Source organism: Prinia subflava, chromosome 15 (assembly GCF_021018805.1).
Source record: "Prinia subflava isolate CZ2003 ecotype Zambia chromosome 15, Cam_Psub_1.2, whole genome shotgun sequence".
Lineage (NCBI taxonomy): Eukaryota > Metazoa > Chordata > Aves > Passeriformes > Cisticolidae > Prinia > Prinia subflava.
In genome coordinates this window covers 8,858,183-9,434,898 of record NC_086261.1, presented here as the reverse complement: position 1 = coordinate 9,434,898, position 576,716 = coordinate 8,858,183, and the positions used below count along the sequence as shown (strand labels likewise).

Here is a 576,716-nt window from a genome sequence, read left to right as displayed (position 1 = left end):
CCAAACCAGAAGTTTTTTTCTCATCTTACCACCCCCATCCTGCCCAGACTTACTCCATCATCCCCATGGCTCCTGGATGATGAGTCCTCAAAGGGACCTGGGAGTAAGGACTGAGATACTTTTGGGTTTGAAGCACCAAGGAGAGTCCTCAGGCTCTGTGGTTGTGCTGGTGCTGAGGGTGATGACCATGTTGGGTACCAGGATGAAAACAAGGATGAAGAAGGGCTTGGGGAAGTGGATATGGATGATATTACACCTGATGGTTTGCAGGGGAAGTAAGTCATCGCTGATCAGGCAGAAAACAGGGCAAGTTACCCTCTCTCCCTTCATCATTCCCAACAAATAAGGACTCAGCTCTCTGGGCAGCCATTCCTTTCCTCTCCAGGGCATGATGGGAAACTGGGATGCAGGGACCAAAGTGGTTGAATCCACCACCACCACACTTGGTCTGACATACTACCACCTAAACCTCGTGGTGTACTCTTAAAGATCAGCACACCACCCCGCACCATGCAAAAACTGGTTCCAGCTGCCTCCCATGAGAACTTCTTAAAAGCACATTTCTTCACACATTCCACATACCCTCTACCTCCAGATCATGTTTCTTGTGATGGCCTGCAAGTCTGCCCCTTCCTACTTACATCTTGTCATGTGGCAGCCACATGTCGATAGTTTCTCCATTAACCAGACCTAATATCCTGCACACCTATTTGTCTCTCAGAGATCTGTAGCCTGTACTGCTGCTCATGACATGTCCTTTTAAGAACTGTAACCTCATTTCTTTTGAATTCCTTTCTCAAAACTCCATCCCGTTTAGAAAACCTAGGATAGCTGATTAGGTCTACCACACCTCTAATGAGTGAGGGTTAGCATAGAAACCTGGAATTAAGTGGTACAGAGGCTGAAAAGAAAAGGTCAGGAGTAGGTTGTGGAGGAGGAAAGGAAGTTAACATGCTTACTAACAATTAAGATTAAAATGTATAATTAATATTACCTTGCCCAGTGTTTCAGTGATCCTTTGTTGTATAATGTATCTTTTTCCACACAGTCTGACTTTGTTTTTCTCAATACTGCTCTCTTCAAAGGCAGCCTCTTCTTCTTCTGAGTTTGGAAAGTTACATGTTTATAAATAATAAATATTACAATAAAACCCAGGGCTACTGCACTTGCTAGCAAACAGCCAGTATGCACTAGGTCTCTTAGAAGTCAAAGGTCTGTTTCTGCTGCTGTTTGTGCCGCTTTATCTACTTTGATGCACTGAAGTTGCCCCTGATTTGTATCACTGAAAAAGTGAGTTGCTAAAATGTAAAACCACAGTAAGTTTTTTGCAACCGCAGTTACAAAACCAATATAAATGTTACAAAATAATACACATCCTAGTAGATGTGTATTATTTGTAGAGATTTGCAGCAACATCATTATAAGCCAAGAAACATACATATTTCTAGAGAAGTGACAGCATTACTGTGTAATTAGAACAAAGAGGTTTCATAAGGAAATGGCTTGTTTCTGTCCACTTGTTTTTATTCTTTAGCTGTCATGTTTAAGTGGATGCTATCTTACTGAACATGAACCCCAGTTCAAACCTTCCCACTGCAGTTCAGAGAACTACAGTGTTTTAGAAGAAAAACGTTTTCAGAGGAAAAATTCTAACCTATCTTCACTGAATAGCATCAGCAAAGGATGTAGTATATTGCTAGAAGACAAGCATAAAATATTTAGGCTGGTTAGCATTAAGAAAGTCAAAGTGAATATCATGAGACGAAGCAGCCAAACAGAATTGGCAAGGGATAGGGAGAGGTATTAATAGACTGCTACTCCCACTGGACATGATTGTCCTGCCCTACTCAGGCAAACCTCCCACTAAAACTTTCAAAGGGCGTAATGCCAGTCCAGAGCTGAGCAGGAACTTTGGGACCAAAAGTCATACCCAAATCCTCTGCCCATTCATGCAATGCCTCTGTTAACTGCTGGTACTGGATCCTCCCCGTGCAGCTTCATGGGGCCTGGCAGCTGGAGGGCCTGGCAGCTTCTCTGCTGGGCAGATGCTGGCCCTCTGAAGATAAAAGTCACAGTTTGTTGCCAAGTGGGCCATGGTGCCTAAAGCGGAAAAATAGTTTGAACATTCACAGCTGCTTTTTGTCATCCAGTGACCAACAGTGAACTTCTGGAGCATGGCTAGAACTGGTTGGGCACTGCAGACCTTTAGTTAAATTGTGCCGTCACACAAGCCTCAGTTTAAGCAGAGCTCTGGACCTACACATTATTTTGGACCTGCTGCAGGAAAAGATTTACTTCTCCACACTCCTGTGGGAAGGATAAATCTCAGATAGCAATAGTATGAAACTGAAATGAGCTGTAGTTTGCCTTCCCATTTAGTGTCCTCCTCTTACTCACAGTCTTCCAGAACTGTTTTTACCTTACAGTGGTAGCTTAGGGATGTAGATTTCAGCATCCAATGCAGAAGGATTCAAATCAATATGAACTATTTACACGGATATCAGTATTGCCCACATAACATAAAATTAGTATTGTTAACAGGTGATAAGAAGAATCAAGATTCAGGGTAGTAATATAAACAAGTAACAGCAGGCTGTTCTGTAACCACAAGCTGTAAGTTATTTTACATTTAGCACTGGCCATTATATAAACTTTGTGCAATTTGTTTGCCTGTTTGTTTCAGCAATGGGACTTTAAATGAACAGGCAAAAGATGGCTCTATTTTGTGTTAATTTCCTCAGATTAATAAAGTGTCAAATTAAAGCAGGGAATTAATTTCTCAGCAAATATGTAGTTTACAGTAACTGTAGTTGTAATAAAGGTCAATAGACCAAATGGCCCTGTCTTGGTGCAGCTTTGCTGACGGCGATACAAGAAATAATTTGGCCACTGTGTATGTGGTGTAGCAATGAAAGGAAACACACTCACACCAGCCTGCCGAGTGTAAAGCTCCCATAAATGCTCTCTGCACTCTTGCAAGACCAGCAAGATCCTGCTTTTGAGTTCTCTGGACAGAATTTCAGTCTTAAAAATACTATGTAGTTCTGCACATTTATAGACGACTAATGAAAAACTGGTAGATGAAATTTATACTACATGTTGCTTAAACTGTGTACATATATCATGTCAAACGGTATGCAGCATAGTACACACACAAATGTAAACCCTCAGACATCAGACACTCCTTTATTTCACTGAGTATGAACTCATTTTCCCTCTCACACACGTTCTCACACACACACTGTAAGGAACCTACTGGTTCTCACTGATCCTCAGCATTCCTGGGGGGCTGATGAGGTCCAAGGAGCTGTCTCATAGTAGATCACTCTGCCATATGTTTGCCTTTCCACACAAACATGTGCCAGGAAATCTATCACCTTCAGTGCAGCACCATCATGTGATGTGACAGTAAAAATGTTTATGTGCAGTCTCTCAGTGTTTTGCAGACAGGCAAGTATCTGTAGGAATGAGGATACTGCAGTACCCTCTCTTTTAACTACCCCCTTTTTTTTGGCAATAGCTTTGATCCTTTACAAGTGTCCTTCTTCTGTCAGTAATCACTCTGGTTTGGATTAAGGACAAATGCTCCATTTCCCTCATTTTTTTAGTGAAGCACTCCTGCAAGCTCGTTTGTTTGAAGCTTGTGATTCAAACACTTAAAAACTAAGGCTTGGAGCCCCTAAATGTTTGCTTTCAGATTCATGGCATGTTCATTGCTAGGCATGTCAAAGGCTACTGCCCCAGCACATAGCATGGCCAGCTCCAGTCTTCCATGGAATGGGCAGCGGCATCTGGAGATGCTGCTGCACAAATGAGCAGAAGTCAGAACATGTACAATTATTACTGCAATTGATGAGAATCTAGGTTATGCTGTGATGCTCCTAAGGCCTGGAGCTGTATTGTTACTGTCTATCCACATATTGACTGAATCACTCAGATGTCCTGCAGGAAACTCCAGGAATAAATGACTGAGTAGAACGAATGTTGTAGTAGAGACATCTCCGTAGGAAACAGCCCATGGAGACGAACCAGACATTCTCACTTCAAAAGGCTGAAGATGCCATCTCTCGACTTTGTGTCACCACGCATTGGGATATGCCTGGGCAGTGTCAGCAGCTGAATCTCTACTGGATTTAGTCTTAGTGGAGTCTTTCCCTTCCTGGCTAACAAACTGCTGGGAATGGTTTTCCTTTAAAATGTTAATTTATTCCATTTTAAAGCTGATTACTCAAAGTGCTGGGCTTTTGTTTTCGAGCTGTCTGAATTCATCATCTAAAAGGTGTCAATGTGGTGACAAATGGCTTAATTTCTAGTCTGTAAAATCTATACAAATCACACAACTCTGCCCTATACTATAGCATACACACATGCACTCTTGACCCATGGCTCTTGCTATTAAGAGGGTAAGATTTTGCTACGTTTTGGTGGGTTTTGCACTACAAGTCAGGGAGGCCCAGCTGAGGGCTCCTGCACTATTTAAAAGGATACCACAGGACTGTTTTAGTGTAAAAGTAAAAACAGATGACACTATGTGAAAAGGGCTTCTTATTTGCTTGCCAAAACCTCTACAATTTCGAAGTTCAGCTATGTATCTTCTAATATTCACTTCTGTGATTATTTGTAACATACAAATGCTTTTATAAAGTGGCCTCCAAGACTTTCTAAATATTCTTGCTTTCTGTTGTACCTCTAATCCTCTTACTTGTAGGGTGAAAGGAAGATAATATTTGCTTTCTCTAAAGCTGGCTTACTTTCAGGAATATAGGTACTATGACGCTTACTTTCCTCACAATGCTAATTATGTGCATAACAGATAAAAATACTAATAAAAACAATGGGTATTTTTAAGGATTTGATGGGCTACATGTTCCTTCCATCTGCAATCTCCACTATTTCATCAGTTGAGCACAATAATGTAAGTAAACCTTTGCCCAGTGTTTGATCTTCTATAAAATAATGGCGTCAATTTGCAACTTTGTACTAACTATCCTAAGCTGGACACAGATTTCTTTATAAACATTGATAGTAATGCAAAAAATGTTCAAATTATTTTCAGTTTGAATTAATCAACCTTTCAGAATATTTTTGAGGATGACATGGAAACCAAACTCTCAGAACATCTTATATATGTATTAATTTTTCTCTGACACTAAAATGGCCACCAGAGTACTTAAGTTACCAAAAATGTCATTGGAGATCTGAATGCTCACAGGAATAAGCAATACAAAACAGTAAAGATGTGGTTTTGAAAATGTTATGGTGGAGTGTATGAAAAATTCAGAAACTTTGTTAGTTCTGCACATGTCTAGCACATAGCCCAGTAAAGCCTATATCTGTGACAAATGTTTGTCACAAAATCTAAATACAGACAGGTTACAAAAACTGATGGCATCTGGAGAAATGAACAACATTCAGGCCCAATATCACAGCAAGGATTATCCCAGTGTGAATTTTATTTATGACTAGTAGGAAATAATGTAAAATAGTTTTGAGTGATTTATTCTGGCATGACAGGAAAACTAATCTATATGAATGCAACTCTGTATTTTAGGGAATACATTCTTTTTATTTTAAGTATTCCAGGCTGCATATTCTATCTACCACAGAAAATTCGTGTTAGTGTAGATCCAAGAAGAGTCAAATAATGTTTTAGGAAGGAGGTATTAGAGGACATAATTAAACATCAGTGACTGGGTCAATGGGCTTTTTGTGTAAGAAAAAAGTTATAAGACCTATGGTTTCTTCTGAAAATCAAAAGCCAAGCAGCCAAGGTAATCCTAAGATAGATATAGGATTGGTGTGAGAAGTGGTTTGTCAAATAATGAGGCAGAACTGAAGCCTGAAAACTGACTGAGAAGGAATTTTGAACAAGCAATTACATATGTAGGCTGGACTTTGGGGTTGGCTGCTGAATGAGAGAGCTTTAGGCCAAGATTATCTGATTTTTTCTTTAAGCAGAAGGTCTGTGACCCTTGGTATATTTTTAAATGAAGACGTGTGTGAACTGGACTAGTTCACAAGTATTTAGTACTGACTGTGTCAGTACCAGCAAGAATGTGTTTGTATGAAAATTAACTGGTAGAAACTTTAACCAAGAGAACTATAAAATACTAACAAGTTGGGATTTCTTAACTGGGCTTTGGTCTTTTTTATTTTGGAAGAAGAAGGGGAATTCCACTGGGAAGCTTAAGTTTAGAAACTAATATCCCAATCTCTACAAAATGTCTGTCAAACTGTCACTCACACTGAAAAGTACACTACCATTCCTTGTACACATGGCCACCAGCTACACTCTTCTGAGTTTAAAGAAGAAGAAAAAGAGAAAACTGCAGTTGTAAATACCCAGGGAAACTGCTGAAATGCATCTACAATGTATGTGTACTATGCAGCTGGTGGAGATGCTCTCTTTGAGCACAATCAAAACATGAAGGCAGGAGAATTCTTTCCATTAACTTCTAAACTTTTCACAGTGGCCATTTTATAGCATAATTTACTCCAAATTGCATTGATTATACTGCTTGTAGCTCTGTACCATACCAGACCAATGTTGAACCAGACTGATCAGCTTATACTTCTAGACCTTTTGTTGTGAATTCTTAGAGATTTGGGGAGAAAATAGAAGCACATGCTTGCAAGTTGTATTTTCAGAAGTGTTGCTGTATTTTTAAGCTCGAATCCTGCTGTCAAGAGATGAATGAACTTGGGACTCTTCAGAATTGTGTGTGGTGGACAATTGTTGAACCCTGGGGGCTTTGCTGGTTTTTTTTGCTCTCCTGCTGTCCCAGAGCAAAACCAGTTTCCTTTTCAGAAAGGAGAAGCCAATATTTATGGCAGCTCCCAAATTTTGCAACCTGCTGGGTAAAACTATTGGGTCAAGCCCTGCTTTAGCTTTATTCAACCTGCTGTGAACTGAGGCACTGGCGCTGTACTGCCAAGCTGTCCATTGTGTCCAAAAGCAACTATTGTGTCCAACTATTAATAAAACAAAATATCCATGAGGAAGCCTCTGCAGGACAGACTAGCACAGGAATTGTGGCTTCAGCATCTCGCTGGTCATTTGTTGATGGAGGTAATGGCTCTCTCTGAAGCTCCTCAGCACGTGCTGGTGCATTACCATGGCAGATGCCAGAAGGACTTGGCCACCTGGGCTTTCTCTTGTCCCTGGGGTCCCTGCCTTAGCCAAGGGTGCACTCCCAGCATGGCTGTAGCCAACACCATGGACACACTGCAGCCTGCCAAGGCACTGCTGGATCGAGTGGAGTGCTGCTTCCCAGAGGCAGCTTGAAGGGTTGCCATTGTTGTACTTGTCTACAGATTCAAGTTAGTTTGTTTATTTTCTTTAAAGAGAGTCATTCGGCTCTCCTAGAAAGGACAGAGAGAAAAGCACATAAAAAATATCTATGCTGCTGTTAATGTAGTCCTTCCAAGGCCTCTGACCTTTCTCACCAGGAGGGTTTTCCAAGCTTTGTTCCAAAACAGAGATCTGTATTTCCCTGAAGTACTGAACAATTTCCACCAGAGGTCTCTGTCTGCTAATAATTCCAGTCTGGTAGGATTGATTGTGCACTGCAAGGTTCCCAAGTCAGTGTTAGGCTTTGTCTCTTCACAGGAGTAAGAAACAAACCCAAGATTTCCCAAATCCGAGTGCCTGGGAAATCATCTTTTACTTTACAGGACATTAATACCCATCTGTTACATACACAGATTTTCAAGAAAGGTATCCTTATATAAGTTATTTAAATAACTCTCTTGAGCATGTGTAGCCTATCTATCAAAACCAACATTTTAATTAATTTAAGAATTAAGAGAGCTTCCTCAGAGAATTATTAAACTGTAAATATCATGCTTTTGGATGCAAAACAGGTAGGTTCATTTGAAGCAAGGAAAAGAAACTTTTATCTTCTTAGAGTGTATTGTGATCCCCAACTTAAGACCTAACTATGCTCAGGGGGAACTGCTCCAAGAGACATTAACTTTCAGGCTACAATATCTTTGCATCTCATCTGGCTTTAATACAAGTGTACCATCTGCTTATGACAAAATTATTTATTTTTATGCCTACATTCCCCTGTCTTTATTTTATTTACTAATGCACTTCACTCTATGAGATGCACTCAAAAAATGCAAGGTGCTAAAAATAAGGATTAAACATTTCTGCCTTGAGCTCTGGTCTCTAATTGCTTTGTGCAGCAAGAAAAATTAAGAAGTCTCAAAGAGAGGCTCTTTTGAAGCTCAAACAGTATCATCAGGGTGGGGCAGGTTCCCTTCCCTCACCTCAGGAAAGAACCTTACCCTTCTCTGTGCCAAGCTATTTACTGGTGTTTTGTTATGGCAGAGGATGGTGTGACATGAGAATCTTGCAGCAGAACCACCACGATTTCCCCAGCTCACAGTACAGTACCACCACAGCACCTGCTTGTGTGGCACATTACAGTCTACGTGGCACAACAATAAAATGCTGCTGATGGCTGCTAACCCTGAAATCATCTCAAACATATCATGCCGTAGTCTGAGATGTGAAAGGTCACACTCCTTTCATCTCCAGCTGTTCAAAAGCCACAGTTCCATATCTGAAATTGCAACAAGGCAAGTGACCAGTCCAGCTCATCTGTGTCACCACCAGCAGCTTCTCTCCAGAGAAGAGCAATGGACAAGTACATGGGAGCGTGTGCAAGGTCTGATCCTACCCATCTCAGTGGGGGGACTCACAGCAGCAGTTTTTGTGGGGAATGCCTGAAGAATTACAAGCCAATTTCTTAGCAGCTTTTAGTCATGTCATAAAACATACCATTATTATATGCTAATGCCATACACATACATACATGCTCTCAGCCCCTTCATTTCCACAAAATATTACAAGTTGGGGCATTGAGGCAGTACTGGAAGCTGTAAATATTGCACTGAGAACAATACTGAAAACAAATTCAGCCTTAGAACACAACAAACAACAGTTGCAAGATGAGAAAAGGTATTAATGCTCTTTGCAACACCTGGCTCAATGCCTACAACTTACCTTAGCCAAGGAGCAAAATTTACTCCAACCAACAACATAATTCATACTGGACTTAAGGTGGCATTATATGGAAGTGATTGCAGGTTGAATTCCAAGAGCACTGTAATTCTTTGTTCAGCTTTGACTCACTCCCTTCTGTTCATGCACAGATAGCAGAAGGGGTATTTATTGGATGAACAGACTGATAATGTGCTCACTTACTCAGTGTCCACAGTCCCTTTGGGATTAAGTGAGAGGGGAGGAACTGCTTGTGATTTAGGACAAGGAATTTTAACCAAACAGCAGAAAGTTCCACTGTGTCTCCAACGAAATATTTTAGTCAAATCAATGCCTGCACCTGTCTTCTGCTTATAATTCACCATGAGACAGAAGTCCCTTGGTAATCTGGTGGAAATTTTTGCAGTCCTTTGAAAAAATCACTTGTAATTCAGTAGCTTTTTGATTTGCAAACTCTGGGTAGAATTTGGTTCATGTTTCACTGACTCTTTTCCAGCAAATACCCACATTCCACCTAAAGCTGATCCTTGTTTTGTGAGTATTGTCTCCGACTTAAGATGGTATGTTCATTTTTTTGGGAATGCACCATTATCTAACCTCTCCTTCTACCTTGCATTTAGCTGAAGAAATGTGTTGAGGTTATGATAATGGGGAGATGACAGCCAGACCTGGCTCTCAGGGTTCAATTCCTGTTCTGATACTTTGCAGTTTGATTCTTTCCTCCTACACAGCTGGTGCAGGCCTGGAAGACATTGAAGATACAACTCCCTCCTCTTTGTACTCTGCCAGAGCATGTTATAACTGAAAGGCCCTGGAAGAAGTTACAGAGGGAGAGAGGACTGTCTGGGAACAACACAGAGATTTAATTTGAAGCTATGGACACAGAGAATCTCTAATATTATCTGAAAGTCACAACATTATCAGCGATTCTATCTGAGAAGACAGTCCTTCCCTTCTCTAAATCCAAGGACAACAATATTCTCCTTCAGGCCAAACATGACAAAGACTATTTCATTATAGCTTGAAAATTCTCCAGCTTTGACCCATATGATGGACCAGAATGAAGAAATGTATCAACTGAAAGATGCTTTGGTCCTGTTTTGTGTCCAAAAGAGACTCTTATGCTCACTTCATATGAAAGAAGCAGAGAGATGGAGGAACTTTCTGTCCTTGTTTAGTCTCTAAATAAGAGTTAGGTCCCTCCTTTCCTGCTGCTCTAAAATTTATGGCCTTTCAGTAGCCTGCAGCTACCTTCAAGAAAATAAAATAGGGCCAGAATGGACCAGGGACACAGCAGAAGATGAAGCATAATCCAACCAGTGAGAAGAGTTTATGAGTATTTTTTCATGGTCATTTTATGAAAATTCTTTCATAGCAGTGAGGTTCACACCCATCTTACCATGTATCTTTTCCCAACATCTGTCCTTTTGCTTTACATCTGCTAAAGCAAAATATTTAGAAATGTCCTTCTATTGAGAGAGATTGCTATTGGCCTGGGAAAAAATACTTTTTCTCTCTAGATATTGACTTCAGCAGAAATACACACTTACGTGAGAGCAGAATCTGAGAATAACAGAAGACAGAAGTGCACAAATTATGCAAGATCTTCACTTCTAAACTTGAAATGTGGTCCAGCTTTTAACAAAGTACAAGAAAACAAAAGGAAAAACGCTCAACAATAGCAAAAACATTGTCAAACCATTTGGAGAAATGTTTGAGCAATGAGATTAGAATTCTTTACTCTCAGTTTTTGAAGCCACAGACATTAAGATCTCAGCAAATATTTCAATACTTTCAGAAGAACAGAATTCATATTTATTCCATCTGTCAGATACTGGGCATAATACAGCCATTATTTAACTGTTTTACAAAACTGAGTTCCATTAATTCAGTTACCTGCTGGTGTGAATTTGAAGCTTTTGACTGATGAGACACCAATGGATGGAGACACTAATGGCACCAGGATGGACACAGGATGACCTGCCTGGATCCAAACACTTGGACTGTCCTCCAGGTCAAACACAGCTCCTATAAAGCTGACAACTGTCTTGAATATCCCCCAGCTGCTTCTTCCATATGGTAACCTCCTTCTGCTAACATGGTACCATATAATTTATTCATTATTCATATTTATTTATACCAAAACCAGCAACAAAACAACATTCAGACTGTCCTTGTGACTCAGTCCTGGGCCTTCAGAGAGGTTGCAAGGCCAAAACTCTGGGGAGGGAGCATTCTCTTTGTAATGTATGTTTCACTTGAAAGCATTTTCTGTAAGCAGAATTAAACATTTTTATCTTCATTTAAAATGCCCTGAGACTCTCCTTTGATATAAGTTAGGAAAAAGGTGCACTCTTTGCTGTTCACAGAATTTGTGCAATTTGAGGATTTTCTACTTACATCCATGTTAAAGCACAAGAGAAATACATCCAAGAAAGAGCTGTGATTTAATATGAAGATAGGAACTGTAAATATAAAATGAGAAACTGGAAATCAGAAATCTTCTCTTCTAGAAAAGCGTCACTACTTCATAAGGTACCCTAAATTTCAGAAGCAGTGTGCCAAATAGGGTGACATTGCTCATATGCTCTGGTAAACCATGCTCTGCAGAGATTGCCAGAGTAGAGTGTGTTCACTTCAGTTTGCAGGATTCTTTGTGGTATTTATGTTACTGCAAAATTTGTTGATGTAATGTCATGATGGTGGTCTTCTGCCCAAATCCAACATGTAATTAATGTGATTAAAACAACAACTTTTCAAAGAAAATTTGGCATGCTTTTCAAGAAGGATATTGAGACTTCTTGTGTTTGTGGTACATATCTGAATGCAAGTATGTGTGTTTGATTTCCCCTGAGTGCTGTGTGAACAGTTATTATTACTGACCTGGAAATTATTCTACTTTCCCTATTTGACTATTGTTTTTGTCTGGGTTAATGCATCCCTGAAACCAGATGTGGAACACTAGATGTATTTCCATTACTTAACATGCTCATGTATATTTATTATCCCGATGTTTGAGGGGTAACAGTTGGTTTGTGCTGCACACTCCATGACCTTGGTCTGGTACACTGACCAACAGGCTGCACAGGACAAAATGCAAGATGCTGTAAAGAATCCATGTCAATGAGGCATTGCCTGGGGTATTACTGCTATGAACCACTTGAAACAAAAGGAAAGAAAATTTAGATTTTAGTTCTCTAAAGCATCCCTCTGTTAGATTTTACACAGGCATCTACCATGGGGCAGAGCCAGCATCACCTCTGGCTGTTAGAAATGAAAAGGTTGCTCTGGCCAGTTCTAGTTCCAGCCAGAAGAGTGCAGCAGGATATACCTGTGTTGAACATGTCCTCACAGGGCAGACCTAGAAAATGGCCAAAAAAATGTTAAATATCACCCATTCCTTACAATAATAGCCTAAAATGTAAAACAAAATAAATGCCAGTTAACAACAAATTGATTTATTTCAGTCACAGAAAAGGGCAAGAGAAAGAAGAGGACAGTTGACAAAACAGTGGCTATTGCTCCTTAACTCTAAACCCAGTAATTTACATTGCTATAAACAAAAGACTAATAATGGAAGAAGTGATTGTTAGTGAACACTGAAGATTTTTTAAAAATAAATTAAAGACTGGGGGAATATAACATCATGCAAAAACTGCATTTGCAATAATCCTCCATAGGGACACAAAAAGGGTTTTATGGAACCAGATTCTTAAATGTTCTGTAATATCACAGTGTACACTCAAGCCTTTGTGTTACTCTCACAGTTTTCTTATGAGGTCAAAAACTACTGCTCTGAGTGTGCAGTAAAATGCATCTGCAGATCTTGGCTTAATTTTAAACAGAAGTTAAGAGTTATGGCTGGAGTTTTCATGCCAACCAGCTCAGTTACCTGTAGATAGCCTTCCCCTCCTCTGCACGGAGAGCATGCACCAGACTCATCTTACATCTGCTCAAGGGCACTAGCAGGAGAGCAGAGTGGGTGTAATGCAGTGTTAGCAGCTCCACATGAGAACAGGCACTGATTTTTGGAGTTTTGTTTCCAGTGGGACTGCATGGTCTGAATAAGGGGGAAACCCCTATCCCTTTTCCATAAAGGGATAAAGATACAGAGAGACAGGTTAGATACAGGTGAGAAGCTGAGACTGCTTTCCAACTGTACCCTTAAAGAGGTTTCTTCATACAATCATGGCAGAATACAGGAAAAAGAAGGTAGAGTAGCATTCCCAAATGCAACAGGGACAAGTGTAGGAACAGAGAAAACACAAATTTTCCCATTCATGTCAACATGCAGATACTCCTCCATTTCTGCTTCATCTCCCATGCACTGGCATCATCCACTCACTGGCAGTTCATGCCTGCATACCTTCCAAAATGGGTTCTTCTCCATTCAGTTCCTTATGTTTTCTTCAACAAAAAAGATCTTCTCCCTTTCTGCCACAAATAATATTCAAGAAGGAGCTCTTCATCAAAGATTCTCTCTCTGTGGATGGTGGTAACCAAAGAAGTGCACAAATGTCACCCACAATAGTAACTGTGCTCCATGGTTACTCTCCACTCCTTCCCCCTTTGAAACACCCTGTGGCTGCTCTCCAGAATAAATTTCCCCAGTTTAATGCTCAGCTACTGCTCTTCTTCATTCTTGTTTGTGCAAGGTAAAACAGAGAGAAAGGAACACAGAGACTGGTGATTTTCGTCAAACTCTTCAAAAGTGAGAAAAACCTAGGTGCACCACCAACCCCTCACCTCCCCTGGAAAGGAAAGAGATGAAACAGCTGAAGGATAAGGATGGGCACAGCAGAAGCTCTATCTACACTGCCCTTTGGAGTCAGAGGGTGAAGGTGTTTTGTGCTAAAGCAGGGAGAGCAGAGTGCTGGGAAAGCTAAGTAGATGGTTTCACTCAAAGCAGTTTTTCCTGGACATGCTAAGGAAGCCAAAGGGGCTCAGAATATACAGACCATCAGCGAAAGGTGGAAGCTCTGCACACTGACTTTCTGGAGAGAGAGAAGCCTCCATTTTTGTAGATATCATGCCCAAGCCTTGCATTACTTTGCACAGGATAGTATCAGGCAAGTTGCTGGCTTGGGGCACGCTCCCTTGGAGTTGCTCCCAGCCTGCGTGTACCTCTCACTTGCACATGGCCTCTCTGTGCTCAGGAATCCAACGTAAGGTTTATATCATCCCACACAGAGGTGCAGATGTTGGCTTCCCAGAGCAGCAATAACATGTCTCCTCTCCAGTAAGTTATGTTGTTTTCCTAGCGTCTCCTCTGAAGTCACTCTGGCTGCTCCTGGTTCTTCCACATCTCTATACGCCATGCACTCACACATTTTGTTCTCTTTGAGAATTTTTGGCTGGAGACTATTGAAATGTCATAAGGCATATCTGTCCAGATTTTGAACTTGCCTAAACTGGCCAAGCTCACTCAGAGTTAGTGTTTTATATCTACGCAGGATCTGTTTCATGCTCTCTTACCAGCAAAGATAACACTAGTACAGTTGTTACATTGGTCATGTAGAAATATTGCCTGCAAAGGAATCATTTATAGTGGAGACAGGGGCATAGAAATTAGTAAAAACTTGGTTTTTCTTTCATAGTGCAATATTTTGACCTCTTTTAGTAAGTTAGCAGTTACAAAGCACTGTAAGCAGACAGCATGGGCCTATTTACTCACACATGAAACTAAATCCTTGCTGAGACATGATTCCAGTATTATAAGCCTGGTTCTACTGAATTCATTGAAATTGCTCCCAACTTACATTACCATAAATGAGAACAGAATTAGGTTTAACATGAATATGCAGCCCTATGCATATTTTACTATGTATTGATATATGTGTGTGCATAAATCACCTATGCATGGAGTGCATATACATATTGTCATTCTTATAAATCAGCAGATTCAAACAAGATATTTTCCTAGGAAACAGCTTGTATAATGACTATAGTTAAAAATAATAATTTTGGAATTAAAATGAGAACTCAGACTGAAATCTTTTCATCTGCTTAGTTTTATTGCAGTGCAAGTTGCTCAGTACATACCTCAACCATAATATATTACTTGCAACTATGGGATCCTCTTTCTTAAAAAATCAGGAAGCCATTGCAGTTTGTTGTTGTGACTGAACAAATGTTAGGACTAGCTGTTTCTGAATTTGAAGGGATACAAAGAGGAGGCGAGAACAATCCAGGATAATTCAGTTCATCTTTGACAGCCACCTCACTGGCTTTAGGCTTCGGTGAGAAGGGCAGACTGGGCTTCTGGTCTTGAGAAATACTGGTCTGTGGTAGGAGATGTACAGACAGGGAGTGAATAGGAAATGTGTCACACATCTTAAGAACTTTCAGTCTGACTCAAAGACTGAAAAACGGCAAGGAAGCTTCAAAAGTACAGAGATCTCTCTGTCATATCATCATATGACAGGGAAGGTTTGAGCTTTTTCTAGTGCACGGTGTGTCCATCTTGGACCTTTTTTCAAGCAGTCATCAACATGCTTTTCCAAAAAGTGGCAACTCATTCCACACTCCAACCCTGACAGTTTCTCAGACTTGAAACTACATGCAGAGCATACAGTCGTCAATGACTACCTCTACCTAAATTTGCAAGCCTCTAAAGTTTGGCAGCTGCAGGAGTTAACAATAGCAGCAATATCACAAAATAAAACATTTTGGAAGTCCCTACACTGAATGAGGACAAACCACTGAACAAGAAGACTAATAACCAAAGATATAAAAGACTGAAGCAAAGAATCAGCTCACACTTAAGACATGTTTGCATTGGCCTTAAGTTATTGAAAAGAAAAAAAAATTCAAAAATTTGTAGAATGATGTTGATATATGGTACTCCTTACAGTCCAAATTAAGGAGAGTTTTGTTAGAGACTTTGGCAAGCACAAGTTTGACGAATTCTTTCAGTGCTGCACTCAGCGAAGTAACTTCTCTGCTTATTAAACACAAGCATCTGCAGGCAATAATGGATAGTAATTCACAGTCAGTTTTACCAGTTTAGGGCAGGAACTACAGAGACACAATATAAAAGGCTAAAATGCTTCCACAAAGCTTTAAACCAGTGCAGAATTAGATGAAGTGCTCACCAGAGAGGGACTGTCACTTGACGGTGTTACCTTTCCTTTGCCTCTTTACAGACCACACATAAAACCTGGAGGGTGCTCCCAGGGAAGGGAGCTGACAAGCACAGTTTAACAGGGTGATGTTTCAACAGAACATTTCCAAGTTAGTGACCTCGCATAATCCAAGGACTGCCAAAAGGCAAGGGGAGCCAGGGGGTGAGGGGTGAAGGCAAGGGGAAATTAAAAGCCAGTCTACTTTCAGAAACATGCTTGCTGAGGTTATGTGGAAGTCTCTCTAGCTAGCAATCTGTTCGAGAGTTTTCCAAAAGTTTTCCAAGTCATTCAAAGCTGACTCAGTCATGCTAGGCGTACCTAATTCTACTTCAAACCTTGTCTCACCCTCCCCTCAAACTGGGGGGACTGGCAGTAAATGCTGCTCTGAAAAAAACCTTTGATCCAACCTTCCTCTTCTTATTGCTTCTTACTGAAGGAGACTGTGGTCTCCTTCCCAGTTCGAACTCGCATTTCAGCTTGGAAATGAACACTCACTTGCAGGCTGAATGCCATCCTTATGGGCTGTATCTCAAACTCTAAAGGTGTTTTTAGTTTAGCCACTTTTCTTAAATCTATGCTTGCTGATTAATGAGAAATTGCTCATAAACCCTTTTCAAGGAGGACCTGGCACTCTACTTAAAAATCCCTGGATTAAGTCCAAGTAATTTAGCTGTTTTTTAGTCTTCCCTATTCAATGCAAGGCATCAGACAGGTATTTTCAGAACTTGTTTCTCCACTTTGCTGTGCTTTGCAGCGTATAACTTCAGTAAAGATTCACTAGAAACAACAGCCTCTGGTTTTGCCACAGTTCTTTTCAAAGCACTTAGAAAACTGGGGCTATAAAAACAGATCCCTTACACTCCATTCAAAACAGATTTCTGCAAATACCCCTGTAAGCACCAGGACACTCATTGTTCCAAAAGGAACATAGATTTGCTACCACAAACTATTCAAAATACCTTTGTTCTGAAACTGGATGCTCGGAGTGGCTACCCTGCAGTGTGCACCCGTGCCTTCTCCTTTGGAGTCACAGAGAGACAACAGGATCTAGTTTTTGAGGTTCTTGTTTTCTAAGGGAGAAGAAAAAAGATAAAGATAAAAAAGGAGCAACATACTCGAGTAGCAAGGGTGGGCATGCCCAGGCCCAGTTAAATCTCAGGCAAAGACATACTCACAGATGTGAACATCTCTGCAACTGAGTCCCAGCCAGGGGAAGCTGCTTCAGCTTTCCAGACCGACTCTGAAAAGCTCCAAAAATAACAGTACTACTATTCTGAAGTGAGGTTACTTCCTTCCACATCTGTGGTGAATATGTGATACGGGCTGCTATAAGCGTCACACGTATTTAAAACTAACAGGAGATGTCAAGGCTTGGTCCAGCCACATTGTGGTCATTAGGAGGAGGGAGCTACACAAAAGCTTCATGAGATACATATGCTGCTCCAGGGGTACTAAGGGTTAGGGGACTAAGCCTATTCTGAGAAATCTCCCATCCTGTCCAGATTTTTGAGAAATAACAAAAAAGCCCCCACCAAACCCTTCCAAAGTATAAAGAATAAAAAGGGCACAAAATAACTTTCAGTGTAGTTCTCAATGATGTGATATTTACCTTCTGCTTAACTGATGGCTTTTAAATGAACCTCTACCATTGCTTACTGCACAAAGAAAAAAAATCAATAAAATATCTGACAACATTTATTACATTACTTCTAATGGCTCATTAAAACAATGACACTTCCTTATTATGGAATAAGTTAGTACCATTGTCAAACCAGTGCTCTCTACAGACTGTGTTCTCAGAAATTGCTGGGTTTTTTTAAATAAAAATAAAGAACAGCAGTATTTTCAAGCAAAAAAGCCTACTTTTCTGAATCAACCAGAGGCATTATTATTAGTTTTTATTAACACATACAAAATTATTAGGGTATACAAATGTGTTTCTTTTTTTTTTGACACAGTGAAAACGAAATAAATGGGCATGACAACATTTGTTTACATCACATTTTGTTTCAAAAAAACAGTTAATGATTAAACAAAGAGGTTTATATTTATATATATATGTATAAAAAAAAAGAGCTTGAAATAGCTGGATAACAAATAATTGATTTATACTATCAAAAGGCTTGGAGCAATTGCGTCTCCTGTGATTGTGCCCTTAGCTTTTAAACTATAACCCCCACTGATAGGAGTTTCTATTAAAAATCCAAAGAAAAAACCAATAAAAAATCTCAACAAAAAAACACCACCCTACTCCCCCCAAAAAACCAAAACACCAATTCCCCCAGAACACAAAACCTCAAAGCAATGGCACAATTTTCTGCACACTAGTATTTTTTCCTGACGGCTTCAAGCACAAATGGATTATTTTAAATATCACATAAACCTACAGTAAATTAAAAAAATAGAAGATTACTTTACACAATGCATGGAAACCATTTCTAGTGAGCATAAACATTTACAACTGTGTCATGTTTTTTCCTTGCATAACCCATACTCACACACAAACCAGTTTTCAAAAGAATTGGTGAAATATTCAGTCCACATTGTTTCTTTTATACAATATGAAATGGTTACAATACCATAGGATTTTTTAGAATAAGTTAAACATCAAGACATATGGCAATAGCATTGTACTATTCTTTCTACATACATTTGAAATCCTGAATTTTAGTCTATTTTTATTCAGTCACAAAAATGAATAAAGACTAAGATCCAGTTATACTGGAAAACTAGACTCGTTCTAGAAACCACAAATACTGTAAGCACTTTGGTATAATATGTACAGATTGTGCTGTCAATGTCATGCTTGCATACTAGAATTGATCAACAGATTCCCACTGGTGGAATAAAGTAAAAAAGGGACTGTAAGACTTGCTTTCTTATTTCTTTTCCTCTTTGCAAGTGATTGAAAGAGGGCACAAGTATACGCATAGCATTTCTATGATGTGACTACAAATTAAATATTAAAGTGTTTTTAAATACAATGCAAGGCCAGTCTTCTTAAGTGCAGAGAACGTAATGCAGAATACTGTTAATTACAGGGGCAACTACAAAGATACGAAACATTTCAACAGATATTGAACAACGTTCTTATAAAAAAAGAGAAGTGAATGAGAATAACCATTCTTCTATTGTTACAGAAATCGACACATTTTATCCCCCACTGTAAGAGAAAGTAAATGCTGCATCATAAAAGGTGTATCTGTCTAATGCATCCATTTTATCTCTTTCTCTCAGAGGCGTAGAATTGCACCCTCAAACTTCTAAGCAGTTTGGATATTTGGCATGGGATTTTTTCCTCTTTTTTTTTTTTTTCCCTTATTTTTAAACTTTTCTCTTCCTGAAAGTAGAACTCAAAAAGTGCATTTTAAATTGAAGGGCTTATTTTCTCTCCTATTTTATGGATGCATTTGCTGTAGTTTAGAAATTTTAGCTTAACCTATTTATTTTTTCTACCACTACAATTTACCAGAATGTCTCAGATTTTTTCAGGCTATTTTGCCAACAAGTTAAGTAGCCCCTTTTGCTCCAAAGCAAATGGTATTAAATTCCACAAAAACCAAAATACTGTAATCTTTACTGAAGTGAAATGCAAACTTAAACAGTGAGGACTGCAGGATTTTCAGAAGATTTGGACTGTATGCAGCTTTCCCAAATTTGTATTTTCTCTTTTAGATTTTGGGATATAGTTAATTACATATATTCTGTTCTACTACTGCAAGTCAGCTTCAGACTAAGAAGAAAGAAATGATAGCCTCCAAATTCTCAGCTCAACCAGAGGAAACTCACCCCAACCATTACTCATTTCTTACACAACACAATAACCCATTTAACATGTAAACATAAGCAATGATGATTCTCATTTGAAGCTCCTACTGTGGCAAGTACTACTTCACAAGTATCAGAAACATTTTAGTTAATGTCTCCATATTTCCACCACTTCTAAGATGTTTTCTGTTCCTTTCAGAAGTTTTAGCTGTTCAACATCAAACCAAACAATTGCACAAAAACTACAGCACCAAGCTTTGCTAACTGAAACTGGAGAGCACACACAGGAGAAAAGAATTTGACTGTGGTTGTTGAGCTAGAAGTCAAATGAGCTTAAATAAAACTAATGTTAACACATTCCTTAATTGAAATGATTAATTCTTAGTAGAAATAAATTAAGATCAGTCTGATCTTACTGTAAGCTAGTTGGTGACCCAGCCAGACTTTTGTGCAGATTGGGGTTTTGACTGTGCCTGTTCCGACTGCGAACAGATGAAAACATTGTGTTGCAACCTGGGACTTTGCATTTGTGGAGCTGGCGGAGATGCACAGTTTTGTAATGAGCCCTGAAAGTTCCTTTATTACTGTATGTTTTTTGACATATATGACAAGTTATTGGCAAACTGGAAGGTAAATTTATGAAGTTTTGATTTGCTTTCTCAATTAAAGTACAGTCTTGGTAGAGTTCATCATTGGGCATTAGGCTGGGTCCTTCACAGCTTTCATCACTATCATCCAAGGGCATGGTGCATATTTCACTTCCTCCATCAGAATCCCAAGAAGAATGAGCACTGCTCTCAGATTTAACGCTGGAAGTAGTGCTTAGATCCAGAACAGCTCCATCATTTAATGGATCGTATCCATAACTCTCAGAACAGGGTTCTGCAATTTTGCTCATTGGAAAAACATAGGTGCCTGTTCTGTTCATCCCTTTGAAGATTACAGAAGTATGTCCAACGTGTTGTTTTAAAGAGACATCTTGGCAGAACTCCTTAGCCATGTCTTTCAAGAGGTATGTTGCATTGAAATGGTTGTTGAATTCCAGTGTATCTTTAGTCAGAAGCTTATGATGAAGATTTAGGTTTGAACTATGTCTAGAAGAACAAAGACAAGCTTAGCAAGAAAGTGTTTCACCTCACTTAACAGCTCTTTCATAATGATCATAAACAAAGAAAAGGAAAATCAGTATTAAGTAGCATGCATGAATTGTATACTTCAGATTTGACCAGCTGCCACACTGGGAGTGCACATGGACAATTTACACATGTGACTGGGTTTCTGAACTTGCTTCCACTGGCATATATCAGATTCTATGCAATAACTCTACAGCAATCAATGTTTCAGATTCTCTCCTGCATTGGGGATAGCAGTCTGCTCTGCTAGATCTAGTGCTAAGCCTAAAAGAGGTGTGAGACAGACTAAACAGAACTGAGATCAGAGACTGGACTGAGGTGGGTAAGAAACAAGATTCTTTCCCAATGGACAAAGCAGGAAAGGATTGACACCTGAGCCTGCAAAAACATTGATGATCTCAAGTACTGTACCCATGTCCAGGATGCAGCTGTACACGTCAGTACAGACCCTTTTCTTGACAGGAGTTTCCTTGAAAAAGGAACACTGAATTATACGCAACTCACAGTTTTCAAATGGGCATCTCTGGGTTCAGTTTAAAATCACCAAAACATACAGAATCACTGCTCCTCATTGAATATCATCAATCAGCTCACTGGGAACTTACAGGTTCTGTCTAGAAGGCTGAGTTTATTTTAATACTGGCAAAACATTTGTCTTTCTCCTTCCCATCATGGTTTAATCAGAACCACGAATTGTTCAAAAAGGCACAGAAATATTTAGCACTTGTAGTCACTCTATGTTAAAGTCTAGAAACTTCTGCAACATTGTTCCAAATATTTTTTTTTTTGTACAAAGCTTGTGAAATGTCTTCCAAGCTCACTTGTCTTTTTTTTAAACACATCTTCCAAAAACACCTATGTTAAAACTTATCTCAACATATTGGTGTGGGAAGGAATTTGTGGCATGTGAATGCAAATCTTACTGCTGGCCTTCTTTCCTGTGGCCCGTATCACAGTTACAGTGGAGAGGAATTCACATCTGGGAAGATGCAGGCAGCAGATGAAGCCCTGCCAGCAGCAGATGAATCTGTGCATCTCAGATGCAGCGGCCAGTCCTCAGAGACCAGCTCATCCTCTCTCTGGATTGCATCAGCTGGCTCCAGCACTCCTAGCAGATTACAGACAATCTAAACCTCGTGTCACTCTGAACTACTATCCAGGCATGCTTCCTGCAGCCAAAAGCTGCTCTAACACTGCTACAGACTTGTAACACTTCGTTGCACTTGAATACGTTTGTTATCACTTCAGATACATTACTGACGGTCAACAATAAAGCTTCAGCTCTTGTTTCTCAGTTTATGTGCATAATAGGCTGAAATAAAATGAATTACAGCAGTACAGTACTGAAATGAACATTAAACTGAATCAAGCTCATGCTTTAGTTGAGAAATGAGTATTTAATCTCACAGAAAAGCACTACTGATGTGGATACACACCAGATAGTGTTAGTTTGACTACCACTGCATAATGTTAATTTTGGGCTGACAAAGACTAATCTAGCTTTTCTTATGGGCTTTTTGTCACCAGCCTGTTCCAAATCCTTGAGTAAAGAAAGGACAAGGGCAAGTGAAGATTTTTTGAATTGACCTCATTGCTTTTTCATTAAAAAACACTGTATACACTAAAATACACATGGAAGTACATATTAAACATGTAAGCCTACACATGCATCTACAGGAAAATTGCTGAATTCATACCCTTATGGCTTTCCTTTTATGTACTAAAGTAGTCTTTCAACTACTGCAATCTTTATCAGTTATGAAATTTTCATGGCTTTATTTAATACCTTGTAGTCTAGTGGAAAGGAAATGTTTCTTTCAATGGATTTTCATTTCAAGAACGTTCTGATAAGTTATCATACCTGTTATATGAGGATACACAGAAAATATTTGCAGGCTCCATTCCTCAAACACTCATTTTAATTTCAAATTAGGCTCCATTGTGATGGTAAAATAAATACAATTTTGTTTATAATTTTCTTACCTGTCTCGACTTCTACGAGAAGGGAAAGCAGCATTACAGCCCTCAACTGTGCAAATATGCATTTCTTTGAGATGTACATTTTTGAAATGCATTTTTACACTGTAAGGGTTTTTAAAAGTCTTCTTACAGATGTCGCAATGAAAGCGGCTTTCTTCCTTCTGAATCCCTAGTGCATGTTGACTGACATGATCCATATCTTTAGAGTCTTCAAAACAAGGAATGGCAGCACCCCTGTTTGACAAAGTGCTGAAAAAGCCCCCGGTCAGCAAGTGGTGTTGCAATTCAGGGCAGTCATTTTTAGGAATCCTGTGCTTTGACTGCTCTTTAATATACATGGGGGGTTCAGTCATTGGTTTTATAACATCACTGTGCTGGTGTTTTGGATCTTCATATATAATCTCATGGGAAACTATTTTTAATGGTTGGTTTTCTTCTGGTTTAACCTCTTTCTCACAGTGTTGCATTTCATTCTCAGAGATCTCCTCGATGTATTTGTTATTTGGCGCAAAGACAGATTCAAAATACTTTGGGCCCTCTACCCCAGAGAGAGATTTCCATGAATTACCTGAATGGGGGTGCTTTTCCACCCTGTCGGTCACCCGCTTCTCTATCTTATGCTCACAGGTCTCAAGCTCTCCATCGCTTACCCCCTGCAGACGTGAATCATCTTCAGAGCTGGCAACATCGCTACTTTCATGGGGTGTCTCAACAGCTTCTTTCTCTATCTTAATGGGCATACTGGACTTACGAGATTTCTTCTTGGGGAGCATGTCAAATGGCAATTCATTGGAAACAAGCTGCTCTGGTATTGAGGAAGAAACAAGAGGCAGAGAAGGAAGAGTACCTGGAGTGTTGGCAAGCTCAGCCGGTGTGACTGGGCTACGGTAAAAAGGAAGAACAGGCTGTACTGTCTTCAGGTTTGGAAAGAGGACACCGTTATGTCCAATACTGGAAAATCCAGCCTGGCCTTTTGAATCTGTACAGGAGCTGGCATAGCTGGAAATAGTTCTGCTATCCGGAGTTAAAATTGCAAATTCTGTCCTTTTACTATCTCCAGGTCCAGCAATGGTCAAACCATTTCTTAGATCTTTATCCCTGTTATTTCTGTTCATTGGCATGTGGAGTCTGGGGTTAGGATTTGCACTATGACGATTTCGACTACGCAGTGAGCTGAACACCATATTGCAGCCCTCAATGGTGCATTTGTGCTTTATCTTCAGATGAACAGCATTGTAATGTATTTTCAAAGTACCTTTGTCATAAAATGTTTTTTCACATGCAGTGCAGAAGACACGCCCTTTCCTTGGCCCAGCATTTTTTTCAACAGATTTCATTCTGTTTTCTGGAGATAGTGCTGTCATTTCAAGCTTGGCTGCTGTATTATGTGAACTGGAATCACTTAAAAGGGCATCATCCTCTGTTTTAGTGACATCTGGACCATTTATGCTCCTCTCATTTTCAACTTGAAATGGTGCAGAACTAGAAGTTAAGAAACTACTTTCAGAAAATGGTATCTGAAGATCTTGTTTGGTTTCGTTGCCATGGTCTTGACCTTGCTCAATCAAATGTCTTTCTGGTGGTGAACCTATCAAAGGTGGAGGCACTGGACTGAAAAACTGAAACGGCAGCATGAAAGCCATATTATTTACAATATTCTCAAAGGGATGAATGTTGGTGGGACTCATTTTGTCCAAGGAAGCCGAAAAATTAGGACTGTGTGGGTTGCAGCTCTCAATGAATGCCCTAATATCCAAATTGGCAGTTGGTGGTGGTATTATGATCGACTGCCCCTCTTTCTCTTGAATTGCCATTAACTCTACAATGGACTTAGTTTCTCCAAAGCGAAGAAACTGCTGCAAAGTAGCCAGTTCTTCTTCAGTGGTCATTATGCTCCAGTGATCTAGCACCTTTCCTGAAGCATCCTAAAGACAAAAATATTTAAATGAGTTAAACATTAGTTAAGACAAACAAAAAACACCTCCCCTCAAATATCTCTTTTTTTTCAGGGACTGGACTTTCTTCTCTAGCAAAAAATGAAAAACATTCCATTTAATGAGATGAATGAAAATTCCGTGATAATTACATCCAAATTTTAACACATGGGTGATATTAATTCTTCCTGAACTGACAGTAATACTTCTCAAAAAACTATTTTTTTCCACAAAAATTAAGACACGTTATTTAAACAACAGATAGTATCCTATAAGCACAGACAGCAGAGATGGAGCAATCAGACCAAGATTTAGCTTCTCATTTAAGTCAAGTATTCTTTCATTGCAAGCTTAATAATCTTCCAAGCAACTAAGATCAGAGAACAAATGAACCTATATTGATCTATTGCCAGTTTTCACAGAGCACAGCTGTAATTACACTAGTGTTGGAGTTCTTTCAAACTCTAGCTATGCCTAACTTTTCCCAATAACTACAATAAATATTTTATCACAGAACATGTATCTGATGGCCTACTGAGATTTTTCACAGTGCATGTAAGAGTTTCTAAGATGATGAAGAACGTAACATTATAAATTTTTCATGTGATAGAGGTTCAAGGTAATTGATTCCATATTTTTAATCCTAACACTAAAAAGCAAGATTATCAAGACCATTAAATATTGATTCATGTCATAATGTAAGATCATAATGTTACTTTACATAAAAGGTAATTTCCACAGCAGCAAGGACTAACATCAGCGTAAGCACATAGGGCCAAATACACTCTAGCTGCAACTCCAGTAAGGTTGGTAGCACTACCAAAGATGAATATTGTCCCTGGTGTTTTAAATAAAGGTAAGTTTATTTCTTGATGTATTATTCTGCTGTATAATAAAAGCAAACTCACTGTTTAAATAATACTGGAACCAATTCTAAAGCCTTTACTTTGATACATGACCAGTAATTTTTGATTTTTATTTTTTGCTTACCTTTCTTGTTAGTTTTGGGCAAGTAGGAAGATTTCAATTAAGTCCCACTAAAGAAGAGAGCAATCACCAGAAATTTGCTCTTTCTTTTATGGCATTAAGCTCGTACAGGTCTATTAGTGCGTTTCAGATGTGCCACACTGTTAACACATTGTGAACCACTGAGAAGATAAAGCTAGAAAACTACTTAACTCTCGTATTTCTATTTTAAAAGCCCCTCTAAATACCTGTAGCACATATCCACGTATGTAATCCTGCAGTGTCCAATCCAGAGCATGGAGAATCTGTATCACCTCTTCCTGCTTCAGAACACTGAAAAGCCGATCGAGCAGAATTTTAAGGCGCACGGGAATGGCTTGGGTTCCGTACAACATGAGGCTACTGATATCAAAGACAACATTGGATTGAACTATTTCTACTTGGCTTGATGGGTAGAGGTTTGGAATCCTTAGTTTGCTCAGGGCTGAAAATAAAAATCACAAGATGTAAATGAACTTGAGTCCCAAGAAAGAAAATGGAATGCAACTAATATTGGGGTGGTGGTTGAGGAGTGACATAAAAAGCATATAATAGTTATGAGGATCCTAAATGGTTTTCTATAGATTGTAAAAACAAATATTACCATGTGCTACCCATCCATGCCGGCACTGGTCACATTGTCGCTGATTTATTTTTCCAGGTTTGAAGCACTGACAACTACAGTTCACGAGAGTGCACCGGATAGCCTGGAGATCAATGGAAAGCATGATAGGTAATATATAAACACTGTTCAGAGTGTGCAGGTTATACATCTACAGTACCCCCATAAAATCCACATGAAGACAGAGTTAACATACCAGCACAGACCTGTCAACGTGCAATGTAAGTAATCCAGGCAAAACCTGAGTTATACAAGGCTACCTCTGCTGGAAGAGTCAAGTCACCAGCAGAAACACTACAGTAATATGGAAGGAGAATATTTAACAATATACATAGCAACACTACTGTGGATTCATTTAGGCAGAAGCACCTTCATAATAACTATTGTTATAAATTATGAATTCATCTAAGCTATGATCCTCATGTATGATCACTTTCTCAGGAAGGTGAAAGACCTTGAAAGACCAGATGAAAGACCCCCTCTCTTGCAGTTTTGCTGGAACTCCATACTGCAATATAGGAAGTTCTAATGAGCAGTGCATCAGCTCTGCACAGATGTCATGCCTTACACACTCGGAATTCATGTGGAATATCTGTATTCTGTCAAAGACACAGGAGTTCACTAATGCTCCTCAGTAACACAGTTCACCAAAAAGTACTCCAACTCTTCAAAGACTAAACAACCGCATTTTGTAAGGGAAATGCTTGAAAGCAAAATAGAGCACACAGAGAGCAACCAGTTACACAGTTCAATTTGTACATTGCTGTACTCTCACCAAGGTCATCTATAATGCAAATCAAATTAGTATTCAGATGTCCCTAATCAATGGGGTGATACAAACTCGCTTCCTGGAATATATGATTTCTCCTGTATGTGCCCAACTGCTGGAGAAGGCAAACAGACAACTTGGAGGTCCTAGTTAAAGCTCCAGAGGGATTTGCTACAGCACAAAGCTTCTCCCTGATTCTGCACTGCTTGGATCTGGCACTGAGAACAGTTCCTGCATAAACAGAATCTTTACTGAGGGTGGGAAAGCAAAGAAATTGATGTGCAGGAAGTATTCACTGGAATAATAAAGAAAAAGAGTTAGATCATGCAGTTGCAAAACGCAGGCATTTTTCTGCTTTTACATTAATGTTCCATCTCCTAAGGTTTTATGCAAAATGGGGACTTTTTACTCCTCAAAATACCCATAGGAAATTAATATAAGATTTGAAGAAAAAAGGAAACATGGCATTCCCACACTGGCACTTCAGAAAACATACAAGAAAGCCTGATTGTCCAAAAACTTATTAAGAAAGATGGATGCAAGAAACATTTAAACTCAAAAGTACATGGCAGAAAGTTAATTTCACTGAGATTTGCAATGGGCATTTCTTTAGACTTGAAGAATCTGGTTGACTCAGGGTAGAAGAGGAGATTGCATACAAAAGGTTACTATAAACAAGCATGTTCATGACATTTGGATGTCTAGTGCTTCACAGTAATGGATTTGGAGTGAGATTCTAAAATCTCAGTATCTGGCTTATCCAGGAGTTACCTTACATGCACATCTCCAAACTGCAGTGACTTGATGCTGAGGTTTGCCTGCATTTGAAGAATTGGAACAAGTGGCAACAGGGCTCTTGAAATCTCTGAATCACTTTGCCTTTAATCTTTTAAAGGAGCCATTGCAAAATCCTGTGTTCTTGAGAAAAGCTCTGTGCTCCCCATAAAGTCATAAAATACACATCAATAACCTACGCAGTGTCAATTGCTTCATTTTAATGGAGGATATATTTTCACTTAGATGCTAAAATACTTCCATCTAACAATAAAAAGCCATAAATTTCTTATGGAAAGGTTAGGGGAAGAAAAGGTGTAGTTGACTGCGGATTCATTTCTACCACAAGACATCAAACAATAATGCAGTTTGAGTCTTCTGCCTCTCTGCATACATAATATTCTGTGACTTGCCTGGACTGAAGCCCTTCCACAGGCAACCCTGCTAGGTTCAGTAAGGTACAGTACATTCCGTAAATGCATCTTTTACATTCCCTTCAGACAAAATTACAAAAGAGTACTTCCTTTTTCTGCAAGAAGTAACAGAAATCTGCACAATGAAAAAAGCTGTCATGATGATAAGTTAATTGAGATTTCAACATTTTTTTCATTCCTTTTCCTTTGCACATGTTCCACAAACCACTAACCTTTAAAACTATTTTTTCTATTTAATTTGTGTACTTGACAAGAAAGATACACCACACCAAATTTTGCTTTTCATAGCTTGCTGTAAGAGCTTTCTTCTATACGGTTCATGTGTTTATTTTGCTTTCCTGTCTATGTGTAGAAGGCTGCACATGCCAAACCAGGAACAAGTAAAAGGAGGGCATTTTGTTTTACATATATGAAAGCAGCTGCTACAAAGGGAATAGAGTTTCCCCTCTATTCTAAATATTGAACTGAACCTCTCTCAAGTCACATTATTGCTTCTGGAAACTAGAAGGAGTTAGCTTGCATCCTGCTAACATATCAAAGGTGCACCCTTGAATCAGAGATCTGTTGCTGACTTAAAAAATGACTTGAAAGAATCCCTAAGAAGAAACAACCGATTTTTCAGGTTTTTAGCGTTTCACTTCATTTGTGCTTGTCACAGTCTGTGTCTCCTAAAGCTTTTCTAGCAACACGTATAATACAATACATATCATATAGTCATAGAGTATATATAACAGAGAAAAATAAACTTCTGAAATAATCAGTGAATCACAATTTTAAATTGTCACAGTTCAACTTAAAAGGGTATTTGTAAAAGACGCATTTTGATTATCTCTCAAATTAACAGACTTTATTGAAAAGAAATTTAGCAAAACTTCATGAAAATAATACCCATGTCTTTTGCCCGTTAATCCTACTAGCTTTAATACACCTATTCTAAGGTACTGTAATTATATCAAGTCTTTTAATAAGCTTTATTTTTCCCAACAAGTAGAATGTACACACAATTTCATTCTGCAGAACAAAGGAATAACTTTCAGTATTGCATAGATGCAAAGCTTGAAAATTATAATTAAAGGATTGGAAATGTAGAAGGAAATTAGAGTGGAAATTTTTTAAAGTACAATCCTTTCATTTACATCATTATTTAATTTCATTTTCTAGAAACAGAAGGCAGATGGTCTAAAAAACTAAATCTTATACTATCATCAAAGATCTTTATATTGCTTTCCAGTCACTCTCTCCTTCACAAATGGATCTTTCCTAAGCCATTATCATCCTCACTTTCTTAATTCTTTTAGAAAACAGAGTTGAAAAGACTGATCAAAATGTTCTGTGGATTTACCAGCATGACCGTGGGAATCTGAATGCTGAACTTTAAATAAAAATGATCCCTCATTACAAGACAGACATTAACCATTAAACTGGTCACTGAAAAACATCTAACTACTAATCACTGAATCTTAACATCTGCTGCCTGAAAGTCATGCTTGCTCACATCCTTTTTTTTGCCAGATATTGATGTGGCTTCAATTATGCTTCAAAAGTTACTGAATGTTTCTTTGCAACCCACTCACAGGCCTCACAGCTAAGGAAAAGCCCAGGCTAATGGGACATACTCATGCTGATTCTGGATATACAATCAGGCTTCATTTCACCAGGAGGTTTGAGAAAATCTCCTGGGACCTATGCTCACTTGCAACATACAACAGGTTTTAAAAAAAAGCAGCAAGACAAGAAGGGCACTATAAGTGTATCCAATCTCATTCAGTGTTAAGTGGGTTCTGGTTTGACAGCACTTTGGCTTGGGAAATAAATTAAGAAGCAAGGAAATACTAAAGACCTTGTCAGGACTGAGCTGGAGATCTCTGCTCATGCTGGAGAGCTGCTCTGGGTCTCTGCACGCAGCGAGGGCTGCAAGTGCAGACACCAGTAACATGGAGGAGCAAGTCCCAGATCACCCTGGTGCTATTTAACAACCAAAATGCACAGCTCAGCACCTTCACTTCTGGCCCCTTCTGGTATTTAAGAAAAACCCTTGCCTTTTTTGCACAAAGTTTCTCCCTGCTTTAAAAACTGCTGGTTTTTTTTCAAGCTACTGCCATCATATGAAGAGCTTGAGAGCTTTCCTGTTCTGTTGTGAGGGTTACCGACAAAATGGTGTCATTGGTTACATGAATATATTTTGCAGGCAGTACTTAGAAATTTCTATCAGTTTAAAATGCAAGTTTGAAGAAAGAATAGAAGTTATATGAAACAAATACACGAGAGAAACTTTTATTAGATGAGCTATAGCAGATATTGCTTTCACCATATCATCATCAGTGGTAATCCCACTGAATATATGTAACACACCATGGTACATCTCCAGTGAGTACTAATCCTATAGGAAAGAAATGGGACATATCCCATATTTGAAGAATAAACCCATAGTGGCTCCACAGCAACGACACTTGTGGAGGAAGAGGCATGATTTATAGTGGGGGAAGAAATAAAATTAAACATGGGACATATGTCTGGTTATTTTGAAGTATTTTCTTGCTTGCTGCTTGTAAAATATTTGCAAGGGAAGTAAAGGGATAGAAACCTTTACCATCACTTAAATTAAAAGTACAGCCACGGCTAAGTCAAAGGCCAAATCCAAATCTGTGTGCACCTTTCACAGAGAGCAGAAACTATAAATGAGTGTGAAGTTGTCCTTCTGGTCTATTTTATTTCTTTCTTGTATTTATTATAATCCACCAGGTTTCTTGTGCTTGCAGAGTTAAAGTAAGTTCCTTTTTCCTCACTGAGTTACATTTCATTACTTCTGTGTTTGAATCCTTTGCACAGCCATTGAAAGCAGAGACAAATCAAAAACCCCACATCATAAGCATCTCTCTCAGTGCCATCCTTTTCTACATGATACAATGAGCAAAGCTTTGCTTTGTCCATTGTTTGTCAGGCAACTTTTGCCACTTTCCCTTGGGATATATTCTGCTGATAAATAGCACTCTCTGTCAGTTTTGTCATGATTAAAAAAAAAAATCTTAATTTACATTTTGTTCACCTTGCTTTCACTGTATCACAATCCAGCGTACCCACATCAGACTAGTATCTTGAGTTTTACCCATCCCACATGTATCTGTATCCCCACTGTCCACTCTATAGTGCATATTTAGCCCCTGGGTCTGTTCTTCCTGAAGACTGACTTCAATTTTTGATACACTGTGAAGCTCTCTGTAGTTTACTGGAACTAAAATAAATGTCAGCTTGTTCCACAATCCCCAAATGTGATGGGCTGCTCTGGGTGGTGTAAGTACTTGTTGAAGACATAGCCCAACAACTGGGCATGAAATGCATGTTGGTACTAAATCTGTTATATTAAGAACCTTGTACCTCCAATTGTCCCTTGAAAGTTTCTATGTACTCCCAGCTTAGTAAGACTGAATCCCATCTGCCTGTGGAGACCATTAGCAGGGCCCCTGCAGCATCTTCAAGGAAAGGCTCTGGGCCATTTCCTTCTTCCTGACATGCTCACTTCAAAGAGGCAACAAGATGCCTGGAGGATGGACAGAATTTGGAAGCCCTTTGCTGCCTGGAAGTGGAGCTGGGAAGTCACACAGGGAATGGGAGAAGGGAGGAACAGTGCACTGCAGTGCACTGATGTGCACAGGTCTGACAGCGAGGGCCCACGGAGAGTTTCTCTGCACAAAGACCTCGCCCATGCTACACCTTGCACATGTTCAGCTCAGCACTGAGGTGGTTCCTTCTGTCACATGTTGAAGGCCCTGGAAATATCCCCACCACCACAGCACAAAACACAGCCTGCCTTTCACAGTCTGAGCCCCCAAGACAAAGGGATTTCCACTCAAGTACATTTCCACCTACTCTACTACACTTGGTTGCTGCAAGTTCTATTATTTCTATACTAAAACTTAGAAATATTTAAAATAGATACACAAGATTATTAAAATATGAAAAATGTCTTTATAAGATTTCTAATTATATTAGGCTGAATGCACATATTATTTGCACAGTCTTATATCGAAAAACCTGCTTCTTACAAAGTAACAGCTGCTATTAATAGTTATTTAATAAACATAAGTAACAACAAACAACTTTCCTAAAAAGCAAACCAGCTTTGCAGCTTGTTGTATCCAGAAAACATATCTGGTATCTTTTGTATTTTGAGTTCTTAATTAAGTAAAGTTGCACACACATGTAACAGAGTAAACAGCTGACCAAACAGCTCCAACCTTCTCCATTCAGACACATTAAAAATGCTGGCCTGAGATGATTCGTATGACAAATTTCTTATTAGTAAAATAATTTAACAAAATTATTGTCCCCTGCTTAAGAGACCGATTAGGAGACAGATGGGAAAGGTGGAGGTGGGCCACGATTTGCTTTTTACATGCTACTAAACACAAAGTTACGCTCACAGCTCAGTTCCTAAACTGACAATGGCTCGGTAATCTGGCTGGTTTTCATTCACACCAACCATCTACTCCTACCAAATTTAGGAGGTGCAAGAACCTTTGAAGAGTCCAGACAAAAAGCTTTTGTTTCAGAGGCCAACCAGGGATTTAGAAATTGAACTTAACACCTATTCTACTGAAAATTTTGGCTGGTGCAGCTACCACTCAACTCCCACTTACCCCGTTCTGTGGGAGAATTATGTTATGATTTTTCTTCTAGAAGTACATAAAGGCCACGAGTTGAATACATTTTCTAGATAAGCTGATGGAATACAACCCATTAATTATCTGGATCCTTATGTATATATCCATACTGTTTATTTGGGGTCAGATACCAAAACCTGACCTCCTTTTAAACATCCACAGCCTAAGAATACACATAATCAGGATATTTAAAACGCAGAGCCTGCAGCAAGTTGCGTTACCCCATTACCCTCTCCCACAGTGGGGCTGAACAAAACTAATTTTGGCCTAGAATGTGACTAAATCTCTCTCTTGTGCGGGCAACTGAACACCTTCAGTTGAGAATTCTCCTTATAAAAATCGACTAAAACGTCCTCAAAAACAGACAAAAACATAAGGAGAGTGAATATGCCCAGTAAGATAGAAGTGAAATTAGGTAATGCCTTCACAGGATGGCACCACTCCGTCAAATCAACCTTTCTTGTGGATTTAAAAGACAGTCTCCATGTTAGCACTTCACTGAAAAGTTTTTCTGGGTGAGAAGAGTTCTAGGGGTGAGGAGCTGAGAGAAGAGACTGAGCTAATTGCAGCCTCACAATCAGAGCCAGTTTGGGCCCCATGGCAGCTCTGGGGAGAGGAGCTCGGGGCAGTCTCGGGCACTGCAGCGGGTGAAGGAAGCACAAGGAGCTATTTCTGAGAAAGGCAGCCACGCTACAAGGCCAAACTTTAATCACAGCATAACTTGTGGGATGAAAATCACTCCTCATGCATGTCACTTACCCTACAGGGCCCCTCAGGGCAACTCTTGTTAATGGCACTGTCAAAATAATTATAAAGAGAGAAGAATGTGTGTGTGTATGTGTGAGTGTGTGTGAGTGTGAGCACACACTCGAGTGCTGCTCTAAACAAAAAGCACTGGACAGTAAAACTTCATTTTGCCATTCAGCAGCGTGGCTGTCGATAGACTGGCTTATGCTGCAATTAATCTCACTTGTTAACAACAGGTAAGTGCTGACAGACAGCTCGGTCCACCTCAGGGACAAAGGCACAGCCTCTTTTACGGTTTGGTTTGGAAATGAAAACAAGAAATACAAATTGAGGAAGGAAAAACATCACATTATCATTATCTTAGAGCTGTTATTTACTTTTGATTCTGAAACAGACTGCGATGCTACAGTTCCCACAGCATAACTGCCCTAGCCTGCATAGGTCAGAAACATTTTGCTGGTATTAAGCAGTGCATTTATCACAAGATATTAAAGAAATGTCCCTTTTTAATAAGGAAAAATACAGGAATACAGGAAAAATAATTCTTATTAGTGCATTTCAAAAATGAGTGACATATTGCTGCATATTAATGAGAAAAACTGGTCAGACTTTAGGTGTAAAATAAGTCACTGGACAGAAATGGTGTGAAATTTTATGTGATAAAGTACTAGATGCTACTTAATCTAACAAATAAATTGTTACATACTACTTATCCATACTGATATGCTAAGCATGCTACACTAAATGCTGAAGCTACAGATCTATCCATGAACTGCAGTTGAATTAAATATTTAACTCCAAGCCCAATGCTAGCAAGAAATAAGTTTTATAATCACAAATGCACAAGTATCAGAGAAAGGAGGAATATTAGAATATATCAATTGCACGGCCTTTAAAATATGTCTTTAACTCTTTACCTATTTTATATAATAGTGCATGTGTGCAATGTGGATGAGATAATGTTTTAAAGACAATCCTAAATTTTTCAGCTCCTCGCACCGCTGCTTAAGTCTCAAAGCCATAAAATATACATGCTTAAAATCTCTTCCTTTTTTTCTGTTACGGAGTGAAGACATGGATTGAAGAATAAAAGTGAAATAACAGCTCTTTGAAATATTTAGTGTTACACAATTGCATTTAATGCAATTTCATAAGTTTTAAACCCAAACACTATTTGTACATATGCACACGATACTATCTATGGTGCTACAGTTATGCAATATTTTATGCAACAGTGTAGCTCCATTGGTAATTTCACAATTTAAAATCCAGTATTCTTTTTTACTGAACACAGGTAAGGAAATTTTCACCTGGCATTCAGACATCAGCTCCTCTCACACGAAAAAATACCTATTTCTCACTGATGATCTATATTTGAAATTTGAAGTAAAAAAGTAGCATTTTTCTTTTTTTCTATTTTTTTTCCTCTTTGTTTAAATTCTATAATGGTTTTAAAGTGTGGAATGAAATATCGTTCTTCATACTAAAATAACTGAAGTCATTTTCCTCATTCTGCCAATATTTTTTAATATATTCAAAAATACTGAATACTGAAATTTCAATCTCTAGGATTTTTTTAATTTGAGCAACAAAATAATAAGAAATAAAAACTAAAAAGAAGACAAGCAATGACACTTGCTGTAAAACTTCAACTGTAGCATCTGCTAGGACAAAACCTGCTGGCTTCCAGCACACAGGAACTGTGAGAGCTCCTATACCACTGAAGCCAGAAAGGACAGAAGATGACCCAGAGGGCAAAACCAATTTTTCTTCCTTACTTTTGGTAGATATTTTACAGAATAATGAATTCAAGATCCATACCTAAACTCAAATCTGCATGAAAAATGTTTACTAAATGCCAAATCATCCCAAAATGCTTTTAGAACACGTATCCGTAACAAAAGCTGTAATCTAAAATAAAACAAGAACTTTTCTGTTTTTTATTTAGCATCATTGTAATGAAGTCTTTATTACTGCAAACCAAATAATTCACTGGCTTGTTGGATTGGAAATGGAATGACATGCTCAATGTGTAGGAACAGATCTTTTAACAGTATCACGAACAGACACAGGAGCTAGAAGTCAAGACATTTGGTATCAAAAGACCAAACCTCACCGCAGCCTCAGCAGGCAGAAGTTCAAGTAAAAGCCCATGAAGTGACCCAATATTTGTAATATTTTTTCCTATTTCTGTGAAGATTCAGCTCTCCCAAATGTTTGGATATGTTTGCAGATACCATTACTCTTAGGGTTCTGAATAGGTTGTTGATGGTTCAGTAGTTCAAAGAATAATCAGAATAACTACTTCTAAGAAATCAATCAAGCAAAAATCCATATATATACTAAGTATATCAAAAATGTATTTTCCGTAAGATTATTTTTTATGCGTTCACTTATTGTTAAAAGCCTGATTAAGTCGCAAACTGCTCAAAATTCTAGTGCTTAATTCAAACAGAATTGCACAATTATACTGATTATTAAAAAACCCCACTATCAGCACTATACACATAATGCTAAATAATCTAGTGATACGTTCTCCAAAAGTCCGTATTTTTCCCTTTTCTGTAAAAGGAGCAATTAGAAAGGTATTCTTCAGCGTATATTGTAATCACTAGAACAAAGCAAACCTACACGCACTGTTGTTAGTAGTTAAAATAATGGTGGACCCATTTTGCCCCATGACCTGGAGTGGAGTGAGGCTCCCCCACCTCCCAATCCTCCAGCACTGAGAGCTGAGCCACAATTCCACTGTTTTAAAACCAAAGGACAGAAACAGAGACTCTTGTCTAACACAACACTTGCATATCTTACAACAAACTGAACTTATTTTCCAAAAGGATGTTAAAAATAGAAGCACATGATCTTTTCCCACCTAGAATTGTATCCTTAAAATTAAAGACTATTAGCTGGCATCCCTTTTAACCGTCAAACTCAGACAGTGGCAGTTCTATAGCCACAAAGAGAAGCAGTAAATGAGAAGAACATGTTACTACACTGCATTTGAGAAAGTTTGGCTCCAAGCTATGCACTGATTAATATCAGATCTCCTTCTTTACTTGCCTCTTGACAATCTTGTCACATCTGGCTGACAAATCCTTACAAGCTTATCCAAACCAAGGCAGCCCAGATCATGCTCCGGGAGTAGCTGGAAGGAAGCGGCAACACCAGCCATGTGTACTGATGTGCCATCATGAAACTAATGAAGCTGACTTCACTTGCAGACTGCAGGAACACGAAGAAACACAACATGCCCCAAGGTTTTGCAACATAACGCAGAGTTAGCTCACCAAAAGATAAGACAAACAATCAGCTCCCGAGGTTCAAGAAGCCAAGTAGTTACATGAATTACAAAAATTTATATGGAATTGCTTGAACAACAATCTCAACTAAATAAGCACAATAAAATCCAACTTCAGATCAGATGTGAAAATTGACTGTTAAATGCCTTTCAAACAATGGTTTGTTTTAAATTAAAACAAAACTAGTCTATTTTATTTTCTCTCTCCCACATCCCCAAAATACCAGAATGTTGCCTGGCTCCCAGGTTATTCAAACTGAAAAATATCTAAAAAGAAAAGAAAAAAAAGAAAAAAAAAGAAAAGATAAAGGAAAAAAATAATGTCACTTTTTATCCGTAGGATTTTACAGAAGGATAAACTACAGCCTGTGTATATCAGTAGTCCTCCCCTGGGCTGCTGATCTGCCCTCTCCTCATTTTTAAACCAAGAATTCGTTACACAGAGGACTGGAAGTATTTGACCAATTAATAAACCAGAAAGTAAAATGCTGTATCTTAAACACATCTAACAAAACCTCATTATGTATGAGCTGACAATTAAACCACGTTTATTTTTCTATGGGATGAAAAAAATCCAAATAAATAAGTTAAATGCATCACAATACTAGACAGTTAATTAGCACAATATATTTAAAAACCCAGACCCCCCCTACACACACACTTAAACCCACCCACCTCTGCCCCCCCATGCCCCCTCCCCCCCCCCTTACAAACAGATTAATCCTAAGAAAAGAATTGCTGGCCTTATTTTCTGGGTGCTAAATAGCAAAAAATAAATTGTATATAAAGTGTATACATTACACTCCACTTTAGTGGTAATTTCCAAAGAACTTCGTAGTGAAATCACATTGTTGTCTGTTCTCTAGTGCATTTATACATTATGATAATGATAATGTATCTGGTTAAAGCACTTGACTCAAAACACATCTGAGTCACAAATCACAGATTTTACTGCTATTAATGTATATCGAGGACTTGTACAATTAAACATTGTCAAGTATTTATGATTTACATGCTCATACTTCAATTGGAAAACAATCACACTAGTGATGGCTCTGTTTACTATAATCAGCCTGCAATTCTGCATTACTTACTGTAGAACAGGAAAGTCACACAGTTGTTTACAGTGCACAGCAGAAAGAAAAAACAGATTTTTTACAGAAACTAGTTTTCTACTTTTACAGTATCTTTTCATAATTAAGAAATGGAGAGCACAGCTCCCTACAGCTCTCATCTCCATTGTTCATTACCCAAAACAATACCATTGCAACATTTTTTATATCTCCACAGTGCATAGCCACAAGTAAAAGTTGCACAGTAAAAACATACATTCACATAGAACTGCAAAGAACTTTCCTTACCTCAGACATTCTTACTGTGCTTATGTTTCCAGAGCTATAAAACAGTTTCCCATTCCCTCAGTGAGTTGTACAAAGAAGTACTGGAAACACTCCTGCCTGTACAAGTACTAAGGCAGAAGAACCATCACACGCCTCTTTACTCTTGTCTGACTCTGAGCACCTCAAGGTCTGATGTATGCTCAGGCTGTGCACAGGGGAGTGAAATAAGATCCTCCCCCTTGGTGTTCTCCAGACCTACAGTACGAAGTTGTGTCTGCCTCTCACCTCTGCAGCCAGCTCTCACCTCGCTGCCCCGGAGTGCTGTGCTCCAGCGCGCTCCTCCAGTCGCAGGGCAGTCCCCTCACAGCTGGCTTGAAGAGGGCATGACACTCATCTTTCACAGAGATTTGATCAAAAGGAGTCACGGAGGCTTGAGGCGCTCCTAATGCAGTGCGAGGAGATTCTACCTCTGCTCTGGCAGCCTAAGTAATGCATTAAATCAATGCAGCTGACCTAGGGCCTATTACAAATTTTTTTTCTTCTTCTCAGAGTGTACAACTATCTGCAAATAAGCTATGAGGTACTTAAGAGTAAAAATTACTTATTTTTAGCGTCGGTGTTGTTTTTCAAATTGCAGCTGCTGCAGGTTTGTTTTTTTTTTTTTTTTCTTTTTAAACATTTGCAGGTCTCAAAGGTTCAGTGAATGGGGTGTGTATTTTTTAAAGTTAAAACATTTCCCCTTATCAACTGAGTTTTGAGTTAGGGCTGAATTTTATTCCTTTTTATGAAGTTGAAGCTTCCTATTAACAGCAGTACAGGTCATAAAGACAGGAGAAGAATTACTTTCTAGTAATTGGGCCAAAATCTGGTTTTAGTTATTCAGGTGTTGGATTGCATTCACGAGCTAGAGCAGGATTTTTGTCATAGTCCTTTCTCACCTATTTAAAAAACCAAAACAACCCCTCAGGACAAAACACCTCTCCTCTCCTTTTTACTCCTGTAGATAATTTCTTTGCACTCTCCTAACTCAGGAATATACTGTAGTAAACCAGAGAGAGACGTGAGCAAGTTGCAGTGAACTCGGAGGGAATCCCTGTAGGAACATACCAGGACAGTATCTGACGATGTTGATGAATACCTGTAATCCCATAGGAAAGGCAGCAGGAAATAAGATGGCTGCAGGGAGAAGACAGCTAACATATTATTATTGTTGGTTTATTAGTTGTCTTCTACTAATCCTGTTTACTATTCACTAGATAAATGTGTAAGGCTTAAGGAGAACCTAATTCACATTTAGCTGGAGTATAGTTAATGTTAAGTGCATGGCAATAATTGGAATCAGACCAGGATAAAGCCAACATGATCCCAGAATCTGGTCCTACAGAGCATGACAGGAAGCATATGCTTTCCTAAATCCTTAGGTTTCGCCACTCTATACCTTATTTCTCCTGCCAAACTATTGAACAAGATGGAAAAACAGAGAGGGGGATGTAGTTTCCTAGAATGGTCTGCCAGATCCTCTGGCAAACAGCACTCAAGTGTGGCAAGAATCAGCCACCAGGGGTGACTTGGTCCATTTCCCAAAACAGCACCACGTGGAGGCTCCAGTGCCACCTCTGGGCCCTGCAAGATGCCCCAGGCACTTCTCTCTTGGGGACACAGGACAGGACACATGAATTAATTCTGGCCTTGTAAACTGTGGGAAAAAGTGCCCAAGAAGTCACAGCCAAAAACATGTTACTTGAACTGATTCTTAACAGCAGTGTTTTAAAAGCATCTGATCTGTGACGGGTACAAAACCTACCTGCTCTCAAGATGTTAACTCAAAGCCAAAGGCACACCTTGTTACTAAAATTGTATCTCCTTCTTAATGAAATAAGAACTGATGTTAACTAAAAAGGACTCAACATGATTGAGAATTCTGCAACAAAGGTGAGAAGAGTAGCTTAAGATTACATAAACTGCCAGAAGCTCTGAATTGACTTCAAAATGATAAGTGACTAAAACTTAGATGTGTGGAGAGATGCTCTCCCCTCTAGCGAATTCCCAGGAAAAACCTATTTACTAGCTATCTGCCATTTGCCTGGAAGATGATACTTCTTATTAAATGGTCTAACTATCCATAGCAAACAATTAAGGACCAATTTACTGTTTTCTTAATTAATGATCTACTAACAGTCTTCTGTTTTAAGCATTGTTTTCATTATTCAAGCTTTTTCAATGAATATTTAATGGAAGCATATTTGTGCTCCTTTAAAACTGTTCACTATTTCTGATTAGCAGTTTTTTAGTGTTTTACTACCTGTGCGCCTTGTAGCAGAATCCAATGATCCCTTGCATAATGCGACATGTGCAAGGCACAGTTTTTATCTGCAAGTCAATCTCTAAAGGAATACTGGTACACTGACAGTGCTTTTTAGTAATTTTGGTTGATTCATAGTTCATGTTTACTTGTACAGAGCAGTTGCCAAGATGTATCTTAAGAATGACCAAAATGGAAAGCAGAAGGTGACTTCTCTAAATCTTCTTCCAGCCTCTTGTGAAAAGAAACAGATGTTGGGACAGGGCACCAGCCTTGAGACAGAGGTCCTGGACTTCACTTGGGGCTCTGCCACTGAATTGCTATTTGACCTCAGGCAAGTTATTTAAACTGATTTATATTTCCTTGCTCCTGAATGACTATTTTTTTGGTTTTAAATCTATGTAAATTGTAAGCTCTTTGAGGAAACGATAGCACCTCATTATGTTCTTCTCAGGGACAGTGCTGAGGGCAAAGGAAAAGGGTCTCTAAGCCTGAACTCCACCTATCTCGTAACAAATACCTAAAATCACAGAGTAACAATGCAGCCCAAGGAAAGCAGCTTTCTCCTCCCACCTGCCCCAGCCTGTTCCTTCTTCTCCATGTCCCAGCCTGTGTGCTCAGAGCAGCATGAACGTAGGGGGATGTAGAGCAGATTGTGAAGTGCTAAAACTTCTTAAGCAAATGCGAGAGTATTCAAGGTTTTGAGAAGGATTCCAACACCTGGAACTGACTACAAATAAAAAGCTGCCGCTCTTAACTGATTTTATTATCTAGAGTACTTTAAAAATGGGTATTAACTGTAGAGAATCACTACAAACAAAACTGAGGCATACAGCACAAACTGCAATACAATCACCAAGAAAAGATTTCTCCTGACTACTAAATTTCAATCATGACTTGAATTTTGGTGATTGATTAAAAAAAAAGTCATTCTAAAGAGAGTATCAGGAAAATAACCGAGCACCGACTAAACACTGGGAGTCGGTTTGTTTTGCCACGGCATTCTCCAGGCAAATGGGCATGTAAATTCTGAATTCCCCAATCACACGCTGCTGCCTCATGCTGTTCCTCGCAGAGTTCGCTGCACAATGGCGTTAACCTCCATGTCCCGCCTGCTTGGCCTGAATTCCAATCACATAATACACTACGTCCCTCTTACTTAAATCAGTGCTGGCAAGGATCTTAGCACTAATTTAATGCTTTGCTCACTTGCCTTGGAGAGATGTGTGGATTAGACATTTCTCAGAAGAAATGTGAAGCAATGGTCAGCCCCATGATCATACCACTGGGTCCCGGGTCACCTCTCAGGGAGAAAAGCCAACAGGAGTAGGAATTGCTGTCCAGGACTACAGGGACACAAGATTCTGAGGTAGTAGGAGGGGAAAGAAGAAACAGACTCTGAAAATGAAGAGGACTGATAATCTGTCAACAAGACATAAAGACAGTTGTGTGTTTCCAACAACTTAAAAGTTCAATGTTTTTTAAAATCTAACAAACCCATGTACATGAAGACGAAAAGAGATTTAACCTTAGTGTGCTGCAGCACAGGTTTCGAGCACTAGTCAAACTACAAACAGGCCCGCTAGAGGCACAAAGTGCTTGATAAAGTTTCCTAAGATGTGTAGAAGGACAGTTAGGGTGCTCCAGTTCTCACTAAGCAACAGAGAAACTCAAATTTCTTGTTCAGTATTTCCACAGAGGCTGATTTTGTATGGTATCCTAAGCTATAAAGTGTCCAAAACTGTTTTCTGGTAACAGTTTAACCAGTTTAAATGTTTAACCTGTCTTGCTGCTTACATCCCCTTTAGGGTAATTAGACAAATTCAACCCAGCAAGATAAGTTTATTGAATACTCTCTGCATTTGCATCCTCCCTGCTTCAGCATTAATTTTCATCCAACTGTTCACTGCGTTACTTTTCTATAGCCCAAAACAGTACTCAAGTCATTACAAAATGCTAACATTTAAAATACTGCACAAGGCAAACCCAGAGACACATCACCAACACCAGTACCACTGACCCGTCCCTGTGAAATGGTGCCTCACCACTGGCTGCCACTAAGAAACTGCAGAAGAAGAAACTAATTGACAATTAGGACTGGCCTGGACAGTAATTTTCTTTTTAACTCTTATTAACGGTTGTTTTATGTCACAGTGTATTTGCCTCCAAAAAACTTGATTATGTAATAACTTCTGCATCTAATAAAGTTTGGTATTTTTAAGTTACAGCCTTTTTCAAGGCAAATCTCTCAGCATTAATAGTAGCATATTTATACAATGTGGCATAATTATACATCACACAGCAAAAGCTTTTGAGCACACTGGTGTTAAAGCATATAGCTTTAAACCATGAAACATAATAAACCAAAGGACTTGGTCTGACTCCTCTGAGCTAATCAGTACATTTGTTCATGTCATATCTTATTATTATTCACTACTTGAAATGGTCCTGCTGATGGTCCTCCTACCTAAGCCTTCCCCAACTTCAAATGATTTCTGTAGTTGTGTATTTTGATTCTCCAATTTGGATTATTCACTCTTTGTGTAAATCTTTTTGATGTATCTTAAGATCACCAGAATTATACTGCCCCACTTGAACTGTTGATAGCATTAACCTTGAAGTATCACTCTATTCCACTCTTTCTAGTGTTTTAGTTTCTTCCCTTCAATGCTGCTTTGCACTGAACAAAAGACATTCAGCATACACTTGATGACAAACAAATACAGCATTTTATTGCTCCTAATGAAAGCATACTCATATATACCACAGTGGTGAGTTCCCCCAGCTCTGTCATAACTGGGCCTTTCTGTTGAATGCTTCCAATTTCATTCTAGGACCTGAGAGCATTTATAACATCTCCAAATTAGGTTTATTTGATCCTTTTGGAGAGTCTGCACCAAAGTTTTTTGCTCCTTCCTCCCACTGCCCCCCACTCTGGGCTGAGGTAGAAAACTGGCTTAAATCTTCATATTTTTACCTGCTGTGAAGCATGCAGCTTCTGTCTAAATGGATGGCAAAAGACTGCATCATTTTTCCATATACAATGTCATACACATGTACGAGATGCCCACCCAGCTAGAGATATGGCCATAAAGAGTGAGATGGGAATGCTGCAGCGAGAACAACACCCCAAAGGTTCCTGGTTCCAATCTTCTTTCAATGATCAGTCTAGTTTGGGGTGGGTTTGCATGAAAGTGCTAGCAAAAAATAAGAATTTGCAAAGTTGAATTCTTTGAGAAATTTCCAATGATGAGAAAGTTGTTAGGAAGTGAAATGCACTAATTTTTATTTAATAACCAAAAAATAATGGGAGTTGAAGTCTTTCACTGTCAGGGATTAAGGTGGGGGCTGTATTGGCTGCACATGTCCCTTTCTGCACAAGTCTACCAACTGCCCTCTAATCTTTCAGGTCCTGTGAGGAGTTTAAAACATTTAATTGCTAACTCTGTTATTAAGGAATCTACCCTGACAGACTGCAGCTCCTAACAACATTAAGTCTCTTAGAGCAAATCAGTTTTGATACTGATGTTTCTCAGAGGTGCAGCATTTAATCCTCAAATTACAATACAAGTTTTAACAGGCAGTTTCTGCCTGTCACCAAGATTTAGTAATTGACAAAAAAAATTCAACCCCCTTTCTAACACTAATGGTTTATCAAAAGAATACCAGTAATTTCAGTCAAACCATTCTCATGAACCAGGCAGAAATACAATGGGGAGACAGACATGTTTATGCTATCTGATTGAAAGGGCTGAGACAGAATTCCAGAGACTTGGTGTTGTCATAAGAGGAACAGTCAGGAACCACGACTGTGCCCTGGGGCCAAAGGGTGTGACATTGGGCCAGAGGTGTGTCAAAGCCAGAATAAAATGCCTACCATAAAACTGGTAGCCACTCATATTCACATGGTTAAAGAAAGCAGAGTTGGCAATATAACACCTGAAACAGTAATGTTCTTTGTTCTTTTTTTTTCCCCAAAGATGATGAATCCTACCAATACAGGAGACCCTTCACCTGCTCTATGGATATTTGTATTTATTTTCACAGCCTCCAGCCTCTTCCTTCCTTTTGCTTATGGCTTTGTTTTTTATTTTCTCTTCTTTTCTGTCCTTCTTGTTCTGTAATGCCAGGTAGTGGTTTTTAACCGTTTAAACCATGGCATATAATAACTGATGAGTAACACAGCAGTAATACCAGTGGTGGCAATTTTGTTTGTTTCATGGGAGTGTTAGAGTATTAGAGAGATGACTAGGACATGTCTCAGTGGCAGACTGATAAAATGAAAGATGAATTTTCCCTGCCTACAACTCTTGCCAAGTTTTAATCGTAAACATCAAACAAGTTACAGGACACGTTTTTCCCAGGCAATGAAATAAAAAGCAAACAAATTTTAAACAAATTTTGGATGAAGAATTATTGCAAAAAAATTTACTAATTTATCTACTCTAGATTCTTTTGCAAGCTCATCATCTACAAACATCTGACCAAATGGTTGAGTTTAATAATCATACTTAAAGCACTGTAACTTCTATGACAATCAATCCTTATCACAGAGGCACATTTACCAGGTCTCCCCCTCTGCTGGAGACTTTCCTTATGCTTTCTTTTTATGCTTTAACCAAAACCTTAATTTTCAGTTCTTCCCATCTACATACTACTCTTACTGATTGGTAGAAAAATTCAGTTCCTATTTTACAGTGACATTCCAAGAAAACTTCCTTGAAAGCGTCACCCATCCTCCATTAGTAGATTTCTTCAAAGCTGTCTCTTTTCCTAACTTACTTCAGACATGTGCCTGTTCTTTTTATGTCTAGAATATGTGTTAAACTTCTGAAGTTTACCCAGGAGTGAAAGCAGGAGGCATAGCAATGTCCTGGAGTAGCATCTGACTACCCCCTCCAACCGGGATAGCACGTCGATACCAGGACGGTTTGCAGTGAGCTGTTTTTAATGGACAGCTCCCAGGTGACACCAGACACTGCTGCAGCAGCAGCCGCAATATCATACATCCTTGATTGAACTTTGATTAATTTTCCAGACTTTCAGAGCCTGTGGCAAAAGGATCCACAGCGGTAGCCGCAGCCATTTACTCCATCTTTTGTGATTTCTCCTTCTTCATTATGTTTGGGTCATGATTGAACTTTGTTCCAAGTTAGTAGCTTTTGGCTATGGACAAGAGAGATAAGACTTTAGAAATGGAGTGCAGAAGGATAATATGTGAGAAACTTGCAGTGAAAGCTGCCTGGTTACTTCGTGGTAGCTTTGGAAATACCTTGATGATGTGAGTGGCATTAACAAAAATGTTGGAACTCTGGCTAACACCAACCATCACTTTATGCAGTCACAGTCCAAATGTCTTCCAACATTAGTGCATAGCAGATGCTATTTTATTATGCTGAACAAATTCAAAGTTACTGTATTCACACATGGAATAAAACTACCATTCCTGGTCAAAGCTATAACTCTGCAGAAGCACTTGTTCAAATAAATTAACAGTCCTAGTGGCCTCCAAAGATTATTTACAGAGCGTGTTGCTAAATTGTGCAAGTAACCATCCCACTGTTGGTATGCTCAACAGGACAACTTTATACAGTACAGTCAACCTAGTGTCTGTTAGATTATCATTTCCAAAAAACAGCTAGGACAAATCCTACTGCTACTGGGGGAAAAAATAAAACTGACAATACTTAATTGAAAATGTTACACTGAGATTTTCCAAATGATCCAGTGTTCTCATCACATTTCTGCCTCCTTCATTTTTGGTCACAGAATGTCTAAATAGTTTGCTAGCATAGAGACGTTTCAATTCTAAGACTGCTTCACAAAAAAAGAGAAAAATTCTCGTTTTCCTACTCTTTTTACAGCTACTGTTCAACTCTACCACCGTGACACATTTTCAGAATCCCTCATATGTAATTTTGCTGCCTACTGTTTCTATTTGCCAATGGTGGTATATAGAAATTGTATGCCGAGGTGGCTGTAGTAATCTATAGAAATTTTTGCCTGAACCTAGAAAAGCCCTTTCAAGGCATGAAAACTGAAACTTACTGATGGGAAAAAAATATTAAACTATTAAGGGTGATTCAAAATCCACTATAAATCAAAGATATACATGATGTTTCCATAACATATGACACAATGGGGCTTTGTCCCTACAAGAGGCCTCTGGGCATTCCTGTGATATAAGCTATAATAGATTTGTCTCTGTGAAGCTTTGAGTTATAGTGGCACCTCCAATATAGGCAGCATCTGAAATAATTTAAAACCTGGAAATAAGAGAAACCTTTAAAAAATAAAATACATACATACATATACATACACACATACATAAATAAATGTAACTTTGCCTTGCTTTAAGCTTTGTATTCATTGCCAAGAATAGCTGGCTGAGGAACTGGCATCTGCCATGAGCTCTCATTTATTTTCCAGTGCTGCCTTGCCCCATTGCCCAGGCAGCCTCCGCAGTTCCCCTACTCTCATCTCCTCACCACTTTGCCTTCCTCTGAACCCAGGATACAGAGCAGACTTCCAGCACAGAGCCTGTCTCTGCTTACAGGCTTTCCAGCCCCTTTCCTCCTGCTGCCAATCCCCATCTCAGCTTTCTGACAGGAGACTGTATAGAAAAAACAGAACCTCTCCTACCCAGTATTTAGGCAGCATTAGCAACAGGCTTGCACACTAGAAATTATGAACTTAAATGTGTTCAGACTGGAGCTAAACTGCCAGCTCAAGCTGTATCTATCTGGGTGATCTGGACACTAGACTTGGTTAAAATGGCTAGGATGCCACAGACAGCCAGCAGCTTTGGGAAGTAAATAACTTGTGGGAATGTTTGAGTGTTGCAACAGAGAAGCAATTCAAGAAACACAAAGCTGATGTAAATTAAGTATTGTATTGGCTACCAAGTCCCTTAAATTTTATCACTGATGCTTCTTGAAATGCACTTGAGCAAGCACAAGCCTATTTTAGGGTGAAACCAGAGCTGCCCTGTTAATAACTTTGAAGCCCTGGACTGGTTACTTGGGCTTTCCCTCCATTAATATGGTGGTTTAAAAGAACAGGGAAGTATGCATAGCATGAAAAGTGGAGAAGAAAAGTGCTTCAAGACCAACCACTTTTTAGTGCACGTTTGGGAACTGCTTGGAGGAGTGCCAGGGCTACAACAAGGTGCAAAATCATACAATTATAAGAAGGGTGGCAGGTGTAAAACAGAAGTCTCTTATGGAGCAGGGGTTTGGGGTAAAATATCTGCAGGAAGCTGACTGCCAGACCGACACAGAAGTGATTGAAGGAGGAGGCCTGGCAGGATTACCACAAGGAAGTAACAAGCCTTCAGGTATACTAAACACACACACGGTTTGTGTGACTTTTCACAAACCTCCTTTTCTCTTTTATGTTGTCCTAGTGTTAAAATAAACCATACATAAAATAAACAGTGAGAAGGAGCCTGGGGCTCCTAGAGAGAAGAGCTGAATGGTCACTGCCCTATAGGATGTAAAGGCCACTACCCTGCAACAGCCTGTGCTGGAGCAGCATGGGGTTAATGGCAGCTCAGGATTACTTTTGATGCCTTTTTCAATGGCTGGGACAGGTGTCCCCTCCTGCTGAGGGTGCCCACAAGCTGAAAGACTTTATCCTGCCTTTGCACAGCCAACATGACTCGTGTCGCTTGCTTGAAGGGAAGCAGGATCAAGCCCTCCAGCAGTAACTGTGAGACATTTTTATTAGTCCGGCCACATGCTTTGCTCCAAAGCCCCCAGCTTGTCATAAATTTTTCTGCGTTAAACTCTTCACCCAGATATGGCTCTAACATAAGCTCCTTGTCCAACAGATTATTAAGAGAATATTCTTTTTGAACTGTCTCTTCCACAAACAGGAGATGCAGCTGGCATCCAGCCTCTGTGACTGCTGATTAAAGGAACACTAAAACTCCGCTGACAAAAACCTGAAAGAAACACTAAATTCAACCTGAGTATTTAGTGCTATCTTCTTCTGAAATCCCTCATGCTAAAATGAGGCTGTGGTATTGTCAGCACAACCTCTATTAAAAAACGGTTGTAATTTCAAACAGAAATTAAATACTTGGTGTGATCTTTAGTTTTCCCTATAGTAAAGAAAGACTACTTAAGAGGAACCCTTTTATACTCTGAATACATTAAAATGCTCATTGCTATAAATCTGTTTAGTTCACACAAATACAATTTATAGCAGATCTGTAATCAAGTTCATATACCTTTGACACCATTCTTTTCAAGTAATTTCAACCCATTTTATTAAAAAACCTCCACCAATAAAACATCACAACCCTCACTGTAAGCATTATCTCCCTTTACCAATCTGGTAAATTCATAATTTACCCAAAATTATGCAATAAACCTGGGACAGAGACAGCTTGTCATTTGGTCAGTTTTGTGGCTTCATTTTCTTCCCAAGAAAAGCACTTTCTCCAGAGCTCCATTTTAGGAAGTGAGTGGCAACTGCTGCTTATAGAACCAGCAGGTATTGCCTTTACAAACTCTTCCTCTATACACTTAGGAAAAGATCTTTGTGGTGAACCATCATATTATACTGGCCAGTAAAGAGAAATAGAAGAGCAATTGTGATATGTCTATTTTAAAAAATAGGCTTCTTTAGAAAGCTCTAAAAACTCATTTCTAGCCATAGAAATTTTGTACTCTGTTTATCAAGATGCTTTCTCCAAACTGCATTACCTGGATGACATGCATTGTGAAGCGTCTGCCTCACAGAATGAGAAACACGTGTTTGCAAGGAAAGGGGGATGCAAGCTACTTCATATACAGATTTTGTGATGTAAATAAGTAGCTGAAAGGCAGTTTGTGACAATGCCAGTATTTGGAGCTTCTTAAGTCTAATTAGAAACTGCTCTATACAGTCCAGCCATTAGCAATGGAACATGCTGCATGTTTTATGTACCAATTAAAGTGTTGCATCACACCTAGCCAGTTATAATCAGAAAAACTGGCCCAAGGAGCCTACGTAAACAACATTTGTGACCAGGAGGACAGAAGATATTTGCTTTATTATCTCTCTACTAAATAAACGCAGTTTGAAACAAGTGTTTAGCAAAGACCTGCAGTTTGCAAATCTCAGGTGTCTAACAACCATAGTCAGGACTGGAAAATACCAAGCTCTGAACACTCAGTTGGACTTTGAAACAGACTGACAAATAAACGAGTCGATAAAGTAAGAGTGATCTTGGGAAAAGAAAGACATCCATACTAAAGTGCATTTGTGCCTCCTCTCTGAAATCAAACGCTTTACCAGGAAGCACAAGCATCACTCAAGCACACATGCAGGGAGCATGGAAGGGACACCAGGTCCGCATCCTGCTGTGCTGCCTTAGGCAAAAACGCACCCAATTAGCAAAGCCAGTACCTGGCCCCAAGCAGCTACAGCAGGAGTGGCAGTGGGCAGTGATGTCCTTTTAACTTGCCTATCAGTATTCCAGATCAAAAAAATTATAATAATTACATTTTTAAGAACAATGAACTGGACTTACTTAATATTAACAGCAAAAAGATGGACAAGTTATTTTCCAGTTACAGTTTGGAAAAGGTATTTGAGCAGCTCTTCATAAATTTATTTTGGATCAAACTTTAGTCTTCATCAAAAATATTTTATTTCAGATTCAGATCGTTTCTTTAAAGTTAAATTTAGGCATAAACATTGTTAATATTGTTTAAATACTTAATTGACTTGTGTGTCACTTTTAAATTTTTATTTTACAGATAAAACTGCACAAAGGACAGCACTGAACCTGCAGTGAAAACCCAACTGAACAAACCTAAACAATATGAGAGTTTTTCACTAGTTCTTGCAAAAAATTCTCTGGCTACTCATACAACAAAATCCACTTGGCCTATGGTAGAACAAGCAGATATTGAAAATTATGTCTTATTTTAACTATTGAGGAAAGGAATCACATAGATATTTGAGGGGCCTGCAGACAGTGCCCGCTTTCCCACTCTGTCTCATCTACCACCCATCTTGCCCTGAAGAACCAGCTATAAGAAAAACATGTTTTCTTTTCACAGCTCGCTCAAATCCTTATTTTCCCTGATCCTGTTGAATATGATTCCAATTATCAGGGAAAAAAACCTCCAACAACAACAACAAAAAAGCCAGTTTTAACAATGTGAGAACTAAAATGAATCCATACGGGAACTGAAATGACACCAGTGATCATTACTGAGGTTAAAGCAAGTCAGTAATCCATCCCATTTTTGAGTTACCTGCACTATGTTTTGCGAAATTCATTCTGCTGTGCAATGATCTCATGTAGAAGAGTGATGAGCCACAGGTTCTCTGTGGAACAACAATGGTTTTTACTTGAAGAAGATATATTTCATCTCTGTGCATTGCAACACCAGTACACTGTTGGAACAAAGGTCTCATGTACACTTACATAGCCTTGCAAGTGATTCTAGGCACTTCTTTCTATTACACCTGGATTGCCAATGATCTATCAAGAATAGGTGAGAAAAACAGGAGGGTGAATTTGAAAGTGAAACAAGGCAGGTTTTGATGAACCTTTGTGCTTAGGCTCACTCTTTTTACCATCAGTGAAATACTTCCACCAGTAAGATGGACAATAACTGACACTGAGTAGAGAAATACACTGGAAAAGGGACACAAAGCCCTGAAGGAAAAGAACTACAACAATGATGCATTTGACATGCAGGTTTGCTTCATTTATTGATTTGGGGAGTTTATTTCTTGGGTTTTTTTTTTTTTTTAGTAGTTCACTTCCTGCATGTCTCAGCCCAAGCTCTTTTTGGTTTTATGTATGTGCTAAAACGCACACACACACTCTCCTTTTAAAATGGATGTCTGTGCTCCAAAGCACACCCTTGGGCAGCTGTTTGTACCCCAGAAGAGCCTGCATTCCTCTGACCATCCTACTGTGGCTGTTAAAGGCTGCTGGAAAGGATGGGCACCTATTTTGATCTGCAGTGTCACATTAACAGGCAGATAACATGCAACCTTAGATTCACTCCTCAGTGCTTGACAAAGACAGGGGACTTTATGAAACAATCTGACTGTGACTCATTTCAGGTCAGCTAGAAGAGACTGGGGTTTTTGGCTGTAGAAATATTTGGAGGACTGAGCAGGAGCAGCGTCTGCTATACATATGCACTGCCTATTCTTGGCTTGAGGGTTTATATACAGCAGTGCTCATCTAGAGAGCTGCCTGTTCATGGCTGGGGAAGAGACCCTGCCGATTCACCTTGCCTTGGTCACCTCTGTACAAGATTAATGCAGTGCATTCCTCTGAGCTGGGCTGAAAGTAGAGCAGGTGCAGAAAAGCATCTGTTTTCCCCCGGAGCAGAGGGAACCTCTGTGAGCAGGCAACACCTGCACATGGCCCGGTTGCTGGGCTCGGGTGGCTTCCTGGAGCCATTCACTGTGTTACAAAAGCTTCTTCCAAGTCCTGTGTAGTTCTAGACTCGCTCCTAAGTGATATCCTCGCACTCAAAGTACTGTCACAGCTATTAAGATCTGCCAGGAAGCTCTTGCTCTAAGACTGAGGTAAGACCTCCTGGGACTGGCAGGCTCTCAGCTAATAGTCTCAGTCTTTGAAATTCATTCCCTTTGGCAGCTTCCCAAAGCCAGATGCTAATGACCTTAGGCATGATGCAAGACCTTTTTATTGGTGTAATTTAAATTTTTTTCTTTTTATTTTTTTTAAGTTTCTCAAGTAGCAATGAAACCAGACATGTCTTCTCTTTGGAACAAATGTCCGTTTTAGCATTGCAAGTAACAACTTTTGCAGAAACATTGTCTGAATGTGCCTTACATGTGAAAAATGTAACTCACCTCAGCAGCAGTCAACTACAAAACTTTTGGAATGATTCTCTACATAACAAAGGAATAAGTTTTAATGCAAGTTTTAGCTCGAATACCTTTGGACTTGTATCTATTTATTAGACAGCTTTCCAAAGAATTTGGCCTAAATGGGGCTGGAATGCTGACTTGAGACCATATCCCCAATCTTCTGCCAGGCAATTGTGTGACTACAGGCAGGGATACCTGTCTCCACCCTAGTGCCTGTGCAGGGATCTGCCCTACTGCAGAAGCAAGAAATACCTTGGGCTGCACTAAGGGCTGTGTTAGAGCCAGCCTCGTGCTGTTGTGCCATTACTTAACTGCTTGTAAAGTTCGGAAAACCATACATTCAAATTAATGCAACTTGAGTAAGCTCTTCTGAGGACAACAGTTTCCTGACTTCTTTAACAATTAGTAAGCATCAGCAGAGGATATTCTGAAAGTTTATTCTGTCCAGGCTTCCTCTATCTTCAGGGCAGAGGGAGAGGCTCCTTCTGTGGGTGTTTCAAAGCAGGAGCCTAAAGCAGATATTCTGCCTAGTTCTGCACAGGACTCTACAGATATGTTGATACATGGGGCCTTGGAAGATTAGCTTCAGTAAGCATCATCTTTTCTCCCTTCCTTCTCTCTTGCCTCCAGACATACTGAAGAAAACACTACCATATCAAGATAACAGCATAAAACTTCAGATTTCTTAGTTTAAATTCCCTTTCAATCTTATTTAAAATTAGCTCCTAGTATGTTATCAGCAATAAAAGCAGCAAGAGTGACTGTGCACCTACACAGCAACTAATAACAAGACAGTGTTATTTTGTGGTAAATAAATTTCAGTTGGAGACTTAAATCTTGACTATTTTCTTGAATAGGTATTTTATAACAAGCCCACAAATGCTACAAACCTTAGAAATGAGTTCTTGCTCTGCATTTCAATCAACTGCTATAAACGTAACAAAAGAACATGTGACCCACTTTCACAAGAAAATAGGCACAATAAACATGTTTTTTCTCCTATTGCAGGGAACTTCAGCTTCTAAACAGACCGACCACTAAGCTAATGTGGAACAGACTATGAAAGACTAACCTCTGTGTAGAACAGCTCTGCAACTCTAATCAGAAACAAATTCAGACATTTCCCTTTAAGTTTAAAACTGGAGAACAGCAAATTGTTATTTTTGGGGTTCTTTGTTTAGCTGTAACATCTCAGCATTAAATCATCAGTGCACAAACCCTCAGTGGCAGAGTTACAAAGATGCTGCAGAGCAAATAGGTGAGCACAGAAAGAAGGAGGGCTGCACACCACTCCTGCAATCAGGAAATCACTTTCAAGACCAAAGGGGAGGAAGTAGAATATGTTTACAAAGCTTCATCTTTAGAGATTTGCACCTGTTGGCAAATCTGTATTTTTTGAATGGGTAAATAATTCATTCAGCAACTTCTCTCCAAAATTCAGTGGGCTGCATCTGCTCATCTCCTCCAGGAACCTACACAGGTATCAACATGGAGCTCCAGTTAAAGGTTTGGAAAAACAGCCACCACATTAGCTGTTATCTGGAAATGAGGTAAGATCACGAGCTCTGCAGCTGGAGCCAAAGGATGGAGCCTCCCGCTGCATTCCAGTGGCAGGCTCCTGATCTCTGTGCATTAAAGAAATGTAACCTCAGCTGAGCGCTGGGGTTATGCTGGACTTCCTGTACTTGACTATGAGAAGTACCCGGCACAGTTTGCCACACTAATGGTATTTCAGCTCTTTGCAGAGGTTGGTCCCCAAAGACGTGACCAGGGACTTTTCCCACCCTGCTTTTAAGCTGGCTGGAGGAGCTGATGCTGCAGAGGAAGGCAAGCACTCGCTGTTAAATATTCTCTCCCTGACAGGCGCTGCTGCAGCACGCAGTAGGATTCTGGTCAGTCACGCCGCTTTTACAGTTTAGTTGTGGATACTTTTGGAGTGTTTCTAATGATCATTAACTGCCAACAATTGCACTCCAGTCTTAAATTCAGGGAATGTGCAACTTTCAGCTGTCAAGGACAGTAATTCAGTACTTAAATTCTAAGTGTCAAAAACTGTAAGTGGACTGATTTATACTAATTTGAACAATCTTGTTCATCCAGATGAAATAATGAAACAAAAGCAGGGAAAAGGCATTTGAGTAACTGGTGTCACTAAACCAGCATACAAGTGATTAACTCAATGAAGTGTGCTGGTGTCAGTATTTCAGTGAGGACTACAAGCTGACCACAAAGTGTAAAGAAAACGCATGTAGAAAAGGTCAAATAAAGGGAAAAATTCAGAGTTACAAGCCAGATCCTTAGTACACCTCAGAGTGGTATAACACCACTGAAGTTAGTGAAACCATGCTATTTCCCACTGAGTGGAGGTCTTGTCCTGTGTTTGTGAAAAAGAAAATGACAATGTTAACTAATTTTTAAAGTAAAAACCTAGCAGATCTGCAAAACACTTTGCTGCTTGACTCTTTGGTTAGGGTATGTATTCCATGGCTGTATAAAGAAAAGGGGGGCGGAAAAGGGAAGAAAAAAAAAGAGAGGACTGGAAACTCCACCTGGATGCCATCAGTCTTGCCCAAGTAAACAGTACTGACATTAGTGCTAGCCTGCTGAGTGGTACAGGTTAGAAAGGGTCACAAAGGCAAAATGGTGACCAAACGTGCCTTGAGGTAGAGATGCTCTGGAATCTGTCACAAAAGGAGAGAGCTGAAAGCTCATTTTATCTAGAAGTCATTTCATTTTAGAGTTCAAAACAATTAAAAGACATTGAAAGAATTGTACAAACATGGATTATAGCAAGACAGAAACAATCTCCTTTTTCATATAAACATGCCCTTAACTACACACATACAGTGTGATGTGTATTGTTCTTGAGATAAGTGCAGCACACCATAAAATGATATGGGAATGTGTAAGAAGGATAGCAAAAAAAAAAAAAATCATAATTTTTATCATGATATTAAACAAATACTCATACCTGTAACATCACTAAAAAATTTTGTCTAATGGAAAGAAAAGAAAGCAAGCAAATGCCAAAGAATTTAGTTGTGATGTTCCAATACCTACATGAAATTTTTTGCTGAAGTCCCTTGAGATAAACTTTCTTTTGACAATCAGCTTGTGAAATTGCACCTCAATTTGCAAGCCAGAGAAATATCTATGAGTATAAAATGATCACTTGTCTATTAGTACATAATAATCACTGAGTTGTAATAACTATTTAATGAAGATTTTTTTTCATGTAGCTTTAAATTTACTTGAAAAATTTAAGGACAACAATCTACAATAATTAATTGAATTTTCTGGTTTTCTTTGTCTTTTGTTTACAAAAGCAACCCTGAAGCCACATCTGGAAGTCTCAACTCCTGAAAAATAAATTTTACCAGTAATATTTTTGTAAAAAAAGCTACATAAATGAAGAATTTTTTTTAAGGTCACTTCCAGTTATCTCTCAATATTTTAGTCTGTATCAAGGAAACAGAACAAAGCATGAGAGATACTTGCATGCAGCATTAATCAACAAGACTCAGGGTTCACAGATTTTGAAAACTGTCCAAATCTACAACCACGCTGAAAGGCTATGGCTCACTCAGAAATGAAATGGTTACTAAATCTTAAACACTGATCTTTTTCCAGGCACGTTCAAATAGCACAGGAAAAAAAAAGCCACAACAGTAAAGTGAAGTTCTGAACTAATTTTACTTCTCCTACAGCATGCCAGGAAGTGTATTACATGCCACTGGCGAGATACCAAACCTGTGACTCTGGGGGGATGACTAAAGGAATCCTCACAATTCTACATCTTGGAAATAAATTCTGAGCTCAAAGGAAAAGCTCTGTAACACATGCCATCTGGTACCCTTTGCCTTCTTTTATGAAAAAGGAGAGGAGAGAGAGGCTGCTGCCTCATGTATAGACCAAGACACAGTGGGCCAAAATGAGCTTGTGGTAAGAGCAGCAGAAACAGCAACTCAGCAGGTGCTTTTCTCTCCATGTTGCATCTCTGCAGAACAGGGCATTTCCATAAGCCTCAGTATCAATCTCAGTTATCTCAGATTCATATCAGGAAGCTTATTATAGTAAATGGGAGTGTCTTTTGGCCCATTAATTGTGGGAGAATAGCACCTAATTGCATTGTAAATGCAAAGGGTTATGCTGAAGCCACTATACTGCACTGAACTCAGCTCTCTACTGAATGATTTTTCCTTTAAAATTTAATTCATAATGTGTCTTAAGCAAAACCCAAAACTATGCTCAAATTTTAAAATCGACTATTTTATTTAACCTTAAAATAAGTAAATAAAAGCTCAACTGAAATCAACATTGTATCATATTCTGAGAATACAGATGAGATGCAATTACTGCCTCAGGATTACATTACCAAAAGAATAGTTCAGTAATTCTTTGAGAAACCCTTTCTTTAAGTAGCAGAGAAAAATTCAAACACAGTTAAGACTCATATCCAGACAGGTAAAGAACCACTCATTCCCAGAGCCCCAGTAAGCTGTCCTGACTCTTCTTTATCCTGCTAGGAGTTAAAGCAGAAACAGCTATGAGCCAGTGTGAGTTAGCCCCAAGGAAATTCCTGCAGAGTAGCAGGAGTCATATTGGGGACTGGCTCGAGCATTTCTGCATTCCAGCTCTCTCCAGTGGCTATACTGACCCAGCGGGGCCATCTGCAGCCACATTTCAGTTTGGGCAACACCCAGGCTGCTCTAACCAGGGGAATGGGCTGAGGTACCTCACCTGCCTGAGGAAACAGGCACTGAAGTGATACAAAGCTCCTTTCCATGCATATGAACCCTGCGCTGATACAGTGATTTATTTGGGTCATTCATTAAACTCTTGTAGGACTTGTCCCATATAACTTAAAGTTAGTGTTCAAATCTCATGAGACAAAGAACATGATAGGAAATCACCAGCATAATAAAAACCAATAATTTATATTGTAAGACCTTGCAGTATTATTGTAACGGTTTGTTCCACAGTAAGGCAGTAAAAGCTATTAAACAAGCAGTGCTTATTTATATTATGTAATATAAGCAGTTTGTATCATATCTAGGGTCTATTTTCCTCTGAGTGCAAATATTTAACTCCCATTAGTATTAACAAGAGGTTACCTAGCATGTACTTTGGCAAGAGAATAAAACCTGAATTTTAACATTAATCTTAAGCAAGCTTTCAACTTGAAAGAATCTTGAGAGTACCATGTATTAACACTATCTTAATTGCCCTGAAATCTGGATTTTGCAAAAAGCATATACACAGATAAAACTAACTTGTGTTAACTTTAAATTGCACATTTTAGGATAATGGGAAATAACTGTGTCACCTTTCTGTAAACTGCATAGCTTGCACTGTGAAGGCACTGTTAGCAGAGACAGTGATAACATCTTTGAAGAATTCTCTCCATTTCAAAGAGCATTTTTTCCCTAGTTTTGCTCCTCAGCAGAAAAATCACTCACACTATTTTTCACAGTTAGAATAGTGGGGGAAATTCCTACCACATTTGCAAATGAAAGAACTTTCTGGCATTCTGTGTTTACAGTTTGGGGAACCTCCTTGTTCACATTCACACTCTCAGTGAGGACAGTGGGGTAGTATAGATACATAGCACAAGTAGAATCTGGTCCTTTTCATTTTGTGAAACTGCTTTGATCATGATTCTCTCAAGACATTATTTTAAACTCAAATGCAATTGACCGCTATTGCACCATATGTTCCTTATGTGTGAGCTCTGTCTTGTTCATTAATTTTTATGCCACTACTGTTGGAATTCAGCCAGTGTAATGTGGAGGCAATTAGCAATGTCAGAGTGTTCATGCCAGCATATAATGAGAGAGAGAGGAGAAAGAGAGAAATGGGGAGATTATGCTTCCTGCTACAGGCAAGGGTCCTTTTCAGAGGCTTTTTGAAAAAAACGTTATTTGAAAACTGAAATATCTAATAAAAACAAGTGACAAGAAATAAAAGTCTTGTTACAGACGCAAAATTTACTCACTTATAAAAGCTCTCCTAGAACTTTTTAATATGTTTGCCTATTTTCAGAGGATGAAACTGAAGATGCCGGGTGGCCTGATGACCTTGTCTTTTAATCTTACACACTGTGGTCTGCTAAAGCTCTGTATCAAAATGCTCAATTTTAGCCTGCAAAAAATATACCAGAACAAAAATTTTCCATTAATGTGTGTTCCAATGACATGATTAAATATGTGGCTTGTTTTCTTACAAAATCCCTATTACTGCAAATCTTGCAATGTGAGATTTATGCCATTTGCCATTCTTCTTGCTATTTGTATTCTTGAAGTTTACAAGATAAAAAAAGTGTGACATATGTCTGAAGTTCCAGGGAGTACTGGAGACCTCACTAAAGTCTCCATCTTTTCCTATTCTCAGTGTCACACACAGAGACACCCCCACCTCTCCTTCCAGCGGGCCAGTTTCAGAACACAGTTTTTGCCTGATCTCAGAACACAAATGCAGCTAACATAAAAAATACAAAAACTCTGCAGTATTAGAAACCTTGTGCCTGTAAGTCCAGAAGCAGGACTCCACTAGAATTCTCTCTCACTCAGAGTATCTCCCCATTGAACTCCATATTATTCTCCCATGAAAGCAAAGGTAAAAACCACTATATACACAGAAGCCCCTTCATAGTTCAAGACTTGGCGGAAATTTGCTGTGCTTGTGTACACATCTACAGGCATGTTTACAAAGCAGATAGCTCAAAAACCTGACCAATCAGGAGAATGGCTCAAGCTAAAGAACCTAAACCTATATTCTCCAATGGTTCCTTCCACTTCACATTGTGATTCAAACCCAGGCTTGGCTTTCACAGTCCATTAAGAAGACAGACAACTTCAAAGTTCACTGGGGACGTGGTTCTCCATTCTGTAGCATTTAATGGTTTAATTATCTATTTGCCTGTGAAGTCATTAAGCAACTCTGTACTAATATGGTTATTAAGAGATACCTCCCACTGCAATAATTTAAATAACAGTTACAGTAGCATGGTGCTGCTTGTGGTAAGGGTCTTGTGGCTTAGTGGCAGCCTTTCACTTTTGAAAGCTTGGCAATTGTATATAAAAGTAGTTGGACTAATTCACCCTAATTCATCCTAGATCTTTACCTGCATCACAAAAATCACAGCATCTGGCCAGCTTCATAGTGTACAGCCATCTTTACAGAACCCCATTCAGAGGTCTGCAAAGGCTTTGCTGCCCTGAATAAAGATACATCAAGAGCCTGCTCCAAAGCCCACGGAGGTCCAAGTCACGGCTTATTGGACTCAGAAGACATTTATGCAGTTTGGCAGCGTGGCCTGCCTAGGATCCAGCTACTGTCATTTGTTCAAACTTCGTAAGAAATAAAATTTTGTAATTTAGAATTACAGAGACTTTCAGTAAGTTTCTAAAGCAGGCCACAGAAGCATCAAAAACTTTCTAAATGGCAAGAGTTTTAGTGGAACTTAAGTCTAAACCAAATGCTTTAGCATCATGACATTGGACAGATTATTGAAAGGTTGGAAATAATCACTCAGCTTGAATGGAAATTCTGTTTTGAATGCAGCTTTTTTCCCCCAATTAATTTGGACTTTTATATTATATTTAATACTAAGAAAAAATTGTGGCAGAAACCTGGAAATTTCCAGAAAGGAAAGATTTCTGTAGCTTAGCAGCTTCCCTGTACCTATTTGTGTCTTCTTCAGTAGATGTAGCAAAGAGACCTGCATGTCTATTTAAAGCAAGAGCAAACCCATCTTCATATCAGTGACAAACAGAATTAGATCTATTCATTACTGAACATTTACTTATTCTACTAGTAAAGGGAAAAACCATGTGCTGTCATAAGTTCAATAAAGTCAACTAAATTATCAAAGCTATACCAGCTAACAGCAGTGAACAAAGCAGTGACATTTGAAAAGTATGTTCTTTCTTACTTCCATGTTATTTACAGTAATAATACAGGAGAGTTTCATTTTAATTGCATGTTAAGAATAGAAAAGGAAGGGCAAAACTTAAAGAACAGTCACGAGGTGATTGGATTAAGAAACAAACCCAAGCACTACTGAATAGCAGGGTAATTCTTCAGTCAAATGTTATTACAAGAATTAATGGAGTCCCTTCACTGCAAACTAATCCAGTTATTTCAGTTTACTCTGTTAAGATTTTTTAAGGAGTCGGTATGCTTGCATGTTGCACGCAAAACCAATTTAGACAAAAACTTTTAAAGCTTCACAGAAATCTCACACTAGTAGCTAGATTTAACTTATAGATTGTTTTAACCAATAGTTTCTCAGGCATGTACACCACAGTTTTAACAAGGTGTCGTCCAAGAGGAGCAACAGGGAGCTCAGCTCGCTAAGGCCGTGCAGTTGTGTGCCTGCGGCTTTGCCCCTCTGGCACTCCCTGCCAAGGCCCTCCTCCCTCAATGCTCCTAATGTGTTCAGACACCCGGGATGCAGGGAGAGGCTGTGCATTCAGCACAAGGCATGACAGAAATGCCAGCTACAGTCACAAACTTGCCCCAACCAATTCTGCTTCCGATATAAATTGTGCGTCAGACAGAGTTGGCAAGAGGCGGTTTCATGGGGAAATGGCAACAAGGACAGCAGAATTTTATTTCTATTTATTTCTATATAATCCTATTTCCTCCTGTCTTTGTCTAGAGTTTTCTCCAAAGCTAAAGAATTCACACAGTATGAAAGACAAATTCCAGTTTTTCTGCCTCAAAATCTAAGGAATGTGCTGCATGCTACAAAACTGCAAGTGAGCAGAAACGGAGCAAGGAGTCTCCGTTTCTGTGGAGACCCAGGCACAGATAACATTTGGTTGCTGAAAAGACATCTCCTAACATGTAACGTATAATCCTCCCAAAACACGCATACAGTGTGACCCTGGCACCTAGCTGGGACAGCACAAGTCTTCCCAAGCTTATAGGTAGTTGTACTTAACTGAGGATTCCTTTTTAGCTGTAGATTTGTCAGCAGGGGCTCCTTTGTCATTTCTGAGACCCCTGACTAACACACGCACAGCAGATGCAGGGTGTCTGTTTAGACAGACCGCCTGAATTCCAACCAATCCTGCTGGATTTTGTGGATCAAGCCCTCAGTAGCACTGGACACTGCCAGCAGCACACTGAGCAGTGCAGGTTCCAGAGCTACTGCCTACAAATTGCTGCTATGGAAACTACCATACCTTCCAAATCTATACTCAGGATGCATTTTCAAGCTTTGCCCCTCAAAGACCAGAAGGACACTCAATTTGGAATATGAGCTAAAATTCAGAGATAATCAAGCAATTTCAAAAGAAGTCCAAGGCACAAACTGATCTAGTTGCACCTTAATGTGATTCACAGAAGCAGCTGGCAGAAGAAAAATCCATAGGTCATCCTTTTGCCCACAGATTTCAGAGGAAGGAACTGTGGGTATCTACCTTCTTAGTTTTGAAATTCATCTGTTATGCCCTTTTGAGCACACCACCAGCCGTTTCCATACCTCCTTTTTCTCACATAAAAAATAATGGATATTACCTATCATCTGGCCCACTGATCAGGTTGGTTTTATTTTTTGTGAAGAACTTGAGATCCTTTGGGATAAGGTGCTATATAGGTAAAAACTATATTCTTGTAGTAACTCCAGGACAGCCCAGGGATTCAAACAGCAAGGCTGTCCCACTAAACACAGCTTTACAAGAAGTAAAATTTAAAATAATAAAATCTGGACATTCAGGAGAATTAAATAAGAGACCAGCTTGTAGTTTTCAAGTGCAGTCATCTGAGTCAGCTCTCTAAGGAGTGCCAAGGGCTAAATTCATCCCTGAGCTATGCTGGCTTCTGCCAATGTAAAACAGGACACGCGGCCTCTGCCAGCAAAGCAGGGAGAGGCAGCAGCAGTGGAAAGCACCCACTGCCTTCCTCTTTGTTGGGGGTCCAAATGCAGTGGCAGCAGCACTAAGAGAGCCTGGCAAGACAGGTTCACAGCTGTGGCAGCCTGAGGTGTCATGGTGTGCACATGGGAATATCTTTTACTCTGGGCTCTGTTACAGAGGTTTAGGGAAGTCTTAAAGCAGTCTTTGGCAGAGCGTATGGTAACCAAACCTCTTGCAAATCAAGGCAGGGGCTTATAATGGAAGTGTCACTGACACAAAGAAGAGTAAACCCTTGGGACAAATGGGAGTTTGTCCACTTCAGATTCCTCTGTGCAGTTTGTATCAGTGGACAAGTTCGCCAGCCTGTGTTGCATAACACAACTTAATGTACAGTGAGATTGAGTCTGTGATTTAACTGGGAAACAGCTGTGTGACTCAGATGTTTTAAGGGAAAGGCAGAATACTGTGTACAGAAAACTGTCCTCATTCCCCTGTGAACAAAGAGTGGCAAAAACACAGGCACCTCCACTATACCAGCTGCAGAGTAGCAGTCCTTACTTGGCAAGATATAAAAAAGAAGATTAACAAGTATAATAACATTTTACTGTGCTCTTTAGAGTGAAAAATCATTTGTATGTTACCACTACTGATGGTCCAAAACCACAATGCTGAAACTAAACAGAGAATACAGATCTGAACCTTCATCCAAACCCCACCCTCAGTTCTTTGTTAGATCCAAGACTGGAAGGTACCTATTTTCTCTCTTCTGGGAGGCTGGTGTTTTGCAAGGCCCCAAATTCATATGCTTCACAGCTGAAAAACTTGAGAGAATCTCAATTTTGATAGCCACAAACTAGACTTGCCAACCTAACTGGTAAGCCCCAAACTAAGCCTCAACCCAAAGCATGCAGCGCTGCCCAGTCTCTCCCAGGCTGGAGCTCTGCCAGCAGATGAGGCCAGAAGCCACCCAGGTATACCTTACACTATGAGGATGGCTGCAGGTATAATCCAGGGGAATACACAAAGATTTGGCTTTATGTAAAGGCTAAGTTGTGACTGAGTGTCTCATCTTGGTCCCCGTTGGAGCGGAGCCCAAAACCACCACACGCTTTGGCACTGTTTGTTGTACTTGGCAACCCTCGCTCAAGCTAGGTGGGTGCATTGGCAGCACTTGTGAGGAACCCCTCCTCTTTAATTGGTGGGAATGTACCTGTAAGGCTGAGCTGTGTTTGGTAAGGCTAAGTGTTCCCGCAAGGGAAAACGACTCAAGACAATGCAGTTGGTGTTTAGAGTAACAAGACAGAGGATGACTGAGGCACTCTTTCATGTTACCTGGAGGGCTCTGTTAAGCTCTTACTGCTTTCTGTTGTTTCACCACAAAATTGTGTCCCTTGCTTTAGTTAAAGGGAAAGCTGATGAAATAGTGAGACAGCCCAGAAGAGTTTTTCCCCAGTAATTGAGAGAAGCCTGGACCACATTTAGCTTCAGTCACTATTTTGTTCCATGTCAGAGGTTAAAAAAGCACAAATACTGTTTTTGTCTTAAACTGTTTAAGACAAAGAAATTAAAAACTACAACTGCTGCTCTTTTTAATTTATTAAAGTAATTTCTTACAAACTGGAACAGGAAAATTAAACACTGTTCTACATACAGGCTGCCTATCACTTTGTGTTTTTTTATGTAACAAAAGTTGGTGACATTTCCTAAAGCTAGGCATACATTGCATGCATTGACTTGAGAGCTACATACACAGGATATAAAGGGTTTAAATGGTGGTGTGATTTGAACATTAGTAGGAATGTTTTTTCCAAGCTCCACGCCTTTGCATTACATGACAGAAGGCTGTGTATCACTTCCTGCAAAAAATTCAAGATGTCCAGAAGTATGTGACCTCTACTGTCAATCCCAAGGGATTCTCAGACACCTCAAGACTCAAATTATTACAGAAACAGCTGGAAAATTATCTCTCGTATTGTATTCAGTAGAGGGCAGTGGCAGATAAAAGCCATGCATGCCTATTAACCTGTGTACAGTCCTGTCTCCAAGCTGGTTGGCTGCCATGAGTCTAATGGCAGCAAGCACACCAGGCAGGCAGAAAGAAAATGGTGGATTCTGTGCTTTTGGTCATGAGCCTTCATTGACTCTCTTCCATCTCCCCCCCACCCTCATTCTCCCCACTTTTTGCCTTCTGCAGTGAATGTTATCATCAAGGGCAAATGCCTTCTACAGGGTGTTCCCCCTGAAAAGACGGCAGGAAATAAAAATGCTCAGAACCTTACGGGATCAAGTTCTTAATGGCTCTAAATGAGAGTAAAATAAACACATGTGCATGCATGCACACACACACGCCCAGCACCTATTTGTCAGACCTTTTTACCAGACAAGGAGAACACAAGCTGGAAAAAGCCCGTTGCCTAGTGGCAAAGGCACCTCAGAGCCATGGGGGACTAAGTTTTAGCACAGTCCTTGCACTTAGCAAATTAATTGTTATGGTTACAATTAAATACAAGTGCCAAGAAATACAGCAAAAATGTTAAATTTTGCTCCATTACCTCACAATTACACATACAGTGTCACTTCACAAACACTCATTTCTCAACCTATGCAACTGAGTAAGAAAAAGAAATACACAGTCATTGTTAATAGCAAGTAGTGTTGGACATCTAAATTTACACACATGGATATGAACAACTGTATATATCCCAACCTTTCCTGATCTAAAATACCTTACCTTGACAATCTTAAAGCATACAAGAAAAGAAGGAAAGAGCTGTTGTATAATGGAGATTCCAAGTTTGAATGTAAGACCAAAAAAAACGAAGTCAGGTCAGGAACACTGGCAACAGGAATTCTGAAACAACTCTATTCGTTTTCAGAGAAAAAAGCACAGTTCCATTTCTTTTATTCCAGGTACAGAACAATTCTGCCACAATGGAGTTTATGACTTATTACAACTATCTCAAAGAGAATTACTGTTGAATGAAAGCAAGAAGCACAGTGCTTGTATGTCTTTACATTCTTGTGTAAGCTGCTAAATGCTGACTGGCAAGAAACACTGACTCATTAAAAAAAATCCCCTGCACCGTAACTGGTGGGGGAAAAAAGGCAATGACTCCTACATGGACAGACTGCCATAAGAGCAAGTCACTGCAGCACTTCTAAAGATCAGAGAGTTTTACCTGCCTGGCTGCAGAGTGGACAAGACAGGCAAGTGGCACTCGAGTCTGACTGGCGAGTGCTGTCCTGTCAGGCTTTGCCTCAGCATGCCTCCCCTCCTGGGCTCCCTCTGGCCTACAGACTGTGCAGAGACCTATCTGCAACTGCCAGCCTTTATAACTGCCAAATGACACCTCCTATCAGCAGCTACTTAATGAAAGAGGCTTTCTAAAAGAAGGATCAAGTGTCAGCCAACTGTGTCCTTCTCCTTCCCTTCTGGAAAATCATACAGGTCCAAATGAGAGCCTATTTAGCTGCCCTGCCACAGGACTCTACCACAGTGCTTTAAATGTGGCCCAGTTTCATCAGTGGGCTGTTAACTCTTCAGCTGGAATGGATTTGCTGGGGGAAAGGGCAACAGCCTTTCCTTCCACCCCCCAGCACTGCTGAGGGCACTGCTGGTGTTTGGGCTCACGTGGGAAAGTTGCAGCAAAGCAGCTCTGCCAGCCCATATCCAAGTGATGGCCACGTCCAGCCCTGCTCTTCAGAGCCCCATCCCAATGCCTCCACCAACAGAGTTCATGAACCAGAAACATGCTTGTGAAAGATCCCAAGTGTGTAATGGCTTCTTAAAAAAAAAAACAAAAGGCGGATTGTGCTTCACTATCCAAACAGTGAAGTACAGCTGTATTCTGCACTCATTTCAAGAATTCAGCATCTTGAGCTAAATTTAGCTGCAGAACTTTATTTGCATTGAGAAACAAACCCTGTATTTATTATGCTGGATGGTGCCATTCTGCTTACATATGTACTTGTAATATGCACATAAGCAATAACATCATTCACTTTTTATCTCCAATAGGCTTTGAAAGAAAGAAAAAAAATCAAAAAATGAACAAATGCACACTGGTGTAATCTACTGAAGCATATACTGAAATAAAGTACCTATTACAGCAGTAAAGAGATAAAAAGGCATGAAAACAACACTGGACAGATAAAATTAAACCTTTGGGTTTTAGCAAGGTATGACAATCAGAGGCTTGAACAAGTATCTTGTTAGCAAGTTGGCAGGATTTGAAGTATTATATCCTGATTAAGTTGATAGCTGGTTTTCATTGTAATCATTTCAGTATATTCTTGGAACCTGTGCAATTTTAACTCCTCCATAAAAAATATCTGGAAGGAAGCCTTTCAGGCTAACATTGACTCAGCTACTTGGTGACCAGCTGCTTTGCTGTGGTAGCAGTAAACTGCAAAGTCCTGTACTTACAGAACACACTAAACACCAAACCTTTAAGTACAGAAACAACACACTCAGCAATTATTTATTTGCTACCTTGCCTCTCTGGGAAAAGCCCTGCAACTTTCTCATAGCCTGCCTAGCAAAAGCCCTGCATGGATTTCCTTCAACATGACACATGGGAACCTACTGCTTTCTCAGGAAGAGCCAGAACTTGTAATCTTCACCCAGATTTGTACATCCAGACATGGGGCTGGGGCTTGGCAGTGGTCAGTATGCAAAATGCTCCCACACACCTAACCTCAGAGGGAAAAGTCATAGAGAATCCACCCCGTGTAGCCAGCAGAGGCAAAGCACAGCTGTCTGCAACCATCTGAACGTCTCAGCCTTGGTCATCTTGATCTTTTTAATGACCCCACATATCAGCAGAACACAGGCATCTGTTCAAAAGAACCTCACAGCTCCTGACAGAGCAGAGCACACATCAAAGCCGACTGGGTCAGATCCTGCCCTCACTAGATACATTAATTCAGAATAACTCAAATGAAATCAACAGAATTACCCGCCATTAACACTACAGTATTCAAGAACTAAATTTGCATAGTTGTCTTTGCACTGCTAGTTACACAGATGTGCTAGTTTTTGTACTTCAAAACAGCTATATGCTTTTTAGCCTAAGTATTTTTCATTTTCTTCTGGCAGAATAAAGTGTAGTTTCTAAAGAAGACGAGAGACTGACAATAATTCTATAAGAACTTTTTGTTGCTGGCAATACTGAAATGACAGCAAATGCAACAGATCTGTAACACATCTCAGGGTACAAAGAGTTAATCTCCTTTCTTACAGATCATCTGTATCAGTCCAGATGCTTGGTTGGAAGGAAATATAACCCAAGTGCCTGGTCTAGTACAGTGGACTAAAGAATAAAAACATTTTTATGTTCTGTGCTTATAAAATATTCTATTTACTGTGTGGTACCAGTTATGTTTAGAACCTTCCTTCAAAGATTTTTTTCTCATATTGAGAAAAATAGATCCATACACTCCTTGTTAAAAAACACCTCTGCCTAAATGTCTGACCTCCACTGTGAAAATTGATCTTTTAGTGTTGGTCTGCATCTTTATTGTGCCTTAAACTTAAATGTTAAAATAAAACCAAGACAACAGAAATCACAGTAAAGTGCCACTTAAAGTCAATGTAAAGTTTATAATTCTATGCAGTCCATTCTTCTATTATGCTGATGACAAGTTAATTTGGCTGATAAAAGGGAAACAAAAACCAAGGAAGTAATCCTGTTTTACAGAATATTATTCAAACAATAATAACTTCCTTTGCATAACACTTATTTCATTCCATCATTACTACTATTATTACTACTATCTTAAGGTATGACAGATTGTGAAGGGTCAGAGATAATTTTTATCAATCAGCCTCCCTTTGTCTTTGGCAGGTTTAATCATGTCACTTGGAATGTAGCATGAGGGGCCTGATGAAATTGGAAAAGCATGTGAAGATAAAAATCACTCTCAGATGAATTCAGACACTTCCTGCCACTCTGCAGATGCCACAGTGCTGCAAGCCACCCTCCCAGGAGAGATGATTCACCTGGAAGGAGGGCCAGGCTCTGCCAGATGTGTAGGAGGCTGCCTGAGACCCACATGCTAACACTGTCTCAATTGTATGAAGCATATGCTTTCAGTCAAGGGTGAAAAATGCAGGCACCAGCACATGCCAAAAGTCTTTCAAGCATGGCCCACCAGTCAGCCTGAAGCTTAATGCACTGATCCATCGAGTCAGCAGATGTGTGTCACCACAGTACAAGTTGAAGCTGGTTAAAGCTATAAAAGAGTGAAGTGACCTAATCCAGACATTCAAATCTCACAAAGAAAACCATATTGTTGTCACTTTTGGGGGCCTTAATGTGGGACTTTAAGCACAAACACCGAAAGCCTTCTTGGAGTAAAAAGGTATGTTGCTGCAAAAACATAAATCCCAACCCTAAGCTACACTTGTACTGATTTCAAGTTGATCTGATAAAAGCATAGCACAGCTTTCCTTTTTAGTACTGCACATACAAAAAAGAACATCTGCAGAATTTTATTGCTAGAGCCATAAATGCTCCTTATCCACTTGGTTTGAGGCAGAAGTCCAAAAATACCTTGATAGAAAGTTTATTTGCAGAGTACCACGACGTACTTGGTAGAGCCAGTGAGTTATACAACATATTCTTCCACTCCTGGCTAAGTGCTGTCAGTGTCAGCTAGGAGTCCAGCTGTAGAACCTGGCTCCATAATTCCTGGGAACTTCTCCCTCCTTTCCATTTAATAATCATTTAGTGGGTACAGTATTTCCCGACACACTCAAAGTCAAAGCACACTTTACAATGAAAACATTCACCTTGTTCACATGCAGAACGATTTGTTTAAAGAAACCAGATCTCATTAGCACTCAGAGATCAACCCAACACTGGACGTGTGCAAACCCACTTCACTGTCAACACAGTTGCTTCAAACAGCTTGTTCAGAGGTGGGTGATAAGATGTAGTTCTCACTGGGCAAACACAATTAGGCAGGCAAAGATTTTTCTTGAAGTCTTTTCTGTCTATCATCTGCAATCCAGTCTATAGATCTTTCTTAAGTATTCCTGGCTGTAACAGCCAGGTCTCTGGAAGAATACTGATGTTTCACAATGACCTCATTGTGCTTTGACATAGCTTTCCTGAGCTGTGGCCTGTGGCAAACACACACCTGCTCTATTTATGCCCAAGAGGCCAAAAAAAAAAAACAACAACCCAACCCAACTTCAGATAATATTCAAGTTCAAACAACAAGCAGTGTTCTTCTGCCATAAGAAAAGGCCATCTTGCAATCCACCTTGCAAAATACGATAGCTGGTCATTTAAAAGTTAACTCTTAGCAATCACTACAGACAGAGCTACGAAAACTCATGCCAGCTTAAAGGGGGAAAACAAACACCCACAGTATATCTGAAGTTTTATCACGTCCCCCCTCTCCCCCCATTTCTCTATTTACCAGTATTGATTATTACCACTGATTCATAGCAGGGGCTTCCCATAACCTACAATCAGAACTAAGTCTGAGATTGCACCAGAAAACAAACATCTCCATCACAAAAAGCAGGTCCCAAAACCAAAACCTACATAAGGACAGGATGAAAGGCAACAAGAGACACAGGAAAGAGATGGCAATGCCAGGAACAGAAGTAAAACGCCAAAAAAAAAGTGAACGTAAATACACACACACATACTTGTGCCCCCTGTATTGAACCTATCAAGATAATGAAGAATGTTTTAAATTATGTTTATAAAAAAAGTTTTTAATTAATTGGGTTGGGTTTTGGGGTTCTCTCTTTTTCAGTTTTCTGATTTTTTATTGCTGTGCTCACCTGGAAGTTACACTGGGCTAAAAAAGACTTCTGGCAACTACCCTTACACCAAATACCTTCTGCACGTCAGCTTTGCATCATCCATAGTCTTCATTAGCAAATTTGCCCTTTCACCTCAATAGCACCCATCTGACATTTCCTTCAGAGGCTTTTCTTCCTCCACCAAAGCATGTTTTAGAGTGGTTTCAGGGCAAATTCTTTGATTCTGGTGCTGGAGCATTTGTGGGGAAAAAAAAAAAAAAATAGGGAACAGTTGAACGTTCCAAGAGAAATTGAAAAAGACAAAAGTAGAGCTCTAGAACTATGATTTTCCACAACTCCTTTTCTCACATCTTTTGTGAAATAATTGCTGCATGCTAGCTTCCCTACTCAAAAAGCTTTTATTTCTCAGAGAAATAAATAATGTGCTGTAACTCCTATGGAAGAGTAATTAGAGACTAATAAGGGAATGAAAATAAACGGTGCACAGGACATCCCTGGTGATACTTGAAGGTTTTGTCTTTGGCTGTCAGGGCAAGACTGGACTCTCCAGGAGCCAAAAAACAAGTATCAATATTTGTGAACCCTAACAAAAGTGTAAACAGAGACAGGAAGGAAAAGACAGCAGTGAAACAACAGAACATAGCAAAATAGCAGGTATCAAGTTGAGTTTCCTTTTAGCCTAAGACAAACTATACCTCTTTATTCCCTAAATACCATTGCAAGCTCACATGATAGCATTTGTTTTCATGGTTTATACAAAACCATAGATGCTGCCTCAATATAAACCATATGAAACCATATTAAAACCCCATATAAAACCATATTTAAAAACCAACATAGAACCATATAGAGCCATGTAAAACCATATGCAACCTTCAGCATTAGCTAGGGTAAAGCTAACTTACGATTCATGAGATATTCATCGTTGTTCTGTACTATGTGTTGTAGAAGCACTCACTGCTCATTTCTTTTTTGGGACTAATATGGAGAGAATAAACTGGAGCTCTTCAGGCTTTACCACTTCTTCCTCCCCAAGTAGAGTGGTCATGAGTGAACACCACAGATGCACCGTTATGACCCTGCTATGAGCTCATGCTCCTAAAGAGCTTAAGAAAAAAAGAAATTCTACAGAACAATGAAAGTGTATTGATTGAGATATGTGCATGTGCTTTTTTTTACAAAAATAACTGTTATTAAAGAGTTAAGCCACTGTATGTGTGGGCGAACCACTTTTTGTAATTACTATCTACCTACAGATCTTGAGAGAGATGTTGATCTTCTGAAATGAAGGGTGCAGACGCAAGTCTTTTTAAACCAATAAAAATACCAACATTTAAGTGGGGTTTTTTTTGCCATAGATCCTTTGTATGCAAATCACTCAGATCAGATAGAAAATTAAAGACATCTCCTTGGACAAAACATTGTCATTTGAACTTGGGAAAATACATGGCTCCCAAAAGAAATCTAAACTATATTTGACAAAGTTCTTCACTTTCCCATCACAGTTTCACTATGATTTTTATTTGCAATGTACACACATTAACATAAAAAATAATCGTGTCTGTAATTTCTCTGCTTCTTCAGAATAAGCCATTCTGTAACACTCTGTAATATGTATCCACCACCAAAATCCTCTAGCTCTGCAGTGCAAGAAATCTCTCTCCATCCATCAGAAAAGAGTCCTTTCAAAACTTGTCTCTCTCGCATCCCAGTCAAAACATGGCAATGTGTGTACACAATTCATTATTTCAGAGGGCTCTGAAATATTGCAAATAAATATTTTTAAGGGCCTGTCCTACTTGTAGATGAAAAACAGTATTTCTACATGGCAATGGAACAGCTATGTAGAAAGAGGTTAAAGACTAAAATAAGACCCAACTGCTGCCCACTGAGTGTTGGAACCTCAGTGCTCTGTGTTCCAGAGCTTTCCTTCTGTAATGCCATATTCAATACAACTTCAGTTGTATGCATATACATTGAAATGTATTCAGTTGAAATGCATATACACTTCACAGCTTACATTCAGTGTGACCACACAGTTTCCAGTCTTTGGGCTTGATCCTGCCAAATGTTTTCCTCCATGAGTAACCTCTGCTCACAAAAGGTGTATTATGGAGGTCTGCATCACATAGGAACAATACTCTGAGGATGGGATTGGCGCATGAGTGTCAAGCAAACAAGTGGTGGGATTACTCTTGCAAAATAGCTCCTGGCCCATGGACTCCACATAAATGTTGGCTTGTGACAAAAGTGCATAGCAGTGCACGAGGCAGAGTGCTGACTCACACAGCACGATTTCACAGAGCTCTGCAGACCTTGCTGCAGGTACCAGTTGAAGCCTGGAAGCAGTAAAGTCACATTTGCATTGAGTCTTCCTCATAGGGTTTAAGCCAGGACAAAACTATGCAAGGGTAGCTATGCCACTTCCCCAAAGCAAATCAGCTCCAAACTGGTTCAGGCAGTGCCAAATATCAAGGAGCAGTATATTGGTATTCAAATTTAGATTTTATCTATGTGTAACTGTGCACAATTTTGTAACTTTGCTGTAAGTGGTCCTTCTACACGCCAGAACATAAAGGAGATTTGGCATCTTTGGATATAGACTAGTGCCTGCAGCTTTTAATTCCATGGTTTGCTTTGAAGCTTCAGCTTTTTCCCTTGCAGGGGTTTGACAATGGTCATGATTCAGCATATACAACATGCTTAGATCAAGATGGCTTTTCCTTTATCATTTGGAACAGAATGGAAACAATAAGGACTTTTTTTAGCCTTCTGTCACATTAATGGATCAGTTAAGATTTTACAGCCCTTGCACTCTTCCAAGGACACAAACTAATCCTTCTTGCACCCCAAGAGGAGTGTTACAATCAGATATAAATACATACAATTTTTCATCTGACCAGAACTACAAAAGTGGACAGAAGATGGAGCAACACTTGTGCTTCCCAGGAATGTCAGACAGTATTCAAACAACACTCAGCAGAACCACCCTGAGGTGCTTTGCTCCATATTGTTCCCAGCACCAGACAGGACCCCAAATTAACTGTGATCCATTATTTCATTGAATGTGACCATAAGGTCAGTGGGAGTTGTCAGGACCAGCCTTCCTACATCTGTGGAAGGAAATATTTCCTTTTCTTTAATACTTCTTATCTAGCCTACCTGTATACATAACATCTGTAGCAGGTTCAATCTATTAATTAGAGTATTTCTCTTAAAACCCACATTAACTCACTGACTGGAATCTACTGATTTTCCAAATACTTTACATGTTTTTCTTTAGATTTAGTGTGTGTTACTGTTTAAATTTTTTTATTCCGGCACAATGATCTGGACGTGCTTTATAGTTTTCTGACAATAATGCACTCCACATAGGGCACACTCTCTCAGAACGTGATTAATGACAAATTGATTAGTGTGCAAATAGTCTAGTGCAGACTATTGGATTCTTTCACTTCTGACAGTCACAACTGCAAAGAAGATGAACATACTGCATATTTCAGAGAGGACCATTTATGCCATAGCACATAAGTTACATTAATTCCTACAAAAGAAGCTGTGACCTCACAGGGTTGTTTTAGGGGAACCTTCTACACTTATGAAAGCTAGGACTGCACTTGGGCCCAGTATATATTCTAGTATTTCTAATAAATTATTTGCCCCCTTATATACATACTGCTCTCTCAAAATGTCAAAATTGCATTGTGGGCAACAAGAAACTGTTCTGCTGCCTTAGACATGCTCTTATAAGTAGAAAGAATCTGTAGAAGGAAACAACTCAGGGAGCAGATAATGGTTTGGGGGCTTTTACAGTGGTCTTAGGGATCAGTGTTTCAGTTTGACTCACATCTCACTTAAGCCTTTGCAGTGTCCTTCATGACCCAAGTGCAAACTGAGTCCTCACAGTTATGCTGGTCCCACAGCCAAGGCAAGCTATCTCATCTTTGAGAGAAAAGTAATTTTTTCCTCACATACACAATGAAGTACAAGTTTTGAAGTCAAAGCATTATTAGAGATTCCAAAATTGACTTCACTCCCTGCTGAATGCCGACCCTCCAGGTACATTCAGCAACTGCTATAACTAAATGCAACTGGCCATAGTTGGCATGCCCTGATGCTACATTTGTTCAAACAGATATTGCACACAGACTGATGCCAGAACTCACGCGTGTTCCAACAGTGAAGGCTGTGAAACATCAGGTTGTGACAGCTGGCTTTAAAATAAAAACTGTCCAATGAAATATATGAAAACATAAACAAGAGGACTCTTGTTAGCCCAGGGAATTCAGTCATTTTCTCAAGGCTAGTTTTAAGTTTACTACATTTATCAAATGTATGCCTTTAATGCATACATAGTTCCACCTACTTATGAAGTGAACAGCTGAGTACAAACTGAGGAGTACCTTCTGTGCAGAGAAATAAAAGATAGCATCTCTCAGCTTCCTCATTACTTAACCACTATAACCTGCAGAAAGCAAATAAGAGGTCATCAAAATGCTGTGGCAGTGCTCCATTTTCATGTTGCAAGGTCAGAAACAGGAACTTCAAGGTCAAAGTGTTCACTGTATTTCAGCTTTTCTCACAGATATCTCCTTGCACACACCAGAGAAGGTACAAGACATGCAGTCATCTACAATTTCAGAACTAGAAGACCCTAAGACAGCAATTAAGAGGTGCAGTTTCTAGAAAGAGTTCACTTGCAGACAACCTAGAGTGCAACTGCTCCTCTGATGTAGAAGGATCTACAAGTCCAGTTGCCTTCACTCTAGAAATCTCTCCTATTTACTAATCAGAAGACAGCAGATAGGTTGAAAGTTCCTGCCAGAGCAATCATGACTAGAATTAGGAAATCCATGACACTGCTTGCTTCTAGACTCTTTAGGAAAAAGGGCTCTGGTTTTTCAAGGATCTCATTTCATCCTGTGACGCGAATCAGGTCCTTCCAGGGAATACCTACACACAGTTTTTTAATTTTGAAGTATCTTCCTTGGTATTTAATAATTCAGAATCACTTTAAAAGTAAGGCTCTAATTTCTATTAGATGCCAAAATTACTTTTAATTTTTTTCTCTGTAATGTAATATTTCCTGTGCATCTTGTAAACCATTGAGTGTTGTAAAAATCAAACAAGGTCCTCCCCTGGGGTGTAAAAGACCAAAAGAAAAAACCCACCAAATATCCTTTCCTCTTAGAATGAATAATAATTGCAAAATGATATGCTTAGGCATATGAGGAACTGTAGATTCAAGTGATAATTTTATATAAGTTACAGTATTTTCATGATTATTTTTGTCTAAAGGTGGAGTGCATCTAGCAAGGAGGGTGATGGTTAAAGGAAGAACTGAGAGAAAACTCTGCATAACTACATTTTCTGTCTGATAAGCCCTTTTAGTACTCATTTTCCAGTCATGAAATGCCTATTTGTTTTCTTTTCACATGCCATGCAAGAGTGCTCCTTCTTGCCTTACAGCACCATTCTAAATAAACCACCAAGCACTCTTTGATTTTTCACCTTAAAAAAAGAAACATCTGCATCTCAGACTTCTTCAGCCTACAAAAAACCCCAATTACACAGCATCTTGCTGAAGTTGATCCAGAGAAATACTCATTATCTCCTATCTTGTCCCATGCCAGTTATTACTATTTCCCTACTGTCATCTCCTCCGTTTACATTTTGAAAACAAGTATCTAATTTAGGAGCTTTTTTTTCCTTTTTGGTAGGCAATCTTGAGAGAAAACTTCATGAGGAATCTAAAAGGAAAACATATTCCTTTACAGTTTCAATACGGGTAAGTTACACAAACTCTCAGTTTGAGACATATAAATGGTTTCGATTTTTGTAAGGAAACAAAGCCATCATGCCCTAGGAAACAGTTTACTGAATGAATTGATCTGAAACAATCTTTTCATTAAGTGCTGAAATTTCTTCAAATATAAACCTTATTAGATGGCAAGCTCTGTTTTGTATACACAGTCAAGTACGACACCTGTATCCTGTAGGATACAACAACAGCCTACTGGAAAAGATACAGGTTATGGTTAGAAAGATACAGGTTATGGTTCCTTCCCAGGGGAAAATGCACCTGCAACTCTGACTGTACTAGGGGTATGAATAGGGTAAATGGTCAGGATTAGCTTATCCAATTAATAGGCTTGAGGGCAAATGTTTTCTGTTTGGTCCAAGACCACAACAGGCTATTTTCACTGGCAAGTGAACTGCTCTGGACCTCTTGTAAGAGGGACTGAGGCAGGCTGGTGCTAAGCTGCCCTTCCCTTTTGGGTGCTAAAGTCACCTGGAAAGGCACACAGCAGAGGATGGATGCAGTATTCCCTGAGGAATACTGCAGCTCAGGAAAGCCCTGTGTGAGGCACCCAGGTGGTAAGAGCTGTCTACAGAGTCCCCCTCTACATCTGCAAAAGATTTAGTCCGTGTCTGAAAAGCCTTCACTGCCATAAAGCATGGGATGCAGCAACTGCTATCCCTGATTTACATCAATGCAGCTTTGATGACAATGGACATAGTTGGGCTTCAAAACTGAATGCTTTGACACAAGACCTCTACTAGAAGCACTAAGACTTGATGTGTATTTTATGCTCTACTGTACAGCGAATTTCCTAAACAGTACACTTAGAAAACCTAGTTCAAAAAAGGCTTTTCTAAGTTTGTAGTAACAATTACACCATAAAAATGCACTTATGAGAGATGTCACAAACTGTAATAATTTTTAGACAATATTTGTTAGTATGTATTTTAGAATAGCCAATACTTTTATAAATATTTAAATTACATCAGACATCACACAGTCGTTATATTTAATGCTTTGAACTGCAAAGCCATGGCATGCTTTTGTCATTGGTACAGCAGAGTGAGTCTGGTATTTCAGATCAAACATGGTATGTAGTCCAGATGTGTTAGCTGTCACTCCGTGAGTAAACATTTCTGATGGACAGTGTGTTAACAACAGATTATTACTCATGATGTTGCATGATGGTTACAAAAAGTTAGCCTGAGTGTCAGAGATAACACCAGTGAGAACTGCTGGTAGAAGTGATGCAGACTGGTATGTTTACAGTCATTTCTGTCATGTGTGTCCCCCATTTACTCTTCAAGGGAGAACCAAATATGGTTTGAACGACTCCCATGGGGACTGTGGTGGAAATACAAAGCTATTTGATCTGAGGGGCAAGACTCTTACTGCATAACTATCAAGAATGTTAAGCAATGCAATATTAAATTCATAATTGTGCAATTAAACTACTAAATATATGCAGGTTTGCCTGAAGGGCTAAGCACATTAGCTAATATTGTCATTTATGTGCCCTTTTAAGAGGATACTTGTGGGGTGTCTTAGATTAACAGATGTTAAATGACAAAATGTTTATCAGTCCCTACAACAAAAGCAGTGGTGTCTGCAATTCAAGTTTCTCTTTGCACAGGCCGACCTCAGTCAGGGCCAGAAGAGACCCTTCCAAGACAGGGTCACCATTTATCTTCTACAAACACTCACCCACAGCTTCCCTTCTGTCACAGGGAGAAGGAAGGGGTGTCCAACTGCTGACACAGAACTATGCCTTTGTGTCCCTGGCACACCTCTGGAAAAACAGGATGGAGGGTTGGGACACGGCATGGAGATCTGCAAATTCCAGCAGCTGTGCAGAGGACACCTCCTTCTGTGCATGTACAGCCTGAACAAAGCCAGCTCTGCTAGACCTGTGCTGGCTTCATGTGGGACTGAAGGCACCTACAGTGCTGGGAGCATCTGCACCTCACCTGAACCAGGGGCAGCAGAAGTTTTGCTGGCAGTGGCAAAGAACATTTTAGTGACAGAAGTGCAAGGCAAAGGTCAGTAGTCCTGGCAAGGTGTGGAAGGTGTTTTTTCTAGTCTGGTTAGCCCTCAGTTAATTGAGAATTGTTAGCAGAGATCCCTAAATTGTTCTCACAGCCATGACTTCTGGCTGTTGAGCTGAATACAAGCCATTTCAAAGGACTTTTTCTTCCCCCCCCACCTTGTTAAGATATGACTGCTTTGATACTCTGCTCCACTTGTCACTCCTGACAACTGAAAATAACAGACAGTATCTAATGTGCAATTATGTGCCTGCCAAGGACCTGGAGTCTTAAGGCTGGATGTGTTACACCATAGAGAATTACAGGTGATTATATAAAGAATTGCACATTCATATGCTAACAAGTATCGTGAGATATGCATGAGAAGATGACACTGGTCTATTCTCCTCACCCAAATCTGTCCCTGTACAGTGCAAAATCTGACTGGCAGGATATTGTGTCCTTGGGACCACCCAGCAGCTCAGGCCCTTTAGGTCTGATGTAAGATTACAGAACATTTTTATTTTTCTTCAGCAACTCACAGAAATGATAAGTTGTACATGAAATGTGGTTAAGGAAGCAGCTCAGTGGGGTTTTTTTGGTTTTTTTTTTCTGAAAAGATATTTCCTAGTACAAAATGTGACTGGAAATTTCAAGACACTTTCAGTATTATTGTACACAGAAAAACCCCCCAAAACATATCAAACATACCCAGATATTCCACCTGAGAAAACACAAACTCCCTACACGTTACAAACACACTTTTAAAATTTATTATGCCACTCTGTCACCTCAGGCTAATCTACACAGTATCACTGCCTCCAGCTGAATCACTGCCTTATGCCAATTGTAGATAGTCCATCCTCAATGCAACAAATTGCCATTTTCAGATTTCTCTAAAATTGCAGAAAACTGCAGGAAGCATAAAGTCCACTGCCTAACATACTGGGGCTGTATTTTATTCTTAAAAATGGCAGCAATCTGTGCTTCTGGTTGTGGAGGTGTGCCAGTAGTGCTACAATTAGGGTTGTGCTGTCACTTCAATTATAAACCTGATTTTTTGAGGGTTTACTAAAACTCTAGTTTAAACAGAAAAGGTTGCTGCAGGGTGAAATGTTTTCTATGTTCTCAGCCAGGGGATAACTTGTTTCCAACATTCTGAAAAAATTAATCATGTGCTTCAAATGTTAGAATTCAAATGTGCTTGAAGAAGCAAAATACTAAAAAAGAACATTTAGTTTTGAATTCTGAATGCAGAGCAAGTTGCTTCCCAGTTCCTCTCAGAAATACTATGCAGAAGAATGGCTGCAGATCAGGCAAGTAGAGAAGGGGATGCAGTGAACAAAATCTCAAATGTTTTGAACTGTTTCTTTTTTTTTTTTTCCAAGCAACAAGCCAACGGGATTAGCTTGATCAAAAAGTGACTGATCTATACAATTTTAAGGATGGAGGAAAAAACACCTTTTAGAAATGAAAAGTAGGGCAAGGACCACAAGACAGCACAGGCGTCCCTCACCAGACTGAGGGACGAGGCAGAGGTGTGACAGCTTTCACATGTGCACACTGTGTTCCATGGGATTGGCAATGAGTGCCAACACTCCTCAGACTAAATTTAAACCAAAAATAATGCAGTGGAAGATACACAAAGCTGAGCGTGGGCTGCAAAATTCAAGTGAGCAGATTTATAGTGACAAGATTATCTTGCCATGACTATCTGAAAACTTTGTGTCTGAATAATGCAGTTCTTTAAAGGCATTCCTGTTAAATTTGCATCCCTGCTCCCAACTGCAGTGAGGGCACACTGTCCCAGGCTGAAGGCCATTAGTTAAACACAGAAATGGTATCACACATTGCACAGTCGTGGTTTCTACATGCTGCCTTTGCTCTCTTCTACAAACACTTCTTACAGAGAAGGGATATCTTTTGCCCTGAAAATTTATTCCTTGATCTATCATGCTGGCAGGCTGGTGACACTGACACCTCTTTGCTATTCAAGTACTATAAAACACATCCATGCAATACAAACAGACCCTTGTTTCTGCATCTCCTGCAGTTTAGAATGTTCCAGGTCCCACACATTAATTTTTGCCAAATTGGCAGTTGCTAGGAAGCAAAAGAAAAATGCTGGCAATGGTTCTGTGGAACTGGGGAACATGCAGGCAGTTTTCCTGCAGCACAGGAAAACAGACAGGAATTCTCAAGTGACTTCTTGAGCTTGAGACATCCAGGGATGTCTACTAACAAGAAAAGCAAAGTAACTTCAAGGGATGATGGGAACGAGCTAAACAATAATAATACAGCTTTTGTAATGATTTTAAATTTGACATTTGGATTTACTTACCTACAGTAGTTGAAGTGTCTATAGAAGCAGCAAAGTTATTTAAATACTCTCAGCCTGCACATCTACACTGCACAGCAGAAACAAGTTTTTAAATAGAAAGTAGTCAGCCTGAGTTGAAATACGAAGAGATGAATTGCAAGCAATACCTTTAAAGACTCCCCTAATATATGAGAAACAGTTTAAAAACTGTTCAGAAAATAAAGTAACACTGAACTGCTGCTACACTAACAATAATGTCTCTTTTTACAGAGTATAAAGTGGGATCAAGCAGAAACTGTTAGAAATCTGCAAGGTTAAAGGTACCAATATACCATTTATACCAATAAATAGAGAGGTCAAAAACCTATTTTTACAGAGCACCATGCCTAGCTATTTATTGCTTTGTACTTTTGGGAGAGGGGGTTGTGAAGAAAAAAAAAAAAAATCTGATACCAAGACACAAGATGAAGCAACTGTATCGACTGCTTTTCCGAAATATTTTTCCCATACAATAATGAAAAATTTCATGGGCAACTGTACTGCAGAGCAAATGACGTGCAATGGGCTCCTGCCCATTGAAGCTTATTGCAGTGCGTCACAGAGGTGAATGCTCATAATTTAAAATATATAGCTTAAACATAGAAAAAAATATTCTAAGTTCACATTACATATGCTGTACATAATATACTTTTATCTTTGATCCGACCATACAGTAATTGATTATATCCAGCCCTCTATCAGCAGGAGCCTTTATTCCAGCTGCTTGATTTTTACAAGAAGGTCCATCAGGGCTCTCAAAAGCAACCCTAAGCTTCACACTCTGCAACAGCTGAGATTTTGCTCAGAGTGTTTAAGGTCTGCAGAATTATTCTTCGCCCCGCTCCACTTCCTCCATGGTGCTCATTTATAGTAAAATAGGGAAAATGCTCTTGGCAAGAAGATATAAGTATGATTTCCTTCTCTTGCTAACTTTGATGATTCCCCTTAGGGAACACAGAACAAAGAAAATCAACATTGGCGGTAGCAGGGAAGATCCAAAAGTCTTTTAGGGCAAAGGACACAGGTTGTGAAGCAGCTCTCTTCCTCTGGATCTATTCAATACAACTCCGTTCTCAACTCTATGCCCCTTCTTTTATGTTGCTACAGGGCCTGATGCCTCATGCAACAGGGCATCACACAACCTCTACTTCTGACAGACAGCACAAGAGAAAATAAAGAATACCCCATCCCCCCAAAAGCAGAGTTAACTAAAGAAGATGGGAATTTTCTTCCTTCAACAAATATGAGTATTTTCTTAAATTCAGGGATGTTTGTAGAAGTTCACAAAGAATTGCTGTCTCTAGTGAAACTTTATATTTCAACACTGCAAGCATTGAATAGCTTTCTTAATCCAGGCTTAAGCTGACAAAGTATATATAAGTAATATAGGTCATTTTGCAAAAAGCAGCAAATATCTGAAGTGCACATTGTTTTCTTGTTAGTTCTTGACTAGAGGACACTGCCTAACACATAACACATGGCAAGCTCATCAGGAAAGCAGAGTGATTCACAGCACCTCCAATCTCAGAGTTCTGTATTTGCCACACTTCAGGAAATCTAAAGCCTGGAAGTTCAGGAAGACTGCCTGCTGGACTTTCAGCTCTGTGATCTGCATACAGAAATACCGTACCACAGCTGACTTCTGAAACCTGTGACTATTTACTGGACACACTGCACAGCAACAAGTCCCTTTCAAAAAGACATGAAAAAATTAGTTTGATAATTGTCAGCTATTTAATTTTGAGCACCAACACAACTTTCAATCAACCTGCACCAGGAAAGGCCAGGCTGGGGTGGGTTATGATGATTCTTTCTGGTCAGCAGTGAAATATCCTGGGGTAATGTAAACTAGGTCTTCATAAGGTCAAAAATGAGCAAAGTATTTCTTAACAATTTTCAAAATTAAAGATGCCTGATCCAAGACTTTTCACAAGTTGAGACAAAGCAAAGCTAACTGAAAAGCTGATCGATACAACAGCATTGAGTCAGACACCCCACTTCATTTAGAGTGCTATAAATGCAGAATGAATAATTTAACTGGGAAACTCATGCCCTCATGTCTGTTTGTGTGCACACACATATACACAAGCATGTTTGCACACATTAAAAATGAGTCCAAGACATAGGGCTACTTGACAAACAAAAGAATATTCATGTTTTGGCAAAATACTACTTTGCTTTTACTGGCATGTAAGCCCAGGCTGCACTAGGCATATTTTAGCAATAATGATCAAAGCAAAGGCTTTCCCTGAAGATTAATGACTGGCTAAGAGGATAGTTTGAGGTCTGTTTACCCCAGCTGGTCCTTAATTCCCAGGAAAAGCATCTGCAACGCTTATTATTGTTATAAACTGAAGATGGAGGGAGGGGTTATGCTGTTTCAAATGATATGCACAATGACTTTTTAGAGACTTAATGTCTTGCATATTAGCCAGAATGTTTAACTCATCTCTTAAAGAACTATTCATCTTGAAAGTAAATAACTTTAAACTTCCGTAGCGGCACACTTCATGTAAGCACTGCAAACTCCTCTACAAGCAATTCATTACCACCCCTGCCCGCCTCTATGGCAAGTGAGGAAAGAGACACACAAGGATCATTTCCCTCTTCATTGAAATACAGCCACATCTGGGTGGAGAACAAGAGCTTTTTAACAGCAGACAGAACTCCCACATAATATTTAGGACAGAAAGCAAAGAATATCACCTTTAAACCGAGGAGGATTTAGCTACAGAGAAAGCAACTGCTTGACCAAACAGAAGCTAATGTGTAACACTCTTGGAAAATATGCATGTGGTTTTTCAGAGAGATTGTGAATCTCTTATCCACACTGCTGAACAGCTACTCAAAGGAGTAATTTTCCTGATTTAATGGAGAAACAGTTCCAGTTTGAGTAAGTAGTTTCCAACCTGAATCTTATTTATTACAGTGGTCACGAACATCATGGCTCACCAGAAGACCCTAAAAGCCTGCACTTAAGTTCAAAATGTTATTGCTCAAAATTTTATTCCCTAAAATGTGGAATTCTCAGTTCTGGGGAAGTTGCATCTTAAAATACAAAACACCATAAAAAACAAAGATAACAGGCTCAGCTTAAATTCACATCAAATTCTGAAGTATAATAGTTACTGGCCCAAGGAAGATCTATGGATTTTAGATTATTGTAATGTGGCAACTGACAGGTTAGATTCAAATCTTGAAGGTGTTTCATTTCACTGTATATACGTTAGCAATCATGTTTAGACTTGAACTAGGCTATATACTATACTTTCCTGTATACTTTCCCACAGACATACTCTAAACAACAACAAAACAAGTTGTTTTTAGCATCATTATGAAAAAAAACCCCAAACTGGATGTTCCAAATTAAGCATGTGATTCAAATAGTCTCTTTATAAAAAGGATGAATAAACCAAGCAGGATTAATTTCATAAGACTCAAATGATCGAAAGCCTATTCACAGCCAGCAATAATTCTCATGGTCTTGAATGGGATTTGCAAGAGAAAAATCTGTGTTCTAAAAAAATTTTACCTTCCTTGCACAAATAAAGACACTTTGCTAAGTTGAGCAAGATTCAGAGACGTGTGCAATATTTTTGCAAATGAAAAGCTCAGCTGTCACCGTTCATAAGTTTTCATATCTGTATGAAGACAGGTATAAGAATTAAGGCACCCTCACTTTAGGTCTGTAGATTCTTCATTACCAGTTTGTAAGGTAGTGAATAGACTTAATAAACAAAAACAACACAGTGAAAGATGATGTAAAAATGTATTTCTCATAATCTGAAACTAAGCTCTTAATAAATGCATTCAACTTCCTCAAATGGTGTACTCACTTTGGAAATACGTGATTTTGAAGAGATCCAAAGACCTGGGAAACCAACTTCCAACATGTTTGAATATCTGTGTGTGCCTAGATTCTTTCCTATAATTAAAAGGGCCTTTCAAACCGTGAGCCCATGGACTTTCTGTACCTATTAGGAATGATCCTTCTCTCTAAAACGATTTTTAGCTTGTTTCAACATATCTCCTAAATGAAGGCCATCCATAAGTGGAAAGCCAGCTGATCTCATTTTTGCAGGTAGGCATGATGCAAAACAGCAGAGAAGCCTGGTTGTTAGAAACCCACACCTGTATTTACCAGCAAAACTCTCTTTGGACATGAAAAAGGGCAACTGACTGATCACGACAAGACACGAGCAACAGTTTGTGTTTTTACTGGTTCACAGCAGTGCCACTCATACACACAACTGTGGAGACACCAAAGGAAGCAGAAGACTCTGCTGGGACAGGGTTTCTCAAAACTTTTCCTTCCATGCAGACAGCAGGATACCAAAACTTTTGTTTGAAAGCCTTTTGTTTCTGAAAATGCCAATCTTTTTGTTTTTATAAACACACCATGTTTATGAGAGGCGCAGGGGAGGTTGACATTATTTATTAGCACATCATCATCTGATCTTACAGCTCATCACTTTGTTCATTTCTTGGTTTATGCATATATAATGAATCCATGTCGCCGTCTTTTTTTATTTTAATTTAGCCTTGAACAGCTGAGCCATTTTCTCTGGCTTCAAACTTGCTCCAGATGTCCTGACTAGTCCAAACATACATTATTTTGAGGGAGAATACCTATAATATTGTGATCTTATTTTTTGTTAGTTTTTTTTTATTACTGGTACAATGTTCTAACAAAATCTTACTGGCTCCTTATTCTACTATTCCAGACTTCAGACAGTTACAGTTGATGAGCTCAGATGGTCCTACACGACAACATGAGAGGGCAAAGATAAGATTATACAAAGATTCCAACACTATAACTGAAACAAAATGACCTGGTAATCCAAACAAGATTCAGACTGCAGAGATATTTCAGAAAGATAATCCACTGAGTAACACATATTTGTACCTAAGTCTTCACTGCCCCTCAGCTTCTACTGCCTCAGCTATATCACCTAAATCTGTGCAAAGTTAATATAAAGCAATGCCAAGACAGACTCCAATGTACAAAAGTATCAGAAAAGCAGCTTCCTGCTTTGCAGCAGGTTAATGTGGAATCCCAGTACAATTCCAGCTATGGAACTTCTAAGGGAACACATCAGCAGCATTTCAAAACACAAACCTACTCCAAACCTCAGAAAATCCTGCAAATTTCTTAATGCATTTGATAAACCACGTCTAAAGCCAGTAGTTTCGCAGATATTCCTGAGTGTATAAACTGATCTGTAGCATTTTTCTCATACATCCAATTGCATTAAGATGGAAACAACTTCTCAGCTGTCGGTGTGAGGAACTGTCTCTGGCAAAGACCCAACCAATTTAAAGTACCTCATTAACAGCACAACACTACTTCTGTCCTTTAAAATAACTAAAAGCTCAACAAACCAGGTGACAAGAAATCTCAAACTGCAACAAAGAAACAAACAGGAAAAAACCCATAAATATGGCTTTAAACAACATATTATTTTATATGTTACACATAGTATTTTAAAGACCCAATTCATTTTTTCCTCAGTAGAAATTTAGCACTGTTTTTACTCCTCAGCACAGTTTGTGCTGACCCTTTATTCCTTTGGTCATTCATACCCAAATCTACTAAAATGGATTTCTCTGTCTGGAACTTATTTATTAAAAGTTTTGCATCAACTGGCTAAATTACAGCTTATTCAAGCATAGGTATTACATTAAGCTCTTAGATTTTTTTTTCAAGCAAGTGCTGTTTTAGAAACTGAATAGTACAGCAGTTTAATTCAAAATACACTACTTTTATTGATAATAATCGAATTATCATCCAACCAAATAATACATGTATGTCCAAAAGAACAGACCTTCACTCATGAGACTTTATATACATCATGCTGTATCAGAAAATGTTTTACACACTAGATATGATTACTTGATACTTGTAAGTTGATACTTAAGTATTAACAGCTTCTATAACTAAGACATCTGTATTCTACTATCCTGAAAGCACAGCTCTATTCCATCATTATGCTTTAAGAAAGTGAAACAAAAAAAAAAATCATGCAATAAATTCGTTTCAGTAGTGAACATTTATTATATTGGGATACTTTGACAAAAAATCCACGGTATTCACTTTGATCCAACCACTGTAATTATAGAATATTTAACTGTGTCAGGATAGAAGAAAGTAAAGAAAAAAATCACTTTCATTATGAAAAAACCCCATTTGAATTTGTGCTAAAACTTAGCTTATTGATGTCAAATTCAAAAAGATGCTAAACCATGAACACAATATTCTTACATTTCAGCTCTGTTAATTTGTCAAAACTATCTTTATTGAAGACAGTTAATTCCTTATATTTTTATCTACTGTTCCTGTTATAATTATTCGCAAATAAAGGACCAGAAAGTACATTTATTTAAACATTATTTACAAGCACTTTCAGTGTGCTTCCAATGTAATATATCATCAGCGCAGTCTTTGATTTAATTGTTGCCGTCACTCATTTTTGTGCACTAACACATGTAGAAGTTCCAAACGCCAAAATATTCTTGCCTTTTTTTTTTCCTGCTACATACCAGATTTTGTAACCTGTGTCAAGCTACCTCCAATGCTTACAACTTGTGAACAGAGGCCAACAATGAGCCTCCCCAGACACTAAATCATAATCTTCATGTTTTTCGTATTTCACATTCTAGCCACAGTTTCAACATCCATACCCCGTGACATTAGGGAAGGATAAATCAAGGAGGATGACAGCTCCCTTGTAGAGACTGGTACGGCCCTGGGATCTGCCACACCCAACACCCACAGCTTCTGCCAGATGTCTCCAAGAGTTTTGCTGCATTAACCCCTTCAGGAGTAACTGAGGGCTTTGTGCTGAACCTTTTTAAAGTAATTGCTCTTTTTTTGGGGGGGGGAGGAGGGAGGGGGGTAGAAGGAGAGAAAAAATACAACACATTCTTCTTCCAGAAACTTTGTCTAACTAAAGCACAGACAAAGGGCTATCAGTGACAATTAGCAAATCCATCCTCGCATTTCCTTAAAGTCAGGAATTAGAAGTTAAGGCTTAGCATCAGACAACACTCATTTTTTCATACCATACTGTGGTCCCATCTCTAAAACGACACATTAAAAACTTCTTAACCATCTTATGTTCATGTCTTAAGACCCAGGACGCTGCTTTACCCTCTTGGAATCAGAATACCCTTTAACTGCCTTTCAGCCAAACAGACTATTTAGGCCTTAAATCAACAGGATTTCTAATCCAAAAGCCGTACGGCAAACTCCACAACTCTTTTTCTGGGTCTGATCTGGCCCCAGGGACATAAATTTGCATGCAACTTCTAAGTTTGTGAATAGTCCCTGGGCTTAAAGTTGCACATATGTTTAAGTACTTTGTTCAGTCTGGGTCTAAACCAGCTACTTTAGAATAAAAACAGCAGCCATGCAAAGAATAACATTGTTTAAAGTATTTTGCCTCTGTAAATATCATACCAAAGGAAAAAAATGCAACAAAATAAACATACTGATTCCTAGAAGCACATAGCGACCTACCAGTAGTTAAACAGCAGCTGAAAGCCATCAGCAAATATAAATGCATGCCACTTCATATAAAAAGGCAAAATCAATATTATTTCAGAATAATAACAATGGTAGATATGAAGTGTGTCAAAGATTCTTTGTACACTATTGCAGGTAAAAGCATCCGTGGCTATAAACAGCAAGCAAATGGTCACAGCTCTTAGAGTAAGACTCGCCCCTATTCCTCACCAGGTTTATTTTGTGGATTTGAATGTAGATATCTATGCAATTTCATTTTTCTCCTGTGCAAAATGTGTTCAAATTTTCACTTTGTGTGTGGCTTGTCCTTAAAAAAAGTAAAGCAGTAAAAAATAAGGCAAGACTTGAATACTGCACTTCCTAAAACTACCAGTTTGCTTTCCTGTAAGTTAGGATTCAAGTTGAGCATCAGTATTCCTTTAAGCTGTTTAAAGAATACACTTTAGGTTTCCATCTGTGGAAGAAATCACACTGAAAGATACAGTTATTGCAGCTCTTGTTGAAAACAAACATACAATAATCAAGGTTAGACTTGGTCAGAAAGACATTAACATGCCTGCAACTATTTTTCATTTGGGGAACATGCCACTAATAATGTTAAAAACACTTGAAATAACTATCCGCAGTTCACAAGAAACAAATTCAGATGCAGTTTTTATAATTTAAATAAATTGCTCATAAATATCAGCACTGATGGGCAGAGGGTTTGTTCTCATACACAAGAACTTTAAGACAGAACTAGTATTTCTTCTTGAGAAGGCTTTTTTCCCCTCCCATTTGTTCTTCATACATGTGCTCACTGAGTTAAAGGGTTAAGTAACCATTATATTCTAAAGAGCAAACTGTTTGCCTTAGGGCCATCTCCTCCTTACTCCTGATGAATTGCCTGACACTTCATGTATCATACATTACTTTTCACTAGGAAGCAGCATTTGTTTCCAGTCATGGTGTAAGAACTGACTTTGGAATTATGAAGCAATGTGGGATAGACCAAAAAGAATTAATTACATCATCATCTACTAAATAGTCTATACCAAAATAGTGATACATGTATTTATAAATATGCTTGTACTTAAAAAATGGGCACAGAAGCATATCTAAAAAAATTCTATGCATACTAAGATGAATAAAAGACCAACTGTGAGAATCAATATTCTGAATGACAAGACACTTGTGGACTAGAATGAAAGAAATGCAAATGTAATTGAGCACTTTGCTCTGAAAGTGTTTGTTAGATGTAAGCTGAACACACACATCCAAGCCCCTGGCCCAGTTCCCACTGTGATCTTAGAAAAACTTGTTTGTAAGACACCAGGGGTTTCATGTGCAGGTCCTGCCAGTGCTTCACACCTCTAAATCATCAGTGCACCTTCCTCCCTCTCTTCTCTGTATGGGAAAATGAATGTTTCCTTACCACAGTGGTACAGCAAGGGTTAAGTCATAAACATTTATAAAGGAGTAGAGACTGCAGAAGCTCTGGACTGCAGGGTATGCTACGACCGAACATAAATTTTAATCAAAATACTTCTACTAGCTGAAGAAAACGGCCAGTGTAACAACAGGTACCAGAACAGAGAGGAGAATGAATGCCTTTACACAACGTATTCAAAACATTCAGACAGTGCAGAAGAAGAAAAATAAAATTCCTTCTGCAAGTTCCCCCCTCCCTGGGGAAGAGAGGACAAGAAACATACTTAGGTGACAGATCTGAAGGGAGATAGGAAGGACAAGAACAGATGGGGGCCAATGCAAAAGGGTAAAGAGCTCAGGAATAGAGATTTCTCAAACAAGTTGTCAGCAAACAGCTACAAAATCCATTTACAAAACAGAAGTCTGCTCTCTCCCCAGTTATCCTTTTAGTAGTCTGGTTTTTGTTACCAATAAGCCCAGTGAAATGAAGATCCAATGTGTGTTGTTTCCTCAACAGGCTCTGCCCTTTAAATCCTATCATATTGCTAAGGAGCACAGTTCTATGAGTTTTACTGAAGTTCTTAGCTTGTGTGAAAACTAACACCAAAAACATATTGAAAACCTCCACAAAACAGGTTGCAAAACTGAAACATTCCGTTAAGAAATGCCAAAGGACTTGCATGTACGTGTGCACTACAATTCAGTTTTATGTCTAACAGTATGATTATCTGATTATCCCATTACTGAGGGCAAAAGACAAACCAAAGATCCCCAGTAAGGCAGCATTATCCTGTTATGTGAGATGATCAAACCATGTGCCTAGAAAGGCACATAATGAGAAAAAAACTAAATGAATTCTGTAATACAGGCAGCAACAGACTCAAGGTTGTCCAGGCAAACACTATTTCTAAATTGAGAATCTGATCTTGTAGCCTTTTGCTTTTGCCTTCCCTCAGACAAAACTTTCTGTATTAGCAAGATGGCCACATACTTGGAATGGTCTGTGGCATTCACAAAACGCTGAAAACTTACATCCAGTCTTCTTTCCCACCTAAGAATTCCCTTCATTGAAGACTTCCAAAGCCATCTTTGGCATTCTGACTTTGAACAGTGGAGGTTTGTGATTTATCTGCCATAGGTTCTTGTCCAGCTGTAAGTTTGCACATATGGCTGTCAGACTGCTCTGTTACCTGCACATGTTTGTATTTTTTGTTTGCTATCCCAACTGGAATTAATACCATCGCTCTTTATCTAATTACAAGGGTTTAACAATAACAAAGAATGAAAAAGCCCTAAAATTAGAACAGCCATTATACACACCAACAGCTGATTAAATATCTTTTATCCACTCCTTTATCCATATGAGACTATAAAGGAGTCAGAGGTATGGGGGTTTTTTTAGTAGAAGCTCCAGCATCCCTGAAAGATTAAAACACCACTCACTATTTCAAAACTGTTCTTTCAAAGCAAACATAGGGCAGCTGAAGAACTGTCCAGTAGAAATGCACATCAAAAGAAATGGTGTAATTAAGACAATCTATTTCACAGATAGACTAATTTTTCTGAAGGTAACATGTTACCCTCAGTTTGGCCACAAGAAGAATTGCAGAGAATGTTCTATGAGCAGATGTATTAAAACGTACAGGAAAAAAGGTATTAATGCATTTTTGCACATCCTTTAGAGCCACCTTTTTGTAGACATCTTTATACATGAGAAAAAGTCACATTCACTGTAAGTGATAAGCAGTATGAGAATGTTTGTTCTGAAGAGCTCTACCGTGTTCCAGCCTCTTGGTAGTTGAAAAACAAAAGGCAATGCCAAAACCCAAGGCAGTATGTTTAAATGGAGGAGGAAATTGACCGTAAAAAGTCAACTCATACGACACAAAAACACGGTTCGTGTAACTCACTGAAAACTCAAGAATCAAAGCTAAATCTGAGAATTTACCCTAAATAGCAGAACGAGTAAAATGGAATCAGAGGGGCTTCCAGGAGGCTTCAGATGATGTTGTGATACTATTGTCAACTTCTCAGAGAGCTTTTAAACATACATGTATATTTCATTACCTTACGACCACAAAGACACTTCCCTGACTGCTATCAAAACCTTTACAAGCTTGCAATTAACCATCAATTAAATGCGCAACGCCCAAGCTTGCTATTAGAAAGGGCAAAAAATCGTGCCCTCTGGCAGTTACGAAAAAAAGCAAAAACACGTACACACAAAACCAAGTCAAAAAGCTAAGGCCCAAAGCCGCCCGGTCATTCCTGGGGCTCGGGCAGGGGCAGCTCCCCGTGAGGCGCCGCTGCCGCAGGCGCTGTCCCGGGCCGAGGCCGCCCCGGCCCCTCACGGAGCCGCCTCGGCGCTGGCACGTGCGGCCGGCGGGCGGCGGGGAGGCCGCGGGCGCGCTCCCCTCAGAGCTCCGGGGCAGGCGCCCGCCCGCAAGGCGCCCCTGCTGCCGCCAACCCAGCCCCGAAAGTCCAGGGCAGCTTCCCCCCATCGCAACACCACATAACCCCGAGGTGTCGAAGCCTCCCGCCGGGGAGGTACTCACGTCTTCCATGTTCGACGGGACCGCAAGGCACCCGGCGCTGGGGCCGGCCCTGAGGCGACCCGAAGCGGCGGCGGCGGCGGCTGTCCCTGTGCTCCGGGATGGGTGGCTCTGCCCCCTTCGCTATTTAAGGCTCGCCGCCCCGGGCCGGGGCAGGTCACTGTTGGGCTGTCACAGGTGCTGTCACAGGTGTTGTCACCTGCGGCTGTCACCCCGCTCCGCCCCGCCGCACCTGGGCGCGTTGTGCAGCGCCCCGGGTGCGCCCCGTCCCTCAGAGCCGCCCCGGCGCGGGCTGAGGGGCAGGGCCGGGCCGGGGTCCCCGCCGGGCTCGGGGGCCCGGCCGGGCTCGGGGGCCAGGCCGCGCAGGGACGCAGCGCTCCGGGCGTGGAGGAGGCCACTGCTCGGACACCGTGAGGAGCACAGTCCTTGACTGCGCCAAGAAAGACTGCTCCTTTCCAGCCAGCACAGCAAGAGTTCGATGGAAGGTCCGAATTGGACTTCTAACACGGTGGAAAAGGGGAAGAGTGATCCCACAGCAATGTGCGAAGCTACATCAGGTAAAACTTGAGCAAGTGACAAGAAAATTAATAATTTCCTTCTCTTTTTCTAGAAGCTTCCACAGCTAAGAAGAACCACTAGTGACAGAAAATTGAATAGTTGTCTGATTTATCTTCCCAAAAAGATGAACTCATTTAAAAATAGTGACTCAAAGGTGTGGATCCGACAAATCACTCTGTATAAAAGAGAGACTATGAAGTATTCATTGTGTGACATACACAAACTATATTTGTGCATATTATATACACAAAACATGGGGGAAAAATACTTTGCCACCTTCTTTTGCCATAATAGCTAGCATCTTTTTTACCCAGCCTAAAAGGTTGTTAACAGTTCTGGAAGATCAGTTTGATTAGGTGTGGTTAGAGCTTTACAGTTCTGTTATTACCACTGTATATGATTTCATATAGCAACAAGCAAATATAATTAGATGCTTATATGATGTATAGAACTTGAACCCTTTAATCACTTTATGCCCTTTGCAATCTTATTGAGTCTTACTGGAAACAGTAACTAGTGTCAACCAACTCTCCACAGTTAATGACATAAGAAGCTGTTTACAGAACCCACTTATTAATCAGACAAAAATGTTCAAATAATTAAATGAAACATACTACAGCAGGAAATCTGAGAACATAATATGAGGTTTTTGATGTGTATAATGTCTATACTGAAATTCTTTAATGCTAAGTGTTGTTGTAATATTCAGAAAGGAAGCACCTTTGGGGGAAAAACATCATATTGATTTAATGCTACGCATGAACTTATTACTGCTACTCTTTATTTGGTCTTGCAGTAAAAATGTAGGAAATAAAAACAGAAAAAGCCTCTTAAATGAGTCTTTTGTACATGTGTACATACAATGCCCAAAATACTGAAGTTCACTAAGCTGCTTCAAGTTAATGGATCTTTTCAAATTCAGAAGGTTTAAAATGCATCTGAATAATAGAGATCTTACAGACAACTCACTTTGCACACAGCTCTCCTGTTTTGTGTCATGATCATCATGATTTTGAAACAGAATCAAAGAATCTTCAATTCTATAAACAGGAATTTAAAGACATTAGTTTGCTCTTTGAAATGTGTCGATGCTCTAAAAGCATGGTGCTGAAAGGCTGCCAAGCTAATAGGCCAGTGAGCACTAGGAAGAGATTAATTTTATACCTGGAATGAGTGTATACAGTTTCCATGCTGTTTAGTGAAAGGGCTGGAATGTGAACTGGAGTTTCCTTCATGGTGCAGTGTAATGTTAAACCCTGGAGTTATGAGCTAGCCTCTATAACAGAGAGTCTCAATTCAACACTGGGACCACCTACAGATGTTAGTCCACAAGAAAGTAAACAAAAATGGGATGTTTGAGATGCTTACTTGCATTTTTTCCCCCAGTGTTTTGTTGAATATTGGTGCTGCTACGGCAAAATCAATGTGGATATATAGGAATGCAAATATATTATGAGCATTTCTGTTTATTTTGAAACAAGGATATATTAAAATGGAGAGGTGTGTGCTAGCAACCACAATCCCCTCACTAAAGAGCTCTGCCTGGGGTGTAGCCACAGCTGTAATCTCCAGGTGTGTTCTTTCTGCTTTTCAGGGGGTCCTGATTAATAGAAAGAGACAGAGTAAAAGCAAGGCAATGGATCTACTTCCACAAGCTTCATTAGCCAGTGGTGATTAGGAGAGACACTCGAGTTCCAGACCAGTTTTGAAACCTGTTTCTTTAAATGTTTTCAGAGTGGTTGTATTGAATTGGCTTTTGTTTTCCTGTAGCTCACTCTTGATTGTTCAGAATGGGTTTCTGGAAAAGAAAGAAAGAAAACAACAACAACCACCAACACCCCCCAAAACAAACAAACAATAAAACTAACCAGGCAAACAAAACCCTGGCCTTTTTATTATTGATCATCTTAAGGTATTTGGTTTAGTATATTGGATTATACTACCAGAATTGGTATATTGGGTCATCCTACTGGGATAATTCTGATTTGTCATTCATTGTGAGGAGGATGAAATCTTCATACCTTTTCTGGGGCAACTGGAAAAGAAGCCAAAAACTTTGGTGTGCAGAGTTCAATCTAGATTACTGAGCAGTAAGAACAATGATGAAGGAGGATTTTTTTCCTAAGCAAAACTTGAGTAAATTACATTCCTGAAAAATTAGCACTTCCTAAATGACATTCTTAGTCAGAAGTAGCTGGCATAGGACACCATAAATATTTGGAATGTGAAAGAATGGTCAGAAAGAGTAAAAGCATGATAAAAGTTGTTCTTTTATGCTGCATGGCATGAGAGGTTGCTACTCCAGACAGAAACACACTGAAGCAGGTGACCACGCCTTGAATTCATGTGAGAAGAGGCATTGAGTCATCCATTTTGTCCGAGAAAACACCCGCAAGCAACACTTACAGCTGTTGATATAACATGGTCATACACCTGGAGACATGCACAAGTAAACAAATTGACTGCTAAATCAGTAAATTGATAAGGCAGAGAAAGCCCATTTAGAAGTGTTTGAGAGAACAGCTGAGCCTAGTGGAGTGCTTAATATAACACTCAATATCAAATAAATAACCAAACTTCACGGTTCATTTTTATATTTGGCTGAGGAAGAAATGTGAGGAACTATATTCATAGAAAGTTTCATCAAGAATCACTTGGAAGTTTTTTTCAGTCATGTAGAGATTCAAATCACACAATACTAAATACAATCCTACATGAAGTATTCTTTATTTTTTGGGGTCTTTGAACTTTAAGTATGACTAAATATGACTTTGAAGTAAAAACACATTGATATGTAAAACCTAAGGCCAGAGGTTTCATTAGTTTGTGTTGTTTAACTTCAAGAGCATTGCCTTTTATTCTCACTCCTGTGTTTAATTCATTCATACACTGCCACTGCAGACCCCAGCAGCCAAGGAGACCTTCTGGACCCTGGAACAGATGATTTTCTGACTCCCTTCACCCTCAGGTTATTTCCTGTTCTCCAGCTGTGATGATTTCACTCAATCATAGTCATTCAGATGCTGTTGCATACTACGTATAGGAGAAGCAACATTTGTCCATAATTTGTTTAGAACTGCTTTAGAAAAAAGGATAGTTGTGCTTATCAGAAGAATAAAAGGTGCAGGGGTAGTTCTGTTGGGAATCAGTTAGCCTTGTCATGTAAAAATTACTGTATTGTAACTTTATAATAAACTTTAGCTATAGCATTTGATAAGCAAAGTTGTAAATTATTTGTGTTCTAGGTTCTTTGGAAAATGCATTTCCAAATGTAATCACACTTCTAACCACTAGGGAAAAAATCATGTGATTCGTGCCAGTTTCTGTTCAGCCACTGAAGAGTCTCCCTACATGAATCTTTGGTTGAGGTTGGATTTTTATCATGCGTCAGTATATAAATTCAACAGAATGAACAGCATGTCTTTCTTTTTCTTCAGTAAAAAAATTGACTAATGCCACTGTGACCTCATCCAGCTATGTTTTATGCTTTTGGCATTTTGGCTCAGCACAGTGAGTAGATAAGAAGGATACATCTCCAGCTGTAAAGAAATAAGCAATCTAATCATACTGCTGAAAATGATACAGCTCAGTTTCACTTGTGGTTCATCTTGTTTCCTCTGGTACCTCTGTTAAGGAGTGAACATGTCAGGCTATGCTATCATTCATTAGGAAGGCCACGCTGGCTACAGAGTCTGTCTTGAGCCACTTGAGAGATTCTTCTCTTTGTGGGGCCATTAATCTGAGTGCCAAGGGTGAGATTGGAATTGCAGGAACACAAATTCTTGGTTTGTCATTCAGTGGACCATATAAAATGCAGAAAAAAGGTGTCATAACAAGAAAGTAGGAACAAATGGTACTTTTCATTAAGTACCATTAAGTAATGAATGGTACTTTTCATGCTTTTCAATGATATTAATTTGAATTAGTAATGTCTATGTTGTATCAATCCAGAGGAAACAGTAGGCATTTTGAATTTAAGCTGCTGGCTCTGCTGATGAATTTTGTGGGGAACAGGTCCATGGCCTTTTCCTTTCAAATGGCTATCTCTGTAACAAATGTAGCAAAAAGGAGTACTCTGGACTATTGCTTTCTTCAGGTTATATAAAACAATTGAGATTGCTTCAGGCCTGCTCTCTGCCCAGGCAGTCAGATGGTTCCTTTAAAGGTGGCCAGGAGTTATCATAACTCCAGTGTTTAAGAAGAGAGAAGAAAGTTTGAGTCATCATGACATGATAACTCAGGTAACACTTTCTGAGCCAAATGAGGACTTTTCTGACTATTACAGCTCCACGAGTAGTGTATGTCAAGCCCTCACAAATTATATGGTCTTCTCTATCATTACTTTCTTTCACTTTGAGCTTTCTTTAATAAAGATCTTACCATGTGGCATGAGACCAGTCAGGCTAATTTCATCTGTAGGAATGACATTTGAAAGAATTTTAACAGATTAGGGGAAGGAGTATCTTGTAAAAGCATCCTTCAGTCTGATTAGTTGTATACACATGGTTTAGGGAAAAAAGTCATGCTTCACTAGCCTTCTGGAACTCTTTGAAGATAACACTGCCAAGATAGGGTGTAGCATGGACATTATATTTTTAGATTTTCAGGAGTCATTTGACAGTGTTTTACCCAAGAGATTAATGCTTAAAGAGAGGGGAGTGAAGGGGCAAGAGAAAAGTTTGCTCATTAAATTGAAAAGTAGCTCTAAGCAAGAGCAATGAGGAGCTAGAACTGTCACTTTTACAGATGGGGGGAAGTGGAATTTGTAAGGTTGCAGCACCTCTGTGTATCAAGTTAACTTATTTACATAAATGGCTTGGATGGATGTATTCTTCTGAAACTAAAACAGGCTCATTATTATTCATTTATTGCACTGAGAAACTCTAACAGAGTTTGGAATCCCAGTACACCGAACGCTGCATTTTTTGAGACTGTCCCAGCCCCCTTCTAGACACTGTGGAACAAAGGCAGAAGGCAAATGTTGTTTTCCTGGTTACACAGAGGTTCTGAAGCCTGGACAGACATGATCCAAGCCACAGAGGAAAATCAGTAGATCTGATGAGTGAATATGTTTTCTTAGTCATGAGATGAGATTTCTGACTGGGAGATGATACTTCACAGGGAACAATAGTAAATTCCAAAAATCAGTAAAGACCTGAAAAGCAAATATTGCCAGGTCAACAAATGTGACTGCATCTTCAAATAAATATACAGTCTAATTAGAAAAGAAATTTAAAGTTTATTGTAAATGTATATCTTTTAGCATCTTATGTATCTGTAAGAATAGTTCAAATATAACTTTCTAAATAAAAGCTGTATCTTAATTGTTTCTATATGTTAGAGAAAAAGAACTAAGCAGAAAGGAGCACTTATTTTGGCATATATGTAATGGTACAGCGGTGACAAATGGAGTGTGAGCACTGCTGTGTCTGCAACTTGGGTTTGAAATATTAAGCTTAGCAAGATGTGAACATGACCACACACATCAAAAAGATGTTCCAAGATGCTGCCCACCTCTTTCTGTGCGTCCATTTCCCAGGATGCTAAGCTTAAAATTGTTAAGTGGTAGATAAAATTTTCGAAGGAACTACCTATAAAAAAAAAATTCTCTTTTTAGATTAGAAATGTGTCTTGCATTTCTGTAGATCTTTCTCCTAGTTTAAATGTCCTCTTTCCAAAAACTAAACCCCTACCCTTCTGCTTTGTTTTTGAGTTTCTAGGAATCCTGCCTGACTACACTTCCAATACAAGATCTGAATTTACTCTTGCAAAGGAGGCTTCATAAGACTCCAGCATAGATAATACTGATTTACCCAGCTATGAAATGGAACAGATTGAGATACTTCCTCTTGAAATATCTCATCTCTCTTCCCATTCTGCTTCTCCCCCTCAAACTTTACTGAGAGTTCTTGGAACTACTCAGTTCTCCTCTCTGCCTGTTTATAGGCCCTTGCTTTGTGCATACAGACACTTAACTGGAATGTAGCTGCAGGAACAAATTCCTGCAGAGGTGAGTTAGGGTGGTAGTTTGTAGTATTTGATACTGCATGCTTAATAATTGGGGTATGTGCTTTTACATCTTGGTAAACATAAGGTAAGTTTAGGTAGTTTGATGGTCAGTGAAAGGGGGCTGATCAACCTTGTACCCACCACAGGAAAACAATGTGTGCTTGAAAAGCTGCCATGGGTTACATAATGCACTGTAATTTTTGCCTTCTCTTGCTTCACAGATTATGCCTGGAAATAACTTGTCTGGTCACTGAATCTGACTTGTTGAATGACTGAGTGATTGTAGGAGCTAATCCATACATTACCTCTCTTAAAGCTCTTTTTTAGCTGGCATTGTGCATGTTAAGGATTTTTACCTGAATGACAAAGGCTCTAATCCCAGTTCTTTATCAATGTCATTAATGTAATTATGTATGTTTGAGACCACCATATTCTTTATGCAAGATGGCTGTGGTAGGGTCTTTTATGCTAAAGCTCCGGTACAGACCATACCCATGCCGAGGTTGGAAGTGCCACACCTCTTAGATGGCATAAAGAGGTATCTAAGTTAGAAAAGCTGCTCAGTGTGCTGTTATTGCTTGTGTTATGTCCTAAAGGAACATGAGTCAATCAATAATTAAGCCACAAAGTACTGCCTGTTGACATGGCAACATGTTCACAGATGTGACGTGAACTTAATGTCCTTCTTTCATGTCTCCTGTGAAAGTAAGAGTCTCCTAAACTCAGTAACAAAGAATTGGAGCAGACATTGCCAGGGGAAAAGGAGAAAATACAAAATTTAGATGATTTCTTTTATAAAAATGGATGCCTTGGAACCCTTTCTCTCTCAAATCTACTGTAACAAATGGTCTCTCTCTTTTTTTGAGTATAAGGACCTTTCCCTGATCAAAAAATCCCCAATTGCTTATTGCCAAAACCCTTTTAGAAGTATGAAATGAACTTCCTTACGGATCGCTTTTATGATTGCTTCTTTCCCATGCATTTCACCCCACCCACATTTTTTAATGGAGCTGAAGTGAACACACTCTTTTAGGTTACTTCTGTTTAGCAAGACTCTGTCTAGCTCCAAGAATAACATTAGCTGCTGCACCACAGATTAAGGGTTGGCATGAAGGTCCAAACATGAATTTGTCATCGTCGGTTGGTGCCTGTTGTTCTGCAGACGGAAGAAGCAGGAGTTTGTGTGACATCAACTTCCGTACGTTGGGATCATTTTTCCTGGCTGTTTCTGCAGTTTCCCTGCACGTGCTCCTGCTCTCCCACTCTCTCTGCTTGCCAGTTACCCTATTCTCCTCTTGGCTTGCGTGTCTTTCTTCCAAGCTTTCTGCAGCAGATGTTAATGGGTCTCGCCAACACGTTTTGTTTGCCACATGTGTTGCTACCTGTGTCACAGTATGTGAGGTTAATTTTTCTTTTTTTCCAGGGCTTCTTTTTACTTCTGCCTGAGTTGGTCTCTTGATCTTTCACACATTAAAAGTTCACTACGTGTTCTTTCCTTTGTGAGCTTGGTGTCCTCCATGGAAAGGACATGTCCAGTCCAGCAGAAATACGCTTTTATAAGATTGCTTCAACACTGTTTGTGCAACCACTTTGCAGAACTTTGTTATTCATGATTTTATCTTGCCACTTGATATGCATAATAGCTTGAAGGTGCCGTTGATTAAATTTTTCCAATGCTTTGATGTACCAGTACTAGCATTTCCATGTTTCTCAGCTCTAGAGTGAGGTAAAATTTAGAGCACTACAGAAAAGCCAGAGTTTGGTCTTATGTCTAATAATGTACTAATTCCAGATTTATTGGATGTAATTCTCCATCTCAATATACAAAGACTAATTGATGTATAAAAGCCAAATGTTTTGAAACTCACGTGAGGGAGAGACATTAGAAGCAGGGTTTAAAATTGTCATGTGTATTCCTTGCCCTTTAAGAAATCAGGTAACAGTTTTGCTAGCTTAAATTTTATAAAAATACAAATCTCAGCTGCAGACTACTGTGCAGCTGGGCAGTCTGAATGTTTGATGGACCCTACACCCTTCAGCAAGTGGTAATCCTAACCTTCCAGACCTAAAATATGTGGAAAAGTAATACCTAAGTACAGTGATAAAAAGAGACAGACAAGATTGCTGAGACAGCAGGGTGACCTCATACTTTGTGAAACAGATCCCTTCATTTCTCCTTGGCTGCTTTCTTTTTAATGCTCTTCTTCAGCATCCTATGTGAGTTCAGATCACTGAGCAGATGAAATTTTATTTTTAAACAAGAAACTTCTTTCTGCTTATATCACTTTGCAGATCAATTTTGATTAAAAACTGTATTCTAGCAATATATTTTGATACGATGAGGAGCAATTCAAGAATTTAGGATCCACAACAGCATCTTTGTGTTTAGATTTGGGCAAAGTGTACAGCTGAATGACATGTCTGCTGTGCCCTTAATAAATAAATTGCTCGCTGGCTGTGCTGCTCACAAACAGACAGCCTTTGGGCAATGCCCAATTGTCCTTTGTAATATTTGAAATGCAGGTTCAGTTGAGCTGGAGAAAAGGGCTCAAATCTCCATTTTAAAATACTGACATGCTATTTTCATTTACTGAAAAATAATACTCTAAGGCTCTTGACTCGGAATTCTTCTGTGAATTTTTAACACGCAAATCAGTTCATAAACCTTACGATACATATAATTTACAAACAAAAGCTAGACATTTAATGGGATTTCTGCAGGCACATTATAATTATACCTGAACAATAGTCAACAGGGGAGGGAGAGATGGTAGCACCATTAGGAAGAGAAGCATGACTGCTACCTCTGCAAGACTTAACTTGATGGGAACTCAGCTATTCCCATGGCAATTCAAAACACTGAAATTATGCTGATTTAGTACTTGGTGTGCATTTATGACACTTTTTTTTTTAAGATCTTATTTGAAAAGTGTCGCATTGATATAAATGGGCCTCATCACACACAGTAAAATTCCATACAAAAGAAAATAATACGTGCAATACCTTTGGTTCACTCTCCTGCACATGTTGGGAAAAATACAGTAAATTATTGTACCATTGACTACATTCGAATCTCTTCTAAGCTGTAAAGTATGCTTTATTCTGACCTTTAGTACTCAGAGACTTACATTAATTTTGCAAATTACTGTGTTTCTCTGGTTCATTCCTGTGACTTTAATAGCCCCATCTGCTGGCTGAGTACCAGGTACGAGAACGAGCATGCACCTTTGAAAGCCTCTTGATGTAACAGGGCTTCCAAAACTTGCTACTGAAATGTTCTGGTTTTTTCCCAAGTGAAACAAAAAGGAGAAAATTGGAAAACTGCATTTTATAGATGCATATTATCTCACAATGCTGTGGATTTCATTTTGTGTTTGCAAAGTTCTTGGTTTCTGCCAGTGTCAGTCTGCTTTGCTAATGATAAAGATGCACTTCTGTTGTTGCAGGAACTTAATTTCCTAAAACAATTTACAGTTTGCTAAAGCAAAAAGCTGTGAAACTTTAGAAATTTGAAAAAATAAGATTAAATGTAAATGGCAATGCTCACTGAGAAAAGGACTAAGCAAAGATTTGCCTTCAGATGCAGCACATCAGTAGCATTGAGACTGTGTTGTGTTCTGGAGTTTGTCTCATTGCTGCTCTTCCCTAGGCATCCCTCTGTATCCAAGGTAGGATACAGGGCAGGAGAGACTCAGAAGGCTCATTTTCATCTGCTAGTGTTCTTTTAATGGAAATAGATGTGACAGACCTCCCAGGAATAATGAGGGAGGCTTGATTCATCCCCTCATTCTTTAAATGGAACTACTCTGTACCGCTTTTTGAGGGAAAGCTTTTGATGTTACCTGTAGGGCCATAGTACTACATGTTCTACGTGGATATAAAGAAAGTAGCTTATGAGAAAGCTAAAGAATATGAGCATGTTTCTTGTTCATCACTGAAACTTTACACAAATTTGATGTTGCATCTGCAGATTGTCCTAAAAAAGTACTGTTACTATAACCTGTGATTTATCTATCTATTAATACAGCAAAATCACTTTAATAGATTTCAGTGATATTTAAAAGTATCTTACATATGAAAAACATATTCTTTACAAAACCTGTCAAATGGCCTGGGAAAGGAAAATCCTGAAAAAAACAATGTTGGGGGAGGATGTGTTGGAGGAGTATACCAGACATCTGATTGTGGTTGCTATGAAGGAACAAAAACTTGAGGAGGAAGGGAAAAGTACTAAAGAATGTACAGTGAGTAGGAGCCTAAACTGTATTTTAATTTTTGATGCTGTCCATTGCAGTAAAGATCACCTTAATTATTTTGCAATGTTCAGTAAAGAAAACTATGCTGAATAAGAGCAATTTGTGTTTTTCTAAAATTTAATCTAGTGACTGAAGACAGACAGAATGATTTAACAGAGCCTAAAAAAGCACTAACAAAAAAGTCAGTTACTACAGCCATCCTATTAATCAGTAGATTCTGGTCTGATAAGATACTTGAGATTTTTTAGGGCAGTGAAATGTACAAGACAAGTCAAAAATCACTTATGATATGGTGGTCTCACCAATGTAGCAATCCTCATTTTCTTATGACTCTGAAGACAAGGGAATCACAGTGAAACAGTGATTAAATGTAAATTAATGTTTAAAAATCCTCATGAACTCAAATTCATAAGTTATCTTTCCTTACAGCCTGGTCTAAAATACAAAGGGATTGAGTATCAAAAAGAAGTAAAATATTTATTTCATAAAGATTAAGTACAGGATTGTGTTCATGCACTCTTAAAAGCTTGTTCAAAACTCAGCTGCTGAAATTTTCAAAATATTTAAATGTTTCAGGTGAGTTTTACAGCAAGTCAAAAGAGCTCGTGGTCCCCATTCACATAATTGCTTGGGAAAATATCAGCTCCATCCGAGTTCTATAATAAATAGCACATGGCTTAGGAGACCAAAGGAGAGCTTCCTGCTGAAGATCATGCACAAATACTAACATACCATGGAAAATTTTCTGGTGGCGTCAGTGCAGAGGATACAACACAGGATGCCTTTAAGTGCATTAAAAGAAGGCAGATGATTTTGAAAGGAAACCTGGGAAATACATTGATGGTATGTTCAAGATCAGCATTTTCCAGTTAGTAGGAGTGTTTCTGTAATACCTTTCTACTTGTGCTCTTTTTCTTCCAAATGTGTTTAACACAGTGATCCAAGGAAATCCACCCTGCTGCAGCTTTCCCAGCCTCTGCTCCTCTCCTGCAGAGGTGTTCTTTAATGAGCACATGTTTCTTGGTCACAGGTAGTCCACATTATGCCTGACTGCATTTCTTTACAGGCTTTAAAACCCTAAGCCTGAAGGCACAAGTGCCATATGTACACTGGATGGAAGCCTGATCCTTCAGTGGACAGCTCAAGTGATTATGAATTACTCACTTGTGAAATCCTGGAGTGATATAAACAAAAGGACTGGTGAATCATTTAAAAAACTGATTTCTGTTTTTAAAAAATTTAGTTCATTTAATGGTAAAGTTTTAAAGTTAGCTGAAAGATTTCTAAACAATTATCCTGTATACCTTGAGAAAAAAAAGTACATGTATAAAAGAGCTTACATAAATAATGTTACCTTTTAAATACCACATAAAGACATGTAGAGAGGTAACCATCAAAGAAAGTGTTACAAACAGCAGACCCTAAACTTTGTTTTGGTAGGATTGGCAGCTAACACTGACCATTTCTGCTCAGCAAATATCTGGATTTGTCTTTTCCTAAGACCAGCTAATCCGTGCTCTCTTCTTCAGGAACTGCACTCACATCTTTTTGTATTCACTTGAAGAACAGGTGGCTCAGATCAGCCAAACCTTAATCCTAGCAGACCTTGAACTTACTGGAACGCTATTGCTCTTCCAGTGGGCTTAGAAGTTTTCTTTTTTTCCCCTGCCATTACTATGATTAATAATGATCTTGATGCACAGACACAGATGCACTTATATTTACACTAATAAACACAAATAGGAAACATAATACGTTAAGATATTTAAACCAGAAATCAGTCAGGAAGGCTGACCAGCAGGTTTTTTAAATGTGATAGGCAAAATATCATATTTTTACTAAACAAAGACAGAGTTAGTGTTTGAGAGAGTCTTACAAGTAAGAGACAAATGCTCTTCATTATCCATTGATTAAAGGAAAGGTGATTTTCTCTACCTTGATTTACTGAACAGCTGGACAAATCTCCAAAACTTAAAAAAGATTAGTACCAAATGTTTTGAAATATGCTGTGCTTTGCCTGTCCTAAATCTGAATGCTGTACAATTTGGTGATCAGAAATAACCAATTTGCACTCAGAGTACTACAGAGCCCATGACAACACCTCTTGTGATTGTACTTAGTAACTGTTTCTAAAACCCTAAACTGTCCACCATGAGCTTGGAGTACTGAGACCACTTACAGACACTTTTCCAAGTTATGACTCATTATGTTAAGCCTTCTTTTCATGAAACTCTGCTTAACTGTGCATGTGCTGATTGTTTTCTTTGTCATCTGACTTTCAGACTGGTTACTGATCTCCTTTGATATACTGTACATGACATCCTAACAAAACCAAGTCTTTAATCAAAATGATGAGGATTCAAATGTGTGCCACTGTCAGACAGCAGGGTAAGGCTAACATGCAGCAGATGTGTACTTGCAGGTCAGATGGAATGAATGGATTTAAGACATACAGTTGGTACAATCTTTAGTTTAACCCTAGATCTGATTTTAAAATCCAGGCAAAACATTTTCACAATGAGCTATGTTGGTTTGAACTGCCAGCTGGCAAAAGACTGGCGTGAATATTTTATACATGGGATAGTCCTGACAAGCCCTGATTGTCACAATCTAGAAAGCAACAGGAATTCATTGCAGAGAAGGAGATCAATGGCTCTTGATGACAAGAAACCACTTTATGACAAAAATCACTTGCATTAGTAGTTCTGTGTCAATATTTTCTCTTTCATGGTGCTAATCTACAAGATCAAGATGTAGAAAAGCAAAAGGCAGGTGATTACTTCTAACAGATTTCATTTATGCAACCCCAAAACACAGATTGCATAAATGAAATCTCCAGCTATGTATCCAAAATAACACTCAAGAGTCAGGAAGCACCAAGAGCACATATGTCAGAATATATCTCCTTTAATGTAGTTTAGAAAAGAACCTGCAAATTTAAATATTTATTTTTGTGAGCTGAACTTTTCTAAAGAAAACAATATATAAGCTGTGGGTGGGATAGACTGATCTATTTTTCTTCCACACACACACAAAAGTTTTAAAACTGTGTCAGCCTTACTGAGCTCAGAGGGAGTGGTGCTCCACACTTTGAGGAGATGCTTTTGCTGCAAACCAGTTCTGAAGTGACCAATGCCATTAGTGTTTAAGCTACAGCATGATTAGTTTTCTTAAGTTCATTACAGGCATTGTATTTATAGTAGTAAAGGCTGTTTAGGGCACTGTTATTTATTTGGGAAAGTGTTACCAGATAATATTTTTATTACAGGGAGGTACACTAGATATAACTTAATGAACTATAAAAAGAAGCAGGTAGGTTATGCTTTTTGTTCTGCTCTGAGAAAATATAGATTTTTGTGTACCGCAGTGATATTTGTTTAATGTTGTTGATTTTGACCTGTCCCCCATTGCTATTGCAAGATTTTGTGGATTCAAGCCGTGCACTGGTTAATTGTAAATTCACTGAAAGATTCATGAGAAATGCTGATGGCAATAATAATTCTCAACTGAATAAGCAGCTAAGCACTTCTTAACAAGTTATCTTGTTGATGAACCCACTAGAAATACTGAGATGGATAAATTAATCAGGGGATAATTCCTGCTCATGAGCTGTGAGCAGAATGTGCTGTTCCAGGGGTACAAAGGAACAGAGAGTTCCTAGGTACCTCCAGATGTGAATTCCTCTTGTATAAGAATTTTTCCTATACAGTTTTTTCCCTACAGTTTTTCCAGCAGTGTCACTGGTGTGCATGGCTGTTGATCTCCAGCTGGAGCATCAGTCCTTTGATGGTTACACATGGTTATATATGGCAGAGGGATTGAATTCACAGCAACCCTAGCAGCACTCTAATATATACCAGACAATGAAGTGGCTTTTGTCAGCCACGAGTTTGGGGAAATGTTACCATTTGCAGACTAATCTTTCACTGAGAATAGTTTTTACTCTGGAAACACAGGTGAATGAGTCCACTGAGGTTAATGAATTCATGAACATGAGTCAGAGATGTAGATCAAAACTCTTGCCTTTATTCTCTTGCTGAAGTATTTGTACTGTCATTGCTTTCCTTTTACATGGAGAAAATAGCATGATGATAACTTTGTAAGTCATCATAAGAAAAGTATCCCTGTTGTTTAGTCATGTAGTATAATGGGTCTACCCAAGCATGACGTGTATCAAAAATGTTTTTCAAGAGCATTCAGAGACTACAGTATCCAGTTTTGTACTTCAAAATCAGTAGAAATATTTTCAGAAGAAATCCCATGCATGACCATTTCCTTTATGATGGCTCTGTGGAGAATATTGTCTTAGCTCTCACTCGTGCCATCTTTGCTTTCTGCAGTTGGATACAGATGCACTGACTTCTGACTGAGCATCTAACAGATCTGATTCTCAGATATGCATTCTTGTCTTAAAAATCAAAAAGGAAGAGTTGCACATTATTGATAAGCACCAACTGCACACCTTCCTGGTGATGAAGAATGTTGTCATGAGTCAACGCCTACACATTTGTCTTTCAATCTTAAGTCTCTATAAGGCTCCACAATAGTAATATCAGCTGCTTCCTCTCATGTACCTTATGATGCTTCTGTCCAGGACCTCAAATGCTCCACCTGTGCTTTCTTGTCCTCTCTTGCTGTCCATACACAGTATCCTGAGGTCTCATTGCTGTACCTAATTACTAGCTGGGCAAGAGGCAGCATGTCCTGTGGCTGCTTGTTTGTTGATTGTCCAGCTGGTGAGCCAGACAAAACAGAACTTTTAAGTTCACGTTGCAGTTTTTCTCTTAATGAGGCCAGTCATCTATCTAGTCATCAGTTTTCATGTAGCTGGGTAGAACTTAATATCTTGGAGATCACTGCTCTTCTATCGAATTTATTTGAGATTGGCCAATAGATTCAAAAGTTAGTGGGAAAGACAGAAAACACGGTTGCATAAGCTTGGGATGATCAGGTTAGGAACAAAGTAATGCTTTCAGAGTGCCAGACTAGACCAGTGCACTGTTTAGGTGTGTACTCACTAGACTGAAGGAGACAAACAGATTTGGAGATCAGATAGTTTCCTAAACACTGTAAGTAATGCTGTCCCAGGAATGGGTCAAGGAGACCTGCTTGTGTCAGCATATTCACATTGCCTCTCCTTCCACATTCTGCATCATGAAATAGCTTTGAATCTGGAACAGTCTGTAAGGCTAATTACACAAACATCTAGAGGAAAATTTTGACATTGTGGAGATGGGCAGAGGAATCTTCATCGGCGGATCAGAAATTTGTAGGTGCTTATATTGAACTCATGGGAAGTTTCTGAGATCTCACACATCTGTTCCTTTAGCTTAGTTTATGTAGAGGCAAAATCATTCAAGTGCGTGAAATTTAGACTCAGAGTTCACAGACTGTCCTTTGCAGAAGAAATTCAATGTAATCTCTGAATAAGCCAAGTAATCACAATTATGTTATCTATTATTGTATTATAATAACCCAAATAATCACACTAGGTTCGGGATGGGGTGCTACTGCTACTGGATTCCTGCAGGACCAAACTCACTGGGCCATTAATTTTCATTTGCATCACTTCCTCAACACAAAGCATGCTTGATGCTACATTAACCAGCAGCCCAGGGGTTCACAGTGTGCTGGGGAGTCCAGGTGGTGCAGCTCTGGTGAAAAGGCTCATGTGGTCCCTTCATTGCAGTTCTAGTGTAGATGTTGAGCAAAGAGGGTGGGCAGAAGCAGCAGCAGCTGAACTTTTCAGTATAATTTTCTTCTTTAACTCACAGCTTCCAAAATTCTGTGGTTAGGTAAGAATCTCCGCTTTCATTTAAAAATTAAATCTCAGAAGCCATGAAGTAAATCAAAAGAAAAACAAACAGATATTAATCTTGTGATGTTTGATCCAATTTTGTGTTTTGGGAACTGTCTTTTGGTTTTTGAACACCTGGATTTGGCAAGGCTGCTATCATGCCTGGAACAATGCACATAAAGAGTTTTCTTACTATCACTATTCCCCTCCCATTCCCTTTCAGGCAAATGAACTAATTTGGACACAATATTTCAGCACAGTTTTTGCGTTGAAGGTGGCTAATAGCCTGCTACAGAAGGAATATATCTAAAAGCTCAAATAAATAGCTGAATAATGTGCTCTTCACAAACCAAATGATCCAAATCTATAGTAAACCATCAAAAGATGAAAAATTAATTTCTCTACTTACATACCAAGCCTGAGTTTAGGATTTAGTATTTCTAAAAATACAAGGGTGGCATAGCTGCTATGCTAGGGGCTAGGAGTTCTCCTACTTTAATGAGTATCTTGTCAACTTTAGGACATTTACATTAGAAATATTTTGTATGGTGCTACAGATAATGTGGGAAAGAACGTAGAGTTCAGGATTCTGTACTGTTTATCATCTTAAGGAAAGTAAAAAGCTGAGTGTATACATTTATTTAAATTAGTTAGGCTTTAAAGACCTTGAATTCCTAGATCTGTTGGAACTAAATCCTAAAATGTGTTCTGGCAATCAGCACTTTAGTGAATTGAAGCATGCATTTGCAATTTCTTTGCTGGATCACTATCACATTAAAGGTATCCTGCAGATTTGAGTCCTTTCTGTCTAAATATCCTGAGACTTTGCAACAGTTACTTACAATCTCAAAATAGAAAACCAAAATACTGCACAAGAACCTGGATTGGGGGAAAAGAATTTAAAATCCCATTTTTGAATAATGGGATCCTATTTTGATATTTGCAAATGCACTCCATTAATTAATGTTTTAGGATTTCAGAAAAAGAAATGTCTTTAAACTTTACAGTTTATCTTGGTATGACTTAATGAAGACTTTGAAATGCCTTTTCTTCTGTTAAAATATACTTGAGGGGCTTCTGTGAATCTTTTTATTTACTGAGCACACCAGAATGACTCACTCAGAAAAATTAGGGGCTATCAAGTAAAAATGTATTTAGGGATTCCTCTAAATGTCTGTTATTCATTCAACGGACTGGAGATGCTTCTCTGTCATACCATTTCCTAGCTGATAGGAATTCCTAGTTCCTAGCCAATTCCTAGGGTTTTAGCTGTTTTGTATAAGAAGGTATCTGTATGCTGAGAATGCATTATCAGATAGTGAGTGGAAGAATTTCACACTCTGGAAATGTGGTCATATACCAGACATGCATTTTACTGAAATACCTGGTTTAGTTTCCTGATTTTTTTTTTTTTTTTAATTTTTTTTTTTTTTAATTTTATTTTTACTTAAAGAGCTGAATGCAGTGGTCAGAGGGACTGGAGAGCTCAGAATGTTAGTAATGAGATATGGAGCCCTTTTCTTCTAGGTCACTGGCATGAATTTGACCCTGGTGAGTAAAAACCGAGAGTCATTACCAGCTGGTGGCTGCTCGGTGGCCTACGACACACAAGCTGGTGGTTTCACTTTGTGTAATGACCCATGCCTGCATACACATACACACAGTCTGCACTTAAAACATGTGCAAATAGCTGGGGAAATGCCAAATATCTCATGATTGAACTTCAAAACTCCAGCTGAAAGGTCGTCCGTGGTGGCAATTAAGAGTGACAGGCTTTGTACCCTGTCAGCCACAGAGAACAAGGTGCTCACCAGTGTTCACACAGGTCATTTGCTCCTGCTTGGGCAGTGGAACTCACACATTTAGAGCAGAATAACACAAAATAATGGATAAGTACTAAATTAATTCTGTACAAGAAAAAGTGACGAAGCAAAGTCCTTATAGATCTGGAGTCTGCAAGCAGAATGAGAGAAGCAGAAAATAAAGGGGGGAAAAAGTAATGGAAGAGAGAAGATATGGAATGGTAAAATAGAGAATGTAGCAAATGACAGCAATTACACTGATGCTTCCCAAAACACCTTACTCCTCTTCTTTCCTCCTTTACAAAGTTAATCTACTGCCTGTGAAAAAATGGCTTGTTATATAAGATCAAAAATACAGCAGAGTATTTAGGCACATTCTTCACTTCTAGCATGTGCTGCTTGTTTCAGCAGGGTGTCTGTTGTTCCTTACAGTAGGTATTTGCTTATCTACTTTACCAAAGTGGAGGTTTATAATTAAGCTGTGTAGACTCAGCTAAAGGGTTTGGTTATGATGATGGATGTGGTTTTACTACATCAGCAGCAAACAGCACGATGACCAGGAAATTAGCAAGGAGTAACAAAGAAATAAGAACTCCACTGATGTGACAGGAACTTTAGAGAAGGTTGGGAGGGCTTTTGGAGCAAATGCATGCTGGGTCAGGATTTTCCACAAACTCGTTCATCCATCTCTACAGTTACTGTTAAATATCTGTGACACACGTGTGTTGATTCAATGGTGAAAGGCTTAAAGATCAGGCTGGGTTGACATTTCTTCTTGTAAGGCTCAATATCATGAAAACATTTGAAGTGTAAAGAGCTGTAGAACTGGCTAGTTTCACATGTCATGCTGATGCTGTGTGGCTTTGTAAAAGAACTGATACACTTTGACGCTCTAGGCCTGAAGCAAATACAAAGCATAGGACTTCTGAGCATGGCAAGAGACCGTGAAGCAGCAGCACAGAGCACCAGGTAAGATCAAATTCCTGGCTATCTTCCATTTCCCTGTCACACCGTGTATGCTTAATAAACTGCTTTTACAACAGTGATAGGATATGACTGCCACCTGCATGCTTGTAATGTGTATCCTCTACAGAAAGAACATTTCCCAGCTGCAAGATGTACTTACTTTAAGCCTAGAATACCTGGATGTTCTAAGGTGAGCTCTCTGCTTTCTAAGCTGTAAAAATGCTTAATCCCTGTGTCACTTTATATTATTTTTGTAGTTAATGTTGTCAGTGAGTTGACAAAGGCACATAACCAGGGGCAGAATCTGGCCTATCATATTTATTAGGATATGATTGCTCAACTAGACACTACAGCCTCGTAAGGGCACATACTCTGCTTTGTTTTTAAATCTGAAATGTGAGGGAGTAGACCTTGTCTTGGAAAGCTGTAATTGCCAGCTCTGTGACAATTATATGTGAGCTCAGTGCTTGTACATGATAACCTGCAGATGCTAAGACCAGCTTGATTTAAGAACTTTAAATAAACCCAACTGACCACTTAGCAATATATTTTTGTCTGACTCCTTTGACACTTAGGAAGCTCTTTGGAGCAGGAAATCATCTCTTATTTGATAATTTTACAAAGCCCCATTTCTAACTAAATTTTCTGCTGAAAAATTACTATATTTTTAATGACTTTTTTAGATTTAGAATAGTGCAAACACTGTACATAGCTTCTATTAAGTTCTGAGACTTATTAAGAACTGCTGTATATAAACACCTTTCTTCTCTCTAATTCTCTTCTCCTCTGCAGTCACTTTTCTTTAAGCTTGAGTTATATTACCTCATTAACTTTTTGTTGTTTTGCAGAAGATTTTGCAGTAGGTTCTGCCCTGCTCAAAGGTAAATCTTTTTGCTGCATTTAGCAGGGGACTGTTTGTATGTAGGTCTTCACTTCCTGCTCATTGTGTCTTTTGGTGCTTCTTGCAATTAACTAAGGATTATTACAGTCAACTTTGCTTTTGTCTTTACCAGTGCTTCCTTGCTAAATAAGAAAGCCAAGATTCTTTCACAAACTGAAGAAGCAGATTGCTGCTTTCCAATAGGTAACCACAGACACTTCATACGTAACCATTGATTTTCTATCCAGGGATATGTAGGAAGTCTTACAAAGAGCATGAGTAAGGACGCATCTAATAACATGTCAGACTTTTCCTGTTTCCACACTTGAATGCCCAGTCCAGAATACTGATCCCTGCACCAGAGAACAACCACAGTTTACAAAGTCAATATATACTGTATGAAGTAGCTGTATAGTTATGATAGTTACCACAGGGAATGAAACCTAAAATTTTTAGATGCAAGCAGAGGGCATAGGCAGCATCTGACTTTTCTCTGAAGTAGGCTCAGCTAGAGGAAAAATATTGATTTTCACCACAGCCATCCTTCCTTCAGAAGTTATTTCATGTTTGAAAGGAATGCATGAGGCTATAGAGAAAAAGAAAAAGGGTGGTATTTTATCTTAATTTATAATTTTATTTTATTTACAGTGTTCAGTTGTTTTATGTGTTCTTTTCCTGAAATAAAACCAAATAAGCCAGAAGATTTTCTTTAACTGCAGTGTTTGATGTGGCATTGGAAATTATTAATTAGTATCTGTGCTCAGTCTTGACATTCATGATTTCTTCCAAGCAGGTATTACAGAAATCAAACAAAAAAAGTAAAAATAAATTAAACTTGAGACTTCTATTTGTGTAAAGTATCCAAATGTTAACAAATTTCTCTGAACCAACTGCTATGTCTTAAATCTCTAAAATCTGAAACCAGCTTTTCTAAGACTGCATGCTTCAGTTCAGGAGGTCTTTGCAGACTCAAATCAATTTCTTGGCTTCAAAACCCTGTAGTCAATACTGGCTTTTCTAGGAGAAGGGCTGCTGGGCTTGGTGGGACACTGATCAGATGCACAGCGAGGTTGCTGTTGGGGTTGGTGGGTTTTGGTACAACACATTTATGCTGAAATGCAGGTGCTCCTTTCAGATGGGCCAGAGGGAAAGTGGAAGAGGGCATTGGGTAAGTTGACATGCAGATTACATTCTTTAAGCCCCCTGGAAAATTTAGTCTTGCCTGTGTTCTTACACTCATTTTTTCAATGAGCATAATTGATAGCTTGATAATCATGAGCAGTATGAAAAAAAAAAGAAACAAAATTAATTCTAAACCAGTATCATATGTAATTATCATGTTATGGCATTGACTTGAGATAATTTTAATAAAAGCAGAATTGCACAGTGTACCCAAATGAAAATGTATTTCCATTTCGGTATATATGTATATGAACTCCAGTATTATTTCTGTCCCTTTTAAAAACAGAAAGAAGAGTAACTTCTTTTTTTAAAAATTTAAACAGTTTCACTTCATGTTCTTTTTCCTCATTCTTCTGAAGAATTTCTGCCTGAAGCACAACTACATTACACTCATAAAACATATCAAGGTATCAGCATTCTCCAGTACTCCAACCACTCCAATCACTGCTGTGTGAACAGCTGCGAGTGCATTTTTTTTATATTTGCAACTAAAAATACTTCTGTGCTTAGAAGTGTCTAGTTCTTCAAGCCTTTCTTGGCCAGGACACTTCTCAAATATTCAGTGAAATTCTAAACCCAGTAGGACTCCAGATTGAAAATCAAAATCTTGGGAATGTACTTTGGAGGATAAAAAACCAAAGCAATAAATAAACTTCGAGGGGAAAAAATCCTTTTTTGGTTAAGAAGCAAAAAGCAAATTCTTAAAAATACTGGCTGTCAAAACACAGCTCTATATTTCTGAGAGAGTAACTCCTCATGCAGGAAATACCTGTGTAATTAACGTCTACTAAAGCAAAAGCTCAAACCTGCATTCTGCCCATTCCAAACTACTGCTGACTTCATGCAAACAGAAGTGTTCCAAAGTGCCCTACGTTCTTCTAAAGAACAAATGTACATTTTGTAATAGTGGAAGGATGCGTAAATCTTACTAATACTATACTAATATAAAATTACTAATAGTTGTGTTAGTATAGGTAGTATGAAATGAGCAACAAAAGATGCTGGATATTAACAGAAATTCCAGGGTGATTTCAGTGATGGACCATGGTACATTTTGCTAAAGATGTCTGGCTGCAAAGGGATTCCAGCAGAGGCAATTAGGGGAACTGAAGGCAAGGTTATTCATTCCTCAGTGAAACAGTTCTGCATGAACTGAATGTACCAGGGTTTCAGTCACTGATACTTGGAACACTTAATATTTAAAATATTAAATATTTGCATGTTATTAGGTGAGTGAGTAGTTTTCTGCTTATTCAGCTGCTAATAGTAATTACAGACCATTAGAAACAAATATGCTACACCTATCAAAAGAGGAATATATACCGAGACTGCTTCACAAAGCACTGTCACAGTATGAGGTACATAAATACTGATTTGGCACCTCAATTGTAATTTTAAGCATGGCAATTTCTTAATCCTGAAATTAGGTAAAAATTAATGCAACAATAAAGAGAATATCTAGACATTTAATTAGCTCATAATTTGAAATGCATTTTGTTATTATTAGTTCAATTTATAAAACCACCCTGTTTAAATTAGGTGAGTTTATGTGTAGTTCTTCTCTGCTTACCATACCCACTTAGCAACACAAGAAATTTTTAAAAGACAATGAGAAAAAGGTTTTCCCCTTTGTTCTCAGCTAATTTTGTTTTGTGATTACCACAGCAGTCTCATTTGAACTGACAGATTCATAGGTTGCAAGGCATGAGGTATAGAATGAGATTTTATATTTTCTACGTCACCCAACAGCCAATTAAAGCCCTAAATCAGTTTATGAAGGAACGGAACTCAGTTACTCTTCTCACAGCACATGGGGTAAAAAATGGGTCCAAAATATTTAGATCTTAATATTTGTTTTTAGTTCTTGAGGCAATTAATCTAGCCAGGTGCAAAAATGACAGGGGAAGGAGCCTTCAAATTGAACTCTTAATTCTTTAGAGAAGTTCATTACTGGAGCAATGTTGTGATACATCAGCAATAGAGCCCAAGTGTGTATTAGTTCTTGTGTACTCAGTTATTCATTCCTCCAACAAATCTACACCATTTCACATGCTTCTGTAGCTCCTGTATTTAAGACAGACCAAAAGATGTAGATGTTCAGGGATTTACAGTTCTGTCTTAAAAAGGGCTCACAAAACACCTCTGACTATGTCTCTTCCATCGAATCCCAAACAAGAAAAATCCATGGCATGAAACTGCACCTTGTGGAGCTTCTTGTTGAAAGCAAGGAACTATAAAAAGAGGGGAAACCAGCAGTTTCATTACTGAAACAATTGGAGTAACTAGTCTAAAGATACTCCATCTACTCTTAAAATACTGTTTCTATTCCAGCATAAAGTGTAAAACCCCCACTGCTGTACGAGTAAATCTGTTCCAGATTCACGAGGCAAGCAGCGCTGTGTTCAGCTGTAGAGCAGCTCAGTTGTTTCTGAGGCACAGTAATTTCAATGCCACAAGGAATACAGACTATTAAGTAAGTGGTAGAACCTGGCTAATTCACATCAGTAGTTCAAAGCACCAATGTCTATTACTAAAATTTGTAAATTAGTAAGTTATCAACCAGCATAGCCCATTTTCACGATTTTCCCATGAGCGTTAATGATATTTGATGTTGTCCTAAAGTCTGCTCCTGCAGGCTAGTGAGTAGATGCAAACTTTAGCTTCCATCAAAAAAGAATTCTCGCCTTTATGGTTAGAGATAAAACATGAAAACATGAGCCAGCTGAACCCTGGAGTATCAAAAACCAGAAGGCAAATAAGCAGAGCCCAAAATTTTTTTTTTTTTTTTTTTTAAGACCTGGCAAGCATAAAGCTAATCTTTTGATATTTGATGGACCACTTCATGCTTTTTAAACACCTGTAGTTAGCAATATTGAACTGGCACAGTATGAAACAGAAGTGCTCTCCAAATACCATTGTACCAGGTCCTGATTTTGCAAGTCGATAAACACCATCCAGTGGGAGCTTACGGCACTGTGCAAGTTTGAACCTTTATTTAATAGATGCAGGTTAATATTAATTATTTATTAAAATATAGTGTAAAATATTCCTCTTTTTTTTTCCTGTATAGAATTAAAGTAATCCTTGTAATATGAAACCTGAGCACAGCTCTCTAATTTAGCACAGCCCATAATTATGGAGTTAAGCACGTGTGAAAACGCTGATTCAGCTTTCTTCTTCTGTGTGTGCTGAGAACTAGGGAAGAATCTCCAAATTATCTAAAGTTTTATTTTATTATTCACTTAAGAACAGAACATGACAAAAATGAAAAGGGCACTGAAAGCATTGAAGGCAGAAATCTTGTGACTTACTTCCTTTCATGTGAGAGATTGCCAAGCTCCTCTGAACGCATCCATGAAGAAAATTATGAAATAAGTTTCTGTATGTGGGTTCCAATTTTTGCAAGTGGTGAAGTAATGTTTGTAACAAGACTCAGATTTGTCTTTCTGAGTCTTGTTGACCTAGTGGAATATGGCTCATTTTCCTTCAGGATCATTGCAGGAATCTCAGCTAAAACCTTACATCTGCCAGAATAGAGGATTAGACAAATTGGCAGGTGGTAATAGATTCAAAAGTTAAAAGGAAACAAACTGAGCAGCAGGATAAAATCAGGGCAAGGTAATTAACATTCTGTTTATATTTTCAAAGAAGAAACAACAGGAAAAGAACAGATGCCGGTTCAGATTTGTGGACACTCCCAGGAATTTTTTGCTTTAGGTGAAACAGTAAGAACTGCCCAGAACCCGTGGGACTCAAGTGGCCACTCTGGTGAAAGAGGTCAGATTGCTCTGAGACACCAGTCCCACAGAAGGGTGTCATTTAATACACATGGTTGCTTCCTGCACAGAACTGCTTCTCAGCTCCAGATGTGCTTGTGGAAAAAAAAAAGTCACAAGGGAAAAACTAGAATTTAGAAATTATAATATAAATTAAAAGTGATATCAGAGCTATTGGGAGTTTGTTTAAGGCAAATTTTAGTCTGGCATTGTACCATGGTACCTTAACACACCTGAAGATATATAGCCCAAGAGCTACAGGGGAAAACAGAGCAATCATGCAGCAATCAGTCATTTTTTAAAATACCACATGGGGCATATGGCAGAGAACAAAGATTATTCTGTGCACAGTACCCACTGCCAATGTAGTATTCTTTGAGGGGCTGATTCAGAAGTCAGATGATGCAGAAGGGACTGGATTTATATCAAAATGTGTAAGGTTTTGGGGACCTTACAAAGAAAAGAGAAACCATAAAAAATGCTGGCCCTGGTGAGGGCTACTACAAAATTCCCAGCTGTCCAAGATGGACAAGGAGATAATTCATTAGTGGTTGTGTCCCTGCAGCTTTGGAGAAGTTGAATACCTTCAGTTTCACCCTGTTGGTCATAGATTTGATCTAGTGAGAGCTGAAATCTTTGTAAGTTTTTTCGATAATCTCAGAGTGCTTTAAAACATACACCTATCTGCAGCCTTTCACCTGTAGTGAGCAGAACTACCTGTGCATCTGATTTTCGTGTCTGTACAAGCAACATTAAAATCATTTTACCAGTTTGTTTGAAATATATCAGTAATTTTATTAGGCCTGTAAGTATATAGCAGTTGTATCTGAATATCCACAAAGAGGTGATTTCATGCAGAGAGAAAGAGAAATTATTGCTTTCCTCCTGTGTAGCAATTTATACTGAAGTAGGATTGTCTTCCATTCTAGGGAAAAGATAAGAAAAGTTTAAACATCAAGGAAAGAAATTTTGAGGCAAGATACCTTACAAAATTGTCTCTGCAGACTGAAAAAGTGGGAATTTTACCTGTAATTTCACATGTATTTAGGGTGGAATTCTGGACAAAAGAGTACTGTGACATCCTGTCAGTGAGGTGAGGTCTGAACACCAGGCAGGGGCAAAGCATTTGGCTAAGGCACAGCTGTGGAACCTGAGAGAGATATTCAGTACCTATTTCTGATGTAGAAAGATCAGATCAAACCCTTTAACCAGTCTGTATCTCAATCCCTTCCCCGGTAAAATATGGATCATATTCTGCAACTACACAATGAGTTAAATATCACATCATCCTTAACACATAATCATGCTTGTTATCGTTCGCTATGAGATCATAAAGTCTTGCAAGGTAAATCGTAATCCAAATACAAGGTAATCAAAGTCAGAGCCTTCCATGCAGTAGGAATACCCAGTATTACTCATTGGGAATAAATTTCCATTTCAGCCTATTTCAAATGTCCTTGCAATGCTATTGTTAGGCCATCTGAAGTTTCTTATGGGAGTAATAATTTCTTTGCAATGGATTTTAGCATGGAACTACATGGGATTCTTGCCTAGAAGAGGGAACTTGTTGATTTTCATGTCTACTAATCCAGTGTGGCAGTCATAGCATGGGTTTATTTTACATGAATAGATTTGGTTGTTAAGGCAGCAGAGTGTGTTTACTGTTGTTTTTCTGTGTTGTTGTTTTATGTTAGGAGGTGAACCATAAAATATTTCAGGACATTTAGCTATATATTTTGAAATTTAACTGAGTCTTTTATAGTATGCTTATCTTTCTCTACAATGTCATTACATTAATTTTTGAAGATTTCAAAATTTCTTTTTTTTAAATAAGAAGCATAAAAAGAGACTAAAAGCAAATTTGATTTTACTTTTTAAATTTATTGTTTGTATGTAGTGCTCTTGCAGAGCCTAGATATATGCATTTTGTATATTGTGTCCTTGCAGACTTCCCACTCTGTGGTACCTAGGCAGAAGAAGTAGGGCATAGAGGAAAGATTTAAATTTCTTCCCCTTTATTTCTTAAGAATTTAACTTGTTTTTAGCTGCAGTGTGCATAGCTCCATGCTATAAAATATCAGAAATACTTTGTTGAAATCAAGTTCCTCTAATTGCCCAGCATACTAAATTAGAAAAACAATAATCTTTCTTTTGCTAGCACAGTTCTCTCTAACCCAGTGACCCAGGTCCCAATGAGTTTTCTTAAGCTCAGAAATATGATTTCACAGAACAGTCTGTACATTGGTACTAGTTCTACCTTTTAATTTTTTTCCTTATGGATGGTATTTTCATTTGTTTTCTTGCACATTTATTCTGTTTGCCTCAAAGCAAAGCTAAGATAATAATAATTCCTAATTCATCAACATGGCACTAATTGATTTCTCATCATCCTTTTACTAACTTTTTAAGGAAATTTTAAAATAAATTTGTTATTGAAAAATTATTCCAGGGCCTCATCCTACAGCATAAGAACTAAATTTGAAGGACATTTATCCAACATAAATAAGCAGAATAGCAACAGGCAGAAGATATTTCACTATCAATTGGAAGGAAATCAGTAGAAGCTAATTGATTTATAAAATAAATGATTGGAATGATTTTTAAATAAATTATGAGCAGGTATACTAGAGTTTATAAATAAACTCCATATCCCTCTAGATAGTTCCAACAGGCTAATCTTAAGAAACTAAATATCAGTAAATCAGAGCAAGGATGCTGTAACACTGCATGGATAGACATTCCCTGATAGTCTTGGCACTTACCAGATGTTATTTCATTTATGGAATCTAAATTTCAGCACAGACAGCACTGCACTTCGCATAGTGACAAAATGCTCAATGTGCCGTTCCAAAAAGTGATGTTTTTAGACTTGCAGGGAAACTGCAATAAACCTCCCACTCGCTGGAGGTCAGGAAATCTAAAGCTCCTGGAAGTGCTGCAAGTTTTGTACTGAGTCAGCTTTTCCAGAAAAGTTGAAACAGTAGGAGGTATCAGGGAGATCTGCATAACCCCTTTAAATCATATTCCACTGGATACATTTGCCAAACAAATTTTTGCCAGTGTATTTGGGATTCCATGTATTGATTTAAGTCACGCTCCAGTAGATGTTCAACGTGACTTCACTGGATGAGTGAGTTTACGTTTAGGGTTGCTCAGTTTAGTAGCAGGCAGTGCTTCTAATCCTTGTGGAGCTGCTATTAGCCATTGGTTGACCTGAAATTCACATGAGCTGGCTTTAATTCAGAGCCTGGTTTGCTCTGCCTGGGTTGCTGCTTTGGGTAGGTTTTGTTTAAATCTGGACCAGTCACTTAAGCTGGTTTTTCTTGAGTTTTTCTTCTTAACCTTGAGAAAATCAGTTTTTAACAGTACTTTCAAGCACTCCTCCATGATCACTCTATTTCTTGTGCTTATTGTCTTTAGGGTTTGTCCAGAGTGGTAGGGAGGGCTGGGGACACGAGGATGGTCAGGGGGAAGCAAGGGTGTGCTTTCAGTGGCCTCTAACATCAGCATGTTTTGTTCCTTGCCCAATAGGAATACCTTGAGTGTCCAGAGAGTGTGCAATTAAATCCCAAAGGTGCTGGAGGGAACATTCCACGTGTTTTTAATAACGACCCTTAGAAATTTAATGTGACCTCTTTTTTTAAGTATCATTTGGATCTGGCAGTCTAACTTTTGATTAGGTTGCAGAAGGATTGTGTGTTATATCAGAAAAAAATGATGAATGTATTTGACTTGCAGAAAAGTACTTGAAATCTGTGTGCAATCCTCAGCAAAGAAAATTTTCTTTTATGAATGTTTAACAAGCAAATACATTTAATCTGCTTTTTTAATAAGGGGACTATTGCTGTTATTTAAAAGTCTGAGATATTTCCTGGGAGTATTTCTCTATGTTCTTACTGCAGATTTCTTTGTATTTACTGCACTGGGAACTACTAGTTGATGGGACAAAATGTGGTTGCAGGATCTTTTAGCTTTACAAGGTCCTGTTCAGTATTCCCCACGTGTGAAAATCTCACTAGCTGGCATTACAAGGGCAGAATCTTAATGCACTTCTTTGGGGTTGTTCTGTAGAGCGTTGGTTTGATGTGGCCTCTGCCTTTTTACTGGCTGATCAAGGTCCACTGGGACTGGAGATGGGTAAGCAGCTATTTCACTTATCTTGTACATGTCCATATACAAAGATACATGGTTACTTACCACGGAGATGGACAGGAAATAACTGTGAGGGGGGAGATCTTTACCTCATTAGTAACATTACATTTCCTATAGTGCATATTTTTCATATATTAAAAGTTAATAAGATGGTGTTGGCTTACAAGACTTAAAGAGGGATGTGATCATAGTAAATATGTCTAGAGCTTCAGAAGATATTAGTAAGGTATTTTAAAGCATTTCCAGAACTCTTTCCTTCATATTATTTATATGTCAAACAGTAGTATTTTTTTTTATTCCTTGTTTAAAGTCTTAATGCCTGCAGCTACCATAAGAAAATTAATGTTTCATATTATATTGGATATAACAGTTACAGTCTGAGCCCTCAGTCTTGACTAGGGCTGCGGAGCAGCAGGGGTGGAGCAACACCCATAGCAGGGTAGCTGCTCTCAGAAGACATTGAAATGTGCCTGGACAAGACTCAGAGAAGTCCTGATGCATCCCTTTTATAGATAAGGAATTGATAGATTAAATTATACACTACATTAATAACTAAGTTACAACAGAAGTGAATAAAGTCATCTTTGGAGAAAGCTCTGTTTATCATTCCTATAGGTATTGTGTATGTTTTGCAGTGGGCACACTGTCAACCAAAGCTAAATTTAATGTACACATAAAAGGTACTTTGCTGGCACCTTTTCATTGCCATTATATCAAAATTACTGTAGCTCAGGTGCTGTGGCTTTAAATTGCTTCTTCCATATATGAACAGAGTGCTGCTTGTAAGAACAGATATGAACCAAGAATACAGTTGGCACTAAATAAATAATACTTAATATTTTCATCCCTTTATAAATAACTCCCTTGCATTCTTCTCTCAAGTTTACACACATACCTGGATGGGGTTCTGTTTAACACAGATTTTTTTTCCATTGTTCAGAGAAAATATATCGAGGGGAGAACTGTTCAATTAAGTGCACATACTCCGAGAGTTAGAAGGGTCAGTCACTTCTCAGGAAGCTTTGGAACTCTTGTAAAATGCTTCCATGTATTTATTTACCTGAAAATATGAAACAAAAAATAAATTAACAAATATGTTGAGAAAAGGATTGCTCAGAGAGTGAAAATACAAGGAAAAACCCCATCATGGAAGTAATTGGCATCGTCTCAAGCCTAACTTGGTGTGGGAGACTCCCAGCCTTTGCAAACCGACTGCATTGCTGATTTCCTTTGTGCAAAAGGTAATTTTGGGGGTCATTTTGGACAAAAATCCATCAAGGTGCAATAGCCATTGTGTTATATTCAGAGTATGAACAGCTAACACTGGTTATTTTTCTTAGTGCTTAGCATGAAACACAATTCTTGAAACTACCTGGACTGAGCTCCTTGAGCATTTGACTGTGCAGTCACCAGCTCCACTTGCTCTGAGGGTGGAGGTGACACGACTCTCCTTACTGTCTCTCTTGCATAAAACATTGAACACAGACTAAAATACATCTCTAGTTTTGTGGGTGACTTTAGGTAGTTGGGCACAGAGGCAATAGAGCCTATTTCTGCAACATTTCAGCAGGCAGGTTAAGTCCCCTGATGAGATTTCGGATAAGATTTAAAATATCTTTTGTAGCCTGTAGAAATGCTACTTTCACATTTTTGTGATAGATCTAGAAACTTTTGATTTTGCTGCAATATTTTTAAACAGAAAAAAACCAGAAAAACCCACTAAACTGATTTACTGAAAAAAGGCTTTCTTATGTAATACCCATCAAATTTACAAGGACTGTAACTTAACCTTTTCTTCTTAGTGTTGACATTGTATCTTGCCTTATTTTTGCACAGTTCAGTGGAAGTTATGCTTGCAGCAGAATGCAGGCTCTTTCTACATGTCAGTTTGGAAACATTTTCACGAGGCAAAGCAGTTTGAATCCCAAGAATAGGAGATACAGGCTCACTACCAGAGTAGTTTTACACAAACATTTAATTTGTTACTTTTCTGTTCTTTCTCTTTTTTTTTTTTTTTTTTTTTTTTTTTACTTCATTTATACCGACTGTACTTGGTCTGCAGAAAAGTGTGGAAGTAATCAGAATGTTTATTTTATCACTGAGTTTGTATAATAACATTTGCTATAAACCGATTTTTTTTTAGGTTCCAAGACAGTACAATTGATTAGATGCATATTTTCTGCATTATACAACAGATCACACCCAGCTGCACAGCTTTTCTCAGGTAAGCGAGCTATTATATATTCCCTTTTTTCTTCCCTTCCCCAACTCCCTTAATTAATAAGGAAAACCAGACATCTATCTGCATGAAGCTTGTTTTAAAGTCAGTACATATATCCATGGAAAATAAATATCTAGTTACTAGGATTTATCCACTGGGGCCAGCTCTAATAACGAATTTGAAATAGGATTTTCCTACTACAGAAAAAAAAAAAAAAAAGAAAAAATTCCTCAGACTCAAAGATAAATCAAAGGAAAGTGGCACCCCGGTGGACCAGACAACCCATTGGCAGCACAGTCACATGAAAGCCTCAGAGGTCACTGCCTCAGTATCAGCAGAGCTATTTGCAGAGCTCACTGTGGAGTTTCACATCGTGGCTAAATCAGAATACTTAATAACCTGGCACCCAAATTTCACATGTTGCCAGCCTCAGTCCTTATGTGAGCCTTCCTTTCACTGCTTTGGAAGCTTCCCCTTTGAGTTGTACAGCATGGATACACAGTCCTATGTTTTGAAAACTCAAAAAATTAATTTAGAACCAGCATTAAGAGACTTACTGAGTGGATGTACAGGTAGGTGAATTTTATTGCAAAAAGCATGCTGGCTACAATTACAGCAGATTCTCTGAAATGAGAAGGACAAGATAACTCTAATAAAATCTTAGACATGTGCTTTTCTTCCAGTCTATGATACAACTAGGGCCATTTCAGAATTTTCTTCAGAGGCCAGCATTTTAAACTGGATCATTAACAGGATCATTAACTGTTTATGACTAAAGTATCTGCTTTGCATGATTTTTTTTTCCTTGGGATGCTTAGGTTTCTTTTGGGGGAATGGAAATGTAGGTCAGACACTTGAACCCATTCCCACACACCTTCTCTTTTCTACCCATCCATTAATTTTGATTGTGAAAAGTTGCAATGGGATTTTCTGAAATTTCTGAATTTGTGTCTCATGTCCCTGTTCTAATGTAAGAAGAACCTCCCCAGCCATTTCAGATCTCCCAGAAGCCAAAAATGCTGGAGTGATGGCCTGTCCTCACTTGGAAAAGAGACTGTGGTGCTCTGCAGGAGATGTAGTTCGACAGGAATGTTCAATCTATACAGCAGATCAGGAGCCAAGAAATACTTGAATAGAGCTCCCACGGCTAAGCAGGGCTCTGAGCACCTCACTTAATCTACGGTGTGACCACTCCCCACCTGTAAATTGACACACACTTCCTTGTTTCACAAAGGCTTCAAGGGGATAAAAATCTGTGAAAGTTATGAGATTCTCAGATACTGTGATAAGTCCCAGGATAAACAAATGTTGAATGCAAAACAGCAGCTTGCATGGTGCATATTCAAGGGCATGTGGAATGAATTAGAAAGATGAAGAGAGGGAGCAAAAGAATGAGAATGGGATGAAGCAGAAGGGAGGAAGGATAGACAGAAACACTGCAAGTCAGGCAGTGTCACTGGAGGCTGCACTGACTCCTGCACACTTAGAGTTCAAGTTCCAGTCTTGGAAGTGTTTATAAAGCAAACTGAGCCAACAGCTTAGTCAATGAGTTTTTTGCAAAATTCCAATGTTGACATTTTTGTGAAGTGACCAGAAGTAACTCCCAAAGAAGGGATCTTACTGTGTGCATTTAGAGCATGAGTGGAGATATTAAACCTAGGTTTTATTTAATACCTCACAATAATCTGTTTTGGAGGGAGAACAATATAAGCAGTTAAAGAAAATTAATTTTCTGTATTGTGCCCTGCCAGTGGTGTGAGGGAAAAGTCTGGATATAGACACGTGTAGATCTGTAAACAATAGGCAATAAGGACATACACAATTCCTTAGCTGCCCTTTTGATGTTTTTTTGGGTTTTTTTTGAGGGCATATTATGAAACTACATACTGGGAACAGATTAATGGATTATTTTTCTGACAATGGAATATAAAGATTAACCATTCACTCATTAAAAGAACAAATTCGTTTTTAGAACAGCAGGTTTAGCAATATGACAGATCAGTTAGAGAAACTGCTGCTGCTTTTCAAAGAACTGAAGAGTGTGGTCAGTACAGAAGAGGAAAAGACATTTGGCATGGCAAGAAAGAGGTGACAAAACTCAGAGGAGAAAATGGAGGATTCATGTATAGAAAGCTTTAATACAGTGATGCCAGGTAGATGGTTTTATCTTACTACTGGAAAGTATGGAAAGCCTGCAATTGGGATGGAGAGTGTGTGCCCTTTTTGCTCCAGAACATACTGATGTGATACATTCCTGTGCAGAAGGATAAAACTCCCCCTAAGCTTTCCAAAAAGGATTTAGGCAATGCACAGTAATTTATGCTGGCTTTCTGTGCTGGAGGTCAAAATTGCCACTGGTCATACTAATGACAAGCCTCTGCTCGACTGCAGTGAAACAACAGTGGCTGCAGATTAGGTGTGCTGATATTGCAAAACCTCTTTCAGCAGCAAGGAATGAAATGGCTCAGCGTTAAATAGAAGGACCTGAAGCAGATAGTTGCTCATGATTTGCTGAGGAATGTCTCAAAGCCACTCTAAGGTATCTAATGCTCATACCATTTACACAAGGCTGGGCTGCCTTAGAAGCAGATGAATATTTTGGTGTTGTTTTTTTTTCTTTTTCTTGTTGCAGTGATTCAGTTTCTACTAAAAACAATGGCTCTTAACAAATAACTGGCTTAGGTACTTCTCTGTGTCCACTTTGCATATGCATGCATTACAGGCATCTTCATCCTCACAATACCCGGAATCTCCTTGATATTTATAAAACTTCATGAGCAAATTTTAAAATGCTATTTAGATGGTGTTTGAAATCCTGTTAGGCACCTCATCTGCATTTGTGTGTCTAGATTCCATTTAAAATCTAATGCTAGAAGCCCATGTGACACTTGAAATAGAACTTCAAAAATGTAATTTTTATAGTCTGATCTTCATGAAAATATTTATCTATTGAAATTATTCAGGCAGAATTGTTAAGATAAAAACAATCCACAACTGAAAATAGTGATTTTATGTTGTATTTTGAAGATTTTTGCTGCTGGTCATCAAGCACAGTAGATTTTGTGAGGCAAGATCATCAGCCTACTGAAATTAATGAGAACTCTTTGCTTTCAGTGAGCTTCACATCACACCCTTCACTGCAGTATATCCAGATGGACTTACACACTGTTTACTGCATTTTATTGAATTAAAGTGAAAACTAATGCAAGTGTCAAGAGAAAAACAGCTAAAACTTAAATGGGTAAGAGACCTGCTGAACAACTGATGAAGGAGGTAGCTAAGTACCCAGAGGGGTTTGGAAGGAAAACAGCAGGTATTATTTGAATAAACATGTTTAAAATAATGAAACATGTCTAAGACACGTACAAGAAGTCCAGAAAGCCAACAAAGGGTTTTAATCATAGATAAATTTTAAAACACAATATTCTGGAATTTGTCATCAAAATCCTTTGGTACAGAAATTTATAGATTCTAAATGGCATGACATATCTTCTCATCACACGAATGAAATACAATAAAGCAAATACTTTCCCATACCTTATGACTTCTCTTCCCCACATCTGTTTTGCACAGTGGTTTTTAATTTTAGGATTTCATCACCACCACCATTCCCCCCTGTCCTCCTGAAGCAGGCAGTGGGAGATCACTGCCATCTACAGATAGAAGATAGTATCACTAACGTTAGAGCAAATTGTTGGAACAGATTCATGTTGGAACAGTCTTTTCTTTTTCCCTTGAGCACTTGTCTCCTCAACCCTGCCTTCCTGTTAAAAACCCCCACAAAGTCACCCAGCACACACTATTATTTCTTTGGCACCTTGATCATAATTGCCCTCATTAAAGAAAAAGCATGGTACTGTAAGAGTCTTCGAAGCCCTGTAATGTTTTGAGTCAAAGTTGAAAGAAAAAAAAGGAAAAAAAAAAGAGCAGGATTCACAAATGTGCTTTCCATTACTTATTATATTTGTCAAAATTTAGTATACATGTCAAAATTGTAAATGGCTTCTTACAGCTTTCTCAGAAGGCAGCTAAGAGAAATAACAAACTCTGTGGACATTTGTAGAGATGGATTAAGTGGGTACCTGCTTTCCATGTCCCACTGCCTGGGTCATAGTTTCAAGATGACACATCAGGAAAGAAAAGCAAGTATGGCACTGTAGAAACAGCAGAGACACAGCTTAATCTCAATTTAATATCTGTCTTTTAATTTCTTACTCCAAAGAAGGGAGTAAGAAAATTGATAAAGCTTCATGTTATTTATTGTAGAAGGACCACACATCTGCAGTCTATGAAAACTTATTACAATTAATATAACTTTAAAATGGAAAAAAAATAAATTCATAATTTCTATCCTGTACCTTCTGTATTAGATAGAATGTTTTTAATTGTAACAAAAATGTTTACCAAACATGTCAGATATCCATTATTAAGCTACAACAGCATTCACTATTTTTAATCTCTTTCAATAGATGCTGTTCCACTGAATTCTTGAAATTACAGCCTATCTGATAACATTAAAAAAATATTAGAATTACAGATTTGGCAAATTAAAAGCAGTCCAGTGTCCTCATTAAGGGTAAGCAATTTGGCAGCTTGCATTTCCATTTCTGCCATGTTATATCTGACACAGTAAAGAAACTGATGGGCAGAATCAAAAAGAACCTGTTTCCCTCTGAAGCATCTAAGTGTATGATTGGGCTCACTGTAATTATTTTTACCTATGAACTTGAGAGTTTAAGTCTGCAAGAGATCACATAGCTGTAATATTTAGGTTAAAAAAAAAGGCCGAAGCTAAATGCAGTAGAGTTAAAGTAATCTGTAATTGCAGAGGCTTTCATCCACTGTCTGCTCAAATAGTTTTCTTCATGCACTGGAGAAATGCCTCGTATTTGCTTTCCAAGTGAGAGAAATTCCCTGGCTTGTTTGTCCTGCTGTCTGTAGATCATTCTAGCAGCCAGAGTAGAATTCTGCTTTGATTTGGGAGTCCACTGCAGCATGATAATATGATTGCTTCAAGGAACATATTCCTGCACTAGCAACACCAAACAAGTCTACTTTTGGACAAGTTCAAGGAATAAAAGCAACACTTAAGCTGGTCTGATCATGGGGAAGGAGAGATCTCTGACTGAAAACCTTTACCATTATTGTTTTGCACAACCAGTTTTCTCTTTATAGTCTTGTGCCCACTGAATTGCAGAAGATACATCTGGTTTCCTTTAAAATTTCTGACAATTTGAACCCAGTTCGTAAGAGCAACTTTCAAAAAATACAGGCTGAAAGTTTAGGCCCCACTGAAGTCAGTGGCACAAGTCCTGTCAGCTTCAGTAAGGTCAGATTTTCATTCCTGATATTGATTCAGCTGCTACCTTTAAATACAACAGCTGTAAGATTGTTTCTACAAAAAGTCGGTGTCAGGTGTGTTTATTATTTTAAACCACACCATTTCTTTAGAAAAGTAAATATCTGAGTACCTTTAAATTTCAACAAGTAAAATAGGAAGTCTGACAGGAGGCATGCCTGTGTTTCACACATTTTTAACACATATTTAATTGAAATAGTTTTATGGAAACTACATAATGAAAGCTGATTTTTTTCCCCTCTCCCTCTCAAAGGTCGTTTCTATATGTAGCCAGGAGGTGGCATTCCCGGGTAACAGTTAAAGGAATTCATAGGCACAATTTTCCTTTTGCATATGAGAGAGAAAAAAGGTTTATTACTATAGTGGCAGGCAGTCAATTAACTGAGGCTTAAACTAATACAATAAATTTGCTTTCTATATTCTTTGTTTTACGAGAAGTGGCAGAGTTACCCAGTAGTAGACATTAATCTTCATGATGAGACAGCAGGGATCTGGCAAGTTATATTCATCTTCCTGTAAAGTATTTGATAGTAAAAGTCCTTGTCTTCAGTGACACCATTTTGTTCCTCCAAATAAGCCAGTTTGCAATAATTCATTGACCACAATAATACCCACTATAATACTGTTATAGAACAGTTAGGAAATCTGAGGGAAAAAAACCCAGTTGAATTTCATCCAGTCAATGAATCTTAATCAGATTTTTAAAGGTCTGATCATTCCCATTTGTGATCCAGTTGGTCTATGGAGTATTGCCATATTTAACATCTGTGTCACATCATGCCTTTCCTGTTGCCTCATTGATCAACAGACAACATGTGATGTTTCCCAGATGTTCAAACACGGCAGATCCCAAAAGACCTATTAAATTACACTGAAAGCAAAACAACATCTATGTTGTAAAAGTTCTGTTAAATTCAGGTATGCCTGAATATTCACAAACTTGCTACAAGATACTTACTGATATTCAAATTGCTTTTAAAAATCAGTCAACCTCTTTGAAATGCCCACATTGTGTATTATATAAGGACTGTGTCACAGAGTTGATAAACAGAAAATTTTATCAAATTTTCTGTTCCTGCAGTATAAAGCAAGTTAAAATAGAATTAAGCATCTACTTAGACATGGAGAAGATTTGTCTCCTCTCACTACATACAATCTGTGTCCTTGCAGAGTTTTACTCAGATTTCTTGATGATTATATTTTTTTTTCAGATAAAGATGAATAAATAATGAACTTTAAAAGCTTGTGCATTGCATTCTCTAAACAAGGCAAGGCAGTATGTGCTGCTCTTCAGTGTGGCCTTTTTCTGCTGAAAAACTTCATTATAAAGATCGGGACTTACTAAGATGTTACTTAAACCTTTACTCTGTACCTGAACAACAGTGACATGAAATTGTAGATTGGATTTCAGACAGCAAATGTGGTCCAGTTTACATCAGCATGGTACAACATTCTGCTTTGAAACAGAATGATACAGTAGTTTATGATACGGTAACTTTAACATTACTATGAATATCCTTCACACCTTTCTGAAGCTAGTGCTACTCTTCTAGCAACATTTCAACTTCAAATTTGTGCTGGCGTTTTCAACCATGAGTCTCAGCATTTTCTGACGAACACAGGCAGCTGTATGCAGAAAATACCTTTATTTTGTCACCTCTGAATCAGCAGCACAGAGAACTCAGGTGCAATCTGTTTAAATCAAAGCAACATTTCTCCACATTACTACCATGACTCATCAAAAGTTTATTTTGCCTTACTCTTTCATAAGGAACATAGCTGCTTTAGAAAGGCCACCTCAAAGAGAGATGTTCCTTCTGTGCTTATTGATAATACCATCAACATTTGTTTTTCTCTTAAATCAGATAGGTTTTTACAATACGTTGCTTTTTTTTACCCAGAAAAGAGGTTAAGAAATTCCAGTTCAGAAATGGCCGGATATTTCTTTTTTGGTATTTTCCAATAGAAAAAAGGTGGGGTTTTTTTTCCAACCCAGCCTTTCCTGGTGGATTTGTTGGCTTGCTGTGTCCCCATGAAGCGGCTCCCCCTGGAGGAAACACATCCCCAAGGGATCGAGCAGCCGGAGCAGCTGCCCGTGTGAAGCTGTTTAAGTGATATTTTTTTCCGATTTGGTCAGAAAATGGAAATGTTTCCATTTAGGGCAATAAAGGTATGCAAAAGAAAACATCCTACAGGTTTTTTCCAATGGTTTATCAAGTTGAAAACTGCAAGTGAGGAGGAAATAAAAGTGCTCTGGGTATCCTGGATTACTGAAACTCCAGGTTTATTTCCACTGTGGAGTAATTTTGGACAGTCACATCTTTATTTCAATTTACAAATGTAACTAATTTTTGTTGAGCAGTTTAGCGTTGTCTGAGAGCACTGAGTGCCCAGATATATGTTAATTACAAACCCTTTTTTTAGTGATACCAGGAACAACATAGGCACCTAAAAGTTGCAAGCTCTCCAAGTTGGAGCTGTCCAGGAGTCCATCCACATGGCGTAATTTGCAAGATTAGGATTGCTAATTTTTAGAAGCTTCAGAATGACAGAGCTGGATACATAAAAAAGTAGGTTGTTGAGTTTTTAAAATTAGAGTATCTAATTATAGTACAGACATATGTAACTTTAAAAAAATTCTGTCTAGATTTTGAACTCACGTAAATTGTTTTTATGCCTTTTTAAAAGAAATACATCATTAGAACCATCTTTATTATTTAATGGCATAAGACCTAACAAACTTTTGTTTTGTTATTGACCCTTGCAGAACAACAGCCAGAGATTTAGCAAAGTGAGGACAGAAGGTATGTGCAGTATCACAGAAAAGCATGTGGAATACAAACACAGGAAGGAGACAAGAAAAGCAAAGATCTGGATAACGGTAAAGCAACGCATATGGAAAGTCAGCTTGAGAAGAACAGTCACATATGCCAAAAATAATTCACTAGCTGCATTTAGTTAGAAGATCTGGGGAGCAAACATAGGCGTCCTAAACAACGGCCGTAGGTTAGCCAGAGTGTCTGCTGGCCCCAGGGTCACATATTCCTGCTCTGACTGCCAGCAGCGTCCCTTTGCAATGAGGAGCTTTCCAAGTGCTGGCCAGTGCTGGCTGTGCAGAGAAAACTGTCTGCTCTTTTCCGTTTCTCATGATTTCTTATGAAATGTATACTGCAATGTAAGGCCCTGTCAGAAATACCTGAGCCAGTGGATCTGTGCAGAATGTGCTGACCTGCAGAATTGCTTGGTTGTGTTCTAGAAACAAAATTGTAGTGTTGGCCTGCTCCTGCACATGAACATATCTTCATTTGACCTATTCTTTTTGTTTAATTATAAATAATTATTTCATTTAAAGATATAGAAAGACTGCTAAAACAGGCACATGAGATATCCTTACTCTCCTGGGCATATTTTGCAGAAGGGTTGTCTTCTGTTCTTGTTACTGGGATCATTTGCTGTTGGCAATGCTTTCACAGTGTCGGCTCCCAAGTTTGTTGCCTGACATCTGTAAAATAATAAAGTGGATGACATTTGGGACCAATTTCACCAAGTGTTCTAGTCCTTTGGATTTCACTCTGGAACACTATATTTTATAGTACTTCATTTGCTTGGGTCAAAACTTAAGAATCAGTGTCAACTGAGTTTAGTATCCCTTCTTTTTTCTAGAATTGTCAAACTAGATGAATCTGAGCCTGCTTTATTTTGAAGGCTTTCTACAAGTTTGCTCTTGTACAGAGGGTCATTGGTCAACTGTTCTTTCAAATGGCATAGTTTTCCTAGAGGATTATCTTTTCCAAATGCTCGTTTCCTAAACAATAATTTTCAAGTATGTTCTTTTCCTGTTTTTCCTGTGATCAAAAAACACAGCCTATTGCCACAATTTTGATAACTAGCATAAAAACTGACTAGGTAATCTACACTGTCATTACATACAGATAATCCTCACCGACCATTAATGGATATCACATCACAGTCTTGCTCACTGTTGTTTGTAGTTGCTCTTGTCCTGGATCAGGTGAGTACATCCAAAGTCTCCTTCCAATGCCTTGTGTTGAAATGTATTGCATGATAAGCTGATGCACTGAAATTTATCTTTTCCTTAAGGATTAAATATTTTTAAAAAGTGTTTTAATAATGTGGTCAGCATGGCCCAGAATCAAATACAATAGAATTTCATCACAGACTCATCTTTCCTCCCTTGTTTGATGTTTTCTTTTATAATACTTCGTGTGGCTGCTACTGCAATTTCAGCTGTTACAAGATGATTTCTTCATTGAAAACCAAACACCTTTGAGATTGTTTGCCATATCTTTAGATTGAGTTTCTGATGACAGTGTTTTTCCTATAGTATTAACCACGCTGAAATGCAAGTGAATTATAAATTCAACCTTTTATCCAGGACTCTCTCTTGTCTGAATTTCGCAGGACCAATTTTCAAGCACAGTTCTCCCATGTAAGCAGGCAGTGCATATTTTCTAGCCACTGCCTTGGTCTGAACCCAGTTAGGAGTTCTTGGTTTCTACAAATTCCATTGTCCATTTTAGCACACCTGATTCAGCAATGTGTTGGAGCCATTAAGAATTCCTCTCGTGTACTTTAATGTTTCTTGAGTAGTGGAACTGTCATTGCTGTTTAAATACCCAGACATCTATAACTTTTGCCCTGAAGGCCCCCTCTGTGAAGCATTTTTCACTCTGCCCTTAGTACTATGCCCTAGCCTGTCTTCTAACAGCTTTAATAGAAGCTTTTTTTCCCTATCATGTCAGCATTTATCTGAATCACTTCCCAAAGTTTTTGTAGTACTTCTCATTTCTCTTATTTTATAGACTAAATCAGTAACTTTGTATAAAACTGAAGGGTTATCACCCAGAAAAATTCAATCCTTTTTTTTTCCATGTGATATAACTATGTGATTATAAAGCCTTCTAGACATTCCTTAGCCACTGTGTATTGCTGGCTACAAGCGATAACTTTTATCTGAACTGAATACCAGTGTCTTTCAAGGTACCTCCACCAAGTCACCAACACCTGGACTATGCAATTTGGCTCATTAATTAGGTTTTCACCTTGTCTGTATCACTGAGGAATTAGGTTATGAAATGAAATTTCCACAGGGCATTTGTCACTTGCAAATTCTTGTGGGAAGAGTTTCAGCAGAGACAACATGGCTGCTATCCTTGGGCTACAAGCAGGATTTTTTTAAAACAAGTTGTAGACATACAACCTTACTAAAGTTCTTTATCTAATCCAATTTTACAGCTAACAGCCAGAGCAACTCCATAATCCATTCATTCCCCTCCACAGCGATTTATTTCAAACTCCTTCCTTCTTTGCTCTGGTCCAGCTGTTCCTAAAGCCGAAGATTAGCCAAAGCTGCCTTGTCTCCCTAATTCCTTAGAACAGTAAGAGTTTGCTTTAATCCCTTTTATGGAGCTCAAGTATCCTAGTTTAGGCCTTATTTCCTCACCTGAGATGTCTAGAAATGTGTCACTAATTTAAGCCATAACTGATTTGGCCCTGACAGTTAATATCCTGCTGCCAGTTTCAATTAGGGAGGAGAAACAACTGCTGAAATCAGGTGTCTGTGGTGTAATCATGTTTACTTGTGAGGAGGCCAAAAATGCTCTTTCCCTAGACACAGGTGGCACCAGATAATATGGTGATGGCAGGCTTCTTTCAAACATTTCCAAAAACCTGAAGGACTTCACCTAACAGTTTGTCTTCCAGAGCAAATGTAGTCTGGTGCTCTCCTCTTTGCTTTCTCTTCTGCCTCTCCTCTACAGAGAGTCCTTTGTCAAGTAACAGCCAGATCCTTAACTCATTAATGTGTTTGTCTTTACACTTTGTTTCTTAGTGGTATAGTAATTTTTTCTAAGAAGTGGGAACAGTGATTCCTTTCTCCCAAATTACAGTGTGACAACTAGTATGAAAGTTATTTTATTTTTTCTTCTTTGCTGTTCTAAAGAAATAACTCCAACACACTCTGAAAATGTCTTTCTCTCCCAACCCAATCAAAATGCAGTGAGCATGACAGTGAGTAACAGAGAGCCCTGCTGCAGCCAGCAAAGCTTATCTCTGAACTGCTCCCCAGGTCCCTGCATAAGTTTCAGCTGAATCATAACTCCCAAGTATCCTTACAGGCAGCATTATCACAGAGCTTATCTTCCGCAGAATCTAAGCATTGCTTGGAATTGCTTTACCATGAAGGTAGAAACACATCTTCAATTTTTATCAGCACATTCCTGATACACAGTAATATTTCAGTATATCATCGATAAATCCCTCATATAACAACCAACCATACAACTAAAACGTCCTTTCAGCAGAGCTCTTTCTAGTCTCTCTGCTCTTCTGAGTGAGAGACTGTGCCCTTTGGAACCCTGAGCAGCAGCACTGCAGGTATGGAGTCACACAGCCAAGTGGAGTTTTCCTGGTGCACAGCACCAGCCAGGTGTGCTCTGCACTGCTGCAAGAGCTTTCATGTTTTCAGAGCTATAATTAAATTACCACCTACAATAATAGACCCGAGGTTAATGAGCTCAGACAGAGATGCTACGTTGGACCACAAGAGATGAGACAGACCCATAATGAGACATTCTCAGCTTTACTGGAAATAAGACAGATGAAACCAGGCAGCTGACTGGCCTTTTGGTGCGGGGACTGTGCTCCCTGCCGGCGGGATGCCGTGTTAGTGCCCGGGCGGTGCTCCCCACAGGCAGAATGCCCTGTGGGCGCTCGGGCGGTGATACCCTCAGGCAGGGAGCTCTGTGGATGCTCTGTGGATGCCCGGGCGGTGCTCCCCGCGGGCAGGGAGCTCTGTGGGTGACCGGGCGGCGCTCCCCGCGGGCAGGGAGCTCTGTGGATGCCCTGTGGGTGCTTCCCTCAGGCAGGGAGCTCTGTGGGTGCCCTGTGGGTGACCGGGCGGCGCTCCCCGCGGGCAGGGAGCTCTGTGGGTGCCCTGTGGGTGCCCTGTGGGTGCTTCCCTCAGGCAGGGAGCTCTGTGCGTGCCCTGTGGGCGCCCTGTGGGTGCTTCCCTCAGGCAGGGAGCTCTGTGGGTGCCCTGTGGGTGCCCGGGCGGTGCTCCCCGCCGGCGCCGTGCCCTCACTGGGCCAGCGCAGCCCCCGCCCGGCTCCCGCCGCTGTCTCCATGCGACAGCGCAGCGTGGGCGTCTCCCAGCGCTCTTATTTGCATATTCCCGCGAGTGGCCAATGGGCGGGCGCCGTCGCCGCTACTATTTGCATGTTGGCCGGGCGGCGGCCAATGGGGCGGCGGCGGCGGGGCGCGCGGAGGGCGATGCTCGCGGCGGCGCGCGGGCGGCGCAGCGCGAGGCCGGGCCGGGCGCGGGGACCTGCCGGGCGCGGGCGGCCCTGGGCCCGGGCGGCCGCGGGGCAGCGGCGGCGGGACCATGTCGGTGGCGGGGCTCAAGAAGCAGTTTCACAAAGCCAGCCAGGTACGGGGGCCGCGGCCGCGGCGGGGCCCGGGCGGGATCTGCTGTTGACGGGCGGTGCGCCCGGTGCCCGCTCCCGCACGAGGCGGCGGGTCCCTCCTCCGGCTGTGGCAGCATCACCCTGGCACCCGCGGGGAGTGTTTCCTTCAGCGTTACCTCCGGGTCCTGTGCCCGTGGTTTTGCTTGTCAGCTTCCTGTGCTGTTCTCACAAGAGAAGGTTGCCCGTACCATTCTTTTGCTTGGGGCTTCAGATCTTTCCTTTAGTTGTTAACATTTGTTATTTAGTGATGGGTTCGTGTTGAGGCCTCAGTTAAAGCTACAGCCTGTATGGTACCAGCTTTCCCCTAAAGAGTTCATTGTTTTGATCTTCCACGAATTGCTGGCTTATTATCCTACCTGGAATGCCATGTATTTGTCCTGTAGAGGGTATCAGATGTTTCTAGAGTTTTCCCTCCTTTTCTGGATGCTCTACTCTATCTTCTCTAGAGTGAATCTTCATCTCCTTCTGACCCCTTTATCTCTTTTCTCTTTTAAATGTGCTTTGCTTTAATAGCTGGTTTAAGTGGGAAACGCCTTTCTGCCAAGCAGGTAGACTGGTTGAGTTCCATGGCAGGATGGTGCCAAACCCTGCGTTGATGTGGGGGCTTCAGGATGTGGCTGCAGTGGGATTCTTCCACTGAAGGTTTTTGGATGTCTCAGCTGCTTTGCTAGCTCGTTCTGAGTCAAAGAGATCTGTATTTCTGCTGGCTGTCATTCATGATAATGGTAATATTGAAATTAGTGACTGTGTAACCTATTCAGTAAAATGCGACTACTGCTCTTGTCTTGGTGAGAGTGAAGAAAATAAAGGTTCATTGAATGCTTGGCTGTCATCTTTCTGGGTCTTCCTTCAGCTATGTAGCTTGTCAGCAGCCCAAGTGCAGAATCTGCACTTTGTTTGGATACAGAGATGCTAAATATTTGTATCTAATGTTTCAGTAGTGTGCTGTCTTTCATGGAATGTACTGATCCTGACAAATGTTGTGAATTGGTATCTTTTAGTTAACTTTCACTGTTCCTTTGAGAAAATGCTGGACCAGTAAACAAATCCAAGGACAATTCATTAAAGATTTTGGCTTGTTTTGCATCTGATATGCTGTAAGTGATGCAGCCTTTGCTGTACTGAGCTTGTAACTCAGGAAGCAGCAGATACTTAACTGAGGAAGTTCGAGAGGTAACCACAGCAAGAATCCTCTCCTCTAGCAACTGGTAACAGTGCAGGTTACTTAATCCTGCCCAGATGTCAGGTAAACAAACAAACAAAAGGATGGATGTGATCTGATAAAGGCAGTAGTAATGGCAGAAAGGAGCTGTAGAATATATTGAATTTGACTGCATTTATTGGAAAGTTGTGGTATGACTTCCAATATTCAATACAGTAAGGAACTGCAAGATTCCTTCTCAGGGTGCATCAAAGGTAAAATTTCAACTTATTTTTAAATGCAGAACTGAGGAAGAAATTTTAAATCAGTTGAAACAGTCAGTTGTTGTGGAAATGTGTTTACTAGGCAATTAGTAAAGGAATAAGGAATAAGATACTGGATGTCTTCTTTTAATTTTTTTTCCCCATACATAAGGTAACAGACACTTCTTAAGAGCTCATTCTGTAAGAATTCAGATAAGATGTTGGGCAAAATCCAAGTGGGAAAATAACAGAAGAAATAGCATATATATACTGGATCAAAACAGGCATGTCTAAACAATGAAACTGCTTATCTCTGACACAGTGACACAGCCATGCCTAGATGTATAAACTGTTGAACTAACAAAAATAAGATGGAATATGAGAAATGGAAACATTGGGATTCCATCTTTTAGAAGAATTCTTTTACAAAATGCTTAAGCAAGCAAATGCAGAGCATGAGAGGTTTCTCTACAGAAGCTTTGTTAAATTTCCAAGTATTGTGGGATCACTTAAGGAGACATAGACCTTTGTGTATTTAGTGGATGAAAGGTGCCAGTGGTAACTGTTAACAGCAGAGACAGGCATTGCTTGGGGAAAGAGTGAAATTAATTCCTTTAGTGTTCCCAAAGGAGAATGGGGGCAGATGACAAAAACTGGCAAATGTCCCAGAGGACATTGAGGAATACTGGAGGGAGTGGGACTACTGTCAGGACATGTGATTGAGGAATAAGAATAATATTTGAAAGTTGACAGAACCTAAGGACAAAAACATCTGAAGGCTGAAGCAAGTGTATTAAGACAGTCTGTATTTAACAGTTCATTCAGAAATGTGAATAAATATCAAAAAAGTGACAAGACACATATGTAGTATTTCCATGCTAGAATAGACTTCTGTTCAATGGAAATAAATTACAATTCTAGATGAAATATAGAGTAGTATAGATTCATAGTTATAAAAAGAATAAGTAAAATAACTTGAGTTATTCTATATGCTGTTTACTCTTACTAAACGACTAAACTTTTCTGCAAAAGAACTGCATTATCAGTTTTGTTCTTGCAAAAAGCCTGTGTATCTTTATGTACAGCTTTTGTGTTGACTAGTGGTGATCACTTTTGTGTGTAGGCTTAAATTCTAAGTGTAGGAAAACAAAAATTACTTATGATTTTATACACGTGGTTGAGGTTTCTGGGATATTTTTCTGGTGCTTGTCAGCTTGGTTTGTCTGAACCTATACTTAAGTAAATGAGTGTTTGCTTTATGAAAGGTCAGCAGCTAACTTTTTATGGTTACTAATGCCCTTGCCAAAATCAGGCATGACAAGCTACTGCAAACTTGGTTGGTGTAGTAAAAAGTCACCATGGGTCTGTCTGTTTGTAATCCAGCAGTTCACAAGAAGTGTTTGGATAGTTTTCCCCTGGAAATTTTTACCCAATTGTTTGGTTGTTTTCCACTGAAAACTGCATGTTTGTTGGTTTGCACTGAAGTGTCAGGCAGTGAGATCTAGAAGACAACTCTTGTGTTACAGTGTCTGCTGTATTTACTGCAGTGAGATCTGTACCCCAGTCGAGTTTGAGCTGTTTTTCTGTACATTCCAATATATAAAGCTGCAGTGCTACTCCATTATCTGTCCCCTAATGATTGCTTGCCCTGGTGTTGTAGAATGGATAGTCCCAAAGCTTGGATGTATCTCAAAGTTTGTGTGTCTGTTACGTAGTGATAACACCCTTCACGTTATTAGAATTGTCTTTACTATGCTTTCTACTTAGGTTATAAGTTTAAATTGAAGCTCTTTAATTGAAAGTGGCCTGAAATGAGGATCACTTCCATTCTCTCCATTAATTATCAGTCATGATTTCTTGAGTATAACTCATTAAATACCAAGCAGAACCTGTGAAGTGTCTTACCACCTCTCACTGGCTGATAAGCAAGGGCAGGCTGTTTCTCAGGGCTGATTAATTCATGTGCAACTCCCATGAAATTCAGCTTATTTTTCTTAATGTATTTTCATATATAAATTTTTAAATTAAGTTTTGTGGAGTTGTGTTTGCAATGAGAGTTTTTGTCCTGTCACTTGAGCCTCTGCCAGATGTGATCTGTTTTCCTGTTTTCAGTTTGACAGCTTTTGAGGTAGGTGTGTGTATCTCTGCCTGCTGGTTCTGCAGATCTTGTTCTCGTGGTGGCTGTGCATGTGGGATAGCCCAGGTGGTGGGAGGACTGCATCTTCTGGTGCTTACTGGGAGTATTTTTAGAGTTTAGGAAAGCAGGAAGCGCAGAGAGTGAATAAGAAAGCCTTGATAGGTGTCAGATGCATTTCTGATTTCTGCTGTGCTCTAAAACTGCAGCCAGGCTAGGATCCCTGGAAAAGATGTGTGATTTTTTCAAAGGATTTGGAGGCTGCTGAGCTCAGAACCTCACTCCCTTAGGGTGTTTTGAAAGCTCAGTCGTGATACTGGCATAGGAAATCTGCTGTTGAGTTTGAATTCACACATTTTTTTAAATATGTATTTTTTAATTAGTTGTAGCTGAAGGCTGTGTATAGAAGTAGTATCATTCTCAACAGCTTATTCATTTTGTATTTCTCAGGCTTAGTTTCTCAGAGGTAGTGGAAAGTAATGCTTTTCTGAGGAAACAGAATTGCCAATATTCACAATTATTGTGAATGTCTTATTTGTAATGTGGTCATTAACAGCTTCTGCAGCCTGTGCAGGCTGGGTTCTTAAACCTTCTCCTATTTTCAGTGAAGAAAGAGAGGCTCCAAGAGAGTGTGAACCAGAATCTGGTTCTATTGTCTATAGATAGAGCCTAAAGGGAAGCAGATTTTCTAACCAAAACAACCGTAATCTGTTGCTACATTTTGCTTTCGGAAAGTGATTTAAACTAGTGTAATAAATATATAATAATATGCTCTGTGTTTTGATTTCTTATGTATCCCAAATGGCATTTGTCTTTTCAAGTGCTGCAATTTTTTGTAGCATTTTTAAATGGCCTTTTTTTTGTTTTTAATCTTTTTAAAACTTTCAGCCATTACCAACAGTTGCAGGGATGCTGCTTCCTATCTCCCAGATTTGTGCTTTTTCTCCATTGATTTCTGGGGCATTTTGATCCAATCTATTGGCGTGAAGACCAGATCAGAATGAAGACCACCTTGTTCCCCAGACAGAATAAGTTGTGTGATTGGATTTTGTTGTTAGGGGTGGTGGTGGTGTTTTCTGGTGATTTTTTTTTTTCCCCTTTTTTGGTTCTCTAGACTATTTTTCTTTTCTGTTATATTGTAGATACTAGCCTAGACATAACATTTAAACCTTTTTTAAAGTCCATGTTGACATTGAGTTGATACACAAAAAACTTCAATTACACAAGTGCTTGATAGCAAAGGAAGTACTTTGGTAAACTTTATACAAAGACAACCCGAACTTGACAGTGGTACATGAAAGGAAACTTTATTGCCTCCATCCAGCTATATTTATTTCCTAGGACTGTAAGCTGTTGTCATACAGTCTGTTAGAGAGACTGTCCTTTCACAGCCAGTGTGAATTGGGTATGACAAATCCATGACAGTAGTACAGAGAAAGCTTCTGTTCTTTTCCTAGTTTTTATTAGATAATTGGATTTGCTTTTCTTCAAATCTTACAGAATTGTGGAAGAAGGATTGTGGTGAAAAGGACATTACAATTTAGTTTCTTGTCTGATATGTTTTTAAATGAATAATTGTACTTCTACAGTTGTATTTATCAGCTGCTAAGGTAGCCTGGCAGTAGCAAAAAGAAACTGAGTGCTTTAGTTAGCATATGTACAAGTTAGCAGAAGGTAGAGGTCATGTGCTCTGCAGCCTTTAACAAAGCAGCTCCCAAAGCCTGCAAGAGAGGATCATAACGCAGTAACTTGGAAACCTAGCGGAGATGCAGCTGCAATTTGGAAGGAGGTCATTTATATTTTACACATAAAATATTTATATATGGAAGTCTGAATGGCTGGTTACAAAAGAATAGAGAATGGCATAATAGAATGAGAGCTGAACTTTCTCCTTGAATTCATCTCCTTTTATAGCCTCTTGGCTTTGCTGTAGAGTTTTACACAGGCATCCTGAAAGTTCGAGTGAGAGCTGGCACTCCATCCAAGCTCCTGCTGCTGCCTGAGTCACTGCGGCACATGCTGGGTAATGCATTGCAGTGCAGGCTCCTGAGGACCCTGCAATGCTCAAAAACAAGCAGCCAAGTGAAACCCAGCAGCAGCAGCACTGCATTGAGATTTTCTTTAGCAGCACTTGGAGTTACTTCAAGTTACAGTGCGCCTGCACTTTCTGTAAACACACATGTAATTCAAGTATAAAATATATCCTATTCTTCATGGCTTCTGTAAAAACCATATAAAACCCAGACTTGGTCTTATAATGTTATTAGGGACAAAACGCTTCTGTTTATGTTAATGCCACTTTCGCCTCAGTTTATTGCCATAGTCTAATTCTATATTGTGCTGAGTTCTCATTGTTGCTCTCTTTTCTGTTCATGGAGAGGAAGGCACTGCTGGAGTTTTATGACTGGTTGGGAATTGAAGCTGTGGGTTTTAACAATGCTTTTCACAAGTCCACTTAGAAAAGAGCTATTCAAATGTCAGGTTACACCTTCAATTCGATTTTCTACAGCCCTAGTGTCTTTTCACTGTGTACATGTTTCTGTTAACAAAGTTACTAAGAGTTTCAAGCATTGATGGGAGAATATACATTAATTTCCTGCAACATCTCAGATAGCAGCAGCTGCGCACATGAAACACAAAAATAACTTGGCCTTATTTGCTATTCAAAGGACAATGCCAAGCCTCTGAAGAGAATAAATTCTGTTTCTTTACTACCCTAATTAAGGTGGATTTTTGATACTGTAGTTGTGTTTAATGAACTGTAATGACTATAGTGAAATTAGTCTGGTTAACATGATTTAAGAATCAGCACTCAAAGGAAATTAGGGGTTCTGAAATTCTGTTTTCTATGATTGCCAGTGTCTCTGTTCTTATGCAGTTAGACTACAGATCTAAGGTGAAAAAGTAGAGAAAATATTTAAAAAAATTTTTTCTTAACCAAGCAAAAAAAAAAAAGAAATAAAATATAAAAACCAAGTCCTAGTCCAAATATAAAACCAATAATCCTAAGTAGTAACAGCCCCTTTATTCCCTTGTGAGTGTGTTGCAAATACTGATAGGTCTTACTGTTCTCATTCTTTTTCTTACAGATGCCAATAAATGTGGTCCTAGAAAGTGACATGAGTTCAAGGATAAAAAGCTGGTCAGGGGCAGAACCAAAAATAGATTATGTGCTTTTTAACTGTAAATGCAATGTCCAATCACTGCGGGTTTTTTTAAAAAAGATATTGTTTTTAAAATTTATTTTGCATATATATATCAATAAATGCAAAATGTAGATTCGAGTTTGGCTTAAAGTTTCCATATAAAGGTGCTGTAATTTCACTGACTGAAAGTTTAGCATGGCTGAATGTGGTATTTTCAATTACCTTTACTGTATTTAATACCTGTCTAGCATGGGCAAACAATCTTTTAGAAACTGGGATTTTTGTGTAATGCTATCTCCTTGGCAGAGAATGAGCCTGTGTGTGTGTGTGAAATGTACTCAGTGCCATAAACAAAATGTTGGATTGGGAGTCACAAAGTCAGTGTTTTGATTCAAAATTGTGATTTTGCCTTTTGCAATCCTGTTGAGAGAGCTAGAAAGTGAAATTTGGTGCCTGTGCCATCTGTGTGGTCAGAGAATGCCACAGACATGGGAACGCTTTGTCTTTCTTTCCCGCAGAGAATGTAGCACCTGCCAGCTTGGCATCTGGGTCACAGTAGATGTGTGAAGGGTGAGGGGAGAAGGAGACCCATTAAATGAGGAAATTTGTAATCAAAGACCTTTCATCAATTCAGAATCAGCAGTTCCAGTCTGCTCTTCTGAAATTTCTTCCAAAGAAAATAATAATTTTATCATTGTTAGGATGAATTCTGTGTTTGGTGTGATCTGCTTGGATGACTGCCTGAGGCCCTGGAACATAGCAACTGTTATTTACCTTTAAGGTTAACTGTTTATCATTCTATGGCTTTTGCTTCTGGATAATCCCTACTTGCTTTTTTTCTCTGTATGTTGTAGTAACTACCTAGGATTCAAAGGGCCATATTAATGCCTTGTTTTATACGGAGAATGCAACAATTGTGGCATTTTCATTGTGAGTTTGATGATTAAGTGTCCCTTCAGAGATCTCTTCAGCTGTGGTTAAAGGTTTGTTTCATGGGACCTGGCTTGTTTTGCTGCTGATGGATGTGCTGCCTTTTTTTGTAGGAATTTCTTGCTGCAAAGCCAGGTGTCCCCCCAGAGAAGGACAGAGCCTTTTGACCTCATTTGCACTAGTGCTTTGTAGCTCATTGGGGAATTCTGCAGGGGTCTGTATTCTGTGTGTCAGTTATCCTTGGAAATTATTTCAGTTTTCTCTGTCATTTGTTTAATTTGATAACAGTGGAAGTCAATTCTGTGTGCATGCTGAGGGAAGTTCTTTTCTGTCTCCATGGATGAAGTCAGTGGTGCATTTCTGCAGTGCTGCTCTAACTGCTAGAAAGAATTGTGTCTTGTGGAGATTCAGGACAGTGTGTGTCTTTCTTAGACATGGAGCTGAGGAGCCCTGTTATCACCAGTTGTTACCCTCTATTGCATTTGAGTTTGTGGTGTTGTGTGTAACAATGTCTTGCTGTCTAAAACCACTGGCATGTTTTGAAATGGAGTTACGAAAATAAAGCAAAATGTACAGCGACTTCCTTTCTAAATTAGTCATGGAGAACAAAGTAATGAAATGATGCTTGTGGGTGTTTTCCTTCACTTTTCGCTGTCATACATGGAGGTTTTCTCTGAAGTGAATGAAAGGAGCTTGGATTATTGCAAACTTTCTGACGTAAGAAAGTGCTTGAGACTTGTTTGTTCCATTTGGGTTTTCCAACTCATGATGAGCACAGGTTGCATTAGCAAAGAGTAAGATATCTTAAGTTCTTTATTCCCATGGGTAGTGTTTCTAAGGGCCTCCATGGATCCTAGCTAACTCAGCAGCGCTGCTAGGAACACACTGATGGATTTTTCAAAATATTTGAGGAATGAGACTTTTAAGACCATTAAAAATTCAGTTGCATTTGTAGTAGACCCAGGAACTGAAAGTGTTTTGCTTCACAGTGCTCTGATGCTGGATGTGAGCTTAGACTTGGGAAAACTGGGAACTAAAATGCCTTAAAAAGAAAGAAAGAAAGAAACAAAGAAACCTCTCAAGCAGCACAGACAATGCTTGCTGATTCAAAATGAAAGTGTGCAATCCAGGTACAGCAGAACCAGGTGGATTGCCTTGAGTAGCAAGTAATGGGGACTGACTGTGTGGCAGAAGAATGTGGGTGTTTCACACTGTACCAAAAGCACAGGAAGCTACAGGACTGGCAGCTCAGATAAGTAGGAATGGTGCCATTTAAATCAAAATAATGTGCAGTAAGAAGGGTAGGAGAAGGAGTTCTCAGTCCATTTTATAGTGATTTAAAATCCATACAGCTTGTCGAAGTGCTAAAACACGTAAGCAGTAGTTTAATAACATTGCAGGACAAATTTCTAACTTGATTGTGTAGAATGGGATTCTGTAGGAATTACTGTCTGGAAAGTAGTTTCTGAAAGAGCAATAAACAGATTATTTGTCACTTTTCATTCGTAAAAAGTAGACTTGCTGATAAACATGCAGACCTGGTGATGAGAAATTGCATGCTAAGGTGAGGTTAATTCTAAAGCAAATCAACTTAAAATTACAAGTTTTGACTGTTGGTGTGTCTGGCTGTGTACAGCTTCTGTTGACAATCTTGATCTGCTTCCTCTGCACAGCTCACCTATGGCACTGTAGTGAATGATGTTGACCACATTTTTGCTGGTAATGGATTCACTAAAACTGTCACTTTAAATGGCATTGCCAAAGAAATTTTTACTTTAGGTAAATATATAGTTGTATAGTAACTTTTAAAACTAGTACTCCTAAATATTTGCAACATATCTTTTAGTGTCAGGAGCTCTTGAACTTTTACAAGTTTAAAAATATTTGGCCCAAATACATAGACTTTGAGTTTAAAGCTGTAAGTCACTGTTAAAAATGCCCACATCTTGTCTGTGCTATTTCTCCTGTAGTTAGTCTGCACTGGTGCTTAAAACTATTTGCCAAGAAATTACTAAGACTCAAATAAACTGCTTTGGTGTTGAATGTAAATGAATAGGTGTGACTTCAGCAAAGGTGATGTGAGTATATTCTGCCTTTACAGAAATTGAATTAGGTTATCCATGACTTACCCTGCTCTTTGACAGGGCTCTCTGACATCAGTTTTAAGTGATATTTCTAATTGTGCATGTGGGCATTGAAGATGTGTAAGTGGTTGGTGTGCTAATAAGATGGCCCAATGTATTCAGCCTTAAAAATAAAAAGAACTTTTAGATCAGCTGATTTGTATTTGAATGGATTTTCAGTAAAGCTGAGAAATAAGCAGAAATCTCTGGTGGTGGAAACGGGAGAGGGCAATTGGGTGGACATGAATTATGCAGTGCAGTTACATGTTTTAAGAAGAAAAAATATTTGCATGTTTTAAGGATTTCAATTTCTTGTTCTACATATGCAGGCTATGATCTTTATGTTGCTTGATCTCTCCTATTTGACAAACTAGGATTTTTTGTTTGTTTATTTCAAATGGTGTGAAAGAAATACCAACAACAGCATGTTACTCTCCCAGAAAAAGAGTGGGATTGACTATTCTAGAGCAACTCTAACCTAGTCAGACTTCATGCAGGACCCAGCTACAGGGTGCCACACTGGGGTATGGTTACAGTAAGTTGTAAAATGCTTGTACAGCTTTATGTTTGTGGATAGGTCTGTGCTGAAAGCTGATTAGACCCTCCTGAGTTCGGGCCTGTGCTACAGTCAGTGATGTATTTAATGTTAACTTTCGCAAGAGCCAGTGGGAGCCATCTTCCTGAATAAGCTAGGGTAGTTTAACCTGAGAAAAGAGTGGAGGATCCAGTTTCTGGGTTTAATTCCAGGGCATTGTGCTGGAAATGGTCACATAATGTTCTGGGAACATGAAGTGTATTCAATTACTCTTAGGAACTATGAATCAGAGTAGTGCTCTCTTCCAGAACTATGACTGACAATATGCCAGCATTCTCTAGGACAAGGCAGAGCATAGATTTTCACTAGACTGGTGGCAATTGCATCACTCAGTATGAAGTGAGCAGAATGGACAAGGTAACATAAAGCGTACTGATTTAGGGCAGAGAGGGCATTAAAGAAGTCAGACCCCTTCATTGTACCACACCTTCCCACTGCATGTGCAGGAGCAGTGTTTGTGCAGTCAGATTTAACAGCTGGATGCCATCAGGTGCAGCATAAAGTTCAATGGACTTGCATCACCCTAAATCCAGGCTGTGGTAGCCTTGCTCTGCCTTCAGGGTAAGGTCCTGTCCACCTCCTTGAGTCAGCTCTGGGTGCTTTTGTGATCACACTAAGCTGTTAAAGGCAGCTTATCTGTCTCAAAATCAACCCAGCTCCAATGTGTGAGCAGCTTTCAGGTGGATTAACCAGAGCTCACAATACTCTGGGCAAAACAGAACGTTTTAAGGGACTTCTTTGACAATTACTTATTAGCATATGTAAAAGCAGTTTTTAAATATAGTCATAAGAGACATCCAATACAGAAACATCTTTAATCACACAGGAGTGAGGAGTAAGAAGATAATAAGGAAGGTTCTCCTATTATTTGGAAAGGAAATGTGTAAAGGGATTATTTAAATCTCTGATTTTAAGGATTTTGGTTTATAGTACAATCACCCTTTCTCATCTTCGCAGTGGGTATATATGAATATGTCAAAAGGAAACCACACCTTCCTCATAAGCACAGGGAACAACTTCAGAAAGGGGGATTGTTTTAAGGCCAAATGAGAATGGTATTGCTGCCAAGTGGAATTTTGCACTGGGAACCTGTGGAGGGAGGAAGAAGTGTTAATGTGGTAACAGCCAGCGGAATGCACGCAGTGTGTAACACAGCTCCAACACCTCTCCGTGCAGAGGAAACAGGGTGGAATATTGCCCAGTTGTACCTGAAACAAGATGCTGAAAGAGAGCAGAAAATGGTTCTGACAGGTACTGAGGTGCTGCTTGTCCTGGTCACCCTGAGGAGGATGGGCTGTCTCTGTGGGAGGCACCCACTACCTCCACTTGTCTGCAGTTCTCATGCACATCCTGTCTCATTATATTGGCTGGACAAGCAACTGCCAATATAATGAGATGGAGGACCATAGTTTAGAATAAAAATCCATGGAATAAAAACCAGACTCAGTCTTGACTCTGACACTGTTACATTTTTTAAGTAGGCTTGCAGAGCAAATAATGTGTCTGTGTCCAAAAATTTAGATAGGTTAGTTTATTACATTTGAATTCTTACAAAGATGCTTTCCCTTAGAGATGTGGACAATAATGATGACTTTGAATTTCCAGATGTATAAATGCATGTGTAAGCATCATTGTTGAGCTCTTTAGGAAACAGTGGAGGTTTGTCAGGAAGAGTTCAAGGTTTTGCAGTACAAAGTAGTTTTTGTTGTACAATACATGTGCTAAAGAATAGCTGTAGCAGACAAGTTGGAATAAATGCTCAGTAATAGTGTGATGTGTCACCGCCTGGTGCAAAATGAGTCACTCTCTATAGAAATGCAAAATCACATTATAGAGTCTAGAGTCTTGTACTTGATTCATATATGGACAAGACTGTCCTTTGTCCATGATACTGGTTTTCTTCAATATCTATATGCATCTAATTTAAGCCCATAGACAGCATTGCACTGGTATATGTACATCTCATGCTAATGCTCTCTTTGATTGGTGCCATTTGCTTCCTTTTTCTTAGGGTTCAGTATCTTACTCTCCTTTTTTGATACTTTTTTAGATTTGATTTAAGACTAAGTATAGTTGTCAAACTGGAGTGGCTGTTTTGTCATATGTAGAAATACTGGCCTCAGAACTGTATTTTATTTGGGCATACTGCAGAACAATTGTTTATGACTGAACAGTTGCAGTAGGTAGGAAAGGTCATTTAGTGCTGCTTGGAAGGACCACATTTGAAGTCATCAAAGGGCAGTGGGAAATCTGTCTGTGCAGAGAATTGGAACAAGTCTGGAGAAAGCATGAGAGGGAGTAACTGCAGCTCCATGGTTTACGCAGTGGCATAGACATGAAGGCTTTATTTAGGAATTTTATTTTTGTTGTTGTTGAACTTTGTCTGGATTTAGCCACAAATTGGATTTATAGATGAGGAGTAGGTGATGTGTACTGAAAAACTGAGTTTGCCATGGGATGGACACAGTTTCTGGAAGGTGCTTCTCAGTGGTTTTGCTGCCTCCAAAGTTCAGTAGCTACCAAAGGCATCAAGTGTAAAAGCACTGTGGTTTAGGAGTGCCTTTGTGAAGCCTGTGTTTCTTACTTTTTCATCCCACTGGTGTGGTCAAGCAGTTAAAGTGAAAATTGCAGTGTTAGTGGGTACACTCAGAAAGCCAGTGTAGTTACCTGGGAAGGATGCCAAGTCTGATAGGGATTTCAAGTTTAAAGCATTTAAGACTTTAGACAATCGCTGTGTGTCTCAGAATTACAGACCTAGAAGCAGTGGCTGTCCCCCAGTTCAGCTGGTTTAAGAGCCTGTAGGACCCAGAGGTAAAAGTCCAATTTCAGGATAATGATATTACTGCAGCAGATTGTCTGGGTAAGTTAATAACAAGTTCCATTAATCAGTGGGTGGTCCAGCTCATTTGTGAAGAGACCATGGGGGAGCAGAGGGGGAAGAATTGTGTTTGAATTGTTCTTTATTGGAGCAAGCACTGGGCCACTGCCATGGAGATATTGTTCTAGGTCTCTGTGGCTGGAATCAAGCGTCTGCTTTGTGACAGCTGCTCTTCTTTCCTTTAAATGTACAACACATTTCCTTTCACACTGTTCAGTGGCTAATGTTTAAACCCTGTGCTAGTGGTTAAAAAGAATAAGGAATATGTGTAATTTGGAAGCAAAGAAAAGCTGCTCTATGTTATGGGAAACAAATAAAAGACACTTTTTACAACTACAGTTGAGGGTCCTGCCATAATTATCTGCATGTGATTACTGATTGCTTAATATTTTTCTCTCACAAAACTTGGTAAAGAAAGTTATCTCAAAACAAATACTGTATGCATTATAAGAGAAAGGACTTAGCCTTTTAGGTTTATTAAGTGGTGGAATACATTCCTTTAAACATTTTCTGCTGCAATTACATTAAATATTCTGTATACTTCTAGCTCATATATTTAACTTTACCTGGTAGAGCTGTAGGTCTCACCTGAAGCTTAAATCAAAAAGTGTTTTGCTGCTGACAGGTCTAAGGCAGGAGGAGACTCAAGTCCCATTTACAAAATGAAAGGTTTAATACATGCTGATGATATTTTGTCTAAGTGAGAGATTTCTAATCAAAAGCCTTTACTCTTGCAGGTGGTTTAGAGCCAAGGTGTATTGTATTTTCTGAGCCTGGCAGTCAGTACTGTATAAACCATTTGGCAAGTGTGCACAGTCGGTGCAAGTGCTGATGCTTATCTGTTGTGTTCTTAAGTTCAGGTGTCCGGGCATCTGAGGGAAAGTGCCTTTGCAATTTAAAGGCAGAAGGTGAAATTTAATGAAATGTGAAGTCATAAAGGGTGCATATCTATGTGATAGGAAGCAAAGCTGATAGAAAGTGGGCTTTCAAGGAAAGGTTTATTGCAACTGTACTTGAAAGCAAAGGTAGTTTTATCTCTTTCTGGCTGTTTTCTTCCTGCCCCTTTTGTTATTTTCTGTTTCTCAAAATAACAGCAAGTACATGATCTTCTCTTGGCTGTTCTTTACAGTATTTCTGTCCTAAGACTCTTTATTCTTTTAACCTTGAGCTGAAATTATAAATTACCAGGATAAACCAGTCTTGTACTTTGATAAAAGAACATGAGAGTGTACCCATAAATGGCTCCTGAACAGAGCACTGAGGAGAACAAAAGTACATGCATCTCTTGATGGGAACAGAAAAGAGACACTAGCAGGAAAAAGGGAAGGAGAGGCTGGCTCGTGAGAGAGAATATTTAGGATGGAAGGCTGAAAGAATTTTTATCATCCAGAGATGCACAAAGTAACTGGTCATTCTAAAATGTTTCATTTCCTGCCTAAGTGTCATTTCTCTTAACAGTTTATCAAGCCACTGCTCCTAGCCGTGGGAAGATTTTTCTTGACCCTTATGCAAGAAAAATGAAACAACAGCTGGACAATTCATGGTCCCTCTGAGTTGGGCTGAGCGTTGGACAAATGTCATGATAAGACCTTCTTCTGGAAAAAGTGTGTGTGTGTATGAGATTTGCTCAGGTTTTGAGCAGGCCATGCATCCAGCAGAGATGGAGAGAAGTGTTAGATTAGAACAAAACAGAAACTGAAAGGAACCTAAGGCAAAGAGAGGTAAATGATAATGGGGGATGAGGCAACTGAGAGAAAAACAAACTAACTGGAAGCAGTGCTAGTGAAAAGAGACTAAGATGAAAAAGGAAAGGTGCTAAGATACCAGTGATGAGTAAATGAGGAGAAAACAACATTTCTCAGGATGCATAGCTGCCTTAATGTCTCCGTGAGAGAGAAAACTTAAAAAGCTTAGTAGAAATACTCAAGAGATGGGTGAGAGTGACAGCTCTGCCCTTGTGTGCTGCAAGGTGAGGTGAGCACACCCAGAGCACTGCCAGGAAAACCTGAGGCACGAGGTAAGAGCCTGAACAGAGCTGACTGCCCTGGCACAGAGCTGGGGCGAATACAATCAGTGGCAGTAGCAAAGTCATTTCCTTGCTCTATCCTTCCCTTCTTGTTTCAGTTTTTGAGCACTGAGCCAAACTCTTTCTCAATCTCAGAAATGATGATACCCTAACAAAGAGCAGCTTTTGTCCTGGTATTTGAACCTGTGGCATTGATTTAACCTTGATGGGCCAGAGGAGCATCAGTTTTGCCGTCTCTCTCCCAGGAAGGCAAGCAGTGTTTGTATTTCAGCCGTGCAGAGGAGTTTCAGGAGTCTTTAAATTGTCACTGGGACCCTGGGAACCCGGCTGGTAGTGGCTGCTTGGGGAATGCTCTGAATTGCTGCCATCCCTTCTTGCCAGGGATTGCTTGCCATTCCTGTAGCTCTTCTCCAGTCTCTGAATTGTGATGGTTGGTACAACTTCGGGCCACCTCTCACCAGAGGCTCTGAAACTGGGATCCTCAGGCTAAAAGAAAAAATTGTAGAAAACCTCTTTGAAAATAGAGCTAAATTCAAATAGGTTCACAAATGAAATACAGGAAATTAAAGTGCTAATATTTTAAATAGGACTTGCAATTAAATTATTATGGAGTATTAAATATTCTTTCAAAAGCAGTAATATCTGCCATGATTTCCTTTAAAACTTCATTTTTGCAAACTCTGGCACCGGTCACACTGGTGAGAGAAGTGCCAGCTTGAGCGAATTTTGCAAGTGCAAAGCACTGAGATTTGAGAAGTAACAAAAGGAGGCATGTAGTGGACTCCTGGAAGAAATCAGTGCATTCATTGCAAAAAAAAAGGATGCTGTAAAAATGGGACTTTTGTGTATAATTTAATATTATTACATGTGCCTTTTGGGTAGGTAGGATTGCCATTACTTTACAAGTAATCATGCAGTGTTTCTTTGCAAAAATTATCTTTTCATTTGCTCTAGCAGAGTGCTGCCAAGCAGGAGCCATCAAGCTGAGCTTTGTTGTGCAAGTCTACCTTGTTTCAAGAGGATTCAACTTTTTTGTGTACTTTTTAAACATCTAGCTTAGTTTTGTGAAAAAGTATTTGCTGATTGTCAGAATTCTTAATCCTGTTTGAAATGTATTAGGCCCCAGTACTGTGGATCTTGCCATATACATTGTAATTTGCAAGAAAGTGATGGGTCCAAGCATGTGCAGGTAACTCCATAGCCGAGCAATAGTTTAAATATTGGCAATTTCTGTAGTGTTCTCTTTGTGGTGAGTGTAGACCATACACAGCAGCTGCCCTAAACTGCATGTGCCCTAAGGCATACTGCTGGTTCTATGATTTGGATGTATAGGCTGATTAAGAAAATACCCACAACCTATCTGGCAATTATTTTTGAATGTAAATAACAGAAGCCTTTGCTCTGCTGTGCCAGACAAAACTCAAGGACAAAATATTTCTTGAGAAGAAGACATTAAGTAATAGTAATGCAGTAGTAGTAGTTTAGCTGCTCTCAGCTGTTTATGACTAGAATCTGAAATGAAACAGAGCTCATATCTTGGCAGTGTTGAGTCCTGTGTGCTTCTCTGATGAGTCTCTTGGGTCAGACTCTTAAGAAGTATTTACATGCCTAGAGATTTAGACAAGCACTTGGTGGGGTGTTCAAAAGCATCCAGGTCTTTAATACCTCTTGGCTTACTCAAGGGAATATGGGAGTGTGTATATGCACATGTGTGTGTGTATAAAAGCTGTTGATTAATTCTATTATTTTGAAGAAAAAGCATATAAAATTCAGCAGGAAATGGCATTCCAACCACTGAATTATTTCACAAATACCTCTATGCTTGTACCTTCTTTTCCTATAATTTTTTTGTTTTATTCTTGTTTTTCATTACTTGCCTGTATTTGTTGAAGCAAAAGAAAAAGTTGTTAATCCTTGGGCCTTCTGATCTGCAAGGAAAAGAATGTCCTTTGACATGTCATTTTGCAGAATTTAAGTGTTATCATTCAAAATTTGAAAACTTGAAATCATCTAGTCACATCTATTTTAACATGGAAAATAGATATAAAGACTTTTCTACAGACTGTGTACAGTAAAATCTCTCTTGCATAGAATGTACATCTCTTAATTTTCGTGACAAAATCTGGAATTACATTCTCACAATAAATAAATTGTATTCCCATAATAAATAAATTGTGCAACTCACAATTCGTGTCCCATAAAAATAACTCTCCCTTGTTTTGTCTGCTCAGAAATACAGATAGAATATTTTATTTAAGACTTCATTCCTCAGGGCAAAGAGTGAAAATCTGGGACTCTGGCATTCTCATTTCAGAGTTAGCAGTTGTTTACTGTGTGGCCAAGGTCAGGTCAGTTTAACCCAAATTCAAGTATTTAGTCTTTTAGTTCCTCCCCTACGTTAATGTTGTATTAGCAGCTTGATTGTGTGGTTTCAGCCTGTATGAATTTGTTCCCTGTGTTTCCTGAAGCAGCCAAAGCTATAGCAGCAGCTTAAAAGTAGCTCTTGCTGCGAGCAGAAAGTCTGGAATCCAAACATGTGGAAAAGCAGCACAAGTAGCATGGGCTTGCTTTTCATGAGACACTCGAGACCTTTGGAGTGTCACAGAAAGGGTGAGGCTGTCCATTACATCGTGAGGATAAAATATTCTGAAATATGCTAAGACCTTTCAAAGGACATGCTTGCTTAGAGCAAGAGACAGCACCCTTTTCAATGTGCAGACTTCTTTGTAAGTCTAGATTAAACAGTCTATATTTACACATACTTTGGCTGGATTTGGTTAATAAGGTTAATTTGAAAGGCTGCATGATTGTGTGCAGACTAAATCAGCTGGGTACAGGATTTTGAGTGTTGACTAAGGAACATCAAGTGCCCAGCATTCCTGACCCTACTTAAAATTCTCTTTCTGGCATAGACTTATTTGTAGAACAACTTTTAGCGGTATCAGAGCTAGAATTCAGTTACTAAATTAATAAAAAACACACCCAAACCAAGCCATATGTAATTTTGTGCCTAATTCTGGCAAAAGGTTACATACAAGAAATACACTAGGAAGAGCACAGGTATCATATGTGGTAAGTTGTCAGTATCACTGTCAAAGAAATTAGATGATTTTTTTTTAAACAGATATAGCAAATATCAAATTGATTAATAAATCTTTCAGTAGGTGTTATTATTGACTTTCATAAAATGCAGGACCATGTCTGGCATATTGGCCTGTTTTTACAGATGACTTAGTTGTTTAATGCCAGGTACTTCATCTTACCTATTTGATTGTAGACCTTTTCTGAGACCAAGAGGTGGTACTATATCTTTTACTGCTTTCTTGAGAGATGATGAGTTTCTAAAGCACATGCACAGAATTTTTTGATCTGCCGAGACCTTTAATATACTCAGGTCTGTTTCCTTTTTGTTTTCTTTTTCTTGAAAAATCAGGAATCAAAAGCTGTTTAATGCATCCCGAGTTCCTGTCAGCAGAAAGAATTGCAAGGATGCTGGGAACTTAGAGCTCTGGTCAGATACCCACATCACAGACAATGTGTGGCAGATCTTTGTGTACTCATTGGCTTGGTGGAAATGGCTGCCCTTCTTGTTTGAAAAAATTCTGTTGTGATAATCCTCCCACATGGCAGAATCTTCTGTTTAGACTACATAAAATCAGGCTGTTTTACTAATAACCTTCTAACCTTTTAAACTATTTTCTTCCTTTTTTTTTTTTTTTTTTTTGGATTGTGTAAGTCCTTCTTCAAGAAAAGACACATTACTCAACCACTGACATTATTTGTGATGTTCTTGGGCTCTGTGCATCTGTGCATTTTCCTTTTTCTTTAATGGGGTTTCCCTAGCAAAGGCTGTTAAGTTGATGAAATACACTGATATGTACCCCGGTGTCTTCAGCAGTCCTTATTCATACAAGTTGATCTTAGTTAGGAGAGTTCACACTAAATGGTACAGCACAGCTGTTTATAAAAGAGTTGAAAGCAGCAAAAATCCTTGTCTGCATAGGTCTGAGTGTCTCACACAATCAGTGGGAAAGTAGAACCTTGGCTGATGGGTTGCTGAGGGGGTTTTGCCTAAAGACATCATGGATGGTGAGATGTATCTGGATTGTCTGCTGAAACTCTGCCATCAGTGGGGACTGCTGTCATTGCTCAGCTTCCTGTATGTACCAGTGCGTGTCAGGGCTTGCTGGATCCCAGAGTGCCTGGAGTGCACTGCTGGATCTCCTCTGTGAGCAGATCGGAGCTGCCCCTCCTGCTGCTGCCGCTCGCCAGCCGCGGCTGCTCAGTGACTGCACTGGGAGCTGCAGGCCCGGCATTCCCGGGTGTCCCTGGGCACTTTTCTCTGCAGGAGCACATGGGCAGCTCTGATGGACTGGCACCATTCCTGTTGGTGCTGCCAGCTGGAGGGTTCACTGTAGAGGTCTCAGCTGATTGCCTGGCTGGGCTCTTCTACCCTTTGGGTCATGCTCAGCTGTGAAGAGTTTGCTCCGTGTTAGAAAGCAGATTGAATATTCATGCTTGGCATGGATCTGCACAGGACCCTTCAGCAGTGCTTGTTGCTGAACTTGTGCTCCCCTGGCAGCTCAGAGAACATCTCCATGTGGGAAAGGTGTTTGGGGCCACCCTGGGATGCCCCGTCCCAGGCAAGCCACGTTGCAAACACCTTTCTCTTCTATTCCTCTCTAGCTGGCATATCTTTGTGTAACTCAGTTCATCCGTCTTCCTAAAAATAATCTGTGTTCTTGTTGCTCCTGTTTGCCTGAGAAGTTACAAGTAATAAAGTAGTAGTGGGTTCATAAATATTAGTGAGATAAGAATGTTCTTCGTGAATATAAACACTCTGGCAGTACTCTCATGCATTTTTTAAACTTTGTTTGTATGATTCAGAGATCTCTTGGTAGAAAAAGTATGTTTTCCTTCTTGGGAAACAGGCCCTTGAGATTCCTGGTGTCCTTTAGATGGCCTGGGGTTTGGTGTCTTTTTTTTTTTTTGTGTAAAGGAATTTCCTACCAAAAGCTGAGCTTTGAAAAATGAAATGGGACTTAGATTTTTTTATATTTCATAACTTGTATGAAATTTTTAACATTAGAAAATATGTAAAAATATTTTAATATTTATCATGATGTGTCTCTAAATGTAACACATTTCTCTACATATATTTAAAATCCTTTATATTTCACAAAAATAGTAATATTTTTTGTATTTTAATTTTGTTGGCTGCTGGAACAAGATTTGCTGTTGGATCCATCAGAAATCCCTAAGGAAGTTGATAGTGTGAGCACAGTCATGAGGTGTGTTTGAAGTGTGTTTGAACGTCCTGCAGTTCTTTATGTTTCTACTTTAAATATCTGCGAATAGACATCTTCAGTGAAACATTAGGATATGAATTCCTCTGGCCATGGATGTGGTTTTCTGGAGTTCTGGTTCAGCTGCTTGTTATAGGTAATGAATTATGGGTGAATCATCCAGTTTTATGTTCTTGTTTTCCTGAATTTCTGTAGAAGTGTATTCTGCCATGGGTACTGACAGACTGCTGCTTGAATTTTGTATCCTCAATATGATTATAATTTTTAATGTGTTCATGTCTCACATAAATTCCAAAATGTTATTATGTTTTATAATTATGTATGAACCGTTACCAAAAGAGAAAGCTGCACTTTTTTAAATACCTGTGTACAAGCATTGTTAAATTCAGAGATGTTTTATAGCACTTACACAACCATGGGAGCAATAGAAAGTATTTGACTTCTAGGGCACAGCTTCTTGCACACCATAATTTTGATTAAATAGCAGTAGGACCCAATTCAGCTGCTTGATTAATTTTTCCAAAAAAACCCCAGTTCCTGCTGCTGCTGTCAGAAATCTCTTCTACAATTTTACCAAATGCTTTAGGGAAATCTGTGCCACTGTTAGCTGAAAGTTTAGTAGAAGAAAAAGTTACAAAATCCTTCATGTGAAGCTGATGACCCTCTGAGCTTGACACTGCGAGGTGCTGAGCGCTCGGGGCTTCATCCAGAAAAGCACTTTAGCACCTATTGAGGATGAACTTCAATGATTTGGTGGAGGTGAGCCAGAGTGCTCTGCAGTTGTGTGACTGAAACATCTGCACTTTGTAGTAGACCCTCTATTTATTTTGGAGGGCAGAATAAATCTTTTTTCTTTAAAGTACATCAGAGAAGAGAATTTTTATTTTCTTTGAAAACAAACCGTACTGAGGTGACTCCAGAGCTCCTGCCGTTGTTGGGTGCTTAACCTCTAAAATGAGGGATTTGTATTTTCTCCAAAGCGTTAGGATAGAATGAGCTATGTCAGTTTAATTAAAAGAAGAGGTCCAAGTACCAGTACACTTAAATAGTTTGGTTTTTTCCTTTATTGTTGTAGGGATATTTTAGGAGAAAATATCTATTTAGGTGTATATTACCCATTTTCATTTGCAGATAATTTTGTACCCAAGGGCCAAGTACTATGTTTCTTTAGTCTTTTGTTTAGATCTGTATTTAGAAATGTGCATCTTAGTTTAGTTACTCAGTGTGGGGCACTGCTGTTTCTTCTGAGCATCCAGACCTTTAGAAAATCTCTAGAACTCAATCACAGGGGTGCCTAATAGCTCCCCATTCACCTAATTAGTAAAGAAAAATATTTTTTCTTTTTTTAAAAAAATATTTTTCTATCATGGTGGCAGGCTTTGTGCAGCTGGCTCTGCCAGTGCTTATTCCTTGAAAGGTTTACTAAGATGTAAGACATGAGGCTGTGTTGTAGGTCAAGTTTGTGGTGGTCTGCAGTACATGAACTAGTGGTAACCTTTTTCTTTTTTGACTGTGGGAGTTAGCAATGTATATGAAATATAGCAATCAGGAAAGAAGAAAAACAAGTCATATGCATAGCATTGTAGTAAGAACTTGGAAGCACAAAACAGGGAATTACAGATATTTGAGGTTAAACTGCTTTTGATATAGATAAAAGGCTGAAATCTTGGTCTCTAATCTGATAGAGCATTCTGGAAGAGGACAAAGAAGAAAATCTCTCCCTCCCCTCAGGATGCTGAACACTGCAAGGAGATTCAACTTTGTCCTGCCAGCCACCTTATTCTTCCCTTTGTTTATTACAAGCATAAATAAGATCCTTGAGAAACCTGTTAGTGTTGTCACATTGCATTAAACCAAATCAAATGCTTACATGGCTGCAGGGAAATTGCTGGAACTTCTAATGATTTATTAAGAGAAGCGTAACTATTATGTGTTAACCATACTGGAATGTAGTATTTTGTACTAGGTACTGTATTTAAGATGTATTTAATGCATTTGTGCAGTTTGGCCCAGTTCTGTTTCTATGGGAAATGTAGCCATACAGTTACATTATTTCCTGGCTCTCTGTGTGTTAACTTTGGGATGAATCTATTCATTTTCCCAGTTGATTACTTGCTTCCTTTTTAGAGAGAGAGGGGAAAATAAATTTAAAATCTTTTCATAGCCTTGGCTTTTTTATCAGAATAAAAAAAATCTAGGTTTTGCCTCATGGGTTTGACAGCGTGCATATTTATGACAAATGTAGGAATTTTATATTCCATTAAAGTTTCAACAGATAATTTCAGCAGCCAGTCCTTCAGAACAAAATAAATGCTGTAACTTTGTAAAGAGTCATTAAATCTCTTAAGCCTTTAATAGAATATGATACCTTTCATTCAGCCTGTAAATAGCACAGGCTGATTTCCCGGACAGGTATGTACAAGAGAGTTTTGTTGGCCAGCCACTTCTTTCAACAGTAGCTGAATAACAACAAAAGAACTGTGATGGTTCAATCCGAGTAAGTGAGTGTTGCAAAGGAGGGGCAAAACAAGGGAAACAGAAGGTCAGAGCATGTGTGCAAGTATTGCCTGGCAAGAATCCCATTGACTTGTATTATAAAATACCCAGTGGATATATTAAAAAAAATAGGGTAATTGTTTTGAGACTTTTATCAGCTCTCTGTTGATCTGGGATATTTTTGGCAGCTTCTTATATTCTGTAACCTTCCGTAGTGAAATATGAAAAATTAGTGTAATTCAGTGGATGTGATGTACAAAACATTAGTAAAATGTGGCATTTTTCTGAAGCTTATTTGTTTTAATCCATATAACTATGGAGAAATGTACTATCCCTGTGCAGTAGGGATAAATCTTAATATTCTTAACATAATTTTTCAGTATTTTTATTTTAAATCTTGAGACAGTTTTAGTTTAGAGTTTAGTGAGCTGTAGATTTTATTTTAAAGTATAGACTGCTCACATGCTGTGTTCATGAAATCACAGAGTGGAAAGGGGCTGGAATGGACCTTAAAGTTCATCCAGTCCCAAAACCCCCTGCTATGGACAGGGATACCTCCCCCTAGACCAGATTACTCAAAGCCTTCTCCAGGTTTTGAACACTGCCAGGGTTGAGGCAATGGTTCATCATAACAAAACACATCAAAAGAAAATTATATTATCTGAAAAAAGCCCCAAAAAACTGTCTTGAGAACAAAATCCCAATATTAGATTTATAGAAAAATCTTTTTCTCAGAGAATTTCTCGGAATATAAATGCCTTAGCAGATAAATATTTAGTCTTTTAAGACTGTAACAAAATTGCAGGTTGCATTTTGAATTGTACTGAACTGAATATACAGAACTAAAATAGAAATCATAATATCTGGAGGGGTTTCTTTCAAAGCCTATTTGTTTTATTCCGCATTTTTCTTCATATAAAATTCTACATAAGCCCACCAGAGACTTTCAGGTTGTTTATAAAACAACGTCATATTTGATTTTTCAATTTTTAAAAAGAACAGTAGGATCTAGCAAGAAGTAACAAGCAAGGAGCATTTGTGTACAAACTGCAATGTTTCTTCAGGCAAAAAGGTCTTCTATTATATAGATCATACAAGTTTTACCACTGAAGGTAGTTTGCTATCACGTGTGACTTCTGATGAGAGGTGATAATACAAATGGCTGATTTCATGTTCATAATTTAGCTCTGTTGCTTTTTTCTTTCTCTCACCAGCTCTAATATAAGTGTGATAGAGGGAGTTGAACAGACACCAGAGAAGAAGAAATCTTTCCTGTTGCAGAGCTGTTCTCTGAGTGTAGGTTTTGATCCAGAGGAAGCCTAGTTAGCATCACCAGAAACAGGGCTAATGAAAGGCTTTAGCTTCTGACCTGCAGTGGAATAGCAAAGGACGTGCTGACTCCCCTGGTGGGAATTGTTTTTTTTTCACAGCTGCAAATTGTGGCCCTCTCTAGTCAAACAGTGCTGAATCCATGGTGCCCAGGAATTTGGAGGTGAAGGATTCTTCCTGTAGAAGAAATTCCAAACTCCCTTGGAGTTCATGCCTTGTGTGATGGCAGCAGTGTTGTCTTTGATGAGGTGACTCATAAAGCCTGACAGATATTGCCATGTAACTACACAGCCCCTCAGCTGGGCATCCTCTATTTGTGTTCAAAGTGGTTTGCAGCTTGATATAATGCACGTAAATGATGCTCAGCAAATATTCAGGGACGTAAAACCCAGCAGCTGTCTCCTTTGTGCATCCAGTTTCAATAATTAATTGAGTATCCTGTGACTTTTAATTGCAAGAAGGGTGATGCTAGTTTTACAACTCCTAAATTCAGTATGATCAGAGCAAAAGCCTTTTTGTACCTAAATGTGAGACTAGTACAGCTATTCCCAATTATACCAATATGAAATAAACTGTGGATGTGTAAAATTTAATTATAACCATTAGAACTTTATACCAATTTTTATTGTTGGTAGATCAGCTCACAGATTTTAAGGAATCCTTCTTTATGGAGTGTCGTTTTTCAAAGGACATTAGAGCTCAGGGTAAATACTATTGAAGAAATGCATCCTTGGGCTACAAATTGCAGTGTCTTTAATGTTTGCATAGAACTGGGAAAGCATGTTAACAATTTTTTTTTTCTTATGATCAGTACTTTTTTCCCCAGGTGTGTGTTAGGTTGTCTTCAGAGTCTGTATGAAACTGTGTGCAGATCCTGTGGCTGGCTCTCAGGAGCTGCATCCACAAGTCACTGTAAAATAGATTTAGAATTCTGTTATTGATTACACTTTCACAGTCAAGCAATCACGTTACTTCATTAGGTTTATTTTTCACCAGCATATAAATGGATTATCTGTAATGAGACACCTATGGGCTGCTACTGAATACAGGTTTTGTAACTTCAGCCTGGGGAGAGTGATTCCCCCACTGCACTCAGCCTTTGAAAAGGGTTTTGGGAAACCACAGATCTCTTCCTTGCCTGCTGGAGAAAGAGGACATGGGTGAGGCTGGGGGAAATGCATTGATTATTTTTGGAATTAACGCTGCCCAGAAAGGAGACAGAAACTGTTACTGTGGAGGAGCTGCAGAATTCCTGATAGGAATTCCTGCTTTTCATGCAGCCTTGTCATGTACCTCTCTCTGTCTGCTCAAGGACTCCTCAGACATTCCTGCAGAGACCAGGGCAGTGTCCTGCTCCATGTGTGACCTCAGGTCACTTCTCTGCTGTCATGTCTTACAGCAGCAAGATGATGACCCACAGGAACTCACCAGTACTCGGGCTCTTCCATCTGTTTTATCTGCTTTTGTGCTCATTCGTCAGTGCTCTGGAAGAGAAATGATCCTGACAAGTGTGTGTGCTGCTTGGCATATTAAGCATGAAGATTGTGAGTGCTGCTGTAAAGCCAATAGAAATAATTAGCTGTACGTCTCTCTTTGATCTCACCTTTTCCCTTAAGCAGGACTGTCTCAGACTGTTTGGTAGCAGTGATATTGATGCAAGGTCAGCCACTGCTGAGCTCCCAGCTCTGCTTCATCAGCTCCTTGCTGGTTTTTGGCAGGGCAGTGTCCTCCCCCCACACCTGTGCCGTGAGCAGGGAACCATTGCACTGCTGAGAGCCCTGACCCATTTCCAGGGTTTGCAGGTCCCCAAGGCCCTTCTAATTCAGTGAGATGAATTCCCTTTTAGAAGGTGCTGGGGACAAACAAAACGCATTATTGGGGACAGGTTTGGGGAACAGCAGCAGTCAGTGAGCTAGGCCTGGATTTCACACTATGCTGTTACAGTTTCAGTGATAAAAGCCCATCAAAACAGAGAAATGCCAGGTATTTTTGAAGGAATTTAATGTTGACTATGTGTTAAATCGCTGTTGTAGTGGAGGGATGCCTTCAAAGGCTGTTTCACACTGGGTGAGGGTCTGGCTTTCTCCTCATGTTGTCACAGTGCAGGTATCGTGCACTGCAAGAAGCAGATGGCTGAGTTCTGCATGGTGGCTTATTCCTGGCCATGAGTCACTCAGTGAGAACCACAGGCACGTCTGACAGCCTGGAGTTTTCACACAAAAGTTGGTTAACTTTTAGCCTTTTCAGAAGGTTTACTGAAATCTATCTGAAACTGGTGCCTCGAGTTTTTGAACACCTGCCATTGTTTTGATCATAAAGGTGCTCAGTCTCACAGGTGAGTCACAGTGAAGCCTTTTTCACGAGTCTGCTCCTTCCACAGGATTGCACACAACTCCAGCAGCAGGAATGGGAATTACATCCCTGAACCTACTGTACACAGGGCCAGCAGGTACTCAGAAGTACAGAGCTGCAGAGACACGCTTGAAAAGGTTATTCTGGATTTACCTGCAGTCAGTCTGGTCCCTGTGCTGAAATCTGCAGTGTAGGTCATGCCAGTAGAGTACAAACTCTTCAAGCATGAAAAATCATGTTTTTGTTTGCTCGTTCTAAATTTGTATCAGGTATCCTTGTCTCTTGAAGGGAGTGCTTCACTTCTAAGACTGTTTACTTTTGTCCTGCATAGTTAACCTCAAATGCTGGCTATTTTCTGGTCTGGAGTCAATTCTTGTAACTCTCAGAGATATTTATTCTATAAATAAATAACAATACCTTTTTTGTTTAAATTTATCTTTTTACAGTTATTCAGTGAAAAAATAAGTGGAGCAGAGGGAACAAAGTTAGATGAGGAATTTCAAGAGATGGAAAGGGTAAGAAAAGTCACATCATGTTTTTCAATATTAAGCTATTGCAGAAACAAAAATATTTTGTGTCTCAAATGATTGAATGGTATTGTAGATTTACCTGGGGGAGAAAACCCTATAATGTGCTTCCAAACAGAAAGATAAAAGGATAAATGCAAATTTGTCCTTGAGCCTTGTCAGCTCAGCCAGGGGAGAAGAGACGTGAGCAGAGGAATCAGGTTCCTCTCCACCCCCCTCCACAATGGAGAGAAATTCCTCCGAGAAGGGTGCAGAACATCAGGAGGAACCTTCCCTTGTGTGGGTGTTTAGAGAAGCCTGCAGTGTTAGTGGGGCTTTATAAATATCACAAAGCCTTTGCATCTGATAAAATTAATGATAAAAATCTGACTACTTGGGCCACATTTTCTCCTGGTAAAAAAATGTACTTTTTAGTTTAAATCCATGTTCAGAATTTTACATGAAATTGATGTTTGCTGTCCACTGGTGAGTTGTGTTGTAAATTAAACAATGTTACTGCCAGTTTCTGCTTTTACAATTATGTGGGGTTTTTTATTGCCCTTGCCTTTCCATGTATTTTTTAATGTTCATAGTAGACTTACTTTTCTTTTTCAGAAAATTGATGTTACTAATAAAGCTGTAACAGAGCTTCTCTCCAAATCCACAGAGTATCTTCAGCCAAATCCAGGTAGGATAGGAACAATAGGTGTTGGATTTCGATGAACATTGTTTTGTTACTTGGAAATTAGTTCTAGGTAAATAAAAGCTAATTAGGTTATCATTGTGAGGTTTCTGTGTGGAGTTCTGCAAAGTTCTTCTTAGCAAGAGGCAGAGAGAGGGGAAGTTGGCTTTGGCTGTACTTGTGTCCTGCATTTGCTTTGTGCAATATTTCTAATCAAGGAGCTCACAAGCAGGACTATTCAAAGGAATGTGAGTGTTGGTGAATATTTGCCTGGAGAAGTGATGCTTTTTCAGTTGGGAATAAAGACTAGTTTCATATGACCCATATTGTTCAATGGAATCTTATTTCAACTTTGGATTATGAGATATTGACAACACAAAAATTACCAGTCTGAGATGAGCTTTGTGACTTCGCTTGTTTTTTAAATAGATTAGTTTTTAAACTGGTTAATCACTTCAATTTTTTTTTCTTTTTCTATGTCCCTCTTAGCATACAGGGCCAAGCTGGGAATGCTGAACACTATGTCAAAGATCAGAGGACAAGTTAAAACCACAGGCTACCCCCAGACTGAGGGACTCCTGGGAGACTGCATGATACGGTATGGCAGAGAGCTGGGCGATGAGTCTATGTTTGGTGAGTTTGTGCATCTCCTCTGCCAATATTTCAGCATAAAGTCCTTTGCAAAGGGTTACTACTGACATAAGCTGTGTAGTTGGCCACTGCAGGTAAGGGGGAAAGTTCAATGCAGGGATGAAGGGATGATTGATACAGCTCAGAAATAGAATGCTCCTGCACATTTGTCCACCTCTCTTGCAGGTGGGTTTGTTAACACTGTTACTGATGCTGTCTGATCATCCCTATTATTAAGCATTTTAATTTCTAAGTCATCAAACCTAAATAATTTAGGGTGATTCTTAAATGCAATTTATTTCTTTTAACCTTTGTATAAAAATGACTATACTCAATTTGAGAAGTAAACTTGGGGGAAAAAATTCTTGTAGAAAGAAATAAACAGTAACACTGGATGATTTTTCTTTCTTAGTAATGACCTATGCAAATACAGTAGGGAGAAAATTTTTTTCCCTGATACCTGTCAGGGAAAAAAACCCTGAAATGAAATTCAGAACAAGAATTTTCTAGTTCCAGTTTTTTATAGAAAACAAGCATAACTTGCATTATTTTCTTTTTTACTCTTCAAGGGACTGCAGCAGATACAAAGATACCTATTTGAAATGGCTGTTTTAAAAGACAAATTTTCTGCTTTTATATATCTTGAGATGCCTATTCTTTACCACAGGCCTTGCACTACTGGATGCTGGTGAGAGCATGAAGCAAATGGCAGAAGTGAAGGACTCTCTTGATATTAATGTCAAACAAAATTTTATTGATCCTCTACAGTTATTGCAGGACAAAGATTTAAAAGAGATTGGGGTAAGTTTTCCAGGGTAGAGCTTCACTTAGCAATAATCAGAATCAAATCAAACCTTAGTTTCCTGAGATATTTTTCTTGAAAGCAATAAGGTAAATAAATTTTGTTGTAATAGATTTTCTCTCTAGCAAAACAGTGGCAAAATCTGCTTAGAATCAATGCCTGACTATTTCTCTCTTGTCTAACTTATCCAATTTGCTATATTGCTTGTACAGTCAGTACAAGCACAGTGAAAAGAATTAAATTGTTTATTTTTCTGCTGTTTTATGGTAATGAACATTTTTATTAATGCTTATGAACATGTGAGTGGGCTGTGATTTACTGCTGGTGATTATCCTATCTTACCATCTCTGTCAGCCTAAAGCTGTTTATAATGGAGAATGAATATAACTGTGAAAAAAGGCTTTTCAGGGCAAACACAGAATGGTCTGAACAGTGTCATAAAATGTTGAAGTGCCATATAAGAAAAATACAGGACCCTAAGGAACACATTTTTAACCTTTAGAGTAAAGTGTTTCAGTGTTTTTGTTTACAATGTGACAATTCAAAGAAATCCAGACAGTCTTTGTCTGAGTCTGTTGATTCCAATGGATTTGGGTAATAAGGAAGTTAATACCCTAGTGAAATGCAGAAATGAAAGTTTTTATTTGTTTACACATAAATGAATGTGGAAAGCATAGCAAAAAGATTGCAGTAATGTCTGTAGCTGTCTCCTTTGAAGCATAACTGTTTTCAGTTGTGTTCTTCTGAGCTGCTGAAAGGAAATTGTTTGATGTTAGCTTTAATGAGCATTTTGTACTGTCACTTTGCGTCCATTCTGTGAGCCTGTCAGTCCCAGGATTTTTGGCAACAGAAAAGCTTGTGTAGTTTTATCAGATAGAAGTGTCAAGTTGATACCTAACAAGGGCAGCAAGAATACAAGATTTGCTGGAGCAGTGCTTTATGAGAGGAATATAACCCTTTAAATTTTAGTTGTCATATTGCAGATAATTCAAGACATAAAATTGAATTACATGTAGAATATGGTGACACACAAATATTTAGGTTGCATCCTGCTTCTCTCAACAGCTCAGAGAATCTGTACTGTTGCACATTTAGTGAAGTCCATGAGGTGGATGTCTAAGATAGGCAAACCAAAGCTGCCAGTACCCCAAGTGCTACCAAAGGGCCCTTTATTTAAAACTGCATTCATGTATGTGGCCCTACATTTACCTGGTGCTGCCTTGGGTCAAAGGGATGGACTGTCAAAGTCTCTGAGCCTTGTATTTCTTTAAGTCTGCATATATTTGCATTCATCACTGATGTTTCCTTAGATCACAATGTGTTTGTTTGGGCATGTCCCATTTGGTCCTTCTCATAAATGTTCTGTCTCTTTTAGCATCACTTGAAGAAACTGGAGGGGCGCCGCTTGGATTATGATTATAAAAAGAAGCGTTTTGGAAAGATACCGGATGAAGAAGTTAAACAAGCAGTAGAAAAATTTGAAGAGTCAAAGGAACTGGCTGAAAGAAGCATGTTCAATTTCTTAGAAAATGATGTAAGTCTGTTCTGCATCTTTGTTTGCTGCACTACATCCTGGAGGGGCAAATATGTGGGATTGCTTAAAGCCAGTCCTATCCTTCACAGGAGGTAAGGTCTGAAAGCAGAAACTCTCCCCCTTCCTTCTTTTAAATCCCGTGTCAGAGAAGAACATAATGCACAGCAGAGAATGGGAGAACTCAAGAACTCAGGAATTCCTTCTGGAGTTACAGTGACTCAGACAAGACGGCCACAGAGGTCTCAAGCAGGACTAACTGAGAGTAAAATGCAGTTTGGTCAGTGAGAGGGTGAAGGTTGGGAAATTGGTATAGTCAAGACCTGCTGCTGAAAGTGTAAGCAAGGGCATGTACCTTCTGAGCTGTCTGAATTTTAGCTCACTTTTAGTCAAAACTTTGCTGCTGGTATGGAGTCTCTGAATGATTTTACCTCGGAAAATCATTACTATTACTCTTTGGCTCTGCAAAGTCCATGGAGTGAGTCTGTGGCTTGGGCTCAGGTATGTGGGCTTTGGCCCAGAGTCCAAGTCCATCATGAAATTATGTCTAAATAAGGAGCAGCTGTGGCCATTCAGGATAATCCTCTTTTCTGTCCACACACAGAGGAATAGCAGGATGTGCTTTCTCCTGCGTAATCATGGAATTGTAGGAAAAGAGAGCCGGACCTATTTGGGCCTATTCCAAAGTTTTCTTTTCTCCTGTAGATGCAGTATCACAGAAAACACACAAAGTAAAAAGCGTGCTGTCTTCTGTGAGCAAACTGCAACAGTGAGGAGCTGTGAAGTGGGAATATTTAACTGCAAGCAACTTCTCTCTCTATGCACACCCAGTTATAAACCAGCCTGTAGCCCCTGAACTGTTTGTAAGGGGGACACATTTGTTAGAGCAGTGTATAGTGCGAGGCAGTTCAGCCTCTTGCTGTTTTACCAGTGTAAGTTCAGGAGGGCAGCAAAAACTGGTGCATACTCTTACTGACAATTCCAGCGCTGTTCCACTGTAGGCTCTACCAGATGCCTGGTTGCAGTGGATGTGTGTTTTATAATTCTGTCTTGCATGGGCAGCTGAGAAATGTTTCAGGTACTGTTTATCATTAGTCAGAGCACCAAACTGAGGATAAAAGAGAGCAGGAATTCAGCTGGTTTAGCTCAGCCACTAGAAAACAGATGAGTTACGCATTCTAGTATAAGTAATTCTGCCTTTGGGAGGGGTTTCACTGGATATCCCTCTGAAGTTTTTTCTGTACCCATTTCCTATTGTTTTTGTTTAAAGAAAACTCTTCCCCTTCCATTTTTGTGCTGGCCCAATCTGTTTGTCTTCTCAAAACTTCTCATTACAGCCTTGTTGTCTAACCCTAAATGGTCTTACTGTGTTTGCAGAGATCTTAACTGCAATCACTTCCTTCTGATCCTTTCCAGTTCCCCAAGTCTCCCTCTCTCGGTCTTCCTGCCCTGAAGTCTGTTCTCTGAGCTCTGGTTCCCAGCCATTTTGCCAGGTGCCTTTCCCAGGCTCAGTCCTGATCCCCACCTTTGTCAGGTTTTTGCACAGCCAGTTCCAGACCTCCCACATCGACACCGTTGCGTGCACTTCTTATCAGATGCATCTTCCTGCCATTCCCACACTGCCATTCCCAGGTTCATCTTCCCAAGTAGCTTATAGTCCCTCAGGTTTCTCTGGCTCTTTCCCAGTCTCTCTCTCTCTCTCTCTCTCTCTTTTCCTAATCCACTGTTCCATATTTCTCCTGGCTCTCAGTTTTCTTGTTTGGACAGTCCTTTATCCGTTTTCTCTGATCACCCATCCAAACCCCAGGCACTTTGTCTGTTGTCCTCAGCTGTTTATATTGCTCTCTTCTGACTGTGATGGGATTGTATCAGCTGCTGGTTTGGTTCTGTGCATTTCATTTCTTTGTGCTATGTGACAGTGTTTGGCTCTCTTGGAGTCCTGGCAGAATTTTTAATGATCTTTTTTACTGAGTAAAAGCAGACAAAGTATAACACAAAACTGCCATGGGTCCATAAAACATTTGTAGAAAGTTTACTCAGATATTTTCTTATGATCCAATGTCTGAAGACATTATGATGGAATGGAAAGATGTCAGACTTCTTGGGGTCTGTCTTCTTAACGTTGTCTTGAAGAAGACAAATATCTCTTACTGTTCCATACCCCATACAGCTTGAACTTTTCAGCTTGTGTTAGGGGAATGAGATTATTTGTTACCTCATGAATAAAAATATTTTGTTTTTTCTTTCTCCTTCATATTCTCCCTTTCCTCATAATTTATATTTTTGAATGATTGGTTAATATGTTTTAAATCCAAGCAGATAAATCATCTTTCATTTATCAGTTTATAAATGCTGCCATCTAGTGAGGTAAGTCCAGATCATTTCAGAACTGCACTTAGTAAACATTGATAATAAACCCTAATGGGTCTGAGTCATAAGAGCTGTCACAATGTAATTTCTTCCAGCATTGATCAGAAAAGCTCCACTTTCACCTGCTAAGGGGTCATGTCCTATTAAATGTTTTGGGCTTGGGTGTTGACAGACAGCTGGCTTGGAAGTTGAAAGCAGAAGGGATTTGCACATTGTGAAAGGAAATGACTCAAAGACCCAGCCCTGAGTTAGTGAACTAGAAGTTACACCTCAGTTTTGTTCAGTTTCCAACTGGCAGTTTCTGTGATAGAGTCACATGTGCTCTTTTCCAATAACTTCTACAAGGTACTGTGGTCTTTTGAGATACCAGGTCTGTTTTAAATGATCTGTTTGTTTATCCTTCTGCTGAATGTACTGCAGTGCCCTTACAACTATTTTCCTCTCTGTCTTTCAGGTAGAACAAGTCAGCCAGTTGGCTGTGTTTGTAGAAGCAGCACTAGATTACCATAAACAATCCACAGAAATTTTGGAGGATCTGCAGAGCAAGCTGCAAAACCGGTAAGGCGGAACCCCTCAGAAAATGTTGGACCCCTTTTGCAGCTGAGGTTCACAGCCTTGGAAAATCACTGAAGCAAGAGATCTTGTAGCACCACCTCCCAGATGCACGTTTGCTGTGCTTTGTGCCAGACTGAGCTCCTTGGCTTTAAACCCCTGCCACCTGGCAGCTTCCTGCTGTGCTGGGAGACTTTAATGGAACACAGGATCTGCCCAGGGAGCTCTGAGTGTGTGCAGAGTCTCTCATCTGGGGAGGTTAGCAGGGACAGCCTCCCTTTGTTTAGACATTTATTTCAACTTGCATACTTTGAGTTGTGTTTTGGAGGATTTGCTTGGAAGTTGCCTTGTTTTTATTGAGATTAAGGGGTATAACAAAATTCTACAGCACAGTGAGGAACAGCCAGCTGGCCAGGAACAGAGCTGTGCTGTAACACACATATGAAAGGCCCAGGTACTTTGTGTCAGCCTAAGAAAAGGGAGAAATGCTGCTGTCATTAACGTGTCACTCAGAGAACCAGAGACCTGAGTGTCACTGTGGTGTGGGCAGAGTCAGGGACACTGCTTGGGGCTTTCAGCTCAGCGTGGCTGTGGCTGTGAGCATGGGCACGAGGGCAGCCGTGTCTGCAGACGCCCTGTGCCATCCCAGTGCAGGGGCCAGGGAGACCAGGAGCTCCCAGCTGGGCACACACAGCAAGAGGTACTAGCCAGTTTTGCTGGCTAAATGGCTTTTTCCTGTTTTCCCTGATAAAGAGGCCGTGTGTGAGATGCAGTCCCTGGGCCTCTGTCCTGGGTATGTTTTTCCATATGTCATTTGCAGAGCTTTCCAGAGAGCTCATTTGTGCAACTTGTGCTGAACTCAGTGGCAGCTGTGGGTGCTCATCACTTCTCAAACTCAGGCTGTTGAGCTTTATGCCTTTGTCAGCAGGACCAAAGTATTAAATAAATTAGGGAGTTGTTGAAATTCAAGTATTGCATGAGAATTGAGCAGCTTTTAGTAAAAACACACACTCTCCCCCAAAAAACCCCATAACAAACCAACCAACCAAAAAACTGAAAACCATAAAACCGAAACACAAACCAACCAAAACCAGCAGAAGATTTTCTTACTCCACCTTTCAAACAGTAAAGCACTTAACCTGAGCTTGAGTTCTGTAACTATTTCTTCATTCTTTCTTAGTAAATCTCTTGCTGCTCTTTGTGTTACAGAATAAATGTAGCATCTAGTCGGCCTAAGCGTGAATTTAAGCCAAAGCCTGTAATAACTACAACTCTGGAAATTGGTGATAATCAGCAGCACAATGGGATTGCCTATAGTTCTTCCATAAAGTCATCAGGTGAGTATCACCACAGAATTAATGTGTTTCTAGATGTTTTGCCAGATTTTTGCTTGAGGTATTTCTTGTACCACAAGAACAGTGGATCCATCAGGCATCAGTATCTGTACATCTGACTCCAGATTGTTTCCAAGATTTCAGAACAGAATTGTGAAGCAGAGTTCCTCTCAACAGACTCCCATCCATCTGAAATTTAGGTGTGGCATTCTCCTTGGTCTTTTAGGTCTCTGAATTGCCACTGAGGGTGGGAAGAGAGAGGGAGAGGCACTTGCAGAAATCAATTCATTTCTTGCAAAGACAGATGTCTACAGTGGGTGTGTTTGATCAGAGTATCTCCAGGTGCTAATTTTTCTCCACAGTCTCAGAGCATAAATGATCTGTACAGGATCTCAAATACTAGCTATGTAAAATTCAGAGAGATGACTCCCACCCTTACTGGTTTTAATGTCTTCTAACTTTACTGTCCCCTAAATTATGCACTGAAGTCTGTGCATTAATGAACTGAAGTACTTGAGGTACTGTTGGTGGGGGCTTAGGACCCTTTTCTTTGACTTCACAAAAAAAAGTCAACTTTTGAAAGCTGTGTGAATAGTAATAATAAGTAATGTTACACCACTCATTGAAATAGCTTTTCCTCATCCCATGAATAGAATTCTTTTGCCCTATCTCCTTAATAACTACGTTGTATGAGAAGACCCCAGTTAAAAACCAAACCAATAAACCCTCAAACAAACAAAAAAACCCAAACAAAATCCAAATGACAATATGCAAAGAAAAGAGAATGAAAAAGCCTGAGATTTTTCTATAAACAATATTTGGAAGGAAAACAGAGGACAAGTAGTAAGCTAAAGGTTCCCTTCTGTATTTGGCATGGCATCTAGGATCTTTTCCTGAAGGTTTGTTGGTTTTTGTTTTTTTTTCCTAACTCTCCAATTTCTTCTTCCCTGCAGTCTTGTTCCTTTTTAAAGGTTGTTGGGAGAGAAATGAGAGAACTAAAAGTGAAAGAATAAAGCTTGGAGCTGTAACTTCATGCTCCTTCTAATATCGTTAATTTTCCTGCACTGTGCTACAAGAGCAAACCATTGTACAATCCATACTGAAGGGGATTTGCAGCAGTTTGGCAGCATAAATCCACCCAGCGAGATCTGATTCCTCGATTTGTTTGAAGCTCCTTGTGCTCCCTGAATGCTAAGATGAGTTTTTGTGTCGCTGTCAAATGTGGGATGGAGGGAGACAACCCCCTCTGCACATTCTCTCAGGTCACACCAGTCGTTCCTGAGACTTGAGACACAAGGACACATTTCATCCAAAGCACTGGAGATGTTTGCAGGCATCAGTAACCTCCTCGGTATTTTCACAGCACAGCACATCTGGATGAAAGTAGCATCTTTATTGAAAAAAATCCATAGCAAACATATTGAAAAACATTGAAACTTTATTGAAAATCACCATAAAATTTTTTGGCCCTATCAACTACTTACCAAGTTATACAGGAGGGTTTTTTTTTGCCTATTTTACAGGGAAGAAAGGAGATTCAGATTCAGCATTTGTATATAAACTAGTGTGTCAAACCACATTACAGTGGTTTATCATTTCCATCCAGCAGTTGTTCCAAGATTTCCTTTAAGGATAATCAGTCCTGCCTTTGAGAGAAAGACAGATAATGACTTCTCCAGGTTGCTTCCAGCCCACTTAGTTAAAGAAAAATTGCAATTTTAATGAGCTGAAATTCAGAAAAATGGAAAATAAATGACCACTGGTTACTATGATAGGGAAGGAGTGAGGCACTTCCACTCACTGCCTCCATTCATGGACTGCTGCACCAACTGTTTGCATGTCAGTAAATGAGGGGTTGTCACTGCTTCACTGGCTTAGTGCTGTCAGAATGGAAAAGAAATAAAATCACCATAAATAGATGAAAATGAGAAATAGGAATTATTGTTGCCATACTGAAGTGTTGCTAGTAACATTAGGAAGACCATGTATGCTTGTTTTTTCCTTCTGAAGAAGCTGTGGTTGCTGTGCTTACCTCCTCAGCAGGTACAAATCACTGAAATCACTGTTCATTCTCTTTTCCTATGTTTTCCTATTCCTACTCAAACATCGTCCATATGGATTTCTGTGAACTGCAGTGGGCTCAATATGCCCTGCTCATAAATAGGAAAACCTTTCTGTCCCTTTTTAGAATCAGAATCATGAAACAGATTTGATTTTATGACCTGTGATTGAGAAATGAGAACCAGGCAGTTCTAAGAAAAACTGCTAAATGTCTTAAAGTCTCCATGAGATGGGGAGATAGCATTATAATCACCTTCTTTTTGTTTTTTACCATCCTACATAAGTACTTCCATGCTTCATTTTCCCTGCTTCCATATTGACCCTATTTAGATAGAGATCTTTAATTGCTCTGATACTGTCCCTCAGGGTAAGTAGTGTCTTGATATTCAGCAAACCCATGGAGATCTGCAGGACAGTTCAAAGCAAGATGTGACACATTCAGCACAACTGCCATGGTACAGTTCTGAGCATGGAAATTACTTTTCCCATGTTCCACAATAGTTTTTCAGCTATCAGCTTCTTGGAGCAGAAATAGTATTTTCCTTTGTATAGTCTCTAACATATGAGGATTATTTACTACTTATGACTCTCGCACATTTGCAAGGCTAGATTCACATAAACTTAATTTTAATTTTGTTGCGAGTTATTTGGCTGCTTCGAGTAAATGCAGATAAAAAAATCTCTAGTTCTAATTCATTGTTATCCTCATTAATGAGCTGCAGCTGTGAGCATCATCTGGCTCATTTCAGAACTCTTTAATTGCTCTATTACATCATGCCTTTCACTCTGTTTGTTTGTCAGGTTTGACTATGATATGAAATATATGGATCTGGTTGCCACATGCTGGAATTTAACATAAGCATCTAAGTGTTTACTCACTTCAGCTATGAGGGAGACTGGGATTAATTATCTTAGCAAGCTTCCAGTTTGTGATTATTAAAGTACAGTCTTGCTACCTGATGTATGCAGCATGGTATAGAAGGCAGAGTAGATGCAGGTATAGGCAGTAATACCCTCCCTTTGGGGAAAACAAACAAAAAACCCAAACTGTCATTGAATGGCATTTTGGTTTCATTCTGTGACACTCCAGGAGTCACAGACAGATTCTTGCTGACCCTGATTTTGTGCTGTCCAGATCTGAGTGGTCTGAAATTAATGACAGTTCTTTTTTGACTGTGACAGCGACACAAACTAGAGAAATAAAGGAGGTGCATATGGAGTTGCAAATTAACATAAACCCTGTTGGCAGAAATAGAAGAGTGCAATTTATTTAGCTGAAACCTCTGCAACATTTGTGCAAGCAGACAGCAAAAGGCTGGAGCAGTGCCAGCAGTTCTGTGACGTTTAGCAGTGTGTGTTGCAGACTGTCAGGCAGTGCTGCCCCCTCACCTTTGTCAGGGAAGCTCTGTCTCATTGGATTGTACAGCAGCAGCAGCTGCCTGACGCTAATGAAGACACTGACTGATCCTTCAGCCTGGAGTGAAACCGCTTGTGCTGGCTGTGGCCATTATTTAAAAACCTTTCCAGGCTGCCAGACGTTTCTTTGCAGTTCTTTGGAGCTGAAAATGAACCCAATGTGATCCATGTCTGATCAGGTAGCTCACTGTCAGAATTAGCTGCCTTGCAGTAACAAATCAGCCCCATCAGAGCAGGTGGGGAAGGCGAGGAGCTCTGTCAGTTGTTGTGATCGCCACCTTCTGCTGCCGACAGTTCTGGAGAGCTGGTACCAGCCCTACCTTGGCAAAGGCTGGAAATAACTCAGCTATTTTTAAACACAATCACTCCATTTTTGCTTTTAAACGTGATAAGTCCATTTTTGCTGGGCAGCTGGCTCATCATCTCTTTTTCTGCTTGGAGTCCTTCAGCAAATACATGACAACCAAGCTTTCACCTGTACCCGTGTGTTAGAGGAGCTCTACTTTAGTTGGTTCTGGTAGGACTTTGTCACTGCACTGAGCCTTCCACAGGGAGAGGATGAGTCTGCCATTGTGACAGGGCTGCTCTGGGAAGGTTTGCTTAGTCTCTGTGGTACTTCTCTCCCATTGTTATAAATGAAAGCTCTCTTCTGTTGCTATCAAGGGTAAAATATACCCACAAAAGGGAAAAGCAATTCCTACTTTCCAGTTGTAACACCAGATATTGCCCCCAATAGTATTATTGTCAGTTAAGAAGATGCTTTCACCTCTTGTTCTCACTGAGTGATCACCACTGGTTCTTAGCTGGTTTCCTTTAGAGACTTCTCCTAATTCCTTTATCTAGAAAATGCCTGAGCAGTTATTTTTTTAATAATGTCCTATGCATTACCATGATTAACAAATTAAAATGCATTTTTGGCATTTTAGCTGTTATATCTGTATTGCATTACTAATTGCATGCAGGTTTACCCAGTAAAAAAATGATAGCTGGAAGAGTCAAGACTGGAATATTTGAGTATTGCTGCAATGCTCCCAGTAAGAGAACCTGAATAATGTAATATAAGTACTTGTGTTTAGAGGTGTCATGCTTTAAGGTGTGGTATTCCTCTTTACAAGGCAGCAGCATTAAGTCTTTTCTCCTGTTCTTCACTTAGAAATGTTACCATCAAATTACCAGACTTCTACTTGGATACATTACATATGTTGTTAAAAAATCTGTTATGGCTGAACTACAGTTGAACCATGGGCTATTCCCTGACCACAGAGTTCAGCTTTACAATTTGAACATAAATGATTCTAATAAAATATTGTATAAGTAGTAATTAGTAATAAGTAATAAGTAGTGATTATTCATAAATATGAATGTTACATATACATTGGTATCATAAATGCAAGCTAATTAATACTCCTCCATGAGAATACCTTTAAGAAAGATATTTACTGCATTAACAAGGTTAGTTGGTTTTTTTTAATGTTTAAGGGTGATTTGGAATTAAGATCTTTTTAGGATAAACAGTGCAAATCACAAGAACAGCCAGATAATTCATCAGAAAACTGTTTTCATCCTTAGAATAATTTGACAGGCGCCTTTGTTCCTGCCATAGCCTTTGCCTTAGTTCAGATGGGGGAAGTGTAAAATAAAGGACTGGAGCACAGGAGCTCAGGGAGCAGTAACCCAGAACTGTCACTGCTCAGGTGAGGGTGCTCAAGGCACTCGTGGTGTGACAATGCAGGTGTCTGCCTCAGGCTGCAGGGCTGTGTTTGTAGGACAGGCCAGCAGCCCCTGCCCTCTGGTAGGTGTTCCCACAGCATCAATGTGCTGCAGCACCATTTGTTCAAAGGATTCCTTGTCATTTCTCCTGTTCACTCTTCTGCTTCCTCAGCTCCTGCCCTCTGATTCCTCTGGCAGCTGCTCCACAGAGGGCACATGGGTTTTGACAACAGATTACTCCAGCCCTCAGCTGGAGATAAACAGCTTTTGAGAGAGAAGGCAGCTAGGAATGAAAGAGGAGTAGCATCTGAACTTAAGGGACAAACAATTATGCTTTAAATTTATTAATACTAATCTTGTATTTTATATGTAGAAGCACCAAACATTAATGAATAAAAGCAGTGGAAAAGCTGTTGCTGTTGACATGACATCAGGGGTACATTTTTGACCCCTTGTTTTGTGCTTAGTGGCTGGTGGGAAGCTGTGAAGCTCAATTAATGTTGTTTTTTCTGTCACTGGGGCAGGTTCTTCAGTGCACATGGATCAGCCTTGCTGCCAAGCTCTCTATGACTTTGAGCCAGAAAATGAAGGCGAGCTTGGGTTTAAGGAAGGGGACATCATAACGTTGACCAATCAGATTGATGAGAATTGGTATGAGGGGATGTTAAATGGAGAGTCTGGCTTCTTCCCCATTAATTATGTTGAAGTGATAGTTCCCTTGCCTCAGTGATTGTGTCATTCGAGCTGTGAACATGATTTCATGACTGAAATGGATTCACAAATGTTCTGTCAGTGTGGCATTCTGTGAAAGCCTTGCTATTTGACTGACTTACTGACTTTTGTATGCGTCTTTTTAAAATGTATTTATTTTATATTCAAAAAAATTTCACCTTCCCTGATTTGTCAACCTGCAAAAAAACCCATACCCAGTTTTTTTGCTTTGTGCCTTGAAGATCACTGTATGAAGTGTTTACTGGTAGCTCACTGTTGCTCCAAAAATGCATTTCCTTGCTATTATTGTATGTGGATTATTTTTTATCTTTGGCTGCAATGATTTTATTATTGAAAACCATTTTAAAAAATACTGTTAGTGAAGCTAACTGTAACCAGTTCCTAAGTTACTGATGTCATTGAGCTGTTTTCATCTATCACACCGTAATTTATTGTGAACAAGTTCATTCATCTTTTGCATTGTATGTTGACAAAAGGCAAAGTGGTTGTTGTCAATATTAAGATGATGTTGTACTAAGTACAAGTTCTCAGCATTGAAAATTGGTATAATTTACTGATCAAACTGAATAAATATTTCTGTGGGATAAGAACAGTGGTTGCTGCTTCTGTACTGATGTTGTTTGAGCAGGAGGCCACTTTTGCTGAATAGATCAGTTTTCAGTGACAAAAACGATGCCAAGTTAAAAAATACATGAGTAAAGAAAGTATAACTTTTATGACACCTCTGCACTGCAATTTTAAACATCTTGCTACTTCTCTATTGCTTGTTTAGCATTTATGTCTGTTAACATCTTCTTCTAGCAGAAGGAAAAGAGAGAAATTCCATGGAACTAAGCACAAACTGCTCCTGGTTCCACAGGGTTTGTATAGAATTCCAGTGAGAGACAGGGGATGACTGGTGCCTACTACACACAAATGAAAAGTCAATGTATTTCTGTTTCTCATATTTAGTTGAAAGGGATGGAAAGGAGGAGAAAGAGAAGAAGAGGTGGTAATGGAAAGACATGTATATAGCTAAAAATATACCAGAAATGCCTCAAAATTAAGGCAGAATTCTGGCATCAGAAGTACTTATGCAAATGAAGATAGAATTACTTTGTTTTTTTGTTTACCTTCTCTTGCTTTGCTTAGTAATATAGTAGTGATCAAACAAAGTGAGCAGCCCTGGAGGAAGTGGTAGTCTTGTGCCAATTGCTCTCCATATAAGACAAATTGATGAGAAGAGACCTGAATTCTTTACAGGCAAGCTGTCTACTGAAGATTCCTCTTAAACTCAGAGCAGTTCAGCTCTAGTTGAAGTAAAGTGGTAAATATAAACAGGGCAGAGTGCATTGCTGAAGGTTTCTTCACTCTGCAGTCCCTAAAAGCACCAGCTTTATTACTTCAAAGTCTTTTGAGCCACTCAACATAAATCATTGAACAGACAGACCTTTATTATTTAATCTGCAAATATTTAAATCCAAGACTGCTTTTATATACATGAAAAATATCTTTAATAGTTAAAAAAGTTTTAAGAAATAAAGATAAATACAGCAAAGTTAGAGCAGCAGCTATTTCTATTGTTTGAGGTGGAACAAGAATTTGGATCTGCCAAAATCCAAGTCTTAAGCCAGCATCTACTCTTGATGTCTCAAAATTAGAATTTTTAAATAATGTAAGAGTTTAAGCTAGCATAAGGAAAACCTCACCTTAACACCTGCATCCTACACAAAGCAGGTCATGAATTTGGAACTGAACACTTTGGCAAGTTAAAAGACAGTCAAAACACTATTCCAGCATTGAGAGAAATCTGCAGGCTCAGCTGCTCCCCTCCTGCTCTCAGGTGGAAGTTTACTTCATGTGGCTCAGAGCCCTTCCTTTCCCCAGGGCCAGCAGGGGAGCAGTGGGGTGGAGAGACAGAGTGGCCGCAGTGCCCCTGAGGCTGGCTGTCCCCTGCTGAGGGTGACAGGACAGGCTTCCCGTGGAGCACAGAGTGACAGGAGCTGCACACTGGCCCAGAACCAGTTTACCCCTGCTGTCCCATTAGACACACACAGCTGCAGCCTGCACGGAGATGTAGCACATAAGGGCTCCATGAGCAGGGAGATTGATGTGTTTCACTACAGCTGGGGCTGCCTGGTTTGGATTTTTGACTAGGATATTTTTCTCTCTAGCTCTTTAGAAAGCTGTGTCAGCAGCACTGGTCACACTACCTGCTCTGTCAGAATGAGATGCTTTTTCACATTTCCAGGATACATTTTTCCAAGTTAAGGCTGGCACAGCTCTGCTGTGATACACTGTATCTAGGAATATACAATACTGAAAGGGAGACTTCCAGGTGCTAGACTACAGAAACAGTACATTTAATAACAGGCAGGAATATTTTTACAACTTGCTTTTAATTCTGAAGTGTTTCACTCTGGGAAGTGATCCAGACCAGTTTTATGCATTTCTGCATCAGGATCTGAGCAGGAAACATTTCAGACACTCATCACTCTTGTGGACAGTGTTTTAGTTTAGACTTGCTCAAGGTGCAAGGGTGTGATGGGTCCAATGTTTCCCACTCAGGCTGGAAAGAGTAATTACCTTTGGAGAACACCATATCAGAATACTGAGAAAGCTGAGGCAGCCTCATGTTCATTGTCAAGTATTTAACATCCTTTTAGGGCACATGTTTAGAAGCTTTGTAAACTGTACCCTCCTCTGTTTCAGCAGGTCACAGAAACCAGATCCTTGTGTAAAAGTAAAAATAAAAATAACTTCCCATGGAGCTTGTATTCTACTGCTCTTTGTATCACTGAATCCAAGGCCAGGGTCCAGTATCAGAAGGTAGGAAATTCCATCATGTTATGGACAATGCTTCTCACAAAGGTGGAATATGTGAAATTCCAGATATTACAGAAGATATCAACACACACAGTCTATGTCACCTGGGACTGAGAGGTGTTTTAAGATGATTGTCCACATTACATGACAGAACAGCTGGGATCTTCATTTTGCTGCAGAGAGAAAACATGAAAACATTAGACTAATTAGCATGCGTACAAACTTAATATTTCTTGCTGGTTACCTACTTGATCCTTGTATAGGCAAGTAGGCTTTTTAGCACTTTTTAGCTTTAGTTACTAAAAGCAAAGCAGATTTTCAAGAGGCAGTACATGAACTGTCCTACACAAGTCCATGCAATCCATAAGCCTGTGCCTTCCTTAATGCAAGGCTGTCCAACTGCCCATCACTGTCTCACCTCCCAAGCATCAGAACCTCAGTGCATGCAGACGTGCTGCCCTCGTTAGGATGGTAAAAGCAGAAGAAAAACATGGAAACTCTGCCTTCCTTTAAAGCACAGCGTGCATTCTTCCCATTATTTTACTGCATGCAATAAGTTAACTTCTGTTTAGTAAGCAGCTATTTCAGTACTACCAAGGCAGCAGAAGCATATAGGTACTAATGTCAAAAGTTTAATAGGAATTCAGCAAACAGGAATGACATTAAAATTTGACTGGAAGTATGAGAATTGATTCTTACCATAAATGGCACACAACTGTATTGTAAAGTTGCTGATGAAACAGATTAGAAGTGTAAGGAAAAAAGTTACTTTTGCTTTCCATCACTGATTATTAAACAAGTCATGTAAGTGAACTCAAAAAATGCCTTTTAAAATAAAAGGAAGCCACCTTTGAGGAGAAGCCCTACTCTGAGTATGAGAAGCTTGTATCACTAAGAGCCCAAAGGGCAGAACAGCATTATAGACCTTCTCAATGGCCTATTTACCAGGGCTTCACCATCCTTCAGTGAGACTGAAAATATTACAAGAATGTGCATGCAAGTCAGGAGTCTGATAAAGATCCTTTAAGCCACATGATATTGTAGTAACAGATATTTACCCAGATTTTCTGTTTGAAAGGACAGAAAAATAAAAAACCAGCAGGCAGTAACTGCCTGTTTAGGTACATTTTTTTCAGAAAGACAGTACCAAGGTACTTTTAAATTAGTTTTCTGACAGATACATTGAAAATATCTAGGAAATGGTAGTGGGAGCTTTAACCTAGTGCAGTAAGATGTGACTTCTCCTTGTAACCGTGGAGGATCAATTTTAGGAAGAGCTGTTGTAGCTTAAATTTGTCAGCAGGAAGGAGAGAGTTCTTAGCTAAGCATCCCCTTGCTCTCAGGCTTTGAAGTTTGTACCATAGTACTGTTTCAGGTCAAGACACAAACCAACTTCAGTCAAGTATAATTGTTTGGTTAGGACCAACCTAAAGCCCTCATATTAGTTGGTTTAGACTATTTCAGCAATTAAAGATAGCTAATAGTAGATCAAAGTACAGTAGGAGCATCCAAAATGCATCAGTTCAGACTTGTATTATGGTCAGTCAAATGCCATTCAAAAAGGGGCTGGGTAGTCTTACACAGGATATTGCACCATGCAAGTCTGTAGCCAAAAGTTTGCAGGTATATTGACCTTAAGTTCAGTCTGAAATCATCTTAAAAGCAAGCCAGGGACACCAGGGTGTCACATCGCTTCATCCCACAGAAATAGTTTGTGTTTACATTCTGTTCTTGGGATAACGGCTTTAATTCATAGATATTTAGATGAAATGGACATTAAAGGCTGTATTTTCAGTGTGTCAATAATAAGGTATCAAATAATGCTACTGTTTGATCATACTCAGAGAATAAGCAGAATTTCAGTTGCGTTTCTATGCGAAGCCATGCAAGCTACATCCCACATGGGACAAGAGACTGCAGCACCACTGATGAAGCAAGTTTTCTATGAGGTGACAAGCATGATTCTCACCATCTCACCTGCTAAAGGATGCTCACAGGAACCACTATCATGAAACCAAACAACATTTCTTTTTTCTTCTTCTTTTGGTCTGACATCAAGAAAAACATTAAGAGTTGTGGGATATGAAGAGTACTTGAAGCAGTATTTTCACTTAGTAAAGAAAAGAAATGGCCATTGAATGACTCTGCTGGCAGCATATATTTAAACTTCAGGCAGCTTACCTGAGATGCAAACTCTGCTTCACTTCCAGTTATTTCTTCATAATCATCCTCTTGCTCACTTTCTTCTCTGGGTACAAGCATTATCTTCCTCTCTGCGAGTTCCTAGAATACAATTGAATTGCCACCAAGACCCCTCAGGAATTAAGCACAGGCAAGTTTAGCATTAGGACAGTAGAAGTGTTTTATTATTTCACTTACCTCACCATCATCTGTGATGAGTGTAACACCAATATTATCCCCAGTTCCCCACGACTTCTGCGACTTCCAGACCAGATCACTAGGACCTGGGCTTACACCAGCAGCTGCACCCCAGATCTGCAACAGATCTACAGTGAGCTTCTGAAGAACCTTTTCCTGTAGTTTGATTACAATTCAGTCTAACATATATAATTATTAAGTATTTTAATACCAAAGACATCCAGTAGGAGAAACTGAAGCACTGCAATCCCTGGCAAGTTAGTTTTTTTTTCAAGACTACCAAGAATGGTGGTAACGTTTTTCTAGCTGAAGACTGTGAAACAGTGCAGAAAGGGCTGTTAACAACTTCTATCCAATGCAGAGGTAGCCCTGGTTGGCCAGACAGAACATTGGAGTCACAGAGCCAAGCCACAGTCACAGACATGCTCAGGGCAGCAACTTGTGTGTGCAAGAGCCTCTCATAGTTCTGTTGAACAGCTCCTCCAGTTTGGAGTAGCAAGTGTAGAGTTCAGCTCTTTGATCACCATCTCCATGTACTTAGAGTATGATATTAGAGCTAGTATTTCGTTTAATATTACAATCATGAGCTCAGCATTGCTGACCTGGAGTAGACTAAAGATTTTAGCAAGAGTGTGAGTCTCTGCACAACTTGTATCAAGCCACAGGAGTATGGGAAATCCTAAGAAAAAAGTAGAATACTATCATTCTGTTTACAATTAGAGCACACTCTAGTGGGATGATCCAAGTTCAGTCCAAACTTTAAAGCAAATGTAATTAGCATTTCAGTTCAGGTTGCTTCAAGGAATTTCCCCATATCTATCTCCACATAAAACAAGAGCTTTAGCTCTTGAGGCACTCAGTATCTATATAGTTTTCCATATTACAGGAATCTCTACTGACATCCAACATAAGAACAGAGCTCTGAGGAAGTTTTGCAAACCCAATACCTACTGTAACTTCTTGTCCTGCCTGAAGAGTGAACCGTGAAGGAAACTTGTACATAACATCTGCCACGGTTCCAATACGTCGTCTCAACACCCAGCCATGGAGAGGTTGATCCTGTGGGACAAGAAACCTCTCCCTGCATTACAGACCAACACCAGATAATTCAAACACAAGATTCCTTCCAGACTCATGGGCCAGTTTTAATCCCACTCATGTGGCATACGAGTATCTGACAATTTTGAGGAAGCAGCCACATTTCCATTAAAGCCTCCCTATACTTTAGGATTAATTTTAGTTAAGTTAAGCCACAGCTATTTTTACATTCCATTAACAGGAGGGTCATGATACTCTTTACTAGGGAGATTCTGATAAATGAAGTTTGCCGTGGCCACCTACCAACTACATATATATATATAAATATATACACACACATATATATATATATATATATACACACACCTTAAAATTTCATGGGTCATTCTGTATTTCAGGCTGAAATGGCTAAACTACAAACCATATGTTTTGAAATCCTGATGATGAATTCTTATAGTCCTGGATTTGGAAACTAAACTAGTGGAAGAATTAGCTAATTGGCCAGATAAACCCTCTGCATAGATTAGATATCACCAACTCTGTTCAACCTTTGAGCTGTTTTAAGTATTTTCGACTAATGCAAAGCTATCTTTATCCAATTTACTAGAGCACCCTATTTAATTTATCAAGGGTAAGTAGTACTTCTGGTAGTGCTAGCCTGAATCTGATGACAAACAACTGAAGGTGTTTGATTCTGCTTAATAGAACCCCCTGCACCTCCACCCAAAAGCCCCTCCTGTGGCCCTGGAACAGAGCACCTGCAGTACCAGAAGGTCACTCTCTAGTGTGTCACTAAGCTAAAGCCATCCCCGAGCAGGCACACATTACAATGCAGACTTGCAAATGGAAGTACCTTATCAGAGTGGTTTTTAAGCCTGACAAATTTCCCATCTGCATCAATCTCTTCAATAGATATATTTCCAGTAGCTGAAACATGCTGAATAGTCTTAAATGCAGCACTATGCTCCCTCTTTCTGGTTTCTTTGATTTTCCTTTTTTTCGCATGCAGGAATCGTCGCCCCTGACCTGCTGCTTTAGTTGCCGTGCTGTGTGAGGATGGAATGGGTGACAGCTTTAGCCTAGAAGAGAGGCAGATAACATTGACCTGAGTACCTCATGTGCTTTGTTTCTTCTCATGCCTACCCTCTGACTACATCCAGGCCCAACAGCTTCCTATAGGCAAGCTTTCCATGGGGTCTTGAACACAAAATTTTACTTTTATTGGCAAGAGTAGCTAAGCGGTTTGTTAAGTTTGGAAGACAGCCCCAGAGTTCAGAGTAAGCTTATATTAATAAGAGAAGACTCACAACTGCGCTAAATATTCCTTTAAAGTCTCAACAGACACAATCTTCAGTGAAAGTAATTTTAATTTTTGATCCTTCTTAGCATGTATTGAGAGTTCATGTTCTCACCATGCATGCAAGATACCACATCTGCATAGATGAGTTGATCCAAGTTCCCAGCTTCATTCATGGAACTTGAATGCTCTGTATCTCCAAGATGTAACACAAAACTCTGAGAGAGTTGAGGAATGCTTAATGGACCTTTCCATTTTATCAGCTGGATTTATGAGGTTACTTCATCTTGCCATGTGGTAGATATGGGATATAAATACCATTTACAGAAGATGAAGCTTCAGTAACTGAATTGCTATATTGATGACATGCTTAATGCTTGTTTCTTGTCCCCCCGCATTCTGAATGATAAAGAATTAGTGTAGAGGTCTTGAATGAAGCAAGTTCTCATAATGAAGATCTTGTCATAGCCTACCTCTGTTCCTCTCCTTCCAACATCTTTCTGTATGCATTTATTTCCAAGTCTAGAGCCAGTTTCACATCTAAGAGATGCTCATACTCTTCCAGCTGTGCTTGTGCCTGCTTCTGAGCTTGTGCCATTTCTTCCTCCTTTTCAGCCATACGCCTCCGATGGAGATCACGATCGTAATCCAGCAAATTCTGTAGCTCCTTTATTCTGCTCTCCAAAGCAACATTCTAAAATTAAGGGGAGGGGAAAAAAATCAAACCATAAGTGAAGATTAGAGAGAAAAGGCCAATATTTTGAATTGAGAGTAAATTAAAATAATTGTAAGGTTATACAAAAAAAGACAGAACCTGGGTTTGGTATTGATTAACTTGAGATATCAGAGTATCAACTCTCTTCTGTGTTTCCATCAGCTCCTCCCGAGCAGCGTTGGCAAACTCACTGTTTCTTGCTGCAGCTAGCTGGGCATTCTCCACCTGTGGATAACTCACTGTTAGTCCTGAGTTGTACATTAGCATGTATTATAAATAAGGAAGGAAAACCAAATAGTTTTCACTTCTTACAGCTGGAAGTAGTCATCTTTTACTGAAGTGTGCAGACACCAATAAAGTTCAGGTCAGAAAGCTCTGTATTGCTTTCCAGGGAGGTTTACACAAGTTTGACATTTATGCCAGAAAAAGTCAGCAATAATCAGGTAGAGAAAATTTCTGGATTAGGATATTTTAATTAGTAATGTATGAGGACTTTGTATGGATATTAAGTAAATTGATTCTCCAGAAGACCAATGGAGAATATGTTTAGAAGCTGCTTGTAAAAGCATAGAGCTGCAGGATATTGGGTGTACAAATCATATTCTTCCCCAAAAGGTCTATTATTAAAGAGTTCCTGCATATTTACAAGCAACCTTGAATTGCTCTACAAATACCTTAATCTTGAGATGCCCCAAGAAAGGGTAAAGTACTCCTTCAAGAGGCACTTACAGAATTTTCAGTGGAAACAGAGGCATCCAAAGGAATTCCCTGACTTGGCATGCAAGTTGGTGTGTAGGAAAAGTTCCGTTTTATTCAAGACTGAAATTGCTAAATACAAACAATAACACACCTTGGTCCTAAATCTGTCAGAAATATGAAGTATGATCAACTTCCCCTAATCACTCCCTGTATTTATGCTTGAACCAGTTTTGTTTGGGATCAAATGTTTGCAGAAATCCTACTGTCAAATTTGACACTATGAAACTCTAACAGCTTATGCCAAGAAGCTCTGCAGTGAATGCAGGGGCTCCCTCCATCAGCTGTCTATGCCAGTGTGACCTTAATTATGTCAAGGTGAAGAGAACTTTAATTTTGTTTCTGTCATCTTTTACAAACTCACCTTTGCACTGAATGTTCGCTCCATCTCCTCTTTGTAACCTTGAATTTGTTCTTCATGTTGTTTTCTAAGCCTCTGCAGAGCATCTGAGAGCTTACTCTCAAATTCTCTTTGACGGCCAGATTCTACTTCTGCTATCCTGCTCTCATGGACCCTTTTTGTCTCCTTGAGCTCCTAGGAGAAGAAATTTCTCAGAGAATAAACAAACAAACACAGTTTGAAACTAGATTTAGTGTACCAGCTTCACAAGTCCTTCCCTGTTGAAGCAGATTTATCACTGAGTACACAGTAATTCATCTTTATGCATTACTAATTTATTTGCATTACTTTATGCATTACTAATTATTTATCCATTAGGTCTGGCACATCCACCTTGCTGCCTCACCATTGTTTTTCCACCTCACTGCCACCACTGCTTAAACTAATAAATGTGGTAAGTATTTAATTTGTAAGACTAATTCTTTGAACTAGATAGATTCTGTTAGGATTTTTTTTCTACTTAGAGCACATGCATATACAGTTCAGTTTCTTTAAGCACTGTTACTTCACTTGTTTTGTTCAAAAAGTAATAGCAGTTAGTAAGAAATATTAGAATTCTCTATCAAACCATGAGATTCCTACAAGTGAGAAGGAAGCTGGTTTACATTCATGTGTAAACTATTCATTTAGATATATGTACTGACTTCCCTCACAAAGACACCACTGAGAAGTGTTAAGGAAGTTGGGAACACAAGTTGCTTGAAGGAGACTTAACTTCTTCACTTACTTTAGGCTTCAAGTAAACATCTGGAATCATTTAACAGTAACTAATATATGCACTATCACTTACACAAATTAATATAAAATGCAATATATTGGGATTTCAGTTATCCTTAGAAGAGCAGCCTAAGAAATCTGTCATATCCCAGATACCTATTGGTGCTATCCCAGTTGAGGTTGTGTACTTTGAGCCTTCCTAGTTAGGTGGATGTTATGAGCTGATGGGCTGCCACAGGGTGCTAGTTACCTTTTTAGAGATAAAAGCAATGTTAAGATGGGCTTTAAGTGCATCCAGAGATCATGGACACCTAGAAAGATGCCTTGTTAATAAGCTAAAACATACATCTTCATGAAGGCGCTTCTGGAACGTCATTTCTTCCTGCAAAGTTTTCATATGGTTTTCTAGGTCCACCCTCCTCAACATTTCACTGTGGAGATGCTTTTTAGTATCCTCCAGTGACAAATTCAGCTAGAAAAGACAGACAACAGAGTTATCAAAATTAAGAGGTATTTTTTCAAATTAGGCAGACAATTTGTTACAAGTCATTCAACCTAATTACCACAGCAATCAAAATGCACTGGTTGAGTGAAGTGGGTTACTCTGTGTAAATTCTTATGTCAGTGGGATCCAAATATCAGCAACAGATAGAATCCTATTTAATTGTTATGTAGACCAGATTTCCCAGAAGGCAAATACAGAACAGCCCTTAATCATCACCAGCGAAATTTGACTCCTCAAAGTAGACTTCTGATGAATTAATTGTACTATCCATATATATTCCTTCCCTTTAAAACTGATTCCAAACTTCTAATATAATTTTTTGACACTTAATCCTCCAAATACAGCCTATGTTGACAAGCTAATATATACTTTCAGTATTACCACTTCCCCGACATGTTAGATAATGCAACAGGGACTGTAGCAGTACATTTCATCTTGCTTTGACTTTAGAACAAGAAACATTACATCCTATGGTCATAGAATTAAAGGTACCTATAACAGGTGGAAGTTTTAAGGAAACCACTATCAGCAGCATTTGCCATCAGGAAGGTCGTGGAAATCTTTATGTCTGCCTGTCACTGTCATAGTTAGCAGGCTTTCTCTACTTTTAAATATTAATAACTAATTGAGGAAATCAAGCAAGAACTGCAGGAGCAAAAGCAAAGTTTAGATTCCCATAGCAAGCCTTACACTGAGTACTTGATCCTTTAATTCACGAAGTTCGTTCTCCAAAGTCCGGTTCTCATTGAGGGCTGTTGCTAAATCAGCTTCCTTCGCATTTAGCTGGGCATCGAGGTCTCTCACACGAGCCTGGGCCAGGTTCAAATCACTTTCTTTTTTGGAGTTCCTACAAGGGAGAGTTTTACACTGTTAAGTGCAGCTAGTGAGGGAGAATTTGTTCTCAATGTGTTTCCTTTCAGAGGGGTCCGTGGTTAAACACAGGACAGGCTTGTCAGGCTCACGGTGAGAGCACAAACCAAACCAGACAGGGCGCTCCAACAAGCATCATTTGTTATACCAGCGAGATTCCTGACCCATTTTCCAGCTCGTTCGGTGCGCAGCCCATGCGGAAGCCAGCTATTTTCCACGGCATTCCCAACGGGAGAGGGCAGGGACAGCACGGCCCCGGCTGCACGGGAGGGCTGGGCACGCTCAGCGACCGGGGCCGGACGATCCTTCACGGAGCCCCCGCGGCAGAGGCGGCCCCAGCCCGCAGGAATCGCCTCAGGAGCCCCGGGGCCGGGCAATCCTTCACGGAGCCCCCGCGGCAGAGAGGCGGCCCCAGCCCGCAGGAATCGCCTCAGGAGCCCCGGGCCCGCAGCCCCGGCCGGGCAGGCCGCGCCGCTCCCTGACGGGGCGGAGCGCGGCTGAGGCCGCCGGCGGGGCCGCTCCTCCTCCCGCGCCCCGGGATGTCCTGCCCGCAGCACACAGGGAGCTTTGTCCCCCGGAGGCCGCCGGCCAGCCCGGGGAGCTGCGGCCCCGCCGGGCTTCGGCTCCTGCAGCCCCTCAGGCAGCGCCGCGAGAGCTCCCTCCCCTCCCTCACACCGCAGCGGAGGGTCCGGGTGAGGGGAGCTTCGCTTTCAGAGACGAGACCATCTCCACACCGATACCCCGGCTCTGGAACCGCAGGTACCACCTGGATGGCCAACACCCTTCAGCTGCCATTGGCACCACAGTGGAGAAGTGCGAGAAGGGCCCACAACGAGTTCCTGTCAGGGAAAAACACTCTGATAATTCTCCAGACTGCTCCAACTTTTAAAATCCTTGCAGTTGCTTGCCCACTATCCAGAGTCCCTGCTCAAAACTCATATTTGAGATTACAGAGTAAAGGAAGTTCTCAATTTATTTTGGCAATATCAGTTCTGCCAAGTGGCAAAGTTGTGTCAACTCATACAGTGAGTTTTCCAGTGGATAACTGAGACCAGTTGGCAAGAGTCCAAAGTAATTCTGCAGGATTGATCAACTCTAGAAGGCTTGAACTGCAAGGAAAGATTGGAAAACACTAAGGGTTGTTTAGTCTAGAGAAGCGAAAAGGGACAAGAGACAGAACAATTTTTAAATACGTGAAAGACCGCTGCATAGAGTTCGGGAATCTGTTTTCCATGTCTATTGTGGAAAAGACAGGAAGCTCTGGGCTTAAATTGCAGGGAGGAATATGTGGGTTAGATGTTAGGGAGAGGAAACACACAGTTCACCACTGAAGCACACTGCCTGGGGGGGATATTCTGGAATCTCCATCATCTGGAATTTAAAATAAGGGTTATACAAATCTGAATAGATGCAGCTATGGCTGGTTCCAGTGCAGGCCTGGGGCATGTGGCTAAATCAGGTGTTTGCTCAAGGCCTTTTCAGCCCTGCTCTTCAGAGGCATTTGTTGGCGGTGTTGTGCTAGAAGTTATTTACTCTTTACTCAGACTTTAGGAGAAACATAGCTCTACTACCAGTGAAAAACAAGATAATGCACTGTAGTTTTAGTACTTAAGGTTTCTTTCTAGGTATTAGTTATTCACCTTCCTTTTGGGGTCTCTGCTACCACTACCATTTACAGTATTAGATACGATATTAACTATGTCAACAAAACTATGTAATATCGTCTGTTTCATCCTACAATAATATAAATTTCGTTCTGCAATCAAAGTGTGTGCAAATCTGAAATTGCATTAGTATCTGTTTTAACAGTTCACTTTCCAATGTAAGCATCTGACAGCCAGGCTCATGTTTCCTGGATTCCTTCCTGAAAAATATTATTTTCAAAGAATCTTGGAGTGAGACATTTCATCTTTCAGAACAACAATTTAACAAGTCTGACTTTGACAAGAGCATTTGCTACCCTTTTAATCCAAGTTTGGGGTTCAGAACACCACCTTACACCCCTTACTGCAGTAAGCAGTGAGTTACAGTACTCTGCAACTTCCCATATACTTACCATTCCAGAGCTAAGTGTGGCCCACAGACTATCGATTACAAGCAAAAACTTTGAGGCACTGCCAATCACATTCCTTGTAAATCAGGATGTCACATAGGCTTGATCTGGAGAATTTAAATAATTTTACCAAAAGAGTTCAGGTATGTTTGAAACAGACTCCAGTTTGTCAAGACCAGAGGAGGTCAGCAGGACATACAGGATTCATTCTTACCACGTCAGCTGCTACACTTTGTTTGGCACATTCAGGGGCAAAATGTACATCCACACTCTCTGATGCAGAAAGGAACTGGTCTTGTCTTTCTCTGCTGTGTTACTGCAGCTGCTCTGACCTTCCTGAGGCTCTGAATTCAACCAATATACTTATCTGCAACTCCTCCTCCCCAAACATCTCTGGCCTGCTTCCAGTCACCGTTGTTTAAGTAGTAAGAGAAACCCAAATGCAATCAGTTTATTGTCAAAACCCTTGAGTCTCTTAATCAGTGAATAATAAGACCTAGTAGTTAATGCTGTTGGGAAATTATCTGGTGACATTTCATTCTATAAGAGTTAAACAGTCACCAGGTTATTTAAAGGGTGTATAAATCTAAGGACACGATACCCTCAAAGTTTGTTCCAAGTCATCTGAGACATTTGCAGTTAGGCAGCCCAGATACAACACACATTAATATTAGGACCTCAGTCTAGTCCTTTCAGAAACCAATATGTACCATGTATCATTTCCCATAGGCTGTAAATTTAACCACTTCTAAGACGTAGTTACTGTAAAGGGAAAAAAAACAAAACCCCGACCCAACGGTCTAGAGGATTGCATATCTGCCAAGTCCAAAGCTTTACAAACAAAGCCAGAGTTATACAAACACAAAGAGCAGCAGAAAAGTTTTAGAACAGGCATTACCCCTCTCCTCACTGTCCATTCAAGTGGCTGGTTAGATTTATGAAATACATCTGTGAGCCAAAACCCAGCATGACAGAGACAAGCCCAACAATTATACAGCTGAAAACAGAAGCTTACAGTAAAAGCATGTTTCACTCCCAACTAGAACCTGAGTCCTACTGAGTCTGTGAAGGGGCAATACTTCCCCCAGGCATTAAAAGAAGAAGGTGGTGCCTAAATTTGCTCTGATACAGGTTTATAACAAGATGTAAGGGGCCTGTGGACATCCAAATTATTACAAGTCTATAAGTAATACAGGGGTACAGTGGGGTGTTACAGTAACTAGCAGTGCTAGCAGGTTGTATATTTCTGTAGAGGAAGCTTGTTGGGATTGAACACTTGTTCACACACCTCTTCCTTCTTCAGGAGGATGGGACAGCACTTACATTGCCTTTGTTCAGGCTAGTTGAGCCCAGCCTCGATGATGATCCCAGCCTCGGGATACACAGCTTACAAGAAAGTCAAGCTAAAACCACAGGCAGCTCATCTCAGACTTAAGGCAACCAGGAAAACCTCTGAGCAGTACCAACCTAGACCAGGTAAGCCACACTGCTCCCAGAACTATCTTCTCTCTGTATTCCCTCTGGGCAAAGTCGGAGCTGAACAGCCCAAAAAAGATGCACTCCGACTCCATATAAACACTGCTTCCACTGCTCCATAACTTTCTAGATACTTGCCAGCATCTTGAGTGTTTGTAAACACAGGCGTGGTGCCAAACCCATGCAGCTCTGCATTCATAGCCCAGAAGGGCACCCAGCACCCCACGTTCTGCAGGAGCCCCATGCCCAGCCCAGGCAGGTGCTGATGTGACCCCATAGCACCGCAGGTACTCGGCAGCATCACCCCAGAACACCTTCAGGACAGGCATCCAGACATCTCCCAACCCCAGAGGGCAACACCTTCGGGGTTATCACACCTGCACGACCCGGACATGAAACACCGCCGCGCCTTCCTCCCTGGGCTCCTGCCTGGAGCATCCCCTTCCCCTCGCCCTGCAGGAGCCCCGAAGAGGCGGCTCCCCGGGGTGTCCCCGGGCAGGGAGGCCTGCTCGGGGCCGGAGCACCGACCTGACGTGCAATTGCCGGTGCTCCTCGCCAATCTTGCCCAGCTCCACCTGCAGCGTGGCCCGCTCGATGGCGATGTCGTCCAGCGCCCGGCGGGCGTCGGCCAGCTCCGCCTCATAGTGGAGCCGCAGGCAGCCCAGCTCCCGGTCGGTGCCCTCCTGGTGCTCGCTCAGCCGCTGCTGCAGCGCCGACTTGTCGGCCTCCAGCGCCCGCACCCGCTCGATGTAGGCGGCCAGGCGGTCATTGAGCTGCTGCAGCTCCTCCTTCTCCTGCAGCCGGCTGAGCCGCGCCGGGCTGAGCGGGGACTCGGCGGCGCGGCTGGCGGAGCGGCTGCCGCCGGCCGGCGCGGGGGTCAGCGCCGTGGCCATGGCAGCTCCGCTGCGGGCCCCGCCGCCGCCGGGACCGCCCCGCGCAGGACACCCAGCGCCCGCCGCCGCCCCGGTATAAATAGCGTCCAGCTGCCGCCGGCCCGCGCCGAGGGTGGGCAGCTTAAAGGGCTCGGCTGTGCCCTGCCGCCGCCCCGGCCCGGCCGAGCCCTGGAGAAAACACTTTTCCTTTTCCTCCCCCTCCTTTTTTTTTTTTTTTTTTTTTTTTTTTGTTTTTTTTTTGGGTTTTTTTGGGTTTTTTTTTTGTCCTTTTTTCTTTTTTTTCCCCTCCCTCTCCCCCCCTTTTTTTTTTTTTCCCTCTCCTGCTTTATCTTTCACATGTGCCTTGCTGCATCTTATCAGTCCAATGGTGCTGCCCAGAGGAGGCAGAGGAGGAAAAACCTCCCGCAGCCCTGCGTTCTCACAGAGCGGTGCAAGGGGTCGGGGCGAACCCAGAATCGCAGCTTTAGGAAGATGCATGACAGCTGCAGTGATGCTCACGCTCCAGCATGCTGCTGCGTCAGTGCTCTGCCTGTTGTGTCTGGGATTTTTTTGCAAATTGTTCAGCTGATGAAAATAACCGGGTTTGTGCTGCTCTTTGTGGGCGTCTTTAGCTTTCCTGTCAGCCATCCCACTTATATAGTGTTCTGGTTAAAAGCTGATGCATAAGCAAAAGGAAGAATGGAGACAGAAAAAACCTGCATGAAGGCAAATGTGTGAAGCAGTCTGTAAAGCTTTATACTAATTACATTTAATAAAAATCAGTGTTTAGTAAGAAGGTTGCTTCAGCACGTCTTTAGTAGTGATGTAAACAGTGATAATTTTCAGTTTTCTTCACTGGCTAATTAATTTACCCTTTTTTACTTCAATTTTTGAGAGCAGATGCTGTAGGAAACTCATTCAGTATGAGCATAAAAATCTCAGTATATTACTGTAACTGTAAATTACAGTGCATGTTGTAGTAGCTACAAGAAACGTCAATTAAGATCCTAGCTTAAGCTGTTATTTCCTACACAGAAAAACAGACTTGGCATCCTCTTAGAGTTCTTTAAATGTAAAGATAGATTTTTAGGAAGATATAAATGAAGGTATGAAGGTATTTATACCTTTTTATGAAGGTATAAATTCAAGCTCCTCTTTATAGGTGGACAGGCAGGTAACATAAGAGAACAACACAGTTTGCCCCAAGAGGGTAGCTGGGGAGTTAAGAATTAAGTCATTTATACCTCTGGATAAAAAGTTACAGAGTAGATAAGGATACAGATGGAGGTGTGAATCCAGAACATAGATATTTTTTTCTGAGCATCTCTACACATTTTTATAAAACCCCAAAACATAATTTCAAGACTCTAAAGCTATGTGCAGCATGGGAGGAACACAGAGCCAGACTGAGCTCCTCTGGTTCTCGTCCGAGCAACACCACTAGGACATTCTTTCCTGCAGAGCTGTTCCAGCATTTTATTTTGATGTAATGAGTGCTTGTTTGTCCTTCATTGCCAATAGAAAGCTCAATTTTAAAAAAGAAAACAAAAGGGCATGGTTTAAATCTGAACATGTACCTCTAAGACCAAGATGTGTACATCTGAGGCTTTATTTCAGCTTTGAAACCTCAGTCCTCTACAAAGAAAACTGTGATCATGTGTCATTGCCATGCTTGATCATTGCATGTTACTGGCCAGCTGTTCAAATACATTGTATGGTTTTGGAACAGATGCAGGACAAAGCAAGAAACCTGCTATTCTAAGAATACATTTTCTTGTCTGCCAAGTCTTTGTAATAATGCAAACAAAAACAGCTGAAAGAAATAGTACAAAAATAGCCCGAGCTAGTTTTATCTTTTGTATTCTTTACCTACTCTCCCTGTGCAAGAACAGAAAGAGGCAACTTAAGAGAAGCATAATGGAAGTCTGTTGCTGATTCTTTTCCTCATGACACTTTTTTCTGACTTCTTTGTTGATAGTCTGCATTGCTTAGACCACAAATATAGCTGAGGAATTCCTGCAGAGATAAGCTTGTGCCATCCTTTCCTACTTTTTCAAGTTTAAAGATATTAGGAATGTTCCAGGATTAAGATATGGGGTGGAAATGTAGGAAAAGGTGCATATCCCAGAATAAATCACAGTAAAAATTATTCTACAAATAGTCCTTTTACAGTAAAATATAGATATGGGAGATTTAGATGACATTAGCAGATGCCACAAAGTTGGAACAAAAAACACTGTTGATTTTTTCAAGTATCTTAATAAGCTCTTGATCTAGAGTTGGTGAAATTAGGTGGAAAAAAAAATTAGCAATGAAGTAATACAATAAAAAGTAGGAAAAAAAATCAAGTAAACTTTTTGTTATCCTTTTCTATAGGTATCTTCTAGCTCATTCCAGTCAGGTGTAAGCAATGTGTCCGTATGGGTCCCAAAATGTTGTGAGGGCTCCCAGGGCACTAACAGCCCTCACGACCTTGACCAGCCTCAGCAGAGCCTGCTGCCCACGCTGTGCCCAGGGCTGCTGGAGCTGCATTTAAGCTCTGGCCTGGCCCTCAACCCTCCCTTTATGCTCCCTTGTGGTTTTGCTGAGCTGTGGGCTCTGGTGGCCCGTGGTCTGGTTTTTTGACTTGGTTTGTACCAGCCTGGTTACTGAGCTCTGCCTGGTCTCTCTGCACCCTTGGCTGTCCCCTCTAGCCCCCGAGTCCCTCACCTAGGAGCAGTGGGACAGGGCCACAGCCTGTGTGGCTCCTGTGCAGCCTGCCCACCTGACTGGTCTCTCTGTCCCTTGGGAAGCAGCTGGACTTTGCCACTCCCTGGATGACACTTTGTTTGAGCCATGGCTGCTACATACTTAGCACATACTTATTACTTGATAGTAATATCGCTTTTTAGACTTTTTTTGGTGACCCAATACAAAATGCTTGAATTGATATCTACTTTTCAAGGGTTAAATGCAGTTGAGGCTGTACATAGAAAGCAGTCAGGCTTGACCATTGTGACAATACTGTCACAATTTGTGCTGAAAAATATAGGCATAGATTGCAGAATCAGCATAAACAATGGAAAATTGTGTAGCATGTTGGTGTTTTTCTCTGGGTATTATTCTGCTCTGTAAGTCATGAGGGTCTTTTCCTAAACACCCACTGGAAACAAATCAAGATATCACTGGACAGTAAAACACCTTAAGGAGCTACTATGTATAGCAGTAATACTGTTTCAAATTATATTACCCTGAGGCATTGGACTGTATCAATAAATACCTTTCTAAGTAGTCTGTTTACAGAGATCTGTTTGTGACTCACATGTGACCAGAGCTAATGAGGACAAATTGAGTTCTGTTGGCCTGATAGTGGTTGCCACGGTACCAGAGTAGGTACTTTTCCACGAGAAAATTAGAGATCACCCACCAGAAAAGTTAAAGGGTGGTTTCTGTGTCATTGGTGGCAGTACACAGAGATGGGAAAGGCCTTTGCAGAACATATCACTGCACCAGTGCTCCTCCTCTGCAGTACTGTGCCTCTATTTACCTGGTTAAATTAAGCAGTACAAGTCAGTTGGCTTATAGGGGCTTTTGTCTGCTTTGGAACAACAGCCTCCTATAAATTGGTAACAGGGGAAAAATTAATTTATTTGTGGCCTTACCAGGTGCAAAAGTAAGCAATAGACTTTGGTAGAATATGAAATGTAGAAAATACACCTGATAATAGTCTTTTGTAGGTGACACCGGGCAAGTTCCTTACTTAGGCTGTCCTGGTTTTCAGCTGCCAGAGACCAAACTCTGCTCTCAGCTACAAACACCAGAGCTGTTGCTATTTACAGTCTGTATTAGTACTGCTGTGCCCAGCACCTGGATTGCTGTGTGAAGGTGCAAGGTGAAGTGTATATTCATCTTCTCTTTTCGTAACCTCACTCTGTGTGCCACTACTATTCATGCCAATGATGTATCATGTGTTTCTTCCAACCTTTTCATTTTTTTATTCCTTCTCCCAGTTTGCTCCTTGCTTATGTTCTCTTCTGTTTCCATGTTGGTGTGCATGGTGGTGGATGCTCATGTAGTGACATGCACAAGTCATCTTTAACACACAGGCCGCCTACTTTGCTCTTGCTCTTCCCCAGTGAGCCATTACAGCGAGGGCACGTCCTCACTGCTGACCTTTGTCTGCTGCCCATGACTTGCAATAGAAATGATTTCCTCAGAGCCCCTGTTTATTCAGCAAATGTTGCCTCTTCCACATAGCACTCAGTAACATTTTATTTTTAACAATCTCAGAAGTGAGGGCCATCACAGAACGAGGAAAAACAGGTCACTGTCACTGGTGCATGAGAGGAAAATGGCAGATGAGTTCAGAACTCCAATATGCCATATCTGCAGTCTCACTGGGTTATGTTATTGTGCAAGCTAGAAAGAATATCTGTTAACACATAGTTATGCATAGATAAATTATTTTACCTCTGCAATAAACTTTTCATTTTGCCTTATCTGCCTTCAACCTTTATCTATACAAATTCCTATTTTTTTAATTATGCCCAAAATAATCACCTGAATCCTTTTGAAAATATATTTTGAAAACCCACAAAATGATCATGTAAGTGTATTGTAAGTATCTCAAAATGTTGATTCTAACATTTTAGTTAAGGCTGTGAACTAGGACAAAAAGTAAGTTTGTGCTATTTGAAGGTGTGTTGGTTTTTCTCCTACTGTATAGGATCATAAATATTCAAATGAGCCACGAGTTGTTTTGCTTAACCACCAAAAAGAATTTGAAAGACAAGAAAGAACAAACATTTATTCAAATACTTGAAATAGTGGCCATTTGCCTATATTGTTTTGGTTAATTCTAGAGTCATTTGAACAGAAACCAAGAGGGAGACAGTACTTTTCTTCTATGTTTAGGTCTACACATAAGCAATTTTTTATTTCTGTAAGCCTCAAGGATGTTTTTTTACTTCCTATATTGATGGAGCTGTTTCCAAAGCCCAGGGCAAGGATCTACATGGAATGCAATGGGTTCCATAACACCAAGAAATGAAAGGGTGCTGTGGCTGAACTTTGTACCTTCATACTCAGAGAGGCTTTGCTCTTTGTAGGGTATAACACACTTGTGAAGTGTGTGATTGCTCTCTGCCCTGGAGGGCTTGTTATTTCAGAGTAAACAAGCACCCTGTGTGCATAAGATGCAGGGCCAAAGAACTGATTAGACTTTGTCAGGGTTCTCATTACTCTAGTTACAGGAAATTTAACATTTTGCATTCATTAATCAATCAGGTACAGCTCTATTACTGATAACTTTGAGGCGTTGAACCAAAATGCAGTTTCTGCATGAGGCCTCTGCAGGATACTTCCAATTTTGCTATACGTTATTCAGGATGCTGATTTATGAGCCAAATGTTGTTCTGCACTGTTTCAATGGATTTTGAATTTGTAATTTAGCCAAACATACTTTCTCTTGAGTAGTAAAGACTTTTGTTGCAATGAAAGAATGGCCTTCACGTTCTCAGATTTTCTTACTTGAACTTGTTTTGGGGAAAAAATTATATAAAAGTGAAATCTGTTGAAGAGGTATGTCTACCTGCATTTCAGGACAAAGATAAATAGAGAAGAGTTGGGTTTCTCTTTTCAATATATAGGTTTTCTATTAATGTTCAAGGAGTGAAATTTGGTGGTTATCATGTGATTTAAGAGAGTTTTTTGTTGTTTGCCAGACCAGAGATTTCTTTTTTTTCAGTTTGGCCCTTTGGCAGTTATAACTTGCAGAATCTTTCTTCTCTGCCACTTCTGCCTGTACTGTTGAGTGCAAGTTGAAATTTTCTGTTACAATTGAATATAACTCAAGAAATTATTCATGCAAAATATTCCATGGTTATGTTTGATAGTGAAGACACATGGTCTCAAGTCTCTCTTAAGTTTAAAGTCTAAAACAAAGGATAATACCATTATGTTTCTAACCCTCTTCCTCATGAGAGCCATGCCAGCTGTACAGATGGATGATAGTGCTGTTATGTGTTCAATGAAATAGTAAATGCAAATGTCCATACTTCACAATTTTATGAATGCTAAATGCTTTAGAGTTGTCATTTTCCATGTAATTTAAGTTATGCATATTTTAGAGACCAGCAAAAAGAAAGCACATGTGGAATAAAAAAGCCTTGTTAAAAGCAAGAGCCAAATACATCTGAACTGAGTGTTAAAAGCATTGGTATAATTTGTTATTCAAAAATCTTATACTGACTCTGCTGGGCTAATGTGACGTGAATGGAAATTAAAAGACTGTGTGGTAAAAATTGCTACTAAGGTAATACCTAAAGCACTTGACACTGGACCAGGGATGTGCAAACATAATGTAAATAGGCAAAGAACAGAAGTTCTATCTTGAAGAGTTTGTAATCCATACAGACAAGACAGGGTAAGCAAAAAGGAAGTCAAATATTTTCTTTAAAAATGATGTTTTATTTTAAACTCAAGTGGTTAGTTTTTGCAGAATTGGTGACGTCTCGAGCTATGAAAATTAAGCAACCAGAACCTTTAAATTTGTGGCCCTTTTAACTTTAGGAGGTGTGTTAGGGAGTCAGCTATGGAGCTGCATGTGCTGTGAAATTTGAAGTCCTTGTTTTCAGTCACATCTTGCCTGGACACCAGAGTTTCATACAGTTTTTCTTGGCTCAGCAGAAGAGGTTATGAAGACCTCCAACAGGAGTCAAAATTTCAAAGCTTTCAAAGTTTAAAGAGAAAAGAGTGAAGTGGCAGGAGTGTGTAGTGAGGCTGAGGTGAAGAAATTGAATAGGATAAAAGTGAACACAGACCAGCATTCAATGAGAATAGGATTCACATAGGAAAATGTCCTGTTTTCACATAGGAAACTGCTGTCCAAAACCCTATGTAGGGTTTTCTAGTAGTAGGCTAAGGCTATTTTTGTTCTCCAAATACTGTTATTTTCTGGGTGCTCATCTTCCTTGCAAAAAGGATGATTTCAGTGTAACATAACCAGACCTATGGATTATGAGGGAGAATGGAATTAACAACACTTAGCAGCTGAGGTAAGACCCTCCTGATCTCTACTTTCCAAGGTAGTTGTATTGTTTACTGTAATGCTGCTTTCTGAAATCTCCCTGAGGACTAATGCTTATCTCCATTTTCTTATGTGCTGTAAAAATTCAGGCATAGAATCTCTAACCTGGACCAGGACACATGAGGAATTAGGTGTGTGTGTGTAAACAGCAGCCTTGTCTGAGTTGCTGAATCTGATGTGAGCCAATGTAGACTGCTTTCAAGTACACAATTTTTCTACACTTAAATTTATTTCGGATGGACAAATGTTTATAACACTTGCATATATTAATTACAAGAGAAAAGATATTCTAAGTAAGGATGGTGCCCACTGGGTACATTCCTAAGATGGCAGGTCTTGAGGGTCAGCTTCATCTCCGTGGTTTTGGCAAAGGAAAATGTACTTTCTACATTAGATGATCTAAAGACTAAATTCTGGGTTTAAAATCACCTGTGATCAAGCCTGAAGTATATGCTACCTGCATGGGTATATAATTTTGGAAGACAAGAATTGCAGGGTTATAACTGATGTCCTAGTGAAAGGACTGTTTAATAACTGTGGCAACTGAAATGGATGGAAAGCCAGGCTTTCCAGGAAGCTGATGCACTTTCACATGAGCGGTATTAAAATAACGCAGAAGATCTGAAGATTAAAATCAGAAGATTAAAAACAGCAGATCGGGTCCTCCGCAGCACTCTTGCCTGTTACACAGCCTGTTATCACATAGACTGGGAAGAGCAGCTTGACTCAGGTGTCCGAGCGCACCCGAACAGAGCAGCCTGTGAGCTCAGTGGCACGGAGCGGCAGCGCTGGTGGCCCTGCAGGGTCCCAGCCAGCCCTGGCTGTGCCCTGGTGTCCCTGCGAAGTCCCAGCCAGCCCTGGCTGTGCGCTGGTGTCCCTGCGAGGTCGCAGCCAGCCCTGGCTGTGCCCTGGTGTCCCTGCAGGGTCCCAGCCAGCCCTGGCTGTGCCCTGGTGTCCCTGCAGGGTCCCAGCCAGCCCTGGCTGTGCGCTGGTGTCCCTGCGAGGTCGCAGCCAGCCCTGGCTGTGCGCTGGTGTCCCTGCGAGGTCGCAGCCAGCCCTGGCTGTGCGCTGGTGTCCCTGCGAGGTCGCAGCCAGCCCTGGCTGTGCGCTGGTGTCCCTGCGAGGTCCCAGCCAGCCCCGGCTCTGCTCCGGGCGGCTCTCCCGCTGGCTGTCGCCGCCGGGCTCTGCAGGCTGGTTTCAGCAGAGGGCACTCTGTTCCTAGCGATAGAGGAGCCGCCTTCCCTTGCTGGTGAGAAACCTAAACAGATTGGAAAAGTTTCCAGTGCAACATATTTGAACAAACTCTTCATCGGTTATGTTTAGTCCACTGGAGCATATTTTTAACTTCAGTGGCAGGGATCAGAGCCCTTTCTCTACGTGCTGCTCTTAGCGGACCCGAAAGCTTGGAACATCAGTGGAAGCCGTAGTGCGAAGGTAGAGGATTTTGGCGTTCCTGTTTAGCAGCTCGAAGCTCAGAGGGAGAACGAGAGCAAAGCTATCGTACGAGACATATTCGCCAGATTTACAGTAGGAAACCTAAAATTATTGTAGACGGCAGCATGATTAAAGCCCTACTCGGTGCGCGAGCAGATTTGTAGCTGTATAGTGAGAGTTACTTGCAGATGAGACACAGGATGGTTGTGGTTTTGGAAGCTGCTTTGTATCAGATTCGGGGGCTGACTTCACGGTAGCTTTTGCTCCTCGGGGGAAGACGAACCACTTGGTCCCGGCTGCCGGGGTCTCGGCCCCCGACATCGGAGCGTCGCCAGTGCCTCCGCAGCCGGGGCTGGGGGGGCCGGGACGGGAAGGGCGCGCTTGGCCGCCCGCCCGCCCTTGCTGGCCGGGGAGGCAGCGGCTGCGCGGGGGGCGCCGAGCGAGCCGCGGAGCCGGAGCCGGGCCGGGCCGGGCCCCGCGCCGCAGGTGGAGGCGCCCGGGCGCCTCCGGCCGGGGCCGGGCTGCGGCGGGCGGGCGGGCGGGGGGGGCGGCCCGCTGCCAGCAGCCTGTAGGACCTTGGCTGAGGCGCGGCGGTGGGCTGGAGCCTGGCGTGAGGGAGGGGCCGCCGCTGGCGGGGCAGGATGCTGCATCCCCGGTGCCGTGACAGGCGAGGCTCTCCCGTGCGCCGGCCGTGCCCGGCCCGCTGCCCGCCGCCCTCTCGGCCCCGCTGCGCGCTCCCCGGCGCGCCGCTCCAGGTGGGTGAGCTCGGCAGGGCAGGGCAGCGCCGATCCTCTGCCCCGAGCGGCTCCCTCGGCCAGGGCGGAGGGCAGGGGCCGCGGGGCTGGGCCAGGGTCGCTCTGGAGGAGTCTCCGGGAGGGTACGGCGGCGAGGGTGCGCGGGGAGCACAGGCACCGGCACCTGGCAAACACCGGAGCCCGGTGTGCTCGGCCACTTGGGGCTCTCGGCAAGGGACAAGGGGGAAAAGAGAGATCTCTTCCTTCTTTTATTGTCATCGTTGATTCTTCTGAATGACAAAAGCACCCAGGAGCGCTAATGATTTTGGGACGGAGGGGAACTTTAGGATGTTTTTGGAGGGAGGGAAGAAAACACGTATTTCTGTAAGGAATCTTAATTATGTTCAGTTGACAGGTGCAAGAACTGTTTGGATAGAAGGTTTTCCTTGGGATGCCTGCTTTTTTAGAAAGGAGTACTTTATTTGAAGGAGAAGTTTTCATTCACTGTGGGACTTGGCAAACTTGTGGGGTGGTGGCTGAGGGGAGGGAGGGCTGTTTGTGTGTGTATCGGGGTGTATAAAACTTGCACTGTTTTAAGATCACTCTGGTAGTGATCTCAGACTCTGGTAGTCCAAGGCAATAAAGTGCATTGACACAAGAAATTAACAGAATAAATAATGTTATTACATGATGGGGTTTGGGGCAATTTTAAATTGACTAGCCCATGCTGGCCATGTAATTTTGATGATCAGTAAATTGATGTATTTTTTTCCTAAACTCTGACTAAGCCCTGATTGTTTAGTCTCTGAGCTTTCAAAGGCAGTGCAAATGACTGCTGAAATCACAGGGCTGGGCTTTCATCTTTAAGTGGGTGAAAGTGCTGGAAAGTACATCAAAAATTTTATGCTCCTTAGGTTTTACTTTCTAGAGATCAAGATGGGAGGGCTTCCCAATTCCATAAATTCTCTTACATTCGGGAGTTAATCAAGCTGCTGCCAGCTTCCCCGAGCCTCTCATTTTGGTCCTTCCCTGTGCCCTGCCTGGAGCAGCCTCACCCTGCAGGCTGTGCTCATGGCATGTGCTGCACGCCTGCTGCCCTGGCCAGCGCAGCTCTCCGCTGTTTGCATTGCGCTGCTTCCAGCGGCCGGCCCGCTTGGCTTTAGTCATTGAAAGTCTGGCGGAGCCCACTTGATTTTGTTTGTAACTTGAAACAATTTCTCTCAGCAGAGCCCCAAGGCGTGAGGATGGCCAGCCCTAAAGACACTGGGCTGTTCTGGGAGATCACTTGGCTTGCTTTTGCACTCTGTGCTCATCTACAGGTAGGTAATGAACTTGTTGCTGTTGTCATTCCTAGTCCTGTGTCAGGTGACCTTGCTGCACACTTTGCATTACTGTTTTAAAACAGAAAACTACTCGGAGGAGCTGCTCTGTAATTAAAAGTCTCCCACTGAGAACGTTTTCCTTTCACCAGACTTTCAAAGACATCCATGTGGAAAATGATTATTCGCTCTCTTGCTCAATATATTGTACATGACTTGACCAAAGGGTGACCAAAGGAGATCTTGCCAGGTGTGTAATGCCATGGGTCTTTCTAGGCAGCACAGCTGTTCTTTGCCCCTGGGAATTTCAGCACCTGATAAATATTAAGGTGCTGTAAGTGACAAGGATTATAGAAATACCTGGGCAGAAACATCTAAAGCATTCAGAAGTAGGAAGGCAGGGGAGGTGGCAGGAAAAGGTCTTTGCTCCAAGTGTTCAATGAGTACAGGAACCATGGAGGTAAAACCATAGCTGCCATCTGACTCATGAGCCTGATCAGTTCCAAGAAGTGAATATTTCAAGAAATATGGTGTGCTGGCATGCCGTGGAGATGCTGTTACAGTGTGTCATTCTCTATACTGGTAGTTCCCACAGCACAAAGTGTTTCAAGGATTCTTTGGTCTTAAATACACACAAAGCCACAAATCCTTAGAAAAAAGATGGCTAAATAAACTGAGATTTATTTTTTTTAAATAAATAGGAACCTTATTTTGAAGCATTGTAGTAGTTTTCAACAAAAAAGTAAAATCTTTAAACAAAATCAGTGTTGTGTATTGTTTGTATTATTGCAATGCTGAAAAATGGAGCCTGATGTTCTGGGCATTATATACACATACATGCTGGAGAATTTTGAAGAACAATACAACAGGCAAAAGTAAAATCAAAAGGAGTATGAAGAACTGAGGAGACTGTACTAGACAGCTGCATAAGCTGTGTTCAGTTTATAGTGGACTTTGAGGTTCAAGGTAGAGGGAATGGGACTCCAGTGCATCCCCAGTAGCACTGCTGAGTGCTCTGTGTGCTGTGAGTGATTTGGCAGCTGATGAACACCTCTTCTCTGTGGATTATGGTTGCAACTAACCAGTAGACTGGTTACTTGAGTAAAGAACTTGTCATTAAAGTAAAAATTTACATCTGTATTAATTGTGCAGTAAAAGACACTGCATTCAACACATGTCTGAGCAGATAGGCCACAGTGGGATCTGCTTTTTGCCTGCATGTTTCTTATGCAAGGACAAAAATGTTACAGATTTGCTGTGTGTGCTCAGCTTGTATCTTTGTGTGCAAGCAGTTGAGAGATGCTGTAATAACCAGCCCTATAAAACTCTCAGAAAATAGTTCATGAAGTTCCCTTAATAGTTCTGTTCAAGATGAGAATAGAAGCTCAGAGAAGGGAAATGTCAGTTTTGGGTTTGGGCCTTTTGGTTATGAAGGGACCATTTTTTCCTTTTTGCAGAATTTTTCGTGTATTTTTTCTTTCACATTTTCCTTATTGCAGAGCTGGAACCAGTAGTGGCATAGTTTCCTCTTCTCCACGAATGGTTTGGCATAGCTTCACTTGTCTCTTTATAATAAAAACAACCCAAACACATTGTAGTAATCAATTGGCTATTGTGAGTAGCTTTATGAACACTTCAATCCAGGTCAAATTTTATGGTCTTGATTGTCCTTTAAAATACTGTAATCTGTTTGGCATATTTGAGTCATTAGCACTTAACCCCAATCTTGTAGGAGGCCTTTTTGCTCCTAAGTTTTAGGTGTTTTATCACAATTTTAGGCACATTAAAGATATTTTATATTATTTAACATAACATTTTTGGTATCCAATAACCATTAATTCTTTAATTGGTTGCTTGGGGCCATACTAAATGGACCACACACAGTCATTTTACCCTAATATTGTACCATAACTTCCACTTCTGTTGTTTTTGGCTATTAAAGTGCTTATGTCTGGAGCTAATCAATTAGAAACAATTGGATGCTGGGCAAGGTCACAAGTCTATGTCATATCACTTATGTGCAATTGATTAATTTCATCCTGCTTGAGGCAGGTACAGAATAAAAAAATGACCATTTAAAAAGAATGTGGTGGGAATGTGGTATGAATGTAATGCAAAGAAAACTTTAACATGAGAAGTTGTGAAAAAGAGGTAGCTGTTCCTGAGAAGCCATGGAACTTAACTTTGGTCTTTGGCGTCCTTTCTGATTCTTCACAGCATGGTAACAGGCAGTGTGGTGTTTAGCTGGGCTCCAAAGTTATCTCTGCCCTTGCAAATGGGCTGTGTCTCAAATTTCACAAAATTATTCTGTCAATGGCAAATTAGTTTGCTGTACTATCAGGTAAATTAGGTTTCCTAGGACAACCCAGGGAACAGTTTACCCCTGAGCATTGCTGAGATGTCTGATTTTTAAATCTGCTCTGTGACCAAGAGCAGTGACATAAATCACTCAGGAAGAGATCACTTATGGGTAAGGCTTGGCCATGTGCTTTTGCAAGTACAGAGCTGACCTTTTCTTGTATGTGTCAATAGAAATGAAATTAATGGAACTGCATTAGTCTAAAGTCAGTGGTAATAGAAGCAGATTACATATGTATGTTTTTCTTGAAAACAAACAAGAAACTTGTCTATCAAATGGTAGCAGCAACATGGAATAACTCATTGTTTCTGAAGGTTTAAATGATGACTCTATACAAAGAACTTAGTGTATTCTACAGATTATGTGTATTTGGGAATGTTAACTACATCCCTAGCCTTGAATTTATTGCTAAATATTGTTTAAAAGCCTCCTCATTTTTCCTCACATTGTAGCAGGAGAGCTATTAATTCTACAGATTTTAGGAGATGGGTTAAGCTAACAAAGTAGAAGTGTCCAAGCCCAGTTCTGCTGTTTTGAAGTGATCTCTTGAGTACACATTGCTTCATATTGGTAATTGAAAAGGCAGGATGTTCAGCCTGGTAACCAACTCTTTCTGAACCTTGTGATGATATTTTATTACACCATTCAGCTAGATGCTGTTATATTTGTTACAAAATGTAGGACTGTATATCTTTATAGTCTCACTAATGGATTACTGGCAGAAAGAAATGATGGCTAGCAGATTTGTACGGGCAAATATATATCAAGAATTTTACACATGGATTCATTTTAGATTTATTCTCTGGTATGCTCTTTTCAAATCAGGAATACACTGATATTTTCTTCCGTTCCTATAGTCCAAATTAAACCCTCTACAAGTCAGTACATTTTGCCTCCAAAGACCATGGGGTTGGTAATGTGTGCAGAGGGAGTAACAGCAAAGACACCATGTCTGGATATTTAAGGAGCATTAGGTCTTGGTTTCTATGGAAGGGAAAGTTTCATAGGTCATATATTCATTCAATAAACTGTTGGTTGCTTCTGTGATTTATGTTCCTGCAATCCCTGCTTGCATTATGGTCTTTTCTAACTATCTGTGATATTTTCGAAATGAAGGATATACATACTGAAAACATTATTGTCTTCAAAATGATTCTGCCATAACCAATCTGCCAAAAACTACCAACATAGTAAATGTCTTTAAGGCTGAGCTTTGCAAGGCCAAAAATCTGATGTCCATTATATGACATAGTGGACTTGGAGACCATCTTTGTGGAAAACCTCTGTATTATTGTTTTACAGTCACTGAATGTATTGCACACTGATGTCCAGAAAATAGATTATGAACTACACACCATACAACATTCTTAAATTTCCAGTAATCTTGATCAGAAATATCAAGGTGAGACTGGCAAGTCCTGAGTTAAATCTGAAGCAGTTTTCTGTTTCTGTAGGCAGGTGGCAATTGTGCACCCATCTGGAGTTTTGCCATCAGCCTCAAAAGGCCTGTGGTTTTATTCTTAGTGTGAAGATTGAATTGCTGCTTCTAAAGACAAATAACACATCTGAGACTCTGTACAAATATTCTGACTTAAAACATTCATTGCTATTGACAAGGTTGCAATGCAGTGACTGCATTACCAGAAAACTTAAACATAAGTTTCTGAATGTGCTTTAAATTTATGACTGATAATGATTGCTCAGCCAGTGCTCATAGAATCTGAACTGCTGTTACCCTCAGTTTACAATCCAATAGTGAAATTGCCTGAAAAGTTGATGCATGTGTCTTGTGACTTGAGACACAAACTATGTATGAATGTTTACTTTTTAAAATGTGTCATAAAAAATTAAAGTCAGCTATGGGAGAGGACCAAGAGTGCAGATGTCATCAATGAAGGCACCCCTTTACTAAGTTACTTGTTACAATGATAATTTCTTGTGAAGTTACATGGAAAGTTGGACAGAAATTCTCAGATCAGTTGTGTGTAGAGCTGCAAATTTTTGTTTTCAAAACCAAATATACAAGAGTACACTTAGAGAAGCTTCAAGAATAGGAATAACTTCTAACAACTGCCAGTGGCTTCTAATTTTTCTTGAAAGAGTAGTCAAAAAACAAAGGAATGGCTCTGGGATGATCTTTGGTTTAGAAGACACTTGAATGCTTAGTCACTGATAATTACTCATTCAAGTCTGCTTGGTGCAGCTGCATCCTTCATGTTCCTTACCAAACTGGGGCATAGACAGCACTGAGGTGACATTTTTACACAGTGCACCAAATTCCATTCCTGCCTTTGCATCACAGAAAATGTACGATTGATTGTACTGATATTAAAACTCTTACTCTTCATCCAGAATTCAAGATTTAGCCATCTAAAATAATGCATTTTGCTTCAAAAAAACCATACATTTTAAAATCAGAGTCCTTTTTATTTGCTGTCATTTCTGTAACCACATATTTGGTTTTATATTCAGTTTTTGAGCTTGAAGCTTTGCTTTAAACATTTCTCCATGCTCACCTGAATCCCCAGGAGCTCCAGTATGGGTTGCAGTCAAGTAGTAAAGTACATTGAATTTGGTGATAGTGGAAGCAGATTCATAATTGTGCCTCTATAGCTGTTGGTATTACAAGTCTATGCAAGAACTCTCAGGTATAAGTTATATCATATTGTGCAAACATTGTACTGTAGTCAAATCTGTGTGTTATTACAGTTTTATACAGTTAATAATATTGATGATAATTCTGTGGCTGACAGTCCAACGCAATCACTCTTGAACAATTCCAGTGTAATTCTTATTAGGCAAAATCTCCACAAAACAGGGACAGTTTGTGTGTGGTGAAAGAGTGGGTTTGTTTTTGAAGTACAGTTTGATAGTGAGCACAGCATTCCAGAAGAGACATTGGATATAGCCATGGCAACTCCAGAGAGACTTCTGAGACCCACACAGGAACTCTACAGCACTGCAGTTCTGATATGCTCTGTGCACTCACTTTATTGTCAGTTATAGACAGTAACTCCTTTAGGTTTTGAAATCATACACATAACTTTCTTTGCTGTAAGGGGAGAACTTGATATTAGCTGAAGACTATAGCCCTCACTCCAACTTGTAGGAGGAAGGACAGTTCTATGAGCTCCTTTTTGGATGATGACAGCCACACAGGAGTGCTAAATTAATGCAGATAGAGCAGTATTTTCAGAAGGGTTTGTGTGACAATCGGTGAGAACACAAGGCACAGGTATAACACTTAATTGAACTGCTTGTTCAAAGGCAAAACAAACCATTCAACCATAATAGTCCAGCGCAATTGCCAAAAGAAATCTTTTTAATCTGCAGAGACAGGGTTTAGCCCGCAATCCCTACACAGGCAATAAGTAGTCCATGTAGCATTAGAAGACTCTCATTGTTAACACCTAACATGACATAGATAAGAAAACGAAAATATAGAAAAAAGAGAGACATCAAACAGTATGATCCCAATTGCACTGACAGTGTTTATACTTTTACTTTTACCCTTTTTTGTTGTTTGTTTCCTTCTCTCTCTATTAAATTGTATTTCTGACTTGGAGTCTCACTGGTTTTGCTTTCAAACCAGTACAAACTGTTAAGTACTCAAATGCATTGGTAAGTGCTTAGCTGGATTTTTTAAAACAAGGTCAATTTCAATTAACTTAATGGGAACCAGCCATTAGGTGCCTTAGGCACTTCTAAAATGTCTGACTAAGTATTTTTCATCATATTTAGCTGATTAACCAAAAACTTTCACTCTAAAAATTATTTGAAATGATGGGGTTTTGGTGTGTAGATTCTAGTACTCAAGAACATATTTGATAATATTTGAGAGGTGCAATTACAAGTGTCACGTATCTGTAAAGGGATGGCAGTTTTTGAGAACTTGGCCTAATAAATCCCTTCCAGACAGCATATTACATAAAGTGTTTAGCAACAGTGTTATTTCTGTTTCTAATTTTGTATGTATTAGATTTAACATCATTATAGAGGCAAAATGGGAACAATATATTCAGCCTGTTTTGAGAAATGTGGTTTCCAAGAATTGTCAGTTTGTCATGCTTCTGGATGCACTAGAAACACAGTGAATGCAAGTTAGCTCAACAAAATTGTGAAACAATATTAAAGTTGCATTTATGATTGCAGTTACTAGATTGTTGCTGTATGCTAACTGTTGTCATTGGTGTCCTGGTGGGAGGTCCCAGCTGGTTAATGAGGTTGATTTGTAGCAACACTTATTTAAGTGGAATGTTTGTTTGTATGTCTAATCATGTATTTCTGTGCTTATGTAATGGTGATTTTTCTATTATCAGATGCTTTGCCAAAAATTGAAACATCTTAAACTTTATAGGGTGCAGTGTCCTGTTAGTTCAAGCAAAACAGAGCAACATTTACAGTGTGTATAAGGGAAAGGATCTGTAGTGGATGTATAACAAATGAAATGCTTATATATGATTTGTCTTCCTCTCTTGAGAGTCTTCTCTTATTAGATGTTTTCAAGGTCTCATTACTCATTTGGTGTTTTGTTTTCTAGTGTCTTCAAATACTTTTAAACTGTTCCCTGGTTGAGTAACGTCGATGTTGGCTGAAAAACCCAACAGCACAGTAGTGTCCTGAGTATTGGCTGTTTGCAAGGTAATATCCTCGTTGCAAACTGCCAGGTACATGTCACATATTATGGATTCTTTCAGCTGATCTCATCAACACTTCTGTTGAAAGCAGCACAGAAAATACATCCATCCCTGGAGAGATGGGCTGTGTGCTGTGTATGGGATTTTGCTGAAGGCACTAACTGATAACACTGCTTGAAGAGTCTCTGGTTTTGTCCCCTGATTTTATAACTTTATTTATATGAATATAAGGTGCTTTATGTGACTAACAAATTGCGCGTTTCCTCTAGACTGGTGATTCTCGGCTAAGTCTTTTCATAGAACAGCAGTCAGAAGTGCTAATTGATCATTAGGAAATGATGTGAAAGGGAGGTGTAAGGCAAAGAAAGGAGTATCATCCTTTCACTTAGGAGTTCCTGGTTTGCCTGTGCTGGTGCACTGTATACAGCTCAGATCCCTTTATGAACGGGGTAGAAAGGATAGGCTGGTGACTTCCTTCTTTCGTGTAAGAACAGAAACAAATAAATAAAACTACGAGGAGGGAGACTGAAAACAATGAAATGTGGGTTTCTTCCATGTAATGATAGTATTGGCACTCCTTCCCATCTGTTTTGAGTAGAAGGTTGAATGGATGTCAGGGGAGACAGGATGAGTACTGGGAAGATCCACTTCACAGTGCTGTACAGACGAACACTGGCAGGCTGGGAAGGTGAGTCCAGGAAAGTATTGCAGCGTTCCTGCTCTGGACTTGCTTTTTTGGGTATCCAGTTATTGGCTGCTGTTGGAAGCTGGTAGACTAGATGCTTCTTTGGTCTGAATTAGTTCAGCTTTTCTTAGGTCATTTTGGTGTTCCTTGGGGTTACACTTGAGCATCATTGAACTAGAACCAGTTCTAGATGTAGTGTCACTTATGAATCATCATTTAAAAATTAACAAAGAAATACATGCTCCATACTCCAGGAGTATCTGAATGATTGTCCTGGACATGAGGACTTGCTCTAAACATAAATGGGTACCTACATTCTGCACTTCTTTGTGTCTGCTGGGAATATTTTTTAATATTGTTATTAATTTTTTTCCTGATCATTTTTAGGATGTTTCTGATATCTTTTCAAATGTGAGAATTTTAGAATGATTTTCAGGTATGCAAGGAAATTCAGGCTTAATTGCTGGAATATCATCTTGTTTTTAAACAAACACTAGTATTTTCTTGAGGAAGATAAATAGAGAAACACCTTCTGATATATTTTACTAAATATGGCTTGGCTTAAGTTCCACTTTCATTCTGTGATCAGTCCTTCTGTAAAACATAAATATTCCAGACATTTTCCCTGTACGAGAGAGCACTTGCCTTCCCCTCAGTGTGAAACTACACACCCAAATGTTTTTCCCGTTTCCTTTTCCTCCCTCTTTCAGTTAAATTTAGAACACAATAGATTGGTTAAAACTATAAGGAAAACCTCCAGAACGTTATCTTAACATATGGGGTTTTACCATGCAGCTGTTTATCTTCTGCTAGGAGGGAACTATAAATGTATTTTTAATGCCAGGAGCTGGGCTTAAAATGCCATTAGTTATCTGGTGGGAATAGATTTGAAAATTAGTAAGCAATTAGATCAGTGGGCAAATACATTTTACTTAATGTTGTAAGTCTCATGGGCCTTTGCAATATCCTGTTAGCATCACCTGTTCTTAACACTCAACCTTTTAAAGCTTTTCCCTTATGCAGTGTGACAATAAAAGGGAAAAATTTGTTTAACTTTTAAATAAAAATTAATAATTTAATTTCAATTTTAAAACCCCCACCTTGCATGGCTTCTCCAAGGGAGACAGAAATGTTCTTGGAACACTAACCTTTTCTTGGAGAAAATTTCTTCCTGTAGATAACCATCTTGAGAAGGGCCTTAGTTGGGATAACAAAACATGTGTATTTTGTTCTGATCTTTTGAACTGGCTTGGATTATGTTCTTAGCAGACATTAGTGATGCATTTGTTTGTAATTGCTTATTTTTCTTGCTGAATTTAGACCTCTGTGAGCCATCTGTAATGTGTCACATAGATGCCACTATTTGGGAAATGGGGAAAATTTAAGAATTATAAACTTTCTTTTTGACTATTTCAAATGTTAAGGCCACTCTTTGAGTCCACTGAGGAACAGATCTAGTCCTCTTCAGCTGTACTGTTGAGTTTGCTATCATTCCTTGTCTGCCAAAAGCTCACTTTAAATCAGTGATAGTGTGAGGGCTTTTGTACTCCAGGTACTACAAAGTCTCAGTTCTGAAAAAGATCCTTCATGAGGTTGCTGTGCCACAAGTGAGACCTTATTTTGTAAAATTCAGGCTTTCTACTATCAGTACAGCATTCTGCACTTGAATAACAAGTGAAGCCTGCAGACACTTTGCCTGAGACATCAGAGGGTTTTTCTGGAGTAGCACCTGCCCATAGGAAGCAAACTGAGGGTGAATTTTATTAGTGCTAACTAGTTGGCTATCATATTTCCTGTTGTGTGGTGTGAATCAATCCATCTCTTCATCATATTACTGCTAAGGACAGATGGCATTTAAAATGTTGAGTGCAGCTGTTTTCTTGAAAAATGGCTGTATCTGTCTCTCTGGAAAGTAAAAAGCAGAGATAATAAAGATAAATTTCCTGTTGCTTATAAAACTTGCAAGAGCTGAAGTGATTTCCATTTGTTTACATGTCACTTTTTTATTTTGTGTCACTGAAGACCGTTTAATCAGGTGTTTTGGTCCATCCCTGTTGGCAGGAATTCCTCTAAAAAGAAGGGAAACATCAAAACTGGTCCACAGTGCATGTGCATTGTTTTTCAGGAGAACTGAAACAGAAGGTGGAAACTCATTTTTTAAACATCAAGGCGGCTTTTTGCCAGAATTATTATCTTCAGAAGGTGTCTTTGAACCTTTTAAGGGGTTGCACTCTCCACTGCATGGTGCAGTTCTGAGAGTGAAAGGAGGGAGACACAAGTACACCAGCATTGAAGAAGACAGAGCTCATTTCTACATGTAGCAGCATTTTGTCTGTGCATATGAAAATTGACATCATGGTGTAGGAATGTTGACCGTGTTTTGCATTTTGCTAGCTGCACTTACTGGAAAGCATGTGTTTCAAAGGGAGTTTTCAGTTTTTATAAGTCTTTGCTTCCATAATAGCCCAGTCTTATTTTGAATGTAGACTTGAGCTATGAATAAAATTTAACTCATGGAGTAAGATTCGTCTGGCACAAAATGTGAATGAATTATGCAAACGTTAACTACTGATGTGCATGTCTGGGTCAGAATAGTCAAAGCCAGCCTTTAGATTCCACTGTTACCACTCAGCATTGTCTTATTCTGCTCAAGAATGCCTTACTCTGAGAGGAAGGATGCTGAGTTTTGGATATCTCTCAAGAAAAGCTGCACTAAGGGTGGAGAAAGCTTAGCTGGCTGCATAAAACCAACCCTTTGGTTGTGGGAAATTTCCACTGATGTGAGTTCTTAGTGCCAGGTGGATCTGTGAAAGAAGTGAGCTGAAAAGTGAAGAAAAAGGACTAGCAGCAATAAAGTGGCATTAGCTCTTCATCTGGAGAGTAATCATTCATATCAGAGATAAAATTGGTAAAGTTCAATTAGATTGTCTTTCAATAATGGGCTGGCCTCTCTCTTTGACCTTTATAATCCAATTAATTTTCCCAGAGTTATATACTATGTAGAAAGTTGGCAACCCAAGTTTCCCATGTCATCAAATCTATCCAGTCTCCTGAGAAAGAGTTTTCTAAGTGCAACATCCTTGCACCTGCTAGTTCTTCCTCAGCTCTTCCCAAAATCAGACTGCTCTGAACACCTTCATGAATTTATTCCATGTCACTGGATCAATTTACTGATTTTAATAATGGGGTTCCCCAGCTAATAGGAGAGAGAGCCAGCTCCATTAACCTGTTCTTGTAATGAAGGACCCAATTCTTTTTTCAGGGTCTGGGACAGATGGATTTGAAAGAACTAGACATCTGTATTCTGAGAAGTTAAGTTGGCATCTTTTGGTGAAATCAGAAGTACCTGGTACCTATCGAAGAGTCTATTCCTTTGCCTGCAGAGAAAAGTTAGCACATTTTTTCATGAGGAGCATTCAACAACCCTAGAAGAATACAGCTCTCTGCTTCAGGTGTGCAATGTCTCAGTTCACTGCTGAAATTGTGTATGCTATATGGAAATATGTGCATGTGTAGCACATGTGATTGCACTGGCAAAGTCTCAGGCAAACTGAGATTGTCTTTAGCTCAATTTTTGTCTTGAGTTGTGTTAAAAAACCTGCAGGTTCCTGATGGACTCTTCCTTACTTGTATAAGTTACAGTGCTGCTGCATAAAGCAATGATGTAACCCAGCATTATTTTTAGTTGAGAAATTAGACACAACAAGAGCTTTTTGCACAGTTGAATAATAACATGGATTGAGTAAAAAGAGGAATGATGCTTCATGTTGAAGGGTGATGCATTTTGCTAGGCTGAAAACCTGCTCTGGGTTTTCAGCCTAGCAGTGGTGTGATGGGTTTGTACAATAGGGGCCTGCTTGCATGATTTTGTGTTGGAATTGACTCTTTCAATAAAGTAGCTTAGAAAAAAGTTCTGTTCAGAGCTGCATAATTAACACCAGATAGGTCAGAAATAATGTATGGAGCACCTGAGTAGAAAAAAAATTTAGATTTCTGGGGACATTTTTGATTCTGATGGATCTTGCTTTCAGCAACTTATTACTCTGTGCAGGTATTTGTGTTGAAATTTGTCCAGTTCTCTTCATTGATAACTCGTTCTGTTCAGCTTTTAAAATACTGGTGTAGCTCACCTGTGTCTGCAGCTCTTTTTGGAGAGCTGCCCTTGCAGTGCAGTTTCTATGGGCTGTCAGTACAGGGGATCTCTGCTGCAGAAAGGAATTTTTGGGAGGGTTGGGAGGTGCTCAGCTCCTCCCCAGGGCCCTGGAGCTGCAGAGGGCTCTCAGTGGGTCAGTCCTGACTGCTCTGAGGGGCACACAAGAGCTCGTGGTTTTCAGAGACATGTAAGCTGAATTACAAGGCTCTCACTTAGCTGATATTTGCCTACATCTTCATAATGTTTACTCTATTTTTTTATTTGCCAACTGCAAAAAAATTAATGGTTTGCCTTAATGTTTCATCGGAACATTTCCACATAACCAGCTGTATTTCAAATACATCTCAAATGTTCAATTATTAATTGTCATTATACCTACCTATGACTTTTATTGTTTATTTCTAGAATCTGATTTCAAGTAGAGCAAGAACTGTACAAGCCTTATTGTTAGGGGTGAAATTTAAACTTTATTGGGATTAAGTGTTTAATAATATAATTTGCTGCATATGTTGCACATACAAGTTGCTATGAATAGATCCTCTGTAAAAAAAAAAAGCATTTGATATGTTGTGTATAGACTTAAATCCAATATGTTGTTATCTTTAACTAAAGGAAATTATAAGAAGAGATTTACAGAGAAGGGTTTATACTATTAACTTTAATTTCTTTAAAACTTTTCTCAACTCAAGTTGAATTTGATTTCTGTATTTTGACTTTGTTTAAAATATGCTGTACATAACTTCCTCTGTTCCTTGAATATTATTCTGAAAATAGTATAAATTGGCTGTTCTTATCTACATGAGAAGAGAAAAATATAATTAGTAGCGATGTTGCCATGAGCTTTTTCCTGTGTGTCAAGTGCTCATTGTGAACGAGAATGTGCAGTAGTACCCCAAGCTGCCTGAGTGGAACTGCTGTGCGGGAAGATACGCAGGGCAAAAGATGGAGTCCTTGAAGCAAAGAGGGTGGGACGCTTTCTCCTCTGAATACTGTGCCTTCGGGCCAAGTGACCCACCAAGTGATCCACCAAGTGACCCACCAACTGTTTTACCCTCCCATCGGCCTTGTACGGAAGAGTACGACTTTCCCAGGCAAGCGCTGGCAAATTGTTGGGCTTTTGTTCAGTAGTGCGCAAGACCTCTCCAAAGACGTGAGAGTCATGAAAAGCCTCCTACTGTTGCATCAGTCAGCTTCTTGCCACTCTCTTCCTGGTGGAACAGAGACTTCTCATCCTGCTGTGGTGGCAAAGTATCTTTGGAAGCAACAGGCATAATTTTCAGGGGCTCACTAGAAGCAGGCCTCTGAAGTTCTCCCGCATTAGAAGCAGGCCTCTGAAGTTCTCCTGAGGACGTTTATACTGCTGTGGAGCTGCCAGCTTGCTGCTCTGCATCATGCAGCATTGAAATGGGCACGCTCATGGGTATCCGTGTAACCCTTGAGAGTGGCGGCTCTTTGTAGCAGACTGGTTTCTGTGTCCGCCTGGATGAGCGCCGTCGTGCTTTCTCCGAGCCGCAGTGAGACAGAGCCCTGGCATTGTTCAAGTCCTGCAGCGGCCTGACATCTTTGATTTTAACCTTTACAGGAACCAACTCAGGGACCTGGCTTTCGCTGTGGTCTGTTTCCACACCACACCCCGTTTCTTTAGTCTGTGGCTGCTCACAGAAGTTCTCTTTACCCACAGAGTTTCTATGACAAATGACAGCAGTTGTCAGGGGGCTGGGGGAGCTCAGCTGTTGCTGTGTGCTGCTCTTGCTGGAGCTGCTGTTGTCCTGACGATAAGAGAGGGACTCAGGAGACATTTTCTGTGTTGTGAGCAGGTCTGGGCAGGAGGCAGGAACTCCTCCGTTTATTTACAAAGTAACTTTATATACACCTCCTATGATGTCCATCCATTGGAGGATTAAAGTCCCACCTTTCAATCCCACTGGCCCAACTAACTGTCCGTTACCTTTCCTCCTCCCATCTAGAAATATGTAAACAAGGAGAGACAGCAAAACATGGCCAATGTTCACATTAACAGGTGTGAGAAAAACTGCACATTCTCTTTCACTATGAGCACTTGACACACAGGAAAAAGCTCATGGCAACATCGCAGTAGGTGGATTATTTATTTAAGTGATGTGCCTTGATTTTCTATTTGTCCACTCATAGCAGACTTGAGGATTTAAGCACAAGGTTTCCTTTTATGTTATTGATTTTTTAAGATGTAATTTCTATACCTTGTAAAGAACTATGAGAGAGAGCCTCCCTTTCCTACAAGTCTTTGGCCCCCAGCCTCCCAGGAAGCAGTAGAACAAACCACACTGATTTAGAATAGGTATTGGTTTGGATTCTTACGGGTTTTAGGTAATTTGGAATGACTCTGTGTTTGTAAATGGCAGAAATAAAGAATTTTGGACTATTTTGAGATTTAGAGACCATATTAAATCTTTTTGGCCTAGAACTTTTGAATTGGAGATTTAATTATTGTCCCACACTTCCTTTTAAAGTGTGTAGCTGCTTCTTAGAGGGTTTTCTATAAGTAGGTAATCAAGGTTTTTTAAAAAATTGATTGTATTTTTATAGAACAATTTGCTGTTAGTACTTTTGTTATTAAAGCTGGAGTAATACAAAATGTGGGAAATTACTGCATGCATTATCTTAACTCTAAGAAAGAAAAATCATGTAAGGAAGGGATAAGTCTTATACAGTCATTTTTGAATGCTTTTCTGCAAGAGGGCAACAAATTTTAGACCTTGTGCGATGTGTAGTGTGAAAAATAGGGTTATTTAATTCATGTTCTATAGATAATTATAAGCTGGAAACTGTAATATATTGTATAAAAGTATGTGTACGTGCTCAACCTGCGTGCTTCACAAACTTCCGTGGAGCATCTCTCCTGATCTTCCTGGTCCAGAAATAGAAGGTGAAAATACGAGGCACTAATAAGACAATGAACATTGACCAACCTACCCCTGCCTACGTGCAGCGAAGATTGCCTCAAAGCAAGGATTGACTCTGATCGATCGCCTACGCGCAGAAAAGTCATCACACGCTTCTACGGCTGTTAGATTACTCAAAGCAAGGACTTACTCTGGACATTAGCATTTGAATGGACCAAGGGACTTTTTCAGGGCTTAGTGTAAACACTCTTAATTGCCGGTGCTTAACAGAAACAATGGGAAGAGTGCTGCCGAGGGGGGGAATAAAGCGTATTTAAGTTGAGCCTCTGGGCGGGCGAATTCGTGTACCCAGCTAGAGACCAGACGGCCAGGGTCCGTGTCTAAGGGACACCCTTGGCTCTTTTTCCCGGGAGAAACTCTGTCAAGTAGGTATCGCTGTTTGTGTGGGGTTTTTTTATTGCTTAAAATTCTGTGATTTGATTCTGAATTTTGTGATTTGAATTTTTAATAAACCAAATTATTGAATTTGGAAATAAATTGTCCTGGCATTTATAACATGTAGGATTTCCTTCAGCCTTTCCACCAGGAACTATAAAAAGGTTGTATAAAGACACAGAATAATTACAGCCTGGGTCAGGCCAGCAAGTTGGCTTTTTTACTATAATCACGATAAAAGAACATCTATCTTGGCCAAAAGAACTGGGCTCTGAAATAGAGATGTTCTGGACTGATAATTCCAAGTACAGCCAATCTTGCAGAAAAATACACAGGTTAAGATTTATATTTGGATCTTGTTATTTATAATTTATACTGTTTAGGCTTATTATAGATTTTACTCTGTCTAGGGTACAGAGGAAACCAGGCCTGTAAAATGCGCAAATGAAAATAAGAATGCTGCCGCAGATAACTCCAGCATGGTTTAACAGAGAGACTATTGTTGTTTTCAATTTGCAAACCAGCAGAGAATGTGAAGAAATGTATAATTATGCAGGATAAGAATAGATGAACTGACTCAGTAAGATCAGAGCATTTCACACCACTGCAAGTTCACCAGATTGTGAAAGTTCCAGCTTCAGTAGTTTCTAGTGTCGTGGTTGTCTTTAATCTGAGAAGTTATAGATGTATAGGGCAAAAGGAATCTTCTGCAATTAAATAAAAGGGCAGATGAATTTATTTCCCTCCCTTTGCACAGTCCATTGTTCTTGGATTCTGTCTGTATTTTGAAAAGTCTTAGAATGCTAAAGACAAACATATGAGAATCTGGAACCATGCTAAAGCTGTAGATACTGAGCTGTTAGGGTTGGCCTCCGAGCTCACATTAGCTTGTACTGGCAAACTAAGAGCTGACTGCGGATAAGAAAATTCAGGGGAGGTTATTGCCACAGATCCTTCCAAAAGTGCTCAGCAATAGCTGAAATGTATTCTTTAGGAATAGTGCCCCTCTGTAAATCTTTAAAATTAAACTGTACTGTCAAGAATTCTGTTTAAACTTAAGTGTAAATGGTAGTGGTAAAAGAGCAGCTGCTAGACATACAAGAGTAGATGGTCTTGCACCTCTGGTTAGACGTGAGGCATGTACTGGGGACTCCACATTTCCCCTGGCTCTTGCTGGTTTTAAAAGCAGTGAGCAGAATATCCCATGTCCTGCAAGAGGCGTGACAGTTTTTCAAAAGACAAGGTCAAGGGGAAAACCCAAGATGCTGTACTCTTTTAGAATTCAGTATATAAAAGTTGCTTTTGATAAGCTTTTCCTTAGTAGTCATCATGCTTCTGAGCAGAAGTGGTGTCTTCGACTTGGCTGGAGCAGGAGAGGCTGCCTTGTAAATGAGTTGCCTTGTAAAGGATGTCCATGGCACTGAGAACTGAGTGCTCATTTTGCATGTGAGGCAAATATTGTTAAGAGATTTGATTGTACCAGCAGCAACAATAAAAGATAGTCCCTCCACAGCCTTTACTGTTCAATCTGGAGGGGTTTTCAGTAGCTGAACTGGAGTTCGTGCTTTGTATTCAGTTATAGATCTGTAAGTTTCAGCTGCTGGTAGGTTCAGTGAAATGCCAGTAACTTGGTACCTGCTGAAAAGTTGTTACTTCCTCCAGTTATCTTTTTCAAACTGCTGGTAAACAGAAGGAAATGACTATTTATCCTACTATCCATCTGCTATGCCATCGTAAACTCCAGAGTGATATTCCGGAGTGAAATGATTCTGTTAAATTTCCTGTAGAAAGATAATCATAATTGGACAGCAGTGCATGACTTATGACATGTCTCAGTTCATGTGTCCTGGGAACTATCCATTGTACATACACATCTGCTTCTGTACACCCACACAGGATGGGAAGATATTCCTCCACAGGAAGGTCTTCCGTTCCCTCGGAGTGCAGGTGGTATGTATTGGCAAATCACGGATTGTGGATGTGGGGGCCAAGTTCCCAGAGCAGTGCACTCAGACTGAAGCAATTCACTCAGCTGCTCAAATGAGAATCCAAGATGAGGGGGTAGGAATGCAATCACAGGGCCCATCTTTCTGTGTTCCTTCTGTGGTAACTGTTTCACTAGCTTGTTGCTTGTTGCATTTGAAATATTGAGCATTAGAAGACTGAAATTACTATGTAATGAGAACAGTCATAAGGAAGATGGTGCTTAAAATATTTAAAGAAAATGCAGAGCATTTAACAGGGCATCATACATTTTTAAATTCCAAAACTCTAGACAATGTCTTGCATTTGAATTACAGATGTTCCTAAGTGCTGTCCATTTTTTATCCTCTGTTCATTAAATGCCTTTCTGTAATCACCTGGATCATTTTAAAATTGCTTAATAAAGTTTCTCTGCTGGACATGGAAGATGAGTGATAAAGTTGTAGTGTTGAAACTCTCTTGATTAGAGCAGGCACCCCATTCTGAATTAGCAGTTTCTATTTTCATTTTATGTTGGACTTCCTCAGCTGTGTCTTTTAACATTTCAGCAATTCTGGTTCATTCAGAGGATTTATTTCATTCTTTCCAGCAGCAGGGCCTGTGTTTATCTTTTCTCACCTCAGTAAGAGCCCTTTCCCCTTCACTGTATCAGTCCTCCAGCATTACTGTACACATTGTATAGAAGAATAAAAATGAGTCATTAAACTAATGACCATTAGTCTTAACAGTTGTCAGTGAACAGATGCCTGCAGTGCCTGTCATGTGAGCTTTTAATTGCCCTGGGGTTTACTGCTAAAACAGAGTAATCTAAGTAGTGGCTTATTAGTGTGAGTACGTGTGAAATGCTGTCAGCTAATGGTGGTAAATGAGTTGTGGCCAGGGAGGAAACAATCTTCAAATTATTGATATGTACTCTTACACAGTTGCATTGTTTGGTTTTTGTTCAGTTATTGAACCTTTTTCTAGTTAGTATTTAATTTTTAATGCTGCATATGTGTCTGGCTCAGTATAACACACAGTTAAAACTTTGCCCAGCTTGAGATGCTTTCACTGGCAAGAGAGAAGGATGAAATATACTCGAACAAGCACCCTTTCTCCCTTGCAAAAAGTGAGAGGAAGCTGAAAAATGGATGGATCATAAATATCAAGACTGGCATCACTGCACTGAAGGAATAGTTAAGCTCAGATTTAAGTGTAGCTAAATTAGAGCACTTGGAGAAGTGAGTTGCAGTGTTTGAACAGTGGGCCTCAGTCTGGGAAGCCATTTCAGCAGTAGCACATCAGTGGGAATGATGGTGATTCTGGAAGTCACAGTCACTAATCTCAAAGTGGCAGATGAATGATAAGACAAGAGTAATTTCTTAGGGAAAATGATTTACTATGAAGTAGCATGCTTTGCCTTGTGGTTGGTGAAACAGAATTCCTGACACCAATAGAGCACAAAAAGCTTAAAACATTTAGAGTATTTGCAGAAATGTGTTTGAGACTTAGAAACTGCGTGCTATGCACAGTTTCTTTCAGGAATTTCTTTTTAAAATTGTGCTGAAACAGGTGTGCACACGTGGAGGGTGCTTGGCTGAAAGGCATTCACCTCATGTGCCTTATTAATAGCCTTAAACCAACATTCCTACAGCAGAACCATGACCATTTAACTGCTTCCTTATTGTGAAAATGTGCCTGACCAACTCAATGTGCAAGGCTGCTCAGTCCATAAACCCTGCAAAGGGACTTAATGCAATAGAGAAAGAAGAGTAGACAAAGAACTGCGTTAATATCACTAAAAATTATCAGGAGTAGTGGAAAACTAACAGTGGAAAAGTCACATTTTCCTCACCATATGTTAAATGCATTTGTGTGCTGAGCTGTTGGAAATCCTAAGTGAGCCTGGGAGTGAACATCTGGCTGGGGCATTTCTCTCCAGTCTGGTTTCTTCCAGGTGAGAGAGGATTCATCAGCTAGAGGTGACAGGGAGGAGAACCTCTTTGATTATTTACTCTCGTATTTAGGGTGGTCTGTCTTTGTAAGCAGAATTTTGGGATACACCTCCCTCCTCAGCCCCTCTTTAAAGAAATCTTGATAGGATGGTAGCAGGCGCTCTCAGTGCTCTGCTGAGAAAGGTGGATGAAGAGCAGTGTTAGCCCAAACTCTCCTGTGGCACTTACAGCACTATCGAGAAGCTTTTTGATGGTACATAGGGACTATCAGCAGCTTTCTATCTTTCTGACCTGTCAAATTTGCTTTGTTGCATGTCCTTTGGGTTCCCCTGCTTGAGTTTTAGGCTATTTGATCTTAAAAAGTGTTGCACCAAAGATCTATTTTCCTGTTGAGAAATTATCCCAGTTCTTGGTGGCTGGGAGTTTGCCGGTTTCCAGGTCATTTTCCAGTATGAGAATTTGTAGTCATTTACAGTAGCAGAGCAGTTCCACCTGTTTCACCTACCTGTTTAGTTCATGATAAACACCACACTGTTGCTGATGGCAGCATTGTATAAACGGTATGCAATGAAGAAAAATTGCAAGTGCTAGGGCAGCCTTTTCTGGGGGCTGAATACTTGCCAATTTTTCCCTGCCACCTGAATCAGAAGCAGATGTACAGAGATTGAGGGCAGGGAGAAAACTCCCTGTCATTAGCAATGAAAGGCATGGCAGTGCCCTGCAATATATGAAAGAGTCACTGTTCAGGTTTCCTCACATGACAGAAGTTTCTAATGTCTAAATCTCTAAGGTTTTAATTGTACTCATGAACAACTTTCCTGTCAAAACCCTCAGCATTTAGCTCTGAAGTGCATAGCGGTTTAGGATTCTTTTTTTTCCCCTAAGTGCCGTGGTTTTAATACCATTCCATCACCCCACACATTTCCCTTCTTTGTGTTTTCATTATGCAACAAGAATTCTCTTAAAAATCTGGATCCGCCACTAGTTCTAGCAGGTGTTTGGCTTCTGAGTGCCAGAGTTTTTTTCTTCTCACAGCTTATGGACGAGAATTTCACTGCCCTTAGGCACAGTTTCAACTGAGGTATATGAAAAGTGTGTTACTGTGTCAGTTCAAATTATATCACTATTAAAGAAAAAAACTCAAAAGGAAATTAAATATAAATAATCATACTAACATAACATAACATTAATAACATTAAGGTTATAATTTAAATTAAAAAGAATTGGGAAAATCTGAGTCAGAAGTCCCAGACTCTCCTGAGAGCAGCCATTGTAAATGAGGATATTGACAACTTTGAGTCACACAATATGTCTTGATGACTAGTACAATAATACTGGAGTATATAAGAACTAAGTGTGTTTTTTAGTTCTGTATAATATACTGTGTGGGAACTAAGTCTTGTGTGAAGTCTTGCATTCCCTCACCCTTATCTGTTTTGTTTGGTGGTGGCTAACACACTCTTTTGCTGTACCCCAGAGTGTCCTAGGTCCCATTTAGAATGGCTTCTTCCACCCATTAAAGGAATGACCCTACATCCTTTCTCATTTCATTTTGTTCTTTCCTTTGCATCTTAAACTATGTGAATCTTCATTCAGTGCATGTGTTGATTTGTTGAGCTTTATAATCCAGCTGCCTCTGACTGTGATCCTACATAGCCTTAAACTCTGCTGCTTTCTTGCCTTTTCTAAAGAAATCTGCAGTTCCTCAAAGATTCTGCTTCCAGTCTCCTCCAGTATGTAACTGGACCTGCAATCATGGTCACAACAAGCAGGGTTGTCAGTATCCTGCAAAGGAGTGCAATTGTCAGCAGCTTGTCAGTTTAACAACAAAAAACCCTTCAGCACATGGTGTTCAGGATAAAGGACACTAACAAAATGTCCTGGATTTGGCTGCGTGGAGTTAGTTCTCCACCTGGTAGCTGGTATTTTGAATTTAGGATGAGAAACATGATGTTTTGGTTGTTGCTGAGCACTGCTTTCTCCAAATTGAGGACTTTCCATCTTTTTACACTGTCCTGGCAGCTGGAGGCTGGGGGTGCACAAGGAATTGGGAGGGGGCACAGCCAGGACAGGAGACTCCAAGTGGCCAGTGGGACATCCCATGCTGGATGGGGACTCACTGAACAATAAAATTGGGGAAAGTTGGCCAGGGATGGATGGCAAACTGATGCTCAGGGACTGGCTGGGCCTCAGTCAGCAAACACAGAGCAATTGCATCCCTTGTTTTGTACATTTTTTAATCATCTTTTTTTTTCTTTTTGTTTTTTGTCCTATTCAACTGTCTTTATCTCAGGCCAAGTGTTTTACCTTTTTCCTGATTCTTTCCCCCATCCCGTTGTGGGGATGAGTGAGGGAATGTCTGTGTGGTGTTTAGCTGCCTGTCAGCTTAAACTGCAACACTAAACTTCAAAAGAATAGTACAGATTATCCTGATTTCTTTGCTAAGGATGCACATAGTACTTCTTGTAGCATATTTTTCCCTGTGGAGATCATGAGAACCTTTAGAAACTGTCAATGAATAAAAGATAGAGTTCCATGAGAATATGTTCCAATAATACTGAAAGGACTTTTTTATGTCAAGAATTTTACCAATTATTTGGTTTCTAAATAGGAATAAAAAGAAGGTTTTGTCTGGAATAGTGGAATGTATGGTGAAAGAGGTGATAAAATCTTTTTAGACTTCAGTCACCTATGTCTTGCAAGATTTTAAAAAGAGGTTTAAGTGAAATAGTATTTTCTGTCTCATTTCCAGGTATTCCTTCCTTTCCCTGTTTTATCATAGAGGAGAGTTGATAAAGGGGATTCAATCTTAAACAAAAAAAAAAAAAGTGAAAACCTCCCCAAACCATTCCCATGCCCCCAAAGCACAAGCTCTGGGGAACATGCAGGTAGAATCTTCACTTACCAGTGCAGATTGTTTTATCTATATGCTATAAAATTGCTTTTCTGCTGGATCTAAACATGGCTGTGCCCCTTCCCCATTCCCCAAGGCTAAGCTAAAGACTTGGGGAAATAATTTGGCATTGCATATTTTGAAAGCAGGATCTGATCCACAGTCACTAAATTTCTGACAGTAATTGGAAGTGAACTGCTCTTGGGGTTATCTTGTCTGGGTGCTGGATTTTCCCCCTTGGCTCTTATTTATACAAAACTAGAGAGAACTGAGTTAGCAGTGCTGCTCACAGACCTAACAGTGTTATATCCCAAGGGATGCTGTCCTGCTGCAGCTGGATTTGGGCCCTGGTTCTGTGAGGATGTCCCTGGGGACTTTGCCACTGATATCACTGGCAGCAGCTTCAGTCTGCTGGTGCCACTCTTTTTAGAGCAAATTTTAGGCACATCTGATCAATTCTTTGTAAAGAAGGCAGAGCCTGCCTAACACAGAGTTTAGAAGAATATTCACTGGAAGAAGGAAAACTTCAGGGTTCATATTTCTTTTAGAAATATGGAGCAAAGTCACTATTTAAGCTGAGTTTTGAAAGTAAGTGAAGTTTTGGCTAAATACTGCTTCAGCCTCTCAATGCAGTGTTTAATCTTTTAGCCAGACAATAGCAAGAGAAAACATAAGTAATTGTTGATAAATATCCAAAAGCTTAATCATGAGTATAAATTTTAGAGGGCAAAGAAAAAAGATTTCAAAATGTGTTGATCTCAGTCTGCAGCCCAAGCCATGCCAAAGAAAATGTATTTACATTTAATCAAGAAAAGCGGTGGTCCAAATGTCCTTTTGAAAAGAGTGAAAGGTGGGATCTTAATTTAAAAACTTAATGATCTCCACTGTTCGTCCTGCTTCAGTGTTGGCTTAAGATTGTACAAACTGAGAGCCTGAAGCAAGGTTTGGGCTGAGCACTTTTGTTCTGGTGACGTGATCTGAAGCACATTCCAGTCACTGGAACGACTCCGAGCGCTCGAATGGGCGCAGGGTGGTTTGAGCAGCAGAGGTGATGCAGGCAGTTGCTTTCCTGCAGCTGTGAATATGATTATAGCTACAGCTTAGATTCAGTTTTCAGTGATAGACACTTCAAACAATAGCTGAACTATCAGTTTCTAAGTTGCTTCCTGGCAGCGTTTTACTGTGTTGGAAAAATGGTGGCTTATCCAAAATATTTAAGAATTGTCTTTTGCTTATCTTTGTATGTATCTTCAACTCAGAGGCACATTTTTCCAAGCTTGTTTTATTTCTTCATGTTCAAGCGGGCCTAGAATGAGAGGAAAAAATCATTAGATTTGGGCTTAAACAGACATGTCTTAAATCTGCTTTTAACAAATATGGAGCATGCAGCATGGAAGAAAAATCCTTGAGTCTCCCACTCTGGTTCTGTCCCTGCAAGAGCTTTTGACTCAGTGTTTCAGATTGTCTCAGTTGTGACTTCCCTGACAAAATCTGACAGCCAAGTTCTTCTTTCAGGGTTCTATGAAGAAGTGCTTGACTTCATTTCAGCCAAGTCCTCCTTCATTTTTCTAGGAGAAATGACATTTATACTTTAATTCTGATTTGAAATGCTGGCCTCTTAGTTTAATATTAATAATTAAATAATTGGCCTGGTCTGCTGAAATGCTGAGCTGCTGGCAGCTTCTGTGGAAACTCAGTTCCCTTGCAGGGTCTTTGAATGTTTCAGAGTGTCTAGCATTAGGAAGCTCTTTTTGTAGATCTTGGCCATGACAAAAGCTAATCTGACTCTTACTATTTATTCATCAGGATTGCTTGCTCTGGAGATATCTAAAGTTCTGAACTGTTGAAGTGATGTTGTTTATCTGCAAATACACTTTTTTCATGTTGTCATGAAGCTGGAGTGCTGTGCTCTATCTAACATTTTTGTATGAGAGTCCTTGAAAATCCATTAAACTGAACTGCTACTTAGCTGGTATATTACTTCCCTGGGGCGTAAATCAAATGTTGCAGCAGCTTAGGAGACAGATATCTAACTTGAATTAAATGGAAATACACACATTTTGGTATATGATTGGACTTGCTGAGCATATTAATCTGACAAACATGTATTTACAAGTAATTAAGAATGCAGATAGTTTTTTCTCATTTTGCTTTTCCCATTTTTTTTTTTTCCTCTAATACAATGATTTTGGAAATGAAAGCTGCCCATTTTCCACTTCCAACAAGAGCTAATAAAAGAGCCACAAAACTGTGGAAAGCAAACTGCCTTCACTGTATTTCTCTTTCTTTATAGAATTTACTTTGGGCAGGGTAGTGCAGTTGTGCATAACTGTAAAGCTGTAGTTAATTGGACCTTTTATCTTCTGTATTTCTTTTTAAAAGCAAGATATTGAGGCAGTTTCAGGGTGAACATGGTATTTGTCATTTTCAGCATTTGAAATAGATAATTTTGAAGCTTTCATCTGCATTACTCCAGTCTGCTCTCATTATGCTCCCAGTTTTAGCCAGGACACAGGCTTAGTTAGGGAATGACTGGTGTAAGTAGTGTTTATATGTGTTACATGTACACAACAGCAGAGTTGTTACTTTTCTCTTGCTTGTGGTTCTTGGTGCCAACAATCTCTAAAATTAAAAATTCTTCTGTACCTGAAATATTAATGTTTTATTTCTAATTATGTTCAAGTAATTTCTTTGAGACATTACATCTTTTTTCTCATCTTCTTGACCTTCACAGCTCAGATTTAGTAGGAAGCTCTCTTTCTAAAGCTGCTGCTATGTATAAATATGGAACAATTACTTTTAAGTCTCCTGGTGGCTGCGATTAAGTAGAACAGTAGCATGCAATTACGAGGTTTGGTTGAGCTTTGTCTTGGCCTTAGTATCAAATTACCTCTAAGAACTGTAGACTAAACCAGATTTTTTAATTTATCTGAAACTACAATAGCATTTTAAATCTTTGGATGAAATTGTTACTCTCTAACTTGGAAGGAATGACCAATGATTAGTATTTATAATTTTTAGTAATAGGAAAACTCGACGATGTAGTGATTTGATAATTGTGTGTGAGCTGGATGGCAATAGTTTACATGAATCCTGGGTATCAGGGGAAAAAAAGAGCAGTTAAAGTACTTTGCATTGTTTGGTGGTTTCAGAATATGCCAGTGGGACCCATTTTGGGTCAAACAGAACCAGAAGTTGTGCCCCAGCAGCACCTACTGTGCTCAGTCACTGTGTGTGGGCGTTCAGTCCTTCTCAGCCTTGCTGCTTGCTAATGGCAGTGTTGGCTGGGAGCACTCAGTGACCATTCCTCTTACTCTCAATAATAAAATAAAATGTAATGATAAAATCCAGCAACTCAAGCAGATGCCTCAGTCAGTGTTCCACAGAGCAGTGAAACTGGGCAGCAGCAAAAACAATGTGCAGCTCTTGGTGGAAGGAGATGTAAAAACCAGAGGCTTGGATACAGGCAATTCTTTGTGTCTTGTGCAGTTGAAAGTGGAAGAGTAATTTGGTCTTTCAACACTCAGGTGGGGAGTGGTGAGTGAGGAAGCAGCCACAGCCTGAGATCAAAGCTCTGCTCCAGCATAAGGCTTGGATAAAACCAGTGCATTTCACACTTCCCACTTCTGCTGATCAGGATAGTTCCCCTTGATCACATAGGTGGAAAGATGTAGCATGGAAGACCTTAATTTTTCAGTTTCTGACCAATAAGTTACATGTCCTAATTGACTAGAAAGATTTCCAGACACTGATCTGTTTCCAATTTTTATATTTTCTTTTTGTCAGTAGGTAATACATACTTTCTTACTACATGATCTATTAATTTCAATGAATTTTATGTAGTGATTAATATTATATCTGCTTTGGCTACGTTATCACCCTCTACTGTCTTCATATGCTTAAGATAATAAAAGCTGGTTTAAAATGCCTGCTTTAAATCTTAAGTGTACTTGTAACTTGACACATTTAATTTAAAGCTATTGAGATCAGACTGGCCATTAAACAGACCTAAAACACTAGCATGAAATGTAATTGTTTTCTGAAACTTGCATTTATAGTCTTTACTTTAAAACATGATTTTATATCAGATTAGCTAAGGCATTCAGAGATGATCTCAAATACACTATAAACCCACAGACTGTTGAAATATGAATTATGTTTAAGCCAAAGTGCCCATAGAAATATAAAAGCCTCATAAGGAGCATTGGTAGATTCCTCAGTGGGGAATAAAATAGACTAAGTGGAAACATTATATTTTGTGTTCAGTACAATGTATGAATGAAAGTGCATTGGGAACATGCAGCTTATTTGAAGGTGCCTGCATCTAGAGGGTAAAAAACATTTTTCTGCTGCTTTGGTGAGTGGATACAAAAGAGTTCTTTGAACACTTGAAGATTTGATTTTTTTAAAAAATCACCTTCTCAGTTTGAGTTGTTTATCAGATGTAATTCATTGGTTTCAGCATCAGTTTGCCATGACAGCTGATAGTGTGTTTTAGTGATTGTTTTTTATTTTTAATTAATTGCTTGTCTGTATTCTTTCTTACTTGATTTATACCAGACAGGTAGCAGTACCTCTTGCTGCAGCTGACAATCAGTTTCCATTGTAACCTCTTGTGTAACCCTATAAAATATCCATGTTTTACACTGAATTTTTCCATGCTTGGAAGCCAGATTTTGCTTGCCTGAAAAGAGCATTCCTCTGCTCCTCAAGTGCCTAGCTGCTCATTAGCTTTTCACAAGAAAATGGAATGTGTGTTTGAAACCCCTAGTTTTTCTTGTTATGTTTATCAAATAGCTATTTCAGCTTCAAATATTGGCATGTTTTATATTCAAAGCATAACACTGATTAATGTCCAAAGACTTTATATTTAAATGTTTAAATTACAGAGATGAGAAATGCAAGCAAGTTTATTGGTACATATCCTACTGACAAATTTGTTTATGAGAAATTAGGCAGCAGTGTGATATATACAATTAGCTAAGAAGTATGTTTGGGTTATTTTGATTGTCTTCTGCCTGTACATTAGGCAAATCTTCCAAAAATACTGTTAAAAATCACTAGCACTTAACAGGATTCTTTTCCAAAGTATTCTACAAGTACAAACTAAACAATACACCATTAAGATAGGCCAGCAGGTGTTGTCATTGTTTTACACCTGGCAAAACTGAAAATGATAAGTACTTTAACCCAGGCCACTTGAGAATTTGAATGCATATCTCTTATCCATTAGGGCTGTGCTGAAATCATAGGATTACATCACTGCCATGCTCCCTCACACAGGATCTGTCGATAGCCCCCTGAAACCAGTGGGGAAAGGTGCCAGATTATGTCAGCCCCTCTCATGTCTGGGTTGTGCTCCGCATGTCAAGGCTTGCATCAGCTGCAGCCAGCTCAGGTTCAGCAGGAAGCACCATGTGCACCTCCTTTGGTGGCCTTATGGGGAAACTGTTGTTACCAACAACAGTAGATTTGTTCTCTGTATTTTGTTACTTAATTATGCATAAATAAGGTCAGTTGGCTAAAGTGTAAGAGTGAGATGTCTGCTGCAATAAGCTTTATAGAAATGTAATGATAATATGGTGTGAATGTGGATTACTCTTATGTAGGCCTGATGAGAAAATCCTCTTTACAATCTTGTTCAGTCTTGCATGCTGAAATATGACCTTTACCCTAGTCTAGACATGTCCTTTGCAAGCTATTTCTAGTTTATATGAAGACTGCTTGATTTAAACCAAGTATGTTAATCTGATGCTGTCATGACTGATGGGGTTTGCAGTCTGAGAAGCTGACAGCTCTCAATAGAGCAAGCAAAAGCACTGCAAGCTTCTCCAGACCTTCCTGCAAATGACATGCCATCTGCTTTTTGTGAGATAAGTTGTGAGCTTCAGAAGGTGAACTTACTGCAAGAGAGTGCAGTAGGACTTGCCTTCCTTTTCCACCACAAACTGGTTTAAATTATGTTGATTACTTTAGAAATCTTTAGTTAGCTGGCACCTGTATTTGGTATAGCTGTAGCCAAGAGTCGAGAAACTGGGCAATGGCAATTGCCAGCTTTCATGTGGAATTGCTGTGTAAATGTCAAAACATACAGTTTAATTACACTCCTATTTATTAAGTTCATTCATTGGTAAATGTCCAGCAGTAACTTGCACATTTCAGGCTTTTTTTTCTTCCCTGAAAGGCTTCAACCTTTTGGAAGGTAACGTTCATCTCCTTGCCCTGCCCTCACTACACAGCTGGACTCAATACTGTGCATTCAAAAGATGATTGTTTGTTTTCTCTAGTATGCAAACCAGTTGGCTTCTCAGGGCAGTGTTAATGCAGGAGGAACAAGGGCAGGAGGGTGTGTGCAGAGCATTTGCTGCATATCTGGGGTGCTGAGGCCTCCAGTGCAGGGAGGTGGTGTTGGCCCAGCCTGGCTGGCGTTGAGCACGCCTGAGGTGTGCTGTGATTGCTGACCAGGCACAGATCTTCCAAGCAAAAGCTGTTTTTCTAATCAGGGCCCAGGTGTCAGACAGCCCAGCTGGAGGTACCAGCTATGATTCTGACAGAATTAACTCTGTAGCCTGAAATGAGCCCTTTTTTTCTTTCCCTTCCCAGAGTGCTCTCAAATGCTCATCCCCAGTTGTGAACAGCATCCTGAATTAATATGGAGCACTGCCTGTGTTCACTCCAGTCATTCCCACTCCCTGCTTCTTCTTTGCAGTCATATTTTCCTGCAAGAAAGGAAAGTAATTCATAGTGTCATGACTTCACAGGTAACCCTATTTATGAGCCCTCAAGATATCTTCTGAGTTAATCTATGATTCTGTCTCTATTTCTTCCTGTAAAAACAAACACATTGTGTTTAACCAAAAGCCTGTTAACTGCAGTAGCCACTTCCCCGGTGACATATATATGGAAAAAGAAAGTGTAATGTTGCTTTTCGAATGTCTTTGAGCACTGATGTTTGATAAGCCAGAGATGGTCTCCTTTGGTTTAATAGATTATTCTGCTACTGAGGCATCTTGTTTTGGTTTGAAGCTCTCTAGATATTTACTGTATCTCCAACACAACAAAATATCCACTCAGAAATACCATGCCTTAGAACACAATACTTTTTTTTTTTCTCCAGAAGTTCATGTCTAGATTTTGTAATTATATGCATAGTTTTTAAAAAAAATTACTTGTGTTTGTAGTAGGTGTAACATGACCTTTCTGAATTTCTTCCAGACAAAAGCAGAGCAGTCCCAAGGTGCCTACTTCTTGCCTGAGTTTGCACTTTCTCCACAGGGGAGCTTTCTTGAGGATACCACGGGGGAGCAGTTCCTCACGTACCGTTATGATGACCAGGTCAGTGTGCCATGTGTGAAAATTATAGAGATGGGTTCATTCACCTAACTCTGAGATAAAGATTCCTGTGAAACAGATCAAGGTAGAGAGCCTGTGTTATCTTTTGAAGGCCCACTAAATTTATAGCAACTTGAATGATGACACACTACTCAAAATCCAAATTAGGGCACTTAGTTGCTTAAATAATGAGTAAAACCACTTTTGGAAAACATTAATAGGATGTAATGAAGACAAAAGCAGCAATATTTTAGTGATGTGTTCATAGATGTTTATAGTTACATCTGTAAAATGTGTAGAGTTAGAAGTGATTGTCCTTTCTGTGAATTGTTCGACTTAATGTAATCTGTTTTATTTAATGGAAAAAAATCAGTGTTAGACAGATTTTGCATTTTCCAGCCTGTGAAAAGTCATAATATTGTATTAGTTCTGAATGTATGAAGTTTTTGTAAGGGAAAGTTGGGCAAATTATAAAGAAACAAATGGGAAGAGTAATAATGGCTGAAACAGTGTTTAGAAAGAAACAATTTTTTTTTTAAGTTAAAATTTTTTAATGTTTTTCCCAGACCCATAGAAACATTATGTTAAACGTGGTATATAGATATAAATGTAAAGAAAGCAACATGAAAGAAATGTTGTTAATCTTGGCAAAAGATCTGAAGTAAACCTAGGAAATGTGTGGCGTGCTGTGGAAATTTACTCATAACACAATGTGTTCCAGGAGTCAGTTGAATTTCACATCAAAACTGTCTGAATTACATTCATAGACACTTACAGTACATTTCTTAATGTAAGAGGAGGGAGATTGTCAGGAAACACTTGCTGTAGAAGTGAAAGAAGAGCCAAACTTTGCCTTGCCTGCATCACAAGGTATGGCTCTGTCAGTGATGGGCAGATTTATTTTGAAAGATGGGCTCTTTGCAGGAGCTACTGGGAGAAAATAGTTTACTCATCACTATCCTAAAAGAGAGAATTGAGGTGAGTTTATTTAACCTTTAAACTGACAATATTTTTAGGTAGACAAAAGGAAGTAGAAAAGCTAGAATACAAAGCATGCTGAGGCACTGTGAACTATTTGAATTTAGTTTAAATGTTTACAATAATTCATACTTTTGCTTCCCTAGAGGGTCTTGATTATCAACAGAAAAGGTTCTTGGATAAGACCTTCCTTGGACCAAACACCTGGGAAAGCAATAACTTACAGGACAGTAAAATGCAGCTGCAACTCAGGCTGCATTTAATGACAGTAGTTGAAAAACACTATAAAGGTTATACACTTTGATCAAAATAGTTTCCATTTAATGGAGCACATTTTTGAGAAGATGATAAATCAAATATAACAGAGGCTTAGTCTGAGTCTTTGACTAGACTGTTTGGACTATGTGAATAATATAGCTGATTAAAAAACAAACAAAATGAATCCCCTTGAAAAACCCTCAAATACCAGCATAGCTCTATACAGAAGCCAGTTCCAAGCCCAATTCCATTTGATGGAAAGAATTCCATTTGCTGGAAAGTTTTCCATTAATTCCATTGAGATCTGAATTGGATCTAGGATATAGCCAGCTTCTGTTCTTTCATAAATGTGATTTAGTTTCGAAGCCTGCTCTTCCCAGACACTTAGCAGTATGAAATTAAGTTTGAATTCCTGGAACTGAAAGTGGTGCTGAAACATCAAAATGTTGAAAGTAAAAGCAACTGTATTAGCAGCAGTTTCTTTTGAAAGAAAATTCAGCCCCTAAGCATTATTTATTAAAAGTTATGAATACATTGAATGCAGATGGGAACTGATCCGTGTCTCTAGCTTTACCTTCCTGCAAGTAAACCAGGATTTCTTCAGTGAATAGAAAGATTTTCCTTGATTTTCTAGGAAATTAATCATAGGTTTGTGATAAAATACAGTTATAATTATGCTTCTGCTGAAATGTTAATAAAAAACTCAATTGTATCATGGTCAAACTGGGTCAAAAACCTAGATCTTTTTGTTTGCTATCTTTCATTCAACTCTTTCTTCTGACATTTACTGGTATGAATGGATGGAAGTCTTAAAACCAGAGGGTGAAAATCCTTCATTGGGTAATTTTCTGAATTTTTAGAAGCAGGGATGGCTATGTCTGATACATGATAAATGTGCTAAGAATACACAGGTGAATAAAAAAAGAAAGGAATATATATGCATTGAAAGCCCATTTTAACCTATCCAACACGGAAATGGAACCAGTATTGAAAGGTTACCACATAAATGAAAAATGCAGCACCGTCTTCTCAGACAACTCAATACCTTAATTTAGCTTTAGGAATTCATTTTCTACTTTGTTCTACTGTGGAGGGATGCTGGCCTTTGGGAAATCCATTCTTTCCTTCTCCCTGGTATCCATATTTGTCCTCTGGGTATCCCTACAGAGTCCTGGTGTTCCTGTTCCCAAGGTACCCGTGAAAATTGGAAAATTGAAATAACCTTGTGCACTTGACTCCAGTAAAAGAAGATATTGGTCTGGTCTGCTGTGGGGGTGATTCCTCCTCCTATGTCCATGGAAGGGAGCAGAATAAATAAAAGGGGAGAGAGGTTCTGAGAGTGTGGTATGGAGGTGAAGAGGGTGGTTCACAGCCTCTGTTCTTTTGGCTTACCACTGTTGAGACACTTGCAGGAAAACCATCTATCCTTATTTTCCCAAGTGTGCCCTTTTCCCCCTTGCACTGCTCCTTTTATCCAGGCCAGTAAAATTTCCAGGGATAGATGGATAATATTTTTATATAGCAGCATCATCATCGTCATGATCCAAGATTAGTTTCCTGACATCCTCCAAACACAGGAATGTTTCAAAGGGGTTTTCTTTGGCTGTTGTGTGTGATATTTTTCAAGCAGGGAGCCAGTTTAATCAGAATCATTCATTCCTTTGTTAGTAAGTAATCTCAGTAAAATAGAACTAGCTGTTACTTAAATATTCAAAAGTATTTGCTATCTGAAATGACAAGCTTACAGTTTGAAATGAAAGATGAGTAAATATTAATAGGAACACACTGTACTCTGCTCTAGCCCAGCAGAATTACACACAGATTCATGTTGTACATGCAAGATAGTACATTTTGTTCTGGTTTAATCTGGCAGGACTGTTCTCCCATTTTTGTACAGGACTGCACTAACCTCTTTGCATATTTCGTTGCTTTGTGTGTATTTAAGAATTACATGCAGATGAAATTCTTTGGCTAGATATTTTCAAAATTCAGTGAATATCTTTTTTACCACTTCTATGACTATAGAGGAAAATACCTTTAAAGATCTGATTAAATACTGATTCACTGGGGTGACATCTGCGTAGAGTGGGACATTATAGTTTTGAGACATTGCTGCATCTTCAGGGAAAACCAATGATTCTAAGCACAAAATTCTCAGGGATCCCAAAGGACAGAAATGTAGAAATGTTTAAATTGAATATTTTCTAAAGGCTCCTGTATTGTTCACCAAGTGATGTCTTGTATAAGTGCCTTGCATCCTCTGATTCTGAAATTCTACTGAGTCAATGCAGTTTAAACCTAACTTGGTACCAAATAGATTTTGCTGCATAGCCAAAGACTTCAACTGCTATTAGAAATCTGAGATTAAAAAAAATATGCCCCCTCCTACCATTCATGAAAATAATTAAATAACTGAACAAATATATGAAAATAAATGAAATTATGAAATAAATATACAAGAAATAGCCTTTTCTCCAACTTTGAGATACATGTTGAACCTTGCAATAAGGAATAGTTTCCTAGTATTCTTTCTGATTTCTTTTGGCTTTTCACCTATTAATCTACTACCAGGAATTTTTTTTCTTTTCCAAAATACTAGTAGTACTGGAAAGCTTTCTTGCAGAAATAAAATGTTCTTGTTTTCTGACACTTAAGGTATTGGTTCCAAGTATTAAAACCATTCCATATGACGGACCACCAAGAAGGACAGCAGTGAAAACTTGGTTGGGCTGAATGTGTTTGAAGTACATTTCCACTTTGATTGGCTGCCTGGCTGAGAGTTCTCTTGGGGTTGTGGGTAAAAAAAGGAAAGAAAAAAGCAAATAAGTTTATCTTTCAAGTGAGAAAATGTTTGCTTGACCAATTAGCTTTCTAGTTGACCTTGCTTCTTCTAAATTTTATGATGTCTACCAGTTTAAACTCACAATAAGGATAGCGTGATTGTGGAATTAGATAGATGGCTCTAAGTAGTCCAATGTTGGCAAATAAATCTAATGTTTCTAAACAAATATTAATGAAAATCTGCACTATCAGACTTGTGAGTGCTTAGCTGTGCAAAGTAAGGTAGAAACCGGTCAGTCTGTTTTCAACTAGATGTGCAAGTTGTAATATCCTCTCAGCAGCTGCTACAGTTCAATTAATAACTAGTCTTTCTTTGGGTTTGCTAGAAAAGTGCCTTGCTATAAAGTGAATGCCAAAATAGTGAAAATAAATAGTTTAATTTAAGCCTTGTCTTCTAGAAATAGAAATAGCCTGTCTTGGCTTCTGCATTTTCAGGGGGAAAAGGAGCATGGTACTTGAAGTATTAATTTGAAAAAAATGCAGTGGAACCCAGCATCTGAATTACTTCAGAAATTAATATTGACATAAACTGATGAACCTATTATTCCACTTTTTTATTTGTAGTCAGACAGCAGTACCTCTTTGTGTTCTGTAAGATTTTTCGCATTACACCAGGGAAACTCTTGTGTGGAGAGAAGTTGTCTTATTTTTCCACAATTTCCTTCATCTCTTTCCCCATTGCACCTGCTGCTGATTGCTCTGCCTCTGGAACACACAGAGCCTGGTTTTGAGCATCAGCTGCTTGCTGGCTCCTGCTCCCTCTCTGAGCCTTTTTATTCCTTTGCAGGGTAGTTTGCATCTAAATCACCAGAGAAAGGGAGCCACACGTTTTCAGGCTTGGAGATGAGTCATGCAAGGGACATTAATACAAATTAACACATCAGTGAAGACAGGCTCTAATCCCGAGAAGGAAGATTTGTAGTTAGTGGCTCACTTGCTACCCATGCACACAAAGCTTCAGTACTCTCGATTTGAGAGGGAGCCTTGTGTTATTCTCTGACAAGCCGTTTTTGTTGATACCCTGAAAAAGCATTCAGAACTATTAAAAAGGCTTAATGTCCTGAATCTCAACGTCTAGCTCTTCATTTAGAGATTTATTTTTTTTTGAATAAACAAACTGTTTTCAAGTGGCCACAAACTATTTCAAGCATTCTTCTACAATGGAAACATTCCACTACAGAACGCTTGGTGGTTTCATGTGTGTATTTGGAGAACGAACTGATAATTTTATCCAAGGACCAGAATTGCATCCTCTAATACGTGGCTGTGGGGATTTCAGCACTGTGTTAGAAATGCTCCTTTTAGCTAAGTGGAGGACTGACCTTGCAGTCTTCATTCAGCCAGCCTGGTGATATTAGAATAACACTTATTTTGCTGGCTGGAATTCTGCAAGTCGTTCCACACTCTCAGCTGGGGTATCTTGTGTAAGTAACAAATTACTAGGTCAGGTTTGTGGTACTCCATACTAGTCCTACAGATATCCATAATGAGTTTTAAATCATATTTAAGGAGTTTACAGACATGGATTTGTAAGGCTGTGTGAAGATAAAAGGCATTATTTGGTATTTCTCTTAAAATTTAACTGAAGGTGATGTTAGGTGTGCCCCAATATTTTTAATTCTATTCCTTTTTTAATATATACACCTTTGGGTTTCTGTTCGCAGGTTTAATTTTGGTCTCTATTTACAAGGGTATGTTTTTTGGTTGTTTTTTTTGGGGGGGAGGTAAGGAAGTTAGCTCCATAATCAAGTGAAATGTGTTTCTGATTTGGAGTGGAAAGGAGGGAAAGGAGGTGAGGATTAAGAGAAAATGAAAACCACTTACAATTTCAGGCAAAACTACTCTTAGAGAGACTGGTACTACACAAGTCAGGCATGATCTTTTTCAAACAATACTTTTGTTTAGGCTAATTGCTGGCTGGAAGTGTGTGAGCAGCATATGCACGAGTAATTATATCATTACTTGTGTGTGATAGGTTGCTTAGTGAACTGAAAACTGTTTTTAAATACTTTTGTTTATTGGCAAACTGAATGGGGAACTGGCACTTTTTAAAGTACCAACTACTATTTTTAGTTCAGGGTTTTGTTGTTCAGAGAAAAGAGTGGAACTGCAGTTTGCAGTCCATGTTTCTTTGTGCTCTAAGAATTACAGACTTTCTTGTTTTCTGTTACAGCCTCAGTCCCAGCCCTGCCAAAGGTCTCTGTGTGTAAATCACACTCACAGAAGCCAGTAGGTCTTAGCCTTGTGCACTAACAGCCTTCACAGGGAATCTGTAACAGCACAGTTTCCGCAGAAAACACATCTTATATCATTTCAGTTTGGATCAAATACATTCTACGAGGTTGTAATCCTATTCCATCAGATTCTGCGGTGAAGCTCACTGGCCTGGGTCCGTAGTCCTTCTGTGGCTGTGGTAATACCGACCTCAGGATCTGGCAGAGGATTCCCAGGTAGCACAAGTGACCCCTCATTTGCAAGGTCATTCCCCAGAATGATTTCTCAAGGAGGAAAGCAGAATGGACCAAAACTTTTAGTTCTTTCTCTTATTCCTGCTCCCCTGGGTGCTGGACAGATATTGAGGCTGCTCTGGTGGAGGATAAAAGGCTATGCAGGAGGTACTGATTTCCCTCCTTTTTTCTTACACATACTTTAGAGGCCACAAATTGATGTTTATTCAGTTGGAGGTTGAGCTATATAGAAAAACCCACTTTAATACTAAATACCTTGCTTTTCTAGCATCTCTACCATGCACATTTTTCACAAAAGACTGAACTTTTTAAACTCACGTTCACAGTTTCATGTTCTAATGTTTACAATTCTAGGTTTTCCCAAATACGTTTTTCAGTTTCTAGCACTAGATTAAAAGTCTTTTTTAAATTTTTTTTTCCCTTTCATTCTCCAAGAAGCAGACAGAAGGGTGTGTACTTGGGCAAATATTCTACTGTAAAGTCTTTAACTCAATTCTGCTACACTGGACTAGTAACAGGACACCTGATGAATTAAATTGTACAGACTAGGTGCTCATTTAACATTCTTCAGAGGACTCCAATGATTAAATCATGAGAGATGGATACAATGCAAAGTGAATTTCCCACTGACCTCCTCATGCCCCTGGTGAACCTCCAGAAGTTGGCACTTGTTCTTATCCAAGAATTTTGACATTGATAAAGAGTTAGGTTCAGCCTTCTAAATTAAGACTGAGAGGTCTGGGGGTAACAGAAATAATCCCATGCTTACACAGCCCTGATGCAGTGCTGCTATCATCTATCAATAGGAGTTCATTGAGATACAGTAGAGAAGAGCTTCTAAATCAAAAAGATATATTTCAAGTACTGTGGGAAATGCAGTGCTTGGAGCTGGAGAGTCATTCTTCAGATATACATGGATGAGAGGATGTTTTAGGCTGATAAAGCCTAATGGTGCATTAATCACTTTGCTAATACAGGACAAACATTTTGAAACTGTTTTTTCTCTCTGGACTTAATCAAGAAAAGGGCAGCTTGTGTTTAGTTTTGTGATAATTCAGCTAAATTTGAACTTCTTGAGTTGTTTGAACTCCTGTTAAATTTTACACAAATAAGAAGACAGAATTTTATTGCTGAAATTTTCATGAAGGATGAATGTGATCAGTATGGATTTTTTCTTCTTGTGTAATTTCTGCCACACATGACATTTAAAGCTCTATAAGTTTTAATAGTAGCTTCTTCCTTTTAGCAGGGAAAGCCTTTGTAAAAAATGAAAGAGATTTCAGTTTATACTCTTCCTAGAGTAATGATTAGGAAAATTCTTGCTTGATAAAATGATTCATCCCACGTTAAGGTGAATTACATTAGAATAGAATTACATTATTTTGCAAGGCAGTGGGTAATTTAAATAGGATTTATAATGTTGAGCATGTGGATAATATTCCTCATATCCTTAACAGTTATCCTTTCAGGCCTGTCCAGCATGGGAAAATTATTTATAGGAGAGACTGGATGTCACAATGACCCTTTTAGTAGAGATGTACTTTAACCTCATTTTCTTCCCATTTGTATGCCATTAATGTGGAAGATGAAGTGAAAAATCTTCTTTTAAAAGTTTGCATCTTTTGGCTGTGTTTCTAGAAATAGTCTAAATGGTTCTCGAGGTCATTAACATTTGCATAATGAACCAGGCTTGGGACAACTAAAGGACAATCTCTTTACCAATTCCAACAGTTATTTTGCTCTGTACTGTTTCAAAATAACTGTCAGCACTGCCAGTTAAACCTAACTTATTTTTACTAATTATTAGACTTCAGATACTATTTGCTTACATGGAAGAAAATGACATACAATAATTATCAATTGTGGCAATAACAGGAAAAACAGTAAACGTAGGTTCATTGAGAGGATCACTGCTGACAATTGTATTTTTCATTTTCAGACCTTAGAATGTGTTGCAGTTGTGGTACTGTAGGATCTGAGGCATTTTAATTCCCCTGATGTGAAACACCCTGGTGCTGTGTGGGTCAGATGTAGGTGTAGCTTCCCAGCAGCACTTTTGCTGAGCCTTGGCTTGGAGGATTAAAGGTACAGAGGGTGTCCATGATTTTCAGAAACAGAACTGGGAGAGTTTGTATTTAAAAAAAGAAAAAGTATATGAAATTTGTTAGTAATTTTTTCATATTATGGAAGCTCTGATTTTTTTTTCTTAATTCTTATTCTGCTTTATGTAAAGCAGTTGCTTGCTTTACTATTTGGGCCATAATCTTTTGCTATTTTCTAATCCTTTAAACCATTTCCCCCAAGAAAACAGTGAAACTTTGGGTGCTGCTTCCAGCATCCAGGATGTCCTGTGAATGTCAGTGGGGTTTTTTACATGTCTGAAACTGTCTACAGAAATAAAGGCTTGCGTGTGCTTTGAGGGAATGGTTGAAGGTGCTCAGTGCTTGGTTGAGTGTTTAGTCTTTGGTGAAGAGTAATGCTGTACTTGAACATTAGCCTTAAGTACTGTAATGTATTTGGCACAAATTGTAGGTTCCACGTTTTGTGGAATGATTGGCAAATCAAACATTCCTTTTTATTCTCTGTGTTTTTCCCCTCACTTTCCCATAGACAGGCAACTGTTACACTGATTCTTGGTCTGGAAGGAAAGGCAGTCAGACCTCTGAGAAGTGGAAACAATCTGGACTTTTTTAATGCTGTTAAGACTATAAAATCTGACCTCTTTCCACTTGAGCCTATGTAATCTAGCTTTATAAAATTATCTCATTGGTAGTAATTTTTTTTTGTTGTTTGTGTTATAATACTCCAAGATATTTTTGTGCTTTGATGGTATAAGCCTTTATTCATTTAACATTTTTATGTTGCATAAGAGAAAAAGGACTTTTAAAATGGCACCAAACCTTTAACTGATTTACAGGTTCATGCAGCAGACTAGAGTATTTGCACATGGGTGAGAAAAATTAGTAGTAATAGGCTGCTGTATGATGTGGGATGTTTTTGTAGTTTTTAAAATAGCCCTTGGGAGATGGTTGCAATTGTAAATACAAGATATGTTCTCCTTTACCTGATTATTTAGGCTTTGGTCCAAAAATCATAATAATTTCAATACACTTTGGATCAGCCCTTCATTTTTTTTACTACAAAAAGAGAATTGCCACTGATTTCAGGCAGATTGCATTCAAGTACCCCCAAAGAAATATTATAGACTGTTTGATCAGGGATAGATATTGTAAAGCACCAGCATCACTGCAGCCCCAGCTCTCTGAAAACAGACAAGTTCAGTGGTGTTTGTTTGTTTCTTTCAAATCTGGTGTCCAAATGATGTGTGAAGACTTGTACAGTGAACTTTATTTTATCCAGCTTCTGGGCTTGGTGAGGATCACAAAATTTTCTGTGGTTTATACAAGCAAAAGTATTTACATACCATGAAATGAATCCTGTGTTCAAAATATTTGATCTGTTTCAGTATTTATGTTGTAGTCAAATCACAAAAATAATGCTGACAAGATGTAGTTTACTACTCCGTTCTCCTGTGAAATCTTTGCCAGGAATGCACATATTTGCTGATATATGTAGCATACAGGTCAGTGTTCTTCCTTTGTCTGAGTAATATGCTTGTGTAGGGTATAAATCAAAAGAAATAAGCTCTGGTCTTTCAGGCAGCTCACAAAATGTCTCATAATATCAACACAGAATATGGCAAAATACCTTTTTTTTTACTGTTTAAAAAAAAATACTTTGAATGCATAAGTTTTACTTAAAAGAAATGTATTGCGTTGGCTTGGATGTTTTCTGATATTATTAATAGGTGACATAAAGTATGTTCAAATATCAGACTATAAACCATGAAATTTTACCACCTTTGCGTGCTGGCTCCAGTGGTAACGATTCAGGGCAATATTGCAGTCTAATGTATGAATCACAATTATATTCTAAGTCTCTTATTAAAATACTAGGGCTAAGTTTTAAACTTGTCCTGCCCTTTTTATTCCATTTGAAAAAAAATTTGCTCTTTTTTTTTTTTTTTTTTTTTTTGCAGGTATTTTTATACTTTACAGTGAACTTGCCAGTTAATGTTCATTCTTCTCCTGCTTCTTCAATATTGAGGCTATAAGATAGTCTGTTTTTCTCATACTTTCAGCTCTGCATTCTAATGAATGTGAGGCAAAGAAAAGGAGGGTGAAAATATTTCTTAGAAATAGTCCTTCTTCAATGCAGTTAACTGGCTTCCTTTAAATGATTGCTATTGCCCCAGAGTTAATTTTAAAAGGGTTGTCTTTAGAGTGTCAAAAGAGATTATCATCCCTGTAAGGTGTAACCTTAATGGAAATATCTCCTGTACTTTGCTGTATGAGAGACCAAGGCCCTGCACACTGAGGGGAGGCTCTGGGGGAAGCACCACGAGGACTTTCTGAGAATTGCTTCTGCACATGTTTGTTAATACTCTGGTGTGTGTGGACAGAAGATTTGGAGCCCTGTCTGGAGCAGATAAAATAGATTACCTCTTGCACAGACCGTGGAGTCTACAGCCCAGGCACTTAGGCACCTGCATAACTTAATTCTTGTGAGGACTCCCCTGTATGTCAGAACTACCCCGTAAGTAAAGGGGCACAGGTTCCAAAGTGTGGGCAGGGTCAGGGCCTCATTTACAGCCCTGCTCTTTGAAATTCCACGCTTAAACTCCTGTAAGGACCCCAAAGAGAGACAGCACCTCTTGGGAAGTTCTGAACATCTCCTGCTCATATTGCAGTGAGTGGAAATTGAAATAGTTTGTTGTAATATGATGGGGCCAACAGGTCTTCCCCTTGCACAGCTCAGATGTGTACTAATTTAATAACTCCCATTACTCCAGCCTTGTCATGAAGCTTACCATGAATTGCAGTCAATCTAGTTTACATTTAAACCATTATTTTTCTTAAATGAGGGACTTGAAACCATTTTTGCAGATTGACGACATCAGAAGATTTTCCAACTTAATGAAAAAATCCAAGTGACCACATAATATTTTCAAAGAACAGGCTGATGGAGGCTGGCCTGTTGTCAGAAAAACAGTGTAAAAATTAACTCTGCTACATTGTGATTTAATTTAAAATTAACTTATGGTTTTTTGACAACATTCATATTTCATGGAATAGGTGTAGGGCGCAAGTTTTCTGTATTTCCTACCATGAAGAAAAAAAAAGAAAAAACATTAACTCTGACATCTGTTTTTAGCACTTTCCTTCATATTTTTGGATGAATGCCTGGCAAAAGCTGGAAAGCGACTAAGAGATCAACCAAAGATGGCCTAAGGGCCTGTTCCCAGCTGGTACGACATCTGGAATGTTATATATAGTGGATAAATTCAGAGTTGTAGTTTAATAAGATTGGTATTCAAGCATTCGGCCTACAGCAAAGGAAAGGACAGTGAAGCTGACAGCATGTATGGTGCATAATATGTCAAGGTGTCTGAAATATAATTTGCTGGGTTCTCACTTTCATTTTGGCAGATCCTTTATGCTTACATATAAACTTTCATCCAGTATTGTTTCAAACGCTTAAAAAATAAAAGGTGAAGTCATATTGGTATTATATCCAGAGTCTTATCTTTTCACTAAGCTTAGAGTATGTCTGGGTTTCTTTCTTTCTTCTTAGGAAAAAAGTGCTAAAGACAGATTTTTATGAGCTGACTAGAAATAACTTAAGCTGCTACCTTTGCAAATTTCAAGTATAAGCAGTCTTTTACAGTGAAGATTTTACAGAATAATAAACTATTCAGGAATCTGGACTTGTGCTCAATGGAACTGTATTTGCAAGATTTATGTCTCAAAAGGCCTGGGGTTTTTTTCTATTTAGTGTTTAGTTAATCTTTGGTCATCTAATCTCCAAACTGTAATTTAATGTGCTGCTAGACAGGCCCAGCAAAGTTTGGGCAGGGATCAGGACAGAGCCACCTGCTTGGAGCAGCCCTGGTGGAAAGGTCTGAAAATGGGCTGGAGGTGAGTTCTGTTTGCAGCCCTGTAACTGCACCAGTCACACAGAGCTTGCAAGTCCCTCTGCCTTGGGGCTGCCTTTGTGTGTCCCAAAATGAGGTTAAACCTGCAGGTTTTGGAGAGCAGCCCAGCCCAGAGGAGGGCAGGGGCCGTGTGCCGTGTCCTGCCGTGGGCACACCAGCCCAGGGGAGGCTGCAGCCAGGAGAGAGCTTCCTGCAACATCCCTGTGTGGGGCTGTGCTGCTCTCCCTTTCTGTTCCCTTTCTGTTTTGTGACACTGAGGGCTTCTCTCTCTGATCTGCCTCTTTCCTGTGGGATGCTGGAGCAGGGGGAGTCTGAGAAACTGCACTTCTGCTGGGGAGTGACAGCGTGGGCAAGGGGGTGTGCGGTGGAGGAGGGTGTGAACTGTGCCTGGGCTGTAACTGATGGAGAGGGCTGCAATCAAAGGTCTTATTCCTCCTTTTTATTTAGAAAGGACTTAGTCATTCCTCAGCACGTTGTGGTCCTTTCTGTATTATTTATTGGTCTGCAAGATCTTATAGGTGAAGACAAGCAACCTGAATATGACTTGGCAGGAGGCCAGCAGAATGCAGGAGAAGATGGACCTAGAGAGGGAGGAGAGATGAGTTTTGCAGCTGCATTTTGGTAGCAGTTTGGATTTGGAGGTGGAAAGGCCAGATCTGAAATGATCGCAGCTGACAAGGAGAAAGCTGATTTGGCTGCAGGGTAGTATCACTAATTGTTGTTTAGCTGGTGGGAAAGACAATAAAATCTTACTGTAAAGTTGTGTGTGTGGTGCAGGTGTCTGTGCATGTGGTGCAACTGAAGCTTGAGAGGCTGAGATAATGCAGAACAAGAACAGCATAACCAGTTCATTTCTTGATAGCACAAACAGTATAGAAATATTGAATTGTTATAAAATAGGAGAACAGAAAAAATAAGTGATTGCCTTCCAAATCTTATGACTGTCTCTTTCTTGTGCTCAGCCAAACTCAGTGTGTCTTAGTGAGCTTGGGGATAGCCAGTGAAATCCCTACTACTATCTACTGCTTTACTCTGGTATACAAAATACTAGTAAAAAAAATCTAATTCTAGGTAGTGCTTAAAAAATATAATGTTTTGGAATGCTTTTTGAGGAAGAAATAAATAATTAACAGAAAGGTAAATGAAAACTAAAGAAAACAGATTTATCTGGAAGATCAAATCTACACTAACTAATTTTATACCTTTGATCAGGTTTATTTTTTTTTCTTTGTATTATTTTGGTTTTGGATCTACTTTTGCTTTGTTTTTGTTTTCTTTAAGTGGGGAATAGAGAGGCCTCATTTATGTAGCCTTTGGTAAAGCTATTTGATAAAATGCCATCGTGAAAATTACCTTAGAGGAGATGTGGTGTTGTGTGGGACGTGGGATATGAATAAGGAATGGGATAACTGATGGTGCCAAAAGAGGAATATTAGCCTAGAAAAGGTTACCCACACAGTTCCCTGGGACTAGAGTATCAGTAATGTGTGGGACAAAAAAAAAAAATAAGATTGGGCTTCATATACGTGAAGATAAGATAAAATTGGGAGGAACTGTCAACAGAGATGAGTATGAGAATAACACAATAATAACTGCATGACCTGGAAGATGGGAGTAGTAAGACAAAGTGCATGGTCATGCACAGAAGGGCCACTGGCAAATATTTCTTTTTGGCATTAATAATTGGAAACAAGATAATGTAGAACTCAGTTTCAGCTTACTGATATTTCTGAGGTCTAGTACAGAAAAAAAAAAACGTGCAGAAAATTATGCACCCTAAATGGGGAATGAACAGTTTCTTTTCTAAGAGGTTGATTTTGTTTTTCTAGTGGCTGAGGAAAGGTGCTGATGACATGACTCCTGCCTGTCACTGTCTGAGGCTGGGAAAGGGGAGGCAATTTTATTTCAAGGCACTGTAGGCACACCAGTAGCAGAATTGGCCTTCAGTTAATCTTGGTATGGAGATTAGAGAAACTGGTTCTAGCCACAGTTAGAGTAAAGTCCTGGAGTCACCACCCAACAGCAGAACTGGGAGGGGCAAAAACCTGATGTCCTTCATTAGGATACACAGTCAGTTATAGAAATGTGATGCTGTCACAAGTCTGTATTTGGACATTCCAGAAAGGCATTTTTTGGAGTACCAGTTGTGGGGAAATACATGCCATGCTGGTCGTGCACACATATTGGAGTTAACACATGGGCAGAAATGGTATCTCCACTGTTTAACTAGTTTTTGCATGTTCATTTGTGTGCTTTAATAAAGATTTATTAAAGTAATATATGAAACTGTAGTAGGTTCAGGGACATCCCTAACCTGTATTACTTGCTGAAGTATTTGTGCATTGCTCATTTGGCTTTCCTCTTTTTCTTGTTATAATAATTTTTCTTAGCAATTCTTATAGTTATTAACTTATATGTTTGAAATAAAACCTCCTTCCATTAACCCAGCATTTCATGGATGACATACATAGATGAAGAAAATTTCCAGCCCTTTTTGCCAGTGAGCTGGAATGCAAATGCATCCAAATACTGTTCAAGTTGGTTTGGCAATAGCTCTGTAACTTTATAGGTTTATATGCTTACACTAGGATGGTTCCTGCTGTTTTAAGTATTGTCCAGAGAATATAATTTCTTAAATGAAAATTGCTTGAAGCCATTCATTTTTTGTGTGACAAGAGAAGGTATCAATTACTTTCTCTTATTCCCTGTATGGAACAGGAAATGTTAAGAAAACTCAACTTGTGAACCTCCTGATTGGTAAATTTTTGATGACCATGTTGAAAGATCATTGTGGATCAAGAAAATGCTTATTTTACTCTTTAAAGGTTACACACAGGAAACAAAATGGATGGCCAATAAAAAGGAGATGGTACTGAGAATACATATAATTTATTAAAATTTAATTCCAGCTTTCATTAAGCACGGTATTATGCAGATCCACCCACTCCCTCCTTTTGTCCATCTCTGTTGTTTTGTCTGGCCTGATGTTTTCTGCCTAAGGATTTGATCCCAAACTTCTGAAAGCAAAAGCATTGGGATGTCACTGTGGAAATTCTTCTGACAACTTCAATGAGTCTCATTTAAATCATGAAAGAGTTTTCTCTTTCTTTACATGAAGGTGTGGTGTTTTATAGCTCACATTTTGAAGGCAGTTGCACTGCACCTTTGATATGTGCAGAGATCACAGGATTGTGCCCTTAGGAGTCCAGGAAAGCAGAGGGTTGAGTTGACTCAACTCTGCCTCTGAGACTGGATGCTGAAGAGTGAGGCGCTGCTGATTTCCTGTTCAATTAGACTCTATTTTGCACATTACACTTTCTGAAGGATCTGCTTGGTGCCGTGAAAGGTTTATATCAGACATAAACTGCTTACATTAAATCTTCTGCCCCCATGTACTGTATGTTTGGATTTCATGTTTCCCATAGGGGTTTTTATCCAGAGGTCTCCAGGCTTGATCTTGTCTTTCTGAGGTGCAGTTAAGCACCAGGTTTCAGGCAGGAGGGTGACAGCTCATAGCCATGAGACATTAAAGCTTAGCTGTGTGTCAGCTGAATCTGACTTTTTGTGAGGAGTGATTAAAACTGTTCAAATATTTTTGTTGAGTTGAACTTGCTGGAGAATGGGCAGTAGCTTTTTCTCCTAGAAAAAGCCTTTTGTTCTTACTTTGGAGACCAATTTTGAACAGATTTTCTGAGGTGGAAGAGGTCCTTGATAACACTGCAGGGAGACAGCATTAGGCATTCATTCAGAATTACCAGACAGGTATCTGTGCCTGAATTGTTCCCTCTATTTTACCTGGCAGTATTTTGGCCTAAAGTCATAACTAAGATAAAAGGTAGCACATAAGCATGGAAACAAAAGACCTTTTTAAATCTTAGATGTATTTCCGGTGAGTTGCACTCATATAATTCTGACTAGCTGTAGGAGTGATTTCGGTATTCCATATTTCTGCCAAACAGAGAATCATATGAAAATAAACATTTTTTACTATTCTTATTACTTTAAGATAACTTTAGAGTTATTAACAGTCTTGTATTTTTTTAAACTGGAAATACTTATGTTTTTGTATCATTAACTAACTCAGAAACTTACTGGGGTGTGCAACATTCTCCTTCAGAAGAAAAAGGGATGATCCACTTGGCACAAGTAGCAGAACTCCTCTGCTCAGAAATCTTCCCTTTCTAGATAAGGTCATCTGAGGATACTCTGTGTTTGTTCACATTTGAGCAGAAATCACTATTAAGGCTGAATTGAGGTAAGAGTTTGCCAGTCATAAAATGGATGCCTTAAAAATTGGCCAGCTATTATAACTATGTTTTATCTGTGGCCTGAAGAAGGAGCAGGTTTGAGACATCCCCTGTGTGTTTGCAGATAAATGCCTTTAAATGACTTTCATAGGTGGTGGCTCTGAATGGACAGAGCAAATCAGCTTGGTGCCCCTTTGCTGTTTGGGTCTGGGTGGCTTCTCTGGCTCTCAGTGTCTCACTGCTGAGATCCTTTTTGAGTCTGGACTCTTAGTAAGACTTAAATTTCCCTCATGTATTCAGCATGACCCATCTCATGCGCTGATGCAGAGCTTTGAGGGCTGGATCCTGTGTAATGTGATAAATGCTAAGCTTTCCAAATTTAGACCCAGACAACTGTAAACTGTACTCTACATGCTTTAGCCCTGCAGGACTTCAGGGTAGGGGAGGATTTGTTAATCCCTCTCTGCTCTGTGTAATTAGATAGTGCTTTTGTGAAGTGCTGTGAGATCCTGGGCTGGGTGAAGCATCACAAAGTTAATAGATCTCTTACATCATCACAGAATACTTAAACCATTCTGTGAACATTGCCCTTTGAAGAATTCTAGAGATGTATGCTCCATTAAACAAAAATAAAGGCAATGGAACTGGTTTCTGTATATTTGTTATTTTGGCATTATTTTAAGATTTTTAGTGGATTATATCATGAGAGTAAAAACACCAGTCTATATTGCTTATTATAAATCTGGAAGTGCTGTGGTTTCTAAATGGCAGGGTAATGGACTTGGGAGGTCTTTAACTTTTCTGAAATTGATATTTTAAAAGCTTCATATGTATTTGTTGGAAATTTTTATGGAATATATCAGATTGGTACTAGATGTCAGTTAGAAACAGATGTGGCATTAACACACCCCCTCCTGCCAAGGGATGGTCTGATAACCAAAGAGTTCAGGTAAAACTGAAAGGAATTGATATCAATCTACTTGGATGTAAGTTCATTTCAGGCTTGTGTTAAGAGTCTTTGCTGGAGGACCAGAGGCAGTGTATATGTGCATGTGTGTTTCTAGGGATTTGCAGCAGTTTCAATGACAAATGTTTTTGAAAAGATCTTTTTTTAAGGCATCTAAAATGTAACCCATGGACTGATCTGTAGGTAGCTTTTTAGACCTATCTTCCTTTCTTGCCACGTTGTGTGTTCATGGCAAAATCAAGTGGGGCTATCTTTTGTTGCTATATGGTTTCATAACTAGCAGGCCTGTTTTGCATAAGCAGGATTATTGGGTAAGATTTTGGGCTTTTTTACTGCAGTGTTATGAAGAGGAGAGTACCTAATTGTTCATGATTCCTTTTTAAACAGCACATTTCTCTTATCTCTGTAATTTATTTTTAAAACTATCACCTGGAGATAGTCTGACTTCACTGGAAAATAATAATTGACTTCAAGGCCATAGCTGTTCATATATTTGTTCAAATCCACTCACTAATGGGCTTCAGTTTGATTTATAAACCAGCTCTCTCTTATCATACAAACTTTAATAGTTAGCTTTTGTTCATGGAGAACTGAGTGAGTGAAGTCAGTTTTCACTGAGACAACACTACTGAAATAACAAAATGAACAAGCTATGACTGAAAAGAGCCTTAAATATAAATGTTGTGGTTGTGACATGGCTAATGTTTGAATTTATAAAGGAATTTAGATAAGAAATGTGATGTAATGCTTTCAGAATTTAAAAGAAAATAATTTTATTTTTAGACCAAAGGATTCTGAGTAATTGGTTTGAATATGTGGATAAGAGCACACAAAGTTTGTGTGAAAGAGCTGTAGAACCCCAGTGTGGCACTTTTAAATGATTGGGGAAATAGTCCCTAAGGTTCAGGAATTCCATAGTTAAAGACTTTTGCAGCCTTTGGGGCTTTTATGATCATTGTGCATTTCTGATGTTATTTTCCTGCTTGGTTTTCACTTGCTGGTGGGATTGCAGTGGTTTTCAGGTGGTTTTCAGTGGTTTTCACTCATCCCTGTACCATGGCTGCAGAGTGCATGGAAGGCTGACAGCTTGCCTGCTGGTATTTGAGTTCTAAAGCCCATGCTCAAAGGTTTGTAGAGGGAGATTGCAACAGGCATCAGCTCTGGGCCAGCAGCTGAGAGCAGCTGCTGTGGGCTGTACTTAATTTTGTATGTTAAGGACCTGGGGGCTTCAGTGGAGAGCTCTCCATTGCTTTTTTTGCTTTGGAAAGTGGCTTGAAGCTTAGGGATAATCTGTGTTAACTGGCTTGAGTAGGTTTCACTGGGTGATCCTATCAGCCTGAGTAGATGCATAAAATTTGCATATGTACATGACATATATGGGTATCAAACCCCCAAATAACATCTAAGATAATTGCTATTTTTCTGCCTTAAAAAAGGAACAGCTGAACACTGAAGTCCTTGGTAGTAACCTTTGGAAAATCACCTTTGGTTGATTGTGAAAGTACTTAAAATTGCAACGCTGACACACCAAGAGTAAGTGTTGTCAAATTGGTCCTGGTATTTGCAGAGATGGCAAAATATTTCTGCAAATTTCTAATTCAGTCATAATTCCTCTGTATAGCACAGGATGCTGTCAAAGACTTTGAAGAGTAAGGAAGGCATGGATCTTTGAATACTGTGGATTCTGTTTTTGGAATAACTAAAATTGCATGCAGTTACCCCCACTTGGTCCCAGAAGAGGTTGAGTTCTTGCTCCTTGCAAACACAATGTTTTTATCTACATTTCAGCTTAAGTAGGTGCTGAAATAAAGACTAATACAAGCAGGATGGAAATGTAGTGTGTGGCCCCTCTTCCTGTAGGACAGGAACAGTGCTCCAGCAGTGGGACTAGGCACTGATACTGGGGTTCTCAGCCTAAAAGACTGGGTGTTACTGCTCCTGAGAGAACAAGGATAGCCATTGAAATTAGTGGGAGCTCATATTAAAGACTGTAGGATACTGATCTGTAATTTTTGATTCAGAAGTGTGATAGGGTTTCCTGCAATATGAGAAGAAAGACAAAACTCTTTCTCTTCCAAAGTCCATTGACTATGAAGCTTGGAGAGCTGTGGTCCTAGTACACCTATAAAAATACATTGCAGGGAAATGAATCAAGATGTAATCTTTCAAAAATGAGTAGGTTTTGTGTACCTTTCAAAGGGACAGTGGAACAGACTGACAGGGAAAAAATCCAAACCATGTATTGCACCTAACTGCTGAAAAATGTGGGATGGGGTGACTCATAGTGATAGGGATTAGTCTTTTATTCCAGAATTATGGGTTCAAAGTGAGTAGAGATTCTGTACTTCCCTGAAAGAATTGCAGGAGAATGAGATGGTGATTTCTATCCCCTTAGATGCTAAAAAGAAGAATCAATACTAAGTGTTTTATGTCACCTTAGAGTTTGTAGACTTCTAAGTTAAAAGAAATATACGTAAATAAGCATTTCGTTTGAAACTTGAATTTGCCAAGATTCTTTAGGACCCTTTGCTCTTTTTATATTTTCCTTGTTTATGGTGAAGGCTGAGGTAACACAACTGACTTCAGTTTATGGCATCAAAATTTTCTCATCTTATCTTTCCCTTTGGAGAAGAGTTTATAGTTTGTGTTTTAGACTCACAGACATATAAAAATGTAGTAATGCTTTTGGTTCACTTGACAGAGCACATGCTCTAATAGGCACACCCTCACTCTGAGATATCTGTAACAGATTCCCACTCTGGCTGCTGATTCCCACTAGGCACAGGGATAACAGACCAGTTCACCCATAATGGGTACATGTAACAACAGAGCAGAAAGAAGGCAAAAGAGCTCACATCAGGTGATTCTGTGCGTAGTGTGGAAAATTCTTGAGTATTTTTACTGCATGGAGAGGGGGGTCCTTCACTGCTATTCTGTCCTGGCTTACTGGAGTATGTCTGCTAGGGGGTCTGGCATTAGGCAGGGCTGAATGCCTTCTCCAAATCCAGAGGTGAAATGCATGCATGTTTCACTCCTGCTTTATTTTTGTATATGATATGTGGCTTCATAGGAGAAAACAAAGCAGGAATTATCCCTGAAAAACTTTTTTTTTTTTTAAATAAGCTTCATCCATGACATCATAATTCACTTCTTGGGGTGGGGTGGAATTAAAAAAAAAAAGACAACCCTTAAAATGCCTTTTCTCATGTGTGAGCAATGATGTAACGAGAGCACAGGGTTTTAAAAATAATTTATCATGCAGTAATTGTTATCATTCCCATGCTGCATTTTTCTCTATAAGATTAGGAAGCAATGGCATTCTTTATGCTTAATGACACAAACAATTACAGTACTGACTTGGCACTGGTTTGCTGCTTTGGCTGGCTCTGATGCTGCTGGTTTTGAAATTGGCTGCAAGGCAGCCTGTGGGACCGATGCATAATCAGTTGTCTGTTGGCACGTGGTTCTGGACAGCGTTTTTCCTTTGACTCATCTCTGATTGCAGGGAATTTGCTATTGGCTGGAGCATGTTGGAGAGCATGGCTGTGTGCAAGTTCCTTATGAGCTGTATGCAAAGTCCCTTTTATGGCAAAAGCAAATAGTTTCACATATAGCAGGAAAAAATGCACCATCCCAATTTACTGTTTCATTGCTCCTTGGGCTTTCTTTCTGAATTTAATGTTATAAACCCTTTCTAATGTTCCAAGTTCAAAATCTGTGTTGACTGGGTTTTGCCAAATAGTGCTTATACTGTGCTTATACATTATGCTGTGGAAGTTGAGGCTGAACCAAACTGAGCATCCTTGCAGTATTCTTCTGTGGCTGAAACGACTTCAGCCTCTGTGAGTGCTTCTTGGGGAACATAGCAAGAGCCCAGGCAAGGAAATAGGAGGAGACAGGCCAGCTCATTAATATTGTAGAGCCTTCCTTTGTAGTGTATTTATGGTTCCCCTTAGGCAGAGACCTTTGGGAGTTGGAGAGTCCATCAGTTTTGGAGACCACATTGACTTGAAAATGGAGATAGCTGCTGAAGGAGTTATAGAGAAGCTGAGTATTCCAGTGTGACCATCTCAGAAAGTCAGTGCAGCTCCCTGAAGTGGGCATGGCTTTATAAACTCCTGCTATACCAACATTTATACCCTTGCACTGTCTGTGTGTGATTACAAGTCACATCTGGCCTATCAAATCTGTGCAAAGCATAGTGTAAATAATTATTTGTAGTAATACTAAAAGTGCAGTGAAAAATGCTATTTATTTCTGTGCTGGAGCTATGGAGGCCTTACCTGTAAGATGCAAGGCTGAAATCTGGGAATGCTGCACTGTGGCTTGAAGAGCAGCATTCACATAGCATTTTCTGAGGGGAAAAAAACCTGTGCAGAATTGGAAAAAAAATAAAAACAAAAGAAATAAAGAGGTCAGTAGAGGCACAAAGCTATCTGTACAGTCAGCATTCATAATTTCTTTTCACTTGTCATTGTGTTACTTTGACTCCTCTGCCTTGATATGTCCTGTCTGAACATGTGTGAAAGTCTGTCTTCATCTGAGAAGTAAAACCTGTGCACACCTAATGACATACCAGGAAAAAACCTCTCCTCCTCTGTTTCTATGATCATCAACTTCAGTCCAGTTTTGAAAACCTTTAAAGAGCTGTTAATATAATGGGTAAGATGGCATTTTAGTTGTACTCACCGACTTATCAGCTTCTCCAAATCTACACCCACTTTTCCCTTTCTGAATTTTTGTTTGCCCTGATAACAGTGCTCTGCATCAACGCTGGGCTTACCAGTGAGGCTAGTTGCATTTTTTTCTCATGCTGTCTGACTTCTGCTGTATTTAAAAATACTTTTTCACCAGTTTTAGGTGTTGACTTTCTGTCAGTTTTAACAAGTCTTGTGTCAATACGTTGTCATTTTTTGAAACTTGTACAGGTTTTTGTAGTGAATGTTTAACACAGATATGATTAAACCCAACCAAGCAAAAACCTTTCAGATTTGAAGGATTATATACTATTAATTATTTTCCAAGTTAATAACACTGTGTATTATTTTATGTTTGAAATGGCCTGACTGGTATTACACAGTGAAAGTGGTTGAATTAATGGTATGTTGCAGAGTGTTTAGGCAACCACACAGTGGCTGAGGAGGATCTGTGGGGTCTGCTGCATCCAGAGCTGTTTAGGCTCTTTGCACACTGTATTGACCCATAATGATTCCAAAGCTGCAATTACTGAAAAATAAAACATAGCCCTTTAAAGCTTTTTGGGTAGATACCTCTGGTAGATGCTCTGTTCACAGAGCTGTTACTACAGCCTGGAAGTTGTAACATGCTCCAGTTTAAACCATGCTGTGTATTATCCAGCTTATTGTATCCATTTTCTCCCAAGTGCAAGAGAAGCCAAGAAAGCTTTCATTAAAGGAACGATCCTGCTAATTTAAGGTGGAATGAACTAGTGTGAAGTAATAATCTGGCTTTGGTTTGCTTTCCAGTAGTACCTCCTGGAAGGGCCTGCTGTCAGGTTGTGCAGGAGCTGGAGCTGTGGACATGTGAGAAGTGCTTTATTAGAACTGAGTGGCAGTGACGGAAGAATCAGGCCTGCTAATGCATGCTTATTATTTTAACTCTCCAAGTGCCTTCCAGCACATGGACTGCTTCTGGTGCTGTCACGCTGCCCATTAGAGCAGCAGCTCTTTAATAGTCTGAGCAGGGATCATTCTGCCTGCTTGGTGCCAGAGGAGATCCTGTTCAACGCTGCTGCCTTATCACTCTCTGACCTGGTGGAACAATACTTCACCCCAGTCAGGGATGTTTAGGATTTGAATAAGGTCAGGAAATTCTTGATAGTGAAATGCAGGAAACCTTAATTTTTGCTTTTGAGACCAGAGATCAGATTTCAGGTTTCTCTTCTAAAACGAATGTGCCTGAAGCATGTTGTTGTAGTTGCTTTCATGTCAGTAAATGATAGTATTTTCAGAAGACCACAAAATACTGAGGATACTGGAGAGGGGAACCCTAGTTCACGTAAGATTTATTCCCAGTTAAGTGCCTCTTCCTGCTTGCTAGCAGCTCCTGGCTCTGTCCCTGGGCTGGGGCACAAACTGCATGTGAGTGGAATAACTGTGCACCACATCTTTTCTGCAAACACCTCCCGTAACCCACTGGTGGCTGCTGAAACAGCTGGGGCAAAAGCTCCATCACTGCTGTGCTCAGGAAACCCTTGTTCCTTCTAGTGACCCCCATAGTGCTCTTATTGCAGAATTGAGCCTATATTTCTGTTTTTCCTTTCATCTGGACTGTTTTCATCTTCTATTGATGAAATGGGCTACAGCTGAAACTGTATTTCTGTCTGGAATGCTGTTTAATTAGAATAAATGATCCAGTGTGTACGTAAGGTTATTTTTCTTTAATAAATCTTTTCTCCATGTGTATATTCTATGACAAAACTAATTAGGAATGACAAACATGTAATTCAATAGGTTAGAGGGAAAGATTTGTAATGCCTCTTGTACTGCTTTTCATAGCCAAATTGTGGACACTGTGGGTTCTTTGTTTGCTCTGTCACCTTGAAGTTCAGCTTACCAAATTTAGCTCGGCATTCTTGTGTTTTTGTAATTTGTGCTCTTGGCCATCTTAGGGTTCTTATTTCAATTACATTTTTATCTCACTGGTTCTTTTTTATTAAGTTATCCTCCTTATAAAAGTTAATTTTAATTAACTCTAGTAATAAAGAAGTTATGGAAGCTGTAACTGAGATATGGGAACATAAATTTTCACTAAAATGTGTATTTGAAAGAAGAATGGAAAGTTTATTTCTTTTGCTATTTAATTAAAAGTTAAGAATCAGATGTGCAAGCTGAATGGAAAAAATATAACATGCTTAATGGAGTTGAAATGAAATATTCTGTACAATCTTCAGTTTTTTGTTGATGTGTTGTTTTTGGAGGTTTTTTTGTGGGTTGGTTTTGTTTTTTGGTGGGTTTTTTTGCGAGTTATATAACTTTCCCCATCAGGTTTTTCATTCTTTTCTGTCTGAAGTGATGCATCACACCTGCTCCTGAAGTCCAGGGACAGCTGTTTCTCATTTTTTTCCTTTTAAGAAACAAATGTTGTTGTCATTGGAGTCAGTTGTGAAACTTGTATGGACTTTCTGGTATAGGCTTAGGCTTTTGGGAGTCTCAACCTGGCAATACTGTCATTTTCCTGGGCTCTCTGTTATTCCTGCAAGCTGTAACACTCACTGTCTTGCTGTGACATGCTCTGACCCAGGCACTCCTCTGTCTCTTCTGCACAGAGGAAAGAGCTATTCTTGTTTACTATTTTAAACATCTGTGCTCTTTTCCACCTTCTCACCACTCACAATGGAAGATAATTCAGGTTTTTGTATAATACCCCTGATTTCCTCCTCTATTCCCCCTTATGAGGCACAGTTAGTGATGACAATGACCCTGGAGCTGTCACTGCTGACCCCCATGTTCTAGCAGACAGGGATGGTGCAGGAGGAGCCCAGTGTTGTCAGAGATTTGCACACTTTCTGCTCTGGCCTCAGCATTAGGCCAGAGGAGCTGCTTTGTCCTTGTGCCAGGGCTGATAGCCTTCCCCCTCCTGGAGTTTCTTCAAGCCTTTCTTCCCTGTGCCAAGAGCACCTTTGTACATTCCTCTGCAAGTACAGTTCTTGTGATGAGACCAAGACACCTTTCATGTTTATGTCTAAGTTGGACCTACCTTAAAATCTCCTGCAGGTACTAAATCAGTTCAGCTACCCCAGTAAATTTCTCTGGAGAGAAGCCAAGGGAAGGAATCAACATGGTTTATAAACTTTCAAAATACGTAGTAAGTAGTTTTTCCCTTAACTTGGTGATTTACTTCTATTCACTGTTAATAAGTTAATGTGGAGGAACATTGGGTTTGGTGCCAAAAATCATCAGGAACATAACCCAGAGCAATTTTTAAGGGCACAGCTTTTAAACAAGCTTCTGGAAGAAGCATTATTTGACAGCACAAAAGTGAAATAACCCAGTTTGTTATTTTAATCTCGTATCTCCACTTCTGGTGTTCTGTCTTGTGGATGATTTGCATTCAGCTGAGGCTTTGTCTGATAGGTTACCATAAATGGCTCAAAACCAGATTGTTCCACTTACATACAGCAATTTTTGTGTGTAATTAGAATAAAGCCAGGCAGCTTTCTGAAATACCTTTTTTCACCTGATTAAACTTGGAGTCATTGTTCCTGAAATAAAACAGTTGGCTTTTTAGATTCCGTGGGCTTTTTTTCCCCTCTATGAAAGATAGGAGTCACTGTTCTTTGAAAAAGGCATTTCTTGAATAAAAATGCTTTTTTAAAATTTAGATGATCTCTTATTGGTGGGTATTTGAAATCAACTGGTTTTGCATCTATATTTTGAAAATATTCACCCCCAAAATATGCTTTGAAGAGCAGTGATGGTCTTTGTAAAATGGAAAAAAAAAAGGGATTAGATTTTGCACTTGCTTACTTTGATGACCAGGGAGAGACTTTGCAGGCAATTGTACAACTGATTTTTCATTGAGAGCTGAATACCATCCTTGTACAATTTATCCTCTGAATGAAGAAAGATTAGTAGCAACCTTGCTAATTGGCTCAGCTGAAGTTTGGGAAGAATAAGTTAATAATATATTCTGGGTGTGTGCAGAGCAACAAAGCCAGTGGCTTTTTTGGAGTGGTTTACCCTTCTCAAATGAAAAGAGCATGCAGCAAACTGACTCAACAGTGTAGTCCCTGACGTGTGGCTCAGAGCACGAGCACAGGAAGGATTATTAGAGGCTTTCCTCACTGAGCCTTTCCCAGGCAAGATGTCACTAGGGCATTACAGCCCCCCACCTCACACATGGAGAAAACACTTGTTGTTTTCACCATCTTGCAAGACCTGCTGCTTTATTTTTCACCAGTTTAGCCCAAGATGTGCTGCCTGCAGAAGGCCTCCAGACAGGCTCAGCACCACGGTCTGAGGGGCTGCAAATCTCTCTCACCTCATTACCAGTGCAGAGGAAGATGTGGATGATGGAGAGCAGACATAGCTATCCTTTGACTATGTTGTTTGAGAAATCTCCTTTTTAGGGCTAGGATGGGGTCTTCTCCTGACCCAGCAGCATGAGTTAGTTAAGATAGAAAAGCAGAACAGACAGGACTTGTAAAATGGTTTCTACTGTCTGCTTGTTTTCCTACCATTCTGCTGAGGCCTCACAACAAAGTTAGTGACAACTGCTTGTGTGCCAACCCTCATTTATGGGTAAACTCATCTTGTATCACTGTATAAACTCTTAGAAAAGTCTTCACAGCCCAACAGCTCTGCTCTGGGGCTGTGTGAGCTTGCTCATGGTGGCCACAGAGTAGCAGTCCATGATTGGAGTGCTGAAAAATGGATGTCAGAATAATTCATTTTCAGAAAATGCAAATTAATCCTAAGTAAATCAAGTTCATGGAACAGAAATTTAGGTAGCAGATAACTGATGGAAATTTCCTGTGGGATTCCCATCTCTGTGGGAGGTTGCTATACATTATAGAAATAGAAATGCTATTTTTTTCAAGAAAGCACATAAAAAGAAGGTTGAAAACAGTTTAAAGAAAATAAGAAACATCTGTCTTCCTCCTCACCCTTTTTTGTGTAGGTTATTAGCCACTTCCCTGCTAAAACAGACTGTCATATTTTACTCTTTTTTGTGTGTGTGTAGGTTTATTATGGAAAAGCACAGGCCAACTGCAAGCTGTTCTTGCATTTTGATTTTTGCATGTGATAGCATTAGGACAAAAAACGAAAACAAGAAGCTTACTCTTTAAAGTTTATAACCAAACTCCAAATCTTCAACTAGGTTTCTTAGGACAGCTTTCTTCACATTTCATCTCCAGCTATATTCTTATTGACCATTTCAGCTGCAGTTAAACATTCCCCTTTAGCTGATGGTCATCTCAGAACAGGCAGAGGATGTTGCTGGAAAATGTCTGAAGGCAAAAGAGAAGAGCAGTGAAGCCATTCCACCCTGGGCAAGTGTCCAAAGGAAGTATTACACAGTTGGCTTTCATGCCCTGATATGTGAGATCTTGGGATTTGACTACTTGAGGTGGTAAAACTCAAAGTATGATTTGAAGTACAGTTGGGTTTGCATTGTGCAACTTGGACTGTGTTAGCTCTAGAGTATATTGCAGTGATACTATTTAGTGTCTAATTAGCATTTTCTCTCAAAAGTTATTAACTAGACTATCAACAGCTGTCTCTTTACTTAGGTAAGTGTTTCATCCACATTAACTTTCGAAACACAAACTTGCCTTGTGTGGGGTCAGAATTAGTTGCAAATAATCTCACTTACTGTTTGGGAAACTGAGTCAGAAAGTTATTTATCCAAACATTTGTAGCTGCTCCTTGTCAGGCATCAGAGCAGGTGCCTGGATCCCGGATCCCCTGTCCCAAACCCTTGTCCATTCTGCACGGATGTTGTCACCTAAAGGCAGCTTCCCTGCTCCGGGATATTTGAGCTTTACTATGCTTCAATGCCCTCTGCTGCTCCGTTAAAATACTGCTGTCTCCTTGCTGTCCGAGGAGCACGGGTTGTTTTGTGCTGTACTTTTTTTCTATAAATCAATTGGCCTGGTAGTTCCCCTGGTGAGAAGTTGCTAGTAACAAGGCTTAGAGTAAGGGACATGGGTTGTATGGAAAGTTATTTTCTTTGAAGACATTTCTTCACTTCTGAAATTCTGACATGATTCACACTCAGATCATGGGGTTTGCTTGTATTATGGCAAAGGTAGATTATATATACATGTACATACAAGTACTTTTTGTTGCTGTCTTCTGGTTTTCTGCCTATACAACGTAGAGGATCTAATATTCAGAAGTAGAGGGCCATTTCAGATTCCTAAAATCAGGAGCTAAAAATTTTGATTTGGAAGCTTGAAGTCATCTGTGAATTGCATCATAGATGGCCATTCTGTTCCTGTGGTTTTGTTGGTTTTGCTTTTGATTTTTATGTTCCTCTCCTTTCCTCTAATTTTTTTTTGCTTTATACCTGTTCGTTTGGTAGATCCATCCTCTGGTTACTCCTGTTCTCTAGAAAGAAGCCTGAAGGCTCTAAGCCATTAACCTACACATCTTGCTGTCTTGGGGGCCTGTTTTTGCTGTATGCTTCCAGCTGAAGTGATCTTTGTGTTAAAAATCTGTGGATTAAGATTCCTTCCTGCAGTTTCAGTTTCTTCAGTGATTCTTTCTAGCTTTCAGGAACACCCATAATAAAATGTTACATTAGACTTGGTTTCCCATATTACTAAGATAGTCGCAGAAGTTGAAAGGAAAAGTACTATTAACGTGATGTTTGTGACCTTATGTATATTCAATTAATCAATTTTACCTTTGTCTCAAGCCATTCAGTTGTTCTTTGTGCTTTGTGTGAAAATTGTGCCCAGTGTCTCATTTGAATTTGTCCAATTTCAGCTTCCAATGGCTGGTTTGTCCTACAGTACTGTCCTACAATTCAGAGATATAAATAAACTTCTAGTAACTGATTTGCTCATGGGAAGATATTTGCAATATTGTAATCCTGTGTTCTCTCTGTTTGTGAAGGTCCATAGGTAAGACATTGTCTTGTCCCTTAGGCCATTTTTATTACTACTTTTTGAACATTCAGCTTTTCAAAAATTTATAAAAATATAACAACCATAATTGTGGGGGGCTTTTCAAAATCAGCTTCACCATTTGTAAGTGCCGTTGTAATTATTTTCTTACTCTTACTGACTACTGAGTGCTGTTTTTATTTATTAATTAATAATTGTACCTACTTCCTAATTCCCTTTGTTGATTCCTTAACAAGAGTTACTTTATATCTGCCACTCATTTACATTCATCATATGAATTATCGATTATGTAAACCTTGATTTTAAAGTTGTGACTACCAGACCAAATGTTCTGCAGAAGTTAAACAGTTTTATAATTACCATTAAGCCTCCCAGCCACAGCTGGTATCAGAGTGTGGCATCAGGTTTATTTGACAGGATTGCTTCTCTGTTGCTGTGCACAGCGAAGTTTTCTTGGTTCTCTGCTTATGCTCTTCTCTTTGTGAGAAGCACATGATTTCCCTTATCTGTATGGAGCCATTACCTTGGCACAGAAAGTGAAGGCAATTTATAATCCTGTTTTTAAGATAGGCTGTCAGCAAATCCTGTCCTGACCACTCTTGAGAGTATCTTATACAAAAAAATAATTGTTCTTAGATTGGTGATTGATGTAGCAGAACTGATAAAAGTTACATTGTTTAAAAGTGTTTATAAATCACCCTGTCCATATGTTCATTTCCTGTAATCTGTCATTATGGTTTCAAACATAATTGTGAGAGACACAAAACTGGCTTCATAGCACTCAGGAATGAGATTTGCTTCCATTTGGTCTACATTGAAAGGTGGCTCAAAGGAAAAATTATAATCCTGGAATGCCATGTACGTTACAACAGGATATCTTTGCTCTGTGGTTTTGAATTACTGGAAGGCGTAGTCCGTCTTCAGAGTTTTTCCCCCAGCATTTCTGGGATTTATGCAAAGTAACTGGGCCAGTTAAAGGGATTGCTTGGCAGAGAGGACCATGGTTTTTAAATACAATTCTTTTTCTCACTTGGGAGGTGAACATTATGACAAGCTGGGTTTACAGTCAGTGTTGAGTGGGGATTTTGGCTCTGTCCAACAGAGATGGACTACTAGAGCATGGTGTGGTATGATCACAGCACAGAGCTCTCTGCTCTGCTCCTGAAGATGCTCCCCAGTTTCTCAGCTAGGCCAGAAGCTGAATGAGGGAGTGGTTATTGCAGCAAGAGTGAAATCTGAAACACTCTCTTCATGCACAGGTTTTTGCATTGCTAGGGATGGAAAAATAGTTTTGGAGAATTAGTCTAACTTTAACTATCTTTTAGTTCTTTGTCAAACTCATCCAGGAGCTGAGGCAGTGATGAAGGCAGAGGTTTACTCTGTTACAAAGTGCCCCTACTCCAGGGTCTTGCTAAAACAGAAGAATAGGTAGAGCACAAACATTTTGGAAACTCTGTTTGTCCCTTGGGTAGCCAACCATGACTGGCGGCGAGGTTCAAACTGTGCACGTTTTCTTCCAGTTGAAGATTATTCCTTTAAAGAGGCAAAATAATGCACACAATACTGACCTCTAAAGCTGCCATGCCTTCTTCCAGAAGTATTATTAACTGTCTACACACCCTATCCAATTTTCCTTAGTCACGAGTCTTGTTAAGGAATCTGTCCTTTGCCAGGCTCCATCAAACAACACGAGCCTCCTATTCTGCATCGTGGACAAGGACAGCATTTGAATTAAGTGTGGTAAAACCAGGAAAGTATTTTTTTTTCTTTCTGTCTTTTTTTTTTTTTTTTTTTTTTTTTTTTTTTTTAGTATTTCTCTGTTGTCTGGGGAAACTTTCAGCTCTCTCACTTTGTATAAAGGGTTTGTATTGAGGGACTGAGATCTTTTCCTGACATCTGTGTCAGTTAAGTAAAACACTTCTTTATTGCAGACTTGTTTGTGAGGAGCAGATTTGAATGAGTTCATAACTGTAAATGCAAAAAATGTGTCATTTCAGAGACACATGCAAATTTTCTTTACCGGGTGATTCATTTTAGTGAAGAGCTAAAGAATAGCTTGGGCTCTGGATTAGGATTTGGGGATATAATAAAACTGTTAGCTATGCAATTGAAAAGTATCCCTTAAGTCCAACTTGGGATGTGCTTCTTTCTCTCCATTTGAAAAATTGGAAAGAAATAACATATTTGAGTTTTGTTGCTCAGTAAAGCAGGAAGAGTAAATTCTATTGCTGGTGTTATAAGAGGCCAGAGTATATGATCAGCCCATCTTTCTTCTCAAACAGCAAATCAGTGCTTTATTCCTGTTTTCCAACAGAGAATTTATTAGCTGCTTCGGGTGTTATGTTCATGCATTGTATCAAAATACAGTTGGTGTGATCAGTACATTTCAGTGGTGTTTTATTTGTCAATCCCTTTATTAGCATTTTATAGTTATCATTTTAGAAGAGATTTCCTCTAAGAACATGATCAGTTTTACTGTTAACTGAGGAACTTTCTCTTACTTGGGAAAATTGTTGATAGTGTCTCAACTGTTACATGCCAGCAAAATTGAATTTTTGTGTTTTCCCTCAGTTCATCTCTGACTTAGATTTGTCTTCACTCTGTGTGTGTGCAGACACACTTGAGATCTGCTTTTAATTACTGGATAGGATTTACAAATCAGAAATACAAACATAAGCACACAGCTTTTTAATCATATGTAAGTCACCTTTTGAAAACTGTCAAGGAATCATATTTTTAGAAGTGTATTATTTGTATAGACACAAGTAATGCAATAGCTCAGTCTTTGAGATTATGAACATGCTTATGATGAGAATATTCTTGGCATAAGTCAGGAGTATTATATAATAAGGAAACAATGTCTTTTTATACTTTTCTTCCAAAACATTCCCTAGTGAGAACTAGGCGAAAAAACCCCCATAGGATTGCCTATGAATAGATCCCATTGCAACATGATAACTTCAGCCAAATTACACAAAGTAGATTTAAAATCCTTCTCATGTTTTCATAGTTATGTTTTTAAAACCCTCTATTGGCATCTAATATGAATTCTGATTGTGTAACTGTAAGACCCAGATCAACAACATATAGATGGTATTTAACTGTCCCTCTAGCATTATGGATGCCTAAAAGGCAGGAGACCCAGTTGTCAAAAGCAATAAACTATTTAAATGACGTAAAATAAAAGCAGTGGGACCAATCCAGATTTACCTGGTGCCCCAGAATGTACAGAAAAGCAGTGCTGAGGCTGAGGAAAATGTCTGTGGCTCAGTGGTGCTGTGGGTTTATGATTGTGTACACCACGAATGTAAAGCCTGACTTAAGGTCAGATCCTCTGCAAGGCAGCCTTTAGGAGGGTCAGTGACCTTCTGTAACAAGAGGTGTCAGAAGGACAGGGGAGGGGCTGGCCCCTACAGCAGTTCAGAGTCAGAAAATAGATGAGTGGTAGGTGGTTACCCCTCTTCACTCTCCCCTGGGACTTTGTAGCTCTCCAGTATCACACAGAATGCAGCCCAATACCTTCTACAGGGCCATGTACAAATGCTGACCACTGAGGTGCAGCAAAGTGAAGATGAATGTGGATACAGCAGCTGTTGTCTGTGTTAATGATGTTTCCAAGTGTTTCATGTGTAGTTTCTAAAGAAAGCTGTTAATCCATGGCGGCCAAGAGAATGAGAAAATATATTGGTACAATAGGTGGTATTTATAGTGCAAATGAGGATTTGGGAGTTAAGTTAATGATCTAAATTGGGCAGGAACTGTTCATCAGCAAGCTTAAAAGCCCCAAAAGAGAAGTGGTTTTTGGGTGTGCAATATATCTGTTTTCAGACAGACCATCTGGGAATAGGTATATATAGCCAGCCTCCAGAAGACTTGATTCATCAAGGCTGCTTTTACATTAAATAAGAAACACAAAGTTGATTTGTTGTAAAAGAGTAGAGCAAAACGGTAGTTAGAGGATTTGAAAGATGTTGCTTAAAGTGGGAAATATACTGTGAGATAACGTGTTTTGGAGGAGGCCTCCCTTTGGCAGGCCTAAACCAGGAGACACATCCTGGAAAGAACAGATAGCTGAGTGATGGACCTTGTCTCTGAGCCAGATCTGAGACATTGCAAGGCCTATGGATTAAAACAGTGGAAGCTTCTCTTTACTTTTGTGTTCTGAATCCTGACTGCTTCCTCAGAGTGGCTGTACCTCAGCCCTTCTCCCCCTCCACAGAGTGGTACAGATCAAAGGGAGAATGGCTCTGGAAGGCACCGTGGGCTATACTTGGCTTCCAGGCAGGATCAAATCCAAGTGAACTGTTCCTGGTGGGTATTTGTCTAGCTTGTTTTTAAATCTACTTATTGACCAGCATTGCAAAGCCTTCCAAACCCAGCATTTCCTCATTGTTAGCTTCCCTTGTTTGTGATTCTTATCTAGCTGCTGCTGTGGCTTTGAACATACAAAGCGAAAAGGAGAATGAGATCACAAGCCAAATTTATACTTCTACCTTTAGCTGTTTTTTACCATTGTCATCTCTACAAAGGCTGAGAAGCTTGTTTTTTATTTTTCAACCTGTGAGTTGCTACTCGGGTAATTTTTAATAGTTGAATGATGTGCATGGAAAACTATGGAATTTATAGATGTAGTGCATCAGTGAAGAAAAAATATGGGTACTGATCTGCCTTTGTGCTCAGTGAGATAAATACAATAAAATAATTATGTTGTGGTCTTTGAGTTGACTGACAATGGTGAGCAAGATCTTTTCTTCAGGAAAAATGGCCTACTTTGAGGTTCTATTTTAAGAAGAGAAATAAGTAGTGCCATAAAATGTGGAACATTCAAAAGTGTTTGAAATTTGACAGTGGATGAACTCGTATAAAATCTGTTAACTGTGTGTTGTGGACTGCACAGCTTATTGATCTCCTAGCTCTCTGGAAAGCTTCACTTAATTAATTTAGCTTTATATATTTCAGTGGAAAAAATGTGTGTGACCAAGCAGGAAGTTGTTTCAGGCTTTCAAAATAAATTTGTATATGGAATATGGGAGAAGACATAAAAGATATCTCTCTTTCTCATGCCAGAAAAAGAAACTTTGCTATTTCAAAGATGTTGAAAAAAACACCATTTAAAATCTATGTGTGTGTGTGTAAAAATGTATTCTTAAGTGGATTGTTTTTGAGGGTATTTGAAGGAGCAAAATTCTAGACTCTTAACAAATACTTTATAGACAGGGGAGACTGGTAAAAGAAATGAAGTTGACAAAAGTATGTAGGAGATTTTTTCCCTCTCCTTTGATCTTTATCTGCCCATATGTGTAAGAAATCACATCCATGTCTGTAGTTTGGCTCTATCTGACGTGGAATTCAGGAGTTCTTATAGGCCCTATACAAAACCCAACAAAGTGAGTGAGATACTTTCCATCAAATTCAATGACTTTCACATCAAGCTTTATTCACCAAGTGCCTGACAGTGATAGTTTGGTTATCTTTCATTTACCAGAGTGTTTAGCAGAGTTAAAAATGAAAAGGGAATTTATTGGTTAATTTATTTATGTCGATTTTCCTTCAGTCTGAATGCTAATAATAAAACCCAGAACCCACAAAATCCCCCCAGACTCGTCCCTTCTCCAAACCCTTCAAATACAAGCAACCAGGGAATTTTATAAATAGATATTCTTACCTTTACTACAAAAAATTCATGCGGAAGTCCTATCTTGGAATAAGCTACTCATTAGTTGGCTTGGCAGAAGGAACATAATCCAAATGAACGAGCTGCCAGGAGTATTTTTAGTGGTTTTATATGTTGCCCATTCAAATCTTGGAAAATTTCTTCAGAAAATTGGACAAACTGACCACTCATTTTTATGGGCTTTCACAAGATCTAAAAGTGAAAAACAACTATTGTATTTAGCATCTGTTAATGGAGGTTTCAGGCTCCAGAACTTGAGAAGGTACTGCTGGGAAGCTAATACAATAACCATAAAATATTGGACTGATAATAGGAAACACTGGCACTGAAGAGATATGGAAAGAGTCATGCTAATATTCCATATCCAGGCCTGCTGCCCTGTGCCGAGTGCTAAAGATACTGTGGCGAAACACACACAGTAGTAGAGATCTGGAACGAAATCAGAGTCAGACTCAAGATAGATGGAATTGTCCTTTTCTCCCATGAATGCTATTCATTGGATCATTCTGTCTTTGGAGAATTAAAAGCCAGGAACTTGGACACAGAAGAGAAAGCACATTGTACTAACATTTTTCCAAATGGAGAAATATGTCTTTACCCCACATGTGTAATTAAGCCCTCATCTTCCTTTATGTGAAGTCAGTGGCTTTTTCTTTTTCTCTTGCTTCTTTGGGAATTGGATCTAGACCTGTGCTGCCATTGTAACTGTTCCCTAGACAGGTTTTTTCCTCCCCAAGCTGGAAGCTAGAAAATCAATAAAAGGAAAACTATTCACCAGATATCAAATGAGTTTCAGTGGATTATATTTTATTTGACTTAAAGTGGAAAGGAATGACAAGAGAATATTACATTTTTAATCCCACATAAAATACATTTCTGGGAAACTGTTCTCTGCACATGGACTGTTTTTTTTTTTTTTCTCAGCAACAGTCTTTTTTAACCTGTACATAGGTTATATCCAAAAGCTGCCCTCAGAACTTTTGCATATTGAGATCCTCTGCAAGACGAGATATAGGCAGAAGATTTTAATGTTTGGGGAGTTTTTTTGTTTGTTTGTTTTTGTTTTTGTTTTGTTTTGTTTTGTTTTGTTTTTTGTTTTTTTGTTTTTGTTGTTTTTTTTTTTTTGTTGTGTTTTTTTTTTTTTTTTTGGTTGGTTTTTTTTTTTTTTTTTTTTTTAATTTTTTAAAAAATTGTCTAAAAAAAGAACAACCCTTCCTGACAAATTTAAATGTGTTTTGCTGCTTGTGAGGCAACATAGCTGGAGGAAGCTTGAGATGGCAGAATTTTGACTGTGAATAACCAGAGATCAAACAGAAATTACACCTCTGGTGGAGCAGAAGCAGCTTATGGACCCATTTGAATGGTGCAAGTGCCCACCAAGGAAGGTTCCCAACATCTTCAAGTCAGGCTGCCCTTGTGTAAAACAACCCCTTCCAAACCATGAATGGAACTGTTCCTCAAGGCCAGGAAATCAGCTGGAGCCAGTGGAGTTGAGCAAACTCAAATATTAGATTTGTCCCTAAGGTAAGATGAGTAACAAAAAGAAACACTGAAATTATATTTTGATTTTGGATCAGTTATGCCGTTGCTTAATATCACCCAAAGATCAGCTCATGGTTAAAGGGGCAAGAACTGCTTTCTCTGAGAAGAAAATTCATCTGGCTAAATTTGATTTATGCCACAGTAAAGAGGTAGTACCATGATCAGGCTGACAAGTTTTACAGTTACTTTGGGCAGAATTTCAGTCAGACTGCTTTTCAGTTATAGGCTTAGTAAATCTTCTCCTTCAATATATTAATTTAAAATGGCTCTTCAAAAAGTGATACCTACCTTAAAAATCAGGGGTAACAAATACATAAACATAAAATAATTCCTTTGAAATCCAAAATTTATGATTTTGTCTCCATTTATAGAAATAGAAATTAGGATTTGTATAATAGCTGTCATCTAACAATATGGATTTAATATTATTCCTTTTGACATATATTCTCTTGCCAGGCTGTATCTGCTTATGGTTTGTGATCTGCTTTGCATTACGTTTATAGAAATATTACCATTAAAAGTGCTACATGTAGTATTAAATAACAGGGTGAGGCAGGAGACATGAGTAGGATCACTTGTTCACAAATGAGGGGTTTGGATGCCTCATCTCAGTGACAGGGTATAAATAGCTATAATCAAATCACTGGTCTGGCACTAGGGATAATTCTGGTATGAAACTGAGGCAGGCAGGAGTGCAATATCCCAGTATCCAGGGGTTATGAATATTGCAGGTTATGGATAGACAAAATGCACAAGAAGGACTTTCCTATACTGGCTGCTCTTGCTACAGTTTATTCTTCTCTCTGTATTTCCCCAATAAACTCCTTTTATTCACAGGCTTGGCAGTTAGCCATAAAATTTTGCTTCTAGCAGGAACTTGGCAGACAGCGTCTCAAGTCAGGAAAATTGTTTTGAACAAATTTGTTGTCGTATGTATTGGGGCTCTTTTAAAAGTTAGAGGTAGAGACTGAGAAAAAGGATTGGTTTCAGTGGATTTTTTTCACTGTAAATTCTCTAAACATTTTCTTAAAAAATGAAAAAAAAATCTTGTAACCAAATAGTGAAAATGTGACTTCTCTTTCAAAAGCATGTGCATGAAGGTGCTGTACATAATGTCATAACTCTGACTTTGCTGTCTTAGGGATTTTAGTCTAGAGGTTCAGAAGTTGATAACATTCCTGCCATAGCTCTCCTTAGCCTGGAATGACTTCCTCAAATACTGTCAAGTGGGTCTCGATCAAATGAACCCATCAGGAAGGACATGAGGAGTCTTAACTAGCACAAGAATTTTATCAGAAGGAGATGAGTCTGTGACAGGTACCAGACCCTCAGGAGAAATGCACAGGATTTCTTTTTGTTTGTACTGGTTTTTCACATGGAAAGCATTATTTAAAAACATTGAAAAATAATGTAATCAAAGAAGTAGGATTGCAATTTCATATAGTATCAGAATATGGAAAAAACATGTGAAAAATAAACCTCAACAGTAAAGATTTTGCATATTTGACAGTGGCACCAATGTGTCATTGTGTGATCTTTGAAAGCTGATGGTCCTCTCCTTTCACAGACATAATGCCCATCCTTTCACTCATTTCACTCTTGTTTTTCCACTGAAGTGAGACCAGTTTTAAAAATTGCATGGGAAAGCATTTAAAATAACCTTCATTTTGAATGTTTGCAAATACATTTAATAAGTTAATTCAAAAAAGTAATGCCAGATATACTTCCCAGAAACTGGAATCTCTTTTTCTATTGTGCACCTGAGGCATTCTGCATGTTGGACTCTGGCTGACCTGTCACACTGTTTGTGCTGGATGGGGAACATGTGGTGTGCTGTGGGAAGGTGGAAAAAGCCACTGTATCCAGGTGCAAATTTTGAATATACATTCAGTAAAGCTTTCATGCTTTATTGCTATTTTATGAACTCCAGGAAATATATGAACTGGTGATATAATGCAAATTTATAAGTAGGCCCAGAGATAATTAACATATCAATGTCTTGAAGATTGTCTTCCCCTTCCCTCTTTGTACCTACTCTAGATGCCCATATTTGAAAGGGTGATGTTTAGAGCTGCAAAACAGGAGGTGGAAGAGTTCTATAAGGTGCAGGAAAATCTGCCTTTGGGCACTGAGATAAAATTCTCAGCTGTGCTCCTCTCACAGAGCATTACATCCTTCTTCCTGAGGTCAGGTTCTCATCTGTAAAATGGACGTAATGCCTAATCTTAAAAAGCTGCAAAGAAAAGGTTTAAAGACCACTTACTATATTTGTATTGGGAAAATTCTCTAGTTATGTCTGTGCCAAGTCTTCTTAGCACAGCTACGTGCAAGGGCTGAGTATTAAAATACCATATTGAGGAGAATGTTTTCTAATTGATAATTTATAAATTATTTTATTACATACTAGGATATAACTTTTAAGTTCTTCATTAGGATTGTTATAATCAATGATTTTTTTAAAAGAATATCATGTTTCTAATAAACTTTTTAAAGCATCCCATTCCTTCTTTTTGCCCATTTTAAAATTCTGCCTTTATCTCTCTTCCAAGCTCTGGCAAGGGTTTGCCTCAGGCTGGCTACTGAGAAAGTGGGCAGAGTGTGCTACAATTCATATTGGTTTACTGGTTATGTTTCCTTTCAGAACCTCTGTGTGTTTTCCAGGGTCTGTGGATTTTGAGCTGTTTGCCAGCAACACGTGCAAATCTTCAAGTTCTAATTCTCCAGACCACTTAGAAATGGAGGGAATTGGAGTGATGCTAAACATTTCTCAGTGTAGTTTCCATTTCAGATGGGGCACATTCAGAGGAATGGATATGTATTGAGAGTTCAGATTTATATATTTCCATCTACGTAGTCACAAGTACTTTTAATCTTGGAAGACAGCTAAATACTGGAAACTCAGGGATGAGTTTTTCCTATTTTTCGTCCTGGGCATCTGTCCTGGATGGTTGGACCTGAAAGCTGATTAGACACTTGGTCTGCCTCCCTGACTATCACCAAAGTTGGTGAATAGCCTTCCCCCCTGTTCTCAGGAGAGTATCTTTATGTTCTAATGCTGGCAAATGTGGGCCAATATTTACTACTGTAGATAAGCAGATACAGGGCTTGTATGGCTCTGGATGGGCAAGCATGAATGTGAACCTGGGCAACTAAATCTGGATTTTCAGGTGCATTGCCAGTGATGTAATGCACCAGTATTTGCAGGATGTGCTTATCAGGGTTTTAAAAAGGGTTTCTCTCTTTTCTATACATTTGTTCTGTCAAAAGAGTAATTTATGGAATATCACCCAAGAAAATAGAACAGTTTGCTGATGTTCAGAGAGGCCAGAAGCAAGTGGTTCTCTTGTCAAAGTCAGCAATGGATTTAAAAGGGGCCCTGGGACTCTGGTGTAGGTCATCAAACCTGTCAGCAGCGAGTAAAATAGAATTTGTGTGGAGTTTTTGTAAACCCATCTGAAGGATGCAGTTAACTTCGAAATTCAAAAATAGCAACTTATTTATGCTTTAAGTGCCTCAATAGTGATTCCTTTTAGCAGGAAGGTGTAGGTGCTGCCCTTGGCAGTTAGATGCAGGAAGAGCTGTAGGTGTCAGGTCTTAATGCAGCTGCTTTCTGCTTGGGCTAGTTAGAGAGGGATCCACAATTTCTTCTCCATGCCCACAAATTCCATGTTCCCTCTGTTACTTCACAAAGAAGGAAGGAGGGGATACAGACTCTTTTCTGTGCCAAAAGCCTCAACTAGCTCATAGGTGCCAAACAGCCAAGCAACATTTCATCCCTTCCTGGATGCCAAAAGCCTCAAGTATCCCTGCTCCACCTGCCAAAACCTCCAGCTCTGTCCTGACAACTCCTGCAGAGCAGGCCTGTGCTGTCAATGTGAAATTTTGCAACACTCTGACAACGGAAAAATCTGGATGCAGTATAATGCAGAAAAACATGCTGAGATTCGCCTTCAGTTCAGTATGAAAATGAATTATGCTGTAAATATTTCCTCTGTGTGACACTTGTGCATGCTTTATTCTCCAAAATTTGAATTTATTCAAAACTTCTGTAGAATGAAAATATATTGCTGAATTCAACACTGAGAGGTCTAAAGTCCATCTGAGCCCCCAGGTGTATTTTTTCATGTAGCTCACCAAGTCCATCGTTTGCCTTTTGGCTGATTCCTTGCTGGTGATTCACCTTGTTACTGAGCTTTACCAGCTTGTGTTTCTGAAATGTTCTTGTTATTATGGGGCACAGGTTCCATTTTGCAGAGAGTTTGCAGTGCTGAGGCTAAGAGCAAGGAATAGGTAATGTAACTGAAATAATGTTAACAATTTTAAAACTAATTAATTCTAAACATCTGCTTAAAATAGCTGCATTTACTCCCAGGTGTTTTTTATCAGTCTAAAATAATGATGCATTGTTTTTTCTCCAGGATTTTAAAATTCCAGATATGTTCTTTTTAACATACGGAGTAATACATAATTTACTTTGGTACATAGAAGTAAAAGAATTATTAAACTCAATGACATACACAGTGCACAATTAGGTAATATATAATGCACTCAGCAATAGTAGAATTATATCAGGAAATGTCTTGAAATCTGTTTTAAGGAAACAAGGAGTTTTCAAGCTAAAACCAGGCAATGCAAGATTTTTTATTAATAATTCTTATTTGTCTGGAAATATGTTTTGACTGTTCTATTTAGTCACTGCCACAAGTGAAATAGTTTTTCCTAGATCTGTACTCTGCATTCTACACCTCACTTAGAATACCAAATAGAGGTGTAAATCATTTTTGTATGTGACCTTAGCAGTGAAAGAGATTTCAAGTGTAGCTTGTTGCAAAGCTCTAGACATAACAGCCAGAGTTGAAAGTGAAGGATACAGTTCTGAGGCTGACTAGCACATCCAGTGATTATCTGCAGGTAAATTCCTGTTCTTTCCTACTCATGGATACAGTCATCAGTGCAACTTGATACATCTTCCACCAAGTGCAGTGTCTGGAAACAAGAATCTGGGAAATGCATCACAGAGCTGCTCAGGCAGGATATTTTCCCTTCAGTGCCATAATTCCTTGTGCTACCTCTGTTTGGAGCTGTTGTAGGTATGAGAGGAAGCAAATGGCACATGCAGTGCTGCACATGAAGATTAGTGAAGAGCAAAATAACCTTATGCTTTGGAAGACTCTGAAAGTCAGGACAGTGTTAATAGTATTTATGGGTTGTGAGAGTGGGAAGAAGCAATGAAAAGGAAATGCTTCATCTCTGTTCAAAACACCATCAAGGATGAAATTCACTCCTGGGAGAAGGGCCAGCCCTGAGCTTTTGGGTATTGCTTAATTTATGCCTTCAGTGGTACAGAAGTGTGTTTATAATCCTCAACAGGTTCTTTCTCTTAGATGAGTTTAATCTGAAGAACCTGAATTCTGTATTTAATTATAAGAAATGCATTAATAAATAACAATATGCTATAACTGTGCCAGTGTAACTCCTTTCAATGATTTTCTTTTAGAATTTGAAAAGCCTTAGTGAATTAATACAAACCACTTTAGCAAGCAGCCATGAGAAAAACAAAAGCACAGCCACCCAGAGAGCTGCAGTGACACTTGCATAATAGCAGGTCTATTGGTAAATATTCCCCCATATCCAAGTCCTGACATGAAATGACAAGGACTTATTTTCTGAGCCACATCCCTTTAACCTGTTTGAATAGAGCATTTTTGTGTATCTGTCCAGCTCCAGGCATGGTCTGCCTAACATTGCTGCATCTGCTGCCCAGAGGTTGCACTGAATCTCTTCTAGAACCTGCCAGAGCTGGGCACCCTGCCCTGGGGAGGTGTTTAGGGGCTGTCACAGGGCAGGATTTGTGTTGGTGGCACAGGGACTGTCACCTGGGGGCTCTGGCAGAAGAATCTGTCTGCTGGGTCTCTACATTTCTGTCACTGCACATACTGCTGCCATAACTCTCTTGTCAAATACCACGGACGTGCCTTGTGTTTGTGTTTAAAGAAAAATCGTACGCTAAAAACTCTGTAAAACAAACATTTCAGGTATCAGGGCATTTCTGCTGAGAAGCTGTGAACGCTAAACATTTACATATCCAAGCCTTATGTAATAGATGTCTGAATAATAATAAAACTGCATAAACTGACCTTGGTTCTCTGGCACCACTTCTCCTTTGAAGTCTGCATGACCAAATTCAAGACAATTATGTCATCCTTCATAACAGCCAAACAAAAGTTTGGCCAAATAATCTTTTTTTCTCCATCTGACAGCACTGTGTTTGATTTTTGTAATGTGTGTCAGTGTAGCTGTTGTTATTTACTGGGTGCTACAAGTGACAGTAAAAATCCCTTTGTTTTGGAGTAATGATCAGCCCTGTTAACATCTGGATTTCATTTATTTTACCTCAGTGCCCACTTCTGCTATACTCTGTTACTTTGAGTAGTACAATGAAAGGAGAGTTTGGCCTGAGAGCACATGCACTCCAAAAATTTGCAGAACGTGGGGTTCAGTATGTGCCCATATGTGACAGAAGCAAAACCAGAGCCTGGACAGAAGAAGGGAAACTGGCACCAACATTTTCCCCTCTGCTCAAATCTACCGGTGCCACACTCCAGTAAAGTTCCTGTGGACAGCAGTGTCTCTGTCAGTTAAGGGTTGTCAGCACAGAACTCAGATTGCACATTACTGGGCCTCAGACCCCAAGGAAGCCTTGGCAAATTGTTATCTCACTCTTTGAGGCTCTGTCTCTGTCACCAAGTGCTTCAAAACTCAAGAGTTTATTTTCCCTACCCCCTGATTCAAGTAATCGTTGCCCAGGTTCATGTTTAGTGTTGTGACTTTTCTGCTTTCAAAATGAGTTAGATTGGGATGAAATATTTTGAGTCTATCTTTATCATGTACATTGGATTTCTGCAGAAACTTTGTATAGGTTCTTAGCTGTTGCTCTGACTGCAGTGTGTGTTCACCTGTGGTACAACTCCTTCCAGTGATGTGCTTTCCCATCCAGCTCTACGTAAAGAGCAGCAAACCATTTAGCTTGTGTTTATAGCTGGTTTAGGTTATTTTGTCTGGATCCACTTGTGGCTTCACCATGTAACATCATGGGTGCACATGTGCATCTCCATGCACACATTTATGTTTGTGCTGGCACATAAATACTTCCACAATGAATACGCAAAATATGTGTTGCACCTCATCTGTTGCCAAATTAAGGCACTAAAGGAAAAACTATTCTAATGTGGTCCAATGTTTCACTTCTGAACCATGTTAGAATAATGACTGAAGACAATAAAAACATGAAAAACTGAAGTCCAGAAAGCTGGGAATGCACTCCTGATGTACAGTAATATCCTTCTGTGTCCAATTGCAATTAGTTCTCAGTTTAATTCCTAAATGAGTTTCCAAGGCTTTGTTGGTGTAAATCATAATGTTGGTGATCTTTTCTTTATTTTGCTTTAATTTAGTACCATGGTGAAGACAAATGTAATGGGTAGAGTTTATGAAACCAGACAGCTAGTAAATCAATATTATTTTGGTAGTAAATTACTAAGGCAGTGCAAGCTGCTTTTAACTCTTTCCCATGGGACAGATATCTTGGACTAGCTGGAGCTTAAATCAACACTGTGGGCACTGAATTAGTCAATGATTCTAGAGAAGGCTTTGTTGGCATACAGTTCTGCTTTGATCGTCATAGTTTTTACAGCTTTTTAATTAGATACAGTTTGCAACAATGGCTTTTATCAAAGCAGTTTGGGAAGTGAACAACTGGACTTTGTTTAGGGCTTTAGATGACATTCTCTCTGTTAATATCATGTGGCTGGTTTTAATACAATGATGAAGTTAGGATTATTTTAGGCATTGTCACTGCTTTGTCAAAAGAAACTAGCTATTCTAAAAAAGAGTGGCATGTGTTGCTTTCTTAATATCACAAGTTTAGTAATTTCTCGACATGCCAAAACCCAATCATTTGCTTTGGACTTGCAGAGAAGAAGCTAATATTGCACCCATAAATTTGAAAGGAGTGACTCTTTTGTTCTTCTTGATTTATCTTTGTGTGCCGAGTGGCTTCTTGGGAAGTGCCGAGCTTTTTTTGTCAGGACTGAAGGCAGTTGGTTCCATTTTCAGTGTCAGACGTTTCAGACTTGGCTTCTGATATAAAGTAAACCCAGCACCAGTGTGAAAATTCCTCCGGGATCTTGGCAGAGCTGGGCTCTATCGTTTTTGGAATGGTAGATTGGCCTAAGAGTGCTCTTAAAGCTTTACGGTAAGCAATTGTAAAATTTGTAAATTTATAAGAGCAAGAAAGTTAAGAAGCCACTGATGTTTTTAGACCAACTTCTGCAATTCAGTGTTCAAACAGAGATGCTTATCCTCTAATAATTTTTTTTTTGACAAGTTGACTACTGAAGTTAATGAGAATAAAAAAATTTGCTGGATATAGTTGTTTTATTAAAGCTTGATTTAAATCTTCATGTTCTATCGGTTGTGATTCTTTTGGGGCAGAGTAAATATTGGTCAATATTCTCTGCAACCTGAGAGAAATAGCTCATTGCCTCAGTTCTATCCACAATCTGACTTTCGTAATGATGCCAAAAGCCATTACTTTATGTTAGTGGAATTTTTATGTGCAAACTATCACCATGGTGGTTTGAGAAACTGGTGTTTTAATCTTAAGCTGGGTGTAATATAGGATTCTAAAAATCTTACTGTCATTGTAACAGGCCCATCATGTGTTTGAACATGATGCCTTTTGTGTGTGCTTGAGACTGTTTACTTCCTACAGAGCATGCTGGTCACAGGGGAGCTGGGAACAGCAACGTGTTTGGGCAGAGCAGTTCTTTGGCAGGAGGCAACGCATCATATACACTGGGTCTTCAAAGACTCTGATTTTCCCCCATTTAATTATTATGCATTAAAATAGGAAATTTGAAATATGATAAATAAGCAGCAAAGTAACACAATTGATACTATTAATACCAAGCAGTAAAACGTATTCTGAACATTTTTTTCCACTTTTCCATCTTCCTTTTCTTTCCTTTAGAACTCCAGAACTACCCGCTCAGACGAAGATAAGGATGATTCCTGGGATGCCTGGGGGGCCTGGAGTGATTGCTCACGGACCTGTGGAGGAGGAGCCTCCTACTCCCTGAGGAGATGCTTGAATGGCAGGTAAGCCCCATGCTGATGTGTGTGGCGGTTCTGCTGCAGCTCTGGCACATTTCCAGTCCTCTTCTGGTTGCTTCTCTTTCTGAGACCAAGTGCTGTGTAAGATAGATCAAGTGTTGTGAAATACTGCTTTTAATGCAGGTTTGTAATAGACAACTGAGGCTTCAACTCTGAACTCTAACATGTTATGAAATATAATAATGGAATAGCTGGAATTATTTATTTAGTGTGGTCAAACAGAGAGGGGAGTATTACACTATAACAGTAATCAAAAGATGAGTTATTTGTGTACAAATTAGCCTGCAATTGGACATGACTTGACATAAGGTTCAATTGACATAAGGTTGACTTGACGTAAGGTTAAGTTGAAGCCTTTAGACATGGGGACATATCAAATGCTGCTTTCTGCTAGGAAAGCACGGGACAAGAGGCCATACTCTCAAGCTGCACCAAGGCAGATTCAGGTCAGATGTTAGGAGGAATTTCTTCACAGAAAGGTGATCAGATACTGGAATGGGCTCTCCAGGAGGGTGGAGCAGTCACCATCCCTGGGGGTGTTTAAGGACTGAACCTGGCTCTGGGTGCCGTGGTCTAAATTGACACGGTGGGGTTGGTCACAGGTTGGACTCGATGATCTCAGAGATCTCTTCCAACCAAACTGATTCTCTGATTTTTCCCTGCCAGTCCTTTCTATGCAGTGGCCCTGACAGCCACATGTTTTTATGTATAAGCCTTAGTGTGACTCGAAGAGAGGAGCACATGCAGTGAAAGCCTTTCACCTCAGTAGCAAAACTGGACTCATGTAGGACTTGTTGTACAGTCCTTAAAGTAGGAGTAATGCACTAGGCCTGTAGTCAGGCAAGAAGAGATTCCAGCCAGCTTTGAGGCATCTGTGCTGGCATCCATAATTTTTTGTTTTACTTGAATTATTCTTAAACATTTAAAAACTGATGATTGTATTTACATTTTTATTTAGTTGAGATTTTTTAACTTAAATGCAGTATCAGCCTGGAAGTCACTTTTTCTTAAAGAAGGAGTGTGATGTGCTACTTAAAGGCAAACTGTATGAAATGCAGAGCTAAAGATGATTGATTTAAGCACTGCCTGTTTCTTTTAGTGAAAAATGCACCAAGATCTTGGAGAAAAGTAATAGTTCCAGCAAGAAGCCTTGATATTCTACCAATGTGTTAGGGACTGTGAAACAAGCTCAATAAATTGTAGCAGTATAAATTCCACTGCGGTTTTATTAATATTTTAATGTGTTCCCCTGTGAAAAACATGTGTTTTCCATACCTTGACAAATGCATAGTTTAAAAGGTTTTTTTCTATGTTTGATTTTTGTAGTAATGTCTGGGAAACACACAAATGTGAAACAAAATTTTCACATTTGTGTGTATCATAAACATTTTTAATTTGCATGTTGTGATGCCGTGAGTCTTGCAAAAGACTGGAAATCTGAGACTTGTAATACCTTGAGCTTTAACAGTTGTACCTTCAGCAGAGCTGAATTTGCTTCAGGCATTCATTATTTTTCTTTTTCAAATGCTATTTTTCAGTCCCTCTCACACATTATAAAAAAGAAAAAAATTGTTATCAATTTTCATGCAAGAAGAAAACTTAACCCAAAAGATGTAAATTATCAGTTACATGTTCGCACATTCTTTAATGTAAGGCACATCTTTTTTGTATGAAGGGGTTATTCCAAAACACTATTCCTGATTTTAGAGGAACCACTTAATTATAATTTCTTGTCCAGTCTTTTGAAATATATTTCAAGTTCTTTCAAGGGCTTGACATTGCCATTTTTAACATAGAAGAATATCTTACACTGTGCAAATTGCTGGTTCGTTATTGAGAAGTTTGGCAGAGTGTATCTCTAAAAAAAGTGTGAAACCCAACCTCCCCAGATTTATGAGACCACAATAAATAACCATGACTCTATTACACGCCTTTTATTTCAGCTACTAACAACAGACTGAGGATCTGAATTGCCTGGATGTCAGGATTCACATGCACTGGGCACATTTGCATGCAGTCCATAAGAATTCTGTTTAATTTAAAATTATGAATCAGATATTATGATCTTCTCCTCTAGGTCACATCCCATTTATTAGAAATAGCTTGGTTGCAATCAACACAGATCAGGCTTAGAAATGCCTTTTTCACAAAATAAATGTGTTTTTCATAAAATTTGCAGTAAATTTGGCTTACAGGGAAAGTCACACATTCTTTGCTGAAGAGAGACAGCAGTGTAAAGAGTTGAATCCCCAGATCCCCTTTGTATTTAAACCTTGTATTTTGAGTCCAGATTATAGTAGGGCAGTAGCAATAAAAGTCTAATTTTTGAGGGCATAAGTAGCTCCAAAACAGGCAAGGTTGTGTTTTGCTGTTATACAGTGTAACCATTTTTACTCTTTTTTTTTTTTTAGGAACTGTGAAGGTCGGAATATTCGATACAGAACCTGCAGTAGTAATGTGAGTCTGGCCTTTAATCCTGTTTTACTGATTCAAAAAATGTGTTAAAGTTTAAGAAATACTGCTTTTTATTTAAAACCTTATGGTGCATAATTTTCTTTCCATCATTATCACCATTTTTAAACATTTCAGTCTGCATGACACCATGAGGTCTCAAATTTAGACTTCCCAAATGGACATTTTCTATTCAAATTATAGTGCCAATTACGATTCAGAATGTTTTATATCACTTATTAGGAGAGTTACATGTTTTGGAGGATTAACAGATCAATTCTCATCTTAAACTAGTGAGTGGTTTTCCTGGGGGTGCTGTCTTGGAGACGAAGCATTAAACTGAGCTCTGGATCATTTGTGATCATTACTGATATGGTGACTCTCTTCATGTGAACAAAGACGTGCCTGGTCCCTTTCAGATCTTAAACAGGATAATTACTCCTTATATTCCCTCTGTTTGCCTAAACCCAGATCTTTATATGTCTGTGTGCAAGAACATGCACATTTAGGTGTCAGCTCCTATATTTAGGTGCACAGGCACAGAGGATTTCCACGAGTGAGTGTGAAGCTGGAGTTTTGACCATACAGGTGCTGTTGCTGTGCTGCAATTGCATTTCATTTTTATAGACAGGTTTTATGAAAACCATTCACGTACAGCAAACTCCATGACTCGTGTTCCATTGCCTTTAGCCGTGCTTTGTGCTGTTTAAACAACTGCTGCCCTTCAGCCTGGGTCTGGGCTGTCCAAGGTGAGCAGCTCAGGCAGGACTTTGTGGCACCACTGGTGTGTGCAAACATGGTTGTGGTGTTTAAATTCAGGGTGGTTTATGGTCTGCACTCACTCTCTTGCTTGGCTCACCTCATAGTACAATGTGACAGTCATATGTACTCTTACAAAAAATACAGCAGGCAGATAAGTAATTAATAATAATGCTCAATGGTGAGGCCTGGATTTCCTTTGGGCTGGATTACACCCAAAGGTGTATAAGCTCAGGTGATACTCAGTCATTACCAATCCTGTAGTTTTTGTCAGCAGCAGGCAGCTGTGGAGTGTGACATGTTCTCCTTAAGAGGCCTGGCACTGGAAGTTGCCCAGTAAATATATAACTATATTGAATCTGTGCATCTCCTAGGAGAAATGACCATTCCTGCTTTTCAGTTTGCCACACCTGCAGTGTCTGCTGTGCCACTTGGCTCCTGCCCTCCTTGAGAACAAGGCTTGCTCACACCTCTACACTCCTCAGTGCTGGGTGGATTTCCCACCACAGCAGCTTGCAGCTGAAGCTCCTGCTGGCAAGAGCAAGGGGAACTGATAAATGAATCAGTCCCAGTTTATACAGAAATCAGATTCTGGAGACAAACCCTGTCCCTTGCCCTTTCAGAAAAAAAGGCCCAGCAGCTTGGTGCACGATGGCCTGAGCTCATAAATAAAAATGCTACCTGCAAAAATACCCTGATGTTTAAAATCTGTGTGATAACTTGCAGCCATCAGGATGTCAGCAATGAACAAACTGTCCCTGAGTGCTGCACTGCCTATCTAAATGCCTGTTTGTGTGCACTGTGTACAGTCACACAGCTCTGGCTGCTGGGTCCTGTGCAGCTTCCAGCAGGGGTGCAGGGAGGTCATCCCAGTGCCCCTCCTTCCTCCAGCTCAGGCCTGGGAATGCCCAGTGCCAGGCAGGGAGGATGCTGAGGTCCACCTGGGCATGTTTTCTGCTGCCATGCACAGGTCTATCTGCCTTTAGTACATCTCAGGGGAGCTGTGGATGCTCCTCGTTTTAAGATTCATGCAGTAGAAATCTGATGGAAATGAAGGCACTTAATGCTTCATCATAGAGAAAATTGAGATGATTCTCATATCCTCTCTGAACTCCCAGAGAGTTTATCTGAAGTCACTGGAGCCTGTTTTTTAACTTTAGGGCTTATTTTAAAGTGATAAGTGGCAGGAGCCTTGTATGTGAATCTGTTTGAATTTATGATGATTCAAATGTTAATTTCCAGACAGGAAACTGCCTTTACAGTTCTGCTGTTGGGGCACGTCTGAAAGGGATCAGGTTTCCATTTCAGTTCAGATACAGTCAGAATCTCTCAGGAATGGTTTTTCCTAGATTATGGGTCAGATAATGAAGAACTCCTGAGAAAAACATATTTAATGAGATTTCCACTGTTAATACAGTTGATCTCTGAAATTGGCATCCCTGAATTCAAACCCCATATTCTATCTGAGTTAACCTCAAAACAGGACTTTACACCTAATGTAAATCTGAGACTACCAGGCCAGTTTAGTTTCAAATTATATAATTTTCCCAAAAGCATTATTTCTAATCAAGTCTTCTCACTTTAGGAGTGAAATTGTAGTTTGAAAACTAAGAATTTATACTAGCTTCTTTCCATATTAATAGGTATTACTGGTAACCACATGAGACATTTGGTATAAATACACAGTGTAAAGCTGTCTGCAAATGTAATTTTGCTACATGATACATTACACCACTAACATCTATATTGGGGAGTACAAATGAAGCACAACTTAATATGTGTGTCATTCTAATGAGAAGAACAAGAATCATTTTACCAGAAAATTAGTTTCATGTGGATTTGTAATGGAATAGTAGTAAGTTCATTGAACTCAAGCATAGTTCCAGAATAATATTAGTGATATTTCAATCAGAAAATTAATTCAGGGTCTTAGCAACAAAATAATTGCTAAGATTAAGGTGTATGTATAACCTGCTTATCTTTCTATCATGACTGAGAGGCCAGGTGCATGGTTTCCTGAAACTGCATGTGTGCTTTCAGCCTTTCATACAGAGACTTTAGAGAAATAAACTATCCATTGTATGTTGTTCAATGAGATTTTCAGTCTTTCTTGCCCCCCTTTTTTTTAAATTTCAATTTTTGTATATAGTGTTACATTCTAAGGCTATGATGTGCACTGTGTGGAAGTGTTTAAGTTAATCCTTTAGGGTCCTATTCACAGAGCAAGTTATTTGGGCCATTTCCCCATAAATTTCACATTCTTGTGCTCCAAGAAGTCACTTATATTTTTGCCACAGTGATTCTTATACAGTCAGAAAAAACACTACTTTGTAAAAGATAGCCTCATGTTTAATTCCATTGTAAACTTTTATGATATGCAGAAAATGCTCACACTTGTTCAAAACATTCATCTATAATTGTCCTAGCATCCACTTGACCTGCTAATTTATCCCATTCAGAAAATCTTGGCTGTACTGTGTCGATTTTAGGCTATAGTATTTCACCTTGAGTTACATAGTTTCTCTCTAATCTGTTCATTTATTTAGTTTATATTTATAATGCTGATGCACCATAAGGATCCCTTAGCCGGGGCGGTTTCCAGCTCAGGTATCTTGAGTCTACTTAGAATCTGAAAATTGTGTAGGAAAAGCATAAAACCTGGAGCTAATTTTGAAAAGAAAACAAAACAATGACTTCATCAGTTCTGGCTGGGTTTCAACAAAATGAGATTCAAAGAATAAAACTAGACAAAGGGCTAGACTTTCTTTGGTGTCATCATTTTTACTGGGAATTTTCTTGCCTTCTCTTTTGTGCTTTTTTCAGTGGAGTAATTGTTGGCAAGAGTCACAGGGTCTGATGCAACCTTCATATTTTGTACATGAACATTGCCTACAAAGATAGAGATTTCCCAGGTCAGCTTTGTTTTCAAAGGCTGAGGGCACTCATTGCCAAAACTCAGATACATTTCATAAGAAGCTAGCCCTTGGATGCAGTAGTTTTTAATCATCTGTCACACAAAAAGATGGGAAGATATATAGATGTGTTTTTAATCTTCATGGTAGGCATGTCTAAAGATCTTTTACAGATCCGTCTAATATGTTCATAAGTCATGTTGTAAATACATTTCATTCCATTGCAAGGTCTGGGTGTGATTTTTTTTGCCAAGATTTTCATGTATTAGACCTCATAGATATGTCTTCAGCTCCTTATGCAGTGTATGAACTTACAAATGGCCTGGCCATGGTTCAGTGGATCTAGTGTGAGACAAAAGCTATTGCTGAAATTAAGAAATTGGAGAAATCCTAAAATTAGTAGCAAAATAATTTAACAAGTGAGAAAAAAGAAGTGAAATATTGAGAGGAAAGAGGGAATGGTGGAATGAAGTGATGTCTGAAATAGATTAAAACCAGAGACACACAAACAGGATGAGGGCTGGGTCCCCCGTATCATTGTCTGATATTATGACCTTGCCCACTTCCTGAACATGGTTCACCCTTGCCTACCACTCACATCTTTGCCCTGCCTTTTCCTTTCTATTTTTTTAAACTCCCTTTCACTTTTCCAACCCACTCTAATGGAATTAAACTGATGTTTACAAGTCCTCTTGTTTTCGATTGCATTCATTCTGTGCTTAGTTGTCTTTCTCTTTAAACTCCTTTCTTAACACAAATATTTATTGTTCCCTGGAAGGCTGGGATCTGGACTTGGTTGCCATCCAAACTCTGATATAATGCAAATGATAATAATTTCAGCTCTTTGATACCCCTCTGTGATGCTCTTTCTATGCTGCTGCTTTTGAACAGAGCTCAAACATAAAGCAGGTGGAGCTGGCATGTGAATCGAGCTGCCAGAATCACTTTGGGTTCTTTGAAGAAGCCAAAAGAGAATAGGGAGATGAGAATTCATTTGCTCTGAAGCAGCCAGGAGGCGAGTGGAAGGCAGGAGCTGCATTGTGTTGAATCAATGAGAAACATACAGTAACCATGGGTTTGACATCCTGACTTTGTGGTGTTTGTGTCTTGGCATGGCATCAACACCCAGTGATAATGGACTGTAACAACAGCCTGTCAGACCCCAGCTGAAGGCCACCACTCTGCCTGCTTTACAGATTACTCTTTAATTCTTTGTGATGAAAATGTAGCCATGCACGGCTGAGTAACACTGCTCCTAAATTCTGCTTCTAACTTTCCCTGAATCTAATGTCCACTTAGTGTTTTTTGAATGTTACTTGCTCCTCCGTTTGCATCGGTGGAAGGGAACCATATGGTATCCACATGAACTCTGAAGTCCTCTCTGCTTTTTAGACTTGCTATTGTGGAAAATGAGAGGTGACAGATAAGTCAGAGCCAAAATTCTGCTCTCATTTACACCAGTGCAAACTTGGTGAATTTCTGGGGAGTGACACTGCAGTAAATATGTGTGGCTTCTCACAGTGTGTACTTGATGTTTGTAGGAGCTCTCACTTGAGGGATTTTGTAGAGGTAAAATACTCCCTGTGTCTTATTCCATCATTGCACAGTTTCATAAAATATGGGTCAAACTAGCACCATCCCAAATTAAAAATTATACAAAAGGTGTTAGTATTATTTTGACTTATTGTCACTGTAAGGTATAACATTACACAGAGCTGATAAGTTTTGCTGGGAAAGTTCAATGACTCGCTCAGTGCTCAGCTGCAAAAACTCCGTGTGTTGGTCAGTAGATAGAATACTCATTTTTAGAACCTATTTTATGTAGATTACAACCAACTCAGAGGCAGTTCTAGGCTACTGTTTGCCATGGTGAAAAAAACCCCAGACTGAGTGCAATGTTGCTGGGGGGCATTAGACTGAAATTCAAAACTTTCTCCTGTACATTTTACTCTCCAGTCCTGTATAATGCACTCACTATTTTGTCAGCTTTATTCAGAGAAGGTTTAGTTCACTGATAAGGTTGAAGCTGTGCTTGGGATCAGTATTGTTAACTAATACTTAGTAATAAGTTCCATGAGTTTGCCTGACACATCAAAATCTTTCACTTTTTCATCCAATGAAAACAAAACTGCTAAAATCAGCCTCACATCTGGCTTATATGTGCAGTTGGAATTCTTGGAAGAATATCCTTTCAGTCTGGTGTATGGACTCTTTGACACTGGACATACTTTCAAATGAAGTCTGCAGTGAGGAATTGTTTGACACAGTAACTCCTTTGCCAGTACTTTACCAAAGTTATTTTCAAATCAATCAGTATTCATCTCCATTCCTGTCACCATAGTTTAACATTAACATCATTGTTTGGGTGCAATGCTTTATGTAGAAAAAAATATTTTAGAACGTTTTATTTCAAGCAGTGCTCGTATTTGGTCTTTCAGCTATGTATGCTAAGGTGCTGTTTGTGAAAAGGTCGGGAATTGTCTCATTAGAATTGGAAATACAGAATCAATTGTTACCTATTTGTTTATTTATTTATTTATTGTCACCAAGTTTTTTTTATTCCAACAAAATAAGCCTTACTGCTTCCGTGAGGTGAAGGTGCTTTGTAGACTAAAGGGCCAAACACTGAAAGTTCTGGTGTTTCCTCCTAAATCTTGTGCTTTTTTCAAGCAATACTGAACAATTAATTAGGCAAATTTTATTTCTTTATTTATATGTAGCATTAACATCTCTTTCATTACTCTGACATGTGAACTGATGAATGAGGCCTCAGAAATCCTTTAGTGGGAAAAGCTACTGAGAAGAGAAATATTAAATATCAGATATCACCTTGTAGTTACTTAAAATGTGTAGATTCCTTTCAAAGCTAATTCTTGCTATAAAATGAGACTTTAACTGTACTATCTGGTGTCATAAAAATTAACACTTTTAATTATCTTCTGTTATGTTGTTATTGCTGGAATATGCATGATATTCTGTACCTGAACTCCAAGCAATGGATTAAGCAAGATAAATTCTTGTAATATACAGAGTAAAATTTTGTAGTGTGGTGCATTTGCTACAGCAGATCAGCCCTTGGACCAAGCCTGCCTGAAGAGCTTCTGGGTTATTCATCAGATAACTTTACTGCAAATGCAAAGTATTCCTTAGTTTTAAAAAAATATTTTTGTTTTGTTTTCAGGACTGCCCTTCAGATGTTGGTGATTTTAGGGCACAACAGTGTTCTGCCTACAACGATGTCAAATACCAGGGACACCTCTACGAGTGGATCCCTGTGTATAATGACCCTACTGCTCCTTGTGCCCTGAAATGTCAAGCTCTGGGAAAGAACCTGGTGGTGGAGCTTGCCCCAAAAGTGCTGGATGGTACTCGCTGCAATACTGAATCCTTGGACATGTGCATCAGTGGAATTTGCCAGGTATGCTCACAGTGTGAATCTAAATGGGGCCTTTGTTCTGGGGCACTTTGCTTTTCAGTTGGTGCTTTGGGATTGTTTTTCATTCTATTTATCAGTTTAGATGTATCTGCAAGTGCTGTCAAATGGGTTGTAGATAACTTACCATTTCAGGATGACACAAAACTTCCTGACTGCCTTAGCCATGGATATTTATCTATATCAATAAAAGGTCAATAAAATTCATTCACTCTTCTATTTATGCATGTAAAAATTAATGAACCTAGTTATTGGAGCTGCAGCTTTCCAAAATTTAGTATATCTGTGAGGACATGATGAAATCGCAGAGCCTTCCATTTAATTTTATTCATTTTCTGAGTCTCATAAAATCTCTGTTAAGGAGAAAACTGAACATTTTATGGGATCCAGCCCATAATGGCAGATGTGAGTACACAGGTCTGTCTTGTTGTATGGGTGAGTGACTATGTGTTGTGCTTGCATGAACTGATTGTTTGAATCTTTAAATGGCAATATAGATTTCTAGATGCATTTATTAGTTATGCTATTGACTTTATACAGTTAGTGTAAAAGCAGAGAGTTACAATATTTGAGTCTTGCTAGCCTTGCCCATGTCTCATTAACAAAGCCATATTGCAAACTTGTTTTGTGAACAGAGCAGTTTATAGAGGATGGACATGTTATTGCAATTAGTTTTCTTTCTCTGCAAGTGGTAGTTGCTCTGTTAAATGTCTAAAATGTGTGTGATTCAAAAATGCAGGATATGACCCAGTGAGAAAAATAGCTCTATTATAGAGGAAAATTTGACACATTTGGCAGAAGCCTGGTGCATGGATTATAGCAACATTAATATATGATCTGGACCTTGCAGTGGGTTTTATGTGACTTCTGTGTATGCTGCAGTTCCAATGCCAGTCGTGTCAACACACGGTGCATCTGCTGCCTCTGAAACAGAAGAATTCCTCCCAGAGAGGCTTCATTTGTCAATACTGCTTCCCTGTGGGATGCAGCAGTGTTTGCTACCCTCTATTTGAAATAGGATATACCTCTAGAAACTCTGGGAGCTCTTGCCAAATAATATATTTCTTGTGCCATGTTCTCAGTGATGCTTCCTATCCTAGTGAAAAGGCTTTTACCCAGGAGATTGCCCTGTTCTGGGAGGGGCATTTACAGCAGCCTGTGCTGTCAGTGCCAGTGCACCCCGAGTGTCAGGCTGCACTAAGGGCTTGTGCTCAGAGTGCTCTGGGGTTACCAGTGTCTCCCAGTGACTTCAAACACCTTCTTCCATCACGGCATAAAATTCTCTTTGCCCAGAGTGGATCCAATTTCGTGAAGAAGAGTTGGGGGATATAGTTAAAAGGGCTGCTTTCAATGTTTCTTCTTAGCATTTTGTAGTATTCGTATGATATAAAATGCTTGGAAATGTAAATAATCCATTTTTAGAATAAATGATGTAGGGGAAAAAAAATTAATCATTCCAGAAACAGGAACTGGAACTCTTACACTGTTGATGAGAATCAGTTTTTTTCCTCTGTCTCCCGTTTTTATTTTCTAGTTATTTCTTCCAATTTCACAAAAATATTTTTCAGTGTGAGGTAGCATCTTCAGAAAAAAGGCCTGTAACAAACGTATTTAGAATGTGCCCTGTGCTGTAACTTATTCAATTTTTTCAATTTATTGCTGAAACTCATAAACTGTTTTCACTTTATTTTCTTGAAGTCACTGGCTATGCCTGAGGTATTTTTGCACAAATTGATTTTTTTTGCATTTTAAAGTATATAGTTGATAATTTAGTGTTGGATAATTTTATTGAGTTAAAAAAAACGAAGTAGAATTCAATAAAATCAAATTAAGATTAGTTTAAATAACCTTTTCCTCTTTGCAAACTGTTTTGGGGACAGAATGAAGGGTTTCTTGTGAAAGGGGCTGTGAGAGGTGATGTCTTCCTCAGAAAACCAACACAGAGCTTTGTGTTACTCCTGTTTGAGCAGGAAAAGAAAACAAATTGGCACCTAATCCTTCCCAGAAATACAAGGTTATTTAGTCAACTGCTCTTAAGAGAGAGACAGCACAATCGTGATTCCCCACGATTGCTGCTGTGAGATCCCTCTGGTGGGTTCCGACATGCAATTGGCACTGCCAGCAAATTACTTGGCAAGAGTTTTTACAGCTAACTCATCCAAATGAGCACACCACTGCTGCTGTGGGTATCTTCACTTCTGTGCCTGGGAGCACCAAAGACTTGCTGTAAAGGAGACTGGTGCTGGTTCTGCTCATTTATTGTCTCAAAGCTGACTCAACTTCCCCTCCTCCCCAATGTGATTTCACTTTCATCTGTGTTCTGGCTCCTGCCAAGGCAGGGCTGCATCCCTAATTCTGCTTCTTGTTCAAGCTCTCACCTTGGCAGCATATGAATCTATAAAGATGGTGAATTCTTGTTCTCCAGCTTCAGTTCTGATCCTTTGCACTTTCCTTATCAAGCAAATTAAGCTAAATAAGCTCCATCAAAAGAAAGTTGTGAGATGACAAAGCTGCACTCTGAATAGGAGGTGTGAGGCTTTACAGGAGGTGAAATCTAAAGATGGTGGAGCAGGGAAAGGCTTATTGGGAAAGCTAGCAAGATATTTTGGGGTTGCTTGAGGCTTAACTCAGTCAAACCATTTCATCATGTTTTAGTTTGCTACTGCCCTGCCTCTGTTACCAACCCAAATATCTGGGGCTGTTGTGTTAAATGGGGACAGGTCAAAACTTCACTGCCAGGATTTTCACACTTCTGATATTTTTTCTAGTCTCTGCATAGCTTCCAAAACATTTTTTTTTCTTGTAATGTGTTCCTGCTGTGCCCATCTGGATGTGGGAGGAGACATTTAAAAACATCTGCATGTCAGACACATATGTGGGCAACATTTACCCAGTTACTCTGCCTGCTTTGGGGCCCTGCCTCTTCTTGGGTTTTGTTTTTAATTTGTGCAGAGCTGCTTTTTTCCTACCAGAATGCAGAATGGGGTGTGACTTGTGCCAGCACCTGAAATGATTACAGTGATAATTTTCCTAATATGGAGTAATATGTTTGGACAACAAATACACGCATCACCCAAAAAATCTGGAGTCCTGAGGAGCAGCCTGAGTAGTTCTGTCCTAGGCTGTCACAATTAGGTCAAGGATGATGTAAATCCTGCAGTGAACTTTCCATTTAGTGTCAGCAAGTTGTTTGTGTTCCAAAAAAGGCAGACACTACACTGTGCTTTGTAGCATATGGCATAAATTTAGCTGACATCAGAACACATCCCACATGTCAAGTGCAGCGCCATCAATGTCTGCCATGCTGCTTCTCTTCTGTCTCATGTAGGTATCACTCACCACCAAAGCACTCTTATGCTGCATGTAAATATCTGTCAGGCTTTTCATTGAAAACAGTTTCTGTAAGCTCTTGGAAGACTCCTGCACTTCTCTTTTTTTTTTATAAGCTTTGTTTGTGTTTTAAACTTAGATTTTAAACAGGTTATTAATTGCTTCTGAATCATGACTCTTTTTATCCTTAGAGTTGCTTTCTCAAGCTGCTTATTTTGTGTGCTTTCTCTTTTTGTTCCTGCAGATACATTTTTTTTTTGCCTATAACTGTGTTCAAGGACTGCCCAAGATGCACAGGAGATTTGGTCTGCAGAGACTTAGAAAGGAAGATTTCCTTTCCATCCAGTGTTACTGCAGACATGTTTCTAACACATGTTAGTCTGAGTGTTGATTCTTGAATAGCTGTTAAAAAGCACATTTTTTCCAAAATTAATACTTACTCTTGATCTTTTTTAAAAAATACTTAAAAATTAGAAAAAAAGTCTGCATTGCTTTTTACTTCTTTTTACCCCTTGAGTGATTCATAGGAAGAATTGATTTTGGGGTAGCTCTGTGTCAAGCCAGCTGTTATGCTAAACCTGGCATTCTTTCCTGGGTAGCACTAATTATCAAATGCACAAAGTGCATTTTGGAGCATGAAGGAACCCCTGTGTAGATGGCTGTACTGCATGTTACTGCACCAGAGCTGGCAGGCTGCACCCTGCCCAGAGAGGCTGGCAGTCACTCAGGGAGATCCAGCAAAACTTTCTGGCCCTCAGAGCTACATATGAAAAACTCCATGTGACTGCACACGTGTGACAGGGGCCGTAAAACTGGGAGTGGGAGCCCCAGCTGCAGCTCAGCTGGGAGGTGTTGGTGGCTCTCCAGAGGTCCCACTGGAGGATGGGCTGAGCTCAGCAGGGGCTGCCACATCCTAAGTGACCTGTCAGTGTCACCCTGCCTAGCCTCAGGGGGTTGGTTTCTCATCCATGGAAGCTCTTGGCACTGCCCAGGCCAGCAGATGATGGAGCCACCCTTCAAGGGCTGCACTTGCCCCCCTTGGAGTGGCACTGCCCCCCTTGGTGTAGTGGTTCCCTTGTGATGACGTTGTTGGCAACTCAGTGGTGTAATAAATAATAATAATAGGGTGCTCTCAGACACTGCAGGTAATAATGGGATACTCTCAGACACTGAAAAGGTTTTTTGGGATCACTTGTTTTTATTTTTGCAGTTTCCCACTGCTGCTAGAAACTGCTGTTTCTTTTCAGGCCTTATTCTCTCTCCTACTGTTTCTCACGGAGAATGCTCTCTGTAGGGATTTCTTACTGTGGAAGTTTATCCTTTCTTGTCAGATGAGTAGTGGGGTTTTTCTGATCTCCAGTTTCTTATCTAGACTACTTTGGTCATAAGTGATTCTCTGCCAAGTTTTGTTTTGTTTTAGTGAGCTGAGTGCAAATGTGACTTTACTTCGCACCCTAGCACGGACCTAAATCATGTGAGCAGTGATAGCAGAAAACCTCATGATTTGGGTGTCACCTTGAAATAGAGCCTTAGTAACCTTCAAATCCCCCAGTACTGACTTCACGAAGCAAGGCAGATTTGGCTGAACCCAGTCAGAAAAGGAGCAAAGTAATTTGATTTCATATACTGATTTCTCTTTTGAAAACGTTCTCACAAACAAGAAGCTCACTGGGAGTTGTGTCCTATCCTCTGCTTGTGTGTATGTGTGTTTTTTTAAATGGAGACCATGTGGGAAAGGGTACTTGCTCCTGCTGGGTGGTCCTATAATCTCTCAGCTCCTCTAGCATGTGACAGATCCTGTAGTAAGAGTTAAAGGTTTTGGAAACACTTTGTTTTATTTGATGGAAGTGGATTTACAGAGTTGTGGAACACTCTTTAGCCTCTTGCCTTCAGATATAAAATGTCAGCAGAAATATGTGGAAAGTCTTTTTAGGAGCCCTTTAGCATGCAGTGAATTTTATGCACTGTATTTTTTTATTTTCTGTGGGGTTTTTTTATTGCTTTACATTCTTCTCCTCTGTGTGGATGGCTCGGGAATTTGAACACCGTGGAGCGTCTCCTTGTGCCTGTCATTCTGACTTATTTTACACCTCTGCTCTGAGGTTTGCATTTTGACACACTTTGCCTTTGCTGCCTGATTTCTTACCTGTGAGGAGCTGAAAATCCTTAAACAGAGGAATTTTTGCTCCTCCCAGCACGGCTGTTGCCCATTCTTGGCAGCTGGGATTGCAGCTCCGTGTGCTGGGAGGAGATGGGCTGGGAAGTTCTCTGTTGGTCCCTGGATGTGCACGAGGTCCCTGGAGGGGCTTTATTCTGTTAATTAGCACATGCTGAAGCCTGTGTCAGCTTGTCTGGGCTGCCACTGTCCTGGGCTGGTTTGATTCCAGAGATGTGAGAACTCATGCCACAATCAGGCCTTTGTTAGCTCAGACATAACTGAAGAGTTATGAGACAGGACCATGTGAGAAGAAATCATGACTCAGACCAAGATAAATCCTCAGGGAGGATAAACTAGGGTTTGAAAGTGGTGCTTGAAAGATTCCATACTACTTTTAAAACTCAATTAAAAGAAAGAAAAGAAAGAAAGAAGTAATTTGCTTAATTGGAGGGATGTTCTGGTATCTCTCCCTCTGCTTGTCAGAATCAATTACTTGTGGATGATGAGCATGGGAAAGAGACAGTGGGAGCTTTTTGCTTTATGTTCTCTCTAGGGACATATTTTATCTGTGTAAGAATAAAGTGCAAGCTGAAGCTATCACAAAGTGAAGGATGTGAGCAGAGATTGCAAAGTCTGTGAGTAGATGGGCTTTGAATGACAGCAAGGTTTTACAGCAGGGCAAAGAAACATGGAAAATATTGACCAAGGGAGAGCAGGATTTTCACATGACAGGTTTTTTATTCATGTTTTTATTACCATGAATTCCCATAGCTGTATTTAAAATTAGTTATTTGTTGTGTGGATACAGTCAGTCCTGACATCTGCCTGTGCTGGATTCTGTGCTAAGACAAGCAGAGCAGGGGGAAATGCAGCAAATTGCTGACATGGATGCAGTGAGAGCTCTGTACTGTGATAGCAAGTGCAACTGTGCAATGAAACAACCTTAATTTCTCTGAGTTTTGGATTTTGTGAGTGTCTGTGTTTTTGGAAATAGAAATTCCTTTTCTCTGAGGAAGATCCAGAGGAAATTTCAATTTTCCCTACTGAGTGATTTTAATAAACATGCTATAGATATTTGTCTTTTTGAGCATGTCAGGGTTTTTCACTGTTTTCTTCCCTTACTAGTAAATGCTGAAATAAAACATGCACTTTCTTAGTCAAATCACAAAACTTGGAAAGGGCATTTTTGTCAGAATTAATTTGGAGGCTGTCTTGTCTTTTGGGTGATGCTGTTAACCTTTAGAGGTATGTAGATGCTCTTATTCCATTTTTATCTTAGTTCTCATCTCTTGTAAGCCTGTAATAAATAATTTGGTTTATAGCAGTCCAAATACTCCTGTCCTGGTGGCTGGGCAGTCAGGTCACTTCATTGGATATGTTTGGTGTAATAGTTTACTTTCACACTATATTTTGCAAACCTTGACAAATTTTGAAGGCAGTGGAAGGCACTTGCACCTGGAACACAAAGCCTTTGCCACCCTTCAGCAGATCAGTGCTCCAGGCAGCACAGGATTCCCTCACTGGGGTACAGCTCCAGCAGATCTGCTGCTGGCCAACCTTAAAATAAAAACCACTGGACAACATGTACTGAGATAATCACAGACTGTTCAGCCCTTGAGGGGAAGGATCTCCTGTGCAGTGACTGTATCACATTCCTGTGAGAAGCACAATTATCACCTCCATTTGTGCATTCTGCAGTGCAGTTCCTTGCTCAGCAGAAATACAATACTTCTTTGACATTTTAAGCACACTGGGCACTTCCCCATAAATGGTTTGCTGGGTTTTGTGCTTCAGCTGAGTTTCACTAAATGCCATCTGTGTGTTTGTGTTGAAATTCCACTTGCAGGTTGCTCCTGGAGCACACATTTTGTGCATCCTTCGAAATAGCCAGGCCAGTGGAAGCCCAGGAATAGAAATGTTCCCAGAGAAGCCTTCAGCTGGGTTTTCCTGACAGCTGAGGGGTTTTCTCAGCAGCTGTAGAAGGATTCTAATTATGTCACATTGAGATACTGTTGAATTGATTTTCTGTTTTCATTTTATTAGTACAAATCACATTAATAAAGGGCATTACTCCCTGACACTGAGCTGCCAGTCCCTCAAGTAAACACAGAACACTGCAAAACAGAAGCTTACCTAATCATTTTAATGCAATCGCTGATAAATGAGTCTGTATCAATAATAGATTTATTAGTCAAAGTAGAAAATGATTTAGTATTTAACAAATACACTGCTGAATATTTAAATGGCATGTCTGCTAAAGAGCTTAGTCTAAGACACGGTAGATAGAAAAATAATGGCACTAGTGCAGCTTCAGTTTTAATGTTTCATAGAATTTATGTATCTGTCACAAATAAAAATAGCAGTGATTTATTCTTTTGTGGCTGCTTCTATTAGGAGAACTCAGAATATTTGTTTTTTCTGGCTATACCTGGATCTTTGGCTCCAGAGGACCCTAGAAGGGGGAAAGCTCACTTTGAAAGGGAAATATTATTTATAATTATCTGTATTGCTAGATATGGTTTCATGCTTTTGATAGCAATTATGACACTTGACACTTACATGGTGCTTGCTGTGCAGAGATGCCTGGTCTTACTCATCTCTGAAAGAAATATTTTTATTTTATAAAGTGTAGGTGTATCTTTAACTTATTTATTTGAAGTATATAATCTTGAGTCACTGGCATTCCTGAAACTTTTTTTAATAATTGAAATGTAGTGTTTTTATAACTGACAGCTCACTGCTGTAGAATGAGTTCCACAAAAAGTGGTGCTGTTCCTGTTTTTGGAGTGCCTGCAGCTGGAGGTGAGTGCCCAGCTGAGATAATGCCACAGTTCAGCAGGGTTAAAGCAAATGTTGAAATTTCAAAACTTGATCCTATATTGGACTCTGCACTGGCAATTCTAGTCCATGTTTGTATTTATATTAATTAAGAGAATTCTCTGAAAGGAGAGAGGGAGGGTGTGGGTGGGATTTGCCTCGTTTTTCACTATGATGCTTTTTTACCATATTGGAATTTTAGTCAAAATTCTGTCACCTTGCAGCCCTGTCCATTTTCTTATCATACCTAATTATAAACATCTTAAGAAAGGAAGCCCCTTGAATTTTACAGATTATTCTTGGACCTTCACAAATCAAAATTAACATGCTACATTAATTTCTTTGTTTGAGTCCAATTCCTCAGCTGAAACACCACTAATTGAATATGACCTAAAGAAACAGCTTTTCATGAGCTTCTGAGTGATTTTTGGATCCGTATTTGCAAAAATATTGGTAATGTTCCACAGTCACTTTTAACATATCAGCAGTGATTTCATTCTTCCCTTTCATCTATATTACTGTGTTTTAGACCCTGACCTTTGCTCTTCCTTTGCCTTTCTGAACCTACATGAACTATTCCAAGCACGCTACAAAGTATTTCACACCCTTCAGGATTGTCTTTCACAACAGCACTGCCATGCTAAGGTTTGTGGAAGCAGACGAGTGGTTTTGTTCACTGCTAAACCAGATGCTTTCTATCGGAGCTGCTGTGAGAAAACTGTTCATAATTCTATAAATGATATAATTCTTTTTAATATTTGTTTTGTTTTTTTCTTTAATTTGTAAGAGCAGACAAGAAACACACTCAAGTTCTGTCCAAAAATTTTAATGGATTGGAGACCTGTTTCTGAAAATAATCCTGCCATATCCAAATTCATTGATACCCCACCATGGACAATTTTATAAACTCTCAAAGTGCTCATTTCCTCAATACTCTTTTTAATATTAAATTCCTACTTGCTGTTTGTTTTGTTACATATTGGTGAATATTCTCCCTGGTGTCTGAGGAGCTCAATTACAACCTGGACATTACAATACCTGTATCATTTTTTTGGGATGATAATATTTATGATTACAAATTTCTTAAATTCATGGAGTCCCAATCCTTCCATTACACAGTTTGTGTTATCACTTGTTTCATTTATTCAGCCTATGTTAAAATTACCTAATATTATTTCTGACCATGCCCTAAAAGCCTGCAGATGTTTTCCCAGCCTGACTGTAATATTTATAGCTGATCCCTTTGCTCTGCAAACAGCAAGCAATGTGGGGTAAATTAATCCTACAAAATGCCTTAATTGTGAAAATCATCAGCCCCTTTGGCTGGCTGAGGTGGTGCATGAGCAGAGGAAGGCTGTTACCATTTATCATTTTCTTGTCTTTGTTGCAGCTTTGATTGCAAATAACCAAATTTACTGTCTTCAAAATGTTCCATCAAACACCTTTTTTCCCCCCAGTAGCTGTTGGCTAAAATATGAATACCTTAAATTCAGAATATTTGGTGTCACAACGCCATATGTTTTTGAGACCCAGTTTCCAAGGCCATATCTTACAGCTTATTCTTCTTTTGGTGAGATCTGTGGCTGTTCAGCTCACCTGAGAAATACCCAATTAAGGGTTTACAAACAGATAAAAAAAGGCTGGCTCTAGACTCTGAGCTTTGAAATATGTCCCACCCCAGTGTTCACTCATTAGTGTCCTTTTTGAATTAGCTTTAAATTTGTGACTTTTCCACTTAAAACCTGTGGAATTTTTGGGTGCTTCATGTTAAACAAAATCTGGGATTCTGTGCTCACTTCAAGTCAAAATTGTGATTATAATTTGAGTTGTTTTCTAAATTGTGTTCCAGGATATCATTGCTTGATATTCATATTTTTAACAGCTGATGTAAACACAACCTGGGAAGGAAATCTGCAGAGGGTGAATGCATCTAGCTGAGCACACCACCTTTGCTGTCAGGGGAGCTGTAAACCTTTTCCCACATCCAAGTCCCTTGCAGCTAGCACTCCTGTTTTATTTCTGTGGCAGTCGTGTATTATTAAAAAATAAGCAATAATACTCTATGAAACAGTCCTCCAAAGTATGGTGCTGTGCTGATTCTCTTTTCTTGCATTCCATGAAGGACACAATAATGCTTTTTGTTTGCGCAGTTGTGTGATTTTTGTTACACCCAATGGGAGTTTGTTTTCACGGGGGCTGTGGGTAAGAGCCCAGTCTGTGTGTTTGTTATTGTCATGTTGGGCACTAATGGGCTGGTCTTGCTCTGCTTGCCCTTCTCCCACTAAAGACTTGCAGCATCTGTAGCCCACAAATATCTGTAGCCCCCAAAAAGAGCTTAAACTAAGAAAAACAGCACTTTTCCACGCAGGGTATCACAATGTGCAGCTTTTTATCCCCTTTGAAATTAGTTGATGAGCGAATAAACAGATTTTTAATATTTAGAAAAGGTGATTACAGTATGAAATGGAGATGTGTTTGAGACATCTGTGGAGAGATTACACTTGCAGTAATACAATTTGCCCCCTTGTTCTAGTAATATCTTTATGTGAATAAGGACAGCAGAATCATTGGAGAGCAGTAACTACTTTGAAAATCTTCCAAAGAGAGATGCAGACTCTCTCAGCCACTGGCGTGGTCTCCATCACTGCAGCATCCTAACTTTGCACAAAGTTTAGGAGATGAATTCATGCAACCTCTCAGTGAGCTGGGGATCTGCAGTTGGGGCCCTTCCATGGATTGGGGTGGAAAAGCACAGGAGTTTTCAAAGGTCAGAAAAGAAAGTCTGTTGTGGAGCTGGGAACTGAAAGGGTTGTCAATGCTGAGGCAAATGTGTCGAGCACTGTATTATTATATCCCATGAAATTTCATCTGCTTTCTGATTCACAGAGTAGCCCAGTCAGGTTCTGCTTTGTAAAGGGTGTTTTCATTAATTTCTCAATGTTAATTGTTTATAAAGTGTGAAAATAGACTTGTTTATAGGCATTTATTTACAACCTTTTTCTTTTTGTGTTTTTCTGGATGTCAATAATGAACCCAGAGCTAATGCTAAAGACAACTTCAATTGCAAATACTTTAATCTGTATTCCATTACTAAATTACAGTACAGTGTTTCCACACACCTTCTGTGTGGTAAATAAGCACCTGTTCTGAGATGGTCTGAGTTCACATGTGTGTAAATTTGCTTTATTTTTACAACTAAGTTTTTGTTAAAACTGAAATGATATACTGTTAGTGTTAAGTGGCTTATTTCTTTTTAAAAATAATTTCTTGCTGGGCTACATAGGATTTAGATCCCCTTCAGTTGCAGGAATAAAATAACTTCCTGCTGCTAAGGTAGGTTTCTCTGGTAAATCTGAAGCCCTTAGGAAGGAGATGCCTTCACTCCCAACTGCAGTACTGTAAACTGTCCCCATTTGTGCCCTCCTCTAAAGGGAATTCAGGCTGTAGGCCATTGGGAAAATAAGGGAAAGGGGCAGAAGGGGGAGGTGGGGCTGCTTTGTTTTCTTTTCCATAGACATGTGAACCTCTGAGGCTGCTTTTCTCCGTGTTTGGCAGTGGCTGTGTGTGATTTGTGTGTCTGTGTTAGGTCAGACTGCAGGACCAGCCCTGCCTCCAAGGTGTGGGCTCGACGCTCACCTCTCCGCGGGGATCGTGTGTCACTTTTGGCACAGCACAGATGCAGAGGGCCTTGGCAGCTGAGACTGCCCCTTCCCAGCATTTTTATATAGGAAGAGGCGTGTGCTGGCCAGATTCAGAATTCTAGCACTGCTCTTAGCTGTGAGTTTCCAGAGGGTTTTCTATCCATTTGTCAGCTTGGATTTTTGTTAAGTATATACACCCAAGACAAATTAGCTGCCCTTGTCAGGGATATGTGACTGTAAGAGGCATGCAGGCTGACTTGAGAAAACTTGAAGCTGGAGATCAGCTTTTTACCACATTGTTCAGTATTTGGTACCCCCTGAAAAATTCTTCTGTGAAATGGTGAAGAGTAAGATAGCTGAGGCCAAATATTTATCTTCCATTCATCAGGAAGGTCCTTTTAATCAATTTTGTCTATTCTCTGTCTTTTCATTCTCACTCCCATCTTTCTTGTGGAGTTGACTGATATGCAGAAAAAGAAAAACCTGGAAAAATGTTTTCATTACAATTTGGAGGGTTTTCAGTTGACAATTTTTTTCTCTTTTAAATTGCTTTTTGAATTTTTGGCAGTGTTAAATTTGGGTTTTTTTATAATAATCATTGGAAAGTTTTATAGAATGGGTCTTATATTCATAAACCAGAAAAAATCAAAAGGTGAGAAGTGAGTTGTCCAAGTTTTTAAAAAGCTGGTTAGCAAATGTGTGTTTAATTGACATTGATGTAAATGGCAAATAGATCTACACAAATGCCAGTTAAATTCTGAATGGCCAAGACACAAGAATGTTAACACTGCCCTCAACTCCCTGTCAATGAAACTGAAGGCTGAGTACCCTTTAAATATTTAATTTGGATTGTTTAATTGCATTTATCCTTTCTCAGACATAATTAAACAGGTGATGAAAACCAAATTGTAAATGACATGGTTATGCCTTGTGTTGGAAAGAGTGATGCTCAATGGGGTTCATTCACATAAGTAGTGGGAAATGGATTCATGTATTTCCTATGCTTGAATAGCTTCATATATCAGTTGTTGTGGTTCATCATTAAAGTCATGGAAATGACAGCATGCTTTTAAAATCCTAAATGGCAAGATATGCTTTGATAGAATGAGGCCAACTCATAAAATCAAAAGGATAACATAATAAATAAAATTCCAGAAACCTGAGCATGTCTACTGCAGCTTTGCCCTCCTTCTGACTGTGGTGTTGGTGTTGGCAGGCAGTAGGCTGTGATCGACAACTTGGGAGCAATGCCAAGGAAGACAACTGTGGAATCTGTGCAGGAGATGGCTCCACGTGCAGGCTTGTGAGGGGACAAGCTAAGGCACATGTCTCACCAGAAAAAAGTAGGTTGCAAATTGATCCTATGGTAATTTCTCCTTGACTCTGTTTTCTGCTTGTATATCAGCATGAATACTGGTGACCTTTTAACCATATACTTGTTTGCAGTTTTACAAAGCTACTTATTCTAAAGTCTGTGCTAGATTAGTCTATTGAAATTCCATGAGGGATACCACACATTAGGCTATAGCTAGGAAAGAATTTGAGATATGCATTTTTTAATAGAGCTACTCAATTCATTCTATCAGGAATAACCATCAAGATGCACATCTTATTTTAGAGGGTATCCTCATGTTGCAGTATATGTGATGCTGCAGCAAAGTTTTTAAATCATGGAAACATCTTAGAGATGGTTTTATGGAAATAGTGGCCTGTGCTTGAAAGCACCTGGTTTTCAAATTAACTTTGATTTTTTTTGTGTGTGTGTGAGATGGGTTTTTTCTGTTTGGTTTTTGTTGTTTTTTTTTTTGTTTTGTGGGGTTTGTTTGTTTGTTTGCTGTTGTGTCTGAAGACAGTTATCTTCAGGGGCAAGTTGCTACTTCTATGGTACAAAAAGCACAAAGTGAAAGGGACTAATTCTTCCATCTCTTTTTTTGTGCATTTGACTCAAATTTCACCATTCCTTCTCAAAATAATTAACATCTTATTGGAAGTAGCTCTGTAGGTCTCAGTAATACTGAAAATATAAAATATAAAAGAGGCAGGATATTAGAAATAGACCCTTTATTGGAGTCTGAAGAGTCTGGCTATTTTGATATGCAGGCAAGGTTTTCCATACAAAGACTCCCTTCTGACACTGGTGCTCTCCACCCTCACAGATGATGCTCCCTGGAATCTCACAGCATATGTCCCGTGTGTTTATCATATGAATAGTTGCCTCACATATTGTTTTCTTTTCCTGAACTCACAGTGTGTATTTGTCACGAGCATTTGTCACATGGGGATGGGGCCTTTGGGGTTAATCACCTTCCTGCCAAGTCACCAGATAGAAGGGTGCTCTTAAAGTCAGTGCTCAAAGTTCAAATGCAACCAGGTTTTCTTTTTACTGGATGAAGCACCTGCCTCTGACAGCTGCCTGTATTTTAATACTGTTGTATTTCAGCCAGCAAAGATTTCAGTTGTGCCCTGATTTTGAAAGAGCTTTGTATATTGAATCATGCTGTGAATCTTATTGCAGTATATATAACTATTCCCATGGGGTTTTTAATGCCACTGTTTGCAGTGTGCTTCAGTTTGGATGTAACTTGGAGTAGTTTATTTGTTCTCTCAATGGTTATTGCTTTGCAGTGGTGTCTTGTACTGCCCTGCAAAGGTGTTGGGTACCACAGTTCAGGTGCATAATTTCTGTAATTCAATACACGTGCATAGCAAAGGCAATCTGAGTTTAAAAGTGACTGGTTCTGTGGCAGCAACTTTTAAAGCCATAGGATAATTTTTACCAAATCAAAGAACCTTTTTTTAATGTTATATGGTCTATCAGTGTTAGCTTTTGCCTTGCTTTGACTAGAGGTCATCTTTATTGATGGGAGAGTGTAGCTCAGTAATTTATAAACTTTTTCATCATGAAAGATTGAGAAAATATCTCGAACACTTACAATGAGCTCTGAAAAGGGACTTTTATGGGGGGCCACTTTTTATTCAATTGCCATATCAAAGACTCAGAGCTTCTGGTCAGCACAGAGCAAGCACTTATAAAGCAAATATTTTTGTAGTGTATCCAAGCTGTATTTGTTTTGTGTCTGTATATAGATAGACAGAGATGTATAGGGATATAGATGCACAAAGTAGCTCTTTCCCATTCTGATGTGAAGGTCAGGTGGAGTTGCAAAGAATTGAGTTGTCTATTACAGTTTTACCACAACAGAGATTCTCCTGGAGAAGAATGATTCCTGGAGACACCGTAGCTAGTTCTAAGGCAGCCCAAATAAACTTGTTAGATTGGTGACTCTGATTGGTGATAAGTTCATGATAAGTGAAATAAAAAATTTCACATTTAATTGCTGCTTGGGATGGAAGTACAGTAAAGACAAAGTGGTAAAAGGGATCTGGTTTTGAAACTGTCATTTTGTGACAGAAAATATTAATTTCACTTGCAGTATTCTGGCCCAGGTAGGAGCTGACTACAGCTGACATCACTTGGTGGAAGGTCTCCCATTGCCTTGAAGGTTTTGAGGAATGCCCATTGTTCATTGTTTCCTCTGTCAGAATTCAGTGTCTCTTTAAGAGTCCTTTAATATTAAAGATCAAGAAAGACTATTCTAAGATGTCAGTTTTGCCAAGTTTGGGGTTTATCTTGCACTGCAGTAGACTGGATGATATGAATGAATTACCACTGGCATAAGCAAAAACAGTACACATGCTACTAAATTCAGAACCTGGTGTTTTTCTTAGTTATTGTGATGGTGCCAAAATATTTTTTGGGTCAAACTGTTCAACACTATGCAATGAGTTCCAGATAAACATCCTGTGTGTGAATGAAATGTGGAAATAAAACCATCCTTTCTTTGTGGTAAAATATCAGTGAAGGGAGGCACATTATCTTCCAAAGAGTCATTTGGAAGCTTTCAGAACTGGTGTTGAGAAAATATCCACATATGACAGACATGCATAGAGCAGGGTGCTTAAGGCTGTGAGCAGGATGTAAATTTTACTGTTCAATGAAGCAAATTAAAGAACTGGAAGGAAAGCAAGAGCCAAAGATTTCAGTATAAAAAAGAAGCATAAGGGAAAATAAAAGCTTGGTTATCTTAGTCCTTATTTTAAAACAAAGAAATTTAGGCAGTGATAGCAAATAATTTCTCATGAAGGACTAATATTGTTTTATTATCTTTTTAATATGTTTTTACATTAAATTAATGTCTTTGATCAGAAAGTTAAACAGCAGTGAAAGGGAGCTTACTGTTTTGCAAATATGAAATGAACAGTTATTTCAAAAGTTTATTTTTTCCACTAACACTTAATTGCCTTTGAAAGACAAAGTAAGTTAAACTTCTGTCAGCAAGCCAGATTCTAACATTCTGGTAAAATGATTAAAGGTTTGACTAACGATATTCAAACAAAAAGTGTAATAGGTTGTAAAATGTACCATCCCACTGGGAAATGAGACATCATGGGCCTGAAGTTTCTAGTACTAAATGCATGGAACTCCCATTAACTCTACTGCACTTTGTGCACGTGGAAAATTGTAGGATTGGGCCCTCGTATCTCCTTTCTGCACCATTGTTGGCAAGAAATGGTGGGAAGTGTTCTGGTTCTGATACCAACACAGAAGAAAAGATGTTGGTTCAATGGGGCATGCACTGTTGAAGTTGCAGGCATGGACTTGTCCCAGTCTGGTTCTATTTGGTTCCCAAACTGCAAGATACTTGCAAGTTTTGCTTTTCTTAATTTTTTGCTGAAGAGCTTCTTATGAAAGCTTTCACTGGTGATGGCTTTGTTTGAATTTCCTTTTGCCATGTTCTTTGTTTCCTGTGGCACTTGTGTAATATACCATTGGTCACTTCTTCTCACGTGATGTACGTCATCATCCCCAACCATGCTGAACCAAAATCTAATTTTGCTTTGGTCATTTATCTAAACAGAGGCCTTTGGCATAGTTCCCTCTTCTGTGTCATCAGCCAGCTCAAACTTTTGACAACTTCCTGCCTCACATTTTTTTCCCTCTTTGGAATCAATATACTAGCATATACTAGCATATACTAGCATATACAATAGCAGCCTTGATTGTCAAGATTGCCTGATGCTTCATTTTGTATGAAGGATCATTTGCCAAAATTAGACAGTTGTGTCAGAAACTTCTCATGCCAGGTGCTGTGTGTTTTGATGAAAATTCAGCCAAAACATCTCAGCATATTCCAAGGACATAGAGGAGAAAAACATGTTGTTTCCCACTGTCAAAACATTCTTGAAACCTTTTCTTTAATATGTCTTAACATCCCCCCATTGTTGGACTTGATCACAGATCAGGGATTTGAAATTTGGCAGGCAATGATCTTCTGGTCATGGATAAGTCTTTTGCAATGTCTGTGAACATCAACACATATTTTACTACAACCTTTACAAAAAATCCCCAACCTTTTCCTTCAGTTTCTGTGGAATCTTCCTGGATGTTAACAGCTGAAATTTCTGAAAACTTATCCTTTTAAGTGTTCTCTAGCTTGTTACAAGTCCTGACTGTGAACAGATCACATGTGTGCAGCCTCCTTAGAATACATTAACATGTTGCTCTTCCAGAAATAAACTATTAAATTTTTTCCTTGAGGTTGCTCTTGCTTTCTGCTTTACTGCAGTGTGGACCAGGTGCCACCAGGTGCCAGGGATGAACTCTATGATGCCTCCTACCTCACATTCAGGCATTCAGAAGAGATTTTGTGGAGCCTTTAATCTCCTGAGCTTCAGAGTTGTGATGGGGAGTGATGAGATCACATGAGGAGAGGGAAAGCTGAGATGAGCTGAACAGAAAAATTTGCTGTTAGTTCATGCAGCGAAGGAAAGGCAGATGTGAGAAGGTGGGTGGAGGATGTAGGACTGGCTGTACAGACATACTGAGCTGAGGAAAAGAGGAAGAGAAGACTGAGATTAGATAAGGAATCTGGGTAGGAGATGGAGTCAAAAATGCTTGGACAGGAAGGGGAAAAGTCAACTTTGTGTGGAGCCAGAAGAAGAAACTGAGAGGGTTTGGCAGGAAAACTGTGTGTGGGGAGGGATAGAATGCCAATGCAGCAGTGTTCCAGTATGGATAAGAAGCATGTTTTCTGAAGCAAATTTCATCATGGCTCTAACATACTCTTCATAAGTTCGTATCACAGAGTGGTCTTGGAGAGCATAAACTGGAATTTTTTGGATGAAGCTAAACCAGAAGATGTGTCCCAGAAAAGCACCCGATGTGTCCAGCAGCTACAGGATATCCAGTGCATGGGATCAGACTAGAATTAGTCCCAAAGAGGCATCTGCAATTTTGTAGTGTGGATGCTGAGTCTTCAGAACCAACTGTTTTATTCCAGACATCCCTTTACTTTCATTGGTTTACTTGGGACTGTTACAGGTAGTATTAACCCTCCTTCTGTACTTTCATGGTCCCTTTCCTCTTGAGGAAATTCCTGTGTAGGATCATTGGCTATTTCATTATTTAGTTTGCACTGCATTTCCTTAAGATCCATTCTGTTGAGGGGCTGTTTGCTGTATGTCTTTTATGTTTTCTCCAGTGCATGTATTGGGTTTTGCTTTCATTAGGCAGGTCAGCAGCAGTGCCTTCTGAAATTATGCCTGAGCAGAGTGGATGATGGAATCCACTGCAATAAGATTCCAAAATTTTGAGATTTTTAGTTCCTCTGTGCTGTAGTTGTTGTTGTTCCTGGATTATTGTTTGTACTTTGAGAGCACAAAGGTCTTCGATCAGAACCAGGGAACCAGCAAATAAGTTCTGAGCAAATACATAGAAAGAAACACTTTTTATAGACCTGAAATAAACCCTCTGGACTGCCATAAGAGGAGAGAGGGAAAAATCCCAACTGGCCCATATGTGAAACAGCAAATGGGTCCACCATGGCCCACATGGAAAAATAAATAAAAGCTGCTGAATTGGATTGAGCTTAGGAATGTGGCTCCTTTATTTTGATCCTGGGGATTAGCTCCCAGTCTTACCATAGCAGGGAGTCTGATCTTGCTCTCATTGAGATCCAAAATCTAAATCCACATTAACACCATAGAAACAGGACCAAACCTTGCCATCTAAAGTAAGAGCAATCCAGGAGCTTAATCAGCAAGTGCTGTGTGTAGTGTGCACACAATTGCTGAGAGTCTCTGGGTGAGGGTGGAGGGAGATGACTCTCCTGCTTTTGGGAATCCCTGTCCTGAAAGCAGTGTTAGAATAGAGAGACAATATCTCACCTGTTTCTCAGTTTTTTAAGGCTCAGGTGAGCCTTAATCGGAGCTCAGATGTCAGTCTCGTGTTTCTGTATGTTCCGGATGATTTTGGGCTAATTTGTTTTCCACTTTAGACAAAGGTCAGCGATTAACTTTCAAAGAAATACTGTGATAGGAAAAAAAAAGGTAATCAAAAATTCTCAGCGTGGATTTCAGGGTAACAGTTTTCCCTTATGGCTTCCTAAGAGTTCACTGCTTTTAGCCATGTGACCCCACTGATTTAATGGGAAATGTACAGCATAACCATTTAAAATGGGTTTTCAGAGCCTTGTGTTTCTTTAATAATATAAATTACATTCAGCTGAGAACCAGAGAGCTTTGGAATATATAGTTTTGGAGCCAGACCTGGACAACCATAACTGTTGTTTCAAAGCTGTCCCTAGGAGAAGGAGTCCCTTATGGTCAGTTCTGTCCCATTTCTTCCAAGCCCTCATCTCTATTCAGAAGTCCAAAAATCTCACATGTATTTTTTTCTGTAATTTCCTTCATCTCAAGGAAAGACTGCCCTGGGTCATAATTGTCTCAGTCAGGTTACAAAACTGCCCTGCTGTCAGACTCCTTGGCAGGTCTGTGGGCTGCGGAGGTTGACTGCTGCTGTGGCGGTGAGCTGAGTCATCTCTAACGCAAATAAAACCCTTTCTGCTAAGATTGTCTCTGCCGCAGAGAAACACCACATTTAGCACCCCCATGAGACTTGTGGACCATATCAGAGAGTGCTTCGGTGAGGGTGGAATGTCTGCAGCACTGCTAAAGGAATGTGAGGCATCCTGAGAAGGGATCTGCAGGGCCTGCCTGTGGGGAGGCGCAGGAAGCACAGCAGGACGACCCTGGGTGTTCTCCAGAGGAGCAGCCCTGCACATGTGTGCACATCTGCAAACCCGGGCTGTGCCCCTGCTCCCACCCCAGAGCAGCAGCTCTTGCACTCTGAGCTGCTCCCAACCTGACTTTCATTTGAGGTTTTGTGCTGTGACTGATCCTTGGTTGTAATCAGGATGGGATTCAGTTCCTGACCAAGTAAGGACAGATGGGCCCCTCAAACCTGCTTTCCCTCAAATACTGTCGTGCACATGTGAATTCAGTAGTTATTTCCTTTCTTTAAAGATACACACACCCACTACCTCCTGGCTATCTTTAGCAATTCCTCTGATGAAAAACCAAGATGCAAAAAGATATTAAGTGGTTCAGTAGTTAATGTTTTTTCCAGGACTCCTTAGTTGTATTATTGTTTTACTGTAGTATTTTTCACTCTGGTGGAATACACAAGAATGAAATTAATAAAGCTCATATTTTATTACATCCAAAATAAATTGTTATATTTAAATGTCCTTCCTAGAAATTGACGATATAAAAACTGTAACATAAGAAGGTGTTTATTTCAGAAAAAATAATTGCAGTATTTGCTTGAAGTATTCTGAACATTTGGCAGGAAATCGTACTTATGCTAAGGAGATGTAAACCAGAAGCTGATAATTTAGCATCTACTATAAAGGGGTCCAGTTTAAAGTGGAAAGAAACATTTTTCAACTATTTTTTTTTGTTAAAACTAAACTCAACTATTCTTCCTCTAAATATTTTATGGGTAATTCTGGAGCCAGTGCATCACTGACCTTCAACACACTTTACTTTCTAAATCTGCAGAAAGGAGCTTGCTCTGCAGCAGCCACTGAATGTGCATGAATTCCATCACTGAACAGAGCACCTTGTGCAGGCTGTGGCTGCAGAGGGCACGCGTGGCAGGGCCAGATTTGGGCCACGATGGAAATGGTGACAGCTCCTTGGATGTTTCTCTCTTCCTTTTGTGGCTATCCCTTTGGATACCCTTTCCTGAGGGCACTGCTTTTGTTGGCATGAGGGTCTCTAGCCTGTTGATTTGACTGGTAACTCAGTTTGCTCAGGCAAATCACAGATTTCCTACATTTGAAATGAGAAGTAATAACTTTCTGCCTTTGTAAATGCACTGAAGTAAGTGTGTTGCACATTTATATATGAAGAGGCCTTCCAGGCAGCCAGGAGCTGTTTTGTATTGACGTGTCCTGTTGGGGGCTGCTTTGGTTTATAGTTAATTTTAAATTGAGCCTCTTACTGGAAGAAATGATCTTATATGGTAAGTTAGATGCAGACACCGTTATAACATTTACCTTATAGCTATTATATATTTGCTCTTAACTGCTCTGTAATTGGTTAAGGGTTAGTGTTAAGTAGATGATTTATTTCCTGTAAGTCCTGCCACTTATTGAAGTTGTGACCTGCAGCAGGAAATGAGGTGTGGGCAAAATGAGACTGAGCAGCTGCAGATTTTTGTAAGGGGGAAGGACTACTTAGCAGATTCCTTATGTCAATTCAGTGATTAGAAAATGAAACTAGGACAACCGAGTGTAAATATGTTCCTAATACACTACTGACATTTGAATTGTTATTGTTAATAGCAAATTATTTTCCAAGAGAAAGCAAGATTTACAAGTCTATTTGTAGGTCTTAATACTTGCACAACGTAGCAAACTCAGTACACTGTACTTAATAAAATAACATATTTTTTTAAATAGAAAAAAAAAGTGAAAGCTGTGAGATATTTTCTTATACACATTTGCCAGTTTTCAGTCTAATTACATGATGTACAAATTCCCTGTTGAAAGATAACTTCTAAAATAGTTGTTCAATTTTCCTAGGGGAAGAAACTGTGATTGCTGTACCACATGGGAGTCGCAGTGTGAGAATTACCCTGAAAGGACCAGCACACCTTGGTATGACTGAGCTGTTTTATCTATTTATACATAGGCAGAAGATAAAAACAGAACCTTGCATCTGAACTCATCCAAACTTTGGAAAATGTGGGTAAGATCATGACCTCGACACCTTGATTCCTCTTCCCATCTCTGATATCCAGCCTGGAGATGGTCCTAGAGAACACTGGGAAGTTTTTTTGGTAAAAGGAAACAGAATACCTGGTGGTGGTTTCTATTCCTTCCATTTAAACTAATATAAGGGATCTCAAATACAGTACACTCTTAAACAACGTGCAAAAAACCTTCCAGAGGACTGTGTGTGGAATTGGCCACCCTTGCATAACTCAGCATCAGTTTCTGTTGACGCCTCTGACAAGGGATCGAGGTACAAATGAAGTAGGGTGAATCACTACAGAAGTCCTGTTTCCTTGTCATTCTTTTAGTCTTTACATACCACCAGAGAAACAGTTTGTTATTCTGTAAGACAATTGTTATCCAGTATATTTTTCTAAGGCTCATGGCAGTATTTGTAGCAATTTCTTTATCCACAGGCCTAGTTTGCATGGAGAATTAGTAGTTTCAATGGTAAGTGGTGCTGCCATACCAAGCAATGAAGTCTGGATCATAGAAATAAGAACTTCAGCTCTGAGATATGTAAACAGAAGTAAAAATGCATTTTATTTGAAAATTGCTCTTTTTTTTTTTTTTTTCTTTCAAAAAATTTATTGTCGCATCCTTTCAAAGAAAAACACTGAAATAAAACTCCCTTTTCAGAATGGCTCCAGAGTGACAATAACTTCTAGATATACTACTTATATAAAAAAATGTACAAAGCTGAACTTATATTGAAATAAATAACATTCCTTTAAAACTATTGCAGGGGATGTGTGAAGGAGTGATCCTGACCAGTTCAGGTCAGGATTCTTGGACTCTCTTAAGTAGTTCTGCAGAAGGAAGTTGTTGTTTCAGCTTTGTATGAGGAAAAAGTACTAGATTGAGTGGCTCCTGGGGGATTTCTGGAAAGCTCCTGAGGAATGCAGCAGCAGCAGCTCAGTAACTAAGTACAGAGTGCTCCTGGCTTCCTACCCAGGGTGGTTCTGTAAAGGAGCTGTGGCTTGGCATTACCTTTGTTAGTTCTCTCTCTAGCTGGACGAGAATTGTGAAATGTTCCTTTAACCACTTCCACCAGCACATCTGTTTGCAAATCTGCGAGGATTTAGACATTTTTTACCTAAAATTAAAATTGCAGAGGTGAAAAAAGATGGAGAGCTGTTGTGGGGAGAGAGGTGACAATAGCTTCTGGCTTCATAGCCAGGTCCCCAAGAGCTGGTGCTCCAGAGGTGCTTCTCCACCTTCCCGCTGTGCGTGTTCCTGGGTGTTTGTCACTTAACAGAGGATACCAAATGATCCTTGGTCTGCAACTTCATCAGCTTCAGTGTAGTTAAAGCCAGAATTTTAAAAAAAATCACCTATTATTGCAGGTTCATTTGTCAGAGATGTTTTTCCTGGCTTGCAAGGAGTAGAATTTAACAGGTGAAGCAGGGACTACTTCTTTAACTACTATTGTTAAAATTTTATACTGCCTCCTGTTGCCAGTATATATTTGTCCTTCAAGTGGACTCAGCAGCAACAGCAAAAACGTGAAGAGCACTGTGGAGTGTCTGGCACTTTTCCCTTTATCTTGTGTTCAGTGGTGCTTCATCCTGGGTTTATGATCTGGGCTTGTTCCAGGAGAGCACAGCTGCTGGACTAATCAAAAATGGAAATGTGGCTGGAGATGTAGCAACAACAGATTTGAATCAAATGCTCTGAGCATTGTTTTGCAACCAGCAGTTAGTGTTTGAGCAAGGACTGCCTTTCTTTGTAGCTGGTTAGAATAGGTACTTTGTTTGTGTCTGTGGGCACTTTAAAACAGGCAACAGATTCCTCAGAGAGCCAAGATGTTACTTGAGGTTTTTAACAAATATGCCCCCCCGTACTTCTGCCTACTTGGATTTGGTGGAAAATAACCAAGCAATTAGCACAAAAATGGGTCTGAATAAAATGTTTCATTGTGTTTGCTTTGTTTTTGATTTGGACTGTATTATGTCTTTTATAGTAGTTGTTTTAAGAACATTAGAATCAAGAGAGAGACTGAAAGTTCCCTGAAATTAATCCTCCAGCAGAAGAAACAGGAAAACCAGAAGCTAATATTTTTACAAGTGGCTAATGCTAGATAACTGAGTTCGTGAACTTGGGGAGGTTACACATTACTGAAAGGAACTGAATTGTTTTTCTTTTTGTCAATTTTTTCTCTGTTCACAGTGATTTGCATCAGTGACAGCGTTTAGCTGTGGGTTTGTCTTTGACAGATGCTCAGAGGAGCACAGTGTTGCTTGTTGCTTGCATTTTGAGAACAATGTTTTGTATTGTGCTGCCTCCAAATGAATCACAGAAAAGAAACAGCTTTTGGGCAGCACCATACTTGCTCTTTTTTGCACTGGGAGCAGCAGCTGTTTCCCTGGGAGCTCTTCCTTGCCTCTCTCAGCACAGGGAGGTTTCCTGTGCCACACTGCCCTGCTCCTCCCTGCCACCAAGAGAGCGTGGGAGGCTTCAGCCCTGGGGGTGGTGTCCACAGCTGGGCAAGGCGTTTGCCATTTTTTATCAAGGGAGGGGAAGTAACTGAACATGGATAGTTACAGGTCTTTGGCACTGGTGATTGTCCTGTCAGGCACAGAAACAGGGGAGCACTCAAGGGAATTCCCTGTCTATGTGACTCTGCCCAACTGGAGTCTCGAAGAACTGATTTAGAATGGGAAGCTTACACCTGAAGTCAAACTTCCCAGATCTTTAGCATAACAGGACTCTGCAGAACAAATAAATATTTGGTGAATTATTTTCTTAACCTTGTCATGAAATCAGCTGATCAAACCTTTGTTCTCAGCTACTTCTCTGAAATTGATAAATGGACAGTTTTTGAGGGAGGAATTGCTCCCCAATAAGCATCATTATGTTATGTATGTGTTAAATACACCAAATGCTTGGTGTCACTCAGTTTTAGAGGCCTTTGAGGACAAGCACTCGATACTGCTGAGCAGGAATGTATTGCATCAGAGGTTATCCACTGTGCTGTGGAGCAGCTCTCATCTCCCTGTGTGAGACAGGGAAAATCTGAGCAGCTGCTCTGAGCTTCAGTGCTGTGACCTCCAGAGGGGCAGGTCATGGTTCCAGAGCTGGGCCTTGCAAATAAACACATGATTTACACACACATCTAGTGCAGCTCTAATGTAAACCTGTGTCAGCTCTCAGGGAGTTACTGTCTCATGGTTGCTGAACAATATTCTTGCTCTCTGCTTCGAAAAACATCAAAAGTATTTTTTGTTGAGAAAATTAGTAAAAAAGACTGTTCAGAAATGCAGCTGAGGTCACCAAATAAACATTTTCATCATCTTTTTGCACCAGCTGGATGCCTTGCCTTGTAATCTTAAATGCTAGTTTCAAAGGGATCCTGTACTCCTGAGGATCCTACTGAATGTATTTAGAGTTGGAAGTACTTGAGATTTGATTTTACACTTATTTAAAAAAATGAGACAATAATAGGCATCATGCATTATCACTTACTTTAAAGCAGTGTTTGTGACCAAGCAGTAAGTTTGGGATCAAGGCTTGCAGAAGCTTAATCCAAGAATTCTGAGTTCCACATATTTTAAAGGGTTATTTTTTAATGCAATCAGGAAAGGACACCTCCATAAAAGTGACAAAAAGTAATTATCTAAATACTTGCTTTTTTCTGGGATTAGTTTATATCTATTTATTCCTAATGGAAATGTGTTGGACAGTGGGGGCACATTGATTCCCAGAGATTTATTTTTTTGCTCTTTCACAAAGTTCATTTTATTCACCACTACATTCATACCCTGTGATTAACATAAAGTCATTTCCTAGAAACAAATCCTTCCTGAAACTTCCTTCCAGCCATGTATGTGATCTTTGTTATACCTGTGAGCACAGTGGAACCTAATGCTTAGAAGCTTGGGATAATGGTGATATGTTTTCAAGGAACTGAATTCATTGTATAATTTCTTTATTGTCTTTATTGGGGGTGCTCCAGAATGCATGTTTGTTTAAAAATTTTGAAGGAAGAAAACAGTTAATGATGGATTGCAGTGTTCTAGGCATGTTTTCAGTGCAGGTAAAACCAGATGCTTTTAACCTAAATGGTCTAGCCTGACTTAGGTAACTTTGTTTAAAGTACCAAAAAAGGCAAGGCAGTGGGAGAAAGAGGGTATTTATAGCTCATCAAAAGATTCCTTTGAGCTTGCCCTGAGCTCATCTGAGACTTGTGCTTTTCTCATGCAGTGCTCTGGTAGATTGTAACCAGACCAGTGTATTTCAAGCCATGCATCCTGCTCTGCCTCTGTGCTGTGTTACACAGAGCCCGGAATCCTACCTTCCTTATGAATATCTTCCTTTAGCTTTGTCCACTTACAGTTCAGTCAGTTTGCTGGAAGTGATTTAATCTTGAAATGCTTCATCCATCTTCTGGAGGTTGTGGGCTGTTAGTTTAATCTGTTTCCAAGGAATAGAGAACAATTCAGAAAGGGTTTTCATCACCACCTGTTCTGGGAAGGGGCCATCCCTCCCCTGGCTGCAGCTGCCCTCCTCCTGGCCCTGCTTTTTCCTCACATGGGAAACACTCAAAGCCAAGTTAATGCTCTTGGTACAGTCACACAGGTATTGAGGTGAGTGTCAGGTGGGTTTGACAGCATTCAGGCTTCTCTGGAGGCTGATTGCTCAGACTGCTTGGCTTTTGAGTTGCATGGAAGTATGAGGTATTTTTCTCTATATTGATTCTATCAGTTTTGAGTTTCTTTCAGCTTTTCCTGCTCAAGCTGTTGCTTATACAGAGTGTTGCAGAGCATTTGGTGTAGGAAAAACTGTCTCAGAAGTGCTTCTGGTATGAAAGAATAATGTGTTCAGACAGATATTCTTGTGTTGACTCGTCTTGCAATTATCTATCAGCCTATAATCTGAAGCAGTTAATATTCTCACAGATTCTCTGGGTGTGTTTTTACTGCTCATATGCAGCTGGTACTTGCAAGGCAACGTTGTAAACATTACTTTCTGACTTTCTTGAAAACAAAAACCTGTTTAAGTTTACTAATTGCATGTTTCTTCTTTAGTTATAGAGTCAAAAACACTGCAAGGAGAAAAGGGAGAGCACAGTTTCAATGCTCCTGGAACATTTGTCATTGAAAATACAACTGTTGAATTTCAGAAGAGTACAGACAGGGAAATCATAAAGATCCAGGGGCCTCTTGGAGCAGATTTCATTATCAAGGTGGGCTGTGTGAATGTACAAATCTGCAAAGTTATTGCAAGTACGTGCAACACAGTGGTGGCTGTCCATCAGCTTGTAGCAATACAACAAAATCTTTTAGCTAGCAAGTAAGAAATCCTATTTACAGTCCAGAGATCACTTATGCTAAGAAAATCCAAACAAATTAAAATGCTACAGGAATAATGTCTTTCCTGTGGTGGAAAGTGCCACAGGATTTTTAATGGTAAAAATGGCCAAGATTTCTGTTTGAAATACTGCTGGAAGAATAACAGTGTGACCCTGTGCAGTGGATTGAGCTAATCCAATTGCAGACTGCCACCTACTGAACCTGAGCACTACTTCCAGCAGCACCCTACCATCTCCCTCTGACACTGCTAATCCACTCACTGACCATCTCCAATCCTTTTAAATTTCTCTTCTGTCCAGAGCACATACCAGTGGCTATCACACATCAAGATATTCATAAGTAGATGCATACCCATATTTGATTGCCAGAGGAAAACCCTCATACAGTTTGCCATTGGAAGTGACAGAAGTTTCAGTGTTATCAGACTGCCTGGCTTTACCTGTCACATTGTAGAAATGGAATTTCTGTAGTTGTCCCTTTACATCTCCAGTACCATGTGCAGCTCGGCTTGCCTGACTATGAGTCAGTGTGCTCTCATCACTTACACACTTCTTTCTGCAGCAAATTTTAAAATTTTTGCTAACAAAGAGATAAACTGAAAGAATACAGTTCAGAACTTTGCTATTCTAGGATAGATATTCAAATGGTCACAATAGTGCCTTGAATAATTTGAAAAACAAAGCAACATCAAATGTTTGACTATTGAACTTAAATTTAATGGCTGCTCTAGACTTTCTAGAGGTTTTATGTCTGTTATCATCCTACTCTGCACTGCCATTATGTATGAACTCTGTTTTGAATGGCATGAGCAGCTGAGCACAATGTACACGTGTGTTGTAATGGAAATTTCTTCAGACCAGGTACTCTGGATCAAAAGAGAGTGTGGTTCAATTCTTCTTCTATCAACCCATCAGTCATCAGTGGAGACAAACAGAGTTCTTCCCCTGCACGGTGACGTGTGGAGGAGGTGAGTAATGTCAATTCTTCAGGAGTGATAACAGCTCAAGATTAAAAGGAGCTGATTTACAACCTGCATTTTTAGTGATTAGATGTTTGTGTTTCTCTGCATAATTCCTCAGAAAAATAAATGACAGAATAGCACCTACACAGGCTGGTTAAGCTGATACCAGCACAGGGGTTTTTACGTATTGTTACTGGAAGACGTGTTTTTTCAAAACAGATGTTCATTTGAGTAAGAACACTGACTAAGAAATAAAAATATGACATTCAAAATGGAAAATTGCAACTCATAGTGGATATTTGGGGAAAGAAAGCAAAGAAACAGGATGAGATCTTAAGAATAATCAAGACATGAAGGAGTATTTCTGGCCTCATTAGTATACAAGAGGGAGAGTTTTAGAACATTTAGTTGAGAAATTAGTTATACAGAAAGCAGAATAAGTAAATAGAATTTAAAGAACATCTGCTGTCAGTACATTTGACTGTCTGATCTTAGACAGTTAGTCCTGATGGTGGCTAGAGCAGCACAGGTGGTACCAAAGCATCCACTCCTGGCTTAAGCACTGCAGCTTAGATGAGGTGCAGCTTTGCTCTGCTACAGCTCATCCAGCCCAGCCCACTGCTTGTCACATCTGGTTCTGCAAAAAAAGTGTGAGCTCATGGTAGGAGGAGTGTGTGACACTGCAGATGGCAGTTTCCCTCCAGCTAGCATTTCCCAGCTCACCTGGAAAACAGACCAGGATGCTGGTGATACCGACGTAGGGATTTTCTGGAGAGTGCAAATATGGTTTAAATAGTTACTTGGGACATGAAAAAAGAGAGTGAGAGATGTTTAAAGCACAAGCAGAGTCTGGGGATCTTTTGAAGGACCATCCATTTTGGCACTTGCACCTCCCTGTAATCTGAAATGCAGACAGTATATGTGTATGATTAGCAGTCCCACAGGAAACTACTGTATCTTACGAGATACTTGGCCTCATGAAGTGTGGTTCTTGCTGGGGCTGTGAGTGGCAATGCATATCCTCTGATGATTCCATCACACTGTGTTTATAATTTTTTTCCTTAACTTGTCTGACAAGAGAAGAAGTATAAAGCATCACAGTTGCCTTTGAGGGCTGCATGTAAACACTGGATAGCTCAAGGGACATATTTACCTTCAAAGGTATTGGCTGAAATCCAGCCTTATTCAGACTGCTGCTATGGTTTGAAAATTATAGCTACATGTCAATCTCTTTGAAATCATCCAGAGTGTTCAAAGCCCTACTTTGTGGCTGCTTGCCTAGAATATAAAACTGGTACCTTTAGCAGAGGGGCCTGGCAGTCCTCAGGGAGGTCAGGAACTGAAGAAGCACGAAAACTGAGCTGCTCAGTCATGACAGTAGTAATGTTAAGAACAGCATGTTACTGAGCATGCAGGGAAGTTGTATTGCAGCTGCCTGGCTTTAACCTGTTATCTTAAAGTGGATTTAGTGTTCAGATTGTCTGTTTGGCATCTCGTACTGGCAGTAAAAGAAAAGGTTCCTCACAACAGAGGTTTGGAATTCGTGCATTGCCGTTCGTCACTTGGGTGCTGCTTTTATCTTTAATTCTGTAATCTCCATGTGTTGGAAGGGGCATCTCAGAAAACGCAGTCAAGCTTGAGTGAGCAAGAGTGTTTAAAAATTTTTCCTCTTGTTTGCAACTGACATTTCTTCTGGGTCCTTTCAGTGCTTACAAGAACTGAAACATAGATGCTGTGGGCACTGGAACTGCACAGTTCTTTATGGTTATCACTCTCATGTATGATGACACTTTGGATCAGCCAAGAGACACAACTCAAGCCACTGATACATGATACTTAGCATTTTCAGTAGACCCTGGGACTTGTGCTGTTAGTTTGTTGACTTGGTTTGATTTTAATTCTTGTGGTCTAAAAATTTTTTCTTTGCACATACCAGAACATCCTCTCCTCAGTTTAGGTCCAAGTAAGCTTTTTTGAATGAGTCTTTTTTTTCTTAGCCAAAAAATAACCTAGTGGTTTATAAAACTCAGATCCCCTCTTGCAGTCAGTCTCCACACATATTTTATTATTTGTTTTTCACCGAGTAGTTAGTTCAAGTCCTCTTTTGTTGGCTCTTCAACTCGGAATGTTCTTGAACCTATTTCTTGGTTTTCTACAGTTCCTTAGCAATGTTTTTGGATCTCATCTTCAATTCCTCTGGCTTTCTGTCTCAAGTATTTATTTCTTTTAGCATGAATGACTGTGTAATATAGCTCTCCAACATTCTGGTAACTCCTTGGAGGAGGGCAGTTATAAATTGTGGAACATGTGCTTGAACCATATGGCTTCATACTTTGCCTTGTGACAGGTGAGCTGGTGCAGTACAAGTATTCCTGCATCCCAAGGAAATATGTGTGCCTTTACTCTTAGAATATTAGTGGAATAAAGAGCTGGAAGCTGATCTAGTGTTCAGACAGGTTAATATAACTGCTGTGCTGAATTGCCTTGAATGAAGGTCTGGTTGTGCATTTCCTGCTCAGTGTTTCCTTGTTTAAAAGCAAACCAAAAAACAGTAAGACAGCAAATTAATTCTGTGGGGAGCTAAGGCTGTTTTACCTTATCTCCATTACAAACAAACATTAACTTTGCTTCTGCACTAGGTTATCAGCTCAACTCAGCTGAATGTGTGGACATCCGTCTGAAGCGTGTTGTTCCTGACCACTACTGCCATTATCATCCAGAGAACAAGAAACCAAAGCCCAAGCTGAAAGAGTGCAACATGGATCCCTGCCCTTCCAGGTCTGTATGGCAAATAAATCTGTGTGTGACACAGGCAGTTACTAAGGAGGAAGGAATTGTATTTACTTAATTTCAATTCTTTTTTGTCTGTAAGGCTGCTTAATCTTGGTTGGTTATTGCATGTGTTAAACGCTGATACCTCTGCCGGTAGATGTGTGGCACTTCTTCAGTGTTGAAGAACAGATTTTCCTCACACAGGGATATTGTAAATATCAGTTTGTTCAAGGGCTGATTCTGCTTTGTCTATTGCTGAGTAGTACAGCACTAGTAGGAGGATCTTGTGAAAGATCTTTGCCTACTTTTGGATTTATTGATGCTGCCATTCAGAACATCTCAACAGCCAGACAGAAGCTCCAGTCAGTGCAAGTTTTGCATATGGTTAAACTTGCCTACCATAAAAGTTTGATTCTTATTGGTGCTGTAGTGTTGACAACTTAATAATTAGAGCTTGGGTCTATTTGTTTGGGGTTTTTAAAAACTAGGCATCAAAAAAAATCATTCAAAGTAAATATCCTTGTGGTACAAATGCCACAGAATATTAGTGCCAAATTGTAAAGGCTATAGTACACATAAATTGTATTGAATTGCACTAGAGTATTTCAAACTAACTTTTGGATTGTCTGGTGAGGTTTCCTGGCTGTGCTAAAGAATCTTAAAATAACATCACAGTATCAAGTCCCAGAACCTCACATTAATATGCCAGCTGGCTGAGCTAGGGTTATATGCAAGAAAAGGAAACACTCTCAATGGATTTCATTTCCTACAGCTAAACTGTCCATTTCCTTTCATTCCTCTTGGACATAATGGTTGATAGTGACCTCTAACAGTTTTAGATGTGCAGACTTTCAAGAGTTTTTCCTGGAGAGCTGATCACTGTATAAAGCAGAAAGACTTCAGTAATGCTTGATGGCAACGGGTGCCAAATGTTCCAAAGCTGGAATGGGAAAATTAGGGGAAAGAAAGGGGGTAATTATATTTAACCTTGCAAATTTAGTTTATACAGCCAGGAAAAGGAAAGTACTGCTGGATATAAGACCATATTTCCTAGCATTGGAAGTAAGGCTTTATGCCTGCTCTATACTATGCAGTTCAAATAAACAGCTCTAGAAGGTTCCCAAGCAGCATTCAGAACCTATCTAGGATGAATCCTGTGATGAATTTATTTCACTGACACTCATGTCCCTCAGCAGACTTTGTTACAGATACAAGTATGTGAATATTTTTTTGTTAATGAAGTCACACAAGCCTAAAGGGTCACTGATAATAAGTTTCTCTGCTGGAGGCTTGCTCATTTGGTATTTTTATGGTGGTATGAAATAGAGAAGCTGTATGGTGAATAGTTCTTTATCCATGCAGAAAAGGTAAGATTATACAAGTCATAAGGTTTGCCATAATTTCTTGTGTAATGAAGTAAGATTCCTGCATTTCACATTGGGAATTGCTTACTTCAGGCATGATCACATAAAAGTATGTACTTGATGTGCAGTCTTCGGTATGAGAAATAATGATGCAATATTTATTTTTTTTGACAGTGATGGATTTAAAGAAATCATGCCCTATGATCATTTCCAGCCACTTCCTCGGTATGTATAATCAGGATAGCATATGTGTCAGCTTTAGCACACTTTTCTCTACAAATATACTGTTTTAGTACTAAGATAATGGAACATATTTTGATTTTTTTGCTATACAGGAGGGTAAGTTTACAACAGTCCTGTAAACATCTCTGAAGCTTGTGATTTATTTTAGTGTGCTCTGGATGATTAGCTTAACAGTCAGAGGTTAATATGCTCTTTTTGAAAATACCAATGTGAAGTCTTTAAAATAAACAGTTGTCCCCCTCAGCCTTCTCTGGCTGTAGTGCTGAGAAGAGCATCATCTTTAAACTGCATGTATAAATTCTTGTCTTGAAAGGGCTTTTTTTTGACAGGGCGTGAGATTTTGTAGAACAGATCTTGCTATGTACAGGATTCTGGAAATTCTTTTTCTCTTGAGAGGTCTGATCCTTCTCCTCTTTAAATCTACAGTCTATTTATTGACATCAAAAATGACATGTCACTTTCAAGATAGCAAATTGTTGGAATATCTGTTGCCTTAAATTAGGTCATCAGAAAACGGTTTGTTACTTTTCTTTTTAACACCTGAATCAATTACAAGGATTTAAAACTTCTCAGGAACCCCTAGATGTTTTATAAAGAATGTTAGGATTAAACAGAATTGAGTCACATTTGCTTTTAATGTAAAGAATTATAGTTGATGAGTTAGTTGCATATTTATCTGAGTTGAACCTCTGCTTTCTTATGTCATGTAATGAATAATGTGTATTTTTCTAAAGAAGTAAAGATATGAAGTAATAAGAATGAAATCATAGACTTGCTCAGCTTAGTGGAGCTACCGATTACAGCTGATATAAATGTCATAGTTTATTTCTGTAGCAATTTGTCCTTGTGGATCTGCTGTCCTGTGATGTACTTTGGCTTTCATGCATAGATGGGGATTTTTTTCCTCTGCAGCTTTATCCTGCAGAGTTCTCTAATTATATTCCGTGTCTCTCCCTTTCCATTTCTTCTGCCAATGCCTTTGTACTTCAGATCTCTCCTGGAACTCAGCTTAATGTATTTACAGGAGTATTTCATCTTCTGAACCACTTAGGGCTTGGAGACCACTTGGAAGAGAAATTTAATCCCCCTTTCTGTGCTTTACTGTGCTCAGCGCGTTTGCACGACACTGTGGTGAGATAGATGATATCTGTGATAAAGCTGTGGGCAGGTTCTCTCATTTCAAACACTAGGAGCTACAGACAGAGCCCACCTCCTTTCAGCACCTCGGTGTGCTCTGTCACAGAGTATCATGGTCTTCCTGGGTGATGCCTCAGAGTCAGGGCTGTAAAACAGCAGGCGGCCAAGCAGGGCTCAGAGGAGAGAGAAAATGGGCTGTGTTGTACTGGGAGGGCTCCTGAGGAAACACCACCAAGATGTAGAAACACCTTCTCATGCAGGAATTGCTGAAAGAAAAGAGCAGCTCAAAGTTTGTTGACCTGCATCAGGAGAGGTCTCTGGTCCAGTGTGGATGCAAGTCTTGCTTGAGTGCAGCAGGATTTGTCTGTGCTCCTGCCTGGCAAGGAACTGGAATGCATTACCCTGTGCTGGCTCTGCTTTCTTTTCTTTTCTTACCTGTTCCTCACATGCTGACCCAGGATTGTTCTTGCAAAGCACTTGGAAAACCAGAGTACTGGATATGCACTGGAGCAAAGCTGTGCAGACCCCTTCCCCTCGAGCAGCAGTCCTACATCACCTCCTGCACAACACGAGGGCCATGTGGAGGCTGCCTTGCAGTCCTGTGGTGTTTGCCACTGCTTTCCCATTCACACAAGGAAGTTGTGGGAAAGTCGTGGTGCACACCACAAGATCTTGAAAGAGTTCTCCTGTGGCTAGAGTTGTAAATGCCCCACTGAAATATTTTTACAGATGGAGAATTCTTTTGAAATAAATAGAAAAATTTCCCAGGATGAAAATTTTCTTTTAAAGCTTTTGGAATGCCTCCATTTATTTCAGACTTGTTGGACTGTTGAGGATCCCTTGACAGCTGTGGGTTCTGGAAAGTATCTCCTTTGACTGCTTGCCCAAGACCCCCCTTTTCCCCAGTAGCCATGGACCTCACTCCATCTTGAAAATGCTTGTGGGAGTGCGGGATCTGGAGTGTGTTTGAAACTGATGAGATAAAGAAAAACAACTACAAAACTTCATACCATAAACGCTTGCACACCTTATATTACATACAGCACAGTGAGCGTTACATATATAAATCCATGAGCTGCTAATTCTTTAAATAGTTAATTGCTCTTTAGTTCCTGATTTTTTAAAAGAAAATTAGTTAACACTGGCCATTCATTTAAGTCGAAGAAGGGCATAACTCTTGCTCTTCAAATGCATTTTGTTATTGTGATATATCAGTATCTCAGCACACAGCTTTATTCAGAATGCTTTTGAGTAGATGCTCCATGGTTAATGTCCCATGGCTTGCTCTGTGTTTCATACTCATTCTTCTGTTGAGCTTAAGCATGATTAATATGTTTTTGTAGGCAGCTTAATGAATTGCTTAAAATAGGAAGTATACGTGATTTACCTGCTGCATCATAAAAAGTAGATTGCTTAAATTTACCTTTGATTTACAGGCCTTTGTTTCATTGAGTCTGATATTATCACTTCCTTTATTATAGTCAAGTTGATTACTCTTGATTTGGTGGGATATTGTAGTACTTGCTGAGGCCATTGTTCAGAACAGATATAGTTATTTTCATGATCCTTTCTGAGCCTCTGCAGTAATAGAGATGAGATTTAACTAACAAGACACTGATGAACCTTAAGACGTACTGCAGGACTCAATCATTTCCAAGGGCTTGGAAATACAGGAGGGTGATGGAAAGAAAGCAAGAGATAGGAGGTAAAGAGTGAGGAGATATTGTGTGGTGGTCATTGGAACCTACAGACAAATGCTTTGATAGAAGCTTGTTATCTCTAAATGTGACAGGAGCAGGGCATTATTGAAGTTAGGGTTTTTGAGAGGTGATTGCTTAAATGTGCATTCATGCTAAGCGGCAAATGAAACTGAGTTTGTAGCCTAAAAACCTCCACATCATTCTCACTACAACTTTATTGTAGTTAGGTCTGAGATTGTGAATAGATGTCCATTTTGAAGATATTCCTTCCCAGCAGATTGTTTAGTAGCCTCTGTTGGAGGCTACTAGCCCAGAGCTCTGCTGATTCATGGGCTTTTCTTAATCCTAAATTTTCCTTCATCTGTGCATTGCCCTGCTGCAGCAGCCATCAGCTGAGTTTGCCAAAGCAGCTGAGATGGATGAGCAGCTGCCTTTTGCTCGAAGCAAGCTGGAAAGTGTGAATACAAAGTTGTTCAATGGCATTTTAATGAGGGTGGAAAACTCTTGTAGAACTGCAGTCATGACCAGTCAAATGGTACCTGCCACAATTTAATTTCATCACAGCCCTTATGGATGAAGGCAATTTGGTATGAGGTGGCTGGGTTGACCCAAAGTATAAGAAATCCCATAAAAATTCCTTCAGGACCAGATTTTTAAGGGTAGTCTGAATGATGTGAGCAGTGATGAGCCTGTAAGTAATAACACCCTCAATCAGGGCAGCCAGATTTGGCTTTGTTTTTCAGACTTCACAGGATCTTAAATACAGACACTTCTTCATCTCTGGCAATGGTAATAAGTGTCTATATGATCATGTAAATTAATTGTCAAAAATATTCCATTTAGGTGATTTACACAGTTTGAAAGTAAATTCATTCCAGTAATCAAACTCAGTATAATCACAACTTCTAAATTACATATGAGAATAAGAGTTTTCAGTTTGAAATATACTTACATTTGCAGTCCTACTTATGATTTTGCACATGAATTTAAGCCTGGAATAATGCAAGGTAGGCCTGTGAGTTAATGTATTTTTATGTGGTAAGAATGCAGCAACCAAACTACCAGTGAGCTTTAATTGACACTAAGCTTGGACTCAATGCTTTGCATTTTTAATAGAGGTTAGGAGAATAAGAAAGAGCCTTATGAGTTGTTTTTTTTTTTCCAGGTGGGAACATAACCCGTGGACTGCATGTTCAGTTTCCTGTGGAGGTGGTATTCAGAGGAGAAGTTTTGTGTGTGTAGAGGAGACCATTCATGGAGAGATACTGCAAGTGGAGGAATGGAAATGCATGTATGCCCCAAAGCCCAAAGTCATCCAGACCTGCAATCTGTTTGATTGTCCAAAATGGGTGGCAATGGAGTGGTCTCAAGTAAGTTGAGAAGTAATTTGGACCTTCAGTCTTGTTTTCTAAAGAAGGCCTCTGGTCTTGTGTTACCATGTATTTATTAGCACAGGACTATTAGAAAATTATAGCCCTGAAAGATAACCTGTAATAATGGGAAAAGTTTGCTCTAAGCCATTCTGCCTGATAACCAAAATGTTAATGTGTCTGTGTGGAGAAAAAATGTATGTAGAGTTCCTTGTGCTGGTTGAATTCCTGCTTTGCATGGAGGAGAAGTTAGAGAGAGAGGTCAGGTCCCTTTGCAGTCAGGTCATTTATGTCTCAGTTCTTGATAAATGTAGTATTTCACTGGCTGTAATAGTTAAAGGCATGTCTGTCTCAGGGGCTGGCAAGTCTGCAAGGGTGATTTTCCAGCATTCTTACCTTTCATTATAGGAACAATAGCATGAGCCAACTTCTCCTGGCTGTAGTTATCTGATACAGTCAGGTCAGCACTCCTGTGATTCCTTGGTTCATCCAGATGACATCAGTGACACAGGAGTGCAGAAAATGCAGCTCCCCTGACCTGGCCTGCACTGAAAATCACCCCTGTAAGGGAGTGCATTCTCAGTGCACAGCCACTTCTGTTTCAGACTTTTGCCAGTCAGACAAGCAGCACAGAACCCCAAGAAATCGCTCGCGTCCCCAAAACTTAGACTTCCCCTTACTGACCCAGCAACGCAGAGACAAATTTGTACATCTCGGTGGGAAGACTTTGTCCACCACTCCTCTGTATCTTGTGAGCTCCTTGTGAGCAGAGCAGCAGAGCAGAGCAGAGGGTGAGCTGTGTGTGCTGTCTCCTGCAGTGCACGGTGACCTGCGGCCGGGGGCTGCGCTACCGCGTCGTGCTGTGCATCGACCACCGCGGGCAGCACGTCGGGGGCTGCAACCCGCAGCTCAAGCTGCACATCAAGGAGGAGTGCATCGTGCCAACGCCCTGCTACAAGCCAAAAGGTGACTGGGCTTTTGTCTGCGTCTGTTATTGGTTTACAGTTTTGTTCAGAGAGTTAAAAGCCCCTGGTAACCTTTTTTTCCAGAAATGCCAGAAGCTGGAATTTACTGGGGCTTTTTTTGGTTTTGGCAGAAATGAGCACTTTAATTATTGGTGCTGGGAAAAGTGCCCTGCTGATATTTTTCCCTGATAATGTGGCCAGACTGTCTTGAGGTGAATGTGCCAACTAAATCTGTACAGTCTGGTCAAATTGGGAAAACCAGAATTAATGAGCCTAACACAGGGAGGAGGTTGTTCAATAATACTTGAAATGGGAACGAAACTCCATATGTATGTACCTGCGATCTTTTTGTTTGCTTTCATTAAATGTGTCAACATTATCAGTGTGACTCAGCAGCTCATTAAGTTATACTCAAACTACTGTCCTTTTTCCTTCTCCATTTCTGCATATTTAAAATGAAGAATGGAGCTCAAACAGCATGATGATGTTTTCTAGTAAATTTTGTTTTATTATCCCGTACAACTACAAAAGCATTAGGTCAATAAGCAATGTAAACTGTGAAGTTCTAAGGTGACTAATGCTAACATCTACATATTGCTTTGATTTTGGAGAAATTACTGAATGTTTTGGGGTTTTTTTCCTCTACCAGAAAAAAGTCCCGTGGAAGCAAAATTGCCATGGTTTAAACAGGCCCATGAAATGGAAGAGACCATAACAGTCTCAGAAGAGCCCACGTAAGTACACTGCCTTTTACAGTGAGGAAACATTTCCAGTGTGTTTTGCAGATCTCTGGAATGATTGTTGCTATGCAGTTTGCTTTGACAGTTGGCCCTCCATGGGAGATGAGTCCTGGGGTGAGCTGTTCCTAATTTTCCATCTCAGTAACTTTGCTTCTGGAGCTCCTGTTCTGGATGACAATGAACTACACTATTACAGTGCCCCTGTATCATTCTGGAATTCAAAGGGATCTTGATTTAGCCTCATTAAGCCCTAATTAATGCATGTGGAGATGCTTCAGCAGAAATGAATTAAAAACTTCAGTTTTCTTCTGGTCATAGCTGTTACCTCAAGAATGTAGTGGTGGTATTAAAACTTAAGAGGTACTTTGTAGGGTTGCCAAGATTTCCTTGGGGGGTGAGACCAATGCATAAAGTGAGAAAAACCTGCTGATCTCTGTGCTTAGCTGCATCTCTGGGGGTAAGTTGTGCCATTTTACATGTGTATATGTGTGAAATAACATCTGGATTTTGTGAGTCCTCTTAAAAACTGATGAGGTTAAGCCTTGCAAGTCCTGGGGATACAAACATAGCTTAAATCCAGCTACACTTGTTCCTGACCCTTGTATGTTAGGGCATCCAGGCAATTCCTTATATCCCTTGTGTACATTTTATATACACATATATTTATATTTGTAATATATTCAATAGATTGAATAGATTGAAGTGTATAAATTTCTAAAAAGTATTAACTTTGTATATGGTGAGATTTTGAACACTATTTTATTGTGCTTTGCTGAATTCTGCACTCTTTTGCAGTAATGTCAGTTTGAAATCATTTAGATGAGTTTAATGAAGTTATTTGGATTTATATTGCTCTGATAGCAGTATAGGAGAGTACCTTATGCTTATTTTTCTTCTTCCATCGAGCTATTCCCGATTTTTGGCACACATGCAGCAACAGGTGTGACCATGAGTAATAAAATCTTTACACCTGCAATGACTCACAGAAGAAACCTCTTGCCAAACAGGTGTTTATATAGTTATGGTGACTGTAGTTTAAACTTTTCACTGCTCTAGCCTCTCAAGTCAAGTGTCAACCTACTGTGAGTGGTTATTTCACTCTCCACATCAGTGGCCCTGAATTCAGGCAGGGTAGTAGCAAAGATATAAAAATAAAGTGTGATTGTCAAAGGGGGATGATGCAATCAAATGTGCTTTTTAAGTGTCAGGATATCAGAATGAAGGTATATGAGGTCACTTCTAGAGAGGATTCAGCATGAAGCTATAAAGAAAATTATCTCCAGCATCACAAAATCCTGCTGTGGCAACCATGAGCTAATGCAGTTTCTGGGTTTTTTAGGATCCTTCAGCATCAGTCTGACAACAATCAGAGAGTACACAGCGTTGCTGGTTCAGAGGATATGTAGAATGTAAGAGAGCTGAGCCAGAAACTTTGTCATGGGCTGCCTTGTGCCTTGTCCTGACAATGACAGCATTATTCCTCCTTCCTAGCTGTGACCCACATATTCCACTGCAGCCTTTTTCTTCTCCACTCACTCTGGAGACAGATGTTTCTCATGAGCCTCATCCTGTCCTTAGACTTTCCTTCACAATTTCCAGAGGCATCTCCACCTAAGCCTGAAAGGTTTCTCCAGCCACCTCTTGCTGATGACTCCTCTCACCACCCCCTCTGTGCTGGGGGGCTCTGGGGGGCTCTGCCTCCCCTGGCTGGGCTCTTCTGGCACCCAGCTCTAGCACTGTAGCCAGATTCCCCATTAGTTTCACTTCACTGTCTTCTGCTGCCAACTGCTCCCTCTTTAGTCTTCCAAGGAAGGTGGCAGGTAAGGAGAAATAAGAAATAACTGATGCCTGACTTAATTCCTTTTTGCAAATTGTCTGTTGGTCATGTGGGCAATAATGGTTTGCAACCAGAGAATTCCTCCATCAGTGCTTTAAACCTCGTGCCCAAACTGCTCTGGTCCTTTCTAGTTAGCGTCAGATTTTTGGGTCAGGAATGAAGATTTAAAAGGAAACTGTGACAATAAATTGTTACTTCTCCCAGAATAAATTATAACAAGATTTCCCTGTGGTTCAGATCTGTTTAACTTTGTTTTCTGTAATTTAGACATGGCAGAGTGATAACTCATATCCCACCTCTGCCTAGCAGGAGAATTATTATTTCATTGGTAAAATGCCATCACTTTTAATTTTAGTTATTCTGTTGTCATCCAAATTTAAACCACAAAATGAAGTCTCTGGTCCATCCTTTTATGACAACTTTCTCTCTATGCTTTTGTGTGATATTTTAGTTGATAATGAATAAGAGAATAAATGCAGCTGTGTTTTAGAACCCACAAGTGATGGATATGCCAAAAGTAGCTTGTGGAAGATAAATACTTCTGCCTCTGTGGTCTACCACGGCTGGTGTCCTGAATTTACATGGAGGGAGAATGTTCAAAAGCTTCTTTTTTTTTTATTATTAGCAAAATAAAAAATGACTGTCCTTAAAGTGAGGCCAAGAAAAATGTAGGTCTGACCTTTTTAGTTTTTAGTTTTGGAATGTGATGACAGTTGATACCAATCATTATTTTAAATGTTCTTCCCTCGAGCCTTCTTAGTTACAGTGGGATTCGCAGAGAAGCTCCAGCGAGTTTTTTGCATCCTTTTTATTACTCCTAAGTTAAAGAAATAGACACCTCAGCTGCCTTTCTCTGTCATTGCTTAGGGAAAAACTAAAATGCTTTCAAAAACTGGTATATTTTTTCAGCAATATGAGCTAAAAAGTGATGTGAAATGCAGTGTTTCTCATAAAGGTTCCCACTTGTTGCATTGCAGTCATTTTCACAGACATGTCCCCACTGTGCCTTTGGTGATAGAGAATTATCCATTTCTCACAGCTCTTTCTCTGAAAATGGGCTGTTGATTGTGTCCAGCACATCACCCTTGAGGCTGATCAAACCAGCAGTGTGACTGTTCAGAGCAGGCAAGGGTGGTGCCACAGGGAGGAGTAGGGTGCCAGCACCGTGGAACTGCTGCTCAGTAACAGCCAACATTTCAGATGCTTCTTTAGGCTTTTATCCAGGACTCTTGGTGCATTAGGACTGGACTGGAAATATTTCTAGAGTTGCCTTTTTTTTTCATTATTTAGGCATTTTCTGTTTTAACTGAAAGCGAGAATTGTGGTCATGACGAAAATAAAAAATTCAGAGACACCATGTTTTCCAAGTCTTTGGTAAACTGCAGAGGGCTGCACTGAGTTCAGTTTTCAGTTCAGTTTTCAGTTCAGGTTTGATTTGGTTGAGTTGGGCTGCTCTGTCCCAGTTTTATCATCACTAGTCTAGGTCAGTGCTTCATTTCCCAGGTCATCCTATGCTTGCTTTTACAGCATGTGCCAGGTGAATGCACATTTCCATTAGTGCCAGACTGGTAACACTGCAGTGTGGACATGCCCTCTGCTGCATCTGTAGTGTCATCATTTATACCTGCTCAGACAGGTATAGGAGCAATTTAGTTCAATGTAGCATTGAGAAGCATGACTGGGTGAAAAAAAATGATTATAAAAAGTTGTACTTGCTCAAATTTGCCTTTTTTTTTAAAAAAAAAAAAAAGAGGAGTCTAGTCTACGAGCTTAAAGATCTCAGAAAATTTCAATTTTTCTGTCCATTATAAATTGCTGATGATCTACAAAGCATTGTAGTACAAGCACTTTGATGCTCCTTAATGCTGACCTGAGATAACTCTGAGTGTGCCCATTGAAGGCAAACCGAGTTTATTTCAGGGAAGCATTGTGTCCAAAGCATTGCCATGTGCATGCTGTCAATGCCAAAGTACCTCACATCTGAGGCTGATGGAGTCTGCTTTAATGAACAGTCACAGGCTTTGGTTTTGCATTTTCAAGAAAAAGTAAAAATAAAAAAAAATCTGCCTGAACTCAAATTTTAGATAAAAATCAGCTCTCTCAGTGTTCAGTCAGTTCTTTGCTCTGCTTTCATATTAGCAGTCTCTACTGGCATCAGTTGAAAGTGCTTAGTGTGACTTGAAAATGATCATCCTTGGAGAAGTTTTATACTTTAGGATTTTGGTTGCTAAATAGTCACATGACTAGTTTAGCAAATGCCAAGGTACAATCAAAAGTATTTTGAGTGTTCATTTTTTTATCTTGCACTTCACTCAAAAAATACCAGATGCTAATATTCAACACAAAAACCTCAATTCTAATACAGGCTTGCTAGTAGTCAACGAAAAAACTGCTTAGAATTTTCTGAGTTTCTTTATAAATCAGTTGGTTGCTGAGTGAAATGATTGCTGTGGTTCAAAATTTCCTTTAATTTATAGAGAATTTCAAAAGAATGTTTTTGAAATACGTTATTTTTGAAGTGTTTAAATGCACTCATCTAACAATACACAAAACTAACACTGATTTCTGGTATGCTGCTGTCATGCTTTTACCAAAAAAAGTTATTACTTTCAGCCTATAAACTTAGGTATGGCTGGAAGACCAACCAACTATTTTCAGCTGTAAATGTCCATCAATTTTATTTTTCCAGTTAGGTACATAAGTATAAATGGGCCTAATTTTTTTTTTACACAGAAGGAGAAGAAAGTAATCATTCTGTTAGGCCTATGCACACTGGCCTTGATCCAATAAAGCACTTAAGCACAGGTTTCCCTCTGAACATGTTGTCATCCTGTTGACTTCAAAGCAGAGCTAATATGCTTAAGTTGGACTCATGCTTAAGCATTTCATTGGATGAAGGTGATTTTGTCACCCTAGGTAGTTTGCGTGGCTCTCTTTGAAAAGACTGTGAGACCTGATGTTCCAGGATTAAGCTGATTCTGTCTGTTGGGGTAAGAAAAGGCCTTTCTTTGCAGCTTTTCCCACAGAATAGTCATTAGAATTTCTATCAAAGCATCTGGACACTGACCCCCCCCCAGCTGTGCTGTCACACTCAGTGGGCTCTTAGGTTGTTCCTAACCTGGCACTTGCTCAGATTTGATCACTGTAGGACACAGCCATCTGCTGTTTTATAGTATCCTTCCTCTAAAAATCCATCTGGCCATGGATGGTGCTCAGCCTTGGGAAGGGATGAGCACTGGGAGTTCTCAATGTCAAGAGGAGCTGGGACAGCCTTGCCTTTTCCTGAAGTCTGGTGAGGACCAGTGAGCTCTAACAAAAGTTCTGAGACAGTTAAAGGACAATTTGATGGGCTTAGATATATTTATCTTTGTAGCAGAGCTGTAAAGCTATTTCATTACTACCTCCTTAAAGAATGACCAGTTAATCTTTTAACCTCTGCTGGAAATGGGAATAGCCTTTTCCACAGGAAAAAGTCTCTTTTGAGGTCTGCCCCAGTCACAGCCTGAGTGACTATCCCAAGGACTGACTTAGAGTATCCTTACAGGTTATCCAGCCATCTGTTCTCCTTTCTTCTGTTTGATTCTTCCTCTGTGTGTACTGGCAAGAAATTATTAGCAGGATGATAAATTGTGCACAGAATCAAACCACACTGTTGACATTTTTCTGTGCTTACTGTGTATGCAGAGTGTAAATACTGATTTTTGTCTTACACAACTGTTCTTACGTTTGTAAGGGCAGCTTTCCTGCAGTAAGGGAAGGATAATTCTTTATCCAAGATAAGGGCCAAATCTTTGAATCCTAATTTGGATCTTTCTTTCCAAATACATTTTTAACATTGGTCAAATTATCTTCCTATATCTCCTACTGGTGTTTTGATCATCAGCTACATTTGGACACATAATAAAGAGCAACTGCTGCCTTTTCATGGGAAAAAAGTTTGAGGAAATTCTGTATTTGATTTCTTATAAAGTACACCCCAGAGCCACCCAGGATGACTTTACTGATGAAATTCAACCCCTTGGCTCTAATGCCATTTTGAAAATTACTATCAGATATTAATGTCACCCTTAGAGTCAGAGAATATTATAACAAATTCTTGACCTGTAAAATAAGATTTTACTGCAGTTCATCAGGAGCACAAAAGCTTTCTAATAAAAGTGATGGACTGTAGGCTGGTTAGACTGTAGGCTCTTTATTGAAGATGAGAGGCTGCTTGCAAGATTGAATCTGAAGAGCAGCCTGCAGTGGTGTGCACTGGATATGCCTCCATTTGAAAAGGGCTTTTCCTCCCTCTGGTTGCTGATTATTGGTATGACAAAGTGAGGAGCTCTCAGATTTAAGCAGATTGCAAATGTACGTTTGGCATATGCCCAAGTCTGTGTACCTGGGGAGCTATTTTATATTGTACAGATACATCTTCCTGGAGTTTCTCCTTTTTTCCCAGCTGAAGGAGACTGAGAAAAGATTTAGGTGTTTTCCTTCTTCCTCAGAAAAGGACACAGCTTTCCCTGTTCCTCACAATCCTTTTTCATCTTTTTCTACATCTTCCTGTGTGAATTTTGGTAGACGGTCTGAGATGTGAGAGTTACGTGAGAGAGTTAAGATACTTGATTATTTGTTCTGTTTAAGCACCAGTGTATTGTATTGTCTGCTCTGTGTATAAACACACATTTACATGTGTTGGCTGTGCTTTAGCCGTGCCCACAGACACAATCACAGGGAATAAATGACAGTGCTGTGGTGCTCTGCAGGTTTATTCCTGAGCCCTGGTCTCCGTGCAGTGCCACGTGTGGCAGTGGGGTCCAGGTCAGAGATGTGAAGTGCCGGATCCTTCTCGCCTTTACCCAGACCGAGGTGGAGCTGCCTGAGGAGGAATGCGAAGATGAGAAGCCACCAACAGAACGGGTCTGTCACCAGGTGTCCTGTGACAGTGATCCTGTCCCCTACACGCCAGAATTTCCTCGTGCTGAAGATGGCAGTGTGATTTATGACTGGGAATATATCGGGTTCACTCCATGTTCAGCCACATGTCTTGGAGGTACCTTTTATTTTTTCTTGATTTATCCTGAGTTGTAAGAATTTGGCATTGTTTGGTATTGTTGCATCTCCTGTCAGTGTTACCCCAAAGTAACTATGTTGATCTGTAGGAAAACCTGCTTTAACATACTTTTGGCTATCAATAGAGTATTTCAAACTACTTTATTTCCTCCAGCAAACACTTACTGGGCTAAGCAAGGTGCAGGAAGTCCATACAGCAACTTGCTTTAGCCTTGCTGCTGCAGGAGTGTCAGCTGCCAGGCTGTCTGTGGTACCAGTATGTTTGATTCATCAGTGGTGGAAACGTTTAGACAATCTACCTTTTCCTAGGAACCAAAAGTGCATGGTTTCAGAGTAAAAATTCCCATGTTTACTCCCTGTGTTCCAAAATGCTGCCATTTTCTGCAGAACAGTAGGAATCCAGAGTTGTAATTAGCCAGACTCGCCTCCAGCCCGGCGGGCGCGAGGATCAAACGGGAGCTGGTTTGGGTCTCACTGTATCACTGCAGAGGAGCTCTGTGCCATACATCTGTCTGCAAGTAGTTAGGCACATTCCTCCTTGGATGTAATCGAATCTCCCTGTCGTAGTAAGTACATGTTACCAGACAAGGCTGCTGGTGTTGCTGCTACTTACTGTACTTGGGGACCGAGCACAAGTGAGTTATGAAGTGTTAAGTGGAGGCAGTGGGATTGTGAACACACCTCCGTGTGACAGGACTGCTGACATCAGTGGGAAGTGAAGACAGTTGTACCCACAGAAGAAATAAAAAATGTAGAAAAGAAGGGAAAACAGAAACAATTGGAAGCGGGGAGTGAGATAGAGCTCACAGACAGCAGCCCACAGACAGCAGCCCCCTTTGTGCTGTTCACCAGCTCCAGGCTGGGAGGGATGCCCCAGGATGGGATCAGCAGGATGGTAAGTGACTGGTAGTGCCTCCTTTATCATTTATCACTGCTGCTTACTGAGAGGGTTGATCCATAGGAATGACAGCACCTATGATCACCAAAGCTGGTGATTTAATTCCCTGCACTATCTGCATCACGACTGGCTAGGGAGGAGAGACTGTGGTGCAAGTATGTTTGTAGAAGCATGAGATGGTAGTGACAGCTATTGTGGCTGAGTGTGTCTGCTTCATATTTTAGTAACAGAAATGTTTTTAGAAATAAGGAAATTGTACCGTAAAGCAGAAGCAATCCATTCATTAATTCTAAATCTGTAGTTCTGGTATCTCAACTGGTTTTTGTATAATGCAACCATTTTCTTGCATCTTAAATCCACTTTACTGCTTTTTAGCCAGTGTCTGTGCCAGAAGTGTTCTAAAACTCCAAGGTTTTTGAATTTTGAGGGTATCATCAGATGTGTAGGCTGGAATAATTCAGAGTCTTTGTCTGCTACTGCACATGTGCATGTTTGCATTCTTCATCTTCAAGGGTGAGTTTATCCTTGCAAAAGCATCCCCATAAAAACTTGCCCTTGGTGTGCAGGCTGATGGTAATTTAAGGAGCCTACATTGAACACAACAGTTTCATTGGAAGGAACTTCAAAATGACTGATGAGCAGAATCTTGTGCTCAGTTTAATTTTGTTCCTGAGGGAGCCAAGTATGAGTTCTGTTGTTGACTTCTGACCCAGAATTGTCCTATAGGTGTTCACAGTAACCTAACAATTTGTTTGCTATGCAGCAGAAATGACTCACTTCAAGAAGTCTGAAAGACAATATCTGTTTGTGCTTTTAAGACTTTTGTGGTATCACTGGTACTGTGTCTAGACACTTTCCTTACATGATGCTCCTGGGAAATGTGGGATGCTGTCAGGGTATTTTATCAATGAACAGCTTCAGAAGCCCCCACGTTGCTGTGCTGGTTTAGGTGATTTTTCCTTTCTATCAGCTCTGGTCTTCTGGCTGCCTTGGCAAAGGCTTTCAAACAGACCAAAAATTACCTGCCGATAAATAGTTTTAAGGGAACCAGACATCTCTTCTGTTTCCAGCTCACTGCAATGTACTAACTAATGATCTCACTGTCTACTATTTTTCCATTGTGTAGTTCAAAGGAGCTGATCCATTTCTGCTAAGTTTTATGTTCAAATCTCATTTCAATTAGATGAACTCTTTCATTATAAGAAATAAATGTTGTCTGAGTTTGGAATAACCCCTTGCAATGTAAATTATATTAGGTACTTTTTCTCTAGGATGTATGCATCTAGCAGTGGCTGTTAAAACAAATTCCTGTGGATTTCTGTACCCTCAGAACTCACTACCCCTGTTTCTTAGTGCTTAACTCTTTCTGAATGAGGGAAAATTCTGCAGGGTGTGAGTAGGCTGGAAGCTTTTATAGCCACTATTTGAGCAAAGTCCGAATCTCTCTTTCAGAGCTTGTCACTTGCACCTTTTTTTTAATCCTCACACAGACTAGACTTGTAATTCAGTCTCCTCTGGTCCCTCTGCAAAGCAGATGAAAAAATGCAGATGGAAACATTGGGTTTTTTGGGTATTACATGTACAGAGAGTGATTTGCAAGGTGTTATCAAACCTCATCTTTCCAGTTCTAGAGCAGCAGTCACACCAGTCTCGGGTCACTCGTGTGCTTTCTGCACTGAACCTCTGTGGCTTCTCACACAGCACATGAAGAGCCAAACAACTTGAGGTCTTGAGAGCAGCTGAGTTGTTTCATGCCTCTTAGCATAATTAATGCTTCCTTCATCAGTCTTTCCATGAGTGTAAATAAAACTTGTCGAGGCCAATTAGTCATAGGCAGACATCACCTTTAATACCCATAGGAAGCTCTGTAACCAGTCTGAAATCTAAAGATCTGGTTTTTAATTCAGTGCCTGAAGAAATCCCAAACTGAAATTAAGCTGTGTGCTTGGGGATCTCAGAGTTTGCCTTCATTTTCCCTGAATGTTTTTTTGGGTTTCTTTGTTTTTGTTTTTGTTTTAATCTGAAGAACTTTGGCCATCATGTGAGAGTCCCAGATGTAAGTTTAATTTACATAATATGATCAGTGGGGAATTAATAATCATTATGAGAATAAAGAATATGCCTGAAGAGAAATGTTTTTGTTGTAATCTATAGCATTTCTTTAGTGTTGTCAATCATTTAACGACTCAACAATATTTTAAAGGGAAGTTTTTTCATTTTAAAAATCACTGAACATTTTCTTGTTTAAATATACCTTTAGTTGCAAGAGGCAGATTTTGGTGGTTAAATGTAATAACAATAATAATAATAATAATAGTAATAATAATAATACTCCATATGCTTCAAAAATTATTATTTCAACCACTTAAAGTCATTACATTGGCCTAAAACCAATTACATTAAGCAATAAATAACGTATGCACTTCCTGTTATTTCCTCTGTGGCTTTGGTAACTTCAGAGTGCAGTCAAGTTGTGTTTTCAGGCTTTTGTGTGGACCATAAGGGCTAAAAGTTTACCATTTTATTTATGAGAAACCTGAGATTCTTAGAATATTAATGGATGCTAGCCAAATTCAAGGGCTCTAAGAAAAACAATGACCATTCAGAGACTCACATATAAAGCTGAGAGAATTTGCTCTCAGCTCGTGTTGGAGTCACCTTGATAACTGGTCACTCGTATCATTTGCTTCATTGGCTGCAGATGTTGTTCACTCTCTTACAGAAGTATAAAATTGATGCACAGAGAGGCTCAAGGCCATGTAGAATTTGGCATTTCTTCTGAGTTATTTTCAGCTTACAGGACGTATTTTCAAGAAGCCACCAAACGGAGAGCATCTGCTGAAAATAAATGTCCTTCTTCTTCCAGGTATAGAGAACAGATCCACTTTCTCAATGTTTGCACAGCAGCTTTCCACCCCCATTTTCTTGATACTTTAAAAATGCAGGAACAGAAATTCTGGGCTTAATTCAAGCATTTTCATCTTTTAACACAGCTTCAAGCACTGTATATTTCATCGCACAGAAAAGATTGTAAAAGTATGTAAATGTATGTGGTTTGAATCTGGGTTAAAATAGAAAATATTCTATTTCACTGAATAGTAGGGTAATTACTACAATAGTGCATCAGATTACTGTAAAAATACTTAATGCTCCCTGCTGCATACATAATGTTTTAGTTAAATTATCTACTATGTTTATATTATAAGCCAAGAAAGTCATACATATAAAACTTTGCTTGTTTGAATAATAGATTTTTCCATTTTCCAATCGACATAGGATAAGTTTATCAGTGATTGAAGTTCCCAGCTAATGGAAAATTATAGTTTGGGGTGAGAAATCTGATTAATTGTGAAGACATTTTGACAGTTAAGTTCAAGCAAATTAAACATCAATTAAGTGCAGTTATTTATTGAATAGAGTTCTTGAACTGAGAACGAAGGAACAGGAAGTAACTTCGTGGTAGGTTTTTAACAACTCTTTAGTATCCATTTTGTACTTACAGCATCAAAACAGAGTGCAAGTTTTCTTTCATTGAGGCCCCTGTGGGGAAGAATTGCTAATGCAGTTTGCACACTGTACTTCAGTCAAATGAAAAACACACCACATATCAACATTTTCTTCTCTTAATGTGATTAAAGCTCCGCAGGTCCTGCTGCAAGGCAGGAACAACTTAATGAACTCCAGGTGGCAATTTGCAGTCAGACCCCATCACCTGGTATGACATGCCTTTTGTTCATTTGGCTGGCCAATTCAGCTTACATAACACCAAGATAAAAGTTCTCATGACATTATTGCCAATTTAGATGGTCTGAGGGGAATTTCATTTCGTTCCCCTCCTTTGTGGGAGATATTAAGATGATTCTTTGTGTTGCAACCTGTTCCAGAGCAGCAGCATCACCTTGAAGCACATTTTTCTCACAGCAGCACAGGGAGGTCAGCAAAGGTAAATCTTGGTGCCATAGGGTAGATTATGGCCTAAAATATAGATTATATGGATGCTTGGTATGGATTTGATTACTTGTCTGTTTCTGTCAGAACCCAGCTCTAAATGCTTCATTCCCTCCTGCAGACAGTCATATGTGCATTTTCTAGGTGAGGGAAAAGGGAACCTGCTCCTGTTAAACACATGAGGATTAACTGGAAAGAAGGGTTTTGATTGCCCTACTTCTATAACAAAAAACATATTTATTGTTTTGTCAACTTTGGGCATTTTCATGTCTGTACTACAGTTATGGTATTTTTTGTTAAATATTTATTCTCAGCCTGACTATTAGAATAGTTTTCCCATGATGTGCATGTTCTATGTTATGGAATTATCAATACTTTGATACAAGAGAACTGAATAGGTTGTCAATCATATTTAAGGTCAGGTCTTTTGTTCTATAAAAATTCATCACTTTGTAGATGTAGTCAAAACATTTATATAACAAGGTCTTTCTGAACTGCAAATGAGTCCCAGAGGGGATCTCGAGGTGTACCAGAGAGCCTAAAAGAAATCAGAATCTGTGTTATTCTGAAAATCGCTACTGCTTTACCCTGACTGAGGTGTCTGAAGTAGCTGGACTGGCTCAAATGGGGTTGTGGCCTGGACTGGCTGATACACTGGACTGAGTCAAAATTGTTTATAGATGGAGGAGACATCTTTGGTTTATGAAAAAAAATCACAGTATATAGGAGAGAAATATTGGCCTGGAGGTGGAACTTCCTGTGTCAGGTATTCCAGCCCACCTGAATGGCTGGTGGTCAGCAGTGTCCTTGCAACATCACTGAAGATAAGTGAAAGATAAGAAGGAAAGGAATTTAAACTCTATGAAACTATAACTCTTCAAGAGCCATTTTTACCTGGAAACAATAAAGGTATTTTATGATTTCAGCTCTTTAGTTCTATAGGATTGGAATCATTAGCATTGCTTGTACAGAACATCCCAGATACACAGAATCCCCCAGGCACATCACAACCACCTTGTATTTTATGTGCATGTGAGTGAGCTTTGAAACTGAGCAAGGCTTTCATAGTAAAATATATGATATATAAAATTGGATAATTGCAGAAGTTTAAAATAGAAGTAGTTCACTGAATGTGTATTCACTGAGCTGTCTTGTTCTAAAGGAAACTTATATTACTTTTCATTTTGCTCATAGAAATTTGAGCATTACTAATCTTCCATGCTTTAGTAATAAGATCCAGGTAGCAAGAGCTGCAGATCAGAAGGTGCCAAGAATGGTAACGAGTGAGGAAAGCTCTAGGCTGGGTTGGATTTGCTGCCTTCAGCAAAACCATTGCATCTCTTGGCCACTGAGAATGGCTGACTAAACATAGGAGGTTTCTCCTGACTATAGCTTTGCAAGTTCTCTGCATTTTTATAAGAATTTTTGCAGATCTTTAGCTCTTTATTAAAGGCAAGGTAAGTGAGAAGGAATCACTTGTACCTCAATTTTGGCAATGGAGGTCATGGTTTAGGATCATTACAGAACCAGTAGATGCAGCCTCTGGTAGTAGTTTGACAGAAAAAGAAGGGTTTTTATTGGTTTTCTGAGCAGTAGAATGACAAATCAAGACTTTTAAATATCACAGAAGTAAAGTTAAGATACAATTCAAAAGTATCTTCTGAGTATTAAATACGTAAACTGTCTCTGCATTCCTTTTTGCTTGAGACGCTACCTTTAAGCCTGCTATCTAATTCAGTGCTTTTTTGCTGAGCATTAATCAAGAGCAAGCTTTACAGGAATCTATTCCATCTTCACTGTTTCATGGGCGTTTTCCTTTTGAATGCAGGCACACAGGAAGCCATTGCCAAGTGTCTGCACGTAGACACAAAACAAGGTGTCAACGAGACCCTGTGTGACAATTCCAAGAGGCCACCCCCGATGACTCGGACCTGCAACACGAAGCTCTGCCCCCCGAGGTACCCTGCAATAATGGAATTGTGCTGGCAAAGGAAGGGTTAATGGGGCTTAAATAAACATTGGCTTTCTCAGAAAGGGTTCAGATTGCAGGGCTGTGGTCATGCTTTGGGGATGGAATTTCACTACTTCTGTTTTCAACAAGGTTTTGGGATTAGGGTGTTTTTTTGGTCTTGTTCACTCCTTTTCCACTCTTCATATCTCACTGATGAAATAGGGGACGTTTTCTGAAATAAATCTGTTCCATGCTGAATATCTGCCAGAGTTGGAAAAAGAGCCTTAACTCTTTTATGTATATATATATATATATATATATATGGTATAAAGAAAATTTCAAGAATATTTCACAAAAAAGCTGAGAATATTTGCTTTTTATCTTTGCTGAATGAAAACAAAATGAAATTATAATTTAAAGGCACCTTACTTTAATGCTTCTTTAGTAGCCCCACATATTTCTTACGTTTATTTGGAGATTCTGAGTAAAGAACAAACCCAGTCTAAATCCAAGAAAACCCCTAGGTCATTTGGTCACTTGAAAGGGCCGTATGTGAAATTTTGATGTGTGCTGACTTATTTACCCATTTCTGATCTCTGACATCCCAGATCCTTTGAAAATTGTTTCTATGTGTTTGCAGAAACCTGCTCTTGCTAAATGTAGGGAAGAAGTTAACAGGAACAGGATGTTTTATAGAAAACATATACACATTTAAAGAAAGTCTTATAAATATAAGAAAGATCTATTTACATATTTACATTTATCAATGTAAACATTAGCAGGTTGCCAACAGGCTGGTTTTAAGAGAACCACTCAGAAGGTAAATACCGGAGTAAAATCTGTGTGAAAATGATTGTTTATTGCTTTGTTGTTAATACGTTCTGCACTTGCTCGTTACCTGCAAGTTTATAAATCCAATTCATACCTTTGTGCTCCAGCCAAACCAAAGGTGTGTTTTAGCCATTGATCAGTAGCTCTGCCTGCAGCTGTGCTGTTTGCTGGGCTCTGTTTGGATAAGATGCTCCTTCCCCAGGCTGAGGGCAGTCTCTGAAGGTGATCTTGTGGCTGTTTCTGGTCTCTAAAGATCTTGTGGCTGTTTCTGGGGCAGGTGGCAGAGCGGCCCCTGGAGCCGCTGCTCGGCGCCCTGCGGGGTGGGGATCCAGACAAGGGACGTGTCCTGCCGGCAGCCCGGGGACTCTGCTCCTGCTGCCCCCCTGTGCAAAGACCCCAAGCCTCGTTCTGTACAAGCCTGCAACCAGATCGACTGTCCCCCTGCCTGGCACGCTGAGGAATGGCAACAGGTATGGCTGGGTCACAGAAAGAGTTTAAATGTGTTCCTCTGGCCAGGGACGTGAAACTCGCCATCATGGAAGGCAGCTCCCGACCTTCTGAGTGATTTCAGCTTCCATCACTAGGACAAACTAACCCAAAGACTCTGCTTTAGACTCCTGTGCCAATGGGCAGTCACAGGATAAGGTGGAAATCCTTGATACGATTTCAGAAGGCTGGATACGTGTTATTGCACGCATCATCTTTCTCCCTATGCTCTCTAAACCCTCTTCCCTTCCTTTCTTTCCTTTTTTATGTATTAACTGGTGAGGGACACAGATATATGTATGAGATGCATGATTTTCTCTAAGATTTCTACTGCTTCCATGCATTCAGGTGGTATGTTTGACATTTGAACTCCAGTTCTCCCCATCTCTAATACATTAAATATTTTAACAGATGAATTTTCCATGCTGCTTGATTTTTCACTGAAAGTAGATGTCATTTTTCAAGAGCCCGGATGTCCATGCAGGTGTAAATGCTGTATTTAATTCTTCTCCTCCTTAGTGTTCACGTAGCTGTGGAGGAGGGATTCAGACCCGCAGGGTGTCCTGTAAGCAGCTGCTGACAGATGGAAGTTTCCTGAAACACCCTGATGGCACCTGCCAGGAACCCAAATTGCCAACTAGTAAAGCTTGTGCAAAAGTTGATTGTCCTCCTCAGCTGGTCTTTGGAGAATGGTCCAAGGTGAGCAAACCTCAATAATGTTGAACCAAACCCCTCCATTGCAACAAAAGCTCTAAAGATTTCTGCCTGGGTGGATGAGCTGTCTGGAGCTGTCACAAGGCATGTACTGAACTAAACTGTGCATCCCTGCCTGCAGCCAGACTGATGACAGCCCCCCTTCCTGGGCAGTGCTTCAGCCACTGAAGGACATTGCATGCAGACACGTTTAGCTATCAATGATTTCATGGTACAGCTTCCAAAAAGCAAATCTTTGCATTATTCTGGAATACATCCTCCTCCTTTCCTGTTTAATGCAAGCTTGCTACCACTCCCATTCAAAATGATTTAGAAAATTGAATTTAGAAGCTGCAATTACAGTTTCATGCAATACAACCTGAGAGAGGGGGTTGAGAAACTTGCCAGTGACTGTTTAGAACCTCCTGAATTGTTTCTGTCAGGTACCAGATCTCAGTGCTCTGTTTTGCCCATGGCTGGCCATTAATGCTGTCGTTATTTTTAGTTCATGATTGGCTTGCTGGTAAAACTGTCTTATATTCTTACTGGAAAACTGGAGACAGTTTAATAACTAATGTTAGAGTCTAGCAACTACATAACACAGGGATTCCTAAGAAGTAGAGAGTGTGTACTCTCTCAGAAAAAAAAAAAAAAAAAAACAAAACCACACAAAAAACCAAACAAAAACTACTACAAAACGAACTAGCTTAAAATTAACATGTGTGGTGTGGAGCCCCCAGTCTAGCTTGACTGCATGCTTCCTTTTACAGTGCTCAGTAAGCTGTGGTGTTGGAATCCAGAGAAGGAAACTTGCCTGCCAAAACCTAACAGCAAAGGGCCAATATGTCACATTAAATGGATCGATGTGTAGTGGTCTGTCTCCTTCACTGCTTGTAAGGTCTTGTCAGATGAATGCCTGCAACAGTAAGTATGTGACTTTATCTGGTTCCTTGCTGATTTGAATGATCTATTTATAAAGAGAAATCTGTAGGAACATTAATTCACTCATCTACCTATCCTATCACAACATAACTTGGCACAAACTGAATGTCATAATTATTACACCAGTAACAACAGGATTGGTTTTAATTTTAACAAAGGTTATGATCTCAAGAAGAGTTTTTGAATATATATTATGGTACATACCTCTCACCCTCACTCTTATGCACAATTTGATCTGATTTCTCCTTTATCATTTACATTATTTCAACTGGGAAAAAAAGAAGCATTCATAAATTTAACATAAATTACAAAGGACATTAGAAAAGATAAGAATCCAGTTCTGCTGCCTTTTCTTTTCACTGTACATTTATATTACACTGGACATTTTGCTTAACATGGTGGAATTCAAAACCTGAAACTCTGTGCCAGTGATAATTTTAGGTATAATTTCTATCTTTCCTTGTAAAAATTAGAGTCCTGGCCTCGTTAATTGTACAGGGAGTGGTAACAGTACAGACACTAAAAAAATATGATGTTTTATTATTTTCTATATAAGAATCTTTTCAGAAGGATTCTCTATGGAAATTGTACAATTTGGGCACAATTGAGTTATGATACTAATGGTAGTTGCAGTAATTGTGAGTTTAACAGCTATGGAAAAACCTCTCTGATATGTATTATCCTATGTACATAAGCTAATTTAGAATAGGCAGCTCTAAATACAGGTTCCTTATGTCTGAACCCTTCCTTTATAGAGGAGAGTATTGGTTTGCAGGTTTGGGGAGCAGAGTGCTGAGAAGACCAGGGGGAAAAAAAAAGAGCTTTTAGTTCTGAGCTGGGGGAAAACAAAAAGCCTTTATCAATGGCCTGGTTCTGATCACAGGTCAGACATGGCCATGTTTTGACCCAACTCATAGTGTTGTGAAGAAATAGCTACTTTATACATTTTGAAGCTTTTTTTTAGATATTATTCACAAAACAAAATAAGAAATAGAATAATTACTGATTCATACATAATATGAAACTTCTTTTCCTGGCCTGCATTTCAGATTAACATGCCAAAATCCTGAGGTTCAAAACTCCACTTAAATAAAGCCCCGTGGACTTTCAGGAATGTCCTTGGCATAAGGTTTAATAAAATATTTTGAGCTGCATATCTATCTGAATTTAATTAATTGTGGATAGTTGAATGGCAGTGGAACTGGTTTGCAAATTGCTTAGCTCAGACTGATATTAATGTTAGCATGTCAGCTTCCAGGACAGTGCCTAGAGAGCAGCACACAGGGTGCAGAGGGAGCACCAGAATGGGTGCAGATCAAACTCATAAAGACAATCACTGTCCTCTCCCTCCATTTTCACCACCCTTTGGAGCAAGGAAGCCTCTGCAGCTCAGATCTGCCTGGTGATTCTGCCACAGTGCAGCAGGAGGGCGGGGGAAGGTGTGAGGCTGGTCCATGGCTGTAGTTTGGGTCATGCAGAAGGAGCCAGGGCTGGGACAGCAGCAGGTTTGGATTCCCAGGAACATGCAGGAGAGGCATCTCCTCCTCCTGCAGCTATGGGATGAGGCTGCCTTGAAGGGGGACTGAGTAGGAGGTAAAAGCAGCGTGGCTGTAGGGCAAGGAGTGATGTGGATGGGTGAGGAGCAGCATGGTGTGAATGCTGTTGGGGGTTCTTGCCCTAGAGAGCAGTTTCTAAATCTCCCTCCTCAAGGTCGTGCTTCTGTGGCTCAGATGAGTGCCTTTTTTACCGTCTCATGGCAATGCTGAGTCATTTTAGACTTGATCTTTTACCCTGAGACTGGTAATCATAGCTGTTTTCTGACTTAGTAGTGCTTATTAAGTAGAAACATTCCTGACTCGGGGCTGTGAGAAATAGGAAATAACACCAGTCTAGCCCTGAGGTCACCAGGATCTGCAGCCCAGCTGAAGCTGTTCAGGACCATTACAGGTCACAGATGCAGATGGATTTGTATCAGGTGATAATGAGGTCCAATGGCTCCAGCACATATTCCTTGAGATTTACCTTTACTCTCCCAAGCAGTCCATTACCTCAGCAGCTGCAAGACTGAGTGACAGGACCCAGGAAGGATCTGGAGAATTCATGCTTATGTGGCCTCATACATTCATATGACCTTACATGTTTATATGGCCTGCCATCCACAGCTCTGAACTTTGTTTCACTCTCAGCCTTGCTCACCAGTCACCAGTAAAAACACACACACACCCTTTAGTGTTGAGCTGCTAATGAGAGTTAGTGGTCTGTCTTTTTTAAAGAAATGAAATAGATGAGACTTGTTAACATATTTATAAGTATGCACTGGGTTTAATTCTAAGTTGGAATAACTAGTGTAAACAGACCACAGCCTGAAGTATTTTAATTTGTGTGTTTAAAGTTACACTTACTGTGTCTGTAAGTTGGATTTTGGAAATGGAAGATATAATACTGGAACGCTTCCCTGAAAATAAATATTTGGGGCCCAATAACTTATTAAAAACAGGATGCTACTTCAATAATTTTAGTAAACGGAGTGCCTAAAACAATTTAATTGTTGTACCATGTGAAATGGTTGAGGGAACCTTGTATCTGGATAACAAATCCCAATTTGAAAGCTGTGTAATTATGAAACCATGATATCCCCACAGGTCTGAACTCATTACCCAAAACATTGAAAATAACCATTTTGTTTTATAAGCATAAGAACGCACTCCGGGGTGTAGTTCCTCTAGTGAACACACTTATTGAATGCTTGAAGCATTTAGCTTTTCACCTATTTCTTCACAGCATATTTGGAGCACATGCATATGCAGCTTTTTGGGTATCATTTGTGTGCCATCAGTGTAGCTGCATTTTTATTTATGTACCTCCCAAGTGGAAAAGCAGTACTGATTTCAGCTTCAGGCGGGCTGAAGAGTGCTGTGATCTGTGTGTCCCTTTCCTGGCTCATCAGCTCTGCCGGCTGACTTTGCTCTCTGTCACGCACCAAATCACTGGGTCACCAAACACAGCCGTGCTCTTTCCTGGCACCAGCATCCCTGATTCCCGAATTCGGAATAAGGGATGAATAATCTTCCCTATGAAGAGGGAAAGTTCCACCTGGCATGGACAGGCTCGGGGGTTTCGTGTCCTTTTGTTCCCCCCTGCGCGGTGCTCTCGGCCAGGTGAGCTCTGTGGATCGCAGCAGGGCTGCTGCTGCCGTGAGCCAGCGCAGCGGCACCCCAAACACTGCAGCTCTGCTGGGAAACACAACCCTTTCCTCTGCTGGGAGAACCTGCCCCTGGTGCTGTTCATCCAGGCAGCGCCCGAGAAACCTTCCAGCATCCAGGTGCCTGCAGTTCAGTGCAGGAGGAGCTTTGTAATACCCAGTGCCTCTATACCCAGCCTGCACGGAGCTTTACGCTGTTGTTGCCTGCTTTTATCAATTCATCTGATCACTATATTCACCCTCTCAAAATGATGCCTTATTTCTCTCTTTCCTCCCTTCCCTCTCTACTTTCTTGGCACAACACTGTCAGCAACTCATCTTTCAACTCTAATGAATTACGCTCAGCCTGTGATTACAGGGTGGCTTTGCCTGTTGCATGTACTGTGTCTTCACTGACTGTTTCTTTCACCTCCTGTGCTGTATCAGTTTGGCTTGACTCAGGCAACCAGCAGAGCCAGCCAACATTTTAAATAAGAGTCGAGGGAAGCCTTACATTTTGGATAGATTTTGTTTTGTTTAGGTCATACTGCACTCAACAGTGCTCAAATGTGGGGAAAGTGATAATGTGTTCACATTTTTTTTAATTCAGTTTTTTCATTTCCAACGTGCCTAGCCTTTCTGAGGCAGCAGTAGGAAATATAACTGTGATAGGAACATATATATGGAGCAATATATAATACATATATATATATCCTTTCATATATGTGTGCACTATCTACGTCCTTCACATAGGTTTATGTTGTCTGTATCCTTTTATTGTTAGGAGATTTGGGGAAGAAGCAATAGAATTCTTGGCCGAAGCAAGGGAATGTTATGGTTTCATGTTGTTCATATTTTTGCATTTTTGTGACTCAGATAAAAGCTCTGTGTGTTGCAGTCTGACTCGAACAAAGTCAGGAAAAGCTCTTTCAAGCATTCTGTGAAAAGCAGATTTTGTAAGCATGACTGCCAATGACTAGATGCTTTTCAACACTTTGTTTTCTTGCAGAGATCAAGCCCAAGCTTCCAGCAAAGTTCTCTGCCCACGGACCTCAGATTGTCAGCGTTCACCGAGTCTATATTCAGACGAGGACAGAGAAGCGCATCAATTTTACCATAGGAAGCCGAGCCTACCTACTCCCAAAAACATCTGTGGTAATTAAGTGCCCCGTGCGAAGGTTCCAGAAGTCCCTTATCCGCTGGGAGAAGGACGGACAGCACTTACAGAAGTCCAAAAGGCTTGGCATCACTAAGTCGGGCTCGCTGAAGATCCACTGTCTGGAAGCCAGGGACATCGGTGTGTACCGGTGCATCGCGGGCCCCGCGCAGGAAGCCTTCGTGCTCAAACTCATCGGGGCCGACAACCGGCTCCTGGAGCCGCCGGCGCCCCCAGGGCCGCCCAGCCGGGGCGCCCACCCCGACCACAACGAGGCCAGCAGCCTCGGGGCCAAGTGGCACAAGGTCAGCAAAATGTGGCAGGCGTGGAGCAAGAAGAACGAGCTCTACCTGGGTGACAGGCAAGTGAATGATGAGCCGCTGCTGCGGGGCCTTGGCAGCCTGGGGAGCAATTCAGCAGAGGGCTTCAGCTCCCACCAGCTCCGGGACAAGCGCCTGGAGGCGGCGGCTCTGCGGGGCGCCTACAGCATGGACACCGCGCACTTCGAGGGGCTCGTGCGCAACATGAGTCAGCTCATTGAGGATGGAGAGGTCAGCGATGACTTGGCCTCCCAGCTCATCTACCACTTGATTGCTGAATTATCCAGGCCTCCACAACCAGCTACTGAAAAATGGAAGGGGGCCCAGGATGAGAAAGTTGCCTCAAAACTCACGGGCAAATCGCCAAACGAATCTGAACGTTTCAGCACAAAAGCGGTTGATAAGTTAATGTTTGACCAGAAGGTTCCAGTTATTATGAGGCAAAAGGAAATTCCTCAAGTTTCCTTCAACAAAACAGTAACTGTACGGATTGGAAATACAGTTTTTCTGACCAAGAATACTCATGCTGTCAATCTCCTGTGTGAAACAGCTGGTATTAGTGAAGTGAAATATACTTGGACAAAAGATGGCGAGACATTAAAAGCCTCTGCTAAGTAAGTAAATAGCTTCTCTTTTACTTTTGAATGACTTATTATGTTGCTATCGACGGAAAAAATCCACCCTGCTGTGCAATATTAGAACATACTGTTGTAAAAATGAGATAAGCATGGCCACTGGGCCTTCCATCATTTTGGTTAAGCAATTTATTTTTATTCTTTCAAGTGTCTCTCACGTTGTTTGGCTTTACTGACATCCAAGTATTTGGCCATTTCCAGGATACTACATAGGAGGATTGACTATTTTTATAAGGTGAAGTGTTTTGGATGTCCTGGCTGTATTTTTTGATGTGCTTTAATCATTACAGCTTGTCAGAAAAAGAGCAGATTTACCCTCAAATTAGAGAGGCTATTGGATTCATTCAGATACTAAATACAGTGGGAACACATTAAAAACATCTGCCATAGTATAGATGAAAAGAAATCTTAGCTCTTACTCATTTTAACAAAGGGAAAATATCACTGGTACCCTCACCATTCTTCAACACACTATTTAGGTATTACTGGAGCTGCATAATTTCACTTGAAAAAGAAAAATGTGAGCTTTTATGGATGTTTTTCAGTACTTTAAAATATTTCTGTTGAGGACAGAGAAAATGAAAATAATAAAGAACCTGTATTACCATCATATTTGAGAGCTGACAAATGAGTACAGCAAGCTGTTACAATCAGATATTTGCTCAAGACTGAGCAAATACTTCTACTTCAGTGCTGATAAATTAGAAGCTCACCTGGTAATATTAACATTAACTTTGTGTGTGAGCCTCTTGGAATTATAGCTAGCTCTTGAGTAATGAAAAAACTGGTTTTGAAATGATAAAGGTGCTTTTGGATATTTCTCAACATATTTAACTGATTAAATGCACTGCCAAGAAAAATATACTTCTGCAGGGCTATCAATTAAAGGAGAGACACCCAAACTAAGCCATTTTAAAAAGTGCAAATGTTTTTGGAACCATGTAGCTCCCACGAGTTATATTTATTTTGTGAAATGCGCATAATTTTCCATTAATTTGTAGCAAGTGATACTTTGATTTTTGTGAACATGGTGGTGTTTTGTTTATTCATGAGTATGTTTGCTTCCTAATTTTAGCCCAGAATGATATTATTGCACTTAAGGCATATATTAACAAAGTAGGTTTATTTCCTAATTTTTTTTCCCAGTAAGGTTTCTTATACACAAATTCATACATATGTGTGGGGACCCAAAAGTGATGTCAATAGCATTGTCAATAGCATTGCACCTGAAAGAGTGTGAGGAGGTAAATGGTCTTTATATTTTGGGTTTGTAAAGGATAATGTACTTGTACTTGAGCCATGCATGAAGTGGTTTGTTTTGTTGAGACACAAGTATTTTTAATATCATTTTTTGTTAATCTATTATGTAAATGTACTGAGTGTGGGAAAACATCAGCTGCAGGTTTTTGGGATGTGCTGAGCCATGTAACTTAGTGCTGAGAAGGGTAACAGAGGAGAAAAGTTGTTTTATTTTCAGCCTCTTCCCGGGCCTGTGATGTTGTCTTTAATACCTTGCCCCTTGGAGGATAGGCAAGATATTCAAGACACTGGTGAGGTTTTGGTGGAAGATTTTAGCTTCAATGGTGATATTAAATTTAAAAAAAAGAGCCTCAACAACCCCAACCCCATAGTAATTTGAAAGTCAGATCAGGCCATAGATTTGTGAATTCCCCAGTCCTGCTGAAAACCAAGTTGCTCTGGAGAGATCAATTTCTTGCCAAGCGTAATACTTTTAATTGTGGTATTCTGATTTATTCACACTTTTGTTTCCAGGGGATCCTGGTTTGTGGTAGCAAACACACTGTCCTTTAAAGGGCTGCAAGTAGGACACAGCCCTGTAGGAGCAGGAGATCTGAATCCTCCCTGTGTGCATCCCTGAGTGCTCCCCTTCTGTCACCACAGAGGAGGCAGAGCTGTGCCTGCCTGTGCTGCTCTGGAGCTGCAAACGCCTAAAAAGGAGCTTTGCTGCTGTATCTGTAACTCTTGCAAGGGGACTCAGCTGGGTTTGTCCCAGGGTAGTAACCCTGTATTTCCTTGATTATTGTGCAGGGTGATCCTGGACACCACTGGAAAAGTGCAGATTCAGAATCCTACTCAAAAGGAACTTGGTACCTATGGATGCCTGGTTGTTAATGACTCTGGTTTTGATATGGAGACATCACTGCTGTTGCGTGCAGGTAAAACAGTGACATTGCACAGAGTCAGGCTTTTATACACACACATACACATGTACACACACGTGTGTATTAATATATGTGTATAAACACCCACTGCAATGGGAAACAGTTTCTTTTATTGGCAACCCATGCAACTCTGCCTGATATAATAGGCAGCAGTATGACAGTCCTGTTGCTCTAAAACCACAACAGGTGTGAACTCAGCCTGCCTGTATCTGTCCCACCTGTCTTTTGTGGCTGCTGCTTTCTTTGCAGAATGAATTCTATTCCAAACATGATGAGTTTAAATACAAGATCTGTGTTTAGAAGTTAAATAAAGCTTTTAAAACTTACTATCCCTTTAATTTCAAAGAGGTGCCTGTCATCTTGTCCTCTGTGTTAAATATGACAAATCTGGAAGGCAGCAGTTTCTCAGCAGTTGTTGGAGGCACAATCGTGGCAAGAATCGGAGGAAATGTTTTGATTGAATGTCCAGTGAAAGGTGAGTAAGAACCACACTGACGTTTCTTGTAATGTTGGAATCAGAAATTTACCTTATATCTTGAAGTAAATTACCAGTGAAGGCAGAAAATCATTGATCATTAGTCTTTTTTTATTAGGCGTGTCACCCACACCAGTCCTATTTATTTTCTGTCTGTCACTTCCATTTACATACACATCTGTGTGTTCAGGGTTTCCTTTAAATGGGCTTTCTTTCCTAGAAGTGGTCTAGGGCTCTACTGCAGAGCTTAAAGCCCACCAGGGTGCAAGGCTATCTTTCTGCAATAGTGAGCATGGCCAGCTGACTTGCTCATCAAAGAAATTTCCTTATCCCTGTTGGAGATGCACATCTGTCTAGACTATTGTTAAAACTGAAAATGAAATCTCCAGCCACAGCCTAATAGAACTTTAAACCTTATGGTGAAGTAAACTCACCTTCTAGATTCATCAGTCTGCAGCTGCAGTGAGGAGACAAAGAAAAGTGCCGAGCTTTGAGAGAATATAGATATTTTCTAGCTCAACATCTGTGGAGGAGGAATTATGTTAATCAGAATTAACTTGCATTAAGCAGTTCACAGCTTCATTTTATTTTCTAACCCTTTGCTGGAAAGGTAGTTATTTTCTTTTTAATCTTCCCATTGCTGCCTGTGAAGTTTAAAGCGTAAGATTTCAGTCACAGCAGCAATATTCTGTCAAACATTTAATAAGCTGAGCTCAGCCTTTTGTGAAGATGATGTGTGAAAGTGCAAATAACCACGAACGCTGCAAGTGAGTGCAGAGAACGACCTCAGAGCAGCCAGTTTGCTGCTCCCATTTATGTGCTGGGAAATACATATCAGAGGGTGTTGATACTGAACCAGGGTAGTGATAGAAATATATATATGCAAATAGCTCTGCATACAATGGTGGCGCCAGGCTGACATATATTAGGACATGTGGCTCTGCTATTCACCGTTGTACCAAGGCTAATTCTTTGATGAAGTAATATTTTCCAGCTAGGGTTTGGCAACTCCATGTATAACTGACCTACATCTCAAATTCAGCAGAGAGTTCGTGTCACACTGTTAATATTAATATTGTTAGGATGGGTAAGCAGTTAGCAATTTAAATATAAATTAATATTTTCACATGGGACTGTAGATTTCCAAATGCTTTAGAATTGTATATATCGGTGAGCCAAACTTTAGTTATGCTGAGACACCAGTGTTGACTTAGAAAATGATTTATCTAATTGCTTTATTTCCTGTCATTGCCAAGGAAGTAAGTATTACTGTTTGTGAATAAAATAGAGCTTGCGTGTCTTAAAATGTCACTAAGTCTAGAAGCAGAAAAACTTTTGCAATGATGTAAGCAGAGTTTTCCTGTTCTCCTTTCCTTAGTGGAAAGTAATAAACCTCTGACTTCAGAAGACTGAATTTAATAGCACCTTATGCTGATATGTTTGTCTGATAGGTGGGACCCAAAAATATGTCCATTTGCAGTGTAGGAGGGTGAGAACTTTGTTGTGAATGCTGGTAAAACATGATGTGAATGATGAGACCTGCAAAAGTAATGATAAGAGAGCCCTTCTTGTAGAGTCAGGGAGACCTTGATGGGATCTGCAGCTCCTCTTCCTCACTGCCCTTGCTCCTGACTGCTCTGCAGAGGATGTGTTTGCCCTGGGAGCTTCACTGAGGGAAACATCACTGGAGAAGTCTTTGCATTCTCCATGTCCTGCCAGGAGCTCATTCAGGATCCTTCTACACAGACATCACTCATGCAGATTTCTCACTGGTGTCACATCTGGTCCTTGGGGCTCCTGCTAGCCCCCAAAATAGTTCTCCACATGAAGAACCATCTCATGAACAAAGTGCCCGTGTGTGTGAGGAGTATTAGTGCCATGTCAGTAGTAGAATTCTTAAATTACTTTTAAACTCCTTGGCTGCAGTGACCTCTGAGGGTTTTTTTCTGTAGAATGAATAACCTAAAAGATGTTTTTAGAGTTGTTCAATCTGTAGTTTCTTCTGCAAAGAAATTGACCTATTGAAGATGTTAAGTTTAATGTTTTGTGCAGTGTTGGCCTTTTGGGTACAAGCTTTTCCTTTTCGTTGTTGCTGATTTGGTTCTTTTATCCTTTTGAAAGCCTTTCTCTCACAAAACCTCTCTCCAAAAATCATATTGAGACTGAAAAAAGCCTTTTGAATTGCTGAAGACCAGTGTATCCTAGCAAACAGAAGGGCATCAAAGAACAGAATAAGAAAAGTTAGCTGAACTGTACAAAGTGATGGTATCTCTTTCTTTTCTCTTTTTCATTTATAACAAGACTATTTTTCCACTAATTATAATAAACTCCCTTTTATAGCTCCCACACGAGCATACGTTAGAAGATATTCATACATTCTGGATAGATTCATATTCCATTCTTACAGCCAAGAGCTTTTCTATCAACACACATGGTATAAATATCAATACTGATTGCTCCAAATTGCTCTTGGATAACATTTATTGTATTTGCAGAAAAAACGTCTTGTGATTATTGCTAAAATAAACTAAAACTGTCAGACTCCATTTATTGTAAAAACTTTGAAAGTTCTAAGTTGAAGTGGAATAGACGGAAAAGTGGAAATATGAATAAAATGTGCGTTGTCTGCCCCTTGCTGGTGGGAGCAGGGAAGTGAAACACACCGAGCTGAGGTTGTTTACAGTTCTCTTTGCAGCTCTGAAATATCTTGGCACACGGGCCTTGAAAAGTAGAATCTGCACCTTCATCCAAATTCTGCATTCCTACGAGTACATTCTGGCCCCCTAATAATAACATACTGATAAAAAATTGTGGGAAATACACAAAGCCTGTTGTATCTTTTTGCACAGAATTTTCACTAAGGTGGATCAAGTACTTGCTGTCAGTGTTGGAACTTGAAACAGGTCCAGAAAAATGAAGATTTTTGATTTTCCATCTGTTGCTTCATTTACCCACACTATTCCAAATGTAACTGTGGTGCTGTTCTTTGTCTTCTATGCTTAACCCCTTTAGAAGGCATGAGTGAAGAAATATAGGAGTTTAATACATAGGATTTTGGCTCTTCCTTTTTTTAGGTTTTCTGTATGTTCTAAGGGATATTAATAATAGATTTCAAAATCTAAAGGAGTGTGTACAGATTTATTTTATGAGGAAGGATGACAGTATTTTTAATTAGTATAATAGAAGGAAAATCTTTTGCTCTTATGCTTTTTAAAGTAAGTGCATCCTCATTAGAGTTTTTGTTTGGATCAGGCTTAAGCAGGAAGGACTGAAAGATGTTCAGAATTGTGCTTTGCTTTGTGTCTTGTAACAGTCTGGGAACCTGAAAGCTGAATCCCTTTGGCTATAACTAAGCTGAAGGCTGTGCCTGGGGTCTGTACCTGGTACTTTGCCAGTACTAATGGGCGGTGTGGCTGAGGGTCCAGGCAAGGCTGACTGCACAGTCCAAAGCACCCTCACCCAAACACACCCTGGGTGTCTTTTGGGGCATTGGTACCTTCTAGATCTCTATAGAAACACATTTCTGGGACCTTCCACTGCTTTCTGAGGCAGATAGAGCCTCAGGGAGGTGGGAGGAAATCCATAAATTGAGATTGTTTACAAAATTGATTACTTTTTTTTTTTTTTTTTTCTCTCACAGCTTTGCTAATTTGAAAAGAAATGTCCTTTAAATTCCTGGTTCAGGAAGGGTTAAGATGGATTGTGTTAGAGGAAGGTAAAATTTCAATTACTTCCTACTTCAGTTTGCAAAAAGCTGTTGAGAAGTTGCCTAGGCAAAGTTTAACAAATTTTAATTATGTAAAGGAAGAGGTTGCTTCAGTGGTTAGCACCAGCTTAAATGACTGAGAGGAAAAAATAGTTAAATTTACAGTGAAGAGAGTAGAGTGCCCCAAAGGCTGTTCTGGTATTTGTGATGCTTAACATTTTTATAAAAGTTCTCAAAAGGAATGTGATCAGTTAGTGCAGGATGATCACACAAATAGCAATTAAAAGCTAGATGAGCTCAAAGGATGTTCAAAGTTGATATTTGTGGAATAAATGCACGTATAGAACAAATAACCTTAAAGGCAGACAAGTGCATGGGGCTGTCCCTTGAGGACTGACAGTCAGAGATGGTTCTCAGTTCCATGGAACACCAGCACACTTGCTGGGTGCTGTCCAAATCAAAACTAATGGCAGAGGAATGGATGAAATAATAGGAAATAAAAATTGGCCATTCTTTAAAGCTGTGGTGAATCCTGTTGGCAACTTGCTGATCTCATCTCAAAAATTATATAATAGAGCTAGAAGAGGTAGAGAGAAGAGCAGTAGAGGAAACAGGCATGATCTAAAGGCTGCTTCTGGTCCTAGAAGGCAGGAAGGTATGTTGAGGAATGGTTATTCAATAAATGCCATGATTTTTGTACTCTGCCTACACATCCCCAGGTACCCATTGTTCGACAGAAAGTGCAGAGTTAAGTGGACTTCAGGATAGCAATTCTTGTATAGTGCTTTGATTTCTGATAAAATTATATTTTTGAGGTCCTTGTGTATGTATCTACTTTTATGGTGATAAATGTCTGGTGATAAAGTGTGGTCCCTGGTGATGCAGCACCGTTATTCAGTAAAATGAAAGTATAATTTCACCAGCTGGGTAAACCAGCCTGTGCTAACAGTGCTGAATTGTGGAGGTGCCCTAATGCACACCAACGGAGCCTTTGGTGGGGGTCAGCTGCAGAACTCACTCCAGCAGTCATTAGCTGCTAAATATAGTTGCCCTATTTAAAAATGCCTGATTTTGAAAAATATTAGCCTTAAACTTCTACAGCTGGAAAAAAGATTAAGCTCTCTTTGACAGCCAGAGAGCTAAACAGAACCTGACAGAGCCGTAGCAAGAGTGGGGTGGGAAGAGCTCTTGCTTTGGGAACCTGTCTAAGGAGGTGGCCAGATGTTGGGAGGAACACCTAAATCCTGCCAGATGCTGATACCACCTAGGAAGAGGGACTGCTGCGTGGCTGGTAGGCAGCAGGAGAGGGAAGGTTGGAAGGCTTTGGAAGGTTGCCAGGGAAGGGGCAGTGTCAGAGGGCGCGTGGGGGATCGCACCGAGCGCCAGAATCTCGCACTGCTGCTGCTGCTCTGCTCAGGGCTGCTATTCCTGGTGAAGCTGGCAAGATTCAGGGGGGTAATTTCAGTAGCAGCAGGTTTAGGCTTTTTAGGGTTCACTAGAAGTTGATTGCCCAAGCGTAATTCAGATGAATATAAAGGCAGCTTGAGATTTCTGCTGGAGAAAATATGAACGTGTACCAGTGGAAGCAACTGCTTTGTAGGCTACGCTCGGTGCACTGGAGGTGTTAGTGGGTGTAGGGTAAATAATAATCAGATGACATTCACTGGGTGTATAGTTGACCCAGAATTGTTACCTCTGAAAGCTGACATGCAAATTTAGCTTCTGCAATAAGGTAAAGTTCTAGTGAAGTGCAGCAAAATGTGCTTTGTGCCAGCACAGTTCTGCCTTGCTCTTGAATGGGAAACTCAGAATACTTTATGAGATTCTACGTAGCTGGGGGAAAAATTTCTGAAGACGTATCCAGTGTTTTAGAGCAAGTAGTTAGTATGCCAAGGTTTTTATGGTGTGTAATATTTCACAGGGCTTTCAAGGTTGGAGGAAATTTGTTTTTGAACACTGAATATTTTAAGGACACCCTATAGTGCAGATTCCTTTTTTTCTCTTTTTTTAAACACGTGTTTTGGAGTCCCATCTGGAGCTAGAGTTTTTTTCCATAACATTTGCTGTCCCAGGGCCACTCATGGTGGAAAATGACTTTTTTCATGGAACATTGAGTATTGTAGAGCTGGTTCAGTGCTAGCGGAAAATAACCTGTGTTTGAGGTCAGAAAAATAGATTAAACTAATTTTAAAGTTTTATAGCCACTTAGGTCTATAGAAGAACTTTTTAAGAGGATTTAGATCCGTTGCAAGAGTAAGATTTGCATTTTCAAGGCTTTTCTAAGACTAGGAAGGCCTGAGTTCAGGAATGCATCTTTGCTCATGGAGGACAATTCCAGCTATCCTGAATGTTAAGTAGGTGTTTAATTGTATTCCCTGGTAGGGATGGGTTTAGTCTTGTGCCTAAGTGATTTCCTGACTTGGAGCTGTAGGATATAATTGTTTGATTCTGCTGCTCTCTGGTTCTAGTGATAGATCTCCCATTTGAATCCCTGGGATCTTTATTGCACTCAGGGATTCTGAGCCTTTGGCAGTTTGGGGGAGTTCAATCTTTGGGCTCATCCTCACCTGCATCTGTGTGGAGATGGTGCAGGAAGGAAACAAAGAGGGCTACAGGTCATCTCTTCCCTCTTCCTCCTGCCCCTTTTCCTGCTGTCTGGGGATCAAATCAGGAATTATTCAGCTTATAAGTGTTGTTGATACAATTCTGTAAAGAAAAAAAGGCTCCTGAAGACTGTGTGAAAGTTATTTTTGTTCATTTAAAGTCCCTGTGTAGATCAACCTTTAAGTAAGCTAGAGTCAAGCCTCTGCAGCAAAATTCAACCTTGTGTACAGGACAAAATCCTCCATGAAGTCCTACATATATGTCACAAAGCTTAAGAGTAATTTCAGCTCCTTTAAGGGAAGGAAAAAAAAAGTAAAAAGAAAACAACAACTTGGTTTTGGCTTATTTTTGCGTAGTTTAATTTCTACTTGGATGAGAAAACTGCTTAAAAGTCTTAGGTTTTTATTTACATGTGTTCTAAAGGGTAAAGCAGAGATTTTAGGCCTTAACTACTTGCCAAGAAAAAAAAATTTGAACTTCTTCTAGGTTTTGATGGTATGCTCAAACTCTGTCCTGCAGTTCCTGTGTAGGAAAATTGGTGCTTTTCACAGTGAAACTGGGAGAGCCTTGTCACAAGAGGAAAGTGGGAATTGTGTATTTTACCTGCTCTCTCCCAAGAGCCCCTAGATGAGACTCAGCTCAGTGTGCAGTGCTGCATACCAGCAGGGCAGGGCAATCTTATCTCAGAAGCAGCAAATTTGGAGTCTAATTTCTTAAGAAACACCAAAAATCTGCACGATGGAAGGTTTTGCACCTGAAATGTGCTAATGCTGACTGCGTGCTGGGGTTGTGATGGGTAATGAGATGGAGTTTTATGCAAGGTACTCCTAAGCAAAAAATGAAATGCACGCCTAAAACTAGTTTTTCTAAGTGTCCTCTAACAGTAAGAGTTTCTCCTGGTAGGAATTCCAGAACTGAATAAAGAATAAAGAAAAAAAAATATAAACAAGAACTATGTCTCTCATGAGAAATACAGCAGAAAAGGATTTTTCACTGGCCATATGAACATAAAGTGAAGGTGTCCAGAAGAGCTTGAAATGCATGTGCTGCTTTGCCCAAGAATGTGAAGGAACTGTACTAGAGGGATGTCTTTTTCTCCAGTTTTATTTCTTTAATCTGTTTCTATGGTGAATATTAGGAGATATCAGCCTTTTTTCTGAGTGGTTTCTCTACTATGTCTCTCTGGATGCCCAACTCTGATAGCTTTATATCACATTTTTGCCCTCCAGTTTTGGGTTCCCCTGATTTCTGGCATAGAGCCATGTCCTGGCTGCAGAGAATGCAGAGTCCTCCTCTCTTCTCCTCCCTTCATGTTCTACTCAGTCTGTAATAGGTCCCTGAATTCTTTTCTAAAGCAATCTTTTTTTTTTCCTTAGTTCAGGAGTCAGTCTGAGCATTTTCCTTAATACTATTAAAGGCAACCTAACCAAAAGCCAGTGAAGAGGTCAGAGGAGGAGCTTGATTGCAAATACCAGTTGTGCTTAAGCACATAGTCCAATATTTCCCAGCCTCACTCTCAGTGAATTGGTTTCCATGGAATACAAAGGCTGGAAAAAGAAATGGAACCATGAAATGCAAAATCTTGAAGGGTCCTCTTGAAGGGTTGTGAAGAGGCCAGCTCAGAGGTGCTCAGCACACAGTTCACATAATAATAATTAACTCCTAGATAAAAATCTTACTCCTTGATAGTTTGGGGTGAAATACTGTGCAGGAGTGTTGTGACTATTCCCACTGCTGTTTTGAGCTCAAACAGCTCCCCTTGATGGGTGCACCCTGAGGGATCCCTGTAACATCAGCTGCTGGGAAACAGCAATGCCCCTGTGTAAAGCACTGGTGGTGGTTTAGTGTGCTTTGTTTAACTGCTTCTTTTCCACGGATTCCCCCTCACACACTCTTTATCTCTTGCTGCCAGCACCCCTAGGATGGCTTGGGTGGATTCCTGGTGCATGAGAGCTGGACTGGCTGCTGGCCTGTGCTGCAGGGCTCTGTCTGCACTTCTCCTCAGACCTACAATTTATGTTTGTGTGCTCACATTATCCACTTGAGTAATGGCCTGATTTACTTGTGTGTGTGGTATTACTCACTTGTTTTCCCTGAAGAGAAACAAATACAGCTCTTTGGAGAAAGAAAGAGGAATCATTTGCTTTAACTTGAGTTTAAGGTGTGTGACAGATACCCAGTTTTGAACTCAGAATGAGTGGCAAAGCTATTCTGCAGATGTCTTCTGCAAACTGAACTCCAGTTCACATTTTAAAAGGCTCTACATGTCTTTGATTGAGGCACACATAGAAGAATAGAGACATGGCAATTTTTCTGGGATAGCTCTAGGATATAAACCATTTGGAAGAAAAATATTTGACTGTAGTTAAATCCTGGGAATGAGCTACATTTCTAAATGCTGTCATGAGAGCAGAGGGAGGACTATCATGAGGTGATATTGGGCTGATGTTTGATAGAGGCTCAGGTTAAAAGTTTAAATTTGAGCCATTCCAAACGTTTTTGTGTTTTGTGGAATTTGACTTTAAACCTTTTTACTTCAGTCCCATCTCTGCTGTGCTGCTTCTGGCTTCTTTTTGGCTCTGATTGGCCTGCTGGGGTTTGGTGCCAGTGAGGGTAGTCTGGCTGCAAACCTCCAAGCCTTAGAGTGAAACAGCTCAGATCCTCACACCACCTCCTCAGCCCATCTGCAGAGTAAGTGTATATGCCTGAATGGCTGTGGAAAGTACACTGTAAAGGAAAAATGTCTGAGAATTATACACTTTAGCCAGAAATCTGGGTAAAATGGAAAAAAGACCCTTAAACCAAGACCTCATCCTAATTCCAGATGGATTTTACACGGTGGCATAAAGGTTCTTCTAGAAACTTGAAAAACAACCTGGTTTTTGGACCCCTGTGCACTCTGCAGATCGTGTTTTACACAGCTTTATTCAGTAAAACACAATTTTACATGAATTTAAAAGCACAGAACAGCTGCTAAATTGTCTAGAATAAAACCTGTGATTATGCAGAGAGTGTTTCTCTTCACTGCCTTTCTAGACAAAATGGCGGGGGGAGCTTTCCCTTCAGTGAAATTGCAGGTTCCAAAAAATATGTCTGGTTCCTATTACAGCAAAGGAAAAACTTGAGGTGTGCATTGGAAGTGCTAAGCCCGTGATTGAAATGTTAAAGTTGTTCCTAAAGGCCATTCCACATCATGAAGACATCATCTGTAAAGTAATACTGCACAACGATCTGTGAGGAGAGGAGACTGAATTAGCATTCACTGGGGCTGGAGCTTCCAAATGTCCCACATTCGGGTCAGCTCCTGTAGCAGAACCTGGTTGAGGAGTCCTCAGTGAGCACAGACCAGTTTATTTAGTGGAAAAAAGGGCTCAGGTGAAAGGTTTCTTTATCTGTGACTTGTCCCATCCCTGCTCCTTTGTGGCTGCTCAATGTGCCACATGTGCCAACTTACCCAGTGACTTCCCCCAGGACTTTGGAACTTGGAAAGAGCATTTCTGCTGCAGCAGCTCAACCAGAGGTGTCTGATCTGCCAACTTGCAGAATTTCTTTTTGAAGGCAAGTGTTTGAGGAAAATAAAACAGTTAAAGTCTTCCCACTGGTAGTGTGCCAGTGGAAAAATAATTTCATTAAAAATAAGTGTTCAAAATAATTTATTGATTAAAATTGAAAATGACAGGTTGTCTGCAAGAGCTGAGGCTCTCAGAGTTCAAGCACTATGGCAGGAATGATGATAGATCTTTGGTTTCTGTACCACAGTAAATGAGATTGCTTAACAAGAGAACCCCTCTTTTCATTATTAATACCTCTTTCTGTTCCCTTCCCTTCACCCTCTGTCATTATAAGCTGTGCAGATCACATCTGCAACTTGAAGAAGTTGTCACAGTTGTTTTGGCACAAATTGGCCACATGTATTTTCTAATCTATTTTTTTCTTCAAGAGAAATATTGTTGCCCCAATTTTTGATAAAAAATTTCATCTTCCTTCCTTCCTTCAGTCCTTCCTTCATTGTGGGAGGCAGATTGAATGAAAAGGTACCGTGCAGCTCTTTCCATCAGCTTTTCCTGACTGGGTTTGGTGGTGTCACATCTTTCAGTGAGATATTGAGCACATTGCTTTTGTAGGACTGGTAGCAGTCTGTAAAGCTATCTTTGAGCTGGGCTTGCAGTGCTTAACTTTGATCTTTATTCTTAGTGGGATGCTGAATTATTAATAGGGCTCACAACTGAGAGGTTTTCTTGTGAGTGTGGAAACTGCTTGTTTTACTGCAAAGTTGTTACTTAGGTTTTCACACTCTGTGAAATGATAAAGGAAGTCAGGATTCTTGCATGATATGGTAGCAGTTAGCAATATAAACCCTTTGGCTTATCTCTCACAAGAAATGTTTTCATTGTTTTCATTTTAAAGGCGTTCCCAAACCAAATGTAACATGGTTGAAGAAGAAAGATGTTTTACAAGTCAGTTCTTCCTTGGTTTTGAATGGCTCTTTATTTCTGAGGAATGTTTCCTATGGAGATGCAGGAACATACACTTGCAGAGCAACTAATGCTCTTGGAAAAGCTGAGGCTGCATCTGTTCTCCACGTAACTGGTAAGTGCTAAATGAGAATTCCTTACTGATAACAAAAGTCAGCTGATTTATAATCAAAGTTTAACCATAAAATAGTTGGGGGCTTATTTAACACTTTATTCGAAACTTGAAATTTTTGACTATATCTGACTCCCTTGGATCTGTGCTCTGTTTTGTGTTTCCTTTAATGTGGATCTGGGTACAGGTGGTTTGACTTGTGACTTCAAGGTTGTTTCATCTTCTTGCTTCCAGGTGACAAATAATCAGCCCTTAAACCACCTTAAACATTAGGATTCATTAAATTCACTGTCACGTTACAGTGGGCCCAGTGCTTCCAACTAGAGACACAGGACAGCCTTGAGTATTCAGGAAATCTTCAGGGAAATGCAGGAAAATGAAAGCAAAGGCTGGTTTTGGGGTTTGATGTTCATTTTTTTTCTTAATTATGGAGACAAATAGAAGTAGAGGAGTGGAAAGGAAAAAATCTGATTATGAGCTCTGAACTCTCAGAGTAGAAGATGTAGAGAAAAACCTCTGCTGTAAGTAGATTAATGATGTAATTCTGTATAATGCAATCATGCCTTGCAAATCACTGCAATGGATCATTTGGCTCTAGAGATGAGATGTCTCACCCCTTTGCTGTGCAAAGTGCAGCACAGCTCCCTGTGAGCAGTCCTGCCACAAAGATCCCTTTGCTGGGCACACACCTTGGGCAGGTTGTGCATGTTTGGGTCTGGGATGTTGGTCGAGGAGGACGTTCTGAAGACATAACAGGAGCCTCTGTGTGAGGATGAGTGTGACTGAAGCTGCCTTCCTGCTTTCCTCGAGTACATCAAAACTTCAGATGTTCCAGAGAGGAATATTATTATAATGACGTGACTGGAAGATTGCTCACAAGAGCCTAAATTTTGTTTCTGTTCCTCATCATGTGACATTAGTTTAAATAAATCTGGAGTGGATAGGAAAAGGCCAAATTCTCCAAGTTTTTGGCTGTGTGAAATGGGAGGACTTCTGCTGTCGGGACTTGCAGATTGCAGTGGCTCAGAGTTGTCTGAAATATCCCATCAGATTTCTGGCCTGGCTAAAGGACTTGCTGCCTGATCAGGGCCAGTCCAGCAGTAGCACAAAGTCTGTGCAGCCTTTCCACTAAAGCTCCCTAAGGGCTGACAAGGCAACCAGCCCTTTGCCTGTGGAACTGGCCTCACTGTGGTTTTGTGGAGACTTTTTTTGTCCTGGTGTTTACAGACAGGCAGAAGGGATTGCACAGGAATCGCACACTGAGGAAAAATGTTGAGCCAATGTAAAATGACCCAGGGAAGTTAGAATACAGCAAAAGATTGAAACCCTTCTGGAAGGAGAATAGATGTTATGTACATTCATTAAAACAGAAATGTTGACTAAGTGGTAAGAACTGTGTGTTACTGACAGATTGCCCACATTTTTGGCAGTTATTCTGCCGGCATATGATAAAAAGGAGGAGTTGCTATAGTGATGGGCATTTGACTCGGCATTCATTATGATATCTCTATGCATAATTAGAGTTTAAAAGATGTTCTTCTTTTTTCTATTATAACACTTTGTCATAATTCCATTTAATGGAACAGAGGAATTGGCCAGATTCCACTGAGAGAATTCTTTTTCTTACAATTTCTGCATGCAATGAAATAATAAATAACGCCATCATGAAAAACAGGAAATGCATCCTGTTACAGGCTTATTTTTCTAACAAATTCAATAAATGTATTGATTTATTAATTCAGAAACTTGCATAAACATAAATAATTTCTGGTTCCCTATACACATGGAGTTTATTTCTTAGACAGATAATTTAACTGTATAAATGAAGTTGTTCCTAAAGAATTCCAAGCTGCTATTATCTTTCTGCTTCTTAACTGGCATGCTGGATATTTTGATATGAAATGTTTTTTGGCATCATGATTTAGCTCTTGCTCAGAAGAGATCTTATGCACTGTGTTACAGAACAAAGACTAACAGAGAATAACACTCAGTTGTTGAAGGAAAACAGAAAAAAGCGTGTCCTGATGGCATCTGGGATTGGTACAAATGTCAGTGTGGCACCTGGCGATCCACTAAGAATAGGTATGTTGTCTTTTCTGCTTTTTCATTCAAATTATTTATTTATTGTATTGAAATAGAGGGGCCCCCATGGAAAATATGAGTGCAATTCCCAAGAGTCCAGGTTTGGTGACCACCCGGATTTCTTAACTCTAGCTCAGCTCTCAATTACCAGTGAGGAGGCCTTAGATTAAGATATGCAATCATATTTTTTATTCAGCTTTTCAAAAAATAGGTTTCCTTAAGACATTATGAGATGAGTCACTCTGATACTAAAGCTATTTAATTGCTCTTTGAGCTTCATTTGAAAAATGGAAGGGATTCAGCTGGGGTCTATATTTGTGGGTTTTTCCCATCTAAATGAGTGCCTTTGTTTCCATCCCTGCCCTGTGGAATGAAAATGCAGCAACTTCATTTAATACTTTTATGACTCCTTTCCCAAACAGATAGAAGGTCTTTAATTACAGACCTATTTGCATATTTTAGAGCCTGGGATGAAGTCTTCATTCTATTTAAATCATTGTTCCCCCCTTCCATTTTGTTCCTATAGAAGGTAGGTTTATAGGAACTTACAGAAAGGGAAATGATGAAGTGTGGTAAGTACACATCAGCTTACAGAGCTCATACTGCTCAAGGGGAAGTCAGGATTTGGGATCATATCTTGGACTTCAGTGGGTTGATGCATGTTCTTGTTTTTATTTAGAATGGTGATGTTCTTTATGTAGAATCACACTCGTATGAACTTGTTCACAGATGTTTCAACGTGCTGAGAAAAACCTGCTAAAATGCTGTTGATTTTTAGGTTGCCCGGTGCTGCCCAGTCACAGACACACAGTCCAGTGGCTCTTTGGAGATAGCCCCCTTGAGGAAGTCAAGACCCTGGAATACAGAACCCTGGTTGGGGGTCGTATCCTAGAGGTGAACACCAGCTCTGCTCAATTCGCTGGACAATTCCAATGTCGGACTTCAGCTAGTGCAAAACTAATGTCAGTTTGGGTAAATGTCAAGAAGGAAGGTTTGTTGAAAATTATATGACAAATTCTTGAATTTTAAAATATCTTCTTTTGCTCTGTAAAGACTTTTCTAATAACTAACCTTTTTTTCTGTGTTGAAAGTAATTCAGAAATACATGCTTAGCTTCACATATGGGAATGGTTTTACTTAAGTCAATAGGCAAAGCCCATACTCAGAGTTGGATATAATAATTAATGTGTATCCAAATATTGTGTGGGGGTTCTGATTTCTTGCCTGTGTATCTGAGAAACTGAGAGAATGTGTTTTCCTGCTTAAACAGTTTTAAATCAGACTGGTTTTATCAACTACCCTTCAACAAACTTCTCCATGGTAGCCCACCAAACTGAAACAAAATTGACTCTGAGGTCCTCTTTGGAATTACCTTCATTATAATAAAAATAATTTTAATGTAATTGTCATATTCCAGCATCATCACACTTAATATGGTAATGATCTTACTGCAGATACCCTTAATCACATCTCTGTACTAGAGCACACTGCACACTCATAGATTTCCATCTGAAAGTCTCAAGAATGTCTTGTGAGGTTCCCCAGCATAATGCACTTGCACAAAACCACATTTCTATCAGTAATTTATAAAATGTGCAACTGAATTTCAAAATTGATGAATTTTAAAAGAACCTTGCATATGCACCATCAGGACAATCAGCTGTATCTGCAAACATTTTGTCAAGTTTTAAACATTTTAAGTGTTTAGAAAATAATTATATTCTCATTTTTAAAATGTAATTGTATTAGGAACTCAGATTTAAAAACAAGCATCTGTTGACACTGTGAGCTTTTCTGTATGTTTTATCTCTTCACCTCTCAGTTTGATTTGGCTTATGACTGATCTGCAAGGGACTCAAGCAGTAGGATCAGGTCCCCTGTGCTCTGTTTGATGTTGTTGGTGACTGTTTATGGATGAAGAGGGCTCTGGAGAGCCTGAGGTTATGAGGGAAGCTACATTTGCAAAGGAATCTTAGTGAGACCCATCTATGATCAAAACATTTACTTTTAAAAAACAATTGTAAATCAGAGAATACCTTAATAGAATTTTTCAAAAACTAGGTCCAGCCCTAGATTTTAATCTAGATCTCATTACAGTTACAATTCCTGCCAGTTATTGAACTGTCCACCTGCAGCCATCAGCTGCACTGCCTTTTGATTGGCAATCCCCTCTCCAGTCAGCTCGGGCAGTATTTTGGGGTGATTCCATTTTCAAGTTCTGAGCTTTAATTGTGATTGGCACTTAAGTAGATGTTTCATCACTACCATACCCGTGCTTTTGTGAGGCTGTAAAACCTCCCCTGGTGGTTTTTGCACAGTAGGCATTTTGAGGGCACTTCTGAGCAGTGTCATCCTAGTTAAACAAACAATACAGTCTCTCCATCATAGCTGCAGTCAGTAAATTTAACTATTTCTACTTTGAAAAAGGCCCTTTTGTATTATTTTAAGGAATCCAGAAGTAATAAGGAAACACTGAAAAACAATAAGTTAAAGAATTCATTATGTGCTGCAAGAGTGAGTCTGTGGACACAGCTGGTAGCTATCAATTATTCTTGGTTATTATAGAAAAACCTGACTCCTTCTGTGATCACATAAAAATCTGTCAACATTGCATAGTACTTCATCTTTTACCAAGTGTCAAAAAAAATTGTGGAGGAAGGGGTAAGTGTGGAATTTTGACTAAATATAAAGCCAGTAATTGTTAGAAGTTATTGATTTTTAATATAAAATGCTCTTTAAAACAAATTCCTTTTTCATCTTGCCAGGTGCCTCAGTGGCAAATTATTTTTACATTAAATACTTCTCTGTAGTTTAGGACAGGATTTTCTTAAATCCTGAAATTATGTGAGGTGTCTAGAGTAAGATGAGTTTTCTTCAGGACAAACTTGCTATAGAACAGCAGGAAACCTAGAGAGCCTGATTTACAATTTCCTCTTTTTAATGCTCATTGTATAAAAAATTGTTATGAAGGTTTTAAAGGAAGCTCATCAGTTCCTACTGTGAGCCAGGTTCTGCCCTTCATGTGCTGATCTCATTTGCCTTCTGGAGGGCTTCGTGCTCTTAGGTAAGGGCTAAACTTGAAGGAAAGCTGAGCAGAACGAAATTGTACTTTGGCCATGGTCCCTTTTCACAGTGCTGAAATATTTGCTTTTCTGCAGAGGATGTGGTGTCTATCCAGCCTACTGAGAGTGCTGCCAAATCAATCAAAATGGGACAGAGTTCCAGTGTACAGTGCCTCTCTCACACTGCTTCCAATTGTATTTCTTAGATCACACCTGGGAATATGCTGAGTGGGGTCCTTGCTCTGCCACCTGTGGGCATTCAGGAACCCGCTCCAGGAGCCTACAGTGCATGAATGCTGAGAAACAGAAAGTCAATGAGTCACAGTGCAGAGAGCTGCAAAAGCCAGTGATTGTTTACCAGCCCTGCAACAGAGAGGACTGCCCTCCCAGGTAAACTCCCTTCTGCTCCATTTCCATCTGTATTTCTTTGTGTATTAAAATGCACTCACCACCCCCTGAAATTGTTTCTGTCTTTATGCTCTGAGCGTGAAATGTGGGGTTTATTTCATCATGAACCTTAAAGCATGAGAGATGTGGAAATGGATCACAAGCAAGTAGGGAAACACTTGATTCAGCTGAATAAATAAGACCTGAGCGTGTCTCTGTGCTGCTGCAGCAAGTCTGGCTGCAACCACACCACACCTCAAAAGCTAAGCTGGAGATCTCTCTGAGACACTGGGATGTGCAGTTTTGTGGAATCTGTTCCACCCCAGAGGGAAAACTCGTTGTGTTTAGTGTCCAGTGTAACTCTGTGTTCACCTGTTCTACTTTGTGCCAGCAGAGCTCTGAGTGAGATGTTTTTAGTGGAATTCCTCATTTTTCTCCAGTGCCCCTCACCACAGTGCTCCTCAAACATCCTTCCCTGCCAGTTTGCTCACTGCATCAACTGGGGATCATGGGGCTGAAAATATTTATATCACAGACAAGTGTATCACAGCATCTGATTCCAAAGGCCAAAACTATACCTCTAGACTATTTGAGTTGCACTGAGCATTCCAGATCAACAGGGTGTTTCTCCAGGTTTTCAACAGGAAACCCCACAGGATCCTCAAAGCAAGTGTTTTTATTGTTTTAAAGAACTGACCATCACTATCAGCAAAAATCTGAGAGAGATAAACACACTTTGGAGTTGTCTCTCACTGGAAAATGTTGGCAGGGAAGTGTTAAGACTTTAGCTGACATTGTGAGAGTGCATCTTGCCAATATGTTCTAAATTCTGGTCTAAACGTAGAAAACCTAGCAACAGATTTGTATCAGGAGAAGTTGTTTATATTTCATCATTAGCAGCCAAAAACCAGATTATCTTAAATTGTGATACTGAACTCCAGTCAGCCCAGAGAAAGCTAACATTTTGCCAGTAGAAAAATACTGAAATCAAACGAATAGTTTGAAACACAGCTTCAGTTGCAGGTTTCCCTCTGAAGCTGCAGCGTTTGGAGCAGATGACAGGAGGGTGCAGGAGTTCCTGGGGCTCCTGAGAGCCAGGTCATGCCTTTCAGTGGATTGCAGGGCATGACTAAATAATCTGATTAGCACTGGCCCTGCAGTATTCACAACATAAACAAATAGGTTATTTCATATGGCTACAGAGAATGCGAACTGAATTGTCTTTTTATATGCTTAGATTTGTTCTGCTTTTAATTTGGCTTTATGTAATCACCAATGGAAGGCAGTTGTGTGTATACTAACATAATTAACTCTGCCTTGAGCCATACATGTATGCTAACATACAAATTGGTTTTCTGTTATGAAATATTCCATGCTTTCTATACAGGAAGAGCATCCCAGATGCCTGGAAAATAGCCCTGTATCTGTTTCTTGGTGCCTCTAATCTGTGTCTTTCCCTGTGATTACTGACCTGGGAGGGAAGTGCAAAATGTCCAGACTTCCCTTCCCATTTTCCCACTTACTAATTGCTGCACAATCTTCTCAACTCATGGCAGCTCTTTAGAAAGCATCCATAGAATTATAAAGGCTTTGGATGTATAGTCAGTGGCATGGGACCTTAATTATTCAAAGCATTTTGCATGTGTTTAATCACTTCATCACAGTGGAGAGGTACAGTTAAGCAAATATAAGGGCTTGAGTATCTACTTAACTTGTGCATTCTGTGCATGCACTGCACCAAATGTTTGCAAAAGTACTTCAGCTTTAAAAGGGAGAAAAAGACAAGGGTGCAGAATGTAAAAGATTAATCTTCCTTGAATGGATATAAGCTGTTTGAGTGTAAGAAAATGAAGAAATGAAGAAAATAGATTTCTGTTCCCTGTTATCACTGCTGTGGTACACATAAAGTCCATTTTATATTTCTAGCCTAGATTTATGCAAAGAGCAAGTCCACTTGATTGTATTACCACCTGCTGCCTCCCTAGTATTGTTCCTAGCTGCCAAGACAGACTAAATATTTGCGGCTTCTAATCAATAAATAGCATGTTCTGCCTGAGCCATTATCTGGTGAGATCTCAATGTAATAAATTTGGATGAGTTATGGCAGCTGTCACTTTAGTACCCACTAAATCATTACCATCCATTTGGTAAGCCATAGAAAAGTACACTCTCCTTCCTCCTGGAATGTCACATCCAGCAGGGTCTGTAGAGCTCACCCAGTAACAGGTTCTGCTAACAAGCATTGTAACCTCTGTTAGCAAATATTCTGTCATCAGTTAACCACGTTTAGAAGACCTTGCTCAAGGGAGGAAGGAGCTGATTCTGACTGTTCTCACATCTAAAATTTGCAAGGACAGGTTCTTTTGCGTTTTCTTTGCAAACAGTCGCTACCAGCTCCCAGGAGGACTGCAATGATCGCCATAAACGTGTCTGTCCTCCTGCAGGTGGGTGGCTGGGCCGTGGTCTGAGTGCTCTGCATCCTGTGGCAGCGGATTCCGGCACCGACAGCTGTGGTGCCACCAGGCCAGGGCCAACGGGAGCGCGCCGGCGCTGCCGCCGGGGGCCTGCGCGCACCGGCACCGGCCCGCGGCCAGGACACCCTGCTCGGGGCCCCCCTGTCCCATGGGGACACGGGCAGAAACACAGGTAAGTCACAGCCTTTGTCTGCCATCTCCTGGTGTCAGAAAAGTGGGACGGTGCCATCGTGCCACTGGCTGCCATCTGTCCCCTTGTGGCTGACATCTGTCCTCTTGCACAAGGCGGGAGCTCTGTGGCTGTAACTATCTTTCAGACCAGCCAATTAGAAATCTTGTTTTTTCATCTCATGCTCTCTGAGCACTTTTCTTTTGTTGAAGACATGACCTGAAACCAGAGTATAAGCTTCAGTGTATTTTATAAGCTAAGCCCTTATGATGTATTCCATTTCCCAAGCTAGTTTATTGCTTTTATTGCAGTCATATTAGTACACAGGTTGGATAGCTGTACTTGTGAAGTCCCCAAAAAAGATATATGAATGTGGTTCAACAACACATTGAAGAAGTTGTTCAATTCACAGAATGCATAGATGTCTGTTTTCCTATATTTTCTGATTCTTCCTTCATGAGGCAAACTTGTGCACATTTTGATATGATTTGTATTTACTGTTCAACGTGGAAAGTAATTAATTAGAATTGCTGTTGCTGCATTCCCAATACAGGTTTTAGCAAGGCAACTTTGTAATGTGCAGAGCTACAAAAAGAATTCTGTAGCAGAAGGGATGTGGCATGATGAGAGAACACAATGGATTTAACTTTAGGAACAGGCAGGAAAGTCAGTGTTGGCAAAATTGCACAGAGAGAACAAAAAATACGTAGGCCTTATCCAAACTGAGGTGTGACAGGACTCAAGAAGGCAAGATGCAAAAAATTGTGGCTGGGCTGTGTAGCTGGGTAACTCCCTAGGAGGATAATTCTGTTGTTACTAACTTGGCTGTTTCTTTTTCTCTCCCCTCACCCTTTTCTCTCAATTCTCAGTGTTCTGGTCGCTGTGTGGGCCACCCCACAGGTTCCCAGCACCGTCAGTTTATGTGTCAGCTTCAGAACGGATCTTCAGTGCCAAACTCTTCTTGTGATGAAAGAAAAAGGTAAACAGTGTGAAGAAGTTACAAGTTAGATTTTTTAGATGATGAAATTGAAGGTACAGGCTTGTCACTGCAGTCCAAGTAGGCAAATTCTGTTGTGTCAAACAAAGGATAAAAGGTAGAGACAGTCATCCCCTTGTGGACACCGGATGAATTCAGGAACTCAAGAAAGGTTATGACTGAAGAATACACAGTATCCAGTATGCAGTGTTTCAGGGTCAGTTAAGTTTTCTTAAAGATAAAATACCTTTTCTATTCCAGGGTTAAGAAAGTGGTTTAAGTAAACCCGTGTTTTCTCATGAATGAGAAGGTGTGATGAGTGAGTGCAAAATTAAATAAAGGGAATTCAACTTAAATATCAGAAAAAATGAAACAGGTTACTCAGAAAGATTATCTCTGTCTCTGTCTTTGGAGATATTCAAAACACAGAGACAATTTTGAGGATCCCGGTTTAGTTGGCTGTGCTATGAGCAGGGGTGTGGGGCTGATCAGTTCTGTTGTTGTGTGAATAAGGGTTTAGCACAAAGCAAATTTTAACTGCCCTTTTCTTTCCCTGCTCAGCCCTCCTGCCAGAAGGAAGTGTTCCTCAGAGGTGTGTGATGTGTACTGGCGGCCGGGCCCCTGGAGGCCCTGCAGTGTGGGCTGTGGGAGTGGGTTCCAGTCCAGACCAGTGTCCTGCGTGCACAGGCAGAGCAACAAGCCCGTGGCCGAGCAGTTCTGCAGAGGGAGGAAGAGACCAGTGACCTGGCAACACTGCAATGTCACATCCTGTGGCAGTATGTAAATGTTTATTTAAATATGAGCATAGTAATAGTTTGTAGCAGTTATATTAGAAGGTGACTCACAGTTGTACACTATTGATTCTACAAGCATTTGATTGTACATCAAAGGTAAAACTATCCTCTCCAAGGACCACTTCGTAATCCTGCGGTTTCTTTTCTCTAAGTAGGCCAGTTTGATATTAAAGCCTCAAAAGCACTTTTAGAAACAGGATATTTAGGAAGTTTTTTGCAAACTTCCCTACATGACTGTGCCAGTTGTGACTCAAAAGTCTCTGAGCGAGCTGTTAATGCCTCCAGGATGGGGTAGTGTTCTGAAACAGACAATGAGTAAATGAATGCAGTGAGATCACACCTCTCACTTGTGACCTTGTTCAGCTTTGACTCCACTGCTGCCAGAAACACACACTAAAATAATTACAAAGCTAGCAGGAACCCATCAGTTGTTTACAATTATCACGGCAAGTTCTGCTAATTCTCTTTTGCTCATTATAAAGCCTTGTAATGTTTAAATATATTTTTCAGAAGGCGAATGCAAGGATACAACTCCCTACTGTGCCTTTGTAAAACAACTAAAGTGATGCTTGATAGACACCTACAAAAAAAGATGTTGCCAATCATGTCAAGAAATCTAAGTCCTCTATGGCAAATCCATGATGCTGCAGTGAAGAGATGAGAAGAGAGGTTCATTAAACTAACCTGCTTGAAGTATATTCTTGTAAATGAGACATGAGTTGTAACAGTTAAATGGCAACACGGGGCTAATGAAAACACAGTATTGTGGATTGATGTGCTGGATAAGGTGGTGTTTCTGGGAGCTTTCATTTTTCATTCTTTGCAACGGAACTTCTAATGTTTTAAACATGTCTGGATTAGCAAGATAATATCATGGCGTACCATCTGTAAAATTTTGCAGGCCATCATTTATACCTTCATCAGTGAAAAAAAGCATTACCTGAAAACAGCAAATAGTGATTACTGTCCTCAACTGATGAGGAAGGGTCACAAAAATACTTCAAAAATTTTGAAAATGCAGCAACTATTGACTCCCGGATTTTGGTTTAGTTTTGTCTCATCATATTTAACACCATTTTTAAATTTATAGAAGCTGTGGCTTGTAGCTGTAAAATTTTGGCAGCAGCTTCATTTTCATAAACAGCTCAAGCTTAAGGATTGATCTCACAGGATATGCGTTACGGATACTAGCTCTCAGATGGATACACAGAAATACATTGAATTTTTCCTGCTTGTATTTCTGTGTATGCAGTAAGAAACTATAGATCCCTGTACAATTTTCAAAGGAGCAATAGATCTCTCTTGAAGAAATGAGGTGTTATTTCTTATTGTTTCTATTCAAATTCCAGTCTCTGAAGTACAATTGAAGTTCTGGCACGATTATACTTTTTTACTGATATTAAATGAGACAGAAGCTTCCTTGTCAGAGCTGTGAACAAACACTTGTGAGCGCTGTTCTCTTGCACATCAAGTCAAATGAGAAGCCAGTAACTGGCCAAAATAGCTGTCAGATTCCTTGTCTTGAGTAATCATTCTGTTTTCCTCCATTAATGGGGAAAAATGTCCAAGGAAGAAGTATTAATTGTCAAGATAGACAAGTGCAAGAAATCTGTTTTGAGCATTTTTCCATCAAGATGACTTTTCCATCATGACCATTAACCATCTGAATCATTTGCAAGTTGATAAATTATCAACTGGTAATTGGTAAATTATCTTCCATACCGCCTATTGTCCGACTAGGGCTTTAAGCAGAGAGGGCCCCACAGGAGGCAGAAAATAGATGTTGTATTCTTGTGTAGTTTCTAAACTACTGCTCATACTGGAGGCCTGAATGGTTACTTGGACTTGGCTCTTGTGTTCATCTCTGAGCTGAGGGCAGAGGGCTGGGAGTGCCGTGGGCAGCTCAGACACAGCACCCTGCACAGAGGGTTTGCATCACTGAGAATTAGGGTAGCACTACTGTATAGAAAATGTTTAGGGGGGACTATCATGTCCAAGGCTGACTGCAAGGAGAGGATATTCCTGATCATTACCTTTTTAATCAGCAATGGGTCTTGATTGTTTAAGCAGTTTTTTAAATTAAACATTTGTAAGATACTTTTGTAGATATTTATTGTCTGATTTAAAAGTGCAATATTTTTTTTTGTACAGTGTTTAATAAAGATTTTTGGACATATATTTTTTCTTATTACCAAAATTTCTTATTCATGTTTTCCCTTTATATTTAAAGTTTTCAAATGTTAACACATAGCATTTTTTGTTGCGTTAACTTAGGTTAAGTATGCATGCTATACCAAAGCAGTGCTGTAAATGTTTGTGATTGCAATTGGCATGACATTCCTCTGTGGATTATTTTATTGCTTCTCCAGTAACTGAAGGTCTCAGCTTCTTGAACGTAGTTTTGATATTTCTGAAATAAAGTATAGTTTGATTATTCAACACTGTGATTACCCTGAGATTGTTTATTACCATGATGTGCGTGGTAACCGTGCTTTCATTCTGTTATTTTTTCAACCTACTTTTTCTGTAACTCTGGGATTTTTTTCAAATCCTCAGATTAGTTCTTATTTTTAACAGTCTATCAGACATATTGTCAACTTCACTGCAGTCTGCTTTGCACTGCTATTAAGTGACAACATAGATGTGACCTGACTGAAAAAGTGGGAAGATAATTTGCCAAAATCCACATGTCAGCTGTGGTTCACTGAAATATGGAATGAGGATTCTTTAAAGGTGGAATAAAATTCCATTTCTTTTCTGGGCCTTCACCAAGCAGAGTTCATTTAGATCTGACAGAACAGCTCCATGTTTTGTATTTAGTGAGTGATGGGAATGAAAAAGAAATTGTTTCAGAATAATCACTATGTGTGAATAGTCTAAGAAACAATATGAACAGTAAAAGCCTTACAATTTTTTTTATTAAATAGAAAAGAAATGTCTAACAATGTAATGATGGTGTTTCAGAGTTATCCTAGATAACAATATTGGCAAAGGCTTAATTTTCCTTTTCAATTCCATTTGTGCAATCTTTAAAAAAGCAAAGGCTCTGTACAGGAGTGCTGTGGAGCCTGCTGCTGGATGGCAGAGTGCACAGAAAACACTCTCAGAATAGCAGCTGAACGCATGAATAACTTTTCTGCTTTTACATCTTGGTTTAGCATGACATCATAAAATGCTTTTTTAACAGCTGTTATTTTGGAAAAATATTAGTTTTCCAGCCGTCTCTTCATTTGGTCTGCATTTCAGTAATTTGTTGCTTATGAAAAGGTTGACGTCAGGTATTGAATAGTGTCTGAAGGTTTATAATATCATTTGATGCTTTTCCTGGAAGCACAATCAGTGTGTTGGGGCTTTTTCAATTGTGAAGTAATAAAGGCTTCTCTCTTTCACTATTAAACTTAGGGGAAAACATTAAGGACAAAATGAAAGGGAATATGCCCCTCCACCCTAAAAAAGCCTTCAAACACATCTGCAGAGGAACTGTTAAATGTATCTGAATATGCCCTCCACTTCCCTTCCTCTCAAAATGTTTGTACCGTGCTGGTAGGTGGCAGCAAATGACTTTCCATAACTTAAGGGAGGGAAGTGACTTCAGAACTGAAAAAACAGCTGTGAAAATTTAAAAAAGCATCTGGGCTCCCTCACAGACCCAGCAGAAGAGCCATTTTGAGCAGAACATGCAGGCACATGTAATTTCATGGATTCAGGCTGCATTTCTCCCTCCCTTGAGAGGAGAGCTGGAGGGCATTGGGAGCTTCTGTAAAAAGCTCCAGAGGTGCCAGGACTGTGTACAGGATGTGGACCTGGGTAGGTGTGACTGTGCAAAGTTTTGGCTTTGTTTCCTCAGTTGTGGCATGACAGAAAATGACTCAACAGAGTGTATTTTTTTCTTTTGTGCTACAGAAAGATGACAATCAGTTGGACATTTTCTTGTCCTGCTTTTAGGATCTCACAGATTTACATTGTCCTTTTTCATTCATAATCTGAGAGAGGTGAATAATTTTCAGACAGACAAGTAAAACTGATTTGCCACGACATTACCAGAGTAAGTGATGCCACAAAAACACAGTACAAAGACAAAAGTTCTGTAAAAGTGACTGATGCTCTAATAATGTCTGGTTCCCTCTCACGCAATGTTTTTGTGCACAGCATATTAGCTCAGTTCAGCTTTTTTTGCTTTCATATGACCAAGTTCCTGCTTTAAAAATGTTCCCATCATTGGTTTTAGCCCTTTTATAAGAGACTTTGTTTATGAAGTACAGCCACATGATTCTGCACAACCCAAATACTGTTCCACACCAATGGGTGCAAGATACGCAATACTGAGGAAAAAATCATACTGAGTAGTGTGATAGAGCATGACAATACTGTTAATTACAGAACTAGTAACTGGGACTTGCTTAAATCATGAACGTAATAAAACTAAAATTGATTCATCTGGATTTCTCAAAATCAGCAAAAGATAGAGAAAACTAAATATTTCATACAGAGGCAATTACATATAAAATTTCTGTAAAAAAATTGGAGTCTGTGTATTTGGAACAAGCAATTCTTTGAAGAGCAGACAGACTGAAGCCAGGCTGCCTACAGGTTTCTGCATCTCAGCTGGTATTTCTTTTTTTACCTGAGTTTGCTCTATTTTCTGTAAACCTATGCAGCCTCATAATGAGATTTGATTAAATTTGCACACTGGGTTTAAAGGTGATTCAGCTGAGGAGGACACATGCACAAAGTGTGTCAGTGTGTCCAAGGTGCATCAGTTTTGTTTCCTTTGGAAGTAAGGCTGGAAGAGCACCATCAGGGAAATTAGGAAACAGTCTAATGACCTGCTTTTGGTGGCTGACTGGTTAAAGCAGGGATGACTGAAGCTGAAACCAGGTATTTAGAAATGCCTAGGTGTCATGGCATGCTATCTTGTGATCTGGGCAGTAAAATATAAAGAAAAAAAGTCTTACAGATTACTGAGATTATTACTGATTTCTTAGATTATTTGTAAATAGCATTATTTGCTTACTGTGCAAAATATTTTATCAGCAAAAGACACTTGCTATTTCACAAATACAATAATTTGACTGCAGAAAATATCAAATAATTAAACGTGTTATAAATATGCTTGAGATGGAGCACGATAAAATCTGGGGAGTCAAGGAAACTAGAATGCACAGTCAGAGAACAGACAGATGCCATGTAGGGAGTAGTGTTCCTTCAGCATTTGGCAAATCTTTATTTGTCTTGTAATAAACTTTGGTTTGGCTTTGGTTTTCTTCAAACTTCTAAAAGCAAAATCTTCAGCATTTGTTTTCAGTGTTACTTAAAGAGAAAATGAACAAATTGATTTCCAGTTATTTAACCAAGGTGCTTGAAATATTGCATGTAAGTATTATGACACGGCAAGTACCTCCTCTGGAATAGGATTACAGTTTGGCTCGGAAGGTTCTGGAGACAGCTGCCGGTAGAATTTGTGACCCTGAGAATCTGTGTTTACATAGACATAACCCAGAGCATCTGGATCATGTCCTGGGCAGATCTCTGGCTTCTTTGGAGTGTATTCAGTCCGATACAAAGTCTCATCTTTAAAAGGAACTCCGGTAGCAACAGCCTGTACAGGTTTGAAACTTTGAGGTGGGTTGGGCTGATGTGGTATGTAATGGGACCTGAATGTGGTTAAACCAGAAAATTTTCCTGTGGGTTTTTGAATTTCCTCTTCTCTTTTAATTGGCTCTTGACGACAGACGTTCCAGGGTTGATAGTGTTCTTTTGTAGTAGTCTTCCCTTGAAAAGGGGCACTGCTTTTTCTCCTGGGAGCTGGTTTTATGGGGGCTCTAGGAGCAACCTTGTGTGAAATGTAATCAAGACAGTTTGAGGATTTGAGGTCCATCTTGTCTGTGGGTGGAACGTACTCTTTTGGTTTGCGGAGCTCGGGTGCAGTGACCAAATACGGCTGATAGCGATCCTGGAACTCAGTGATTCCTTTAAAAGGATCATCAGATCCAAGTTTTCTAACTTCAGGCTTGCAGCTTTTTGCTTGTTCCCCAGGTATCCCTTTAAAGTCTCTCTGGTGGGTTGTGAGATCTTCAAAGGGTTGGTCGCTTGGCTTGTACTCTTCTCTCGGCCTCACGAACATGGGCTTCAGCTCATGGGCAACGAACGCGGTGCGATGGATGGTGTTGGCATCAAAAGGCCCTGCTGCCAGCTTGGTGTCACAAGGCTTGCAGCTCTGGGCGGGGTTGGGTTGCCTAGGGAAGTAATCATCTTGAAATGTAGAAGGATTTCCAAACCTCTCCGAAGGGGGCTCGTATGTGCGCTCCACCTTGCAGGATTCCGCTCTTTCACCCTTCCATAACCTGTAGTCATCTGTAAGGCAAAACCAAAATTCCACCACACAGATGTTACTACTTAAGACCGTTCCTTTAAAATGAAGACAAAATCTTCTGGTATTGAATCTTGCAAAACAAAGAAAATGGATGTAAGTGAAAATGATAATTTTATCTGCATGTTTGTGATCTAATGAAGCTGTCTTCTATTATACTGTGTGATAAAAGCAGACCCCCAAAGTTGTACCTGGTGCCCTGTTTTGACTATTTGCTCAACAGAAACTATACAGAAAAGAGCCTTATACACGTTTTAAATACAGTATCTTCCATTTTACTTAAAAGATGTAGCATCTGTGTGCTGACCATCCTGACAGAATAATTTGTGTCAAGACAGATCATTACTAGGATGATGTATATGTAAGTTATACCATACACAAGCAGAAGCCTAAACTCCACTTTTGACCTACTCTGTGGAAAAATAAGTCACACTAACTAAAACTACCTGAAAAATTCACTGCACCTTTATTTCCATCCAGTTTTGCTGAGATAGCCTAACCAAGTGCATGTTGGAATTTCCTTGTAGTCAAGCAAACCTCAGAGAGGGCCTTTAGTTTAGAAGCAACAGGTCTCCCCTCAACAACTGGAGTGCTGAATGCTCTAGGGCACCATCACCTGCTTTCTAATGTGTTTTACTACAAATCCAGTTTCTACCATAGGTAATTCCAAATGCCACCTTCATCTTGGTTCTCTTTCTGTAGGGGGCACATATTATTACCTCGATAGGTTGGGATGGTGTCCACTTTTGCATCTGAAGTGTGTTTCCTCTCTTGAGGCCTCACTAATGTCACTGGTCCCACTTTATGAGGGCTGTAATCTCTCCGATAAATGGTCCCCAGGTCAATCTTCCCTGACTTTGGTCTGTATTCTTCTTGTGGCCGAAAAGGTCTCTCAAGAATTTCATATGGTATATAATCAGATCTGAATTGGGGGAAAGAAAACACTGGTCAAAAAAAATCTTTTCTTCCTTCTGAAGTCACTTTTGTAATTTTTCCACTATATGGAAAAATAACGAAATGTTTACTCTGAAAAATCTGTCAGACACCATATGTTGGAGGGATAGCACAAAGGAGAGAAAAACACCGTACATAAATCTAGGATGCATTATAGAGTCTTTACTCAAAGGTAAAGTGAAGTAAGTTTTTTAACACTCCGAGTCCCATTCACAGTTTAACAATATTATTTAAAGTATCTGAAAGGAGACTTACAAAGTTGCTGTAATTTTGCAAAGAAATGATCAGAAAGCAGAAGTAGAGCAAAGCTCAAATTACTACAAGTGGTAGCACTTAGTGATTGCATGAGGAGAATGGAATAAGATCAGAAACAGCATTTCACTGTTTATGTATGGGCACATTACATTACAAGCATGTATATTACATATGTGGGTGTTTAAATAGTCCATACAAGTACAGTCTGGCAGAATAGCATTTGGCCTGTCTATTTATGTCTCTTTCTTTTCTTTTTTTTTTTTCTTTTTTTTTTTTTTTTTTTTTTTTGATAAACAAAGAAATTTTACCTGCTGCCCTCACACCTTAAAAGAAAACAACAATAATGGAAAAAGTAAAAGTTGATGCTGTTGTAACATCACTAACAATGAATGGGTGATATTTTTTTTAATTCTTTGGAAGACACTCTTCAATTCTGAAGCTTAAAATTAGAGTCAATGCACAGACAGAACAGACATACTGAACCCCTTTACAGTTTGCTTTCTTAAAACTAATATTTTTCTTAAAACTAATAATCTGAATTTAAAAAATCAGTAAGAGAATCCCAGTTCTTTTTTCTTAAGATTTCATTTTCCCACTCTCTTGGGATTCCATATATGTATTACATAAAGTTCCCCAGCTTACTGGGTTTTCCATAAGACCTAAATTTCCTAACAGCCTGAAAACAAGACAAAAATATTTGATTCTCTTTACAGGTTAAAGGCTGCTGCAAAGAATGCAAATCTTGCTGTATGCATGCTTTGCTATTTTTTACAAGCTTTTTGTGGTAATTGTCTTTCTATACTCAACATTGATACTTCAGATATGCAAAAAGTGCAAAGGTTGCAATGACCGCATTTTAAGAAGACTGCAATACGTTTAACCCCCACTTAAAAAAACAAAGAATGAAAAACTTTACAGACTAATTACAAAACATTGAAAATATTTACTTGAATGTTGTGGTGCCGTCCATTCTGCCCCGGTCCTCATGGGCCTCTGGTTTTGGCTTGCAGCTCTCGGGAGGGCAGACGTTGCCATAGCCAGGGTAGTTCTCCAAGTACTCGGTTTTGTTGCTCGGATTCACTCCATCATCATAAAACTTCGTGGGTCTGTGGCAGCAGCGATGGCGCCTGGGCCAAACACATCAGAGCAGAGAATTTTGAATCGTTTCATTTAAGAGGAAAACTCACACTCTGTCTACTGGGAGTGAATAACAATTGGGGAAGATTGAACAATGCCAGTAGTTTTTGTTTAAAGTCTTTTCTGAGTGATAAAACCACACAATATTGTGCTGATGGCAGAGGTCCCAGAGCACATCATACTAATACAGTAATAAAGGCAGTATCAGCTGGGAGTTAGTCCTGGGTGCAGAGTACAAAGGATGGACAGAGTTGATCTCAGTCCTCTAAATGATGCTATCACCAAGATGCACTTTCTTCTTGTCTGTAAAGTTTAATGTTATTACTTGTTTTATTTGGAAAAATAACTAACTATGCTTCATTTCTTGTCTCATATCATCTTTTTTACTGCTATTACCTCATCACTTTTTTTTTTTTTCTGTACATCTCACTTATTTTCACCACTACTGATTAATACTTTTTGATTAAAAATTTAGTAGTGTGAAATCTCACGAGCACTTATAGTGCTCTGCAGGCCATTTATGACTGTTCAACCTTTTTTACTCCAATTTAGACTGACTAAATTCTCTATCCAAAACACATGTTTATTTGAAAGTAGACATCTCTTTTTCTTAACAGGTTTTATTTCAATTTCTTCTGCTTCCCATTGATGCCTCTGTCAACAACACCATTGTGCAAAAAGATGTTGGGAGGTATATAACGACAATTTATTATTTATACCTTGTTGTTTCCAATTAATGATCCATGAAATTAAAATTTAAATGTTGTTATTGTTTTGAAAATCTTGTTATATTAATTCTAATTTGCACAATGTGCATCTTTGGCTGACCTCAAGGAAATATAGAAAGATAGGTTTTTCTTCTACTTATGGCTGACAACTTGCAGTGCAAAGAGAAAAAAATAATTTTTTAAATAAACAAGTATTGTAAAATCTTGTGATGAAAAGCAAAAATATCTAAACCCTAGGAAGGGTAAGAGTGTACAGCTCTTAATAAGTACAAATAAATTCAAGTTTCAGGAAGCTAAATAGCCAAAGAATATTTCAAAGGTCTGGAGAGAATTTTAGCTAGGACTGAATACCATAAACGAAAATAATAAATTAAAGCAAGGTAAAATAGAATACAAAAACAGACATGCAAGACTCCTGGAGGGAAAATAAAAAAAAAACCCAAAAAACACTGGAAGAAGTTCTTGGAGGCTAGAGATCCTGAAGCTGGTATTAGTTTGTGCTGCCTGATTTTGCCAGCTCAGTAGTTCAAAAAATGAGAAATAAAGTAGCCCTGTCTAAGAATCCAGAGCCTTTCAAAGCCTCAGGTGTTTACTCCTTTTCAATCAAGCCAATTAACAATTGAGAGACCTTTTCAAAACATAGTAGGGAAAGGAAAAAAGAAGAAGAGGGAAAGAACTGGAAAGGCAGGAAAACAAGGAGGTAAGTGTGTGCTATTTCTCACTAGTGTTTGGCTGTCATTACATTTGTCATGAAATTCACTTTCACCTTAGTAATGTTTTTTCAGCAAGTACAAACAGCACATGCTATGTCACGTAACATCTAAAAGTAACAGCGAAGCAGAAACAAAAGACATTGAATGGATGGTTTGAAAGCCTGTTGAAATACAGGTTATCAAATTATAATGCTCTTCACATACTTTCTGACATACAATTCAAAGGAGTTGGAAACAAACATTCTTCATCTGCAAAAGCTTCACTTCGACAATGTTCAGTTTGCCATAAGCTGGTCCAGCAAACCAACCACCAAACAAAACACCTCCTGTGTTCTGGGGTCACTATTCTTTAAGGACTGAATTCTGAATATTTTTAGGCAATGGTGTGAGTATATCCCATGTATTGCTGAATGGACATGCTACAAACTGAAATAGATGCTAGAAAAAATAATTACTGCAGAGTGAGCCTGTAGTTCTTGGTACATACAGAACAAGGAGGAAAGTAATCCACTCTTACCTCTTCAAGGACAGAGATGGTTGCAATTTTATTAGAATTCATTGTTCATCAAAAAGTGTCCTCCAAACCACTCATTTCTAGTGTATAAAATAATTCTGAACACACTCTAACTGTGCATGAGATTACTTGGAATCAGATGAGATTGTTGAGGAAGTTTCTACATCATACTCTGCGCTGTGAAAGTGCTTTCAGTTGGCCTGAAGGGTAATGTAAAATTACCTCGTGAATTTGACTTGGAGAAGAGATTAGGGGTTTTTTTGGTTGACTGATAAATCTGCTTTAGGATGTTGTCAAATTCAGAATGTTGCCCAATTGCTAAACCAAAATTTTTCATTTAGATAATAATTTTATAAAGCTAATTGTATAAGGCATCACAGTGCTAGGAATCATCAGAGAAGACAGATAACAGCTCCAATAAATGAAATATATTGCTGAGAGTTTGGCCTGCACTCCTTGAGACACTGTTTATTTTTAACTTCTTCCTTGTCTTTATCTTAATTTTCACCCCAGAATTACTGATAATTCAGATGAATTTGGTGAGAATACCCCTTTTCCCATGCCTGACTGGCACTTGTTTTGATGCATTATTATTATTCTTTCCCTTCTCTGTGGGAGACTATCTTGTGTCTTGCATAACATTTGAATAGAACCTCAGCTAAATAAAAGTGACAATACCTCAGCTCTCTTGTGCCAAATGCTCTTGTTCTGGTCATTTTAGTAGAATGCTGGTGATTTTAACTTATTTAAGGCCTGCCATACATACTTTTTTTTATACAATGATAGCAAAACCCTTGAAATTCCACCACAAAGCATTTTCCTGACTAATAATGAGAAAAGCTTAATATTTGTCATAATAGAAAACTTACTACCCCTCCACAAACACAGCTCAAAGTTTTTATTTCTAATTTCTTTTTATTTTTTGCCAATACACACACTATGGTCTGGAAGACAGGAATGATGGATGGACACTGTTTTTGAGAGTCCTTTCCTGTTCTTGACAGGAGATCTGGTAGTTTTTACTGGGTTTGTATTTATATGTGGTCAGTATGACAGCTTAAGTAACCCATATTTCAGAGAAATCTTCTTTCCTTTTAACTTGCATTTATTCAGGAATACAGATTTTTATGATAATGAAGGGCAAGAAATGCGGGAAGGCTGACAGACTGGGAAGGAGATAAAGCAGTAGTTTATTTTTGTGTCTCAAAACAACTTTTAAGCTTTTTTAGGCTGTGATTATCTTTTATAGCAGACAAATAGCATTCTTGAGTGCAGAAAGTTCACCTACCACACAGGCTTTATTCTTCTTTGGAAGCCAGATTTAACATCCTGTATTTGAGAAAGCAAAAGGAAGTTCTCTCTTACTGGCTTTGCTCCCCTGTAAGTTTTTTCAAGTGTTTTTAAAAATTCTGTTGATAGGGGAGATTGTTTCCTTCTATTTTATTTTTTAGAATTAAGCAGTAATTATACCTCCATAAAATTTCCTGCAAATAGCTAAATGATGAGATATTTATAGTTGCTTTGAAGCCTCTGCTAAGCTGTGTATACATTCCAATATCCAGGTAACACTGCCAAGTGACCAAGCAGCCTTCCCTGAAAACAGAAACACTGTACACTGAAGCAAACACAATGTGCTGCCTAAACCAATAATGGCTTAAGAGATAATTGACTGTAAAAACTTCAGTGAGGTTTATTTTAAACCACAAGCTTTATGCATATTTAATTCAATTATTCATATTATTGAACTCAGTTTTTGGATTGAGAACTTTTGGTTGAATTGAACCTCATTTTGTGCTGTCTCATTGCGTTATCTCACCATCTTTCTACTTGAGCCGAGCCAGGGTTGTTATCTCATCAAGAAAACAATGTGTTCCAACTCTTCATTAATCTAGGACTTAAGAAACAAATTTATGGGGCAGAATTCACCACAGGCTTGGCCAAAAAGAACATGAGAAGCTTTACTCAGTGCCTGCCTTACACCTCTGTCTACAGATGAAAAAAAGTGACTGATGAACAGATAGACAGACTTCCCACAGACACACAAAGAGGGTGCCTGCTCTGCAGACATTGAGAAACTTGTGGGTCATGGTGCACTTTGCAACCATAGGGTTTGCTCTATACTTCCAAAAAACCTTGAGCACCTCTGTGATCTTAGGATGAATAGTCTTGTATGTAGTTGCTAGATTTTTAAGTATTAACCGAATCTTTGAATCGTAGGGTGGTTATTTTTGTGATTTTTTTTTAAAGTCGACAGATAAGAAATTGAAAATATTGTGACTTCAACCTGTAAATATATACCTGAATTTTGAAAGGTCCAAGTCCCTTATTGTTTTGTGACACTTGATTTGTGCTCTTTTTTTCCCACCTACGGCTTTGATAATATTGGTTATAGACCTGTAATTTTCCATTAAAAAATGCCTCCTGTGTCCTCTTGTGCCATCCTCCCTGGGTCAAAGAGGCTAAAGGACAATGATGAACTGTTTGTCACTCTATGGGATCAGGGAATCTAAAGCAAAGTGGTGAGTGCTACTGGATGAGGTGGCAGAAGGGCAGATACATTAAATCTCTTTTAAAGGCTGTAGTGCTTGCCCAGGTTTCTGACAAGGTTGCCAGAACTCTTCCGAAGGTTCCTTTGGTGCAGTCCTTCAATGGGAGCTGGCTCTGGTTTCTGGAAAAGCCATTCTGATGTAGTCTCGTGGCTTTTAAAGACTGTCTCCATTCTGTTCTATTTTAGACTGTTTAAGACTTTCTTTTGCCCTTACCTTATTTAAATGTAAATACACTACTTCACATTTACTGAGAACGTGCTCATACTTGGGTCCTACTCTCCTGAGCTGCTGCTTATGTTATCAATGAGGTTGGAAAAGGCCCTGAGATTATCAAGTCCAACCAGTGATTAAATGCCACCGTGACAACCAGACCATGGCACTGAGTGCCACATTCAGTCTCTCCCTAAACACCCCAAGGGACAGTGACTGCACCACTGGGCAGCCCATTCCAGTGCCCAGACACCCTTTCTGTGAAGAAATTCTTCCTAATGTCCAACCTAAAGCTCTTCTAGTGCTGCTTGAGGCTGTGTCCTCTCGTCCTCTCACTGCTGGTCTGCGAGCAGAGGCTGAGCCCCACTGGCTGTGATGCCCTGCAGAGTGGAAAGGCCACCCCGAGCTTTTCTCCAGGCTGAGCCCTCCCAGCTCCCTCAGCCGCTCCATACAACACCTGTGCTCCAGACCCTTGCCCAGCTCCACTGCCCTTCTCTGGACACGCTCCGGCTCCTCAGTGACCGTCCCGGACTGAGGAGCGCAGAACGGGCACAGCACTCGAGGTGTGTACAGGGGACCATCGCTGCCCCGGCCGTGCTGGCCCCACTGTTCCCACACGGGCCCGGTGCCGTTCCTGGCACAGGCTGGCTCCCGGCTCCTTTCCCCGGGCACCCTCCAGCCCTCCGCCGCAGCCTGTACCGCTGTGTGGGGTTGTTGTGACCCAAGGGCAGCACCCGGCCCTTGGCCTTGTTGAACCTTACACCACGGGCATCACTCCACGGATCCAGCCCGTCCGGGTCCCTCTGCAGAGCCTTCCTCCCCTGCCGCAGGCCGGCAGAGGCACCAGCTCGGCGAGACGGGCGAGCGTGCCGGGGGCGGGCGGCGCTGGCGGGCTCGGTGCCCCTCACTCACCCGCAGGAGCAGATCTCGCAGAGGCAGCGCGGCGGCGCCATGCCCGGCCCGCTCGGCCGCCCGGCCGGTAACCAGGGACGCTCCGCGCGCGGCGCCCGGCCCGGCCCGGCTTCCGTCGGGCGTCACGGGGCGGGCCCGGCCCGGCCGGGCGCGGCTTTCCGGGAGCGGCGGCGGAGCGGGCGCAGGTGCGGGTGCCCCGCGCCGGCAGGGCCTGGGCGGCGGGGCCGGCCCGGCGCGACCCTCACCCCGCGGGCGGGCGAGAGGGCAGCGCTGTGCCCCTCCCGGGACAGAGCCGGGCAGCGCCCGCCCGGAGCGGCGGGAGGGGAGGGCGAAGCGGGGCCGGGGGAGCCGTGCGTTCGTGCCGCTCCGGGGGCTCGGTGTTGGCTGCCCGGCCGGGTGCTGAGGGTGTTTAGGTGCAGACGCGGCCCGGGGTTTGGGTGTCCCCGCGGTGGCGGAGCGTTTTGGGGCGCTCCACGTGTCGCCGGAGGTTTTCGCGACGAGTCGCTCTAATCGCAGCTTGCGCAATTAAAAACCAAAGTCTTTTCTCGGGCTGACTCCGCAGTAAAACACTTCGCTCCGTTCGCAGAATTAGCCAGCAATGGTGCTCACAAGCGTGGGAAAGATGGTTGGCCTCCAGCGGAAGGCGTCGGGCATCAGGAACATCTGCATATTGGCCCACGTGGATCACGGTAAGGCAGGTGCTGCTGTCTCCTCCTGGCCAGGAGACCTCCGAGTGTTGGAGCGGTGGTGAGATACTTTATTCACTGCTATAAAGTAGTAGGTTTCTGTGGATTTAGCTTTAAACTGTCCTGAACGTGATTCAGAAAACCGAATCTGCTTTATATACCTTTTTCTTGGCCTGATTCAACTTGTCTTGCATAAAAGAGCATCACACTGTAATAATTTGAAATAGCTGAAATGGAATGTTTCCTGTGATAGTGAATTTTGGCATGAATTTAATATATGTTTGCAAGGCATATTAATGTTTTTCTATGTTTTCTTAATAGAAGAAGTTTCTTTTATAGGTAGAAATAGTAAGCACTTTTTTTAGAACACAAATATTGTGTCTAACTGCATGTTATAGAGGTTCTGATATACTGGTTGCTATTTCAACTGCTCTTCTGGTCATGATAGGTAATTTTGCATCCACTCTTCAAAAATGAATTTGTGTGCATGTAACAGGAGTAATTGGATTTGTTTTTTGAAAGTTAATTTGTACTATTCATGGCGTTTTATAGTCTTTATTAATCTTGATATCTTAGAATACTGTATGTTGAATCTTTTCCCATCGTCTGTATTCATTTAATCTAAGTAATTTATTTTTCTTTTCAGGCAAAACTACTCTAGCTGATTGCCTTATATCTAGCAATGGGATAATCTCCAGCCGCTTGGCAGGAAAGGTAGCGTTACACTGTCACTTTTAACAGAATTCTGGTGTGTACATGCTGGGACTGTGAATTCTTGATCATTAAGGAAATTCCATCTATAGTCCTGCTAAACCTCGTTTTCTCACCATCGTACTCTGACATTGTGAAGATGTTTCTGCAGACTTATGATCTTCTCTTTTGTTTCTGTACTCAGCTGAGATACCTCGACAGTAGGGAAGATGAGCAGGTGCGAGGAATAACAATGAAATCTAGTGCAATTTCACTGCACTTTGTAAAAGGTAAGTTGTTGATGCTGGCACATATAAATTTTAATATATATTTCCATTGATTTTCCCTGTCTCTTTGTTGTAACTGTTGTGATCTTTGTGTGCAGCTTTTACTTTTGTGTTCCTCAGTGTTAGGCTGTAATTCTGCAGACACTTAGGCCAGTAAGTCAGCCAGGATAATTGAGTTCCATCTCAGGGTCAGGAAAAACATCTTCAATCATATCTCCGAGTGGAGGCCATGAGAGTAGTTGCCTTATCTTTTATTTTAGGTATAAATATGTATATTTTGATCTTAAGTCTTGAATTAATGTCACTTGAAGACAAGTCCTTCTTTCAAAAAAACACAAGTTTTACTACAGTCTTACTGCTTGGTTGAGGTACCTGTAACATTGTGCTGTAAGGGTTTTTATAGTGTAGTTAGTGTCAGGACATTAAAAAATAATAGCTGAAGCAGTATAACTGGGTGGCTGGAAGAAATATCTTTGAAATCTGTTCTGAAATATTAATTTATTGTTTGATCCTAGGTGATCAGGAGTATCTGATCAATTTAATAGACTCCCCAGGGCACGTGGATTTTTCTTCAGAAGTATCTACTGCTGTCCGACTCTGTGATGGTTGCATCATAGTGGTGGATGCTGTTGAAGGAGTCTGTCCACAGGTGAAATAAAGTGTGTTAAGCAGAGAAAGAGTGGAGTAGACAAAGTCTGAAGTGGGTTGTGTAGAAATAAAAGATGAGCTGTCTAAGAAGTTTTACAAAACTTTTAATGAATGACAATGCAGCTGAGGTATAAGAGTGAGTAGTAAAAATCATAGTTGTGCTGGAAAACTGAACAGTGCTGGTGAATGGGTGTAGAGATGCAGGGTTGAAACAGTGGGTATGCCATTTTCAGGTAATATTTTGATGGAGAAAAGTCTTAAGGGAAATAATTTCATATATTTATATGGGCTTTCAGGGTTTGGAAAAGAATATACAAAATAATGAGGGTTTTTTTTCATGGCTTACTTTCCTAAATAGTTTTTTTTGTTATTATGGGTGTTTTTGCCATGAAATCCCACTGTTCTGCAGAATTAATCAATAACTAACACTGTACACCATGGGAGTCAAATTTCTGGTTTGAGTGTCAACCTGTCCTTCATTATATGTTTATTGAATTTTAGAATTCTATTTGAATTTTTTTTGATGTTCTGTCTTTTTGGGACTATCAGGCTTTCTGTAATGTGTTTATTTAAAACTCTTTCCTTCTCAGACTCAAGCAGTCTTGCGGCAGGCGTGGCTGGAAAATATCCGTCCGGTCCTGGTGATCAACAAAATCGACCGCTTGATTGTGGAGCTGAAGCTCACCCCTCAGGAAGCATATTTGCACCTTAAGAATATCTTAGAACAGGTATTTGTGCTGAGGGGTCATTTCACACAGCAGATTTTGTGGCATCGTGTAACATCCAGTCTGATTTTTAACGTTGAGGTGCATCTTATTCCTGGCTGGTTTTGAGGTTCATTCAGAGTGCCTGTGATGGAGAAAAGAGCAGTAAATGCCTCTTGACAGGTCACCAGGAAAAGTCTTCATTTCTAGAAGTAATGTGCTGAATGTTTTGTTTTTCTGTTAAATTACTTAAACTTCCTGGAAGTAAACAAATGTTAGACGATTCCTGATACTGATGGATTTGTGTAGGACTAAAGTTGTTTCATCTTTTAAATCACGGTTTAAGTTGCTCTCAAACTTTTTCCCCCGAGTTCAGTAGGGAGCATTTATCTGCCTGGTTTCCCTTTGCCCTCTGTTGTTTGCTTTGTTGGCAGAAACAAGTTCCTGTTTCACCATTCCTTGTTGTGAGAGACAGAGTGTGTTACCTGTGATACTCTGTGTGATTCAGTCCTGGTGTGGCTGACTTTGACTTGGAAACTGCATGGTGTTTATGTCAGAACATCAGCCTCATAAACTCCTGTGGTCTTCACATGTGTAGAATTAGGTGTGTTTTAATTGCCAGGCATGCTACCTTGTTAAAAAATCTTCTCTCTTTATGTTTTTGAGGGTGGGAAAATTATATTTTAATTGCAAGGGTTGTGAAAGAGTGAATGAATCTGAATTTACATACCCTTCTCTAGATCAATGCAGTCACTGGAACACTTTTTACCTCCAAAGTGCTTGAAGAAAGAGCTGAAAAAGAAACAGAAAGTGAAACCGTTTCAGACACATCCCCAGGAGATCAAGTTTATGACTGGAGCACTGGATTAGAAGACACTGATGATTCACATCTCTATTTTTCACCAGAACATGGAAATGTGGTGTTTGCCAGTGCAATTGATGGCTGGGGCTTTGGGTAAGTTTGAGATTTAATTACTGACTTTTTAAAAAATTTGATTACTGCCATTAATCTTAAAGTATTTCAGTTGTGTCTGAAATGTTTCTAAAGATGTTTATTAGATTATGTAGCTGTGCATAAATGATCTGAGTGACAGGGATCCCTGTGTTTTGAGCTTTTGAGTCCACAGTAGGGTCCAGCCTAGCCTGGTTAACAGTATTTTCTTGCTTGCTGCTGTTGGATAGACTGCAGCAGGCAAGGCCAGAAGCTGCAGGCGGGCAGGGGCTGGTGCAGGTTCACTGTTTGGGTTGGAGGGCAGCAGGCTGGGAGCAGTGCCCGTGTTCTGGTCGCTGGCCACGAGGTGGAGGCGTTGTCTTCATCCTGGAATTGGAATTGGAGTGATTCGCTCGGTGGTGACACAGGGAATGTCTCGAGTATGCAGAGCCCTTAAAGAAAATGATTTCCAGGATTTTTAAATCAAAGTCAGACTGTAAATCAGGTGCCATGTGTAGTTTGTTGTCCAACACAAACAGCTCTTGTCACTTTAGAGGGGAGGGAAAACAAAATGGGCTATTTTAGTTTAATTATCTTTCAAGACTATTTTGTTTCTTCTGATGAACTGTCAGGCCCTGACTCTGAAAAATCATACAATGGAGGGGGGAAAGAAAGTATTACTTAATTACTTACAAGAATTTCTTCTGTACTGCCAGCTACAGTACTGTGTGCTGAAATATGAATCAGTGAAGCTTTTTCTTAATTGTGGAAAGTCTTGACTGCTGTTTCTTTGTTGTGAGTTCTTTTCCTGAAGGTATTAGCAGAAAAAAATTAGCTTGTTAGGCAGTGCCAGCCTCATCCAGTGTGGCAGGTACATATGCTTTTCTCATAATCCTCAAGTGTTGAAAAATGCCATTAATGTATATACAGGAGCTGCTGGCACAAGAATCTTGAAAGTTCTCCCTGAATTGAGAGTTTAGGTAGTTTCTGGAAAATCTCTTTGGGCTTAATTCAGAACTCACAGCTTATGTGTTGCTAACAGGGACAGGTCCTTTTTTTAGCTGTGTAAAAACTCAAGAATTCTGAATTTCAAAGAAAAGATTATCAAATAGCTCTGTTCTGTAAAAAGATTGTTGCGGTTGTGTGCATTTGCCTGCATGCACAGGGAGCAGATATGTGGAAATATTTTCTATTCCTGCTCATTAAACATTTTCAGCAAGGAAGCCATAACATGTTCAGGACTCCCTCTCTGGGCTGAAGCAGGCTGCTTTTGTTAACTGATGGGGACTGCTGAACAGCATAATTGGCTTTACAGCACACTTATGGCATTACAGTTTTATATAATTTTCTTGGGTTTACTCATTATTAAAGTTATGATTCAAACAACAAGAAGTTTCATAAGTGGTTCATTAAAAATAATTACCACCATCTAAAGGCTCAAGTGTGACTCAAAAGAATGCTTGGTTTTTAACATCTTGGTTTTTGATGAGGGGATAGTACACAAATGTTTACTTCAAGTAAAGCCTTGAAGTTGACTTGAAACAAAACAAATCCATTCAAATACTGTTGATGTTTTTGATCTGTTATGACTCAATATTTTTGCAGGTGTAAATGTTAAACAATGTGAACTAAAGTGAAGACAATTGGAAAAGTGGGAGTAAAACAAGGATTTGAGATTTTTATGTGATTTTCACATAAGCTGTTGTTGTAAAAAACATTGCACTTCCTCAAGATATGTCTTCTTTGCTTTTAGAATTGAACATTTTGCCAAACTGTACAGCAAAAAAATTGGAATCAAGCCTGCGGTACTTCTGAAGACTTTATGGGGAGATTATTATCTAAACACAAAAGCAAAGAAGATAATGAAAGGTGATCAGGTATGGAGGGTGTCAAAAAATATAACCTGATTTTCATTTTGGGGTTATTTTTTTTTCCTTATTGTATTCTGAAACTTGACCTCAGTGCCTGTTGACTCAGTGTTACTGGAGGTGTAAAGTCACTGGGACAGCCTTGCAACAACTCTTGGAGCATAAAACATTCCAAAATTGACCACTCAAATGCTGCCTGGAGGAAATCTCATCTAACCATGCTCACTAAATAAGGGACATGGCTTCAAGGTTTCAGCATCAGTGAAACACACAAGATGAAAGGAAGATTAACAGTGTAGAGACAAGAGTAATGGGTAATGGGTCTCTGTGAAGAGCTCTTCCACAGCTAATGGTTTAGGATATTCACATTTCTTGGGATTTAGGATTTAAACAAACTTTTTTGCTGTAGGGAATTTCCAGTGAATGCTGTACTGAAGCTTTGGTCTGAGAACTACACTTCTCTAACATTAAACATTTCCACCATTGAAAGTTAAGGGAAGAGAGACTAGTTTCTGTATTTTCATGTAATTGTGATTTTTTTTGCTGTTTACATAGGTGAGGATGAATAGTTATAAAAGGGTTGATAAGCAGGCTCAAGGTAGTCATGTGCCATATTTATCAGGTCCTTTTTTTGAAGCTGAAACCCTTGTACTCCACTTTCAAATTTCATGTTTATTTTGTGCCTTATACCATTCTTATAAGTCAGACTTCTTGATTTTGAATAAAAGTTTTACATGTTCATAGTGAAAAGTGCAGTCTTAAGCCTGTTGAAGAAGTGAGGAATTGCTGGTAATGAGCTGTTTTTATCTTCTACCAGTCAAAAGGAAAGAAACCTTTGTTTGTGCAGCTGGTGCTGGACAACATTTGGAGTCTGTATGAGGCTGTTATGAAAAGGTGAGGACATCTATAAAGTTTTCAAGGCGTCTCTTTCCATGTGCTTTGGTGTTTTTTTAAAATACTCAGAAATAATAGATACTGGTTATAAATTGCTTCTGTGGGTTTTTTATCTATTTATTATTTTTCTTACAGAGACAAAGAAAAAATAGAAAAGATAGTCACCTCTTTGGGATTGAGAATTGGTGCCCGGGAGTCCCGGCATGCAGACCCAAAAGTTCATCTAAATGCCATTTGTAGCCAGTGGCTACCAATATCTGATGCAATCCTCTGTATCCTTAAAAAAGATTTGATTTTTATTTCTATTGGCCATTCCCAGACTTCAGAGTGTGCTCACATATTTCAGTGTGTGATTTGGTATAATTTGGTTTTTTTTTTTTAATGTTTGTGCCTAAGCTGGCTGGACCTATCTTCTTGCTTATAACATTAAAAGTTATGTATCTACCATTATTTTTACATTTCTGCCAACTTTTTGTTTTTGCATATCTTATTTTAAGGAAACAAACTGGAGGTAATTAGACAATTTCTTATTTCAAAATCAGCCTTTGCTGTTTGTCAGCTTTGCACATTGTTTATAATGTGATCTATCTTATATTATGGTAGATGTGCACAAATTACTGATGTATAAATACTAATTACTTCTGTAAATCTTGCCCCAGTGGTGCTGTTTTTAGCTTCCCAGCTGCCCTTAGGACAGGCCACCCCTCCTAAATAGCAAAAAATTGTTGCTGGCCTGAGAGGGACCTGAGTGCACTGTGACAACAGCTGGATTTGGGATCTGCTGCTGCTGGCAGTTCATGTACGAGGCTCAATTAAAGAAGCATTGAAAGCATTTGTGTTATTGGTGGCATTCAGTAAGAAAATACAAATATGTATCCTTAGCAATGTGTTTTAGCCATGGTGTGTAATAAAATTCCCAGTCCTCTGGACATCACAGCAGAGAGGGTGGAAAAGCTGATGTGTGTTGGATCAAGAACATTTGATTCTTTGCCACCAGAAACTCGGGAACTGAAAAGTGGTGAGTAGGTGTTCTCCCACTGACATGAAGGGTAATGGTGGTGGTCCTGGTGGTTTTGTTTGTCTTTGGATTGAAAGATGTGTAGTAATCTGCATGTAAATTTATAAATATTCCACTTCCAGTAACTTTGCTGATATTTGTCATTGACATGTCATAGTTTTATGGCCATGCATTTTTATTGCATCCCATATATTCCTGGATTTTAGACAGCTTAAGCTGCAGGTAATGTAAAGTCCAGGACTCTGAAACTGGGGGTTCTACAAGAATACAAGGTTAATACGTGTTTTTAGTTCTCAACAGTAAAAGTGGTTATGCAATTGAGAATTGAATATTTTGCTAACTTGTATATTAAAATCATTAATTTTTAGCCAGCAGTGGTTTGAATTTGAATTTAATTTTTGCAAGTGTATTGATTAGCTTTTAGTAATTAATTATTAATCATAGTGCAGCGTTTTGAGGAGAGCTTCAAGAAATCTAAGAGGATGAGGTATCAAATGTGAATTAAAATGAGATGTGAGCATCAAATTGAAAGGCTGTTGAAATTGTTTCCCAGCAAGGAGAATACTTTGAGGTACTGAATAAATAGTGTTCTGTTTTAATCCTGTGCTGCTCCCTGGTTTCCACTATGATCTAAATCAGCCTGTAAACTCAAGTTGGTTAATTTGGGTATATATACTTTTTTATCAAGGGTTCTGTTTTTGAAGTCTTGCTCATTTTATTACAAAACATACTTGAAGATACAGGCACCGTTATCAAATGGTTAGGCCAGAGAAATTTTCTACTTTTTTCCTGTTGGTTTGTCCTTAGCATATCATCTATTGAAACTGGAAATAAACAGTAATGCCTACAAAATTAATGTAAAGTCAAAGCTTTGTCCATACTTTTGGGGAAAAAATATGAAAATAACTTCCATTTGGTTTTTTTCAGCTTTTATGAAATGCAGTAGTGAAGAAACAGCCCCAGTTATTGTCTTTGTTTCCAAAATGTTTCCTGTTGATGCAAAGGCATTGCCACAGAATAAACCAAGGTAGGAAAATGCAGTGTGATACTTTCTGATCTGTGTTAGTTGCTTCTGGGGAAAAAATTATGTTGAAGGCGTGGACAAGTTGGTTAAGACCTGAGAAAATAATTAATGAATTACTGAAATGCAGTCAAGTCTTTTCTGCAAGTAAAGATTTTCTGAATGAGTTCAGGGGGTGATTTGTTTAATCATAATACTTTTAGAAGATACAGCAAATCTGTTGGAGAATAGTACTGTTGTCCAAAGGTATCGTCCTAATGCGTGCAGTGTGAGCAGTTTCAGGATGTCTGGTGGAAATGATGGGCTTGTAAAATGTGCTTGGTTTTTCAGCAAGGTTGTGTTGGGGTGGTCACAGCAGATTGTGTTTGTACCAAGGAACACTTCCCATGAAACTGGGCACAGCAGCTCAGTGATGGTCCTGCCCATTGCAACAGCAAAATACAATGAGTTGATTAAAGTAGTGCAAATCTTGACTGGCTTTTTACAGTGATTTGAAGGGCACTAATGCACTTCCAAAGATTTTTTTCTGGGAGATTTGGAAGATTTTTTGTTACAGCTTTTTGTTGTTTAATAGCCATCCTGTTTTCTTTGAGGAATAGGTCCTTCTAGATCCCATTTTCCTGGCACACTTAAGTGTACTGCTTTAACCACCAGCTTTTTCTGCAGATGAAATGTACTTTTCTGATGAGTTTACAAGAATGGGGTTCATCTTAACCTTTCATCCCTCCAAGCCTCTGGAGTGTTTTCAGTCAGCAACTTCTATGTTAACTGGCCATTTTACATGTTGGGAGGGATTGTGACTTCGTGGTTTGTCACATTGTACAGCAAAGTAATACAGAAAATGACAATTTTCCTGCTAAATTACACTGTGTTTAATCTTTGTGCAAAAACCAGTTCTGCTACTGTAGTAATATTGAAAACTTCACTACTACCTCAGCTTTTTATCACCCTTGCTAGCTGGATTTCAGGTGTTTCTTACCAGGGTTATCTGCTGCAGACCTTGCAGCAGAGCTCCTCCCCGGGCTGTTCCCTCGCACCGAGGCAGGGATGCGGTGTGCAGGGCTCAGCCGGCACTAGGTGGTGCAGTTCTGCTTCCAGCGCTGTCCCGAAGTGTCTGAGCCAGGAGCTCTCCCAGGTGTGGCAGGCAGCGCCATTCCTGCTTTGTCTCCTTTCCTGGGGGTGGGCTCCAGTTAGCAGAGACTGCTGCACCGAAGCCATCATTTTTTGGCTCTTCTGTCACTGATAATGACCTGGTTTTTTATTTGTTGGGAGAATCGCGAGTCTTTGAGGTGATGAGTATGTGAAATAGGGGCAAAGGTGGTTTTTACATATGCCAGACAGAGAAATTTTCAGTATCCTAGTTACTTTCCTTCCTTTGTCCCTGTTTATTCAGTGCATTGAAAATTTTACTGTCTTGCTCTGTAGTTTGTGTGAAAAGTATCTCTTGCTGGCCTTCATATGAAATAATTCAATTAGTTGCTAATTAGCTAACATTAAAATGAAATCACGTGTGTCTTTCTTTGAGAGAGTTAGTCATTATTAGTAGTGTGTGATTTTTGCTGATTAGGTAATGTCTAAGATTTGTTTTGAAGTGACAGTTGGCTTCTATTAATTGAAAAATAGCAATAGAGCTAAATGTGTATTTCTCAATAATTGATTTGTTAATCAGGGTAGCCAGTTCTTGAAGAAATTGGAAAAGGAGGTTAGTTCTAATGAAGGAAAGCAATCTCCAGGGAACAAAATCCAAGTGTTTTAAAAACACAGCATTGTGTACCTGTGGTTCTTGAGCATATTTTTAATTGTATTGGTCATTGTGTGCTATTTGCAGTTACTCAGTGAAGATTGTGCTTGACAGAATTGCGTGATGGTTGAGTGGAGCATGTGAGATCCAGTATTTAAACTGGCATTCCATGAGGGTGCTCCATAAGAATGCCTGAACATGGGGAGAAACAGAGAATATCTACACTGTGTCTATTAGCAATTGTTTCCCATTTTCCTGTTGAAGAACATGAACAATGTTGTGTGTTTCACTTACATGGTAATTTTGAGGAGCCATAACTGTGCTCTAGTGTATCTTGATGTTTGTCTGCTGGGCTCACCTAAGGTTATTTGCATCCCTTAAGAGTGGGGAAGGACTGATTTTAAGCTTGTTAAAGCCTGTAAAAAAAATCTAAGAGTTTTCTCCAGATTTTTTTTTTGCAAGACTTGTCTTCTACTTCCAGAGGGAAGCAATGTAGATCTATGCTAATATCTTTTTTCTTTTTGTGAGGTAGTGCTAGGTAAGGTTACCTTTTCGTAACTTTGTTAGAAGATTCAAACTGACTTTGTAATTTTTAATAGTTTGCCTTATTTCTGCCATCTGCTTGTAATACTTACTAAGCATAAGTTGGGAAAAGCAAAAAGCTCTTCTAAGTCCAGGGTGTACAGTAAATTATAACAAAGGATGGATTTTTAATTAAAACAACCTCCTTTGAGACTGCTGTTGGCAACTAATACCTCCTTGAAGGTCACTTTAAAATTAATAGATTCTATACCAAAGCTGTATGATTTTGCTTTTACTGTTTAAATAGCAGAATACATGGGAAAATTGTTCATTGTCAAGTTAAAGCAGGTTGTCAGCTTGTATTTATCTTTCCTTGAAAAGATTTGAAAATTGACTTTTTGTATGGTACTGCTATGTCATTAGTCTTTACCAGGTTTTGTAAAGAAATGAAAATTGCAAGTGTTTTGTCTTCCAGTTTCTTCTGTCTGATCTTCTGAAATTATTTGCGAATTCACACCAAGTCAGGCACAAATGTAAATTGTTGGTTGGGCTGAGAAGATGAACAGATTAGGACCTCTCCTCCACTTGCTTTATGTAATGGTTATTTGATGATGCCTGTGGTTATTTATTCTGTATTTCTGTGTGCAATATTAGGTGTTCATTCATCATGTGCTGTTTCTTGCTCTCATTTCTACTGGTGTGTGATATTGAACCTTAGTCTAAGACAGAATGCTCGAGTGTAGATGTAGAAATAAAAGCCAAGCCTGGCATTTAGGTACAGGGTATATAAATGTACTAGTTTGCTTTTCTTGAGATTCAGAATTCTATCTTTATATAACCCAGTGTAAAAGAGAAATATTTAGTAGTTAATTGCAATTGCTTCCAACTAATCCCTAAGGGTATTTAATGCAAAATGTTAGAAAATATAAACTGAATATCATATGTTTGTTATGATGAATTCATCTACTTACTTAGTGAAGCTTTATGTGTAGATCTCAGTCATGTAGTGCCACGTGAGCAACAGGAAGCAAATCCTTTTTTACCTCAAGTCCATCTTATAAGGCTGAATAATGTAAATAAAAGTGTACAGAAGAAATTCTATTTCTTCCTTCTAGTGGTAATAAAGAAAAGTCTGTTGAACAGATAAGACAGTGCACTAAAATTATGTTTCACTACTGCCTGGGGGATATAAAAGCTATAATACCTCTCCTATTTTCCTCCAGATAATATGAAAGGTTCTTTCTCCTCAGTCAGCTTGAAATCAGGACTGTTTTTTCTCTTATATGTCACGCTGAAATAGACACTTCCCCATACAATTCTGCATGAAATTACGGTGATAGTTGTTTCATTGTTTTGTGCTACAGCTTGTTAGCATGTGTTAAACAAACAGACTGTAGTGTGCTTCATTTTTCTTTCTAATGTTTTATAAAAAGTGTATTGGGAAAAAAATACTGTGATTTTTGCCAAATCTTCAGCTGAAATGACATTGATCAAAATGAGAACCTGTATAAAGCTCCAAGCTCTGTAAGAAATTACTGTCTTCTTGCAAGTAAATTAATTTCTATGTTTAAGGCAATATGACTTGCAGCGGCTTCAGTGTGATCAGAATCCATCATGTTCTATTTTCATTTGCAGTTTGTTCTAAATTGTAGTGTGTGCATTAGAAATGAATAGGGCATGTATCATCTGAATGGGCTGTCAGATTTACAGGTTTGCATCTGAATTTGGCATCCAGTTGCATAACTAATAGATGCTTTTCAAAAATTAACACCCGTTATGGTTATCATGAAATAGATTTCAGTAATAATATACACTTGAATCTGGCTAAGAGCTTGGCAACTGATCCAAGAGCAAAATACAGAGTAATGGCTGAAATTTGAATCTCTGGACATACTATAGTTTGTGTAGTGGTGAGCTTAAGTGAGTAAAGCTTGTAACGTTGTGGAAGAGTTTTACTTCAAATTTTTTTTTTTTTTTTTTTTTTTTCACATGCAGCATGTGAGATAAATCAGAGATCACTTTATTAGTCTGGAGTGTTTTTCCAGGCAGAGTTTGACAGCTTGGGATTGATACCTTATTTCATTACGTGTCTCAGAATGAATGATAACTGCTATATAATGTAATACAAACAGTTGAGTATTCCCTGCTGAAAGAGTCCTGTAAGACTGTTGTATGAAATTTTATGTATGTTGTGATTTGGATAATTTTCAGTTGTTGCTTTTGTGTTAACACATTTATTTCTACTGTGAATTGTGTACCAGTCCCATTGCAATAGAACTAATAATAAATGATCTTAGTAGATGTACATTAGTCTGTGAATGGGAATTGTTCCATAGACATTAAAAAGTTCAATCCAGAAATTAATGAGCTTGTAAAGGATTAGGGAGACCACTGGACATACCCTGTGCTGAAATGTAGCTGTCCTTAGGGATGTTGTTGAAAGGATTCTTTGAGTGCCAGGTGAGCAGAGCAGCAGCCAATGGTTCACTAGAACTTAATTCTGTAAAGCAGAGTCATGAATAGGATTCTCTATAAATCACATGAATTTAAAGATGTTATCAGAAATTACTCCATCCACACCTTGTGAAGTTAAACATCTGTCCATGAGCTCATGCAGTTTAAACTGGAAAAAACTGTATGGAGAGAAAGCATTCTCAGAGCTTGAAAACCATTGTTCCTGGCATGAGAGATGCATCACAGACATTTGTTGGCAGTACTATTAGTTTTTTGGAAATCAGTGGATGTTTTGACTGTGGTGTTTCCTTTATAAAATGGTCTGAAGGTTAAAAACATAAACATAACACTTCAACAATCAAAGACAAATTTCTTTGGCAGTTTTGTTCTGATTATTCACTCTGAATTTTTGAACTGCTTTCGATTGGAGTCTGTCTTTGATAATGTGAAAGAGTAGAGAAGCTGTCATGTTCAGAGGATTGATTGCATGAGGAAGTTTAGTTGTCATTCAGTTTGAACTAAATGTACTGCCCTGGGGGAGTGTGGGAATCATGGAAGTGTAGTCAGCAGGAGCTTGCTCACATTACCTGAAATCTAATGCCTTTAATCAACAATCTATTAAATGCCAATAGCATGTGTATTATACCCTTTCCCATGTTATTATTTCCATAGCATTTGTTTACCACATGTTTGAGTTTAAGATGAGTTGTTAATGATGTGATCACCCTTCTGTGCAAGCTCCATTACTTGTGCTGAGTTCCAGTGTCTGGGTGCTGTAGCATTTCTCTGGAATCAGGGAATCTGTTTCTACTACAGAATTTTTATTTGTTGGTTTTTGTTTGACTGCATGTTGCCTTTTTTTTTTCTGCCAATATCATGAGGCTGTTTTTTCTTTCTTACGGAGCGAAAAAGGGGAAGGGGGGAAGAAGAAACATCTTTCTTTTGGTGTATGTAGGCAGCTTTTCAAAATTGTTTTTGCTTCTGATTGGTTTTGCTATGGTTTTGCTAACTGGAAAAATTGAATAAATCAGGGTATAATTTGAAACTGGTTTTGTTGCAAATCCAGTGCCTTATGTGCATTAATCTTGTTCTGTGTTCTGCTTGATGGTGTTACAACTCTATATGGGAATTTGACAACATTTTCTTTTTGCAGTTTCTAATGATACTACTGAGAGTGACTAATTTTGTAGAAATTGGTGGTGACAGAAACCACGATGGAAGTCTAGGTTGTACCTGCTAGTTAAAGTCCCACCTACACTCAATCTGCTTTTTTATCAAAATGAGAGTATTATTAAGTGTGTTTATATGTATTGCAACTTAGACCAGTGCATTCAGAATCTTAAGGTACCTTTAATCTTTGTGCTTAGGGTTATTTGACACCTAAATACAGTGATACTCTGAGAAATACCATATAAAGTGGAAAAAAGCAAAGAAACTTTTTGCTTTTACTCTCAGGATTATTTACAAAAATGGAAAGTATTTTTGGACAATCAGATGTGTTGGAATGCATACATAGTCCCTGTATGTATACTATGTCATCATATATAGACTGTTTATGACACCCTTGGCAGTCTGATCTGTACTTTCCCTATCAATCTATCTCCTCTAGAAATTTTTCTGACATTCCAGACCTTTAAATAACTTCGAACAGCTGCCTTCAGGAAAAAAAAATCATGAAAAAGTTTTCTTCTCCACCATCTGCTTTGCATTTTGTATTGTTAAGCCTCACTCTCTTTAGCAGTAAAATAAACAAGGCAAGCAGAAAGACCACAGTATTTGAAATTTTAGAGAAACATATTCTTAATTCTGTCATGACTGTTTAAGAGATGGTTTTTTCCTTAAAAAAAACCACCTAAGTTGCTAAGAAGTTTGAAGTGGTGATTTTTGTCTTGCATTCTCCTTTTCTATAACATGCAATGTGTCTGTCCCAGATTCTGAGTTCTAAAAGTCTGTGCTTCAAATTCTGACATTTTATCCTGGGGGCCTCTCTTAGGTAATTTTTAGAGAGATTTTTAACTTATGTATGGTTTCCTTACTCTTTCAAATTGAACATTTGGGTTCAAGATAAGCAACTGTTCCCAGTGATTTCAAGTTCTGTGTAGAATTTTGATTAATGAAGTGTCTCATTTTTTAAATTAAGTCTCTGCCGAAGGTGTTCTATGCAGAAAACCATCCTGATTATGATATAAATAAAAATCTTACTGGCAGTGAGTTGATCTCAGCCATGTAATCTGTTCAAGACTTCCTGCCCCTAATTAATCCAGTTAAGAGCAGAATAGGTGTCCAGTAACTCTTTCTACTGACTGCACATTAAACCTTTGACCTGTGATTAACAGGGGTTTTCCCTATTCAAAGTTTGCAATAGTTGATATAGCAAAGTGAGTTCATTTTTCTGTGCTTTTTTTTTTTTTTAGTAGAGATCATATTTATATGGTTCTTCTGTAAACAAAGATGACTTTACTGCTATAATGCTTCCTGTGGTTTTCTCCCCCTTATCATTCATTACTGTTGTTGCTGTTCAGGAAATCTTGACTTGTGTTTGTAAATGTGGGGGTGGAAGAGGGGAAGTGACTTGTCCAAGGCTACTTAATGAGCTAAAACTGCTCATGGGGCACTTTCTGTTTTAATGCTGTGTGCTTGATGCAGTTGATTGAAAAAATCCTAAACCATCTTAACACTAAGGACTGTTTGTTTTGTATCTGTTATGTGAGCAAATGCAGGACAATTCCTGTAGGTGAGGTGTTGCTGTGGGATTATGTTCACCTCCTTCAGCTGAAGTCAAGGTCTGAGACTTGGTGATTAGTTTGTCCATTTGTGTTGTAGAAATGCATATTTTATGATAGGCTTCTGTTTTCCTCTGGAGTTAGAATTTCATTAAGAATACTAATATAATATAAAAAATACATTGATTATTATGTTGGAATTTTATTAGTGCTGGGAAGCAATATAGGTCCATGGCTTCCAGTGGAAAAAAAAAAGAAAAAAAGACAAAACCAACATTGAAAGCATTCTGGTTCCATTAAGAAATAATGTCTGCATAACTTAATTATTTCTTCTGCTTTTAAGTTACAGCACTAAAGATTATTTTTAATTTAGGCACTTAACAGCACATTACTTGGAAATATGTTGATAGTGAAATTGCTAAACAGAATAGATTATTCATAGATGTATCTGTAATGATTAGGTTCCCCTCATTTACATGGGAAATTAGTGGAAACAGAAATAACTGAAAAGAGAAGATGACTAGTGTCTGAATTTGTTTTCTATTTTTAAAATGATTAAATTAGAAGATAACATCATATAACATACTGTTATTTAGGGCCAGATTTAAAAATCAAGTGGACAGTTTTGGGCAATGCTGAAAGATTTCATATATGTGTAATGAATGAATAACACTTTGCAGTTTAAAATGCTTGCATTGACAAACAAGTCTCTTTATCTTGCCTCACATGAGAATGTTGATAATATTATTTATCTTATTTATTGCTCTGAATCATACTTTGAAGGACTTTGCTTTAAGACAGGGTATACCAGTGGATAGATGGATGCATCAGACTATTAAAATTATTTTTTGTTGTTGTTGTCAGTTTTAGATTTTGTACCTTAATGGACTTATTCACTTTATGAAAGGGAGCTTTTAACAAGCAGAGACTTTTCCTTGCATTTGAGCACTTGCTGCAAAGATTTCCTTAAAGTAATAAAGATAACATGAGTAATTAAAAATGACAGTATTTGATCTCTATGTATTTGCAAGAAAAATGAAAGTCTAAATATGGTAGAGGAAGAGTTTGCTAATTTTAGCTGAATATTGGGGGACAAAAGGCATTCTGCATGAGTTTTTACTTATGTCAAATATAGTATTCTAATTACTCTTATTTAATTTATAAAATTAAATTATTTAATTTAATTACCAAACACTGATGTTTTAAAATACAATGTAGGCCATTAACTCAAGAAGAACTTGCTCATCGGCGTGAACTTGCCAAACGAAGGCACGCAGAGAAATTGGCAGCAAGTCAAGGGAAGGAGCAGTCAGAGAAGCCCCCAAGTGAAAATTCACCTGAAGTATCTGGGAGTGCTGGTGATACCAAAGGTGTGTGGTACCTTAATAGCTGTTTGTCCAGGAAAATGTTTAGTTGTGGTGTTTTGGCGTTGCCAAGGGGCACTTGACAAATTCATATTGTGAATTATCCAGGTGCCAGTTCAAAGTGCAATACATGGAACTGAGGCAGAGTGAGGAGGGATTTGAGAGAAAGCTGGCAGTTCATAAATGGTGAAATAGTGCCACAGATCGATGTTCCTTGGCCTGAGAATGTGCTTGATCTTGGTACTTTGAGTCTTTGAAGGGAGATGATGCTTCAAGGAGATGCTCTGCTAAAAACTGAGTGACTTTCCATGCCAAACAGCCAAAACTGGTACAAAAAGCAGGGTGTGAACAACAGGACTGGATTGTGGGTAACAGTTGTGAGGGGTGGTCTTTTCTCCCAAGTAACAAGTGGTAGGACAAGAGGAAATGTCCTCAGCTTGTGTCAGGGAAGATTTAGAGGAGAAATTTCTTGACCAGAAGTATAAAGCATTAGAAGAGGCTTCCCAGGGAAGTCATTGAGTCCCTGTCCCTGGAGATATTTATAAAACATGTTACGCTAAAGAACATGGGTTTGTGGCAGTGCTGGGTTGGACTTCAGGACCTTAAAGGTCTGTTTTAACTGGAAAAATTCTGTGATTCACCACATGTGACAATATAATATACAATTTATTTTTTTTCCTCTAGATAATGAGATAGAAAGTGTTTTAATGCTTAATATATTTTTTCTGACCGGTTAGGTGAAGAGCAACAGCTCACTAGTCAAGAAGACAGCATGACCTCAAAGGCAGTGAAAGAAGAAGCAGCCAAGGAATATTTCATTGCATTTGCCAGAGTGTTCAGTGGCGTGGTGAAAAGAGGGCAAAAAATCTTTGTTTTAGGACCAAAATATGATCCTGCTGAGTCTTTGCATAAGGTAAGAGGTGACTGTGAACTGTTGCAGTAAATTGGAATTCTTCTGAAACACTGATGATGTAACTTCTTCCATGTGTCTCCCTCAAAAGAGATAAAAAAGTTGAAGTGAATAATTCTAAAAAGTATCAAAGTAATTTAGGTAACTGTGCTAATAGCTGATTGCGCCTGTAAACTCATTATAAACCGTAACATTTCCATTTTTAAGTACAGTGTTGTATTAACTAACCATAAATGCAATATGTGTATATTTTGTTAAAAAAAAAAAAAAACCACAATGAAAGAAAAGGCAATTCTTTTAGGGTACAGAAGGTGCACAGCAATATTGGGAAAAACTGGTGTTAAAAGTTTTGAGATTCTGATCAAGGAAGTTCATTACTTCTGAATTTCCTTCAAAACATTTATTTTTCCAGTGATAATGAAAAGTGAGGTAGAAGTAGTACACACCTAAAATTTGCCAAAGAAAGCATTATTTTTTATCTTCCTGGTAACATTCACGTGTTTGCCTCTAGTCTGGATTTTTGGGAGTGTGTGTTGCTTTCTAACATCTAAGGTTTGAGATGAAAATGCTTTAGGTTGTATTTTTTTGCTTTGGAATGCAAGGAGGTTTTGTGGAAGAAGTTTTTATCAGAGCTAAGTGAAAGACATCCAGATGCTGGTTTTGTGCTCTTTGTAGCTGTCATCCCAGTGCTGTGCCACAGATGATCTGCCAGCAGTTCCCCATATGACGTGCTGCACTTTGGAGAACCTCTACTTACTTATGGGAAGAGAGCTTGAAGATCTTGAGGAGGTACCTGCAGGAAATGTTCTGGGTAAGAACGAGGATTTAATTTTTTAGAGCCTGTATCCTTATGTCGTCCAAAATACACTGAAATTGGTTTGATGTGATTAATAAGTAAGAAAACTTAAATCCATGAATATTTTTAAGCATGTTGTATGTGCAAAAAAGGAAGGCAGTCTAATTAAATCAGGATTTCTTTACACTTTGAATAGAAGAAAAATAGGGATTACATTAGCCTGTTATCTTCAAGTTGGATGATTGCCAGGTAAGCATTGCTGCCAGGAATTGCCAAAGGCAGTAGTAAATTCTCATATTTCATAGATTGCAAGGATTATTTATAATATTTTCCCAATAGTTTAAATTCTTTATTGTGACTTTTCTAGTGATGTGGATGAGTGTAGCTTTATTTATGGGTCTGTTTGAACCCTGGTACTAAAAATTACTTCTTTTATGGCTGTGGCAATTTTTTCACTTTCTCCATAGACAAAGTTGTAAAAGTCAACCTAATCATTGAGTTATGCTCTTTTGTGCCAGATTCTGAGCTGCTTTGCTTTAGAATGAGTACTGCCTGATTTTTAGAAATTTATGGTGTACATACATAGTAAATGAAAAATAGGTGTATCAGTAAGGGAGGAAATCTTTAAATTCAGGCAGCTAACCATGCTTTGTCTGTTTTATCATGGGCCTAGCATTCAGAACATAAGCAGCTGATTTAGTTTTATTCAGAAGCTTGAGATTTTAAAATTCTGAATTATATTTTACTGTAGTCTGATTGTAGTTGACCATTTGCAGTATGAAAATGGTGAGTGTGTGTGTAACTGTGAGAGTGTGAGTGTTTATAACTATGTGAGTGAATGTGTGAAAATATATTAAATATATGATCTGTTTACTTCAAAAGATGATTAAGAATTGGGAAAAAATGGAGAAACCCATCCCAAAACACTTTGCAGTAAAAATGAAAGTATGTAGCCTCTCAAGTGCATAGCAAACAGTAAATACTCCTGGAGCTGCCTCCAGCAGAAGAAAAATACATTGTGAGGATTTTGTTATGTCTTTAATGTTAAGAGTTGGACCAAGTTTTAAGAAAGGTTTTTGTAACCATCAAATTCTACCAGAATTTGTTGGTGCTGAAGGCTGCTCTTCAGTGGGGTCTAACTTTGCCATAAAGAAAAGTAGTTTACTTGAGTAATAAAAGTTCTAAATGGTCATATTTAGAGGAATTCATTAGAATTTTAAGATCAGAATTCACAGTCAATATTAGCCAGACTATGTTTGGTATTTCATCTTTTATCATCACGTCATTGTAAAGTGATCACACAAAGCAAGTCTTCATTTTTATCTGAAGCATATAAGCTCAAGTCTGTATGTTGGGTTTTTACATCTAATGTAATTTTAAAGATTTTTTTTTAGACTAAAAATCCTAAATGCCTCTCCTTTGTTTCTCCCATTTCCCTGTAAGGCTGCACTGTTAATTTACATAAATTCAATAAACTGTGTAATGATTTGACCATGATTTATCACACTCAGAAGAGAATGCAATGCATTTATATGAAAGGAATGTGTAACAATGGTGATGCAAGACTTTTATTATTCCAGTTAGTAACAGTGATTTCTGTTTGTAAGGCCATTTGTCTTCCAGCTTTAGTGCACATAGCAGTGATTTCTCTCCAGCCATATAAGGAAATTGCTTGTGGATTATCCAGTAAATTAAAGAAGCTTTTCTGAAAGCTCTGTGGTTTCAGTCTGTATAATTAAGTTATTGCCATAAGGAATACACAGTTAATCATGACTGCCTATTTCCACTTTAAGACTCATTATATAGATTTTTTCAGATTTTTTCATGAGGTTTGGGGTTTTTTGTTGTTATTTATATGTTGTTTTTTACAAGGGAGGATCTGCTTGGTCCAAGTAAGCGACCTTTTTATCCTTTATACTGGCTTATGCAAAGGTTTAGTGATCAAAGACAAAGCTTAATACAGAGGTTGTTTTACTGAAGATGGGAAGATTTAATCCCTTATTCCTTCTGCTCAATTAATGTTTCCTTAAAATACTACTCTCCTTTTAATTGATGAAAATCTGAGGTTGCAAAACACCTCAAGAAGAACGGGCAGTGAAGCATAGTGAGTTTGAACTGCAAAGCAGTGACAAATAGAAGTCAAGAACATCAGGCTGGAAAGAGATACTGTGTCCTTGTCTAATATGTGTAGCCATTCTGGAAACTTTGAGAAGTTATTTTCTGGTATTATTTTGAGTTCCTGGAAGTTAGGAGAGACAAAATGTTTTGCAGTGGTTAATTTGTGTTGCAAGTTTGCAGCTGGACTGTTTTGCCAAAAGTATTTGTTAAAAAACTTTAAGCAGTATGTTATTTTCGAGTAATGTGGCAAATACAAAATAGAGCCCCTTCAATGTAGCTGTTTCTAATTCAAAATTTTTCTTTGCAAACTTGTGACTACTGTGCACTTTTGTAGGCCTTGAGTAGGAGCAGAAATATGATTGAAAACACAAAGTTCTTAGGGACCAAGGGTAATAAAGTCTCTGTTATGAATCTTTTAAAAATTATTTGTTGGACTATTCTATGAAAATAATAAAATCCTTGTCTTAGACAAATACACCCAGTTTGCAGAATCTGTAATTTAGAAGGATTGTTGTTTTCTCTGAGAGCTAAAAAGGGTATGTGACCAAAGTGAGCCCTGGCTGGAATGTGAAACCCATTGGTTTTCAATTTGATTATCATAGCTCTTCTTACTAGTGCTTACTTTCTTTTCTGCAAAGGAAAATTAGAAATGCTTCAGTTAGAATACATTAATTGATTTAATTTGCATGTTGTATGTAAGACCTTCTGTTTGCTAAGTGGTGTTAAGTATTGTTTAACAAGCTGTAGAGACTGATAATGCAGGTACACAAGTAGAAGAATTAATACTACCATAAACAATTTTTATTTTTAATTTTTTTGTTAATGAAATTTGTGGGGAAGCAGCACTTATTAGGTCTTTCCATGAAAGAAAAAAGATGTTGCTTGTTTACAAGGAGGCAAAACAATAACTTAAATTGAAACTGTTGAAAGCTCCACAAAGGAGATTATTATATGCAAGTTTAAAATAATTTCAATTCTGTTTCTATGTTAAGAATATTTAGTCTAAATTAAAACTCTGTCTCACAGCAGTAAGTGTTTTGAACTATTAATAAGTCTGAATTATGGGGAATGCAAGAAGATGGGATGGTTGATTTACTTGTTCCTGTGCAAGAATCTCTCTCCCTTTATGTATATAAATACATTTATTTATTTGTTTGTTTTTTTACTTTATTTATTTCCTTGAATCAGTCAAAGAAAAAGTACAATTACAGGAAAAGCATCACTTTGTAACAGTTTTAGGGAAATTCTTCTGGTTGAGGACTATAAAAGGAACTGAGTGATCCCTGAAGTGACAAAGGAAAAAACATGAGGCAATATGTGAGAAAAAAGTAGTCTGGGCTCATAAATAGAGATTTAACAAGTGCATGCCCTCCAGATGCACAGAATAATAGCTTCCTTTTTTCTCCCTCCCTTTTTTTTATTTTTCTTGTTGCTGTCCTATAACTGAAAACAAAATGCCTTTTTTTGTTCTCAGCAAAAAAAAGGGTTGTGGAGGTAGTGTAAAAAAGTACTGAAAAAATTGGGGGAAAGTAGTGTTTGTTTTGTGATCATGTCATGCACAGATGAAGGGTTTAGGACTCCCATACTGGATGCTGATTACTATTTCTAAGTAATGTGAACAAGTGCTGATCTGAAAACCAGCACACATTTTTGAAAACACTGGTTTAGGTACTTGTGCAAGTGAATAATCATGTGAGATTTTTTAAAAATTGGCTCAGTTTCATGTTTGTCCTGAATGAATAATTGATGTAATACATTTTTGTTAATTGGGATAAAATTTGTCTCAAGGCATGTTGGGCATGCACACACTCAAGTTCAGAATTATTGATCTGTGTGCTGCTTTTTATGCCCAAGTACCATAACAATGGACTTGTGTTTGCTAGTGTACAAAAACTAGATTTTTCTTAGAGCTGCCTATGCAGCTATTGAAGTGCTTTTTGTGTCTTGTTGAATACTGTTAAAAGCAAAGCTTTTCCCTTGCCACTAGATTTGTAGTGCTTTAGTGTAGGGCTCATAGGGGGCTAGATGATTTCCTGAACCTTTTCAAATGCAGTTAGCTATGTGACTGTAGAGTGTTCTACAAAATTAGCATTTTGTTTTTTAACGTACCAAATTACATTGTTAAAAGCGGGAATCTGGAAGTCCCTCCTGTTGCCAGCTCTCTGTCAGACTTCCTACATGACATACTGTTGTGTACCCTGGTGTTTCCATTTCTGAAATGCTAGTTTTCCCATACAGTGTTCTTTCATGTTTTAATTATTTATGAAGCACTTACAGGATTCTTGACATGGGAACAATGTGGCACAGGACATGTGATTGATGGTGGATTCATACCTCTGGATTTTTTGGTGTCTTTAGGAAGATAGGTGCCATAGAGCTGCAGTAGCATGATGAGCTGGGGTAAAGGAGTACAGCTAACCTCATTACAAGGTGTCTAACAAGCATTTTATTCCTTTAGGACTTCATTGAACAATTTAGGAGCTTTTAATAAGCAGCCTCTGTTAAGAGCAAAGAGCAGCTGCAAGCAGCAATGCCATTTTCAAGGCCCAGAATGGCTTTCTAGGCCTGATGCCAACTAGCAGGCATTACCACCTTCTGTGAGAGCACTAGGAACAGGCCTGCTGTTCACCAGCCTTGCATTTCTGTGCAAACATTTGGTGGGCTAATTTCACTCTCTGAATCAGTAATGTGATTATTTAAGAAAAAAAATAAAATAAATAAAATCGCCAGCTTGAAGTGATTCCAGCTGCAGGGGCTGTCTGATCCCAGCCTGCTGTGGTCTGTGAACACAGGAGGGCAGTCTTCCTCCAGAATATTACTGAAATTAGCCCAAAATACTGAATGAAACAAAGAAAACTCAAACCTTTGTCTTCAGTTTTGGAATACTTACAATTTTTATCTCTAACTGCCATCTTATAACGTTTATAAAATAGCCTTTTAAGGCTAAAAATAGCCTTTTTGACTTGTTTTTAGTAATCCAGCACTGTTGAGGAAAAGGTATATAATTGAATGGAATTTGTTGTTGAATGATATTTAATCTCCATGTACTCTTGCATTTACCTGACACCATAGTATTTATATTATTTTCCTTCCCAGTTAGTGTTTTATTAATAGTTAAATTGTTGAAAAAAATTGAATATGTTCAAGTTGTTTCTTTGAGCTAAAGACATAATAGTTAATCTGTTGTTTGGCCTCTTTTAGAGCTGGAAACTGAAACCATTTTCTTTAACTCTGTTTTTGCCATAGTGGATTTAGTCCCTTTGCAGTTCTTGCATTTTGCTGTGTGTGCTTGTAGCAAGGCAGGCTGAGAAATTTTTATTGCTTAGAGGGCAGCGTAACATGACATCTAATGAACTAGCACCAAATGAAATTAAAAGTGTATTTTGCTGATCATCTGCTGAGTTTCCTTTGCCCTGTTTGCAAATTAACCCATTTCATGTGGTTTATTTTGGGGGCTTTGGCTTGACAAACTTTATTGCACAAGAAATAAGTGATTCATTACCTTGTTTTCAAATCAATATCAAGATATCACTTGAGAGGAAAAAATTATGCCATGTCTTAGGTCAGAGTTATAGCACTGACATGAGTCTTTATTAACTCAGCTAAATTTTTTGAAGGCTACTTTAAACAGTTAATAGTTTCCTTATAAAGCCCTTTTTGTTTTGTGGTTTTTTGGTCGGTCTTTTTGGTTGAGGTGTTTTTTTTGAGAATTTAAATTGCTTTTTGAGTATCTGTGTTTTTTTCTGTTTTTCTGACTGCAGCTTATTAAGACTATAAAAGGAAATCATAAGTGTAGTAATCCTTTCTGAAGAAAAACACTTCTAAATTCTCTAGTGCTTCTGGAATGTTCTCTGCTCTAATTTTCAGGAGTTGATGATGAGATCTTACAAATGTTTTTAGTCTTGCCACTAAAATACAAGGGGTTTTAAAATCGTATTTAAAAATTTGAAGTGTATAAGATTATTTAAGCTAAAGTCATAATACATTCATCTACCCAACAATGCCTGTAAATTTCCTCTTGAGCCCTGCTGGATTATAATATCAAAAAATGCAAATGATTATGTTTTTGAGGAAAGGGAAGAAAGCAATGAAACATGTTATGTCATTTTATAGCAACTCTTAGTTTTTATAAACTGTAAAAGCTGAGCTTATGTGTGAATGTAAATTAGATTTCTATATAATTTCCTGTATGTGAGTCAAGCACTCCTGATTCTTTGGGGTTTGTATGCAGACAGCTACTTGCTGATGCTTGAGGTTTCCCAAATGATACCAGAAGGAAAACTGCCCAGACTTGTCGGTGTTGGTTGTTGCTGCTTTTGTGCCTGTGGGCAGCACTGGGACTAACAAGAATCAAGACAGTTTCATACCACTGCTGCCTGAAGGAGCCCAGAGCCCAGCAGCAGGCACGTGCTCTGCAGCTACTTCATACAGACATCTACAAATAGAGTGTACAGTGTCTGTTTATCACCCCGGTGTTTATTGCAAAGTGATTCGTGGCCCTGAGACTTCAAATTTGTCCAGTGGCTATTATCACACTGCTATTCATTGTTCATAATCCAGGGCCAGTGTCAGAGGGGCCTGTGACTCCTCTTGTGTCAGAGTGGACAATTGACTTCTGTAGTCACTGCCCCTGGGCAGGTGCTACTCAGCTTTTAAATACCTAACTGTGGGTTTAGGTCACAGATTCTACTTGGCTTACCTCCTAAATCTCCAAATCTTCTGTGAGTGGTTGGATGGGTGTAATTTTGCAAGTCTCTTTAAAATGAAAAGACAGGGATTTCCCCCAGTATTTCACACTTACTGTCTTTAAGTCAGCATCAGTGTGCTATTTTCAGTCTCTCTCTATGAAAGTGCATGTAAAAATAAAGTGAGAACAGTTATCTACAGAAAATAGCCATATTTATTACTTGGCTAATGAACCTCTTTTTCAATACTGTACGAATAGAAGGAGTTAAAGTAGTTAATATCATCAGTGTAAAATGGTAAGAGAAATCTTGAGGTGAAGTTTTGAGATTATTTGCTGAGCTCACATCTCCAGTGTTGCATTTGGGATTTTTTACAGCACACGGAGATACCTCAGTGGTCATTTGGGGAAATGACCTCATGTTTGCATTTGAAGAGCCTGAATGCTATACCCCTTAGTCTGCTTATAAAAATTGCTTGGAGCATGCTTTTTTTCTTTGGTATGTTGTATTTTTTTAAAGCCAGTATCCTCTTTAAAACTAGAATGTCAGCATTTTTCAGTAGGTGTCTGTAGTGTAGCTGTTTGCTCCCTCCTTTCCTCTGATGTGGTTCTAAGGGAAGCCATCTAACTTGCCTTGATTGGTGGAAATTCTCTGAAGAGACTTTTGTGTCCATTACTAAATGAGGATCTGTAATAGAGGAACCACAGTGACTTCAGTTTTGTATGCAAAGTTAATAACTTTCCATTTCTGAGAAAATCCTGCCTGTTAGTGCAGCTGTGAAATGCTGTATCAAGAGTGAGAAACATCAGTTTGGGACATCAGGGCATGAGAGTAAATGTTCAAGAGATTCAGCAAACAAGCCTCGTTTGAGTTAGTGTTTGAGACTCAGTTTTTAACAGAGGTGTAAATTATCTGATTTAACAAGGCTCTGTATTTAGACTGTATAACTGAACCTTTTATCCTTCTGTACAAAATGGCATCAGGCTTTTCTTCCTTCTGAGTTAAATATGCTAGAGAATTGCCTTTGCAGAAGTTGTTGCTGTAGAACTCAAACTTTCAGAAACCTGTTGTGTAGTAACATTTTCTTTATTTAATGTGACCATGTGTTTTCTAAAATTCAAACTGAGAACATTCAGTGTCATTTCAGAAATAGCCATAAAATAATCACTCTAAGCACAAATGAGTTTGAAAATGCATTCCTTTCTGCATGTAAATTCACGTATAGTCATTCAGACATGAAAAAGACACCATAAATCAAATCTGTTTAGGGATGTGGCCAATTACCAATGCAGAAAAGAAGTTCTATTCTAAAAGGATTTTGGGTTTTGCAGTATTATTTATGGAAAATACATCTCTCTTGCTACTGTGATGGTGTACAAGAATTTGTAATCTTGTCTGTTTCTATATAAAATCTTTCCATAGGTTCTGCAAAATTGAAACTCCTTTATGTGGATTTGATTGAATAAGATGTTTTCCCATCTTTATGCTTTAAACAAGTATCTTGTGAACAAAACAGTTCTAAAGAACAAATTTAGTGTTTTTCTGTTTTTCACTGAGTTTCAGTTTCTTGAAACATATGTACAGCTGTCTGATAAGGATTATATTTTAATTTGCATATCAAATATCTCAATATTCAGGGCATCTGAGTTGTGATGATTCCTTGACAAATTAGGGTAGTTAGAGAATCGTCATTTAATTTTCCATGTTTCTTTACAAGAACTGGCTATAGGAACCAGTTAACTTGTTTTGTCCTTAAACTGTTTGCTTACTCCCATTTAATGTGAAGCCAGAGGGCACTGTTTTTCATACAATACAAAAAATGCTGTTATTTCAACTTTGGATGAAGGTCTATGGATTCACAGTACTGTCAGTGTAGTGAAAACTTTGGATTATGGTTTTTTATTGTACGTTTCTTCATGCAGAAAATCTACAAATGTTTTGACTCTAAATTAAATTAATCTCACCGAGTAGTCTGAGAGCCAAAAATTTGCAATCAGCATGGTTCCTACTTATTAGCTCAAGTTGGAAATTTACAGGTTTCAGAGGCAGTGTAGTGTTAAGTAAAGCCACTAGCGTGAAAACTTCTTGTTCAGCTTCTTTTTTTTGACACTTTCTTTGTCCTGAGAAAAGCTACTGTTTCATATGAAAAAGAGCTCCTTTCTGAATGTTTCTTTAACTTTCATTAAAGAAACACTACACTAATTACCTTCTGCTCAGAGTAATAGCTGGACTGTAGAAATTCGGCTGGACCTCCCTCAGCTGTTTTTGGAGTGTTAACGTGGCCCTGAAGTTGACCCTTTTCCCCCTAAGCTGCCCAGCCCAAATCTTAATGTTAACCTCTTGTTTTCCCTTTCTAGTCCACCTTTCTCTCTCTATTTCTATCTGTTATTTTGCCTCTACTTTTAATTTGTATTACCTTAGTTATCCCATGTCAATAAAGTAAGACTATATGAGAATATTTTAGTTAGCCATAGCCTAAGCAAATGAAAAAGCTCTTCTTTTAACTGGCATTGTTTATGCAAAGCCACTAATCTGTGGGGGCAATTTACTGAAATGTATTCTAAATTCCTGCTGGAGCACTTCCTACTGGGAGCCAGGCCTCTGTGAGAGGGGGAGAGGAGCAGAATACCTGCATTCACACCTGGTGTGGAGAAGTCTTCCTCTTACTCTGTAGTAGCCCTGGTGCCTGTAATACACAGCATCCTCACCATAAATAACCTTCTGTGGCTGTGAAATGCCCCTGCTTCTACATTTGAACCAGCCACAGAAGCCTTCATTTATTCCTTTGAGTGTTTCTGCTTTGCTGCCCTTGTCTGCTGTCACCGAAGCTTCTTCAAGGAGTTCAGAACAAGCAGTGAGAGGTTGCACTGAGGGCACGGGAGTGGGGAAGACCAGTTTGGAGTAATTTTTGCACATAACCCCACTGAGGGAACGTGATTCACAGAGAAACACAATCCTGTGTTAACAAACGGGAAGGTTAAAAAGTCAAGAGACTGTTAACAAAGGCTGTGTTTTAGTGACTTATTTTCTAAATATTTTCCCGAAATTTGGATGTTGTTTGGTGTCTCGGATGAAATTGCAGAAGTGTTGTGAGGGTTGTTTGGCCTGTGTCGGGCTATGAGTCATGGAGCTGGCTTTGTCTGGGTTGGGAACTGTGGGGGGGACTTAAGGCAGAGCTATATTTAGGATTATCAACTGATGTCAAACTGTGGAGCACTGCTAAACAGCACTGTTAAAGGGGCAGCACTGGATAGTTCAGGCTTAAAGATTAGATTGTTTGGAGAGCTTTTTGATTTAGTAAATAATTGGAAAAGCTGATATTTACTAGAAGTATTCTGCAGTTTGCAAACCAAGCAGTGTAAGTTTCAACACCATTTGTATTTAGCTAGTAAAAAGTCATTGTAATTTCATTGTCAAAACGGTATGATTTGAAAAGAGCAAGCCTGGGTAGTACTTTTAGTTTTATATGTTTCAGAATCTGAATGGGTAAGAACATTATGTATAAAGAATTGTTAAATTCCAATTTGTAGATAGACAAGAAATAATGTTTGAAGGGCTGTTAACATTGAGTTCATGTCTTAAGATGCAGAACACCTGCTCACCTTACTTGATTGTATTTTGAAATTTGTCATTAATGCCTGGAACCAAATTTAGATACCTTTTTGCATCTAATTAAGACTAAAAGAAGTAAGGTTCTTTTCTAAACTTTCTTGCTCCTTAGTACCTAAATCCCTCCAGTGAGATCTGTTATCTATAGGGGCAAAATTCAAGAGTGATTTTTAAAAATTAAAAGTTCCATTTTCCAAGGCTGCTGCTCTCTCATGACTGTCATGGACTGTAGCTGATGTTTTTTGTGGAGTTTTACATTTGGTAACCTTTTGAGGATGCATGTTTTGGTAGATAATTCACCTTATTTGGCAGAGAGAATTTTACATTGCAATCTTTGCTTCTGGTCCTGTCTGTGTGATAAAAGTGAGATTGCAGTAGGAAAATTGCAGTGAATGTAAGGACCCCAGCTGTGATGTGAGTCAAAGTTTTTCCAACAGAATAGAGGTAATTTCTGTTATTCCCAATAAATTTGAAATTGAGAAGTTTTTATTAGACACTTGATGTTGATTTAAGTGCACTATTATTGTCTTGAATGTAGCCAGACCTGTGCCAAGACAATGTACTGGTGGGAAAAATAGAAAAACTCCACTCTGAGTGTGCAAGTTTTACATTTGTTTAAGTTAATGTATGGGACATAAGTGAGTCTGTTAGTTACTGACATTGTAAGCTTCAGGGAAATGCCAGCTTTGATACAAGTATGTTTCAGTGACTAACTGAATTTCTGAAACATAATACTGAGCAACAAATATTCATCCCAAGACTTGATGTTTTCCAAGGGTCATATGTTAAGATTTGTACAGTATTAAAGTTGGGTCACCAACTGATGTGAACCCGTTACTGTAAATGAAAATGCAACCTGCTGGTAGTTCTTGTTCCATCAGTTACTGCCCTTACACAAAGACATTCACACCCATTCCCTACTCTTTAGCCTGCTGGAGCTGATGAGGACCAGGCAGTTGAAAGCACACATGATTGAGAAGCTCTCAAAATGGGATGTAAAATGTCTGGATTCCTCATGGTTATATTTTTGGGAGCTTTTGCACAAAAGACTAATTGTTTTGTGTTGTTCAAAAAGAAAGTTCCCTGAGCAGTGTTGCTAACAAAGCCTGGATTCCTAAGGACTGATGTCCTTAAAATCCTCAGCTCCCCTCTGTGCTGCAGTTGTGTCCCAGTTGGCCGCCGGGATGCGCGTGCTGATGGCCAGGCAGCTGCTTCCAGCAGGGATATATGAGCATGTTTTGCCTGCCCTTTCTTCACTGAGATCACCAATTTTGGTCTCCCTTCAGTACTTAGCCATTGATTTTACATAACTTGTGGAAACTTAATTACACCTGAACCCTCTGCTTTCTCTCACTGGTGAACTTAGTGGAAGTTGACAGCATGTTTAAAAGTTGTTGAGGAGAGCCTGTGTGATTACAGGAGTTGCGTTTACTTTGGAAATGGGACTAAAAACACTCCATTTTTAACAGATCCTTTTGTGTCCGCAATCCCACCAGGAAGTATGACATACTGTGTTGAAAGCCTTGCCTCTCAACCAAAAAGAGTCATTTCAGTGCTCAGGCATTCTTAGCAGAAATGCCTCTCATTTTTAGTGAAAACAGTTTATCTATCTGGAACCCTTCCAAAGCGTTTAAAGCTGATACAGAGCAGTGGCAAATGGCCACGTTACTCCTGTTCAGAAAAGCAGCTGGCTTTTTTCTTTTTTAGTGTTTTAAGGTTTTGCTTTGTCTTGAGGCAGCCGCCAAGCCACTGCTGTTGCCTGTGGGTGACACTCGATACCTCATCTGTGGGCTCTGCTGCTTAGGCAGCACAATGTCAGCCAGCCTGACCTCCTTTGGGAGGGCACAGAGGTGGGGCGTGGAGACAAATTAACTTTTTTCACAACCTAGAGGTGTTAGCTGCTCCCTCTACTTAGATGGGAAAGGTCTCTCAAGTAGTTTTTGGAGATGCTGGTTATTTAACGTGGTGTTCTGGTTGGTGTCATCATGCCATTGGGGCTTCAGTGGGATTAATGTGTTGAGTTGCCTGTTCTTGGACAAAATGTCAGAAGGAGCCTCTTAATGCACTGATAGTTAAAGGAGTGCAAATTGGGTGAAATGGAGAATTGCTTTTTATTAGATTAGTTCTACTCTGCTTATTAGACTATCCTGAATTGTCTCACAGAGTCTGACAAATGCTGGTGTTGGGGAACCAGAAGTGGGGACAGGCTTGGTTTTTTAGGGGCAGCTGGCTGGAGATCATCCCAGCTGTATTTGAGATGGTGTTCTCAGACTGCCTTTTGGGCTGGGCTCTCCTCTTATGCTTGGATGCAAATGAATTGGTCAGTGACTGGTGATATTACTGTAAAAAAGGGAATTAAAACTCAGGTTTTTCCAGATGAGGAGGTGTTGAAGCTCCAAGCTCCTCCCCTGGTATCTTTTGTCAGTGTGAGGCTCCTGCCATTTACTACTAAGTAAATTAAGACAGCCATGTTGGGCATATTCTCAATGCATATAGACTCCTATGCTGTAAATAAAATGTAATGTTAATACTTGGTTTTTTGGGGTTTTGGGGTTTTTTTACAACAAGGCATTAAAAAACTAGATTAATTCTGTTTAATATCTTAATTTTAAAATAGAGGAATGTTTTAAAGCCCAGTTTAATGGTATGGTCCTCTGTACTAGTCTCAAGAATTCTGCCATAGGAATGATCTGTGAATTTTTTTCCCATTTTTTTCTTGTCCTAGAGCTAATGGAAGTTAATACGTTGCAATATTTTAGGAAGTCAAAATTATGCAGACTGCAAATTACAGTAATAACTCTCGATGATACATTAACTGAAGTAATCAGAAATTAGGGCGAAAATTACAGTCTTCTTTCCTTTGGGGGAAAAAGGTTTGGGGGGATAAGGAGGATAAATAGCATTCCAACCTTTTAGGGTTTTTTTACATTTTAAATATACTTGATTTTGGTATGCTTCATTTACTCAGAGGCAGACTAGCAGTATTTCTTAAAGTGAACTTGCTTGTAAAATCCATTATTTAAATATAATTTTATGAAAAAATAAGAATTTGTTTCAATCTGAGATGAGTATTCATGGCCTCATAACAGGTTTTCATGTGGCAGCAATTTTTTTTTATAATTTGAGTGCATTTTCTGTTTATTTTTTTCAATTAGTTTTATCTATTAAACTAAAGCATGTGATAAATAACTCCTTATCAATAACTTCCTAAGCTGCTGATACAACAAGTGTATTTAAGACATCTCTGTTCCCTCTCATGCCATCTGTTTTACACCCCTTATGGCAAATAGTCCTTATCCGAGACATTTGAAAGGTGCTTTATTTGGTTAGAATGCTTCTGATTAATTATTTCCCAAAATATTACTGCTTGTTTAACTACTTAAAGGTTTCTTCTAGCTTGAAGTGAAATTCTATATTCTTCTTTATCCGTCTTGAAAATTATTGTATTTAAAGTAAACATCAATTCTGCATAATGCAGACTGAAGCAGTCATTATTCATGGTGCTTTGGAAGACTGTAAGCCATATTTCCCAAGGCAGCAAAATCAGGCAGCATAAATCACTTATAGACAGATGTGTTGGGGGATGGGGAGGTTGCCTCTAAAAGAGAGCATTAGGCATTGGGTCAGGTCTTGGAAAATAGAATTTTAATTAGTTCCTTGCATGTCTTACAAGTTAACAGGATAAATGGTCAATGGCTCAGGCATTTCCCACAGGATATTTTACACATTTGGTGATCTGTGTGCTGCTTCTGCCTGTGCTATCTGGAATATCCTCATAACTGGTTAGTCTGTATTTGCATTTATCTGATGTATTGAATGATAAAGGCCTTATGTTCTTTTTTCTAAGTAATGAAATATAATTCACGTATATTTGGATTCTGCAGTTAAACATAAATCAGCACATGGATGGACAAAATTTAATGAGCTTTTAAACTAACTGCCATTGTCTTTTGTAATTGACACTTCCAGTGGTAGATTCTAAATTCCCTGTGTACCTGGGATATATAATGCAGAATTTGTAGGAATATGTTCGTGTAGCTTTTTCTAGGCAAACATGACAAAACTTCCAAGACTTCTACAGATTAAAATTAATTCTTTGCAAGATCAGTGCCTGAAGGCCTCATTAATTTTAACACCACTTATAATTGATTCTGGGAAGTAACAGATGTTAATTATATTTTACAATCTTCAGTTTAAGAAAACAGTATATACATGAAGTCTGTCCATTTTCAGGGGACATCACTAAAACTGAATAATGCCTAAAAAGGCATTTGCTTTTTGGGTGGTTTGTAGGCTATGCTATAACTAGTCTGATTTATGAAGAAATAATTTGATATTATTGATCTATCAGCTGTTAGTTATTTTGCTCTGTTGCAGGAAGCATTTGGTCAAGAAATTAAAAGAATCAAGTTTTCTATTGTGCTGAAAACCCTAATGAACTTTAGATCTTTGTTCATTTGCATCTTGCCTCCAGTACTCTCATAAAAATAGTAAAATATTATATGGGGGTTTATGTCTTCCCATTGTCTAGTTAGAAATAAATACTGAACTTTGCTACATTTTCAAGAAGAAAGGTTTTGCCTCCATCTCCTTTCTTTTATAAACAGCTTTTGTGCTCAACTGGAAAGAGCACAAGTGATTCCATGCTTCCCTTCTCAGCCTCAGCCTCCCTCTCCTTTGCTTTCTCAATGTCCATACCTTTCAATGTAGTTGAAATATTTGAAAAAAATGTTGAAATAAATTGAGAAGTGATTGTTTTGATTAATCCTTCTGGTATCTATTCTCTTCATGATCATACAACACACAATCCTCTTTTAATAGATTTCCAGAATTGAGTATGTGTGCACAGCTGATGTTTTGATGGTGGTCCTGTGAAAGATTATTTCACTTTTTTGTAATGTAACTAGCCAGAGAAGTTGTTTTTAAGTAAATTTCTTTTTAGAGGCCAAATAGCAATATGGGTCATTGTGAGATGACTTCTGGGAATTTGTGTTTTTCTTCTGCTAGGTTGAGGGAAGAAATTTGGATCTATTGGTATATGTTCCTTTTGCAAACTTAGATATTCATATCAAGCCTAAGTCTAATGTATTTTACCAAACACTTTGGTGTTTTCTTGAGTTTTGTTGGTGGATGAGGGTTTTGTTGTTGGTTTTTGGGGGTTTTGGTGTTTTGGGTTTTTTTGTTTAGTAGTTTTCTCATTTTACCAGCTGGAGCCAGCAGTAGATGGCCAGCATGTGTGAACAATGCAGGGAGCTACACCTGAAATATTTCTCATCTTCACAGAAAGATACCTAAAGTCTTCAGAGAGTGCAGTTAAAGCATTATTGACTAAAAGACAGGAGGATTGCTGGGTGATTTTTTCCCTGCATAGGATGCTCCATAGGAATTCAGCTGATCTGTTTTCCAGTACAACATGCAATTTCCTTTGTTTATTTATAAAAGCACATTTACTATTACTAAATAAACACACTCAACAACAAATCAGCATTTCAAAAGACTTTTAGATTATCAAAGTAAATATGTTGAAAGTACAATGCCTAAATTCCATTTGTTTGGAACTGTAGCCATTCTGAACTGGTGCTGAAGTTTTGGTTGTGATTTTTAAAAAAATTGAGTAAATTCAGATGTGTTGCTGTCGGGTCAAATTAAATTAATTGATTTAAAGTAATTATAAATCTAAAATTTGGTTTGTGTTTCAGAAACCCTTGCAGAGTTTTGTATGGTGCTAAATGCTTCCCACGTGCAGTAATGGAATCATTAATTTGACATACAGGCTGTAACTGAATTGAGTTCCAGTGCCTGTGTGGCCACATTGCACAGAGATCTGTCCACTTATTTACTGTTGTTCACTATCGCTGCTTTCAAGTGATGTCAAGTTGAGCTGGTGTGTGGAAAGGAATTTTAATGTGTGGGTTCAGGCAAAATATATTATGTATATACTACTGAGGATAGCTACTGACCATTTTATAAAACCACAAAAGGTGCTGTTCAGTGCCTTTATCAAGAATGCTTTACAGTTAAAAGGTTAAAGTCGCTTTAATCGGAGTAAAGATTTTTTTCCTTTTTTTTTCCTGTGGAGCTATAAGTGCTCTGATTTTGTAATACATAAAGATAGATGGAGGCCTGTTGCAGATCTAAGTATGAAATTCCTAGGTTTCTGTGCTGAAATGACACTTGAACATAAATGTTGAAAAATTGGGATAATTTTCTTTAGTCTTGAGCTCCAAAAATTAGTATGGCATGATAAATGAAATAATTGTGTAGCGTAAGAGAAACATGATTATTTGAAATACTTTCATCTTCTGTAGTTATTGGTCTCATTAAGCAGCTTAAGGAAATCAATATTTCATCTTGACTACAACAGTTTGTAAATCCAGATTTGGAATGTTAACTGATATTGGTTTAATTCTGTTTACATTAAGGTAAATCTATATTTTAGCAAGCAAATTTCTGACTCACCTTTGATGTCAGCTTTGTCAACAGACTGAGTGAAGGTAGATCTCAAGCCATAACTTGAACATTTTGAAGATGTTTAAATCACTGTTTAATGTAAAGGGGTTTTTTTACAGTTTCCTTGAAATTGTTTGTAGTCTTATCTGAAAACGTATAGGAATGTTCATAATTAGAATTGTCAGCTCAGTCAACACTTAGGAAATGTGTGTTATTATGCAGTCTAAGGGCCTAATGAAATATATGGTATTTTTCCCAAAGACACTCAGCAAAAGATAAATGGCACTTGTTTACTCATTATATGTGTTTGCAGACCTTCTAGAAACTATAATCTAGTAATAGGATATTTTAGTGGAACGTGCTGTTAGACTGTATTCTTGCCTCCTTCCAGCTCTGGAAGCAGACAGCTTTGTTCTTTGAACTGCTGTTTTTTCCTAAAAGAACTCAGTGGGGTGCTCCAGCACTTTTTCATCTTTCACTTCTTGAAGATTCAGTAGTAAAGCACTGAGTTCTCCTTGTGTCACTTATTGCGTTCACTGTCTTACCACTATTGTGCCCCTTGGGGAGAGGGAGTTTCGTTGTAGCATTATTAGTAATGTGGCTAAGTTTACTCTCATCTGATCAGAAAGTTAGGCTCAATTTCCCCTCCAACTGCTGTGAACCAAAAAGTAAATAAAATTACACCTGAGCACCTTTGTATTGAGGAACTGAGTTCATGTTAATCTCCAGTGCATACTCAAATATAACCTGTGTTTTGGAAACATAGGAAGAAACTGGGACAAATAGTTTTTGGATACTGGTGATTTTTAGATCTTCAGCTAAAGAAAAAGTTGGGAAAGCACAAAAAGAAAACATTGAATTAACTTTTCAGTATAATAATTGGAATTGAGAGCAGCTGAAACCAGGCACATACCGTACAGTATTCTCTTTTCCATACAAGCAGTTTCACTTACCTCAGAAACAGGTAGGAACTGAGGGTGTACAATTCGAGATGAGAAGAGGAGGCTCACCAGCAATCTGAGCTAACGTGTGGTGTGTATTATGGAAAAAAGCTGATGAGATCTCTGCTAGAACGTGGTCTGTGTCTTGATTCCATTCTCTTCTAGAAACAGTTTCCAGTACAGAAAGGTCAAATTGTGCCCTCAGATGTCTCTCTCAAGAGAAACATGCTTGAAATCTGAGGTAATAAATGTATGATACAAGTTATACTTAAACTGTAGTAGCCACTTGTCCCTACAGTTACAGGCATATAATCCCAGTGATTAGTAAAACCTTTTAAGATTCCTCAAATGTAAAAGGCAGACTGCTGTAAATGAGTTTAATCCTACCAAAAGACACTTTTCCCTTTATAGAATCTCTCCTTCCCTTTTTTTTTTTTTGTTTGTTTGTTTGTTTGTTTTTTCCCAATTAGGGACAGTAATGAATGGCTGGAGGTTGATGCTTAAAGTTTATCTGGCTACAGTGAACCAATAGTAGTCACCCAGTAGGTGACAGTGTGCTAATGGTATAATCGTTTGTACTCTTAAGCTAGATATTGGGAAAAGGAGAATTATTTGCATAGATTTGAGGAAGAATAATGATTGATATGGAAGCATTTTCCTTGATTTTTTAATTATTTTAATATTATTTGGCAAATACAATTTGTTCTTCTGTTTGTTTTAGTTGGCCTTTAGCCTGTTTACTTCAAGAATGAGCTGGAAACATCTAGAGCCAATCATACTTTTAAGGTGGATTTGTGAATTTGTTGTCTCATACATATTTTTAAATCACCTTTTAAAGATATTTCTCTAAAAATGTCTCTCACAGGGCATAATAAAAGTATTTGTACTACTGCTCAAAGAAAATTATAGAGGTGTCATTGTGTTTGTACAGTCCTGTTGAAACAACAGGCACATGCTAACTTTGAGATTTCAGATTGTGTAGATTTACAAAAGTTTGCATCACACCTACATAATTCACATGAATTATGTTGGAGCTTGCATGGTCCTCATGACACAATAGTGAAATGCATGGAGCATTTAAACCAGGAGGCTTTCCATATTGTAAGGTCTTAATCTTTCGAAGGAGGTATCATTGATAAGAAATGATAGATTTCAGTGGAGACAGAGCCTTACTGGAAGATTAACATTAGCTTTCCTCTTTGCTGAGCTCCTTACAGTGTTAGTCCAAAGCTTGACAAGTCTCCATTGCAAAGCAGCCCTGGATTCTTAAGTGGTGATATCATCAGTGAGAGAAGATAAAGATCAACTGAACTAATGTGCTGAGGCTAGTAACAATGTGGCAGAAGTTAAAATTTAAACAGCTTTCATTCTTGTTTGTTTGATTTTTCACACTGCAAACTAAATTATTCCCTTATCTGATTGAAAAACTTTAGCATGATGGTGGTGTCTGCTTCATTTTTTTGCAACTTGAAAGAACATTAAATGCCTAAATCTTTCTACATCAAGAGAAACTAATTACCTTGAAGTTGATCTGTTAGGTGTTCAGATCTTTATAGCTGAATTGAGCTGGAAAAGCATACTTTAAAGGCAGCAAATTGTTGTGTAAGGTGTAGTGGTTACCAGCAAGACATAGAAGTGAAAAGTAAATTGAGACTTGTCTTAAAACTCCTACTCCTTTTGAAAATTTCAGTCATGATGTTCTTATCTCTTTTTACCATTTAGCTTCTATCATATGCTAATATCTGGTGATAAAGGTAGGTATATACTTGATTTAGTGTTCTTATCTTCTGAGGCTAGTCAGAGAAGGGAGTCAATAAAAGAACTTTTGTAAATCTCATACTCCACCACCTATGTAATAATTCTCCCTGAACCATTATTTGGTCTACTTTTAAAAGCACAAACCACCAACCTCTTGAAGGTATTACCATTATCTCACAGGCTTTTATTAAGGCTTAATTTTGGAGTAATTTTTTAAAGACCTTTCAAATAACATATTGATACACATTTGAGATCTGTGATCTCAAACAGCATGTGCAAATTTCAGTGGTCTGGAGAATAACTAAGTTTAAGATTTATGGATCATCATAATTAGTGGAATTCTTCCATTGATATGTCATGTGGTACTTTGGAATGTTCATGTTACCTCTTCCTCTAAAATTATTCAGAAAGCACATTAGCAGTTACTTAGTAATCACATTATGCAAAAAGAGTATCCAAGAACCTTTAGATTTTTTCCAACATTTGTTACTAAGAATTTTTAAATTAAATAGATTCAACATGGCTGGACACTGCTCTGAGCTAATTCACACACTTCAGCAATTAAAACACTCAGGTTGTAAGCCTAACAGATTTTCATGAAAACTGACAAAGTTTTTTCTTTTTAGTGTGTTACTGGTGCCAAACATTTACATTTCATGTGTTTTTACTTTCAAATGTGAAGCAGAAGAGCAAAAAGCTTCAATTTTTCTTTATGACAGTAGGAGTACAGGAACGTGTTAAGAAAAGAGTGAGTCTGTCTGAAGTAAGATTTGCTAACTTTATTTCTCTGGTTCACATTACACTGTGCAAAGAAGCTGTTCACCTCCCATTCTAAATCATTTTCATTTTACCAGCTGGAGAAGATCAGAATAAAATGGACCCATCCCTTTTCTCAGTCCCTGGTGGTGCTGATGATCCAGCGTTTGTTTTTCACTCAAACCACATGTTGAATAAGTGAAAAAGAGGAAATACATGCTGGTCATAGGTCAGGTGCAATACAGAGTTTATACAGATTTATTTTCTTTGTAGCATCTGCAGTCCTGCATTTAAAGCCATTGAATGTTGTTCTGCTTCTAGTTATTTTGAGGCAGGTTTTCTTATATAATGACATTTTGGGTTTTGGATTACCCTGCTGGCCAGGCATCCAGCCTCCAGAGCTGGAGGAACAGTCTGGTTGTGCAGATGAAGCTGCAGCAGACTTGCTCTCCAGAAGTCAAACTCTTGCATGATCTCATAGGGTGGAAGCTGACCCTCTTTGTTTCTGGCTCCAAATGAAGAAAGCCAAGCCGAAAAAAAACCCAAAAACAAAAACAAAAAAACCTTGGAAAAGTATTAGGGTGATAACTGGGAGTTGGGGGGAAGAACTCCTTGGGCATATAGGAGACAATAAGGAGGAAGGGGCACAAATATACTGCAGTCTACAATGTGAATTTAATTTTTAAGCAGATACAGATTATGAGCTGAAGGTTTCAGTTTTCTCATAGCATTACAAGTCACATGCTCATTTAATTTATACTCCATTAGAACTGCAACGCTCATTGCTTATGATTGAAGGAGCATCAGGAAAAGTGATTATATAAGTTGATATCGGCTTTATTTGTTGTCTTTATTATTCTCATACTTCTAGTCGTGTTTTAATAGCTTTGACTAGATTATGAATGATGTGCAGTTGGTTAGGAATTTGAAGGCAATAATTTTACATTCTCTTAAATGTGCCAGCCAGCCAAACTCAGTATGCATTTACAGCAGCTATTTTGCAGATTTATAGCTAATATTTTTTCTATATTTTTTCTTATCACTATAATTTATTCTCACTTTTCTTCAACGTGTCAGCATTATAATGTATATAGAATGAGAATTAATAGCTTACAATGGGATGAATTCATTTTCACAAGAATCAAGTTGGAAAAAAGTGAATCCCAAATGGGCATGAGGGGGTGGGAAGGAAAAAAAAGCATTCTTCACAATAATAATAATAATGAAGCACTGGAGGAGGTTGCCAGCAGAGGCTGTGCAGTCTCTACTGTGAAAAGTTTTTAAACCTTGAATGGAGGAGGTCCTGAGCAACTTGATCTAATTGTGAAGTTCGCCCTGCTTTGGCCTGGATGTTGGACTAGATCACCATTGCAGGCCTCGTGCAGTCTAAATTTTTCTAAATTTAAATCACCAGAATTAAGTCTGAGCTGTACAAAGGCTTGGACGTATTAGAAGGGAAAAAAGTCCTCATGTCCTTTCTGTTCTTCAGAGCTATAAACATGCCTTTTAAAATACTGAGGGAATGCAATGGGAACTGTGAGACTAGATATCAAATGTCACACCAGAGACTTAAGAACCCAGTTCATGGACAAGTATCTTAACAGATACTTTATGTGAGCAGTGAGGAATTCTTGAATCCTCCTTTTGTAATTAGAATGATTTCACCTTTTTTTAACTTGACGATGATGTTTTTAGTCTCATTTAATATGACAGTTTGTGATCTTTTTTGTTGTTTTACCTTTTTTTTCTATCCCAATTTCTATTAGGAATAGGAGGCCTGCAAGATTTTGTGCTGAAGTCTGCAACACTGTCAACATCACCTGCTTGTCCACCATTTACACCTCTCAACTTCGAAGCCACCCCGATTGTGCGAGTAGCTGTTGAACCAAAACATCCAAGTAAGCCTCAAGGAGAATGGGGATGGTAACACCAGCTCAGTGTGGCAGCACTGCAGCTCCCAGCCCTCAGGGGTCTGCCTAGTTCATGAGCTACCCACTGAATCAGAGACTTGCCCAATAAAAAATAAGGTGTAGCTTGCCTGGAGGGCAGTGGGAGTTGTTCCTGCTGCCCGCTCCTGGCTCAGTAGGTGAGGAGACACAGGAGAAGTTGTTGTGCCCTTTTGTGACAGCTGTTCACAAGTCAGACCCTACATGGGCTAACAGTTCAGTTTTCCTTTACTGTGAAGGTGAGCACATCTGTGGGTTCTCCACATCTGCTGCTGTTCTTTTATGTGTCTCATTAAACTTGTGGTGCAGATCTGCTTCTCCTTGATGCCCCCACCACAATTCCTGCAAAACAGACAGTGGGATACCTCTGGCATTATTTGAATTTCAGCCCAATTTCCATTTGTTCTTGTAATGTTGGTAGAACCAAAATAACTGGCTTTATATTCAGTTGCAAAATACTCTAACACTAAGATTACATGTTTTTTTAGATATTGGACAGCTTGGCAGCTATTTGTTTCATGTGTTTGAGTAACAGATAATCATATATTGTACATCCTATATTTGTTAAAGCAGTTTTGAAAGTATTGGAAATTACTGGGTCTGCTGAGTGTAATATTAAGTTTAAAATATTAAAGGAATGTAATTCTAGAACTACTGACCAGTTAGGGGTTTTTTGTTCCTTAAGAAATGAATCTGAATCATTCTTGCACCATTACTTAATTTCTCCTCCTCAGTAACTTGAATATATGATCTGAACGAAATCTTTAGGGGCACAGAAGCCTAAAAGGTGGTTATACATGCAGAAGTTTCCTGAAAATCCACTGTTGCTTGCAATAACAGGAAGACAAGCAAAATGTGGCCACTGCAGTTGCCCAGAGAGCTGTGTGTAGTCTTGAGGTGGCCCTCACACATTGTCCCAAGTGTGCATTGCACTGCCACGTCAGACCTGCCTCAAAACTGCATCTGCTTAAGTGGAAAAATGACTCATATAAACTATTTCCTTATGTACATTTGACAAAATTACTGCATGTCTTCACACTCATGTCAAAATCTTCCTGTATGATTGCCATAAGCTCCAAAAGAAAAAAAAAATTACTCATCACTCTGTGAGCTTAAGTGCAGAGACAGAGTTGAAAGTCTTTGTTCAGCTGTGTTAGCCATGTGAAACAACACTGCAGTATTTCCACTTTTTGTTTATTTTTTTGTTTGTTTTTCATGGGTGCTTTTCTATTACACCCTTAAAGCTCAGCAGTAAATAAACAATATCATATTTCTTTTAATAGTCTCCAAGTGAATGACAAATTTAATGTCACTCTTCCTTCTGAATATGAATATACATTCCTGGAAACCCCTGGGGTATTCTCTACTGCGTCTGTAAAATAAAAAAAGAATTCATAATTAATTTCTTTAAATTGTGTTCATTATGAAAGGCTGCTGACATGAGGTGTTTATGCATAGCTTTGATGTAATCTAGCCAAATTTGACTCAGCTGTGCTTGTTCATTCTCCATTAACTTTAAGACAGCTCTTTTTAAACACCTTCATTTTAGGGGCAGCTGTGATTTATTTCACTGAAAAGCTCTCACATCCCTGATTTCTCCTCTTTTCAGATTTTAATTACTTTAAAGCTTTCTGGTGGCTTACAGCTACTTCAGAATCCTTCCTGTGCTTTATTTGCAGTTATGCCTTCTAAGTAATCCATATGGAATACTTTTACTTTAGTAAAGTTAATGTTATTATTTATGTTTTTGGAGCATTTTAAGCACTAGCAATTTAGAAGTTGCTACACTTAGTTATGAAAGATTGCAAGGAAATCAAAGTATTTACTCAACGATTACTTTAAAAAGTTGTAATAGATAAGAAAGGTTATAATTTGATAATTTGTGAACATGAGGCATGAAGTTTTGAATTTTTAATCACTTCATTTTGATAAAATTCAGGGGTTTTATTGGGTGTGAGCTCTTCATGAGCTGTATCTGAAGTTAATTTTGTATAGGAAGCAATGTCATAGTCAATAGGTGACTTGTTCTACTGAGCCTGCTGTAAAGCTGTGTAAACAAAAAACGTGCAATCCACTGAAGTGTGGTGCTATATGGTTATAACTGTATGATGTGCATTTTCTCATCAGTACATAAATTGTTGGTGACAAGTTCTGAGAGCAGCTTATGTTTTCAGTTGCTGCTCTTAAACCACGCTGCTCTGTGTGACTCATAAGCACAAAATTGCCCACTGAAAGTTTTTGTGTATTCCTAAAATACCTGCTTGTGTTCAGGCTTCCATGAAAATGAGTGTTACTATTTCTCAGTTTAAGTCTGTCCTATTTTGAGTATTTCTTTCCCAGTATTCCTTTGTTAATTATACCCTGTTTTGCCAGGTGATATGCCTCAGCTGGTCAGAGGGATGAAGCTTTTAAACCAAGCTGATCCATGTGTGCAAGTTTTAATCCAGGAGACAGGAGAACATGTGCTGGTGACAGCAGGAGAAGTTCATCTTCAGCGCTGCTTGGATGACCTGAAAGAAAGGTTAGAGGGGCAAGGAGGAAGAAATATTTTTAATTCAGTAGGTGTCTGTTGTATTTCTCTGTCAGATGAATATCTTTGATTTATATTCTGGTAAAATAGAGCTTTATCCACAAACAGTTTTTACCACTGAGTCATAAATGTACCTTTTTGTAGCTATAAAATTATCTGCAGTCAGGCAGAAGCCACTAGCTTACCACTTCTGTACATCTAACACACACTTAGGGCACTTTCTAGAAATTACAAATTGTGGTAATTTCAGGAGGCTAATTAAGAATGTAATGTGGCATTTGTACATACAAATAAAAACTGAGGGGAATCATGTCTTATAAATGAACTCTGAAAAATTACAAAGCACCAAGACCAAAATTGTATGTGCACACTCTATCCTATGCCTTTTCTCACTGACTTTTTTTTCAAATGTTAATCTGTTCTCATTCATGAGTAGTATTTTTTGCAAGCACACATGCATATATTTAGTATCTTCTAATGTTTCTTCAAATGGCAGAAGAACAGATGTCTGAAACAATCCCTTCCTGTAACTTCATTTACTGAAACATTTCTGATACTTCTGCCACATACATTAACTGGCATTCTCTTTCTAAACCAAAGAGCAAACCTGATGAATGGTTGAATGTTTGTCTTACTGTACCCATATTCATTTCAGTTAATATCAGAGAACTGTGATTTCTTATGAAAATGAGACTGGATCACTTGTAAAACTAGATGTATATTTTAATGGTTGTTCTCATTACAACTTAGTGCAGTGTATTTTTACCGCTTCTAAAAACATAGTATTATTTATTGATACTTTTTGCTCAAATGTAATGTGTTTAAGCAAAACTGGTTTTGCTTGTCTTTAGCTGCAGTTTGCATAGGATTATGTTATTGGCAGTGGTCCAAATCTGAAAAAAAAAAAGATAAAATAATACTCCATGACAGGGTAATGAGATTATAGTGAGCAGCTAGTACGACTTATTTACATACATTTCTGTACATTTACATTCCTAACCTTTTGTTTCACACACATAGTTTTGGAGGTTTTTATGAGTTGTCATCTAATTTGTGTTTTGTTAAGAGAATGATAGCATGTCAAAAGTGACCATTTTGTATCCCTGTGCTTGTGGCATTGTGAGCAGATACAAGAAACACCTGGAAACACAGACAGGCAGGGCTCCCAGCATCATCCTGCCTGGCTGTGGGTCGTGATTTCTCTGTGGGTACCAGCTCCCCAAAGGCGTTTGGAGCAGGTTGTGTTCACTATGGAGCTCGTGCTTCTTCTAGATCTCTCAGGATTTGGCATATCCTAGTTGCCATCCCTCACACACCAGCTTGTGGTGATGCCTTGAGAGGCTGCCTAGAACAGAGGCTAGACAGTGTTAAAGGAATAAAGTAGGGATTTATTAAAAATGCCTTCAAAGGCTGGACCTTGGGCAGTGAAAGAGCCTGGCTGAAGTTACACCCAAGGTGGACAATGGGTCACACAGTTTCACACTTTTATAAGTTTTGGTCCATTTGCATATTGGGGTTAATTGTCCTATTACAGCTCCAGGTTATGAAGTCCCATCCTCTCAGATTTTACCAGAGCATAGGAAATTTTGGTTAGTCCTTCTGTTGTCATTTAATGAACCTGCTCAGAACTCATGGATGGTTAAGAAGGATACACAGCTCTGATCTTTGAATCTGTCAGATAATAAATAATTCTTCCTTTTCTTCTTGCTGTCCTTCACAACATTTGACATACCTAAAATGTTTCACCTGACTTTAAATTATCACTTTATAGCACTAACCTTTTATAATAGTGACAGACAGAGCTCTGTTAAGCTTTCCCAGTGCTTCATCTTGTCTGAGCCTCTCCCTATGGGAGCAGATGTGCTGGCTCACACCAAGTGTCCATCTCTGTACTGTGTCTGAGCAGTGTGGCCAACAGCAGGGATAGGAGGAGTAAAATTGGAGTAACTGTGATGCTTTCCCAGGCCTTTGTTATTTTCAGTCCAGCGCCCTTTGTGGTTTGGTTGTCAGTTAATCCTGGTCAGCCTTTCCCATGCCCCACGTGGTTTTGTAGGTCTGTGTTGCACCCTTGAACATCTGAAGGCTTCTTGTGCTTGCATTCCTTTGATCATCTTTATAATCAGTTTTTTTCTAGTCCTGTTTGAGGGCAGAGAACAGCAGCACATAGTTTCCAAGATGTGGGTGAAACAGTGATTTATGCAGAGGAATAGCAATACTTTTGCTTTTATTTTCTTGAGTTCCTTTCCAAGTATTTTTGAAGACATAAAAGGCAGTGTTCTTTTTTGAAGTACATAAAATTTGAGTTTGAAATGCATTACCTATGTTGCAATCAGATTTCTTCATGGACATCTGTTTCATGTTAAGGCCCTTTTCTTACCTCCCACCCCCAAGTGTAAAATTATTTTCAAGATTTTAAACTAATCCTTGAACTTTATTTTGCAGGTTTGCAAAGGTGCAGATTAGTGTATCTGCTCCTATTATACCCTTCCGAGAGACCATAACGAGACCTCCCAAAGTTGATATGGTGAATGAAGAAATAGGAAAACAGCAGAAAGTTGCTGTCATACACCAAACAAAAGAGGACCAAAATAAAATTCCTGAAGGAGTTCAGGTTGATTCAGACGGGCTTGTTACAATTAATACTCCAAATAAACAAGCTACTCTCAGTGTAAGAGCAATGCCACTTCCTGAGGAGGTAACTCGGCTTCTTGAGGAAAACAGTGACTTAATTCGAACTATGGAACAACTCAACACATCTCTGAATGAAGATAAAAAAACACATGAGATAAATCAGAAGACTCTTGATAGAATCAAAGAATTCAAGCAAAAGTTGGAGAAAAGTCTTCAGGGAAGAAAGTGGAGAAATGCTGTTGATCAGATCTGGTCATTTGGACCACGGAAGTGTGGGCCCAATATTTTGTTACATAATTTTGGGGGCTATAAAAGGTCTGTGTGGCAGTGTCTTGGGAATTCTGTGAAAGAAGTAGGTAAATACAGAGACTTTGACAACAGCATAGTAAGTGGATTTCAGCTGGCTACACTTTCAGGTCCCATGTGTGAAGAGCCTCTCATGGGTGTTTGTTTTACAGTGGAAAAATGGGAAATAAGTAAAGCTGGAGATACTCTGTCAAGTAGTAAGGAGGATTCAGGGGAGCTTGATGCCACAGAACATCAGCAAGATGAAGATAACACTCTAGCAAGCAGTTGCACTGATGAAGGTCCCAGTGCAAATGAACCCCAGGACAGGAAGCAAAGTGTCACAGACTCCCCTGAGAAAACGAGTAAACACAAAGGAGAATCCCTGCTTGCAGATTGTTATGGCCCTTTCTCTGGGCAGCTGATTGCCACCATGAAGGAAGCCTGTCGTTACGCCTTGCAGGCCAAACCACAGAGACTCATGGCAGCCATGTACACGTGTGAAATCATGGCCACTGCAGAAGTTTTAGGTAAGACTGGGAAAGTAAACCTTTGCCAAGAACTTGCCTTCTGATTTCCAAGGTGAGGTTTTATAAATGAGACTGAATCAGAAGGTATCACTTCATTAAAGGTTTTGTCAGGGGTCTTTTGTAGTTCTCCAACAGATTCTCCAATGACTTTCTCATGCCTGTAATATTTACACTGTTCTGAATGAGAATTCAGCATTCTTCTTGCTTATCTGAACACAGGCATAAAGAACAATGCTACACCTTTTTGAAGTACAAGATACAAAATACTGCCTTTCTATGAAGTTTTTGTAAGACCAGCTTCAGTAACCATGAATATCAAGTGTGCCTCATAATTAGGCATAAGTTCCATGAAGAGATGGGAGATCTCTCCTGTTTATTAAAGGAGTGCAAGATCTTAGCAAATGCTGTATCAAGATACTTAAATACAATAATACCGAAATGAAATCAGGAAAAGGAATATCAAATTGTTGTTGCAGTCCAGTTGGTGATCTTGTGTTTTTAAGTAGCATCTGTATCCTTCTGGTATGCAGGTTGCTGAACCCAGCACATGCCAAATGGTGCCACTTATATTACCTTACCACTTACACCTACTGAGACTTATTTTTATCACCTTCTTATGACACCACTTAACTGTATTTGTTCTTGGAGTTTTCCATGGGAGTTGCTTACATGCTGAATCTGATCCAAAGCACCGAGGTTTTCTTTAAAACTAGCTTCCAATGCATTTAAGCTATCAGCATTTTACATTGACTGTACTCATCATGTACTCATCAAATTACAGCATATCCCACATACAGTAATTAAATGCTTGGTTACTTTTAAAAAAATCTCAGCTGTTGTCCACACAGTCATACTGATAGCAGCCCAAAGACCAAAAATTACAGTTGTAATGAAAAGAAATGCCTTTGAGTGAGCAACTGTTTTGTGCAGATTCGTGATCCTGTTCTTTGCTGTAGGTACCCTGTAGCAGGCCTGGTACAGGGTGTGCTGCCATGGGCTTACAGGCACAGTACCCTAAACATCCCCTACTATGACAGGGAACTTTGGCATTTCAAACTCTTTTCTAATGTGTAGGATTACTAATAGTTGTCAAAACTGGACTTTGTTTTGTTCCTTGTTGCTGTTCACATTGGCATGGTACTTCTGAGTCTCTATATCAAGCTATAAGCAAGGTACCAATTTTTAAACCTCAAAAACTCTGTATAAATTGCTCTTTTGCCAAATCTCACTACCCAAAAAGCATGATTGTTTACAGTGAAGTAATAAACATGCATTGGCTCATCAATTGTGCTGTAACCCAAATGGAAACATGGCTTTTAATGCACATATATATATATTTAATGAGTGTAATTTAGGACTCAGACATGCAGACAAATTAGTGCAGTCTAATGAATGTGAATTGTGTTGTAATAGCCATGGACATGCACTTAGTTCATTACAAATTCATGGGGTTAATTTTATTGTGCAAACTTAAGCTAATAAATTGCATCCTCATTAGGAGGAGTGAAAAGCAGGCCTTCTACCCAGTCAGGCTTGGCAGCTGACATGTGTCAAACCACTGGCTTTTGTATCTTTATTCTTTTCTTTGGCATTCTGTACATCGATGCCCTGTGAAGTTTAATGTATCTCCATATTGATCTGCTTGTCTCTAATATGGGGAAAGTGAGGTCTTTGTTTCACTTTCTCTCACTTTCCTGGGAAAGTGAGGTCTTCTTTGTTCTCAGAATATAAAACTTTTTCCATCAGACTTTTCTGACAGTGAAAATAACTCCAGCTGAAGCAGAGGAGAGGAGCAGTGTTTTTAAGTGGCTTTCTTGTGTGCTTATTATCTTGATCAACACAAATGTATTTGATAGTTTTTAGCTGTAAATTACTTTCAAAAACACGATACCTACTATGAAGTCAAACATGGGCATTTTCACAGCTACTTTCATGACATATATGACATATTTCATGACAAATACAGTTTTTTATTTCAATAGATTGAATATTAACTTGGGAAAGAAAATTGAAATTATCCATGACTAACTTAAGACTGAATTTATTAACAAACCAGTTGAACTCATTAAACATAATAAATATGTAGTATTTCAGATAAACTAGTTTTTTGTGATTAGAATAGCACTGCACTATCTGGGACAAGTACAATGTAGGGATATGGTGACCCAAGCAAATTTCTAACAGTAGCTTGGATACAATTCCTAAAACACAATAGTATTTCATAGTAATGATTCTCAAATATTTGGTTATAAGAAAAAAGCAAGTTAGGCACATAATCTGGCAAAGTGCCTTTTTCAAACAGTCCTATGATTGTATGAAATAGACATAGATGGTTTCATCCAGCAGTAATAACTTATTAAATGTTATTAATTCTGAACATTGTATGCAGAATATTGGATTGCACATTGTATGGCAGAATATGTTGTTTGAATTTAGTGTGTCCATTTAATTGATTGACTTACAAAAAAGAAATTTAGCCAAAAAAATTAGTCATTTTACTTAAAGCTGAACCTCCTTAAACAAATATTGATGTATTTCTCTTAGTGATGCAGGCTGTGCAAGTGTTGGTGAGCTGATGGGGATTGTGTCTCTGCAGGTCGTGTGTATGCTGTGCTGTCCAAAAGGGAAGGCAGAGTGCTGCAAGAGGAGATGAAAGAGGGCACGGATGTGTTCATTATTAAGGCAGTCCTGCCAGTAGCAGAAAGCTTCGGCTTTGCTGATGAAATCAGGAAGAGAACCAGTGGCCTGGCCAGTCCACAGCTGGTGTTCAGCCACTGGGAGGTAAAAATATCTATTCACTCCATCTGTTTTGGTGATCTATTTCCTGTAGATGTGGCAGATTGGAATAATAAGCAAAAAAAGGTTAAGTTTTGGTCAAGATTTTTTATTAATTCCTTTTTGAAATAAGGAAAAAAGCCTTAAATTATTTCTTTGTGTAGATATGCTGTTCAGAAATGTATTTGTATTTTGTTTAGATGGGATGCTTTTTTATTTCAGTAGAAAGTAAGTCTTTCATAAATGAAACTGCTTCTTTATAGATGTGTTTTCCTGAATTTATGTGCCCTTTTTCATGAGTTCTCTGGTAAAATTGTTTGGGGAATGGGAAGAAAATCAAAACCACAAAACAGTCTCAACCTACCACTAACAGAAAATAAATGTATCAGTAAATCTAATGCACATGAAAGTTAACCTCTTAAGGTCTAGCAGACACCTTCCATATTCTAAGCCAACATAAATTTTCATGCTTAAAAGACAAATTGAATAGATTTCATTCTTTCAAAATTAAGTCTGTTGATATTAAGTAGTAGTGTCCTTAAAATCATTCCTTTTGGTCATCCTTGTCACTTAAAGAAATAAAGAGTTGAATGCAAAGGTGTAAAGCAAGTAGGAAGTAGCAAAACTGATCAGGAGTGTCATCAGTTGAAAGTCCAACGTAGTTTGTTCCTGTGATGTGGAGAGTAGATCTTCAGGGAGAAAAAGAAAAGGCTGTAAATCAGAGCTCCTTGTTCAAGACAAACACACCTGCATTGTTGGGCTCCTCAGAAGACTCCACTGAAGAAGCTAAAAGTGGCTTCAAGGACAGCAGTCAGTGGGTATAAACCTTTCACCTTAAATTTCTCAAATAACTTCAAAGTGTAGGTTTTTGTGGGTTTGGTTGGGGATGTTTGTTTGTTTGTTTGTTTGTTTTGGTCAAGTGGTCCTTTATTTGGTGTTAGAAAACAACAGAATCTTGTAAATGGATGAAAAAAAATCTTTGTTTGATCTTCTGATTTATTTTGTCACTTCAAATGTCAAGTCTCTGAGTACAACCAACTGTAGATTTTTGAGGTCAGTGACACTCCCTGCAGTTGCCAGCTATGGGCTGCTTACCAATGTTTCCCTGGAGTATGTGCTGCTTTTTCACATGGTGTGGATTCTTCATCCACAGCTGAGTTGTCCCCCCGGGTAGTATCTGTAAAATACTCCACTAACTGGATTTCTTTGTTAGTAACTGTGGTAACTGCGTCAGGAATTTTATGTGGATGATAATGGAAAAGATTGGGAAGAGTATTTGAAAGAGTACTTGGAGCAGTATACTTTGAAAAGCATGTTATGTCTTGCTTGGCAGTGGTACCTTACTGGTGTTAGTAAATGCAGGCACCAAGGACTCAGCTGTGCTCCCTTATTCATTTAATCTTCTTGTAACTAAGTCCAACTTCACATAGAACCACTAAAGGAAAAACAGCTGCACAGAATGCAAAAAGAAAAAAAAAGGGGACAATCCTACACACAAAAAAATAGGTAAACTGCGTCTTTTGAGTATAGTTATATATTTTGGATCTTGTTTACAGCCAGTTACAGATCAGGTACCTCAGACTAGTGGGTGTTGGCTGTACTGTGTACAGTAATCTTGTCAGTTCTGGATGCTGTCCTCTGAAGTGCAGCTGGTGAGGTTTTGTGGCTTTAGTGGTCTTTTGTCTGAACCTCTGACATCAGTGCCCTAGAGGAATATCAGCCAGAAGGACGTCAATTCCAGCTAACCATTGTTCTGTGCCAGTTTCTTTAGGATTTGTAGCTTCTGTGCTCCAGCACTAAGCAAAAACATGAACCCTGTGGCTCTCAGGCCTCCCCTTCTAAGCCTTGGCATGTACCTTCACTTTCAGATGCTACAAATTTCACATAAGAAAATGTTCACACATCATTATGGGTGTGCATAGGACAGGCAGATTTGAACAAATGGCAGCATTTTCTAACATTGACCTTCAAGAGAGTATAATTGCAGCTAGTATGTTAAATGCATTGGTAGTAGGAAAATTACTGTGTAAGCCAGTCACCTTTCCACCTGGGGAATCTGTCAGTGGGGGAGGGTTGGGTTTTTTGTCTCCATGAAAGCCATGCTCACATACTTTTGTGATAAAATAAGCCTTTTACTAAGCTACTAGTAATGTTATCTGTGTGCAGTGATGGCAGAAGAAGTGCATTTTACTCTCACACCATCAAGGCAATTTCTAAATAAATGCAATTTTCAGAATCTCTAGTGCTAGCATGACAGAGAGACCATGAGAAGTGGTTTGTATCTCAGCTCCTGTTTCTTCTCTTTGAATTCTGCAGAAAGTTGCATGAAGTGTTGTGCATGACTTTGACATTGTCACTTAACTGTTGAATTGTAGTATATGTATCTACATGATAAACACCAGCATTTTATTTGGATCCCTACTATTCAATGCATCATTGTGTAAGAATACACCATGTGAACTTTGTGTAATTTAAAACTGGTTTTTCCTTAGTGTTATAAACTGTATTTGGAGAGTGTGGCTGCTGCTTTAATTGCACACTCTCCAAACCCTTCCCTGGTGTTCTGAATGAACTCAGTGCTGCTGGTGTTTTCTGTGTGCTCAGCTGAGTACCTGGGTCATGTATTTATCTGCACAAATTCCTTCTAATATGTTGTTAACCCCATTTTACACAAAGTGAAATAGACAACTGGGGAGATTTTTAAGCTGCAAACACTTTGTCTCATGGAAATCTCATGCATAGAGTTTAAAAAGAATGTTTAAAGAATTGAGGTTTGAGTTCACTCTTCTATTATATTTCATTACCATGATTTGTAGACTCTAAACACAGAAAGGTCAGTGGTAGAGCCTACATTTAAATGAAACCATTTTTGTCCCTGTGGAAATGATATTGCCTTTTTTTTTAAATTCAGTTAATGAATGGATCTTGTGTAGTTCAGATTGCTCCAGCCCCAAGGGATGGAGCAATACATATATCAAGGTCTATCTTGTCAGATACTCCTTTTTTGTTAATATCTTCTGGCATGCTTATACAATTTATTCCTGCCTGTAAAGGACAGCACCAAGTTACCATTAGTAACCATTAGCTTTCAGTTTAGTCCTAGATTAAACTAATTTTAAAAGTTAGGGAAATGTTAGGTGTGTTGCATTTACTTGGCAGTACTTTCTTAGATTTCAATATAAACTTCCTTATTTAATTGTTAATTTAAAATATTTAACTTTGGGGTAATTATGAACTAGTTGTATTTTTTTAAAACTTTGAATTAATAATGCACTTTCAGTTAATGTATGCTTTTGTTTGAGCCTGTTTCTTTTGTTCTCAGTTCTTTGCAATTAAATGTTTTACTCAGTCATGTTATTTTATCTTAATCATAAGTTTTGAACAAGAAGATATTTCTGACTGCAGAATCCTTAGAATAATGGAACTCTTATCCCATTTGGGAAATTGGTATTAAAAGTAAAAAAAAAAATAATGCATCTGGCTCTATTCAGGTGCTGATTGAATTTTCAGCAAAAATTGTCAAAGACATCTACTAGTTGTAAAGTTGTGAAATGTATAGTATTCCTGTTAAATCACATCTTTTAAATAGCTTGAAGATTAGCTATTAAACATACTTTTATTCTTGAGGGGGCATGAGTGAATTGTAAACACATTTAATCAGAATTCTTTGTCATTATCCCTTCTAAGTAGAATAGTGCTGAGAATGTGCCTCAGGGCTCTGAAGGAAGGTAAGAGAAGGGCTGTGTGTAATAATTGCTAGGAATATGAGACTTCTGAATCTGGCAGTTTTATATTCTGAATTTTAATTCCTGCCTTTTGAATTGTAAGTCATTTTACAGCTCGGAAGATGGGGCTTAATATAGAAGTTGCTGGATGAGATTGTTAGGCTTGCATTAAACAGGAAGCAGGCTGAGGTAATGAGAGAGAATCTATTCTAGGTTTGAACTGTAATTTTACATACATTATTGCACCAGTGACAGTTAAGGCACATAAATGAATTCGAGGAGTAACCTGGAACCTTTCAAATACGAAAAGCTCATTGTTTTGGCAAGGACCTCTGAACCTAATTGAAACAGTAAATAAAAGTGGTAAGGGTGTGGCTTTAATTCTCTTTCTCAATACATGTTTCTTAAGTAATAGGAAAAAATGCAGCTGTAGAACCACACATCTCCTTTTTTTTGTTTCCAGTTACCAAATTCCCATTAACAGCTCCTGCTGAAGTCAAGGCTAAAGCTCAGCTGTCGCTGTTTGAGACACAAACAAGGATGATGCTCCTGAGCCAAAGTAAACTTGTATGAGTTTGTAGCTAACTGTGTAAATGTTCATTATTACAGTAGTTCTTGGAAGAGGAGTTCTTGTATCTAACCAGGCATTTTCAGGCCTTGACAGTCCCAATTTTATAGTGTGAGGGATAGATTTGGGTGCTTCTTTTACTTGCAGGATATCTACACATCCAGTACATTTGTGTAGGGTATTCTCTGTTCTGGAGGCACACTGCCAGTACTCAAGTGGCCTTGAATTTGGCTATGCTCAGTGCAGAATCACTTGTGCAGCATTACCCAGCATATCACATATGATTTTCTTGAAAAACGGCAGGTAACTATTCACATGCACCTCTGCAAGGTTCTGCTATTTTACCTGAAAGTAAGTTTGCCCTAAAGGTTTTTATTTGTCAGGGCCACTTCAGATATCTCACACGTGCATATCAGCTGTACCTTTTTCAGTTGCATAGTCTTTGTCTATGTCATTGTCATTACTAGGTGATTGACACCACTTGAACTTGTGACACCACTCATAAATTCTCTTAAAATACCTTTCTGCCATCAAATTTTCAAAGGTAGAAAGGATTCTGATCCACTGGAGCCCGTATCGTCTTTGAAATTGTGCATAAAAGTTCTTTTTATTTTATTTTTTTTTAACTCAAGGAAGAACTTGTGCCATAATGTTTTTCCTTTCTTTGGCTGCTAATGGCTTTCTAATGGCTTTCTAATGGCTGCTGGTGGTAGTGCCCAGTCACACTGACCTTAGTGTTTCTTGGGATTTCTTATTGAGCAGTTCACAAAAACCATGATGTTGCTTGCTGGTCTTAAAATCTCCGTCAGACAATGTAAGACTGCTCTTTCTGTTCATGGTCCAGCTAAAGCATGATGATATTTGGCTCAAAAAGAAATTTTCTGTCTTCATCAGACAGTAAGGACCAGTAGGGGAGATGCTACCAGAACCGTGGCTGTGTTCCCACATCTGCCTGACCTTTTGGATGAACTAGGCAGATCCCTTCTGTTGGCTTTTGATGCTTCTCTAGACTTTGTTTTGCATGATTAGGCTGCCTTAGGCAGAAACGGTTTCTTACCATCATTTTGTGAAATACACTAGACAATGGGACCAGGATCACTATTGGAGCCATCTGGGTGACACTGAAATGCAAATAATAAATCATCCTCAAATTAAGCCTTAAAATTCCAAGTCCTCTTGAATTGCAAGTGGTCTGCTCTAACTCATGTCTTACTGAAAAGCTTGATTAGCTTACATAATCATTTGCAGGATTAGTACACACTCTGTCATCTATCAGTATTGACATAGTATGCTCATAGTATTTCTATTTTTGTTGATTATTATTACAGGTATTCAGATGATACCTCTCATAGACATACAAGCATTTATAGCTTGAATAATTAATGTGTAGTCGTTAAGCTAAAAGAGTGACATCTGTTTTGCCTGTGCTACTCTGCATGCTCTTACTAAACAAGTCTTATGAGACTTCATTGTTTGGGTGTGTTGGTTTGAATAGTTGTTATATTTAATGAAACATCTTGCTTTAGAATGGTTTCTTCTTCTAAAGAAAACCCTTCCCTTACAATATTTGAAGTAATCTGTTTACTTCTTTTGAAATACCTAATCCCAGCTGACTACATTATAGACAGTTTTATTTATACCCATAGTGGGTTCTGCAGTGAGTGATGGGACACACTTCATGCATTTGACTGGGAAGTTTTATTTTTCTTTTAAGCATAATGGAATTCTATGGGTGTGCTTATTGTCATACTTTAAATAAGTTATATCACCCAAGACTTCTAGAAAATAAATCAAGGAAGATTAATTTAAAATGTTCCTTAATTTCAATGCTCCTTTAATAGGAACATTTCCATCATTTAGGCATTGTGTTTGCAATAACAGATTTAAAAACTGTATCAGCTGCTGTGCACTGATTCATTTTCCTGTGTTGCTTTTTACATGGCTGCATTTAGAGAAAATGCTTGTTTTTAATAGAATAAATGCTGGTCCAGTGATCCACCGCACAGATCTTGATTTCTAGTTCACTTTTTAAAATACAATTTCTAGTTCACTTTTTAAAATACATGTCTTTCAGAAGAGCCTTGCAGATGTATAGAAATACTCAGCTGTGTTAAGGAGGGAGCACTTTGTCATGTACACTTGTAGGAGCAGTTGTGTCTGTGCTGTGCTGTGGGCAGTTAAAGCTGATGTTGTCCCTGTCAGAGAATTCTGGTGTTGAGTAATAAATTCCCACTGACTAGTTCATGCTGTTAAAAAGGAAAATTCCCAAGTCCTAAAAAAATTGCTGGAGAAAAGGTGTGCTGAATTTTCCAGTTACCAAATCACACACAGTATGATGGTATTTGAAAATGTATTTTATCATAATGCTAACAATACCATAATCGCATTGGTTTTACAGAGTCTTATTCCTAATATTAGTGCCTCTTGGCGTCTTCTGTCTGTTGTAAAACATAACCTTGGGACATAAGGTTTGGCTGTGGTAAATTTGTTTCCCTCCCTCCTCAGTGGTTCTCAGACACAGAACACATTGACAGAGAGAGGCAGACCTTTGATAGAAGGTAACTGAATTACTTCAGTCATTTTAGATTTTTCATTTGTGGAAGGCATATAATTTTGCATGCCCAGTTTTCATTTGATTGAAGTTTTTGTTTAAAAATACAACTTTCTGAAAAAGTGTTGTCAAGGTGTGCTGTCACATTTCTGATTTTGAGAGGAGTCTTAGGCTGTATGTTTTAGTTTTTTTATTGAAAAAGTAGTGTATGGAAACATTTAAATAATTTTAAATTAAAAGTGGCATGCAACATAGAATAAATAATATTTCTGGCTGTCTGTTCTGCTTTGATACTGTGGATTTTTCAGGATCCATATTAAATGCCCTCTGTGAAATAACTATACCATATTCCAGAAGGAATGGTCCATTTAGAATCTAATTCATCACTGAGGGCTTCATCCAGACAAAAACTCAATTTCTGTTACAAATTCCAGAACCATCCCTGTGTGGTTCCCATGAATACAAACAATAGCTCAGGACCTAAAAAGCTTCTTAGCTCTGATTCTAGGAAACCCAGACCTGCCATTCTGACAGTTCCCATTGTAAGGAAATTGATGACAATACTTGGGGACTGTTCTCCTTTTGCATGCTTGCACTGCATTAACAGAGCACAGGGGATGATGGATGCCACCTGCTATAAACATTTGCCTTGATGTATTAATATGATATGAATAAAGAGGAGCAGTCTAGTTTGTGCCTTTGCCGTCACTCACAGAATCAGAACTTGGAAAAAATAAAAACTTCCTACTTTTTTGTTTGGGTCACTGTGTCAGTAACACCCCTGTGTGTCATAACAGGGTTACAGTGACTTCCTAAAGATGATGGCCCAGGTTCCTCTGTCCCATTGCTTGCCATGGCATGGTAACACGTGTGCTGATTAATTCATCTTTTATAGAGGATCTGCACCGTTTAGGTAGATGTGGTCCTCCAGCAGAAATTTTCTGCTGCCACCAGATCTTGCTCTAGAAGCAGTGTGTAGTGGCTGAATTATTTAGGCAGGTTAATAAACCAAGCTATCCACTGAGGTAGTTCTTTGAAACCTAGTTAACCTCTTTAGAGCACTGCTCTGCATCAGGTACAAGGTTCACTCAGGATTCTGTAATCCTGTGCTGAAATAGGTTTACCCTTGCTGGCTAATAAATACTAAATAGTACATTCAAACCTGCTGTTATGCTGACTTCCCTGAGACCTGTTGAAGCATAAAGAATTCTTGTCAGTGAAAGGAATATCCAGTGCAAAACTGTAGTAGAGCAAGTCTTTCATCAATTATTGAAAGAGCCAGTCTGTCAAACCTGGGGATTTTCTTAAACATCCATCACTACAGTATCTAAATATTTACAGGTAGATTAGATCTGCAAGTTCAATTTTGTGTACTTTCGGACTCCTCTGTTATGTTCATTATTCGAGAACCGCTGTCTCAGTGCTTCTTTCCAGGCATGATTTCTGGGTGTTACGTTTCTTGCCAATTGAAAAAAGAAGTCATCAAAGGGCATAGTAACAATCTTTAACTTACCTGTGTGTAGTTGTGTAAGCTCCCTCAGCAGTACAGTCTGAAGCAAACCTACTGAGCATGAATCACCTTCTTCAGGTGTTCTTAGACTTGGACATTTGTGTTTGTTCAGCTCTTTAGGCAGATCGTGAAAGGGGAAGTCCCTGGTAGCTTCACATCATTAAGATGTTAAGGATGAGCCATCACTATAACTTCATCAAGTCAATATGCAATCTTCAGTGCCCTTTTTCTGTATTTCCAGTGCATAAAATAACAGTGAAACCTTCAAACTCTCGTGGAGTGGAGACCTTTCTTTTTTTATTGATGTAAGCTGTCAAGGAATCACTGTTCAGTTTCTATGCATTGGTTATAAGGCCCTTTGCAAGACATCAGAACGGGTCTGACTCAAGCAGATTCTTCTGTGGTTAGACAGTCGTTACATTTATGGTAAAAAATAAACACAGAAAAATTTGGAAAGCTGACTTTCAGACTGTTTATTTCTAAGCTCTACTTGCTTTTGGTTTTCAGCCAGACAACCCTGTACGTAGTCACTTCACATGTAAATAATTGAGATTGGCTGTCACTTTCACCACGAGTAATACCCACTTAATTTAACAAGTCTATGCAGGTGCTTAACTGTAGCAAACTAGAACTGTTTTTGTTGGTTTAGCGTCACATCCCATTTCTGCAAGATTGAACCTACAGTATTGCCTAATACAAATTAGACTGCCACAGTCATTCTTCTAACTCCCCATAAAGTGTATTTTGTGTGGTTGTGTTGGGAGTTATTTAAGATGAGGTGTTAAATTAGGACTCCACAATTGTTGATGTTTCTGAGGAAAATTGTCCATCTTCAGTCATAATTTTTTAATTCCTCTTCTTGCTAGTTTGTGTAACCTGAGCTTTAGGAAATTTTGCGTAGGTTGAAGTACCATATGGCAAATGAAAGGATTTGTCAGAAGAAAAAGTTTGCCATGGTAGAAAAAGCTTAAGTTAAAATTGATGATTTTAGGAAAATTAGTTCTCTCCTTGTTAGTTATTAGTGCTAGTTTTAATATTTCAGAAATTATTATAGAGTAATACTCTCAGTTGTTACAACTGTCGTGATTCTTGCAGTAACTAATACTTGTCTGGACTACTTTTTGCATGAGGATTTTGTTTAATGTATGAATATGGTATTATCTTTAGATTTTTTAGTAAAAATATATTACCTGTAACTGCATCTTGTGAGGAAATCTACAATCAAGTAAGATTAATATTTTTGAAACTTGTTGTTGAACCTGGGTCACACTGTATGGTCAATTCCATCCTTTCCTGATGTTCAAGTTTAGGGTTCTTGTAGTACCCTCTGTGGTAGTCCCAAAAGTGTGGGGTATACAGGAAGAACTGGAAATAAAGGCATGTCCAGTTATTCTCTGATCATGTTAGATTTAAAATCTGTTCTAGAGGAATGCTACAGAGCTGCAAGAACAGCTCTGCTAAATATGTTAGAACCAGAAACAGTGATTTTTAAACCATCTGTCCAGCTCGGGATTGGAGAACATAGGGCACAGAAATGAGCACAAATCTTCAGTTCTGACAAATTCTAATTCAATTGTTGTGCGATAATATTCTAAGTAAGGAGTTCTCTCTTGAAAATTGAGAACTTACTGAGCATTATTTGGCATTGTTTGCTGATGGGCAGTTGAAATAATTGCTTTTAGAATGAACTGCAGATAATTGCAGCTGAATTTGAAAAGTTATTGTGGGCTTCTTAGGGCAAGAGCTGCAGAGTGTGTCTTAACTCTTGTTTTCTGCTTCTGTAGCTAATTGCAGGCTTTCCAGACAACTTCATCTGCTCTGCTTTTGTTTCTCTACTTCAGCACTTGATTACTTGAAATATGCTGATAAACTTTTGTCCTGCTTTACTCTTCTTTTGTTTGTTTCCTTCTGCAGATCATTTCGAGTGACCCGTTCTGGGTCCCAACGACGGAGGAGGAGTATTTGCACTTTGGGGAGAAGGCAGACTCGGAGAACCAGGCCCGCAAGTACATGAATGCAGTGAGGAAGAGGAAGGGGCTGTATGTGGAAGAGAAGATCGTGGAGCACGCTGAGAAGCAAAGAACTCTCAGCAGAAATAAGTAGCTGAATCTGCCCCCTTTTTCTCCTGATGCAGCCAAGTGTGGGTGGATTATTTTATATGCAGCAGATGCAAAATTTCATCTGGACTTTGTTCTTTGATACCATTTTTCTTACATGCTTTGTCTGTGGCTTATGTTAACTTAAGCCTTTCCAACTTTTGTACAGAGAAAATAGTTTATTTATTGAAATAAAATAGAGGCATATTCACTGCAATTGGTCTCAATTTTTAAAATTTAATGTGCTATTGAACATCCTGTCACAAGGATTAGGAACTCCCAATTCAATTTGTTTCTTTCTGACCTGTCACATGTACTTACATTAAGCTGGTTACCTACCTTCTTGCAAATAAACCGTGCACTGAATTCAGCCCTTTAATGGTTTTGACTGTTTTTTAAATGAATTTTGGTAATGTATTTGTTTCTTACCCATACTTTTCATAGTTACCTGTATGTAAATAGATATAAGCCTATTAGGGATTTCTAAACTGTTTGTTTTATTCCATTCCTCATGTAAGCAGTTATTTAAAGCAGTAATATATCTTCTTTAAATCAGAGACCAGAAGACAGCACTGCAAAAAGCTGAGCAAGATGTGTTCTAAGGAGGGAAAATAAGACAAACTTTATTAAAAACTTCAGTTTCCACAGACTAGATGAGGGGACTGAGTATCTCCAATACAAATGAGAAGCTAGACATCAATTTTCTTCCCATACTTTATGCAGGAAGTAAAGTACATTGTACTTGAAAACTCTGGAAGTAAAACAGCACTCCTGGTTGGAGAGGGCTTCCTCAAGTGTATCTGTCTGAAACATTTTTTTCATTTTTAAACCTAGTGCCAGACAAGTGCCATTTACAGATGGGACTAGAAGCTTGCAGGTCTGCTTAAAACCTCCCACAGTGACTTGGCAGCAGAACTTGAATTGGGAGCTCAAGTGACTTTTCTCCTGGCCCTGATCACATCAACCTAAATTCTTCAGGGAAGGTATTGGATAGTTTTGCTTCTTCTGTTAGGGTTTCTCCTCTCTAACTCCTCTAACTTTGGTTCAGAATGCTGTGTAAACTTTCCTGTGCTTCTTGCTAGTTTCCTTTGGAAGCAGAAACAGAAGAGTGTGTGGAGGAGAGGATGTGAATGAGCTGGATTATTTTGTCAGCACCACTCTTTTTAGTGCATAGTTTGAATTCTCACATAGCTTCTGATTCATTTAGGTTCTTGTACGTACCAGACTGCCTGTGAAAACCCAAGAGTTGAAACTAGGCAAGAGAATGTAGTTTTCTTTGTTGAATCATGTATAGGAGAGGGACAGTCATGAAAACAGGGATAAAGGGCTTCTTAGTACCTGTTGTAATGGTGGCACACAGTCCTTTCATATTTATAAAATGTTTTGAAATTAGTCCTTGGAGTAGAATCTCTTATTTTAAACCATACATAGATATGCTGAGATAATGATAAAAATTGTATACTTTTCATATTGTGTTATTCTTCACCAGTTTTACTCTCAAATCTGCAGTATCTGTGATGTGCTGTGTCTTTCCTGAGAAGGAAAACACTTCCAGTGCTAATGTGAGTTGTGTGTGTAGGCCTCGCTCATCTTACTGGTGTTGAGACAAATAGTTTATGTGCAAGATAAAATATTTACATATAAATACCAATTTGATTTAGCAGCGTGTCTGAAGTTTGGTCTCTTATCTACTTGATGTGGCTTAGTCATATCTTCTGTTGTGATTGTCTGCTTTTTGATTTGTTTTGTGCTACTTTGGGTCTACTCAAAAGTAGAGAAGATAAAAATTAGTATTTATTTTTATAGCATCTATTAATAAACTGAAAAGGTTTGGGTTTTTTTACAGCTGCATCATTCCATGGTTATAAAACTCCTGCAAACCATGACTAACAGGAGGAAAAAATAGATACCATGAAATACTGTGGTTTGGGCTGTTTGACAGATATTTTCTGTTTCAACAGATGCTGTTTTCCTACAGGAGCTTTATTATTTATTTATATATATTTATTTGTTAGTTTATTCTTTCTTCCCCTCATCTCTCCTCCTTCTTTTCCTATTTTACCAAAGATCCAACTCCACTGGTTCTTTAGAGGAATATTTTTATTACCATCTTACTTCTTTTTACTGAAACTTCTTATCTTCGTAAAGACTTGCTGACTCTGGAATTTCGAATTTAAAACAAAACAAAACAAAAATTCAGTAGTATTTTCCTGTTAGCATTTTCATGGCCTTGTAAAAGCCTTGTCCTTCACCCTTTACAAAGTGATGTCTCACTGTTCTCCAGCGAGACATCTGGATGTGTTTTTTTCTCCCAGAAAAGCTGCTGGTGTAAAAGGGTAACAATAAATAATAATTTGCCCAGAAGCAAAAATAAAACTTTAATCAGAAGCCCTGTGTTTCCTATGTGCTCACACAGGTTTGCTCCCCCCTGAGGAGGATGGGAATTCAGTTCTGTTTGCAAGATTTTTTTGTGAAGTGGCCAAAGAGCACAGCTAAAATCTGCATCTTCTCAGGTGGAATTACAAATGGAAGGCAGATTGTTCATCACTAGTTCAGTGCTGGCTTTTTCCCATCTGTGGAGAGCTCCTTCCAGAATTTTTCATATGATTCTTTTATACTGTAATAAGTAAGGTAATGAACAAATCACTGTTATATCACTGCTTTCTGAATGATTTATGCCAATGTGAACTGCTACCCTGGAGTATTTTGTCTTTTTTTTTTTTTTTTTTGCTATAGCAGAGGCCTCAGAGTTAAAAACAAGGCTTTAGAAACTTCTGGGCTTTACTGATAATTCCATGACAGTTATATGGTTTATTCTCCCCTCTGCCATATTTTCATTGAAACAGTAATTCTGCATTTTAACTTTCTTAAGATAGAAGAAAAAGCCCACAGTGTTAAACTAAAAAGGTGGCTGTGGTGTAAGCAACAGGCTTTTCAGGGGAGCAGTACAAAATGATCCCTGGCCTTTTAAACTCAGTATGATATTTTTAGGGCATTTGGAAAACAACATTTAGCAGTCTTTGCATTGTAGGATATAAGAAAATAGTTTGGAGTGGCCATCATGCAAGGCTGCCTAAATGCTGTCTTTATGGACCTGTAAGAAGGTCAATCATGAGGAAGAGGCAGATTTAATTATGCTTAAAGGGGCCTTGACAAAGTCCATGACAGCTTCAGGAATTCTAATCCTGTGCTGCATCTGAAGGCGGTGTAACTTTTTGGCTAGACTTACCTCCCGAGCACTTTGAGATATTATTCCTGCTTTGTTCAAAGGGGAGGATGCAAAGTCAAGGTCAGTCATGTGGGAGTAGAGACTAAGATGACAAAAATCCCTCAAAAAATTTTATGGCAGGACTTACACAGCCTTTAAGTGGTGGTTTTTGGTTATCTCTAATACATGTGTGTGACTCTGAGTCCTGGGTTTTTTTCTTAAATCTTTCTAAGGCTCCTTTAAATGATGATTTTATAACAATCAGCCTAATTTCAAAGGCTGATTCCTTTGCTGGGGGATATGGATACATCAAAAGCCAACAGGTGCTGAAATACAGTAGCAGGCTTACTGTGGAGCATTTTCTGCCTTTCATCTCTTGTCGTGGTAGCATTTACCTTTAGGAGATGAAGAGCAGGGCTCTCAGTAGGAAAAGCTGGCATTGCTGGTGTGAGTGACTGACAGGAGGAGCCGTGTGAGCGGCAGCTGGGGCTGCGCTTCCCCTGGAGACCCGGCACAGCGTGTTCATGACAAGTGCTGCTACCACTGCTCTGAGCATGAAAGCTGATCCTACTTATGAATCTGTGTCTTCTCCTTGTAATGTTGCTGTCTTGCAGGATGAACAGCTTAGGAAGGTTATTTTAAATTAACCTTCCTGTGTTAAAACAATGTCTAGTCTGTTCCTATCACATCCAACATTGTAAGCATCAAGGCCAGCGAGTAGTTCGACTGCAGCTGGTGTGAAAGGGGAGGGCTGGAAGAGTAATGTAAAAATGTTGTGGAAAAAAACCCATCACACTTGCATAGATGCCTTTGTAGGAAGTGTTTTCATTGCATAATGAGATTGCTTTGTGCTCTAGAAGTGTTCAATAATAGATAATGTGCAAGTGTGCTCCATGGAAGATGGGCTGCCTTGACAGGCAAAGTGTATTACCAGTCAGAGCAGCCCTTCTGTGTAGCCTTGCTTCTGCAAAAGCCTCTGTCTCCTTTACTGTCCTGTAATTTCAATAAAAAGGCTGTTGGCAGGTTCATCATTTCAGGAGCTTGGTGGAAGGGAGCTGTGCATTCCCAGCAGCAGCGATTCCCTGGCTACCAGTTCACAGACTACAGAAAGCAGCTCTAAATAACCTTTTGAATCCCTTTTCTGCCAGGACCTCCCAGTGAATCATGGCTTCTGTTGAATCTTGTTGCTGGGACAGGTGGAGCTGAAGAGCTGAATGAAGTGTATTTTGCAGGGTTGGTGTTCTGAGATCCACTGGGGATGCAGTTCTGACACTGCCTGAAGATGGGAGGCCCAACATCGTGAAATTAGAGAGCTTACTCTTTCTCAAAAGAATATTCTAAGGGAAATTCCTTAATTATCCTTTTGTCCTTGTGATTCTTGGTTGACCAGCCCAGAGCACATGAGGAAAGCCTCTGCTAACCTGGGCTGGCAGAGTTTGGGCTATAGAAAATGGAAGTCCTGTGACCATCCTGCTCTCTGATAGCTGTCACTTGCACTTGAGCTTATCAGCATCATTTCTTCCAGAGAGGAAATACTAAAACTGTGATAAACATCACTGTGTCACAGTTACTTAACTGTGCAGACAAAGAGTTGGTGGCTGACAAGCTGAGCTCTGCTTTTGCTCTGGAGCTTGCAGGCAACACATTTCTCTGGTCAGAAAGAATTAAGCTATGCATTTCTTCACAGGTAACTAAAAAAAATCAAACAGCTGCATCTTCTAAATATGTCTGAAAGGTTTCCTTTTGTGTATAAACAGATTTAGTATTGATATTAGTAGTTGGGACTTGAGCAGTGTTGTCATATTATGTGAGAATCACTCTTAGACAATCAAAAAAAGAGCCACATTCCCCAGTCCGTGCTGTGGGGTGGTGCTAACCCCCAGAGGGTGTCCTGTGAGCAGGCAGCCAGAGGAGAACAGGGGCCAGGAGAGTTGGAGGTGGATCTTAACCTAAACCTCAGCTTGTGAGGAACAAAGGAGCTGTTCAGTGAAGGAGGCTGAGCAGTTGGCAGGGCCATGAAGAGCATGAAAATCACACGTGCAGTGTCAGAGGCACCCGTCAGTGCAGCCAGGGGCTGCTGTGGCACAAGGAGCCCCTGGATATATGAAGGAATGTATATTATATGTATACATAATATATATAATGCTGCCATTACATGGAAGTGCCCTTTGCAATACAGCCGAGCCTTTGGGTTTTGGGACTTGAGGATTTTTGAGGACCAGAATCCCATTTTGTCTAATTTGTCATTGATGTGACCGCAGTTGAATCCTGTTTGATTTCTGCCAGATGGGGATCTGAGTTTTGTGCCACTTCCATTTTGTTCTTGACTAAAAATGTGACAGGTATCTGTGATTATTGTTGCTGAGCCTTTTTTCTTCCTAGGTCTGTTACTGGAGAGCAGAAATATGTCTGTAGACTCGTGAGTGCACCTATAAATAGCAGGCTACTGTACATAAGATTGTCACTGTTGCCAACCCTGTGTTTTTGTGACAAATCTTGTGATACTTTGTTTTTCCTAAAAACCACAGGTCTTGTATTTCATCAGAATCTCGGTTTTCATTAAAAAAAAAGTTTCCAGTTTGATGTTGGCACTAAATTAGAGAAAAACAGGAAAATGTTTGCAGCTTCACCAGGATGGCAGAAAAACACAAATGCATACAAAGAACCCCCAAATATAGTATTTTACTTAAAAACAACAAACAAAAAACCCCAAACCACCAAGTAAATGAAAGACCTGTGGTTTTGAGGGACAGACTCTTAATGTCTGTGTTGTGGTCTTTTACTGTAACTGTAAAAATGACTTTTGTAATACTTTTTATAAACTGGTGGTGTGTTTTTTCATTGCAGATAAGCTTCTTGCAAAATCCTTATTGAAAAAGAAAAGATGTTGCATCCTTTGGAAACATTGGTCACTTCATAAAACAAAGAGCTGCTAATAGTCCCTGAACTGATGCCTTTTCCCCTAGATCTAATTCTTGATCTGAGTCTGCATGATCCAGAGCAGAAGGGCTGGAAGCTGACAGTAAATCTGCTAAAATATCGAGCTGTTGTGGAGGAAGATGCCAGTCTTGATTCTTCCCTCTTTGCTCAATGTAGGCTGAGTTACCCCTGCTTTTTATCAGGGTAAATGTTTAAGGAAACATTAGTTCTATTTTCATTTTTAGACATTGGATTTCACTTTTTGAAGATTTTCTGGTGATACAACCCTCCCTTAGCCCCCAGTCTGACTCAGCAAACCAGTTTGTGTGTGCTGTGCTTTTACTGGAGAAGGCTCAAGTCATCTCTGAAGTGCTCAGGCTGGATCTCTGTGGGTCTGGGCAGGGGATACCAGATGGGGCTGCAAGCTGAACTGGAGCTCTCCTCTCACCAGCTCCTGTGCATTGACCATTCTTCTTTTCACAGAGAGAAAGATTAAATGTTTAAGTCTTGCATAACATAATTGTTCAGTCCTCCAACAAAAGGGAAAGAAATGGCAAGTTGTTGCGTTTGATATTTCAGATGTAAAAATCAATTTGAAATTACTCCAGATCAGATTTAATCATCCTGAATAAGTAATGTCAAAAAAAGTCATTGAATAAGCTTTTCACTCTGCTTTTGTTGACAATAAATGCTGTTGCAGATGAAGCAGTTATCAGGGCTGAAGAGAGAACGATGATTACTGGATAAATGGGCAAACTTCACTTTTGAGAGTTGTGCAACTAGAGGTAAGATTATAGAAGAGCAATAAGAATTTGGTAAGTCCCAATGCCTTTCTGCTACAAGAAACATTATTTTGGAAAGGTTGATGGAGTTGTTACAGAGGAGGTCAGCAGAAATAATGATTTTTTGATACTTAAGAGATTGAAATTTTGCAACGTTTGTTAATTTTGAAATCACAAGATATTTTCCATTACTTTGAGCTATGTTGGTTTTATGTTGTTACAGTCTAAAAAGCTTCTTTTCGGAATTATAGCAAAGTAAGGGGAGCTAGTTTATTTCCTATCCCTTTTACTCCATGGATATAACCAAATCCAATGAATTATAGGTGTAATTTCAAGGCAAAGATGGGGGTTTCCTCTATTGTGCCACATTTCCTTTTCTGATGCTGCTGTGTCCAACTTCTTGGTGATGCTACTCATCACTGATTTCCAGTGACACTCTCAGAGAGCATGCTGCTTTTCTCTGGAGATACAAAAATAGGGGAGAACATCCCAGGAACTCACCAAGTCAGTAAAAAATGTATTTTCTCATTCTGCCCTGGCAAATATCTTTCTGAACATTACATATTTTGCTGTACAGTGTTTAGAAAATGAAACGCGTACTTGGGTAAAGTGCATGATCTGTGAATGGTGCAGCAGGGGAGGAACTGGTGGCAGAATCTGGGGTGTTTTTTCTGTGCTGATTGCTCAGGGATGTATTATATTATCTAATCAGAAGTCATTACCGGTCTGTGCAGCATTAATTCATGCAGCCTTCCATACATCCCCTCTCTTTGGTCCCTCAGGGCAGGATGGTCTCTAATGGATCACATTCCCCAGATCAGCTGATGGGGTGATATCACTGCCCTCACCCACACAGAGAGCTGCAAAGTTGAACTACACAGGAAAGAAGTCCAAAACTGATTTTCTACCCTCACATTCCAGCTAAAGAAACAACCTTGGGTTTTCTTTGTTTGTTTAAAAGAAAATAAAAATAAATTATCCTGGTGTTGTAGAAGACACACCCAGAGTCAGCAGGTTTTCTAGATGATGGTTTCCTCCTGATGGCCATTCTTCCAGCACACCCAGATTAGTAGAGGAAAGACCTGATTTTACAGACTCAGGATCTCTGTGCTGGGGTATGGGATGGCTGCAGGTGTGCCTGGGTGTGAAGTGTGTCTGCACCAAGCTCACCCTGAACTCAGTGTGCCACGGAATGTTTGCCAGGCAGAAGGGTTGGAGTTTGGGGACAGGGCAAACAGAAGGAGCATGAGGGTTACTGCTAGGGAAATATGGGGGTTCAGAGGTAGAGCTGATTTTATTGATGTATGTAAAAAGAAAGAAGTTAATAATTCTTCTTTTTAAGAAGGATGTTTTGAATATTGAGAAAATAGTTCTCCACAGCTGTAAGATGCATTTAAATCACCCAGCGGAAGCACTGATCTATATTCATGTAAATGTGTTTTGATGTCCTCTTAAAAGTTTAAATGAAACACCCACGTCCAGGAAGCTGCTTCTCTCATGTGGGAGCACCATTGCAATTCTTCATTAAATATACTGATAGGGCATCTTTTTCACTTCAGAAGCACTGAACTTTGGCAATTTATATTTATTTGAGATGAAAGAGGCAAGCTAACAACTTGACACCACTTCTAAATAAGAGGAGACCTTGGTTACAAATTCATTTTAAGCTTCCTTAATTTTTGATGAACAGCTCATTCCTATTGCCCATGATTAGCAGCACTCTGCTCTGTAAAGACAGATTTTCTTTTTACCACAGCATAGCAACTTCTACCCCCCATATCCACAGGAAAATGTTGCAGAAGGTAGAACAATGGAAATGTAGATGTTTTCTCAGACAGTATAAGTTTGTGTAATTTTCTTGTCTTCCTAGCTAACATTAGTTAGCCATTGTAGCAGCTCTTGTGGATCAGGGAAGCTTAAGTATTTATTCTGGTTGAGGATCTTTGGGGGATTTTATTCTTGGTGCAGATTGGGGTCTTGAGCAGCCTGTAGAATTTCAGTGCAGGGAAAAGCTGTGTATTAAACCTTGCATGAAAGGTCAAAGGCAAACTCCTTTTTAAACTACCCCCTTTGTTTAATTTTGTGTAGGTATCAATGCTTTTATTTAAAATGGAACCAGTTTTTTTATTCACATGTGTGTGTAACATTTTCTGTGTAATATTTTAGGAGGAAAAAAAGGGATTGAGACCCTTGCAGAGTAAGGTTTTTCATGAGCAAAGCTCAGAACAAAATCTGCAGCACTCTGCTGTATTACCTTGGGGAAGTACTGCCTCTGTAGCTTTTATCTCATGCTCAGCCTAGGCTTTACATGTGGGTCTGTTTGATTATTGCCCCTTGGAGCAGATAAGTGCATGCAATGATCTCACTCTGTTGTTACGATAATTTCTCTTTGGGGATTCTGAGCTTCTTCATATTTCGGTGACATCATCCTTTTTGCAGACTGTAAATCACTAATGTTGACTCCTGACCTTGCTAATGAAACCTGCAGAAATACAGTATGGAATAACAGAATGCTTATGTTGATATTGTGAGATGTGTAGCTAACTTTTAGCTGCTCAAAACTACTTTTTAAAGGTAATAAACTTGGATAATTATAGATAAGCTTGAATGTATAACCTTGAATAATCATTTTTTGATCCTAAAATGTCTATTCTATGCCAACCCATATAGTATGCACATGTGCATCTTCCTCAAATGTAACATCCACAAATGTAAAGTGTTTTCTTTTAATTCTGTGATCTAAATACCTTTATTAATTAGCCTGAAACATAACAGCAAAGGGAAACACTTTTTCACAGTGACCAACTTTTAAATTGCAGAAACACTCTGAAAAATAGACATATCACTTTAGCCACAGCAAAATGACCTTTATTCATAGAAAAGGCCAATTTCACATGAACAAACAAAGACAATTTTCTCATTTAACACAGCAGGGTTTTAGTGGATGCAAAATTGCTTGCTTGCAAATGGTTCTTTCAAAGTACCTCAGAATGGTGCCTATCAGTTTCTCTAGTAAATACCTTCATGTCAGCATCAGGGTATTGCAGGGGGTGCCAGATGGTGGGAGCTGCAGAGAGTCTGAAGAATTGAATATTCTTGCCATGGTTTGTTGCTGGATTGAAGCAGAGAAAGCTTTTTTCCTTTTTCAGTCCTTCCATGTGTTCATTTTTGTGCATTTTCCCTCTTGAGCAATCCAGGTCTTCTGTGTTATTGGTGTTAATTTCTAATACCTTATATAATGACATTAAAATAACCAAATCAGAGCAGAGTTTTCACCTGATTTTTGCGTCTGAGAGCAATTTGTGTACAGTCACTTCCACTATTTCTCCTGCATGTTCAGACAATTTCCTGTTGTGTTTATGTGGCTTTTCACATGCAAGAGGAGGAGAAAACAGTTCCTAAGAAGATAGGATTGCAAAATACACACACACCAGATAGTTTGGGAACTGGTTGGAAGGGTGTAGGAATTACTTTTTACTGGTTTTTATTTTATTTTAAGCTGACACATGTCCTTTTTGGCTTGGTAATGTGATCTGTGTCCTATCCTAAACTAAAGGGCAAATAGACAAAAATTGAAGCTGCTTGGCAGTAACTGTCAGTGTGTACAGTGATGTGCAAATACAACTTCTGTGAAGCTCCTATCTCTGGGATGCATTTGCACAGGAAAAGCATAATTTCACAAGCCCTGCACTTGTAATTGCTAATCACAGTTTTAATAACTACATCTCCCCTTTGAATCATGTGTCAGCTCCAGGTCCCCAGTGGTATCATAAATGTTTTAAAAAACTTGACTGGAGTAGTGAAATCCAAGTGAAAGAGATGAGGTTTGGTCCCTTTCCCTTCCCTCCCTCTTTTCCTCTTTGCCCATTCTCCTTTGTTCCTTGTTTTCTTGGGAAGCTCCATAGCTGTAGAATATAGCTCAAAAGACCAGCAAGATTGCATGTGCCAGTGTACCCTGTAGTGATTTATTTTCAGAACTCTCCCCAAGCTAAAACTAACCTGAAATCATCATTCTGCCATTTTATTTTTAGTATCATTCTTTCTGTTGTTCTGTGGTACATATTTGCCACTTTTAATTTCTTTTCATGTTTTTAAGGAAATACTGATAACAGCCTATCTTGGTCTAAAAAGATTGAAAGGAAAGAAATAGTGATTTTTTTTCCCCCTCATAAGACGACATTTCCATTCAGAATTACATTTCACCTCACAGATATATTTAAAATGATCTGGGAAGTTTGTCTTTGTTTTCTTTGTGTTTAGAATTACGTGCTGTAGCCAATGACTTCAGGGCCTCTTAGAGCTGCAATCAGAAGGCAAATGGGAGAGAAATATTCTGAAAAAGGAACCAGACCGGAGTCTGTTGTGCTCTTTATGTACTTTCCAGCTGGTTTTGCTTCTAACGTTCAGTATTCCTCATGGGACACTGATGCAAATCTGCATTCATGTTTTTTCCCCCTCTTTGTGTATAACACACAAGACCTTAAAGTAAAGCAGCGATTTGCAATATTAGGAAATGAGGCTGGGTGTCCCTGTCCCCAGTGTGAACGTGCACATTTAAATATGAATGAAAGTGGGCCAGAACCCCTTGAAGCCTGGGGTTGATGCACAGACTGCCTGTTCTTTCCGGTTTAAGTACTGTACTTTTTTTTTTTCCTTTGCTGAACAACAGCTACCATATGGGCTGAGCTTCAGCCAGTCAACTGTTAATTTACAAACACTCTTTTGACTGTAAATTGAATGGAAAAGGATGTCAGTTATCGCTTTCCTCCCGTGGCCACACCACAAGAGCACCTGCAGTAAAAAACTGGCATTCATGCTCTGAAAGGCACCACATGCTGCTATTGTGAGCTGAACAGGATCTAACCTTGGCTTTGCTTACCCTGCTCCCATCGCAGCGAGGAGATGGAGAGATAAGAGCCTCCCTTCTCAATGTGAATTCACTCAGGGACACATCCCACCACTTACCCACCCGATTTCACTTCCACTAAAGGAAGTAAAAATCTACTTAGGAAGATGGCTATCTGTGCTATCCTTCAGAGAGGAGTCTTTGACTTGGGCACGTGTTTACCATATTGATTTTGAAGTTTGTTATGAAATGATAAGTGCTCTCTCTCTGAAAGCTCCCCACTGTGACCAGTTCAGCTCACTCACAAGATTACCTGGTCTCCAGCCTGAATGCCAGAACAGAACAACTCTGGATTCTTACCTGAGCAGAGATGGTGTGGAACAGGAGCATCCCTCTGTGCCCAGGGCACACTGGAACCATAAACAGCACGAATTTGAGCAGGGAGAATTTGAGCAGGGAGGAACTGCTGATGTCTGGAACAGTGAACTGGGCAGTCCATGACAAGAGACAGCTGCTGGGCCAGGAGAGGTTCCTGTGCTGGGACATGTGTCCTGACATGAAATGTGGCAGCTGAGCTGGAGCAGGCAGAGAGCAAGGCTGCAGCTGCTGCTGCCAAGGGCCTGCCAGCCCTGGGGTTCCAGGAGGGCCAGGGGAAGTCCATCTGTTGTGTCCATCAACTCTTCCTAGACAGGTAAATGTCATTAGTGAACCAGCCCGAATGGTTATTCACTCTGTGATTTAAAATTATTGGGAAGAATGGGCAGTTTAATAATTAGGGTATTTCCTTACATCTCCTGGAGCTTACAGCTGCATGACTGGCTAAAGAATTAGTGTTTCTGTTGAGTTCCCCCATGGATTGTTAGATGCATTATGTATCTGTCTTACAGCTTTTGCTCAAAGAATCCCTAAAGTTCAGCAGCTACAAACATAAACCCCACTCTTGAGTCACTAAGGGTAGTCATTAGGTCAAGGCTTAGTGCACTGAAAAAAGTATTACAGTGCTAAAGAATTTATGGGGTAACCAAATCACATTCACAATGTCGATTTACAATTACTGGTTATCACTTAAAATTGTGCTCTTGGAGGTTGGAGGCCTTGAGAATTTCTGCCAATGTTAAAACCCACAGTGCTTGAACACAACCAAATAATTCTAGCATTAAGCTAGCTTTATGATTCTGGTAATCATTTGGCAGCATATAACATAAAACAGGTCATGTATTTTTATATATCATAATGTGTAGTTGCCCTTCTCCCCAGAAGTCAGGGGGTGAGAGACGCTACTGCACTTTGAATAATCTCAAAACCAAGATGCTGATGTTCAAAAGTTGGTTTTAGAACATGCTCTATATCTTTGGAGGCTTTTAAAATGCTTTCTTTTGAGACAGTAGATGACACCTTATATAATGAATACCATCATCCTTGGTGCCTCCCCTAGCTCTGGGCCACCTTTTGCATTCATGCATATTATGACTACTTTACCATTATAATATGTTTATTAAGCTTAAATTAAATGTCATTTATGCTGTTTTTTGGATGTCCATTGGTGCCCTTTTGTCCTACCATCTGTGCAGTGCTGCAGATTAACAGCCCACACTTCCATTACCCGCAACATTTATGAATGTTTAGCCTTCACTCTTTCTTTGTTTCCGATTAGGATAGTTTTATAGAGAAATCAGACATATGTATAATATTTGTTAATTTTTAATAGAAACGGTAGGGATTTTTTTTTTGTGTGTGGTTTAAAAAAAGATTGGGGAGATGCTGTGGCATAGCTGGCAACTGGAAATCTTGTAGGTGTTTCACAGTCAGGGTTGCACCTTGCCTCTTGCCTTGATGAGCTTGTTTTTCGCAACTTTCTAGATTCTTAAAAAATAAATATGGGATGTCTTCTAGGCAAGCAAGTCCAGGTTTGGGAGAGGTACATGAATTTTAAGCAGCATGTCTATTGTTAGCTTTTCAGTGTTTCCTTCCTGACAGTCTCCCCATGGATATCTCCAAAATGTCTTGCCTGAAAGAATTCCAACTGATTTTTCTTTCCTTTCCATGTCTGAGTGGAAACTCCTGGTGAATTGTTGCAAAGTTGCCTTCAGGGTTCACTGCATGGTAAACAGTGTAGGGTAGAGAGGGAATGAAGTGGCTGGACATCAGAGCAGGGCACACGGGGGAAAAGAGGTACAGGGTTGTGCAGAGGCAAACGAGGACAGGAGAGTGTGAAAATTGTCAGTGTGGGTAAAATGCATTGTCCCAATGTCTGCTGTGCTCTGTCACCCACAGTCCTGGGCTCACAGCCAGAGAATCAGAGTGGCTGTGGCTGGAAGGGACCTCTGGATGTGACCTTGTCCACCCCTGCTCAGGCAGGTCCTGGAGCAGATGCCCACGGCAGGACCGTCCACAGGCGGGTGCTGAATCCCTGATACCTCCAAAGCAGCTCCTTGCATTGGCATTTATGCCCTTGCCAGACAAGCCAAAGGGAGATTTCTCCAGAGAGGCTTTGTAATACACAAGTCCTGGATGTCTGTCTTAACTGAGGGATGGAATGGGGCAGAATTCCTAAATAAACATGAGAGAAAATGCATGTAGGGAAGAAAGTGAGGAAAGCAGGTGCAAATGTGAACATCTGTTAGGTCTGGTTGTACCTTCAAAGAAGTTTCTCCTGTTAAGAATTCTCAGACCTTGGAAAAAAGTCTCTGAAACATACAGTTGATTTCAGGAATTTCTGTATCTATTGAACTCAGCGGTGGGAAGTGTGGTATTTGTTTCTTAAATATGCTCTAGAAACATTAGGAGAGATGACAATTATTTCTATCCAATGTCTTAACAAGGTCAGTGTGAGCTTACTCTGAATTTCCTGTTGCTGAGAAGTATTTTGGAGTTCTCAAAATTTGGGTTTCATGTGTGGCCATCACTTACCTGAAGTCAAGCAGCTGCTTTTATATCCTGTTTTTCTGTCTCTTGGTAGTTCTGTGCCTGGTATGGGACATCCTGCTGCAATCCTTCTGCTTTGGATGTGCCAGTTATGTAAACAGAGAGTGGGGATAGGTGTAGCTTCCTCTGGACTGAAAGTGGTGCTGGCAGCAGAGAAAGAGTTGGGCTGAAGTAACTTCCTTTCATTAGAATAAAAATCTGAAAATACAAGTCTGACCTGCATCTAGAGGTAAGCTGACTGTTTCTTTCAAACTCTGAAGTGTGGATCCTTTCTTCTTCCCTCCCCAGAATTCAAGAAAATATGATTTGTCTTTGAAAATGGATGTGTTGAGGTTTTTTTTAAAGCAAATATTTTTAAATGAGTGGTTTCTTTGGTATGCTGAAAGAAAACAAATACATTCAAAAGGGCTGAGAATTTAATCCCAAGGAAAAGCCAGACAAATTCCTGTGCTGACTCCACAAGCCCTTGGAGCGGCAGGTTCAGCACCGTTTGCTCAGTGACACCGAGAGTCATCACAAGGCTCTCCAGGCTTTTCCAGGGCTGTTCTGTGGGGCACCAGAGCAGAGCCTGGCTGAGCTCAAAGTCAGAACACCCCGATTCAGGCTCTGCTGCCACGGGAGGAGGGGAAAGCCAAGCCTGTGACAAGTGACACCTACGCCAGCAGCTCCCCCAAGGCTTCGCTTTTGCTCCTGCTCGCTCTCAGGGAGGCTCTTCCTGCCTTGCAGTCGTCAGCCCCTGAACGTTTTTCCTCTCTGGCCTCTCCAAAACACCCCCAGCCACCCCAGGGAATTCTGGCAAGTGAGTGAGCAGCCTGCAAGGGCCCCTTGCCAGGCAAACCCTCTGGCATCCTCTGGCATTTTAACCAGATGTTACCTACATCTGCCTGCTCACAATAAGTGTTTTTCTGTTTTTGTTGGTTTTTTAAAGTGTAAAATACAGAAGTGGAAGAAACAGCAAACAATTAATGAAATAATTTGTATTTACTCTCTGCTTTGTACTGTGCAGTTCAGGAGTTGTCTTTGACTTAATGCTTTAAATAGGCTTATACAGCTTTTCTTACAGAACAGAGACCTAGCCTTGGAAAGAATAAAAGAGGTGGTTATGGTGGCATGGGAGGCTCTAAACTTCCATGCTTCCTATTGTGACGTCATTGTTTCCTCAAATCTTTTCCCTTTGTGTTACCAATATTTCTCCTGACGGCTGAGAAGAAAAGTTTCCACGGGCTCAAGGTTTTTTTCTGCAGCACCCAGAAGTCTGGCACCTTACCCTAACCTTGTAAGTCTGCAAAACTGGCCTGGAAATTAAATGGAAACAGACTCTCTCTTGGGAGTCCCAGCTCCCTCCTACTCCTGGTTTGTCCAGAAACACTGTGAGAACAGACAGATTTTCTAGCAGTATCCTGGCACTTTCTTACCCATTCCTGGCCAAAACCAGAAAGTGTTAAAAAAATTATATATATATATATATATATATATATATATATATATATATGAAATGGGAGGAGAAGAAAGCACTGTATATTTTTAAAACACAAATCTCATCTGAGTTTTGAGAAGACAGTTTTGGTCAGTTGTTTTGTCTGACTGGTTCATCTACCCCCTCTCCTAATCCCTGTGTTTACTGCAGAGCTTTGTGGTTTCCTTCCTCTGGTCCCCTTGGTTATCTGCACTGGCACAGAGCCTGGGTTCTGCTTCCCTTCCTCCCTGCACACCTTTGTGTCCCCAGCCACTGGATCCTGCAAAGGCAAGTAAGATTCTTCACACTTCATTTTTTGTGATTTGCAGGCTTTTGTGCTCAGCCCTCACTGCTTTCCCTTCAGCTTGGCCTGTGGTTTTTTTGTTTCCTCTCTTTTTTTGTTGTTTTTGTTTGTTTGTTTGTTTTTATGGCTGCTCTGAAGTGCTCAAAGAGCTTCTGACAGCCCATGGAAAACTCGGCAAACATTCCACACAGACCACTTGCTTGCCTTTGCCCATCCTTTCCTGTACCACATTCAGTTTATTGGGGATAGTTGGGAAACCAGGACTTTCAGGCTTTGGCTGATCTGCTTGTGCTGCTTTCAGACAAGATGCAGGTCTGGACCTACGTGCTCTTACTGCAGCAGAGGCCAGCTGGAACAGCATTTCTGCTCCATCTAGCCCAGCCTTTTAGTCCTGTGGCTGCTTCCATTGGTTCCTCATCAGGAACTTGCTCTTCAATCAGCTGTACAAGCCAAGTCCAACTGCTTCCAGCTTTCCCTGGTGCTCTTTCTCACCCAGGTTATCTAAACAGCTAATCCCTCTCTTTTAAGTTCAGCTGCTTCATTTTTATGGCTCCCACTGGCTATTTGTTCCTTTTATCCCTTGTTTTGAGAGGTCTGGCAGCAAAAGCTCAGACACTTCAACACTCAGATGATTGAGGGTTTTGCCTGGTAGGTAAATGATGATTTTGTAGGGAGGTGAGGGGGCATCTTTTAGCATGAGCATGGCTTGGGACTTGCCCGGCTCCTCAGCTTGTCAGTGCTGCACCACCTCTAGATAGCGTTAAGCACTTTACTGTAAACCACAATTAAAGGCATTTTGCAGCTCAGAAAAAGGTGATCTGAAAATTTGCCCCGGCCCTGTCTCAGGCTGCCTTATGTGACAAGCCAGGAGAGGGGGCTTCTTTCCTTATTAAGGAATTTCAGAAACTCATCTTAAATCAGGAAATTTTGCCAAGTTCTCTTTAGCTGCAATTGTCACAAGCAGCTCAGTGTGGCCTCAGGCAAAGACAGCATGTGAACAACAGAGCCCACCTCTTTTCAAATTCCCTGGGAGGCCATTTTCAAGAGCATCTGTGTGGAGTAGGGTGAGATCAGCAATCTCGAAGTTTGGAGAACTTGTCCCTGATTCCTTGGAACCACACCAGCTGCAGGTACCTGTGGATGCTGGCCTTGGCCACATGGCTCTATGGTCCAGAGATGTCCCTTTATGTCACTTCCATGTCAGCACAAAAATAGCCTGAAGCACAAGAAGCCAGTGAAGAGGTGCACTGGCAATGATTTCAGAAGTAATGTTCAAAATGAGGAGTACTTTCTTTGAAAGCCACTGGGTCCTGTAGAGACCAAACTCAGAAGCAGGTGGCTGCCTCTGCATTTCTTTCTACCTCACAATATCTTCTTCATGCACTGGAACTCTGCTCTTCAGATCTTTACTGCAATGGTAGAACTTCCTTGATTCCATCATTAATAACTGTGTGGGATTTTATTTTCAAAATGTTTTCTGTATGTGCCCTCATCTCTCAAATTTTATTCCAAAACAGTTTTAAGGATTGCAACCCCTGCAGGAGTCCCTACAAATCTTATGACTGGATCTCATGACAACATCCTCTTCAATGTTGTTGATTAATATTTGTTCTCTTGAAGGTTAGGAAGTTTGCCCAAATAAGAAAGCCCTCTCTATTACTCAATAACCAGCCCAACTTACATCCTGACACTTCAATGGAAAATCTGACTGTTGTGGGCCAAAAGAATCTAACCGTGTTACCAAAGGCGTTATGCAAGGCTAAATGAAGTTTCATTTTCCTCAGACTATTCAACTCTCTGCATAATTCACATAGTATTTTAATCATCTTTTGAAGAGTCCTTACTTTCTGAAAGGTCAGAAGTAGCCTAAAAATAGTTACTATCATCTAATGGCTGCTTTGCTGGGTATGAGCCTTGATTCTCAGTGGACAAGATTTTCACGTCATGAGCCCAGAGTTATCCTGGCAGTAATTAGCATCCTTAGGATGGGCTGATACAGAAATGCAAATCTTCACTCTGAGCTCTTTGCTTTCAGAAAGTGCTATTTATATGGAGAGCTCTTTGGGGCAGGGACTGTCTCGTGTTATGAATGCTTCATACAACTGAATCTTGAATTGGTTGAGGCCTGAAGGCACAAATGTAATTCCAAGAATAGTATGATTGAATGGCTGTGGAGACTGAACAACTTTCTCAGCTCTAGACATGACGTCAGAACAAGACTGAGGTGGAAGTGGGAGAACTTGTACTGTGCAGGGTATCTGCTCTTTGGATGGGAACAGGACTCCATTCTCTGGGCTTATCAATGGCTCTCTGTTAGTGAGTACTCACAGTTCACTTCAGCTTTAAGATCTCTCTGACTACAGAAACTGCTCTTAAAATCTTGAAACAGTCTATTTCCTTTTTTAAAATACCAGTGAGAGAAACCTTCTCCTTGCTTTGATTCTGCAGTGGATGCTGTGGTTGCTGCTGGTTGTTGGTAGTGAGGATACATGCAGTAACAACTGCCAAGCTTTAAGGTCATGTAATCTTAGGATTAAGACATGAGAAGACACTAAGTGAACCAGATCTGTTCACAGGAAATGAAGAACTTTTTTCTATACTTGTTTTGACTAAAAGAATAAAATCCAGTCTTATAGAATTCTTTGTTCCTTGATCAAGACATATAGGAGAAATGAAGACCTGGCAGGCAACCTTATGAACATTAATCTTAAGAGTTGAATGCCCAGATTTGAACTTGGTCCAGAAAAGTGGTAAGTATCTTCCTGCTTTAAAACTGAAGTGTGGTTATTTCTATTGGCCAGGATCCTACTGTTCACCCATTACTAGGCAGAGTAGAGCAATAGTAATGAGGAGCTAAGGTTGCCACAAACTAGAAAGGCTCATGGGCTCCCATCCTGCTCAGTCTTCTGCACAAATAAATCTCAACATCTTATTCTTTGAAGATCTTTGCTAATGTCCTCACAGGCTGGAAGTTGTAATCATGTTTCTGATATTTATTTTCTAACCTCATTCTAAAGATGCTGTTTCCTTCCTCTTCCTTTACACTCAGCTTCAAGTGTGGTAGGAGGAAATCAGGAAACCCACCTAACATGCTTTTAATCCTGGCCAGATGGGAAAATGAATGCCCTGGCTCTGGCAGCTGTTTGGTTCAGAAACCTGGACTGACAGTTGTGCCCAGTGGGAAGGGCACCTTTTCCAGCAGGGCAGGCAGCTGTGCCTGCAGGCAGTGTGGGAAGAAAGGCAGAGCTGAGGCTGCTCACAGCCCTCTGCTCCACCAGCCCAGTGTACTGGGACTGCCACAGGTCTGCCTGGACCAGCAGCCTGTTTCTGATGGAAACCACTTTTATACATATATATATATATATAAAAGAGTTCCTGGAGTCAGGCAGAATTTTCCCATCTGCCTACGATTTCTATACATATAAATATATATTTTTAAAAATATATAGATAAAAATAGAGTCACTTTGCTAGCTCTCTTTTATATCTTCTTAGCGGAAGGAGGGAAGTGAGATGACCTCATCTTCAAGTCCAACCAAATACTAAGTGAGGACATAGAACCAGAATGAGGATTTTAGCCGTAGATGAGTTGTTTGTGCAGTTTGGGTTGCTGCTGTGGGGAGCTGCCAGCACTGGTGGTGACACAGCTCTAACAGAGACATCACCAGCCAGCAGGAGTAGCTGTAGGGAGGTGGTTTGACCAATCAGGGACAGATACTTGGTACTGACAATGTGTCTCTGGTACAATGTGTACATCCTTGAAACAGAAATAAATAAGCTTGTGTCTGGATTTGGAAAAATAACGTGTGTGTTCATGGCAGGAAGTTTGGCCTGGTTCCATCTCCTGCTACCCACACATACAGCTTCTTGTACCTGTTCAGTGTCCCTTACTGCTGTCACAGGCTTTATTAGAACCACAGTGTGGACATTTTCTGTACTCTGACTCTGTAAAATGGGTCATGTTCCAAAATATATTAGTACCTGTGGGTTAATGAGCCTCCTCTCTCCTTTCCAGCCGTGTTCTGCTTTGAAACTCATGCTTTTTAGCACTTTTGAAAAATATCTGCCTACACCTGTCTCTTGGCTCCCCTCCTTTCTCAGGCAGATCACAGTGCTTTAACAGAGCTGAAATAGCAGTACATTGGGCATAAAATTGGGTTTAATGCTGTGTTTGCTTCCATGTTTGGTTGTGACCTCTTCTAGTCTGGATGAGACTGAAGTGAGAATGGAGTTTAATAATAAAGTGAAATTACAGAATGATAGAGAAGATGCCACTGTAGGTCATTTTTGTGCTATGCTTTCATCTGGGCAGGACTGAACATAACTCTGATTCCTATTCCTGACAGCCTGTTTGACATTTCTGTCTCCTGCAGCAGTTAGACTGGTCTGTACTCTCACATTTCTGCAATAGCTACTGCTCAGTTTAAAAGGAAAGGAAATAATAGATAGGAGTCCTTGGTATGCATCTAAGCAGTGACTTCCTCTCAAAGGCAAACCTCCCTGGCACAGGTCACCAGTCCACACTCAGTGCTGGGTCTTGTACATGAGCAGCATTTAAAATTTACACAGCTTTTCGTATGCCCTGAGCCAGCCACTTTTCAATGACATTCCTGCCTGCACCTTCTCTTTGGTATGCAGTGGTTAACCCTTGTGACAGGGTCCCACAGTGCTCCCTGTGCCAGTGCTGCTGGGCACTGCCAGGAGCAGATGTGCTGACACTGCCCAGGGCAGGAAGTCAGCCACACACTCAGCTGTTGACTTCTTCCTTGCTGTTACTGTTTTAATTGCCATTAGTCAGGCACAAAAATATTTTGTCTTGATTTTTTTTTGGTTTTTTCCATGGAATTTGTCATGGTTTAGGGTACAGGGAGATGGGTTTTTTCTCCTCTGCTCCACTTCCATGTATGAATGGTGCATGGGTATGTCCCATTTCTCCTGGAACCATCCAACTGAAGGGAATTGTCAGCACCTCTCTGAGCACTGGCACCAGCTGGCAGTATATGGGCATATTTATCTTCATTTGATGCCACTCACCCTGCCCATCCTCTGGTTTTTTGCTTGTTTCCTTGAGAAAAAAGGAGGCATTCCATACTCTTGGAGGTTCTGCTGTTGCTGTTGTTTGGCAGTATATTAGAAGGGTCTGCAGAAGAGGTTGTCAGATGAGTTAAGCCAATGATCCCCTAGTAATGATCCCTAGCAATCTTGACTCAGTTTGGCGGTGGAAGCAATTTAAGGAGTGAACTGCTTATTACAATGACCTTTACTGCATGTGTCTGTGCCCAGTAATTGATACAGATTAGCCAGGAGTTAGTGTAGCATTTTATAATGGATTAATCCTGGAAAGCTGAATTATTTTTTTTAGGGGGGAGCAGCTCAGAACAAGTCTGTGTTTGCTGCAGGCTCCTGAGTTCTCTGTCCTCTGCACCATCCCCTTAGCCCCACTCCTTGAGGGATCAGTGCATACAAAATCTCCTCTGCAGGAGACATGCTCTGTGCAATTGGAATGGCATCTTTTAGCAGAAAATGCCCTCAAAACAGAGGCATAAACCAACCTCACTGTTTTAAGGGCAAACCAGCTGTGTTGTTTAGGGTCAAAGGGGATCTTCATTTCATTTTATTCTATATTGCACGTGTAAGCACACTAGGACAGACACACAGAGGTTGTCCAAGGAGCAGCAGCAGCTCTCTGTGTAAGACTATCCCAATGATGTGTTGATGTTCCTAGGAGTGCATGCATGTACCAGCAGAGGGCACGCAGACTTCATTAAACGGGGACACGTGCTAATTAATAAATCTCAGAAGCAGGTAGGGATGTACCTGCACCCGTGTCATTCCCAGACAAAGTGCTCATTCAGCTGTGCAGAGCTGCCCGTTCCAGCAGACTGGCGTTATCTGGAGCAGGCAGGAAGTGAGGGGGCATAAAGCATATGTTGGAAATTACATAATCCGCAGTCAAACTGTGATCATGTTTCATGTTCATGCTTAGTCAGACTGTGGCAGTGATTAGGGTTGACTAAACAGTTACTGTAGCTCCCATTTTTTCCTTTGTGTGGCATCTGCTGGCTCTGTTCATCGTTACAGTCTCAATCCAGGCAAATGACACGGAGTGTGGATCAGCCATAATGAGCTAGAGAAAATCAGGGGGAGAGAGTCAGCAGTTTTTATAATATATTAGCATAGGATTATTGGGAAATGTGAACTTAAAAGGAAGGCTATCTGCATTTTAGAAACTGAATCAAAGCTAAACTGTACAGTCGACTCCTCTGTTCTATCCTGCCTATGCACTTGCAGTACATTCATAATCTTCATAAAGGAGAAAATGAATTGGTGAAATAGGCTGTTTTATGATAATATCCCATATGTTATCAGATTCATGCAGGCAGAATCACACTAATGAAGAGAAATTGCAGTTTATGTAGGGCTTGCAGGCCTCGCTGAGGCAGATTAACAGTGGCGAGGGTAAGAGGCAGCACAGTGCCTTGGCAGGCTGCCCGAGAGCTAATCAATGCAGATGGAGTCAAAGGGACTGCCAGCCCGATTCCCAACAGTTTCATCTCGGAGCAGGAATGACTGAATCCATCAGTGCTCCTTGATAAGACAGCCTTTAAGCTTGTGGTAAGAATGAACCCATTTGGGGAGGCAGAGGCTGAGCAATACTAAAAGCGATGACTCCACATGCGGTGCAGGGGAGAGGTGGGTGTTTAATTTTAGCTGCTGACCTGATTTCATGCTGAATGACAAGTATCTATAGGAATCCTCAAGGGCCAATCAGTTGCTATGCTAGTGAAGCTTTTGGAGAAATGCATTTAATTTTATTCAAGCGATGCCTTTAAGGAAGCAATTATGATTTTAGCTCTCAGAAGTTTGGACTCCTTCAGGTTGATTTCGGCTAGTGCTAAGCTGAACTTCTTTCATGTTTCATTGCTGAAACTGAAGTCTAACTCAGTTGTTTGTTTAATATGGCACATGCTAATGTTCTGATATATTCCAATTTTCCTCCACTGTTCAATCTTTTTCACCAGTATGAGAACAAACTTGGTGCAGAATCAAAACAATTCATGATGTCCTTTCGCCATTTGCATGCACATCCTGAAGTGAGGCTTAAAAAATAAAGGAACAACAGGCCTTAACATCAAGTAACTCTTTTGCAGAGTGTTCTTCATGCCTTTGTGCTAGAGGAAAGTGTACTTGTGGTGACCCAGGAGAAGTCTGTCCTTTTTCAAGAGGAAGACTGGCAAAGATCTCAGTCCACATATCATCAAGTCCCTTGTCATAGAAGACACTCACGAAAAAAATATGAGAGTTGGGCCCACACATGGGGCAGATGCTTCACTTTTCACTGGTGATAGAATCCTGGCCACTAGGAACATTAGTCACTTGGAGTCCTTCCCTTGGGGTAGAGTGTTTCTGATCAAAAATGAAGGCTGCAGTCAGCCACAAACTTAAACTTCAGTTGTTCAGTGTTACTGAATGTTTAAATATTAACTAGTAGGGCTTTTAATACTGTTACTAACACAGTAGCAGCTCAGTTGTTATGTCCATACTCTGTTCTGCTGCTGTTACTGGCTTATGTAGGTAGGGTGTGGATCCAGGTTTGGTTCATGCCCATCTTTCCACAGTCATATTGATTGATTTGGAAGTTCCTGTTTCAAGATCACTTTGCACTATTCCCTCCCCAGTTTTAACTTCAGTGAAAAATGGCTGGACCCAAATGCCAGGCTTTGTGGATGGCATTTGTTTGTTTTCTGTGGCTAGTTGCTGACTGGAACCTCATCTGCATGTTTGTATTGGCTTTTTATTTTCACTTGTCTCTGAATCTGTGCAGTGATTAGTTTGTTGACAGATGGCTTTTCCCTTGAATAAGATACAGTGACTAGATGTTCTGAATGTCCCAGAAGGGCTCTGGCATTTGTCCTCAGGACAATGAAAAACGCCCTGGCATTTTCTGCCTTCTCTGAATTTGCCTTTCATTTGTGTATTGTATAGACTCCTCTAAGGATAAGGAAAGAAAAATGTTAAAATGTGGTTATGACAGGGAAAGTGACAGGTCAAAAAAGCCTTTTCCTCAGTATAAAGAAAAGGATTTTTTGCAGTTTCTGTGTATTCCTTCACACTTCCTTGTGTAAGTTCACACTTCCTTGCTTCAGTGAATAAATGTGGGGTTTACCACTTTTTAAGGTAACACAGCAAAAATGAAGATAAGTTTGATTCCACTTGCCTTGTTCTGACCGAGTTCCCATCCCTTGCACCCATGCAAATGGTTTGAGGCTCTGAGGTTACACAAGCAATGCAGGCAGTGCAGTGGGAAGACATCAGGGGTTTTATATGGTTATGGTGGGAGCTGTGGGACATTTTGTTGGTGATGTGCAGGGAGAAAAGAACTTAATCCAACTCTGTCTCCAGTTTGAGACTGGAGACGCAGAGTTGGCATCTAAGGGAGAGGAGGAGCCCTCTCCCTGTTTTCTCTGTTGCCCAGACTTGAAATGGAACTGCTCAAATGCAATCACTGAAACACCCTGAAACCAGACATGCTGTGATGCTGGGACTGGTCCCTTTTCCAAAAGGAAAAGGATCTCAAAATTATAATACTTTATATAATCTCTTATCACAGTTTTTGTGGAAACAAAAAAGCCTCCCAAGAGCATCCTTCCTTCAACAGCTGGAGATGAAGGCTCATCTGAGCAATGCACTTGCTGAACCCCTGTGCTGCTGCAGTTGGGTGCTAGGGTCAAACTCACCCTTTTCCCCACGACAGGGATGTGCAGAAATCCACAAACCCACCCTCTGCTTCTTCTTGTTCCCTGCACCCAGTTCTTCAGTTTTCTAGCATGTGAGTCAACTTGTAAAAATGACTCACGAGCTCATCCCAGCCTTCTGAATTGGGAGCCCAATTAAAATACTACTTGCAATGCACATATTGAAGGGAACGCAGAGTGTCTGTTCTGAGTGTCAGGCATTAGCACAGCGTATCTGAAGGCCTGTCTTGAGCTAGTCTGATACTTGCCAGCAGGAAACCTGCTGTATAATTAGAATTACAGAATCACAGAATCACCAGGTTGATGAGACCTTCAAGATCATCGAGTCCAACCCAGCCCTAAGACCTCAACTGGGCCATGGCACCGAGTGCCACGTCCAGTCTTTCTTCAAACACATCCAGGGGTGGTGACTCCAGCACCTCCAGTACTTTATCACTCCTTCTGTAAAAAACTGCTTCCTAATATCCAACCTGTATCTCCCTTGGTGCAGCTTAAGATTAGCTAGGATTCAGCTGACAGAAAAAAATATTTCGAAAATCAACTCAGGTTAAAAAAAACCCTAATTAAGCTATAAGTTGTATTAATTGTGAATGTATAAAAGTTCATTAATTTTGAAATGTTGATTTATTTATATGCCTACAATGCCATTCTTGGATAGAATGGTTTATTTATGAGATGCTGAAAAGGTGTTTTTCCTGCAGGACTGCAACAGCTGGCAGTGAACTCCTCCTGTTGCTGGTTTGACTTTTGAGTAGACCTTGTCTGGGGTTTAACCTGGTGTTGTGTGGGCAGGTGCCCTTGGAACTGCAGGGCCAATTCTCCTCAGTCTCCATCTTTGGCCTTCTGGGAGCCTTTACATCAGGGCCAGCCAATCTTTCTGACATTGCCACCCACGTACCAAAATCCTCTCTGGAAGCTGATCTCAGGCAAGAAATGACAGCAGCAGGACTGAGACCAAGCGCAGAGCGGGTCAGAGTGTGACTCAGTGGAGTCAGGCCTGGCTCTCCTGGCACATTTTCTTTTTGGTGAGGTGAGGGCTCAGTCAGGCTGCACATTGACAGAGTCCCAGCATCAGCTTCATATTCGGGATCCTGTCCAAAATTAGGCACCATCCACAGCAGCACCACCCCAGCAATCATGAGAGGTCTCCACTGAGAAGATGCAGGTGAAAAACGTCACGGGAGCTCAGCCAGGGTGATGTGTGTGGTGTGCACATGAATAACACTCCTTTCTGGTACATAAATCACAGCACTTTTACCTCCAGGATGTTTTTGCGGCATTACTGTGAACCTTAGGGCAGGAAGGTAAGAACTGCAGCAAAAGGCAGGGAATCACCTGAGAAAAATATGTTTGAGAGTGTCATCTTTTCTTCATGTTAGCTCCTCAATCCAGCCATGGTCCTCCTTTTCCCAGGCTTCTGTGTGACTGGGGCAGAGGAGTGGTTGTATCCAGGAGCAGCACTTGCCCTGGTTTTCCTCTCTGGCCCCACACCACCACTGTCATAATTTATGCCCCACTTCCAGGACAGTGAGTGTGAAATGGGAAGGTCTGTAAGCCTGGTGGAACCATGCTACCAACTTATGGATGAGCCAAAAAACCCCCATATTACATTACTGGCAAAAACAACCACCTTAAATGGGAGGTGTTTCACTAAACAGCTATTCTGGTGTAAGTTCTTATTGAAAAGAAAACAATAACTAGTCACACTTCTTATGGGAACTACTTCCACAGGAATATATTTTTCTTCAAGTCTAGTAATTGTAAAGATGAAGAAGGATCTTTGTTCTAGCAAAGTTCATACAAATCAAATGTGCACATATTGTTGCCACTTATCAGTATGTAAATAACATATATGAATAATTGCCAGTAGGTGGTGGTGTGTGTTTTTCAGATAAGTTTGTGACTTACTACTGCAAGTGTTTAATGTTTGAGGTGATTTAGAAAGATCCTGTCATCTTTAATGTATGATCTCAAACTATCATTGCTTTGAATTTAGTCCCTGGTTTCCCTGATTTGATAGTTTTGTTTCACAAACATCAGCCCATCTCAGAGAGACATATTTTGATTTTCCTTTTCATGCTTATGGACAAACCTAACTGGAAACATTTTGAAAAGTGCCAATTAGTGTGAGCCCAGAGAATTCAAATGCATGTCTTCATTGGAATGAGTGAATTGCTCTCTAGTGTTTCATTTTAGGAGAAAAGCTTTTGATAAATAAATGCATTCTTTTAATGATTTATAAACTAAGAATTGTTGTGTCATAGAAGGTATCTTGAGAATTCCTGAAAGAGCTCACTGGAAATGGAGCAATTCAGTTACTGGACATCAGATTCTCTTCGGTGCCTCATCATTCTTTGTAGGGAAAGGAAAGAAGTGACCATTTAGAAAAGTTGAGGGATTTTGTTGGAAGCCATCACTTCCTTGGCTCCTGTGTTATTCTTTGCTGAGAGTAATCCATACAAAATCAGAGCTGTTCCCCCAGTTCATCACAGAGGGAGAGATGCCCACGCTCCCTCCTGTGAGTGTGTGCCTGGGTTGACACTCATCCTTCCCCAGGCAAAGACCAGACCACTCCTGCAGCCTGCCTGGTCTCTCTTCCTGCTTTTGCAGAGCTCTGGGAAGGGATTCCTTTCTTGTTTGGCAGAAGAAGGGGATGCCAGTGGTAAAGATTCTTTCTGTGGTGTTGCCTGCCAGGAAGCAAGGCAGAGGTCGGGAAAGGCGCTATAAATATTTCTGCAGTAACTCAAAAGCAGTGAGTGTTTGGGTTGATTTGTTTTTCCTGGGGTGTGTGAGACTGCTCTCCTCTGTGCAGGTGTCCGATTCATGTGAGGCTTCCTTTTTCTTTCTTTTCCTACTTGTTTCCTGCCTCTGCAATTGTTGCTTGCACTTGCAGCACTTTTACTCAGCCCGGCAGTCCCACAGAATGCAATTAGGTTATTTGTGCAAACGCTTTTCATCATGAATACGGTCTGCAGAGTCAGACCTTTTGCTTCTTCCTTCTGCTTCTAACCTGTCCCTCCCAAGTTTCCTTTCTCATTGTTTTTCCTTTCACTAAGAGCAAGCTAGCAGAGAAGGAAGTGGGGGAGGGCTGTTTCTGCAGGGGTTTCAGTGCAAATAGCTGCATGGCTTATAATTTCTTGAGCAGATTAGGCTGTTCTTGGCATGCACTCAGGCTGAGAGAGACCTGCTTATTGCCAGGTGAAGTTAAAGTGTTTGTGCCACCAGTGTCCAGGAGCTGCAGTGACAGGAATTGCAGTGAGTGTAAGGAATGGATCAGTCCTTGGCCCTTCCCAGGAGCAGGATTGGTGATCCTAGAGGAGCTGTGCAGACGAGGTCTGTGTCTGAGTCAGGTCCAGCAGATCCCCACTGAGCTTAGGGAGCCGTGGTTGTCCTGGGTGTGGAGGAAGACTTGGGCATACTCTTGGCCAAACCTCCAAATCAGAAAGCTTCCATCTCTAAATGAATCCTAGTTCTACTTTGTTGCAGCTTGTTTTTTATTTACTTCTTTGAGGTTGTTTTTTATTTTCTCAAAGTAATACGCATATCCATTAATGAAAGAAAATGCAAAGTGATAGAAATAGGTGTTGGAGGTGATCACAGCAGCCTGCTTCCAGTCCCAAGCAGCTGTGTCCAACCACTCGAGGACAGAGGTGAAATGTAATTAACCTGCCCTGTTTGCCTTTCTGTGTTATCTGTTCTTGACCTGCTCCCTTGAGATCTAAGTTAACTGTGTAAAAGATGGGATAAAATCTGAAGAAATAATTTTTCTTGCCTAGAAGTGAATGATATCAAGCAAGCCATCCAAAGCTGGAGCCCCTTTGGAAAATGCTGAGCTTAATATTTCTGTTCTGCTTTCTGTGGTTTAAATTACAACTGCTAGAGGCAAACTCAAGTGAGAGACATGCATACTACCCACATGTGTGTCCTCCCTAATTTATAAATATACCTGTGAGTACACTGATAACAGAAAACAGATTAGTGAGAGTTGGTTTCATGCTTGGAGATTGAGTGTCATGAGAAATGTAGATTGAAGGGAGGAAATCTCAGGGTCGGAAGCTGCTTGTATCGTGTGGAAGGCAAGAAACCACAAACTCAGTAGTAGAGAAGTGTTGCAGAAACGAGAACAGAGATGTTAATTTAGCAATCCAAGTGAGACATGCCAGAGACTTTTAAATTGTGTGTTATTTTTATAGAAACAAATAGTGCATCCTGGAGCAACAGGGTCTCTGGACCCTGGAAGTTTCTGTTTCTTCTTGTTGGGTGCACTGGTGACAGCACCGTGTGTGGTGATAATTCCCAAAACTCCTCTGAGTTTTCTTTTAGGAATTAAGGAGAGGAGTGGGAGGCAGCTTTACCTAAGTGCACACAGTATATAATCTATGAATGAATACAGAATGAGAGCTAGATGGGACATTGTTCCTGGAATAACACCAACACATCCATGCTTCAGTACTCTAAAGAGATATTCCTTCTCAAACTGCATGTAACATGGGCTTGTGCTTAGAGATGTTCCATATCCCAAACACACAGATTCCCTTAACTATGGCTGAACTGCCTTTGTCCTCGTCTAGACAGTCCCAGACTGGGGCCCAGTGCTAAGGATTTTAATCTGACTCTAAAAGTGCTTTCCCTCTGGATTCAGTTCTCCCTCTTGAGTTAACATAGTCTGAAAAAGACAAAAACAAAGACCCTGAGAATTGTTATTTCCATCTTCCTTTCAACATTTTCTTTCTGCTAAGAAGCAGGATGACATGAGGCTGACACACTTCATTCAGTTCACACTCTCACTCACGCTGCCAGAGCTGTGCAAGCTGAGGGGCTTTCACAGGCAGATTTGGTGAGGCTGAAATGGGACTTGTTCCATTAGAACTTCCCACTACAGCTGTGGGGAAAATCCTGGCTGGGAGCCTTTAACACTGATGGTGATGTGCAGGTCAGAAGGACGTGGACAAACCTCCAGCTCGCTGGCTGGAAGAAGGAAAAGTAGTTCTAGAAATCCCATCGACTTCCACCCAAACCCTTTGGTTCCTGGTGTAGACAGTGCAAGTTAAAAGTGCAATTGAGGGGTTGGGTTCTTTATCTAAAGTACAATTTTGACTGGGAGTTACTAAAAGGCAGTAAAAATGGAAGCATATTATGCTTTTTTCAGAGTCCCTTCTCGATGATTGTCGTTTGAGGGATGAGGATGTTGAATTTGCCACGTTGCACAAAGTTATGGCAGCTGTTCCATATTGCTAGATTGGAAATTAAAATGGAGATCTATTCAAATTGTCTGACACTTCCAGCAAGCTTGAAAGCAATGCTTTAAAACATAACAGAACTCTAATCTGGGTCCTGAGGGGTAGTCAGTAACATTAAAAGCAAATGTCTTTTTCTAAATGGCCTTTAACTACTTTGTATCTTTTCCTTTTGTTGCTAAATTCTGCTTTTCATGGCAACCATTTGATGAAGTGAACAGAATTTCTGACAATGTCAAAGACCAAATTCTAAGTGAGAACATTTCAGCAGGTCTAGTCTGTTATGATAATAAATATTTTCAGGAATGTTTAAGCTATGCTAACCTTTAAAAAAGAATGGCTCACATTTCTATTTTCTTTCTTCATAAATGTCTGGTGCCTGGAACTTCTTAACAGTTTCTTCATCTAAAGATAAGACTGGGTTTATCTCTACCTGTAAAAGCTAATGCAGTCTCTTAGTTTAGGAATTTCTAGAACCTTTGCCTGTCAACACACAATCAAATCTAACTTTTGATCCTAGTGCTGCTGCTTTAGAAACACCAATTTTATATAGACTAGAAAAACTCATAATATAGGAAATTGTTCTTTGAATCACACATAATTCCAGACCTGTGCTTCAGAAGTCAAAATTATCCGGTTTGATTAGTTGTCACCATAGAATGTTGGTTAAAAGCATTAATGTTTTTATCCAGTAATTCTTAATCCACAGAAAGAATGCACTGTTGACATCTCTGCAGTTTTTTTTGTCCTGAATATGCCAGTTCATCTCACTCATACTGAGCACTAATCACTAAATGTAGCATTGTGATGTGTTCAAGAAATATTTGAGGAGGCTTTATAAAGGCACACCATTACAACAGAAAATAAACAAGACCAAATCGATTGTGTTGTTCCTTGTGGGTGAAATTCACCTGCCTAAAGCTGAAATAAATACGTGACAGACTCTTCTGCTAACGCACCTCCAGTTCCACTGCTCCCTGTGTTCTGTTTTGCTTCCCACGCATCCTGTAATGACGGAGGTACTCTGTTCTAAAATACCATTTGCATTTCCAGGGGGGCATACTGGAAAGTATGAAGGGCACTACAGACCCTGGAAAGAGCAATGTGCTGTTGATTCATGTCCTCTGGATGAACCCTGGTAAAAACCTGCATTTCCAAAATTCTGAAATAATCTGTGTACAAATAATGGCAGGAGGAGTTCTCTCTGGGATTATATGACTACATAAATAAGCAGTTCTTCAGTGCAGCATGTGGTTTTCTAATTTCCAGTAAAATGGAATGAGTCACACATGACAACAGCATTGCCACTAACCAGTGTGGCATGGCATCTGAAAAAGATAGCACTGGAAGGGTGTGAACTGCACAGCAGATGATGAGGCTTGAAACATCTTGTTTGCTTTGGCAGAGCAACCAAACTCTTGATGCTTTCCCACAATCTGCTCCAAGGATATAGGTTTTGCTGTGCTGTATCAGATCATTACCCTGGGAATTTGTGTGTCCTGCCTTTGCCAATGGACAGCTCTTGATGCTTCAGATAAAGATAAATGTTCAGACTCCCCACAGGGGAATTCCAAATTAGATGGTCTATCTTCAAGTAGGATTTACATTACTGCAGATTACCAGGGGAGGGTTTTTCTCTCTGGTACCAAATCATAAAGGATACATCTACTCAAGCAAAGAAAAAGGCTCAAGACAGCTCCCAAGTCCAGGCTCACATACCATACATATTATTTATATGTAGGTACATGTGTTGGTATGGGCCTTAGGCTGAGTTCACTCCAGAGGGAGAGGCTAGGCATAATCCTGTTTTAGCACAGGCCCAGGATTTTCTTCCTCATGTCTGGAGAGTTTCTGCTTGGCAGCACAGCTCTACAGGAGCAAAGCATCCCGTGGCTGCTGCTGCCATTGGACCCTGAGTCTGAGAGGAGGTCATGGAGATCTCAAAAGATGAAGGCCCAAATTAAAGGGATTAAAGCAAAGCCCTTCCCTTTATTTCTGCACCTCTAGATCAATTCTTCTGGTGTTAATAAATTAGAAACTCAGAAAATTTTCAGTTCAAAAGCAAGATGAAAATGACCTAGCACTTGGTCCCTGTTACAGGGCATTAAGGTTGTCAACTTTGCAGTCATGAGTGACTTCTGCCTTTTTGGATCTATTCTATGAAAGTGGTGTCAGACCCTTTTTCCTTTGAATGTTTCTCTGAAGGAATACTTGTTAAAGGCGGCATGGGAGGAGGGTGCAAGTAACTCTTTTTCTTCTCCTGACATATCCCCAAACAGAGCCACATTTAGGCAGAGTTAATGGTGATGTTCTAGGTGCCTAACATCACATTTTCATTGGTTTGTGTCACTTCCTCCCTGTCAGTATTGTCCATACTAAGGGCTCAGGGAGTACAGTAGTTTAAGCTGCAGTTTAATTCCCTGTAGATGGAGATTTGCTGTGACAGAAGTGCCTGCTGTCCTGGCAGTCTCTCACATCTGCTGGAGGCAGAAGAGTATGTCAAACAATAACTCGGCCAGCAGATGTGGTTCTGTAGGGACAGTAGTGTCTGTGGTACGAAAATTCCCTCCCAAAATACAGATCTGTGGGGACAGTAAGCGTCTGTGTCAGTGACAACTTTATAGCATCTGCTGGGACAGTAATGCCTGTGATATGTAAAAGCATCTCTGCATCTGCTGGGTCAGTCAGAGAGAGATGTATTGTATATATCCAGTTTTACATGTGAAAATCTCCTTCTCTTTAGTTCAGGGGATTTGTTTGATTCCCCTTCCCACAGAGTTAATAAGAACCATTTTATGTAAGAAGAGCTGAAGGTATTTGTGAGTCTTTTGCACGTAGGACAGACATTGCCACATTTCAGCTGCCAAGAAATACTGCTACATTTTCTCCTACCATGGTATTAATCATTAATGGCTTTGTTCTCAATGAACAGCCTGAGTATCTTCAATGATGCTCTTGTGAGTGCTAATGCTTTGTGGTTGCAGTGAGAGCATCACATGAGAAATGTGTTTGTTCAGAGAGGAGGAGATGCACCACAAACACAGCGTTCTGACCCAGAGCAGATTTCAAATATTCTTAAGTACAGGTGTGCACAGATAAAGATTTTTAATTTGGCCTCATCTCTAGGTTAAGCACTGGACCCACATTAGGAAGGATTGCACTGGGAGCAGTCAATTTTCCAGCAGCAGCAACTCCATTCAGATGTCAGGGTATTTTGCTACAACAAAGGCTGATGTTGACATTTTTTCTTGGATAGAGATAGATGCGAGAGCTTCTGCCTCAAGGTTATCCATTATACCGTATATTAACTAGATGTTTTAACAGGGGGCTTCCTGCAGAGACAGCAGTGAATGATGATTAATACTTATCAATTAAAATCTAGTCTTTTCCCATGTGTATTTATATGCTGAACTTCAACCTACAAGGCAATTCTGTGACAGGAATTAGATATTCTTTTGTTGGAGAACACTGGAATTATGGTCAGGGATGTATTATTCACTCGTTCATTGTGAGTTTTGCATTTGTGCCTGGGTTTTGCCCAGGCACTGTATATAAACACAGTCTCTGTGAAAAGGAGTTTATCAACAATTACCATTAAAGGGACAATTATTTTCTCTTTCTTCATGTAGCAGCTCTGAGTAGGAGGTGAGAGATGGAGGAGAGAGGAAGCAAAGGTTGTACATGTTTTATGACCATAATTATAATTAACAATTTGAGAGGTTAAAATTATATTAAAAATTAATTATAATTTACTATTTCAGAGATTAGAACTGATTAAAAAAAGACTCAAGGTTATGAGGTACCTCACAGATCTGAGTTATCTCAGTCTAAACATACAGATATAATTTTTTTTTCGTCCCTTTTTGATCAGCCCCGGTTGAACAGACAGTGCCCACGAGGGCGGTGGGTGCCCCCGAGCTGGCCCGCGGGCAGCGGAACAAAGGGCTCGGACCCCGCAGGCTCCGCGGGCAGCGCTCCGCCGGGAGACGGGGAGAGAAGGGAGCAGGAAAGGGACGGGAGGATGAACTCCCAGCACGTCGTGTGAGAGCAAAGGAGAGGCAGAAGGGATTTTCGTCTCGAGCTCTGTTTGGCACAGTTGTTAAACACCACTTAATTCAAATACCTCGTGCGATAACCCTGGCTCACGAGCGGGAGTCAGGGCGGAACAATGACTGAAGGAGGCCACTCGCAGCCCTGGTGGAGAGAGTTAAAGTGGGCAGGTGATCCAGCTGGTTAGTTCTGATTTATTACAAAGGCATCTTTATGCTTTTTGAATTCCCTTCCATCACTCATGTTAAACAAAACTGCATTCTTATAAGGCAGTTCATCCCCTCCATGCATGCACACGCTCATCGCTCATGTCACACTACCAGCAAAGGCATATGAAGGAAGTGCAGTTTTGTGATGCCTATTACAAAAATCTTTTTTTGTTCTATTACATTGGAAACAAGCACTTTAGTAAGGCTGCTATGAACTGGTTCAGGTTTATGGTACTGTCTCAACATTTTCAGACTGATGGTGACTGTTAAAGGTGTGAGACTTTTTCTGGTTTGCAGCAAAATTGCTTTTCACAACTTGTCCCAGAAGATCTTTGTTTTTAAAAAAATATTTTGCAAATGAATTCTGTAACAGGGAGAGGTGTGGAATTATGGGGATGAAAGTGCATGTGGAAACATCATCTTCCCATTTTGCATTTTTTGATGTGACATTCCTCATCACAAGGGAAAGAGGCACTTCTGCAGCTTCCCTACCCCTGAGCCTCCTACCAGCTCAGAGAGGCATCACAAAGCCACTCACTACTCAACCTCCATTTTATTTCTTGTCGTTTATTCACACAACCACACTGCTTTGAGAGCTCGGCCCATCCCTAAGTAAAAGCATTCAAAGTGGCTGGAACAACTGGTGAAAAAAGGATAAACATTTTTCAGCTGAAATTGGTCAGATTATGGATGAGTTGTTTATAAACATCTCGTCTAGAACTGTCAAGAGGTGGAGCTGACATCACTGAAAGATGATAGATTCTGACACGGTGCTCTGAGATTTCACTGCCACCAAATGTAGGTTAATATGGGATTCAATAGGAAATCTGGCTTGTGTATTGCTGCATATTACAGGAAACGAAGGAACTTGTCATTTGTCTGCAGATTGCTAATTGCAGTTTATTGCACATGCAAAAGGTTAATTTGGGTATGGTATCACAGTAATCACATGCACTGCCTCAGAATAAACCATACCCCTACACTTACTGATGGGCTGGCCTGTGGAATTTGGGACATTATTTTGTAATATTATGACAAATAAGAATTTTGAGTAAATGCTGTAACAGTGGGCAGCAGTGTCCTTAGGTGTAAAAGATCAGAATAGAGCAGTTACAAGTCTCTGGTATGAAATACTTTCCCTTAACCCTTAATTTAATTATTCCCTGAGATGCATGTAATTTATTCTTTGTGATAATCAAAACCAGAAGACTCATCTATTCTAAATGAAAATTATATCCTATTTTTATTATTGTTAATGCTTTGTGTTTAGAGGAGTATTTAAAGGTCTGAGATGAATTCATGACCTCTTCATGCTGGGTGCTGTATATATACACACACAGTAAGCTCACTGCCCCAAAGACCTTACACTTTAATTAAATAAAGGTTGGAGGAAGGAAGTTTTATTACTTCTGTCACAAATGGGAAATGATAACAGAGAGAAACTAAAAGGACTGAGAATTACACTCCTCCTGCAACGAGTCCTGTATTTGCCTGTAATATATCCTCCCTTCCTGCTTTTGTTAAGTTGCTGTAAATTGCTAGGTAGATGGTTGGTCTCTCCCCCAGAGATGGAGTTTAATTCTGTGCATGTTTCAAGGTTTTATGGAACGAAAGGCTTTCTGTAGATAGATAACACTTTAATTTAGACCTGATTAAGTTATTCTGAAGCAATACTTTTGTGGAGGGAGTAGATTTGTACAAATCTGGAGCACGTTGCTTGTTGCCATATGAACATACTACTGCATAGCTGCTGTGCTCCCCGGGGGCTGCGCTGCTGGTGCAAGGGGGTTTTAAGGTACACCAGTATAACTTTTTAATTGTTATTATTCCCCATAGTTTGCTCTTAAATGTCTTCCAAAATAGTAAAATGTAATAGTGCTTGAGATGTTGGAGCATTCCACAGGATTCATGGGGCTCCTGGAACACCAGTGCAGGCTTAGTCTCCCAGAAATGCATCTTTTTCTCCTCCTGCTCCCTGGAAGTATGGTGCTCATTCTGAAATGCATTTTTAGCATTCTTAATTAGAGCTTCTGGCTTAACATTAAAAATAATGTCAGCTCTGTCTGGAATCTTGCTTTGGGATTTTTTTTTTTCTATAGAGGAACATAAACCTGAAGATAACTTGTTTCCCTTTTTCTCCCCGTTCAGATCACAGTACAGTGATTGGTTTAAGCAGATGGGGTAGGAAGGGGAAGGGAGAAAAAAAGTGATAAGTCAGGTGAAGAAACAAAACAAAGAACAGGTAAAATCCCAGCAAAACCCAAGCACTCTCCTCATAGCTTCGCATTTCAGTATTTATTACTCTCACTGCTGGACTCCAACAACACTAATCCTCTACACTGATGTGTCTTTCCCTCATCTCATCTCTGTCCTGTCCTGCCCCTGTCTGGTAAATGGGTACAGTGATGTTCTGTCTCACAGATATTAGACTCCTTGAATTAAAAAGATTGCAAAGAAGCAGACTTCTTAAAATTATTATTTTATTTAATAATAAAGAGTATTATTATATTGGTTTAAGTTTTATGGGTCCTTGAGCACTTATCAGTAACCTCTTGTTTACCCTATGAAAACCAACACTGCTGCCTGTGGAAGTAAATCTGTAGAGTAAGTTATCTTTTAAATATGAAACTTCAGGTTTTTTAGTTGATGGGAAAACCTCAGCACTTAGGAAAGCACATCACCAGTGTGTACCCTTGCTAGAAAACAATCCACTGGAGCTTTGTTATACAACATTCAAACATCCTGACGAAGTGACAGTAATTTGCAATAAACACTGTGTGTAAACAATTACCTGTGACTCGTTACACTTGTTTGTACAGGCAGCTGGCTAAACAGAACTGGGTGCACTTGTAAACGTCTGTCCCTGTCACACCTGATACTGGGAAACAATTGCTTATATGATTACTCAGAAAAAATCAGTGTTTTGTGCCTGACAGCTGGCAAGGACTGAGTATGGATGTTTATAGACACACGGAGAAGAGCCAGAGAAATCCAATGTGAGGGTGGTGTTCGTAGGACAGCGGTGAGGGCACTTTCATGCCTAATCCCCCCACCAAGGGAGGTCTCTGTGACAGAGTACTTGACCAAAACCCCCCAGTTTTGCTGGTTGAAGGGTCCTCTGGTAGTAGAGGTGAAATAAAGTCTTTTGGTAATACAAGGCCCAAGGAAGAGGCAGAGGTGATTTATTTCCTAGTGGTTTAGCAAAACGGGTGTAAGATGCAGGCACGCTGGAGCAGCTGTGCGGGAGGCGTTCCCACCCTTGGGGCTCTTTATGAGCACAAACGCGGGGAGCTGGGACCGAGGTGTCACCGCGCACCAGCCCGGAGCCGCCCATCCCGGCAGGCGCTGCCGGGGGCCGCAGGCCGGCAGCGGGACACGGCTGCGCTCGGGGCACGGCCGTCACCCCGCGCCCGGGGAGCGCCGAGCCGGGCAGGGCGGGGCCGCGGCTCCCCCGGCTCCGACCCCGCGCCCGCCGGGGCTGCAGCGCCCGCAGGGCGGGCCGGGAGGCGCCGCAGCAGCACGGGCCCGCGGGCTGAGGGCCGGGCGGAGCGGGCTGAGGGCCGAGCTGAGGGCAGGGCCGGGCGGAGCGGGCTGAGGGCAGGGCGGAGCGGGCGGAGCGGGCTGAGGGCCGAGCTGAAGGCAGCGCAGGGCGGAGCGGGCTGAGGGCCCCGCGCGGGCGCACTGCGCGCGCCGGGGCGGGGCGGGAGGGGCGCGCAGGCGCGGGGCGCGCGCCGGGCGGGAGCCGGCGGGGGGTTCCGCGCGCCCGCGGCCGCCGCCCGCGGGGCCGGTGAAGGGGCGGCGGCGCTGCCGGCGCGGGGCCGGGGCCGGGGCCGGGGCCGGTGCGGGGGCGGTGCCGGTGCCGGGGGTTCTGCGGCGCTGCCGGCGAGCGGCGGTAGCGCCGCCGCTCCCGAGCCCGGCGGCGCACAAAGGGCACCGCGCCCCCCCACACCCCCCAGATCAACACCCCCCCCCCCCGCCGCAAAAACGCACCCCAAGCGCAGCCCCCTCCGCCGGCGCTCAGGTGGGGCTGGCGGCGGGCGCTCGGGGGCGCGGGGCGGGGAGGGGGAAGCAGCGGCCGGCGGGGCCGGGGCCCGGCATTGTTCGGCAGCCGACAACAAAGAGCGGGGCCGGGCCGGGCCGGGCCGGGCCGGGGGGGCAGCCCGGCCCCTCCGCGCCGCCCCGGCCAATCGCGGCGCGCGGCGGCGGCGCGCGGTGACAGCGAGCGGCGCTTACGCCGCGGCGCCCGGCGCGGCCCCCGCTCCCCGCCCCGCGCCCGCCCGCCTCTCCAGAGCCGTCTGGCTGCAGCAGAGCCTCAGACAGAGGAGGGGAGAGCAGGAAAAAAAAAACGCTGAGTGAGTGGAGTGGAGCCTGGGAGGGGCTCCTTAAAGAAACGCTGCCGCCGCTTGGCATTGTGGCCGGCGAGGAACTCGAGGGGGGGAAGCCATCGGAGCTCCTCTCGCTTATCCTCTTCCCACCCCCCCCACCCCACCCCCAGCCGACAAAAAAAAAAAAAAAAGGAAAAAAAAAAAGCCAACCGAAAAAACCTCGGGGGGGGAGTCGTGGGGGGGGTCCTGAGAACATCTTATAAACCGGATTGCACTGAGAGGAGGAAAAAAAAAAGCAAAAAAGATACAAAATATACAAGCAAAAGGCAACAATTCCCCGGTCTCCAGCAGTCGCCCACCCTCCCTTCCCTTCTCTCCTGCTGGCCATCTGCCTTGGGTTCTCCTTTGTGTCTGATCTCTTACTACTGAGCCGAGCGCAGGCGGAGGGTGCACCACACACAGGGACTATGCCCAGCTCGCTTTTTGCAGACATGGAGAGGAACGGGAGCGGCGGCGGCGGCGGTGGTGGTGGTGGTGGCGGGGGAGAGACCCTGGATGACCAAAGAGCCCTTCAGATCGCCCTGGATCAGCTCTCCCTGCTGGGGCTGGACAACGACGAGACGGGCTCCATTTACGACAACGAGCCTCGGAAAAAGAGCGTGAACATGACTGAATGCGTCCCGGTGCCCAGCTCGGAACATGTCGCTGAGATAGTGGGGAGACAAGGTGGGTGCTGCATGCGAGGGGGTGTGGGGGCTCGGGTCTCCCCTCCGCGCTGCCGGGCGGGCGGCTCAGATGCGACACTGGCCATTCCCAGGAACGCTGCAGCCGTGCGGTGGTGGCCAGTGCCGGCTTCCCCCAGACAAAGAAAGTGCAGCAGCAGACGTGATGTTTCCGAGGAGTGTTATGCATCACTTTCGAGATGCACTTTCAGCTGCCGATTTGGGGGAAAAAACTACGAAAATAATAAAGATCTGTCCTTTACTCCGGCTGCAGAAGTTCAGATTTGCAAGAGGAAACGGGAGGAAAATGGGAGCCTCGGTGCTTCCCCCCCACCCCTCCACCTTAAAGTTAGAAATCGTGGATTATTTTTAAGGAAGAGAAATGGAGTGGAGAAGTGGAACAATGGGGTTGGAATATAGCATCCGCAGTGGGGAATATGGCTCATTCGGTACAGCCTCTGCTCCTCACCTTTAGAACTGATTTATTTTTCCAAAAGGAAAGTGCTGAGCAGGAATGTGGACTGGCGGGTGTGTAGGGCTTGCATTTAATTTTATTTTTTTTCTGGCTGTGCAGTTTTCCTGCACCATTTTTTTTAAAATTTTTTAAAAAATTTTTTTTTGTCTCCCCCCTTATTATTTCATTTTTTGCCCTGTGTTGCCGATCCTGTGAACTGCACGTTGGGTAGTTTTGGGGCAGTTTGCATGGCAGATGTGTCGGTGGCCACTTGCGATGCCTTTGGGCGTGTGCCAGGGCTGTGGGTTGACATTACTTTACACCGTGACCGAGGCTCCGGGACGAGATGCCAGCGATCACCTGGGGTTGGGGGCAAGGTGTTTCGGGTGGGTGTGCTTTTTTTATTCCCCCTCCCTAGCTGCACCCAAACAATGGGTTGTAACCGGTTCTCCCCCACCACCTCCCCTTCCTCCCCCTCCCCTTCGCCCTCCATCTCCCGCATCTCGTTCCCAGGTTGTAAAATCAAAGCTCTGCGGGCAAAGACCAACACCTACATCAAGACCCCGGTTCGCGGGGAGGAGCCGCTCTTTGTTGTGACGGGCAGAAAGGAAGATGTGGCCATGGCCCGCAGGGAGATCATCTCTGCGGCCGAGCACTTCTCCATGATCCGAGCCTCGCGGAACAAGAACACAGCCCTGAACGGCACCGTTCCCGGCCCCCCGAACCTGCCCGGCCAAACCACCATCCAGGTGCGGGTGCCTTATCGCGTGGTGGGCTTGGTCGTGGGGCCCAAGGGGGCCACCATCAAGCGCATCCAGCAACAGACGCACACGTACATCGTGACCCCGAGCCGGGACAAGGAGCCGGTCTTTGAGGTGACGGGCATGCCAGAGAACGTGGACCGGGCCCGGGAGGAGATCGAGGCGCACATCGCCATGCGCACCGGTGGCATCATCGAGCTGACGGACGAGAACGACTTCCACGCCAACGGCACGGACGTGGGCTTCGAGCTGAACGGCACGGGCAGCCTCTGGAGCAAGCCCACGCCGCCCAGCATCACACCCACCCCGGGCCGCAAGCCCTTCTGCAACTACCGCAACGACAGCTCCAGCTCGCTGGGCAGCGCCTCCACCGACTCCTACTTCGGGGGCGGCACCGGGGGGGGCGGCAGCGCCCGCCTGGCCGACTACAGCCCCCCGAGCCCGGCGCTGAGCTTCTCGCACAACGGCAACAACAACAACAACAGCGCCAACGGCTACGTGTACGGCGGGGGCGGCGGCGACGTCCTCTCCTCCCCGGACTGCTGCTCCGAGCTGCCCTTCGACTCGCCGCCCGGCTTCGACCTGGCGCCCGCCCCGCCGCCCGGGGCCGCCCTCCTCTGGCCGCAGTTCGAGCGCGGCCCCGCCGCGCCGCCCTCGCCCGCGCCCTCGCCCGCCGCCGCCGCCGCCTTCCCGGGCGCCGCGCCCGCCAATGCCAACCTGGCGCTGCTGGTGAGCGGCCCCCGGCGCGGCGCCGCCCCGCCCCCGGCGCGGCTCTCCCCGCCCCTGCACGGCAGCGCGGCCGGCACCGAGCACCCGCTGGCGCGCCGGGTGCGCAGCGACCCCGGCGGGCGCCTGCTGGCCGCCTCCTACCCGCTGTACGCCAACGGGCTGGGCGCCCACCTGCCCGGGCTGCCCTCCGACTCCTCCGCCTCCTCCTCCTCCTCGTCCAGCTCCTCGTCCAGCTCCTCCTGCTCCTCCTCTGGCGTGCGGCGGAAGGGCAGCCGCGACTGCTCGGTGTGCTTCGAGAGCGAGGTGATCGCGGCTCTGGTGCCCTGCGGCCACAACCTCTTCTGCATGGAGTGCGCCAACCGCATCTGCGAGAAGACGGAGCCGCAGTGCCCCGTGTGCCACAGCGCCGTCACCCAGGCCATCCGCATCTTCTCCTGAGCGCCGTGGGCCGGGGGGCCCGGGCCGGGCACGAAGCGGGGGGGCCCGCGGGGCCGGGGCCGCCGCCCGCCGAGCGGTGCGGGCTGCGGCCGGGGGAGGGCTGGGGGGTGGTGTGACAGCGGGTGCATGCTATAAATAATAACGGGCGACTCCATTCTAGTGCTAGGCTAGTTTTTACACTGTACTTTAATACGAAGCTTCCAAAACTCCCCTTTTTTTATAAACAAACGAACGGACGAAAAAAAAAAAAAGGAAAAAAAAATTGAAAGTAGAAGATGCTTATGATGATGACAATGGTGTGTGGACTGTTAGTAAAACGTGCTGGTAGTTCTAGGATGCTTATTACAAAATAATTAAATCTATGGGTGGATACTTTTCTGAATGTTCTTGAAAGGGCAAGAAGTTCCTGTGAAAAACCATGATACTGCAGCTTTATCAGACTTTAAAAAAGAAAAAAGAAAAAAAAAAACCAACAAAACTGTAACATATCTCTTATATATATTAAAAACGTTTAAAGGTTTTAAAGATAAATTGCATTAATACAGATTGAAGTATTTTATTCTTTTTTGACTTGAAAAATTATATTTCATATTGCAAAGATGTTTACAAGTATTTTAATTTAAGTTCAGTGAACTTTTTGTAGCTGGGTTAAATCTTTTTTATTTTAGTATGGCCTTATGGCAAAGAACACTGTATTATTTTAATATCACACAATTGTGAACAGAATTACAAACCATAAAATGTGTAATGCTTTGAACAGTATTCTGTTGGGATGGAGATTTTATAGGTTCAGAAAAAAATCTTTTAAATCTGCTTCACCCAGCATATTTTCTATTCAGTGATATAAAGCATATTTTATTCTATATTATTACAAAAATGGAAATGTATAAACATATGTCAAAAGGAACTGTTGAAGCTTTCTAACATTTGTATAAATAGAATTCAGTGGAAATTACAAAAATTCTGTTGCACCACTATAGTTTTAGTATTTCTATTTTAATACATTTGTTTACCACTTGTTTATGTATATGTAGGTGACGTTACTTGAGCTTAAATGTACTTTACTGAGCAAAGTTTAAAAACAAAGTATATTTTATTTTATGATAAAGGGCCTTTAACCTCATGGTCAAATACTAATATTATATTTGCTGAGACAAGATTTGAAATTGTATCAAGAGTTTTATTTTTCTGACATTTAAAGTTCTACATAATAAAAGTAAAACTTAAGTAATGGTGCTACTTCATGTTTTTTTAAGTATTTCTATATAAATAAAATAAAATATTACAGAAAAAAAAAAAAGGTACTCTGTGTGGTGATTTGTTTTCATGTGCTTAGGGTTTTTTCTGGAATTTTTGTTTCCTGCTTGTATCAGTGAAACATGTTGGGAGTTTAGATTGTGTCATGCTAATGTTGCTGGAACTCATTCAGGCTTCCAGAATAATCCTGTCAGCTATCATACCTTATAATATGTTTTTATGGAAAAAAAAAATTTGGGGTTTTTTTAATATGTGTTATGTTGCTGGGGTTTTTCACAGCACAAAATACTAATATTTTATAATTTTTAGTAATGAAACGTGCTTGGATTTGTGTGAATTGTTACTTTTGACAGGCAAAACATGGGAAGTAGGAAAGTGAAAAGGAGCTGAAGGAGGGAGCAGGGGAAGCTCCTTTGTGCTGATGGAGGCTCCTGGCTCTGCCCTGCCCAGGCCCTCAGCACCGCATCCCAAACTTGTTATTCCTGGAGCAGAGCAAGGGCTGCAGTCGCCTCCCCGAGTCCTTGACAGTGCTTCTTGGTGTTTACAGTTGTGGCTGGAGGAATTGGTGTCGACAAGCTTATTTGGATAGAGGATTTACTGCCGTGTACAGTTGGTTTGGCTGTGCTGGTGCCCGCAGCGGCGTTGGGGCGAGGGGAGCTCCGCCGAGCCCGCGGACACCGGGCGAGCCCCAGGATTGCTCAGGGAGGTCCATGGCAATGAATCCATGGGATTGCTCAGGCTGTTGGCTGAGGCGTGCTAGAGCAGAGTGCAGAAGGTGCTGCACATCACTGAACGTTTCTCTTTGAGCTTGCCATTGCCCTTTCAGTGGGTGAATGAAAACAAAGGACACGCAGAGCGCGTGGCATATTTCGTAGGATTTACTTTGTGCTTAGCAGTGTATGGGCAGAGCTGCTCTGCTCCCATCTCCTTTATGGACTCCAGAGCTGCTGGTTGGGTGGGAAGGGGGAGGAGGGAGGATGCGGCAGGGGATGATGGGATCTCTTTGTTTGATTTGATTTGATTTTTGCTTCTTTCATTGAACTGTGGTTGTGGTATCATCTGATTTATAGAGTTAAAATCCCTCACTGAGTGTTGTTTCTGTCTCAGGAATCTTGAAGGTTTGGATGGGGGGGAAAAATCCCCCTGCCCTAATGCTGTGGAAAAGAATCCAGAGAGTGGCAGAGAAGATGTGTTTGAATACATAAGCAGTACAGACACTGAAAAGCCTTAGCAAAATCAGTTATTTTAGAGACATCAGGAAGTTTAAGTCCATGTGTATATTTTCTTGATGATGGGTGTTTAGGAATTGCTCTCAAGATGTGTCAATCAATTTCTCATGTCTGTGTAAACATCCTGCGTGGTTTTCAGGGAAAAGTTATGAAAATGCCTATAAATAAAAAAGTGAATTTGATCACTTTGCTTGATTTTCAAGCTTAGTGAAACCGAAAAAAAGGATGAACAAAAACTGAAAGCTGAGCTCTCCTCCTTTTCCTTGCCGTGGTGTACAATCCTGTGTGTGTCCCCGGTGTTGGCAGTGGTGTATGGATGGCTGCGAGCAGCCTCTGGAGAACAGCCCCTGGCCAGCAGCTTGGGGAATGCCTTAGCCTGGCTGCTGAGCCTGTCAGTAAATCCAACTGGCCTCCTTGTCCATGGTCATCTTACAGGACTTGCTGTTTCTTTTCAGACTGTGGCAGAAACAAAGGCAATCCCCTCTTGGTCCATGGCTCTGGCTGCCTTCTCAGCCTCTGCACGCTGTTTCAGCCCCTTTACCTGCTCCATGTGTGTGTTGTCTCAACAGGGGAAGATGGGCTGTAGTGCTTAAAAACTAATTGTGTTCACTCCTCTCTGGGAATTGTTTTGCCTGCAGAGGGACCACTCTGGATTACTCTTGCTTTGTCATCCCATGAGTGCTTTTTGCCCAGCCTTCCAGACCTGGTGCCCTGTGGTGGTGGCAGAGCCAGGGGGCTCAGCAGCATTCACCCACCCGAGGCCCCTCCACTGCCCAGACCCTCTGCTGCTGGCAGGGCTGGTGTGTGCCTCTCTCTCTGTTGGAGGGTGTTTCAGGGTGTACTGGCACACGTGGTGTCCATCCTGTTCATCTCATTGCTTGCTGGGTTGCCCTGATGTGCCCTGAGGCCAGATCTGCTCCCAGTGTTGGGTGTAAATCCCCCATCCTTGGCAGCAGAGATGAGTGCACGGGAGCAGGGGCAGTGTGGGGATGGACGTGCAGGCTGCCCATGTGCTCTGCCCCCCGGATTTATGCTGTAGGTCAGTCCCTCAGACTGCAGGGGCCATAAATCAGTGCAGAATTTGTCCCAGGGTCGGGAGCCATATGGTGTGCAGGAGCAGGAGAGGAAGGGGGATGCCCACGCCGAAGGAGAATAAAGGCCTGTGTTAGGGGCCAGAATATTTCAAAGCCTGAGAAAGGGGCAAAGTTCAGTTTCTAATTGAGTGCTTTGAAATATATAGATGTATATGGTCAATGTTTGTCTTCCAGAACAAAGCCCACTTTGTTTGTCCAGCGTTCGTGTGTCGGTGCTGGGAGCTGTTCCTGGGGGTGTCCAGCTCAGAGCTCCTCGGTGCTCTGGGGCTGCTGGGCTGGGGGTGCCCCTGGCACGTGCCACCAGCCTGGCCCTGCTGCCAGCCCTGCTTGGAGGCACTGGGGGGGACCTGCACATCCAGGCTCTCCCAACACATTTGTAGGTTCCCAGTGCGTGTACACACCATTATCTCAAACCAGCGTACATTTACATATGTAAGAATTATTATATACGAACTCCTAAGCTTAATTATTCCTCTGTCCGTATCTTGTACTTGACAGAATTTGCATAACAATCAGACATCAAAGCCAGAACCCTTTACTGGAAGAAAGGTCTTTCCGCTATATTATTTTAATAAAATAAATTATAATGATCAATTAAATCTAAATTTAAGCATTAGATTTTTTCCCTGTGAATCCATTGAAATGAGAGTTAAAAGCAAACTTTAAATTTAGTAATAAGAATCTAACACAGTATTTAAATTAAATTGCTTTTATTTGATATTTCTCCCTTCGCTCTGCCAACCCGCTCACCCATCTTTTTTGTCCATTCTCCTTGTCTTGCCATTTTGGAAGTTGAAATGCTGCTTTGTTGTCACTGAAGAGAATGTGGATTCTGATGCTGGTGAGTATTACTTTTAATTGATCTAGAAATAACAAAAAGGAATTGTTCACCCTGCCTCTGCTTATTTGTGTTTCCTGTAACTCGAGTTGTCTCTTGAGTTGAGATGATTTAATTAGAGAAGAAAGAGTATTTTAAATCTAAGGTAGGCAAGGGAGGCTTCAGTCTGTATAATCATTTGCATTTCTGGTTTAGGTGTTTGTGACAGTCTACCTGGCAATGGCCCGGGTTTGCAGGTGAATATGTGCTCTGTCCAGCAGTGAGTGGTGGGGGAAGACACTTTGTGTTCTTCTGTGTTCTCTTGCTTCATACTCAGGAAATATAAAGAGTTATATATAAATATGATCATAAATCCAATATGTACTTGTGTACACAACTGTCTGCATAGAATCATCCAGAGAAATCACAAATTAGAAAGTCTTTCCCTTTTAAGTGCATTAGTGTTAACTTGCTGTAATTATGGAAAAACTTTTATTGCCATTTTATTACTTAATATTAAGGTTTTTAATGAAGCTTTCATGGTTAGATATATAAAATAATTATATCTCATCTAAGTTTTAACTTTGATTAAAAAGCAAGAAGCTTATTCAGTCTTAGTGAGATGGGTTCTATCATGATGTGCTTCTGCTGTGATGAAACTGTACCAAAACTATGCAGGCACTTGGTGTATGGATTATTCTTTATGTTACCTGTGCAGACAGAGCACGTGCAGCTCTGACTGTGCCCCAGGTATGCACATGCATACATGTACAGCACTGGGAGCACCACAGACCCCTCCTCTTTTAAGATTTGGGCAGTCTTGGGAAATAGCATCCATCATGAGAAGCTGAATTTTTGTGGCCTTAAGGAAAATCAGGTGGGGCTACAGAAACCATGAGTATCTGCCCTGGGTTGCATTGTTCTGAGTTTAGGGCTCCAGGAAGTAGTAGGATTTAGTTCCCCTCGTGAAGTAAGGCAAGTAATGTTTGTTTGCACATATAAACTTATCCAGGGCACACAGGGACTATCTCTCCTTAATGCGGGTTTGTTGGTTCTTTTTGTTAGGGATTTTCTTTTTCCCTTTTGTAACAAGTTGTAGCTCTCCACTGCTAAGATGACGATTGTTTAAGAAAATCAATCAGTTAAATACTTCTGTATTAAGTGCATCTTATACCTCTGCCATGACAAATGTGATTGATTAGCTGTCTTAAGAAATATATAACCTTTGATAAGATTGCACCAAGAGAAGTGCTTTGTTAGTTTTCTATGGAGAAAAATGTTTGCTAGTTAATGGAGATCAGAAAGAGATTTTTGATGTTCCTCATTACTGGTTTTCCACTTGTGATGGAGACAAAATACAGTAAAGTGCTTTTTCCTCTTATGTACAAGGGCTCTTCTGCCTTTCATACCTGGTAGAATTGTGTGGCCCACTTTGTATTAGTATGAATGGCAATTGCCTTGTAAATGTGATGGCCATGAATGGGTGAACAGTCTGTCATCTCTTATTTTGTCCTTTGTCTTTATGTTTTATTCACTTTTACCCTCGACAAAAGAGCTTTAATTTAAACCTGAGACAACAGTAGCAGTGCTCCAGTTCATTATAGATCTAGTGGCAGTTTTATTTCATTTTGATGTTCTTTATATTTTGATGGGTGTGCTAAACAGTAGAAGCCATTTTAATCAAAAGAGAACTTCAATGAGAGCATGACCTGTAAACAGTGGTTTTGTAAGAGTCACAGAAGTTTCTGTTACACATTTGGAAATTATTTCCATGATTTAACTGCAAAGGGCAAGTAAATCACCTCCCTCTAAGAGTTAGAAAAAGGAGTGTTTTTCAGGATCTTTAGTTCTGTTAACTGACTCATTGTATCATCTCGGCTAATTAATTTCACCTTTTCTATGCTTCAGGATTTCCATCTGTGAATGAACTAATGACACCTAATTACAGGCAGTATTGTGAAGATTAATGAATTGACATTATTGAAGTATCCTGAGGTGGAAGTCCTGATGTAAGTACAAAGTGCTATTACTGATGCTTCCTAATTAATCAGCTCACAATATCCAGCATGTGGAATCACATTGGTCTAGAGCAAACAAACACTGGATGATATTTGCAATCCGTGGGTGTTCTTTTTTTTTTTTGTTGGTTTTTTTTTTTTCAGATTTCTGGTTTTACATCTTATTTGAACCATCTTTTTTGGTGATTGTAAGACTCTCTCATCCTCCCATGGCACTTAGAGGTGAGATGGGCTTGACTTAGAAGAAATACCTGGTCGCGGTGATACATGTATCACCTGGCAGGCTTTGCTGTGGATACAGAAAAGCAACTTCAGCCTGCGATTTTCTTGCCTCCTCCGGTGTAACATTAGTAACACTTTAAACACGCTGTCCTTTTCAATGGGGATGAAAATGTTAGTGTTACAAAGGATCCAGAATCCCAGCAGGTGCTGGACGCTCCTGCAGGTGAGGGTGGGTGGGAGGAGTGATGTGGTACACAGGAAGGGCTGGAAGAGAATTGATGTTGTGAAATTATTCTTAATTTACGTGGATAACAAGGTCCATTCTTACTCCTCATGGCTGGGCTGCTGTGTCCATAAAGATGTGGCTACAACTGTGCAGGTCTTACACTACACGCTTAAAAATGGAAAAATATTTTCTAAAAAAGCTGGAAGCAGTTGAATTTGTCTGAGCCTTGATCTAATTAAGTAGTATGAAACATGTACTTAAAGTCTCATAATTTTGAGTACATAGTTGACAAAAGGGGTGAATGCTGTTGCTGCCTGTATCAATTTCCAGAGACCAGTCACATTCCTAAATGTCTTAATACACTTTTTGTTGGAAATAGAAGTCACAAGATATTTTTTGGAGTTATTTGTAACTGTTACACAAGTGCAGACAGGGAGGTTTAAAGTTTCACAAACATTTGTATTTCTCTCTACTTATGTCACTTCTTTAAAAAAAAAGAGTCTATCACGTGCAATTATGAAACTGCTTTGTGTCTGACACAGTTGAAGATGTTTTCAGGCCACAAAAATGTAATTTTCTATGAGTAATTTAAATTACAACCTCACTCTGGCACAAAATGTCCTCAATCTTTGGAGTCACATGGCTCTTGGAAGGCTCTTCCTTGGCTGTGCAGGAGGTCAGACTTTTAAGGAGAGAGTCTGCACAAATGTGCACTGCTGCTAATGAGAGGAATTTCACACTTCTCCCCTCTGCCTCAAGCTCTGTGTTCATCCTGCCGGCTGCTGCCTCTGAAGCCTTTGGAATTAGATGCTGTAATGAGTGCAGGGCCATCCCTGAGCAGTGCAGCCACACGCTGGAACTCCAGCTGGGGAGATGCCTTCCAGAAGGTAGGGTCACCCACTCAGCAAAAACAAGCAGTACTTACAAGTGGGGTCTCCTGTTTGTTTCTGAGAGCATCTCAGCTCTGTGGCTGCCCTTCCTCTCCCCGTTGGTGATTTTCAAGCCAAACAGCCCTTTCATCATTGCTCTGGCTTAGCAGCAAAGTTGTCTGTCGATAATAGCAGGCTTCACTTCTTCCCCAGCTAACTGGTAGTCAGGCAGGCAAAGAATGGCCTATCCAAAATCAGGATATGCTCAATGCACCATCCGCTGGTGTTGTTCCCATCAGCCTAATTACATGACTTTTGGGTCAGACAATGTCTCATTGTGTGGCCCTTGGCAGCTACAGGACGCCTAATGCTGCATGAATGTCTAATGTGGAGTTTGATGGCTATGACCAGGCTGCAGTTCCACACTGGAATTGAAAACATCCGTGTAGTTTCCATAGAAAACCAGGTCAATGGTGCTTCCATAAAGCATTAGCCCCAGGCAAAGCTGTTGGTTGCTTGTTGCTCGTACAAATCTGTGCAGGGTGGGCAGTTTGTGGTGCATTTCTCTTTCAGGTAAATGACAATTAAAGAGTCAGATTGATTTAGTCTTTAGTGACCTAATTCAGAATCCTAATTTATGGCAAGCACCGTCCCTCACCCTTTTATCTCTATCTTTTCTTCTATTTTGTGCATTTAAGAACACTTGTGAAGTATCTTATGAACACTGCAAGCACAATGAAGATGGCTTTGTACCCATAGGTTAAAAAAAATCATTTTATGTTTTCTTTGACTGCAAAAATTTTAGGTAGAACTACCCTATCTTTATGCTTCCTGTAAAAACCTGCCTTTTTTACAGGCAAAAGCAAGGTATGAACATAAAATGCAATTCATTGTAGATGAAGGCTATAATATGCTTGTTCATTTCAAAGGAGAATGTATAACTAATTACATTTTAATTGAATCTCTAACGTCAACAGCTGTTTTTAAAGGATCTTTTAAAGCTACATTTATTTTTAGTATTTCGTATAAGATCATCCTTCTTTGCACACATCTCTCTTCATGCATTATTGCCCTTTAGAAAGTTTTCCTTCTTTTAAAGAATCAGTTAACACTAGCACACATTAAAGACTAAGCTGGTAAAACTTGGTTTTAAGATGTTTGGGATGACTTTGCTGGGTGGAGAGGAACAAACATGACACCACCAAAATGCTCTTTGTTCTCTTTTTCTCCCAGAAGCAAGAGGTTCCAGTTGCAGCCCAAAGTACCAAGGCCAGTTCTCAGCTGCTGGTGGTTTATGTTGCTGCCTGATATCAGCTCCTCCACAAGGCAGCTGCTAATTACAGTAAATAGCACCATTATCTCATCAGACCGAGGGAGCTACACTGATTTAGTCCTTCCCTGCTAAATCAACAGCATCTGAATTGAGCATCCTTTAACTCAGAGGGATTAAAAAACAGCTAAGTGCTGTTCACATGAAAAAACCTTGTTAAACTTAGCATTTCACGTGGTAGGGCTTGGTTCTGTTGATTTCCTGGGACATGTGTTAAAGTTAAATCCACCCCAGCACCTTCTCTGCTCTCCCCAGAGGGGCTGGTTCGTGTCCCAGTGGGTTTGCAGGGAACCTGTGTCTTGCTGGTCATGAGCAGCTCTTTCCCCACACATGCTGGGATTCCTGCAGCTATGGAATTTATCCAGAGAGAAGTTACCCTCTTCCTCAGAAGGTACCCTCCTCTGCCTCTCTCTCCCCTCTCCACTTGAGAACTGAATGTTTTCGTATGGTTTAGAGTCTTCAGCACTCCAGAAATGGAGGGAATTATCTGAGAGATGATTGCTGTATTGCTGTGCATAATGTATCTAGGAATATGTATCTAATATCAGTTTATTGTTTCCTGTGTAATTCTGTAACTCTATAAATTCTGCTCTATTTTTCTGTAAACATCAAAGCCCAGCAATCATGAGAGCCCTGTGTTGGTTTTGAAAGGTAGGTCCATTAGAGATTGAAATGGCAGTGTAGTCTCTGAAATTTCATAAGCAATAAATAAAAATTCATTATACCATGCAGAAAACGAGGCAGTGGGCTCAGAAAGGCTTGACATCTGAGGCTAGGATGGTAATTGATGTAGTGGCAGTAAAATAATGGCAAATCAGAAAAACTGGTGAATCTTCTAGTTAACACCTGCAAATGCATGCTGATTATGTTTTCATCAATAAATGGAGATTTGTGGGACCCGTGATTTGCAGGAGAAGAGTTGACCCCTTGTATTTTAGTGTTAAATCTCTCTTCTCTTCTTATAAGTGCACTGCTTCTAATTTTGATTATGTTAGGCAAGTGTAAATCACAGTTAACACTGGTGACGTTGCTGTAATTGCAAATATCTGGAGTCAGGGTATTTGAGAGAAAATCAGCCCAGTTTGGTCAGATTCCTTGTAGGGGGAATCTCTGAAAGCAGAGTAAATTCATGAGAATGATAGGAGCTATCCCTATCCTGATGCTGCTGTAAATGAGAGCTGAATCTGACCAGCTTAGCCACAGCTTTAGTAGGATTTTTAATGAAGCATGCAACAGCTCTTACAGAAATAGAGCTTCTTTTGTTTCAATAGTGTAGAGCAGACAGAAATATTAAGATGTGTGCTTTTCCTTCAGCACTCCAATGTCCACTCCTGATGGACAGGTCAGCCCTTCCTGAAGCAGCTCAAACCATTTTAATGCACTGATGGGGCAACTGGGACTAAAAATGATCCTTGGGGAGTTTGATTTAGCTCTTAGACAGTCTTGGCTTGCTGTATTAGGGTGCTGTGAAGATAAGTTAACTGCCATTAAAATATGCTTTAAATTCTACATTGGAGAGCTCAATAGAAATGTGAAGCATCTGGTTATGTTAGATGCTGTGGAATTAGCACCATGGTTTATCCCTAGCATTCAGCAATAATTTCTCAGTGCTGGGGCAGAAAAACAGATCCAGTAAGAAATGTGCCACAGCTGGGCTGATGGAGGCTGCAGTGGAACAGCATTTTGATTTGTTGTGTTCTCAGAACTTTGCTTAATGTGTTACTATTTCTTCTTGTTAGAGCTGATTGAATCACATAAAAGTGAATTCCAGGAGCTGAATAGCTACATGGCTTTGTATTAGGAGACATACCCATCACTCCAGGATTGCTTTCCTGGTGTCAACAGCCCGTGCTGAATACCAACAGCAGCATGTCTGTACCAGGGATGTTCTTCTGTACAGCTGGGAAAATGCTCCATACTTTGTGCAAGATAAACATGCTGAGTTGTTGAAAAATTCTGTAACTTGACTGGTGTAATTTTCAATAATTCTTACCAATGGATTCTATATGCTGACTCTTAGACCTACTGTCACGTTGGATTAGCATTTCTATCAGACAGTGCAGTTTTTATTTTTGTGTGTGTGTGTTTTCATGGGTAACACTTGTTTAGCAGAGAGCTCCTGCATGGTGTTCTATCCAACCTTGTGCCTTTCACCTCTCAGCTCAGGGGTGTGTGCAGATGAGCTGCAGCAGACAGGCTGTGCAGAGAGATGGTGAGGATTTGTCCTGCTGCACTGGAACTCTTGGAGTATCAAAAGTCCCAAGCTAAAAGTCCATCTCAGTGGATCTAGGGTTTTTCTGCCATGCACATTTGCTGCCTGGACTGCAAGGAAATATTTTGTTGCCTGTGTGCTCACACACGTGAGGATACCTGGAGCAGGTATGTTGTGTGTGGCTGAGAACACAGGCAACACGTGTTGTCTGTCAGAAACATGCTCTTCCTGCTCTGAGGCCTATTCAGGTTATCTGTGTATAATATCATGAGCTGGAAGAGAAAGGGGATTTGTGCCCTTTGAAGAAACTCCTCCAGTTTCTCTTCTGTCTCTCTTCAATGTGATACATCGCTATTTACATTTTTTTAATTCATCTCTTTCCCCCACCCTCTTCTTGCTGCAATCTTTCAGGCAGTTAGAGTCTGGCTTTGGGCTTGCTGGGGGTTCCAGATTTTCATTTCAATGCGTTGCTGGATTTTTTTGGCTCTGGAGCAGAAGCCTGCCTGTCTCAAAATGGCTCCTCTTTGCATTAGACACTGCCAAGTTAATAAGTGCACTTATTAAAAGCTTGGTTATTTATTCATTTCCCCAACACTATCTTTGGGTATACACCTGGACTTGGAAAGGGTCAGTCATGTTCTTTTCATGTTGCTTTGCTCTTTCTGTTCTCTTATATCAGCATGGAAAACCTTGGTGTTGGTACTGGACTCACTTCTAGAAACCAGTGTTTCCAACCCATTTATCTGTGTGAATTGTCTCTCTGGATTATCTTTTCTGCTTTTCCCATGAAAACATTGAAGATGCCATGGCCTTTCTATTTTTCCTGCCTGACTCACAAAAATATAGCAAAACTTTCCCATTTACAGACCTGACAAGCAACTGAGTGTGATGAGAACTTGCAGGCATAAAGTGAGAAGTTAAAGTAAGGGAAGAGAACTGGGTGGAATAAAACTTTTGAATCCAGACCTTGCAGTCACACAGTGAGATGTGTTTTAGTTCAGAGAAATGAGCATTTGCAATCACCTGAATCGTTTGCTGGTACCTATCTGAACAGGTGTTGCTAAACCTCCTAAATTCAATTAGTTTAATTTTGAGGGAAAACCTACTGGTACAAACCAGTCTGGAGACACTCTTCTGCATGCAAATGGGAGAAGGGGAGGCTTGATTAGAAGTATAAATGTAAGAGACAGAGGAAAAGGGGGGAAAGTGAAGAAAAGCTGGAAAAACAACAGAGGGGAAAGCCAAATGTTGGGTAAAAAACCTTCCTTGTAGAATTCATATCATTGTAGTGAGGACCTGCAGTGAAAACCACCAGCACTGCCCTCTAAATGCTGCTTGATTATTAGAAATGAGTGGGAAATTCTCTATCAGATCAGTTGGTGCTTAGATGGCATTAAACCAGGCACTTTCCATGCTGTAAATTTAATTTGCCTTTTTTTATTTTTTAGCATAAAATTTGATTAGACTCCAGGAAATTCCTTAGAATTTCAAGAGAAGGGATGTGATGCAGTGCTGGGGCATGGCAAAGGTGCAATTTCACAGGTGTTCTGATCATTAATGGGGGGCTGTTTGTGATACAGGTTATCACCCGGTGAGATAAATGTGATCTGAATCAAGACCCAGCACAATCAAACTTCTGTCAAATTAGCCTGGATGAATGATGCAAAGTTTATGCAGCTTTATGTATTCAGATTAGTTTTATGCCTGCTGTGGGAGGACAGCTGACAGTGAGCCAGGCAAGGTTAGCAGCTGATCTGGTGTAAAGTCTTCCAGTACAGAGTCACCCCAATAAATTGTTTTAAAAGGAGTTACCAAAGGGAAAGTGAATGTTCCCAGTGCTCTCCATCCAGTGGTCACAGTGTTGTGTAATACCATAAAAGCAGATTTAGCTTCTCTTTAGGTCACCAGCACAGCTCCCTGAGGTTCAATTTTCTAGACATAAGCAAGGGCTTAGGTGACCCCAGGCTGAGCTCAGCACATCGAGGGGCAGCCTGGCAGGTTCCACAAATGTGTGTGTGCACAGCCTCATATTGCAACTTAATATTAATGCTTTTTTAGAAAATTTTATGCAAGTTATAATTCTGAAAAGCTACCTACAGATGTTTCTGGCACAGCAAGACGGAGAAGAATGAGCTCCCCTGAAATGGCAGGTTAATATCTGAGTTTATATCAATGCTGGTTGCATACCCTGGAGCCAGCTGTGAAAATCTCTACTGATTTCCAAATGGGTGTCAAAGACTTCCTCTACCCAGCTCCATCTTCCCTCTGTGTCTCCTCCTCTGGCTCCAAAAGGGGCCCAGAGCAGAGGGTATCCCCTGTGGGATCACTGAGCCCAGCATGCTATTCTTTATTCTCTCCAAGACTGAAAGTCATTAAAAGTAAAGATGATGGTAAGTGGTTTTTAATCAAGAACTGTCTTTCAGTGGATTCAGTAGTGAAATGGTAAAGGGTTAGGGAGGTTAATTCCTTGTTATAAATGGATCCACTTAAATTTGATCATTGGAAAAAGGTAATTCATGTTTTGTGGAATAAGGAAATATTGCTGCTAAAGGAGCAGACCAATAACTTTCAGTGGCTTTCCCCAATTTTAATATTTGTGTCAGCAGAGGTATGTCTCCTTTACACATGAAAGACAATTCAAAACAAATAGAGAACCTGTAAATATTGGTACAACACTTTACCCTCCCCGAGCACTGCCCGGGTGCCAGGTCTGTCTGTGGTTCCTCCCCTCAGTGCTCCATCAGGATCCCTGATGCTGCTGTGATCACCCTCTGTTCCCGAGGGCCTGCTGGGGTCCCCAGAGGGAGGGGCTGTCCTGGAACTGCACCCGAGGTGCTCTGCATGGTGCTCATGCTCATTACAGGTAGGACTAATTAAAGAGGCTTCACAGTCTCCTGTTGGGCACCTTTGGTCAAGCAGTTCTGTATGTGATTGTGTCAAAAGATGTTTAATACAAGGTTTGGGGCATTTCCCCCTAAAAGAAGCAGTGACTGCGAGAGAAGTTTCTCCCTACAGTTTCTCCCAGGAGAGCTTACCCAGGTGTGTTTTTGTCACATGGCTGCTCTTGTTCAAACCTGTAGAGGAGAAGTGGAAATCGTGGCCAAGGACCTGCTTGGAGGTGCCTTTCTCTTGGTCAGCTGAGAGCTGGGGAAGACTCCTGGTGACTCCTTTCTCTTGCTTTCCTCATCTTCATGTCACCAGGAACAACTGCAGACATTGTCACAGCAGATCTCAGCTATGTGTTGTCTCAGTTCAGGGTGGTATTGGCTCCCAAATTGTCTTTTTTTCCCAGAACAATACAATGATCATTGGTGACAGTGACGGAGCTGTATGGAAAACCTCTCCCTCCAGCTGTCTGCTGAGGAGTACCTTGTTCCAGTGGAGCTGTTCTGCCTGTTCCTGAGAGTCTGCATGGCATCAGTGAAGTTTTTAGCCATGCTGGATGAAAATGGATTCTGTAAGAACAAGGTAGGCTTGCCTATTAATCTATAGATAAGCTGATGTTTAAACCTCATTTTCTGCTCTCTTTGAAGTGAAAGGAAATTGTCCAAATAAGAGATTTGAATTGATTCAGTTGTGTTTTCCTTTTCTTTGTGATAAATGTCATTTTCCCTTTCCCTCTCTGGAGGATGCCTGTCCCTCCTCCCATTGGAATGAGGCAGGGCTGGCATCTGTGCAAACCTCCTTGCTCAGGTTTCCCCACTGGGAGTTTTCCACCCTTGCTGCCCACACTGGCTCTCTAGAAACCACCTTTCTTTCAAAATCCCTCAATTAACTGTGAATGGTGCCAGGAAAGAGCCTGACCCCGTTATACTTTCTCTGTGCCAGACGTGGTTGCTGGCAGAGGAACTCTCCATATGGTTCAGCTTTTGCCGTTTTTCCTGCTTTTCCCAGATAAGCTGACTGACCTGGGAGTCCACTTGGCCCTGGCACAATTTAAGCTGTACATAATCACACCAGAAAAGTCCAAGGGAAGAGCCAGTACCAGTGTGGTTTGTGGGCCAGGCATGAACTGGGCTGTGGCAGAGCTGATTTCAGGTCCCAGGCCTGCTGTACCCATCATCTGCAATTTTAGGAGGGTCACTTAATGCCTCTGTGTCTGCCTTCCTGGCTTGGCCAAACAGAGGAGCAGTGCTCCTGCTTGGTGCCACAGCTTTCTTTTCTGCCACCCCTCCTTGGGGCAGGGCTGCTCTTTGTTTGTGGGCTGCATGACAGGGACCTGATCTTGCTTGAGGTCTGTGCAGTCCCCAGTAATAGTAGCAGACAATCAGTTAACTGACTCAGAAACAAGTGCTCAAACAATATGCCTGTGAGCTTTCTCTCTTCATTGGATTTTATTATGATGTGTTCTTTGTTTGATTCACTCTATACCTCTAGGAACATTTATTTAGCTTATTTATGACATTATGGTTTTCTTAGAAAACCAGGGCATGGTTCTGAGTAGTCAGATGGATAATGCCTTTATTCATGTTGTTTGCCAGGTAATAATTTTAGCCTTTACAAATACCTACTTCAGGCACTGAATGTATTAAAATCCTTGCATAGTCTTTCCTTGCTCAGATACGATGAAATGCCTTCTCCTGCTGGCTGGATTTGGACCCTCTGCTCAGGCTGTGACAGCCACGTTATTCCAATGCCACTGTGATTGCCAGACTTCCAGCATGAGTAAGAGAACCTGGTTAACAGCAATTGTATGCACTTTATTTTTCCTTTTCAGAGGTTATATCTGGTTACTGTGTGACTGGAACAATGAGACTAACCTCACTTATACTGTAACAAAGCAGCTATGAGCTTTCTGGGTAAAGTGTATTTTGACTGACATACAAGTAGCTGTAGCTTTGCTGCACAATGGAGAAAATGACTTCATTTAACAGCTTTCAGTGCCAAGAAAGAAATAAAACAGTTCTGAGAATGTTGAAGATTTTTTTCCTGTTTTAATTTTAAACCTAAAAGAAAAAGCTGTTGCCATATAAGTCCAAGTCAATGGAATGTATAAATCTTTAAAAAGGTTTCATAAAGTAATAATGATTTTAGTATATGTACCAAATGAGATTAAAGAGCTACATTTGGTTCTAATACAGAGTTTCACATTCAAAAGGACCATCAGTTTCCTGTTTAAAATCTACTTATATTGAACTGAATGGAGTTCAAACATAATGCCATTTTATTTCAGACATTTATCTTAATTTAAAACAGCTGAAAAGCATTAATAACAGAGCAAGGAGATGCAGAGGTATAGGCTGTTCTCCCTCCCTTCTCTGCTTTCTGAAATAATGAACTCAGATGTAACATGCCCCTGGTTTTGCTGGTCTGCAGAGGACAAGGAGCAGGGTGCCAGCCCCTTGAAACCATAACAGGAACACTCCTGTGGAAGGGCTGAAGGACATAAGGGAAACTTCCCTCACCAAGCATCCCTTTCCCAGCTGGGTGGGTCAAACTATGATTTATTGGAGCTGTTTTTACCTTGAGCATCCTCAGGAGGCATTTTGCAGTACAAGAAGAGCAAACTGGAACTCGCCAGCCTGAATTTTCCCACCTTGTGGCGTCCATCCCAGCCTTCTCCTTTCCACTGAAGATTCTCCCTCTGCCATGACCTCCTTTAAGCATGTAACATGGCAAATCCTACCACTGTGCATTTTACATGCCCTTCGTGTGGATTTCACCTCATCTGTTGTAATTCCACCCAGGATTGCCAATTCTGTGTCACTCGGGCTGTTCAGAATTGTTCAACATCTCGGAGCTCTGAATCATTATCAATAAAAATCAAAGCTGATTTCTGGTTTCCTACTTAGTGTTGTTTCCCAGGAGGAGATGGTGAGTGAATAAAATGAATGGTGAGGGCATGAGAGGTCACTTTTAGCACACCTATTTGAAAAATGCTAATGGGGGCTGGGTCAGGCTCGTTTCAGGTGCTGTACAAAGACAGAGAGGAGCCAAGTGCTGCCTCTAAAGTTCTGTAGCATAAGTAAGCTTTACAATAATTTTCCAGTGAGTTTTCACACTAGAATGAATTACCTCAAAACCCCTTCAGAATGATAAAGGAATCATCGAGTTTGATGTTCCACTTTCGTAGGAACACCTTTTCCCCAAAGATGCCTGATATCCCACCAATCAGCGTCTCTGTCTAGTGGAATAATGTGAGAATGTAGTTTTTATTATCAGGCTCTTCCCAGGGAGCCTGGGCTACTTTGTAGTGCTATATTCTTTGCAGTTCTCAGAATCATGTGCATTAAAGGTTGCTTAAGAGCTGGTGAGTCACACAGCTTGTTCTTTGAGCTTGAATGCTCCATTAGGGCACATCCACTAGAGGTATTTTAACCTTTGGAAAAATCAATACAAGTTGCTTAAGCATCCTAGGTTTTACCAAAAAAAAAAAAAAAAAAAAAAAAAAAAAAAAAAAAAAAAAAAAAAAAAAAAGGCAAGCAAAACAAACCAACAAAACAGAAGGCTCTAAATAACAACAAACTGCCTGCATGATGTTTCATAAATTAATCTCTTTTCCAGTGGGATGTGTCTTAGGGGTGTAGCATTTGCTAGAGAGCAGCACAGTTCTTGTCTAAAAAGTCACTGTGCTTGGGCATCAGACAAAGCTGAGTCTGAAGGGAGTAAAATGTCTTCTGAGTTATAGAAATCTTTAGTTCATTTTCACAGCATTGCAATGGGGGATAGACAAGGCACTTGGAAGTGTACTCCCTAATTTCACAGGGGAGTAGGTCTTTTTCTTAAACCATGAACTGTATTTACTGCAGATAATTGCAAACACAGCTTATGTGTAGCAATCCACAGTGCTTGACTAAGTAGTCAGAATGAGGGAGGAAAATTCTGTGGGCAGTGTGTATTTCCCTCGTGTTTAAACGTACCTGATGTTAAACGAGTTTAACTAGTCCTGCTTTAGTCAAACTTCTTGAGGAAATGAAGTATATGCTCCCACTTTCCTGGTCAGTGCTGGGGCTTCTCCTCAGTGATAAAACTTGGTGGAGAAACATTGCTTTGAATCAAATTTGACTGTGAGATGAAGGGCTGAAGGATATTGCAGTCCTCCAGATTTCATAAGGAGAAGCAGTCCAGCAGAGGGAAAAACAAACCAGTGCTTCCTTTAGGGAACAGAGAAACTGCAGAATTTGCTCCGTGGATTATTGGACACCTGAGGATCCAGCCCTCTGCCATGCACACATATGGAACAAACCCCAGATTTCTCAAGTGGTGCCTGTGGAATGAATCCTTTGCATAAAAGGGCAGGGGCTTGATTTTTCTCCTATGGTCTAACCTCAGTGATTTTATTTCTCATTATGTCCCCTTGGGATAAATAACCTGGCTGAATAATCAGCAGCCCCCTCTCAGAACTCCTGAACTGCCTCTTATTTGGGCTCTTTGACATCGATTTGATCCTCAGTACAAGGTGGAGAAGGTGGGGAGGTGTCTCCATCCATCCCACCCCGCCCCTGAGCCAGCCAGGCTGGGATGTGGGCACAGCTCCTGTCCCTGTGTGTGTGGCTGAGGATGTGTTGGTGGCAGGGCTGGTTCTGGAGCTGTTACAGTTTTGCATTTATTTGATGTGCAGTGGGCAGGGTGCAGCCAGCAGGGAGACCCGGGCCGTGCTGGGCTGGCTTTGGGAGCCGGCCACAGCCTCGGGGCGGTGAGAGGAGCCCCTGGCAGTGAGAAGCTGCTCCTTTCTGGGACGTGGTGCAAGGCTGCAGGCAGGCTCAGTGTCCTGGTGCCAGGTCCAGCAGGGAGTGGGCTCTCTGTGCTGGGAGCAGAGCCTGCCCTGGGGCCACCAGAGCCGTGTGGCTGTGCTGGAGGCTGTGCCCAGCTCCCCCTGGCACTGCCAGGTGTGGGGTGGGCAGGGCTGGAGTGGGACACAGCCCCGGGAGAGGAGAAGGTTCTGGTGCTCCATGGCACCAGCATGTCACAAGAGTCAATGGCAGATGTGGTTGTGAAAATGTTCTGTATTTTTAGACAACCTTTAATTAAGATACTCTGTATGTAGCAGCCACCAAATAATATGCTGCCACTTGAAAGCTGTCAGGAGGGAAAGTGTACAAAGCTGATGCAGCCCTCTTTATTTTTATCTGAAAGTGAATTAGGAAACCTTTCCAGTAACAATAACTGTCCTTTCACATGAAATGATTTATTTAATGCACACTGTAAATACTTTGGGCATCTGTATGGATTTATACTTAACCCCTTTCACTTCACATTGTTTAATCTAGCCTCATATTAAAAAGATTACATCTGAAAGCTGGATGGGTTTTATGATCCCAGCCTTTTCTTCTGAGGCTAGTGTTTTATATAATTATTTTGATACAGCAGATTTTTTTTCCCATCCTTTTGTTAACATTTGTGAGGGGTGAATAGGCCTTTCAGGGATTTCATTTGGATTAAATGAAGAGAAAACAAATGTACAAGGTACAATTCTATTTCAAAGTTAACAACGCCTTCATTAATAGCATATTTATTTGCCTATAGGGTTAGAAAGATATAAGATGATAAAGCATTCTCTAATAGAGCACTAGCTCTTGCTTTGATATGGCAGAGATAAAGTTTATCACATACAATTTGGCTTTGATAGAAAGCAGTGAGGATTCAGTAAATCAAGGTATGAGAAATCAAAAAAAAGTTTGTAAACATCATTTTGATGTTCTTAGAATTTTCATACCCATCACTGTTTGGATAATCCCACTGTAAGTAATAATCAGATTATTATTTAGCCAAGATATTGTGCTTACAGAATTAAATTGGTTAATAGATGTAAACTGCTCCCACTCTGCCTCCCAAGCTGTGCAGAGGGATGACCAATACCCACTCAGGCTGGGAGTGGAGGACAGCCTTAAAAATTGCCACAGCAATAAATCTTTGTGCAGGTGGATCTTCATTCACAGACTTGCTCTGTCACCTGTGGAATTGCTAAAGCTCCATAAGGCAGAATCATGCCAAATTTTGCTTCTGCAGGGCAGCTAATATTCAACTGGAAGTGCACCCGAGTGGAAATGCTGGCAGGTGTGCTTATTTTCTGGCTTTTCAGTTCAGTTTCGGCGTCTCTCCTTCATTCTTGTGTTTTGTTAATTTTATTGTCGGTAGATGCTTTGATATGCTAATGTGTAAGGAGAATTTGCCAGCAGTTGCACAGGGGGAGGCAATGCCTGAGCCTGCAAGGCTGATCAGGACGTTCCTGCAAGTCCACATTGTTCCACATCAGAGCTGGCAGGGACCATCCTGCTCTCTGCTGCGAACCTGTCCCCAGCTCTGAGGCCTTCTGTAACATCCTCATCCTTACCAAAATTATGCAAAGCACCTAGGTAAGACCATTAATTTATATTCTATAGCAATACAAGAGTGCTAAGGACATCTGGAGTCAGCAGTAATGCTCAGAGAAATTTTTCTTGTGTTTTCAGACTCCAGCCCTTTGAGGCTCAGGTACAAAGTGGAGTGTCCTCCATGTGTGGGAAGGGTGGTAGGAAAAGAGGTGTGGGTGACAGGTTTTTAAAAGCAGAGGGGCTGAGATATCTGCAGGTCAGCTGTCCCTTGTACACATGGGTATGCAGTGGGTTTTGGAGTGTCCTGCACATGAACAACACCAGAAAAAAAAAAAAAAAGGCAGCAGAAGAGCATGTTTTATTGTTAAAAGCACAAAATTGTTATTATTTTTTAATTCAAAAGCTCTCTATAGTTCTGTAATCTTTTTTTTGCTTCTCAAACCCTTATATCTTTGTCAGGCAAAGGACAAATTACCTGATTATCTTGTTTCCAGAAGTGATTTCTGACACACCAGGACTTTGCAGTGGATTGAAAACCAGAAGAGGAAGAAAATGGAGGATCCATATCTCATGATTTTTCTTCAGAGAATCTCCTCTAATATCTCTGGGAATGGTGCCACATATGACAAATATCAGCATATGAACCAAATCTGATATTGCTGCTCACACTAAACAGCACTCAGTGCTGGAGCAGACCTACAACAACACTTGAAAGGTGTTAGCCACAAAAATGCCACCTCCCAAAATACTTCTTCAGTGATATACTAGAGCCAGAAACCAATGAGATTAATAGTAGTGCAGGTGACAGTGATTGTTACCAGACACATGAGAATTTGACTGTGAAAGGTTCCTTTTTGAGCACCCTGTGCTGCTGGTTAACAGAGGTTAAGTGAATATTATTTCAGAAAGACACATTTTGCACAAAAGGTGATTATCTTCTCTTGGACTGGCTCCTACAGGAAAGCCCCTGGTCACAGCTCTGGGCCCACCAGTCCTTCTTCAAGGCTGATCCCTGAGCCCCAAGAAGAATTAGTTTATAAAGTATAGTACTTCTTTTTCAGTGGCAAAATACCCAAGCTGTCCTCAGCAGTGCTGGTGTGCCTGGACACAGAGCATGCTGGCTCCCTGTGCCACCCTGGCTCAATCAAAACCCATCCTGGAAGAACAACCAGCATATGGAAAGGGGAGGAAAGATACAGACACATCAAACATTGGAACAAGGAGATGCTGTCCCTGCCAATTTTGGTAAAAATAAAATAATGGATCTGTCAGTGTCCTGGGTTGCTAATGAGTTGTGATGGATTGAGAGACCTTCATTAATTTTCTGTGAAGGTGAATAGCAGGGAGCAGCTCCTGATGTGTTATTTCAGTGGGACCAAGGGGTGGGCCTGTGCCTCACACATATTCATGAGCTTTATTAGAGATATTTTGGTGAGTTTGCTGCAGCTGTGAAACCCCCTCAAGAAGCTGGCTGGAATCTTGCCTTTTGTGAAGCTGCAGCCATCAGGCTGAGAGGTGGCAGTGATAACATCAGGGCAGGGGGGTGTGCAGCTGCTGCACCTCGCTAAGCTGTCACCAGCTGTGCACGAGTCCACACACCAGGACTAAGGCAGGTACTTCTCCTGTTGTCACCTGAGCTGTGAGAGCACAGCTGAAGGAAAGAGGTGTTAGTTGGTCACGTTGTGTCTTGGCTTCTCTAGTCAGCAGACAGTCAAACAGCTTCTTAGAAGGTACCATCTGCTCTAACAGCCTCAATTACCTAGTTAAAAACGACGTGCAAGCTTGCAGGCAACTTTAGCCTGGTGGTACTGAATAAAAAAGCTATTTATGCCATTTTCAGTATTTGTTCAGTATCAGAGAATGCTCAGGTTTGACTCTAATTACGTTTCTAATGCAGCTGAATATCAAGGGGCTTTGAGGCAGCTGAAGGTGATCTCTTGAAGCCCCATGGCTTGATGAGCTTCCACTGTGGGATGAGCCTAGACTGGGACCACTGGGAGCCTGAGTACTTCCTGGTGAGGGGTAGAGGTGTGGGGTGGGGTTGTTTTTCCTTTTCCTTTCCTCCCTCACCTCCACCTCCTTTCATTTTTTTCTTCCTTCCTTGCAGGGCTGTATGGTTCAGCTGGGTTTAAAAGCAATTTGCCATGTTCTGTCTGCCTTTATCCAGGCTGCAGTATACCTCTGAGGATGTGCTTTTTAGTTACTCTTTATTCTTATCTCCACAAACTCTTTTCCTCAAACAGAGGCTGTAGTGATTTTTCTGGCAGGATGTTGCTGCTGCAGAAGCAGAGGGCTGTGGGTCCTCACCAGAAATGTCAGCCCTTTGCCATGAGGCAGTGAGTCTGCACCTGCAGTGCTTCTGATGTGAGCTATCATGGCTTGGGGAAGAGATTTTGACAGGAGACAGCACTTTAGAGGGTAAGTTAAAAGCATTATGCACTTGCTTCACTAAACTGGAAGCACACTTTTACTTACGGTACCTCTAACAAAGAATTGCAGTGACTAATCTTCATTTAGGGGCTGCAGCCTCACACTCACACAGCCTGGCATTGGAGATGTGCTTGGAGAGCCTGGCTGTGCCCACTGAGCCCCTGCACGGTGCCACCCTGGGCTGGTGTCTGTGGCCCTGGGAGCCTCCAAAAGTGTCCCCTGCTCGTGTCACACTGCGCTGGGGCAGTGGCTGTTCTGCTGAGTCCCATCAGCTGAGGTGGGCTTTGTTGAAGGTTGCTGGGCTGAGTTTAGGGCTGGTCCTTGCTGAGCACAGCTTTGGTCTCTGGCAGCTCTTGGGCTGGTGAACCAGGCTAAAATTTGGGACTTCGGTTGACAGGTACCAGCCATCTATGTCTTTTAATTATTCCCACAGTTAGTATTATCTCTTCCACATTAAACTTTTGGAATTCCCCCTACTAAATATTGCATGCCCTATCCCAGAGCCTCTTCCAGTAAACCTGAGAGGCCTTGGAAACCAGTTCCATCAGGCTCTCCCTTAGCCAGGTGGATAGGAATACACCTCATTTCCAGGTGGAAATCAGCACACCTTTGCTGAGCCAAAGAGGAGATGGCTTTTAGCTTTCTAGGGAAGCAACTACCAGGAAACAGCAGAGCATTTGCCTGTAACTGGAGGTATCTTTATCACAGCTGGATATTCTCTGTATGTTTTTGGTGAATGTGAGGTTGCCCATGTCTACCTAAGGGATGATATATGTGGTGAATAGGGGACAATCAATGTAGCCTGCTCTTCATCTTTGCCCTTCAAATTCCTTCATGACTGCATCTAGCCAGCAATGTTTTCTCTCACCTTGTCACCCCTTCAGCCACCTCTTTCTTCTGTTCAGGCTGCATTTTTACTGTTTTAAAAATTTTTTTAAGAAAAGAGAATTCTATATTTATTTTTTTTAATTTTCCCTATTTTTTTGGCAGTGCCTATACACCCCACACATGGATTTGTCTCCCTCTGTGCTGTAAGGACAGGCAATGGGACAGGCTGGAAGGACTTACACGATAAAATGATATCTGCTACATCTTTCTTAACCTGAAATGAGCTTTCTGGGCTGAAGCTTCTTTCTTCTGTTCATTTACAGGGCACTGGCTGCAGTGGGATCTCAAGCCTGTGTTTTACAGGAGCTGCTGGATATACATCACAGCTCTGTTTTGTTTCATGGGTCTCCTGATACATGAATTGCTGATTAAGACTTTTCAAATTGTTTGAAAGAGCTCTTAATGCTGTGTTATCTATTCTTTTTGTGACCTTTCTACTTGCAGACAAAATATCTGTTATCCCCTTTTCAAAATCATCAATTACTCAGTTAGGATTTAAAAAAGAATTCTAATTTTTCAGGTGCAAAATTGTCCTGTAAGGATAGTCAGGAAATGGGTATTTAATCAGAGTGCTTGGAAATGCCAGCATTCTATGGCTTGTGGCCACCAAATGGGTTCTGTAGAAACCACATGTGTGGAATAGGCAGGTTTTGACTTTCAAGCCCAGGAAGGACATTTGCAATGAGACTTTTTTCTGGGAGGTCTCAGTGATCTTTGAGAGGTGACCAGTGATGTCAGTAATTAGAAATTTGGTGTTGCTTGGGGATGCTAAATGAAAATAGGTTATTGAACAGGTTTTACTGGAAACAATTTATGAATAATTATCTCCTGAACAATCAGAAACATTAAACTGAAAAGAATAGATATGTCATTAAAAAAAAAAAAAAGAGATGGGATCAAAAGGGATCTGGAATTAGCATTCCTCATTATTTTAATGCCAGAACATGCTTCTGTATTATTAATAGATGTTAAAGCTGCTGCAGATTTTTATGACTGCATTTCTACAGCTTGAAGAATTATAATCATCCTAGGGCTGAATATCCCTTTCTTAACAATGGCACCTGTTTTACCTTCCTTAGTTTGTCTCTCAGAACAAAAAAGGTCCTGTAAGGTCACCTTTGGCTCAATCCATAACCAGGGCATTTTTCTGTAGTTTACTCATCACAGTCCAGGCAGACAAGCTCTGAAATCTTTTGAAAATTGAATAGTCAGATAATATTTTCCCCTCTCTTATAAGCATTTCACAGTGCTGCGTTTTATTTCTTACCTCTTTTAATGGTATTTCCTTCCAAATGCGTTTTTCTCGCTGTGTAACATGTCATTAAACTACAGAGCACTTCAGCCTGGACTTTCCCCAAGTGTTATGGCCTATTCCCAGCCAGCCCTGTGAAGTCAACCATTATTCCTCATAGCAGGGTTTAAAAATAATTGCCCAGCTCCATTTGAAAAAAAGGCAGTTAGGGAATGATTTAGCCCAAAAGGCGTGTTTATCTGTTACAGAGCTGGTAATGAGCAGGATCTCTGTGCCTGTCAGGTCACAGCTGTGAGTGGGATCATTTCCATGGCTTGGAGGGGCTGGCAGCACCCAGGGGTGCAGGGTGGGAGCCCTGGGGGTGCCCATGCCCAGCCCTGCCCCAGTGTGGGGTGCCCTGAGCTGGGGGCTGAGCAGCAGGGCATTCCTGGAGATGCACTCCTGAAATCCTTGCAAAAGAATGATGAGGAGGCTGGAGAAAGCAGCCCTCAGCTGTGTGAACACTTGTGGTTTTTCTGGTTTTTTTTCTGTTTTATTTGAAAGAAATGCCTGCAGTTTGGATCTGATGTAAAGTCCATTGAAGATGTAGGAAAGGCTAACATTACACTGAGTGAGGTTTGCTAATGGTTATTTTAGAAGACTTTTTTCTCTTGGTTTATAAATTAATTCAATGGTCTTTTTAATTGGTGAGATAGAAATCCAATGGGCTGAGTGGCACTAAATCATTCAGAAGGTATTTAAAAACTGTGTTTTCATGGAAAGGTGGGGGATATTATCCTTTCCTAGTGCACTGAACTAATCCTGGAAAAATAACAGAAATTAATGTAATAGGAAGACATAACCAGGCAGCCACAGTTGAGAACAGGTTGTTTTACTTACTTGCCTTGTGATTCTGTGGTAGAAATATGGGATCAGGTAATAAAACCAGAACACACTCCCCCTTAAATGAATGGAGCCATTCATTTCAAGGACAGCTTCAGGGTTTTTAAGCTAGCAGTGTAACTGACTGAATTCCCTACAGGCAGATGAACCAGTGAAGGAAAAATGTACAGAATAAGGATTTCAGGTTACAAGATTTAGTCTGATGATTTGGTATGTTTATTTTGTTTTGGTTTTTCTTTTTCCATTTCTCCTTAAGTGCTGAGGCTAATTGCACTGATTGGGGAGGTGATGGAGAGGGGAGTTTGAGTTTGTCAGAGGATGGTCTTTGTGACCACATCCTTCAGTCTGCAGAAGCAACTGAACCACTAGAGCTCTGCAATTCTGAAATTAACCTATATCCAGTAAAACACAGACTGCCTTTTTCTAGGTGTGTGGTTGATCCAACAAGAAACTTCTGAGTGAGACCCAAGGCCTTGTAATAGAAACAATAAAACAATATTATTATGCTTTATTATAATAATACTTTAGGAGAACAATAATGAGCTGGTTTCTGTGCTGGAGGCAGGTCAGAGGCGTTTCTGGAGCACTTCACTCCTTCCAAGTGCTGCTCTGTGAACAATAACATCTGTGATGCTGAAGGCAGATACACAGGGCTCTTAACTCCTGCTATTTCTGAAGGAGGTTGGTCTGGACTGTGGGAAGACTCCCCCTAAAGCCCAGAAGAGGCTTCATGTGACCCTTTTCCCCATTTAAGATAATGGTGTTTTTTCTCAACGGGTTTGGAAAAGAGGGGAGAACATATTGTCAAACTAGACCATTGCAGGAAAATAAAGGTATTTCAGATAAGCACATCTGAAGGATGTGACTCTCCTGTGGGAAAGTCAATAGCAGTGTAGAAATGTGGCATTATCCTTTGCAAACTCAGAATGCAAGCAGTGCATCATCCTCCACACCCTTTAGGACCTACCTAAATTTGCTTTTGTTCGTGATTGTGGAGAGTGGTGGATAAGTGGATACTGCTTCACATTTTTGTCTGAGTCACTTGGTCTCTCCCCTTCAACAAGGGGGAGCAGAGGGAGTTGGCAGGGTTTTTTTGGATCATCTAGAACATGAATCAGGGAGAAGGCATCCCACTTCTTCTTCCTGGAGGAAAGAAAAAATTGTCTCGTGCAGTGGAAGCAGAGAACAGGAGGTATCAGATGGGCTCTCCTGCTATTAGATATCACTGCTGCCTCACCAGGCAAGGGAGACACTTGGAGGCTCAGCAGTATTTATTTTTTTCTCCCTCCCACCACAAACTCTCAGTGTTTCTAGCTGTGGTTATCTCATGTTGTCATCCTGTCCTCGGTGAAGGGGTAGAAAGGTTCCCTTCACAAGTGGAGGGGGATGTGTGGGACATCAGCCCTGCCTAACCTGTCACAGGTCTGTTCCAGGGCTTCAGCAAAGGCTGTCCTCCCACTGGTGAGCTGCCAGCCCAGGCTCCTTCTCCCTGCCCATCCCTTTGAGAGCTGTCTCTCCATGACTGTGAACTGCTTGATCTAATGTGGACTCGTGGTATCTTTGGAATTTCCCAGGAAATTCAGTTTGGACTTTGGCAACTGCTTGGCTTTTTGTATGAAGCTGGAAAAACTGGGGTTTTCCCTCTTCTGAGCACATTTCATTGTGTCTGTGATCTCTCTTTACTGAGGACCCAAGATAGCTCATGCCTAGAGAGGTATCATTACAAAAATGAGCAAGAACATGGGGAAAAAGTTGGCTTCACTTCTGGCTGTATTTCTGAGTGAGTTAAACGTGCTCATTTTGTACCTCCAGGCATTCTGGAAGAGCAGTGATCCCACCCAAAACTGAGATAGAGCTGAAACTCCTGGAACCAGAAGAATGGGAGAGCAATTGCAAGGGCAGGGAGCTCAGCCTCCAGCTCCAGCCAGAGTCACTTATGTCTAAGTCATGCCTAGTGAAGGTTGAATGTGTTTTTGAAGCCATCCAGTGTTGGTGTCACTCCAGCTTTCCTAGCAGTCTGTCCCTGAGTTTCCCCATCCTTATGTCCACAAAATTTATTTCTATAATATCTAATGTTTTTTCTGCAGTGTGAGGCCCTTACTCTTTGTTTTATCTGCTGCACATGTGGTGGAAAGATGCTCCCCTTCCTTTTGGAAACACAAAAATGTTATATGTTTATTCCTATCAACTTCTCCTCATTAACCTCTCTGTTCTCAGGTTTTCTTATGTCCCTCCCTTCATTTTCCTTGGTCTCTTGAAAACTAAACCACTCTTTTCATCAAAAACTGGAGGAAAGAACCCTCTGAATGTGAGATGAGTTTTGCAAACCTTCGCGCGGCGTCGCAGCCCTTTGTCTGTCTCCTCTGTTTAGACAGCAAGCTCTTCAGAGGAGGGGCTCCTTTCCTGTGTTTGTACAAGTGCTTAGCAGGCTGAGGCCCTGCTAGAGCTGGGTTCCTTGGGGGCTATCGTAATGCAAAATAATAATGAACCATATGTTGGGTTAGCCAGGAAAATACTCCAGCAGTAGACAGATTTTTCTCTTAATGAACCAGGTATCGCTGAGACAATGCAGACCGTTTCCCTTTCTATCCCACTAATAAGACATTTCACTTCTAGAGGAAGTAGTCCTAGGGATAGTGACGTATTTTAAGCTTTGTGGGCCTTATTGTTAGACTCTAAATGTCTACAATATATTTAGAAGAATGTTTCTGGACTATTTTGCAAAGCAGGCGCCCAGGAGTTATCTGTCATACCCCTCATGGGGCAGCTGTTGTGGTGTGGGGACAGCCCTGCTCTCAAACCTGGCCAAAGTGGTGAAATATCTTGACTTGGGCTCAGCATCCTGCCAAGGTTTATTGCCTTTTGGATTACGTTTGGTTTGGCTCACTGGCTGAGCAAGTTTTTGTCAGTCTGTGAAGAGCTGCAGTGTACCCCCAGCAGCCACAGCCCAGCCTTGAAGCGACCAGCCTGTTTTAGAGGGATCTCTCAGGTGTCAGCAGAATTGGCTGGCTTTGCAACTAGAGGGAAACTCTGATTTTTAAATGTTTTTTTCTTTCTTTTCTTCTGATCCTGAGACATGCTATCACAATGTTTTATTTCACTCTTACCAGTTCCGTGTTATTATCATCAAAATAATTTGAGCAAAATTTTACTTGTAACAACACTTAGAGATGTTGACACCGAGATGAACATTTAGACTTTTTTTTTTTTTTAAGAAAAAACTTGGAATTTTAATTTCATAAATGTTCTTCAAATTGTCCTGGGTTAAAAACAAAAAAAGAATACAAGGTCATTTTTAAAAAGATCATGCTTAAAAGCATTGGAAAGGATAACAAGATGATGCCTTAGGTTTTAGCTCTCATATTTTTCAGATTCTGCATTGCATTAGTACATAACTCTAAAAGAGTGTTAAACTCTTCACAGTTTAGTCAGATAAAAAAATCCTTTTGCAGCCTGATAACCAAGGTTCTCATCACAGCTTCAGGCCCAAAAAGTATAAACAGTGAATTGAGGGGAGTACACTGGGAGGATGGGACTTCATAACCTGAAGCTGTAATTGGCCAATTAACCCCAATATGTAAATGGACCAAAACTTATAAAAGTGTGAAATCGTGTGACCCATTGTCCATCTTGGGTGTAGCCTCAGCCCGGCTCTTGCACTGCCCAAGGTCCATCCTTTGAAGGCCTTTTTAATAAATCCCTACTTTATTCCTTTAACACTCTCTAGCCTCTGTTCTAGGCAGCCTCTCAAGGCATCAGAGGTGACTCAGCTTTCAGCCAGAGGCCTTGTAGGACACTTGAAGTTCCTCACTAGCTCAGGGTGAGCCTGGCAAGGTGATGGTGGATGCTGACGTGGTCACCACAGCTGCCCTGGCCTGGCTGTGCTGGGACAGGGGTGCCAATCTGCCGGAGCTGCCCGAGGCTGCTCCTCTCTGATGTCAGAGCCCAGCTCAGCAGGAATCACTGGGAACAGGGGGAGGGAAATAGAGGATTTTCTGCTCGGTAAATCCTCCCCCTTCCCTCCTCCCAGTGGAGACATTTGTGATGCTCACGGAGCCCAGGGCAGGCACAGCGCTGCTCCCTCACCGCTGTCCTCGGAGCTGGGCTGGGGCTCTGCCACCTCTGCCAGTCAAACATTGCTCCACATCATCGGCTTGTTTTCCCTCACCAAGCAACACGTGGGGTTATTTTTAGGTGGGAGAAGGGCACCCCGAGACTCTGGGGTCGATATTTATGAGTAAATTCAAACAGAGCCTCATCTGCACGGTCCTGTAAAGAGCAGACCTGTTTGAATTGAGAGAACTGTTTTAGTGAATTTATTGTTGCCTTTGATATGCTTTTTATATGTTCTTGTCAGAAGCTGAATTAAAAAAAAAAAGTGCTGCAGTTCAGTGTTAGGCTGTAAAAACATAAAAATCTGGCAGAGAAAGACCTGTCATCATAACTTTCATCATGTTTCAAATCCTCACTTTGCCACATCTGCTCATTACATGAGACGGGCAAGAACTCAGAGCAGCTGAGCTTTGAGAAATTCTGGTACAGAAGGTAACAACTGATTAAAAGGTCAGGAGATGGCTTCAAAAATATTCCTGTGGCCTCTTAGCTTCATGAATTTCATAAGTGGGATGCTGGTAGACTGCATTGCTGCATGTGTTTAGATACAGATTAGGCTGAGGAATGAATTAGAGTGAGGTGTAAAATAAATGAAAAGTAAGCTGTGCAGCAAATGTACTTTTAAAAATGGTTGGTGTTTTTGTACAATAAAGGTAGGAAAAGGACCATGGCCATTTTGGGAACACAGTGGGGGAGATCAAGCATGAAAGGGTGAAGTTAATGGTGCTGTGGCAATTCATCTTAGCTGATGATCTTGCCTATGGGCTTTAACTCTGTTACTTGGTCAACAAATGCGATTGTAGTTATTATGTTTAAGAGAAGCTATGGATTTTCAGTCAGAATGATCTTTGCTTTTGTTTTCACTATTACTCTCTTGCCATCTGAGATACAGTCTTGCTGCCAAAGCGCTGCTGGGCTGCATCTCCCCTCTGCTGCAGCGGCCTCTGGAGGCAGCAGGGCAGTCCCCGAGGAGGGGGTGGGTTCCCCCCGGTCCCCCCCAGTGCAGTTCTGCTCCCTCTGGATGCTGATCCCAGGGGCATCGAGGCAAGCAAAGAGCTGCCTCCCTCCTATTGCGCTGCCTGAGCAGCCTTCCCTGGTGCTGGAGGCTTCTAGAGCCCCTGCAAAGATTCTGAGATTAGAAGAATGTTAATTTTAATTTGATGTATAATTTCCTCTCTCAAAGAAGTTTTAAGCAAAACAAAAAAGGTAACATGAGCTAAGGAATTCAGAAGGTGGGGATTTAAAAAACTAAAGCTCTCAAGCATTGTGCTATTGGCTGGTTACCATAACAAAGAAAACAAGGTGTTGGTTGTGTATTCGTCTGGTCGGATGATTTCATAGGCTTTGTAGCTGGTGCACGGAGGGAAAAGGCTTTCTTCGAGGGAGACTGCTGGCTGGATTTTAAGGTCTTTAGCCTGAGTCACCTGGACAAGTAACTTCCCAGCTGGATGGTGTCAAGGCCACTTACATCCCTCCCGTGGCTGCTGGGTTTTAAGTGGTGCTGTACATAGTCCTCTGTTGCAGTTGCAGTATCCCCTAATAGATAATATTTTAAAATGTACAAAGATACATTTGGTATAAATATAGCTCACAGCATGAGGCACTGAATAAAACATTTCTCTTCACTCATCGGGGAGGATCATGCATAACTTACTCTTGGATCTACTTCATCATTCAGGCGTTGGAGAGTCACCCCTAATTTGTGAAAACATATGGCTTATTCCACCCTTCCACACTGAGAATTCATTCGAGGCAGGCTTGCCTGCAGTCTTGTGTTCACCATCTGGATCAACCTTCTGCAAGCCGAGGTAATTGGGAGTTACGGCAAGGGGGAGCAGGGAAGTGAGTTCTCCTCCTCTGCTAAAAAGGGAGGACATCTCCTCTGAATCTTGGCTTCATTACAGCCTGATAGACTGAATCCCAGAAAAAAAATCACGGACCAGGCAAACAGCCAGGTTACAGAAAACACATTTTAGCCAGTAACTATGAACTAACAAATCATTTAACTTTTTTTAGACTATGTCTTGATTAACTACCTAGCAACAGTGAATGAGGGAAAGCTTGCTGTGGATCTGGTAAGAAGCTGTATGGTATGTCACAGATCTATTGTCTGTCATACATCATACCCCTGGGAGGATGGAAGCTTTGAACTCCCATTGTTCTGCTCATATTTGATGGAATAGGCAAATCTTAGACTACATATGCTGCAGTTAGGCAGGAGTTTTTTTGGAAAAACAGTGTGTGGCTTGTTCAGGTTTTCCCACTTGTTCCAATGCTGAATGCACTGTTCTGGCTCCTGGAGGGAGCCTTGGCATGTGGTCAGAGCCCTCCTGGGTGTGTGTTGGACAGGCTGCATTCCTAGAGTATCCCTCAGGCTGGGCAATCCACAGAGAGCTGTGGTGGGAATCGTCACTGCAAACCACTGAGGTTTTGCTCAGTTTTACTGCAGTCCTTCTGCTGCCCCTGTTGAACCAGTAGCTTGTTCTGACTTGGAATGCAGAGTCTGAAATGCTCAGTTCTGCTCTGAGATGCTTAGTAATGCCAATGCTCTCTCTCTCCACCATGGACCTGACTGTAACCTGGTATATTCCCAAGCAGAGAAAAAAGTTATTATTGGCTTAAGTCATCTTTATGTCATGGGAACTGGTTGCATGTTGTGTTAGTAGCAATGGTAACAGTTAAAGCATTTTTTTAGCAACCCAGTTGCAGCTTTATCCTAGACGGTTGTACTAGTACAGAGCCCTTGTGACACAATCTGTTTCTTTCAATAACCATGACTTCATCCAGTTTCTGAAACAAGATTTAATTTCAGTTAGTCCTGGATCAACAGCAGGTACAGCACTATATGTTCATCAAAACTGAAAACTAAAAAGCTTTCTTAGGATGTTGTAAGCCCCCAATGGTCCATTTGCTGTCTGTATGTACAGCACAGAGTCTGCAGTTAAAGCTATTTTCTGTGCCCAGCTTCTCCAATTTGTGTGATTTTATTCCAGCCTAGAATTACTAGCAGCCCTTCTCATCTACTACTCAGGCAGCAGAGCAGTGTTCATCCAAACTGTCTGCACAGGAGTTAAACTGGGGTTTGCCCACTGCTGGTGAATCCAGCCACAATACTGAAGCAGGAAAGGGATCATAAAGGGCTAAACTGGGATTGGGGTTTGCATGTGATGCTTTCAGGTGGGTGAATTCTTGTTTTATACGTTGGAAAGTGTTCTCTGTGGCCATGTGCACGTCATGATTTGTCAAAATCTATCAAATACAGGAAAGTGGCCAATTTAACCCCTCACGTCCCTGTGGGGCAGTGCCTCTGGTTCCTCCTTTGCCACAGCTGAAGGAGATTGTGTGGATGAAGCCTGTCCTGGAGGCCACTGCTGTGGGCTTGCTTTGAGGACATTCTGGTGCATTTTTTGGGCAAGATTTCACTGTGCTGCCTTAAGCTCCAGGCAGGTTTTGCTCTTTCAGGGCTGGCTTTCAGGTCCTCCTGGGTCTGGGAACATTGAACACACATGAAGTAATGTATTACTTGTTTCAGAGTCGAGAGGGATATAAAAATACTCTGCACTGGCAATGCCTGTGAATAGCTTTCACAATTTCCTCTGCTCACCACCCCCACGTATCCATCTCTGCTGTGCCTTTCAGCAGGGATGCTGTGCAGGGCTCCATCACCAGACACTCCTTCACACCACTGAGTATCCCAGGGAATCACCCAGCACAGCCTCAGCTGCAGGCTGGGAGAGAGAGGTGTGAGGGGAAATATTTGGTTCCTCAGGACAGTGAGATCTTTCTTACAGCTCTGGGGATCCTTGGTACCTGAGCATAATTTAAGCCTGGGATCAGTTAAGGGTATGTATAACAGGGTTTGTGCCTGTCCTGGTCTACCCTCTTAATTTCCTTCTCTCTTAATCACAGTGTTTGAAATTATTAAAACAGATTCAAATGCAAGCAAGCACCATAATCAAGCAGAATGTAATAGCTGGTTTTCATGAAATAACATTAAAATAAAAGATAAATAATTTATGAGTAAGTCTCTCATCAGCTTTGGATGGCTGTAAACCACAACTAATGAGCTACTGCCCAAACCTCAGGAATTAGTGCAGCCAGGTTCTCCTCTCCAGGCCCCAAACCTGTCCCAAATGATAAGATGCTTCATGTGCCTTTCTTAAACCATCTTATCTTAGAATTTTTATGTGTGGAGTTTCAAACTTCAAAATGACCTCATTTATATGAATCTGAAGATTTACAGGGTACTGAAAATGTTCATTATTTTGCAAATGAAAGTTTTTATTAATGAACTCTCACAAGCCACCTACATGCCTGGTTAGTCATACCCTTGGTTCATAGAGAGACACATCGGGGGAAGAAGAGGTCATGCAAAGTAGGAAGGAGGGCTGACTCTGGCTTGGCTGCAGCCCAGGTTACCAAACACACAGATTCTGGATTATTGGTGCTTCTGAAGGCCTTTGGCACCAGCATTTTCAGTACTTGCAGAACAGCTCTGAGACAGGCAGGTCATAGCAATTTAAAGTTGTTGGATTTAATTTTCTTTTAAAGTTTAATTGAGCTATAAATAAGCATCTGTACCTCCAACATAGAAACGAGACTAAATAGTTTTGATGAGCCTAATGAATATTATCTCTAAAATGGTACGGGTATGTTCATAGATATAAATTTGATAGGCTGAATAGCTCGAGAATACTCCAGGAAAGCTTGGAGGAGCTTCCCTCTGTTGAGATTATCAGGTTTTTTCTCCATATGGATGGGTGTAAATGGAGATTGATGGGAGGAGCTGTTATTGTAATGTACCCATTAGGATGGTCCCTTTGTTTCAGTATTTGTTGTGTTTTGAAGAAGATGTGAAGCTAGTTTAAACAAAATGAGATATATGTATATATGTTTTATGTTATCCTTTCTCTTCAGGTTCTGCTCAGCCCCATGTAATTTTTCAGGAAGAGGTTAGTAGTTTACAGGCATTACAGCACATACTGGTGCTGAAGGAAATTTCAGTCTTTACCTGTGTTTTGAATAGAAACAGCAATATCTGATGAAAATATATTTAATGAGAGGGGTGAAGAGATGATACCTTGAAGAGTGTATTTTGATTTGAAGTCTTTGTTTGCCAGCCAGTGACACGGTTCTGGGACACAGGAGGGAGGGCCACAGCTCCCTGTGTGTTTCCAGGTGGCTGCAGAGCTGCTGGCAGGGTCTGACTGCAGCTCTGCTCTGCCCTGCCCTCCCTCCTGCTGCTGCAAGGGAGGGAGATTCACTTGCTTAAGCACATTTGGTGAAGGAAGGTTTTATGAATTGGCCAAGGCAGTCAATCAGATCCAGTTTTACTCTTACGGGTGGTGTCCTGTACAAAACAATATTCTGGACATTTAGTTGAGATGGGGGAAGGTAGATTTTTTTTTTCTTTTTCCACTGGACATGTTATTTGCTTCAATCTGTGTGCTATTTATATTTGTGAAGTTTAGTGTTTGTGATCTGTTTACCTCCTCACTCCAGCTCATTTGCAAGCTGACACAGGGCGTTGCATTCTAACTTGGGAAGCAATTTGATTTTGCTACAAAAAGTAGATCGATTGTAATTCCCAGGATGAGAACAAGGTTACTAATTCTATTGGGTGTCTCAGAGCCATTTCTTGGTAGCAAAAAGCTGTATCTTTTCAGCCACAGTAAATTCCATAAATTTTAATGCCTACACCTTAAGATTAGCTATTTTAAATTTATGCCTCTTATAAATTCCTTGGAAAATACTGATGTCTGTGTTGGAGCAGACCAATCAGTGCCAGGTTTCTTGGCAGTGAAATATTATTCATGCTGTGTACAAAAGCTCCACATTGTCTTAAAGATTCTGCAGGTAGCTGGGAAAGACAAGACAGGCATTTGTCTTGTGAAAGAAGCTTCCTACGTAATTTTAGCTGAGCTCTGGGTTTTGGAGCCAACTTAGCATTTAAAGGCTAGGCACACTTTAAAGAAATCTAATTAGTATTTAGAATAAACGGTAGCATTAATTGCACTCAATTCTCTATAAAAGGAATGAACTACCACTTAATTGCATTGAAATGCAATTATACAAGAAGATAAAAAAATGTATCTTGATTAGAGAAAGAAATAGTTCAGGTTAATTCTTTTCCTTGGTAATGAGTGAAATTTGTACAGAAGAATTGCATTATCCTGTGGAGCTGTCATTGGCTTCTTCCTGTAGTTGCTTCTCAGTCTTGAAATAGATATTCAAACACCCGTCTGTCATTTAAGCTTGGAATATTTTTCCTTCTCAGACAATAATTCTCTGCACCCAAAGTTGAAAGCCTTCCAGCTTCATGCTATCTCTGGTCTGTGGGGGTGCAGGTAGGAAACAACTGTATAAATTGGCAAGGATATTTCTTCATGGTATAGTTTGCAATCAAGTGAAAATGAAACAATTTCAGTTTTGATTTGTTTTTATTATTCTTTTTTACAAATGGTTCAAACCTTTGCTAAAAAAATTCCAAGTGCTAATCCAGGAGGGGGCAGGAAAGAAAGGACATGTGTCCCAAAGCCCTGTTAGGGAATGAAAGGTGCTGAACAGAATTATTTTCTGAAAGATTGAAACCTGGTGTGTTGTGTGAAGTCTAATTTTAGACCACATTATGCTGCAATATGGTATCAGACTCAAAGAGCAGCAGGTGTCAGAGAATCTGCTAGCTGACACTCCATGTTACAGCAGAAAAGCTTTATTAAATTCATTTTCTAAGCTGCAAATAGGACTCTGACATGGTGTGAAATTCAGCTAAACTGAACTTCTTCAGCTCCTGCTCTGGCATGTCATGGATTTTCTGTGATCGCCCACTGTGATCTGGCTAGCCCAAGTTTGGGAATGCTGGCTATTAACCTTAGCAGGAAAATGCTCTGCTTTTAAGCACTGTGTGCTTCCCACCCACAACCTAATGAATCCTCAAGGGGGTCTGAAATGAGACAAAACCCAATCCTGAGCCAAGTGGGAACAGGAAAATCTATTTCATGCCTTTCCCAGAGGAGATGGGTCTAATTCACCAAGAAGCATTTTCTGATGTGGCCAGGATTATCTGGGTGAAACAGCTATTTTTATTTTGAATATCTGAAATGTGGCTATATGCTAATTTCTATGAATGAGACATTTTCTTGAAAATTTAAAAGGCTTTTCAGGGTAGAGAGAGAAAATATGTGGACACAACAATGGCAAAGTTGGTGGTTTTTTTTTTTTTTGTTTGTTTGTTTGGTTGTTTGTTTTTTTTTTTTTAAATGCATGCTTTCTATTATCAGTGCTGTGCACAGCAAGGCCCCCCTGGCAGGGGAAGGGCTGTGTCACCGTGGGCTGGGTGCTGCCACCTCTCCTGCCCCAGCCCTGTGCTGGGTGGGGTTTGGCAGCCAGCCTTCGTGGCACTCGCCCTGCAGTTCTGTACTTGTGCTTCAGCAAAAGGCTGCAGAGAGTTGGCTGAGTGGCACACAGCCTCACAACATCTTCCAGAGATGGATAGGAATGGAGTGGGAAAAAAAATATCCTTGCAATGCTCCTAATTTTGACAGTGTGGTGCCCTGGTTTACCTGTGGCTGTTGTGTAAGGGGGGTTGGTGCCCATGGCAATAGGGACGGTGTTATCAGAGGAGTTGTCATTCATTTTCGGCTGTTCTGGCTGGGTTTAAGCATCCCTGAAAGCGCTGAGAAGCAGCAGAGAAGATCAAAAAAGAACTGTCAAAGCTCTGAGCCTGTGGAATTAATTTAGAGAGCTCCCCTCAGACAAAACAGTGTCAGGTAAAGATGGTGTTTTATACACATCAGATGTCATCAGCTGGGCATCGCTGGCCATCTCAGGGAGCAGCAGAACACAATAAAAGGGAGATGTTCAGGCTGTGAGCTGAAGTCCTTTATTTTTGGGGAGGGGAGGATTCTGTGCTACCTCTCTTTTGAAGATGATTCGATGTCTGATCTCATAAAGAATAAAGATATAAATAGATAAATAATTTCTAGGGGTGCTCATAATTGATGGGTTTTCTGTTCACAGCTTGGGCTCTAGTTCTTGTTGAGAGGCCTGAACTGCCTTTAGCCCGTCAGGCTGCTTTGCTCAGAAAGCAGAAAAGGAATGTGGAAACAAAAAATTATGCAGGGAAGAACTGGAAAATTTGGGGTTTGCAGACAGACCCCCTTCACAGTCTGGCTGGCTGGCTTCTCCTGTAAATTGTGGGAGGTCATGGTTTTGGACAAGTCAAGGCATTGCTTTCTGTTATCTCATTCAAATTCTTAGCCAATAGCCCGAGAGATATACACTCACTTTGCCAGAGCTAAAAAAACCCAAAACAACAGAACCAACCCCAAAACCCTTCCACATAGTTTTCAAATACAGTAGTTTGATTGGTTTGATTTAGAAATGCTTGTCATGGTGCTTAGGAAGTGCAGCCAAGCATTGATCTGATGCAGGGCTGGAAAATCAGCTCAGGGGTGTGCAGGGGCACTGGGACACCTGAAGGTGTCTTTGGCTTTGTCAGGGGTACAGGGACAGGAGCTGAGCTGTGGAGGCTCTGAACAGTTTGGATTTTGTTCCAGTGGGGAAGTAGGGTGAAGTGGCCTTGTCAGTTTGAGGGCAAACATAAGCAGTAGGTTTGTAAGAGTGCAATAGCAGGGAGATTGTAATAGTGCAAATTTACATTCAAGATTTTGAAGGTATTTTCAGTGTAACTGTGTTGCTCCATGTGAATTACTGAATTTCTTTCTTTAAATGAACCTGAAATTCTAACCAAATCCTCAACTGAGGCTTTAAATATGAAATTAAGAACAATATTTCTAGGTGAACCCTTCAAATTGCTTTTTTAATGTATCTTCATGGGGCTCCTGCTACACAAAATGCATTAGGATACTTATAAAAAGTAGTAGCCAAAAATGCCATGCAGGGGACTGTGGTGCCACTTGATGTGTGCTGATAGAAAGGGTCTCTGCAGGACTAAGAGCAATAGCTGTATTTTATTCCAAGAGGTAGAACCCTTTGTATTTGGAATAGGAGTTTTTTATTCATAATTTTTTTACAAGAAAGTGAGACTTTGGACTGGATACTTCAACAGTATTTTGAAGAAGGACAGCCCTGATTTAATTTCTGGCACTGCTGGTTTGAAAAGAACCCATCAATACCATAATAATGTGTTTTCAGACCATATTATGTGAGGAAATCTGTGACTTCATCTCAAAGGTGACCTGTTAACTTTAAAATTAGCTTCTACCGCTCCTTTTTGTTTTGTTTTTTCCCTTTGGGTTTTAAAATGTTGTACAAAGGTCTGGGAAGCTTTGCATATTCCCAGATTTCTACTTGGAGATTTCTTTTTTTGTTATATTTAAAAATAACATTAAGTCTGCTGTTGCTCTTCCCCTCCCCCTTTTTTCCCTAGACAACTCCTTGGGGATTTTAAGGACAGGAAAGTGAAACGTGGCTCAGCCAGTCAGAGGCATTTAATTTTTTGAAGAATTTTCTTCTAAGCATTTGGATTCAACAGGTGTTAGTGCAAAAAGCAGGATATTGGACCTGGACCAGCCTGGCTTGACATTTCTTCTTTCATCTTCTTCTGCAGCTATAATTGCATGAGTTTTCATAGGTTTGGGTTTGGGTTTTTTTTAGGATAGATAAATTATTAACTTTTTAACATAAAAATATTTTCCATCCTCTATAATATTTTAGTACCTTCACAAGCTTTTATACATCACAGATAAGAGAAAAAACTAATTATTAAAAAAAAAAAATTAAGAGAAGCCTCCAGAAGCTCTAGATTAAGAGCAAAAGTGAAACAAGCAGAAAATGCACATCCTCCAGAATAAATACAGATGTTTGTGTCTTCCCAAGCTACGCCCCTGGTGTTGTGCAGGACCCAGCCCTGGGTAGCCGTGCCACAGAAGGAAACCATCACTGTGTGACAGACAGAGCTGAGTAAAGCTGGTTGTGTATGTGCAGCAGGGACTTGACTTTTATAACCAGTTCTGAGTGCTGGCTTAACATGCACATTTAGAGAAGTGAGAGCCATTTGTTGGCCCCCCAAGTGTCCCAGCAGTGAGGAGCAGTGGATCCCAGTGCCCCCTGGTTTCGGGTCAGGCCAGCGCGGGAGGCTCTGGCTGCTCTCGGTCTGTGGTTGAGGTGCCTGCTGAGAAGGTGCTGCCTGGGAGCTGTGTGTGAGCAGAAATGCTCAGCTGGCTCAGAGCCTGCTTTCTGCTTGTGCCTGGAGGGACTGATGGGGAAAATGATGTCTGGGAGCAGACTGACATGCAAAGCCCTTGGGTCATACCTGGCGGTCCCTCTGTGCTCTTTTGGCTGCCTGGTTGGGATGCTAACATAATGAATTTTAATTGAAAAAGAAAAATCTTTTGGTGGAAGCATATTCTCAGATGGGGGAAGGATAAATTACAGAATAATTCATGGACTATTTGCAGCTCTTGAGAATTCAGCTGATCTAAATAATGTATGTTTATACATACAAATTGTGTGTGTGTCCCTGCATATTTTAAATGTTTGATTGTTTCACATTAAGGAACAAGTGCTTACTTTAGAATACTGGAACACTTGCCATTTTGGTTTTAATTTTTTGCTATTATTATGAATCTCACACAGATTTTTCTTGGGATATTTTTTATACCTGCAATTATTGCTGGCCTAAAACTACAGACATGGCAGGCAGACAGCATCTATTTAAATCCTGAAGAGCACCAGCAGAGACAGGGCAGCCACCATCCCCCAGTTAATTAGGACTAAGAAGTGATGGAAGATCTAGTGCTGCCTCCTTCTCAGCCTGCCTGTGTGGTGGGCTTGCTCCAGTGCAGGCTGAGCTGCTGGTCTCCCAGAGGATTAATGGCATGATGGATTTGCAGTGCCTGGCGCTGTGGCTGCACTAATGACAGCGTGGTCCCAGCGTGCTGGCACAGCCACAGCACAGCCCAGCTGCCTGGCACAGGGGGCCTTTGCCAGCTCGTGCAGACCTTGGACTCTGAAACACACCTCCTTGTAAGCACAGGAAGAGTTGCTCTCAGCTGGAAGAGCAGAAAACTGAGTGCTGAGCTCTGCAATGCATGTGCACATGTGTGCAAATGTAGTAAGAGTCACCAATTGCTTTAACTTGGCATGGGAAGAGTTAAGCAGATGTCAGCAAGTGTTTGGACAGGTAACTGAGCTCGTGGATGGTGAGAATCCAGGCACTGGGAGGCCTGAATGGTTGGCTTCTGTGGATGTGTTTAGACTTCAGGCCGTCATTGACTCTGAAGGAACCCCTGAAATTGGAAGAGCATTTCACTGTACACTCAGGTCAGGGGATTCCAGAGCTGCTGTGCTGTGTGTGAGCCCTCAGCCCTGTCTTCCAGTGCTGCCTGGCCTTGGCTGTGCTCACCCCTGCTCTGATCAGGGAGGACAGCACACTGCTCTATAACTACACCTACACTGTGTTGATCTGATAGGGTATCCAAGTAGAATACATGACAAGTTTAAGAAAAATCATGAATTAAGTGAAATTAATTGGAAGATCTGAAATAGGGATGAAACAAGATCTGGTGCTCTTGACAAGTGCCTGTAGGTTACATGTGCTCCCTGGGAAGGCCTGAATGGAGCAATGATGAAGGTTAAGCAGCTGGTAGGGAGCTGCCTTGTGTGGGAAGCTGCACCTCTCACTGCCTCGAGAACACGAACAGGGAGAGCTGCAGCATGCACTGAGCCTGAGGAGGCCAGAGTAACAATGCAGGGGCAGAAACTTCCTTGGGGGTTTTGGCTGCCTTTGGATGATTGTAGACCTGTCACAGTGGTTTTGCTTGGCCAGTTTTACAGGGATTTGTAATTTATTGCACAAATTGAAAACAAAATTCCCTCCTAGTGCAGAACACTGGGGTGAAGGGTGGCAACAGGGAGGCAGCCTTCTGAGGTACTTCAGGTTCAGAATTTTGCACCATTTTTGTTGAAGAAGGGGTTGTGGTCCTAATTTAGGTTGATTTGCTTCCACGTCAGGATAATATCTAGTCCTGCTGTGAGGAATGAGTGAAGATAGGTCCTGGAGAGACCCCACTGGCAGGGCATGGGCAGGGAACTGTTGCTGGTGCTGGTGTGGATCTCCAGCAGTGCCCAGCTGGGGCATGTCATGTACAAAGTACAGTAGAGGAGGATGCATAGAACAAACTGACCCTTGGGGGGAGAAGAGGGACTTGTTTGAAGACACTATTTTCAGGTGATTTCAGACTCCAGCACATGGGGTGAGGGTGACATCAGGCTAACAGGGGTGTGTCCTGGGTGCTGAGGTGGTGGAATGACACAACTCATTTGAGGACAGCCACAGAGGTGGACATCAGCCCTGTGGCAAGATGCTCAAGCCCCAGTGAGGCTGTACCTGTGAGCTCAGGGCGTTCATGTCACTGAGCATCCTTGCAGAGTGACTGGTTTTGGTCATTATTGATTTGAGCCAGATTCAAAGCAACAGCCTAGAGCTATAGCTGTGATTTTTATAGGGCATGATGGCTTGTTTAAATGCAAAATTCTGGCAATAATGCTTTCATCTTAACACAGTAAACTATCAATAGCTGCCTCTTAAATAGCCTTGTATTTTAAACAAGATATTGCTAGTAACCAGCATTTACTATTAAGTGTAAACAAGTCCCAGAAGTGCTGCCAGATCTGTGGCTTTTTCTCATCTGCATAGCTGTTAAAGCTCCTTTTCTGCAACGCTGGCTAGCTACATTTTAGGTTATATTTCTGTCACCACTGCTGCTCTTCGCAGGTGCAGGGTTGCTTCCCAGAGAGAGGGGTTTGCCACAGCTCTCCTTGTGTTGCCCTACCTGGAACCAGCCCTGCCAGGGCCCTGTGAGGTCCTGGTTTGAGAGCTGGCTGTGGCTGAGTGCAGATTGCACACAGAGTTCAACTACCAGATGGGGGACACTAAATCTGCTTTGTCTAGCCAAGAGCTGGCAGGCTGAGCACCACTGCTGCTGTCATCCAGGGAAACGCTGAAAATTGCTCAATCAACATAATTCATGGAGCTTGGTGGCAGGTCTGCAGCCCTGCAGGGCAGCGGGGGAGTGCCAGGTCAGCCGTGTGAGCCCATGGCCCTGCTCCCTGCTTGGAGGACACACAGCTGCCTGCTGCTGCCCGAGTGTGGTGCCTCTTGCAGAGGGACTTTCAAGGGGAAAATACTGCCAGTGACACTATTGCTCAGTAATTCCTGCTTTGTTTGCAGAGAGGGGTCATGGCTAAGAGCTCTGTCCCTGATCCCTTTTATGATGTTGCCTTAAAGCACTCTGAGGACCGTGGAGATACTGGGCTGCCCCCACCCTTCCTACCTTGCCATAAACTACAGGCTCAAGGTGAGGGAGAAATAGCAAACAACTTTAAATCTTTATGGGCAGAGCTGGGCAAATACTCTGGCAAGTCTCAATCATTTTTTCAAACAGAGAGAGGTTTAATCTGTGGTATTGTATTTCCAGCCCTTATTTGCTCTTCATGCTCTGTAGCAGTGGGCTTTCCAACAAGAGAGCCTTGAGCAAATGGAGCCTTCAAAGGTCCTGGCAGCAGTGAGCAGTGCTGCAAGCTGTGGAAATGGGCTGTCTCGTGGTGCTGAGCAAAGTGGGCACTTGTGTGGTGTGTTTGAGTGTCCAGCTGAGGCATCCTCTTTGCCTCTTTGGTCAGAAAGTGGAATAAGGGGCTGACTCTGAAGAGCAAGCACCTGGTGTGCAAAGGGGAGCAGCTCACCAGCATCAGTGGCTCTGGACTAGTGACACAGCCAAATAGGTGCAGACCAAACCTTGAATCAATTAAAACATAATTAAAGTGGTACTTTTCAATCAGAAAGCAATATCATACTGTACTTTTCAGTCTGTCTGGTTTTTTTTTTTGTCTTAAGCTGTAAGTTATGTAACCTGGTAGCCCTTCTCTAGTCCTGAATCCTCCTGGAGATGTTTATCCAGCATGTAAGTATAGGGGTGTCAATGTTTGTAAACATGCAGGTAAATCTGCATTTGTGTGTTTGCATTTCGGTGCAGCCCTGCTAATGTCTAGCAAAACTGTTTTTAAGTGTACTGTATGGAATATGCCTTGCAAATACCCTTAAAGGTTCAATTACAGAGTCAATTCAGTAGCTATTAGTAATGAAACATAAATGCAACTTTACATTTTGCCAGCTGGCTCAGGTAACATGCTCTCATCATCTACAGAAGCACAGCATTTTTCAATTCTCTGGCTGAATATTAAAATCCAAAATTAGACTATAATTACCAAAGGGTTTGAAGGCAGACTGTAGCCAGACCAAAGAGGGCTCCTCCCTCCTGTGTGTCCTGCAGGAGGTCTGTTCTGAAGCCCAGATCTGCAGCTCATCACATCTGCTCAGGTGGGGCAGACAGCTGTCAAGAAATCTGTGCTTTTGCAGTACCAGCAGGAAACTGGTCAGGAGATTTCATCAGCTGCTTGATTTATGTGAATGAATGTAGATTTCTGTGTCTTAGATCGTGGCAAAAGTTTTGAATCTGTTTTGACTTTTTTCTATCAATAGCAGAAACTACTGCTATTTTTAGCATTTTAACCATATCTATATTTCTACACCTTGTGGAGATATAATATGTCCATCTGGCCCTGTGTCCATCCCCACAAACAATGTGGTTTTCTATCTGTCACTTACACGTCATTTGAACGTTTTCCATAATGGAATTCTCTACTTGATGCCATAACAGAGATACACTGTGATGTTCCATAAGTAGCAGTCCAGAGAACAATAGACTTCTGCCATGCTAATAGAGTATTTCAATGACTAGAGTGGTAGTACAGTGTATTTTATTAGGTGATTTGTTTCTGTTAGTGGCCACTGGGTGGAGGAAAATCTGAAAAAGCTGAGTGCAGGAGCACAGCTGAAGCTGGCCTGATTTCCAGGGCATTCAGGGCTCCTGCAAGTCCTCCTGTTTTGCTGACAATGCACAGCAGCTCCCAGAAAATCAGAGGATTTCTTTAGGTGCCTGATTTTGAAATATGGGACTGGGCTTGTGATAATTCCAAGGTGCAGTTTAGCAAAAAGGTCAGGAAGCAATAAGTGAGCGAGTGAAGCTTGGGCAGTGTGAGGTTGGCACGCTGAGCCAGCTCCAGTGGGAACAGGGCTTGGAAGGGAGCTCCTCAGGTGGTGCTTGCTAAGAAAAGGCAGCACTTATGCTTGCTTATTCTTTATAATTCTCTTCCCTATTATTTTAAGATCTAGGGAGCAGAGGATTTGCAAGAATCAGTGGGAATGTAACTCGGCTGTGCAAATACATTTGCTGACTGCGGGGTGTACTGCATCTAGAAATTAACTGTGGGCACAATAATTTTAAATCCTGTTCCTTTTGATCCCTCCTGTTGTATGTTAATCTGAGGTTATATGCAAGAAATTACTGTTTCTAACCTAGTTTCCTCACTGTCCTGAGGGCTGGGAATGAGACTAGCCCCTTAAGTTGCTGCTAACACTTCTGCAGCATGGGCTTAAAATGAAAATGAAGCAGTTGCTTGGAAACCCTCCTCCTCTTTGTGCCACTTATTTTACTTTCTCAAGATGTCTTTTTCCAGACTATTAATTGTAAGTGGCAAAAATATTACAGGCGGAGCTGCTTGTGTCTCTTACTGTGAAGATTGTGTAACAAGCCCCTGGTTTGATTGGCATATGCTTTGCCAGACTTGAACCCTGTTGAACAAAATTCAGAGGGAATTTGCTGTGATAAGTAACTCCCTAAAGTCTTTAGGAAGATTTAATCCAAAATGATGCCTGAGAATAGATGTAGAGAACAGTACACTGGCAAAAAATGGGGTGAACTTTGAAAAGGTAAAATATCTCAGTGTTTTAAAGCAAGGGTCTGAAATTTGGTGGGGAAGGATTGTCTGGCTCTTTACTCAGGGGTATTTTTCTTGCCATTTCTAATCTATGAACATTTGGTTAAGTTGTAGGCATTTCCTTAACTTGCAATTTGCACATGTTGCATAGGGACAGCTTTGGTGTATTTAGCAGCTGAAACCAGAACCAATTTCAGCCACACTGGACAGGGCTGAAGCCAGCCCTCCAGAGGTTATACCTTATTGAAGGGATACTCAGAAAGTGGATTAACTATGTGCCAAGAAATCCTCATTCTAACATCTCTGAAATTATGAGTACTTTGCTTTGCAACCTTAATGTTCTTACTGGGTAGTTTTCTTGTGCAAAGTATATATTTCTAAACTGGGCAATTTAAGCATCAACTGCACATATCTTAAAATTTCTGCAGTATGAGAATCTAATTTTTTCCGTACAATTTTGTTACTGTCAGTCTGTTGGGAATTCCAATGGGCATGGGATCCCATATCTTTGATAAGGGGGATGTCACTGCCAAAGGCTGCGTGTAAAATTTAAAGTGTATGGATCCATAAAATGCCTCAGGGTTATCCCTGCTATCTGTAGGAAACAGTCCCACAGAGAATACTCTGGGACAGGAGAACACTGGGAAGGCAGTTTTCCTGACACTGGATCAATGATTTATTTTATTTTGGAAGCTTCTTCTGAGCAGTAGGGTGGGGGCAAGATAACTTTGGAGGGTTTAGCAGCATGAGCTCTCTTATGCAACTAAGCAAATAGCTGGGCAGTCTGGTTACACAGAGTTTCAAAATAGACCAAGCATGAAAACATTTTTTTGAGTAAAATAGTAAAATACTGTTTGTTTCAGTGGCAAGCAGAATACAATACATACCTTAAAAATTTTAAGTGGGAAAAAGTACTGGAGAGAAACCCTAGAATATGGGAATTATTTGCCTCTATATTTTTTGGTGTTACTACAAAGCATGTTACCCATCCCTGTGTTAGTGCTAGCACAGTGTAATTGGGGGTTTGGAGGCACAGAAGAATTATTTTTTGTTCAGCAGACTCTTGAGTGCTTCTGGGTCTTGTATTTCTTAAATATGGGCAGGATGTGTAGGCTTATGGGGCCACAAGACATGATTTGGATAGAACCAAGAGGAGTGTGGGTCAGAAAAAGGGTCATACACATTTGGAGGTTTTTTGAATGTGAAACCTGATTTAAAAGAGATTTATTGCTTTATAGTTCACAAAGGACTACCATCCACCTGAGCTGCCTCTTTCACCTGAAAGAAAGTTTAGTTTGGAATTTGAAGACTTTGGTGATTTTTTGGAGGTTTTAAGCATCTGGAAATCCTGGAGATGCAGCACGGACTGCGTTCCCAGGCAGCGCTTCATGGCCTGGAGATCCATCTCACTGAGCCTGCTCTGCCCAAGCATCTGGACCTGCTCCTCCCCAGGATGTCCTGCTCAGAGGGGCTGCAGCCCAGCCCTTCCAGCCTGGACTGACACAGATGATAAGGCTCAAATTTCCATATCACAGACAGCTGGCAGGACTCCACATCAGCAGTGCTGAAATATGGCTGAAAGCTGTGTGCATCCATGGGGATCTGTGTGCTAGCATTCCCTGGCTCAGCAGGGGTGTGATGAGTTCTTCATTAATACTAGCTCTGGAAGGAGCAGATGGTGCCAAGATCTTGCACCTCAGAGCCAGAATTACAGTTTGGAGCCAGCTGCATCCTTTTCATTAGCTTGAGTTTTTCACAGGCCCCTTCTAGCTTTCATTTACCTTTGTAAGTGGGATGAGAGTGTCAGCTCAATGAACTGATGTGTTAAACATGAACAACGTGTTGAATGATTATCCTTAGCAGCAGTACTGAGTGATGAGGTGGTGCCATGTTCCCAGCCTCTCTCTAGCTGATGGCATATGTTGCTTTCACCAATAAAATCTGCAGACTCTAGAAAACTGGCTCTGGAGTTGCCTGGAGAAAGCCATTAGCAGCAGCAGGAATGTTCAAGGGCTGGATGGCAAGGAAACCTCTGGCATCTCTACATAACTGCTGCTTGGATGGTCAGAATCCTGAGAAGAGGTGGTGGAGAGGCAACTGGGAAGAATGGATGAGACCAATCTTTTGTGCTTGTGTTTTTGTGTATTGGGTTGGTGAACCCTGCATTGGCACAGGCAGGTTTCATAACACCGTGATGGTAGAACAGAAGCATTTCTTAATGCTGTAAAGGTCAATGATAAAATGGAGATGTCTAAATGAAGGTAAAGACTCTGTGGTGAAGCAGTACAGTGGAATCCTTACAGGTAGTGCAGAGACGAAGATGAGAAATCAGAGGACCTTGATGAAAATCACTTAAAGGCTGCTGAAATAGAAACTGCAACTCCAGGTTGCAGTGGTGTGGTAGGGATTCCATAGGCTGATTCAATTAACTTCACTCTGCTTAAGCTCATCAGGAATGTGCTCAGACTCATGACTGAAGATTCAGTGTATGTAGCTCGCACCAATAGCAAATGGAATTTTGAACATTTGGCTTAAACAATGCAGCTTCATTTGCTTCCCACTGCACTCTAATCTGCTCTAAAACACAGATGGGTCTTCTCAATGCAAACTTGAAATGTCCTGTTCATGGAAAAATAATTTAACTCTGAGAATGGATATCTCCATCTCAGTGTATGTTCATTTGTCTAACTGTTCCAACTCTGGCATAGAGCTCCTCTTTTCCAGGATCTGATCTGCATACACAAGTCAATGGGAACACTGCTTTCAGCTTGGCAGGGGCTGCAAGCAGCACTGACAGAGATTATTGCTCTTGCTACACTGTAAATTTGGACAAGCTAGCTAAACAGTGCAGTCTTTTAAGTGGATGGTTGTGAAAGGTTTTTAAATCTTGTCTATTGTCCATTAATGACTTTTCCCTGTTTGTTTTTTCTTGTTGATCCAGTTGGTTTGATGCAAATGCAGTGAAACCATCCGGGAATACAAAAAAGTATCAGAAAATAACTTTCAGAATACTTAGAAAGGACTCTCTAAGGCTTCAGCTAGATATAAAAGGCTCTTATGGTAGCTTTTTTTTTTAAAGCAACTTGTTGATTATTACAGTGCCTGGATTTAGCAGAGTGTTATTTATTCCTTTCCCTACCAACTGGCAATTAAACACAAAAGGTGAAATCCATCCCACCAAAGGGAAGGGCGAAACTCCCACTGTCTTTGGTGGGACCAGGAATTCACCCAAAGTGTTGATGGAGAAATAATTTGAGCACAATGTTATAAGCTATGCTTTGTGGTAGTAAAGAGCTTTTATTAAGCTCACAGCTCCAGATATTCACATGATGCATTTGCATGGTCTTTGCTGCACTGTTGTTTTCCCAACCACTGAAGGGCATGTACAGCACATAGGAAAAGGGGAATTGATGGCTCTGTGTACATATTTCTTTCAGGCAGCAGGTACTCCAGGCACCAGCCTGTGTGTGGTGTAAGGTGGAGAGCATACTCCTCCAGTAAGAGAGGACAATCTCCTCCCAGCCTGTATTTCTTTCAACAAGACAAGTTACTCTGATAGTCTCTTAAAAAAGCAACTCCCCAGCCACATCTCTTCTTGCTTGCTGGGGTTTCATTCAGAAAAGAACTACTGACCTCATTAGTAAACAAAAAAATATCTGGAAACATAAGAAATACAATTTTTGGGATGAGAGGGAGGAGGAGAGTACCTGAGGTAATTATTTTTTTGGTTCAAACTCTGCTCTGAGAGCGAAGAGTCTCATAGAACTCCACTGTATGTATTGGGCCTCTGTAGCAAGGTTTTGTGGTGAGGGGGGCTGCAGGAGGGGCTTCTGCCAGAAGGGAGGGGTGGGGAAAGGTGACTTTATGATTTGGTTTTATTTCTCAGTATACTACTCTGATTTGATTGGTAAGAAATTAAATTAATTTTTCCTCAGGTTGAGTCCATTTTGGTCATTTTGGTAATTGCTGAGTGATCTCCCTGTCCTTGTCTCAGCCCAGGAGCCTTTAGTGGTATTTTCTGTCCCCTGTGTAACTGAGGAGGGCAGTGCCAGCGTTGCTTAAGTGGGTACCCAGGGTCCAGACAGAGTCAACCCCCACAAGACAATAACAGGTTTGCATTTAGTATAATATTAAAAGCATACAGTATGGTTGTACAGGGCTGAAAAATGGTGTTTTTGTGATATAGTCAAGGGAGTAAAACAGGGAGAAAATAGATTTTCCTCTATCATGACTTGAAATATGCATCCACTTCAGGTTTTGTTAATAATGTTCTTAATTTGCAGTGTGTCATAGGAGGGCAGCATTAGTTATTGTAATGCTGTATTTATGATGTTATCAGTAGCAGAGCTGCAATACAGTTTTCACCACAGAGCAGAACTCAGATTACTGGGGATTGAACATGAAAGTTCAATAACAATAATTTAATATGTACTATGTACAATCAGAATGATAGTTTTTTTCCTTTCAGCAGGAAGTAATTGTGTTGGATCATTAAACCCTATCCTGTTTCCCATTTAGAAAATAATTATATGTAAAGGTCCATATTGTTCTGTGGGTTCATTCTATGCAGTTACATTGGCTTTAGTGTTGTGACACTGATTTAGGTCAGGAAAGCATCGAGCCCAGCTGTCAAAGACAGTATCTTTATGTGGCCATAAAAGTCATGGAAGAAATCATATCAGGATATCAAAGCTATTGGCTCTATTTTAATGTATTTTGGCAAAAATGGAAACTGGAGGATTGCAGGTAAAGTGTATTTACTTTTCGGTGTTTGACTTCTCCTGATATGTGCTGAATTAACAGCCTGGAGACTGAAGCTTTTAATTTGGGTGCATTTCAAGGTTCCCACACAGAGCCTGATTGTTTCCATTTTTAGGAATAGATGCTCTCTTTTTGTCCCTTGTACAGTCCCAGGCTTGCTGATGATGCTCAGTAAATAATCATAAATAACAATAAAGTCTAAAAGGATCTGTGCAGCTGCCTTGGACAGGGCTTGGGGGATGAGACCCTCCCCGAGTGCTGCTGGACCTCTCCTGGCTGCTCATCCTGCACATTTTGCCCATGGACCACCGGGGCAGCTGCTGGCCCATGCCTGGTTCCATCAGGATTCTGGACCCTGCCCCCTTTTTCTTTTCCCTGACAGATTTGGGAATCTCCATCTTAAAGGAAGGAGTTGTTTTCAGCCTGCAGCTAAAAGTAATTTTTAGTCGTCCCTTCTGGGGTCAGGCAACTTATTCCACTCCTGAAGCTGGATGTTTTTTGATCACAGAGCTGCCACCACAGAGTGCCACAGACTTGTGGTGTAGCGTGGTGTGCAGTGATCACCACACTACAGCACAAGTACCTGTCCAAGTACTCGATATGAACTAAAGACAGAAGGAATTGGAAGGTGGAAAATTTCTCAAGCTCAGCATGACATAACAAACTGGAGCTGTTAGGAGTCAGGGAAGTTTCCCATCTACTTTCCATGCAGAGTTAAGGATCAGCCCTGGGCTGATTGGTGAGCCAAGGTAAAAACCCCAGGGAATACTCTGCTCCTGTGAGGTGTCAGCCCAAATGTTGATACCTGGTGTCACCATAGGATGGTAGCACCCTGCAGGAAGCACACAAATCTTGCTGGATTGGTCTGCAAAGTCTTTCCCCACCCAGTAAATTCTCTGGATGCAGTCACTGAGTGGAGCAACCATCTTCAAGTGCTTTATATAGGGGATTAATGTTGGCATTGGACTGAGCTGTATGGCTTTGCTTTTAATACTGAAGTCAGGATGTGAGAGAAATTGGAAAAAGCTGAGCCAGGTTCTTGCCCTTTGAAGACAGGGAAAGGTCTGTGCAATAAGCTACCCTTTATACCAGGCTAAAAAGAAGTAATTCTTTCTTATTGTTGTCAAATTGGCCCAAAGGATCACTGTGAATACATCTAGCTGTTTCTAGTTGCCTTTAACAGAGCTAGATACTGAATATTTGAGTTCTTTATAAACACAAGATGAAATTATCATGATTTTCCAGAAGGCTCACAATGCAGTGAAAGTAAAGTATTTATTAATAATCTCTGAAACACTGTAAAGATTATTTCCTTGTCTGAAGCTACAAAATGCCACAGTATCTGCCTGCACAGGAACAATCCATTCCTGGCTCACAGACACTTCCTATGGGAAGGCAAAGGGCTGTTCCTTACACCATTCAGTGTCTGCTGGTTCTGGGGATGCAGATTTGTGATGGTTGTTGGTATCTCTGGGTCTCTTATTTATCAATGGCCAGAAAAACAGACATTAAACTTTCAAGTCAATTAGCAGAACTTGGGTTGATGTGCTGAACTGATTGACACTGCTGCATTATTAGAGTTGGTGTTCTTCAGATAAAATAAGTGAGAATTTTTTGACTCATTTCAATTACATCTCCACCTGCAAAGAATTGCCTCATTTCTCTATTATTAATGAAGTTCCAGATTACTTTTTTCTCATTTTTTCCCTCTATTCCCTCAACCCCCACCCATTGTCCTGCTAGCTCAGCATACTTTTGATTAACAGGAAAAGATTTTATCTGTCTCTAATGTTAAGCTGGTCTGTCTCTTTGCCCTTGTGGGAATGAAAAAATCCAGTGGCATTACAAAAGGAACCCTGAAGACTCCTAATGTCATCCTGTTCAGCATTCCCCTTCTTAGTAAAACAAGCTTTAATATTCAGGACATTGAATAAGTTGTAGGGAGTGCCAATTTCTTGCTTGTATACTTGTTGCATTGCCAAAGTCTCTTTGGCTCTCCAGCAGGGATGCACAATAGTAGAAATGAGCAAAGTAAAATGCCAGATCCAGCCCTGATCAAACTCTGGAGGAGTTTTTATTTAGATTTGAACTTTCTCACACCCATTGCTGTGCAATAGTTGCTGGTGCTTGGTGCCTTGCCACAGCATGAATATCATATACTGGAATGTGTTTAGCTTCAGAGGATTACCTGGGAAAAAAGCCTTTCCAGTTGTAATGCTTTAAAAGGTCTGTTTCAGCTCCATCTTCCACCCCTCCTCCCTTGCCTTTTAACACCTGCACGTGAATATAATAAAGTGCAGATTGAAGCTGGTCACTCACAGAGAAGGAAGAGCCCTGGCGTGGTAATTGAGATGTTCCTGCCTGCCTCCATGGCACATATTAGCTGAATAAAACATGCAGTCAGTAAAGTGAAACAAAACAATAAAACTAAGCCCTTTGGTGCTCCATTATAGGGTGTTATGCAACATAGAAACCTGCAGTCGTAAAACTGAGAATGAGAGAAACCTTACACTCTCAAGAACAAAGGCATCCAAGCATCAAGTTGGAAACAGCACTAAACTTCCACTCTCTCTGCACCTGGAAGCAGTTAGTTTTAAAAGCCATACTGGTTTATGCTGTTCTCTTCCAATTTAAATAGGGCCTTCATGTGTTCTTGTTAGATGCTTATACAGAAACATGGTTTTAATTAAGGCATGCATTGATCCAGGTCCAAAAGATACATTTATTTCAGAAGATAAATTCATTAGCCATAGGCATAAAAGGCTGGTGTTCTTACTGAGCTGATCCCAGCCTTGGGAACGATGTTCTGTATCCTTTCTGAGTGAATAGTGTGCCATGCAGCGCTGGTTTGCACGACATCAATCAAATATACTGTATCCTTAAGCTGTTTGGCATAGCTAGTTTTGAGAAATAAAGGCAAGCTGAAAGAAAATTAAGATGTATAAGCATGGGAGGACAGATGTTTTCAGCTGTCAGATTTCAGTAGCATTTATCAGTAATTTATGTGTGATACTTAGCTATGGAAAATAAATCCTGATGAATAATTTATTGAAATATATGAGCAGTAAATTGCCTGGACATAGTTGCAAGTTTTCTGAATGTCTTTGTAGGTATTTACAGATTAAAGATATTTTTTCAACACTTCTTGGGGTGTAAATGAGAAACCTCTCAGGGACATGATGTATTTCTCATCAGACGGGCATAGTTCACTCCTTGGTCTCAAAAGTCAAAAAATGTGTAATATTTTTCACAGTTTTTAGTTTGTTAGAACTTATTCTCCCCAAATATCATCCTGTGTGTATTCCTGAAACTTCTGGGGGCTTACGGAAAGCCTAAAGTAAAAAATGTTTTACAAATCAAAATGCTTGTTTAAGACCATCTCTTTATAGTGTAAATGATTAAAATGTTTATATAATTTATATAGTTCATATAACCATTTGAAAGGAAATGTTGCAAATTGTTGTGTGAAAAATTAGCAGGAGTCAGAAATTTGGAAAAATTATGTTTTCTGCCTTGCTTTCTCCCTCTTCCTCTTTTAGATAAAATTTTCTTTAATGTGTAATATATGAGATAGATGCTCAGAGTGGTGCACCATTTTCTGACAAACTCTCTGGTAAACTCTGGCTTTTTTCAGTGAACTCCTTAGGCTTGAAACCATTCCAGGCAAACATATTCTTGACTGTGTTCATTGACAGGAAAGGCCCCATCTGAGTCCTGACCACTTTCTCTTGATGTTTTTTCTGGGCCCTGTTTCTGTGTCAGGGCCCATGGCAGATGTGCCTTGGCACCAGGGAACCCTGGACAGGTCATTACTGTGCCACCTGCTTTCCATGGGGCTGCAGGACAGACCTGCTTGTGCCATTCAGAGGGACTTGACTGTGTGATCAGAAGGGATCCTTGGTGATTTGTATTCTCTCCTTTGACTGTATTGTACTGAGCTAAAGAAAAGAGGGTTTTTCCACTTTCTTACTGCTCGTGTTGTGTGACTGCACCTCGTTACCCGTGCCCTATCTTATCGTGGAGTTAAATAGTCAATGTTGCTTTGTGTTTCTTGCTCTGTATAAAACTACTGGACACTTTGCATCTCCCAAATCTGTGGAGTTTGAGCAGCTCAGCACAAAGATTTTAGCCAGGAAACACTGAAGAGATTAATGAACCTCTGAGTGTCTTTTCACAGGTAGCTGTCACAGGGCTGGATAAATGCTTGAACACAAAACATTGATTAGCTCGTGACCTGAAACTTGGTGACATAAAATTTTCGTTTTAATTACTTTGCTGGTTCATTTGATATTTTGGTTTTATGTTTTGAAGGACACCAAAGGAAAACGAAGCTTCTGTTCAGGAGATACTTTCTGTGTTGCCCCTTTATTGATGTCTTTATAGCTTTTTTATGTTCAAGTGACTCTCCATGGTCCTTTCTCTCTGAAAATGAGTCTCTCAATTAGTATATACACAAACACAGTACATACAGTGTACATTCATGTTCAGCATTGAACATGCAGTTAGCTAGTGAGAATGTAAATGAAGGTTAGAGAAGGTGAATTAAAGGATACTATGTAAAATGTAAAATCAAATAATTTGAATCGTTTTCCAAGATTTATTTTTAAGAACTCAACAATACACAATTTACTGAATATTAGAGAAAGATTTTATAGAATAAATAATGGGTATTCGTGTACTTAAGTGCCAGCATGCATATTTACTGTGGTGAACTGCAGCATTTCTTAGAGAAAAACACAGCCTTGGTCAATGTCCTCCAGTAAAATAAGCATTTTTAAAGGACTGAAGTTACAGCATAATTTATAGTTATCATTTTAAGCACTGAATCTTCAGACCATTTCCCTCTGTTTTCTCACTGGTGAGGAATGCTCAAGGACCGTAATATCAGCATGTCTCCTATTACAAAGTTAAACTCCAGAAACATTTAACAAGGTGAAAGTTCTAAAATTAGCCCATTTTCCCCAGCCCACACATCACACACCTGTGGGAGAACGTGTACAGTATATTCCACACTTTCTTTCCTCATTACAAATCAAAACACTCTAACCTAGCATGCAAAACATGCATTGCCTATTTTCGTTAAGTCCAGAGACCTATTAATTCCAGATGTGAGCTGTTCACTTATCCCTCTTAAAGCTGGAAAGGGCATTTTCCTCTACCCGTGCCTGGCTTTCAGCATGATTCCCCCACGTTTCCTGGCTGCACAGTACCCCTGAAGGTTTGTTGCTTCAGTTGTGCAGAGGAAGGGCATGGCTATGTGTGAGGAACTCCAGAGTTCAAAGCTTTTAACCCACTCCAACATGCTTTCAAGGTATTTGGTCAATACCTTTGCCTACTTCAAACACACTCCTGAGTGGTGATAGCCCAGCTTGGGGCTAAAATCCCCTCCTTGTCAGTGACTATTTTCAAGACATACATGGCAGTTATAACAAGCCTAAGAAAAAGAGGGGTTATTATGTATGGTACTGGGTCCATGTTACAGAGAGAAAACATTTAGATATCCACACATGGAGAAGGGTAGGGAACCACTGGCTCAGATGATTTGTTTTTGAAGTGAGGATCAGCTTAATCCTGAACTGCTTTTGTGTGTTTGTGGATCTAGCTAATTTCTTAGAAAACATGTGTTTAATGATGGCTTTTGCAGCTTTTTACCAGGTCTGTTGGTGGGAATTTCTTTGTGAGTTAAGGTAATTTCCCAGGAATTGCTGCAGCTGAAAGAGTTTGGGGTATAGGAGGTTTGTCTGTAGTAGTAACTAACAAAAATGACCACGCTGCTTCATGCATTGATGGCTTTTGTCACAATTAGTTTAAAGTTTCTTTTCAAGTATTGATGTAGTGGAAGCAATGAATCCTTTAGTCCTTTAAGTATGGGTGGATTTGAATAACTGAATGCCAACTGACAGTAAATTTATCTGTGGTAAAATGTCTGTGGAAGAATGTTCTTCTGACACAAGAGGAAGAGAGAATGCTGGTCTTTTGTGAAATGGGCACTGGGTGTGCCTTGGCAGCCCTCAGAAAACCTCCCTAACTCTGCTGGTACATGACTAAGCAGCAGTGCACAGTAAATATATGGCTGCTGCTACTGAAATTTTACACCTGTGTTGATCTGCACAACAGGAAAAATTGATTTTGATCCTAACATTAAAAAGGGGACACAGAATTGAGAATATATGGATAAACTCATAAACAGCTGGTGCTGGGTATAAATTTTAACAGGAGGGTTTTTCAGGTCAGGGATTGCTGCTTTGATGTGTGTTGGCGTGGTGAGGAACACTAAGGGGTGGCAATCTGTGCCTGGGGCTCCTAAGTGCCATGGTAAGACAAACAACTGCTAAATTGCCCTTGCTGCTGCTAGGTTTGTGATATATCTGAGTACATAAGTGTTCATAAAAATTATTTACTCCATATCTTTGCTTTCCTTGTATTTCAGGAGAGTACTTACACAAGACAGAGAAGTAGGCTTGTGAACAACCAAGTGGAATAAAATTGTCACTGTGTTGCTGGCAGACTTTGAAGTTAAAGTGCTGTGTAAAATTTTTTTCCCTGTTTTTCTTTAAATAAGAATTTTTTAAGAAGTGTGTTTAAGGCATAAGTCAAGTTGAAAATGATTGTTTTTGTCAGAAACACGCTGGAAAATAGAAAATTAGAGACCGATGAGTCACATGATCCTTAGGTGCAGATCCAGAGTTGAAGTTGGGAATGGACTGTTGTCATTGCAGCTAAGAAGTCCTTTGAATCTTTTTCAGTGTTGCATTTGGCACACTAAAGTAAAACTAATAGAGGAAAACAATTTTTTTCAAGTCTACTCTATACATAGTTTGGAGATAGTAATCTACAAATATTTCCAGCAAGATCTTCAGTTGTGTTGCTTTGGGCCTCATAAAAAGTGAGGATTTTATCACATTTTCCAGCTACCTGTTCTCCAGTGGACCTTAAATGCAAAGACTGGAAAAAAACCCACCTCTCTTGAAAAGTTATTTGTTGCCATTGAAGCACTGAGTGTTAATAAATTAAAACAAACATTCTTTGTAGAATTTATGATTTGATTGCTTTCAAAGATGAAGTGTGGCACTTGCAATAGGACCTTTTATTTTTTTTAACTTGCATGGCTTGCAATGAACAAAGGCATCCTGTTACTCATATATAAAAGGAGATGGGAGATAACAAGGCTAACATTTCCCCCTGTGTTACTGTAACAGTGTAAATTGGGAAAATCCAAGCTGTCATTTATTAGGAGCCTCTCTTCTCCAGGCTGTCACTGGACATTCCCATCCAGCAGGATTAAAAATAACCAGTGGGGAAAGAGATGAGAAGGAGATCGAGGATGATGAAGATGTCTTGGGAGCAAATTCCATCTGCATGGTGCTCTTGAAGAGCTGTAGCCTACATACAGTGCATTAGCATGTTAAAGTGCCTCGGAGAGGAGCCTGCAAGCAGGAAAGTGCCTTGCTGATAGCGACATGGGCTGCATAAAGGCTCGGAGGGTGCAGGCACCGTGCCCCTGCACAGCTGGTGTTGGATGCCAGGGCTCAGAAACCTTCATGCTACTTTTGAGCTACAAGCGAGTCTCTACTTTGAATATGAATGAGTGAAGTCAACTGCCCCTTAATTTATACACATTGCCAGAGACTGTCCCAGGGTTTGGAATTAAATACTCCAGCACAAATCTCTTTAAACCTCCCCTAAATAAGAAATTATGCTAAAGCTCTTTAGTAAGGAGGTTCTCCCCCCTGTTGAAATAAAAATCAATTATGTTTGCTCTGCTGTGAACAATGTCACTCCGTAGCCTTGCTTTCTAATTGGGTAATGCCTTAATGACCTGCTGGGAGGCTGTGATGCATTGCTTTGGACCCTCTCTGCAGGCTCTTAGACTACCAGTCAGATGTCAATGAAGCTTGGCTCAATGGGGGTTCTTTTTCTAAAATTCCATTATTCATCAGGGTTTATGCACTAAAATGATCACAAAATAAAACCTTCACATCAAGCAGAGTTAAATAGAATTATGGATGCTTTACCTCATTGTTAGCCTTTGAGATTGTCACTGGATTAAAATTAGGTTCTTTTTTATTTGTTAAATTTGATGAAAACATTTTCTCGGTTTTGGGTTTTTTGTTAAGAAGCATTGAAAGAAGCAACTTTAAAGGTGGTGATTTTTTCTTTTTTTAATAAGAAGATGTATATGTATTTTAAATGAGTCTTATCTGTTCCTGTTTATTTAAAACCATGAAACAAATATTTTAAAAAGTCTTATTCACTGTCAGTGAGTGATAAGTATCAAACCATTTACTTCATTTAATAGCTGTGTTGAATCATTCTGGTTTTCTGTCAGAACTGGGATAAATAAGATTTAAAAATCTTATGTTTGTTTTATATTTTCTTCCTAACATTTAATGGAGACCAGTAAAGTGGAATTTTAGAAGCTGTTATTACAAAGCTGGTGTTTGAAGAGGAGAGGACTTCTCTTCCAGAGCAACAAGGTGTTCCTTCCTTTGCCTGAAGATTCTTTCTTTCCATGATGACAGCCTGAAGCTACATAGCTGGAAGAAAGGTAAAATTAAGCTTGGAAAGCATCTTTCATATTAAATATGTCCATGTATACACACATGTACATGTATGCAATTTGAAAAGTAAAAGCAAATGACATTTGGATGTTTTTGTGGCAGCCTCAAGGAAAGATTTATAACTATTTAAACACAATTCTGTTATGCAGTGACAAATTAGGAGTTACCAGGGCAACTGCAGGTAACAATTTATTCATACTACCTCTGGAGCACATCCACCTTCCTAACATGACTGGCTGATGTGTTGTGTGCAATACACGGATTTCCAAATTAGTAAGGAAATCAGTCATATTATTACCATCAAATTGCACCTTTCCCTCAAGTTTATAGGGCTGGTGAAATGTACAAAAATACCATGAGAAATAAGTAAAATGTATAAATAAGTGAAAATTTAAATTTACTGTACTTTTTCAGGTTCATATCTTTTGGAAAATTCTCTACTTTTTAAGCTTTAAACTTCTGGTCTTAAAAAAGGCCAGAATTAGTATGTCTTAGGATCTGCATCAGTGAGACATTAATTTTTCATCAGAACCCTCCCTCTTCAGAAAGATGTGAGATTTTCTGCAGACGTTTCACCTTCATCTCTCAAACTGAACTCACATTTTCAATAATCCAGTTCTTTCTGTCAGGGCTTCCATGTCCTTGTCCCCTGGTTAATACCATCACCTTTACTTTTAACAATTTTTAATGCTACATTTTGTGTACTTGTCTAGCATATAGGCCCATTCTGTCATTTGCAGCCTATCAGTTGTAACATATAGGATCTTCTCACCTTACTGATTATCTGTCAGGCAGAGGGAAATGAATTGATGTTTCCTTCCACACATGAAGGAGATTGACAGAGTTGTTTTCCTAAAACCTTGGGAAGCTCCATGAAACCATGATCCCAGTCATTCAGACAATATATTTCACTCCAATAATTTAATTTTTTTCCATGTTTATGAAGGTTTCATCAACATCTGCATCTCTTCAGTTGTGAACTAGGCCATGGGGTGTAGTCCAAAGTAGAGCTTCCTGCTAGCAACTTCTCAAAAAAGCCCCTTTTCTCCTCTGCTTTTCGTTGTTTAAACAGTCTGCCCAAAATGCTGCATTAAATTTTCTCCAGGACGAACACCCACCACAGTCACCACTGACTGCACAGGTTTTTCAGACCAATGTCACCCAGCCCCCAACTCTGCCCTATCTCCACCCCCTGTCAGAATGGTAAGTGTTGAAATCTCAGAAATTTGCAGTTTCCTAACATGAAAAGTCTATAATCCTCACATGATGGATTGCACCTCACAAAGAAAAAAGTGTATTTGGAATAATTGGAGACTTCACAGTTTAATATTGATCAATTCCTTCAGGTGAGAGCATGAGCTGGAGATTTGGAATGCTGCAGGCTCACCAAAGGTTGCTTTCAGGAATTTAGAGAGGCTTGTTATGGGTTCAGCCCTCATGTTTGATCTGTAAATGCTAAAAAGCTGTTCTGTTTTATAACACCATGGCCCCACCCCTATCATGGGAGAACCATTCCCTGCACATCTAATTCTAATCAGTAAAGTAAATAAACTTGAACTTGGAAAGCTCTCAAGACCACTTGCTCATGTTTTCATAAACACTTAGGAAAGAACCCAAGTTTCTTGTAGCTGATATTAAAGCCTTGGCTGAAATACTCCTTCTGGCCACCCCAAACTGGAGCTTCCTCCAGGACACCCTTGGGGAATTAGGGGACTCTGGAAGGTGGCAGGACACTCCACAGGAAGCCATGAAGTCTTCTAGCCCTGGCACACAGAACTGCAAAACCATTAAATTACTTTATTCATAATCCTTCTGGAGGTACCTTTTCCACTTTCCTCTTCTCTACTTCCACCCCCCTGCCCCAGATATCTCTTTAGTCATTGGCCTTAAACAGTTGCATTTTAATATTTTATCAGGCACAACAGGAGAAAAGCCTGGATTCTATTTGAAATGGCACAAATTACCACAAAAATCACTATACAAATTATGTGATTGGCTGGTATAGAGCTACAGTTTTAATGATTATAAAAAATTAGTGGGTCACTTCACAGCATAGACCTATCTGTTCTCCAGGGAATGAAGGATTACATTTAATTTTGATTTGCCCAGATTTTATGGAAGGCTACTCTCTTGCTAATGGTTGCAGTATTGGCAGCTGTTTGACAACGCCAGACTTTAGACTCAGGCTCAGACCAAATCTTTGCATAGGGAGATTTTCGCTTCCTTCAATTTTTGGTTTTTTGGGTGTGATTTCTTTTAAATGTCACAAAATCCCTTTTTTAATGCCTGAGAATTTATCTTCTGGAACAGTAAAACTCTGAGGGAGGTCAGTATTTGAGATTTTTCTGAGCTTGTTCAGTACTAAATTTCTTAAAATCGTACTTAAGTGGTATCTAGTCCTGGTGCTGTCTTCTTTGTAAGGAGATGGGTCACCAGATGCTTAACTCAGCATGAATGAAGAAAAAAGATATGATTCAGAAAGCTTTTTATCTACCTGTGGAGCATTCCTTAAAATTCCCAAAGGAAAAAAAAGTTTTAATGAGAAAATCTGTTAAATTCCAACTTAATTTTAAACATTCTCTATTTCTATCTTTTAACATGGATTTTGACTCTTCCATTTACCAATGGCAAGAGGTGAGATCTATCAAAATAAAAGAACTGTTGTGGATTTTCAGCATTTATATGGCTTCTATCCCTTTTGCTCCACAATCCCACTGGCTGTGAAATAGCAAAGAGAACTCAAGTGGCAACTTTTCCTCTTCTGAGCAGGAAGGTGGGAGCAGATGACCCACTGAGTTCCCTTGCTGTGATTCTGTGATCACTTTTTACACGTTGTAGGAAATGGAGATTGGGTGTTTAGTGGAATGAGGCTTTCATGATTTGCATGCTGAGCCATAATCAAACTCCTTGGATTTCTGAACTGTCAGGGGTTGTTTTCTCTGACTGCTGCACTCTGCTCCCCACTGATGTCCTGTGAACATCAGGACTGTGTCACAGCCACCGTGGCGTGTCCCATTAGGTCAGCACTGAGAAGTCTGGATGAAGCTAAAATGTCCAGGATGTCTCCTCCATTTGATCTCAGATTTATATCAGGATTTCAGCTGATAATTTTGCAGACTTCTGCAAACTTCTCTAATGTCTTAAAATGATCATCTTCCTTTCGTGTTAGACTGGGCTATGATAGAAATGTTTTGGTGTGGAGCTGAATGACAACTTCTCATCTGTACTCTGCTTACAGAGATGTTGATGTTATTAGCATATGGCTCCAAATGATTTTGTTAAGTTTTCAATTACTGGATTTGTAATGAATAGTTTGCATATGACATCACAGTTTTTTTCCAGGCCAAGACACTACTGTGTGAGGTCTTATTAAAAATCCTGAGCTGAATTCATAGTTATTATGTTAACTCTTAAAAGGACATTTATAGGAAAATAACACTTTCCCATTAGAGTGCTGGCATTTTCTGTGTCTCAGCCACAGTGTTTGGTTTTGCAATCTCTCTACCAAGTAAAATTCCTGTTATGTTTGCTGCAAGGTTGTTTTCTATGAAAATATAATTTAATACCACCTAAAAGAGACTGGGATATCTCTGTACTTACTCAGGAGATATCAATTCCTGCCTTGACCAAGAAACTATCGTGAAGAAATGTAAGTTCAGTGATTTCACAAACTTTCTGCTGTGTCCTTCCTGTTTCCATCAATTCATATTGTAAATGGCTTTCTTTTATTGCTTTTAGTTTCAGGAACCGTTTGTGATCTGATGGCATTTTCTGATGTTCACCATGAGATGTTCCATGCTATGCCTACATTAAGACATAAATCACTATGGTGGTTGAAGATCAGCTGACTAAAGAAGTTGGTGCTGAGGCTTCTGCATCCACACAACATGTTCTTTGAAGATTTTTGTTCAGAATAAATTCAGTCTGGTCTCCTGAAATAAATGTCTACATCCCAGGCATGGTCTGTAACTGTTCCAAGAAGCAGCTATTGGTTCAAATCCTAATGGTTAACACTTGAAAATGAAATTCCAGTTCAGTCCTCTCTGGATAGAAGTTTTTCAAATAAAGTGATTTTGTTGGGAAATAAAAAAGATTGAAATGTTAAAAAAAGTTTAAACATGGAGAATTATTTCAGCCAAAAGATAGAATTAGGATGACATTTAACATATAAAAATATTTTATTTTATAAATGGAAACTTCCCAAATATGTTCCTAAATATTTCACTCTGGGTTGAAAGATGTAGCTGACCTTCTTTTTTCTTGATTTGGTTTTGGTTGTTTTGTTTGTTTTTTTTTTTTGAATTCTTCCAAATAACCCACAGATCTGTTTCAGATCAATTTTTTCCTGATTTTTTTTCTAAACCTCAAAATAGGAAAATTGATTTATTCACTTGCTGTTTCTCATATGCTTAATTAATTTCAGATGTCAGATCTTAAATTCTAATCTTTACCAGGCTGTGTCAAAATTTTCTGTAAAGCAGTTTTGATAAATCAAAGCATTACATAAATAAAAGGAATAAAGCTCAGACCATGACTTCTTCACTGTTGTCATTACCAGCAGATTCTGCTATATTTTAAAAGGATTCTTGTGCCCTGCTTGTACTTCCAGCCCAAACCAAGAATTTCAGACACTTGAAAAACATGGAGAGAAGTGAAGTGAATGCTCTGGCTCCATCTGATGCAGTTCCCCCAGTTGGTGGAAAGGAGAATCTGATGGGGGAATCTGGTGCTCCATGAGCAGAGCCTCAGGGGGAGCCCAGGGCTCTGCTGAATCCTTGGCCTGCCAGGAGAGACTCCCCTGCTGCCCCAGCCTCAGCCCCATGTCCCCAGAGCATCTCATTTGCTTTGGCAGCTCCTGTAAAATGTCAGTTCTAAGAAAAACTGATCTGCTCCTGCTGTGTGGCTCTGGAGGTACACACAGGCAGGGCTCAGCTGCTGGTGGCCTTCTCAGGAGTCTGTCTGGCAGAGCTTGGACATTGGCAGCCTTAATTCAAGCACATGGGTGCTTCTTTTTGCACCTACAGTTTCTCTTTTGGAAAGGTTTGTATGTATTTTGTAAAGGTTATTTCATAATTTACTGTACAAAGTATTGGAATATACAACAAAGAGCAGCTCCTATGCTGTTAACTTGCAATCCCTGAACTGGAAATCAATCTAAAAGCTAATTCTCCCTGGTCCTTTAATATCTTCCACACTTAGAACAAGCTCCATCGTTAGAGGATATTGAAGTGCTTTACCAGAGGGATGCTTCCTTTCTGAGGTATTACACACAGATCTAGGTTTGAGGAGGTTGACTGATTTGTTCAATATCACAGTTTGGTGGCAAAATTTAGCTCCCAACCCCAGATCTAACTGATAGTCCTTGCTGTCTCTCTCAGGAATTAGTTGATTTAAGCAGTGTCATAAAGCTGCATTATTTGAATGAGCTAATAATTCTGAACCACCCTGGAGTGGCTGGCAAATCTGCAGCAAAGGAAGAAGAAAAGGAAAAAGAGTTGTCACAATTTTACATCTGAATAGAGGCAGGGCAAACTGCACCAAGCTGATGAAACGGGTAAAATGGTCCTACAGCAGATTTTTACTGTGCAATCCTGTTTGACATAATCAGTGCTCCTGGATTTTGTGGGAGCTGTTCCTGGATTTCATCTGCCTACGAGGAGACAGAAATGCTCTGCCCTAGGGAGAACAATTGAGGGGAAAAAAGTGTTTCTTAAAATCCACAGTAAAAACCTCTCTGCTTTATCTAGAGCTCATTAGAGAGTTTAAAGGAAACTCAATGTCGTGTTTAAATGCTTTTCCCCCCTTAGTTTTATAGATGGTTAAATGGCACACAGGTTGTGCTGTCTCAGCCATCAAAAGCTAAGAAAGGAGGTTAAAAGACCCCAGGGATCCTTCACATTAATTACTACCACTGTCAGTTGGTGTGAAACCATGTTTGTGCCTTTCAGAAAGGAAGAGTGTAATTTGTGCTTTCAGTTGGGGTTGAAACAAATCCTGCAGATACTGATGTATATACCCACATGTAAAAATAACTAATTTGTTTCCACTGAATTCTTGTAGTTAATCTGGAAAAAATTTGTGGGAAACCCTCTCACCCTGCCCCAATAACTCCAACTAAATTTTAGCAACCTGAATTGGCAGTCTGTATGACTGGCTTGAATTAATTGGAAGCCTAATCCACGGAAATTAGCTAAAAAATGCATTATTCACTCCAGTGTAGCAGCAGGGAGGAGAAATGAAAGAAGCAGAGAGGAAAAGCAGAAGCAGCACCTAAGGCAAAGGGCTGTCATTTGAATTTCATAATCCAGGGTGAGACAAAGACACCTCTTTGTCCAAGTAAACTACCTTCTGAAAGGGGAAATCTGAAGAAAACACAGAACTATGCAGTCTGGGCATTGGGGCTGGTTGGACCCTGCATCTCCCATCATTTACAGTGGTGCACAAGAACAACCAAAGTGAAATGAAGTTTCTATAGCACAGCAGCACAGTGTATGGGTCCCATTTGCCACTCAATGTAGTCTAGTGTAGTCAGCCTGATGAGAGAAACACAAAATAAAAACTGGGGTGCACCACAGCAACAGAAAGACTGGTTTGAAATCCCTCCCCACACCTGCACCCTGCCCCATGTGATGGCAAACCAAAAAGAGACATTATTTGCAAGTTACACCAGGGTGTGTGCAGAGAAAGGGCAAAGACTGAAAAGATAGAAACTTTCTAGAGTGTATAATGACAATTATCTTGACAACTGGTAATTACCTGGTGCTACCAAACAGGTGTATCTCAGAAGGCCAGAGGAGTGTGAGGCTGTTTCATTGAATGGCCCAGGCCCTGAGCAGGGCACTGCTGTTCAAAGTGACACAGCAAGGTGGGAGAATGGCTGGCTGCAGGCTGAGACAGCCGAGCTGCTCTCTGGGCTGGGACAAGCACCAGGGCTGAGTGCAGGGAGGGGACTGGAGCAGCTGCTGGGCAGGGAGGGAAGGGTTAACCCTTTTGGTGGCACTGGTAGATCAGCCCGGGTGTCATCTCAATCTTAATGTGCCCTACCCTTGTAGTTTCACTTGGCTGCTTTAAGCTTGCCTTAAAGTCTTTTGGTGCTGTGTTGCACACTGTTTTCCTAAAAGATGCCACTCAGTCCACCCCAGCCAGGTGCACACTTTGCCTGCCAGGATTTGGCACACAGATACATGTTTATCTCAGGAATCCTGAGTTTCAAAGAAGGGAAATCTCACTTAGAGATGGAGAAACCAAGAACAGAGTGGGTCACAGAAACACAAAGTCTGATTTTCACACTTCTCAGCAGCAGCACAGGGAAAGTTAAAGCATGGTGCTAGCTTATTATTTTTAATTAGTATTGCATCCCCAACACACTCTGACCTGCTTTTTGCTTTGCCACATGTGTGTTTTATGATGTGTGACCTCTCAGTGTCTGTTTGTGTCATCTATAAATTGTCAGTATGCAGTGGTGCTGCAGGGCTGTACACAGGTGTGTGGGGAGGAGGAGGAGGAGGCTGAGCTGCCTCCCAACTCCTCCCTCATGCAGCTTGTAATTCCCATGTGAATCTGCTCCTCTACCGACCTGTGCACACCTCACAGGGGGCACCTGGAGGTTAATTAATTGATGTTTGAGAACTGCTTAAAATCTTTGGACGAAAGTGCAACTGAATGTAAAATGATTAATTTTTGGGTGGTGTAATCCTCACAGAAGTGAGGAAAGATAATCAGAGCTGATACCTGCCTCCATGCTGACCCTCACACACAGGTGAGGCACTGCCTGCATTGCTCATGGGGAGCAGGGCGTGCAGAGAGCAATTTGACACAGCCTGAACTATTTAACTCTTGCACTATTTAACTCTTGCCAGGCTCTTTGAGAGTCTTTGGCTGCTGCAGAAGGGCTTGAGAGAGAGGCTCCAGCATGCTGCTCACCAGGTATTTATTTGTGTGCCAAAGATGGAACAAGTGCAGGGTGGGTTGGTGTAATCTCTGCTCCTTCTCAGTCTGGGTGAGAGGTAAAGAATGAGGTTGGTCTGTAGTGGGGTACAGACTGCAACTCTTTGTACATTGAATGAATTCTTTTTGCTCTGGAAAGGGTGACTCCTTGAGCTATGCAGATAAAAGGACTTGTGGCAATTGTGCCCAAAACAAGGTAAAAAGAGATGAGCTGTGAGTATTCTCTGGGCCCTCTTGAAATTTAGAACTCCTTTGCTGTGGAAACTCTGTAATCAAAGAGCATATTTGCTTAGAAGCACTATGTATGGGTAATGTAATGATCTGAGAAGCTGGTCATGTGTCTTGTTACTCTGGAAAGTAATTTCTTCTCTCGTTTGCAAACTATTATTGACTGGGAAGCAATTGCAGAGATGAGTCTCTTTGTAATTTTTCACCTTGACAGTGTAAAAATTTCTTTTCTGTAACTGTATTTCTCCCTTAAAAACAAGGAAATGATGATTTTTCAGGAAGGAAGGGAAGAAATGAATACTACTGTCGTCCTAGTTCTCAATTTCTACCATACTAAGAATCCTATGGTGCCTGTAGTATTAAGACTTTAGGAAAGCAAAAGGAGCAGCTTTATCAACCACTTGGATATGATTTTGTTATCATATTTATAGTTGTATCCTGGTTCTTCTGATCAAAAAGCCAAACAATAATGTCTAATTAATCCAGGTTTGATGCTACAACCTGTGAGTTGCCTACCAGCTTTGTATGTGATATAATTCTTGGATAATTTTCACATCTCTAGATCCAACTGCTAAGGCAAGATTGAAATTCTGTTCCATTTTTGGTGGTTGGCTTGTTTTTTTTAATTGCTTAATGTGCTTGGGCAAAGGAAGAACAGATTTTTGGTACCTTTGTAGTTACATACTGTAATTAGGAAAACTTTGCTGTTTCCCAGAAGCAGCCTCCTGGTCACTGATATTGGAGTGTGTGACATTTGTACTCTGATTTCATGAGAAGACACCTGCCAAATTCTGCTCTAGTTACTTGGTTTAAGCTTACAAAACTGAGGTTTTGTCTAGGATTTCCCATTCCAAGGGGAAATGATACCAGGATAGGATTTAATGAATTGTGTATCTACAAGAGCAATATAGCTCATGAAATGTTTGGTCAACTGAACTGCTTGTCCTGTAAAAGCTCTGCTGCTCCTCCTTTCCTAAGCATGGCCAGACCCTGCAAATTAGTTTTCCCAGTGAAAAGGTGACATTAGACATAAATGGGAAACATGTGCAGTTGTGTTGGATTGCAATTTTGGAATGCCTGGTTGTGATCTTTACATTAGTTTTGTTTATTTGAGGGTTATCAGTGGTTTTTCTGGTTCAGGATCAGACACTAATTACTAAAACAGTGAGCTTAGCATGGCACTTGGAGATATGCTACCATCTTGTTGAGGAAAGAACCTTGTCTGCTGTTTGATTTTAAGTTCTGCTGGACAGTAAGATTAACTCTTGAGCTAAATAAGTGGTTCGTTCATCATTTATTTATACCTGCGTTCATAGCTTGAATTTGGGGCTTGTTCTGCAGATTGTCTCTGATTCCATGAGTTTTCCAACCATCTGCATCTGGCATTAGGACTGAGGAGCAGAGCAGGGGTGGTAGTGGTGGTGGTGTGCCCCAGCAGAGCTGCTCTGTGCTCTGGGGTTGTTCTGTGAGTGCCCCTTCCACTGCAGGGTGAGATGGAAGAACTGGGGGAAAACAGGTGGAGCCTCATGCACTGGACAAGAGAAAACACCAGAGATCTGAAAATGAGGGAAGTGCTGATATGGGTGATCTTAGGGTGCTTCCCTTGTACCCCTTTTTCTGAGCTGATCTGCAGAATAAACCTTGAGATTTATTGTTTCTGTAAGAAAGTAACAGCAGTGACAAAGCACAGCAAATAAAGGGGGGAAAAAGAGATAAGGAAAGGTGAAGTAGTGAGACAGGAAAAAAAATGGTTGAAAGACAAAAGGTGAAAAGGGAGAGAAAGGTATCAGATTTCTTTTGACATTCATGTGCTCTGTATATAGAGTTTGAATATATTTTCCAGAAGAGGATTTCCCCTTGCATTTGCAATTCAAAGCTTCTAGCAAATTCCACTGTTTCCCTTGGCACTTCTTCAGCCTCTGTGGATTTTCCAGTTCTGCTTTTTAGATGCAGTGCAATTGTCAAACTGTGCAGCTTTATTTTTTTCTTCCCTGAAGTAATGTGGCTTAGGGTGTACTGTGGTATTCCTGAAGTTTTTGTTTCAAAACCTGAAAAATTGCAGGGACCCTGTTCCCCTGTTCCCTTCCCTTTATAGTTTAATTCATGGATGGCCTTTAGGACAAGGTGGATATTTCACAGTGTTTCCTGTCTTTCTTCAGTTTATTCCCTTGCATGAATAAGTGGATAAAAAGATCTAGGATTTTCCATAGTATGGATAGATGGTGATATGCAGCTATTATGTTCAAGGAAAATACCAGTAATGGGGTGGTTGGGACATGCTCATAAAGATAAGTACTATCAAAGGGGATGGTGTACTTGGGATCACGTGTAGAGAAATACACACTTGCTGCACTGCTGTCTTGAGAACAAAAGGACTTCTACCCCACACTGCAGCTAATTCCATCTCCCCTGAATGCCTATCCAAAATACTGGTATTGGCCAGTCAGTTTGAAATCACATCAACAAGAGGATGACAAATGTTGCCTAACAGTGAAGAGCACAGATGGTTATTTGCTTTATTTTTACTTCTCCTAGTGTATAAAATTAATGATTTTAAGGGAGCTTTGCTTTACATGCACGCTGTTAACAAGCTGAAAACATCCCGTATTTGTCAAAGCAGGACTGCAAAAAACCCCTGTGATCACTAAAGCCGGGATATCTGGAGAGAATCTTTATGGTGGAGAGCAGAGAAGTAACTAACATGTGGCTCTTCAAAAGCCCACATGCAGTGAAGATGTGTTAAGAAAGTGAAAATTGTTTCAACTTGTTCTGAGGTGAAGTAGGATGCTGCTAATGGATCCATTACACACATGCAATAAGGGTTTTCCTAATCACTGCTGTGATGGGCTGCTGAAAGTATTTGGGATAAGCTGCAGTAATAGCTAATTGTATGTAGAGGCCCAGCAGCTCCACCAGGCAAAGGTTTCAAAGGGCTGCATGGGAGAATTCACTTCACAAGAGACCCCTTTCAGATGCTCTCCAGGTTTGGAGCTCCTTTCCTTTTAGCCCACATTCTGGGAAAGCACTTTTATAATCCTCCTTTAGAGTTATTGCAAGCGAATGCGGTGATGGTTCAATGAAAAAGCATGAAAACAGTAATGGAATTTCTTTTCTTTTTTTCTTCCTTTTTTTTTTTTTTTCCTTTCTTTCCTAATAGGCCCTTTAGAAAGTCAGACCATATGTGTAGAAGCCTTATTAACTAGAGGCCAGGTTTGGAAAAAACTGTGGTAAATTACCAAGATGAATTTGAAAATAAACCTAGAAAACACAGATTTGAGTTCTAAATTGGTACTTAAAAAAACCAAACAAAACCCAAGAAACCAGATCTCTAATTGCTTGGTGTCTTATGACATTTTAAATAATGTTTGGTACAATTCTTATAAGACTGAAACTCATTAGGCAGGAAAAAAGTAAGGAAATTATTAGAATGCTGCCTGTTTCACTTTGAAATAGCTTTCTTAGAAGAGAACTGTAGTTTTACATTCTCTGTATTTTAATACATTTACTGCAGAAAATGATTTTTGGTAGGCTATGTCAATGTTCTGCATGATCTACATGTGAAATACACAAAAGCATTAAACTGTTCAATGTAGCTGAAACCTAGAGAAAGATGGGGGTGGAGGGAGAAGCCATTACTTCTCCCTCAATGCAGAAGGACTTTTTAAAAATAATTCTAAAATATACTTGATTTGCAAATTCTTCTCGGTTTATACTTGTTCCTAACATGTTACAGGCATGTGCATTGTAGGGCTGTGTTTTGGGTTAATTATTTTTTTTCTCCTAATGGTACAAGCAGAAAGGAAGAATAACTCAGAGAAACCATGGGCAAATCTTATGAAGAGTTTTATTCCCAGTTCCAATAAAGGACTCTGCTCAGATATGATCCTAATTTCCTGTGGATTAAATGACTTTTGTTCAAAGGTCACCAAAACCCATAATTTTCACCTTCTCATTCATCAGCTGGTCACTCTGTGGAAGAGGGAAGAGCTGTTAATTCCCTATTTAAATCACATGGATGATTACATCATAATCTTGGGTATAAATGTGGAGTATTTCAGAGCAAGTGTGCACTGCATGTCTAGTGTGACTGTGTCCTTTGGAAAAATCATATTTATTGTTTTCCTCCCCAAACTGCTGTTAGTTACCGCATGGTCCAGCTGGTTGAAGCAATGCTTTTTCTCTATTTTCCATTAATAACCTTTCCAGATTTACCTGTGAACCTGAAAACTCTTTTGACAGAAATCCTGCTTAATGAAGTTTACAGGACGGAAGTGTACTTTTAATAAAAAAATCTTGATTTTTTAATTCATTACTGAATTAAATATAGCTGTTATTACTGACATCTTTTGGAAATTGCCAAACAGACCATGTTTATGGAAAGTAATTTGAGAATTATCAAGAAGGATAGGAGAATTTTGCATATTATACTATTTCTCTTAGATATTATAAAATGCATATTAGTCTTTTTTCAAGATTATAAAATCCATAAGTTTTCCATTTAAAAAAAAATCTGATTTCTCATGTTAGGGTTTTTAGCTGGCTGCAGAAGGGTGATGCTGGCTGTTACATTTTTATTGTCCTAACAGGTCAGAGTGCACTTTGTCCTTTTATGGGTCCTTTGCCTTTGAGACTTAAATTTCCTAAACCTTCCTGCAGATAATGATTAAGAAAAGGATTTGGAAAAAAAATACATTGAAATTGGTAAGCATGTCTAAGATGGCAAGGAATATGAATTTTTTTTTTTTTTTTTGGCAGGGGTAGTGCCTCTTAAAGCTTGGGGCCATTTCAGGCTGAGAGGGACCCTGTCACTGTTTCACTCCATGTGAAACAGAAACCTTGTGGTAATAAAGGATTCTTCTTTAGCAACCTTTTCTTGCAATGCATCTGAGTCCAAATATCCTGAATTACAGAAAATGTCAGCCTTTCAGCAGATAAATTAATTTTAGGCATGTATTTTTGCTGTAGTAAAAGGCAATGTTTATATAAAAATGTATTTTTCCCTGTCTTGATAGTTTACTGGTCATGCTGATTGAGCACAGCTTTGTTCCTTGTGGCATCACACAAATTAGAAATTCTACTGTGAATTAGCACAGATTTGGCTACAGATGGAACAGCAGGCAAGTCATCATTATTGTTTAAACCTATTAATGTTTACAACTGTTGTTTTAAATCAGATTTGTTTTTAAATAGAGAATCCTTTTGTGTTTTAGAGATAAAAGAAAATGAGTGAAGAGTCAGTTGTGGCACGATTTAAAAAAAAATAACAACAAAACATTGCAATATAGAATCTCTGCTCTAAGATTTCAGTGATGCTTGTGGGGAAAAAAGGTTGTTTCTCTGATTACTTTTTGTAGAATTATTAGTGAAAATCCCAGTAGCACTTATTGTCTGAGCTGCTGCAAAAATGGATGGATGGAGTTGTTTATTAGGTGTGGAATATAGTGAACTCATAGTGTAAAAGCCTTTGATTTCTCAATTACTTCCAGCTTATCCTAACCAGGACACTGATTATTGAGCTCTCAGTTTAGTCTGAATATCTTTTACTCTCTCCTAGATGTGACTGAATCTTATTGTATCAATTTCTTCAAGAAAAGTCTGATTATAAATGTGGGCTGAGGAGCACGTTCCAAGGCCTAGGCAGGCTTTGGAAACTTGGGGTTTTGGAGTCCCATGTGTTTTGCTGCTGGTGAGATAATGCAACGTTTGGCAAACAGCTGCAAGTGAGGTTTGGCCTTGGCACAGATATCAGATGATGAAATTGTATAAAGCCCCCCCATTCTGAGCACTGACAAGTACATTAACTTCTGCACTCCATATTTTCTCACGGACTCTGTGCCAGTCTTGTTTGTATTTTACAAGAAGCAGATAAATGACTGTTGAAAAAAATAAACAAAAATAATCCCCCAGGCTACAGCTCCCAAAGAGATTCTTCTTTTCTGAGGAGGGGGTTTAATGAAGGGTAACAGTTTGTGTATGAAATGTATTTTTGCTTTCTAATTAGAATTCCAATTAAGTGGCAGAATTGTCATTTTTTGCCTACTGGGCAGAACTTTGCTTATATATTGGACATTTAAGTTATTTTCCTTTTTTCAACTATGAAATTCTGTCCTCTGAAGTGGAATATTGATAAAGTGAGAGGGGTTACTCACAGATCAAGTACATCTCAGCAGGCTGTCCCTGCTTTCTTTAAGCTTTGATTTGGAAGTGATTAGTGCCATGTCTGGCAAACTAATGCTAATTTAAAACCCCTTCTGTTCTTGACCCCAATTCTTAAGAGTTCATGGAAGGTACCTGTTGCAACAACTGTGTTTGTACTGCAGGCACACACACAGTTAGAAAAAATTCTGAGCACCAATCAGCAAATAAACAACTCCTGGTCTTGTCTGATTGTTGCCCATAAAGAGGTTTATAAAGAAGAAAGAAATGAGGCTTCTGAGAAGCCTTGGTTGATTAAGAGCTCTGTTATTTGTGTAACAGCAATAAATACGGGACTGCCTGAAATTAGTCACTTAACTAGTCATAGTGCTGGCATTTGGAACTTCAGGACACTTTGAGGTCAGGCTTCAAAGGTGATGCATTTGGTAAATATAGCTGCTGTTCAGTATTAAAATGTCAGAAGTGTAATAATGAAACAACAGGGCAGGGTATCTTGGACTTGATGGGATTAGCTACTACATGTAGGTTGCATGTGAACCTCCTCCTTTTATTATTTTAGGGAGTAAAGTCCTGTTTGACAGTTTTGCTTCTGGAAGGTTTTTTTTTTCATGATGAACATCTGCCATTCAAGTTATTTCTGCCTGGCCAAGGAATTGCTAGGAATTCTGCTATGTTAGAGTAGTTACATCACTGCAGAGGGAAGATTGCTGAACTTGCAAGCTGCTTGTTTCTGCTGTGCAAGCATTCAATATTTCACATGATAACTTTAATAAATTTCATGTTTCTGTTTAGAGAGATGAGCTTAATAATGAAACAGATATTTAGAAGTTATTTTTAGTGAACATTTGACATGACCAGGGCAAGTTTCAGGCAGGTGAGTAGGAGGTGAGAAGTTTGCAATGTCCTGAGGCATCCACTTCCACTGATCTTTCATATGTGATTAAATTGCTGTTTCTAGATGTAAATCTTGCCAAATAGCTGCTGGCTTTTTTTTATATGAATTACACAGATGTAACAGGGCAGAATAAACTTGATAAGCTGTATGAAGGCAAAGTGCAAGTTGCTTCTCTTGGCTAATTGCTGCTATTCACTGCTTAGCAAGAGCTCTCTCCTGTCTTTTTACTGCTGTGAATTGCTTTGCTCATGAGCAGCTAGAGCTTAGAGAATAATTTTTGTAAGAAGATGCAGCAAAACACTTCTGCTTCTGTTCTTTGTCCTGTCTTTATTTATTTTTAAATGCAAGACAGAATTTTGTCCTGTTCCTTAATCATGGGGTTCCTTCTCTGCCAGGCAGCCTTGGGTGATGTGTGGATTCACATTCTCACTTGTGGAATAGGAAAAAGCAGAGTAGCAGGCAGTAATGTCAAATGACAAGCAGTTTGAGCAGGAGGGTCAGAAAAGCTGGAGGAGAAATGGAGCTGCTGTGCTGCATCCTGCTGTGTAGGAAATGTGGTGGCCCAGGAGTGAGTGTACAAATACATCATCTTTCTGCAGCAGTCTTGCTGTGTGAGTGCTTTTGCCTTCGACCTTCTCCCTGCCATTCCTTTGGAGGGGTACAGAAAGGGACAGCAGGGATGGGGCAGAAAGAAAGAGCTGTTCTCTCTGTATGGAAGTCTGGAATTATTTTCCCTCCCTGTGATTGTGGTGTATTTTTAAAGGTAGCTTCTCCCCTCTGGGAAACAGAATGAAGTGTCCAGCTTGGCTGTTTTTTGGAGGTGATCTTGGAATGTATGGCAGCTCTGAGACCAGGTACTGTGTGCTGAAGCTATTTAGTCTTTATGTCCTGTAATCAGAGGTAATTGCCTCTGGTGCTGTAGTAGTGCCATGTGAAACTGGGTAAACACAAACCTAATAGGACTTGAGTTAGTATGAATAACTAAAACATAAGCAGAACACATTTGTGGCAACTTTCTAATTCTTCCACTCTGACTTTTCACCTCTGCCTTGTTGCTCAGTGCTCTGAGGAGGGTGTCCTTGGTGGCCACCTTGTCCTGTTTGCCTTCCCCCTTCCCTGTGAGGTCAGAAGGAAACAGCAGCTGCTCCTCCTCATGGGGCTCCCAAAATGTAGTGGGGGAATGCTGTCAACCCTCTCAGGAGGGGCTCTGAGAGAAGACTTACACAGGTGGTGAGCCATGGCTCTTTTCCATACCTAGGGAACTGTATACACATTTTCTGCTGTTTTCAGGCTTATTCAGCAGCAATGTGAGGCAGGGGACTGTGGCAGCACTTGTGGCCACTCAGCAGCTGGCTTGGGACTGCAGTTTGCAGCTTCTGCTTGCAGGAGTTTGCATCAGAACTTGACCCCAAACATTCCATCAGGACCAAAGTGATGAGCTGGGTTCCACAGACAGCAGTGAGGCTTTGCTTTGCTCTCCCTTCTTTACTGCAGCCTCTTACCTGTGTCCTCTCTGGGAGATGAGTACCAGTGCCAATTTTGAACCTTTTTTTGTTATGAACGAGTTTATAAGTTAATCGATTTTTACCATGTTCTGTTAATTGTTAAATGTTACCATGTCAAATGTTGACCACCAAGATGAATGCACAGACTGTTAATCACCCGTATTGTTAATTACCCTAACCAACAGTCCCTTACCTGTACTTTCTTTCCATCTGGTGTAGCCTCTGCTCCCCAAAATAGCACACAGTATGCAAATGAAAGGACACTGGGCACTACTCAGAGATAAAGAACCCTTAAGACAATGAGCCAGTGTAAAATCTGAGACTAGAAACAGTACTCCCAGACTGGTGTAACAGTGGAGAAGATAAAACCACCAACCAAAGAAGCTCCACCAAGTCACTGTGACCTAAACAGTTCATCTGCAGGACACCCCCTCAGACAATGAGCTCAAGAGATGTTCCAAGGCACACCCATGAGGATGGCAGCCCCAGCTCTGCTGTGTGTCAGAGCTGCCACCTCCTCCTCCCCATTGCCAAAGGAGCAGTGGGATGTGCTCGACCCCGTGGCCCCCACCAGAGCTGAATTCTTAATGAGGGCATTAAAAAGGAGCAGGTCTCCTTGCCGTTTTTATTTCAATTTTGGTTTATCAAAACAGGCCTTGCTGTCTGTATTTTTAATCTTTGGTGTCTTTGTGTTATGCAGTATTTTTTTTGACTAGGATTTGTGTCACTTAGGTCTGAAAATGAATCTGAGAGTAATTCAAGTCTGTGCCAGTTTGGTGAGTGTATCTCACTGCTGTGTACCCCACCACAGTTGTCCAGTGCTATCTTTTATTTCTCTCAAGCTTTTGCTTGCTTTCTCTGAAACAGGGCACTTTTTAAAGTCACATCCCCATGTGTTCACACTTTCCATGCTAATTTTCCAGTTCTGATTGGAAAGAGGGGTTGAACTTCACTGGTAGTGTATGCAGATGGCATCAACAGCCACCAAAGCCAGGTCGAGGCACCGTTGTGCTGACAGCCCCAGCACATGGAAATAGCAGACAGGAGGGTCAGCCCGGAGTGACAGAACTGAGAGGTTGGTGTGGGAGGAACACGGAACCTTCACCACGGCTGGAGCATGCCTGTCTCTGCACAGATCCTGAACTCTGTGTTTTCCTGCTGAAACATGTCTGGGCATTGGAATGTGTGTGTGAAAAAACAGTCTGATCTATGTTACTTCTTTTCAGTGTGAGCCACTTCTTAGAGTGATCTTGGAGACAAAGACACATTTACAGAGGTGCTGTCTGCTGTACCTTTTGAAGAAAAGAAGTTTCCACATCCTGCCCTCCTTTATCCCCAAGAACAAACTCTGGTGAAAATTCTTTAGTAGCTATGAAGTTCTATCACAACCTTGTAAAACGAAACCCTAAGGCCCTCCTGTTATCATCTCATTAGAGGCTTAAATGAAAGGAAATTGAGAGTTAAGGTTGTATCTGGCTGAGTCACTGTCTCAGATTTATGTACATGCAAGCAAATGTGGAATACCATGTATGTAAGGTTGGAATACACTGAGCAATTTAACCATTCAGTTCTTAAAGACATATAGGAAATACAATAATAAATATTGGCCATAAGGGTGACAGCCCTGTGGTGGAAGTGCCAACAGCCCTATATTTATGCTCTTGCCAACGTTGTTTCTAGTGCAATAACCATCACAGGAACTCTGTAGCTATTCAATATTCCCACTGAAATAAGTTATGTTTAATTATAGCTGAATTCTGGCCTTCCTCATGAGTGTTCATGTTTTCTGGGGTGTAGGTTTCAGTTACAACCTCCTTTCAGGTATAGGGAGTGATAAGGCTTTCCCTGATTCTCCCTTTATCCTGCCAGTGTGGGTTAGGAGAATTTGTATGAAACCCTTGACTTTTGATCCAGTTGACTCAGTACACCTCAGAGGTGACAGTCTAAGGGAGTCTGATGGGCCTTTGGCTGTGTTTGTTTTAAGGAAAATGGGCATTTTATTTGGCATGCACTCACACACTGCTTGTGTGTGGCAATTTCAGTTTAAAAAATTGAGATTATGCAAAATCAGCCCCCTTTTTTACAGCCTAATTGAGTTTCATGAGGTTCCTTGACAGAAAAACTGAGAGTTGCCAGTGTTCTGCTTCTCATTGCTGTTGGCTTGTACTTGGGGAATAATGTATTTAAGAAAACTAGAAAGAAAACAGGCATCCCACACAATCATCACATCTCACAAACAGATCCTCCTGCAGTTTCCCGTTATCTTCATGCACCCAGTTTTCACATTAAAAGCAGACAGATACTGCTGAGGAAGGGTGAAAAAACCTCAAAACCACAAGGATGCCAACACCCGGAAGCTAAGACAGGCAAGTTCAGGTTTGGCAGCCCGGTGTTTTAGGATACTGTGAAACCACCTTTTGCCATTTCTGTGCTCTTAGAGCTCTGTGATCTGAGCCCCTGCAAAAAAGGGGTTTGAGATCCTGTCCCCCCTCCAAGCTCCCCCAGGGAAAATGCCTCTCCCCACTCCCAGTACCTGCACAGGAGAAGGCTGATGGGAATTTTTGTGTGCACTGTGCTTCTATTTCTGACAGGCATCCTCGATGAATTATTAGAATTTATTGTGTAAGAAAGTGCAGATTACTTTGTGTGCAAATGAGACATGAACTGCCTTAATTAAATCCCAAGAACTGATTTATTTAAAAGAAACCCCAAAAATGCTGAAATTTGCAGGGTCACAGTCATAAGGAAAAAATGTGTGATTTGTTTAAAAAAAGTACACCAAACAAAACCCCAATTGTTTTCCCTAAATTGATTGCAAATGTGCAAGTATAAGTAACATTTGGGTTTCTTTAACAAACTCCCAAGTGATTCAGCAGTTGCCAAGGTAACAGTGCTACTTTAAATAACAATAAAGAAAGCATATAAGACTTCCACACTTCTCATTGTCTAAGATAATGCTGCACTGGTGCTGTAATAACATTATTAGCATGTACTTTCTTTTACTCATTGAGAAGCATGTCTGGTTCATAAATTGGCTGTACAGTAGCATCTAACACAGCGGGGTCTGGGCTCATCAGGGCTCCTGGACACTGCAGTGATATCAAGAAATAATAAAAAAAAATTGTTGCTCCAAATCCATTTCCTAGAATGACCTTTTTGATTTTTGCTTTCTGAGGCTGTCATTGTAGCTTGTGGTTGCCCTTTATTAGCTGAATATTACTGATCTCTTTAATGCAAAAGTATCAGCATAAGTAAGTCCTGCAGACAGTCTTCAAGACTAAGCTATACCTCATAAAACATTGAGGATACTCTTTTATTATTCATGGGAAGATGTTCATTACTAAAGAAAATTCAGGTTTTGGTACTCAAATTTTGTTGTTCTTGCATGTTTTAGAACTTCCCTCTTCAAGTCTAAATGAATGTCTTCTGTTGTGCCTTTTTTTTTTTTTTTTTTTTTTTTTTTGTCCCCCCCAACCCCTCTGGAAAATTGAGCTTCTAGAGAACTTTGGCAGACAGCTCAATGTGGTTACTCCGGATATAAACTCCTAGGTCTGGGTGGATTATTTGCATTCTGAATATTTGACCTCATGTTTCATTCTGACTGAGTTTTCCACCTCTCTATCAAGATTTTGGCACTTCACAAACGAGAGAAACCTGTTTCCCTGCTTATTTCTGCAGTCAAAGCTGTGATTTTTGAAGATGATTTTTCTTCTGGTCTCTGTAGTTGTGGCAATGAGCCTTTTAATAAAAAGGCAGAAAAAAGATTTAAGTGCCCTTCAGTGGACTCATGGACTATGTTATTTTCTTTTTAAAAACCAACCCTCTTACAGCTTTTTAATATTTTAGTTTTAAGGAAATTGCATGAGTAGTTATAGTCAACTGTGTGCCTCCATCTGGGGTTGTGGTTGCACTGGAGATGCTAAAGGTTAATCTATGTTAATCTAAAGGCAGGTTATTCTAAATTCAAACAAATAAACAAACAACCCCCCTCATGGGCTGAAGACAACTGTGGAAGGATGAATCACTTTATAATCTTTGCCCATTTATAGTCTTTGCCAGTACTGACTCCCTTGGCTGCTCATCTCTCACCAACACTTAATGACCTCAGGGGAGGCTCATTGGAGGATTAAATGACAGCTTCTGTCATCTACAGAGGTGTCAGGTTCAATGCAGTAATGTGTTTTTGAATCTAACAGGCAGAACTGTGGAGTGCTCCCAGTAAATGTGTTACTCCATTTTTCACAAAGAATGCAGTTATTTCTGGGATATCTGCCATAGCTGCTGACTTGAGCCCTCCAAACCAACCCTGAGTGGACACAAGGCTCTGGACCAGTGTCCCTTGCTCAGCTGGGGACATTCTGAAGGTCCTGAATAGTTCTTCAGGTAGGAGGGCACCTTGGAGCACTGAGGAGGGCATGGTTTTTAGATGTCCCAGAACACCTTATAGAGCTGAACAGGATGTCCAGGGACAGCTTTGTCCTAATCAGTGCTGGGGTTCTCTGTTGTGTTGGAGATGTGAGATCATTAGTACCAACTCTGTCTCTGCTTTGGTTGTGCAACATAGGTGGTGTCTAAAATGGAAAGATAGGATACTTTAGCATGAAAGCTGAGTGCATTTAAATTTGTATTTTTAACTTTGTCTAGTGGTTTTCATTGCATGAAATGAGAGGCTGCTTTATCTGATATAATTTTATGAGCATATTTTATCCATGACAGCATCCATTATTCAATATTTATCTTAGGTTAGCTATGTTAACAGAGGGAAACTTATCCCTCAGCAGAAAGTTTGCTGAACACCTTTTGACCCAGTGAAGCCTTCCTTTTATTTGGCCTATATGCAGGAGTTCGTTACAACTTGATTCTGTCACTCAAATTCTTTTTTTGCTTCCAGGAAGATACTTTGGGGCAGGGATTGTCTTTTTGCCTTGCTTGCACAGTTCTTAGGACAGTGTGGCCCTTGTCCCTTGTGAGGCCATCTGAGCCATGTTGTAAAGCAGGCACTGCAATTGAGCAGCATATCTCAGGAGCTTATTTACTTATTTTTAAAGGATTGTATTTCCAGGCAGGTAAAGGAAGAGCAGAGCAGTGGTGACCATTAATCATCATAATTTTATCCACTCTGCTCCAATCTATTATAAGAACCGACTGGAGCAGAGAGTATAACTGACTCAATTTACTGACTGAAATACAACAACACCAATTTCATCTCTGGACAAGATAAAGAGTTTATTAATCTTTTCACCTCTGTTCTGTCAAAACTTATTTTTAGGGTAAGTGTCTGGTGGGCTGTAGTTTAAGAAGTGCAGAGCAGTTTTTTCTTCACAACAGGCTTCATTCCTTAGGATTACATTAGAGAGTGCTTGTGCTTTAAAAAAATCCTCAACAAAACACTCAAACAAAACGATATCACATTCTGCCTCTGTGTCCAGGCATGAATACACCAAAAGTGAAAATCTACCATTTCCAGATAAATTGGTTGTTTGTTAGTGGCCAAAGACTGATGTAATGACAGACTGATGAATTCAAGATGTGATTTTCTCCATCTTTATGACTTTAATGTTTGGCTGGCATTCATCCTCCTGTTATGTGGTTTTACCTCAGTGCAAATATTGATAATATTCCTTATATAAGAGTCAGTCTGTGGTCTTCCATTCTTCCTTTATTTCACTGCAGTTGCCTGTTGGGTGTGTTAACACAGTGAAGTCTTGGTCTTAGCCTGAAGCAAAATAGAAAAGTGTGTTTTAACTTATTCTTTTCCTTTGGCGCTTATTGGTAAGGAAACAAGTATTTTAAAGTATTTTGAACACTCTGGTTCTCCTCTGTCAATGTGCAACTCCTGTGCTCAGCATTCACCTTCTGAGCACTGGCCTCATTCTTTCCCGCTCTTTGCTGCACACATTTGGGAGTTGATCTGCTGGGGAGGTGTCCCTGGGTGTTTTATCTCCCTGGCTGTTTTATCTCCCGGTGTTTATGCTGGTGATCAGCACCCTGCCTGCCAGGGCAGACACTCCACATCTCCCTTTGAAATGCAGGGAGATGTCTGGACCCAGTCAAGGGGTGCTGGAAAGAAAGGCTCAGATGATGTGTGGGACAAAAAGGGGCTTGGAGGGCTGAGAGGGAAAGGTTTAAATCGGTGTCAAATGCTGAGTTTTGCTTGGGTTGATGGGCTTCTGCAGGTTCATTAGTGGATCTGCCAGTAGGATGCTGCTACATTAGAGCACAGGCCTGCCCAGCCTCGGATGGAAAAGCAGGAAATTGCCTAAATCCAGTTAAGGACTGAGGCATCACAAACTTTTGTCTTTGCCTAATTAGGAGCAGCACTGCACTAGTAGTCTGGAACATGCAGACTAAAGATGTGTTTAAGCCTTTCTTGTAGAACTGTATACTCAGCAGGGAAAAAAAATAATAGTAATTACTATTATTTACAATTATAGCTGGCTGTGAATGGAGCACTGATAGTATTTAGATGTTTTATTACCAATGATGTAGTAACATACTTGAATTCAGAAGAAGCTCAGGTGACATTTTGGTTACGTTTCAGTCCAAGGTGATACTGTTTGGAGCCAGAGCTGGAAAATCCTCTCCCTTTATTTTTCAATTGCAAATGAAACTTGCTACTCTCATAGCTGCGATTCACTGCTTTAGTCATGAGCACGTTTTGCTTATTTTCAACATGAGCTGCTTGCTAACTGTTCTCTTCTGCTTTTGGTGGATCCCTTTGTGGTGGCTGCCTTTTCACTTGGCTCACAACATCTAACTTTTTTCTGGATGGATGGCAGAGGGTTTTTTTTCTCTACTGCTTGATTATTTTTCTGAATGTCCAGTTAAAAATAGCTCATTCAAGCCATTTTTAAGGTAACTTTAAGTAAATCCTGCACCTTGTGGCACACTCATATCTGTAGAACTGTTTTTGTTTGGAAATCCTTCAAATACCCCATCACCACCTTACCAATTAGTGTCAAAGAGCAGCACGACCCAATGCTTGTATCATTGAAAACACTTACTAACAATTGATTCCAGAGTTTGGTCAGCTCTATCAAGCAAATAAAATTTGCACAGATCAGTGGAAGGTAGTTCTTTTTATTAAAAAAACTTCAATTGACTCTTAACCAATCTAAGCTGTTCTGTTCTGTGCTGAAGAGATTTAAAGTCTCATCATGAAAGCCTGAAAGGGCTGATTATGACAGCAGCAACCTCTTTTACCTGAGTAGTTAATTAGAAAGCAGCATGGACTGGCCACGGGGTCTAGAGCTGTGCTGGGAGCAGGAGGCTGATGTAATTCAGCCTTCATGGTGTTGGAATATGGGAAGATGATGGTGCTGAGAGGTGCTTAGTATGTGTAGACAACAAACTAGTTCAGGCTGCAAAATATTCAGGAGCAAAGATAGCATTGAAAAAAACTGTCTAGCAAGTTGGGATGTCTGAGGTTCATTACTGCTGTCACTGAGTGGTGTGGTTCTTTTTTTCAAGGTTTCTTATGCATGGTGATGCCAATTGCCTTAAAGAGAGCCTGTGACTGGAATATGCAGAGTTGTGAATTTTGTCTGATCATAAATCACTTCAGTAAACATGGGGTGGCAGGTACTGACCAAGATCAAAGATCTCTGGCAACTGTGTGTTGTTTCTGCAGTAGGTTTTTTTAGTAATGCTACAAATTCCCTTTTAAAAAAATGGAAAAGGAATTAGGGATAACCATTCCCAGTGATTCTCAGAAAACCATTTTCTCTTTAACTTGGTAGTCACTTAAAAAGCATTGTACAGGCATTTAAGAATGCAACACATCTAAGGAAATGGTTCAGAAAAACGTTCCTTTGAATTACTTGAATATGATAATACTAGGTGACTGGAGATTTCTGTTACAAAAATGGTCATGATTGAGGTAATAATGTTACTACTATTTATTGTTAGTGGTTGAAAAGGCAGCTTTGAAACATCAAACTTTGGGGGTAGTATTGATCAGAGTTTGATTTATAACTGGGTGAAATAAAACTCTCTATTCCTGATAATCTCACTTGGAAGTGAAGAGATTAATTGGGAAGAAGTGTGAGATTAAAAAGGGAGGTGAAAATCTGGTTAAATTTATAAATCTTACTTAGGAAATGGGAACTATATGACATTGGTATGTGCCATACAAGATAACTACATGTTCTGGAAAATAAGATAATGCAGAAACACATCTGTGGAAGACTCTTTGGTGTTCTGGTGTCTTTTATAACTTGTACCTGTTGTGGTCTCCCTTGCACTATTAGTAAAGAGTTTGAATGCCAGTGCTGGACTTTAAATAAATAAAAAATAGCAACGCCTTGGGTAAGTGGAAGGCTGTGTTTTCTCCAATGGCCTCTCTGAGACCAGTGAAGGCAGGAGGTCAAGGAAGCTGTTCTGATTTCAAGGTGTCTTTTCTAGCTGTGATGGAAAGCTGTTTGACTTGGGCTTGGGAAAGTTTAAGAAATGAATGGACAAATAATATGGAAGGAGGGGCAAAAAATGATCTGTTGAGTGCAGTCACAAGAGAGGTTTTTGGACTGTGGTACATGGTGGGTAAGGAGAGGCAGAAGGGGACACTTAGGAGTGAGGAGCTTGTTCATAGAGCAGGGGTCCCTCATCCAAGCCTCAGGCATAAGAGGAAAGGCTTTTGAAGGATTAGAATGTGCTGGGGAGAACTTGCTGCAACTCAGATTCTGTTGCTTGCCTTGAAATGCAGGAAACAGCCAGAAAACTTTTACTTTAATATTGTCACTTTAAAATTCAGTCCTGCTTTTTGGTGGAGTTCCATGCTGATGACATGGAAAAATGTTGCATTGCTTGTTCTTTCTTTGTGTGACCCTTTGTGGAAGTGTGTCTGTTTTTTATGTAAGTGTTACCTTTTGCAAGCAGTGCTGTCAAGCCAGCTTGTTATGTTGCTGGGGAATTTTGGACTGGATGGTGGATCATACTGGTAATACTTCTGGCTTAAAACCCTCGGGATCTGACAGCACTGAGACACGTTCCTCTCCATTTTCCTGCTCAGTCTACAATTATTTGCATGCTCTTTGACTTATTTCCTTTTTTTTTTTTTGTGCGTGTGTGTTTTGACTTTTTTTTTTTCCTTTTCACCTCAGAAGCCCCCTGGGTACAAAACAGATTGCCACAGACACAGAATGTGCTCTGTGGCTGTCTTCAGCCTGTGATGTTTTCCCCAGGCTGGAGAGCAGAACAGTGTCCCTGCATTGCAGTTATGGCAGGTCTGTGTCTTGCTGGCATTTCACAGATGAAAAACCATCCTTTGTCCTTTATTCTGAACTCCAGAGACTTGGTTTGGGATTTTTTTTTCCCTTTAAAAGGAGAGTTCAGCAAGCCCTCAATGTACCTGAACTCTAAGATGGTGATAATTCTCCTTCATTGGTCTGGTTGAATATGGCATTCACTTTTTTCCTCCAATATTTATTCCCCAGTAGAGTAAAGTACTTGCCTTTAAAGGCTGCATATTCCATTGAGTGAGCTGGTTTCTTCTAGGCAAAGGGTGAAGTGGAATTTATAGAGAAAACCAATTAAAGAGCTTTGAAGTGTGTATAATGAAGTGTGTCAAAGATATGTTTTTACTTAAACTTTAGGTAAGCCAGATTTGAACTTTAACTTTCTGCTTTTTCCTTTATGACATTCAGATCAGAACGAGTGAGATTACACCAAAATGCTTTTGTGTATTTGTTATTCCAATGTTTCTTGAAAGACTCGTACTGTCAAGTGTATTTGTGTGTGAACTGTTTTGCTTTTCTTTCACTTGAATGGAGGTTTTTGTTTCAAAGGCCAGCACAAGTACGACTTGGGTATCTTTTTGTAAGGCGTTATTGTAACTGAAATTTTTTTTAGGAACCAGTGTGTCTTACTTTAATTTTCTGTAAATAAAATTGCCAGGCTAAAGGCAGAAAAATCTGGGCTTTCAGTTTAAGGTATCTTTATTGCCATAAAATTGTGCACCTATAATTATCAACCAGTGTTTTAGCTGTTCAAGCTTTTATAGCTAAAATGTTCACGGCCTTGACTATCTGACTTACAGTAGCAGAACAGGCTATTTAAATCATCGTGATAAAATGAACTGAGCATCATGGCACTTAAACCTCTTGAATGCTAAAGGATTTAAAGCACAGACTTTTTGAAATGGTGCCCACTCATCGTCATGCTATTCATCGTGCTTCTCTGGCTGCTTCTCCTCTAATCACTGATAGTAGTGCTCAAACATCTGCTCATTGAAAAAACAAGAGTGAAAACACAAGTGTTTGATTTAAGTGATGTGTGCAGTGTTCTCTGGGATGAAAGGACTGCCAGAAGGATGTAGTAGTGTTATTTGCTCAGGATACTTAAGGCTCTCCTGTAAAATTAATTTAGTAGCCAGTTTTGAGCAGAGGTGTGTTTTAAGGGGGGGCTGAGCAGTGGTGGATTCTTTTTTATTCAGCACACTTTGGAAATCTTTAGCTGCTGATAAATGTAAGGCTGTTGATATCTGTGAGGTTTGCAGCCCTCTCTTGCTTTGCAATACTCCGCTGCCACTCTGCTCATGTCTGGGAACAGGCTGCATTTGAATTTTCAGAAAAATTGCATTATATTGGTAGGATGGGCACAGCTGCTGCTTAGGCTTCAGTAATTCTTCAGAGTAACACTTGGTTTGCAGGGACTTATCTGCAAATTTAATGAGGACAATACAACCACATACACCTTCTAATAATGTAAGTGACTCAAGCAGCTTCATTGTTTGAGATGATTACTGTAAATAGGACAAGGAACCAATATTTACTTTTGCTTTAATCTCTTCCTTATGATTCATAGGAGCTGGCAAAATTAGGGAATAATTACAATCTTATTTCAGAATAAGGAAAATTCTATTACTTAGCATGTGGTGTTTCTCTGGTTAGCAGGAGGAATCTGGTTTAAGAAAACACTCCATCCTCACCTCTTGGTT

General features: G+C 40.0%; 7 protein-coding genes across 17 annotated transcripts; 4 read left to right on the top strand and 3 right to left on the bottom strand.

The window, feature by feature from the left end:
- Positions 1-18,019: 18,019 nt before the first annotated feature.
- Positions 18,020-40,624, bottom strand: BNC1 (basonuclin zinc finger protein 1). Its single transcript, XM_063412787.1, has 5 exons — positions 38,621-40,624; positions 26,559-26,661; positions 26,164-26,399; positions 23,019-24,940; positions 18,020-20,996 (listed from the first exon to the last, which is right to left on the bottom strand). The coding sequence occupies exons 1-5, from the start codon at positions 38,627-38,629 to the stop codon at positions 20,315-20,317; spliced, it is 2,952 nt and encodes a 983-aa protein (XP_063268857.1). The 5' UTR covers positions 38,630-40,624; the 3' UTR covers positions 18,020-20,314.
- A 95,698-nt stretch (positions 40,625-136,322) lies between these two features.
- SH3GL3 (SH3 domain containing GRB2 like 3, endophilin A3) lies at positions 136,323-178,153 on the top strand. 2 transcript variants are annotated; one of them, XM_063412577.1, is made up of 9 exons: positions 136,323-136,481; positions 163,684-163,752; positions 164,359-164,431; positions 164,915-165,058; positions 165,723-165,856; positions 167,233-167,391; positions 170,213-170,316; positions 171,520-171,647; positions 177,356-178,153. In XM_063412577.1, the coding sequence occupies exons 1-9, from the start codon at positions 136,437-136,439 to the stop codon at positions 177,559-177,561; spliced, it is 1,062 nt and encodes a 353-aa protein (XP_063268647.1). In that variant the 5' UTR covers positions 136,323-136,436; the 3' UTR covers positions 177,562-178,153. The 2 variants fall into 2 exon arrangements, with proteins under 2 accessions (XP_063268647.1, XP_063268648.1); XM_063412578.1 differs by lacking the exon at positions 136,323-136,481 and adding an exon at positions 149,652-149,710.
- A 136-nt stretch (positions 178,154-178,289) lies between these two features.
- On the bottom strand, positions 178,290-194,219 carry LOC134558579 (lamin-L(III)-like). 3 transcript variants are annotated; one of them, XM_063412569.1, is made up of 12 exons: positions 193,103-194,217; positions 188,866-189,022; positions 188,017-188,142; positions 186,918-187,088; positions 185,897-186,022; positions 185,556-185,776; positions 184,639-184,864; positions 183,699-183,806; positions 182,748-182,864; positions 182,550-182,651; positions 182,346-182,416; positions 178,290-180,541 (listed from the first exon to the last, which is right to left on the bottom strand). In XM_063412569.1, exons 1-11 carry the CDS (start codon positions 194,092-194,094, stop codon positions 182,375-182,377), a joined length of 2,388 nt encoding a protein of 795 aa, XP_063268639.1. In that variant the 5' UTR covers positions 194,095-194,217; the 3' UTR covers positions 178,290-180,541; positions 182,346-182,374. The 3 variants fall into 3 exon arrangements, with proteins under 3 accessions (XP_063268639.1, XP_063268642.1, XP_063268640.1); XM_063412572.1 differs by lacking the exon at positions 193,103-194,217 and adding an exon at positions 189,210-189,504; XM_063412570.1 differs by lacking the exon at positions 182,346-182,416 and having other exon boundaries at positions 193,103-194,219.
- Positions 194,220-201,753: 7,534 nt separating this feature from the next.
- ADAMTSL3 (ADAMTS like 3) lies at positions 201,754-375,092 on the top strand. 4 transcript variants are annotated; one of them, XM_063412567.1, is made up of 31 exons: positions 201,754-201,946; positions 203,905-203,999; positions 233,236-233,295; positions 278,890-279,017; positions 281,444-281,489; positions 288,336-288,572; positions 301,750-301,876; positions 310,463-310,537; positions 315,682-315,839; positions 316,822-316,933; positions 319,567-319,705; positions 321,238-321,288; positions 325,309-325,513; positions 326,332-326,479; positions 327,128-327,212; positions 333,807-334,093; positions 340,788-340,917; positions 342,019-342,211; positions 342,747-342,926; positions 343,691-343,844; positions 348,053-349,133; positions 351,204-351,331; positions 351,684-351,812; positions 362,530-362,712; positions 364,672-364,791; positions 365,570-365,782; positions 368,060-368,243; positions 370,685-370,886; positions 371,753-371,862; positions 372,421-372,635; positions 373,164-375,092. In XM_063412567.1, the coding sequence occupies exons 2-31, from the start codon at positions 203,925-203,927 to the stop codon at positions 373,217-373,219; spliced, it is 5,211 nt and encodes a 1,736-aa protein (XP_063268637.1). In that variant the 5' UTR covers positions 201,754-201,946; positions 203,905-203,924; the 3' UTR covers positions 373,220-375,092. The 4 variants fall into 4 exon arrangements, 3 of the variants coding, with proteins under 3 accessions (XP_063268637.1, XP_063268636.1, XP_063268635.1); XM_063412566.1 differs by lacking the exon at positions 201,754-201,946 and adding an exon at positions 202,504-202,701 and having other exon boundaries at positions 203,908-203,999; XM_063412565.1 differs by lacking the exon at positions 201,754-201,946 and adding an exon at positions 202,504-202,701 and having other exon boundaries at positions 203,908-203,999; positions 233,176-233,295.
- Positions 375,093-375,228: 136 nt separating this feature from the next.
- SAXO2 (stabilizer of axonemal microtubules 2) lies at positions 375,229-387,139 on the bottom strand. Of its 3 annotated transcripts, XM_063412575.1 has the most exons (5): positions 386,996-387,098; positions 384,613-384,653; positions 381,180-381,359; positions 379,743-379,945; positions 375,229-379,007 (listed from the first exon to the last, which is right to left on the bottom strand). In XM_063412575.1, exons 3-5 carry the CDS (start codon positions 381,200-381,202, stop codon positions 378,034-378,036), a joined length of 1,200 nt encoding a protein of 399 aa, XP_063268645.1. In that variant the 5' UTR covers positions 381,203-381,359; positions 384,613-384,653; positions 386,996-387,098; the 3' UTR covers positions 375,229-378,033. The 3 variants fall into 3 exon arrangements, with proteins under 3 accessions (XP_063268645.1, XP_063268643.1, XP_063268644.1); XM_063412573.1 differs by lacking the exon at positions 384,613-384,653 and having other exon boundaries at positions 386,996-387,139; XM_063412574.1 differs by lacking the exons at positions 384,613-384,653; positions 386,996-387,098 and adding an exon at positions 386,845-386,989.
- Positions 387,116-448,119, top strand: EFL1 (elongation factor like GTPase 1). The gene is made up of 20 exons (XM_063412568.1): positions 387,116-387,180; positions 387,582-387,684; positions 388,328-388,395; positions 388,577-388,661; positions 389,174-389,307; positions 389,897-390,034; positions 390,751-390,965; positions 392,695-392,818; positions 393,627-393,703; positions 393,839-393,975; positions 394,599-394,721; positions 395,649-395,748; positions 404,401-404,552; positions 405,284-405,459; positions 406,132-406,267; positions 428,336-428,467; positions 430,889-431,036; positions 433,488-434,491; positions 437,088-437,272; positions 447,535-448,119. Exons 2-20 carry the CDS (start codon positions 387,594-387,596, stop codon positions 447,721-447,723), a joined length of 3,414 nt encoding a protein of 1,137 aa, XP_063268638.1. The 5' UTR covers positions 387,116-387,180; positions 387,582-387,593; the 3' UTR covers positions 447,724-448,119.
- Positions 448,120-486,324: 38,205 nt separating this feature from the next.
- On the top strand, positions 486,325-489,883 carry MEX3B (mex-3 RNA binding family member B). Of its 3 annotated transcripts, none has more exons than XM_063412454.1 (3): positions 486,325-486,428; positions 487,222-487,458; positions 488,422-489,883. In XM_063412454.1, exons 2-3 carry the CDS (start codon positions 487,224-487,226, stop codon positions 489,834-489,836), a joined length of 1,650 nt encoding a protein of 549 aa, XP_063268524.1. In that variant the 5' UTR covers positions 486,325-486,428; positions 487,222-487,223; the 3' UTR covers positions 489,837-489,883. The 3 variants fall into 3 exon arrangements, with proteins under 3 accessions (XP_063268524.1, XP_063268523.1, XP_063268522.1); XM_063412453.1 differs by lacking the exon at positions 486,325-486,428 and adding an exon at positions 486,448-486,759; XM_063412452.1 differs by lacking the exon at positions 486,325-486,428 and having other exon boundaries at positions 486,448-487,458.
- Positions 489,884-576,716: the final 86,833 nt, after the last annotated feature.

Bases quoted from the DNA above. Each gene is read 5' to 3' on its own strand.
- SAXO2 (XM_063412573.1), bottom strand. From the start codon at position 387,036: ATGGCGCCGCCGCGCTGCCTCTGCGAGATCTGCTCCTGCGG. The intron at 381,360-386,995 runs GTGAGTGAGGGG...TGTTTGGCCCAG, and splicing joins TGCGAGATCTGCTCCTGCGG to GCGCCATCGCTGCTGCCACA. The intron at 379,008-379,742 runs GTAATAATATGT...TTTGCCTTACAG, and splicing joins CACCATCCCAACCTATCGAG to ATGACTACAGGTTATGGAAG.
- BNC1 (XM_063412787.1), bottom strand. The intron at 24,941-26,163 runs GTATTTAGAGGG...TTTTGTCTTTAG, and splicing joins TACGTGGATATGTGCTACAG to GATGCTTCAGGAAAGGTGCT. The intron at 20,997-23,018 runs GTAAGAAAATTA...TTGTTCTTCTAG, and splicing joins TCTCGTAGAAGTCGAGACAG to ACATAGTTCAAACCTAAATC.
- ADAMTSL3 (XM_063412565.1), top strand. From the start codon at position 203,925: ATGGCCAGCCCTAAAGACACTGGGCTGTTCTGGGAGATCACTTGGCTT. The intron at 233,296-278,889 runs GTCAGTGTGCCA...TCTTTCCTTTAG, and splicing joins CGTACCGTTATGATGACCAG to AACTCCAGAACTACCCGCTC. The intron at 288,573-301,749 runs GTATGCTCACAG...TGGTGTTGGCAG, and splicing joins GCATCAGTGGAATTTGCCAG to GCAGTAGGCTGTGATCGACA.
- EFL1 (XM_063412568.1), top strand. From the start codon at position 387,594: ATGGTGCTCACAAGCGTGGGAAAGATGGTTGGCCTCCAGCGGAAGGCG. The intron at 389,308-389,896 runs GTGAAATAAAGT...TTTCCTTCTCAG, and splicing joins TTGAAGGAGTCTGTCCACAG to ACTCAAGCAGTCTTGCGGCA. The intron at 393,976-394,598 runs GTATCCTTAAAA...AATGTGTTTTAG, and splicing joins AATATCTGATGCAATCCTCT to CCATGGTGTGTAATAAAATT.
- MEX3B (XM_063412452.1), top strand. From the start codon at position 487,200: ATGCCCAGCTCGCTTTTTGCAGACATGGAGAGGAACGGGAGCGGCGGC. The intron at 487,459-488,421 runs GTGGGTGCTGCA...TCTCGTTCCCAG, and splicing joins TGAGATAGTGGGGAGACAAG to GTTGTAAAATCAAAGCTCTG.
- LOC134558579 (XM_063412569.1), bottom strand. From the start codon at position 194,094: ATGGCTGACAGGAAAGCTAAAGACGCCCACAAAGAGCAGCACAAACCC. The intron at 188,143-188,865 runs GTAAGGCTTGCT...TGTCTTTTCTAG, and splicing joins TAAAGGATCAAGTACTCAGT to CTGAATTTGTCACTGGAGGA. The intron at 187,089-188,016 runs GTATGTTTTAGC...TTCTTCTCCTAG, and splicing joins AGAAGCGCCTTCATGAAGAT to GAGCTCAAGGAGACAAAAAG.
- SH3GL3 (XM_063412577.1), top strand. From the start codon at position 136,437: ATGTCGGTGGCGGGGCTCAAGAAGCAGTTTCACAAAGCCAGCCAG. The intron at 136,482-163,683 runs GTACGGGGGCCG...ATCTTTTTACAG, and splicing joins AGTTTCACAAAGCCAGCCAG to TTATTCAGTGAAAAAATAAG. The intron at 164,432-164,914 runs GTAGGATAGGAA...TGTCCCTCTTAG, and splicing joins GTATCTTCAGCCAAATCCAG to CATACAGGGCCAAGCTGGGA.